Here is a 558,812-nt window from a genome sequence, read left to right as displayed (position 1 = left end):
TACAATTCAATAGAAATATATTTTCTTTTTTCTGTTGACAGTGTTACTTTTTTATCATCTTCTTTAAGATAAAATACTAAATTAAGAGCATGACTTCATGAGGCATTTAAGTAGATATAAACAATGCATCTCTAAAATCCAACTTTTTGTTTCTAAATTAAACAGTGTTACCTCTAGGAATAATTAAATGGGCTTATCTTCTTTCATTTGGTCACAGTATTCTGGCACAGAAATGACTAATCAGTGTTGCTGAATATTACATCAGAGCAAGTTCTGTAATCTGAGATCTAATGGGTGGAATGTAGTGTGACTTCATTGTACATACAATTTTCCTCTGCAGTGTAAATTTCGCTTTCAACAAAAGTGATTAGTGCATTTTATTTTGTGCATTTGCACTGACAGAAATATTAACCCTCTCAGTTTTGCTATAGCCTCTTTTCACACTTGCTATCCCATAAAACTGAGAACTTTCCAAATCCCCCTGCTCTGCTGAGGCTGTCCCCTTTATGGATGTAACCACCAGAAGAAGGTCTGGACAAGGCTAGAGGATCCCAGGCTTTTCTTTCCAATTGTTCATCAGCATCTTCTTCTTCACCTCACTGCCTTGATTCTAGCTGAAAACCCTTTGTTTTCCTACTAGCTACTTGTTCCCTGGGGAGCCACTGCCTCCTGCCTGATGCTCCACCATGGAGTAGCTTCAGAAGCCTCTTCATCTCCCACACCAGAAGCTGCTCAGCTACACCAAACATATGGGCTTTTGTTTTTCGCTCATGAAGACAGAAATGAGGGCCAGCACAAAGTTGTGCAGTCATAGAAACTGTATTGTGGCTCAGGAAACTGGCCAAATCTGCAACAGGCAGAATGAAAAATGGAAACCCTAATATAAGCTTTTCTTCCCCTAGAATACTGTGCCAATAGTAGTGCCACTGAACTGTAAGTTCTGGGCTATAATGTATATTTTTAGATAGAGTAGATGGGGCCTAAGTGGATGGACTCCTGGCTTCCATTACACACTCCCAATCCAGTCCTTCACTGTGGGTCATTTGCACTGACATTCTAAAAGTTTTAATGATGTACAAATTGCTTTTTAAGAATCCAGAAAGATGTAAAGAAATGAAAACAATTAAACGTCACATTTCTCTGCTCTCATTGCAATACAATTTGTCCAGCTCACAGGTGGGGGATAAAAATCTAAACAACCTTTTTTTGTGTTTTTCCAGGTACAATGGCATAATGAAGTTCAACACTATTTTCAAATTCTGTGCTGCCTCTTTATTCTGTAAATAAAATGGACGTACAGTGTAACAGCAAAATCTTTTGTATTATTTTGCCCCTTAAATTGACACACTTTCAGATCCAGCTTTATTATGAGATAATATCCACAGCTAATTTCAAATCCCTTAATGCCTATTTGAATATCAAAGCACACATTTTAAATCACTTGGAGCTCTGGAAGTTTCAGAATCCCTGCAGCGCTCTGTATCCACATGTATTTAGTCACATTGTTATTGGGAATTAGTTCTGTCTTCTCCTAATTAGAACTACATAGCGCTAGAAACCAGTCTGTCTTTCTGAATGGGAGAGCTGGAATGTTAACTTAGAACCTGATATGACAGGAAAAAAATAGCTTTCCAGACTGTCCATTGAAGTTTTGAGAGCTACAGCATCCTGTACCTGGGGGCATAAGTCAAATTCCACAGCACCCCAGTCCATCTCTTTCATTCGAGTACAATCTTAAATAAATCTAGCAAAGCAATTTTTTGAGAACAGAGGCTTTGAGCATGTATGTCGTCTTCTGGCATTCACTTTCAAACTTGGGTCCAGTTTCCTGAATTGATTTTTCTCCAGAAAAAAAAAAAAAAGAAAAAAGAAAGCACTTTAGGAAGATGTGCTATTGTCCATTATACCCCAACTAGTCATCATCACCCACTGAAGAGAAGGGAGGTCCATGTCCCTTACCTTCACCCATAAGAAGGTATTAATCTGCAGGTTTCTGCTTATTCTCTACATCGCTCTCAGCTCATGTATTTAGCAACGAGTCAACCTTTTAACAGAAGGGTCTGAGTGCAGCCTAAAACAACTTGAGTGTCTGGCCTCACACTTGAAGACCCAGGTACAACACCAGTGTCTCCTTGATATGGACAGAAATTTTTCCAAAAGCCTCTCAAGCTATTGGCTCTCGGTGCCTAGATCAGTTTTTCATCATACAGAAATATTTGCCTTACCATTATTAGTGACATTTATTCTGCAATGTCTCTCTGGAACTGGAAATGTCGCATAAAAATGTTGTTGCTGACAGCATTTATTTTCCTTTGTAACATTATAAAGTTCAGAGCAGGGCCACAAAGATGATCAGAGGGCTGGAGCATCTCTCCTATGAAGACAGGCTAAGAGAGCTGGGGTTGTTTGTTCTGGAGAAGATTCCAGGAAGACCTTAGAGCAGCCTTCCAGTACCTAGAGTGTCTACAAGAGAGCTGGAGAGGGACCTTTTACCCAGGCTTGTAGTGATAGGACAAGGGGGAATTGCTTCAAAGTGAAAGAGGGTAGGTTTAGATTGGGTATTAGGAAGAAATTCTTTACTGTAAGGGTGGTAAAGCACTGGAACAGGTTGCCCAGAGAAGCTGTGGATGCCACATCCCTGGAAGTGTTCACAGCCAGGTTGGATGGGGCTCTGAGCAACCTGGTCTAATGGAAGGTGTCCCTGTCCATGGCAGTGGGGTTGGAATGAGATGGTCTCTAAGGTCCCTTCCAGTCTAAACCATTCTATAATTCTATTCCAGGAGCTCCATTTCTGAAACCTTAAATAAGAACTTTAAAGGCTGAGATACAAGCTAATATGGCAGAAACAAATGATATAGGGACCATTTCAGTGTGCAAAGCAGAGGCTGAAGCACTGCTGAGTGTACAGCGTGGCCTGTTCCGCATCCTCAGCTTCTCATCTACAGTATTTTTCATTTAACACTTCATTTAGCCATTTGAAATGGATGCTGAAAACAAATAATTGCCCAGCTGACCTAAAAATCCTTCTATTAAAAATCTTTGCACTGTTTCACAGCAGCTGCTTTGAATCTCTTCCACACTTTGTCACTACTTGATCTCTGTGTAAACTGCACAAAGGTTTTATATGTGCTTGTAAATTTGACAGGCATATGTAACAGAAATTTATTCAGAATATGCAAATCAGTAGGGGAAAATATTCTCTCACTCTTTTTTTTTCCCCTGACAGTGGTGATGATTACTGCTGCTTTGCATAAATCACAGCAGAGCTGTGGGAGCTGGAGAGATACAAGATTCAAACTTCCTGTCTAAAGTAATTTGTCAAAAATTTTCCATGTGCTGATGTGCTTTCAAAGGAATTAAGATATTGTATCTCCTATCTTCCAGTTGTTTTATATTTTAAACATTAGTTTATTTAACTTTTACTTATAACCTGGGATTTTTCATCAGGTCTTATTTTCTTGTGTCAAAACTTTTCTATGTAGTACCTGTCATGTCTGTCTCAGCTGAACTATATTTTCTTACATGTTTTAAAGTGGATCCCTTTCTATTTGAAAGAACAGTTGTTTGTGTTGGGGTTTTTTACCCATATAATGAATTTTAAAGAAACAATTTCTCAATTTTTCCTCATAAAGAATTATTTCCTTACCATATTGAGAAAAAGGCAGGGAAACTGCAAATAAAAATTAAATTTATTCTAAATAAATAATCCTTTCTTCAAAGTCATCAAAGATCAGATGGGAAATCAAATCAAAGATCAGTCATCAAAGAATTTAATGGGAAATCTGAAAAAAACCCCATCTGCAATATAATGGTTTGCAAAAGGAAAAACTACTTTTCTCCATGCCTGTGGGTTCTGTTCTTGCAGCTACTGGCTTTTCTAAAGTATTAGGGAAACATGAACTGGAGAAACCCTGCTGGAGGCTCTTGTAGACAAGTAAATGTCAAGCATTGCAAGTAGGTTGAGACAAAAAATATTCTCCACATTTGAAAATATGAACCTTGAGAATGTGATTGACTTCCTGTTCTTTTCTGGTTTCCAAGGAAAACCTTCACCCAATGTTTGTGGCAAAACACTCCCATTTTTTGGGAATTTGGTACTGCTCCCTTTATAAACCTTTAGGAATCTGGGAAATTTTCCAAGTCTGTAACCACCACAGCTGCATGGTACCCATTGCATAAGAATCAGAAGATTTTGGTTCATCTTTCTTCTCTTTTATATAACTTTTGATCTTGTTATTCTGTGTTCTTCCACTCCTTTTTTCTCTTTTTCTTCTGTTTTCCAAGAATTCTTTGCTCTTCAAAGGATCTTGGTTGACTGTACAAAGCACCGATATCTAAGTTTTCTTTACACCACAGGGAATTACTATTTAAAACCATGCAACACCAGCAGAATTTCTAAATCTAGCTGTACTTCAATTGTGATTTATAGTCACACTTCTCTCCAATGAGTCTGCATTGTATACAGCAGTATAAGATCAGTCTTTTAAGCTACTCTGGTTAGCATGTCTAAAGCAAAATAAAAAAAATCATTATTAATTTTATTGGATTGCGTTTGCGCACTTGGAACAATTTTCAGTTGCCAAGAAAGTCATTACTGATCCTAAGCAGAAAAAAATCCCTCTAGGAAAATGATTAAGCAATTGAGTCTCTGTGTAAGTGACAGACTTCAGAAATTTGCTATATTTTCATAGACAGGATTACTGGTGACAGAGGACATATGTCCCATCATTTTATTGTCATTGCCCTATTTGCCATTATTTCTGTCCAAAAAGGAGATTTTTCCTAAGAAGGCAAACCTTGACATCTGGATGATCTCTGGACATTGCTCATGGAAGGGTTATTGCTACATCACTGCTAGATTGTCATGAAGGCTCACAGAGTAACAAACATTTGATTTGATCAAGAATATGATGTCCAGAAATATGGTTAAATCTTCAGATGCATGTCCAGATAAAGGATGTGCGCCTCAGAAGGAGGAAATAATCTTTCCAAAGGTTCTGAAAGAACTGCACATGAATCCATAGAAAATGAAGAGGTTTCAGAAGTTTAATGACCACCATGAAAGAATATGATCTTCTTCACACTGGACAATGGCAAGGGAAAGCCACTGATAACACTTGTCAACATGAGAGACAAGCAATCTGTGCTTGTCTTGTTCAACACTGAAAGCACTGAGGTGTACAGACATTGCAAACTGTGAAAACATGGAGCTGTTGCAAAACCAGGCATTTTAAAATTCGAATCTGTTCACTAAAATTGCTGAAGAACATTAATTTTCAGAGCACTGCATCTCTGAATCATGTGTATAACTAACAGATCATAGCTCAGTATTCTGAATGCAAGCTCAGACTAGCTAATCAACCACATGGTTATTTGCATAGATCAGTGAAAACTGCTGAAAGCAATATTGATATTCACAATCTCTAGCAAACATGGCAATGCTTTATTTGTTTTTAGCTTTTCTGTCTAAGTGTCAGATACAAGCATAATATTATTTCACTGAAAATAATTTTAAAGTAATGAACTGAAACCAGCTGTACAATTCACAAAGCTCTCTAGTTTCAAACCCTTCTTAGCACAAATTCTTAAAACAAGCTTGTGATGTTAAATTGATTTTGGAATTAAAATAATTTTACTTAGGAAAAGTGATTACCTGGGAAAGACACATCTTGAGAATCCCAAAATATTCCAAGGAAGAAAGACTAATTAGGGGATTACTATTCCAGATGTGGTACTCAGGGTGTTTGGGAACTGCACTCACTGGGTGAGCTGCACATACACTTAGTTAACAGATACCTTTTATTAATGGTGGACTTAATGGGAAACTAAAGGTTCATTCACCATTGTCCCAACTTGGGCAGGCACATGGAGGGCTGAAAAATCAGAATAGTCTCAAGGAATGGTCTGGCACTGGCACAAGCACCAGTTTGAGCACAGGAGGTGCTATACTCTCCCTTTTTTTCACTGTGATCCCTGGCTTTTCAGTCTGCCTGTGGAGGTGGAGCAACAAGGAGATGCAACATAAGAACCAAATACGTTCAAGTCTGACCAGAGAATATAGTTCTGGAAATGTGTTTCAGACTCCAGTCATCTAAGTCAAATTTCTGAACATTCAAATCGTGCTCCATAATTGCCTTTGTATTTTCTTTTGTAACTGGCTCTTATTTTCCCTGTAGCACAATCAATAGAGATCTGTTTCCAAAACACACTTGCAAACTATTTGATATTTTTGAGTCATGATCACTTTGCTGCTGCATCCCTATGCCTTACTCTGAAAATAGTTTCTCCCAGAGTTTGCTCAGTAGAGCAGGTACCACCCCTATGAAGTGCCAGTATTGACTTTGCTGGCCAAGGAAGATGTTCCAACCTAATTCTCTGCAATAACTGTAAAGCTGGGGCTCTCAAGCTCTGCCTGGGTTTCTTCTGCTTGCTTTGTAAAGGTTATACATGGGCAGCATGGCAGACATTTGAAACCTGCTTGGGATCTGGCATTAATAATTCCACACTTTTGTCACAGAATGTCTTTGGTTCTAGCGTCCTCAAATACAAATAATCCTGTGATTAACATTAGCTGCTCCAGTTCTAGAAGACACAGTGATACAGGCATCTTGGGTTTTATCTTTCCACAAGTCTCTGAATTGTTCCGAAAAATGTATTGTAAAAATCTTTGTCAACGTGTGCCCTTAGCTGATCTCACTGTTGCTGGTAGCAAGCTGACAGTGGAGCAGAAAATTCTCTTTTGCCCAGGTTTTTTCTGCTTCTGAGCTGCCTGCAGTCAGGGTTCCTCCGGCACCCATCCCTGTGTGTTAAACTGGGCTAGATGAGTTATTCAGAAAACTACACACAGAGGGCTGCACTCCTTATGGATAGGCACACAGAGTACATGATCCTAAAATTCCTGCTATCATTATGGCAACACAATCTCTTTATCACAAGAGGTGCTGCTCTGCATGGCCCATGACACTGCTAACCCCAATAGATTCCTAATCTTCACCAAGAGAAAAACAGTGCCAGGGAGTTGGCCTCTAGAATGATCATCTCTACAGGCACAACACTTTGGATTAATTGGAAACATTCCTATAGATAACAGCATAATCTTTGTAGGAATAATTAGAACAGTGATATGGACTCACAACACTCAGAGTTATTAGATAAAGTTAAAAGCATGTGGAGCCAGGAGTTCATGTGATTCACTGTCTTATAAAGCTGATACCAACCCAAGGACTAAATGTGCACAGCAGAAAATATGAGGCATACCTTTGTTTACTATTTACAGCCACATGCAAAACCAGAGGGGAAGCATTTTTCTACTAGGTGGGTCTTATTTTCTATGAAATGGTCCAAATTTGAGCCCATCTGATGTCCATTTATCACCTCCTGGCCATTCTTTGAAGTTTAGCTACATTTCTGCTGCAAAAAAAAAAGATTTATTTAAACATCACTTTTCCTCTGGCCAAAGCCCAAAGAAAATTAATGTTAGCTGTGTGGGAGAAATCAAATTGAATAGTTAAAGCATATTTTCACATTCTGTCATTTTATGAATTAAATTTTTAGGTTATATAGCTTGCAGAGGCTGAACCTCTTGAAAGCTCCAGATTCCAATGGGATTTTGTGAAAAATCTTTGTGATTTTCACACTGGAGAGAAATGGCAATATATTGGGACCAGAAACATATAATTCTCAAAGATTTTGCCACTATTTTATTGTACTTTTTTACATATGATGGAGAAACAATTTTAATCAAACCAGTCAGAGACACCTTGAAATTTTTAATAAGTGTATTTGTCATTACTTCTGCAAGTCTGCAAATGTCATTAAAATAAAATACACCATGGACTTTTTTTCAGCTGATACCTGATTTCTCTCAGTGTGTTTCTATAAAATAATGTTACCTTATTAAGTGTACCACAGCACTTTACATTTCCCATGAATGAAAAAGTCCTGTGTTCCAGGCTTTGGAGAGGAAGGCTGTGTTCTGCTCTGACATTCATGGTGGGCAGACAGATGAATTCTCAGCCAGTGGCTGGAAGCATGTGTGAGTACAATCCTGAAAAATGTATTACTGGTTTCCTGAAGAAGGGCTGATTTCCTGCTTACTCATCTGTAAATTCTTACTCTTTGGTTATAGTTCTCCAGAGGCAGTGTAAATAGAGGGAATCTGTCCCTTCCCTCTGCTAATGCCAGCAGGGACTCACGACCAAGTGCGGCTGCATAATGACTGCTAGAGGGTTAAAAACAGCTGCTGATCAGCTCCAGAAATTCCTGGTGGAGCAATTAGGGTTTTCTTTTGCTGCCGGGTTGCTAATGAAAAGAGGAAGAAGCCTAATTGCTGGAAAAGCTCAAGTGAGCAGTGTCTGGCCCCATTCATGGGCTTTCTGTCCTAAGGGTGCCCTTCTGGGGGGGTGCAGGAGCAGAGGGAAACCCAACCTGCAGCAGGGATGTCAGAGTCCCGTGTTTCTACAGCAGCTCCAGAGAAAGCAGGGAGGGCTGGGCAAGGAGGATCTGGTGGGAGGAGGGCTGGATAAGGACTTCAGAACTTCCATTTGGAAAAGTGGGAGCTTGTCCTTTTCCTTCCTTGAAATAGTTACAAGGGGAGGAAAAGGGAAAAAAGGAATTTATTACATCTGTCAGATACCCCAAGGAAGCTTTTCTGGGGTGCAGCCACCGGACAGCACAGTCTCTCAGCAGCTATTCTTCAGTATGAGACACAAGGAGCCTTATGTTTAAAATGGGAGTATCTAGAGGGACTGAAAACCAGTTTTTTTCAATTTCCCCTATCATTTGCAATCAGCTTCTGTTCACTATTGTCACAAAGCCGTGGGTAAGATTACAGTTTTGGGTGTAGCATTTGGAAAATGATTATGCTCTCCCTTATCCCCAGCTGGAGAAGTTGAGTCAAGTTACACATGTCATTTCACATTACTGTCAGGTTTCTGCTCTCAAGGCTGCTTTAATGCGTAAAATGGCCAGAGCCTTAATGCTTTTTTTTTTTTAAGTGAGATTTCATTTTAAAAAGCATGAAATCTCTCTCGCTAAACAAGGGTTTTTGAGATGTCTTCCCAGCTCATCAACAGAATAAAATCATATAGCCTTCCACAGCTGGCAAAAGGGAGTCAGTGGAGTACTGTGTGCAAACAGACCAATTAATGTTCAGATAATGGGAAAGACTTATAGCTAGGAAAAATTCCAAGTACTTGATTTTAAAAGTATTTATGCCTTTCATCGATTTTTTGCAGTCCTCATTACTTTTCCTTTGCTACACAAAGCAGCAAACATGTTCTAAACATTAACATCAAAATTAACATGTTCCAGTGGGGTCCAGGCATACTTGAACCAGGACGCATGGCTAGTGAAGGAAGGTGTACCCAGAGCTTTGTGAAGCTGAGTTTAATTTCCTGTGTTTCCTGTGTTAATTAATTCATTTTTCCATTGTAATTTGTTTGTTTTTTCACTGCCGTCCATGTGCTCATTTAATCAATTTTCACCAAAAAGAGTTCATAAACAATGAGTTCTCCACTGCCTTCCAGGTTTGAATGAAACTCACTCCAAGTATCTTTCTTTTCCCAGCTCTTGGCCTAGTCTAGAATATTTATTTTCATATACATTCCAAGCACTTGTATTTTTATTTAATTCACATTTATTCAAAATTTCCTTCTAAATTCAGTCCAGATCCAGAGGAAGATTTTCAAACCTCATTCAAGTAGTAGGTCAGCTCTGGCTCATCACACTCATACAGAATGTTTCTTTGCTACAAGCAAGGAGGTTCATTTTGTTATACAAATGGAAAACATATTTGCCATGGGGGTTGTTGATTACTATGATGCTGTATGTGTTATTGCATTTGTAACTGTGATTGCAACAGTGTAAAACAAAATGCTTTTCCTCCTAGGAAATAATAGGAAATAGTAGGAAAAATAATATTTGAGCTTTCCATAAAATGAACCAACCTGTACCAAAATCAGAGAGACTGCTCAGGGTTTCATCACATGTGAAACTGCAATGTCAGGTTTCAGAAAGTTTTAACAGCTATGATACACTCAGTTCACAGGAAAGCTTCAGAAGCAACCAGAGCTTGGGGACACTCCTGTTAAGTTTCCAGTGATTGGGAAAAAGCAATTAACAGCAGTGAAGCAGAGCAAAGAGGGGCAGCTATAACCAGGCAAGCGCTCACTTTGTAACAAGCAATTTCCCTTGACAGAGGCCGGCAGCTGCTTGCTACTGGCACTGCTCTATGGCCCACAGCACAGCAAAGACATGGACATGCTGGGACAGGTCCAGAGGTCCTCAAAAAATGACCTGAGTTCTGAAGCACCTCTGCTTTGAAGACAGGCTGAGACAATTGGAGCTGTTCAGCCTAGAGAAGAGAAGGCTCTGGGGACACCTTGTAGCAGCCTTCCACTTTCTAGAGAGGGAAGAGTTGGAGAGGAACTTTTTGCATGGGCATGTGGTGATAGGACAAGGGGGGATGGCTTCAAACTGGAAAAGGGCAGATTACAGGAAGATACTAAATGTTAAGAAGAAATTCTTTCCTGGGGAACAGGTTGCCCAGGGAACCTGTGGATGCCCCATCCCTGGGAGCATTCAAGGCCAGGCTGGACAGGGGTTTCAGCAGTCTGGTCTAGTAGGAGGTGTCCCTGCCCATGTCAGGAGGCTTGGAACTGAATGACTAGCTTCAAAGGTGCCTTCCAACCCAAATCATTCTAAAATTCAATAATTCTATTCTGTGCTTTGCAGAGCTCAGAAGTGCCGCAAGTGTCACCCCACAACCCGCGGCACTTGTCGGGTCTTTCCCCTTCCTTGCGCAGCCCACAGCAGGACTCAGCCCCACAGCGATTCGATGTCATTTCACAGCATCCTCCCTCTCCTGTCTGTGGCGGTAGCGGAGCTGGGCTGTGTCTTGGGTCCTACCCAAATGCGGAGCTCCCCTTGCTGGTGACAGCCGGTACGGGACCGGCTCCCGGCACTCTGCTCTTGCTCCCTGCTCCCTGCTCCCCGCTCCCGGCTCCGAGAGCTGTGCAGAGACACAAGCATGCACGGGTCAAGGTGGGAATCCGAAACTGAGGTGATTGAACCATCCTCAGCCTCTTCAGGAGCCGTCAGCAGGCGGCTGCCTGGCTCCGGTGTGGGTGCAAGTAACAGCACCTCTGGATTCTTTACAGGAACATCTTGACGCGTCAGTGAGGTACAGGGACAGATTCCCACCCTAGGAACGCCCTAAGAACGACACCGCCAGGGCCATGATGTAGCATCTGCTTTCCACAGGGTGGAATCAGCTGGAGTTGCACTGTTAAAGTAAACTCGTATTATTTACTGTAGGGTGGAAGTCGTGTGTTGCTTGCTGGAGCTGGTAACTAGTCAAAGCATATTCCTTCTTTCCTGACTCAGTAGTGATAATTCCCAGAATGTAACTGTAGTATGGCTTCTTTGGTTTATTTTATTTAACAGTCTGACTATCCTATTATTTACAAACCTCAATACCATAAAATAATATACTCCCCTGAGATTTGTTCCAAATGTATTAATTAGTTGTCATTGTTATTGGGATTATATTATTGTTGTTATCATTTGTCATTGTAATTATTTAACTACTTTGGTAACAATTTCATTGCAAGGAAAAACAAATAATTTGAAAAGCATTAGATGAATTGCTAAATTTGACTTATGCTTAGAGTAGGTAAATCATCTGTTTTGAGTATGAGGCTTTGCTTCTGTTTCTTCTAATGCCCTAGGTCCCACTAAGTTGTCTGGGGGTTTGTATGACACATGACCTTCATTAAAGTATGCAGCTCACTAAAGAATGCTTCTCCCAGTAAAATGCATCCTCACAGAGAAGACACACTGATGAAAACGCGTGATATCATGGCTCTTCCATATGGCCAGGAATTTGGTGGCTGCAGATTCTTCTTGGTAAATCAATGTAAATAACTTTAGGCTGCCACTGCCAGCCTGAATTACATTGTTACCATTTCCATGGAGGAAAATTGTATTCTACGTGTATGGGAAATAACAATCTACATGAAGAGTAAGGTATTGAGACTGAGAAGAAGCTCCCAAGCAACAAAACTGTATAGAACACAGCGCTGGAGAGCCTTGTAATTTCAGAGCATGAAAAGACGTGGAGGATGTAAAATGCAGAGATGCCAGAGATCAGGAGAGACCAGGAAGGCAGATCCTTCCCCAGACAAGCCACCACAGAGCCAGGCAGAATGCCTGCCAGGCAAGAGAGGAGCCTGGCTGTTCCATTAATACTGCATTTACAGCAGTGAGACCATCCACACATACAAAGGAGTCACCAACCCAGAAGGATTAGCCTAAATCTAGGTATAGTCAAGACTGCGTTTTAAAACAGCCTTGCAATATTTTTTTTTTTTTTAGGGACCTCTGGCCTCTGAGGAAGTAACAGGTAAGTAACTTTAAGGCAGATTCTAAAGTTACTTAGGTGTGCAAATATTGAAAGCTCATGGGAGTTTTGGAAGCGTGCAAACTTCCAAATCCCATTGAAAGTAGATTCCAAAACTACCTAACGTACTGACAACCCCTTACATTCCCAAACCTCATCTTTAGCATTTACGGCTGCCTAGCTCACTTGGGCTTCAGTTTCATCATATGTAAAGTGAACTCACAGCTACTTTTATAGTACTTTTATACTACTTTCATACTTTTAAAACTACTTTTATACAGTAGAAGAAAGTTTAATTAGAAAAATATTACAAATGAATCATGTATTTTTTTTCAACTGGTTATCTTTTTCTGGAAACTGGATTGCTCTTCATGAACCAATACTACTGCTGTATTTTTTAAACATGCCTGAAATCTACTTAGTCAGTTTATCCCTACTCCTCAAAATACAACTTATAAATCATACAGAAAAAAACTGTAAATCTATGATGATTTAGAGTGTAGGCCAAAGTCCTCTGTGGTTAGTCAATATATTAAGTATTAGTCATTATGTTAAATATTAAACCTGACAGCTGCTCATATCCAGGACTCTCCAGACACAGATTCCAGGTATGAACAATTATTATTCTGACAGGTCTTCCTACATATTCCTTACTGACACTACAGCCTTTGCCTGTTATTTCCATTATTTCAATTTTGGATAAGCTAAAGAATTATTTTAGTATACATCATAAAAATGAACACTGAGTATTGTATGAATTTTTGAAGGAAAACATTAGGAAATCATTGTCATTTTATTATTTATTTAATTGTTGGATAAAAATACCTTTAAGTAGAGAAATATTCTGATTTCTGCTCTTATCTAACTTGGCTAAATTACACATCAATTCTGACACTGACTCCAGCTGTGGAAGAACTGGACTCTAGAAACACAAGAAACAAAGATGGAAAAAAGTGATTCAGAGCATGCATGAGTTTTGCACATGGCATGAGGAATGACCCATTTCTGGATCACGAGAGGAAAGGCTATCTCAGCTTACATGTTGTCTCAGCTACTCTGCAACAGAAATTCATGTGCCTGGAGTCAGAAGCTGCCTGTTGTGACACAACAGGCTCATCCCAAGTGGGCAGCCTGCAGCATCCTGCCAGTGCCCAGGGAAAGGTGGGAGATGTGACAGCAACCACTGTAATTCCCTATAGGTAGAAAATACTGCTGGCAGTAGCAAGGACAGGGAAAACTGCAAGCGGCTTTTATTGACTTTGCAGATGCTGAGCAGAGATGCTCCCCCAAAGCTCTGCTCTCTGCCGTGGCCAGGGGAGCCCATGGGAGGCCACACCTCCTGGACACTCACTTAAGTTTATTTTCCTCAAAAAAGTCAGAAATATGGGTAATCTCTTTCACAAAGGATGTGACCTTAAATACAGTTGCAAACTGTAAAAATTAAGTGAGTAGAACTAGATGTAAAACTGTAAATTAGGCCACATAGGCAGTGTGTGTGTGTGTGTGTGTGTGTGTGTGTGTGTGTGTGTGTGTGTGTTAATGCTGTTTCTGTCTTTGAGCTGTGGTCACAAATTTTTGGTTGATGTTTCTGTTTGTCCCATATCCCTCTTCATCTCAGCTTAAATACTAAGAAAAGGTTCTTCCTTCAGAGGAAGGCTGGGCACTGATCAGGCTCCCCAGGGAAGTGGTCACAGCACCAAGCCGTACAGAGCTCAAGAAGTGTTTGGACAATCCTCTTGGGCACATGGTGTGACTCTTGGGCAGTCCTGTGAGGGCCAGGAGCTGGACTTTCGTGATCCCTGTAGGTCCCTTCGGGATATTGTGTGATTCTGTGAATCTTCCAGACACAGCAGCACCTGCTGAGCATGCAGGACAGTGCCATGGCACACCTTGGGCTGTTCAGAGCTACCAAGCTGAGCAAGAGACTGCAGCATCTCTTGTGACGACAGGCTGAGGGAGCTGGGCCTGTTCAGCCTACAGGTGACTGAGGGTGGACTTCATCAATGTCTGTAAGTATCTGAAGGGAAGGTGTCAGGAGGATGGAGCCAGGCTCTTCTCGCTGCTGCCAAGGAACATGACAAGATGTACAGCAAATTCCACCTGAACATGAAGAAGAATGTCTTCCCTGTGCAAGTGACCAAACACTGAACAGATTGCCCAGAGACGTTGTGGAGTCTCCCTCATGGGAAGCATTCAAGAACCGTCTGGATGCAATCCTGTGCTGTGTGCTTGAGCAGAGAGGTTGGAGCAGATGTCCCACGGTGCTCCCTTCCAACCTGACCCATCCTGTGGCTCTGTATTACCGGTTCCCGCCCCGCACCGCGCTGCCCCGTACAGATGGGAACGGGACTTGCTCCTCTGCCGGAACGCGGGGCTGGGCAGCGGCAGCCCGCACTGCACAGAGCCCCTCGGGAAGGCGGAGCGGGAGGCCGGGAGCGGCAGAGAGGGAGGCTGGGAACGGCACCTTGGCTGCACCGGAAAGCAGGACTGACGCCCAGTCTCCGGCTAGCCCCAACCGAGAGAGGGACGGGGCGGGGAAAGGGGAAAGGGGCGGGGCGAGCGGGAAGGCCCCGCCCCCAGCACGAACAGGAAACTCCCGCCGTTGCCTTATTAGGGCAGGCGCGCGACTCCCTCCGCCCCTCGCCCTTGGAATGTGGTGACCACACCGCGCTGCACCAACGCGTCGCCGGGGGAGGGGGGAGGATACGCGCGGGGCACAGGGGCTGAGCTCGGGGCTCTGACTTTCTTCTCCAAGGAAGGCGGAGACCCCAGGGAACGGACGCGAAACACTCGGGCCACCGCGGGTCCTCTCCCCGACACGCTTCGTGGCGCCTGGCCGCCGAAGCGACGAGCGAGGCCAGCACCTCCCCCTCGTGCGCGGATGGTCTCGCCCACAGCTTCCTTCCTGCCCGGCGGGGCGGTGGCCGCTCGACTCTCCGGAAGTGTCGCTCCAGCCGCTCCCCGCCCGGGCCCTTCTCCCGCCGCCAGGTGAGTCGGGGGGCTCCGCCCGCTGCCCGCGGGGTCTGGGGCCGGGGGGCGGTGGGGCGGCGCCGGGCCGGGGGTCGCTTGCGGAGCTGGGGTCGCTTGCGGCATCGCGCTCCCCAGCTGCAGCTCCCCTCGGCCTCGGCTCGGTGCTGCTGCTCCTGACGGGGATCCGCCCTGCGGGCTGGGGCTGGGGGAGACCCCGGCTCTGGGCCCCGCGACCCCGCCCTGCGAGCTTGACAGGGCGCGACGCGCGGGGACGAGCTCCTTGTGCATCATTTCAGGGAATTGGTGTTAAAAGATACTGTTCGTCTCCCTGTCGGGAGGGCTCGGCTGCCTCCCGGCCGCATCGAGCCGCTGCGGGTGTTTCCTCGGCTTTGTTAGAGCCCGGCAAGGGAAGGGAAGGGCAGGGCTGGGAGCTGCTGCGGTCGGAGGAAGGTGAGGTAGTGGCAGAGCTCCTGGCTCTGTCCCCTCCTGCACACGGTTTGGGGTAACCATGGCCGCCACAGAGGCACAGGGCACAGCGTGCAGTGCTTCCCCGGCTCTCAGAAACACAGAATGAATTAGGTGGAAAAGATGTCTGACATCATTGTGTTCAACCTGCGACCGACCACCTTGTGAACTGCACCATGGCACTGAGTGCCACGTCCGGTCTTCATTTAAACATCTCAGGGACGGTGACTCCACCACCTCCCTGGGCAGCCCATTCCAATGTCTAGTCACCCTTTCTGTGAGGAAATTTTTCCTAATGTCCAACCTAAACCTGGTGCAGTTCAAGACTGTCCTCTCATCCTGTCCCTTGTTTCCTGGGAGAAGAAGCTGATCCCCACCTGGCTACACCATCCTTTCAGGTGGTTTAGAGAGCAATAAGGTCACCACTGAGCTTCCTCTTCTCTTTTGCAGACAGCTGTGTTGACTCACTGGCGCTGGATTTTGAGGCAAGTGTGATTCCTGTACAAAGGTTTTGGGAGAATTACTAGTGAGGACTGTGTTAAGGTGGCTTTTAAGACTGGGTGGGACAGCATAGGGTTTGGTTTTTGCTCCTTTGCTTTTATAGTGTACTCTGCTCTTTATTGAGCCTTGACACAGATCTGCTGGAGAGCACCTTGCCCTTATCTCTTCCTGTTGCCACCCAGACTGTGATGGATGTGTGACTCTATGTGATGCTGTAATTGATTATGTGGACAGAACTTGGGATTTAGCTTTGAGGTTGACTTTTGAGTTTGATGTTCTGTCTTAGTTCATGTAGAAACTTTCTTGGCTATGTGTTGTGGGGTGGTTTATTTTTTTTAATTTTGAGTGATAGATATTGCAATTATTACAGTGTCCACAGTGTTGAAACATGAGAGTGTTTTCCAAAGCATAACTTTTGTTCACTGCCTTTGAACAGGTGTGCTTGCACCACTGTTAGTGGGCTGTAAATTTTCACAGCTTATTTCCTGGCTCAAAATTTTTAGTTGTTTGAGGTTATTTTCTCCAAGAGTTTATCACTTTCCCAGAGGAAGGCACCATAAGATAACTTTCTGTGCTTCTGTGGTTTGATATCCACTGTTGTTGCTTGACTGAGCAAATGGCAGTATAGGTAGCAGAAAGCAGCACAGTGCTGCTGCTATTATTTTTTTTTTTTTTAATATGTGCTAATCATCCTAAAGAAGGGTTACATTTTCAGGAGTGTCACAAGTAAGGTCTTGCATTTGAAGTTTCTTGGACAGCTTCCAAAACAAGGCCCAGACCATTCAGTGCAGCATAGTATTAAACAACAGGGACTAAAACTGCATGTCATGACTTGTGCTATCTAATGTAAAGTATTCCCACTTTTTATCTACTGAAATTCTATTTGCTGCCTATACTAACCCTATTTCAATTATAAAAGTGTTGCCTTAGGTGTGGGTCTTTTTGTTGGGTCTTGGCTGGCTGGTTTGGGGAGGGGGGTTGGTGCTAGGTTTTTTTTTTTTTTTCCTATTGGTGTGTTTGTTTAATGACCTGGTGAATTTATCAGGTTAAATTCTACTTTCTCTAAAATCACAGAGTATGGTGCTAGACTCTGGCTCATTACATCATCCACTGTTATACACAGAGATAACACAAAGTGTAAACACTTTTGGAACTTTTAAATTATAAATTGATCTCTCTGGCCAACTGGATTGATGACTTTGGTTTTCTGAACATGTACCAAAATGTACCACCCTTTGGCTAACAGAGGTTCCCGAGGCTGAGTGCAGTGTTTCTGGCATAGCTGCACCAAACCTGTGCTGAAAGGCACTGCAGTCCTGCGAGATCTAATGTTTCTCTGTAGCTAGATTGACAGCTCTTTTGGACTGCAGGAGTGCCCAAGCCTGGTTCAGAGAAACTCAGAAAACAGTAATGCAAGCATTGGCAATTTTTTCATCTTTCCTAGTAAAATACACTTTGATTTGTCAATCTTCTGAACAGAGTTTAAAAGAATGTGTTGGCAGTCTGCTTTTGACACCTCCTCTTGCTTAGGGCTGAGTTGTAGGTGAGGGAATTGCAGATAGTGGCTTGCTGGGAGCACTGCCTTTGCATCATGTGCAAAGTAAACTTTTTCATTTACTTTGAATGTGCCATATCCTGAAAACTGCATTATTCTAGAGAAGAGTTATTAAAAGATACTGTTCGGCTCTATTTTGAGTAGTGGAACTTTTAATCAATAGTTCAGAGTTAAACAGGAGCTTGCCTGAGGGTTTTTACAGAGGTAGGAAAACCACAGAAGTCATGCACAACCCTTGGCTGCAGCTTGAAAGCAAACTACCTTTGTTGTCAGCTGTCTACATAAGTATCTCGATGTCAAGAGTTCACGTTTATTTGTTGCAGTGTTGTGGAGCCCAGACATCTCGGGTAGCTCGTGGTTAGTGAGTGCAATGAAGAGAACGTCTGCGTTGTCGAGCAATGCGCGGTTGCATTTCTTGGGCTATTTTTAGTTCAGGACATAATAGTTTGTTTTGTACGTCAGAAGAACGTTGTAGATGTACGTAGGATTTAAAAGTGTGGAATTAGCAGGGGAAATCAGTAGCTGTCTTTGTGGACAGACTGAGAAGGACGTAACCATGGAATTTCCTTTTATGATGCAGATGCTTGGTACACCCTGTCAGGTATCTAATACAAAGCAAGGTAAAATGTCTTTCCTTTTAGTTAAAAACCAAAAAATAATTGCTTTTTGCTTCATATTGAGTTGATTATGTAAGGGAGTTACTTTAATTTTACTCCCTTTTATTTTAAGGGTGAATCCCAGTTAGTGACTTCAGTCTTACTTTTCAGGAGTCTAACAAAACATATTCTATCTTTGAGGAAGCTATCTGAGAAACAGAACTGTGCTATGACTCTGATTAGCGTTGCATTTATGACCAGATAATTTGTTCCTAAATTATAAAATTAATACTTAGTGTAAATTTCAGAATGTTGGTATTCTTGTGATTACAGGTAAAGCTTAAATTTGTCTTCTTTCAGAAGACACTTGCTACAGGTGCTTTCTGTAAAATTCAGAATCAAGGATGGAAGGAATCTGGTTTGCATAACACTTTGTTTGACCATAGGAAAGGTTTATAGCAGTATGGATTACACTTTAGTTTTAGCAATTGCAAGCAAGAGGTTATGAGGCTTGGAAACAACATTAGAAAGGGTCTAACTTCTGATCCAAAAGCAATATTGAGGGCCTTGTGTTTGCCTTTCAGTGAATGACTCAGCTTTTTGAGTTTGTACTGTCATACATTTAGTTGGAATACTACATGTATCTTCCCAGCTAAATAGATGCAGTTAATTTATAAGCCTCAGTTCTATGCTGAGTGTATTAATGTTGTAACATATAATTTACCATGTTTATTTCTTCATTTGATAGTTTCAAGGGAAACAATGACACTGGTACACTTGCAATATGTGGAAAAGTATAAAAATATATACATGTTTCTAAGGGTTGGTAGTTTAAAAGAAACAGTCTTCACATTTTTGTAGCTATTATGCTATTAATTCATTTCAAAACGAGTATGCTGGCATTTGTATGTGTTGTGTAATAGTTCCGCTGTGTAAGGGAATAGCAGTGTAGGACTTTTGAATCAAGTCGGTTCAAGAGTCAGTTCTCTCTCTCTCTCTCTCTCAATGGCAGCTACTCTAACAAAATAGTTTCAAGAGCTAGGATTTGATTTGAGTTTTTTTATGTAGCCTGCTATTGGCCTAAAGTACCAGTTCCTGAATCCTCAAAGGCATTATGCTTTAATAGCAAGTTAAGTCTGAATGAAAGAAAATGGAGCAGGAGATACTGAAATAAATGTGTACTTTGGGGTATATGCTGATAACACGACATTTGATGTCCCTTTATCCATCCTTCCCCCAAGGACTTGTAATATGATTTAATAAGGTTAAATCTTGGATATGTTTCTGTCTCCTTAGAACCAACAGCCACCATGTCGAGCAAAAGGGCAAAGACAAAGACCACCAAGAAGCGCCCTCAGCGCGCCACTTCCAATGTATTTGCGATGTTTGATCAGTCGCAGATCCAGGAATTCAAGGAGGCCTTCAACATGATCGACCAGAACAGGGATGGCTTCATTGACAAAGAGGACTTGCACGACATGCTCGCCTCCCTTGGTAATGTCCCTTTGCTGTTCATGCTTGCCAAGCATATCAGCACTATGAGAATCAAAGTACTGAGCTTGGGATATGGGAGGTGTCTGGGTTTGTATTAACACTGCTGACATTACTGTTTCAGTTTGGAAGCTAAGCAAAGCATGAATCCCTTATTTGTAGGAAAGAATCCAACGGATGAATACCTGGATGCCATGATGAATGAGGCTCCAGGCCCCATCAACTTCACGATGTTCCTCACAATGTTTGGTGAGAAGTTAAATGGCACTGACCCCGAGGATGTAATCAGGAATGCTTTTGCTTGCTTTGATGAAGAAGCAACAGGTATGTGGGTGAAACAACAGTGTACATGTATTACTTCTACTTACTTTTGTAACAATAAATATTTATGTTCATAGAAGCGGTGATTAATTTTTTAACTCTGAAAATTTGAATTTCTGCAGACTAAAAATCATGCCTGTATCCTTACCTGCTAAATTTACCTTTTCAATCTCTGTAAAAATTTCAAATTTCTGGCAGTTCAGTTCTGTTCTTCAAGACAGGAAAAATTATAAAATATGCTGATTGGGAACCAGGGTCTTAATTTATTCCTAACTTAAAATTCACCTTTGGGGCCACTTTTATAAGGAGAGTGATTGTTCTCAAAGCGGTTTTATTTTTATGAAGAACTTGTTTTATGTTAGCAACTTGTATCCACTTTCCCTCTGTTACGCTGCACTAAAAGGAGAAGAAAATGAATACAAGAAAATTCTTGTTTGACTCACAAGAGTGCTGATAGAAGCAATCACAAGTAACACAAGCCTGTTGTTTAATAAACAATGCCAAAAAATTACTCTTCGCAACCAGTCTGGTAAATCTGAGTTTTACCACTGATTTAAGATCAATTTGAAATGTTGTAAACTTTCCTGTGTTTCATGCACTTCTTGAATGTCAGCAGTCACATTCCATGACTATGATTTTCATTAGGAATGCTTAAGGCAAACCGATGCCCTTTGTGATTTTTAAAATACAAAGTTGTTAGAAGGTTCTTGGTATTACTGGGAGTGTAGCCCTGCTGTTGGGAAGGATGTCCAGTATGAATACTGACAAATTCTTACATTCTTTGGAACACCACAGGCAAATCATAAAATGGTCTAAGATGCCTGATTTGATTGAATCCTTGTAATTATTTGGTGGTTTTAGTAATAGGCTTTAATGGCCTTGTTTCCATTTGGCAGACAAAGATAGAAGGTACCTTTAATTGAGGGAAAGAACTAAAAGAAAGAAATTATCACCCATGCTTTAGCAGATAAATGTAAAAACTCCTCTTCTGTCCTCCTACACTGTGCTCCAGGGTTCATCCAAGAAGACTACCTGCGGGAGCTGCTGACCACAATGGGAGACAGGTTCACGGATGAGGAGGTGGATGAGCTGTACAGAGAGGCTCCCATCGACAAAAAGGGCAACTTCAACTACATCGAATTCACGCGCATCCTGAAACACGGAGCAAAAGACAAGGATGACTGAGCAAATCCCTGGATACCTGCAGATTGTCTCTACACTTATGTTTATTTTTAACAGTTTCTTCCTGATAGAACTTGTTGCATGCATTTAGCTCCAAAGCTTTTGTCTTTTTCAATATATTTATCTATGCCAGGCCATTTAGGCACATTTGCACCTGTAATCAGACTGGAAGCGGGGAAAATATTGTGAGGGAAATTCTGCAGGACAAACATTCCTTGGAGTTGATAGTCCAGGAAAATAATCTCAATGTTTCTGGTTTAGCTGGATTTTTACATTTTTGTAATAAATGCCATTTTGAAATAAAGATTGCTATATAGATAAAATACCTCAAAATCTTTTGTGAAGAATGACATTTCTATTATGCATTTACAAATGCAGGTGTGTTCATTGTATTTTTCTTGCAGTTGCAAGTCAAGCTAGAAAACTCATTTTCACAATGTTTTGTTCAGTGTCACAGGGCTCTGAAATGCTCCTAGCAGCATCTGCTGGCCTCTAAAAATGCAGCTGCAGAAGTCTTTCAGCTCAGGTTTTTGAAGTGGGATCTGACTACTGTGTAAGTAGTTAACCAAATAAATGGTTTGGGAAGATTGTTAAAATTGCCTCATGGCCAGCAGAGAACATCTGATTCTTAAGCAGATACCATGCCCAGTTTTTGCTTCCTTTTAATACTGATGGGTTTTCTAGCAGTACTTTCATGTCAAAGTGTGCATTCCTGTTTGCTGAGTCTTTATGCTGGCAGTAAGTGGGAATTAGGCATATTTTTTTCCTTTCTGCTGAAGGAAGCTTGTTGCCGGGGAATCTGTGCTGGCACCAATTAACAGCAATACATAGCCAGAAAACTTTGTATAAAGCTTTATTGTTCTACAGCTAATTCATTTGCCTGTGAGAATGTGAGCCAAGTAATTCTAAGAATTAACTTGGTAAAACCCTATAGGTGCTGAAGTAGCTCTCACTTTTTAAAATATCATACATATTCCTGAGTTGTATTGATAAGATGGCTTTTAACCAAGCACAGTCATTCAGAACTGGTTGTGCTGATGTTGTTGTCTCAAATACAAAGAAAAGAAGATTGCTCTTAGTTCTTGGTATGACCATGCTCTTCTGTGTGCCTCATTCTCTTGGCTACTGCAGATTAGAAAGCAGAAGGAAAATTTATTTTGCCTATGTATTTATCAATTAAAATAGTGACCTCTTACCCAGAAAGCATGCCCTCAGCTATATGACATGACTTAAGACCCCAAGGAATAGGAATTCAGCCCAAATGACTGTAAAGGCTCTGATACCTTATCCTGTAAAGTGGGTTTGTCTCATTTCATGTGCAGTAGCATGAAGGCTTGGTTAATCTTGCTTGTGTTCCCATATGGCAGATCTGGAGGATATTCTGGCTTTAGATTTGTAAATAACTTGACAAAGTATACTCAGTTGGCATACTTGGACTATTTTTTTATTTTTTATTCCAGGGTAGTTTTTTCAATTAAAATTGAGTTTTCAACCATTCTTTTCCCAGTTTTGTGTTTTATCTGTTAACAAACTTAGCTTCAGTTTGTCTCCTACCCACACTGTGTTCTACACCAGCTTGCCACAGCTGCTTTTTTTTATTTTTAAGTTTGGGTTTTAACTATCTTGGTGCTCTTTGGTAATGGCTGCTGAGGTATTTCTCCATGTGACACCTGCAAGGTTATAGGAAGTAGTTTACAAATATGCATGTAAGTTTTCACCAGCAGTGTCCATGTGATAAAGATGAGAGTGGAGATTTAAGGAAACCCTGTCTTGTTGAAATGTTGCTATGTAACATTAGGCTGGAGAACAAGTTATGCTGTCACTTCTTTAGACTGATCTTGTCACCTCTGTGCAATTCAATACTGTGTGCATACATGAAAGCAGCCTGCATGAAGGACAGATGTAAGACTATTGATTAGTTTTTCCCTTTGAATGTATAAATGGTGTAAGATTCAGAGATCAGTTTACTTCTGTTAGGAACACTGCATCCCAAAACCCTTTTCTTAATCCTGTTTTCTCTGTAAATGTTAGGTGCTGGTATGTTACACTGAGTAATTGGCAGGTGTGCCAGCAGGATTTTTCTTGCTGGAAGTAGTGATTTTAAAATCATAAATACAAGTTACATAGAAGAGAACCTGGTATCCTCCTTGAGAGGAAATTGTCCACTTCAAAAATATTCTGTACTGCTGCTGTCATTTTCTGGACAGCCAGCTGAAATGTGAGGTGTAGCTGTTTTGTTCCTTGTCCTTCTTGGATGCTCCCTCTGAGTAGAGGGTGAGATAAAACTGTACAGATGTAAAGATACCTACTCAGGAAGAGATATATTACTGAGAATATCCAAGGATGTTTGATTATAATGACAGCCTTCCAAGTTCCAGACTCCCTGGCTTGTTTAATCATAGGAGAGAAGTTAACCTGCAAGTGGGCACAAACCCCTTAACCACTGAGAGGCTACAAGGCCAACAGCCCCAGCCAGGAGACCATATAAGAGCATCAGATGCGTTTTGCAGCTAGGCAGGGAGGAATGTGACAGCTGAGGTTGCGTGCCGAGGGCTGTAGGGATGTGTCATCAATAATTCACTTCCAAAAATAAAAATAACTTTGGTCACTGAAACAGCTTAAAATTCTGATGACTTAGCCTTAGCATTTTGCAGCCAGAATCTCAGAACCTAATCTTTTCTCCCTTGGGATTCATGTATAACAGTCCCCAAGCTCCACACCGGATTAAGCTTATGATGAAAAACTATTTTTATAGGCTCATGCACACATTTAATAGTCTTATATCTACAGTGATCTATAATGCTCTGTGAAGCACTACTGAAAAGCAGTGATTTATTTCATGTGACCCACTTACCCTGTTCTAAGGCTATGAACACAGAGGTCAAAACAAAGCCAAAGAGCTATTGAGGCTGCACAAGAAATCTCCAACGAGGACTATGTTTGTGTCAAGTTCTGCCAGGAGATGTTTGTTTGTTGCTGTTTCTTCCCCACTCTGTTGCTGGAGATAAAGGTAACACACAACATTTGACATTTGTTTCTGCTCTTCATGCTGTATTTAAGCAAATAAACCCATCTTTATGGCACAGTGATTGGATGACTGAAGCATTTCACAGCATGAAGGCAGCTTGTTACACTAGCTCAGCAACTCAGGGATGTCACAGAGGTGGTGTCCCTACACTTTGGAGCAAGGATCCGTTTCACCACTGACCTAAGAACTATCTTTAGATGGCTTGTTTCTAGGATCACTGTCATATCTGGAGAAGTGAATGCAGCACAGCGAGCCCCATCCTGGCACAGGGCATCAGTAACAGCATGCCTTTGTGTCCTGACACCTGCATTTGATCCAAAAGCTGGAAAATATCTGAAATCTTCTCATCACATGTTTCTTGTGGCCTTTTCTTGTCCGGAGTGTTACTAACCTAATACTTCGGATGTTTGTGGGGAGTTTCAAGCAACAACAAATACCAAACGCATTCAGACAATGTAAATCCAAATAAGGGGTGAGTAACAAAGTGTAGTCAGGAACATTTTAGATACCAGCAGTTAATCCTCCATTGGTATCGCTTATGTACCCATGCTCCTATTTTGGCTTCTTACTTAATTTTTCAAACCCTACTGTCATTTTTAAATAACTTCCACCTTTGGAAAAATGATTTAGGATTACAGTAACTCAGAAACACTATTGCAGAAACTAGGAACAATACAGGGACAAAAAACCTCAGTAAATGCCTCTCAAAATGCAGCTTAAAATTATCATGAAATATTGAAAAATAATACTGAGGGGGGAAAAAAAGCCCCTTCACACAGCTCCATTTTTTTTTGTGCTCTGAGCAGAAACCACAAAAATTACTGTTTTCCCAAACTTTTGATATACTAGATAGAAAACTTACCATCTTAAAGGAAAAAAAAAGAAAAAAAGAAGAAAAGAAAAAAACAAAATAAAAAGAAAAGAGAAAAAGAAAAGAGAAAAAGAAAAGAAAAGAAAGAAAAAAAAAGAGAAAAGAGGAAAAGAACAAAGGAAAAAAGAGAAAAGAAGGTGGCAGCACATGGCTGCTTTTCCTACTTTTTTCTGCAGCCCATGGGTACAACACTACCAAGGAATGTTTTTATACCGAAAGTGTGATACTCCCTAGAGACCATACATAATAGGCCCTGCACCACAGGACATAAGGGCTCAGGCAGTTTGTATCAATGTAATAAATCAATGTAATAAGTATTTCCCAGTAGCATGCAATTAGCAGGAGAGCAGGAAATCAAACTGGCCTCCTGGAAAATCCCAACTGCTTCCTGCATGCAGAGTCCTCTGCCATGCAGCTGTGATTCAGTCCCTCAGTAAAGCAGCCTTGCACTTTGATAAAGCTTGAAAGTCAGCTACAAATACTCCAGGATTAGGCAGGTCGAGACTGACTTTAATATGGGTGCCTAAAGGAACAGATGGTGACAGTAGCAGTCATTTTAGTGTGTAAATTATTTTGTTTTGCAAGGTTTATTTAATCCTTAATCCTCACTTTGACTATATTAGGGTATCAGCAAGTACATCCTCACTAAATATTGAACTAGGCTTTGGTTTGTTTTTTAATTATGAATAGTCCTTGGGAGTTAAAAGACAGCATTTCACAATCATTTCCAGCCTCTGCCAAGCATATTCAAGTGAGTGGGTGTAAATTGAGGCATGCAAGTCCTGTCTTAGTATGTGCTAAAATAGAGCTGGCATCAGACATGAGTTATGTGAACCTTGACTTAGCCTTGTATCTAACAGACACTGGGGTTTTTCCCTTTTTTGAGTTCTTCCTTAATTGTGAGCTAACCATCTCTAATGCAAAATGCTTAATAGTGGCAACATATTCCCACCCCACAAGAAGTGTGTTGATTTTGAAATTGCTCCACCAGCCAACCAAACTTGCACAGGCATCAGCTGATAAGAAAGCTGATAACAGCTTACTTTCCATGTCAAACACCTGACTAAATATGCTGCTTCTTGTTTTCTGGGTATGTTTTAAAACACTATTTTAGACCTTCAGCCAAGCATTGAGCGCCTTTTATTTTCTTCCATATTTGTACATACACATTGTCAGATATAGACAAGCTCTAACACACAAGGAGAGAGCACATATGTACACCCTTAGGTTTAGCAGAATTAATTACATTTGTTTGCAAGACTGGAGGCCTTCAACTCTCTTTACTAAGAATACCTATTTTTGCGTTTTAGGTCTCCACTTTATGGAATCACAGTGTCTGGCAGTACTCCTGATTAAAGCTAGTGCAAAAAGAGCTGAAAACCCCACACAGACTTGGCTAGAATTGTTGCAACATACAATTGCAATTGTTGAAGCTAGGATAAAAGACAAGGGACGGACATACAGCAAAAGTGGCAGTACAGTGACTTTGATCATAGAGAACAGGAAACAAAAACCCAGCAGAAATCAACAGCCCAATAGTCAAAGATGTACTTTTCAACGTTTATTTGGATTTTTAAATTTGTGTTCTTTAGGTATAAAGGACTTTGGATCTGGGAATGCAAGGAGCACTGTGTCTGCTGAGTCAAGTTCCTCAATACTCTGTCAAACACATGTCAGTGCCCATTCATGCAGTGATTGAGATGCAGTTTTAAATAAATATATCCAGGTTTCTTTGACACGTGTTCAGAATCCCTTCTTTCACTCATGACTTCTCAAATGTTTTCCCTTTGCATCACAGTGCTGGAGTTATTCTTGGAGAAATTCCAGAAAACTCTGGGATACTCAGCATCTCAAAAAGAGTGACTGTCACTCTGACTGCTATAATGCTGCACTTGGTATAGCTTGACAGAGGCAACAGATGCCAGCTGGAATCAGGGATGAACCAAAATAATAGGTGAAATAACTGACAGACAAAATGCTTTTGTTAAATGATAGTTTAGACCTAGAACTTATACAGATATATGTAATTTTGACTTTGCCATCAAAACTTAATGTCTGTAATCAACATTTGCTACTTTTGTTGAACAGTGATAATATGCCCAGAAAAAAAGATCTCCGAACTGCAATACCTTCCACTCAACTTTCACACAATTTTAATTCTTAACTGGAAACCACACCATGTGCCTTTCCTTCTACTCTCACCCTTTTCTTTCTTATGCATATCCTCAGTCTTACTTCTGTGATGAGCAAGGGTATGGAATGGCTTCTGTGTAAGAAAAATTACCCAAGTGGGACTCTCTGCTATAGTTGATGGAACACAGAAGAGCTTTCTAGAAGCAAAGGTAACATGAAACAGGTGGACACACAATTCAGCCTTAGTATTTCTTCCAAAACAATGTCTAGAGCATAGAATAAACAGTGGAATAGGCATGTTCAAGATTAGTAAAATGCAGTTCTTCATGTAACAAATAGCAACCTTGCAAAGGGCTCCAAAAAGGAGCACCAGCAAAGGATATTGGGCATGCTAAATTTACATCAAGTCAAGGGTTACATATTAGGCAAGTTCAGGAAAGAAGCTCATTGTGGGTTACTAAACACCGTATCTGGCTCAGGCTAGCTTATCCCTCCATGAACTAAAAATAGTACATATTGGGAGAGCATTCTGGGAAGATATCATAGGCTACCCTGATTTTTATTCTTCCCTAAATACCTGCATATGGCTATTGCTGCTGCTCTCTCCTTAAGAACAGGCTAAAAGCACCCAGTATGCTCTCTCTCCTCTCATACTCTGGTGGTGCTCCAACCTAGAAACGGAAGAAGGAGCTGCTGGGCTTCCCCATTCCAGTCTCAAGATGTTTTTGCCAAGACTTTGCTCCCTGCCTTCCACATCCAAAATCCACATCTCTTTGCAGATGGGGAGCACTTGTCCAGGCAGACTTTTACAGTGAGACAGAATTTTTTCCAATCCCTGTAACATTAATTAGATTCACAAAGAAACATCATATGACACAGACTAATTCTGCTTCATGAACCAACCAAGTTAAGCACAAATATTTGCACTGTCATTGTAACCCAGCAGACATGGGGAAACAGAACCATACAATTGTTAAAGCTGGAAAATGCCTCTAAGATCATCAAGTTCTATTGTTAATGGAGAGAATTAAATGAAAGGAGGGGAAAGGTTTACTGTAAATTCCTTACTGCTGTAGTAGCCTTAAAACTTAAGTATGAAACAGATAATTTTGAAGGCTTTTTGGTAACTCAAAGAAAAGGAGCATTTCAAGTATATGAGTATTTTAGATGGAAAGGATAGGAACAATTTATACATTTTGCTTAAAAAGGTTTTTTCTTAAACAAGACTGACATAAATGAGAAAGAGGGAGTAATGAAGGAAAGAAGCAGAAAGAAGAAAAATTAAGGAGTGAAGAGCTCAGCATTTTTCTAAAAACAACTTTTCAGAAAGGATCATTTCTGTTCTATATGTTTGATGCACAGCCCTCAGGAAGCACCACACTCACAAAAAAAGTCCCTTAGCTTTTTTCCCTTTTCTTTTAAACATTTATGCCAATGAGTTAAAAATCCTCCGAATATTACAAAAGTCAAAACAAATTTTTTTTCCCTTTAAATTTCTTTACTGCTATGATGAATGCTGTAATCAAGTAAAACTGAACTATTTCTAAAAGCATTACTTAGATTTACACCACACAGAAAATGGTCTGCCTGTAGGAACTGTTTCTCATTCCACCATGAGGCAACAACTTGGAAACAAAAGCTTTAAGAGAGAGACACACACAGGCATGCAATTTTGTCATTAAGAACTGATCTCATACTGGAAAAGAAATATTAGTGTACCTATCCACACATCTTCAGAGGTTAAACACTTAGAACAACATACATGGTGACAGGTATCATGTAACACCCTTTTAATAGCATGAAAAACAATACAAGATAGAGTAGCATGTTTGCAGCAGTAGTCCAATTTAAAGTAGCTGATGAAAGAAGTTTAAATTAAGAGATCAGATAACTTTTCATAATTAAATTTCAACACACAATTCAGTTGTTCAACATTATCACTGAGTATTTTATTAACTCTCTTAATATCTTGATATTTCTACTGCTTTTCTGCCCACTCATACTTTGCATGTAATTATCTTGAAACTATGTGCCACGTCTAGTAAGCAAAGAATTCTTTTACCCAAAACTTTTTCCATTATTAGGCTTTCAATTCAGCAAAGTTTAATCTTAGTTTCTATTGCACTTTGAGGCAAATTTTAGAAGAGTGATATTGAAATTCACTGGGGAAGTACTATGAGCTAATTAGGCCAATTTCTTGGCCCTCATGAAATAACATCTGATTTGAGAGGAGAGCAGGGAAAGAAAGTTGGGCCTCTTGGCAATTAAAATTCTCCCTTCAAATGTGAGACTGCAAGTTCTAGATTACATATGAGATTACATGTTAATTTCAGTAGGTCCGGTGGCTAAACAACAGTTTTCTTGAAGTCCAAGCTATTTATGTGGGACTTCAACAAGCACCATGGGAATAAGCATTCCCTTCAGAAAATGTCAAAAAAGGACAAGTGGGCTAAACCCAAACTGCTTCTGAAGTCATTCCAGAGCCCACCGACCTACACTAAAAACAGGTTGTACCTCAATTTATTTGAGATCCTACACCAAATGACCAATGCAAAAACAAGTGTCATCCTTTTCCAAAAAGCAAATATATGCAAAAACAACACCTCCAAGCGGCCTTACGATCTGTGGCTGCGAGAGGCACTAAGCCTTGCTCCTGCGGGAACACTCACTGGGAATGAATGCACATCACTTAAGGTGCAGTCTGGAATTGTTCTGATCCCCCAAGGGAAACACAAGGCAGGCTGAAGGCAAGGCTAACACCTCACAGCTGTCAGTCCGGGCAGGATGTCCCCGCGGCATGAGGAGGAGGTCTAGTTCAGCTCCCCGCCGTGGCACCGCCATGCGAACCCGGGCACGCCGCGGGAGCCGGCAGCGCTGCAGGAGCACGGAACGGAGCTCCACCTTCAGCGTGAAGGGCTTCAAGCATACAAAAGAAGCAGCCCTCAGGAAGCTCTCGCTGCCCCGCAGCAGCCCTCCCGAGCTCCGTTTCCCAGGCTGTCTCCATCCCTCCTGCAGGCGGCGCCCGGCACCGAGCGCCGGCGGGACTTCCCCCGGGATGCGCCAACGCAGCCGAGCCGGGGGACGCCTGCAAGCGGCCGCGGGGCAGAGCCGGGCCAGCCGCCGCCCAGGGCAGCCAGAACGGGCTGCGATCCCTAAGGAAAACCCCTGGCTGCCGTCTCGCCGCCCTCCCACCGCCTCTCCCGGCGCCTGTCCCCACCCGCGGCGCGGCAGAGCGATGGTTTCTCCAGGAAGCGCTGGAGCATCCGCCGGTGCCGGTGCCGCTTCCTGCCTGCCTGCCTGCCGCCTCCGTGCTGTGCTGAGCTGTGCTGTGCTGTGCTGAGCCGGCTGCCCGCGGCACCGCTGGGTGAGGGTCCTGTGCACTGACACTGCAGTTAATGCACGGCTTGTAATAGTGAATCTGGTTTTGGTGTATGAGCCTGTCTTTAATTTATCCATATATTCTGCTTCTCTTTTCCCCTCTGTGAAAATACTAGGGAAATATGTTTTGATGACAGGAAATGAGTGCGTTAGAGGCGCACTTTGCCATTAAACCACAGTACCTTTCCCTTTTTAAAGTCATAACTCTGATCTTACTGCATTTTCTGTATTTCCTTCTCTCCCTAGCGTCCAAAAATCACCATGTCGAGCAAAAAGGCAAAGACAAAGACCACCAAGAAGCGCCCTCAGCGCGCCACTTCCAATGTATTTGCGATGTTTGATCAGTCGCAGATCCAGGAATTCAAGGAGGCCTTCAACATGATCGACCAGAACAGGGATGGCTTCATTGACAAAGAGGACTTGCACGACATGCTCGCCTCCCTTGGTAATGTCCCTTTGCTGTTCATGCTTGCCAAGCATATCAGTGCTATGAGAATCAAAGTACTGAGTTTGGGATATGGGAGGTGTCTGGGTTTGTATTAACACTACTGACATTCCTGTTTCAGTTTGGAAGCTAAGCAAAGCATGAATCCCTTATTTGTAGGAAAGAATCCAACGGATGAGTACCTGGATGCCATGATGAATGAGGCTCCAGGCCCCATCAACTTCACGATGTTCCTCACAATGTTTGGTGAGAAGTTAAATGGCACTGACCCCGAGGATGTAATCAGGAATGCTTTTGCTTGCTTTGATGAAGAAGCAACAGGTACGTGGGTGTAGCTCAGCTGCTTGGCAGGGGTATGGTTGGGTTATTATGTTGTTTATTTGGATTTTTTAGTAGTATGCTGATTTTTGCACCTTTATAAATTAAGTACGAGATGGTAATCCTAGATTGCATATTCTGCTAAATTACTGAGTGAGAATAAAACTTCCCTGGCTATTTTGTGTCAGTACTGAGGGCTAGTAGGACTGTTCTTCTGTGAGGCTTTGAAGAAGAGTGTTTTATCTGGGCAGTGTCTATGTTCCTCAAAGTGTAAAACAAGATGTATTTGCTCTAAGATAAGGAATTCAAATCAGTAATGTGTGATTTTCTATGGCCTTGAAAAGGTAATTGTAGGAAATCTGTCATACAACTGAGTTTTTTCCCTCTCCACAGTAGGTCCTAGATGCATCTGAATTCTTCAGATGTTTAATATTTCAAGACAGGCTATCCAGACTTCATGAACTCTTTCACACCTTCCTCTGGCTGAGTGTTCTTTATGGCTCTGAGGACAAATGTCGTGCCCTCACCTGCAGCTCAGTTTGTTTTCAGATTGCAGGAAGGGCTGCAGACTCAGTGGTCTAAAGATAAAAACTGGGTGCAGTCTGGAAGACAGAAATGACAAATTGGACTGACTTGCATAGCAACATGAAGGGAAGGAGTAAAACACAGAGCTCAGTTTTACTCTATCAGACTTCCAAGGCTTCACCTGTAATCTTGAGGTCAGAGTTTATGCTTTTATTTAGTTATTCACCTAGGCTAAGATTCCTGAGAAGTGTGTAGTAACTGGGGATGAATCCTTAGAGCAGTTCTGTGGAATTACAGAGTATCAGTGCTCTGATATGCTGTGAACTTGTCTCACCGTTGCGTGTTGAAATTATGTAGCCTCTGTACTAGAGATGACACTGCATCCATACCTTTCCTCGAAACTGTCCACCGCAATATTTTAATTTAACCAGTGGATATGCACTCTGAACCTTTCAAAGGATGTAATTCCGTTTCAACAGCTATTTTCAGTCTGTGTATTTTTAGCACCTTTTGCCTTTTCAAAGAGCATCCTCTTCCTGCTGAGGTGCAGGTAAACAGCTTTTCTGTTGGTACAGCCTTTTCAAATGTTAATCGACTTCCTCCCTCTCAAGGGAAATCTCTTTACCATCTCCTAGAGAAGGAAGTTTTGTTAGCAGGTTAATTATTTTCTCTCCACATGTAGTCTGACTCACTGTGCTACAGGGGTTTTTTGTGTGCACCAAAACAAGAGCCTGTGAATTACAATATAAAGAAAATTGTTGTGCTACCAGTTCTTTGGAACAGAAACCTTCTATGTCTATGTAAACAATAAGTTACTAGCTTGGGCACCCATATACTGATAAGATTGATTTAATTATCTTTCAACTCGGTGTGGTAGATGTTTTAGTCTACTCCTACAATGATTTTAGGGTAATAGTTCCACAGTCTGTTTTGTGTCTTATGCCATCCTCAAATTTTAACCGGGAAACGTGAGATAGTTACAGTGTTTTATTGAGTTTTGATTCATAATAGTCAAAATGAAGTCTTCAAATAGCGTGTGATGTATTTGTAGAACCCATGTTATGCTAATCCTTTATTAATTTTGTCCTATGATTTGTCTTCTGGTCAGTTTGTTCCTCTAAAAAATGTACAAGAGCACTTCCAGCCATATAAAATTATTTTCTTAAACTTTTCTTTTTTTTTATCCATTTCATGGTCTCCACATGTGTGTTTGTTTTGGGCCTGATATTCTGGCTCTGCATCAGTGTAGGTCTTTTGAAAGGGAGTAACACAAATTAGGTCCTATAGATGAGGATAACGGAGTTGTACTTGTTGGGTTTTACTTACATTTCCTATATTACCAACCAAGTTGGATATATTGCTTCACCATTACTATCATGTGTAGTACTATAGAATTGGTATAAAAGTTGGATCTGTCTGCATTTGGAGTATTTTTTATCTGCTCTTTGATCCTGCATTGTCATCTGCTTTGTGGTGCCTGCAACAGGCTGAATCTTAAGTTTTGCTTTATTTATTTGTTACTCCCCATCTACCCTGAAGCTGTGTGGGAGGGAGAGGTGCCCTGTTTGCTTTACAATTCGTTGCTGATAAAACTTGCAGTGTATTCCTAGTCTGGCAGCAATGTTTAAACACCTAGCTGTTCAGACAGGAGCAATTAAGGCCTTGAGGCTAAACTTGCAGCACCAAAGGCCTTGCATTCTTTGAATACTAATCCTTATGTCATCTCTCATCACTGCTTGGTCTCTGTCGGACGTAGAAATAGACTCAAATCTGTTTAGCTGCCTTTTTCCTCTTCTTTACACCCCTCTGCAAAGCGGGAACTCCAAGATTTGACCCGGTTAGAATGGGCCTGAATAACTGAACATTCTCCCTCTTTTTGAAGTAGAAGTTAGCTGCTAGGCTTTTTCTTTCGGAGTCAGTAGCCAAGGGCTGGTCTGTTCTGGGATATGATGCTGTTTTCATTAGCATATGTTGAAACACATTTTTTTTCCCTTCTCCCAGCATACACCACCCCCGTGCTAATTTGTCATGCTCATTGACTGCTTTTTGGTCCCCTGATTCCTTGTTTGGTTTTGTCTCTCTAACGAACTCTGTTTGCTTAAGTTATTCAACTCTCTTTCCAAAGCAGAACGTTTTTTTAATCACATTCTAATTGAATCTACAGCAGTTGATGTGGGAGTCTACATGTGATTTCCAGCTGTTCCACAGAGTTTACGTATCTTCTTTCTGGAACTTAATTCTACCTTGTTTGCTCTGTTATTGATATTTCTCCAACTAAAGTTCAATAACCAATTTCTTTCTCAAATGAAGCAGCTATTGTGCTGTTAAAGGCATGGCTGGTCATATTTCAGCATTTAGCAATTTCTGCATTCTACTGTCTACCATTTGTTATGCATGTTCCTTTTTTCATCTCTAATTTTTCCTGGAATTATTTGGCACCTGGTGGTTCTGCCTATCTTTTGAAATAGAATTAGCAGAAGATACCTAGAAACTGCTCTGTTTTATATCTTTGTTAACTTCCTCAAAAATCTTCTGCTTTTTTAGCATAAAATAAATAATACATCCTACTCTTTTTTCCCTGGGTTCTCCACCTTTACCTCTCCATAATAAACATTCTTCCTGTCTCCTGAGCTAACTTGCTCAGTCCTGTCTCAAAGTCTCTTCTGTTAAAAACTCTTTCCCTGGACACTTGCCAGGCGTTCACTGTATCCACATAAACTGCCTCCAGCAGCAGTGTTGTGTAGCACTGAAGAGCCAAAGTGGTTATTTAGTCCCCAGGGGAAACTAGTTTATAGAGGATGTGCAAATATATCTAATTAAGTCAAGAAAAATATAGTTCATTTAAGAGAACTGCTTGTATAATGAAGACTAGCAGTGACAGGAACTTGTTTTTCCACTTTGAGCCGTTGAAGACCAGTAGATGGAAATAAGTGTTATTATACCAAAGCAGGTCAGGCCCTGTCTTCAAAAATCGGTATGAAATGCATTAAACTTCCTTTCCCTTTGCACTCAAGGAATTTCTTTAGAATTCAGTTAAGGGAGTTTTTTGGGCTTTCTGTGCAAATGCAAATGTAATGTGTTACGTGCTGCACTGGTTAATTGCCTGTCTTTGGCACGTCTGAGCTGCTGCTTTTGGAGACCCAGCTAAGAGGCTCTGCCTCCCTTTTGTGTTCCTCTCTGCACTCTCGTTCCAGGGTTCATCCAAGAAGACTACCTGCGGGAGCTGCTGACCACAATGGGAGACAGGTTCACGGATGAGGAGGTGGATGAGCTGTACAGAGAGGCTCCCATCGACAAAAAGGGCAACTTCAACTACATCGAATTCACGCGCATCCTGAAACACGGAGCAAAAGACAAGGATGACTGAGCAAATCCCTGGATACCTGCAGATTGCGCCTTTTCTTTTCCTTTCCGTTTATTTTGTTTCTCAGGATCTGTTCTCTTCTTTTTTTCTTGTTGGGACCTTTTGCATACATTTTTAGCACTGCAGCTTTTTCCTCTCGGGATTCTAAGGCTGCTCAGGCACACCTGCACCTTTGTAGTAAGACTGGAAAGTGGCAGGGAGAGAGGACAGCTTACAGTGGTAGAGGCTGAGGGACAGAGATCAGGGAGTGAGAAGGCCCGGGTAAAAATCTCAGCGCTACTCATCCTAGCTACATTAATTTTACATTTTTAATGATAACTTTTAAAAAAAACCACTGTTCTACTAAGTACATCATTAAAATTTTCATGCTAGAAGTACAGTGTTTCTCTAATGATACCTGTAAATATTTTTGCAACTGTATGCAGTCGTCTTGTTACCTATTTTTGCCTTAAAAATGATGCATAAGTCACTTAAGCGTACTGATGTTTGTACTTTAGCAGCTGAGTATTTCACCTGCTACTGTGAGCATACACAATGAAGAAGAAATTCCCATCCTTCAAATTTCAGTGTATTGTAAATTAATCATATCTGTCCAAGACTTGCACATTAAACATTTTAAATCTTAAAGGTGTAGTTGAGCATGTATTTTATCACCTCAGTGCCTCCATTTCTCGACACTATATTAATACCACTTTTAAAAATCTTATAATGTAAATCCTATTGTTTTCTTTAAAACAAGGTATCATATATGGGTAGAGTTGCTTGAGTGATGCTTTTTACCAAATCTGTGGGGCTTCCATTATTGAGTTAATGACATTTCATTGCAGCCAGTTATTTCTTTCTTTTATCTATCTGTTTTTTTCAAAGCACAGTGAGAATGGGGCTGGATGAAGAAGGAAGGTGTGCTGTCTCTGTCCTTTCTGTTTTCTGTCTGAAAATGTTATTCTTGGTTTTTAAATGAAACAATATGCACTGTATTTTTAAGACCTCCTGCTGAGAGTGGTGCTTTGGATGTGTGAGGCTGAGGCATTCCTTTTTGTTCTATTTCTCAAAGCTGTATCCTCTTAAGATTTTGTGGTATGGAAGGCGTGGCAGATTTGGCAGATTTGCTACAATGTTCTGAAGCAATTTTGCCATAATCTGAATGCTTGTGGTCCTGTTGTTTTTTGGTTGGTTGTTTGGGGTTTGTTTGTTTGTTTGTTTGTTTTTGGGCTTTTTTGTTTGTTTGTTTGGGTTTTTTTGGTGGGTTTTTTTTGTCTCGAGAGAAAGAATGATCAGAGCTGCTTCTGACACTTCTAGGAATTACATTGTTGGTCCCTTCAGAATTTATGTTACAAAATTAAGAAAAGTCATTTGGCTGAAAGCATTTTGCTGTTTCTTGGTAGGCTGCACATAACGAACAGCACTTTTAAGAAATGTCACTAGAGGACAGTGATTAAAGCTCTGAAGCTCATGGTCTACCTCAGACCCAGTGAGCTTTGCCAAGGGGTGGGAGCTGTGGACACGCAGGGATGACCTGGTGCTGCTGACAGTGGGCCTGTACGAAGAAGTATTGAAGTATTTCAAAAAGTTTAGAGAAGGCAGAGGTCAAGAGCTCGAAGGAGAGCTTTGGTACACTATCAGTGACATTACTCCCAATTTGGATGCTTCTGAAGGAGGCGAAGTCCTCGGGCCAGCGGCTGGGGTCATCCCCGGAGCCGCCAGCAGGTGGCAGCACAGCTCCCGCCACGGGCGCAGCTGGGAAGGGCGAGCAGCTCCCAACCCCAATTGTTGCTTTTGGTGTGGGGTTTTGGTTGGTTTGTTTGTTGTTTTTTGGGGGGTTTGAGTCCCCAAGAGCTCGTTTCGTGCAGCGGACACGGGAAAATACACTTCGTTCCTGCAGAAGCCCTGCTCCTGCCACAGCAAAGATTAATAATGCTGGGATTTTTCACGTTGCAGCTCTTGGACACACTAAATTTTGGCCCTTTAATCAAATTCGTTCATTACAGAAAAGAGTAAAACGATGCCTCTGAAAGCCGTTGTTACAGGCCTACATGTACAAACACACATGTGGTGTATGTTTGGCAAAGGTTGGGTTTCAAAACACCTTCCTTGTAACTCAAACCAGAGACGCTGCTCCTGCATTTCACTTCTTAGTATCTCAGTGAGTGCTCTTCTTCTTTTTTAAGATTAGCTTCGAAAAAAACTACTCCAAACTCAAATGTGTGTGTTTGCATAACGTTGTTTACATATGAAAGTCTAAAACCTGTGATATAAACTAAACTGCTGAAGCTCAGAGCAAGGCAGCTGGTATTTACCTACAGCAATAAATGTCAATTGTTAAACCCCAGTGCTTGCTTATGGGCCAGGGCTGCGTTGCTGTATAGCAACACCTATATGCCATTTGGCCTTGTGGTGATGAATTGTTCACTAATACTATTGTTCTTAGCCTTGCCTTTGGCAGAATCTTGGTTTTACTCTCTTGAGTTTAATGGCATTTAATGTTCTCATGAAAACATGTCAGAGAGAATGATAAAAATGGATTTTTGGTGTGTAATTCAGATGCCTGGGATTTCAGTTGCAAAGAAATTTTAAACCCCTGCTCAGCTCTGATGCAGAGGGTGCCTTAAAGTCTGTGTGTGTCTGGAACCAGTAACACTGGTTTTATAGACTAATTGCAGTTCTTAGTCCTGGCAAAATCATTCTCAGTAAGAGCCACAGAATTTTCAAGTGTTCTCACTGAAGTGGGTCAGCAGAACATGAAGGCGTTTGTCGTGGGATGCCTTTCTCCTTTTATTTTTATTATTAATTCAGCTGTTTTGTAGCTAGGTCACTTGAGTGGAGGGCGGGAACAATGTGGCCTTGAATCCTCTCAGCTAGAAGAGAGAATTAAAAGTGGGTCTGCAACATTCAGGCTGAATGTTAAACCACTAAACAATTGAATAAGGGAGGGTGGAACCATCACAAGCAGCTGTGTTTCTTATTGTGCTTTCTTTTTTCCTTTTCTTTTTTTTTTTTCCTTTTGGCAAATGAAGGAGCTTAGGCAGTGATCCCAGGAGAAGGAATAAAAGAGATCCATTCTACCTTGAGAGGACTCTTTCCTGCTCTTCAAGGTGAAGTTCCCAAAAGCTATGACTCACAAGTGGGACTGGGATGCTTGTTTCCTGTGGTTGCAGAGGCAACAGAGCTGAACCCTAAATGAGTTTTAGCTTATAAACCGTTTCCTCTCCAGGACTGTTTGTGAGAAGTAGTGCCTTGCCAGGGAACTGTCTCACACATCCTGTATCTGGCTTAACACCCCCCCTCCCTCGACAAACTCCTGACAATGTAGGTAATAATTTGTGAAGGTTTCCACTGTCTTTACTCTGTTTGAACACCGTGCTTTGTGAGCTGCTGTGGCTCAGCACCTGATTATCCTTGAACAACTCAGCTCTCTCCGTACTGGGGCAGTGGATTTGTGAGGTGTGCTGTCCCTGCGTGTGAATTACTGCCCTAACTCTTGGAAGAAAGGGCACTGGTGGCTCCTTACTCCTCTTCAGTATTTCTTGTTGATGAGATTCAGCGGATCCTTACTCAATACCCTTGTTTTAATAGTTGCTAATTTTAGAGCCTATCTCCCCTGCCTGGGGAGAGAGCAGCATGTGTCAGTGTGCAGGCACGCCTCACTGTGGATACTGCCAATGGTGTCGAGCATTCTTCATTTCAATACCAAGCAGCCGGTATTCAATACAGCAACATCCAAATGTCAAATAGAACGGTGCTTGTTCTAAAAACCCCGAGGGTCTGAAGAGAATTCCTGTCACCGGGGTGGTGGTGTCTAAATCCTAAGCACTCGGTCTGACCTTTGTGGACGGTTTCCTAGCGGCAGGCAGGGCTCGTTCTGCTATTCAAATAACCCCAGCTAACTGCTGACTCATCTCTAGTTCCACTAGGCACATCCCAGTGCTTAAATATAAAAATTGTTTCAGTAGCACTCTTCAGCTGTGAAAGGCAAACCTAACCAGAGTTCCTATGTAATCATTGTGAGATCAGAAGTGTCATGTAAACTGTGTAATTAAAAACATAAAAAAGCGTTCACATGACTTTAATAGGGATGCATACCAGTCCCAGCAGGCTTCTTTTAGGGAGTAGGTAAGACTTGCAAATTAAAGATACTTGCAGCTGGAAACTTCCTTTACAAATAACTGCAGGTCACTGTGACATTGGAAATGGTTGTAAAAAGCTACAGTGAGACCACAATCATGGCACGCTGCCCCCTCCCACACACATGCACAAGATTTCCTGGGAAATTTGCTCAGCTCCATGCCCCACAACCCTAGCAAGCTTCAAAGCTACGGGGCTGGAATTAGTTAAAAGAAGAGTTGACAAGTTTCATGTTAGTAAGATAAGATTATGAACTTTGTGATTCATTTTTGGAAGAGAATTAAATGAAACAAAATTACTTGCAGTTAGTTCTTGCCTGTTTATTTCTTTCACTAAGTTAGGGGATAAGGTATTGTATATTTATTAGAACCTGAGATATATGTTGTGCAAAACACAAGTTATAACACTATTATTGCTGTCCTGTTAGCAAAGAGGGGAACTTGTTCATGCATCTAAATCCTCCCACCTTGCCTGCCCTTCTTATCTTCTAACTAAAAAAATAATAATAAAATGGTAGCAATACAATTTTTAATTGTCAGAAGACAGCATTTCTTTCAGACTTTGAATTTTTTGTAACCTAATTGAACATAATCTCATAACTTAACAATAACTAGTTTCTCTGCTGTAGAAAGTCTAGATATGCAAACCGTTGCTTTCGGTGGTTTTTAGCATATCCATCTATTCCATGGCCACTTTGCCCAGGTGAGGCACAGAACAGCAGCACCATTACAACTGTATTTGGGGGTGCTCTACCCCCATGCAGACCTAAGAGGAAGGAGGAGTCATCAAACTTGTACAAAATGATGAGTAAGGAATACACTGCAAAAACTCAGAACTCTGATTCATTTGCTGGAAGGTGACATGGGGCTGTCTGAACCCCAAAGAGGAGGATGAACTGTTGCCATGAAGTGCTAGTTACAACTGTGTGATAAGCAGAAAGCCTGCCTGATAACAGCTGCAGCTCAATTTGGAAGCAAGTTGCAATGTGGATGGGACAGCAATCAGAAGACAGTGATGAGACTTGTTGGAAATACTTGGTTTTAGTTTGTTATTGTTGCAAAGAATGCAGCCTGTTGCCTCTGAAATTTTCTGCCCCAACCTCTGGACACAGATTTTGGGTATCTGAGTAGCCATGAACTAATGAAGATTAAAATACCAGAAAAGATAGGGGCTGAGGCACCCAAGGATTTCCTGATGCAGCCGATCAGAGATATGATTCTCTAGTTGAGCTTCCAGTAGTCAGACTTCTCCAGAGACAGGACACCAATGCCCAGTCAACAATTTATGTAGCCCCATGCTTTGGCAGCTGACAGCAGCTTTTCCAGGGTTCTGTTCTCCATTTGATGTTTGACTCCTCCCCTCTCATCCGTTGTGCCGGCACTTAAATGCCTTCCACATGTCAGGGGCCTGCATCTACCCTTTCTTTACAAGCCTTACACATGCTGAAGGGTTAAGACCTTCAGGCAGGAAAGGCATTCCCTTCCCTACTTTGTATACCACACCTTGGGTCTCACTTTGAGATAAGAGTCAAAGCAGCTAATAAGTTGTAAGGCAGGCTTTGCAAATTTTGATGAGCAAAAATTCACCTCCAGGATTAAGGAGTATTTCAGTGTCAGCTTTTCAAATGCTGGCAAGTATCTAAATGGGATGGCAGTGCCTCAGACATTTCAGGGGTCAAAGTGCAGATCAGACTCTTGTGCACATCTCTGGATGCACAACACACGGCAGAACTGTCATCTGAGAGCAGTGGGTGAGTGGAGGAGACTTCTGGCTGATGCTCTTACTAGTGATGCCTGGAAGATCTCTATGCCAGGTTTTCAGGGCTGGTAATTATGCCTCTTCCACTCTTGATCTCAAGAATTGCTACGAAAGAGCAAGTATCAAACAAAAGGGTGCTGGCTGCTTATTTTCACTAAACTTTCCGAGCTCAAAGGATACTTTACACCTCTGTGATTGACTGGATTATTCCTACCTAGGACAGATTTTGTGCTCACCCACACCCTTTGCAGGAATGTTTTTGTTACCTACTGGTGGTTTGTAAAGTGGCTATAAAAGCAAGGAAAGCATTTGGGAGATGCTGTTACTATGAACAGGCTAGGGTGTGTTTATTTTAGTTATTTCTTCTCCTTCCAATCCCTCCATGCCTCCCTTAAGCCTATTAACAGACAGTGCTTCTACAGGCAAAGTGTACTTAATTCAGTGAGGCTCACCTAAAAAGGCCATTTCATCAGCATTATTCAAGTTTCCAATATTTATCTTTACATACCAATACGTATTTCTGGCTCATTTTTTGACTCTGCTGTTCTTAGCGTTGGGACATGGGGGAGGTGTTTTGGTTTTGTTTTTTTTTTAAGGTACAATCTGCTTGAATTTCAGCCTCTAATCACTATTACATTAATGCCTTGCCTATATAGTTTGCCCCATTTTATCTCTGTTTGCCCCATTTTATCTCTGTTGCAGTTGAAATTTTCATTTAATGAATTTCCTTGTATTTCTCTGCTATATGCTGCTGATGTCAGACACCTGTGACATCTGGGCATGTTCTTACATTGTCTACAAAAGTTCATTTTGAGCTTTTGTTCCCAAAAGCTATGGAAGAAATCACTGTATAAAATTTGTTTAGAACAGAAGTTGGTTGGGGGCAGGAGGTGAGAAGTTTTATCCCTGGAAATAAAAGCAATGTGGCATGAAGGTATTTGCAACATGGATTCCTTTTAATGAATCTTAGCCACTTAGTTGACTGAAGACATTAAAATGGTGTTTCCCTAAAGTAAGTAATTAACTTTCAACGCAGAAAATTTAATTGCCTAAGATTATTACACAGCTATCTGAACAATACTTCTAGTGTCTTGTTGCTTTTATTGCTTTTTTGCCCCTGGCATTTTGTGTGTAATCATCCAGACACCATGAGACATATTGATTAAATAATTTGGGGCAGTTTGCACAGTACAGTCTTGTTTCATATAGTCTTATGCAATATGTTATTACTCTAGCCAAGTACTAAGTAAGAGCAGAGTTAAGAGAGAAACTTTGGGCAATGCCAGTCTGTCCTGTCATCTATAGTCAGAAGTAGTTTGGACTCCTGAAATAAGCTACATCTTCGTTGTGAGAAAGACAGACAGACTCCTGAGTTTACTTTGGTAGATATTTTTATATTTCCTCTTAAGACACTGAAAAAAACTGTTTGAAGAGCAACTTCTGTGCCAATGCTCCCAGAGCTCTGGAGAGGTGAGCAGTTCTCTGTGTTTGTGCAGTGCCTGGCACAATGAGGATTGGAGTCTGAGTGGAAAAATTAAATGTCTTATGGCATTTCCACGATAAAAGTAATAAGCACTTTTTCAGTAGGTGTGACAAAAGCTATGTTTAAAGAGCTTCCACTGGGCTCCAATTCCACTGTTCCAATTCATTGGAACATCAGTTTCACCTCTGGCTTGGCTAGGCTGCTTTAGCAGCTTTCTGCTAGCAATGTTCTAGATAACAAGTGGCAACCAAAATATTTCAAGGCTGCCTTATCCTCTCTTATCCCACAGCCTAATGACAAAAGGAGACAATTGTACCTTGTTTGCTAACTACATGTTGTGCTTTAATCTTGCATTTTGCCTTATGTTGTCATCAAGCTGCTAATCATCATTCTGTGGCACTGTCTGCACAGCTCCTCCACGCAGCTCTGGGCTGCATTTCATGGGCACAGTATCACAAAAGAGCAAACACAAGCACTGGCACCTGTCGGTAGCTGTTGTTTAGAGGGAAGTTGTTCCTTTTGCCAGCCAGTGAAACATCAGAACTCCAGGCCACTAAATAAATGCTATTATACATATGGGCACCATATGGTCTGTGTGCTCTGACTGTAGCTGAGCCACAGCCCTCCAAGCAGTCAGGTGAGAGACATGGCTTCAGCCTCAGTAGCTGTCTGCTTTAGCAGCAGTGAGGCTTCCACACTGGTGGGCTGTGAAGAGAACACAGGAAAGCTTCTCATAAAGTACCATTTCCCTTGTAGAAATGCTGAAGTTTCTGCTGACTCTTCTGGGCGTGGGTGAATACATACCCTTCCAGGGTACAGCTTTGCACCCTGGGGTATCTGCAGCTCTGATGCCTCCTCAGAGAACTCATCTTGTATTCTGGTAACTGAAACTATGGCTTAAATCATCTCATCTCATCTATCTCATCTCATCATCTCATCTCATCTCATCTCATCTCATCTCATCTCATCTCATCATCTCATCTCACGCAGCTTTTATTACGCCTTGCAAAACAAGTCCACTCTGCACTGAAGTCTTGCTTTGGCACCATGCTTGAATGGACAGAATTGGCACATGTGCATAGCTGGAGGTGACTGGGTTAAATATGTCAGCAGGCTGAGCCCTTCCTTTGAGGGAAAGAGGAAATGAGATCTGAACCAATTCCTAGAGTAGCACAAATCAGTGAGCTACTAAGAGCCCTCAGAGAGGTTCTCAGAGAACCTCACACTTAGTCCGGGTAATTTGTAGCTGCAGGTGACTACAAGCATGAATCATGGAGGTGAAAGTAGTGCCCAAGCCTCAGCAAGGCTTGTTTTATGAGCCCAGGAACTCAGCCCAACTACTAGTCCACTATTTTATTTACCTTACAGCCAAGACACCCTCAGTCCCCACACCAACAGTTGGCAGAGTAAAGCATCCTGTTGCCGTTTGAAACTCTGGGACTGGGACAAGCTGTGTTGGCCAAACCCTAGCCTACATCCATACAAGTAAACCCAGTATGTGTGCAAGTTTGACTGGGAAATTTTGGCTCTGTGTCTGCAACTGACTTTTTAACAAGTGAAGATCTGTTTCCATCCCAAAGTGTTTGAAAAGTACTCCTGTTTTTGAGAACATGAGATAATTATAGTAACAGATGACTTCATCATCTACCAATAATATCTTGTAGGCATGGATACATAGGTTTTGCAAAGGAACTTAAAACTTTCAGGTTTCATAATGAACTTAGGCTTCAAACTCTTAAGAGAGTGAACGGTACTTTATCTGTCCTAACTGCTTACATGCCTGATTGTTTGGAGTGTTCTTTTAACTTTTTTTTCTAGAAGACTCAACACATATCTAATGTTCTAGGCTGAGCTGAACAGCTTGATTGTTATTTCCAAACTAAAGCTATGTTTGGGCTACAATGTCATGATGTCTTTGGTCCTAACTTGTGTCCTGCTCCTTGAGAGTCTGAGCCCAGCAATTTGCTGAATGTGTTTAGCAAGGGTGGACAGCATGGAGTTAAGCACAAGCTCAGTGGCATCTCACACAAAATCACAACTGATGAGATTCGTGCCTTTTGCATCTCAGCTCAGTATCTAGAAGTTGCATTTGGCAAGTTGAGACCTGACTGCAATTTCATTTTGAGCCTGAGAAGGCTCAAGGATCTTATAGCAGAAGCTCTTTTACAATGAGAGCTTTTTCTACTGCTCCTGTTGAAGCTGGCCTTTTAAAAGTGGGTTGAATTCATCTGAGAACAAGAAAAGAGAAAGAGACAGCATATGTGCCTGGCTCTGAAACTCAAAATTTTCTAGAGTACTTGGGCTCCTTCATTGAGGCTAGGAGACTGAATTGTTATGGGATAATGACTCAAAACATTCCTCCATTTACGGAGATGCCCAAGTGCTCTGTTGAAATGGAGGAGGTGAGCTTTTGGTGTGTAATGGCTAAACTCTGGTCTGATAAGACAGAGGGTGAATGATGGGCTATAAGTGAGATAGGAGACAGATGCTGTGGAGATGATGGTGACTCATGTCATGGGAAGTTGTCCTCCCTTGTACAAACCACTAGGTTGTAGGGGCTCCCCCTCCTCCCTCAGGGACATTCAGGTGTGGCCTGAGGGTGTTCATCTCCACTGATGGGCACCACGGGTGTGATGGTCAGCTGTGTTGTCTTAGAAGGTGTGAAGGACTCCCAGAGGGTCCCATGATCCACATTATGACATCATCCAGTGTGAAGCTCCCCTCCCTGCCCTGCCCTGGGGGAGGTACCTGGGCGTTCTCACCTGGATAGGAATACAAACCCAGTAGATCTTGTATCCTGCAGATTTCCGAGGCATTTCCCCCACCACCTGATGGATCCAGTCTGCAGCCATTACTTTGAGCAAGACTGTGCCCATCACTTCCATCAACAGATATTGAAATTGCAACAACCAAGTCTCCTTGCAAGGCCTATGGTGGTGAGCTCTTTCTACTTCTATCCTTTCCTTCTCTTTCTCATACATTTTCTTAAGTCATATTTTCACATTGTCGTGTCACTATAGATAATAACAACCAAAATGGTGACATACCCGTTTTCCCTTGCAACCCAATTGTTCTAAAATAAACCCTATGTATGTATATTTGCAAACACCAAATGACTCAATGTCATTTCACTCTAATCTCAAGGGATCTATTAACAAGAACCTGGGTTACCCATGCTTTCAGGGACAGGTCATAACAGAGGTCCAACTCTGATGTGCATTTTATTCAAGCAAAAAATTCCTCTTAAGATGCTAGGTCTGCCTTCTCTCCTGGGAAGTGCCCTTATTAAACTGTAAAGGCAGGGCACCAAATGGATTGAAAGCAGTCCTAAGGAGAAAGATCTGGAGGTGTTGGCTGACATGCACTTGCAGCCCAGAAAGCTCCATCAAAAGCCTCATGGCCATCAGGTTGAGGCAAGTGATTCTCTCCCTCTACTCTGCTCTTGTGTGATTCTACCTGGAGTGCTGCATCCAGCTCTGGGATCCTCATCACAGGAAAGATATGGACCTGTTGGAGGGGGTCCAGAGGAAGACCATGAAGATGATCAGAGGGCTGAAACACCTCCTGTAAGGACAGGCTGATAGAGCTGGTGTTGTTCAGCCTGGAGAAGAGAGGACTCTGAGGAGACCTTACAGCACCTTCCAGTACCCAAAGGGGGTCTGCCACAGAGCTGGACAGGGCCTTCTTACAAGGGCATGTAGTGACTGGACAAGGCAGAAGAGCTTGAAACTGAAGGGAGAGTAGGTTTAGATTAGATATTAGGTAGAAATTCTTTACTGTGAGGGTGGGGATACACTGGAACATGTTGCTCAGAGAAGGTCCATCCCTGAAAGTGTTCAGGTTGGATGAGGCTTTGAGCAATCTGGTCCAGTGAAAGGTGTCCTTGCCCGTGGCAGGGAGGTTGGAATTAGATGATCTTTAAGATTTCTTCCAACCTAGACCAGTCTATGATTTTATAACTAGGGAAGCAACTTTACATCAAAAATTCCCCCACTGGGGCAAGGTCAAAAGGCAAATCTGGACCTGCAATTCCTGGTAAAACTCCAGCAAAGTACAGCTCTTACACATTCTCTGCCTTGACCTGCTCCCTCTTCAAACAGTCTTTAAACATTCAACAGAAAGATGGCCAAAGTCCTATGGAGCAGGTAGAACCTTGGCCTATGACATGTGGAAAGGTGTGGATGAGCTCCTCAGACTCATAGAATGGTCTTCAGCGCCAAAGCACCTGAAGCAATGTTTTAATCCCAATTTAGAGGATTAGCATTTGTCAAGCCTAAATGACTATAAAAAACTGGGGAGAGGGGGTGGTACATAGGAGCATACCAAATCTGTGCTACATGTTGTCCCTGCTTCTGCTCAAGTTCCTTCCTGACCTCACCGTCACACACCATAATTAGCATTCTTTTAATCAGTCTTGCCTCTCTCAAGAGAGCTGTTATGCCACAGCCCAAGCATACCAACACACAGGATTCCATACCTTTAAGTAACGCAGCTTTTCCATGCATGGGTTTCCTGCCCTCAACTCCCTAGCCACAGTGTCTCTCTGGTACAGCACTAATTTGAGACAGGGACACTTTCAATACACTCCCATTGTATCAACTTACCATAAGAGAGAATGACAGGACAGTAGCCAAGCACTGCAGGGAAAAGGGTTTACAAGTGCCTGACTGAGTGAAGTCATGCATTCACCCTGTTCCATTTTTTCCAGATGTGGTGCTTAGGGTTTGTAGCATTGCAGTAGGCTATGTAGGTCCTCTGTCAATGTTTCTACAGTGTACTGTGGGAGAATTCATCTGTCCCACCCCAGATCCTGGCAGAAGTAACATGGGTATGGCAAGTCATGAAAGTGAATTGGCTCTGGCTACACATTTGTGGTTCCATTGGTGGCAAGGCATTGGTCCAATGGTTCACTCTCCAGTGTCTGCTATGCAAAAAGCCTGCTTGCCTGCAATTCTCCTTCTTTTAAATTGTCTGGAATCAGTACATTGAGCCTATTTTGCACTCCAGATAGATCCACCTTCAGCTGTCTTAACCAGGCAGCCCTTTGCATATGTGCTGCATGCCCATACATCCTGCTCTTAGCTTCGGTGCTATGCAAGTCAGCACATCCCCCCTCCCCTGGCACACTTCTGCACAAGTCTGCCTCTGCTCAGTTTGCTAAGCCAATTTCAGTGATGTCAGCCTGTGCCACACTCCACGTCTTTCTAGGCCTGGTTGCTATCTAAGTTCTGTGAAGCCACAGACCAGCACAAGACAATCTGTTCACAGAGACTGATCCAGTCCAATTAGCAGAATATACCCAGCCGAAAGTTTTTTTTGGTGCAAGCTGATATAGAATTGTTGGACTGTTAATGTTGGAAGAGACCTCGAAGATCCTCAAATCCAATTGCTAACCTGGCCACTGTCATATTTGAAAATAAACCATGTCCCCAAGTACCTCACTCACATGTTTTTTGAACACTTCCAAGGATGGTGATTCCACCACTTCCTTGGACAGCCTGTTCCAATGTCTGACTACCCTTTCACAGAAGAATTTTTTTGTAATATCCAATCTAAACCTCCCCTGGTGCAACATGAGGCTATGTCGTCTTGTCCTATGCTGTTACCTCAGAGAAAAGGCTGATCACCACCTGGCTACAACCTCCTTTCAGGTAGTTATAGAGAGCAATGAAGTCACCCCGATCCTCATTTTCACGATGGCAGAGGAAAAAGAATTAGGACCAAACATGACAGTTTGATACAACATTTCTGGGCTGCTATGGAAAAGAAGTTATGGTACTAAAGGGAATCACTATGGACTAACAGGAAAGATGTCTGCGTAAATAGTACATAAGCAGTAATCAGTACACAAGGCACTACCAAGTTTGAGAACACATAAAAAATACCAAAAGAAAGGAAAGCCTTAGTAATAGGTTATTAATTACCTACTGTGAAATATTAATAAAAGTTAAAATTAGTTTCAACTGTATTTGGTGAAAATCCTAGAAAGATGAAACAAAGGTGCTTTCATGATTTGCTAGCTGAAAAAGGAGCTTTTGAGATTCAACAGGAAGCAGTTGGACTGTCAACATGAAAGGAGCAATTGATCAGAGGAAAGTGCAGAGGGGTTCCCACTACAGAGAAAGCTCAGGAATTCTGTGCAATGGGCAATAATACTGATGATGGAGAGCCCAGACCAAATGTTATAGGGGGGGTTCTTAAGTGACAGGAAAGCATAAGGGTCCACTGGGATAAGTCAGAAGGAGGAAAAGTAGTAGTAGTAGTAGTAGTGGTAGAAGTTGGAGGGGAGGGGTTGAATGAAGGAGATAATTTAATACAATGATCAAAATTCTTTGCATGTGGCTCAGGGAAAAGGCCAAATGGGGAAGACGAGCTGAGTAGAGACACAAAAGTTACTGGTATTGGAAAGGGAGTTGGAATTAGTGTCTTCTGATAGCAATGAACGACAGAAATATGTGGGCTGCTGAGAGCAGCAGAGAGTAATGTGGCATTAGTATGTATGACAGATGAGGAAAGCTATTATCTTCATATTTACTACTTGGAGATAGAAAATTACTTTATGCTGTAATATTTTGAGGCTTGGAGAAAGTTTCTGGTCTTAAAAGGAGATACCAATAGGCCAAATGTAAGTGTTCATAATGGCTACAGAAGAAAGGTTAGCAAGGGACTGAGCAAGATGGTGAAATCTGGCTAAAATAGGAACAGTATGTTCAGACAGGCACTGGCTGGCCACTTTCGGAGTGTGAGACGATGGAAAAATGTACAGAACACAGGAACATCAGGTGGCTGAGCCCAAGAGTGGTTTTGGGAGACGAGCAAGAGAAAAATTCCCAGCAAGGGCAAGAGCAGAACTGACTGCATTGGAGTGTAATCAGATTGAGGCAAGAAGCCCCACAAAGGCAAATTCAGATTAAACAATTTCTGCTGATGTGCTTCATTTTAAAGTTTACTTAATATTTCATGTGGAAATCAGGAGTTTACATTTATTCCACCCCTCTGTGGTCACTTTTAACAATGTAACCCTGGAACTCTGACAGCCATTTTAAAGAAAAAATAGGAAACTTCCTGGAAACCAGAAGTTTTGCTATCCATACAACTGGCACAACCCATTCAGATGTGTTTACAGCTATCATGCACAAAAAAAAAAGTAACACCTTCAAGTTAAAATTTTATTGTCTTCTGTACCCTGCTGCTTTTTCTACCTAGAAAATAGGTGTAGAGATCAAGCCTCCTCTTTTCCCTCTAATGAGCACTGTCCTTGTGTGCTGCCCCCAGGACAGATGATGAAGGCTAGGAGAGCTAAAGGCAAAGGTGTATGGAGAAAGAGGGCGTTTTCAACTGAAAGGTGCCAGCAGATAAGAAAAGGAAGGGAGGAACAGCTCATGGAGCTCATAGTTTGGCAGAGCTGCACAGGGCACTGGTCCAGGGGAGGGACCAGGTAAGCACACATGGGCTGTAGCCAGAGCAGCTGTGTTGGGAACCAGCCACAAACTCTTGCAACTGGTGAGAGAAGGTGACAGACTCCTCTGGCAGGGATGGCACTGCCCTGTTTCTAATTTTTTCTCCCTTTGCCTCTTGAATTTTTTGAAGCAGTATGTCATCCTTACTCATGCCAGATTCATTCTCACCCTGGAAGTGACTCTACAGACTTCAGTTCAGACGTTAACTGCTTGGACATGAATGTGTCATACAGAGCACTGAAAGGTAAAATTGTGACCTAAAAGAGGTGGGATAAATATTTTGCACACCAAAGAGTTTCCTGTGTATGAATTTTATTGAGGAAAGCTCTGTGGCAACATCATGACACAACTAAGACCAGAGCTTTGGGTGTTGGTTAGCTCCGTGTTGTTATCCTGCTTGGGCTTTCAGAGGAAGAGAGACCAATACCAGCAGCAAGGTCCTATAGCAGCTATTCACAAAATACATAACCAAGTCCAGAAACAGTAGTTCTGAGGTGGGACCCAGATCTGGATCAGGAACTGCCTGTCGGCACCTATGCCCAGAGGACCCAGCACAGTGGGGCTTCAACAGAATTCCTCCTCCTTCCTTAATGGCTGAAAATATTGGACCTTATGGGCTCTGCTGGATCCCTGCTCCCTTCCACATTACAAATAAGAACAACAATCATCCTGGGAGAAAATTAGTTAGGTAGGCTGCTAACATTGCCCTTCAGAGAAGGGAAACAAGCTAAAAAGCCACATAGAAGCTGAAATTTAAACTGAGGAGTTTCTGGCTGGGTGCCTCTGGAGCTTGTATCACTCATTCTGATTAGAAAGAAAAACACTTAATATACATTGAAATATTTTTGACAAGAACAGGAAAAAAAATAGGCTATATGATGGATATGGTTTTAATTACACTTTGAAAGTTTGGCTAAGCAGAACAGTAGAAGCAAAATAGTTTGCTGTTTAGGCTATTCCCCCCACAAACTTAAAATAAGGCTTTTCTGCTTAGCCAAATATTAAGATGACATTTCACTACAAATTCAATCAACTCCCAAAGTTGCTCTCTCTTTACTAAGAAAACTTTCGACTTGCATATTAAAACAAAGATGGGTAAAAATAATCTTGGTCAGTCACTCATGGATTATCTCCTCTTGTTTATTCTGATGTTATCCCTGTCTCTTTTCCCTTCCTCATTACAACCATCACTTTAATGCAAGAGCTCTTTAATGGTGACTGATAAATGTGAAAAGAGAGAGAAAAGGTATTTTTCCAAGAAATTATTGCACTGCACTAGTGCTGCAGCAAGCACTCTGTGTTAGAATGTGTGCAGCGAAAGGCATATAGCTGAAATTATTTGCAGATATCCATTTTAAATTCCAGCTTCTCATACTTGAGAAGTTCCATTTGTAGTCTGAGTCCAAAGGAGAAATATTTGTCTTCCTTTTGTTTAAGAATTATTTCTGTCTCAGACTGGAAGTATTCTGTTGCTGTCAGTGTTTCTGCTGTTCTTTAATCTATGGATGTTGTGGATACCAGGCTGGACAGAACTGCAGAATACCATTTATTCTGGTGAAGATCTCTGAATTTTAGAAAAAGGACTGGCAAAACAGGGATCCAAATACTGGACCTGGACTGTTCCAATTTGGTCAGGATATGAGCAGTTTTCCCTTTTTATTTGCATACTCACCCTGGGGGTTGGGTTTCTTAGTCATTCTTTTATCCATGCCACATGAAAAACATGTTACTTACCAAATCACTCTGACTCACTAAGTCCCTTCATTTCAAGGCCTCATCTATTATACATCTGACCAATCTCACTGGAGTCCTATTTCATGGCATAGCTAAAAGCTCCTCTTTCATTATAAGTCATGAAAATGGCAACAATCCAGTTACATGATTTGGCAGACTGGATCTCCCGATAAAATTAACACAACCTTATAGCTATGAATATAGCTATGAATATTTGCAGCTCCAAAGCAATGTACAAATAATATACAAAGTAAATATTGATGTTGCTGGATGCATTGTGCAGCAAAGGCCAAGGTACTGACTACAGAATTTGCTTTCCCTTTCCACCTAGTTTAAGAATGTAGAGTATCAAGGCAATCTTAATGCATCCACTATTCCTGTGCAAAACTTCTTTAATATATTACAGCCATTCTACTAAACTGGCATTCTGAACCTAGGCAAACACTTCTACAATCTTTATTCAAAAGCTTTCCATCAAAATCCTGTTGGTGATGGGGAGATAATTATATTTTTAAGGAGATTAGTGTTCTTTAATAAATCCAAAGATTTTTTCACATAGAATTTGAAACAGCCCAATCAAATGTGATCCTCGGGAAGCACACTTGATTCAACAGGAATTTGTATTTTGTGAGTGCAGCTTTCATGGAATCATAGAACCATGGAATGATTTGGATGGATTGGGACCTTTGAAGGCAGACTCATAGAATTGTTAAGTTTGGAAAAGACCTTTAAGACCATCAACTCCAGCCATAAACTTAGCACCACCACAATGTTCACCATTAAACAATGTCCTCAGATACCATATCCACGCATTTTTGGAACACTTCAGGGATGGAGAGTCCACCACTTCCCTGGGCAGTCTGTTGCAATGCTTTAAAACCCTCTCCATGAAAACATGTTTCTGTAATATCTAATCTAAACCTCTCCAGGTCATCTAGTCCAACATCTCCCGTTGGCTATCTTCAACTTTCTGATCAGAGAAACCACTGTTCCCAGGATATCAGGACACACTAAATCAGAAGTCCTCTTCTGTGTGGAGCTTGAGCTCCCCTTTGGCATTACCTCATGATTCTGCTGGCAGAGCCCTCACATTGCCTAAGCCACCCTCCCTTCCACAGCCAGATGAGGTCCAGTGGCTACAAGCTTCACCTTGCACCCTGAAGGCTGCTGCCATGAATAGTAGAGAAGACCTGAGCACAGAGCAAGGAATTCAAGGGAACTGAGGTCTTGAATCTGTTGCAATTCCACGGGACTGGAGTCATCCCAGAGACTACTGATGAGGTTGCTGGTGGAGCTGGATGTGCTGGGAAAAGGGGACATCTCAAATGGGGTGCTGCTGAACTGGTTGCTTTGGCTGCGCCAGTAGAGCCTCCTACATCACCCCTGCATGCAAAGCATCCCACCAGGGAAAAGCAAAAGCTTTCACCCTCACCAGGCCAAACACTCAGTGTAGGTCTGGAGAGAAGAGCCATATGCCTATGAGACTTATGCCTACAGGGAGTCACCAGGCCCTGTTATCCTCTCTCCCCTCTGGCAAGTGAAGAAAAGTCTTTCTGCTGAGATGCCACTGTGCTTTGCCCTTCTCACAGAGGAGAAACCACTGACAAGAAACCACTGACAAGACCATGCTCCATCTTCTGTGGAGCAGATCCCAGTGTGCCCAGTGAAGGGGAAGCCCTGGCTAGATACATTTCTCCCAGACCCTCCTTCAGCCTGTGAGGTGTTCCCAGGAGGCTGTCCTAGCTCTCACTGAGCTACACACCTCTCCCCAGAGCAGAGCAGGGGGGAACACTGCTTGTAGGGTTTTGCCTTGAATGCAAAAGGTTTGCTGTTAGTTTGTGACAGTTTCAGCCCCTTTTCCCCAAACATCTTCCCGAGCAACATCCAACCTTCCTGCCAACCCTCAGAAAAGCTGTCCCTGGCCAGACGCAGTGATACTGAGACCCTCCCAAAGACTGTCCTAACTCTGCTCTGCTGTTGCCAAGACAAGGAGAAAACTCTCAAATTCAAATAATAAAATCAGGCCTAAACTTCAGCCATACTTATTTCAAAACATCTGTAGGAAAAAGACAAGTATAGAAAGTATGTAATATTTGTCATCAGAAACTGAAATAAGCACTGAAAAGAGAATTGTGGAAAAATACGTTGTACTTGCTATGGTTTAGGCCACATCCTGATTTCACATCCTGATTTAATTCAACCTGTCTGAAACAATGTCACTAAATCCACTTTGCATTTACCCCGAATAACTGAGCAAATGAACACCTGGAATAAAAGTGAACTAGATTTTAAATTAATAGTTAGGCTTAGTAGCACACCTGGAAGCATGTTGCTCATGTCGCCATTGCCTGCCAAGATTTGAATAAAGCAATTGCTTTACTGAGCTTCTGTCCATGCTGCAAAGCCTAAACATCTTCCTGACTTCCAGAGTCTAGGAAAAAATGCTCCTGAAAGCAAACCCCCTGAAGTGTTAAATCCTTCCTTTTGGAGAAGAAGGGGTATGGGGGTGTCCACCAAGCTTACTGTGATTATGTCTATAGTTGAAATGAACTCAGGCTTTTTTCTAGTGACACTTTCTAGATGCTTGCAAGAAGCATCTAGAAACAAGAATAAGTGTATCTTTCTTAGGAACAAGAACCTAAAAATCTACAAATAGTTATTATGATCTGTTTATTCCCTGAGAAACTGAGATACTTTCATGACTGCTTCAAGCTTCATTTCACTTTTTTTTTGGTTTGTTTTCATTCTAAAATAACAATACAGGGACATGTATAACTAAGCCATTCCTGTATTACTAACTCCAATTTAACATATAAACATGGAAGAAAAGACACAACATCAAGTGATACTGGATGACTAAGCACTACAGCTTTCTGCAAAATCTGCTTTCTAACATGTAAAAGCAAAAAAAAAAATCTGCTTTCTAATATTTCACCTACTGCATGTAGGTACACTCATGATTTGATGTCCTCAAACCTATCCTAGGATCACTCCATGGGTATACCACTGACTGAACCAAACTCCTGTAGTCCCAAAGCAGAAATCTTAAACCAGGCTCTTCCTCCAGCACATTCACCAGGATAACTGGACCCTGCAGGTCAGCTCTGAGCATCCCTAAGCTATTGTCCTAGGTTGCAATATAGATGTGGTTAAGTATTCTATTACCACCAGCTGTGGGCCGTTAGCTGCTATCACCTGCTAATGACCCACTCCGGATGACAGACAATGGGCCATCCGTTAGCTATTATCAGCTGCTAATGACCCACCCTGCATGACAGGCAATGGGCCATCAGGGACCCACCGTGTGACTCATGGACTTATCCCATTGTGAGATGCTCTGCCCAGGAGGGAGGAACCAGGTGTTCCCACCTGGATATAACCTGGCCTTGGAACTGCCTGAGCTAGCCCTGTCTACTGGGTCCCCAGAGGACCAGAGCTACCACTGGATCTTCAGCTGGAGACTGGACCTTCACAGGATCACTGCTTCAACTGGACTACTTCAGTTGGACTGCTACTACCACCCTAACAGGGTGTCAGGTTGTATCTGACTTTGTCAGTGCTTTTCCTTGTATTATTTCACTTATTTTTAATTTCAATCTTGACTTGTGATCTCCCACTGGTTTGTTTTCAAACCAACACAGCTATATACTGTGCTCACAAAAGCCAAATCAAAACCCTTTTTCCCTATATATTTAGCACTTAACTTCTCATACTAGCTTAGTGGTTAGGGTATTTACAGCTACCATGGAAGATCATGTTTCAGGCCCTTAAAATGGAATTTAACCCAGGGGTCTGTAACTTGCTGTAACACAGGCTGTTGGGTAAGTCTCTATTAAGTAAACTGTTTAAATAACTTTATATGGTTTTGTATAAATAACTACACAACCGTTAAAGCAAAGAAATGAACCACACTCAGTGACAATGTAGCTGAGTGAGAGAGGAAGTAATTTTCTCTCTCTGACTTGATAAATATTTAGTTACAAGAGACTGGAAGAGATATCTTACAGAGCATGCAGGAATCCAGTAACTGGAACATTCCCTTGGGATGCGTGTCACTTCATGACTAAGCAGCATATGCCTGTTCCTGCTAATGACTGGCATTACCTCTCAATGACTCCCAATTTAAAGATCACATCTTTTAAAAACGGAAAGAAGTTTTCACAGTGTGGTAGGGAAAGAACTCCAGAAGAGGATGATGACAGAGAGAAAAGGATTACAACCTTAAGTCTTATGCAGGGCTTGAACAGTCCTCATGACACTGGAACTCTCAGCTGTTCCTGTTCCCTCCTGATTGCACAGCCAGCTCAATATAGTGACTTGGAAAATCAGCAATCCTTCCAAAAGGTTTTTTTTAATTGCAGGGGCAAGACTAGATATCTACTCACTGGTACAGAGACTCAATAGAGAGACTCAATGGTCTGAACTGAAACTGAAAAAATGTAGTGACTGAGGACAAGGAACATGTTTCTTAACAGTCACTAAGACACACAAAAAACAGAATCCTTGACAAAGAGGTTGTGAAGGTGAAACCAATCAAAAATTATACTCCCTAGAATCATACAGTGTTTGAGTTTGAACAGAGGAAACTAGTAAAGATGGACTGAAAACCTTAAAGTTTCTAACAACCACCTTGATTTTTGTTTCCTTTCTCCTGCCATGTTGGAGATAAACTCCTGAAACAATTAATTCTTCCTCTGCAAAATATCAAAATCAATTTCATCCAAGCTTAGCTCTGCTAAATCATGTTTTTTTCTGTATGATCTCTAGGTCACAGATCAAGGAGAAAATGATGTGCTGCACTGAGGCATGTTTGACCCAGACCTCTGGATCACTGATCTTTATCGAATGACCTGTGGGTGAGACTTGATCACAAGGCATCCAAAATGGTACTAAGCACAATGTAAACAACTTTCTGTAAACAAACACATGCAGATACAAATAAACATGAGGGGTAGGGGGAATAGCAGCTGTCAGTTTAAAGGTATTTTTAATTTGGTTGTAAAGGACCAATCCATTCCAGCAACATTACACAAATCCTGGGTCCCACCAGGGTGAGATCTGACATGACTCAGCATTCCCTAGGCTGTTTCTGCCATGTGGGACAGCCAGGCAGGAGCTGGTGTACACACTGTTCAATTTCCCACTTGGCATGAATGAAGAAACAGGACGTAGAGTGCAAGCATATCATCGTGTGTATTCATTCCTTAAAGTAAATTCAACCCCAGCCTTCCTTGGACAGAGTCAGAGTTAGGGATTATGCCAGGGCTGACTGCCCAGTCAAACAAATGTCATTTACAAAGCTAGACTTTGCACTTCAGTAAATGCAGAGATGACCAGAACTAAAAACTCAGATCCCAAAATACTTTTAAAATTGCATAATCACTCTTTCTAATGGGATAACTAGAGCTAACAGAAACTTTCCTCATTTAATCCACTGTTTTGAAAATAAACAATACTAGCAGCAAAGAAGAAACATTACAGATCCAGCGTTTAATTCCTTCAGCAGGGCAGTTCCACCTCAGGATCCTGGCTGAATTATGACATTTACCAGGGCACTGCAGTAACATGGTATGTGGTTGCTTTTAGCTTATCGAAAGGAGACAGAATGATCTGACTTAAACCTTTTTCCTGGAGGCTCATGCTAACACATTTTACTTTACACTTCCTATAGCCCAGCAGCACATACACTTGTGGCAGTTACCACAACACAGTTGACACACAGGATCTCTCTGAGCAAAGAAATTCAAATGTGCTGCCTTTACCCAGATCTCTGAACTCCAGTCTCTTCACTTCTCAGAAAAGCTAATGTAATTATTTTCAATAAAAATATTCCTTTTTTATCCTCTCCTCCTACCTCTTTTTTTTTCCCCAAAATGATGAAATAAAAGGTCATGAAGGAAGAACTCATCTGTTGCAAATTGGTGCTTGATCATTATAGCCTTATCATAATGCTTTAGCACTGAGTTTATACGTCTGTGCCTGCGAAGGCATTCTGTTAATTATGGAAAAAGGGAGTGAATCTCAACAAACCTGAACTTTGGCAGCTGATTCACTATCTTAGCAGCAGATATTGAAAAGACTGCTTTATAATTTAGCTCCAGCCCTATCTCAGTACTATCACTGAGAACTGAAGCTACACTGAACAAAGGAAACTTCAACCAATGTCAAGGTCTTCTCACAAGCAAGAACCTAATTCTTCTGCCTCAAAGCATAACAATTTTAAGAAATAATTTCACTGATATGAAAGCTGACCTCATGGTAAAATACCATTGGATTGGGAACAGGTCCAATACATTTCTCAGAACTCATTACACAGGACACATATGTTGCCTCTTAGTAAGGTACTAAGCAAGAACACACAGTACCAAGAACATACAGTAGCTAAATATAGGCTCTGTAACGTCGACTTTTGGATTCAACTTCCCCATTAGCGTCTCCACCTTCCATTCTTGAAGGAGGATCATGACCTTTTCACAGTAACATGGCAAATGAGAACTCGTAATGAAGCACAGCATCACACTGTTCACATTCCACAAATGCAGAACTAGAAGTGCCCAAGAGTTGCTGGGGAAGACAACACGACCTTTGCTCTTCTGAAAATCAAGATTATTCTTGACAGTAAGAGCTGCAGAATCAAAGATTGCTACAACTCTTCAATAATATCTAAGGCTGAACCCCCAGACCTGGGATAACAGTCCTGCACTTCAAGGGTACAGTTCAGCATCTCTGAGATTGACCAAAAATTGTCCCACCATGGCTGTTCTCTAAGGTATCTACACATTTTTTCTGGGAAGACAGCAGCTCATAATTCAAAATTAATGTTCTAATACACACTCATTCTCAAGAAGAATGAGGATAGAAATTTGCCGAACAGATTATGATGTTGATGCAGAAAACAAAAACGGTTACAAAATATATAATTTTGTATCTATACCACTTTTTTTACCCCAGTGCATACCACCATATATAAAGACAGACATACTACAGAGATTAGACCCTCTGGGGGCAAAAAGGAAATTCTAGGACATAAGGTTACATCACTTGCAATCATGAGTGAAGAAGTGCTAATTAAGGAACTGTTCTCACCCAACAGGCAGCTTTCAAGGGTCCTGTTTTCATACCCATAAATCAGATTTTGTTAGAAAGCAAACTGACAGGTGACAGTTGCAACAAAATCCAACAAGAATTTTTTTTTTTCCCAAAATACATTCTTCCAAATTCTGTGCAAGGCCAGATGCAGGTCTCCTATTTTCCATTAAAACCAAATCATTCGGTACCTCTAATAATTTTGGTACAGAACATGAAGCGCTAAATTAAAGCTGAACAGAAATGTAAGCTTTCAGGATCTAAAGGACAAGCTGAGGTTATCACTTCAGATGATTTAAAATATGAATGTACAACTTGACCTGAACCAAACTTCAAAGTCATTGAAGGCCAAGGGAAGATAACGAGAAAAATAAAAAGGCTTCAGTAATTACTTAGCACTGATATTTTAATAGCAGAGAAACCATGTGTACTTAGCTCAGAAGAGGCCTCCATGCCTCTGATTAAATAACCTGAAACTTAAAAAATCCTCAACAATAAGCCCCAAAACTATGAAATATAATATTACTTTACACTCTGATTCATTCTTTTCATGTTACGTGATAAATAGCAGTAACAACTATGTTTCTTATAACACAGATATTCTTCAAATAAATACTAGCAAGAGGGAAATTGCAGCAAGGGAGGAAATTGTAAGAAGGGCAGAAAAGGGGGAAAAAGGAAAAATTATTTTTCCACCCTACCAATAACCTAAAGACTTACTGAGCTATATAAACACAGAGCGGGGAGGGGAAGAGAGGCAATTTCTTTTCTAAATCCATGAAATTCACCACAATTATCTGTATGGACTCACATCCATCTTGGCAGAATTTTACTACTTCAAAATAGCATAATATTTCCTCAAAGGAGAATTACCCAAGTTACTCATGAAAGACCAGAGAATTCTGAGGCCTCACAAGCCTATTATTCACAGTAACAGCTAGAAGAGCTTGGAAAATACAACTAAAGATTTAAGTAGCACATGGGAATCCTTGCCAAAACTCCCTTCTTAACAGTTTACTGCCTCCCACTCTTTTCTCCTGCTGCAATCTTTACATCTGTACTGGGTTTTCAGATGATCATTCCACAGATGATTAAAAATGACTTTGAGATTAAATACCACCAGCAGCATGATCAAAACATCTGATTTGATGGTTTTGGCCCAACAAAGGCTCTACCAGCAAGAGCTGCCCTAATCTCCTTACCTGGCTCAAGGGATTAGTTAATTAGTTAGCTAACAAATCTGTTGGTGGAATAGTAATGGCAAAGAACTATTTCAAACTGCTCATTAGAAGTGAGCTCATGATCTTGGGATGGTGGTGGCTGTAAGGTGGCATTACATCATTCCCTCTCGCTGTTGACATTGGGGCTTTGGGTACATATTAGGCAGACAGCACCTCCCTCACTAGAATTCAGATACGTAATTCATTACTAGTTCAGCTCCCCTGATATACCAATCACGGAAGCCACAGCTCAGTTAAAAATAAACTTTGGGGTTTTTTTTGTCTAGGGCATCCATATCTGACTCAGAGGAAGAGCAGGTAGCACAATCACCAAAAGAAGTTCAAGTCTTGTCTCTGCAGCAGGTTCTGCGTTCACTACCACTTGCAGAACCATTCCAGTAAACCATAACTCAGTCACACTAGAGCAGGTACACCAGCAGAGAAATCACTGACCCACAACTGACAACAGGCAGTGAACTCAGAGTCACATGCACACTCACATTATATGACCATCTAAACTAAACCCCCATGCTCATTTCCCAGAAGTAAAACCTGCACCCACAAACTCTCTGAGGCATCTAAATACATTTTGGCTTCTGATGCCAATTTTCTTGCTAGAGAACCTGCAAACCACACAGCCCAAAACCAGGGACTCCCGTCATTCCCTGCTCACCATCTCCTCCCTCTGTTTCTCAGAGGCCAGGCTGTGCTTTATAGTTTTTCAGCCTTTAACCCTCTCTAAGTCCCAAGTGTCAAGCACAGGTGTCACCATTAATCTGTGTCTATCCCATGAAGCACTTTCTTACATGACCCGACATAACAGCTTTTATGTTTGTAGGTAACACACTGGGCACCATTTCATTGCTACAGTCTGACTTCAGAGCTGCCTGGATGGCTGCCACCCTGCCAGACAGCAATACCAGGAATCATTCAACATATACAGCAGCTTCACATGAAGTCAAAGTATGCATACCAAAGCAGCACAAAGCAATTTGTGAGCTTGGTCATATTTGAGGCAATACGAATGGCATTGTGTTAACTGGAGAGAGCCTTTTCCCCAGTATTTGCCCAGCCTTAAGAGCCATTCTGGTTTTATGGATATGGAAATGCCACTGCTAATTCCCCTTGCAGAATCCTTCAGTATCAGATACAGAAGTCAAGTCCCTTGATTCTTAATCTCTGTGTTCTAATGACACCTATTCTTGTACTTTGGATTTATTTCAAGTGTTCTGTAAATTATTAAGTGCAAGTATTGCAATTTGACACTGCAAATACCAGACAACACCTAAAACCAGGTTAAAATCTCATGTCCGGAGACTGGTGGTTATGTTGCGTCTGCATGGCTGGATGTAATTTTTTTTCAAGATGTAACTGCTGTGATCACTGCTACCAAGAAAAAAACAGGATCATCAAATCTACAAGCTTTGATAACCATGAAAGAACAAGTTAGTAAATTGGGAATTCTGTACTCTCCTCTGAGCAAAGATGTGGAAATCATGATATCACTGAACTAAGTAAGGATAGCTAACAATAAACTTCTCATGTTTTTTAAAGCAACATGAGAAGCTGAACACCTATCCTTGCAAATATTCTCTCCTGTTAATTTTAAAATCCATCAAAATTATCTCCTTAGTACTCCAAAGAGAAGTGGGATTTTCTTCATGCCCAGTGCCAAAGCTAGAAGCAAAACCCAACACAGCCCTGGGAGCTCCTGATTTGCCAGAACCCCAGGTTCACTGATAATCTCTGACTTGGATATTACAGTTCATTTTAATGTTTCATAACCATATCCTCTTTGATCTGCAAAGTGATCTTCCATAGGCAGCTCTGTGCCTTGAGTTTATAGGAACAGCCACTGCTTCAACTAGTTTAAGAGAGAACTGATTTCCATTACTTATTCAAAACTAATAAATATGTTCAACAACATAGTTGAAGTTATTGTTATATTACCAGTAATTGAAATAAAAGCCTTGACATCAGATACCCATTCATTGTTTAAATTCCACTGGTGATCTACTGTAAAAAGAAGAGGAAGACAAATGAACTTCTCTCTTTTTTGTGCTGGACCCTAGAAACTGAACTCTAATTAGGGACAGACAAACCAAGCTATTGGTTTAGCATTTTTGCACAAAACTAACTTTGCCAAGACAAATATTTGTTTTGGTGTGGTGTATTTTTTTTTGTTGGTTGGTTGGTTTAGTCGTTTGATTGATTGTTTTCATAGAGAAATGAAGGAGACATCAGATTTGGTGTTACTAAGTCACCCATCATCTGTGCAATCATTGTAGTTATGCATGTGGATTTGTAACTGCAAGCATCCCTACTCTGGCTTTAAAAACAAAAATGATTCATCAAACATCATTTAAAAGGCCTAAATAGTTTCACAGGGAGTGAAATGTTCTTCATGTTTACCTGCAGCTTTGTGTCTCATGTTTTTATTACCCCGTTTCAACTAAGATACAAACTCTCACCACCTTTTATCTTGTGCTTAGGGCATTCAAAATTTCCCCTTTGATGGCTTGTCACTGAGAACATAACTGAACTCCTGTCACTGACTTTTCTTCTGTGGAGAGACTCTTTTGAATTCTGTAAAATTTATCTGGAACTGTCCTACAACTTCTAAAGTTACTGAGGAACCCAGGCAGACCAACAGACATGGGCAACACAATTGTGTAAACCACCTTTCCCTGGGAATCCTATCTAAAATTCCTCCCCTTGTTCTTGTCTAATGTTATGTCTGCAACATTTCAAGGTTCATTCAGTGCCAGTGGTTACCCTTTGCTGCCTGCTTCTTAGAGGAGATGTACTTGTTTGTTCCTAAGAGGAAACTCCATGCTAAAGCAGCACCTGGCAGCATCACCCCTGCCCTGATCCTCTGAAGATTTTGCCCTGTTTTCTAAAAAAATCTTAGGGGTACAACTTCCCTGAGACAGACCATGGAGATAGAACACTCTAAGCTTTTTGGTTTCATTTCAGTTCAACTTCCACGAAGCTCATGGCTGCTGCTGCTCTCTCAGCTCTGAACAAGAGCAGCACACTATATTAAAGAACACATGTCCAGCCAACATCTCTGACTGATCCCATCTGTAGGGGCAGGTTTACCTTATCCCTCCACCCCACTTTTGTTGAAATTCCCAAGTTCCAGTGCCATTAGATGCTGTTTCAAAACAGCATTAGGCATATTCAGGGCCCATCCCAGCAACAAAAAAAAAGTGCTGCTGTGATTTACAATGCATCAGGCAGCGACTCGTGTAACTGGCTCCCCTGAGAGCTCTTTTGAAGTGTGCATGAGTCAACAGACTGACAGCAAAGCACAATATGCCATCACCAGGCATTCACGGGCAGACTCACTGTTTCTTCTGCTGCACATCTCATTCTCCTGTCTCCAGTATATCTCTTTTATATCTCCCTCTGGCTCTGTCAAAGCAAGTTACACTTTATTAATTTGCTGGTCAGGTCCTTTCATATTGCAGAAAGTAGATTAATGAGAAGTGCAGCATCTTTGAATGCTAGCAGTACTATAAGTTATAGCACCTTGCCTTACAGAAGTCCATGGAAGTTTTTCCATAAATCTGAGTTAGGCCAAACTCTCACTTCAAAACCCCTAAGACCATCTAAACTGTGGGTTTAACTGTGGCTGCTTGAGTAATACTGAGTCCCCCATTTGTCCACAGTCCCAGGTGGTCTTGTGCTTATCATGCTTGCCTTGCTGCTGCCTTAAACTACTCCTGACACTGGACCACCAACAAATCTTATCTTGTACTGGATTTTACACTTTTGAAGGATAATGGACATTTCTGACAGGGATACTGTATTTCTGAAGCAGAAGTTAATAAATCATTTAGCCACTTTAAAGAAAGGTTATTGGTGAAAATAATAGCATGACTTTTTTAGCAGTTGTCATGTGTAACATGCTGGCATGTGGACATGAAAGTACAAAGTTGGTTTGAGAGTGAAAAGTAGTATGGCTATATTAGTGTGGTGTTTCATCAACACTAAGCCTTACATCTCGCTAGTTAGTGAAGCAGGAATGCCACAATGACAAGATCATACTGTTACCAGTGCTCAGAGTTAATTTAGCATGGCATGTGTCACTTGGACAGGACTTAAATTTTGGCCAGTCTACAGAGAACTTTTACAGAGGCTTATCATTTCCCAGCAGACATCGGCACAACAGGCACACCAGAGTGATCATTTCTGCTAGGCATTCCATTCATTAAGCCTTCCAAAAATAATACTATTGTTACCAAATTTGCAGAATAGTATCTTCCATCTGGACGTGCATTAGAATCATTATTAGCGTAGCAAGACAACAAGGAACATAAATAAAACACCTAACAGCATTGTGTGCATATTTACACATACACAGGTGTATGCAAACAATGTTTAATGTCCTCTGCTTTGTATTTTCTTCAGAGATTTACACCAACAGTGAAGCCTGGGAGAGGTTACTAGCTTGTGTGTATATATATTCAGAAGTGCATACATATTTGTTAGTTCAGGACATATCCATACATATAGAACAGAATATCAGTCTGAAGTGCTGTGTATATTAAAGCAGCAAAGAGTATTAGATAAATGTATTCCATGTTGTTATTCTTTTAGTTTGGTAGGATCAATGATCATATTTTCATACTAAGACTATATATAAATTAACAGTATTACCATGATGTAAAGCAAGAAAAAGTACAACACTGGAAGGAAGTTTTCAGCATAACAGCAGTTTTCTCTCAGTATATAATCTCTATAGCAGTGAATAAGCTTTAAACTTTTGCATTTAACAAAATACTAACAGAGTCATTTAACACTTATGCAGAATGCATAATAGCTGTTAGAGTTTTAATCTTTAATAAACATAAAGCTATTCCACTTCTAAACACCAGACCATTTGAGAAATCACATTTTGGCAAAAGACACTTACTACCATCAGATTAATTACCAAGCAATGTGTACTGTAATTTACATAATCCTTATCGCTGTCTCTCTCAAATATGTGGTTTGTGTTAAAGAATCAGATAAAAAACTTCAGCTTAAAACGGGGAAACTAAAAAAATTCTCTGCTCATGGCACAGGGCTCCTGTTACCCACATGACAGTCACACCCAGGTTGGCACTTCTGTATTTTAACACAGTTTAAGCACGTTATGACGACAATGACTAGGTAGGTATAGGTTAACAATTTGACAGTATACACCTATACAGTGCTTTGTGTCCACTATAGTTTGCTGTGATTTACGATTTATCTAGTCCTGGATTTATCTACATGATTTATCTAGTACTGGACCAGGCAGCAGGTTTTTTTCTAGTGAAATGAATGTGAACACACCCACTGCTTTCAGCCAACAAGTCAAAAATATGTAAGGGGTTTTTGAAACTTTAAACATTTTCGTTTCACATCTAAGGCTAAAAGGTTCTGTCTTCGAAGGGGAAGTTAGTCAGTCTTAAACTAGCATGATTTAAGAATACAAATGCTAACCAGAACCTGGCTACATGCAACTTTCCTAGATTTTGTGGCTGCAGGCACACTTGCAAGAGACTGAAACAGATGCCGCAGGTAAGACAATTAGCACCTTGCAAAGCTGCAAACAACAGAAAGACTGAAAGGCATTCGAACCTGCTGTGGCCTTTTGTTACGTTTTTCAGGATTAACCAGTTAATCAAACAGTTTCACACTTGAGGTTTATCTCTGAACAGCTCAAGTCAGGTAAGTCATAAGACTGTTAGCATTCAGGTGATTCAATTCCAGCGCCTCAGGAGGCAAATATCCCTACTTGGACTGATCACATTTTGTTACATTTCGTGAGGGGTACGGAGGTGGAGTAGGCGTAAGAGATTCTAATATTTGCTGGTAGTAGGATGGTAGCTCTTACTACACCTCTTAATTGCAGTGGAAGGAGGAAAACCATAGATTTTAGTGTTTTAACATACACAGAGAGCAAAAAGCTCCATGCGGACTCAAAACGTCAGCACCACTAAAAACCAGCATGTGTTCCCATTTCTCTCCACTGCCCAAACATCCTTCGACTTCAAACATTCAGCTTTGGGGTTTTAAAACCAAACACTGACAACTGACTTTTTCTCCCTAGTACAAAAAGTACTGAAAGAGCAGAAGCCCCCATCCAACTGACTTGATCCACTCAAAAAAAACAACAGAACCTTGATGAAATTTTGTTAGACTGTCTCTATCTCATTGTCCCCTAATAGTCACACTGGGATGGGCCACATGCAAGTTTAGCGATTTTCCTTGGTGCCCTAAATCATAACTGCAGGCAGGCAGGCAGGCAGTCCTAAATCATCACAACATGTATTTGCCTGAAGGAAACTAAGGCCTCGGGCTATGTCCAGGATTTTATAGAAAGGTAGCCAACACCCAGTATCTGTCACCTTAAAAACCTTACACAACTTCTTCGGCAGTGAAAGCTTAACTCCTGTCATTAGTCATCTAACACCCTTTTCACCCAACTGAAAAGATCAGCTCACTACCATCACTTGCAAGATAGATGCAGTAATCCCTAATTCTACAAATTTGCTCCTTTAGGCTGACCTCTCAAGTGGGCACTAAAACTTTTCAATGTACAGAAATGCTCAGTATATTATAACATTAACAGCTTGTTTGTATGTTCAGTTGAAGAAGCTGTCCCATAAGGCTGTAAATTTGACTGGTCACTCTGAATCTCTCAAGCACATCCATAATACTGCATGAATATTCTGTTCGCACTTAAAATCACAGAATGGTTTGGGTTGAAAGTGACCTCATATTTCACCTAGTTTCAACCCCCCTGCCAGGCACAGAAACACCTTTCCCTAAACCAGATTGCTCAACACCCCATTTAACCTGGCTTTGAACACTTCCATGGATGGGGCATCCACAGTTTCTCTGGGAAACCTGTTCCATGTCTCACCACAGGCATACTGAAGAACTACTTCCTAATATCGAATCTGCTCTTTTTTCAGGTGAAAGCCGTTCCTGCTTGTCCTATTACTACAACACCTTGTAAAAAGTCAGTCTCCAATTCTGTTGTAGGCCCTCTTTAGGTACTGGAAGGCTGCAATTAAGGTCTCCCTGGAGCCTTTTCTTCTCCATGCTGAACACTCCCAACTCTCTCAGCCTGTCCTCATAGGAGAGGTCCTCCCGTCCTCTTAACATCTTTGTGCTCTCCTCTGGACTTGCTCTAATAGGTCCATGTCTTTCTTGTGTTGAGCACCCCAGAGCTGGATTCAGTTCTCCAAGTGGGGATTTCACCAGAGCAGAATAGAGGGGCAGAATCACAGTGCTGGCCACACTTCTTTCAATGCAGCCCAGGATGTGTTAGGCCTTCTGGGCTTTGAGCACACATGGCCAGCTCATGTCCAGCTTTTCACCCACCAGCACCCCCAAGTCATTCTTGGCAGGGCTGCTCTCCATCTGTTCACCTTGCAGTCTGTGTTGATAGCTGGAGCTGTCCCAGCCCAGGTGCAGCACCTTGCAATTGGCCTTGCTGAGCCTCATGAGGTTCACCTGGGCCCACTCCATGAGCTTGTCCAGGTCCCTCTGGATGGCATCCCATCCCCTGGGTGTGTCACCCACACCACTCAGCTTGGTGTCATCTGTGAACTGGCCAAGGGTGCACTTGATCCCACTGTCCATGTCATTGATGAAAACACTGAATAGCACTGGTCCCAATATGGACCCTTGAGGAACAACACTTGTCACCCGTGTCCACTGGGACACTAAACCACTGACCACTAAAATATGTGATAAGTACAGATAGCTTAGACTAATGTCATCATTAATTTAAAATTTGTAACACTGAAGATTAATAAAACAATAACAGCAGTGAAAACAATCAAGTGGATGCAAAACCTATAGACATACAAATCAGACAACTTTGAAAGCAAAGCTCCCAGAATATATTCAGAGCAGGTACATCACAGACAGCAGTGAAAGCTTTTCTAAATTCAGTATACAGTGTTTAACAGTGCCCTGTCATAAAATCCTACTGTTTTTTAATTAGTCAGAATCCTTTTCAATCTTTGTTGAACATGAGGTTATATATCTGAACAGTTTTTTCTGTACTATTATGCCTCATAAATAACATCCACATTTATATTCTGCTAAGAAGGCATGGAAATTCTGCAGTCCCAGAAGGCACTATTATTTCCTACATAAACCTTTCACCCTGAATGACAGGAAATGGTGACAGCATGTCTTTAGCAAAAACTTTCTATTTCCCAAAGTATTAAGATGTGGTACCATTACTTCCTTAGTTCATAAGTATAACAAATACTCCAAGTTAGGTTTTTCTTTTAAACTAGTGATGTCATTTATTCTTCTACCAGGTAATATTTAATGTATATTTCATTCATTACCACTACATTTTTTTGTCCTTCTGGAAGTCAAATGTAACCTTGCCTTGTAAGGACAGAAATAACTTCAGAGATAATGTTCCTGAAATACAATTCTTAAAAAACAAAACAAACTTTAAGTGTAGACTCAACCATGCAAATATTTGGCTAGCCATAAAGTTATTTTCTTTCGAGTAGACTACACTAAACAGAATAAAAGTGCTCAGACACAGATATTATTCTTTTTAAAGAGTTATTTCATTCAAAATTAATATTCTACCCTCAAAAAAAATCAGCTAGCAATTGCAGATAACTCTTAGGCTTTATTTTTGCTGCTTTATACAGTGATTTTTGTACAGTTAGATATAGTTTGCTGACACAAATCCCTAAGTGGAGATGGTCCAAATAAATACTAGACTAAGTCAACTAAGCAAGGTCACTTTTGTTTTGGGTGTCTTGCAGTAAACCTCCTGTCTTGTCTTCAGTGTGCACTCACTACCACAGCGGTAAAAGCGTGGTAAGCATCCCACAATTGAAACAAAACAAAAAGTCTTAAACCCACATTTTTTTTGGTCAGCCATACCTGATTTACCTGCTTGACTTCTTACAGATAAGCAAAACCTGACTGCATAAATGGCATTCAGTTTCGAATTTCAGGAAAGAGGGATCTGTTTCCTTGCATGCCCCAAGTTCTTGAGCTAAGCTGAGACTGTCAACAATCATGCCATTTGTTATGCTGATCTTGTTATACTCACTTGTGTACTGCAAAAGAAAACAGAGCCAGCGCACCTCCTCTTAGATAAGAGGACAAAGCAGTTATGAGATGTGCCTGTGGTAGACAGAAATTATAATTTTTGTATCATTGAAAGGAATACATGAGGTCTGTTCCTGTACTTTTAAGTTAAAATCTGAAAGGGAAGACTGTAACTCCAAGTAAGATAAAACCTACAATTCCCTTTTTTTCAATCTTTAATTTTACACAGGGGTTTGTCTTTAAACTATGGAAACAAAACTGCATTTACATTAATGCAAGTTTCACAAACCACTCCCCAGAGAAAGCTACATAGATTTTAGTCTCAGAATGGAAGTGATTAAACCACTTATGAAGTTTCTGCACTGTCTTATAAGCATAACTAACATTACCGAATATACTTCAGTTGTCTCTACAGTAATAATATTATGCTATTTCCATATGCTTATACACTCAGGCACAGACATGGGAGAGGATCATGTGGAGATGAGGGAGCAAAGGGCTGGCACAGGGAATAGTCAAAGGAGGCCCCAGAGAAAGACAGGACTACAACCTGCCAGAGCAGCCATTACTCCTTTTTGCCAGTAAATGTCTGAAAAAACCTGGAGTGGCAAGCACAGACCACTCCAGAAGCTGATCCTCATCAGGAATCCTAAGTACTACCCCTTACCTTGAATCCATCCTTGAGTCCTTGCTGAGAATCAAAAGTTTGGAAGCACGATGCTGTGAGAGTCAGGAAACAGTATGATTCTATGTAAAGAATTCCTGAGGTTTTTGCTCTTGTTTGATCTTTGATAACCACAAGAATGAACACAAAAAACAAGTGAAAAGCATGTTCAGGTTGCAGTCTATTATGCAGAAGTTCTGAAATCTTAGAATTGTCTTCGTGACTTAGATTTACCCTTTCTGCCCTTGCACAAAGGTGGCAAAGTGAGCTCTAATTATGAGAGCACAGCTGGTTGACATAATTTATTCAGATTTCAAAAAGGTTTTTGATAGGGTTCCATGCAAGGAGCTACTGGAAATGCTAAAGTACTGCTAGGAAAAAAAAAGGCAAACAAGTGCTAGGGATGAACATCTGGTTGGAGTAAGTGAACTAAAAGTGTAAGATTAAATTCTATTTCTTTTTATTATGACAAAAGGTTGACAGAGGGGTACTTCTGCATCCTCTACTTAGTCCAATGTTATTTAATATAATAACTCTGAGCAGAGAAAGAGGGAGAAATAGGTAAAGGACAGTGATAGAGGATAGAGTCTGCAGAGATCAAAAATGTATTTGGGGAAAGGGAGATTTGTGAGTAAGTTCAGTGTGACTTCTGTTACATGAGTGAACAATGCAATGACAAAAGATTCAGCACTGATATGAATATGAAACCATGCAGAAGAGAAACTTCAAACAAGCTATATAACCTCCAAAGCTGGTAGAGCCCCATGCTCAGTATGTAGTAGCAGCCAAAGATAAAGCCTAACATGCTGGATTCCATACAAAAATAGGTCAGGGAGTAATAGCAAATACATATATATTCTAATCGGAGGTACAACCTTGTTTGAAATACAGCAAGCAGTATAAGTCACCTTTATTGAAAAACTGAACACTGGAGGATTAAATACACTTGGGAGAAAACCAAGGCAATAAGCAAGAGTTGGGAGTAATTCTCATAGGAAAAGAATGAGAAATTTTCTGTCAAAAGACAGTCATGCTGAAAGTATATAAAATAGTGAATGGTACCAAAACAGGAATTTTGTGGGGTTTATGTCTCAAAGCACAAGAGGGTATTAAGTGAAATATATAAGGAAAAAGTGAAAATAAATGCATTTTTATGTAATTTACAACTCAACATGCTACTCTGCCACTCAACTGTCATTACAGAGTTTTAATGCTATGAAAATATTGAACTTTTATACCAGTATAAAGACTATACAGCTAGGTCAGTAATAAAATCTGAAGTTCTATTAAACTACTCCTCCAGTGCTTGTATTGAACTACTAAATACTTGGAAGGGACATTTTTTGGATAATATTACCTCATACCTGCCTTCTGTAGCCTCTCCTTTTCCTCTGACACACTGAAACTAGTCAACATCATGGATTAGAAAAGGTAAAGAATAGCTGTGGCCTACAGTAGTGATTCCTGTTTTTCCATGCACAGATTTATTCACTGGAAGTTACCTGTTGCATTGCTTTACTCTTACTGCCATAGGCATGACCTGCTTAACTTTATGCTATTTAATTCTGTTCTGACTACAATTTAATAAACTTTATGACAAACATTTCCATGGCATCTGAGTGCCAATGGTTTTATTTTCTCAATAACCTCAGGGGTGTAAAGTGCTATCTAGTTTATAAATGGGAAACTGGAATAAAAAGACCCAGATAACAAACGTCCACAAGCCTGATTTGCCTAGGTCCTGATTTCCCTGAGCACTTCCTTTAATAGTTTCTATGCCCAAAACAGTGCCTTGGAGATTTCAGTAGTTAGGCAAACATAGTCCTAGCACCTCAGTAAAGCACTTGCGAAGTAAGAAACATACAGTGAGTTGTGCAAGGTATCACACGTGGCAATGTGACAGGGCAGAAACATATGCACATCACCACTGAAAACTGATAAACCTATGACACTGGGCAATCACAGAGTAACTAAAAATCTACCCCCTCCAGTTTAATTTCTCTCCCTTCTCAGAATCCAGTTGTACAAACACTTACGGCATGTCTGTGCAGATGGGTCCAGACAGAGCTGAACTTGCTCCGACTAAACCAAGCTGTTCCAACCTGTTGGCACAGATGTATCTTGATGCACGTGTTTACCACTACCTACGCAAGGAGCTGCACAAATGCCAAAGTTGCTCAGTGTGAAGCAGTTTGAACTGCTTGTGAGATACAATTAACAATGCTGATGCAGCTCCAGCAGATTAGGTAACTCTAAAAACACAGCCTCACACACACGCAGGGAAAATAAAAACTGCAGAAAGTTACATATTGCCTCCCATACTATCTACTTCTGCTTGCAAGCAGCAGCCAATACTAATACACGTGATTGTCTTAAAGGCCATCGGGTTATTTGTTGTAAAACTAAGTTGCTCTATTCATTAGATTTGAGCTCAGGCAAATTATCTGCCCTCCTTTTAGATACAGTTTTGTTTCAGGTGTGTTGAAGCTTTACTGGCAGAGAAAGTTGAAGGGGTTGTCTTCCCACTACTTTTTTGCAAACTTTAACCCCCTACCACCTGGAACGTGTACCAGGAGGCTTCAAGGAGTAAAGGCAGCCGAAATTTGTGGACAAACCTGAGGTACTGCCCCAGTCAACAACTGCAACGTGAACTCTACAAACACACTTCAGCCTTTCCCCGTGGTCCCAGCTATAGGTATATCCCTCCATACTGGCATCCACGGAGTAACTTGTTTCAAAACAATGCCTCTCCATGCATTTTATACAATGGGAGCAAGGAATGAACACGCATTGGTCCATTGCCTAGTCCTACTACCTAAAAAGCTGCCTCAAAAAGTCGAAATTGATATTTTCCTAGAAAGGCCGTTTTAAAGTTCTTAAAAAAAAAAAGAAAAAAAAAAGAAGTAACTTGAGCCCAGTGTGAAAATAAAACTTTATTTTTTCCCTCTTATAAAAATGACCTTGCCAAAGAAGAAGAAGAAAATCAAGAAAATCAAACAAACCTCTTAAAAAAAAAAAAAAAAAAAAAAAGGGAAAAGCTAGTTTCACAGACTCCACAGATTTGCCGGCGGTCCCAAGGGCAATGAGCAGGCATGAGGCGGCTCTGGCGGCACGGAGAAGGGGAAATCTCTTCGAATCCTTGACGTGTCTTTTGTTAACTTCCCATAATTGCCTTTTTGGCATGACCATTGCCCGGACGCTCAGAACAAGCAGCTCGAAGAGCCAGCCCTCACAGCTGGGAAGCAGGGCTTTTCCACAACAAAAACAAAACAGTAAAATCCAAAATAAAGCCATACGGCGGCGTGCGCGCACAACCCCCGCCCCTGAGCCACCAGTCCCTCGGGGGCACCGCTCGGGTGAAAACACCGACCCCGAGCGAGCCTCGTCCTGCCGGGCCGACACGGCGCGGGGCGGCAGCGCCGAGCTCCCGCACCCCCTGGACACAGCCGGGGGGACGCGGCGGGAAGGCGGCGGCAAGGGCGGGCGGAGGGCGCTCGGCCGGCGGGCAATGGTCCGGATCGCGCCGCCGCCGGCGGGACCTCGGACCGCGCCGCACATTCCCGCCTGGCGTGGCGCTGGCCCGCGGCACCGTCAGTCAGTCAGTTAGTAAGTCAGTGTGCCGTGCCCGGCCCGCCTCGCTGACCTACAGCCGGACACGCCGCCCAGCAGCCGCCAGCTCAAGGGTCACCCATCCCGGAGCGAGCCTCCGGCCCCGCAGAGCAGCCGACACTGAGTCCTTGTTAAGTGACGTGACTCACCAGCTGCCCTCCCCCCTCACACAGCCCCCGCTCGGCATAGAACAGCTGTTTTATCTTCTGCTGTAATTACGCCACATAAAAATAGTTACAAGGTACTTGGGGAAGGCTTGCTGTTAAAACGCTGTTGCTTCCCTAGTGCAGTGAATGCGGATTTGTGCCCGCGGATGCCCGCGCCGCCAGTGGGGGGGTAGGGTGGATTGGGAGGGAATGATCCCTGCTCTGCCGTAGGAATCCATTATTTTATCAGCCGTTTAAGGCGCCTGCCCGGCCGGGAACAGCTCCGCACGTGCCGGTGCGGGAGTGACACAAACACGCTCCCGTGGAATAAGCGCACGCCGCGCCCGCACGCCTGTTCCGCGGCAAGGCGGCTTCTTTTACTTTCCACGCCCGAAACCTTCGTCCGTGACACTTCAGACCGCGGCTGGGCATTCGGCACTTTTGATTTTTCTTTTATTTTTTTTTTTGCACCTGTTTTTGTCAGGGGGGCTGCGCGACCCGCCGCCAAGGCCGCCCGCACCCGGCGAGAGCTCCACGCCGCCACGCTCGCAGGGAAGCTGGAGCGAGCTGCTGGCGGGTCCCACGTTTCCCATCCCGGAGGAAAAGAAACTGTTGCTGCTGCAGAGCGTGCTCGCCCGAGAGGGATGAGTCAAGCTGTGAGACTTCTCTCTTACAGCTGCGATCATGTGCCGCAGCAAAACCTACGGGGCTGGGGCAGGGGGGGAGCCGAGGGGAAGAAAAACAACCTTTTACGAACTGATGTAAAAATAACCGCAGAAACGGGGCTCGCCTTCCCCGCGGGGGTGGGTGGGGGGTGTGTGTGGCCAGCGCCGGCCAGGCGGGGCTCCTTCAGCACCACTGGGCATGGGGGGGAGCAGCCCCCGCCGACCGGGCCGCTTGGCAGTCGGGAGGGGGGCGCCGGTCTTTGGAGGACTCCTTTCCTTCCCCTGCCGTACGTACTCTCCTTTCTTCTCCTCTATTCACGCGAAGGAGTGGGTGGCTCGTCCGGCAGCAACAGGAGGAGGCTAGTCAAGGGCAGCTGTCAAAATCTCCCCCCCACCCCCGCCTCTTCCTTCTCCTCCTTCCAGTTTAATGATCAAACGTCTGCCCTGGAAGAAAGGCGAGGGAGCGGGAGGCACGGAGAGCTCCCCCCGCCGCCGCTGCTGTTGTGTGTGCATGAGCGAGCGGGTACGGGCGGACACCCCCCCGTTCCGGCCGGTCCCTCCCCTCCCGGGCTGCTGGGGCTCTGTCAGACAGGAGGGGAGGGAGGAGAGAGGAGGAGAGGAGGAGGAGGAGGCAGCCGCCGCGAGTGCCAGTGCAGCGCACGGTTACTCTCCCGTACTCACTGCGGGGAGGTGGGGAAGGGCGGGCGCTGTGTACCTTTCTCTCCCGTGCCTTTCCTCACTTTAACAGGCCGGGGCAAATCGCCAGCAGGAGGGAACAAAGGGAAGGGGGGAGGGAAGCCCACCCCGGCCGCACCAGAAAGCCCCCAGGGAAGCAGAGCCCTGCGGCTCCCGCTGACAGCAGCGCGGCCGCGGATCGGGCGCCTTGCTCCACGGCGGTGTTTCTTCCTTCTTCATCGACCTTCTCCTCCTCCTCGCCGAGCTTAAAGGGGGAAAGCAGCGTCCGGCGAAGGGAGAGAAACTTGGGTCGGTGCGTGGGGTGTCCGGCGACCGGCTCGGTCCTCGCGATCAAGATGAAAAGTAAAAAAGGTAGTTGTAATGGGGTGCCGGGACAAAGCGGGGTGCCCCGCGCCCCTACCCGGGGTGGAAAGGGGAAGGGGGGGCTGTTGCTAAGCCAGCCGGAGTCCCTTTGCCTTCTCGGCCGTTTTCTCCCCCGTGGCCCCCCCAAACCCCCTGGCCTGTCTCCTGTGGAAGATTGCAGTAGATGCTCCGCTACCAGACAAAACATGCGGGGCTGTTGTTTGGAGGCGGCCGCCTCTCCGCGCCGCTGGCTCCCTGTCAAAAACATGTCCAGCCGCTCGCCTCGTGTCCTCCGCCAACTTTTGTTCTCGCCCCCTCCGCCGAGCCTCTTCCCCCTGCCCTCCCGTAAAACACTTTTCAACGCTTTTCCGCATCGGCCCCCACCGTCCCCCCGAGGCGGACGAGGGTGCGGGTCTTTTGACCAACTTGGGGCGAGGAAAACGGGGCCGTCCGGCAACTCTTTGTTCGCTGGGACGGCAGCGTGGGGCTGAGGCGTGGGGGGGGCATCGGCGGGAGGGCTTCAAACCCCTTCCACGCCCTCGACCGCCTTGTTTTGCTGAAAGTTGGAGCCTTTTCCATCCTTTTTATCCCTTAAAAGAGGGGGACGAAACAAAACGTACAAAAGTTTTGACGCAGGGTTCAAGGGAGGAAGACTTTTTCCCCCCCCGCCTTCATAAACGTAAGGCTGTTTAAGTTTTCTTTGTGTTCACTTCCAAACAGACAAACTTTACAGTTAGAGGATCGTTACTCATCGCGCTCGTGGTGCTTTAAGTGCCTTTAAATTAGTGCTTGGCCACAAAGACGCGGAACGTGCTTTCGGATCTAACGCTCCTGCGTTGGCTGCGAAGAAGTTCACAGCAAAGCAGTGTCTGTTCAGTTACGATTTGCCAGTCGGCGGTGTGGCTGAAGGGTGTTTTGCATTCAAAGACCATTAAATGCTCCGAAGTGGAGGGTTAGAGGGGAGCAGTGCGCATGTTCAGTACTCCAGAGTTGTGCTGTTTTCCCCCTACTATGCATTCCTGCGGCTCTGTAGTAAAGCAGCCTCTCTCATTGTTAATATCCTTGGAGCAATTAATGCATATGTAGTTCGTGAAATCATTGGGCTGCTTGCAGACATGCTGTGTACTAATATGGTTTGTAGCCCTCGTCAGAAGTTTTTTTTGGACATGCCACTCGGCTAAGAGGAGCGCACACAAAGGGAACTGAGCCACAAAGGCGAAGTTTAAAGAGCAGCCAGGGTGGTGTTGAGGAGTGCAGTGTCCCGCGGGAGCGCAGTGGGGCTTGATCACAGTCCAGCCGGAGCTGCGCGCCGAGCTCAGCCCCCTGTGCCCAGAGACAGCGCTGGTTTTTTAAATGTTTCAGGCGTCTTAGGTAGGTCGAGATTCTTCACCCTATTAGGAGCAGTTTGAGGTTTGTTCCCCCCGCCTTTTTTTTTTTTTAATTTTAATAGTTTCGCTGAATTAATTTAGCCCAGTTATTTTTAGGACATTCCTATGCTGCCTATTTGCACAGCAGTGGTGAGCTGGTTTCCTGTCTGCTGTTGCTTCCATTGTTCAGACTTCTCTCCCCGAGGGCAGCTGCTGGTTGGTGAAATACCAAACTCCCTGCACTTTCAACTGTTGTTCTTGCCACCCCCGAAATAAATGCATGTGGAAAACGCTGACGTAGTTTCTAGGTATGCATGTGTAGGGCTTTGTGTGTGAGAGAGTGTGTGTATGTGTGTAAGCTCTGCTTTGAGGATTGCAAATCCTGGGCTGAAACAATGGAAACAATGAAAGGTGACAGGCGGGAGGGAGAACTTTTGAGAGGGGCCATGGGCCTGGGGTTTGCCGTGGCACAAATTAAAAGATGAGGAGACAAAGACAGAAACTTTTAAAAAGATGTTAGGGCTAGGGTGCCTTTGTTTTAATAAAGGTTGGGCTTGTACTTATTTGTGACCTCCTGGCATTTGAAGCTCATTCAAGAAGTTTCAAAGAGTGACTTTGTTACAAATTTCTTGCTTGCACTCCCAGAAAAATCCTGTTTAGAGGGAAAAAAGTATAGTACAGCCAAGTCTAGTTGCTTTAGAAGTATAGAGTGCAAGCTGTAAAGTACAGAGGAAAACAAATAGCTGGTTCCTCAATTATGAAACTCATTCAGAGGAAAGAGTTGTTTTTTGGTTTTTGTTTTCTTTTTTAATGTGGAAATTCCCTTCTGTATCTCTGTAGTTCTTTGCTACTCATGAATAATTTTAATTAATTTTTGTTGTTGAGTTTTTAAATTTTTTTGTGTGTTGCTGCGTTTTTGTTGTTGGTTAGTTTTGTTGGTTTTTTTGTTTGTTTGTTCTTGTTTGGGGTTTTTTTTAGGGTTAGTAGACTGTGGATTTAAACCTCAGGACTCTTCTATGGATAGTTTCATTTACAAATAATAACGTGATAGCAATCACACGGAACCTACTTGGCTTGTTAATTAGCTGGTTTAGAACACAGTCTCGCAAAGGCACAGGCATGTGCTCAAGTTTATACATGTGAAGAATCTTACTGAACTTGGTTACAACAGGATCGGGGCCTTAGATGGGAACTGGTTCTGTTTATCAGTGCTCATAAAAAAATCTCACTTAAGAAATTCAGAGAACCCTAAGGGGTGGGAGGTTTTCTTTAAAGTGATTTTTGTCCATCCCCTCTCTGGAGGGCAGAGATTGTTCTTTGTGGTATACTTTGTCCTCTTTTGAATAATAATTGGCTTCTGCCACTTCCTCTGTGAAGCTCTTCCTCGACACAGTGGGATAGTTGTTTTTATTTTGTGCCCTTTTTTTCTGTCATAGCTTAAATTTTTCATTTGCTTAACTTCCATTTTATTTGTCTCAGCCTCTCTAAATACTTTGTCCTCCCCCTCAAAGTATTTCAGCATGCCTTTTTAAGTGGCAGTAGTTTGTTTTGAAATCAGCTTTAGTCATCACTGTACTTTTACTCAAGTTGTTTCAGGCTGTTAACTAACGGTTGGGTGTTGGGCCTAGACTCGACATCCTAGGTGTAATCTTCCCTGAGCTGATTATGGGAACACCTGTAAAGTCTTTGGGCTGTGATACAATGCAACAGTGCATTCAATCATGTATATGACTTCAGCTGGGAAGCCAGGAGGATAAAGTAATTTATAAAGAAAGGGTGCTGATCATGTAGTCCTTAGGTCATTAATAGCATGGACTACTCTTGTAAGTGGCGATGTGGAAGTGAAGGACTGGGATTTTGTGTTGTTTCTTAGACCTCTCTGCAAATGAACTGGGACTGCTTTAATTTTAGTCCTATAAAAGCAGGGTTTTTTTTTTTGTTTGAATTAAATGTATTTAGGAGGAGACATGAAATAGCCTGGCCCTAGCCTGCTTTTAATACAAAATAAATTAGTAGGTCAGCTGGGGCTACTCATCGTGTCCACAGGCCTTTATTCTGGGTGTAAATAACAGTAAGCCAATGGTCCAGTCGTGGAGTGTGGCCAGCAGCCTTTTCAGTTGGGCCCTGTTAAAACAGGAAACCAGCAGCGAATAGGCTGATTACTAGCAAGACGGAAAAACAAAGCTGGGTTGTAATCAGCAGGAATGCTTTAATGAAAACAGAGCCTTGACAGCAACAATGTGGCTCCTGCTCTAGTAAAAAATATCAGCTGGGGCAGTGCGAGATTTCTAGCCATGACTTCCTGTTGCTGCTAGCTCTGTACTGCGCCGGAGAGATCTGCCACGAGTTCAGAGGGCTGATCAGCTATTTAAATGAGCTCATTTAAATGAGCAGAAGTCGTACTACACTGGGTTTCCTGCTTAACCAAAACCTGCTTTGTGTCACTAACTTACTGTGTCAATTAATATGACACACTAAGCCAGCGGGTCAAAAGGCTGGCTCCGTTGGTGACTCATTTCTTGCTAGGTAGGTTACAGTTAGTCAGATGGCAACTTTTACTTTAGCAAAAGATCTTGTTTGAAAAGGGAGAAACGTTTTTATACTCCTGGCTTGCAGACAGTATCTCGACACTTTCTTTTTTTTCAGATGAAAAAGAAAGCAACAGTTTTTGGAGAGGTTTTGCTGTCAGTTTTCTGAAATGCAGAAAGGTGTCCATGGAGACTTTGTTGTGTGGTAGATCCTGGAAAGGTTACCCTAAACTGGGCGGTGTGTATCTGGAGTACTTTTTGTTATGCCATGTAAATACCACTTGCAAACCATTAGACATCTAACTTTCTCATAGGACTAGTTTCTCCTGCCCTCTTGCTTCCAGTCCTTGCTGTTTGCCTCTCCCTCTTTTCCAAGGTCTTGCCTTACTGCCCATTATATTTAAAAACAAACAAAAAGCCCAACCCAGTGGAGTGCTGCAACAGTTCTGGTTTCTGACAAACAAGAACAGTGCACTTCAAAACATTGTCTGAATAGCATGGGCTAGTTTTAGCTAGTTTTTAAATTAAATTTAAAAGGGCTGAACTGCTTTGCAGAGCTGTCCTGTTGTCTGTGCAGGATCTTTGTTCCCAGAAGTGTTCCTCATGGCTCCAGGAGCCCATGGTGCAAGGCATGTACTCAGGTCAAGTTGCAAGCGTGACAGCACTTTCCATGAAGCTATGACAAAGTGGTTTGCTGGGAATCATTTTAAAGCAAACTTTTGACATACTTTCTACATGAATTAAGAATCTGTTTACATAATTTGGAGTTTATCTTGTGTTGGTTATTTAAATATTGTCCTATTGTTCCTGTTCCATGACTGGATAATTTATGTAGCTAATCATCAGATGAAAAATTTGGTATGTCAGTTTGGTGTTTGTCGGTTACATAAATCAGTAATTGGGAGAATGAAAACAATACCAAGTAAGTTACTGAAGTAACTATGCCAGACAGACTGCAGATTGATCATCCTGTAGGGAATGCTTGCGTATCAAAACTGGACATTTCAAACTGGACAACTTAAATTAAATTTAGGGATGTTGGAGCTACTTATAAATAGGGGAAGGAAAGAATAATTTACCGTGTCAGCTTTGGCTGAAGTTTGAAAGTGTGAGGAAAGGTCCTTCTCTGTTTCTCTCCCCACCCTCCTGCCAAGTACTAAGGAAAGCTTTCACATGCATACCTTCTATCTTTCTTTGTGTGGTGGTGGGGGCTTTGGTGGCTGATTGGTTGGTTGGTTTTTTTAAAGGGCATTACTTCCTTCTGTGCCTTTACTTATGGATCTAACATAGCTTTATATAGTTTTATACTTTTACAGGTACATTTCTTGTATTTTAGGGCTTGCTTTGCTTCCTTAAATAAATTTTTAAATTATGGCTGGTTGCCCACATAAAATTTTACTTTTGACATTTAGTTGGCTTTTACTATTAAGGTTTTTAGTTTTGATGTTACGAATGAGCAAGTTTCTTCCTTTCCACCCCCTCACCCCCCCCTGCAATCTGAGTTCAAAAAAGAACTTAGAAAGATTAAGGGCATGATTTCCTTCTATAGTTTCTAAAACTGCTTCTGAAAGCCAATGTGAATTCACTTGAAATTAGTATTAATTTCTACTAGTTGAACATGGGTGCTATCTTATTTGGACTTGTATATAGTTCGTAAGATTATTAAAATTTCTGATGAGTTTAACCTGGTGAGTACTTAAAGCATGGTTTTCTTTGTGTTTTACAGAACTAGGGATTTGTGTGTCCTACCAAAGGAGTGGAATTGTGGCCTTCCTAACTATTGAATACTTACTTGTTTGTTTGATTTACATATCATAGCTTCATGTTACTAGTAGTGTGGTGTACATACATAAAGGGATAATTGGATTTTGAAATCTGTTCCTTCGTTTTTGTTGAAGGGAAAAGGTATGCAGTTAACTTGTAAATTTGGAGCCTTTATAGTAAGCATAGCGCAGAACATATGTTTCCACAGATAAAACCATGAGATGAAAACCACAAAGTTGAAAAAACAGGATAAAAACTGGTGCATTTAAATGATCATGATTCTTTGATATAGAATGCAATTAAATGAGAGTCCATTTCCTGATAAACTGGTGTACTCTAGGCACCTGATTCTTCCCTTTTTATGAACTTTTTTTTCCTTTATAAGTGAAAATCTTCTTAAGGGTGGGGAAAACCAGTTTTCCCCTTTCTTTTTTCCTTCTTCCATTCATTTTTCTTAATAGGTATAATTATTCATTTCAAAATCTACAACTTGTGCCTCCCAGGAGGGAAGAATCAGCATGTTGAGAAGTAATTAAATAACCTATTGCTTGAGTTAGGTGTTTTAAGTTCTTGCTTATTGACCTTTTGCACAGCCACTGGATAGTTATCCTTGAAAAAAGTGCTGGATGCATACCATAGCAAGCAAACTTGGACAATACTCTCATTAGATAGAAGCTATCTGATAACGTGCAGCAGATAAAAGGTTGCCAGGGGAACAAGAAAATGAGGATTTGCAGAGAAGAAGTCCTTTAGGAACGGATCATTGGTGCTACTTTTTGTTCAGCTGACAGAAAAGCTACAGCATGACAAGTTAACACTGCAGGAGGAATCTCTTGTACAGGAGGCTTTAACAGTGAAGACAGTTAATGTGATATGAAATGTCGGTGCCATGCAATGCTGAAGCTGAGTAGTTTACGGATTTAGGAGGCTGATTGTTCTTGTCTTACAATTGTAGGTGTAGTTGCAATATCAGGCAGTGAAACAGAGGATGATGACACTATGGATGTCCCACTGGATCTCTCCTCATCTGCTGGCTCAGGCAAACGGCGGAGACGTGGCAACCTGCCCAAGGAATCTGTGCAGATTCTTCGGGACTGGCTCTATGAGCACCGATACAATGCTTACCCTTCAGAGCAAGAAAAAGCGCTGTTATCCCGACAAACACACCTTTCCACACTACAGGTATTTAAAAAAGTAGTTCTCCCTTTGTAAGGAGCTGTTTTCTGTTTTAATTCCCCTGTGGTCTAGTCATGGATACAAATGTTTACACTGCGTGTGAGACTTCCCTTTTTATTGCTACTCTCCTGCTGATGGCACTCTTAAGGAGAGATAGAGATTGATTGTGTGTTAAGATGATCTTTGTTTATTGGGAGTAAAATTATTTTTCTGGGAGAATAGACAGTCATGAATTGGAGCATGCATGCTAATTTTTTGGGGACTCATGCCCCAAAAGACATAAAGTGTCTGTACAAGGTAATTTATGGTGAGACGAAGGTATTTATTTGTCAACAGAGGTTTTATGGTGATAGATGCACAGCTTAACATGTAACTCTTCACTTCTAAAACTGCATCTTGAGGCTCGTCCCTGTAGAACATGCACATATATAATTATGTGTATGATCACTGCCATTAAGATCAGTGGAACAACCTATACACAACAGAGCTACTCAAGGGTATTAGTACAGGTATGGTGAGGCTTTTCTGTCATTAGTTTGGATTCTCATCCTGGGATACTGCTGGCATCTGTGAGGTCCCTTGGATACATCATGTCCCTTGGATACATCATTCTCGTGATCATCTTTGGTGGAATAGCTTTTGGCCATTGCTGCTTCCCGTGTGGGAAGGTGGCTGCATGAGAACTTGGGGTAAAACAGGGTTTGGTTTAGGGAGCTGTTAAATAGAGAGCACTGCCATTGACTCCTGGGCTTTATTTTTCCATATTAATTCATTAATGCAAATTTCATAATTGGCTATAAAGTCAAATTTTCTTAATGCAACATCAAAAAGAAAAGTTCCTTTATGTAGTAAACAGAAAAAAGACGTTAAACTATAAACTATCCTGTATCTCCCAGGAAACTGGTTGATATTTAAACAAGGACAAGCTTAAATGAGGTAATTCATGTTATGTCTGTCGACACAGTCAGTTGAACAAGGAAAATCAGTAACTATTTGTGGGAGGAGTGGCTCTCTTCAGGGAGAAAAGGTTTTCCTGTTGTTAATTAACCTAAGCTAGGGAACAATAGCCAATAGGTTAATGTGTGTGCACAGAGTTAAAAGCTAAACCCCTCGTTTGGACTTCAGGTGTCCCAGGGCTTTCTGTAGCAGGATCAGGGAGTGGGTGCTGGAGCAGGGACAAGGGAAGGGCCTTTGCCAGGCGTGTCAGAACTTGTCAGTAGGTCTCTGTTTTGTTGTGCAGTGAAGGAAACTGCTCGGAGGGGCTCATTAATCTAACCATCCGCTCTAGTGGCACGTAGTTGGGAATGAATGAAGGTAGAAATTAAGATGTCATTATATTCCCAGGTCTGCAACTGGTTTATCAATGCACGCCGCAGGCTGTTACCTGACATGCTGAGGAAGGATGGCAAAGACCCAAATCAGTTCACTATCTCGCGGCGAGGGACCAAGCTTCCCGAGGGCAGCCTGGTGGAGTCTGCCATCAGCACAAAGAACTACATTCCCCTGCTGGAGGAGACTGCCTTCCTTCCCGCTGCCGCACCGCTCGCCAAGACTGTGTCCTCTTCCAAGCCGGCTTCCCCGGGATCGGTCCTGGCTCGGCCGTCGGTGATTTGCCACACGACTGTGACTGCATTGAAAGACGCCCCTTTCCACTTTTGCCAGCCAGCTGATGTAGGCCAGACCACGGACCTGCAGCAGCCCCCGGCCGGCGGCTTCACAGATAACCCCCTCTCCTGCCATGAGGACGCGTCTAAACTGGGACCTGGTGCAAACACACAGAGTGGGCTCTTTAACACTCCTCCTCCAACACCACCAGACATTAACCAGGATTTTAGTGGATTTCAGCTACTGGTGGATGTTGCACTCAAAAGGGCGGCTGAGATGGAGTTGCAGGCGAAACTTATGGCCTAAATCCCCTTCCTTCTCCTTCCCCGTTTTGTTTTGCCAGGCAGGGATCTAACAGCTGTGTGGTTATTTCCACCCACACAATTATCAAAAGACTTCACTGCATTATTATTATTTTTTTTTTATTAATCTTATTTGCACAAGGGGGATTGCTGAAATGAAGCTTCCTGTCACTGAGATGGTCTTCAGTGGAATACGGTCATTCCAAGAATTATAAACTTAAAGCTACTGTAGAAAGAAAGGATTGTGTGTTTTGTTGGGTTTTTTTTTAATGTTTTCTTTGTAGATTTTTCATAATGTGAGATGTTTCCCAAGATCATGTGATTTGTTTTTGTTTCTTTCAGACTGTGCAATATCTAGTAATGATATAGAGTCTTCTTATCATTCCCATGTGGAACGGAATATACCGACGTGCTGTCTAAATTTTCAATTTTTTTAACAATACAAACTTTGGATGATCATGCTTTTTTCCCATAATAAAGTATTTTCTTTAAAAGTAATGCATACAGAGTATTTTGTTGAATACAAGCTTTGCAGAAAACACAAATTACCCTTGAAATAAATGGAAGTGAGAAATATTTTTGAGTTCATACTGACTTTGTTTGGTTTAGAGAGCTATGCTAGCAGTTGTTGTTAACCAGATGTTTAAAAGAATGCTGAGAAGTGGGCCAGAAGTACCTGATTGTGTTCTGCTGTGTTGCAATTTTTTTAAGGGGCCAAGGGGAGATATGTAGGCAACTCTAAATTTCAGAGGGAAACCTTGGGCCCCTTTAAGAGTTCCAGCTTTTGGCTCCTCAAAATATTTTAGGGCTGGGAAATGTGATGGCCCATGGGGAAGATCTGAAGATAAAAGTAAGAGGCCAGAAGAAGGTCTGGGACAAGTGTTCTTTGCAGATCTCTGTGGTGCAGCTACTAGATGTGGCTGGTGACAAATTTTGATGGGGCTTCTACTCTTACTTGGACTAGTAGTGACAAGGATTTTACTCAGTAATTCTAGTAGACTGAAATAAAGTAGGCTGTATTGTGTTGAAATCTGAGTTCTGGGAGCCAGGTCTCTGTGAGATACTTAAACAGGTGGTTGGCTAAGATTTAGAAGAGATCCCTGTTATATTGGGGTGTATTTTTGCCAGCAGAATCTAAGTTACCTTTCAGAAAAGGACTTTGCTATCAAAATGACTTATTACTGAAAAATGTGAAGACTTGCAGCTCACATTTCAACTTACTTGAATGTCAGTCGCCCACCCTTATCCTTCCAACAACAGTGAAATAAGAGACCTCCAGGGTGAAAAATTGGTTCCGGCTAATCCTTAAAAACAAACCAGTTGTCTGTTTGGGAGGTTGGGGGAGGGCTTTGAGGAGCAGGAGAGTTGGTGAATTTAAGGATGTCATGAGTAGAAAGAAGACTGCAATATTCAGATTGCAATGTGTATGCATTGTTTTGCTGTGGCCTTTATCTTTTTCTAGTGTCAGAAGTACTCTCTTTGTTTTCTGGAGTACTCTTTGGAATTCTGCTGAACTTCTGCCTTTTTGAACCTTCATGTTTAAAATCAAAATGGCAAACAGTAAACACTGGCTTGCTTATGACTGCATCAGCTTTGGTAACACAGTCATCCTAATATACTGTATGAATACAGAATTATTTTAAAAAACCACGTTGGAAATAAAGCTGGAAAATAATTTTGAACATGGAGATGGCTGTACACTGTCTTCAAGGAATTGCAGATGAGTACAGAAGAGCCTTGTGTAGTGTCTCTCTGGACATACTGTACCTGATACTTCTGAGCTATTTTTCCTGGGATACCTCTGTATCTATTGTTTGGTTGGGTTTTTTAATGACTAATTGTAAAATGGATGTGTACATTTTTGTGACTGTGAGGTTCATGTTGAGGGTAAAGTTACTTAAGAGACATGTTTTTATGGAATAGGTGATTAATCTTAAGGGATGCTACACACCCAAAGTGGAGTGTCATCTTTGATAAAGGTTTGCAAGATGCTTTGTCCTCTCCTGTTCTTGTAGGAAGGAATTCTATTGCAACAGTCCTTGCACCCATGCTTCAAGGACTGATGAAAGAGGAACAGCCTCACAAATATGTTTGCATTGTTTGATTTAAATTGCTCGACATTTTCCTCTTTTGTTTCCTTTTTTTTTCAAAGCAGTTTGCTGGTGTGCTGTGGGGTAAAGAAAAAGTGGGGCACTCAGATCATTAAAGGGCATTTTCAGACATCTTTACTCTTCATTACTCTGCCCTTTAAAATAAAAAATGTCAGCAAGTTTAGAAAGAAAGAACTTTGCTGGTTGAGCTGACCAGTTCTGTAATTTCACTATAGCAGCTGCAGTACTGAAAATGAAAATAGAATGAGGAAGAAAGCTATTGCCATTCAGGTTAACAGTTTTCATTGAAAGTAAAAGCCTGTGGTCTCTCTGCTGTTTTCATTTACCATTGAGCCACACAAAGTGGCATTAGTGAAAATGACCACCAAAGTCCTGCTCGTGTGATGAGCACTGCATTTCCATTTTGCTGACTGACTTACCCTGGGAACTTCACTGGTGACCAATTTTGCTTGAGGCCAATTATATACTTCTTAAATTATTACTTGTGTTAAGGTTACACCTAGAAGAAGTTCGGCTGTACTCGTAAGTCAAATGCCTGTGGCTGAGTAGCACCTGAAACACCATGTAAAAGCTTTTCCCTACCCTGAGGTGTTATTTAACTTGGAGGAAGAAAATTACTCATATTGAGTACCCACTAAAATGTATCAAAAGGGAGTTTCTGCATTCCTGTAATCTAGCACTGATAGTTTTGGTGCAGGCTACTGAAGTTTACCTAAACCCATTCTTTCTGAGCATAAAGCTGAAATAACTTTAGATAAAGTTATCAAAGGTAGGTAGATGTAGGGCATTGGGTGGAGCTAGGATCCAGAACTGGAGTCCTAGAAGCAAAATAAAGGCTTCACGTGCTAGCCACGCATCCCTGGTAGAGCAAACAAAAAGTTTTATTTGTGAAACTTGTTTTGCCATGGGAAAAAAAAAAGATAAAGAAATGAGACAACATGGGTGGTTTTGCTGTTCTTGCAGCACTGATAAGCCTCATTGCAAAGCAGTTTTGTCAAAACCCAACCTCTGACTGAAAACACACACTTTGGCTACTCTGAAGCTGAAGGGAAGGCATTGCTGTGTGCTGTTGGAGACTGTGTGGCCAGCCAGGGCGTCAGCGAGCTAAGAGGTATGACAAATCCATGCCAGGGAAAACAGCTCACACGCAGACTTCGTCAACCTTGTTTTCATGGCTTTTGTGTCTTGTAAACAAGTTGTGGCAGCTGCATGTGATAAATCTCTGCGCAAAGCAAAAATAATTACAATAGGGAGGGAATCTTGAGCCTGGCGTCGCTGGCTGCGTGCATGGAGGGGGTGGTGTCTCGCTGCCTGTTGGTGGGGGGGCTTGTGGTATCCCACATGTCTCCCAGCTTGTGCCATGAGGTCAGCGTACATGGCTGTAAAACCGTTGGAGCTGCAACAGCTGGCTTCGTGCTGTGGGGGAGGGAATGGGGCAAGGAGAGCTGGAAGCTGGGCTAACTTGCACAGCTACACCCTCCCAGGCAATGCTGGCTCTGCTGCCATTGGGATCCTGCTGCCCAGGCAAATCGGGGGGCACGCAATAACTTCCCTGGAAAAGGGGTGGGAGGAGAAAGTGAGCAGAAACCAGGGAGAGAGTGTGTGTGTGGTGGAGAATAATCAGTTTTCCCCTTGGAGATGAGGTAAGGCTACAGTGGGAAGCCTATCCTGCAGAAGGTGCAGTGCAGCTGGGAGACCAGGTGCACCATGACCCTGTTTAGTGTCACTTATACACCTATGGTATTTAGGTCATTTGCAATTAACTATGTCCTGCTTGTCAAAGTCTGTTTTTATTTGCCATTTTTCCTGCAGCACTCATGCAGGTTTTTTTCTAACCCTTGGAGTACTTCATAGTTCTCTTTTAAACTCATTTAGTTTTTTGTTTTCTTTCTCTACTTGGCATCTTGCAATTGTCAACTTCCCTCCTGGCTTTTTCCCAGTAGGGACTACTGGCACAAATACAGCTCGTGTTCGCTTTTCAGGACATTACTTGTTTTAAGTCTCCTGTTCACCAACTGCCGGAGTTGTTACGTCTCTATCCTGTTTCGCTGGTTCAGCGAGCTCTTCTCCCATGAGTTCCAGCATTCAGACTGAAAGAGATTAGATTAGCCACTCACTCTAGCAAAATGTCACTTAAAGCTGTTGCTGTTCCAGACATGATAATTGTACCCATGTGTGCTGTAAGCAGTTCAGTTTCTATTCCAGTCCCTGTCACGACAGTGGTTGCCTGAAGTTTTGCACACACAGAAAATCACATAACCTGGTGCTAGCTGTGCTACAAAGCAAAAACTCAGGCTGCTTTCTCCATCTTCATTTTGCATGCACTCCTGCTAACAGCTCAAAGCCATTTTGCTCACCTTTCCCTTTGAAACTGGCTTTATTTGCCTTTAGACTCCTTTTTCTTTCTGAAGCTGAGGCGTCAGGTCTGAGACTACAACTGGCAGGAATCCCAAGTCTTGCTACACAGATTTGCAGAACAGGGTAGCTTCCACCAACAGGTCGACTTCACGGCTCTTTGTAGCCCTGCAGTGCTGTGTCGTTGTGCAACGTGAATCACAGCTCCTGCAGCTGATGCAACCGTGAATAAGTCGCATCTGCCTCCCAGCCAATCTGTATTCCACTGGATAGCAGGGTTTCTGCCAAATTCCATGTGTTCCTACTGACAAACAAGGTGTTGATCTTTCAGCTGCTTACACAATGTGTAATAAACCTGTAAAAATGCACAGAGGTAACTTTGCTTTGAATTGGTGACCTAAGTGGGAGGAGGAGGGGGGGGCACAGGTGGCAGATTGTGAGTTGAATGAGTGCAGCTGACAACCATCTAACCCTGTTTATTCTTGGACAGCTTCTCTGGGACCACAGACCAGGACTGTGGCTGATTTCTATAATTGCAGCCTAGGCTGTGCCTGCCCTGGGCACCGAGCCCTATCTTTAGGTGTGTAACAACATGACCCTCTCGGAGTGAAGAACCCTTGTCTGGGCACATATAAACTCTGCATGTGGCTTCTGTTATGAGCCTTTCATCACATCATTTAGCTGAAGAGGATTGACCTGACTATGGCAAGAGCAGGTCAGTCCCAGTGATGTGGGTTTTGTAGTAGATACATCTGTGTTTGCATGTCTTCTCTGAGTCTTTCCATCTCTGCAGTGTTGCCACACTGCTGGGGAAATAATGCCCTGGAGCTCCTCCATCAGTCACATTTCTCAAGTTGGCAGGACTCATGATCTTTTTGGGAATATTCATTTTTATATGTAATAGTACAGAAATAATTCCCAACCATGAGGTCTGTAGTTTTAGTAATACGGTATTCAATAAGTATATAGAGAATGTTTGATCCTGGCTTTAAAGTCCCTACAGCCTGATGGCTCTGTGGGAAATCATGTGTCACAGACTCCATACTTGCTTCTGCTTCCTCCCCAAAACCAAGCCAAGTTAGGGCCTGAGTGGCTTCCATTAGGTATAAACCATTTAGTTTACTTAAGTGATTTGTCCTATTTAGCTTCAGTATAAACCAAGTGTTCTTTCCTATCTCAGCTTTGCCTCTGGTGTTTTATCTCCTTTGCAGGAGCAAAATTGTTTTTTTCTTGATTGTCAAATAGATTTTAGTGCTTGGCTGGGGGCTTTCAGCCTTTAGAAGGTTCTCCTCTAGAAGCTGTTGATGGAGGAGACAGTCTTGATCATAATATACCATCAGCTTATAGATTTTATCAAGACACAATTTTGTGTGTGTGTGTGTGTGTATATATATACACTATATATATCCTAGTGAGGATACCATACATATGTTGGTCTTGGTATTGATATTAAAAAATAAACAAAATCACTTGACCGATGTGATGTCCTCCAGCTTGCTCTTATGAATTTGTATAACATGTCTTGGAAATTGTTCTGGGTAGCAGACACGTAAGTGATGGTAAGGATCACAACAGTTTTGTAATTTTCCTGAATAAGCATTCAGCTGTTTTGCCAGAGCCTGTAATTTCACTTCCTTTTCTAGCTTGCAATGTTCTGATTGCTTGACCTTGTGTCCAATGTCTTATTTTGTTTTCTTTTGTACTTCTAGTCTCATTCCTTGTTTGAACTCTCCCTCTATCATCTCCCTCCCTGTTTGACTTGAGAGTGCTTACACAATATCATGCATAGTCCATTTAACTACGTTAGAGATATTTTGACTAGTTTTATACTGTTTTGAAAGGCATCTGATCTCTGCTACTCCACTACACTAACCACAACAGCAAATCTTGCTCTGATGCAAACTGATCAACTTCTGTTCATGAGAGAAAACACATTTTCCCTCTGTAGATAGCTCAGCTTTTTTCTAACTTCTTCTTTCCATGTTGTGACAGGGGTAAGCCAAAGAGAGAAGCAATTAATAATAAAATCCATTGGGCATTTTCAAAAGTGGAGGGATTATTTCTAGTTTTGAGTCGGTGGCATTGCTGGTTTCAGTGTGCAGTCCTGGCTCTGCTGCCATGAACCTTCTCCTGTTGAGGTGTGAAGCAGACATTCCTCTGCCAACCTGAACTAAAAGGTTAGTTCAGGTTATCGTACTAAACGCTGCTTGGGCAGTTACTTCTATAGTTCATTCTTCATGTTAAATTCAGCTGGCTTGCGTTCAGCCAAGGTATTTCCAGTGATGTGCTGCCAACTTTTTCTAAAGCCTCCTGAAAAGTCTTTCTTCCTTAGCTGGTGATGCGTGGAAAAAAACCTCCTGTAAATAACTCCTTTTAGTGTATAGAATTGCATCTGCAAAGCACATACTGTCTGTTGTAAAGCTATCAGTCCCCCCACCTCCCTTCCTCTGCAAAACCTACCTTGACCCCTTCTACTGTGTCCATGACACCTGGGGCAGAGAGGAATGTCCCAATTACCCTCTGAAGGTGGGACATCCCCTACATCTCTTTGGACCCTGGGAGGAGGTGGTGGCAATGTGGACACATAGGTCTCCCCATGGCAGGTTGCACTCAGTCCTGCAACACCTTCCTCTTTCACCTGCACGCGATCATGGGGTGCTGGTGGTCTTGGGGAAGGCAGCATGTGAAGCCCAGCTGGGTATTGTGCCAACAGCCAGCACCACTCTCTGAACTTCCTCTGATGTGGCAGTGTGAGTGTAAATAAGCAGAAGGCATGGAAGGAGGTGTGGGGGGCTGCATCATTTTCTCTCATATTTACACTGATAAGCAACAGGTATTTCCGCTGTGAAAAATTTAATTTCCTTTCCTTTTGAAATGCAGTGATGCAGAAGCTCAAGTTTCCTTCTGTGGGGTCAGAAGAGCAAGGAGGGCTGCATGGACCAGCTGATTCCTGTGTTGGCCAGACTCTCCCCGTCTGGCAGAAGTGACTCATCGGTGGCATGACCCAGCCACTTCATGAGACTTGTTGAATTCAGGGGGAGTTGGACTTCAGATCCTCTACTTCCTTGAAGATTTGCCTTTAGTCCTTGCCTTACCCCAGCCCTCATCTGCATTTGCTACCCGACCAGGCCTGAAGTGGGCTGCCCCAGATGCTTTCCCGGTGCCGGTGGCTCCCTTGTTTTTTAATGTCTTGCTATTGCAGAGCTGAAGCTGCTGCCTCCACCTGGGGCTCATTACATGCCGCTTCCTCTCCAGCTGCCAGGGGCCTGGACAGAGAGCAGGGAAATTGCACGCAAGGCGCTTGTAAAACCCTCAGCCCTGCCTGCCACTGAAGGAAGAGCTGGCTGAGCCTCCCTCCCTTCAGGACGGGCTTCCTGCCCTAGGAAATCGCCTGCTGTAAGGCAGCCCAGGAGATGCACCTTGGGGATCTGAAACTGCGGCCAGTCAGCACTGGTTGGGTACACAATGAGAGCTATTGGTTTTCAGAAAACCCTAATAAAACCTTTTGATTATACATAAGAAAAAAAGTAAGTGATCCTGCCTGCTCCTCAGCTCTGTGGTTTGCCTAAACTTACTTCCCTGGGATATATTGGAGTTTGATCTTTGAGAAATGATATCTAAAAAGCCCACATGTAAAAACTGTTCCAGCGATAGGATCATAATCTGCCTTTGATCTTGTAAATTGTTGAACCACAACTCTATTCGTTGCCCAAGGACTGCAGGAAATGTACACAGGGTTATGCAAATTTCTAGGAGAGGGAATGTTTTGCAGGGAGGGGGGGGAAGATGGCTCTTGCCACAACTGTCAGTTTCTGGATCGCAGCTGAATAGTTTGGCAGTCCCCGCGCTCTCCTGTGTCACCCTGCTGCCAGTTCCCACGGCTCCTACCCCTCTCTGCTCACCGTCCAGTTGTGCAAGTCTGGAGCGGCGAGCTTTTTTCAGCTCTCCCCCTGTGTGTCCTGGTGGCATTTACAAGCAGAGTCTGCAAGCTTCCGTCCTTCGTCTGCATTTTTCTCCAAACCACCACTGTGAGTGCAGTGTTCATGTTTCGCCTCTAAATCCCCAAGACTTTTGCTGGCTGGGGATATTTTCGTGGGGGTGGGTCAGTCTGTTGGTAAGACACAAAGCAATTTCTTTGGGAACCTTGAGGGGAGCTAAGCCTGCACCAGAGTCCAACCAAGGCACAACAACAGCAACAACACAGCAGGGACACAGCCAGCAGATGGGGAGCTGTCAGGCAGGACTTTAATTTTGTGTAAAATGTGAATTTTCTTTTTTTCCCGACTTGCAAAAGAATGCTCAAACCCTTGTAAAGAGGCAGGTTGGGTGTAGTGTGGGAGTACATCTATCATCAATGCCACATTCAAAACAAGAGTGTTTGACATCCTAACCATGGCTCAGGGTAACGGATCCTGATAAAACATAAAAATAGAGGTCCTTTGATACTTTCTCTGTTCTTGCTTTTTGGGGTTTTTTTTGTTTTTTGTTTTTTTTTTTTTTGGTATGTAAGCTAAGTGACATGACACTGGACTTTGGTACTTCACCCAATTTAATTTGCATGTTGAAGAAAGATGTCAAAAGGGCAGGATGAGCCCACCACTGCCCAGGTGCCATGGCAGGGCTCCCCTGGTAGCCATGCCACAGTGCTGTGCTGTGCCAGGGAAGGCTGTGCTGCATTCAGAGCACAGCCCAGCCTCTTCCATAAGCTGGGTATGCCGCACAGGTACAGGGGCTGTGCACACCAGAATGTGGGGCAATGCTGCATCAGCTGGGCAGCAGTTTGTTTTGCTGTTTCTGTTTGGTTTTTTCACCTCGGTGATAATTCTTACCCAATGCGCGATCTCTGCTCTGTGTACTTTACTACTCCTTGTGATAATCAAAATCCGGCCCTGAACTTTTTCACTACAAAGGAAACAAGAACTTTGCCCCGTTGGCTGTTAACAGAGCATTCGGCGGTGCCGCAGCCTCTTCTCACGTGCAAAAACCCCCGAAGTCTCTGGAAATCAAGGTTATGCTGATGACAGAACGCTTATTGTTTTTTCACCAGTGTGGGTGGGGATCAGGTGCTTTGACACGACATGAGATTTCTGGTGTCAGACTCCTCTTAAAATAGGAGCAGGCACCCAACCGGTCGGTGGAAAAAACCCTTTAAACACCAGCGCCGCCAATAAGGTGCTGCGTACGGCTCAAAGTGCAGCCTGCGATGGGCTCGGAGCGCTAAAACATTAACCAGACCTTGGGCCACCGTGTGTAGTTGCCGCTCGGTGCCCTCAGCATCCCGGGAGCGGGAAATGAGGGCGGCACTGCTGTTATCCGTGTGGAGAAAGGGCGCAGGGTGTTTGCACAGTGCGGACGGAAGCGCTGGCGGCGGCCCGAGGCGTTGTGTGTGCGGCCGTGGGGCAGCAATAAAAAGGTATGAGCTTCCCCGTGTGGGGAACAGGGAGAGGCCGAGAGCTTCAATCTCAGCCTCTGGCTCTTGGTGGAGCGCTCTGATGAGCGCTGCGGTGGTGGTGGTGTGGGGCTGTCCTTCCATGACTGCTCTCTTGTTTGCAGGTATAACCTGCCCCAGGTGAAACCCCTGACTCTAAGCCACCCCCTGACCCCAAATGAGGTAAGGCTTGTGGGAAGAACAAATATCATTTATGAAGTTGCAGGCTGCAATAGCAGGGGAAAAGGAGAATGCTAGAGCTGCTGCTTCTGAGACCACACCTCAGATGGTTTGGAGCTGGGTGGTGCTTCGGTGGTGTTTTCTTTTTAACAGTGGTGAGGTGTCCTGGAGATCAGATGAGGAGATATGAGGAGCCAGAAGGCATTTCTGAGCATGCAAGTGTTGTAATCATATTACTGCTCCCTGAGCTCAGCTGACACAGGAGACAGGTAAACATCTCCCACTGCCCAGGTAGGTGTCAGTATGTAAATCTTCAGAACACCCTGAGGAATAACAATGCTTTTGTAACTTTGCCTTTGAACTCTGAAGGAGTTATGCTTGCATGATGGATGGCAGTGGCGCCCAGCCGTATTCTGAGGCATAGCACAGCTCCCAGCTCCCTTGCAGAGGTTTTATCCTCAGCTGGAGGAAGGGTACAACAAGCCGTGCGTCAGTGCTGACTCTTGCAGCTGTAGAAACTTGTCATTTCCTTTCTAAACACCAGCACCCTCAGCAAGTCACTTGGCCTTGGGCCAAAAGCCATTCCTACAGTGTCTTTTTGTGCTATGTACCTGTGTAATGTTAACTTACCTGATTCCTGATGCGGGTTTCTCCACAACCACTGCCACATATCTGAGTCTTGTCAGTGTGGTGGCTTTGGGAGCAGCTTCTTCCATTATTAAGTCTTAGAGTGAGTTTACGTGAGAGCATGTCCCTGTTCAGGGGAGCAAAGCGATGCTTTACCCTGCTTGTGCTGAATCATTGTTACCTGGCAAGGATTTGGAAACTGTGAGATCATATTTTATGGCAGAATATTTCAGCTGCAGAAAAGGTATTGGATTCTGGGTTTATAGCAAAAGACTAATTCTTGATCAGGATTTAGGTCTAGAACTTTGCCTTTACAGCTCTTTGTAAAGTAATTGCTCCAGTAGCAGTGGCAAAAGAAAGGACATGCTCATTTATGAGGCTTTAAATCAGACAAATCATTTCCAAAGACAAATAACAAAACCGTAGCAGAGAGCTCGGGCGCAGGGCTCCTTCTTGGATTGTAAACACTGCAAGACAGAAACCATCAATATTTACACAGTGTTCAGCCCAGCACAGTGCAGCTTCTCTGGTTGGACCTTTGGAGGCACTAATAGGAATATTAAATCATGCTGAATACCTTCTTGCAATATTTACAGTTTAGTGATAACCAAGTGTGTGTGTTGAATACTGTGGATTGTGACCAATGCAGCACCAGAACCAGAAAATCTGCCATGAGGCCAAACCTTGTGATATGACCCCTGGCTCTTCCCCCTCATTGTCACACGTTTTCTGAAGTGGTCAGGAGCACATTTCTGGTGCTCCCAATATCCACCAAAAGCAACTTAGAAGGAATGATGTGAGAGTAAGTGTGTTACTGCGTGAGTTGTCACCAGTTATTCCAAGGATTGTGGATTGAAAAGTCAGGGGGAAAAAAAAGCATTAGAAATACCACTGCTATGTTGCCCTCTGGGCTCGCAGAAATGTGACACAGAGAAGAATTAGCCTTTTGCGGTTTCATATTTCCCTGACCTTTTAAGAGAGGAAGAAAAACAGATCCAACTTTTGCTCCCAGTTACAATGCTGAAAGTCCAGAGCAAATGTAACTGGGTCCTGAGGTGTGAGAGAAGAGTTTCATGTTGTCTGTTGAAAAATCAGAGAGAGAGAGCTGAGGTGTAAGGACAATTTAACAAAAGCTGCGTGAGTTCAAAGAGAAACCTCCATCCCAGGTAAGTGCAATTATTGGTGTTTGAGTGTAATTTTGGTGTTTAAGGAGATCCACTCAACCTGCTCTGGTGGGATTTGAGTCTTGGCGTCAGTGTGAGGCAAAGCAGAAAACACGTGGCTCCTGGAGCACGATGCCCTCTTACCGTGTGAGTGAGGGATGTGCCACAGGGCAGAACTCCTGGACACCGGCACTGCAGCTGACAGACCCTGAGGCATGCGGCAGGGATGCTGTGACAGCACCTGCAATCACATCACTCGACACTTGGGAAAGCGTTGACCCATTAGCATTAAGCTCACACGTGCTACTCGACATGAAAACAGTTCCAGTTAAAAATTATTTCAGAATTGTTATTTTGGCTTATGCAACTGTTGACAAACAGAATCTGCTTGGATTACACTTAAATGCCAAACTCTGCATACTTCAACAGGTTTTCTTTGTCTTGGCTTGGTTTCCTGATTTCCCACTTTCCACTGCAGAACTTTTTATCTCAGGGAAAGAAAATACAGGAGGTGGGCTGCTTCCTACCTGAAATCCCGGCACTGCCTGGCAGAAGCTGATAGACATGAATCATCACAATGAATGCAGTACTGCACACAAGAAGCTTTTTTTACAAGCACAAGGTTGTTAAGCAAAGGATGAGAAACACGTGGAGTACACTGCAGTTTGCTAATGTATGGCTGGGTTCCCAGGTCCGTGTACATTCTTGCAGACAGGCTGCAGTTGTCATGATGCTATTGCCAGGAAAGATGTAAACAAAAGGAAACCTTTAGTCAGTTGAAGCACTAGGTTAGAATTACAAAAGAGTACTTCATGGAGTCTTTCAGATCAATACACACCATCTATTTGTCAAAGATGTTTTTTGTTATGTGTAGTCATACGGCCTCTTTGACGTAAGTCACCGGTTTTCACATTTTTTAATAACAGCAGTATTTACTACACGATGAATCAGGGCAGAAAGCAAGATCATAGGATCCTCTTGCAGAGTATCATGACTTAAAATTCATATGTTTTAGGCAAAGCTCTTCTGCATTCTCTTGAAGACTGACACATGGACATGTTTCTGTAGCAGTTGCTACAGGTTTGTCTTTATGTATGCCTCCACTAAATTTTATAGCTGGCAATTAGTCTGGGATGAAGTCTGGTTTCTCTCCCCACACTGCAAGTGCAATTGTGTAACTTCACTAAAATTCCAAGCCTGGTTCTTATGCTGGATTAAAACAGTAGATAGCAAGATGAAAAGAGAAGTCACCCACTCAAACTCGTCCACTATAACAGTTTACTTCATGGAAACAGCAGCCATCTGACCTGGATGACTTTTGGGTTGTTTAATCCACACCACATTCCCTTAGAGTTGCCATTGTTTCAATAGCAATGCCCTGCCCTGTGCAAGGCCTGCTGCTGCCCAGGGGCTTGTATCTCCCTGCCCTCAGCTGGGATCATGATACTGCCCTGGGGCTGATGCTGCCTCTGAGGTTTGCAAATACTACAGTGGAAATTGTGGAATTGTGGTCATGGTGGCACTGATGCACATATTTAAAAACTATTTGCTGAAATGTTGTTTCAAGGTGAGAAGGGATTTCCCCCTTCAGCTGCTCCTATAGGTGTGATTGTCCCACAACATAGCAAAATGCCATCTAGGTTTTAGTGCATCATCTGTAAGCTGTCTGACCCGTATGATTTTTCCCTCTTTTGTTGTCAATTATTGACTGGAGACATGAGGAATGACACATGCTTAAGTGCATCATTTATCTCAATTTCCTTCCCCTTAGGCCTAGCTTCGCCAAGATTTACCAGAACAGTCTACAAAATGATGAAGTTTTAGTATTTTTTTCTGGTGATAGGAGTATTCTTCTAAAGACTGACAAAAGGACTGGAGCACAGTGAGTTATTATTACAACAAAAACTTATTAAAAAAAAAAAGAAAAAGAACGTGCTGTAAGATAACAAATAATATATCTCAACTCATGGAATGCAGTAACTTCTCAGTGCTACAAAAAAAATTCAGGGATCACAATCCTGAACACACGTTCAGGATTCACAATCCTGAACACACGCTCACAAAGCAATTCCAGATTGAAATTGTGAGCACCCATAGTCAATACAACCGGAAAAAGTAAGACATAGTATTTTAAGGACGTGACTTTGATAATTTTCTAGTTTGAAGCCAAGGATAAGTGATAGGTTGGGCATTCCCACTGGGGGAATAGGCTAGTTACACTGGAACCGGTTACCCTTTGCTATTCGACATCTCAGCTCCCTAGTTACCACCTCCAAACTAAGGTGTTTGCCTCAGCATAGGGTTGTTTACACAGCGACTTATCTTACCTTGGTGAGACACTTTATGCCCATAAAACATCCATCACACTCTGTCCTACTGCTTTTTTTTTAACTCAAGGCAAGGCCAGTCCCTCTCCCAAACCTTTGACAGCTTTGAGATATGGCAGTGCTGCCGCTGGTGTAGCTCGGGGGCTGTACAGTAGTTGCCTTCTCCAGAGGCTCTGCAATGCCTCCGTATTTGCCCCTCTTTGAACAGAGGTGGCAAAATCCACAATTATTTCCATTCTGCTTGGTTGAAAATGAGGAAAAGCTTGGCACCCTGTCACAGAGATAGTTAAGTGAAGAGTCAATACGATGAAGGCCTCTGCACCAAGAGTAGCCTGTAATAGGTGGTGGCAATGTCCCAGCTCAGCTTGTTTTTTAATATAGCTCTTTTTTTTTTTCTTCTTTCGTGTGTGGTTTTTTTCCCTCTGGGTGGAGCAGAGCTGGGGAGGTGATGACTTACCTGCCACAGCTCAGTAGATCGCAATCTGGAACTGGCAGAGTGTTAACACAATGCCCCAGCAGAGCTTTTCTGTGTCTAATTTCAATGATTATGTTGTTACTGGATCAGTGAAGAGAACCATGAAAAACACAATTACCAGGAAGCCCTGTTCCTCTCCTCGCCCCTTTGTCTCACAGCGAATGGGGCATGTGACTCACGGAGCAATAGAGGACCTGCTGTAATCACACGCACTACCGAAAAGGGTGCTGTCCGCCGATGGGACCCAAGCGTGGGAAAGCCTGACTGCTGACTGCAAGGGCCAGTCACGTCATGTTTTGCAGCTGGCATCCAAATGCATCCTGATGAATCAAGTGAGAGCAGTTACCTTCTCCTGCCACAGCGGTGGCCAAGAAGCCGTGCAGAAGAGGGGCTGTAAAAACCTCCCTGCATGCAAAAGCCCAGTGAAGGGATGAAGTTGTGAATGAGCTTACTGGGACAGCACAGCAATGTTTTATAGGTCACTGGCATAGCATCAGACTAAAGGGAAAGGGTTTGAGCATGTTTGAACTGTGAGTGCTGGTCTCAGGTTTGCTCAGTGCAGGACCATGGCTAGTGGGGCGAACCCGACCCTGTTACGTGATGCACAGTGGGAAAAGAGAAATTCACTTGCTCTCTGCACTCCAAATCGTGTATAAACCCATGACCTCAACAACAAATACCAGTAGCAGCAGAGCAGCCAATATTTTTATCATTAATTGCTATCAAAAATGTCAGCTCAAAGTCATCAGATTTGATAAGCGAGCATGCTCCAAACTGACGGTTGAAGTGAATTATTTGCCTATTGCGTGATGCAAAAACAATGTCTTGCAAGAGAGAACAGACGTTGGCAAACAAACTGACAACAAGATATGCTTCTGGGGAAGGCTTCTGATTTGATCTGGAAGGAAACATAGAATATAAATAGGGATAAAGTTTACCTGCATGAAAGGCAGGGTTGAGCCATGGCTTGGACTTCATTACTCTGCTGGAGAACAGTGTAAAACATACCTGCTATTTTACTCTCTCTGAACTATTCTCATTACAAAAAGGTAGCAGACACCTCAGAAAGGTTTTTAAGTAATAAAGCATTTTCCCCCCCCCATCCCTGGTACATCCATTTATCAGCGACTAACGAGCAGATAAATTCCAGCACGTGAAGAAAAATCCCTTCATCTTGGTGCTAAGCAGAGTGTTCCCTGCCCATGGATCTGTAGTACAAATCTTTTTGGTGTTTCTGTGCTGAGGGTCTACTCACAGGCAGACAGTACATGGTGCAGCACTAGCACACTATTAATGTAACTACTAGGCACTACAAATTGAATCAGAACCTGTTTAAATACTGGTATAACCATGAACAGCATCATCCAGGACATGTTTGTGTGGGATTTGGTGACTGTCTTTATTTCACACAGTCGGAAAAACCCCATCTGGAAGCAGGATTCCAGTGAAGGGAAAGTTAGCTATGCCTGCTGGGGATCTCTTTTGCCCCCCCACCCCCAAAATTCAGACATCATGGGACATAAGCAGAAAATGAAAGGGAACCAGTGAGGGGAAAACCAAGCTGGCTGGGGTCTTCATGCCACTCCTTTTGAAGTCCCCAGCATAACTCTTGGCATCTTCAGTGGGGTTTGGCTGAGCTCCGTGCAGAAGTGCCTTTGAAGATTTTGTGAAGGCTCAAGGCCTTAATCAGGCAACTTTTATGCCTGTGAGCAACTCTGTGCAGATGAACACTTCCAGGGTGCTCAGCAGGATGCTTCGGATGAGACTTTGCAGGGCTGGTCTTAAGCAATGAGAGCTTAAGAGAAACATTCTGCTTGTCGTGCTTTTATCCTTGGCCACATAAAATGAAATGCCTTGGCAGTTCTGGAAGAATGAATTTGCATTGAAAACCCACAGCTCTTACAAGCAGTGCATTAATTATTTTATTAATTTGCTCTTTTTACATTATGGGAAACATTCATCTATTTACATTTTCCTGTCCACACACAAACCAGATAGATAATCCTATGGAAACCCAAATCGTTAAGCCATAAAAACACTCTCCTCTGTCTAAAGGCTTTCAAATTTGTGTCTTTTGTTTCAAATCAAAAACATTTTTAAAATCACATTTGGGAATGCAGGTAGGCCAGCGATTTACATTCTACTTAAAATATGCATTTGACCATTTTCCTTAAAAAGAAAAAAACCAACCAAAAAACCCCAATAAATTCACAAAGATACAGTTTAAATTAAAGTGATAGTGCACATCAAAGCATTAAGGGAACACCAATAAATAAACTGAAATATATTACAAATAAATTATTTCTATTTACCTTTTCAAATATTAAAAATCTTTAATCCATTTCTTCATCTTTCTTTACAAAAAGATTATGAGATTTTTATGGAAACATCTGCAAAAAATATAATAAATACCTCTTTTTTTTAACTTTTGAAGCAGGAGACAAAACCAACCTTTTCTAAAATTTCCCCCAAGGAAAAAAAAAGCAATAGTTTAGTCCCAAAGTGAAACAGAATATAGGTATTTTTAATATACACTGGGCAAGTTAGACTAAAACAAATAGTTATAAATTATACTAAAACAGATGATGGAGCAAATATACTAGCATTACTGTTGGTAAATGAGTCAAGTGGTTAACTAGTGGCATTCTAGGGGCAGAATTCTTTTATTTTATATTTTCTGTTATTGGCTGTATTTTTAATATTTTGCTAAAAAACTAGGCAAACATTGTAATAACCTCTCCAGTGCCAAATGAACTAACAAGCATTCAGCTAAGAATAAATTCATTTAAAATAGATACAAAAAATATTCTATGATATACAAATACAATAATTTGTAATGTACAAGACTAGATAGTCTTCACTTTTCTGCTTCTTTAGGGGGGAACTTGCTGGATATAAATTTCTGTAGCCACTTGTCAACCAAAATCTTAACTCATCTTTCATAAAACGTTCACAAAACTAAGTAAGTCTGCAACACAGTTGTGAATGTGGACTCTCACCTAGGTACTGCTTTGAATACTTCAGTACAAATGAGTTCCAAATAATTAATACTTCCTATGACTATAGATGCTCAAAAGTGGCAGTTGGCACTATTACATACTGCAAACACGGTGATGTTCTGTTGCTGCTAAAAGTTAAACGCAGTGTTTCAAAACTAGCAAATACACTGGTATTCAAACGCTTAGAGGGTCAAACCTTTTGAAGCTCCTGTAACACCAAGCACTCTAGAGTTGCACTGGATTTCTGATTACTCTAGTTAAAAGTCTTTTATATATTAAATTATTAGCCCTTATCTTGTAAACCACAGCAGTAAATATTTGTGCCCTGTTTATAAAGACATAGCTCAGATATCGATGGCTTTGAGAGGTAGCAAATTCTCTAGTGGTTTTAGTATGCTCTCATGAAAATACTTGGTGCCAGAACCTATTACCTCTCCTATTTTCTTGAATAAAATTAAATTAGCACCTGGCTATGATGTCATAGGAAAAGAAGCTGTCTGGCATGGTCTCGATGAATAGTTTTAGCAAGAGCTTAACTTTTCGATGACGGTTTTCAACGCTTTTTAAGTGCAAGCTGCAGAATTACGCCACGTGTGCAGTGGGATTTTTCACTGGTTGGACTGTCCATTCAGGCTGAGCAGCCACGGGCACAGCCAGCCAGCACTGGTGTGCGGCAAGGGCTGCCACCCGTGCCACTCCATGGTGGGGCTGTCCCTGTGCTCAGTGGGAGCAGAGAGCAGCCTGCCTTCCTCTCCCACGTACCCCTGCCCTGGCAGACGGGGTGAAGAGCACGTGGGGAGTCTGGAAAGCATCGCTGCAGGACTGCCCAGCGCTCCTCTGCCCACACCAGCCCTGTCACCCAAAGCAGCTCACGCTAACTCTGCCGGCAGCAGCACATGCCAGTTAGGCACGCGTGTGCGCACTCACACACGCTCACACGCACGCACACAACTCGCTTTCAGCAACATGCCTGACATAGCTTTCCTAATGTTGGCACAAGAGATTCCAGTAGCAGCGTGGTCGGCATCGCTCCTCATCAGAGGAGCTGGAGGACGAGCCCCTGCCCCAGCCAGAGGTGGCTGGAGGGGGCAGACTCACAGGAGCTGACCTCTCAGGCTCCTCTCCAGCCCTGTTATCTGCCATTTCCGCCCACTATTAATGAGCTACTTGGGATGCATATTTTTCGTGATTGCAAAACAATGGCAGAAGCCAGGGTAGGAAGGCTTGTCGTGAAAAATATTAAGTTCATATTGATCCCATAACTTGTGAAAAATAGTCTATTGATCTCGTTGAAGTGAGTACTTTATACTATTAAGAGGAGGCTGAATTAGAAATTTACTTCTAAATATGGATGATTTGGTGATAAGCAGTCTGAACTGTAGCATACAACCAGCTGTGGATAGAGCAAAGCAAGCCTGGCCTGGAAAAGCATCAGAGGCTCCATGTACTGTAATTCATCTACAGGTGTCCATGTGTGGCTGCGTGGACGTATGAGATTGGATGGTCCCACCGAGATTAAGACATCAACAAAACCAAGCTTTTTTTCTTTTTTTTCTTTTTTTTTTCTTAACCAATATAATCCATACAATACAATACAAGAGGAATTGACAATACAGTACAATTTTAAAAATTCTTAATACTTGGACAAGAAAATCCTTCTTTTATATTATCTCTTCAACTGTCATTGCTTCTTATCTCCTTCCCTTTTACTCTTTTATTGCCTTTCAAAATAGATTATTTCCCTGGAAGATCGAATTTACAATCTTCTGCTGATTGAAATGTTTAAGTAGTGATTGATGAAATAAAAATGAGGCAGTTTGTGCAGCTGTGAGTGTGCAGGTATCTTTCCACAGGATCTTTTATATCCCTCACCATCTCACCTGTGGGATATACTTCCACTTTTTCACCTGCCAGAGCTGTGGGGTTTTATTTTCTTCCCACCCTCCCTGCTCCCACCCCAGCTCCCTCCCCTTGTGTGACTCCTTAATTCAGGTGAAGATGTGATTCGGAGATTTAGAATAAAGTGCGCCATCTGCTTTAAAAAAAACAGTAATAAAAAGAAGGGAATCCGAGTCATAGCTCCTTTCATCTTTTGTGAGGAAGACGGCAGAGTCCGAAAGGATCACCCTGCATGACTGAAAATACCAAAGTCCCCTACAGTTTGATATTGCTGTACACTTGGTAACAGACTAGCTTTAGGTCAACTAAAGATCGTGAGTAGGTTAAATGGAGCATCTACTGTACAGGTGCGTGGGTGTGTGGAAGTCTGAGCGCTGCGTTTATTTGTTTCAAACAGAAAAGAAAAAAGGATCGTACTCGTTTACATGAGGCAAAGTGGCAGCATCAGTACATGTGACAAAGCATCGTGATGACATGGGCGAACCTTCAGAAAGCAAGGGTGATTAGAGGACATCTCTCGGAGGACCGACAACTACGCCATGGCAGTGGAGTTCACTGGGAGCATCGGGGCAGCTGCGTACAGAGAGAGGGGAGGGGGAGAAGAGGGGAGAGAGAGCGAGAGAGAGAGGAGGAGGTACAAATACTTCGTGGTGACCTTGAGCAGGAGCCTAGGGGGCAGATTATACATGAGGCTTGTCTTGCCAGAGAGAGTCCTCCCGGTTGGATCCCTTCATAGCCTGGTCTGGGCTTCGGGGATGTATATCTCAATGCTTTCGGCGCTCTCGGTAGCTGAGTTCTGGCGGACCGATGCAGCGCGCTTGGCAGCCATCAGCCGTTTCCGGGCCTCTTGACGCTGCGAGCTTTCCAGAGAGCGTTCTCGTATGAGTGGCACCTGACCTTTCGATGGCTTCTTTGGCACTGGAGGAGGGACCCTTCTCTCCTGATCAAAGCAGAAGGTTAATGGCATTATACAGCTTCTCAGGGAAAGGCGGGAAAAACTAGGATATGTCAGTAGTTAGAACACACATTTTACCTAAGGTTTGTTAGCTCTTATCTGCCTTTCTGTCTTCAGTCAACTGGCTTTGTGCTCAAGGGTTCATAAACATAGGGCAAGGGCAAAGGGGAGGGGAGGGCCGGCCGCCGTGCTACTTCTCCTCGGGGACGGTGCTGCCGGGGCTGAGGCCCCCAGTTACCTGCTTAGCCCCCCTGGCTACCTGCTTAGTGCCAGGGACTAGGAAAGAGACCGACCTCCCGCCACCGGTGCAGCCAGGAGGGAATGCTGCTCTCAGCAGAGGAACTCTGGAGAGCCCCAGCTCCTGGGCCACCCTCCTCTATCCGTGCATAGTGCTAGGTGCTCCTGCAACACGGAGGTGCTGTTGCTTTGGTGTTCCCAAATGCAGATGGGAACTAGCTGTCTGCAGCTGGTGCATCAGAATAAGTAGTTTTTTTAAAAAAACCCACAATTTATTTATGTATCTATTTTGTAGCAGTTTAGTGACTGCTCAAAAATCCCACACTTTGGGTCTTGCTGTGCAAACTCATACACTCTGGCCTCGTGCTAAATAGGCATGAAGCTACATTCAGCTAGAAATAGAAAATCTGGTCGGAAAAACTTAAAAACCATTAAGAGAACATGCATTAATTATCATGGTGGCAGCTAGCTCCAGATATGTGACGAACAAGGAGGACCTTTATGTATATCCTGGTGCATGTACACACACATACACAAAAAAAAAAGAAAAAAACCCAACAGAAAAAACCCCTCAGAGAGGGATCTCTCCCGCAAAAGAAAAGTGTATTCAGAACTGAATTTCAGGCGGCCACAAAGACTTTGTCAAGTTAATTAGATTGTCTTTTAAGTTACATCCCCTTCCAACTGTGAACACGGTCTCTGAGCGAAAGGATTTTATCACACTACAAAGGTCCCATTCTGCCCTTTCGTTTTCTCTCATGCTGCTCACAACAGCTTCCATGGCTCAAAATATAAAGGTGCTTAGTTACACTTATTCATACTTTGCTTTTTCTCTCCCTCCAAGGATTAATCTATGCTGCTTAAAAAGGGCCCAGTGGCAAAGGCCAAAGGCAAATATCAATTCCACAGAAAGTTTTTTCTTCCTTTTTTTTTTTTTTAAATCCTTTTTAAGAACGGAGATGATCTGTTTCATCTAAAATCATAGACAAATGCTGTTGAAGCAGGAACACAGTGTAATTCTTTAAAATCTTTACCTTCCTACTGTAGATCCCTTTCTTCAGCACTACTTAACTTCCTTTAAACCGTTATAGTCTTCTTTTTGTTGGAAACTCTTTGAAATGTTTTGCAGAAGCAAAGAAAAGGCACATTTTTTTTAAGGAAAGCTCTCATTTCTTACTGCTGCAATTGCAAACACTCAGCCTATCCACTTTACTGTAAAAGCTAATGAAAGACCATATACCAGCATTTCTGTGCATGCATGTTTGGCAGTTTTAACCTCCTTTTCTGATAGATACTGGAAAAAAAAAGAAGATAAGAAAATGACTTGCCTTCAGTACCTTGGACTAGGAAAACACATTCCCATTCATTCCCCTACAAAACACACTAGGTGTGCACAAATGATGTGAGCATGGCACTCCTAAGTCAGGAATGAGTATTTAGTCTTGATTGGAGGAGGAGGAATAGTGCTACCAGCACTGCCTGTACAAGATTCCTGCTGCAAGATTAATGGGGTTTGATATTATTATGGTTATTTGTCCAAAAGAAAACACCACTTTGGTCATCGGCAGCCAGCTGACCGTAAGTTGGGGTAGCCAGGACTCCTGTCTGAGCCACTGTACCTGCAAGTCATGCTCCCCCTCCTTCTGGTGACCCTACCTGTCAGCAGTACTCACTGCTATCAGACCAGTCACAGCGGAAATTCAGCCATCAAATTACATACCTATAGGAGCGTGACATTAGACTGTTGATTCCTTTAGGAATGGGTCTGTGTTCTAAGGATTTTCTGAAACATTTGTGTATTTTTGGCTCACCCAAGTGCTGTTTGTCTTGAGGTGGACAGTGAGCAGGAAAAAAAAAGGCGATGGTGCCAAATGAGAATGTAAAGTGAAATGTGGCTCACACTTGGAGATGTGGTAGTTTTTTATGGTGACAGAAGAAGACTACATTTACAAAAAAAAAAAAAGAAAAAAAAGAAGACTAAAGCTCCAGACGATTTTTATGCTACCTTGGGTAAGCAACATTACCAGCAAAGTGAATGTGTTTGTGAAATCACCCATTTAAAAAAAGCCCAAAATAAATAAAAAACAAACAAATGGACAAAAAAAATGTAATTCTTTCATGTAACATTTTGGAAGGCATATTTTTGATATTGCTGTTAGTAATCTGGCTACCAAAGTCAGCGATGGTTACAGTGCTTCCCTATTTTTTTCAGTAACACAACCTAGAACTCTTGCTGTATGCAATAATATGAACCGTAAATGTGATTTATTTAATTTTAAGAATCAATATATAAGGCAGTTCCTTCCAACGATTGATCTTCTAATATGATTAAATGTAAAGCTTAACAAAGTACCACATTCCCATTATCCGATTCACAAAGACAGATTTGGTTTAAAAATATGCCTGAAACATATTACAGATAATATCCCAGATGATTATTATGTAAACATTGTTATTACAATGAAATTAATTTGATATTAGCTTCATTTCACATTTTTAATGTCAACGCTGTAACACAGAGGCCTATTTAATCTGTCCAGTATTTGTGCAGGGTTTTAAATGAAGCATACAAAATCTACAGTGTTCTACCTTCTTGTCATGAGGATCCATCTGTTTCCAATTATTGGCCTTTAATTGATGAAGTTCATCAAATTTCATACTAATATTTTCTATGGACAACTGCAGCATATCCCAAAACCCTGCTAAATCCTGGGAGGTCGGCCGTGGATGTGCATTAGGATTCTGTGCAACAGAAGAAAAAAAACATGTTTGCTTTAGTACTTCTTAATGTAAAGCATTTGTGCAAATGGTTATGAATCTCGCTAGCAAAGCAGTTTGGGGACATCTGAGTGATGGGTAAGACCCAGGGAGAGGAGCAAAGCAAAGCATTACTTACTGGTGGGTTTTATTTCGAGGAGTCTGGCTCGGTGTTGAGCTGCTCTGCCCTGCAAACACCCACTCACCAGAGACAGAGGGAACCCTCCTCGGGCTAGGGGTAAAGGGCCCCTGTGGCAGGATCTACCTAGGGATGTTCCTGGGCACAACTGGAGGCAATCCTGTCTGCACTGAAATGAACTGCCAGCCTCATCTTCACTTTCAGGAGGAAGGATTCCCTACTGTGTTCACACTTGTAAAAAAGAGTGATACCTGTGCAAATGTACATTTCCTGCACGTGCAAATAGTGCTATACTGGTGTATGAACACTTTTCCCACATCCTGAGAATGTAAGGTTTACAAAAAGACACCATTTCAAGTAAAACTGTCTCTTATACACCTTGGGCCAATTACTTTTTTTTTCCCAGAAATAACCTGTGCAGGGTGAAAAGCTCAGAAGACAACATGCAGAAGCACAGTAAACCCATTTTTACAGGTAGATTTTTTGGAAGAATGAAACTGGGACACAGGTGTGGAGCACTGCTTTGTGTGTGCAGACTCATCAGCCCAAGAGCATTGTGAGCACATCTGGACAGTCAGCATCTGCAGCTCAGCATGGGCCAGAGGCTGGTGACCCAAGAAATCTTGTCCTTCCTTCTGTCCCTTCAGTGCACCCCAGCTCTGAACACTTTTTGCATGCAGTGGTTGTCAGCAAGGTTTCGTGGGTGCTGTGGCCTCATCAGACTACACTGATCTATTGTTATTCATCTTGTTTTTAATAAATAAATTACTAGTAGCACCTTGCATGATGTTTTACATGGCTCAAGTTTCATTTTGCCTTTAGTTTTCTTCCTCTTCAGAAGCAACAAACCCAAAAGAGTCAGTTGCTTGCCTTATAAAATTTCTATTTGTGCTTCTCGTAGCCTCACTGACAAAGGATTTTGATAGGATGATTATACCATCAAAGGTGCAATTATTGAAAACAATAAAGTACATATTTTTAGATTCATAAAGAGACCAGAGATTACACTTCAATTCCTAGTTTTTCAGTGCTTGACACTAGCAGGTTGTCCAGTTGTAGGCTATTATTTGCAAAGATGTGCAATCAGAATGCTTTTTCAATTTTTATAGTAAAAATTGGAAGCCTTATTCAGACAGAGCCAATTTCTGTTGCATTTGTCCACTGAGGCATATTTTAGTCTGAAGCACGTTTCCCAGGAACACAAGGAAAAGCCCAGCTCAGGGGATTTCTGGTCCACCCTCAAAGATCATAAGGTCTTTTACCTGTCCGTGTGCCCATGAACTCAAGGGTCCAGGGACAGACCCTTGCTCCTCTGAAGTCAGTAGCTGAGACTCAGCAATAGTTCACCTGAAGATTTTTGCCTTTATTATAAGGCTCTCAAGCTATTGTGAAACTCATGCTGACTCTGACAAGTTTGATTTACTCCCAAATTCATATAAAGGCCTTCACTGGAAAAACTGCCACGTTAGCCAGAAAATTAATTTATGTAGGATTATTCACAGGGTTAGTAAAAGGCACACAGTAGTATCTAGCAGAAAAATTACATACCAGGTTTTCTTCACAAAGTTCTCTGAACTGGTAAAATTTCTGGGCCATGAGAAGCTGGGCACTGCCCACTGCAGTTCGAATTTTCCCTAGAACTGGGAGAAAAAGAAGAGTAAGTCACAATGCTTTCTTTGCTGCAGGCAACTACAAGCCTATAAAAAGAGAGGAGAGAGCTGTGCAGCAGTCAGCTCTGACTTTCAAGAGCCATGTTATTTTTCAGTCACAGAAAGAGAAAACCTGATAAATCTAAGGTCAGATCTCCACTCGGCAAAAATATGTAAAAAGTTGCTGCATCACTCCAGTGAGACCAGTTGTAACCCGTTGCAATGACAGTGTAAATGTGGCTAATCAAAAGCTTTAGCAGGCTGTATAGAAAGCTCACTATGAATGTCACTGCTTGTATCACTGTGACCCAGGCTCGGGCTCTGAACATAAACCCAGCTCCCTGCACAAGGCCATGTGGCTCTCAAACCCTGTTTGTGTCTCCACCTCACTCAGCAGCTCAGGCCTTATTGTCAGGTGTAGCTGAGTGTTGCTCACTCAGAGCCCCAGGAAAGGGGATGATTGTTTTAGTGCACCCCAATGAATCTCATTTGGACCCTCTGAGTATTTTCAGTGAGCACAATCCAAGGCTGCTTCTGCCTTTGAATTCAAATGCCCAGGAGTACTTCAGGGAGCAATTGCACCCTGGCCTCTCCTCCTTGCTGGTGACTTGGAGGGAGGTGTCAGAGTCCTAGCCCAGCTCCTGGGCTGTCTGAGGATTCCTTTGTACAGACAGCTGGGTACTTACTGCCCCTTTGGACTGACTGAGTGCTGTGAAGAGCTGCAGTGAACCAGAAGACAGCCCATAGTAAATGCCTCTGAATAAAGCAGGAGCTCACACTGTTTTGGTTGCATTCAACCTCACTCAGACACTGGGATTTTACTGCTGCAAGGGGTAGTTAGGAGTACACTGCCCAAAACCGAGGCATAGACTGGTGCATTCAGGGACTCCCTGGGGCTTTGCTGAGTTCTGGTCCAGGGGAAGAGAGTGTGTGTACCTGTACATGTGTGTGTACATGTGTACCTCTGGGTGTGTGAAAAAAGAAGCAAGAATTCAGAAACACAGCAGAAAGACAGACATGGCCTCAGCTGGCAGTAGGACAGTGAATCCAGAAAACAGAGTGTGAATTTTGGGACTGCTAAGTGAAAGAATTGATGCAGTGAGCAAGAAAGCAGCTACTGATTTGTTTGAGACTTTCAATGCTCAGGAAAAAAAAACCCCAAAACTGTCTTTAAATAAACAGGTTGGCATCATGAATTTATCTGGCTCCTTCATTATTTTTCCCTTTTGGCTGAAGCAAATTATTATCCCCAATTCTCTGGTTAATGAGTGATTAAAAAATTAATTTAAATTAATTTTAAAAATTTTACCACTTCCTTAATGAAAAACATGAATGGCAGCCACTGTATCATGATTCTCACTATAATTTCTACTTAGAGATATTTGTCTTGTCCCAGCCCTCAAATAGACACAGCAACTTTTCTGTGACAAATTTATAGCCTTGATATATGAGACAGGTGAAGGAGCAACAGGAAAAACAAACAGATGAAGTGGCCTGCTCAAGGTGAGTGAATTGCTGGCAGAGCCTAGAAGAGATACCAGTCCTAAGCTTCCATCTTCTGCACCATCCCTTGGGCACAGTCACTTTTGGTATAAAAGCTAAGACAGCGTTAACAGAGCTCCCCTGGGAAAATGCTGCTAAGTATTTTGATTTACCACAATGAAAAATAAATAAATAAATAAATACATAAGTACATGCAACTTTGCTATAAACCCTTCCAACAAGATTTTTAGCATTTCATTGGTCCTGTGACTGGCTGCAGGGCTGGCTACCAGAATGCCAGCATGCAGTGCTTGGTAAGAGAAAGGCCCCTCCAAGGGATTGAGTAGTCACACGCTAAGCAGACTGGCACAAATACTCATGATAAACTGAAACTTGACACACAGGAATACAAAATCTGTGTTCTCCTCCTTTAAGGCACATGGCTTTTCCTCCAGCAGCCTTAAAGCTCGCTTCTTTAAGGCTGTTGAAGGAAAAGTGGGATGTGGAGTTCATTTATACTTCAGACATACAAAAGGGGGGAAAAAAGGGGGAGGGAGGAGAGTCTTTTCACATTTTTTCAGAACCTATAGGAGAGAGCTCTGTGAACACACACAGAGCCCAGACTTTCATTTTGTTCCCAGAACTCGGCTCAGCACTGCCAGGAAATAGCCATGAGCTGGAAGATTCACTAAGCAGAATATTTTCAGCATATTGCGCAGGGAGTTTTGCACACAACTCTCATTATTGTTAGCAAGGCTTGCGTGTCTAATTCTATGCGCACAGTGCTGAAAATGGACCCCTTGGTGTGTCTAGTCATTTATGCAACCCAATATGCAAACCACTCAACTGAAAGGACTTTTCAATAGTAGGAGGAGCTACTCCGAGAGCTTTCATGTGGTTCCCATTGTTATGAAAACTCTTCCCACTGAGTATATTTGGGAACAGCTGCCTCATCTGGAGCTCGGCCACTCTGACGCTTCCCAAGACTTGAGAAGGGGAGAAAAAACGGTCTCTTGACTTCTTGGGGGAAAAAAAAATTAAAAAAAAATGAGGTGGGCTTTTCCTGGAAACCTGCACCAAGTGAGTTGGAAATCACATTCCAAGCATGAAGCAATGTAAATACAACTTGTTGGTGATGGATGGGAATGTGCCCCTTTCTTTCGGGGAAGAAGAGCTTAATATTCAGAGATCTCAGCGGAGGGAAAAGGAAGTCCTTGTCCTTGGCTGCCTAGTGACTGGCTACTTGCCTAAAAACCATCATCCCAGCTGACTGCGGGATGCATGCTGATGCTGTTCTCTATTGTTGCCACTTCTGCTGTAGCTGCGGCTGTATCTAGTCAAGTGTCACTGATTCCTTGCCCCTCAAAAGCAAGGGGTCTGTTAATGTGCAACTCGTCAACAACCAACTCTGTCACGGAAGTTAGGGGGGGGGAAAAAAGACAAAAAACAAAGCATGCAAAAACCTGAAAGGAATGTCTCCAGAAGGCACAAAGCCTTATCAATAGCCTAAGTTTTGTTTCCAAACCCACGTTGCCTTTAGTGTTTCAAGATGGAGTGCTCATTTTGCTTAGTCAAAATCTCTGGTGCCAAACAGAAAGGCCAATGTGTTGTGAAAAACCAAAAATAAAAACAGACCAATAGACTTTCTCAGAAGAAAAGCCTGCAATGAAAAACCAAAAATAAAAACAGACCAATAGACTTTCTCAGAAGAAAAGCCTGCAATGTTTGAAGCCAAATTCTAAGAAAATTAATGGAATTCCAAAGGTAAGAGTCAAAACACACCAGAAAAGAATCAGAAATCTTTAACAGCAAGGAAGATGGGGTACAGGAGGAAGAACACATAAACTTTCAAATTGATGTGTTCAGCTAATAGCATACAAAGAAAACATATAAAACCAAGCAACAAAAAATCCCAACCCATCAAGATGCAATCATAATGGATTTAAACACCTATATAATGTTATTCATGTCTGCTTTCTGTTCCATACAGCGCTATACAGCACAGTCAGCACTGTTGGATCTGAATGCCTTCCAGTAATGCATTAAGCAACATTATTAACATCCATCATATGCTTTGCTGTCAACCCTTCCCCAGAGGGAGAAATGTGTGTACTGCAGTGTTTTGTTTTTATAGCTTGAATTTTCCCTTTTTTTTTCCTTCTTGCTTCAACCTCTCTTCCTTGTAGATCCAGTCCTGTCCTGTGACATTTTTTAAGAAATAGACAATTATGTCTACTGTGGAAGAACTGCTTCAGTATAGTTATTTTGATGGAATTCAGCTATTGTGCAATGTCTCCTCACTATTACTGTTCTTAACTAGGAGTCAGAGAATATTATTCAAGGGCAGACACATGACAGTGAATATCCCTGTGTCTCTAACCCCAACATGTTCTTCTTTTAAAACATTCTTAAAAATAGACTTGGACTATATGCTGTTCAAGCCATAAGTTCTTGCTTCTCTTGGTTCTCAGAATTGCATAGGACCTGTTTGGAAACTGTAGAGCTCTATGTATCTCCCCCCTCCATGTCTTCACAGGAAAAGAAATAGGAAAACAACAACAACAAAAACCTGTGAACACAAGCTAAAAAAATGGTGTTATTGTCATCTGCTCTAACTTGGAAGGTGACTGTGTGTATAACAAAGATAATGAAATATATGAAAATAATAACCCACCTAAAGTGATGTGAAAAGTAATCACATAGAAGCCAGGGGCCTTTTGAGAAGGGGCAGCTTTATTTGGCCTTAAAACCCCAATTGATGTATTTGCATTTCAACTTTGACAGGCCCCAGGGTCTAACAAGTGACAAAGGAGGCACTTTAGGACTGTGATTATCAAATACCCTTAATGTGAAAACACCTGGTTGATAGTCAGGGCCCAAGCTAGGGAACAGAATACCAGGGACTTGCTCACTGCCCCAGGAGCAAGTGGCAGGAACAATAGCTGAAATTACAGGGACACAGCCTGACATTTGCGTTGCAGATGTTGGCTGGGCACTATGCATATGAAGCAATCCTGCCACAGAGCTGTCACAATCCATTTCCAAGCCAGGATGGACCAGCATTTTAGCCTATTCATGTTGACAGAACTACATTTAAATAAAGCCAAGCATGACAAAAACCAGGAAATTCAAAGTTAAAGCTACTGCTCAGGTCTGAAGCTCAGCTATTAAGGAGAAAACAGCCAAATGGAACAAACTAGGGAAGGAGCAGTCCTTGCTTTGAGTCATATATACTTACAGGAGTGATCTCATTGAAATTAATAGGGCTGTCTGCATGAGCAAATGCTGTTCATTTGGATTAAAGCAGTTTCCATGTGTTCTCTGACATACTTGGCTTTTATAAGCACATTTAATGCTTTTTCCCCCCCTAACTAGATCATTTCCTTGCTTGTGGATTTCACTTTTTGCCTTGCTAGCCTATGGGCACTGGTAAGGCTTTCCTTGCTGGCTTTCCTTTGAGAAACCTTCGTGTATGGAGAAGTCCCTTCTGGGTAGAAAAAAAACCAGAACAAGAAAAGGATGAGTTTGGCATATGGCCAGAGGCACATAGCCAGGGGGATTCCAGCAGGACTTGGCCACATGTCAGGCTGGTGACCATCCCTCAGCAGGCTGCCCCAGCCCACTGCAGGACGAGGCTGTCTCACTCCTCGGAAAGGAAATCCTGGTCTCTCCAGGATTGCTTGGAGAAGCCCTACAGAAGAATGGCAAATGGTTTTCCTTGCGCGTGGCTGAGAGTGAACTCATAGGTCTCTTTTTATTTTGTCATGCACAACTATTACCAAAATATATACCTTTTCCCTAACTTTATTCTCTTGTGTCTAGCCTTTACTCTTTCCGTTTTCTTTTGAAACAATCAAAACAAACCAAAACAGCAGACAGTGTGTAAGCATTGCATAATTTGCCAGAACTGGATGAATTTGCAGAGGCTCTGGTCCTGAGCAGTGAGTTTCCTGCAGATTTGAGATCAACCTTTATTCACAGACTAGCCCAGAGGACTGTCATATAAACAAGAGAGTTACAATGACGTCTTGTCAGAGCCTTAGTTTTCTGTTTTAGTTTTTACTTGACTGGCCTGGCTTGTCTCGCCACTAAACCCACATTACACCTGACTTGTGGTGAATCAGGCCTGCTCTTTGCTTCCGATTGTTATCTTCACACCAAAGCCACAGCACAACCCCACGCGAAAGAGAAACTTCTGGAGGAGGGGCAGGGGGAGGCAAAATGAAGCCCTCTGGTTTTTCCAAGAAGGTCAATGCTCCATGAGAAATACAAACAGCAAAAAAACCTCCTCTAAAGACAGGTCGAGGCCATAGGAATATGTTCCTGTGCCCACCGCTGCTGGGAAAAAAAGTGGTCAGAACTGTGCAAGGAGTCAGGTCTGTTGCTGCTAATTTTGTGTGTAAATGGTGACAATAGAAACTCGAGCCAAAAGTCACCAACAACTGTGGTGAGGCTCTGACTATTTGAAATTTAGCAGAGGAGAGGTAGGAGGAGCAAGCAGATGGTTGAGGAGAAAACAAAAAAAAAGTCAACAGTTGATTTCACTTGAGGCCTGATCCAAAGCATCAATCAATTCTCACAAGGTGTTTAGCCTCAGATGTGTAACATCTTTTTTTTTTTTTTTTTTTTTAAGAGAGCCCTACAGTTTGTAGCCAACTTCCCTGTAGCTGCATAATACACTGATATCATATAAAGTATGTTAGATTAAAGTGTGAGTGGTGTTCATCTGCCTGTCACACATGCTGCAGCTTTATCAGAAAATGATTTCAGATAAAACCAGAATATACTATACAATAAATAATTCATGGCGGAAGGGAAGCCACATTTCTCTCTATATTGGCATTTCATCGTGCAGCCACTGAGCCACAGCTTGTTTTTATACAGAGCAGCAGACTCCATTTCCCAGCTAGAAACATTCAATCCCATCTGGTAGATTCATTCCCAGCTAGATAATACCCAACGTATCTATGTAACATACAAGCTACTGTCAAACAGCAGCGAGCCGTCTCCCCGAGACAGCTGTTCCGCACAAGGGCCGCATTGTCTGAAGGAAGCGCGGATCGTTTTACGTGGAGCGCCGGGGGGATGAGCCCTCTGTCAGCTGCCATGGCATCGAGAAAACCTCGCTCATCACACGTTCTCGTTATTTTGTTATCTGGCCAAACACATGCTGGGGATGTCAGGTTGAAAACAAAGGATGCATTCCCTGCTCTGGTTATATTTCATTAGGGAAAGCAAAGCAAACACACCTCTTCTCCTCCTTTCCTCCCTCTCTCTTTAAAGTTTATAGATGTATGAAAAAGACGATTTTTCAGGGCAGGGTTTGTAACAACCAGGCTTTTGTTTCTGGCACTGCTGAGCAGGCAGAGTGGCCCCAGCCATATGCTTTTCCTTGGCACCAGGTAGAGCAGGATGTGCTGAGCCGCAGTGGAAAGCCCTGTGCAGCCTCTGTGGGAGGCAACTGCCACGTGCCAGAGCAGCTGACAGCATCACACCAAAATAAGTACTGCAACAGTGGCTACAAAACCCAGGTGACCCTTTTCTTCCTGCCATTGCCAGTGATCACAAGAAATGGCGGGACACATGCCATGTGTGCTGTAAGGAGGCATTGGGAATAGCCAGCCTAACCACACCTTTATCTTCTCCATAAATGACTCCCCCCACCAATTGCTCATAGAGCCCTTTAAAACTGTCTTATATCAAAGACACCAAGACATTAAGAGAAAATTCTGTATTCATGCAGAAATATGCATGTTCTGCATCTATCCGCCTCGTAAAATTCACTTCATGTTCTTTTCCTCCTACTTTATTTGTGCACCAATTACCTTGGTACCTTTTTCCAGTATTATCAGTTCATAGAATAACAGAAGAGTTTGGGTGAGAGGGGACCTTTAAAAATCATCTAGTTTCAGCCCCACTGCCATGGACGAGGACATCTTCCACTAGACCAGGTTGCTAAAAGTTCCATCCAACATGGCCTTGAACCCTTCCAGGGATGGGGCATCCACAGCTTCCCTGGGCAAACTGTTCCAGTGCCTCACTACCCTCGTCAAAGAATATATTTTCCTTATGTCCAGTCTAAGTTATTATGACAAAGATAAAGCAGTTGGGTTTTGTGGCTTTGACATATAAAAATTGTGTGTTTCCTGTTTGTTATGTGTTCACACTTCTTTTTCAGACTAAAATCTCATCGTTCATGAGGTTTATTTCTTCATACTACAGAAACAATAGGAACCCTTTTATTCTGATACATGTTGAAAGAGATTTTTGAATGCATTGATGATGTGATTTAAAAATGAGGTTCAAAAATTCTAGAACTTGGATAATCTGGATCTGCTTTAAAGGTCAAACCTATATTTTTTCTTCAGAAGAAATTGTTAGCCTGTTATATAACATAAATTTTGTAGAAATATAAAACCTTGATATATCCAAAAATTCAAGTTATCTCATACTTGCCATTAAAAGTCAATTTCCAGTTGCTTACAATCGTGTCTAACTTTGTCTAGATCAAACTTTTTCATTCACTAGGTTGAATGGAAAGTTCCAGCAGAAACAGCTTATGCATTTCTAAAAATTTTTTCCAGTGTTAATTTCTTTCCTTTCATAAATCAAAACATTTACATTTCAAAAGAATTCAAACGACTCTCTTCTTAAGAGGAAGGTTAGAAAATTTTAAGAAGCAATTCTAGAGCTGAAGTATTAGTCCTTGTTTTGGTAAAAACTAATTTGGGCATTGGAAAAGTATTACTTGTATATCCAGGAAAACATGCTTAGGTGTGCCTATATTGTGAAAAAACTGAATTTTCTATATGCAGTAACTCCTTAGTGTTTCCCAGAAGTTCCCTTCTAAAATTTGAAACAGCCTCATTCACAAGGAGCATGCTTGTAAGCTCTCAGGTTTACCTCTGTCCAAAAGCTGAGAGCTAGCAATAGTCCTGCTCCTTGTAATAGAAGTAAATGGGAAAAACCCTTCAATTTTTACTGGGGAAAAGGTTCTGGACAGGGAAGCATATGTTCAGCCCTTCTGTCCTAATTAGAGTGAAAGAATAAGATGTGAACTACTCAACCATCGACCCTTCTGAGTAATGAAGGTTTATTAGAGAGTCCCATTATGTTACAGGTGGGCTAATATTGCTAACAGCAGTGAGAACTGAGATGTAGTTTGCATGTGTGTGGTTTTTTATCACACAATAGGAAGAGCTTGTTTTATTGGGATGATCAGAGACAAATAAGAACTGCAAGGGAGATGAAGAGAGGCAGGAGAGGGGAAGAGAGTGAGAAGACAACTTGGAAACATAACTGAAATCTCTTTCAGTAGGGAGAAACATCTAAATACTCTTGCGCCAATAACCATCTGAAAAGGCAACTGAAATATGCATTTAATTAAAAGGAACTGCAATCTGTTAAACTATATTCTAAGGTTATGAGAAGTGATTTCAAATGGAAGAGTTAAGAAAAATTAATACTACAAGATCCCTAACCACACTCTCCTAATTATCCGTTGAACTATGCAATCCCAAAAGCTAATACCACTGGAGTTTCAGAAGTGCCGAGCATTTGCATTCCCTGTCAGCTTTAATAAGGATTATTATATACATACATACAGTCCTTTTGAGAATCACGACCATAGCTTCATTAGCTAAGTAAGAAAGGGCACAATACAGAATTCACTGGAGTGAATTTGACCTATATTAAATACTTCTTTGCGGTTGCAATATTATTGTGTGTAGTTACTTACTGTCCTCAGGTAAGTTGTTTTCACGTTCTTCTCTCTCCATCTGTTGGCACCAACCCTCCATACGATCTCTCTCTGCCTGAAGTAGCTTCAGAAACCAGTGGCCATCTCGTGGGCACACTGACCTTTGAACAGCTTCCAGAGGATCTTCAGTAATAGAGTCAATCCACGGGTCAGGAGGAGGTAAAATTGACGGATCAAAATCTGTCTCAAAGTCATCATCCACTGCACATGCATGGTAATGGTTTCCTGACCCTTGTATGCTAACAGTAGAGGTGCTTGCATCTCGGGAAAACTGTCTTGATATTTGTCCAGAACATGTATTGTCCTCTTGAGGGTCGATTATTTCAAAGTTCTCATGGAAATCCAGGTCTGCTTGCACGGCTGTTGTTACACTATTAGATCGTGTAAACCTGCGAAAGCTTTGGGGAGCACAAACAGAAAATGTTTAGAAAGTTTTTTCTAGGTAACTTGGTATGGAAGGACTTACTAAGATTTTGCCACTCTTCCTAAGACTGGCAGTCACACCACTCAGTGCTACTATCAGGTGTTTTTTTTCTTGAAAAGATCAGCATAAACTTTTCTTCTCATTGCAAGCAAACAAACAAGCATCTCTCTTTTTCCATGCAAGCTCGCTGTTTATTGAGACAAGGAGCTTTAATTATTGTGTGGTTTAACAAAGCCCAAGGATTTTAGGGTACTGACTGATGAAAAGTTAAAGAGGCCCAATTTTCAGAAATGGTTTATCTTCCAATTTTTAAAACTCACATTCCTTTGAAGTTACACATCCCAACTCACAAACCACATTTAAAAATAATACATGTGAAACTCATAAGATAGTAATAGCAATGAGTCTACTACATACATAATATTATACATTCAATTTATATAAAAACAGTATTTTTAACTCAGATAAGTATTTTTATTGCTTCTTCATAATTACTCTTCAAAATTACATATCTGCCATCTCTCACAATTTTAGTACCCATTGCCAGTGTCCAGACATTTTGTTTTTCACATTCAACCTTCAGTTTCAACATGATCTTCTCTTTTTCACCAAAGCTAGCATTCTGCCTCTGTCTGTGTTACCCTCATAGTGATGGTTTCTATCCTGTAGGTAGCTTCCTTCCACGTTTCAGAGGTCCCCTATGTTGAAGCATCTGAGGGCTGTGAACAACCCTGAGGGTGAAGGCAAAAGCAGGGGAGAGAGGAGGTTTGGGTTGGGATAGGTTTTCTTTATGTAAACAGCACTTTAAATTCTGCAGTCCAAGGCATCTGAGGTGAAAAGGCTGACAGAGGAGGAGCACAGAGAAGTACAAGGAGTGAAAGACAACTAATGCTGTTGCAGGGGGTGGTAACGAGAGCCCATTTGATCAGCAGTAACTTGGGGAGGACATGAGTGGAAAACAAGAGAGGCAGACAGCTGTCTTGCCTCATGGTGAAGAAGAAGGTAGCACCATAAAGTAATTAACATAGATGTTTCTTAAATCAGTAATATTTAGGGCTCAGAATTAACATAGTTTTGAACCAAATGGGGACAGATTCCCATCTCCTCCTTTTACTAATCCAGGATGCCTGTGCACTCATATGGCTAGTAGCTAGTCTCCAATCTGTTCCCAATCTCACATCTACAGTTGAAACTAATGTTAGGACCCATTTCCCTGTGATATTTTGTCTGTTTTGCCCTTGCCAGTTCTGTTTTTAGTTTGAGCTCAAGCAGCAGTGAAAATGTTGAAGAGATGCTGGAACTGGATGCTGGGCAGCACTTCACTTCCTTTCATTTCTATTCCACCTTCCACTGAAGGGCAATAGCCAATTAGACAACTGACAGCAAAATTTCATCAAGTATGTTTAGTCTGCAGTTGGTGAGGGAGCAGATGGAAGGATGCTGAGGGAGAATTTAATGTCTTATATACCTGGTACATCCAGATAGCTCAGGAGGACTGCAGCAGATTACAAGGAGGACTGTAATAGGTACTGCTGATAGAGGAAATTAATGGCTGTTGATCTGGGGCTTTGAGAGGAGTAGAGCAAAGCAAAACAGGAGTTGAGAAAGGTCCTCAAATTAAAAAAAAAAACAAGCCAATTCCTTTGCAGAAGAAAGCTCAAATTAACCTCTTAGCCATACCAACCCCAGGAAAACTGTAATAATGGATTGTGTACATATTTTTTTAATAATCACAAGCATTTTAACATACTGTCTGCTGCTTGCAGTTCTTTTGAAACAGACATTGCTAAATGACATAAAAGTAAAGATTGTGCCACTGTAGTTGTGCATGATATGCACCAGCAAACTGAAAAATAAAGAGTGAGCAGAATTCTTCAGCTTGGTAGTATTTATCCTTTGGCAAGCAGAGGAAAGTATTTTTTTATGGACTGATACAGCAGAAAAAGTTAGAAAGGAGGGACAAGGATCACTAGGGAGGTGGAATCACTTCCACAGGAGAAAAGATTGAGAAAACAGATGGCCAAGGAGGACTGTGAGAGATTTAGAACTCCTGACTAGGTGATGTTTCACCATTTCTCACACTGCAGTAACTGCAGGAAGGAAAGTAGCCAGTTGCAAGGCTTGAAGGTCTAAAGCTCTACATCTAATGAAAGGAAGTACTTCTTCACATCTTCACACAATGTGTATTTAAACTGCCACAGAATCCTGGAAAAACCAAAAGTAAAAATAGGTTCAAAGAGAATCTGATCAAATTCACAGGAAGAACCATTACACAGATGTCATATCTGGCTTAGGAAGTCCCTGAACAACAGAATACTAAATTGGGAATGTCGAATGTCTACTGGGAGAAGTGGTGCTTAATGCACACCCTTTATACTTTACACACTCTCCCTTATACTTTTTCTAAGTACCTGCTACAGGCCCTTGGCAGAGAAAAGCTGTTATACTACTATTAGTGATTAGAAACACACTAGCATTAGGCTGACATTATAGTGAAAATCTATTGGTTCAATCCATGTTAATTTTTTTAGAAATTGCTTTAATTTGAGCACCAATCTGACAAATCCCTTATCTGCACTGAAGGGAACTCACACACACACACACACACACACACACACACACACGCACACGTGTGTGCCCACACAGGCACATGCTGACTGAAGATTCTTTTTAGTCATTTAATCAGGGTTCACTGAGAGTCAAGGCAATAGTACACAGTGTACTTTTCCACACCTTCCACAGCACTGGAGAGAAGAGCACATGCCTCAGTCCAGGCTTGCTCTTCTCTATGTCCCTTCCTCCATGTCACAGCTGCCTTTGGCTTTATTCAGTGCCCCAGACTCTGATAGTCTTCTGTTTCAGATGACCACTTGTATTTTCTGTTAACACCCTGGCTTTTCAAACACCAAAACCAAAATGTGAAAACGTGAGTCTAATTGACAGGAGGATGTATTGCTGGAGGCTCTACATTTCAAGTCTTTCAGGAGTGTACTCTTACTGGGTTCAACATGAGCTAGTACCACCAAAACCAGACTGCTCAACAAATGAAATAGAATGACCTACTTTTTTTGTCTTTGTTTAATCTATATAATAGCATGCTACAGGTTTGCTTGACAGTTTCTTGGCAGTGGATTATGTAACTTATCTGTCTTCAAAAGAAAAACAACTTGGCAATAGAATATAGCATCAGTTCAAAATTAAAAAAATACTTCCAAGGAAATGTACTTTGAATAAAATGCAAATGCAGGAAGGCACTTACTATCTGTCTGCCTCCAACTCATCTATATAAAATGTCTAATAGATGGTAATTTTAGTCTTTGACACAGCTTCCTCACTCACTTCCAGGATGTTTTACTCTTACAAAATACCATTTGTGTCCCACATGATCCTTTTTTGCTTTGCTTTCAGTTAACTCCACACTAGAGGAGAGCTGTTGAAGCTAATGCCAAAGTTTTCACTATTTCTACCATATAAAACATTCACAAATCTACCTAAAAAAAAAAAAAAAGGAAAAGTACAAAACAGAGGCTTGCTTCTGCTTTCAGGCTTGGCCCTTTTGTACTCAGTTGTGCCCTGCAGGCACAAGGTGTAATAATTACAGCTTCAGAGAGCTGCAGCAGATATCTGGCCTAAGGTGCAGAAAGCCATGAAACCTCAGAGTGGATAAACCAGTATGGAGAACAACAGAACGATGTGTTTTGAACAACAGCACGGTCACTTGTTAGCATTCAACTCTCAGCTTCTAAGTCTTCTTTGGCTTTCTTTTGCAAAACATGTTTACAATTCAACTTAGACTGCATATTTCATTCTTAAAAAAAAAAAAACCCAAACCTAAAACCCCAGAAAAGATCTAGATTTCAAGCCAGCTGATGCGTGGTCAATCTCACAGGTTAAACTCAGCCTTACTTTACCCACTGTCTGTCCTCCTTGGTGGCAGGCTTCTCTACTAAGGTTGCAGCTGCTGCCAGCAGAACAAAACAAGCTGCAGAAGGAGTTAGCAGATATGGTGCTGTGTTTTCTAATGTCAGGAACAATATTCCTGCTTCAACCCCATTCCTTACAGCAGGTCATCTTCATTCATCACACTGTTTTAAGATAGTTGGTTTATTTGGTTTGTTGTTTTAAACTCCTGGCCTTTGCATTGCAGAGCACAGGTGCTGGCTGGAGCACTTGGCCTCCCACCAGGGCTTGCTCTGGGGCAGGGAGGCTATTGCCAACCAGCAGCATGTGATCAGAAATTTATGGCAAATTCTGCCAAGGCCAGGCTTCCAGCAGCCCACCAGCTGGCTGGGAGCCACCAGGGCTGTGAGGATTTCCTCGGATCACAGGCAGCTCTGGCCAGGGAAAGAGATAAGCCATGTCAGAGCCATGCTTTGCCTTTTGTTGCCCACAGCAGCAGCTCCTCCCCCAAGCATGGATGGGGTGGGAGGAGGTGTGGGGGTGTGAGTCCCACCAAGGTGGGACAGGCCAGAGGAACTGGTCTGATGTGCAAGGGGACACTTAAAGGCCATCTAGTCCAACCTTCCTGCAATGAGCAGGAACATCTTCAACTAGATCAGGTTGCTCCAAGCCCTGTCCAGCCTGACCTTGAATGTTCCCATGGATGGGGCATCTATGACTTTCTGAATTCCTCATTGGAATGGCTTCCACCATAGACGACATAGATAGCCAGAAAATGCTGCTGCGAAAAGCCATGCAAGTAGCTCACAGAATCACAGAATATTCTGAGTTGGAAGGGACCCACAAGGATCATCAAGTCCAACTCTAAGCCCTGAATGGGACATTCCCTAAGAGTCACATCATGTGTGATGTGTTTCATCATCATGTGTTTCCTGCTTAGCTTACCCAAAATATGGACTTGAAAATCTTAAATGGTACAGGGTTGAGAAGTTTGAGTTAGACTGTAGGACTGTTGTATAGGGAAGACACTAAAACCTGAGTATTTTTTGTTGGACACTAAGTAACCAAACTCAAAAACCTACATGAAAAAACCAGAAAAAATATGGCTTTATATAGTAATAAAATCCAAAGATGTGCGGGTTTCTTTTTCCTGAAAGAGACAGCACAGGGTTTTTGTTTGTTTGGTTGTTTGCTTTATGTTACCCCATCATATTTTCAAATGATAGTGCTTTATACCACCTCAAGAGGTATGCTGTCTAAGACACACTTTTGTCTATCAAGATATGGGGGCACCTTCCTTGGTGCCACAGAAACCAGAGAAGATGGAGAAGGACCATCTGTCTCCTGTAGTCTCCCATGGCAGTGTTCTTACTCCAGAAACTACCATTGTTTCAGCATTCAAAAATGTGATGGTAAATCAAGCACAATTGTGGTGGCAAATCAGGTAAACTTACCAGATGATGGTATGTCTAGAGCAATGAGCAAGACAATTTTGGGGGTGAGAATGTAATAGGAGCAGATCTTGGGGCAGAAAAGATAAATTGCAGGAGTGACTAAAACTGATTACAGAGCTATGGGACTGAAAACCCCTTGTTCACAAAGAATGCATGCTAATTGTTCTGGCAGAATATATTACTTCTTTTTCTTTCTGCTTCAGTAGAACTGGTTGACTTCTAACAACTCAATTATCTTCTGTAAGTGAGGAGGGTGGTCCCTTGAGGTCAAGAAGAAGTTACAGGTAGAAAGAAAGAACAAACAGAAATGAGAAGAAATGGAAGTGCCCTGAGATTTCACAGATCAGTTTCATTAGGTATACATTTCGAAACTGCCCTGGAAGGAAAAGGAGAGGAACATTTTGGTTAGGGCTTTGTCAGCATCATGGGGAGGGTCAGGTGAGAGATAAAAGAGTAACAGCACTAAGATCATGTGGTTGGAAGAAATGCATATCAGTTTATCTCCAAGAGGGAGACTGGACAGAGGTACTCTATAAATGCTAGAAATCACAGAGCTGCAGGTAGGAAATGGATATGAAAAAGATTACTGAGAGCAGGCAGCATAAAGAACTGAGGATAAGATGAATAGCAGCAGTGTATCCAGCTGTAATGTGGTCAGGTAGCAGGAGGCACCTTTATCCTTTGAGCAGTACAAGAGGAGGAGGCAGACTGAGGCATTTGTCTTGGCAGAAAGCCCACATTACTGAAAGGCCAATGAAGGGTCTGAGGCAAGATGGAAGATTGAAGAGAGAGAGCTGTCCTCTGAAGATGCTCTGTTTTTGAATTACTTAGATCAAGAAATGGAGGCAAAATGTTTTGCTTACTTGGTCTAAGCACAGAAGCAGGAATATTTAAAAGGACATGAGGAGGTAAGACTTCCTAGTGTGAGAATGACAATTGTATGAGGTGAAGGAAAGAGGAAGGGAAGAGCAGGAAGCCAAGAAGAGGACTGAACGTTGTGGTAGGTTTTTGGTGCATTAGGCAAAGAGCTTTCTTGTTTTGTAACAGTGCACTTAATAGCTTAGACTGGCAAGGAAATGGATCAATTTACTGTATTTATCCTTTCTGCTGTGTCATTCTTCTCATATTTATTTAATATTTCTGAAGCCTGGAATATTTTAAAAAAACATTAATTTCTCAAAGATTCAGATAAAAAGGGTTTTTCTTAGGCTTTGCAGATGTTATGGTGCAGGAGCAGTGAAGAATGTACTGTATTTACAATTCTATTCCTGTAACAGATAATCAATACATTGTTCTCTGCTGTGTTAGGGAAAAAACCGGGTATGAGTGCCCAACTGTGATGATAAGCCCTTTGTGTCTTGAGTGCACTCATTTTCTAAGGATTAGGGGCTGTCCTTTATCAGCCAGTTCACTTCTGAAAGTCCATGATAGATTGCTGCTTGCCCGTCTTCTCCAAACAGCAGCAACCTCAACTTTATCAGCAAGGAAACCCCCAAACACAGCTGTCAGTAAGTAATGCAGAAATATTGCATTCTCAGGGCAGACTCTCACAGGCAAATCTTACCTTTTTCTCTGGAGCAATAAAAACTGCAGTAGAAAGAGGACTTTGGCAGTAAGGTATTTACAAACAGCCATTTTTTTCTTTCTTCGTGGGGAGGGGGAGGGTTGGGCTTTTGGGGTAGTTATTTCCTTTGTGCTCAGGCTGAAGTGAAGTAGTCCTATTCTAATGTGCTCATTTGTCTAGTGCTGGAAGAGCTGTGGGTAAATGGGGCTAAGGTCTAACATATAAAGAAATGTCTGCCAGCAAGAGATGTTTTAGCAGGTTAATGAGGAACTTGGTAACAGCCTAGCAGGGTCATTGCAAAATCACATTTCTTTTTGCTGAAATCACTTTACCCTTTTAAAACCACAAAAAATGCTCTGCTACATTGCAGGAAGATTTGGTTGAATTGGAAATGGTGTAGACAAAGTGTTATTTTGGAGTACTTTGAGCAAATGTAGGAAAAAACAGTGTGAAAATGGACATCTCCACTCTGTCCTGCAGTCAGCAGGCCAGAGAAGGGGAGAAGGCCTGAATTTTGTCAGCTCAGATTTGCTGCACCCAGGTTTTCTCTGGAGAGATTGCAAGCCTAACTCTTCCCTCACTGACAAGTCACATTGCACTGAGACTTCTACAACACAGCATGGTACTGAGAGTTATCAAGACAGTGGCTCCAGCATCCAAAAGTTAACTGTGCCCACGCGGCCTGAGAAAAGAGAACAAAGACTTGGGGGGACTCTTGGAGACACAGCAACATGTGTTTGGGAGTCCAGTTTTGGGAAGGAAATAAGATTTGCAGTTGTGGTCAAGCACTCAAAATCTTTACGTGTCTCCAAAGTGCTATGCACAGTTATGCTGCCCTGCAACGTAACTGCAAATTTGTCATCAGAAAGAAACATAACCCTTAAAGACATCTGTTTGAGTTTATTTTTTCTAATTTTTTCTTTTTTAATTTTTTCTTGGAGGATATTTGTTTACTAATTCAGGATATACTGCAGATTTTAGGGAGAACAGAGTTATACAGGCTTGTTTTGTAATCTCAACAATTTTTTGCAAGGGAGCAATTGTAATGCAGAGATGTCTGGGTGAGATACCTGAGTAAAAGCATTCAGTTTGGCTGTGCCAGTGCACTGCTACATGTGGCTGAAATTATTCTGCTGAAAAAACAAGGCAAACTTTTCCTCATCAGTTCTATGCTGCTGCAACCACCCCCCCCCCCCGCCGAAGATTAGTACTCCAGCTGCAAAACTATCCATTGTTTAGGAAGATTTTCTGGGAAAAAACAGATTATTAAAAGTATACTAGCCCTCAAAATATGTGGCACTTCTCTTCCAGTTTTCTCGCTGGTCCTGAAAAATTCTGTCTGAAAAATAAGAGCTACAACACTTATAAGACTCAGTTTTTCAGCTGGGTGATCTAACAGTTCATCCAGGAAGCAGGTTTATGTGGTCATGTGTGCAGGAACTAGGGCTCTTAAAAATTAGTTACAGCATAATTATTTACTTTAGGAAAACAGTATTAACTTTTACTCACCACTTCTCTTCCTCTACTTGAACTCCTATGGACTGGAACTTACTGGTTACTTTATTGTCACCTGGTATGGTTGATTCTTCAGCACCATCAACCTTAAAAAAACCAAATCACAGAAGGTAATTACAATATATTTTAGCAAAGATGTCACCCAGCTACTTGCAGTTTCTATGCACCTTTACTGTCTGCACACAGAGCTTGTACCATTACTAGTTCCTTCATCTAGTCAGATAGTTTGTCTGTGGTGTGCTCATTTCTGATGTTACTAGTGAACATTCGCTATTCTTGTTAATATATAAAGCATTTATGGTAAGACAATATTCAGCCTGCAACATGCAGATGGATTTATCCAGTATTTTATGGAGGCTGGATGCTCACATTTGTCAGAGTACATCTCTGGGCAGCTGTAACTCCAGGCATTGTGCTCCACTGTTTGTTTGATTTTACCTTCTGTCTGTACATGCATGCATATGTGAACTCATGTCAAAAATATGTGTTTATTTTGTTTAAATGTTAGTGCCTCGAATCAGAGCACTGCAGAGATAAGATTTAAAGAAAGCAGACGTGAGTCTTATCTGCATTTTCTTTAGTGCTTCACCATGTGAACAGGTGGTCCCCAGGAGCATGGGCAGGAACTTTATACCACATTGCCATCTCCATGAAGAGACTTGTATCAATGGTATAAAGTTAAAATTTAACCACAGATGTGTCTTTGAGCACAGTCACAATATTTTGGGTCCAATCAGTGTAGCTGTTAAATCCCAATGCTATGTATAACACAGATAGTCATACAAGAAAACATTTTCCAGCAGACAGAGTTTTGGGCCATAGCAGTGTTATGAAGTGACCTGTAGACTCTAACTGACCATGGATGTGCAAAATCTCCAGCTGGTGGCTGTTCCACCAGCAACTTCTTGTTGAGAGCCACGTGACCAGCATATGCAGGAAAAGTTCTCAATGAGGGACAGGAGTTACAGAAGCTGTTTTGTGAGGTGAGGTACTTCCCTGATACTGAGGTTCTGGGGAGATAAACACACCTTAAATCCCATAACTGACAGCATGAAGCAACCTTTTGATGGAACGGCTTTTCTTTGCTTAACTTTTCTTGTTTGCTCAGCAGATTTACAGCAAAGGCTTGTAGTGTCCTAAGAGTGACTGAGGGGTGTAGAGGACACACATGGACATTCATCAGAAGTGCACACTAGGTTTATTTGGCAGAGGAGAAAGCAAACCAAGAATAAACCTGTGGCTAATGCAGCTTGCCCTGTTCCACAGAGATGGGTCAAACTATGATTAAGGTATATACTTGGTCTTGGATCAGACTAGGCTCCCTTTACAGTCCAGTGGAGAGAGACTGACTCTATACTGCCAGTCAGAGGACTGACAGTGTACCTGCCTCCTCTAGGGCAGTTGTTTGTAGAAGTAATTTCTGGCATCAACAGCTGTCTTATGGTATTTCTACTCCCACACAACCCCTTCAGCCGTACCAGCATGAGTGCTTGTGCAACAATGCTGCAAAATGGATCAGACAGCAAACTAGTTAAGTAGTTTTCTTTTATCTGTGAAGCCTATCTGACTCTAAAAATCTTACTGATGTGCACAACTGTGAGGGTGGGAATCCTGTAAGGCTGTATCACTGCTGAAGGTTTCAATCCATGTCATCCCATCTTCAGGCATCTCCATTGGTTTGTAGACAAAACCCACCCTGGCAGACCCTCACGTACCATCCCCAGCTTTCATGATTATTTTGTGTGATTATATTTTCATCTGTAAACTTCAAAGTTTGAGACGGAGCTTGTCAAAGGCTTGAAGAGCATTTGGATTTCTATTTTCCTCAGATCTCAGGAAACTGAGGCCTTTATACCTTTCAAAAGCAGCATTTGTTACTTGCAACACTACCTTAAGAAGAGGCAGCAGGGAGATGGTCTCTCAAGAACTGTGATTCACATTACTGTTGTTCATTTTGGCTTCTGCAAACATGGAAATTATTTTCTTGTACCCATTATTTTGCAGGGTCTCTGTCTTCTGAGGAGTCTTGGTTTCTTTGATTGGTGCAATTAGGGATTACAATAATGAAATAGCACCTTAGGCTTGGCTACGAATGGGAGTAAGTAACAGAAGAGCTTTCCTCTATCCCTGTTCCACCTGGATCTTGCTCCTGTGTTTAACACTGAACATCAGCCTGTCTTTCAGAATATACCCAAAACAAACAGCTGTGAAGCCATAAAACTCTACAACAAAGGCACGGAACTGAACCCCCAGGCAATAATTACTATTGCCCTTCCAAAAAGAAGTGAGAGAAAAGTCACAGCTTCTCCAGCAGCTACCCCTGGGATGGCATACTTCAGCACTACACCTCTCCTCTATCTCATCAGGGTGATACAGAGATTTCATGGTAAATTGTTAGGCTTTACTAATCAGATAAGCTTGTCCAGGCACAAAGTGCTGTGCTTACAGCCACCTTCTGCAAGAAAAAAAATTGCATCTTCTTGTGAAGGCTGAGAAGCTGTGGATTGCTATTCTATTTGCTTGGGATTCATCTCCCATCAAAACCAGTGTTGATTTGCAGTTGAATTCAAGTACTCTGTTACAAAACTAATCCTGCAAGCAGATAGTTGGGAGTCCAATGCACATAATTTTTTTTTTTTTGGGGGGGTGGGTGGGTGGGAAAGATTAATTAAGAAAGTAGATTACATGGGTCTAGTTTATTTACTCTTGTCCTTTCTGTAAACAGGAATGAACTTTGGCAGCGTTAGTTTTCTTGTTTCATTCCACTAGAGGTAACAAAATGTGATTTTCTTTAACCAGGGCAAATCAGAAGGAACTTATCTTCTGCTCTTGAGGCTGAGATAGGAACAATGCTGCCTCATTCAAGTGGCTACCAGTCATTAAGAAATGCATGAATAAGCAGCAACAATTAATTCAGTGAGGCTGGATGAAAATATTTTTTTGGTGATAGTGTAATGTAAATCATTGTTTTACACATTCCCTTTCAATGATTTAATTCATGCCTTTCTATCCCCTGCTGTGTTATGATTCATAGATTAGTGCTCATGTGTGTAATTTAACAGAGCTGAATAACAAGCAGCACAGAGATTCAAACAAATCCTTGCATCTGATGTATTTATGATAAATTAGGAAAACATCATTAGTACCATGCAGAATGATTATGCAGATGCAAGTTTTTCATAGGTACCTGCCAAGACAAGAAGAAAAATACACAAAACATTGTATAATGAGCAGTAAAACAGATGTAGAAATCCAAAACAATGGCAGGCGTATAATCCATGTCATGTACTGTACCTGTATTCCAATAGATAAGCATCTGTTTTTCTTGAAGTGGTCCTTCTTCCTATCTTCTACTGCAACAGTGGCAATGGTTGTGGTGGTGGTGACAGTGGCAGTATTGTTCCCTACATGTTGGCTTGCAGGGCCGTGGATCTGTGCATTGGCAGCTTCAATAGCAGCTGTCAGTGCCTTCATACTGTCCAGGCTTTCTGTGGAGTTGCTAAGTCCAGACTGACTGATGATATCTCCCCTCTGCCCATGGCCATCCATGTATGCATCTTGGGCAGACTCCGTGCTGCTCTGGGCTGTGATGGAAATGAACGGTTTGGTGGTGGTTCTCGGCGGGACTGGAGGTGGTGTCTTCTTGTACGTGGTAATGCAGGATGACACTGGAAAAAACATAGGAGAGCTCTTGTTTTATTGAGGCTGCAGGGAAGATGGATGCAATTGTGATATCAAAGCATCAGTGAGCATGGACAGAGCAGAGGTGAGGAGGAGGAGGCTCTTTGCCTCTTTTAGCCAAAGAGCCCCCAAAAGCTTCAGTCTAAGTGCCATAGAAATACCTTGCTTGTCAGTGTCTTCTATTCCTCCTACGTGAGTGGCAGAATTGGCAGTAGGGCAAAAAGGGAGAGAAAGTATATATTTGCCAAGTTCCTCCTCAGTCTTTTTAGGATTGTTTTCCTCAGTGTATTTTCTACTGACTGCTCTAAGTCCCATGGGAACAAGTCCTTCCACCAAAACCTTTGTTCTGCTTATGGCTCCCAAGCAAGAGTCACAAGGATAATAAGTCTCCAACAACTTATCCTAGCTAAATTGTACTTCAAGCAGTTTTTGTACTTTTATTGAAATTGTTTTCTGTCTCTCTGCCCTGTCCTACTATATGCAGAATTTCAAACTGCATTTTTCTGAGGAAAGAGATATTCCCAAACCGTCTATCAAAGTTTGTTAACACCACCATGTTTGGACTTGCATATTTCTTTCTGTAAAATGTCTCACTTGTTGCACAGACTTCTCAAATACTTTGAAATGCTTTGAAAGCTGCTGAGGATATATTTAAAGTAACCTTTTGCCATGCTTAATTTCTCACTGTAAATATAACATCAATTCTGGAAAAAAAAATCACTTGGTTTCACACACAGGGATTTAGTGTAATGAAGTCAATGGCTAAAACCTGTCACTCAGTGGGAAAGTGTAAGTATAAACATTTGCAATAACAGAGACTTTAATAAAAGTTCATATTTTGAAGGTCACGCCCTCTTTGTAAGTGCTGCTATATGGAGTTAGAAGCTTAGCTTGAGTTTCCCAAGTTAAAACTATTGTTCTGTATACACAGAATTACATACAGAAAGCACTACATGGAGATAAAAACATCTTCCTTTAAGGGTTAGTTGGCAGCTCTGCATTACTGAAGTCCTGGAATGCTTTCAAGGGAGGAAAGAAAGTCCATTAAGAACAAAAAACAACCATGATACTCTCTATTTTTTAACAAAATAAATGCAGGCATGAACCTGTGCAAAGTTCAGACACAAACTTGTTAACATAAATTCTTATTAACAGTAATCATATGGCAAGAAATGATTCATCAGATCATTTTAATTGGCAGACGTCTATGCCACCCACATAAAAGGTAACTCAGCTACAGCTGTTCTGCTCTCTGTTTGCACTGTATCTGCATGTCGAGCCAGAAGCCATTATGGTATTAATTTGACTAGCTCACATCCATATGCCTCATATCTCCCCATAGCTGTAGGAATAGTTATGGTGTAAAAGGTGTTTCCAGGGCATGAAATCACAAGGGATTTTTTTAAAGGACTCTACTGTAAGTTTCTGATAACGTGTCTGAACCCATGTTAAACACGTTGAATGCTAATGGAAAAAAGTGTTTCAGGTAGTGAGGGTTTTGAAACTATGATTCACTTCTGAAGAATCAAACAGAAACCACGGCATCTCTGAGAGAAGAGATGGCTAAAAATGGACTTGTCAAATTTTAGCTCTGGGGGAGTGAATAGTTAATAGGGGTTAAAGGTGTTTTATAAAGTGCTCATGACAAGATCAATATCTGGAACCACCAGAAAGCATGACAGCCTTACAAAGGGGATTATGAATGTTGTGCTGTTCTTTATTTGTTTTGATGCTGTCAAAAAGCCTTTGTTGGGATTGCACATGCAGGTAAATCAGCTGCTGTTGTTGCAACACAAGCTTGTACTCCAGGACTCATGGAGAATTGTGGAGGTTGCTGCTTGGGTCAGGATACCCCAGAAACTCTCCAGGGGGTTCATGGTCTGGAGAACATTCTCTGAGTTGTGGAAATTCAAACTGAAATACAGCACAGAGGAATTCAAAGCACATATACAAGCAGATATCCAGGTAACGCTTTGGGAAGCTGGTGCCAAACTTGCCTCACAGAGGTTCGTGTGCAATGCTGCTTTGCAATTCAGCAAAGTATAAATTGCACCATTTAAAATATGCTAGGCAAGGTCACTAGGGAACTTCTGGGGACATGACAGCACCTTCAGTACATCCCAGCACGGCACATAAGTATAATTTTTCTTACATAGCAGAGAGGGAAATGATAATGAAACACACTTGAAAAGAGGTCTTGGGTAGGAGAGAGCAAAGAGCAAGCCTTAACAAGACGGGTCCCCACATCACTGGGCATCCCCCTCTAGAAAGAAACTCAATAGCAACTGTCTATTGACAGCTACCATGCTCTCTGGACACAGCAGTACAAATACAGAATTGCCTGATTAAGTTGTCTTTCATTCTGTCGGCAAATGTACTCAATGAGGAGTATAATCCACACTGCAATGAAAGATGTTTGCACTCAGCTAATTAAATCTGAAGTTATTCTTAAGAGCGGGAGAGAATTGACAAGTCATACGGTGAAATTGTAAAGAGAACTAGCAAAACGTTCTTTTAGCAAGTCAAAACAAATCCTCGGTTTCCTGGAGTCACGCAGCACATACTGTACAGCTCCGGAGAGGCAGAGTGTGCAAGTCATAAAAGAGCCCCAGGCACTTCATTACTGGAAATGATGTAAGCTCCTGCCGCTCCTCTGCAGAAACGACAACAAGGCAATGCCGGGGCTGTCGGAGGCAGCTGCTCTCAGTGCCGGAGCTGGCCGAGCCCTCCGAGCGAGCGGCCGAGGCGCAGCAATGAAAAGCCAGCGCGCAGTTCTCCGTGAGCTCTCAAGTACCTGGCAACTCGTGTCAGGGCAGCCTGAAGGATCTGCGGCTGCTCGAGTGGCCGCGGTGTTTTAAAAGCTAAGCTGCTTGAAAAACGAAACGAGTGCTCCCCAAGAAAACTGTCTGAACCCTGGCGGCTCTCCTTGTCCATCCAGGAGAGCCTGAGCGGTCAGTCTGTGCAGAGAGAGCACACAGAGCACATCCATGCCGCGTTTTGCCCCTGCGGGAAAGGAGGAAACTCATCTCTCCAGCTCTCCTGCCGCAGAGACAGAATGCCCGGCAGGAGGATTCGGAGGGGAAAGACTACAGGATCACAGGACACGTGAAAAATCTGGAGAAATCCTCACTTCACACACAGGGAAATTTCAAGGGGTTTTGCACATGAAAGCTAGTTTAATTCACACAAGGAAGTGAATTTAAAGGGCTGTATAAATTCCCTGATAAATATGTTCTTGGACGTAGATCAAGGAGTGGAGTTCTGTACGGAAACTGATCTGACTGGAGAGTCAAGTAGTCTCGTGAATCATTAAAATTGTTTAGATATGGAGTTAATCAGAAATATATTTCTCTGAATAGTAAAAGTGTATATGAACCCTCAGTTTGAAACAACACAGACTAGTTTCCAGAGTATTTTCCAGAGAGCACATGCTGCTGAAGCAGGTACACACATTCCTCTCCTAGGGCATATGCAAGGTTTAATCCAGAAACTAGTTAAGTCATGCACAAGAGTCCTCAGACAGCCAAAGTACTTTGAATCAGGCTCACTGTTTCCAGTGCATCAGCCCTCTAAGTTATGCTCTCCTTTTCCTTTTGATCTTTATCCTGTTTCTGTGGACTGCCTTCAGGTTACAGTTTAATCCCAAATACCTAGTGAAAAAATCACTTTCTCCAGATGAAAAAAAGAAAAAAATGCAAGCCACGGTGTTTGTCCTCCTAGCCAGTATTTCCAAACAACTAGCTCATGGGACAGGAATTTAGAACAGGGAGTGTCAACCACCCAGTTCAGAAGGAAGTCTAATGATAAAAAAAAAATAATCCCAGATTGCATAATAATAAAGGCTTGAATTTGAATGTTTCATTGTAAGAGTACTTCAGTTGTTTAAACATGCTCACTAGGGGAGATGAGCCCTGGGGAGCAAACATCAGCATGCAAACACAAATTTTTGACTGAGTGGATGGGTGCTCAGGAGAACCCCAAAGCAGATTAATATTTGTGAAGGGATCAAATTCACCCAGTACTTTGAACAGTGTAAATGATGAGACACATCAGCAACATCTTTCTAACTTGGCAGTCTCATATTAACTTGGTTAACAAGAATAAATGAAAGTGAAAATTTAAAATTAAGTTACATAATAGTGTATCTTCTGAGAAAAAGCATGAACTCCACAGTTTAAAAGGAGCAAAAAAGGACTCAACTTTCTCAGCAAATGAAAGATGTGGACCTGTTGGAGTGGGTCCAGAGGAGGGCCATGAAGGTGATCAGTTGGTTGAAGCACCTCTCCTGTGAAGACAGGCTCAGAGAGCTGGGGTTGTTCGGCCTGAAGAAGGCTCCAGGAAAGCCTCATTGTGGCCTTCTAGTATCTTAAGGGGCCTTATAAAAAGGAGGGAGAGGGGCTTTTTATACGGGCAGATAATGACAGGACCAGGGCAGTGGTTTTAAACTGAAAGAGGGCAGGGTTAAATTAGACGCTAAGAAGAAATTTATTCAAAGAGTGGTGAGGCACCGGAACAGGTTGCCCAGAGAACTTGTGGATGTGCCATCCCTGGAAGTGCTCAAGGCCAGGTTGGATGGGACCCTGAGTAACCTGGTCTAGTGGGTGGTATCCCTGCCCGTGGCAGGGGGTTTGGAATGAGATGATCTTTAAGAGATCGCTTTGAACCCAAACCATTGTATGATTCTGTGATTCTAACTTGTACACAACTAAGTATTAGGATAAAGAGCAGGAGTTCTTCCACCCTGCACAGATGGACCTCAGTCTTCTGATTTCCTGTCTGTTAAATGGGTGTGTTAACAGTGGTGCCCTTGCACCTCACACAGCTGCCACACAAAACACAGATACAGGCAGATCCCAGCAGACCTCAGCTTCAGTACTGCAGCCCCAGTTTAGAGGTGCAGTGCTTGATTTGGTGTGTAAGACTCAAACCATACACTTATTTCCTTATTTTGTTGAGATTTGGGGGGAATGCTTGAAAGCAGGGTTTCAGATCCTGTATTATTATTTTTACATGCAAAAAATTGGTGTGAAAACAGAGCATGAATGATCTTAATAAAAAACTAAGCAGATGGCTTCTGAGGTTGTAGAGATTTACTATTACAAAACTGAAGCAAAGATTTTTATAAGAAGTTTTAAACTGCCCAAGGGAATAATACCACAGTGAGTTATGGATGTCATTATCCCAAATGAGAACTACTGAAATCTAGATACCACACCATCAAGAATTCAGCCAAGGCCATGCTTTTTCCTGACCTCCCTCACCATCAAGCTGATACCTTATTCGACAAAAGCCTGAGCTTCACTGTCTTAGGAAACAGGCAAAACATATAACTAAAATCCAGCAGAAATTTATACAAAGTATTTAAACTATTTTTATGGCACACAGTAGCACCACAGATTTAATATCCCATGTTCTCACAGGCTTAAAGCCGTTGCTGGTGATCTTTTCATAAATCTGGACATTTTTGTGTGTAAGTAGGGTGCCTCCTGCTTCCCAGCTAGATACAGTGAAGGATCTCCTGAAGGTGAGACTAAATATGGCTCATCCTGCATCTCAAGTGAATTGAGTTGGAAAATCTGCATGTGCATACCCAGAGGATGACAGGTGAATATTTCTCCAGCAGATTTTTCTTCTCCTATTAATTTCTTTGCTGGAAGCTGCTGATGCCAGTCAGAAGCTTAATTGCTATCCCAGGGAAGCTGAATTATTGTGCAGAGAACAGGTGAGACAGCGAAAGGTGTCTGCTAAATGCAGTTTATCACTAGGATATTATCACAAATTATGGATGCACAGACAAAATCCAGGGCATGAAGGCTTCCTAGGAGACTCACTTTACTCCTTGTACTACACAGCCATTGCTGAACTTCTCTCTATATAAAAATGACAAGTACATTAATAGCACACAGCTTAAGCAAATCAGCTCTTGCAGCCTGAAAGTCAGGAGTCTAAAAGCAACTGAATCTCTGGAAAAAGGATTTCACATAAACTGAAAGTTATTACCCAGAGTGGATCACTGATGGCATATAATACTTAACTCCCAAAACTTGTGAACTTTACTGGTGTCAAGCAATTAGCACTTTGCTCTATCTGTATGCACACAGCTATCATATATAGCTGCTCAAACTGAAATTCTGTCAGGCTGAGAGAAGCCAGAAGAGAAACTGTTTTAGCCTTGCCCTTAAACTTTGGCTACCAACAAAGCATCTAGAAAAACACCACCAGGAACTGCAAGGATAAGGATGTGAGTCTGTTCAGGACAGATGCTCTCCTGTAGATTTGAAGATTCAAACTGCTTTACTAAAGTCTTGGTAGAAGGTCTCTCACATGGAATATCAACCTCTACATGCAATGAAACATGCTGAAGAAAAAAGGAAAAGAAAAAAAAGAAAAACAGAACAGCAGAATGGTCTTTTTTAGTTAGCATGTGAATTAATTACCATCTCTTTTCACTTGCACAACATTTTTTTCTGAGAAAATTGGGGAAACACTGCTTGATCTGTTGCTTAAACTATGTCTAGCAAGCCATTTAAATGCTTTCTGCACTTTACCAAAACTTTATTTCCCCCCATCTTGGAGCCATAATGGAAAACAAGAAACATTATAATTTTAGATAAAAATAGGATACTTAAAAGTATTTTATGTTTCAGAACTTATATGTCATAAAATCATCATGGTAAGAAATTAGTGTGCTTTCTGAATATCAATACTTTAATTTGGTAAAAGGCTTTTATGGAAAACAGAGGAAATCTTGTGAAATATGGTAGTTTATTCCACTTAGATCAAGAACGTGTAACAGTAAAGAAATGTAATAATATGTAGCTTAATGAAATCAGATTCTTTTCCCATACATTTTCCAGGAAGAAACTTCGCTGGCTCTTTGATATAACACTTTGTTATGTGTTACTGCAGCACTCTCAAATTCCAGAATTTGCATCTTTTCCCCTCTGGCAATAATGTTCATAAAACAAAATGGGCAATTTTTTTTTAATGTGGAGTTGTGCTAACCAAATACAGACGCATATATGTAAACAGCTCTTTAAGTCAAAACTCAGTGCAAGAACCAAAACCTGGATTTTCAGTAGCACACGGGGTTGGACTCTCTGCAAGTATCTAGCCATCATAGTTAGAAGGTGTATTTAAAAATTTTCAAATCTGAGCATGCTCTGAAAAATTCATCCCTTCTTTTTTTGCTTACTGAGGAATGGTTGAATGTAAAGACTTTGTCTACAAGTGCACATTTCCAGTTCCTGGTGCTTATTGTTTGAAAACCTGTCTCTTATTTACATTTCTAAATTGAATGTGGATTCTTGAAAACCTCACCCAAAGTGTGACTATACAACCTGATTTCCAGACTGTATCAGTAGTTCTTTCAACATGCCAGAAGTGAGTGTGCCACAGAGGAGCCCATACTTGCCACTGTGTTTGGGCATATCATATGTGCTATTTCTTGAAATTACCATGTAATATTTGTAACTACCAGTGCTGGACACATGAAAACACTCTTGTTTATACGCTCTCCCTTCAGGTGTAGCAGTGCATCATTTTAGGATGAGCTTGTCACAAATTTGATGGAGACATTGCAAGTTGAAATTGTATAGTTCTTGTCACAGGAGGTTGGACTAGAGAATAATTAGGATTCTCCCCTTCTGAATCCCTGAATCCCAGAAACCAGCCTGTGACCCTGGAGGAGACTTAAGCAAGCCAATTATCTCTGAGTAATCTGATCATGTAGCATTCAAGTTAGCTAGGTATTTATGTTGCATCACTCTTCTCAACTTCATGGCAAGGATTTTCTTTTAAGCTCTTCCCTGCAGCTAACTTTCAAAAGGCAACACTTGGCTGGGGTATTGACATTTCAAAGTGTGATTTCTGTATAAAAAAAGTCTGTAAAAGTTGTTCCATCTTCCTCAATGTGGAACCGTACTTTCTTTCTTTGGTGCTGATGTTAGCACCAAGAAAACAAGTTTCTACTGGTTTTTACTCCCAGTGGTTTTCTGAATACTTAATAAACTTAAGGTAGGGTAAGCAGAATTCTGTATTATTGCACACATTGGTATCAAGCTGGTCTCACAGAATTTGATTAGTGATGCATCTAAATTGGCTTAGAAATTAATTAGTTTAAATTGCTGCAAACGCACCCCTGATGTGGACACATGTAGAAGTGAATATAACTGTTAATGTCTTTTTTTAAAACTTAAATGGAAATGAAGGAAATAAGAATGATTCTTTGAAATAATTTATCGCAATTAATAAGAATGATTCTTTGAAATAATTAATTGCAATTTATTGCATCAGTTCAATGATTTTAAAGTGATTTCCTTTTATGCCATGGTGTGCAAACAAGCTGCACATTGTTATCAGTTACACCCATTTGAATGCAGAGAAAACTGTATAAGTATCATTTAACCCAGTGAGAGTTTGTGAAGTTTAATTTTCTGGGTCATAATCAGTTTTCAGGGTTGCTGTATTTGAGTTCATTTGTGCCTGCATGGTTTGCTTACTTTTTTATGGAATTTTTTTAAAGGTACACTAGACTAGAGAATACAATGACTGTCCATTGTTCTAATGTATTGTTATTAATGAACTTTTCGAAGCTGTCCCACAATGGGGAAGTTCTGCACTGTGGGACAGCTGACAGCTGTGTGTGTGTGTATATATATATACATACACTACAAATACACATAGGATGGTTATATTCCTCCAGTCATCATGGGACTGATATAAACAGCAAATACAGAAATGTAGGTACACCAGTTTTGCATGCTATTCAACCCTAAGGCTATTCAGAAGATTTTAAGCAATCAAGAAGGTCATTGCTCTGAACCAGGCTACTCAAATGCTTTTAATACAGCCTATATGCGACAGGATTTAGTATTTTTGGTACAGTAGCCACCTACTTTATTAATCAAACTACTTTATGATGCTGCTGAGTGTAGGCTGTGATTCCTCGCAGCAGAAAGCACTTTGCCATCAGATCCAGCAACCAACTCAAATCTCTCTGAACTCTTAAAAGAAAGTATATGCTTAAATTTTTTGCTTAGTACCTGGTGCCATCAAGGAGTTACTTCTTTGACATTGTCTCAAAAGTAAACCTTTGAGTTTTGAGAATCTTGTTTTATGCTACTTGATATATAAGATTGTATTAAATAGTTTGGCTAAGAGTTAAAAGTTATTCAAATGACAGTGATGATGAAGGGCTGCTGTATTTCAATCAGATAGATGTTAGGAAGAAACTGTACAAATGCCAAAGACAAGAAAATAAAAGCCAATATCAACTAAAAGAAGAATGTGATTGATAAAAAAGATAGGATTAGGTACTATGAAGGGCCATGAAGCACCACAAGAATTGATTTAAACCATTTTACTGTGAGTTTCAATATAGCACTATAGGGTCAAAAGACCTATGCAGGTATAACAGCACACTATGTTATTCTCACAGATAAATACTTATAAACATCACTGTAGAAAATCAGGTTTCAGGAAGAAAAGCATCACGTGCCTATTGAGCAAGAACATCTGTTCAGACAGGGAAGTACTGACTTGTTTTCAAGCAGCCAGTACTGCATTTTTCAGCACACTTATCACTTTTGGGGTGTTCCAATCCAAGCAGGAATGCTTAAAACAAGTGAATTATGCTTGTGTATTTCCTAAAAAATCCAAACCAAGACCAAAAGCAAGAGCTTCTCATAGCAGGAAGAAAGGAAGGAAGAAGGAAAATTACAGACTGAATCTGTGCTCCAGGCTGAAGAGTAACTTGTCACCTGAGAGACAGAATTATGCCCCAACTCAAAAATTCTGCCTCTGCTGATAAGGTTATCAGATGACTTGCAAAAAGTCACCTGTCAGGGCAGATCCTCTAGCACTGTGGGGGAAAAAGCCAATCCTGTCTCAAATGAGGAGGAAATGTAGACAGAGTGTTTACACAAGAAATTATACTTATCTTTGGCCTAATTTCAGGCAAAATAGCAAAACTGAAGCTTGAGGATGTTATCACTTTTTGTGAATTAACTTGAAAAAAATTGAATTGTTTGGTGAATACACACATGAAAAATGTTTGAAATACATATTTGGTGTTGAGAGGAATTAAAATCTACACTAAACCCTGATTTCTATCCCCTCATTTTACATTCAAATGAACAAGTTGCATCCTTGCTCAGTGATAAGTCTGAGGTCACCATGAGTGACCTCATCCTTTCAGCTCTTTGCTTGTTTTTATGACAAGAGTTCTATTTAATAATGCAACAAATCAGCTGAAAATACTGACTTGATGTGAAAAAATTCCTGAGGATCAGCCCAAGTGCCCTGAGCATAAAAATATTGACATCTCATTTACAGTCATTACAGTGAACAGATAAGAGCATTTCAATATATCTGAGCACAAAAATCACTTCTTGTTGGGAGTCCTGAACTAGCACCCAGAAGACATTTAGATAAAGAAATGTTGTAGCCCTGGTATGCACAAAAGAAGACTAACAAGTCTTATGTGACTTTTAAGCAAGGTTTAAATGAAAGACATTGTCATTTCTTTCCACATATTTCTCCATTTATTAAAGAAATGCCTGTAATACAGGGCTTTGAGGGAACTCAGATTCACAGTTTGTAGGAGATGTCAGACACAAACTCCCACATCTTCCTTGGAGATATTAAATGCATGTCTCATAATAGTGTAACAGCCTTTGCCCCCTATTTTTTGTGAATTTCTTTTTTATGAAAAAAATCAGTCTAGTAGAGGTGGAAAATTTGAAACTTGCCATCATGATCCTGAAACCCTGAATTTGTGCCATATCATTCCAGTGGCAAAAATCATGGGTTTATTCTACATAATTTGTATAAGGACAAAGAAGCATTGTCACAGTACAGAACCACGAGAATAAACTTTTTTTTCTCTAAACCACTAATTTTGTTTTCCACTTACAGTTTACTTTAGCAAGAGATTTTGGAATTAGTGCTCATCATTAGCATCTCCCTTTTTTTCTAATCCCAGGACAGCAAAATAATTTTAGCATTTCTCACATTTACTTAAATGAAAAAAAAAAAAAAGAATAACACATTTTGTAGTGACTTTGCTGAAAGATAAACCCAGACATTCTGGGCTGGCTAAGTTGAAGGTAGACTCAGGACACCTCTTTGAGACACAAGAAGAGAAAGCAAACATGCCCAAACAAATTTTGACACTTCAAATTATTTAGACCTTTTGAATCTTTAGACTACATAGGTGCTTTCTGAAGATCACAAGGCCAATAGGAAATCTTTGCAAAGACAGCAAGGTGAAACCTAAAAAATCCATGCAATTTCACATGCACATAGCTAATACTCCACATCTCTCAGTGCATGAAATGCAGGAAAGATCAAATTTGTAACCAAAGCTCCAATTTTTGACTTTTCTCCCTACAATTTCCTGCCCCACCCAGCCTGAAACTTCCTCTTTTTAGCCATCCCTCTAACAAGACCCCTTTATCACACCCCCAGTATTACCCCTATAGTTTTGGTGTTTATTTTGGATTGGAAATCCATTTCTGAGACTTTACTGGGTAAACCCAAATCTCTGACTGAAGATGCTACCACAGGCCTACAGGATGTGAAAGGAAGGGGAAGAAATCAAGTCTGGATCCTATTGTACAAATTGGTCAGTTTACAATAAATAAGTAAATAAATAAACGAACACACTAATACCAATAGCTGCAAATGTTGGTCAAAACCAAGGATGCTGCACAGAGCAACTTTCAGCCTGGTTCAACTCAGGCTGTTTCATTCATCTCTGTTTTGCCTGAAAACCTTTCTATGACCTCAATTTCTGTTTGCATGGATGTTTGAAGAATGTCTGTCTTAACACCAGCACCTTTATCTGCCTGGTTAACATGTGGTTATTCATTATTTGTTATTCTCATCAAATTACAGAGTCTGAGCAGCATCACTGTCAAATGCCAATCACTGAGCACAAAAAGCAAATAAATAAAATGGACAGATGATGAATAATCCACAGGCCAGGGTCTGCTTTTCCTAAATTGTCCGTTAACAAATGAAAAACAAATACATGTGTAATAGTGAGGACTGGGATAGAAATTTAAAATTCAAGATTAAAATCAGTTTCAGTGAGTAAATCTGTTAAAAAAATTTAGCCCTTGTTACTAAAAATTTGTATATAATTTACTTTTTATCACAGGAGATGTAAGAGGATACACAGAGTGTGCCTAGCTGTAGGTCACAGCAGCATCATCCACGGCTGCACTGCACCCAGCTGAGAGGATGGGTTGAGGCTAGTTGGATGCTTTCCAGAAGAGCAATTACTCTGGAGTAATTATGCATTTTGGAAGTGGTTTAAACTGAATCACTACACCCCCATTTTTTATTTGAGATTAAGAGTATCCAGATGAAGAGCTATTGTGGAATAACCACAGTACTTCTGGAGAATTTCCAGAGTTAGACTACTGCAGAGAAGTACAGAACATTGAGCCAGCAGTTTTCTCCCACAATCTGTGTTTTCTTCAGCATCTGTCAAAGGTCAGGCAGGTCTGACTCCCTTCAGCTTTTAAAGACTAAAAAGGGCAATATTCAAGATACTTTGGCTGAGTGACTTGGGTAAGAAAACAGCAACAAAGTGTGTGCATGAACTTGTTTCTATCTAAGATTTCTCAGGGCACAAACTCCCCTACCTGCTCAGTGATCAGAAAAAGCATGGACAAATACATTATACTAATTTCAAAGGCAGCTTATTAGACATACAATGCCATTCTTTTGTGCCTAAAACTGCTGTTTAATTCATGTACACCAGGACTAAAATATACTCAAAAAGTGATGAAGAACTTTCTTAGCAGTTTTCCTGAATTTGGTGCTTAGGACTGTGAGTGAGTCATATTTTTTTTGTTATCCCATTCAGTTGACTTTCCTATACATGTGTTGAATGTGCTATGTATTAACAGCCAAGTAGGCCACCACAGCAGTTTTCTTTGAGATTGGGAACCTGCTGATTTCACCTGTTTATCAAGAGAAAAATGTCATCTCAACAGGAAAAGATTGTTTCATATTTCTCCTCTCTATTTTCCTCTCCTGAGCAATTTTTTTAACCCCTTAGAGCCAAGTAAAAAAATCACTGGTCCAGGAATTTGTTTTTCCTTTTTCTATTTTCTAAATTTTTTTTCATAATTAAAAAAAATATAGAAACACTTTATATAAAAGCTAAAATGTAAAGTTGGAAAAGGATACCCTTAATGGTCTTTATATATGACTGTGTGAAATCACTTTGTGTCTATTTTTAATCACAAGTGGAATTGAGATTTTAAAAAGGCAAAATAATTATCTCTATTTATGAACAACCCTACAATGATAAAGGAAAAAGTGCTAAACCTTTCAAGACAGAAATAATTTCAAACCTTGCCATGTTTACACAACAGAATGGAAGTGATCTCTGTGGGGCACAGAATCATAGAATCATTAAGGCTGGAAAAGATCTCCAAGGTCATCAAGGTAAACCTTTAACTGCATACCACCCATTAAAACTATATCATGACGTATCATGTCTTGTTGTTTTTGAACACTTCCAGGGATGGTGACTCCACTGCCTCCCTAGGAAGCCCTTAGCATGTTAAGAGGCCTTCAAGATGGAAGACACTAGTTACTCTAATTTAGGTTAGCATTACAGCTGGTGCCCTAAGCTGCTCTGAAATGTTCCAGAGCCTTCTTTTCCTCATATCCACCCTTACAAGTTAAAAGTAAGACCTCCTAGATTATTGTATTAGCCTCACTAAGGAGAGTTGAGCACCCAATACGTTCCTCTCCCTTATAAATGATACATTGTCGAAAGAAAAATTTGGTTAGAAAGTCTATATTTCACATTCCTAAGACTCCTGTGTGCCACTTGAACAAGAACTGAGCTTCCCATGACCTTCCACAGCCTGCCATGTGTGAAATGCATCCTACGTGACAATTTTAACATCAGTTGCATCATTAACACATGTTCCTGACTACACAATGTTTTTTTGCACTTTGCCAGATGAGGCAGAGGCTAGATGAACTGTGCACATGCAGTTTTCTAATACAAACAATATGGCATTATTATTCTTGGAAACGCATTTGGAAAATCTTTCTCCACGTTGTACAACGCGCATCAGGGTGACAGGTGGGTGAGGCATCGCGTGTGGGGCAAGGAAGAGGAGCCCACAAGTACAATAAATACCTGTGTGCATGTACTTGCCTGAGCACATCAATACAGCCACCCAGGCGTACGCATACAGAGCTATGTTCATCTTCAACCCTGCTTTTGAGTTTTGCTTTTCTTCTCATCTTGCATGATGCAACAAATTTCAAGGCATACTCTCCTCCTGAGCTTGCTTTGTATCTTTGGGGTTTTTTTGCAGGATGGTCCTTTTGGGTAGCATTCTTAGCTTCCTCAGCATATGACACTGGGAGGGATTTGGTCTATCCACAGCTTTCACGTTAAGTCCCAAGGTATCTTGTAACACTGACTATGCAGACTTAAATCCCAACACTTAATGAAAACACATAGAACTTGCAGTAATAAAAGGGCTAAAACCTCAAAACTGAAATGCAATGGGAAGTGAGCAGAAGAGCTTCAAAGGCTTGGCCAGTGTCCTGGGCCTTTCCAGATGAGGATGAAGCTGCCCAGGTCATTCTTTCCTACAGGTAAACTAGGAAAACGCAACAGGTTAAGGAGGTCAGTGTCCCCAGCGTGAGCTGGCTTGGATCCAAATGCAACTTATTTCCCTGCCAATTCTTCACAGAACAGCATATGGAGATATACTCAGAGACAATTTCTTTCTTGAAACTCTTTCCTTCAGCTTTAAGGTAAGTGTACATGCATGTGCATCTATTTTTATAAAGGTGCTACTGGGACATGAAGGGAATTATAGTTAATAGCACCAGATGTCCTACAGCTTTTTGTCAAAGACAAAAACCCTGCAGCTCAGTTGCTCACTATGGGCTAAAAAAAAAAAAAATAAATTCTGCTTATGAGCAAAATAATGCACATTATTTCACTGCTCATTCTAACACCAGCCCTATAATTACTGGATTCTCAACTATTTTCCACATTTCCCTTGAGCTATGAATTACAAGTTTTCAGCATATTGGATACTAATACTGTGGCATGATTAGATTACCATTTCCACAGGTTGCCAAAGCAGAAGAATAGCTCATCTAAGTATGAATAGATTAATTTACTTGAAGAGAATTTTCTTTACCTTTCAGACTAATCATCTGTGTCTAACACAGGGTAAAAAGAACACAAATTAGTTTCAGGCTGCCTTCTCTTAGAAAATAAAATGACCTCTCTAGTTTTCATATCCCAATGTTTGAAGGCATGCAGATTTGGGGGTTTTTGTCTGACTGCTTGGAGGAAAGCTGTTTGCAGAATGCAGATACAGACCTGTTTTCTGTAGTACTTGGAATCCATTAGTCACTAAGGAGGATAGAGCCTAATGGAAGGTAGCCATTTTGTGTTCATTTTAGCGCACACAAAGGGAGTGTGGGAGGGGAGAAACACACAAATCCATGTAATTTTTGATGTGCTATTGAATAGAATATAAATATTTTATTAGTCAGTTATGGGTTAAAAAGGTATGTTGTACTGAGTAGCTATTCCCCTTTGGAATTCACGAAAACATAACAGCTTTGACTTTGAAACAAGGACCAACATTTGAGGCTATTTGTTATTTGTGGACTATTTGTTAAGTGAATGTTTGACTGTGTGTTCAGAAAAACTCAGATCACCAGTGTGTCAGTAACTCCTGTTCCAGTGCCACCAAGCAGCTGCAGCCCAGCCTAAGGGGCAGCACCTATCCCAGCTCCCTCACGCTGCCAGAACTGCAAGTGAAGCAGGCAGGTGAGTCCACTCTACTGTCCATGCAAATAAACAGGTTGTCGCTGTTGAGCAGCTAGCAGAGTAATGAATGCATCGGTTCTCAGTGGCAAGAAGGAATGACCTTTATTGTTTTGATTTCATCACATTTATAAAGTTCTCAAAAGTCACCCAGATTGGTCAGTCAGAAGCCTTCCCCCAGGCCTGATTGGCCAGGCCTGCACTGTCCAAGTTCTGGGACACTGTTCCAAAACATCCAAACTTTATCTTTATTTACAAAAACACAAGAAAACTTCCCATGGGAAAAACTGTGCTAGCCACAACAGGTAACAGATCACATACAACAGGCTTGTTTTTTGTGGAAGCTGACACACTGCACGTGGCAGCTTTGGTGGCTCACCAGCTCCACTTGCCCACTGTTGATGGGACCTTGGTTTTCCTAAAATGCATTCACGTCTTTGCCCTATGTGATGGCATAAAGCACGCAGACCCACATGTTGCTTTCTCAGCTGTTCACATCTTAAAAATGGTTTTTGATGAATGCAAAATGCCAGAGAAATCAGTGAAAAATCAAAGGTCCTTCCACCAGTGAGTAGCTTTTGTGGACCATCCCTTGTGTTTGCAAATGAAATTCCTGCCACACATTTGTGGCCTGCTTGTCACTCTTCTTGCCTGTGTTTTAACTCTCTGGTTTAGGATTTTATTATTTTAATATGGTCTCCAGACCATCTGCAAGCCACCATTGCCTTATGATATTTCTCTGCAGTGATTACATTAAAACCTTGTTAAAAAGGCAAATCTAAACAACTTTGGAGATGCTCAAGGAGAACCACAGATCTCTTCTTGACATGCATCATTATGTAGTTAAAGAACATTCCATGAAGCACGAGGATATTTATTATTCAACAGATTACACTCTGTTACAGATTAAGCTAGTCTGGAAAGAAAAGGACAGCATTATTTAATTAATGATGGTTTTCAAATTACATCCAGAGAGAGAATAGCTGCTTTTCAGTTTCTGTTAGCCCATATGTGGCCATGTGAACACTGCTCACAGAAATACTATTGCCTTCTCTCTTGCTCACACATAGACACACACATTGTTCTCCTGACTTAGTCCTGTCTGTTCCTGGACAGTTTTCTGTTCTAACAGGCATCTAGGCAAACAAAAGCATGCTTTCTGCAGGAAAAAGAAGCCCTTTACCTCAGGGTGTCCACATCTCTCTCTGTCTGTAGGACAAATGCTGTGTTTCTACTGTGGCCTCTTTCCTCTCTCTGCCCCTTCCCCAGCCTGGCCTCACATTGCAGCCTTGCAGATGCTCTTCCTGAGCCTGACTGCCATCCCAAAACAGGTGTGATTACAGCTGAGCTCCTCCTTTCCTGCAGATTCTCAGGACACCATATTTTTGCTCCCAAGTTCACTGCATTATTCTATCACCAGCCTCTTGTGCATGTGCTGTTTTGTTTTCTATAACAACACAGTAAATGTCACCCTCTTTGCCCAGAAGGCTAAAGTCCCCATCTCAGTGCCTACTGACTGCACAGAGTATGCATACAATGCCTGAAATTTTCCAACATGCAGTTTATGTCCTGTTGCAGTACTGTCTATCTGAAAATCCTCCTGTGTGCTGAACAGTTTCAATCTGGATAATTTCAGTTCCTTGCTGCAAAAGGAAATCTGAAACAAATACAAAGCACACTCACAATCCACTCAGCAAATAGATCCAGAAAACAAAAAGAGGAAAAATTGGGGGGCACCTGTACAAATGGCTATAAATACCTGGAAACCACAGGCACTCTCTCAAGTAAGTTATCCCACCCTCCTTACAGGAGCTATATTTGAAGGGGATGAACTACCCTTTGGCAATGTCTACCTCCCTCCCTTTACTGAACTGCAGGCCCAGATGACTAATTTTGGATGGCCAATTAGGCAAGAGGAATCCCAATGTTAAACTTCAGCATGTTGCTGCACAAAGTTGCCCCTGTTTGTATTTAGTCTTTTTCTCAATTTTTGTCAAACTCTGAGATGAAAATCTGGAGACAAAGAGACACTATTCTACCTGCACAGTTTATCTGTCTCAGATGTATTGCTTTTCTATACACAGAAGAGCTCCACTTTGGTGTTTGTGTAGTGCTGTGCAGTGGAAATCAGCAGTCTGTAGACAGCTCTTTATAAGATCAGGGGAACAAATGCTTGTTGCTTTTCTCTCTGATTTCCTCTGAGTTAACAAAAGATATTGACCTTCTGGGATCACTGTAGCACATTGTGAATTATGTATGAAATGCAATTTCCCTGTCTGCTGTGGACATGTTTGACTGTGCTATTTGCAGCACTCATCATCAGAGGGCTTGCAGTGTTCTCAGAGACGCAGCTAGGGCAACTGAACTCACCACAAATAAAATGTCAATTTTCAATTACAATAAAAATAATCTTCATTTCTTAAAATCCAAATTCTTAAAAGCAGCCAGCTTCTCATAACTCCTATACCACCTCCTAACATAGTTTAAAACCTTTTCGTGGAATCATGGAATTGTTAAGGTTAGGAAAGACCCCTGAGATCATCAATTCCAACCATTTACCCAGCACTGCCAAGTCTGTCACTAAACCGTATACCCAAATGCCACATCCACATGTCTTCTGAACACTTCCAGGGATGCTGATTCACCACTTCCTTGGGCAGCCTATTCCCAATGCCTGACTACCCTTTCAGTGGAGAAATTTTTCCTGTCTAATATAAACCTCTCCTGGCACAACTTGAGGCTGTTTCCTCTTGTCCTGCCCCTTATTACCTGGGAGATGAGTTTCATTATAACCTCCTTTCAAGCATTTGTAGACAGTGATAAGGTCTCCCCTGAGCCCCCTTTTCCCCAGCTAAGCAACCCCAGCTCCCTCAGCTGCTCCTCATAAGAGTTGTGCTCTAAAAATACATTTTATTCACCCAAGGTGAATAAAAAAATACGTTTTATTCACATGACCTTATAGTGGAGTGCAATGTTAAGTAAACAGAATCCCAAAGAGTAGAATAGAATAATTTTGGTTGGAAAGGTCCTACAACAATCATCTAGTTCAACTGTCTGGTCACTTCAGGACTGACCAGAAGTTTAAGCAAATTATTAAAGGCATTGTCCAGATGTCTCTTAAACAGTGACAGGGATGGGGCACCAACCACCTTCTTAGGATGCCTGGAAAAAAAACCAAAGGGAGATTCAAAAGCATGGGCAGATGACTCACTAGCAAGCCTAAAGTCTAGAAATCAGCAATGACTATAGCCTACCTATTCTTTTTTTGCTTCAGTAAAAATCTCCTTGATTACAACAAATGAGTGCTGTCAGATAGGAGGTCCCACCCAGAGAAAACCCAACTTTCAAGGGTAGTCTGGCCTGTGCTGGTTCCCTGGTCAGCATGTTTCTTGTGCTCTCCAATTTGATAATCAGATATTGTCTGGGAGGTTTAGGCATGTGGCTGTTCTCAGAGACTAAGGGAAATGAGAAAGAATCAGATGATTTCCCAGTGGGAACACATATTTTTAAAAAATCTAGTCAGAATATTTCTCCATAGTTGGGTTATTAAGAAGGTGGACCATCAGAACATTTTTACTGCATTAATAATTTCTCTTTCCTTTTGTTACATCCACTTTTAAAGTGTGTAATCAGTGTTCCCCCCCACCCTACTTTTATTATCATCCTAGAAAAAAGATGCCAGTGTAACAATGTAAAATAGATGGAACCACTTATTAAGGATATATAAAAGCTACAGAACAGGGCTGAATTACTAAAGCTATTGTGAAGAAATTTCAGCCAGGTGTTTTTTTTCTCTCCTCTCATGCAAACCTCGTTAACAACATACAGTGTGAACACCAGGAATGTAGGCATGATCCTAGATGTGTAATGGGGTAGGAGCCCAGCAGGAGTCCCTAGCAAAATGGGGACAGCATCCAGTCCCACTGCTGCTTTTCTGACACTGAAACTTTTTTGGAGGAGCCCAAACTACAGCCACCCTTGAGCTAGTGACCTAAGTAGAGGCAGAAAAGGTACACAAGCTACCTTTAACTGATGAGTGCATGAATGAATCAGATGAGTACTCAAGTACAGCAAGGAGATTTGCGTCAATAGTTCATTCTGCTGATGCAAGGGTTGTCCTGTAAATTGCACCCAAAAGCAAGCAGAGTTGGCTTGGAATGTTTACTTCTGAAAATGAATCATAAAATGGATTATTAAAATGCACCAAATCCTGAGTTCCTTGTGGGCACGTGCAATTTGTACTCGCGGAAACTGCAGGAGCCTTCTTTTTTCCTGCTCTCAAGTAATTAAGAGTGAAACTGTTCAGCAATTCGCATGCAATGAATTTGCTGTTCCCTCACTTACACTGCTATGTCCTGTTATACATTACACATCCAAGGATTACATATTTTATACACTTTTGATCTTGTGGTGGAAATAAATTTTACAAGCCAGCCAAACTTCTCTTAACCACGTATACATCTGCTGTCTCCCTGAAGTTTGCTGACAGTTAATTCCCTTCACATCTCCTGTAGCTGCGCAAGAGGTACTGTTCTCAGTGCCCTTGCAAGGTTACAGCCAGCTCCCACCCCACATGACTAAATCAAAGCATTCCAAAAAACCAATGGGACAGTCAAGTCTCTGGAATTTCAAAGCAAACATTTTCTGTATGTCTGGTGCTTCAACTCCTGCCAAGTCATTTCTCCTAGTAATCATGTGTTTTGTTTAGCACACCAACCCAGCTTCTGACTCCCTTTTCACTGACAGAGCAGAGGCTTTGATTCTGGCCTGACATACACCTTGATAAATCCATCGAGGTCAACAGAACTACACAGGTATAAATTGAAAAGAAATAGATCTAGATTTGTGACTGTGTACAAGTATATTGTGTAGTGAGAACACACCATGATTTTTCCAGTACATCCATAGCCAGTGACCAACCATGAGCAGGTGCTTTTGTGGGAATGGGGGGGTCACTGTGGCAGGACACCAGGCAGCTTGTGCTGCACAACACACTGGCATCCCTCTGAGGACCACTCAATGCTGCCCTGTACCTGTGGTGATCTGATATGGGACTGTGCCACACTGCAGGGCAGAGCTGCCAGCTTTGTGCCACTCCACAGACTTGAGGCCATGTGGCTGCCATCAAAAGGTCACATCTGATACTGCAAGGGTCAAACAAGCATGTCCAGACCCAAAACCAGGCTCCACTCACCATAAAACAAAAGGACAGGTCTCATTTCCCAGCTTAACTCCTACAAGAAAGAGCAGCTCTCTCTCTCACACACACATGCTGCTCTCCCTCACGCTCTTTCCCTTTTGTCTTTACTCATTCATGCCCCCTCTAAGGTTCTTTAAATGGCAATTGGATAATACCCCCAGCTCTGAGGGAACCCCTGGTCAGGGTGATCCCTGGAAATATCACTCCTACCTGATGAAATAGAGAGTAGCTAAATTGCCAAGGAGCTGACTAGAGGTATGGTTCCTTTTTTATAGCAGAATCTCCTTTTGCCAGCAACTATGTTTACGGACAATACACAATACGTATGCTTAACACAATACATATGCTTGCACACTTATGCTTCTGTATTTTATTTCCTGCCAGATAAGATGATGTATTTCTGAGTATCATGATCCCTCTCTGTGTCTCATTGGAACTTTGGACAATTAGCCTGTGTACTTGCTACCCTCGACCTCAGAGATCCCAAATGTGTAGGCACCATTTGAACTCATTTCCCCACAGATTTCATTTTTTTACTTTCTCTTCATGTACATGTGGCTCATATTCACATGTTCACATGTGAAGGCACAAAAGCCCTGTGCCTAACAACACACAGACAGCCCTGCAGTGAATGTAAAGAGAACTGCTGCGTTCTGCAAGGTTTCCAGTGTCCTCTCTCTGCCTTGAGCGATGTCCCACAATCTAATTTGCTTTAAAGAATAGCCCTCAAAATACTTTTCAGGAACTTGGTTAATCTGGTATTACTCATGCTTCTAATATTACAAGGAAGACCTTGAATGACATTTAGCTAACAGGCAGTGTGTAGTTATGGACATAATTATTTCTGAGGTAAAGACCTTGAGCTGAACGTGCATATGGTTTACATTTATTTTTTAAGAGAAGCCCCTAATGAAGCACATTCCCTATCCCACAAGGCATAATAGTCTGCAAAAATGGTGGAGATGAAGTCTTACCATTAATAATTAAGTTTTTGTTGCTACCACAGTGACGATCATTAGGCAATTACCTTTTGTCTTTGGAGCTATTTGTTCAGATAGGTTTGTAAATAGATCCCTGCTTTCATGAGTCTGATACATTAAAAATAAAAAAAGAAAAAGAGCAAGATACCTCCTGTTCCAGAAGATGCCAAGGACTTCTTCAAATGTAATGGGTTCTGCCCCAAGCACCATAGGCATTTTTTCGGCATTTTGTCTGCATTTTGTTCACAGTCTTCAATGTACTTATCAAAAAGCAGAAAGCAATATCCATTACTTTTACTACTTTCAAAATCAGTAAGAGAATTTCGGAGCTATAAACCCCGAATTGATGCAAGGCCACCACTTGTCAAATACTTGGAGCTACTGGGATCACTTCTGTGCTTAATGAGTTGCAGTTGGTGTGTCTTGTTCAGAGTTTATATCCTAACAACCACCTGCACAGCTCAGTGTTGTGACCTCATGCACAAGTGACCCAGACAGAGCAGACACAGCTCAGATACAGGTGTTTTTGGGATATTCTTCATATTGTCAACAAACAGGGAGCTATGGATGGACTTGGTGACTGCTGCTGGTCAGGTGTCCTCAAAAAAGGCAGCTGTTGACCTGCTGATGCTGCATCTTCCCTCAATGGAAACATCCCTAGAAAGCCTTGTTTCCCAGGATGCCAGGCAAGCCAGGGTTCACCAGCTTCCATGCAAATGCTTGGAGCACATACAGCACATACAGTTTAGACTCTGACCTTGTCTTAACACACTCCCTCCATATCCATACAAAAATCCAGCTATGAGAACTGGAAGTTTGAAGGTGTGCTGTTTGGTTTTTTTTGCCACAAATTTTCTGACATCAGTAACATGCCTGAGGTGCTGCTGCTTTTTGCTTTCTTTTTGCTTGCTCCTAAAACCACTTTTTTTTTTTTTGTGGAAAAGAAGAAAGAAGATGGTTTTATATTTTGGATCATAGGAGGCTGTTAGTATGTTAGTGAACTTTATTAAGAAGAAGCTTGGGCTAAAAGTGTTTGTAACCAGTAATGAACACAGTTATCTCTTTTAATATTCACAAAGCTTGGAAAAAGTTTTTTGGTATTTTTTGTTATGCAGCATCATTCTGTAACACCTCTTATGGAACTAGGTCAGATTTTTGCACTTGTTAACAACTCACTTCAAATGTATCTTAGCATATTCAGTTTTGATGGTTTGTGGCTGAGCAATTTTCATCACACCTGACCCTTACTGTTTATTTGTTAATGGAAACTTCTGAAAACCGCCTGCAGAAACAATCTGAGTATCTGAGAAATGAAAAGTTCTCTTTGAACTTCCCATGAAAAATACTTGCAAAGAGTGAAGGATTCTATTCAATGAGATTTTGTGTTATTTTTCAGACAAAAATTATATGGGGGAGTTGGGGTTACAAGTCCTATTGCCAGGTGAGAATTAAAAAAATGGAATGCTGTAGCACTTATTCCTAAACCAAACATTATACAAGCTGGAATTCAACAGCAAAGTTAAATATGAAATAAATCCAACAGGATTACAGAAGGGCACAGTAACCCTGTCCCTGCAGTGACCCATGTAATAGCTCTATGCTGGTGCTTGTGATGACATGTCAGCAATCCCACGTTAAATGTACTTTGAAGGCACATTAGCTTCTCCTCTTTGTGTGTCTGGAGGTTTCCTTCACTCCTTTATGAACACATTTCAGTGTCTTCTACCCTCTTCCCCTTACCCACGTTATCTGAGAACAGCATTACCTTGTTCTCTCCTGACCTTCCTCCTCAGCTGACTGCTGCAGTGAGGAAAGTATTTTGAGATACCAGCTCTTTTTTTTCCTCTTCTCTTTTAGCAGAAATTCCTTCACAGCAGCTTTTGCAGCCATGTTTCCTTTATTGCTGTCAAACAGCTAATACTGTCTTCCTGAGACACAGAGGGAGAAGAGACAGACACAGTCCTAGAGCAGGGATGGGTAAGGGCACAAGGAGCAGCTCTGAGTGCCAGGTAAATACTATCTGGGGTGAGGGGAATCTAATTTTCTTGGTGGATTGGGGGATGGATAGATGGGGGGAATTTTTAACATCATATTTGACGCTTATGAAATTACATGTTGCAGAGCATTTTATATAGGCCCATGTCACTTTATTTCAATTACCTCTTCCAGAAAATTAGTTGTAATATTCTAGGTTTGGGGGAGCTTAGAACACCATAGCTGCTCCACAGATGTTGTGGGTAGGCAGAGAGAGCCCATCTGAGAGAAAAACCCACAGGTTTCTTATTTTGAGTCCACAGTTATAACCTCCAGTTTGAAGGCTGGCTGACAATTTTTCCATGAGAAACATAGCAGATGAAGCCAGTTTTCCCATGGACTATTTCTTTCTCACTTCAGCCCCTCCTCTCTCCATAATCTCCACCTTCCCTATTGTTTCACCTCTTTTCAGTTTCTCCAGGTCCCTCACAGCCCATGTGAAACATGGCTAATTATATAATTAGGATGAAGGAGCTTCATTAAAATCCATCAGTTCATGCTATATTCAAATAAAAAAAAAGGTACATTTTTCTTGCATGTATAGCTACTTTCTCTGTGTATACACTTTTCATTTACACAAAACTTTTTCAACACCTTCTTTCGTTTTTCTTGCTGAAAATTAACACAAAGTTATTCCTTGTGCCTCTTATATTATTCCCTTTCACCATGTGCTAACATATATGATGAGAAAATGGCCATGGCCATGTAGAAAGCAATAATAGAAATTATCCATTATTTCTCATAGTCCCATTTGTAGTGCCAATCTTGACATTTTATTAGAAAGCTCTCAAAGCTCTGGTCCTTGAATTAAATTAATATTCCTGTAATAAATCAATTGCAGCTGATCTGTTTGAAACTCAAAATATAAGTAGAGAGAAATTCCTTTTTAACACCTCATTGTTGTTAGGTATGCATCATACTTCCAGATGTGGAGTTGATGCTGCATACAAACGACAGTGAATAGCTAAGGATATTTTAGACCAGGGAAACACTCATAACTGATGAACATAAGATAAAATGTATCCTTCCAGAAGTCATGTATGGTGATCCCAGGTTTTTTTGGAGCTTCTGAGTTGCAGGGAGAAATTCCTCCTTTTCTCCTTTTCTTTTTTCTTTCTGTTAATATTTTAAAACTTGAACCTTTCACACCATACCTCTGCTCTAAGCCAGTGAAGTCAACCAGAACAATTAAGGGGAAAAAAAAATAAAGCTTATATTCCATCTTACTAATTCAAAAGAGAAAAGATCTCACACTGTGGTACTACTTTGAATTTTGTATTGGGTGTCACAGAAACAAAACACATAACAGCAAGATTAAATGAGAAATGAACATCCTCATAGTCCTGAACAATTCACTAAATATTTCAGAAAAGGGAAGCTTTCAAACCCTCACACTATCAAGCAGGGGCCTGTACCACCCTGGTATTACAGAATCTGTTTTTTTAGGTCTGGAAAGCATAAAAACCAGCGTAATATTACTTTTGGGAGACTCTGCCTAGCATAGTTTGTGTGGGAGTTTTCTGAAAGTTTGCTCTGATAAATGATTTACCAGGACAGTAAAAAGACCAAGAAAGTGCTGAGCTGGCCTCTCAAGACAAATTACTTTCTTCACCCACTCTTTTAAAAACTTACTGTAATGATTATTTTCCAGAATTCTAAAAACTGTTGAAGTCCAGGGCCTATGACTATCTCCTGTCTCTCCTGCGACAAAGACACATAATGAACTGGATTCTGCCTGGTGCATCCACATGTTTACTCTGGGTATCCATTTGTTTTACTTATTACCTGAATATTCCTACACAGTCATTGGAGTTTTGATATTTTATAATGCTGCACGTTTTACTACTAAACAAAACACAAGAGAGTGTTTTGTGCTCCTTCTTTATATTTGTTTCATCAAAATAATTTGTTTCAGTCGTAGTAAAGACAAAACCAGGCTCACAGGGAGGGAAGAAGAGGCAAGCGGGAAGATGCCAATAAAGGCAGAGAAGACAGAAAATGGAGATAGAAAGAAAAGTCTGCACATACTCAAGGGGCTCCACTACTTTTCTGTGATACTAGTGCCTCACTGGACCCGTGAGCAGTTTTGCAATACACATAATAAAGAAACAGTGGTAGGAGACACACGGAGAAGAACAATTAAGGACAACAATGAGGAAAAAATTTACAGGAATAATTGTGCCTCATTAGAGATATGATAATAAGCAATGTTATGTATTTCTGGTGATAATGATCCTGCAGTTCACTGTCTCCACTTATTCCAATCCTTCCCCCCTCAATGCCACTGCTGTCTAATATGGCATATTTATGCCAAAGATGAGTTAGAAAATCAGATTCCATTATACCATCAGATATAATAAGCAAAGCTATGGAAAATAACCTGTTCTGCTTCTGCATATGTCATTTCCAATGGTTTCCACCACACACCCATAAACATTAAACACTTTACAAACATTACCATGTCTCATATTCTCCTGATTTTACTGAAGGAGAAACTGAGGCAAAGAAAAACTTGTCTACCAAGCAGCTGGGCTAGGCACTGGGCCAGCCTGCAGTCACATGCTTTAACTGTTTCTGATGCTTCTATATGGAATATTATTAATTGCAGGCAATTTGTAGTAGGCAAACCCAGGTGAAGGTGTTGTTAGCAGTGTGTGAACACAAGGAGAAAAGCTCCCCAGAGGAGCTCCCAAACACTCTAACCATTAGAAACTCACATTGGGAACAAAGATCTCCTAAAACATTGCTCCCATAGCAATCTTGATGACGGCAGATAATCAGTCAGCAAACCCAGGCTCGGGGACTGCTTACTGAGCAAGGAAAATCTCATATCCACAGTGTGGCTATGCCTACAGGCTGGAGTGCCTTGCAGTACTTACAAAAGCAACTACAAAAGTATTTTCAAGACCTTTAGCAGACCCTTGCAGGACAGCTTATCCACCTACCACTACTGGGCTGATCAGCTCACAAAATCGGGGAGGAGAAAAGGTGCGGGTGATGCAGACACTGCCAGCAGGGCACTCAAGGGTCAGGCTTTCATCCCCTATTTAGCAGTAATTTGGTACGTAAGGGCTGCATGAGCCTTTGAAGCTCAGTGCTGCTGATTTTAAAGCTCCCATCAACCAGCCCATGGTGTAACTGAAGCAGAAACAGCAGTGTAATAGCAGTCATGGTGTTTTTCTTGCAGAGTCTGCAGTTCTCTGACATGTCTGCTTGACTCTCCTTTCACGGCAGACAAACCTCCTGTCAGGAACAAGTTAACAGGGACAGAGGAGCAGCACTGACAAGCAACAGCTTTGGAGGAAGGCAGCCATGTAGTTAGAAAAAACCACCATGAAGAAGCCCACAAAAAGGCCACATTATTTATTTTTCTGGGAGGTGAGTGGGAAGAGTTTCAAAGCATGGCTGTTATGCTATTTTGGCACAAAAAGTACTTTTCCAAATTCAAATCTTCCATCAGGCTGGCTTGGAAAATGGCATGTGGTTTATAACCATGGCTTGTTCCTTTCAGCTTTGCCTCATCTTCCAGGTTAAAGTCGCAGCTGGGAGCATATCTGGGAGAAGGGAGGAGCATGTAAGAACCAGAGTATTCCCAGTGTGTTTCCACTGGCTGGCCCTGGGATCTGCAGGTAATAAACACAAGCATTTTCCATAAAAGGACCTTGCTTGGCAGGGTACCGAAGGAAAAAAAAAGGGACTATTGCTGAGGTGGGGAGCGAAAAGAAGTTATTTGCTGGCAGAGGAGAAAGGAACGAAGGATGCTGAAAGGGTACTGGGCAGCTGCTTTTCCGGCTGCTATGGGAGCCAAGGGAAGAGCCTTTGATCTGCTGAGCAGGCCTGGGCTTGCCGCCAGGACCTACATCCTTTCTCCAGCACTGACAGCAGGCTTCCTTGCTAGTTCCTCTCTGATTGCCGAGTCAAAAAACAAGTGACGTAACCCATACAGGGACCTCACTGAAACGTTTCTATTATCACCAGCTCTGCAGAAAACATATGCTACAGATGCCTCAATCTGAAATTATCTTCTTGTCCAAGGCAGAACAAAAAGTAGAAAAAATCCATGAGGTCCTCTGGATTACATCTTGCAAAGCCTCATTAAACCCTGTCTGGCATACTGGTGGATTAACCAATCCCATTGGTTCTACAGGGGAACTACTATGTCTGCATAGCACCTTGGCCAAGCCAGCCCTCCTCCAAATGTTTATGTGTATTACCTCTTGTGACTGGGAGATTTAAATAGGAATACAGATTCCAGACCTAATATAGCTTCCAGACCAATACCTCAAATAATGTCATCAAGATGGCACTTACTAAAGAATGAGCTGTTTCAGAATAATTGCCAACAATATTTAGTTTAGAATGATGTGAAGACCAGCCTGCTTGATTTGTGATGTTGCCCAAGAAAGGGGAACACGAAGGTAACTGTGCTCCTCAGCTCTCAGACCAAAACAACCAGAGTATCGAGAATTTTCTCCAGTACCAGCACATCTTTAGTCCCTGCTGGCACAACATGCTATTGCCATCACTAAGGGTAAATTCTGCTTGGACATGACCCAGGCTTACATCTTACCCCAGAACCAGCCAGAATTTGAAAGTCTCGTCACTTGAAGCACAGAAACATGCTATGTTCTATGAAGCAGAATTGCATGTTTTTGCATGACGTGACCAAAAATTCACTTTACCTTCTTTGCAGCACAACAGCTTTTGCACTGTTGTCTCCCCTTGCTTTTGCTGCTCACCATCACTACTGAGAGTACAACCTTGCAAGACACTGCAAGCACTGACTCAGGAGTTTGGATGGTACTGTGAAGTTAGTGCAACCAAGCACTTCTGTTGTCTCAATAATGCTTCTATCTTGCTATCAGGCACTTGCTGCTCTGTGTTATTGTTATTTGCATGGCCATGGCAGCTTCTCTCAGCCAAGGTCCCCTGCAAGATGAGGTCTCCCCTAAGCCTTCTTTTCTCAAGGCAGAACAAGTTCAGTTCTTTCCTCATATGGCAGACTTTCCAGTCCTTTGATCATCCTTGTTTCCCTTCTCTGGATGCTTTCCAGCCTGTTCAGATGTTTTAACTCCATGGAAGGTTCCAAGGGACAGTACCTCCCTCCCTTTCCCCCTGCCCCACCTATCCCTGAGCTTTGAGTGAGTTGGTTTGCACTTCTAAAGTCTAAAACCTTTGGTTCAGTACCAACCTTCAGCATGCCCAGCTGAATCCCAAACTCCACAATACTGTGATCACTACAGCCAAGGCTATCACTAACCAGGATATCTCAAAGCAGGTTTTCTCAGTTTGTGAGTCCAGCAGTGCCTCATTCCTGCTTGGCACATCTAACATTTGTATGAAGAAGTGGTCATCTTAGGCACTCCAGGACCTTGATGGATAACAGGTGAGCTGCTGTACTGTTCTTCCAACAAATGTCTGGACAGTTGAAGTCACCCATATGAACCAGATTCTGCTAACCTTTCAAAACCTGCTAAAGTGACCCAAATATGGCTTTGTTGATCTTATTGTCTTGGTTTGGAGGTCAGTAGAGGTTGCCTACTGAAAGATCCCCCTTGAAGATGACTTCTCTGATCTTAACCCAAAGGCATTCTGTAGGGCTTCCACAATTGCCATGGTTGACTTCAGAAGTTCCCTTCAACATAGAACAAGACTCCTCCAGTTTTGCCCTGCCTGACTTTTTGAAACAGCCTGTAGCCACCCATCCCAATCCTTCAGTCATGTGAGTTGTGCCACCATTTTTCAGTTATTCCTATGAATAACTCTGCTCTTGATGAAACCCCTAATCCCTGGTGCCACTTGGAGCACCAGGTTCAGTCTAAGATGCTGTCTACTGCTGTTCATGTGGAGAGAACCCACAAAGATTTTTGCTCTTTTTGCCTCCCAGCTGCTAAGTTTTACTGAACCTTTCAGACATTGAGAAGACTTTTTAAACAGAAACTTATTAATGACAGAATATCAGCCATGAGTTTTGAAATCACAGGCTAAATTTTGCCTTCTAGTGCACACAATCAACATTTATAGAGGTTTTTTTGAATCTACGTACCTGAAACCCATTTTTTCTTCACTTGTGAGTCCCAATTGTGTGCAATTATGTACTAGTCTGATGTGATATCCTTTTCAATTCCTTACTAGATTTTATTTTAATTTTTAGAATTTTTTATTTTGATTTATTTGATCATTGCTTCTTGAACCCACGGAGCAAAACCAAAACATCTAAATAGTTTTGCACATTTGATAAAAACAATGGATTTTCTTCCCTAGCCTTCTGCAATTCAGTTTCAGCATTTTTGGCACACTTATATCAAACCCATGCCTTAAAATAAAATGTGTGTCAAATAGAAAAGAACAACACCAATCTGGAAAGAAATTATGATATCCATCTTCCAACTGCACATGGCAAAAGTTGCAGTTTCCTAAAAAGGAGAATTTTGAAAAAGTAGTTGACAGTTTAATTTTTAAGAGAACTGAAGGATGAGATTTTCTGCTATGTTAATACTTGAAGCTTTACTTTTAATTTGTCATCAGCAATAAATACAGGAGTGCAGAGATGTCAGTAGCTGGGTTTACAGGGACTTAAAACATAACTAGAGATAATGCTTCAGTGCAACTGAAATACATCGCAGCAAAGTCCTCCTGACTCTCTGCCCAGAGCTGCACAGAGAGCTAAGCTGAACAAGTCAGCTGAAGGATTTGTTAGAATTATCACATGGCAAGACATTAAAAAGCAGCAATTTGGCCCAAAGAGGTGACACAAAAAAATCATTTTGTCAAGACAGATTTTGCCTGCCATTGGCTTTTTGAAGGTGAAGGCACATGATGACTTGTTTTTTTCTAATGGCTGGGAGGCAGGTGTCCATTGCCTCTAACAGCCCTTGTCACTCACCTGGTCAGCAAGAGCCATTTGGATCTTCCTCCTGGAATTCAGGGCCAAACAACCCAAATTTGAAGATCAGGAGGAAGATCTAATACCAGTAAACCTTCATCTGGTAGATCTTCTTTCTCTCCTTTTCCCATGCCTGTGACTCTGGCAAATGACTCATTCACTTAAAGGGCATCCCATACTTAGAGAGCTTTCTAAATTGGTACCATCCAGATCCTACTTAGCTAAGCAGGCTCCTGGGACATAGCCTGCTGGAAAACCAGCTCAGACTATATGCTTTTGCAATCTGGTGGTAATAAAAACCAGCAGTGTACCTCCTAGGCCTCTTCTTCAGCCTGTTGACAGTTCTATGTGTCTAGTATGTAACTGGCATCAGACAAAGGGAGGAAAGCCTATAGAGTCAGAAATAGAAAACACTCACTAAACCAGATGCATTGCAGCTATCATAGTTTCCACTTATTTTTGCACGTCTTTAATAACTGCCAATGTGAAATGGGACCAGCTGAGAGGCTGCAATATATAACAAATATGTTCATGTTTATATATGTTCCTAGTTTCCTTCCCCAAATGCACAAGTTTTTAAAGCCTCGTGTTCTGCAGCCTCACCCGAACATCTGCAATCATTTATGGACTAAAACAGTCTGCCATCTCAGCCTAGGTTTTTCAGCGCACACTACAACTGATGTCATTTTGGTATTTTGTATTTTCAAAAGAAACAAATATGTTTCCAGGCAAACCACATCACAGAACATGCCACGGTTATCAGTTCAAAGAGCCTCACTGGTTCAGCAGCTAGTACTGTGTTTCATCTAGTCTTCCTGAGGCCAGGCAGGGAAATGTTAGCCCAGGAATACACATCTGTGTGTATACAAACAGCTTCAGTCTCCAGTTGTTCTCTCCTCGACTGCCCCCTGAAATAATCCTCTGCAAAGCACAAGAGCTGTCAAGTACAGGCTTGGCCAAGGGTAGACTTTCATATGAATCATGCTACATTCTGGAGTGGGTGTGTTTTGTGTGTCATTTTAGGGGTGAAGGAAAACAGACTGATGGAAATGGAGATTGTTCCTGAACTGTGCCATCACATTATTATAAAGAGGTCCCTTAAACTTATATACAAAAGTGTGTTCTGCTTACATTTTGTCTTTTCTGTCGCCAACACCAGAACTAGGGTGAGAAATATACTCTCAAAGGAACCCAGGAAGTAAGACAGGATTCGGGATGGACCACTTAAACCTTTGCTTCTCCAGTTTAGCAAAAGAACCTAGACATAGTTGCAGTTCTCAAAGGACCCATCATGGATCCAGACTCCATTGAATGAAAGTGATAAGACTGGACATGGCAGAGGCAAAACAGAACTGCCTCTGGGGCTGCTCCTGACCAACCTGAGCATGGTTTGAGTTAGTAACATCATGCAAATCCTGGGCTGAGGCCTATGAAACTTTTCTGAAGTAAATTCAGCTGCATAAATGAAACTAAGTTGTCATAGTAAAGGGGATGAGTGGATGCTAACAGCTCAGCATCAGCAGGCATTGATGACTTTGATGACAGGCTAACAGTGATAAAGTTCCATCAGGTTCTGAAGGCATCCAGTAATCTTTCTAAAGAAATATCCTGTACTGATATTAGAGGAATAGACTGTTAGGGAAGTCAAAGGAGTGATGACTTTTAAAATATGTAAATAGGTTTGAATATAGCTGAGATAGGGAAAATACACTATAGCAAAAATGTATTTCAGACATTGTATTTCAGATGAGACAGAAGGGCTTCAGTTTCAGAAGAACACAGACATCAAATGAAGTGTCTTAATACCTTGATGTATCAACTTCAGATAGAAATGAAGAAAACATAAAAGATGGCTGTAAGAGTGACTCGGAGTTTTACCCTTGGAAATCAGTCCCTGTGTTGCCACTGGGACTACTCTCCAGTGCTTCTCTTCCCTGTTTGTGGTCTGACATATGGAGGCACACAATGATGTGACTAAAATAAATTTTATGATAGATTATATGCCCTCATGAAAGGGCTCGAAATGGTGGGTGTTCTTTAAAGTAGCCTTCAAAGGCACAAGTGTCTAAAAATGTGTTATTAAAGGAGAGCTATATGAGCTTTACAAGCCATATTTTACCAAGGGCAAGCCGATCTTTTTTTTCCCTTGTTCTTACCATTGAAGATTTCTCTTCACAGATCCAGATCCTGAAAGATCCTAGTGAGAAATGACTCTTCATGTTACAAATGCCTCCTCCGCTCTCCCTACAACCCGCCTGGCAGAGCTTTTTGAGCTTTAAGGCGACATCACAATGATTAGTTTTGAATGTAAGTCATCCTAGGCATTTCAGATTTTAACTGTAGTGCTCTTGGGTTTACACAAATATGACAACTCCAATGTTTGCAATGTTTGCACTCTGGATTTACGAAGTATTCACCATGGTTTTGTTTTGGGTGATGACAACATACTGCCTCAGGTCTATAAAACAGTTTGTTTTGGATATCTGTACTTAATTGAAGACAGTTGCTACAGCCACAAGCTCCTGTGCAGCTTCTCCCCATTGCCCAGCAAGCCAATGTTCTCCAGGTCAAACATCAGGCTTCATCATAAAAGCTACTACAGAAAAAATATTATTTCCCATCACACCAGTGCTACAATGGTGTTGCAGAAGAAACTCTTGGACTCCTCAGGAGCTGTGAGCAAGTCACACAGAAATGATGTGTTTAAAAGTCTGTAATGGAAATTCCCCCAGTGAATGGGCTGTTCACAAAGGATCACTTCAGCTCCTTTCAGAGCATGTATAAAGGACAAAGTCTGATGGCAGTTATCTTCAGTGGTAGCAGGTTTTTTCCCACCTTTCTATCTCTCTCTTTTTAAAATTTAATTAATTTATTTATTTTAAAAATTATATCCATATTCACAGCACAGGTCCAGAAAACAGCTGTATTAGCAGAGCTGGGGGGAGAAAGAAACTGGATCAGGAGCAGGGATACTGCATGACTATATCACTTCTGAAGACAGCATGTTATCACTACAGCCTAACTTTAGGTGTGCAGAGAGCCTCTGTCTTTCCACTATGAGACCAGACCAGGGAGTTTTCTTTTCCTAAGCTAAAGTTTGTTTTATAATAACTTCACTATCTCCATATTGTAGGAAGTATCAAATTGATACAGATTTATACAGATTTTTACCTTCAAAATGAGGAGCAATGTATTTCCTTGCAACCAAAGAATCATACCTGACTTCACAAAGATACTAATATTTAAACAGATTCTTAAAAACAAACCTACTTAAACATCTGGTCTGCATAGAGCTTTCTGTGAATTCCACCTATCTACATCATCAAACACCTAAAGACAGTTCTCATTCTCTACATTCAGATTGGTTGACTTGAGACAAGAGTGTGATTCCAGTTCTCTCAGGGTTCTTTTTTACCTTTTGGAAGAGAAAGATTTACTGCCTGGATAATTCATGTATGGTTCTGTTTTAATTAATCAACAATGAAACACCCACCTCTAATAACGCCCAGATCTTTTAAAAGATCTTGACAATGCAAGTCATCCACCCGGATGTATGAAGCGTCTTCTATGTTCGCCAGTGTAACAATGCCAAGATCCTCTTTTTGTGCTGGTGAACTCTGTAAAGCTGACACACCTAAGAAGAGAATAGGCTCATCTCCATTAGATCTTACACACCTGCAATAAAACTGTTAGGAAAAATAGTTTTGTTGAAGAATCGTTCACCTTGGCAGCATTATGAAAGCCACGGATATGCAATTTAACATTGGGCTCAGCTGGGATTTACTTTGATATGCATCAGTGAAAGGGTGATTTTTACAGAATACCCTTTTGAGAATAGAAAAGAACTTTGAAGTCTTCTGCTGAAAAGACAGATGAGCTGATCTTTGCTTCATATTCCACAGGTGACACTCAGTGTAATGGCTGTGGAAATTTAAGCGCCATTTGAATAACAGAAACTAAAAGCAGTCAGTGCAGAAGCATTAATTACATGCACAGAAAAAGCAGACAGTGACTCTCCACTTTAGTCCTTTGTCTTGGAAGTTCAGCAGTGAATTGGAGAAGCTTTCCACCTGCCCCAACATTGTGTGAAGTGGAATGCATTTGGGTCAGTTTGCTCACTGAAATGTTCATCTAAAAGATACTGGCAGAGATTCACCTTGGGGCTGACTGTGTGTTTTCTTTCAGTCAGTTACTGCAGATTGAGCAGTTGCAAGAGCCTCTACATGGAGAGCCCAGGGGATGCACTTTTCCTGGTCGTGGCCAGCTGAAACTTCATAGGCAGAAGGTGGCCACACTTTTAGCAGGCATAAAATGCGGGTATAGCTGCTGAAAGGGCAGCCTATTTCCAGTGAGTAGGTAACACACTCGCTTCTTTCCTATCCGTGTATCCAGATTTGCTTCCATGCAAGACTAGATGGGGGGGGGAGATGGTTGCAGCCTGGTAATTTTCCACATGCAGGACTCTGAGGAACCAGGGCTCTGAGGATACATGGACTTTACCAGTCAAGACACAGGCACTCTGACAGAGTATGGGCCTGTGTGGATGGACCAGGAGAAAAGACTCCTTTAATAAACAAGTGAAAAAGGTTACTTCTTATTGCCTGCTCACCTGGCTCTTGAAACAGAACTGCAAGCCTCTAGTGGTGTGAAGAGATGTAAAAAATTTACTGGAGGGTAGAGTGGGTAATATGCAGCAACTGCTTGGCACAAAGAAGCAGTACATTGGAGTCAGCACTGAAAATTGGTGAAGATCACAAAATCTTTCAAATATCATTAGAATTAATGGTTTCACCGTTTACATTTTGTAGAGTCATGTCACCCGAACTTTTTTCTTTGGCTAGAAACCTCACACTATTTTCAAACACTGTATCCTGAGGCACTTCTTTCTCCAGTAGAACAATAACTCCCTCTGGTGTTTGCCTGCTATTGTTACTGCCTCAGCCAGAGCCCTGGGAAACCCTGCCAGAGGAGGGAAAACCTCCCTGCAGATGATGTAGGAGCTATAATCCTTCTTCCCTTAACCGGTGGCATTTTACACTTTGGGCAGGAAGGCCACTGCCCCTCCGGGCCAGCCCAGGGGCGTTCAGGTCTGCAGGGAACATCACTGCACCAGGAAAAGTGGAATGCTGCTGCCGAGGGCTCATGCTGCCAAAGACTCATTCACATGCTCCCTGCATTTATTTAATTACATGAACAGTAGGCTTATTGCAATGTGTCTGGATGCTTTATTTGATGAATGCTGGAACTTACCAATCCAGTCCCGAGAGGGTTGGGATACACATAGGGATATGTCAAATGGCTGGATGATAGCTCAGTTAATGAATTGCTGTGCTCAGCGCTTGGGACAGACAATGTGGAACTGTCATTCAGCTGCAAACATAGTTACAGGAATGCTGTCACAGCTTTGAGTGACAAGTAAGTTAACTGACCTACAAGTAAGTTACAAGCTATGTCTGCAAGCCGAGGAAGCAAAATGAGATGCAAGGGAATTAAGCTCCTGCCCTTCGGGCTAGATAATATCTATTGCCATAATAATGCTGATTGTCAATTTTCTTAATCTAACATTTATGAGAGAATCTAAACTTTTAGTCTTAAATATGTATTGCACAATAATTTTTAAGCACACACTGAGTAATTTTTTTTTCAGATTTCAGCTGTAATCAGATGATGAAAACAAATCTCAAGACAAGATGAAAGACACTAAATGTTAGAGTTATGCATTTTGCCAAAGAGAAGAGGCTATTTTGATGGGCTGTTCAGTAGAAATTTCTTCCTGTGATCATTCAACTGGATGCTCACTCCAAACAGCCCAGAGGCTTTTTATATTTGACCTAAATGTCTGGATTTTTTCTTTTCTTCAGCATATCACAGAACAGAAATCTGTAAGCTGATTATTGTTGCTTAATTCACTTCTGAAAGCAAACATCTTTGCATATTTCAGACACTGCTATATGGAGCTGAAATCAGAAAAGCTAAAAGAGCTTGAAAGCTCAATCTAAATCCCAGCTGTCTGGCTCCCTGGCCAATGCCTTGTATTATATAAACTGTGTAACCATACTACACCTTTGATGTAAAACAACTCTCTTTTAATGTGCTGTAATCTCTTATTCCCTTTGTCTCTCAAATAATAATCCTCTTGCACATGGTAATCCTCAAAATCACATATGCTCTTTAAAGCTTTTCTTTTGGAAAGTATTTATATCCATTTTTCTGGGGACTGGCAACTAAATATTACAGAAAACCTGATTCTTCTGACTTTGACCAAGACAGTCTGAATATTTTGTATTCCACATTTACTGCTTGGCTGGAACTGGGTCAACAAAATGAGTAAACAGTTTCTAGTTGTCCAACAGAACCACAGTGTGCAGACTGTTTGTTTGGCCAAGGCAGAGGCACAAGATGTTGGGGAGAGTTAACAGGAAACAAGTAAAATGACATTTTTTATTTGGGTTATAAAACAGAAAATGAAGTTTAGCTGTCTAGAATGGTTTAAAAATGTGTTTTCCTGAACTGTTAAAACAAGCTAGCAAAAGAAAAATTCTTACCTCCTCAGCAGTAAAAATAAAGCCCCCTAGCATTAGCTCCTGGACACCTACAAACATGCTACTGGCTACTCAAAGTTTTGTTACTGTAAAGTTAAATATTTTTAGATATTGCCACCTTAAATCGGGGGTAGAGGTTGAGGCTAGTATTACTTAATCATATCATCCTGTTGATTTAAATGATCTAATCATGACAGAAGGTGATGACTACAATGGAAGTCTCATCAGGTCAGATGTAAAATCCTAAATGACATAAACTGCATTAATTGCAGGATATGATGAATATGAGCCTAAGAGCTCAAAAAGATAGATCTTCTTTTAAAAGATCTTACAAGACCTTTTTATTTGTTGGCAAATATGCACATTGCCATAAGGAATTTGTAGCAAGCTGGGAGGAGTGCTATGGCAAAGCTTCCAATGACACAACAGCACAACCTGCTGCTCAGACCACCTCACCTTGTCTGTCCAAGCCCAGCCAGTTTGCCTCACTTACTCCCTGAGGGACCAAACACAGAAATGTCTCCAGGTTTGCTTTTTACAGAGAGTAGGGTCTGCTGTTCTGTCAGCAGGACAAATTCTGGTTCTAATCCTGATGTCCAATGGTGTTCTACATTTTTGTCCTTGTTGGAAGGTGCTTCTCCCATCCTTGGGCATGGGAATTACCCATCAATAACCCCTCTGTGTTGATCTGTCCTACACAGACATGTCCCCCCTCTCCTGGGCCATCAGAGCAGGCACAGTGAGGGATCAGTCCTGGGCTCTGGGTCAGCTGCTGACTCACAGCAGCTGCCCCGGGGATGATGAATACATAGACCTAAACTGAACAGCACAGCTCTCTGGCGTCACGAGCCAGGGTTTCACTGTGCTTGTTATCTGATCTTGTCACTACAGGAGGCTTAAAGTTGCTCCTGAAGTTCTGTGAAACTCTCATTCTTGTACAAAATCAAATAATTTTGCACTTCCTTCACACAGATTATAACCTATACCCCGTGAGTCACAGACAAGAACACCAACTCCCCAGTTTTGAGAGTCTGAGCGAAGGGATCTTGATGATCTCTCAGTTTTAAGCAGCTTTAAACTTTCAATGTTTAGGGATGCCTCACAGATCTGCAGGTCCCTCTTTGCAGTGAACTGTGGTAGCACATGTGTGGTAGCTCAAAGAATGCCACCCAGGCTTAACAAGAACAATAAATAGTACCAGTAAACACTCCAAGCTGAAGTGGGCTGCATGAGGGAATCAGGCAGTACTATTTCTAAAAGAAAGGCAGGAAATTAGGCTCTCTTATGCCATTTCAAATGTTTACAGTAAATCAGCAAAATTAATGGTTGTAGCAGATAGAAACTCTGCTCTGACTGAGAAATTCACTGTACTCCAAGCAAACTAGCCAAATATTAATTTCCTTACAGCTGCTTTTGCCATTTATTTCCTTGATTTCCCAAAACTATGTCAGCTGAATTTTCTCATGAGTGCAAACATTTGTGTTGCAAAAATAAGAAACTCAAGGATTTAATGCGTTTTTAGGAAATAAAGTTAACTTATCAACTATAAGTGCTAATCTTCCCATCTCACATGAAATTCCAGAAACTTCAGATAGATACAAAACACTTAGATAACTTGACTCTGCACAAAGATTTAGATTCTAAACATTGTTGGCAAACACCTGTCCAAAGGAACTAGGTTTAATTTGGTGAGCAGAAGAAAAGTGAGGTATAACACCAAGGTTACAAGCAAGATCCCTAGGAAGAAGCTGAACAAAATTTTTCATGGAGATGTATCAATGCATATTAAAAAAGTAACCTCATCTCTTCCATTTCTTTTTCTAAGGAGGATTAAAAGTCCAGCTATCACAGGAAGCATCCTTGCTTTCTTTACTCCTCATCTAGGTGATGACAAGCAACTCTAGTCTGCCAAAGCCTATAATTAAGTAATCACTTTCCCAATTATTGTTAGAATTGTATTGATTAGACAAGCACAACTATGAAGTTTTGAAATATATGGCTTTGTTCAGTTTCTGAACATCTACAATCTGTGTGTTCACTCCTAAAACACTGCTTTAATGTTAACTGAAAGACAATTTATTGAGGTAATTACATATATTAAAACAATTTTAAAAAAGCTTAATTGAAATGAGGTTAAATGAACAGAAATTAAAATAGAAGCAAATTTAAAACTACAGAATGTATGCTATTACTATGAGAAGAAGAAAATTTTAGTATTGAGATGGGAAGCTTAATGTTATCAGCACTCACAGGATTAGAATCAGAAGATCTAGAGTAAAATTCAAGCTCCAATTCCCTTTCTATTTCACTTTTTTCGTCAGTGATACAGGGCTAATAATCCTTACTTTTCTCATCTGTGGATTGTTCCAAGGATGAAAAATACAATGTCAATGTTGAGTGCTATCATAATTAGTTTTAGAAGTGGGAAAGGAATAATGAAGATCTATCATAAAAGTAAAGAAATTGGGTATTTGAAGCCATAAATGCGCAACATTGAACATACCAGGAAATAGTAATAATCTTGTGAGGAAAAGAAATGAATCTTTTTTTCTTCAGTGGCAATAAAGCAAAATTTCAGAAATCACCATATGACTTTTTTTTCCCACATATTTCTGACTAAAGAGGTCCATTCTGAAAATGTTTATGGAGTAATTTTTGAAAGTTAATACTATTACAACTATCTTTTGATGCATGTATGGTAGAGTCTAAGACTTTCACTTTACAGAACAGTGGTTGTATAGACAAAGAACAGGAGTATGTGACTAGTAAAATTTTGTAGTTAAGTGAATTCTAAAACAGCTAGTGATAAATGAAAAAAGAAACTACAAAGTCTTTTTAATTATTTACCTGTATTTAAAAAATTAACCCTTCCCACCTGGAGAATTCATGGAGAACATAAATGGCATAATAATATAACTAACAACAGAAGAAGAAAAAAAAAGTCCTTAAAATATTAAAATTAATGTTAGCAGAAGTCATCAGTCAGAGTTTAAGATAACACATGACAAGCATAATTGTCTTATTATTTTTAGGCAAATGTTACAAGTTACAACAATTTATCTGTTGCTTATAAACTAGTTCAGCCATATTGCCCTAGAAAAGTGTATGTCTACGTATCAGGTAAAGGTCTGACTCTCTTTTTTGAATCACAGACATCATCTGTTTACCTCTTCTCTGCAGTGGATTTTTAGGCTTCACTCCACTGACAAATATGGGAGTGAAATGCTTTGGAAATTTTGTCCTTTTAACTCTTTTACTCCTAATCTCAGCAAAACTTCATGGCAGCGGGCATCAGCTTATCATTCAAAACAGTGTTACTCAGTGGCTTTTGGCAAGTTTCCTTTCAGAAGAGACAGTCAAAATTAATTCTACATTTACCTTTATAGCTGAAACAAATAAATTCCAACTCAATTAATGTTCTAGGTATTTCTAAATCAATGTGAAGGCGGAAACTCCCATGTGATTATGTGATTTTTGGTCTAATCTCATTTGTTCAAGTTGCAGAAACAGGCACTGATGTAGTTATTCTTTCAAAAAAAAAAACAAACCTCAAAGTCATCCTATATTTCATTGTAAAAAAAAAAAAAAAATTGGAAGCAGTTAAGTGAATCAGGAATACAGCATGGATAACCTGCAGCAAGGTGTATGAACCTTGCTATTTGCTATGGATGCATCAATGCTTTTTATGACCTCATGATCTATCTGCATATTAGCTAAAAAGAGGGTAAGACCAAACAGAGAGAATTTTAAAAGTGACTCTGAAATTATTAGATTTTCCATGCTGACATGCTTACCTGCATGGTGCCACACCTCTCTGTCCTGACTGATTAAAATGTGGAAGAATTTTGAAATGAACCAACAGGACATCAAAAGTAGAACACCATGATACCATAAGTGTGCTCATATACCAGCCAGGACTGCTGGTAGAAGACAGAAAGTGGCTTGGTGAGCACTTCCACCAGCTCACTCAGTACCCTTGGGTGGATCCATCCAGCCCCATGGACTTGAGTGTCTAGGTGGTGCAGCAAGTCACTGACCATTTCCACTTGAATTAGGGGGGCTTCACTCTGTTCCTAGTCCCTGTCTGCCAGCTCAGGGGGTGGAACAACTGAAGGAGGACAACTGATCTTACTGTTAAAGATTGAGACAAAGAAGGCAGTAAGTATCCTAGACTTTTCCTCATCCACAAAAATGTTTTCCTTTCCATTTCAAAGTAGTGCTAAAACCTTCAGTTAAGATATGCAGGTCTATCATTATGGCAAATCCCAAGCTTTTAACACCAAACACATGATTTATGTCGTCAGAACTGTCAAAACTCAACAACTTCAACAGATATTAAATATCTGCTGTGTTGTCAGCAACTGGGTTGGCTCCAGCAGGACCTGCAATAGGACTGAGCCTCTCTGTGAGGGTTCCAAGGCTCCCTTGTCTCCCTCTGCTCCCAGCAGTCCCTTCTGGGCTTTTCACCTTCTCTAAAACACCCTGGGAGAGCCTGAGCACAGGGCAAGCTTTCTTGATGATGGAGGGACAGTGAAGGGATTTAACAGGTGGCTGGTGGCTTGACTTTCTGTTTAATTGACCATCCTAATGCTGCTGAGATCAAATTATATTGTTTACAGTGTGTTATGAAACACTACTTTGGAGAGGCTATTTTTCATTATTACTGAAATCAAGTAACTGAATGCAAAGGGCAGCTGTGCGAGAAACGTATTTTGTAGCCAACACTGTACTGTATTACACTATACTATCAAAAGACACTCAGTGAATGTCAGGAGGTGTAAGTTTGCACTGGCTCAAGTCTTCTGAAGCAGCACCTTTCCCGAATGAAGATGTATTACAAGAAAAACAAAAAAAAAATTAGAATTTCAGTTTTCAAAGAATTTATTGTACAGTTGCTACTTGCTCAATTCTTTATGGCTCAGGTTTTGAAATCATAAAACCAAATATATATATATATATGTATATATATGTATAAGACTTATGAAAGCTTTTCATGCCAGAAATTGATAATTTCAACTCTGATACATCAGGCCCTTACAGGATTTGAAAGAAGCAGCTGCACAGAACAATTAGGCAGCTGGAGATCAACCTTCTGCAGCAATATCAAGCTCCAGTTTCTGAGCCTGCAGGGATATGCGATATCAGATTTTAAGTAGTGACGTCTTAACATGCAGAAGAGCTGTCACTGCTGTTTTCAGTTTCAAGAAGGAAATTATTTCTGGGGTAGAGCCAAATTTAAAGAGGAAGCATTTTGGGAGGGTATTAAGGCTAAAGCTGGAAGCTCTTTGAAATGAGAAACGTTTGAAACAGGAAAGTTTAAGCCTTTCTTTCAAACATTACATATCACTACTTCTACCTTTTCCAAAATACATTATTTTTAACCTTGCTTACAATGTGTTCTAGTGAATTTGTGTGCAATAAGACTTGCAACCCAAAGGAAAAATGGTAGCAGCTTATGGGATCAACTTAGTTCCAGTGTTTCTCTGGATTTAAAGTCTCTGCATTTAAAAAAAAAATCATAGCTTTTTTTATATTTCTGATTTTATTAAGATGATTGGTAAAATCTGTAGAACATTAAATATTGCACAGAGAGCATACAAAGGTGCTCTACATATACCAACACTGGATACTGGAAAAACTGGGGGACCTCTCTGAGAGCTAGTGAGGTACTACAGGATCCCCAACAGTACACAGCTGTATTTGCATCATCTGCCTATAAACAAACCCCATATGACAGTGGAAATGACTTAGAGTCTCATTATTAACACAAAGTGTTACAAAATCCAAACACTGGAGATCCCAGAGGAAACCACACGCAGAGAGGCAAAAACCACAATTTAAACTAAATTGAAGTTGGGGAGAAATCAGAGGACAGAAGATTAGTCATGAAGTCTATATTATATATTTTTCTGTATAATCAATATAGCCATCTATCTGCACATAATAGGTAAGTTTTCCTTGAGGATAATTTCAATAATTGCCCTGTACTCACATTGTAAAAATAAATTCACAGCCCTTATAAGGTGTAACATAGCCAAATTGGCTATTTGTTCACAAAATGGCTACTAATTCAGTAGAGTTTGGGTGTAGGAAGTGATCACCTCCTACGTGCAGAGGAAAGCTCCCTGTGACTTCAGTTCTACCTCAGCACTTAACCAACCAAAACTGCATCTCCAGCCAGAGACCTATGAAACAAGTTCAAAGCAGGCAGACATGTTCCTGTCCATGGCAGGGGGTTGGAACTAGCTGTTCTTTAAAGGTCCCTTCCAACCCAATCTGTGATTCTGGGTCTCTCTGACACCTGCAGGAAATTACTAGTTTAACACCACACAGGAGCTTTGTGTCAAATGCAGGGAAGAATCCAGCTCCCCAGGGCAGCTTTCGTCTGCCTTCCTGAGCAATTTTCACTCACAGCTTCATCAAAATGTTCTCCAGTCTTATTTATTTCTGTCCTGTCTTGTTGAGTCACTTTGAATTTCCTGTATTTTAAAAGCAACTACTTCAGGTTAAAGTATTGCAAAATTTATCTTTTCAAGTTTAAAAGTTCTTTTGGGTCTTTTTGGGAAACTCACTATAAGGAATAGGATGAACATGATCTACCTCAAATCACAACGGACTTGAGGTTCTCTCCCAGCTGGTCCCAGCTGAATCTCCCTGTGATCATGGTGGGCTCTCTTAGAGACCACAGTTTAACACTCTTCCTTCCTCTTGTGGCTTGCCACCTAAGTCTTCTTGCCTTGTCTGTCACTACCACTGTAATTTTCAGTCCTAGGCTTACAAGAGTGCCATTCTGTCTCCTCGTTCATCTCAGGATTCAATAAGCAGTTTATAGGTATCCTATGGGGTGACTACTTTGTCTTGCTGATATTTGCTCTTGCAGCTCCCCAAGAGTTTTTACTTAGGCAAACACCTGGCCCTGGAATTGAACATCTGTTTTCCAATTTTTTTTTTTTAATGAAGTACATCACCATGGTCTGGTGCTTGAGAGGTTTTTTCCCCCTCAGCTTGCAAGAAAGCTTTAGTTTTGGGAAGAAAAATATCTTGTTGAACATATTATGCATTATCTTTCTTTTTTAAAGATGACCATGAAAGACAGCAAGTGCTTACATCATCTTTACTAGTGCTCTTTACTAGGAAGCAATGCTTGCTACAAACAGGACTTTAAGGGAACCAGGGATCCATCCATTAAGTGAAGATCTCTGGAAGAAATCATTATCTGTTTGCTTTAAGGGATTCCCTTTGTTCCAATGTGACCATATACGCATAAGCAAAACTAGCTGTTCTCAGGCCTCGCAAAAGTGATCTTTCTCTGTGTGAATGTGAAAGGCCAGAGAGCTGCAGCCCTGCTTAGTAGGGCTTATTGCTGATGGTAATGAAGAACAATTGTGTCAGAGGAGGAAGCAGCCACATCTCATTTTCACCACTGGTCTGCTGGAAAGCTATGACCCACATTTGCAGTTACCTCCAAGAAAACTCTCATTTATCCATTTCCAGTTTGAGATGATCCTTTGCCAAAAACACAAACAGGTATCCTTCAGGGGAATGTGGATTCACACTGCAACTTTCTGCCTGGGACCAATTTGTGCACTAAATAAGGGGTGGAACTAATGCAAATTGTTGTTGCAGGGAATGTAAACAGGAAAATCCATTTAAAAATCTTTCAAGACTGAAAAAAGCTGACAAATTAAAATTTCACAAAACTGAGGCACAGCAACAGTTTTGAAGAAAATAAGCACTGTTAATAACATATTTGCAAACCTCTGCACTAGAACAGGCATAATGCAAGTAGAGCACCTGTTGAAGTATTTTAATAGCCTTCCAAATCAAAAATGTCATTTCACATTCCTTGTTTCCAGGATCAGATGTCAGCCTCCTTGGAAGCAGGATGTGTAGCAGATAACGTCCTCTGTTTCACTTTTAACAGTGCTGCCTCTTTGTGACTTTCCAAGCATTCCACTATTCCTGTTTTTCTAAATGATGTGAGAACGGTTTTCATTTTCACGAAAGAGGGGCATGATGGTGTCAAGGCAGTTGCACAATTTCCAGGAAAATGAAAGACAAAGGGCACCCTGGCGCAGTTCATGCTGAGCTGCAGTTCACACTCAGCTGAACTTCACTCCTTGGAACTGCCTGTCCTCAGCACTGTCTGCAGCTGTGAAATTCAGAGCTGTGCCTTGGCTGCTGCGAGCTACAGCATGGCATGGTCACACATGGCAGCCTGTCAGGCACTCAGGAGGTGGAGGAGCTAGCACTAAGCACACCTGCACGATTTTATTGTGGTTTCACAGATATCCTCAGCTGCTCAGCTTCAAAAGACATGAGATTAATGGGTTTACTTCTGATATACAAAGAGGATGATCTAGGATGTATTTATTTCAGAGCAAAATTCATTTTGGCTATGGAAACAGTTTTGCCTTCAGTGTGCAGTAAGAGTTTTTAACATTTCAGTTAGGGTACATTAAAAGAAAAAAGCTCATAACTTTTCAGATATCAGAACTAGACTTAATTCAAACTACTGCAGTTTTTATTGACCTAATTCTTATAAAGGGATTTGTATTTAGTTTAAACCTTGTTAACAGTTTTGTATCTTGTGCTGGAGCAGATCCTTATGGCCAATTCTGACCCATTAGTAAGAGGAGGGTTCCCTGAAAGCATCAAATGAGATAAATCAACACATGCAAATGTGTTTATTAAAAAACTCAACCCTGTGCCACACAATTCATTCATCTGAATGAACCACAGGCCTTACTTTTGCCATAAATGTTACATTTTTAAATCTGGAAGTTGAAAGAACAAAATATACTGTAACTGTACTGTGTTTGTAACAACTTGTTCAAGAAGAGATTTCTGTAAAAGAACTATCATGAAGTGGAGCTGAGCCAGCCAGATTACTAGCAAAGCTTCCTGCTGAATATGATTAGATAAAGGGAAAATGGAGACTGGAGAAAATTGATCCTCTCAGCAGAATTTGCCATAATTATATGCAGGATAAGGAATTAGTTATTATTCTGCTGCTAAATTCCTCAAGTGGCCAGAAGAAACATTCTTACATCATCTGCTTTTTCAATCTAGTCCATGTAAAACAAAGATCCTGTTAAGAAAAAAGGAGATGAGGCTGACCAAGTTCTATAAACCTGGTAATTTTTTCCCCTAAAGGTTAGATGGTGGAAAGGGGTATTGGGATTGTCTTCCTAGCACTTCTTCAATAGCCTGCTAACTTTTATTTAACATAAATTTTCATTTCAAGAAATAAAATCACTGAAGTTCACACAGCCATTCATCCCTGGCAGTGCAGAATAGCCTCACCTCAAATGCTGTTCTTGTAAGGCAACCTCTTTGCAATGGTTCATTGCCAGCCTGACCTGAACTCTGCCTCCTCATGTTGCTGTAATTCAAATTCTTGTGCTTTTAGTAACACAACAGGACTTCTCTGATTGCAGGTTTCTGTTTATGCAAGGAGAGCTTTCTCATTGCTGCCTAATGCAAGTGGAGAAGGTACTAATATGATGAAATAGTAATTCAGAAGACATACAGATGATTCATTAATGCAAACAGGGAATAGGGTTTGTAGCTTTACAAGAAGGGCTTTGGTGTTACTGAGGGCAGTGAAATAGCAACAATGAAATGGTGATAGTTTGGCACTGCTAGCCCATAGGCCAACGTCTGAGGTTGGTGGCAGAGGGACTGTGAGCCCAGCTGTACAAGAGGAATCCATCTCAGTGCTTCTCCTTTCCAAAAATCAGAAAGTTACATAACTATTCAAACTAGCAACGTGAAACAGAATCAGAGGAAAAGGAAGCAAAAGCTGTGAAAAGGGACAGCTAGTCTAAAAGATAATTATATACAGCTAAAAAGAACAAGGAAAAAAGTACTGGTATTGTATGCTTGCAGATTAACAATGATCTTTCTTTAAATGCAGTCTGTGCTAGTTATCCCCATTTCTCTCATTGCATGCAAACATGATGGTTTCATAGTTCATGACTGGATGGGTGACCTTAGCCCCTGTATTTCTACAAGCCACCCATATCCAGTCTGCAGAGATGGCCTCATTATAATTCTACTAATTAAAACACAAAAAGGAAAAAAAGTAAAAAGGAAATTCGATTTACTAGTAGGGATGCAGAAAAATCTCTCAAGTTTCCAGAGCTGAAACAATGTCATCTCCTCTTTACTTCCCGTGTGTAACCCAGTCCCTTTCTTGAGACAGGAATAACACTTGTCTTCTGGGGCTGCCCTGTTTGTCCAACAGCACATTGGACTGGGAATTCAGACTTCTTTGTGCTAACCAGAAGGGTGCAACTGAGAGAAACCAATAAATTAAAATATAGGCAAAATTTAGAGGAAATGACTGTTACAGCCATGGGTGATTAATATGCGTATGCACAGTGGGGAATGTTGCAGACCAGTAACATTTATGCAATAATGCTTTTAGGAGATATAAAATGTGGCTATATAAATGATGGGCATCTGGAATACTGTCTGAAGAGTCTGCAGTCTGACTTCTGGAAGTGTTGTTGGCTGACAAACTTTAAGATATCCACATTTTTCATAGGCAGCAAAAGATGAAAGATAAAAAATCTCTGGGATTAAAATACTTATGGACACATCATTAGTTTTCTCTGAAACAGTATTAAAGAATGGTTGGAGAGCCATAATCTGCAAAAATCAGAGTAAATGGTCTTGGAAAAGTGGTGACTGACATGAGTGTCATGAGGTCATCAGATACAGTTTACTAAACAGCAGTTTTTATTGAGGAAATGAGCTATGCCATTAGCTTCAGCCTGTCCCCAAACAAATCTTCATTAACTAACCACTTCTGTGAAGCATGGCAAACAGCTCCATCTTGATTATTGTGGGAAGCTGTCAGGGACTGCACCAGAGAAATCAGTGTAAATACAAGTCCAGGAGAAGACAGGCCAGTTGCCTTCAAATTCAGCAAATATTAAAATATTAATTCAATGGAGAGAAATAGGAAATCTGCAGTGAGAGTAAAGACGAATCAAAGTGTATGAAATAAAAAGCCTTTTATATAAACACATTTTAAGCAGCCAAACTGATAAGAATCAGCAAAACAGCTACAGTGGAAGTGGAAAGCTCACTGGCAGATGACTTGTGCATAAGCAGCACACAAGGCATTAGCAGGCCTTGCTCCATAAAATTATTTAATGACATTACCACTTTTGCAACGTGAACTTATTTTCACTTAATCTGATTTGAGAAATGCAACACTTTCCTATTTGATGAAAAGCCATGGTTTTGTAACTTACTGCAATTTTAAGAAGATGTACACTAATTTGGATTTTGCAAAATGTCTATAAACTGCCCCAGTAGAAATATACTCACTTGTTCCTGATACTTTGTCAAAAAGCAAACATGCACCGGTTTTATTTTAAAAGTGAAACATTTTTCACAGCAATATGAATGAGCTAGCTATTGCTGACAGCTTGAATTAATAATTTCCCTGGGCTTTTTTCTCTCTCTCCTGAGAAGCATTGTCATGCTTCAATAATAACAATAACAATAATAGACTTTTCAGGAGAATAAAATTAGATGTAAAAGATGATGCCAGATGATGCTGATGCAGCCAGTACACTTCAGTATCAGAAGCTGACAATGCCTCAGGCCCCAAATTAGTTAATGTCATATTGAAAGTGAGAAAAAGGAAGCCTAAACCAGGTGTATATGCCTAATCCTGCACCCATGATTAATGTCACATGTTCCCAATTACTACACTTATGTTGTTTGATAACCACACTGGGTTTTTTCTTTAAATTAGTGATGGCAATTGACAATTTCAATTATATAAGTCTTGGCTTGGGATAAAAAATACTTTGTTCCTTGTGCATCTGCATAGGAATTAGCCAGAATGCCACCCTAAAAGAGTCCCTGACTTTTTTCCATGCCTGCTGGAGAGGAGGTTGTCTGAAGATGGAGTAAGACATCCTCTCCACATCAGAAATAGCTGGCAAAGTTAGTTTTTTGCCAGTTCTTCAAAAGACATGCATGTACTAAATTGATGGTACAGCACTAATGTGCTGAGGAGGGGACAATAAATGGTCTGATTGCACATGATTGCAGTGCAAATAGAAACAACCTCCTTAATGGAGTCATGCTAGTTGGGCAATGGGTGGTAATTTTTTATCATTGTTTAGCACACATATTTGAAATATTGTGGCAGTGGTCAATTCTCAATGTGTTGTTATGGACAACAGGTGCAAGGCACCCCATATTCCTCCATGATCTTCTTCTGCTAAGCATGATCTCCTTGCTAATTTGGAGGAGGAAAGATACAGTTGCCCATTCAGTCTCTTCCATTTATGAATGTGACAGAAACAATCCTGACATTGGGTAAAAAAATCAGTTTTTATTGTGCTGCAAATTTGCCTGCTACTACATGATGGGGAAAGTGTAAATATTTACCTCGCTGACACTTCCAGGATCTCTTTTTTTTATCAGCAAAATGGAAGAAAAGCCCCACCATCTGAAAAGATTCCCTGGAAATTGTTCTGCAAGCCATGTCTGTATTATTCCCTAGAATCTGGTTGCCCAGTTTAAGATTTCAACAGCAAAAGAACCAGAAAGCTTACATTTGTATCTTCAAAAAAAACCAAAACATAAACTGGATTCCAACAGATTCATGCTCCTGCCTTAGACTCCTCTGGCTGTAAAGGTACTGGTAGTGAAATAGAGGAGCCAGATGCTTCTGTGACACCAGGCATAAGGAAATCATGAACTCATTCTACAATGCTGGCAGCTGAGGACACTCAGCACCTTACACAACTAGACCCTCAGTGAGGAAAGTTTGCAGGAAAACAAAGATTTGTCTCAGTTTTGTAACTTAACAGACTGCTCTGATCTGCAATACTGTACTTAAAATATTAAGAAATGTATCTGCGAAACAGATGGGTGAAAGCATTCCCCTTCATTTGATGAAATTCCAACAGTGCTGTTGTGGTCCCAAAAATTCCCACAGCTATTTAAGCTTTCTATCCAGTGCCTACTTATCTGTCATGTCCATTATGTTCCATTCACTAGGTTTGCCAGCCCTTTGAAAGCAATAAAGGGATTCTGGACACCATTAACTTGACGACCATCTCATATCCCTCTCTGTCTCCTGCCTGCAGGGAAGGAAACTGGAGTCCCATCACCACCAGAAACCATGTCCTAAAATAAGTGTCAAAAACTGGCCACACTGGGAGCTCAAACAACGTCAATAAAACATGCTAGACAGCACGCTATCTCCGCCTAGTCTACACACCAATTCATATGTGATGAAGGAACAAAGAGAAGACAAAGTGTTTTGGAAAAATTCAGGTTAAAAGCTCTATACATCTGTTTCTCACCATCAACTATTCACACAGGGAAAGGTGTTACTGATTCTACATAATGAATGATTTTTGAAATGCAGGCCACATTACTGTTTTATGAAACTCCTCTGGGCCTACTTTGCTATTCAAAATCCAGTTTTTTCCCTTGTCCTTCTCCTTTCCCTTTTGTCACTTCTTCTCACCTTTTCTAACTTAACCATCCAACTCTTTCCTTTCAATGAAATGTTGAATTAGAAGAAAAATATAGTGTTAAGAGTAAAAACTGCTTTAACTGCACTTATTTACAGATAGACATTTTCTCCAGTGATGCATGTCACGTGTAGGGTGGGCTATTGTATTCTATTAAATTAAAAAAAAGCCCACCTAAGTGTATTCAGGCTCAGTATCCCTTCACCCTATAGGTATTATTCAGCCATCCCACCCAAACTCACAGGACATAAGTCCAACCTTTGCACTCAGTGAGAGTCTTCTCAACTGAAGCAGCAGTAAGCACTCTCCTTAAGGGAGGTACACACTTATGTTCTCAGTAAGCACTGACAGAAGTAGGAAAAGGCTCTCAGGAACGCAGCACAGATTTGAACTCCAGAAAAGGGGATGACTGGCAATATAAATCAGATTATGGGAAGGAGTTCTTACTCATAATGCCAAGTGCAATCTGTGGCAGTACACGACACCAGAACAGATGTTGATGTGCTGCAGGCTGCAGAGTCTGTGCAGACAAGGAGTGCCTGTGTAAGCATTAACCCTGCAGGTAGCTGATGTGAGGTTAAACACAACTGCCTATTTATACAAAATGACGCTCTACACATCTGGGTGAACCTGATGCATCTTTTAGGCTGTGGGCACAGTCCTAGAGGAAGATTTAGGAAGATGGAATGTTGGTGTTGGTATTGGAAATCTTAACTGACAACCCCTTGTCCGTACTTATCTCCTTTTTTGTTTTCTGAAAAGAGAATGAGCATTTTGGTCTTAGCTGTGCATTAATCTAACTTCTAACGTGATCTAGCTTCCCCACAGCAACATCCCAAAGAGGGCCAGACAAGCTTCCTTGGAAGTATGTAACAAGACAGTAACTGACTTCACCTAGATCAGAGCATGCAGCCCTGCCAGCCTCACTACCAGAGCTTCCAACACAGATGCAATACTTCCCTTCACCCCTCCTTGGTCTCTCTGGAACCCTTCTTCTTTTGCTTTCCCCTTTTTAAATAAAAGAGGCAAATGGTAAAAGTGTTGCATGAGCCTTCAGGGAGCTGTGTGAGATAAGACAGGGTAAGGTCATGGCACCAGCTGACAACTCATTCTGTCACTTGGGCGCAAATTACCCTTCATGCAAAATGGAAAGCAGCAGATTTTTTCAGGACTTCCTGAGGCAGTCCTGAAATTGCCCCTGAGATTGGGGCTCATGGATGAGTTAAGTTTTATTCATAACTTGGTTATTTTGGTCTAGTGAGACCCTGATTTTTGCTGCCACAAATCTACATAGTTTTATTTGATTCTGTGTGAAATTCAGAAGAAAGTTAAAAGAAATTGAGAGAAAAAAATTCAAAAGAGAAATAGCCTGCCAGCATTTGTATTGGAATTCTATTGCAATATTCTGACTTCCATCTAAACCTTCCCAGAGGGATACAAATCTACATTTTACTTTAACTAAAGACAGAATTAATTTGAAAATTATTACAGGAAAGAGAATGGTTATCAAGACACCATCATCTTGACTGAGCAGACACAAAAAGTAGGCATCTTTCTCAACAGAACAGGCAAGAGATCTGTCACAATAGAGGGTTCTGTGATATTATTTATTGTTTTTTGGGTTTTTTCCCCTCCTCTGATAGCTTAGCTCAAATCCTTGATCAAAGCAACTAGGAATTGTTCTGCTCAGATGGCTTACTGCATTTTAAGTGGAATGCAATTTAGCACTCTCCCATCTGACCAAAGCTAAATTCAGTAAGGGAAAACAATTTCCAAAGACCAACACAACCATTTCCCCCTCGAGAGGCCAGACAAAGGTTGTGGCATTAGAACAGATTACCAACATCTGCCTACAGTGTGCTTTTGATAAAAGGAACTGTTAGACTCTGATGGCAGCTAGACTGTCCCTCTTTGCAAAATAGCATTCGATGTTTTCCAGATCCCAGTATTTGAGTTGCATTGTGCTTGTTATTGAGCACTCAAAGAAGCAGTGCAGCGAGACTGGTGTAACAGCAAGAAATAAAGAGAGTAAATCACATCTCTGTGTATACTTTAGAGGTTCTGCAATTTTTTTTAATGCTCGGGTTTTTTTGCTGCCACATTTCCTTTGGGTTTGTCTGTGACATTATTAAAGAAACAAAGCAGTGTTTGTTTCAAAAAGTGGTTAATAATATACGCACCCCATAGTCTACCATAACTTCAAAGAGCCAATTACTGTTAGACTGTTGCATAAACACATATTTAAGAAGCATGAAAATGTGCAATTATTTACAGGATTCAGTACCTAATACATCATATTTGAGCTCCAAAAGGGGAATTAATGACATGATGAAATATAATGGCTCCAAACAATATTCTGTACTACAGGAGGAGCCCTGCAGAGCTGTACTCATTAAACACACTTATTAAAAATTCTTACTATGTTTTTTGAAAATCAAAAATAACTCAGTTACTTTAAAAATCTCATCATCACCAAGTAGCTCATCTGTAATTTCTTGCAAAATCCTATGGCTCAAGAGAGCTTTGCAAGTATTATACCTGGGGAAAACCAAAATATTGAGGTTTGTCCTAAAGGAATGATGTGGAACTTAGTGCCAGTGAGTGGCAGCACATGGCTGGAGATTGGACAGTAGCACAAACTAAAAAGAAAAACCTGAGTTATTTTTACACACTGGATGTATTAATTAAGCATAGCCGCTTCACGAAAGAGGCCTAAGTCCTGCTTCCCAAAAGACAACTGTAGTTGAAAGCACATTAGTTTACTTTAGGAAAATGGCAGGAATTATTACTCAAAATGTGATCTCGTTATATAAATTGGGGCATGTCTTCAGCTACTGATACAGCTCATTTCTGTCATTGCCATCACAAAAACACTGCAATAGAAATAAGCTAGAGCAAAGAAAGATTCCGGTCTTTGTTGTATTTTTCCATAAAGTGAAAATTTAATTATTTGCTCTTGAGCTAAGGAATGATGTATCTCTAATTCTCAGAGTTGTTTTACAGCAAAGACCATTTCCTGAGAACAACATTTGGGGTAAAGGTTATACTGCCTTCTCACAATTTACAAATAGAAAAGTACTGTGGTTTTATAGTGTATCCTGCTGCGTATTCCACCCATTAGTTTGCAATTAGAACCTGGTGCTGCTATGGAAAACCTGCTTCCTTGTGATGTGATTCCAGGCATATTTCGAAGGAGACTGGTTCCTACCCCTGTGTTCAAGTCAGGTAACACTGTCCCCAAAAACGCAGATACACAAGGCTGCTGAGTCAGAGCCACTGAAATCATGTCAGCTTTGTCCTGCACCTGAGCTCACTCTTAGGACACCAGACCTGAACTAAACTTCTGCCCCTGTCTGAGACACACCTGCCAGCCAGCCCAAGCTGCTGGCAAAGGACAGACTTGCCTGGCAGTAGAGAGCAGGAGAAACAGTTTGCCATAATCCACTGTTTCTTGGATTGTGGCAAAATCACTGACATTTCACACTTTCTTATGGGCTTAGAAAAATGTTAATTCTCAGCTAATGAGACTTGAGGCATGCAGTGCTCAGTCAGCAGAACAACCTTCAAATTACTGTCTTGCTTGCAATGACTTCCTGGTACATTTTTTATGGCACATCAAATGTTATTTTTTCTCAGCTGGGTGCTGGACATTCAGGTGCTGTAATACACAGGCATGGCTGCAGGTTCCATCAGGGTACTTCCACAGGAATGTGCACACCAGCAGGAGTGGGGCACACAAGCATGGGATCCGGACTCTCTCCCTGCTTTAGCACACTGGGGGCTCTCCACGAAATTAGGGTCCTGAACATCCCTACAAAAATCTCCAGGTAGTGGTGCATTTGATAACACCTATATAGTCTGAAACTAAAGCAGAGCTCAAATCCAAACATGCTCTGTACAGCCTTAGGGAGAACTATATAAGTCTGAACACCTGAAATGATTATCATTTTTCGTGTGTGCAATGTAATCAAAAGAAATTAATTAATGGACAAATGAATTTAAGCACATTCTGTACAAATATATGCAAAGGGCTTCCATAAAATTTTTCATATCAGTAAAGAAATTAATGCAAGATTCACAAATACTGAAACATTACATTTTAAGCAACTAATCCCTACATCCTCCTTATTTGTGCTCCACTTGATAAGAAATGCTCTTAAAAATTCATTGCATAGACAATAGGGATTTCTGTAAAAGTTCTCCTTCTCCTTCTCCTCATTGTTTTTCTATTTCATTTGAGGCTGTCAGCTCACAGGTCTGATGGCCATCCTACTCCCAGCACCACAAAAGGCCTACAGTGTCTTACAGAGCAGCAGGCTGAGCAGCACTGTCCCGGGTTACAATGTGGGGTGTAACTGAACTATGTATTCTACCACCTTATACACCACCTTCTGATGAACTGTAAATGGTGGAGTAGTGTCTCTTTATCTTTACAAATGATAACTCCCTCCAGGGTAGCCCAACAGAGTTACACCTGCCCTTGAGGGGGCCATCTCTGCTAATGGGCCAAAACGGCTCAGAAGAATAACGAACAGCTCTAACTATCCAGGCCAGTCAGAACTCCCAAAAATATCCTATGACTCACAGGATTACATCACCCCATGGTGAAACTCCCCGCCCTGCAGGAGGTACCACCTGAACACCATCTCGAGGTTTGGGGACCTGGAACACAACCACCACCACTGCACATCCAGAGAAGGACCAGGCCTTTCCACAGGACTACCACTCTCGACAACACCACATCCATCGCTCCAACGGGACTGCAACCACTATTTAATCAGATTGCTACCACCACTCTGACCAACAGGGTGTAAGGCTGTGCTCTAACTTTGTTGGTTTAAACCAGTGATTCTGTACTATTGCCTTCATTGCAATTTTCCTATTAAATCATAATTCTGACTTGAAATCTCTTGCAAGGTATTTGTGTGGGGTTAATTTGCTGGTTTACATTCAAACAAGTACACTCCTGCTGCAGTGTACCCTTGCACCAAGGACTGCTGACTGCGTGCCAGGCTTTGCCAAAGCACGGCTGGAGATTTGAGGGAGGTGTAGTGCTTGTGAGACCACATCTCCAGCGTGTGGCCAGCATGCTGGCACTCCCCAGCATGAGAGACATAAGGACATTGACAGAGTTGGTGGGGCAGGAGTATGATGTAACCATTTTCAACCAAGTTCTTTGGGCTACTGCAGAAGTTAACCGAACAAGTGTTGTCAGAACAAAATAGAGTTGTTCTGTGTTTCTGGAAATGTTCACACAGTAAAACAGCATATTCCTTCAAGATATTTTAAGCTTACACTTCTGAATAATTAAGAGTTTTCTCACATTCTTACCTCATTATGAGCCTTAGCCCAAATGTTTAGAAGCATATTAAGGAAATAAAGAATGAGAATAGAAAGCAAAGATTTACTACCAAAGGGTAATACTGGTTTTTCATTTCCTATATTTGAAATGCATTTATAAGTTTGGAGACCACTGTTAACTCCTCCAAACAATGTTTTCAGAGGTGGGAAAAAATAATTAGGCTATGCCCCACAAACCAAAGTTCTTTTCTCACCCTTTCTCTTTAAGAAGAACTGAGCTTTCACTGTTTTAAGCTCAGCAAATCACCTTGAACTCTACCTGAAATTGCAAGGACTGAGCACTTTCCTGCTGTGCTGTAAGGGAAGGTGGACTTGTCATAAAGAAATCAAAATCATCAAGCTCCATGCACAATGCCACAGTTTGTCTCTCTCCAGATATGGACAGCATTTCAGATGGGACCAGTCAGTTTAAATTTAATATTCATAATCACAGAGTGAAAAGATGTAGAACCAGAGAGTATGACAAAAAATTGATGGAATGCACTCCATTGTCTGACCATTCAAATTGTGCACTGCCTGTAACTACCAAGTAGTCTCAAAGCACAGACCTGTAAAATATATATTCCAGTAACCCCTGTCTTTCAGGCCTCAAAGTTGCACATGTCTCCAGGACATACCACAAGGCAAAACAGATTTTATCAAACTTACTACAATTCTTGTTCTCAATTGGGATAAAACTACACTACCTGTAAACAGACCTGATGCAACCTATGCATTTCTATGTCTGGCTCTTTCTTATGGGTCACACTTCTTCTCAGACTGAAAGAACAAAATTGAAAGAGTAATGTCCATGAATGCATCACATCATGCTTTAAATCAGAAATGTCCCAGCAAGAGCTCTGTTCTGAGCTTCTCATTAAAAACCTTCACTGGCTTCATAAAAATGGTGGTTTTTTGGTGTGATGTGGAGCTTAACATTCATCAAGCTGACTACTGGCATAGATGAGATGAAACTTGGACTGAAATTGGAAACAGTGTTCTCCTACAAGATCAGCTCCTCATTAGTAAAGGAAAATATTTTTAAGTGTTGATTTAAGCAATATGATAGCAGATCCAAAGGCAGAACCCATTTCATGATTATTCAAACAAACAGAGGAAATGATCTGTTTAAAGATTGAACATCTGCATGAAGGCCTTAACTTAGTTATATTTCTTCTGTGGAAATATCTTAATTTTGGTGCAAATCCAGAAATCAACCTTAGCTTCAACTGGAAATCACATGTGAAATCCTAATTCCTTATTTCCTTTTGAACAGAGCAGTCTCTGAAAGGACAACTCTGAGGAGTCTAAAAGAGGTTGGACACATCTGGCATACACTCAATTACAGCTTCCTTATCCACAGGATTTGTTTTTATTTTGAATTCTCCCTTGCACAAGTCAATTTTTAGACTCATTTGCATTTTATATGCTTATTTATTTATTTATTTATTATTAATTGGCTAGGTAGTCCCTTAGAGATTTTCCACAAAATACCTGACTTGTCTTGATCAGATGTTCCAATGAATGGAAAGAAAACAGTTTGGTCAGCTGAAAAACTGTAATTAGCATATAATGTGTTAACTCTCTGGCCTTCTCTAACTTGCTGGCTACACAGCATGATTTCTTTGGTATTTTTATTTATTTTGCTTTTAGGCAGAAGTGTAATATTACTGGGAATCACCAGATGGCATTGCTGCAGATAACTGATATTTCTCTTTACCTAACTCTACGGAGGATAAGTACTGAATTGCAACCTAGTGCAGAGTTCTTCCCTGATGTTCCTACTTGAGGTCTGTTAGAGAGATGTAATTTTCAAATTAAACATATCCACACTCAATTATATATTTTATGCAAATGTGCTCATGCCTGAGCCCTCACAATGTCAAAAGGTTTGTTTGCAGCAAAGGATCATGCAAGGCTACAAAGGCAAGGTTTAGAAACACAGACACAATAACTGGGGGACAAAGATATTCTTTAGACTACTTTAACATTTCATTGTTTCTTAATTACTGCATTCTTCAAGCTCATTGAAATGATTTACAGCCTTAAAATTGTTAAAAGGCTACTTATTTAGTGACTGTATTTGTTGGCCGAAGAGCTTCAGCTACAACAGTTGCATCTGCAAATAACCTGGGATCGAATTATGTAATAACTCACAGCTCATTAAACTCCTCTGAAGAGATCAAATGACCTGGGTGTTAATTTTTAGTGCAGCCTATGGTGTATAACATATGTCAGCACTTCAGAGCTGCTCTACCTCCCAGCCTGCACAGCCCTGCTCCCAGGGATGGCCCCAGGCACGATGCAGCACGATGCCTCCATGAGTACCACTGATGCTGAGAGAGCAAATACAAGGGTGAATGGAGCTTTTCAGCTGCTTAGCTTTCAAGGCACAATGAAGCTGTGACGTATCACTTATTTATAACTCCTTATAAAGTGTCAAGATTGCATTTTCTCTTCCTCATTTCAAAATCCTTCATTTAAAAACAAGGATAAAGGGAGATTGCAGACAGGTGGGGTCTTGGGAGGAAAGGATTACAACTGGAAGATCTGGCAAGGAGGGAATAGTTTTTGCTCAAAGTGACCTTGTAGCTGGGAATGCTGAGAATGTCAGAGTGGGAAAACTCCACTTATTATGCCTAGTGTAGCTCATCTTCTGCCTGTTTTTAGAGGTAGAATTTCTATCACTCTCGCAGACATGCTTGAGCCTCCTGCTGGAAGAGAGAGATATCACAAATACACAGCCTTATGATGAACTGTGCATGTGTGAAGTCCTTTGATATCTCTGGGCAGGCTGTGGGTCCCCCCATCACTGTGCCATAGGATTAACTGAGCCTAAGGGAGCCTGTGCCTCTGTGTGACTCTTTTCATTAGGATGAGCTAACCTTAACAGAGCTCGTGTTCCAGTGTCTATCTGCCACCCAAGGTTGTTAGTGAGGTAATGAAATCAATCTACTTTTTGCATTCCAGCTGTGGTCTGATGGTTGCCCTCGTCACCTCTATGTGTCACACATGGGGATTGTATGATTCACACATGGGGATTGATCTTTCTCTCAGGCAACAAGCGACAGGAGGAGAAGACATAGTCTTAAGCTGTGCTAGGGAAGGTTTAGGTTGGATGTTAGGAGGAATTTCTTCACAGAAAGGGTGATTAGACTTTGGAATGGACTGCCTGGGGAGATGTTGGAGTCAGCATCCCTGGAGGTGTTTAAGGAAAGACTGGGATGTCACACTTAGTGCCATGGTCTAGTTGGCATGGTGATGTTCAGTCATAGATTGGACTCAATGATCTCAGAAGCCTTTTCCAACCTAACTGACTAGGTGATTCTGCAATAAAACATCAACACTGTCTTATGAACAAAGTTCTCACCTTCCAGATATATGCAGACTGGTGAGGTTAGGACTTGCCTCCACACTCACAGGGTAAGATTTCATCCCATTGGCAACATCAGGTTTGTGCCTAGACCCCTGCTTTTACACCTGCTTTTACACCTTTTACATCCAGATGCAGTCACCCCTCAGTGCTCCCACTGCACTGCTGAAGATAACACAGGCTGCTGAGGCCACCAGTGGGGCAGCCACCCTTAGCTGAGCTCTGTGCCATAGCGAGGGCACAAGCACCAGATTTGTAGTTAGATTGAGCACATCCTCAGGAGCTGAGCTAGAGGTGCAATTCCTGATTGCAGAGCTAAACCTCCAACACTATCTGGCAAAAGGAAATTAACACCTGAAGCTGCCACCATAGTAGCAAAGGCTAACAGGCAGAGGTAAGTGTGATTTTTGTCCATAGTTCTTGCTTTTACCCAGATGCCCTGGAAAGCTATGGATCATTGCTCTAGAGGAACAATTTTGAATCCAGTGTGCAGACAGCTCTCCTGTCTTTTCCACCATCATCAAGCTGGCATTTTCCTTTCAGCAATCAAAGACATTCTCAATATCAGTTTATGATCACAGCTTTGTGTATTAGTGGATTAAAGGCTACGTCCCTGAGGGATGATGAAAGGAATCTCTCTTGGTTGAGCAGGCAGAGATGCCTTTGGGGCAGGAGGACTGTTCTCTCATTTGGGGATGTTAAATCCATTTTTGGATCATAACTGCACCCATGTCTCCCACAAAAGTATTTGCAGCACCACCTCAACAGAGATAAACCTGAGATACTGTTCTCCTTTCTTCATGTCTGCCTAGTTGTTGTGCCATTTCCCATTTTATTGGAGCAGATATTAATAGAAACCATCAATGGTGCTTTTCATGTTTCTCTTCTGTGAGCTAGGCACAGGCAACAGCAAGGCAGTCAATATAGATGCTTTTGAACAGAACTAATTCAATTCTAATCCCCGTTAAACAGATAGTGGTATGTAAGTCAGGTAGTAAAAGAGACAAGTTGTCTGAAATGCTACCAGTGGAAGGGATGTGCCCTCGGGAGCCCAAGAATTAAAAAATGAAAAAGATAACTCAGTAAAATTCTCACAGCAGAAAATAGGTTCCTGCAGCAGTCTTTAAATGCTTCTATGTGCGTCCAAAGAGAGCACTGCAAATCATTCCTCTCTGCTTTTAACAGCCTGACTACACAAACAGTAACCTGAAACATACACACTGAAGTATGTTTTTCAATATCTCAGTTTTGTTCATATAATTTTTTATATAAAGCTAGCTACCCAAAGAAGAGACCAGGCCTCTGTTTGTGGTTGCGCTACAAAAATAGAACTAAAAACAAGGGATAGTTTACAGTACAGATTTTCCTCTTTCAGGTTTTCCAGTGTTTTTGGCTGGCACACTTCTTGGAGAGCCAAACTTCTCTATTTGTACATATCATCTCCAGACTCAGGCATCATTTTCCTAAGTGACAGGAACAACCTCTTACATACAGATAATGAAAAAAATAGTTATTCTCCTCTATATTAATGATCACAGTTATTTTTATAAAGGAAAAGTGTTAACAAAGCCATTCTCACAGAACAGAAAACACTCTTTGGGATCATCCCAGGCTGATCTAACAAAGATGAACGCACACTGAAAAATCCCTGAAAACTCCCATCCTTCAGCTTTTGCCTCAGAATGCATTTGACACAAACTAATATTGCACAATGAAGTAGCACACACCTTATGCAAATCCTGTCTTTGTGGTTTGGTGCAAACCCTGCGTGTACACGAGGGCTGTTTCTATAGCAGAAATGCTGTTATGTGAATATTATTTCTTTAGTGATTTAGAAGAGAACTGCTCTCAATCATTTGTTAAAAACGCTTTGATGTTTGTCATGTACTGCCAATATATTTCCAACAGTACTTAGACTTTCTATTTTTAGAAAAATCTTTAATTCAGCTGAACATTTCTGGTTAAAGGATTGAAAGTGTTCTTTGACAACATAGAACAGCTGACAAGCGGCTTTAGAAAAGACTGGAGTGAGAAATAAAGAACTTACAAGGAATAAACAACTGCACCTGTGAGAAAACACACAAAAGGACAAAAGTTTACAGAAAACAGGACTGAAATAATACAGCAAAAGAGATAATAGGTACAGTGAAACACATATAATAGTCAGTATTAGTCAAGAATATGATTAGTATATGAACAGTATATGAATAGCAAATGAAGCTGCTGTTAAACAGTGAAATGGATGCACAGAAGTCAAAAGAAAGAGGCTCTCATCCTGCCACAGGGAAGAGCACACATATGTAATGGCTTCTGCCTCTTGCTTTCCTGAATGAGAGAGGCAGATTTGGAATTTGGTTTTACTTAGTTTTTCTTCCTCTTAAGCACTATTTTGGTGACAAAATCTGAAATTCATCATGGTTATTTCCAAAAGAAAAGCAACCTCAAACATTAAAAGGAAGATCTGAAGTCTCATGTTTACACCGAAACCTCTCACTCTAGCAAGGCTTGAATAGTTAGAGCTGCAGAAAGAACATAACAATGAACATGCATGCTTTGACCTGCAGACTGCTTCTTCCCTTCTTCATTCTCACCTCTTAGATGGGGCCTAGAGAGCTGGAACAGTCTCTTCGAGCCAGTAAAAACCACATCCAGTAACTTAGAACATCACTTCAACTTTGTAGAAAACCTCAGCAGAGGGACACTGCTCTGCTGGTAGCAGCCAGCAGAGCTGCTAACCCAGAGCCTTCTTGTTCAGCCTTGCCAGATTGTGATTGCTCATTTGGGGAGAATAGCGAGAGGAGACATGACCTTGGACTTCCCTTCTGTGTGCTTTTAGCTCAGAATAAATTAGCTTGGACACAGAAGGAACCACAACTGCATCAGCCTTTGTCTGTGTGTGGTTTGAGGCTGATTAGTCTGTCCAGCTCCCTGGTGAATCACAGACTGTCCTACAGGCTTGGCAGAGAAAAGCTTGATCTGATGGAGTTGCACTCAGAAGTACCTTCCCTTTCTGCCCCCCTCGGGATTCCCCTCGTGTTACTCACCAGTACTGCTCTGGATGGTCCTCACCGTGGTGGTTGTACGCGGGGGAGATGAAGACCGCAGTGATATGCACTCATCATCCTGGGAGCAGCCCTTCTCAATGGCTCTGACATAGCTGTGGCTCCTCATGCGGAAGCATCCCGGCATAGGCAGATCCAGAGCTTCCACCGCCTGGGACTCGAGTTCACTGAACACCGACTCGCAGACGGATTCGAACTGACCGTTCACCTCCATCTCACTCACCTGCAGACAGACACCAGCCAGGGTCAGTGAATCCCACACAGGGACACTCCACAGCGACCAGCCAGAGTCAGTGAATCCCACACAGGGATACTCCACAGAGACCAGCCAGAGTCAGTGAATCCCACACAGGGACACTCCACAGAGACCAGCCAGGGTCAGTGAATCCCACACAGGGATACTCCACAGAGACCAGCCAGAGTCAGTGAATCCCACACAGGGATACTCCACAGAGACCAGCCAGGGTCAGTGAATCCCACACAGGGATACTCCACAGAGACCAGCCAGGGTCAGTGAATCCCACACAGGGATACTCCACACTGCCTGGTACAGACACTCTCAGGCTACAGTGGCACAATGGCCAACATCTGTTAGAAGATCCTTTTGCACACAGAGAAAGGTGAATGGCACATAAACGCATCCCATAGTAGAAAGCAACAATTGTGAGGGGAAAAGAACAATGTACAAAAAGGGGAGACAGAGGCGTTGGGCAGAGATTGAGCAGAGTCTGGGTTCTTGGCTCCTGCTGAAACTGGTGGGACGCCTGGAGCCCTCATAACAGTGTCTGTTTTATGTCACCCTAGGCCCACAGCAGAGGCTGAATGTTTGGTCATTGCGATCATTACACTGTAAAATAAAAATCACACTTTCACTGTGGGGTGAGGAAAAACCAAAAAGGTCAGCTTTACCCCAGTACATAATTGATGAAACCCACAGGCAATCACAATAATAAAAACAAAAGCCTGAGCGGCTAGGAAGCTGGAGGGTAACAGACAGTTGGGAAGGGGAAGTTGATAAGGGAACAAGCTTTGCTGCCGGGCAAAAGTGTCTGTATAATGATATCTCTGGCTGAGAGCAGATGCAAGGGAATCCTTAGACCCTTTGTGGAGCAGACACTAGGTGGTGACAAAGACTTGCACTCATGCTGGTTAAAGAACATTCAAAAACTTGCTGCAGGTCTTAAGGATCTGGAAACCATTTACCTTGGCTTAATTAGTAATGGATGCTCATGTTTCTAAACTGAGAATTGAGCCCTGAGCTTGGCATTAAAGCACAATAATTATCTCTGTAGGAAACTTGCAGATGGAAACCATCACTTGAGGATTTTGTTAGTTTTCAAGCATGTACAAGGCCAAGTTGGCAGGAGAAGACAAAACTATATTAGGGTGGTAGAAAAAAAAACCAAACATAAGAAATTCTCTCCCAGGATTAATGTTACCAAGAAAAATCTTTTACTGAGTCTTTGTACACATAATTGAAAAATCTCAAAGAGTAAAATGGATTTTTTTCAAAGGAAAACTATTAAAAAAAATCATGGAAGAGTAGTAGGTAGTACACCAGAAAGAACAATCTTTCTATGGTGGAGAATATCCAATCCTTGAGTAAATATCATTGAATTAATGAATTTTTAAAAGAAAAATCCAGCTTCTCCACCTTGGCAAATGAAAACCACTCCTTGGCTGACGGCTTTGTGTTTAGGTGTGCAGCTAAACAAGTAAGCTGACCTAATGTTCATGTCGCTGTCTCTGAGACCTGAATTTCTGTGCTGTTTTCTCCTAGATACATCCTGACCCTCCTTTTATAGAGCATCAGCCCACACCCTATGCAAAGTACCTCACTACAAAATACACAGATGAATACTCTGAAGTATCTAAATATAGTATACTGCAGAAATTAAAACTACAGCTCCATATTGAATGGCACATGTATTTGTTATGGCCACAGATGAAGTCCTGGAGTCACTGAAGTCCTGGGGTCACTGATGTCATGTGCTTTTTTTGACATTGCAATGACGTGAGATACCAGTCATAAGGGATCCGTATCTGGCACTACAGATCCTGCCAGCTGCACTTCTGGACTAGCGTAAGGAAGTTCTTTCATCCAAGTGATTTTTCCAAATGACCCACTTAAGCAAACAAGCCAAAACTCATACCAAGGAGCTAGGGGCTGTAGCAGATGAACTACTGGCCCTCTGCCCTGTGGTGTGCTGGCCCTTTTGCACTTCTTTCAGATCTGTTCCCTATTAATTCAACTGCGCAAACATGAATGCAAGGACAGGCTATTTTACAGCATTAAAACACATAAACAGAACCTGTCACAGTGGACTTAATTTTTCTTCTTGTTTAGAATGAGCATGAAGATCTCTTACAGGATTTCAGGGCAACAATACGCTTTTGCACTTAATACATACACTGCAATATTTGTACTATTTAGATGAAAAGTTCAGAGGTGCGCAAGGTTAAGAATGCATAAAATAACATAAAGAAACTAAAATTTCTAATAAAGTAATGGAATTGATATTATTAAGGATTTAGTTTTCCTTTAACATCTCACCCAGCATATGAACTTTTTTTTGAGGCATTCAAAAATTTTTGATTGGAAGTATTAAGCACATGATCCTTAAGAGAATTGTGTTTAGAGACAGTGTTGGTGAGCAGCACTTAAAGCAAAATCCAAGTTCTCCTATTGCAAACAGTGTTCAGCGTGACACCTGCTCTCCAGGCTGCCCCAGGCGCACCTCACCCACCTGGCTGATGGTGCTCATGGCTCTCATGTAGCTCTCGTTGCGGGAGCGGAACTTGGGGGATGTCAGCAGCCCTGCAGGGTCCAGGCTGTCCAGGCTCCTGTTGATGGAGACTTCGCTCACTGCCCTCAGGTAACTGTGGCTCCGGATCTGAAGCTTTGGCGAGTGTTCACTGGATATCCTGGGAGTTTCGGGTGGTGAAAAAAGAAAAGAGAAAGAAAAAAGATATTCCATCGAATCCAAACGTCCTTACTGGGAGTGAAAATAACCAGATGTTTTCAACTGGAACAGCAGGACTCAAACAAGTCACTGTATGACACAGTCCTTGTATATTTATAAAAGAAAGACAATGTCAGTACTTTTATTTGGATTACCCCACCCTTTTTTTTGGTGCAAGGAAGAGAGAAGGAAGGAAAGGATTTTCTTTTCATGCTTTTGTAGACCATGTCTAAGCATAATGGTAAAATCACTTTCCTTTTCTTTACTGACAGCAGAATGGAAAAATTTTACGCTTTTCTGACAATGGCAGCAACCAGCTACAGCAACCCCCCCACTATGTGGTACTGCTGAAGTGACAACACTGAAACGACTTCATGAGTTGATTTTAAAAGAGCAAGAGGAGCTGTTGAGATGAGTGCAGCAGAGAAAGCCCTGTGGTCTTACGGAGCTGAATGCAGCAACCACCAAAACCAGCTGTGGAGGTGCATAAAGAAAGAAGACCAGCTGGATGATCCTAAACTTATCAGCTGAACATCTACATCTCAAAATGCTGCTGGAGATGTGATTCTTACCTGTACTCATTTATATACTGTTTTTCATGGAACTTTCAAGGGTGTACAGGACAACAGGGCAGGCAGATCATACAAACCATGCAAAATGCACTCATAGGATGCCTTAATCTGGGAAATCATTCCAAGAGCATAGGACACCTGGTAAGGTTTGATATGCTTTAATTTTTATTTTAGATTTGACTTAAGTCACGAATTAACAAAATGTATGGGAAGTAGCTTTACACAATGATGTTGAATTAGAAGTTAAAAGCCACAGCTGTATTTCTGAAGTGATAGCTTTGCCCAGTTTTTCAATACAAGTGACTGGTGAGACATAAAAGTAATCAAAACCAAACAACACCCCCCCATTTCCCCAGTGCATTTGTACTTCGGCTGTATTCCTGCCACATGTGCTAGGAGTCAGCTAGAAACAATCCTCCACCTGTGAGATGTTTTATCCTCTGAATGTGCTGGCTAAGTGCTGTCTTCACAATCTGAGGCATCCTATAAAGATGGAAGTCGCAAAAAGTGATCCATGTCATGCCTTGTATGAAATACAACTCATTTGGGGGATAAGTCTTTTGAAAGAACTCATCCATGAATAAAGTATTAAAAGGGTGAGTCTTCAATATATTTTTGGTTTTTTAAAAAAAATTCTTCAAGTATCACAATACAAACAAATTAAAATATTAACTAAATTTTCTATTTTAAAATGTAAATGTCACACGGATGTTTACAGGTATATGAAAGAAAAATCCATAACCTAATTACAGACTTAATCTTTGTCTCCTGGTCTTTAGAAATACATGCACAGCTGACCTGAAAGAAGAGAATACACTTTATGTCTAATTCCTGAAGCATTTGCAGATATTTTGTATTCAAGTATCTAATGATGGTAATTAGTATCAGCAATTTCCCAGTGGCATGCACAATTCTGGTAATTGTCAACGCATTTTGGGAGGACAATTCCATTGTGTAATCACTCACCTAAGTAGTTCAGAAATTGGGTCTGTTTCTGAATGGTCCAATACTGTAATAAAATCTAGGCCATCCCTACAATACCCTATTCTCTGGCTGCTAATTACCTGCCTAATAAAAATAACTAAACTTATGCTAATTACTTGATACTCCTGTCACAAGATGAAAAGAAATCCTTTGCTTGCCACTTTCACTGTGCATACAGTGCAATACAGCAGCCATTTTCATGTTCTTTGACTCCTTACATCACTTGAGTCCACATGACAAAACCTGAAGATTTTTAGACATCAGAATAAGCTGTGTTCTAAAAAACTCAAAAAAAGGCAGAAAAAAATATGAAAAGACAACTGTTAGTAATGGTTACATTTGTTTACTGCATTTTGGTAACTAACACTAACCATGTAACTCTTAGAAAAAAATTTATTGTGTGTTATTGGATTAAAAAAAACAGAATGAATAATTCAACAAACATAATTTTTCAAAAGCATGTGAACTACTTCACCACACTGCAGATCTGCAAACTGATCAGCATCGCCTGAAATGCTTTTCCTAAATCGATTCAAAATGTATTTTATGATCCTGTTGTGAAGAGTTTGATGCCAATGTGACATGCAAAATTCAAATAAGCTTGATTAGCTGCCAGTTAGTCAAATACGTCACCTGGGGCTCGTCGCTGCCTACTGATTAGCTGAACTTGCAGGAAGACTGCAGCACATCACAAAATTCAAAGCACAGATATTGCCAGACAGAAAACTCCAAGTGCTGAGGCATGTGCCCTTTAAAGAGTTCCATCAATATAACAAGATGCAAGTTATCCTTAGCACAAAGATTTTGCTGTTGCAGCCAGAGTAAAGATCATGTAAGATGATGGAAGTGTCACATGGAAGTGTCATGGAAAGCCACCACAAAGAGTATAGAAATGAATTTTCTGTATGCATTAGTGTTGCATAGCATTTTCCCACCTCTGCTTGAAACAAAGGAATTCTTCATAAAAGTAAATGTTTCCCTTTTGTTTCAGATGTAGGTGGTCAGCACAGCTGCCTTTATTTTTGTTTATGTTCCTGACTATGCAACTGGTCAGTTTGACACAAATCTAGAACTGTATTTTACAGGTGGCTACTTATCTTAGTCTGTGCCCACCTCCCATCTCTTGTATAAACCAGAGGAGTTATTGGCTGCTGTTGAAGGAGGTGGCTCCTTGCTTACTGATTGCTATAATCTCTGTTTCACTGGATGCAATGGTGGGGAAAAAAAGGAAAAAAATAAAAGGATTTAAACACAGAGAAAGAAACACTGAAGGCTCGCATTTAAAATGATTACTGCTGCTTTTATAGCTGTGTAATAAATCGTCACTATGTTCTACAGTAAAGTTTAATGAACAGTTGAAATGCCACTGGAAATTCTGATAATATTCCACTTAGGAATAAATCTGACTATGTATGATGCACAGGATCTGAATGTATAATTAATTTTCTTGGAGTTACTATTACCAGTAACCTGTAAATGAAAATACCTTTTACTTCCTTGAGGATTCAAGTCCATCTCTTATTTATCCAGCAACACCTAAGCTTCCATTTGTGCCATCGTAATTTCCACAACCAAGTACAACATGCCAGGGACTGAGACTCTGGGACAGCTCTTTGGCCAATACAAAATGGTCTTTTGGCCCCACTTGCTGCATTGGATGTATTAATTGGCAGAAGAGGGATGTGAATTATTTAGGCTCTTAAACAAGCTCCTCTCAAACAAGCACAATCCATTGTTTGTGTGCTGCACTCACAAGTGGCAGGTCCTCAAACTGGCTGCACCACTCTTCTTCCCCACACTGCTGCTCTTTCCCCAGGCCTCACCCCAGAGGATGGGAGCACAGCCAGAACAGAACGCACAGACACCACACAAGGGTGGGAGGCAAAGCACTGCTGGATGTGCTTCCCAAAAACCTCAGCAAGAGGCACCAGGAGGAAATAAGGGCTCTGTGTTTCTGCTGCTCTGCTGATTGCCCTTGTGGGTTTGCCAAGGGAATTGACAAGAGAAGGAGCCAGCCCAGAGCTGGGGTGGGTGGAAATGGAGTCTGCTCCATTATCTGAGTCCCAGCAGGTAAATAAATACTCCCTTGGGTAGAGGAAGGCAAGTGCCTCTGATCCACACTGAGCCTCACAGAAGATCGGGGTATTCACAAATGAGGACAAAATGCTACAGAAATGCCATGAGAAGCTCTGAGAGGCAGGAGAATGTTCATTTAATCTGAAAACATATTTTAGTGGAGCATCTGATCCAGAAGATCATGTAGGTGTATAAAAGAAATTTTTGCACACTGCATTATGATTTCTGCTCTGTGCTTTTCAAACACACTGAGGACTATTCTGTTTTCATTCAAATAGAAAATTTGAAATATTTAAAACACACACATCTAATCACCCTACCACTGCTCCAACATGCATGTTAAAAAATACTTTAATCTCACTGTTACAGATGTCTTTGCATTTACACAATATTAACACAATTTACATTATTTAAATTAGATGAAAACACATTGTGATCCCTCATTTATTTGTTTATTTGCAGAGTAAGGTGCTGGCTGGTGTAGGCATTGGGGAGACTCAGTAGCTTTGCTCTGGAGGCTGCAGGGAAGCTAGAGAGGGACTCTTCATCAGGAATTGTAGTGAAAGGACAAGGAGTAAAAGCTACAAACTGAAAAAAGGAAAAAATAGTTTAGATATTAGGCAGAAATTCTTTACTGTGAGGGTAGTTAGACACTGGAACAGGTTGCCCAGGGAGGTTGTGGATGCTCCAACCCTAGCAGTGTTCAAAACCAGGTTAGATAAGGCCTTCAAAAACCTGGTCTAGAGGGAGCTGTCTCTGCCCATGGCTGTGGGAGAGGGGGTTAGACAATATTTAAAGTCTATTCCAACGCCTTAACATTCTATGATTTTATGATTCCATGATCAAATGGTTCAAAATTCAGTGTCAGCAATTAACAGTGAAAGAATTTTGGATATATTCCTGGAAGAGTTCCTATGCCTTGAAAATGTCTTTCAAATGGCAAAGAGAAGATAGAGAACAGGGATTTACAAGAGCAGGCAATTTTAGTTTCAAGTATTCCCTTTTAATTTAGGAATGCACAATGCAACTCATCATATATGTGCTCCCTATAAAAAGCACTTTCATTTGTTACATTTCATTTCTGAATGAAAAAAAGGAAGACCATGACTACCAATGGCTGCTTTTTTCCCTCTTTAGGCCTGACACAATATAAAAAAAGTAGTCCTAAGACTATATTGTCTTCGGCAAGTTCGGCAGTCAGAATCACAGCCCAAAGTGCAGTGTTGTGCCAGATGGGTACTGTGCTCTGCCAACAGAAAATGACAAAGCAGAGTAAAGTCAAAGTCCAAAAACATGTCCCGAATGCTTCTGTAAGCCAGCAGAGCAGTGTGCTAAAATTTGCCTTCAAACAAAAAGGAACCCAAAAACCTCAAAACCACCACTACTGTTAAGTACCCCAGCTCTCATTTCTGCAGCATACAATGGACAGCTTAGTTCCATGGGAATTAATTATCCTTGGCTGAATGTCCCACCTCTGGCATGGCTGGTGGGCACATCCATTTCTGAGCTTAATTTTATTTGCATTTTAATGTTGCTAGAAGGTAGAATAATCCAGTGCAGTCTAACTGAAGGCAAACACTGAAGGACAGCAGGGAGGAATATGGAGAGAACAATTTATTGATGTGCTTCTGTCTGATCCTGGCCATGACATGGGTCAACCAGGCTGGGGTAATTTGTCCATGTTGGCACCTATGTTCTGCTGCTTTTTGATGCAGTGAACACAGAGCTGGCACACCACTGTCGGAGACAAGGGCAGCACATAAACAACTTTCAGCATTTGCCCTCCCACCACCCCAGATTTTTCTGGGTTTGAAGATCTCCCTTCATGTTCTTGTTTATACACCAGTGAACCTTTGTATGGGGATTTCCTACCCCGAAGCTAAAAAAAAAATAAAAAAAAAAAAACCCCAACCCAATAAAACCTCTCTTTAAGTCCTAAGTCTGCTAAAGGGTCAAGTGTGAGAAAGAAAAATGTAAAACTTGGAGATATCCAGAAAAAGCTTATCTGCTGAAGAGCAATTCAATGTCATCAGCACAAAACCGGCATTTCTTCCTTTTGCTTCTACTACCAGACCACAAATTGTCTTAGCTGCATGGACCAACCAACACATACCACAAAACTGCATGGATATGCCAGTGACACAGAGTTTTTTCCCATGGTGAGAAGAGGCAGAAATTGCAGAATGGTGTATTTTTTTCTGTCTGATTTTTCAGATTCTCATATGGATACAGAAGAAAGCACTTAAAAAGGAAAAAAAACCCAATCCAAAAGTCCCCTCAATTTGGTGTCATGCATCTCTAACGTGTCTATCTCCAGCTGTTGTGCAGTTTTCGAGTGAGCACATGGTGTCCTGCCAGACAGCTCTTGTTTGTTTGATTGAGGGCAGCAGGAACTGGATTGATGTTTTTTTATGGTGGCAAATATTTCTAAAAAGCCCAGTTGCTTTTAAAACCCTCCATGTCTGACTACTGCCAGCTTCAGAATCAACCATGAGACAACTTAGTGAGTTTTTTTACAAACCTGCCTTCCTCTCAAAGGACAGAAGCTTTGGGTTGTTTTTTCTGATTTTCGGATTTGGAAGTATTAAGGTTGTATGAATTTGTCTCAAGAGCAATCTTTAGTTATTAAAATATTATCAAACAAAGATGACTACTGAATAAAAATTCACATATATATTAAAACAAATCTTTCATTTTCTCTCAAAGATCTTCTCAGGTTCTTTGTACAATCAAAAAAACCCCACAGGCTAATGTATTTAAGGAACATTTCCCTTGTCTTTGACATACTGTATTTTCTCCTTGCTTTCTAGACATGGTGAAAGAATAGAGCACAGCATGAAAATGGCACATATGCAATTGAGTTGGCAAGAAAAGCAGATGGAAGATGATGCAGACAGACATTATACAATTCTCCCTAATCAGAAACCTGGTCTACATGCTGTCTCTGATTGCCATGTGTGGGTGTGTGTGTGGGAATAGTTGTGAGCACTCTTCTTTTCCACCCTGGAGAGTGAAAAGAGATGCTGGAAGGTAGAAACAGTTCAACCCAGATGAACCAGCTCAACCCAGTGATGCCAGGGTAAGCTGCTTCTGTGTAAAACCACACATTTTCTGTTTACTCTAGAAGACAAATCCACCCTATCTTGTCACATGAAGCAGAATAAGATATTACATTGTCGAGAGCAGCCAGCCTGAGAAGAACAGTCCTCCTCTCCGAAGACCCTTTGGGCAAGGCTGTGGGCTTTAATGTCCCCCTACTGCCAATCTCACTGAGTACGTATTCAAAGAGTCTTTTGGAGGTCCTTGCTGGAGGCAAAGTTTTCTGAACCAACACCAAATGCATGACACGAGGCTCTTGGCTTTTCCAGCACAACTCTCTTTGCGGTTGGCACATTATAATGATGCCAGGGACCAGTGCTGCTTAGCACAGAGAAATATATTTACCCAAGCTGGAAAAGCTCTTGCCTTTTATCAGATATATGGGACTGATAATGTAGACTGCATGAGTGCCTGAGCTGGTCAGCCATGCCCACAGCCTTGCCTGGGGCCCTTTGGACCCTGCTGCGGTGAGAATGAATCCCTGGCTGCTTTCCTTATTAAAGCCCTCCACCACTGTTGTGATGAACAATTACTTTGCCAGCACAAAAGTCATACCCTCCTTCCTGCAGAAGCTACTCCTTCAGGTCTCCTCATCAAGGCCAAGCTCATCCACCTGATTCCACATCACTTTCCATTCTTGGTTACTTCAGTGCCACCTTTCCTCCTTACTAGAGAGACTCAAAAGTCATCTGCAGTCTGCTCAGATGAAATTCTTATTTTAGTAATTCAAGCATTCCCCCTTGTCCTATCACTACATGCCCTGGTAAAAAGTCCCTCTCCAGCTCTCTTGTACACTCCCTTTAGGTGCTGGAAGGCTGCTCTAAGATATTCCCTGTTGCAGTCCTTGTAAAATTGCAGTCTCCAGAAGCTCGGACCTCACAATTTACAGGTCTCCCCCATTCATACATTAAAAAGTTGATTAATTCTGCCAGAGGGAACACCAAAGAATTACAGCTCTCTGCCAAACCACAAGAGGAAAGCAGTTACTTTTCAGGAATATCACCTGGCTGTGTGCTGAGCTGGCAGCACAACGAGCTCTGCCTGCTTAGCACCACGATTTATGCAGGAGCTCTGGCTTGCTCCTGGGAGTGGGAAGAGAGAGCTCCAGCTCACTAAAAGGCATATTCAGGGCAGACTTCCCGTAACTGAAAGGCTCTCCCATGCTACTCCAAGTTACAATATTGGGCAGTATTTACCTACAAATAATGTTTTCTAGGTAAATACTAAGAAAGCACTTGCTCCAGTGAATGTCACTGCAGTATTTATTTAAAGAGCAATTTTTTTTTTCCGAAAACTTGCAGTGCATTTTGAGCTTTCAGAGTCTTCAACTCCACAGGCCCTCCTGGACTTGAAACCAGGCGATGATCACCCACACACTGCATGGCCATGTGCCTGCAGGCCTGTCACGTATCTGCTTTTGAGTCACCTCCTTCAGAACAACACTGCCAACCATCCAGATTAGATCTGCATAAGCAGCTCCCAGTGAGATTAGGAAAATATCTTGGTTTTGCAAGTCAACAACATTACTCCAAAACCTTCACATACATAAAGAGCCACCTGCATTTTCCAAAAAAATGCATTTTACATATGCAGCAATTTTTCACTTCCTATTCAGTATTCAGCCATTTGAAAACTTTTGGTTACCTACTAAAGGGAAAAACAAAAAGCAAAAGCAGCATATTCAACACCATCTGTACAGATGTGCAACACAAGCCAAACTACTGAAGAAACTGAAAAGCAAGCACATTTTAAAGCAATGAGAAGGGCAGGCTAGTAACTCTGCCAGGGAGAAGATAAAAATCCCAAATCCAACTAAGCTAAGGGGCTGAGATCACCTTCTTACTTCTCAGAGTAACAGCCCTATGTCCAAATGAAAATTTGAGGCAGCAAGATTCAACACAAGGCAAAGCATGCAACCTAACAAATGCTGTGAGCATCTCACTCGTTGTGGGCACACATTATCTCTTGGTAACACTTGCAAACTGTTGACCTGGAGTGTAATATGTGCTGGTGGTGACCATGGATTTTCTCTCCTCTCCTCTCCTCTCTTGATGGGGTCATTTTGAGAGATCATGGATGCCCTCTTACTAAGTGGAGATTTTAGCATCCTCTATTTTTGCTGGCTTGTGTTTGAAGAACACCAAGCAATTTAAAATGCCTGAAGAGAAGCCTGCCTTTTCTTCTTTTATAAGCAAGTACTTCTCACTCACTACATTTTGTTTCTCTGCAGACGCCTGGAAGATGGTGGCTTGAAATAGGATCCAGCTATTCCTGAGGCACAGGGGCTGGGGGTGGGGGTGTGATAACACAGAAGAATGAGCTCCTGGATAACTCCACAGCCATTTTCTCTAGGTGTGTCTGGATAAGTACAGCTTGGAGCTCAGATATGACTTGCAGCTGTCTCTTCCTGATAAAAAAAGGAAAGATTTTTGGGGAAACTGACTAAGATAAAACCCTGCAATTTCTCCTGTCATACCAAAGGAGCTGAAAATAGTAACTTTTATTCTATGTTTTTATTTAAAGTAATGTCTGGATTGCAAGTAATATAAAAAAAATAATGGTGTGCAGTAGGGTTTCTGGCAAATTCTTTACTGATAATCTGGGCAGCAGTCTGCTGCTCTGGGGGATTTTCCCTTTGCCCACTAATCTTGCAAAACAAAAGTGATACCCCAGGAGCAGGGAGAATTTCTTTCCATGTAACTTTACCAGAGCTATTCCTCAGAGAAAAAGGAGCAGCTACCACTTTCCCTTCAGATGCTTTTACATTAAAAGAAATTCCTCAGAACAACCCCAGCTAATTCCATGCCCCCAGTTATCCATATAAATTTTAATATTATCTCTTTCCATTACAAAGTCTTTCCAGTCTTGTTCTGCAATAATTACACAAGGATCTGTTCGTTGTACTGAGATACAATGCGAGGTGATAACCTGTTCTTTCAGATATATGTTTAGTGGTCTGGGCAAGCTGAGCTGTCAATGCTCTTACAAACAGGGTCAAAGCACTAAATATGTCAAGGTGGATGTCTGCAGTCTATTAACACTAGGAAAATCTTCTGATAAATAGAAGTTTGTTGAAAATATGTGAAATTATGGTTAACACACATTTTCAGGGTTTTTTTTTTTTTCCTCATAAAAAAGCCCCAACATATGCTTTCTGTGTTACAGGCTGTTGTTGGGCCAAACTTGCACAGAATAAATCCTGATAAAGTAGAACTAATTTTATTTTTGAGTATGAGAGAAACAAAGAAATAAATGTCTTAAGAAATCTGCATTATAATGCAAAAATCCTGCTTGGGACTGAAAGGGATCATTTTTCTGTAATTCTTCAAAATATGTATTTTTTAATCCCATGAACCAGAAATACCCTGAAACATTTATTTGGGTCTGTTAGTAAAGGAATGGATAACCAGCTGCTGTGTTATTCATCACAGTGTCAGTGTCAAGTACAATAATCCAGAAGGAGGCAAGGAGAATGTAAAAAATACTTCAAAAGAGTGGATGCCCTTCAGGGTTGAGGAATTTCAAAAGGGTTGTGAAGCTCATTTTAAGGGAAGAAAGCCTTAACTCCTGAGAAATTCAGGTGCTTTCTTGACCTGTAACAGTAGGCATTTTTATGAACTTCCAAATATTTGTTTGAATTTAATTTCCCTACTTGGAATTAAAATATATGGTTTACTGAACTGGTACACTGCTCTTTTCCAATGAAACAATAAAGAAAAAGAAGACTAAAAAGGCATGAATGTCTGTGTTTGCATTGAAGGGGATAAAGCTAGCTCCTTACAGATAACTGATTGATAGTGTGCTTTCTATCCCATATAAATGACAAAACAATGGAACACTTGGTGAATGAGTTCAGAAAATGACCCCTCTCCTTTTCAGAACATAAGGCTACATTGTGAAGCTGAAGATGGCCTTTGGTCCTGCTCAGATGAAAACACTTGGATATCTATGCTTTTGATAAAAACACCATAATGGAGGAAAAAAACCCAACAAAAAACAACCCCAAAAAAAACCCCTCTGCATTTTCTAGATAAATAGCTTCTACTGACATTTAAAACTACAGGCAATGGACTGTGGTTCATGGGTTCAGATTTCAGTGTTGACTGAAATTTGCTGTGTGACCTGGAGGAGAAGTCATATAAACTCTCAGTCTCAGCAAACAGGTGTGTTAATACTTCCCTAGAGCACCTCTGTGGCTGTAGGTGGCTTTGTGATGCTGAACTGAAGTCAGCAAACATAACTGACCTTCTTTGATGGAAATGAATTGCAGCACCATATTTTTCGCGTGTTACTGGAGGCTAAGGTAACAGAACAACTGAAACAGTAAACTTCAGCCCCAGAGACTGGTATTGTATATAAAGCAGAACACCTGGTTAATCAAGAGTAAAGAATATTTGGAGTGATGGTCAAAAGGTACTTTAGAAGAAGTATAGTTTCTGATTAAAATCATTATTCACTACAGATCGTGATTGGTATGGATATGATATCATCTCAAGTCAATAGTTTTGCTGAGGTAAGACAGAACTGCTTGAGAAGATGTCCAGCCTAATAAAACTTCAGTAACCTATTGAAAAGTTTAATGCCCAAAATGTCAATTTTAAGTAAATTGTAATGGAACCCATGTTACTTTCTAAAGCCTCACAGCTCTCATGAGGAGGGCCATAATTTTGCCCTGAACGTACATAATTTAACTGTGTTATATGAGTATGTACCCTCTTCCTCAGATGACCTCTTAAATGGGTGTTGTACACACAGCAGGCATTTTTACTACTTGGTCACCTTGATTATGAAAACAACAGCATTATGATAACATATCAATCCATTTCTTCTTGTCAGGATCATCGGGGCAGAGACCTGTGAAATGATGTTTGAACATCAGTATGTCTTTTTGTGCAGGTGGTAAGCCACCTTTGAAGGTCTGCTCAGTGTGCTGGGACTTTGACTTCTCTTTTGATGTGCCAGCTAAGGGCCAGTTTGTCAATCCATTGAAGTCTGTCCCTCCAAATAAGTATATGTGGGGGTTGAAGATAAGCAAAATTAGGTCAAGCATTTAAAGTCTGCAACAGCTTTACGTTTTCTGGAACTATCCAGGAAGGGATGGGTCTGTTCTCAATGACATGAACACACCTGAGCTGCCTGCTGTTGTATGGGAATGCACTGATATATCCAAGGAGATGGAAGAAGCACCAGTCCCCTGCTCACTGTCTAAACACAGTGCTGCACCATGACTAGACAAGCTAAGCTGCTTCAAATTCATCACATTTTCAATTTACTATACATCAGAGATCAGCTGTGATAAATTACCATGTTGGACCACAGAAATGCAACAGAACTGGGTTGACCTTCTTTACCTGACTGCTACTGGGAATCATATAATATAATATACAGAAGGGACTGAAAAAGTTTGAGAATGTTATACTGGTGACCTTGAAAAACTGAAAGTCTGGTCACATAACACAGTCATGGATGTGTACACAGAGGCCCCATGGATTACCAAGCAGGAAAGGCACTGGAAGATGCTAGCCTGAGGAAAAGTAAGGTCACAGTAGATGTACTAAGGGAATAATTCCTCATGATGTTAATAAAGAGCTTCAGTTATTGTCACTGGAGCCAGCCAGCCACTAGAGGGAGGAATGATCTAGTTCTGCCAATGACAACTATTTATTGTGCTTCCACAATTCATTGTGTTTTTATTAAAGCTCATCTCATGGGGCTTGCAAAACCTTTCCAGTTAAAGGAAGAAAATCTGCAGCTTTCACAACTGATGAAGAAAGCACGCAAACACAAAGTTCAAGGGCTCAAGAAACAGAAAGCATATAAAAAAGAGAATCTGCATGTCTCCTTAGAATATATTCTGATTTTTATAGCCCAGATGAATTGTGGACCTGATTTTCAATTAATTAGGATTCATAGGGCAATTTACTTTCATAGCACTCAGCATATCATTACAAAAATTGTAGGATTGAAAGCTTTTTTATGTGCCTTTTGTGATTCAAAGTATTTTTCTTGGTGACTAGAAAGGGCAGGTCAGTACTGGGGTTGAAAAAGGTATTTTCCTTTTGTACAGAAACCAGCAACTTGCTAAAAATGTAACTTGCATATTCTTTAGGAATACAGCTATTTGAAAGTAGAAACCAAAGAAAAGCCCAACACAATAACACACTCTCAGTGGCTGCATTACTAATCTTGCGCCTTTCATTCCAGATTACTATGCTAAACATCCATTTATAGCAGGAAGGAAGCAATTTGGATTTGTGAAGCAGGGTTTTGTGTGTAGAGCTATTCACTATTCACTGATAAGAAGATATTCAGTAACAGGAAAATGCTAAGTAAAATTAAAAAGTTGTTTCTATCTGAAGAAAAGCAAGTAGATAATGTGATAGGTAATTGCTCGTTGTTTAGCAGGTCATATCTTAGAGTTTTGCTAAAGGTCTGTCAATAGAAAAGTAATTTTTTCCTCAACTTAGACAAATTCTGTGAAGTTGGCAAGCCCAGTTCTGCCTTTCCAAACAAGAAAAAGCCAAGCTTAAATTCAGAAGAAAAAGCTTTTCATAAAAAGACTGCAGAAAGCTCACGGATAATCTTGTTTTGATTGCATTAAGAGTTTGGGATGTAAGTAAAAAATGGCTCCTCCACTAGCCCTTGTGGGTTTTACTGTGCCTGGCTGTTAGTTGGCAATTAGGCTACCATCAGCATAGAACCATTGCTGCTGCTGTCTACCCTCTCCAAAGAAGAGAAATCAGGAGACAATATGTCAGAGACAAATCTTTCCCACAGCCTTCCAAATGGCTTTTCATCAGAAAATTCACAGGTTTTCCAGGAATAGTCACACACAGAGCATACAGTGGGAACCCCCTCCACTCAACCAGACTGTGATTTTCAGTGTGTGGTGTGCTTGCTTCTCTGTGCAGCACACACCATGGCAGCTCAGGCTCTGAAAAGTACTAAAATATCTTTTCCTAGCTCTAAAGGCCTTCCCTATGGGGAAAAGAATTAAAAAAGGCATTTTAAGATTCCCTTCTGCTGTGGTGTGAAGAGTAACAAATACAAAGAAAATTTATAGAGAAGCGAGTGGGAAGCTGTGCGTTAGCGTACGTGGGCAGGTCGTGGAGGGAAGAGGAGAAGTACGACTAGCTGAAGGGCAGCATGCCCCCCGTGAGAGTATCTGAGCCACCTCTAGGACATATGTTAGCAGTGGGTGTGGGCTGCATGGTGGTAAGAGATGGGAGGTCTGTCAAGTTATGAAAAGATGGAACCTATGAATTTCAATAGACACAGTGAAATGCAACGTGAGTTGGTGTTACTTCTAAGAGCAGCTTGCTCCCCTTTGGGCTTTCACATGGCACAGGGAGAGCAAAGATGTGCAGCAGGTGGAAGGAGAGATGGGAAGAACAGCTGAGGAGGAACTACAAGAACAGACCCTTTTATCCCTGGCTGGGGTCTTGCCAGCCTCTGCAGTTCTTTCTCTGGCAGGGAAGCATGCGAATGATTTAAGTTCTTCTCTCCATGCTGTGCCTCACTGCTCACACAGTATGGTGGGGCTCTTCCCAGGCATCTCAGAGAGCACAGGGAAATGCTGCTGCAAGCCGCTCTTCGGGAGCACAAAACAGGAGCCAAGAGCAAGGGGACAATGACTAACACTGAGTGTGTCACCATCTCCGCAGCCTCTTCAGACGGCTCTGTAATTGCTACTCTAATTGTAACGAATCAGTCCTTGTGACCACCCGAGGTGCAGGAGCTGAGTGTCGTTATCCCTGTTTGCCCAGAGCTGGAGGCACACGGATCGCCGTGGCTGGAAAGGGGCCAGGCAGGGAACAGCAGCAGTGGGATGTCCTTGGCCCCTGCTCCCGAGGCCACAGCCTCCTGCCATGGAGGCACAGAACACTGCTGTGGGGGTCACACTCTGTCACCACTCTGCTCCCCACTGGCAGAGGAAGGGGCACGACACCTTAGAGCTTTGCAATTTCAGCCCTTCACTTTAATTGCTCAACCGATCCGCCCCTTCTCTATGGGAACAATCCAAGCCAGGCTCTTGTTCCAGGTGCACCCCTCAGGCCCCTTTTCAACCTGCAGCAAAATCATACCTTGGAGTGCTCCTGAACTATAATTAACCTTAGTGTATCATTTTTATGGAAGAGAAAGCTGTTAAATTTGTCTGAATTCAAAAGGACTTGGACGAAGAGTGGCAAGATAATGTTTTTTTAACAAGCAGCTTGATTAATTCATGGCAGAAGTTATCATCCCATTGTGTTGGGTAGGAGGCTGACATTTAAAACCTCATATCTACTTTGTCCAGGGGAGAAAAAAACCTCAAAAGCTCAGATTTTAAATGCTACACTTGAGACTTGTAAACAACCCACTGCAGAATCCAGCACTGAGGACACAGATCCCAATTGCATAATATTCCCAAGGACTATCAGAGAAACAGCCAACAACCATTTTTATGTGTCTTATTCCAATTAAGTCTCATGCCTTAGGGAAAAAAACCCCAATGTTGATTTCATGAATGGTGCATAGCTCCCCATGGTGCATGATGCCATCCCAGTGCATATCTCAGGCCTGTATTGGGGCAGTGGATAGCCCAGGGAGAAGGGCAAGGGATTTACATTCATCTCAGACCTAGCCTGGATCACATCTAGCCTTCCCATACTGGCTGGCTTCAGTGCTGCAGATAACAGAGACTCTCAGAGTGTAACTGTGAAATATAGGGTAGCACAATAGAAATGGTAAGATTCAACTCAAAGGAAAACTTTTACCTCTGTTTGGCTATTAAATAAGACTAATTTTACTTTTCATCTCTAGAAACATAAATATTCTGAGAAGGGTTTAGATTTTTGAAAAATATCAATAACTGAAAATGTTGTAAAAGAGGCTTGCAAATAAACCTCAAGAAAATCTAAAATCAGAGTTCTAAGTTTTATTTTACATGTCAATTTTATTTCACCCTCTTCTTTAAAAATAAAGAACATTCCTCTATGTATTTTTTACTATTCTCTATTTTGTACCTCGTTTAAGGGACTTACATGAAATAAAATACTTAATCTGGGAACATGTACAAAAGAAGAAAGCTCTCTACAACATCAGCATCAAACAGCAGCCCTGTTTTTAAAGAGACAGCTATTCAGGTGATTCATTGTTTGTATGAACTTCAAATGGATTATTTTATTATTCTTTGGGCTGTTGCCCTTAAGGGAACTAGTTACATTAAATAACAAACTACCATTATATGGATGTACTGATTCCGAGAACAGGGGAGAGAAATATAGTCATAACAGGCAATTTCAATAGAAAATGAGGGCTTGCCAATCTTCTGCCAGAGGCAAAGCACTCAGACGGATACTGCAGTCCTCACAGAGATATAATGAATCTGATTAACTTCCCTGGAGAAAGAACAATTAGAGCTGATGGGATAAAGCCTCCTTGGTGCTCACGTGTGTTTGCACAGGGATCAGTGTGCAAGGACCATCTGACCACTGGCCAGTGACAAGGCCACCTCAGCTGCAGGGCTGTGGCCGTGAGCCACTGCAGCAGCTTCTGGAGAAATGGAGCAGGGAGCAAACCCAGTTGCTGAGGAAATCACTCCAAAGATAGCTTGAAGCGTGACTGAGTGCAGTTAGCTACCCACCACGTGTATGGTGGCAGCAATGGAGCGCCAAAACGAAGGAAGGCAGAGCCGTTTTCAACACAAGCTGCACGCCTCCCCGCTGAGAAGGGATGCAAAGAGAAGGATCCAAGAATGCCAAAAACAGACCAGCTCTAGTCGGGACAAGAAATTGTGGGATGATGGAACTGTGAACGACTCATAATAATGATGACATTAACAGCACTAATTAAAAAAAATTAATAATTGGATGACCTCTGATGAAATGCTAGCAGGAGGATGTGTAAGGATCTGGGCTATAATAAATGAAAGCAGAAGAGGCTGCTTCACACTGATTATTTTCAAAGTGTGAAATTCATTATGAAAGGAAATAAAATAAGCAGTGGGGAGGTGGAAATATAGAAATAGTTGATAAGATATTTGTTCACTCTGTGAAGGTAGAGTGACTGTATTTGTGTTCTTCATACAAGTCTTGTCTCTTTTAATGGAGAAAGGATGCTCAGCTAAGTACTGAGGTTTATAAGAATATTAAGGAATCACTTATTAAAAAAAAAAGAGAAAAGGGACAACAGAAACAGTCACATAGTGTTGACATTCATTCCAGCCACTGTCAGTCTAACATCTTATTTATGAATAAGACATCATCCACTCCCTCTCAATTCAAACTCGTTAATCACAGGTAAACAACAATTAATTTGTGCTCCAATTCAAATGATATTTTTGTAGGGGGCAGGGAAGAGGTGTGGGGGGAGGAAGTAATAGACAGAGAGTTACCACTCTGCCAGAAATTACATCCTACCCAACAGCAAATAGCTGAACAACTGCAGTGGAACAGCCTGACTCACCAGCATTTCAAACAAGTCTGAGCAACATAGCTCTGCCAAAGCCCTGTTGTCTCACAGCTCTTACAGCCACGTGGCTGACATGAGTCCAACAGATCCTGCACAAGGCTGAAATCTTTGGCTAGAGTTTTAGATTGGACTTCATTGACATGTCAGTGCCAGAGTTTCTGAGATTTCTAATGTTCTTGATTGCAACTTCACAAGGATGGCTTAATGACATGCTGGTTACATCTCTCTAGAATAGGGAAGAAAAGACCTTTTCAAAGTAGAAATTGTCTTTCCTTAAAATTCCATCCTTTATAAATATAAATTATATCCCTTCTACAAATATAACTATTATGTGATGAAGCTACAACTCAATTGATGTCATTGACAGCATTTCACCCAGAGTGTTTCTAAGTTTTCTGCATTATGTATTTGTCCTTATTTTTGAGGTTTATGCAAAGTTCAGAACCAAATTATTTCTTTAAATGCCATGAAAGCAAAGTAGCAGTTTTAAGTTTTGTAGAACAAAGAGAAAAAGTAATAAATGAAATAAGAACCTTATATTATTTGCCATTATAGTACATATTCCAATTTTTGTTATGCAGGCAGTACTAAATACTGGTAATTGTGAGAGAGTTTTAGTAAATGTCTACATCGTAACTATTTTTGTGTGATAAAGTAATAAATAATAACCAGGAACATTTTTAGGACTAACCCAAGGCAGACTACCTCCCAAAAGGGGTTTCTCAAGATTTCCTTTCAAGCACAGAGTTATGAAGGCTTAGCATAGACATACAGTTGCAACATAGCAACATAGCAACATAGAATTTCTGTAGCAATTGTCATTTATAAAACAGGAAAGATTTATATACTAGCCCTGAAATCTCCTGAGATTGCCTTCAGCATGATACATCACTGTCACAGTGCAGAGCTGCACAGACACAGCTCACGCATGTCTGCCAGCCCAACATCACTTGAAGAAAGAGAAGGATTTGGGTGCTGTGGACATGGCTGCTGGCATTTGGGGATGACAAAACCAGTTAGTGCTTTCTGCAGTCACTGGGCTTGCTGGAGGCAAAGCTGCTGGGCAGCTGGGGTGCAGGCTGGCTGGGTAGCACAGCCCTTCTGGAGGGGAGTGGGAAGTTGCTGTGTAGCTAAGCTGCAGATGCAACCACAAGAACTCACAAAATCTCTCACAAGAACTCAGTAGCTGCTGCAAAGGTGCTTTCAACGACTTATTTTCACACCAGCAAATGAAACAGTGATTCTATGATGGTTCTTTCCTTGTGGTATACAATGGGTAAGAAAGCAGGCACAATGTAAAAAAGCTTTTAAGGATTTTCCCTCATTTCTTCACGCCTGGAAAGGTTTATAACTTCATTATGAGGAAGGGAGATTTTAAAAAGTCAAGTCTCTTCAGATGAACATTCATTCACATGTCAGGGAGCAGAGAGGTATTTGATAGTGCACCTACTTCAGGGGCCATACACTTTTATTGCTGCCCCATACTCCCAATATTCACCCTGCACCCAAGCCAGCAGAGAATAACTAAATTAAGCTGAAAGTTGCTCTCTTAGCAGTAATACAATCACAAGGAAATAGAAGAAACAAATGACTGGGTATCAACATGACTTAGTAATAGTAATAGTATCTTTCATTTGTAAGGGCAGAACAAGTCTTCATTTTAATCTCTCTTTCTCTCACCCTGATATGATGCAAATTAATTGAAGATCCCCAAAGCATGTCAGCAGAAACACTATCTTGTACTTTCACATTAAGAAGCAATATATACTATTTTAACTTTTTCCATTTCACAGTGGGCTCCACCATTTCACAGTGAAAAAAAGACTGCACTTCTAGCTGACCAGAATAGCAAATGAATATGAATAATAAGCTTAATTATTGTTGCCTGTTTTCTTGTCTTTTTCTGTAGAACATTAAGGACTCCAGACTGAATTTTTGCAAACACACATCTCTTTTTATGCCTGTGAATTTTCTGCATGGCAGATTCAATACATCAGCTGAGCTCCCCTTAGCAAACTAAACCAGATAGTACGAGATCACATACCAAGGGTCAAGCATGGTATGGCTGGCAGCAGTGGGAACATGATTTCAAAACGCTAGCAATGAAATAACATTTAAAGAACATGAAAGAATTGTGCAGCACTGCTGTGAGTGGGATGTCTATATTTACTGTTCAACAGCAGGCCTTCAGGAATAATTTGGTCCTGATGAGACTTTCATTTTTGTATTTAAAAAATAAGTTAAGAAAAGGAAGTAAGAACAGTGATAGTGGGTATATTTAATAGCCTGAGAAAGACAGACAGAGAATCAAAAAAGATAGGTCTGGAGGGGTCTTCAAGAGGTCATTTTGTCCCTCCTTCCACCCTAAAGCAGGATTAGCAATACCTAAATTTGTCCTGACAGACATTTTTTACCCTTTTCTTGAAAATGTCCAGTGAAGTGATTTCTTTTGGCAATTCACTCCCACGCTTAACTATCATTACTGCTAATAAAATTTTCATAATGTGTATCTTGTGTATGCCTATGCAGTCTTAGGCAGTATTTTTTTTCCCTGTCTCCATTGGACATTAATAACTCCCTTTCTGAGGCAGTATTTTAAGTATATGTGCAGAAGTAGGGCTAAAAATAAAGACCAGTTTTGCACGCAAACACCCATGTTGGCTCTGTAAAGACTATACACTGAAAAGAGATGGCTGAAAAACACTCTAGTTCAGTAATTATAATTGTGTTTCTTAACACAAGCCTTAGAAGTGCCAATTTGAAACATACAGGGATAGGCTTTGCTTTTTAAAAGAGACTACAGGGTTGCCTTGCATTCATCAACATCATTGGCTGTAAAATGCATAAAAGTTTCTAGGATTTAATTGAGAGAAGCTAGGAGGTTGGAAGTCCTAACTTTCATGTGTAGCTATGTTCCATATAAAGCTAAACCTTGTGTAAAAGTGAGCCAGGTGACTAGATGCAGGACAAGGATTTTCATTTCTGCAAACAAGACAACCACCTAAATGAGGTTGCTGCTTCTCTTTTGCAGATTACTGACTTCCAAAATTTTTCTATAGTGCAAAAAAATAACATTTTGACTAGAAAAGTTATAGGCTTTTTCTTTTTTTTTTTTTGCCAATGTTTATGCCTGGAGAAGAAAAGGCTCTGGGGTGACGTTATTGCAGCCTTTCAGTACCTAAAGAGGGCCTACAAGAGAGTTGGAGAGGGATTTTTTACTAGAGTATGTAGTCATAGGATAAGGGGGAATGGCTTCAAACTGAAAACCAGCAAGTTTAGATTAGATATTAGGAAGAAATTCTTAACTGTGCCTATGGTGAGACATGGGAAGAAGCTGCCCAGAGAAGCTGTGGATGCCACATTTCTGGAAGTGTTTAAGGCCAGGTGTGACAGAGCTTTGAACAACCTGTCCTAGTGAAAGATGTCCCTGCTCATGGTGGGTGTTGGAGCTGGATGATCTTGAAGTCTTGTCTAACCCAAACCATTCTATAATTCTCTGGATATTCTTATGTAAGTTTATTGTAACAGTATGATTGCCTCAGATTTCAGTCAGTAAAGGTAAAAGTACAAGTGAGACAACAACAAAAGGATATGTCACAGATTGCAACAAAATTTTCACTTATCATAGAGAAACAAGAAATAATATTTATACAAATGTGGTAATACTAATGTAACAGAGCATATGCAGCTAGGTGTGAACTAACAGGAAGTTTTACAATGGGATAAGCAATGACTACTACCAATGAGACTGTAATATCTAGGGAATCTCAATTTTATTGCAAGATAAACTGGTGGGGATCATCACAGAAGTGGAGAGGAGGAGTGTTCATCCTACCCATGTCCTGTGCAGTAAAATGTGGGGATGTCCTGTCTCCACAGATGATTGTGGGTTCATTTCTGTGCTGTAAAGACATCCATATATCTGTGTATGGGGGACACAAAACCCAGAAGGGAAGCTGCCATGGGGCACAAGCTTTCTCTCATGCTTCTAAGTGAGAGACTAAGCCTTAACTGACTGAACGTGGTTTATGAATCCATCACTAGCAACTGTTTATTAAAACCTCCAAGCTCTAAGTTCCTTCAGTAAATCAATATCCTCTCCTCCTTAAATATCATATACAGAAAACAGATGTCAGCTGCCATAAGGAAACCGATGGCTCCAGAAGAATGCCCTCCTACTACCTCAAAATAAAAATATTTTTCATTGTCTTGCCTTTCAAATTTTTTCTGACTTATAAATTATTCACTGAACTTAATCATACCTGACACACATGCGTGAAAAGTGAGAAATATGTCCAACTGCTTCTCCCTAGTTTCAGAGAGAAGAGAGAATGGATTGCAATTTTATGAATAAAAAGTTAAATAATATATAAGTCATCAGTGACTTTGAGCTGAGAAAGTTACTACCTAGGCCAATAATAGCTCCAGAATAATATTCCTTAGGCTGCTTGTCCAAAGCTCATGGAGATGTTTCTGTCTCTTTAATGCAAAATTAAAAATAACTCCCTCTTCAAGAAAACAAACAAAACACACCTCAAGGAAAATGGAAACAATTCCTTTGCTATCTACAGGTTTGATAAGAATGAAAGAGACTGCAACATGAAACAATTACACCAACTGTACTGAAAACATACTGTAAAACACTAGTAAAAGATTAATCAGATTTACTCTTTTTGTACTAATTAACAAAGTCATTGTTCCCTAATTGGAAGTCACTCAGCAAGAAAGAAAATTAACAAGCTTCCCTGCATGTGTCTAAAAATATTAACCATAATGAAAATGTGGTATTGCACCACCTCTCCCTTTCCCCTGTCTGTGATCTAGGTCAGATCATCTTAGCAGAATGAGGACAACACCTCAATTAAAAAAAAAAAAAAAAAAAAAGAAAAGAAAAAAGAAGTGTGCTTTTGTTTATATGACACCTTTTTTTTTTTTTCCCTGGATATTTTGGAGTATATTATAGTAATACAGAACCACCTCAAAGTAAATAGGTGCTCATTTCCAAGGTTGGGATGGTTTTCCTGCCTGAGGATTTATGATGCCCTGTATGGTGAAGTGTAGTGTAAGGACATCAGCAACAGTTTGCTCAAATGACAGAACAGCCCAGGCACTGTTTCAGGCTAAAATTATCCATACAACCCTTATCATGTCCCTCAGCACAGACACTTCCCAAGGATCACTTTTACAAGGACCAGGGGATTTCCTATCTTGAAATAAATATATCTTATACCAAGTAACAATGGAGTGGTTTGATTTTCTTTCCAAGTCATCGTAGCAGAGTTGGAGCTGCAATTCTGTCAAGGTTTTGTTAGTAATATAGGTTGACTCCACCTTGGTGGTTTGTCATCCAGGAACTGACTTGACCAATTCTCAGTGAGGTGATGTAAAAGATTGAGCTCAGGATGTAGAAATCAGATCTACCTCTTTATTCTTGCTTTTGTCACTGCTACTAAGCTTGCTAACAGATTCTACCACTTAATTGAACTGACCATTTATTGTGATTTGGTTTTCAAATTACTTTTATCTCCAGATTCCCATAAGCATAAAGTAGAAAGTACACTATTTATATTAAGTCATAAAAATATAAGAATGTGTGTAAACAAATAACATGCACCTATTTTACTATTTTTGGAATGTCTCTGATAAACTTTTAAGTTAGGAATTGTTTGATTTATTCTAAGTATCACTCATCTGTGTAGTAAATCATAGGAATAGATGCAGTTATAATTGAAGTTTTATAGAAAAATTCTTTACCATGGGATAAAAAGGAGAAAAGTCTAATGCAATATGCTCACATACTGTCTTCATCATCAGTGGTGAAACTTGGTGTGCATTAAAAAGTGGTTTTGGTGTTTATAATTGGTTTCTCCTAATCACAGCTGACTGGAAAAACATCACATGCTAGTAAAATAGCTTGAAAAATAAAGATTTACTAAGATATAACCCCCCCATTTCTGTTCTTCCTTCTATCCTTCTAACATCAATTCTGCAAATGTATATACAAAGTATCAAGATCACTGAAATTTTCAATCCACTACTGATCACAGAGTACAACTTGTCTTAGAAAAAAGTTTATATGATGAAATATGAGTTCAAAATAAAAGTTCTGCAACTGTATATAACCTAAAATCCATGTCCAATAATAAATTACCATTACATTCTGTAATATGTTACCAAACCCCCCTCCAAACAAACAAAGAAACAAACAAAAAACCCAAATAAAGGATTCAGGTGGCTGAAGTCACCACAATAGTAGCAATAATGAGTTAAGAAGCATAATCTGAATCTGTATTTTAAGCAGTGAATGTGCCTGCAGCGGAGAGAAGGAAAGGATGAAAATTAAGTAGAAATACCGGTGACAGGATCCACCTCTGAGACCTCTTGTCCTCAAAAGAGTTTTCTGGTCCCTTCCATATTCCTTATCTTTTTAGGCTGGGAAAATGCTGCCATCATGTCATTCCTTGTGCTGACCCACCAGCTACTTTGCCCATAGCCCTTCAAAAGAACAAAAGGGATGGCTGCAGATCATTATTTGCCCTATCCAGCCACAGACCTTCATAAAGTTTGTTGGAACTTCACATGTTTCAGATTTCAGTCTCTCTAGCAAACTTGGTTATAGCTGGGCAACAGATTTAAAAGTTACTTGGACCTGGAGGTGACAGGTTGGCATGTGGACAGCAATGTAATTGCATGCTTTCTTTCCCAGTGAAAAGCATGCTAAACATAAACAAGGTACATATAGATAGTGAAGGATTATGTCCTGAAGGAATCAAGCTCAGCTGTCAGTTTTCTGTCACCTGCACCTTCTTTAGAAGTTTGCTAACCAGTTCACTTTCAATCTGCTTACAAGTGAAAGATAAATTTTTGCCACTTTTCAGCAATGGGCAAGAAAATACCACTTTTTCTTTTCAAGCGGAATCAGTTTATCTAGACTGTGAAAGCTTAAACACCAAGAGCATACTGCCAGCAAAGACAGAGAAAAAAATCTGCTTACTTCCTGATAGGATAATGAGAATGCAGCAGCGGAGGTGTGTATTTCAAAATCACAGCAAGCTGTGCTTTATCCAGAATGGTACCACAGCATTTGACACATGTGCTGTAACCACATGGAAACCATGGCAATGGAGGAAAATTGTAGGAGGGAGATTGTACGGTATAGCAAGGAAAAAATCCTCGGCAAAACCAGGAAAATAAATTTGTATTATGTAAAGGAGATATGACACAGTTGTGCTGCTCAAAGGTTATTCCTTATATAAAAAGAAACATTGTTAATAATGAAAATCCTTTCCTAGAAGAGTAGGCGCATGAGCAGTGGTAGGTAGGTAGGTGGGAGGAACAGTGTGGGTTGTGAGACCAATATTAGACTTAAAGGAGTCAGAGAGGAAAAGTCCCAAAAGATGAAAAATCCCTTCAAAAACAACAGTGAAAGCAAAAGGGAGCATGTTTTTAAGTTGTTTGCTCTGCCAGAGATGAAAGTGCAGCCAACTAGAGACTGCATACAGCAAACTGAGAAAGGGAGTAGCAGAAAGAAGTACATCAGGAAGATTCCTGACAATTACTGCTGTAGAAACACCACTTTCACAGCATGCTTTGTTCTTCAGGGACAGAAAAAACCCGTAATTAAAGGAGTGAAATACCACTCAGCTTTAGGGTGTTAATAATATCCTGTGAGGTCAACTAGAAGATCCACCAGTGACAGTAAAAGGCTGCCTGCTGCCTAGATCAGCCTTTGGCTCATTTCCACAAAGCTCTTATTCAGGTGCAAATTGAACCCAAGGAAATAACTTGTTATCACACATCACACAATTGCTTGATGACCTATATTCAGTGAGTTAGGGGTCCTAGTTTAGTCTCTGTCCAACACACCTGCAAAACTCTATCACAACTCTCCGAATAATCAGGGTAGCTATGTGATGAAAAAGTAATGTCATGGTGAAGGTCAAGTCACGCTATTAAGAAAGTATGAAGAAGTCTGCAAATAAAGACTTAACAACAGAAGAGTTCAATTCCCAGAGCAAACGCTCAGCTGTTTCTCATAAAACCCCCAGAAATTATCATGTTCAGCAGAAAGGAATGAAAGCACTGCATAATTATGTATTATACAAGCTGTCTCTGAAAGTGAAGGGTTTCCCAGGAAGAGATATTTTGTTAAAATATCAGCACAGATTAACTGAAATAATTCTATTTCATCCCAGTTTATGCTGAAAAGTCATTAAAAGAAAAAGAAAAGTTATTTCATGCTTTCTCCTCTTTTTGTTTTATTACCATTTTCCCTTCCTTCTTCTACCCTGTGATTTACATCCTACTTCTGTGCAGCTCCTAAACTTATGTGAATTTTACAGAGTGCAACTTAAAATTAGGCACATTCCTAAAAGCCTTCCCAAAAAGGAAGGGATTAAAAAACATGTGAAATTAAGTATCTGTACAAGCACTTTGCTGCATTACAGTGGCTTGGAAGCTAAAAGCTTCTGCTTCCTGGAGCCTCTGATCTCTAACATCCTCTGCATGTGAACAGTAACATGCACGACTTTTGATTTTTAATAAACCTATATCCTTTTGCAAATCTTGTATCTACAGAGAACAGAAATGACCAAGAGCAAATACACTCATTGTGATGCATTGTACTTCACAAATGCTATGAAACTCTGGAAAACATGTTTCTAAAATCTCAAAAAGAATAAGCCCCATGCCTGACAGTGTGTCCATGCATAAAGCAAGGCTGTATGGAGTTTGTGGTGGTAAACAACATTCGTGTTCACCTTGCAGAGGTTGCAGTAACTGATCTCAGAGGAGGAGTTTAGGCTCAGGAAAGGATGTGGTAAAGTCTTCTGGATGATGAAAGGAATCACTGGATCCCTTGAGCAAAGGCCAGCTAGATTATGAAAATCCCTGCAGAAAATGAGATTGCTTTCTCCTTTGGACACTAATGGAAAGACAGAGAAGAAGTAATCCCTGGCTTCCCTTGAGACAAAGTCAGGCATGCTGCTATGGGGAGCTGCAGTAATCTTGGTTTTTTCTGCTGGTCTATTCATCACTGATGTCAAGAGCATGACATTCTTAACAAGGATCAAACGCTTTTCTCTAAAATCTGTTTCTCAGATAAGGTCTCTGGGAAAAAATAGGGTAGAGTAGGACAAGGAAGAAGAAATTAATGAGGGAAATGCAGAAGGAGTCTTTTGTCATTGATCATGGATACTTAGAAAAGATAGAGGTCTTTATAATTTTTTTTTCTCCTCATTTTAAAACAACAGTTTTAGGCAAGTTATACTAAAATTGGTTTAATTTTGGTCCAGTGGACTATAGTAATTCACTATTATAGCTAAGAATTTTGCAAAAGACAGACAGAAACAACTCTTGATTTAAAATTCACACTATTTTTCTTTATGGATATAATTTATTTACTTGCTTTAAGGGACCTCTCCCTTTTTGAATAAATTAAAATGAAACACTAATACAAAATTTGTGTAATTTGTGTAATTTGCCTGAGAATTTGGGTAGCTTTTCTAAAAAGCCCAAATAAAGGAAAAATAGAGAGTGACATTTAAAAAATGACAAACTCATGATTCTTTTTGACTAAAGCTTTCATAAACAATTAAAAAAAAATCAATTTCTGGTTCTCTGCAAAATACAGTGCAATTCTGAGAGGAAACCATGGTTTTGTCTACTTTCAGACAGTCTTTGTTCTTTTTAATTAAATGTCAGATGCTCTCTGGAGTTGTAAAGATGAGCTTATGGCTAATTTCCCATGTTAAATATATATAAATGCACAGTTATGCAAAGCTGTTTCAGGCGAAAGCTATAATTTAGCAAAGCATTTAAACAGCAGACCTACTGTACATACCTGGATGCTCACTTAACACTAACAGGTTAAAATACTTTGCAAATTCAAAGTGCAGGTGCCTTTTCAGAACAACATTGAAACACATTCCCATATTTAGTCTTGTTCAGAAAAAGACCCATGCAAAAATAAGCATGCCTGAACACTCTTGTCCAAATGCCTTCCTTAATTGGTAGCTAGAAGTAAAGAGGAGAAACAAATAGGAGTAGCAAATGTATGTCTTAATGGAGAGCTCTGTGGGATGTATTAGACCATGGACTCACTTGAGGGTGGTGAGCTCTGTGAGGGATGGCTGGGTGGCCTTGAGATAACTCTCTCTCCGTGCAGCAATCTTTGGAGATGGCTTCGGACTGGTGTCTGAGTCTCCACTGTCATCATCCCCCATGGCTTTGATGTAACTGCCGCTGCGCATCCGCCGGCAGGGGATCTCGTCATCTTTTCCCCGTGGAGTGTAGCCAGTCCATTCATCTTGAGGGACCTGAAGTGATAAACACAATTCTCTTATTAGTGCACTGTTCCCTGATGTTACTGGCAAGCCACAGCAGAGCTATAACAAAGATTCTGATGCCCAATGGCTCATTCCCTATCCCAATTTATATGGGTTGCTGTTGCATGGAGGCAACTTCTCACCCTGCATAGTCACAAGCAACTCTGGAGTTCTTTGGTGCTCTCCATTACTTATCTGGGAAGTTTCTAGCAAACATGCTGACATAGAAGCCTTGGTTAGGTTTAATACTGGGCTGGATATATTGGGCTTTTTTACAGCTATTTTCATTCAGAGCATTTATAAACCAGATCAGGGTATTTTTATGTCATCTCAACATATTGAACATCTTTGGGGAGGCACAAAAGCTGAAATATGAATCCCTATATGACAACCTTTACTGATATAGAGTACATAGGAACACTTACTAGGAGGATTTTGGCCCAAGATACATTTCAAACTAGTGGAGCTATGTACTAATCATCACAAAAGTAGGTTTGCAAGTGTGAATTTTTACTACTATTGCTTCTACAGCTCAATTGGTGCAACTGCACACTCACAGCCTGCAGTGATCCTCCTTTTGAATTCTGTTAGTCTGAGTGTCTGAATCATACAACCCTTATTCCCTTCCTCTTTTTCTTCTTAATAATATGCATTATTTCACTTGATCTGAAGTTGGTGCTGTCCCTTTTTTGTACTGGAAATCTGGAATGCTGGGAAAGTGCATTCATGAGATTTTGAGACATAGCAAAGGATAGTCCAAGAGCAGAGGGCTCTTGCCCACCCATCATCTCCCTTCCTCTGCTCCTGGGGCTTCTGACCATGTAAACCAACATCCTTCTCCTTTCTGTAACTGGAGAGACAACATGCAGGGTCTTTGAAGCTATTTCGCAGAAACACCATTTTTATCTAAAGGTGAAGCTGCAAAAGGGGTTTTTATTTAAACACATTTTGTCTTTGACTTAAATACAAGTAGTTGTACATTTTTAGTTTGCTGCTTCTCTGATTCAGTTCTGAGTGAATCAACTCTATAAACCAGCCATAGCTATAACGATCAGAAAACCTTACAAACCACATTAAATAAGGAGGCATGAATGTGTTACTAAGTCTGTCTTGCAACTTACAAATACTCTCACCTACCAGAATAATATTTTCTATGGGAAGTTTGTTCTTCATCAACATTTACCTTCTCCTGAGGATCTTGTGAATCTGTTGCTTCCCAGATTTTAGCCAGAGCATATACATGCCAGTTTGTTTAGACAACAAAAACCGAAACACTGGAATGTTTGCTAACAGCTTAGCTGTTGATTCCCGCTACAAACATAAATCTAAGAGGCTGTAAGGCCTTTCAGATGTTACTGTTAATATAAACAATTTTTATGGCCTTTTTATGGACTTTAATCAATCTATACTGCTATAAACTGCAACCCAAAACCCACTGCGCTATACAAAGGAACAAAGATGTAATGGTCCTAAGTCCTTATAATCTTATTTCTAATTATAATTAATAATTATATTAATTTTATTAAACTATTCACAATCTGTGTCTGCTTTTTTTCCTGATGATTTCAAAACCCGAGACCCTGCCACCCTTCATTCATTGACTTTTCTTTTCCTGCTTCTGACATAATGATTTAGGGCCTTCATTAAACTGCCAGGCTCAAACAGTCCTTTTTCTTGTGTTCTGTTCTCCCCATTATCTCTTGGTCAAATCCAGCCTTGAAACTCACTTGGAACTTCAGTATTTTCCTCAAAGGACTGAAGATTTAATCCTGAAAATCTACTCTAGTTTTCACCTTTATCAATATTTCCTCTCAGTCTTTCTTGTCAGGCCTTGGTAATTCTCAATTGCTCCATGTTTTATTTAACTGATTCATTCGTTGTGCCTTTTTAAAGTAAATTTCCATGTTGTCTTTAAATATGCTTTAGTTAATGGCTCAACAATTCTTATCTTCCAGCAGCATGCCAAGTTTTTTGTTGTGTTTTTTTTTGAGGTTTGTTGTTGTTTTTGTTTGTTTGTTTGCTTTTAAATATAAGAATCAAAGTTCCTTAAGGCAGGAGTATAGTTCTATGTCCAGTTTTCTTATTGAATGAGGACATGAAGAATTATGCATCTATAGGATGTTACTGAATAAATACTCCTAAAAATGCTTGAAATATTTTTCTAGGAAAGGGTAAAGCTTTAATTAAGACTAAGAGTATTAAGACCTAACAGAACCTACTGGAGGAACAAGATTGAATGAACAGCTCTAATATTTTTCCACATTAAAAAAAAAAAAAAGTAATGTTTCCATCCTGTCACATCTAAGTTTATGCCTAGACACCAGATCTGGAAAGCTGATGCTTTCAAATGAAGGTAACACTTGGTAGCAGTTTTGAATTTTGATATAGAAGAGTACAGAGCATTTTACATTCCTCCCTTAGCCACTTATGACAGACAGGATAACATTTTTTTCAGATCTTATTCTGGCTTTAGTTCTAGGCCTAGAACATCATCAAACAGTGACTATACAATCTATATTCATACCCCCACTCACATATATTTTGGAACCTCTAGCTTCTGCTTGTCACTGTAAACCCTTGACTTTCCAAATCACTCATACAAAAAAGAATTTAAGACACGTTTAGTCAAATCAAGCTCTACAGACACTTTGATGACATGCTCAGACTTCAGTCAGAAGTTTAAAACCTGTAATGGTGTATTTCCAATCAGTTTTTAGGCAGCTATTAGATATCGAACTCAGAGTATGTAGGGAATCTATGAATTCTCACAGGACATGAACTTTGATCTGTTTAATATTTTATTCATTATGCTTTAATTTAAGATCTTTGTTTTTTATCATTAAGATAAATTAGTGAATTAATCTTTAATGCACTAAAAAAGTGTTTTAGTATATTGCTAAGGTTGGTGTCTCTAACAGAGAAAAAGTCAGGGGAGATAAAGTTACAGTGTTCATACAGCACCCATAATTCAGGGAAGCTGAACACTTGTAGTTTTATCAAATATTAGATATACTTTTAAATTTAATGCTGTAGTTTATAGGTGCAATACAAGTTAGGAGATATAGTTACTGTGGAAACCCTCACTTTGGAATGATTAAGTTCTGTTATCAATAACCCCACATATAAATACAGGACCATTTACACCAAAGCTTCTCAAAATTATTTAGATATGATAGGCCAGGGTTTGAATGCTGGTTGCGATGGATTTACCACAAAACTTTCTATTTACACACCATGATGATGTTTGAATGCATTGCTCTAGTCCCTCGATTTGTATGATGTGATTGGAAGTTTCCAGTTTGAGCTTTGCTCATATCAGTGAAGTGAGTAATCGCTGAAAAACAACTGCTACCTTTTTAGTAGCTTTTGCACTTTAAAAAAAACCAAACCACTAGTTGCAGAGAAAGAAAACTGAGTTGTTCACATAGAGACCAGGGCAAAGCAGTCTCTGTGAGTGCCACAAACCCACTGGCTGGTTTGGGTAGTGGAAATCACTTGCATGTGCAAAACCAAAGGAAATAATACAAAAGTGACCCAACTTCCAGTTCCATATTATGGGTTAACCCTGTGTGCACCAAAGAGAAAAAGGATGGTTGTGGTTAAAAAGTCATCTAGATTTAGAGAATAGCCTAAAATACTAACCCAGATATGCTTCTAATTTCACTGAACACATTGAGGAAGTCAGAGTGTTTGTACAAACTATCTTACCTGCCTAGACAAAGTTTCAATACAGAACATAATGGATATTTGATTAAAAAGCTATTTTAGTTAAACAGTTTGACCATGGGGCTTTTTGCAGGTATTTAAGTCTGCCTTGCTTTTTTTTAAAATTTTGTTTTTACTCTTTTTTTTGTTTATTTTTTTACAGTAACATTTCAGTATATAAGTGGTTTTGTAGACAAAAATTTGGGTCCAGCTCTCCTTTATCTTATTCCTCTTTATATCATAGTCACAAGAGAAAGAAACCCTGACTTCAGAATTTGGTGTAGGAGAAAAGTGTAAGACATCATGTAATGATAAAGAACATTTGCAGGGTAAAGGAACACTTTAGAAGTTTTGAGTTGGCTATGAACAATTGTAATACTTTCCATGGAAAGATCTCTCTCTGTGTATTACTCGAGTAGGACAAAAGAAACCCTTAAAGTTCAGCATTTTCTTTCATTTCAGGCAGATAAAATAATGTCAACATTTTAATACTGCTATGCCTATAGCCAAATACCTCAAGCAATACCTACTAAAAGAAGTGGCCTGATTTTCAGAGTGCTTTTTTGGTGCCCAAAAGTATTGGCTGTAACAGACATGGCTGTAACATCTCATGCAGACAGTGTAGTTTACTGCTGCAATAAAGTGTTTTGTATAATAAGAAAAAAGTAAAACATAAAGCCCTCTCCAAAACACAAACTGCAAAAATAAAACCTACCAAATTATTCCATACATTCTGTTTCTACACATATGGTACTACACATCCTGTAGTGTGATTTCTTCTGTTGATCTGGAAAAATTGCTGGGAGAAGTATCTGTGTGAGCCTCCACGTCTCTTTTTTTTTTCAGTCAGGAGGTCTGCACAAATTTTCTCACAGGCTCTTACTTTGTTTGAATGGCCAATATTATGCCTTGCAAGGTCACAGACTACACTGCACACAACAGCAAATGCATGGTATCTGCTGCCTGAGAGGATTAATGGGATTAAGATTGACATACTTGAGATAAACTGTTTCATGCTTTTAAGAAAATCATATTATCCAATTACCTTGGAAATACCATTTTTCCAGTATCAGAATATCAAGAAGGAACATCACTTGCATGATTGTTTTCGCTCTTATGAAAAAAGGGGAAGAGCTAAACTCAGATCTAACATCATTGTTTTTATTAAAATAGAACTATTATTATTCACACTATTGAAGTAATAATGATCCTGGAAACATTTCATTCTCTAAATGATCTTTCAGCTCATGCACAAATCTTTACAAGCCTAAAAATCAAGAGTGTACTTCACTCATACAAAAAGCATGGTGATACAGAACACTATTATTACTCGAATAGACAGAAAATATTCAGCAAAGGCCTCTGAGACATGCAGCTTACTGGAACTTAAAACTTCAGCAAGTCCCTGGAAATAAATTGGTACATGCATGAACACTAAGTTTGACAACAGTTTCTTTCTCTTGATTAAATGGCTGATATAACATTCTTTTGTAAACAGAGCAGCCTATAAAAATGAAGAACTGCTACTAGCCAACATCTTACCTGGATTCAGCATCATTTAGTGTATAGATTACCTGTCTCAATCTTTAACTAAATTTATGTTGCTCTGCAAGTGTTCACACTTTGTCATTAGCCAAGTTGTATTGACTTGTCATTTCCTTTAAGGCATTTTTTGATATAAAGGAACTGGATTTTTTTAATACATAGTCTAGGTCCCCAAATAAAGAAACTAAACAAACAGGTAAACTGGCCCCACAGTTTTCAAACATTCACTTTAAATCTCACATGTATCAGTACGTAAAATAAGCCCAGACTGCAATGACAAAGGTAAAGAAAACATTTTTTGTCAATTTCTCAACAAATTAGAAAATCTACTTTCCTTCTTTTTTTCTCTTTTTTCCCCCCCTCAAATAGTTATTAACTTACCTTGCTGGATGAAATAGCAAACAGACTGTCTCTATAGAAAATTAAGTTCATTGTTGATCTCTAGTTTGCTTTGGTTTATTGCAGCTGAAATCATTAAAGCTTCTCTCTGTGCTTTGCCAAAGCAATGTGGATGACTACAGAAGTAAACAAAAGGACTGGAAGGAGTGGCTAACTATCTCTCACAGCAGTAGACTTGTAACTTTAGCTTTCTATTAGTATGCAAATACTTAATGAAATGGAATCACACAACTGAAAAACAATGCCTAGTGACTGCTCAGTGCAGATTTTTCAAGCCCATGCAATTTGGTCTTAGCCATTGTTATGTCTCTTCTGCATGCTCTAAAGGAAGTTTCAATTGCCATCTTCTACTTACTGAGCCTATTCCCAGCCCTCATGAGTATTGAGTTAATTAGACCAATAAGGATGAGTAGCATTTCTTCCTATCAATGTGTTAAGAATCACTGAAGTATGCAAAAAAAGAGCAAGCCTTAGAAAGCAAAAAGAAAAATACATGTTTAATAAGCCTCAAGTGTTTTCAAAAAGGCAGATAGGAGGGTTGCCTTTATTTAGGACAAGCTTAGTACGCTCAGTATCTGCAGCAATATTTGCTTTAGCTTGTACTGTTTGAGCAATTTTGTTCTATAAATTAATCTAATTTAGCTGACTTATCTCCATACTTTTTTACAAGAGGGGAATCAACACCCAGAACAGAGACCTGTCCAAGATGGAGCATTACTTCCTCTATCCTGTGCCCAGCCCTTGCACCAAACCTGAACACACAGGGTGAAGAACTGCAATCTTTCTTCACAAAACAGTAGTTTGGAAAGTCTTCTAAATCAGTATGAATCTTCACAGAGTCAGCCAACAGACAAAATTCTTCAAGCACCACTTCACTTTACAATGTTCATTCACCAAAAGGTGTCTTGACCACTGGTTTGTCCATCTGATTCACATTCCATTTTATGAAGAAGAATGTGCATCTTCTAAATGAAACTGCCATGTCTTGATTCCAGATAAATTTTCTCCTCCTGCTTTATTTGTAAAAATCCAACCAACCATGAAGAGGGGCATGCTGATACAATGATCCCAGCCACTGCCTTGAAAGTATGCCACCCTTAAACACATTCTGCAGAAAGGAAGCCAAACAGCAACCACCACATCCATTAGCTGAGGTAAACATAACTGAAGGTCATAGAGCAGGGCTCTGGGCCAGGATCTCAGACTAGAACTGCTTCAGTGATACTCATGGATGATATTCTCCAGTGGCAGAGGGCAGACATTCATTCTCATCTTTCACAGTACCCTTGAAGCATTCAATGCCATTGGTTATAATGACATATGGTTTCTTGCCCAAATAAGGATGACAGGATGACTACTAACATGAATACCAATCCTTGAAAGGACACTTTCAATGCCTAGCAATAGAGAAATGCCCTTTCATTTCTTCTTTATATCTTCTTTTGTGGTGAGTCACTTCAACACCTGCATACAGTGACTGGTTGGCATCCAAAGCAATAGTGTTAGATGAGATGCCATTTTACCTTTCTTTCACTACACACAGGCACAAGCCCACTATCAAGCAGACAGCAGGAAACTGGCTAGTGGGTGGAGAACATGAAGCTGAATCTGCATCCTTGGAAGAAAACAGATGTGGTGGGGAGAGCATTTTGAGAAGCAGCCCTTCTGCTGTTTCTTTTGGCTGACTGTAACTCTGTAATCTCTGGTGCTTTGCTAATGTTGTGCTCTCACAGGCAGCAGCTCTAAGTGATGCCCTTAAGCTGCCATCTCCTGCTGGCTGTTGGCTTCTGTCCCATTTTAGTGGCCAGTGGAGAGACTTCACAGATGCTTTCACAATGCTTTCTTTTGGATTACAGCAATGCTGTACACCTGTTAAAGAAGCTTTCATTTGGCTGTAAGGAAATTTTCCTAGTTTCAGAACATCCAAGTGTGTCTTCTCAGTGAATGCAAATGGTCACCTGTGTTCTCCAGTAGTGTCCCATAGGATAATCTTGACTTATCTGCTGGAAACTGAATTGCTACAGACCAGGAAACCTCAAAGGTTTCCTAACAAACTGGTTAGCAGGCTGGGGTTATGTCAATAAAGCAAAATTAGACACAAACTTATTTGTATAAAAGACTTCTGGACACAATTCAGAGACTGTCTTTGGAAGCCCTAGCCCATCAGAACTGTCACAATGCCTTATCCAACTGCATGGCACATTGCTCAGTCTTTGGTGAGAGAAATACAAATCTATCAGAAGCCCAAAGAAGACAGTTCATCGTACAGTTTCAGGGTAAGAGGATGAAAGGACAAACAATATACAACAGATTGATGTTCTTATTGCTTAATTCACTAGTGACAGAAGCTCACCTGCGCAAGAAGCACAGCACAAGAACATTTGTAAGGCAGAACAGAAACTGTGGCCAGATAACCTAGCTCAAACCACTTTTCTGGCACTATAGTATTTCCTCACTCAAGATACGTACTAAAAATTCCATTCTTGAAACAAACACAAAACCCCAACCCAGTAACTGGATGAAGGGAAATACTCCCCATTACTTTGCACCGACTAAGGAAAATGTATCACGACTCAGTGTTTTCTTCCCCACCTACATTGCGTGTTTCCACAATTAAAGGTAAGGTTTCAAACTCAGATGCAGATTGAAATGATCTTTGCTGGTCTTGTCTTGAAGACTTTTTGTTTTACTGTTTTTTTTTTTTTTGGTTTTTTTTTTCCTCCACAGTGAAATCACTGAAAAAAGACTAGAACACTCTGAACACTTAAGTCTACAGAAAGAAGTCCGATCCAGGACTGAAACAAATCTTATCCATGAAGGAACTGAAATAGATACCAAATTCCAGCTGTTATGTGCAGCCATAATTTTAATAAGCATATCTAACATAACAGTATATGTAATGTAGTGTCAGCCAAGTATGTTGCTAAATCCTATAAACAGTATGTCAGCAACAGGTTCCAGCTGCCAGAACTGCGTTCCTTGATGGATGCACTATTAGAATGTAGGGATGGCTAACAGAATGTACTGACAGTAATTCAAGTTAATCTGGAAAAAATAAGGTCAGTGCCAGTATATTCAACACTTAGAAGTTACAGGATGACAATAAAACTAAAGGACAGAAAATTAAGGAACATGAGCAGATAAATTGCAGCTGACATTGCTGTAGAACAGCTCTCTTTCTACTTAGGGGGCTCCCATTTCTCAAGACACCAAAGGTCAGCACAGGTTTCAATTAAGCAAATAAGAACGCACCACTTGTTAAGGTGAGATGAATGGAAAGATCATTATCACCAACACAGCTGACAATTTTGGGGATTTTTTGTTTGTTTTTTTAATCTAGCTTAAATGACTGCAAAGATGAGGAAGGTAAGTGTATTGAAATATTCTCCTACATATTTGTCTCAGTATAGCAATCACATCTTGGGTGGGTTTGCAGGTAGGCTAAATAACCGAGATGCTGATTTAATGGAATTATCTGTCAGCAATATGCATTTTGTAAATAAGTTGTTTTGTGCTTTATTTTGATTTTCCACAAAGTCCCTAGCTTTAGTCATTATTCATATTACCCATCTCACAACTTTAAAACCAAAATAAATTAGTTTTCTGAGAATACTTTTTTCAGTATTAATATTCCTAGATACTAGTTCATTTTAAAATTCTAGGACACTCCAGAATTTCCAATTGTTTTCATGATTATTGCATTACCTGGAAGTTGACCTTGAATACATTAAAATATTTGACAGTTTATTTCATGTTGTCCAAATTGTTTCACTAGGTTTAATAAGAATTATCTTTCACATTGGCTCAGTAAAAATCTTGAAGCTTATAGGTGATATACTGTGTAGTTCTGACTGCAAAGTTGAAAGAGAAATAACATGTGCTTCATTAATTTTCCATTTATAATGGAATATGAGGAAAAAAAAGGCAAGTCACCAGACACATGGAAATTGAAGATCTATAGTAATTGATGTCAATACAACTTTCATATATATATAAACAAGCATATATTGGAAGATTAATTTGAAAATGGCAGTTGCATCTGAAATGCAAACATCATAAATGAGGAAAACATAAACTGAAAATGCAGATAAACTTGCATAGATAAACCCAGTCTAACAGCTCTAACATAAATTTCTGTGTCATAATATAAGGATAAAGACTTTGTACTATAACATACTATGTTAACAAATCACATTACACTTACTGGTCCTTATTAGCACCCTGACCCTAAGGTTGTTTTGGTCACCCATGGGCACAGGAAACAGAAAGAGGCTGGCTGAGACTGGGATTGAGAAGTATTTCCTAAGAAACTGCCTTGTCCTGAGACTGGACAACAACTCATTTAAACGCTGAGTTTCTTAGCACTACACATTGTAAAACAATGCACATTACAGTCAACCTTCACACAGGAAACTCAGTGCAGTACTAACCTAAACCCATCATCACTGGAAAATTCTTTTTAGACCCAGAAACTTGGTTTATATTATTTTATAGGATTTCTCACAGTATCCCACCAAAGGACAAGCAAAGCAAATGTGGAACTTGAATGACTGCCCTGTTGCCCCCACCTTCTGCATTTCAGTTTTCAGAAGTAAAATTTCCATCGTTAGCCTCAAGTGTCTGTCATAACTGAGTCTCATCAGTTGCAATGAAAACTTATGAATGACCCACATAAGAACAAAAGAAAATTTATACGAGAAACGTCATGCTTTGTATTTTTCTCAATCTCTTAACAAATGGACCAAAGACAACAGGAATAGTAATTACAGGGAATATTAAATGGCAAAACTATAATCAGAAGAAACTCTGCAGTGTATTTGATACATTATTAGCTCCAAAAAGCATGTATTTGTAGAAAACAAGAGTTGCAAAAACATCTTCCCGTGTATTTAGAGACTATTGTTGGCAGAAAAGTGCTGCTGCTTACATTTTGCTTTGATAGTTTTGTTTAATTTCAATTTTTTCCAGAGGAGAAGCTACCAGACAAGTAGAGGCTGTCCGCTGCTTTATAAATTTTTTCTTTCAAGGGAGGGAAACCATTTTGAAGAAACATTTTGATAAAACACGAAAGTTCCTTCTCACCTTCCTTCACTGTAATCCAACTGTAAAGCTGGATCAAATAGTAGAACTTTCCTGAAGTAAAATCAGCTCAAAAAAAGGACCTTATCTTTCTACTGTCCAGCTGCTCACTCTTGAAAGGAGAAATAGTAGATAAAAATTCAATTTCATTCCCAAAATGCAGGTAAAGAGGAAAAGATTTGGTTGACAGTCTTTAGACTATTCTAGGATAGTATCTTTTTCTGAAGATGCAGTGTTGACCCAAGCCTCCCCTACACCTCCAAGGTCAGACACTGTCTCAGCACCAGGGCTGCAAGTGGAGCTTGATGGGGTAAAGAAGGACAGTGCAGTGCAGGAAGACTGCACTTGATCCAAATTACAAATTATGAGAAATAAGCCCATCTGTAATATGAACTGCTGCCAACTGCTTCCACAGAACAGTTAAGTGGAAAATATCACAGTAAGTGAAATAATTGTTATTTCTATGTCTTTACACTGAGAATTCATGCAGATACTTTTGTGATAAAAGCCCTTACAAACAAATGTGAAGTCAATGTCACGTGTGATCTCTGATATACACAGATCAATCAGGATAAAGAAAATTATCCTGAATACTCTGTGTTGAAAAAATGTCACTCCTTCATTGAATTCAGATACTGTCACAAGAAGAGGTTACATGAACAAGTAGCTGCTCTTTGAACGATCAGAGTTTATGTCCTGAGAGTTTACGTCCTGGACCATACACAACAATTTAAATAACAAGCAAGTTGATAAAAGCACCTATTTAACATTTAGTGAGTTAAAGAAAGCAACAAAGAGGCATCATAACAATGTAATTAAATTATCAGAGTTGTCCAGTGTTGTCATGAATTTGCAGGTTTCATCTCATTTTGTGCCTTTCCAATTGTTCTAACACAGGACACTAGCCTTTTGGTACAATAATGAGAAGGGCACCTGGAAAATAACAGATACACAGAGTAACTCTTCAACCCACTAAAAGGGTAGAACTCTGCTGCTGTTAATATATATTTATATTGCAGGACAGACAAAAGGCCTCAGTTACCTTCTGTGCCCCATTGTGGTGGGCATTGTGGAAACACAAAAGGGAACAAAGTCCAAGCCCTAAAGGGCTTGTAGTTTAAAAAAGATAAGTGATAGAGTGAAGAGAAAAGCAATGGGATGCATTCAAAACAGACTGACTTTTCTAATACCTATATGCATTTGTCATCCTTTCAAGCTGCCAAGAGAGAAGAATAATCCTGACCTGCTTCCTCAAATCTACTGTACTCTGTTTGAATATTACTTCCAATGTTAACTGATGCCTGGTTAAGATTTTCCTTCTTAAAAAAAACAGTTTTAAACCAAGTATATTTCCCTTGATTTTCCAATGGCATGCAATTAGAAAAATGAAACAAAATTAAATGAAAACAGAAATAAAACTACCAGTGAGGGTGGGAAACACAGTCAGAATTTAGTTATTCTAAGTGAGAATTTAGTTATTCTTGCCCTTGACAATTGTTGGACATATTTTCATACAGACACAGATAATGTCCTCTAATTCCACTTCAGGAGTCTATTCCTGTCAGTTAAACATTATCTAAAGGTCCCTATGGAGGTGTTCATTTAAAGCTGATGCTGGCACAGTTTTTCACTCTTTTCTAGCCATCTGGTCACATACTGAATTGTCAGCTATTTTATCTAAACCCAAGAGAAGTCTGAAGGAGTAAACAAAAATATCAACAAAAGAAATCTCAGGGCTCAAAGTAACCACAACAATCAAGCCTGAAGTTATGATTTCTTCTCACTCACAAAATTCACACAAAAGAGACAATTAAAAAAAAACCCCACAAAACCTCAAAAGGTTGCAACCTGAGGCTATTTTGAAACCCCTCTCCCTCCCCAGCCCATATTCAGAGCTGTAAACACACTGAACATTTGTATTGCCCCCTTTTCCCCCACCCCATTCTTCTAACAATTAATAGAAAATATACAGATCCATTCCTTTACATTTAAGACTTAGAATCCCAGAGGCTGGCATTCAAAATTATTTTACATGACACTCCATAAAACCTTTTAATCTCAATTTTTAAATGCGGATGCTTCAGTCCTACGCTTTCTCTGCATACTGGCTTAAACAACAGAACGTGGAAGCTGACAGTCTCATTAAAGCACCCATATGAGAGAACTTGCTACAGTTCTATACAAATAGACAAGAGTCCCACTATATTAAAATGAAACCGAATCATCTTAGCAAACCTCTTTTTTCCTCATGGTCTTCTCTCTTCTCTGTGCAACGTTGTTCCATCTTACACACACACTCAGATGTGCCATAAGTGCTCTGTTTAAAGTGCATAAAAGCTATCCACAGCTCTTCTAAGAATGAAACAGTTTTAATATTTTCTGATCCATGTTCCTGCCACAAACATTCACCGGCAGTATGATAGCTCCAAGAGGAGACATCTGATTCTTGACATTTAAAGATACAATACTGGTGAAAAATAGTGACGCTGTATTAACTGCAAACAGCTTGTGAGGGAGTAGGTGATGTACTCCTAAAATGTATAATCAGAACAAGCAATAATTTCAACCTTTTGAATTTTTATTTTTGACTCAGAGCCATGAAAAAGAGGAATAGCCCGATAAACAAATCTGGACACGTTACAATAACTGTTTTAAGAGAATTTATATTCTATGGCAAAAAGAAAAGTAGGTTGTTACCCTGCTGGAGAAAGTATTAAGGTACCCCCAAGTTTCTCAAAAGGGTCTCAAAAGCTTTCATAAAAAATGAGCAGTAAATGAAAGCAAAATTGAAATTACAGAAATCAAAGAATTTGTATCCTGGTAACATTCAGTTAATTGACATTGTAATGCTAAATGAAAGCACTTCAACATCAAATTCCCTATACCCCTACTGTGACAGCCTTATAAATTCAAAAAGTACACAGAAAGGTCTTATTTTTCCCACATGAAAAAACAATAATCCTGTTCTAACATGAACTGTTTCTTTGAAATACTGAATTCTGGACCCAAAAGAAAGAAAAAAAAAAAGAGCTGATATATTTTTAATTTTAGCAGCAGCACCCTTGTTTGGTGATCAGTGACCTCTGGAGAAAGTTGAGACATCAGAGCAAACCTCCATCCCCCACAAACACCTGAGACAAGGCAGAGCACAGTTAACAGCAATCAGCTCTCCACACTGTACCTGGAGGTACTGACATGACCGTTCCTGCTGACACGTCTCTGCCTTCACCACTGTCTGGTCCATGTTAACTGATGCTTTCTGGTAAACTTCACGGGCTCTGCTCACGGTTAAGGTAGAGGACCAAGAGCTTTTCTTCATTAACTGGGAGTCCAAATTCACAGGCAGGTTTGCACAGGTAGAGCATTTGACATCATTATTGCTTCTGGAGGACTTCACAGTATGTTCACTAATAGTGTTATAGGCTTCCATAAAGTACTGGGAAGAAGAGCGATCAGGGCATCTTCCCATGGTCATGACCCCACTGGGACCATGATAAATGCAAACATCATTGTCCAAGTTGTCATCTGAACTCCACCATCCTGATGCATTGGATCTGGGCTTACCTTCTGACCGCCTTTCTTTACTCTTGCTGCGCTTCCCATACCTCATCGTCTGTGACTCCTCTGGGCTTGCCTTCCCCCCATTCACACTCCCCTTGGATGGTCCCTCCAGCGAATGGGACTTGGTGAAGAGCTTTTGGACAGAATGAACCAGATGCCGGATCCTGCCCGGGCTGTCGCTGCGGTGCTCCATGGCAGTTCTCTTGTACTGCAGGGTGTGATAGCCATCCCTATTCAGAGGCAGCTGCCGCTCAAACTGGTCCAAAAGGTTGGCAGGAATGCGGTTGGTCTTGTTGGCAGTTCCGTGGGGAACCAGAGCACACTCGTCCTTGAGTTCGTGGTGGGAGCTGTAATGCCTCCGGGGAAACGTGCTGCTGGCAATCTGATCGTTGTAGGGCACCATGCACTCGGCCTGAAAAGAGTTCCTTTGAGTGTAGTAAGGGTGGTCTGCGGGGTGGGGATCCACCGGGTTTAACAAATATGGCTTCCTGTCCTGGTGGTGTGGCAGACTGTCACATGCAGGGTCACAGGCAACCCCGTGGTGGTGACTACGGCTGCCAGATAATCCCTTCATCGCTGATGGAAAACGAGTCCCAAAGTCATCTAATACGTATGGCTGTGCGACAGGCAGATCTCAGAGAAAGGCCTAAAAGAATGAAATACAACAGAAGCCATAAGATATTTGACCTGACAGAATAAACAGCATGTGCACATTCTTTGTTTCTTATTGTAAAAATAATTGGAATAAACATTCTCAGACTCTTTTTATCATTTGATCTTTGTCACATCCAACATGGTGATAGGGATACCTAAATAGTACACAAGAAAAATTATCTTGTTCCATTAGCTGCAAAACAGATGCAAGAAAATTTTTCCATTATGAAAAGCAAGGTAAGTATTGCTACCTCTACTCTAAAACATCAGTCCTGAGAACATTCATGGACATGGGCATCCCAGGATTCTTTAACTGCTCATCTCCATGTTTTCAAGGCCAAATGGATGCATTTAAAAACATCTTTTCTTTAATGGAGCACTTTCTGGGCTTCTTTGGGTAAAAACTAATGGAAAACTTTTCTCTAACTTCAGTGAATATTTTTACTCAATCGCCATGTTGTGTGCCTAGACTGCAAACATCTCAAGACCACAACAAAACATTTTTTACCTAAGTTCTTTTCAAATTAAGAATAAAATAACAATGAATTACACTAACTGTCAAAATGAAGCCAAACCAACTATTTAACAACCTGTATAACTGTGGGGTTTGTATTTACTACTTGCTGGCTCCTACTCACTAAAAAAAAATATCATTCTGCTAATACATGGCTTGATTTATTTCTCAGTAATTTTTCAGTGTGCTAAGCAGTATTAAAATATCCCTGCATACTCCTACCATTAAAGGAACTAGGATAGCCAAAACTTGCACGCGACAATAACAGCGTAACACTTAATTCTTGATTGCAGTTATTCGTCCCTGAAGTGACTCACAGTACGGTAGAATATGGATTACAACAACTTGAAAATGGAAATCTTCATCTCAAGTGATATAATAACCACTCTGTTTGAGGCCACATGCCCTCATTTCAGCCCTCAACTCTAGAAAAAGCCTGGATGCAACCTATGAGCTACTAATGTGTAAATTATAGGGTTTCAGGTGTGGCAAAGCAGTTTCAGGGTGCTGTCTCAGCAGCTGAAGGGCAGAGGACTCCATAGAGGATGCTTTCTTATACTGCACTGAAATGGCAGCCACTCAGCTGCTTTATTCCATCCTGGCACAACTAATTACATAATACTTTTGGAAATGTAGATCTTGAGAGCTTTCTTGGAGTAAGGATAAACATGCATAGCAAACAGGTTTCCACTATGCTCCTCCAGTGTTCTCTCAGCTAAAGTTCATGTCTTAACAGGTTGTAGGCATTGTACCTACTGGCAAATTGGTAACAATGAAGTTTTCTGAAATAGCATTAAGTTAATGTCAGTTTGGAAAAGGATGTTCTGCATTTAATCAGAACTTATTTTATATTTTCTTCTGAATCTGCAGTGAGCCAAAGAGTTTTTTTTCATTATGCTTCAAAGCTAATCTGGATGTCTTGCACTTTATTCCCCCTCACTGGATCCCTGCAATGCAGAAAATATTCCTTCTCAGGAGACCTTGAATTCCAAAAAAAAGAGTTTTCAAAATACCACAAAAGGCTCTTGAGGTATACCAAATGGATTAAGCTGACTTACTTACCTAAAGAGGAGAATGGCTAAAGGCACCTTTAAAAGCATGAAAGTAATATATTCAGAGAGCTGGACTTGTCAATTATACTGTAGTGACAATCCTTAGCACTTCTAAAGAGAATTTTACATCCCTACCAACTGTTTTAAAAATATGATCTACTAGCCTGTGTAATCAAGAAACATCCAGAGGGATGTAGTAGTAGATTAATTACTTAGGTAATTGAAAATGTGACTTGAACAAAGATACCCCATCAAGAAAAATACTTCTAAAGGATATAAATACCAAATTAAAAATAATCCTATCTTTGGTATCTATGAATATGTTTCACACATCCAGGCTTATGAAAACAAAATTTCAGCCAGTTAATTTTTACTTAAATCCATTTGAAATCATGCAACACTCCTTAGGATGATTGATAAATTCTCTTAAGGCTAAAAATAGACTAGTGTGCTATATAAGATAAAAAAAAAATTAAACCTTGCCTCAAAGATAGGAGAAAGATATGAAAAAGTACAATTAACTGGGACATGCCCTAAAACAGTGATTTATTTTCATTTTTTCCCTATTTGAATGGCCATGAAATTTTCATACACTGTGGAAAAAAAGAATATATGTAGGCAAAGAACCAAAAGGACCAATAACTTACAGCCTAGCAAAGTCATGACAGGCACAGGGGATGTCATGGAATTATTAAGAAAATGTAGCCTTAATACACTGATACAAAAAAATGGCTAAGATCAGGAAACACTTGGTCTGATTTATAGACTGGGGCAGAATACTGTGGAAAACCTTGAAACTGAGGATGAGCTTAAAAGATGTATGGTTTGACCGATGAGAACAGCCATGTTACCAGCCGTGTTTTGGATGGTCTGGCAACATGGATGCTAAGGAGGATGTGCAAGAAGTGGTAAAAAGTGAAAAAGCTTATGAAAAGTGACATTTGTCTGCATAGAGAGAGAGCGACAGGCTTTCAAAAAAAAAATGTGGAGGAAGATTGGCTAAGCACTGCTATATGAGCTTGGATGGCAAGTAGGATGGAAATGTTTAGGGGGAAAAAATACATATATTTCTACACCTATTTTGAGTCTGAGCTGTCAATGGATCTTCTATGGGGAAATACTGGAAAAAAAAGCAGAAGACAGATAGGATGATCTGCCCAAAAGGGATCAGATGAACAGATAGAGAGAAAAGAGAGAAAATATGCTTGTGAAAGCAAAAGATCACAGGATTATGAAAAATCAGATTTAAAAGAGGAGGGAAAAAATAAAAGAAACGAACAAAGAAACAAAGACCAGAGAGTGGTAGAAAAATCAAGCTAAAACTGAAAGGCAGAAACTAACCTGTTTAACAAAAAGGAGTGGTGGTAATTTATTCTCCAGTCTTAGACTGCTGGATGCATTAAGAAAGTTGTTTTTTTAAAATTTATTTTTATTTTTACCTGAACTGAATCACTCCTGCCACAATATCACAAGTGCAATGAATTAGGAAAAAAAACACCAATCATGTACCATAATGAACCTTCCAGGAAGAAAAGAATGTGCTGAATACTGAAGAAAGGAGTTGCTTTTCTTAAATATTTAGTGGACAATTCTTCTGCACAAAATTGCCCCAAACAGAAAGCCTAAATCATTCTCACACCTCAATCCTGTTTTAATATGTTAATGTATGTCTAGAAGAAGTCCTATCCTACAGTCTCCAATTTTATCAGTATTTCTAAAAGAATATGTATAATTTTCTAGATTTTAATTGTGTTGGCTGAACTTATACATCAATGTTTAGTGCAATTAACAGCTGGAGGCAGGGCTATCTGATCACGTCATGAGCAGTTGAGAGAAAGTAAATTAAGGCTTTTATTGTATTGGTATTTTTTGCCAAAATAAGGATATTTAATTAGCCATGAAGTAGGGCAAAACAATTGATGAAGACTCTTAAATAAACAGTGCAAATAGCAATTCTATAGAGAACAGACCAAAACTACTTGATGGCATAGGAATAAATGAAATGTGTAAATAGATACAACATTGTAAGGCTGAAGAATGCTTACTACTTTCAACATTCATATTACATTTGCTTTTGTTTTCTTGAGGATGCCCTGGGTAAGAAGGAAACAAATATATTCATCCTTGTCCCTAATGTGGTGTCCCTAATGCATAACAATTTCCTGGAATAACCTAGTGGCTAGAAACATGCCTATTTAAATCTTATGTAATTAAAATAAATGCAGAATAACAAAACCTGAATGCAGAAATCACCTTCTCTTGTACAAATTTCATTTAACTATATTGTCTACTCATGTGTTCAAACTTAACTCATAAACCACATATTTGAGAAATGTATTTTTTCCCTTAGATATATGTACAACCTTCTGTCTTATAAAAATTTACTGATATGCCACAGAGCCGCTCCAGCTTTATCCAACAAGACTGAAGAATCCACACTATGCTGGAACAGAGGAAAGACTCCTCTTCTTGAGCAGCAGCTCTCCCTGTCTCCCTGTGCCCCTGGCAGGGAGGAGGTGGAGCTGAGGAAGGAGGGAGGGATGGGAGGATGGTGTTCTACTTCCCTTTATCCTGTTCTGATTTTGACTGTTAATAAATTCTGTTTTGACTGTTACCCATGATGGCAATTGATTTGTGATCTCTCCTTGTCCTTTTCTCCACTCATGAGCCGTTTTTCTCTGCCCAGTCCAGTTATGGAAGGGAGTGATAGAATGACTTTGGTGGTCACCTGGCACCCTGCCAGGGTCAGCACACCACAGGCTGATGGACCTGCAGCTCCCTGGGTCCTTCTGCTTGCCCTTTTTGAAGGCTGGGGTGACATTTGCTTTCTTCCAGTCCTCAGGTACCTTTCCTGACTGCCATGACCTTTCTAAAGTGATTGAGAGTGGTCTAACAATGATGTCCACTAGTTCCCTCAACACTCATGGCTGAATCCCATAAGGGCCCATGGACTTCTGGATGTCAAGTTTGACTCCACAGTCTCTAAGCCAATCCTGATCAACCAAGGGGAAGTCTTATTTTCTCCAACAGAGTTAGTTACCAACAGAGACAACCTAATTAAGCATCATCACAGCACCTTGGGTCTAATATCCTTGTCTGTTCAGAAAACAAGGAGTGAGAGATGTTGACTTTTTTATTGTTTGGTTAATATGGTTCTTCTAAGATACCATTCAGTGAGTTAAAAGACACTTCTGAATCTTCAGGTGTCTGCCAGGTCCAGAAATCAAAGTGCTGGGACAGAGGTGAAGGGCAATGCAAACACATAATGTGTTTACATGTGTGTACAGCTCTGAGTAAGGAAGGCACTTAATCACATGCACAAATTGAACCACACCAGATTGTTACTTACACCTCAGATTGCAGCAGCCCTTTCAAAGAAATGCTGAGCTACTGTTTGAAGTGAGAGAATATAAATGATGCTTTTTAGCAGTACTGTTTATAGTTGTGCTCTCATTTTGTGTTCTGTGGTAAACAAAGATAGGTTCTAATTTCCATACTGAACTCCAAGGATTCTCAGAATTTGATTATTTTTTAATCCCAAACTATGGAGTGTTCTCAGTGAAATTCCTTTCCCCAGTTGTCAAACTTTTACAAACAAGTGGAAAACATGATCATGCTGAGAATCAAACTTCCACATGTTCCTCAAGAAGGACATTGCTTTATCTCAAAGGTCTTGATATTTTGCAGACATTTTGTGTGGCCTTTTTGTCACATTACACCACATTAATGAAAATCTAGACATCAATAAAAGGATACATACTCTAAAATGCCTCTATCCACATATTTTATTAAAGGTGTTCAGAAGAAAATGAAGTCTCAAATTATCTTCCTAATACATTTTGGCATGCAATATGAATGATTCAGTGCCTTGGGTAAAACTCTCAAGAGAACATCTAATTTTTGCTTCCATGTCAGAAATCACACCAGGCAAGTGATATTTACAATAGAATTTAATCTTGAACGGTGGACAGGGAGTCATAAAAAGAAACGTTTTGGCCAGTCATCTCATTCCAAGTTCATGGGCAGATCAATTAGTGGCAGTAACTGGGGGAAAAAAACCCAGTAATTAAGCTTTACCTGATTTGTAAGGAGGCCTTTGTGAATGGTATGCGTACAGAAGAAAACAATGAGAGAGTCATCCCACCAATGGCGTAGTAAAAATTGGTGGGGTTTCCTTCTGTCTGCATCCAACAATCATTAGTTTGCATATATTTGTGGTGATACCTTCACATTTACATTTGACAGCTCTTTCCATGTATGTGCTTTTGGTGTGCAACTGTGGTGGTCACCAGGACAGTATGTGCCTGAAAGTTTTGGGGTTTGCTTTCCTTTCCTCATCTCTGTGGCTAAAAGGAAGTTGATTCGCCACTAGGAGTGTCACGAAATCTGTAGTCACTAAAGTAACCTAACACATAATTAATCTCTGAGTCATATCTAAATACATTACAAAGTCTGCAAGAATTCTAGCAGTAATATGTCAGCAAAATTTTGACACAGAGACACTGATTTTTTTAATCTTTTTAGGACTGTGACTGGCAATACGCTGGATTGCATGCAAAGATCTTGGCTCTACAAAAAGAAATACTAAACTGTGATTGTCTGCTCTTCCACTCTCCTGATTTGCGCACAAATTAACAGTCAACTTTTAAAAAATTCTGATCTGCTTCAGTGAGTAATAATATACAGTGCAATTAGACTGCTCATTACTTTCCTGTGGTGTAGGACAGAGTCTGACTCGACAAGGTACAGCATATCAGCTGGAGAGCCTGTTTTGAATTCAGAACTGCCAATAGACATTTTCCTCTCCCAGAAAGAAAACAAACAGGATATTACATCTGTATAATGTGCAAGTAAAGTAATACATTAAATGGAATCATTTAATAAATGTCATATAGGTAGTGTTGAAGCATATACCTCATATCCAAATTTAGATGTTGCATTTTAACCTTCTCAGTCTGTAGGATGAAGAACTTTATGACCTTAATATTTTTTTTAAGCAGAACTTGCAATGAATTTCCAGAATGCTTTGTCTGGGGGAATAGCAAAAGGGGGAACAGCAAAAGGGAATGAAAAGTAATATACACCAAAATTGAGAATGAGGCTACAATGTGCCTACCTAAGTTGCCCTCTTTTAGGTACCCTAAAGGGTACTCTTAGATTGCACCTAAGTTTGCAACTCTAGAGATATTTTACTTGCTTTCTTCACATCAAATTTCTTAAAATTAAAGGATTACAGCTACTACTTTCCATCAATTGCAGATAATCAATATGATATAGGTGTCTTATACTATCTCAGAATAACAAAAGGAAGAAAGTATAAGGGACAGATCAAACATTCCTACAGCACTGGCATCTGATAAAAATAGAAAGGCTATCACAGTGGCATAAAACATAGACCATCAAATGACTAATACACATATGAGAGATTTGAGGTATGTATCTAGATTCCTGCAAGGCAGTCAGTTATGAATGTCAAAGGTTTGTTTTTCTAGTAGGAATGAGGTGATCAGCAGATGAAACCTATGCTCAATGTGTACTTTTCCTGTCAAAGGCAAATAAATCCATGATCTTCAATGTGGTCACATAGTGAAAATGGACATTCTTGTACTAAAAGAAGCAGTTGACCCTCATTGCAAGGACACCAGTGTGACTAAGACAAGGACCCACTACAGCAACTTGTGACTGACAGGGATATAACAGAAGCTGCTAATCAGACCTTGCACCAATATTCCACAAACCCCATCTGCATGGGTCATTAACTCATTTTCTACCAGTTTTTTAGGTGTTTTGCAATTCTGCAGCATGGCAGTGTGACAGGTACCACAGTTAAATTATTGCCCGAGCTACAAGTTTTCATGTTCTCTAGAGCTTTTCTACACATATATTGAAAGAACAATATTCACTGCAAAGTCAGAGAACTGGCATTAGTTCTACACACTACAGCCCACTCAAGACACCTGAGAATCTATACTTTGATTTCTATGATGGCAGAGACAGTGTGATTGTGTGATTTTGCTGGTCTTGACCATCAAATTGCATGATTCAAATTGTCTCTAAGCTTTTTATTCTTTACTATTTAGAAATCAAGTGAAATATTATGTTAAATATTCCTTGCTCCATGAAAAATCACTCAATTTAATGAAACATAGTTTTACAAGACTCTGTCTACAGCTTCAGCCTTACAAACCTTGACCTCATTTAGCAGAAATAGGAGATGATTTCTTTGAAAAAATATTCTTCCAAGCACACTATGATATTTTAAGTCCAACCAAAAGTGGATGCTACAAAAACAGACAAGCACCAGAATCTGTATGCTTGCAGATGGTCTCCCATCTTGGCTTTCAATTGGTAGCTCTATTTGAATGGTGCCTTCCCCTGAACATCTGTTGTCAGCCCAGAACCTAATGAAAAAGTGTCTTAGTGGAGAAACTCCATGAAAATGCTACAGAAGCTCTGTGAAGACCAAGGGTAAGAGTCGTGAAAACATTACTTTTAACAGTATGACAATAAAGGCCATATAAATCATCACACTAGCCCCACCGCTTAGCCCCACTAGCACACCAGAAAGAACCTGCAAAGCCTCAGTGAAACTGTTCCACATCATAACTATGAGTAAGAACTTCCTGGAAAACTCACTTAGTCATTTTGGTATTATGGAGCTTTGACTGTATCAACAAATGCCACCACTATGATCACCCTGCTTGGTCATGGATATGTTCCAGGTTCTGTGTATCCAAGCCAGGTTTCCCCAGTGAGGCAGCAGGAAAAGAGGAGAGGCAAACAGTGCCAAGAACGTTCTGCTCATATGCAAGACCAGCGAACTCCTACATGGGAGAAAACTGACTCTTGGGAGAAACAGGAAAAAGCCCTCTTTGAAGGTATGAGATAAAAGAGTTCAACCAGCAAGGCAGAAGACTCATTGGGCTGATAGACAGTCATGCTTAGATCAAAACTCAATCTGTCTCATTTCAACCTGCTCCTCTCAGCTCAATCTAAAAGTAAAAACCAACAATTTGAGCTCAATTTGGCACTGAATATGAAATATCTGATCAAAAGGCAGAGAGTAACAGGATTATTTATTCCCTAAAACATGGTTGTAACACTAAGCTTCATGAATTTAAGGTTTAAAAAAACCCACAGACAATTGAAAACTGAACCAAATCCTCATATATGCTGTGGTATATAAATACAGTAAAATAACTTTAACCACCTTGTCTTTGATGGCTACAGTAACTGATCAGTATTTGTTGTTACACAATAGATGAAATGGAAATAATTTCTAGTTTTATTTCTGTGAAATAGAGTTAGATTTGGCAGAAATCTTAAGATACTTTCTCAAATCAACTTGTCTCATTTGACCTCTACTGGCATAAAAAAATAATAAGTAACATAAAAATCTTCTATTCAGAGGAAAACATTGACTACAAATATTTTCTCATGCGACTTTAAAGAAGTTGAAATAGCAGCCATTTTTAAAGAGGACTATTTTTTATAGAATTCCATGAAATGTTTTTGAGCTCTGAAAAGCTGGGAAATAAATCTTAATTTATGAAGAATGTCTGAAAATAAATGACTGGTACTTTCAAAAAGCTACTTATAAAGTATGTCGTAGAATAAAATGTGACAGCAAAAGGAAGAGAAAGTATGTGGGCAAAGTGTTTTTCCTCAGGCACAGCACAACATAGTGGCTGCATCCCCTGGGACACAATTCTGCCCTTGAACAGAGGATGGAACTTCTCAACTTCTGCTTTGAGCCTTCATTCGATTCTACCTATACCACTGAACTGCCAGCCACATTTTAGCTATTAATTTACAATAGCAATACTTAAAAAGTTTTACAAAAACCCCATAACAGTAACTTTCATTTTTATACATGATTCTGATTGTTAACATAAAAAAGTAAAAAGAGTAAAAGAGTATCTCAGATTTTTCTGCTATTGTTTATGCACATGGAATTTGTTTCTACTGCACCCATGCTTCTTTTTTTTTTAATGGATTTTCTAATAAATAGAACCAATGGTCTGCACATACCTAGAAACAAGCAGATTTAAAGACTAAAGAGTACTTTTGAGAAGTTTATCTTGAACTTCGTTTCTTTATGTTGAGGTATGCATACAAATGGTACATGATAAGAATTTGATTGTAGGAAATATGTTTATCCAATAAAGAATTGGAAGAGGATTCTATTAATATAAAGTTGAAATAAAACCAAGACTTAATTACTGCATATAAACTAATGAACCCCTGCATTTGCTACTGTAGAGCTACAATTTATTGCTGACATAGGCTAAAAACTATTCAGAGAAATATTTTCTAAACAGTGAACATGGTTTAAACATTTCAGAAAAAGCTTTCAGAATAGCTTTTAAATCAGGAAGAGGCAAAATAACTCAAAAACTTATTTGATGAAATTAAATTAGAAATTATTAATACTTATTATGAATAATAATAAATAATCTGTCTGATGTTAGATGGCCAAAAAGGAAAAATTAACATGCTTACAGCTTGAATTACACAGGTCAGCTTTACAATGCCACAGAATTTAACTGTGACTTCTTGACTTCCACAGTTTGTGATGGATCTTTTATCAGTTTGATGAGGCCACACAGGATTCACTTGGAGGCTTTGACACTGTGAGGAATATGGTGGTGGTACCCTTGCTCTAGGTGCCACCTAAAATGCTTGTGCATGTACTTCACACTCAAGGTTGTAAGAAACTCAGATTTGAAGATAATTTCTCTTCTCTGTGTGCACTCTGTGCAGAAGCTCATCACCAATCACTGTACTGAGATACTCAAAGTGGTAAATAAACATCTTACTGCTGAAGGATGCGTAACTTGATCAGCACATTAGGCATTTATATACTGCATGTTTCACTCTTGGGCACTCACAGGGAATACCAAAGCATCAGACTCTCTTATTTTATACCAGCCTTGTCTGAACTTCACACATTGCTGACATGAAACAATAATAAAGAATTGAATTAAAACTTTTCTTTGTGTAAAGAGAGTGAAGAAGTCAAAATCAAGGAAAATATAGTCAAGAATATTTTCATTTCACTTGAAATTTGCTGTATTAAGGAGCACTCATCAATACAGAAAAATTGAAGTGAGGGAGCAAGTGGAAGAGAAAGCACTAAATGAAAAGAAGGAAGAGGAAGTATGAGCTTAATTCCCTTTTTTTGCATGTCACTATTTCCAGCAATGACCCAATTGATATAACTGCACAGATCTCAATGGAATTGCTCCTGAGTGAGACCAACATGAATATTTTGAAAGCGAACAGAATGAACTTAATTTCCGCTTTTAATATTTGATGGTTTAAAGTAATAGTAAAATGTAATATGCAAGTGTGCAATAAATATGCAAGTATTAAATGCAAGTGTGCAATAAATATTTCCATAGCATTGAAAATACTTCAGAAAAATGATTCTTTAAAAGAGTACCACCATAAGTAGACTACTATATATATCAAACTGGTGATGTATGCAAAATGTCTTGTTAATTCCCTGCTGCTTACTCCTCCCAATTTAATCTAATTTCATTTCAAGGTGAAGGGTAAGTGGTTTCATACCATCTACTTAGTGTACTAAAAAGACATACTCCCTTAAACCTGAATAAAAAGTACACAGCCTTTTCACTTTATTATATCTTAGCTATTCAACTGAAATCTCATCTTTCCTGTCAAAACTTAGTTCATCATATGTTAAATGTCAGCATTATTGTGTAAGTCCAGGAAGAGCCACAGTGGGCTATGCTGTTTGTCCTCATACATAATATGAGTACTATAAAAACCATCCATAACTGCTACTGTAGAGCTGTAATTTATTGCTAATATAAAGTACATCTTGTGGAAAGATAGCAAGTCTGATTTTAAAGCTATGAAGTAATAGAATCTGCCTCATTTCCAAGAAAATTGTTCTGGTAATTGGCCACTGATACATAGCTGCAGCTAAATGTGTCCAGTATCCACTTCCAGCTAATAGCTCTGGAGATTTTTCAGTAAATCTTTTCAGAAGTCTTTAGCAAGAGCCACATTCCCTCCTGCTGCTGTGAGACAAAACTATTTAATGCCCTTATTAATATGTCTTAAACTAAAATGATTGTGTTTCTCAGTCACATCTGAAGGTAGATTTCCTGGCCTTTAGTAACTCCAGAAGCTTCCTTCCATCCAGACTTTGGCTATTTTATACATTTATTAACAGATAGAGTTCTTATCAGGTATACAATGAAGTTTTTAGGCTGTGTCAGTAACTACAGATTTGCTCTTGCGAATTCCTCAGTCTACAAAGAATTTAACTGAAAATGTCCAATAAATATCTCATAGCAGGGCTTGAGTCTTTCCTTGCTTTACCCCACATAGATCCTAGTTTGGACTGCAAACACAATACAGCATATCATACAAGATACTTATTGACAGCTGTCTGCTGTTCATATAACAGATTTTTCATTTGTTTGTTTAAGACTTGGAGTGTTAACAAAAACCAACAATTTTCATGTTCCTGAATTCCTGCTCACAAAGGCAGATTCACAATATACCAGTAATTACATAAAAGCATTTCTCTTGATACTAGTCACGTTAACCTGTGTTTTCACTAATGTAAGTCAGAATCATGCCCAATGTTCAAGTAAAGAATTTTTTCTTTCATATTTTCAGCTACTACTTTTTAGCAATGTTAAATCTGTACTGCAGAAACAAAATGACACTAGCCCCATAAAACAGGCGCTGATCTAAAATTTCATACCTACCCTCTCTCTTTGGAAGTTCACAGTAAAGCCAGACCTGGTGATGGTTATCTACTCTGACAGCCAGGCTGACCCCTGCTGAAACAGCAATGCATGTGAGCACTGGCAAAGAAACAGGACACATCACTTAAGAAAACTGAACTACTGCAACTGTATTATATAGTGTACTTTCAGAGTGTACATTCTAAGGTATTGTATAGAAGATCCAAAGAAGGAATATTGTTAGATAACATGGAGGGTTGCTCTCAGAATTGTATGATTTCTGTAGTACTACTTTTCAGCTTCCGGTTTCAGTAATATCCATTTTGAAACTATTTGAGCATGAATCTTATTTAAAAATAAAATATTTTAGCTTCTTTTAAAAAGCTTCTTTTAGCTTGCAGATGACAGACGCTTAAAGGATATCAGTAAACTAATTGCATTCTTTTTCTGCCAATGATAATATTTATGCATTGATATCCTGAAACTATTTAAAGGACTAGTAGCCAATGAGTATTTAGGGTAGAGTTTGGTTCTGCTTGAGGCTATAAAATCCCTCAGTATTATCTGAATTACTTAAGGTAAAACAGTAGCAGAACAGAAGCCAGTGATGACACCACCTGTGTTGTGGTGGGCAGAATCCAGGGATCTTCAACACTGCACATTCACAGAGAGTTCAGCCATTTGCATTTTGAATTCCTTTGCTTCCATCCTAGAATGCCTGTATGGAGTAAGCTGTGCTTCAGCAATATCGGGATATATATTTCTTTTATCTTCTCTCTTCCTTACATTTTATTTCAGGTTTAAGAAGAAATTTGGTTAAGATGGGAGGAGATGAAGGCCCTTAATTTTATTTCACTATTTTTCCTAAAAATGTTTTGTAGGACAGTGTGAAACAGAAGACAGAACAAAACCTATATATTCCACAAACTCACTGAAATCACACCAAATAAGAACACACATTTAGATCCAACAAACACGCTTAATCTTTACATGAGTGACTGTAGTGGGTTGACCCTGGCTGGATGCCTGACACCCACGAAAGCCTCTCTAACACTCCCCTCTGCAACTGGATCGGGGGGAGAAAATAGAATGAAGGGTTCATGAGTTAGGGACTGGGAGAGATCACTTATCAAATACTCTCATGGGCAAAACAGATTCAAATTGGGGATAATAACTGAATTTATGACAGCAAAATCAGAGCAGGAAAATTAGAAGTAAAATAAGACCTTCACAACACCTTTCCCCCATCCTCTCTGCTTCCCAGCTCTACCTCCTCCCTCAGTGGTGCACCGAGACAGGGAATGGGTGTTATGGTCAGTTCATCACACGTTGTTCCTGATGCTGTTTAGGGAGATGAGTCCTTCCCCTGCTTGTGTGTAGAATCCCTCCCACAGGAGACAGTTCCCCATGAACTTCTCCAACATGAGCCCATCCCATGGGAAGCAGTTCTTCACAAACTGCTGCCACATGGGTCACTCTTCCACAGGGTGCAGTTCTGCCGTTCCTCAGGCACAGACTGTTCCAGTGTGGGTACTGGGTCACAAATCCTGCCAAGAAACGTGCTTTAGCATGAGCTCCTCTCTCCATAGCTCTGCAGGCCCCTGCCAGGACTGCTCCAGCATGGGCCTCCCATGAGTTTAGAGCTTCCTCTCAGGCATCCACCTGCTCTGGTGTGAGTCTCCTTCACAGGCTGCAAGTGGATTTCAGCATCCCTGTGGACCTCCATGGCTTGCAGGGGCACAGCTGCTTCACCATGGTCTGCATCATGGTCTGCAGGGGAATCTCTGCTCCAGCTCTTCCTTCCCCCTCCTTCCCCCTCCTTCTCCCTCCTTCTCCCTCCTTCTCCCTCCTTCCTCCTCCTTCTCCACTGATTTTGGTGTCTGCAAAGTTGTTCCTCTCACATATTCTCACCCTGATCTTCTCTAGCTGCAATCACATCCATGCAACAATTTCTTTTTCTTCTTCTTAAATATGTTATCACAGAGGTGTTGCCACCATTTCTGATTGGCCCAGCCTTGGCCAGCAGCACATCCATCTTTGGAACTGCCAGGCATTGGCTCTGCTGCACATGGAGGAAGCTTCTGGCAGCTTCTCACAGAAGCCACCTGTGTAGCCCTCCTGCTACCAAAATCTGGCCATGCAAACCCAACACATTCCACCCCTCACCTCTGCAAATCATATATTTAAGAATTATCACTAAAATCCACATTCATCACACAACCTGCACTTGCATCAACAAAACCAGCCAAAATAAATAAAACAAAATTACCCCCACAAAAACCAAAATAACATCCTCACAATACAGAAAAAAATTGGACAATTTGCACAAAATTCACTCCTTTTCCCTTCACCACAATTACGACAAAAATTGCCCATGATCAATCCACTCTTTGACATTGTTCAGTACTATTTTTGCCCATTACTTCTCCCAATTACTATCTTTATCTCATATTTTGGCACCAACAACACTGTAGTGGCTTGACTCTGGCTGGATGCCACACACCCACCAAAGCCTCTCTATTACTCCCCTTTGCAGCTGGACCGGGGAGAGAAAATGTAACGGTATTATCAACACATTTCTAGGCACCAGTGCAAAGCAAAGCACTGCGAGGGCTGCTTTGGGAAAATGAACTTCATTTCAGCCAGACCCAATACAGTGAATCTGTCAAAATTTAAAAAAGGGATGATCCTACTATTTTAATTTTTTTTCATTATTAGGATAAGTACTTTACTGACGATAAAGCTATGTTTAAAAGAGCCTTGCATACTTTAAAAAAGTAATTCCTCTCTTTTCCTAAATGCAAAGAGACTTGCAGGTCAAGTGCATACGTAGAGAAAGTTCAGAATAAAACTCTGGAAGCAGCATGTGCTTCCAGAGGTCTGTGATCTCTTCTACCTTAAGTTAATAGAAAAAGACCTGCCAGGCCTGCTAAGTCTGTTAACATTGCTTTAGTTCCATAAGACCTTGATTTAAAAGGAAGTTTTTATGGTTTTTATAGAGCAGTTAAGAGTATGAGCTCAGACAGTTACAGTGCATCTTTGAAGTCTACAGAAGAGTTGGTATAGAGCAACAGTAATGATCTGTTAAGCATTATTTGCCAGGTTTCCTCAGTAATAAGGTTTATAAAATTCCCCATCTGTGCACTCATGTCCATTCTTCCACCCACTGCCCTACCCCCTGCCCTGCCTCCCTCCTTCAAATTTAAACTGGCAGGGGTTGAAATACAAGATTTATACGACCCCTGGAAGTTTTGGAAAGAGAGGCAAATTTCACCTACTTCCTGACAGTGGGAAAAAACATATAAGAAGCTGAATCTTCTTTAGAAATGAAGGAACATTATTTTCAGACCTTTTCTGGCTCCAGTGGCCACAGAGTACCACTGGTACCATGGACACAATTCAGAGACAGGACCTTGTCAGGATGCAGTGTTGGAAATGGTGGCATCTGAAGATAAGGAGTAAATGCAAAAGACACAGAGGGCGTCATGCATCCTCCAAGCTCTTCTTTTTCTTTCAGTATCAACTGACCTCCCAGGTATGCTGCTTGGGAACCTGGGAAGCCACAGAGCTCAATGGATTGATCCTGTCTCAGGTTTCTTGCAATCAGCCCTCAAGGTCTGCCTGATGAGGAACTGCTGTCAGGCTCAGATGTGGACATCTAATTTGTCTTCTGTGGTCCTGCAGTTTGAATCCTCTGAGCTGACTGAGCACCTCCTATTGTACTACTCACTCTTCCAGCAGACCTGGAAAACTTCCTCCATGTGCTCAGGTTGATTTCACCTCTGGTAATTCTCACCTTACTGGGAAGCCTGAAAAAGAACATTTTTTCCCCTTTAGTTTTGGAGTGTGTGTGGTTATTTGGACTGTATATGCAGCTATATTTTCTGCCATTTTCTCATGGAATTTTGAACTCAAATCTGATTGAGGCAACCATAGTAGCTGTAGAAATGATTACATTCTTACAGCTCTCATAAAAAAATAGGAACTCACACCAGGGGTGAACATCCATAAGTTCAATTCTCATAACTTTTTATTCCTATGTCTGATTACTGCAGTTGAAGGAAACAGCCTGTCTGCTGTTGCCAGAAAAAGGATATGGGAAAAGACTGAAGATCCATATGGAGTACCAAAACCATGAGTCAATTAACTATTCAAACAGTTGTCATACACAAAGCTATAAAAAGTCACATTTCCCAGTCAAGCCATCCAAAGTGACCTTGACAGGCTTGAGATGTGGGTCCATGTGGACCTAATGAAGTTCAACGAGGCTCAGTGCCAGATCCTGCACATATATCAGGGCATTTCCAAGAACAAATAGAGGCTGGGTGAAGAATTGATTGTGAGCAGCCCTGAAGAGAACTTGGAAGTGTTGGTTGATGAGAAGCTCAACATGACTCAGCAATGTGCATTTGCAGACCAGGAGGCCAACTCACATCCTGGGCTGCATTGAAAGCAATGTGGGCAGCAGGGTGAGGGAGATGATTCTCCCCCTCTGCTCTGCTCTGGTGAGACCCCACATGGAGTGCTGCAGCCAGCTCTGGGGATGCTAACATAAGAAGGACATGGAGCTGTTGGAGTGAGGCCAAAGGAGGGCAACATAGATGGTCAGAGGGCTGAAACACCTCTCTATGGAGACATGCTGAGAGTTGGGGTTGTTCAGCTTGCAGAAGACTCATAGTATCTAAAATAGGCTTACTAGGAAGCTGAAGGGTGACTTTTTACAAAGGCATGGAGTGATAGAAAAAGGGTGAAAATTCAAAGAGGGTAGGTTTAGATTAGATATTAGGAAGACATTCTTTACTGTGAGGCTGGGGAAGCACTGGAACAGGTTATCCAGAGAAGTTGTGGATGCCTCATCCCTGGAGGTGTTTGAGGCCAGGCTGGATGGAGCTCTGAGCAACCTGGTCTAGTGGAAGGTGTCCCTGACTGTGGCAGAGGGTTGGAGCTAAAGGATTTTTAAGATCTCTCTCAACTGAAACCATTCTATGATTCTATGAATTAGTACAAATGTAAAAAGTATTATATATAACTTCATTAATGTTCTTGGGTTTTTTTTTAATAGACAAAAGCTCAAGAAACTAGAATGTGTTGTAGTAGGAAGTTTTTTTCTACAGAATTCCACAGTAAAGCTTTTTTAATGGATTTTCTAAATCCAAAACCATACTAATAAAAACACTTCTATTAACATTCCTATTAATCTTCTACTAAAAAAGTGTATTATTATAGCAAGTCTGGGCATCCCACAGTCATGCAAAAAATCTTTATACTTTCAATTCCGGTTCACCTCTATTCTTATAAGTAGCTAAACCAATCTCTGACATCTGGAAAAGCAAGCTGTCAAAATTTATCCGTTCTTATTTAACACATTCTAAACCTTATCTGAAGGTTGTAATATTGTCTTTTTCTGCTCAAACTGGAGTGATTCTGCTCTGGGTGATGCCTGTGTTCCTCAGAACAACCCTTGACCTCCTCCTGGAAGTTATGACAACTGGAAGTGTCATAACTCCTGGAAATTATGACATCCTCTTCTCAAAGTGACAGCTTTGCTGTAGCATCCTGCTCTGGTTAGTTTGGTGGGGTTGTACTCACTCTTAACAGGCAAATTGTGGAAATCTTAGACAAGATAGTCACAGGCTTCTGCCTACTCCTTCTCACATGGCAAATAAAGCTGTTGTTACCAGACTTTGTGGTTGCCACTCTCCCACAGCCTGAAGTCCCCAGCAATTGTTCATGTTGTTTTTCCTCAGCATTAGTTGTGATTAGAAAAGAGGTTGAGAGCAAGACTGCAAAGACAGAAGTTTTCTTTAAAGTGCACTGAATAACAAAGTTACGTTTATTTTCCTAAGCTGGCAATTTTCATGCCATTGGTCATCAATAGTACAGCTAAAAGCAAGATGTCATGAATGAAATTTATGTGGAATACAATCACTCTGCAGGATTTTTCAGCAATGAACTTAACATAAGGCTCCTGTTTCAAATCTCTTCTAATGACCAACTAGATGCCCTTTGTGAAGCTAGAATAATTGGCAAATGGTTTTCAATCTGTCAGTAACTGGATATTTTTTGTTGAACAACTAATGATAGGACTTCTTTTCAAGCTGGTTACATTCCTAAATGAACTCTATAGGCAGTATTTTTTCCCCCCTTTTTTAATGACACAAGGGATATTATTCTTCCCTTTGCTTCTAAGGATAACATCAGCACACAGATAATTTTCTCTGGCTTTAAGATGATTTGCACTCAGAAGCACACTCTCAAGGACACATAAGTAGCACCATGTTTATAAAGAGTAATGTTCTGGTTGAAAGCGAAGATGTAACCAAGTATGATAAGGAACAAGAAGAGGAGTGAGAGGAATATGAAATGTTCCATGGCTAACAGAGTTTGGCTGCTTTAGAGACAAAGAAGGCAATCACAAGCAAAGAAGCTGGCTGCTGGTATTAAACTACTGGCCGAGAAAACCTTTCCTGGTTCGTTTCAGCTTGTGGTACATATTTCCTAACTTCTTGGACTTCAGGGTCTGTAATGCCATTCTCCTTGAAGCATGAAGAAACAGAATGTACACAGCTTCCCAGAACATCATATGATACTGAAGAGAAGAAGCGAAACAGGAATGCCTCAGTGACGCCCACAGGAACAGTCACCATTGCCAAATTGTCAGCATGCCTCTGCAATGCCAGACCACAGCGAGCATATGGATAGTTTAGGCTTCCTGCCATTAGACTGGATTAGTGAAGCACATGGTTCATGCATATCTAGTCTAGCTGTGTGTCAGTGGAAAAAAAATTTCCACTACACATGGCCTACCAGACCTAAGTAACAAGGGCTAGCTGGTTCTCGGGCAACTTCCATGGAAAAAGCCTGCTGCGTTCATCAGGTTCTGTGGTACCTCCCTGGAGAAACCCTGCATGTGATCTGCGATTACACCCCTGAGCCCATGAACTGAGGTGTGAAACAAGAATACCCTTCCCTTCTGTCGAGCAAACATGACTGACAGCTCTGCAAAATCCCTCCAGCAGATGACACTACCAGGGATTTTCATTCTGTTACAACTCACGCAGGCTGCACGGCAGTGATTTGTGCAAAGCCTGCTCTCCACAGCTTCTCCAGGCAAGAAAGCTCTAGTGAAAGACATGCCCAGTGAAAGATACCCCCAGAACCTCCAGTGAAAAAATGTTCAGTATTATTTGAAAGAGAAAACTTCAAGTCTGGTGGAACTGGATATTTCAAATTTTGTTTTCTTTAGAAAAACATTAAACCCAAGCGACAAAAAATCCACTGTGTGAATAACACAGTGAATTACCAAACTTCGGTCTCTAGAAGAAGATTTTGGTACAGTTGGCAGGGCTGTCATCTCTGCTCCAAAATGACCAAGTAATTTACTACAATTTCATGTATTTTCCTTATGTAAGATTATTCCATCAAAAATTTAGTGTTGAAATTTGCAGTACACGGACAAAATAAAGAAAATCAGAATATACTACACTGTATTGGAGTTGACTGAGTAGCTAACTTTCATCAGTCCTGAATGAGCTAAAAATATGGTTATATAAAATATTCTTCCTTTTGAAGCAGACAGGATTATTTATATCCCTGTTCATAACTCATATTACAAATCTGAGATCTAGGAAGGTTCCAACTAATATGCTACAGAGATAACATAATATACCTGTACATTTGTTTCACTTCAGACAAGAAGCAAAATATAAAATTTCACAACAGTTAAATAGCAAGTTAAATACTAGTTAATGTATACATTTATAATTCTGCAGACACACACGGTTAATTATACTAATTTGCATAATCCTATGCAAATTCATCTATTTGCAAATAAAAAATTATAATACTAAATATTTGTGAAATAGAGGACAAAACATTCATGCCAAACACACAGTTGAATTCAGTGCTTAAAGCATCTTTTGCATGTTTGCCTTCCATTTTTTGGCCTATTAATTGAATTTTCTTTTGTACTGGCAGCATACAGGAATGATTTGATCAAGAACTCTTTAAATATTAAAAATGAGCAAGAGCAGCCTCAGAGGAAGGAATCTTTTTGGTTGTAATGTAAATGCAAACACATGCAATGTTTATTTCTGGCATAATACCATTGTGGCCTCTCTTATAGGCCAAAACCATTATTACCCAACATAGTATAATTAGATGTCTTTTCAATTAATACAGAGAAATTTCTTTTTAAAGCTAGTTAATCTTCATGTCAGGTATTAACATATATTTTTCTTAGTACTTGAATATATTGTAAAACTGAAAATAAACATTACCTATGTAACATTTCAGTAAAAGAGTATTTCTAATTATCTCCCTTATAAACTCTCAGGCCAGAGTTAAAAAAAGAAACTACATATAACTATGTAGGCTTGCTCTTCAGTGAAAAAATGCCATGTACAGCATCTTGCAAAACTGATCACATTCTTCGCTAAAATTATCATTCAGTGCTGACAACTACTAGTAATTTTATATAATAAAACCTATTCCAAGTAAAATATCTTTAAAATATACTCTGGAAACTTTCTCTTTTTTATCTACAAATAAGAAAACACACATTTGTGATTGAATATATCAATTATAGGAATCTAACAGTTCTGGCAATCATTCACATCCCTCTTGTTTGTTCCTACACATAAAACTTAGTCACTGCTCGCACAAGGAAATATTGGAATGAGGATCACTCCAGATTGGGTGCACAAAAATAGGTATGTTTAAATAGGTCATAGCAAGATGCTGTTGGTAGAGACTTAGTAACCACTTCTATAAACTCTGACTTTGTACATACATATTTTCCTAACAGCTCTTTGCAATGCTGGGCATTTTGTTCTCAAGCATAGTTTTATCATTTATAACAAAGGTACTTCCCTGCAGCTCTACTGCTGAAACCAGATCGTGGAATGAAATTAATTATACTGCCAGCTTTTTAATGGTTCATTTACACTAATCTTTCGATGTGCTGGATGAAGTTGTAAGCCTATAAAATAACATGTCATCAATGCCACTGTGAATTTCATGAGGGTTTAAGGTGTTATGACCATGCATGACAAATTTCAAGACACTGGAAGAATTACGGATACTGCAATTTCTAAAAACTACAAAAGTCATACAACGGGTTGGGTTGGAATGGGTCTTAAAAATCATCTTGTTCTAACCCCCCAGACAGGCATTTAACTTATTAACAATTATTAATCTAAGAATGTACACATATACTGTATTCACATGAGGTAGAGATAATTGTGGTTTATGCATTACATTATTTTGAAAAAATCTGCTTGCCATATTCATGACAATGCAAACACATTCACAAGTGTTCTTACTCACCTTCTTCATAAATATTAATTTACCCAACTGATGTGTTTTTTCTATGCATTAGATAATCCTTCAGACAATTTTGCATTCTGAAATAGAAATAGTCTTTTTCCACTAGACAGTAGTCAGTGATTAGAATAAAGGTAAAACTTGAAACTTCAATCAAGACCACCATGATCTAGGCATTAAAAAAATGAAACGAAACATGAGCTCAGCATTCTCTTACTGCTATTAATTACTTAATAAAGTATGTTTTTCTATGTTTATGGAAGATTTTCTTTGTTAAGGACTAATTGCTCAACTAACTTCTGTCCTGATTCCAAAATTATCAATAGAATACCAGATCCCTTCACTGGCTTAACAGATATCAAAGGGACTCCTAGGTGTTGACAAGATAGGACACAGAATCCCAAAAATGGGATTCACGGTTTCTTACACACTGTTCATTGCACTCTGTGCTGCCCATCTGCTCTCCTCTTAACCTTGACATGGCAACTTTCAAACAGCAGAGGTGCAATGCAATCATAAGGAAATCCATACGCCTCCTGGGAAGCAAATTGTGACACAAGGGGAACATCCCCATTAGCAGGAGGCTAATAAGAATTGGCAGCTTTTGGAAGGCTGCTTTAAAATTCCCATTCCTTGCACTGCAAGGAAGAAAATCCCACTTCTTAGAAGTTATATATTGTTGGATTATTGCTACTTGTGCAGTGAAATGTACCATTGCCTGTAATCTACTATTGTGTTTCAACAGTTGGGATGTGGAATATGAATGAATCTGCAATATTATAACTCAGAAGTAAAAAAAGAAGGAAAAAAAAGAAATGTTTTCTGTATTTTACCACTTCCAGAGGCTACATTAAAGGTGGTTTTGGGAAGAAATTAATTGAAAAAATTCTTTGTGTAAAAGAAAAACAAAAAAGCACATCCTTCTTATCAAGTGAGACAACAAAATAGTTTTACTGTAGTACATTTATATCACTGAAATATTCGTATCAAGGTTATGAGATTAGGCTAAAAATAAATCTATTCATCATATTCTAATGCTGTAGAAGACTATGTTGGCATGTAAATTACTGCAACACCCACAATGACTTGCGTTTTCACCCTACAGAAGAAATGCCAGACTTCCATAAGCATATTTATAGTGCCAAAAACTGGGCTGGTGTTTTGTAAGAGGAAAAAAAAGATATCTTGATATGTTATCAGCTGCAACTGAGGAATAAATGGAAAGGAAGGAGAAGTGAACTGTGACAGATGATAACAGCAGGTTGCTGAATTTTTAAGTTACTTGCAGACTTCTTGTAGGAAGGGGTCACAGCAATGTGCTCTCAGCTGTGCCACATTTCCACAGTGACATTCATGAAGCACTCCTGTTGAACTTAAGGGAATTAGACATGGGCACAACTTGCCCTGGATTTCACACAGCTCAAGAACTTGGAAATAGTGGCAAGAATGCAGTATGAACTATAGCTGACTTCATTACGTTTGCCTTCATGTCAAAACAGGTGGTACTACAGGTCTGTGCATCACAGTGCTATGTTTTATACATGAGACTAGTAGCACCACTTACTATGGACTGCCAAATACTTTATAAACCTTCCTTACAACCTTAACACACCTCTGTGCATATGGGCTGACATTTTCTGTGATTAGGAGTTTTCCTTTGAAATATTCTTAAAAAATTCAAACAAAATAATCCCACTATAAACAAAACTGGCGAAAATATTTTGCTTTGCTTTTTAGATAAGAAAAAAAAGTGGCCTTAACTTCAGTCCTTCAGTCTCAACTCTTCTACTTGTCCCCACTTGCTCAGGGGGAAGGGGAATGGGGACTGTGGTCAGTTTGTATTGGTTTTCTCTGCCTGTTCACACTCTTCCCCTGCTTCCACTGTGGATCCTTCCCACAGGCTGCAGTTGTACAAGAACTGCTCCGACTGTTTGCATTCCATACGGTAGAATACTTCAGGTACAGACTACTCCAGGAAATACCCTCCTGCAAGGGCTTCTCTCCATGGGCTGCAGGGGAATCTCTGCCCCGGTGCCTGGAGCACCTCCTGCCCGTCCTTCCTTGCCTACATTGGTGTCTGCAGGGCTGCTTCTCTCACATTTTTCTCAGTTGTTACTATCAAAATGCTAGCTTAATTTTTGGGAGAAATAGGAACAGAAGGTAAATGGTGCTTACATTTGATCTTCACTTAGTCAATATGATCACAGCAGTGGTGTACTCAAGATATGTTTCTAGAGGACAATACAGTCCATTCTCTCAATCACTGATAGAAAGCCCACAAGCAAGATCTGGCCCTGGCTTCTCTCTAGTTTTTTCTCTCTTTATGCAGTTCATTAATTTAATCCTACAGGTTTCCCAGAACACATGAATATCCAGATACTCCCATATTTACCATTTTTTGAGAAATAAGGACTAAATGAAATAATTAGGCAAAGTCCTGCTGTGACACCACCTAATAAATTTTCCATGCTGTATATTGAGAACCTCCCCTCCCCCATTTTATCAGGGTCTAACACATCAACATTTGCAGCCAGGTTCTCTGATCCATTGTGCAGATTCAACTGAGCTCAAATTTAGTTGTACTGGCAACTGTACCTGAACTGTGGAGTAATTCAGGCTACGCTGGAAGAACTTTATTGTATCCCACCTTTGTAATGCCCCCTGAAATTATCTCATAGCAGAAGGATTTCAGTCTGCCCCTCCCCTTCTTTGCAGTAGGATCATGTATTTTGAACAAAGGCACTGATAGCTGCCTGTCCTCTAATCCAGCAAAGACTCTGTCCTGTGACCAGAAGGGTTGCACAGTGCTCTCTTCCTTCACTGGTGTACCTAGAGAGATTGTAAAGCTGATCAATGCACTAAAGAGGGAATTGAACTCCCACTGCAATTGTTCTGTTTTTAATTCCAGCTTGTTTCTCAGCATTTCCCACGTAATAACACCCCATGCTCTGTTACAAATGTCGTTGTTCTCATTTCTTAGCCACTCCACTGAGATGCTGAGTTGAGAGATTGTTCTAATTACTAGCAGTGAAAATGTCCAAGAGGACTTGGATATAGGCAATACATTTACACATTTATTTATTTTGGTTCATTCTAACAATGCTCAGGTGCTCTAAGATCTGACTTTTTGCCTATGTTTAATTGACAGATTTTTCTTTCTTTTGTTAATAGTAACAAAACCAATATAAGCATGAATACTTACAGAGTGCAGATTTTTAGAATGCAAGTACATGGGAATGTGCATTGAGTGTTTTATTTAGTGTTTGAGGGACAGAAGCACCTGCAACCTCACCTTATTTTTACCTAAATGCATGAAAGATATCATGTCTAAGAACTTGGCCCAAGCTTTCTTTCCTTTTTTTCTTTAAAAGCCAAATGAAACACTTGACAATAATTCATCTCAGTGGTTGCTCTTGGTGTTCTCACCATTTCATATAAGGGAGCAGGCTGTAATGGGCTGTAAAATTTTCTTTGAGGAGGCATGGTAATGGATATATTTATTATAATTATACTTCTGGATTTGATGACTTCTAATCTGGCCAGGCACTGATAGTGCTAAATGCATTATAGTGGTAGTCTTGGCATGGAGTGGGGAGGAAAGAAGTGAAAATTAGAGAAGTATCAAAAGCTAAGCAATGACATTACAACAGACTAATCTCCCTCCTTTTACAGGAGTTAGAAATACCATTTCTGTTTCTTGTTTCCTAATGTGTAGCACTCTACACAGCCCCACATAGAGCTGTATTCCCCACAACTGAATGAGCTTTTATCTTAAATTCAGACCTAATACTAATGGTCATAAAAAGCCAATGTGAACTTGCAGAGAAACTCAAGAACAGGCACAGAACCTGAAAATCATTTAATTCACCCCTCCCCTGGCCCAGATTTACTAGATTTTTATGCCCTTTTATATCCTTTATTTTGTTGCTAAAACACTTCTCCAAGGCTACCAATGGGCAGTGTTTCTTTTTTGCATGATTTCCAAGTTAATTCTTTGTTCCCAAAAAGTAAAACCATTATTTCTTTCCTCTGGGGGAAAGAAAAAAATCACAATATGAGGGGTGAGATGATAGGGATAATTAGACTAAATCGTGGCATACACCACAATGGGAAAAATATCTTTTTTGTAGACCACCTGTCTACTTATTTTTGTAGCCTGAATGATGTTTTGTTTTGTTCAGGGAAACAAATTCACTTAATAAAATCCAAAACACAGATGGCAGCTGCTAGGAAAAACCCATACAAGATTTTGTTGCAAAGGGGATAGAAGTGATCTGAGCTCTGAATGGAAGAATGAAAAATTTTGTCTCTGCCTCTCAACGGTACTATTTTCCAAGAGCTCTCTCTCATGCAGTCTGGTATTTAGTCAGAGAAGAAATTCAATCCAGAATGTTAGAAATAAGGTTATCTTTCATGTCACTCTAAGCTATTTCTTATGTATTTCTTTTCATGCATCTTCACTATTTTATTGAAAAGTATTTGAAAAATAATGCTTGACTCTACGTAGTAATTGTTCAGGTTAGTTTAAAATGGATCAGGAGAAAATTCTTAGATCTCTATTTCTCTCACAGATTCAAATGCATGTTTCAATGCAAAATTACCTAACAGTTCAAAGAAAGATACTGTTTTTTTTTCTTAGACAATAATGTCCTTTATTAGGACTAAGCCTGTATCTCAGATTAAATTCACAGATTCACATCTACATCAAATGTTGATATCCTGTTTGGCTGAAAACATACCATGAGCTATCTACAAATAGTAAGAGCAAGAGTTACTCAGAGAATTACCAATAAAATAGGATTTTACATATTCAAAGTCTCTCCTTGCAAAGTCCACAGAGGCAGAAAAACAGACTTGTTATTAATTCAGTCTGGTATTGCCTGGAAGTTTAGGAAGACAGGGGCTTGACTGAGGACATTTCTAGATGGCAGGTCAGAAACACCAAACATCTCAGGATGATTTCAATCCAGTCTAAATCCTTCAAACATGTTTATCTAAATATGCAGCTTAACTGGGGGGGACTGTGAAAAGCCAACGAATTTTATGGTGTAGATATGAAAGTAATCTTCTCCTAAAGAGGGTTATATTTCAAGGAATAAAAGCTTAAGTCATGTTAGGAGCCTACTTGATAATTTTGCCTTAGAAAGGGAACCTCTTCTGTGGGAATCTCATCTGTCCTTAGTGAGGAGGGCAGATTTTGTTCCCCCGGAAAACAGAACCCCATCCAGAGGGAGCAAACAGCATAAAGACTTAGTGCAGACATCTGGTATCACACAGAGAAGTTCTCCAGTAATAGAACAACAGTAAAACAGTCTCTGAATAGATTCACTTTTTTGGAGCCAGTCTTTGGAGAAGAGCAGTGTCTGCCAGTTGGATTCTGGTTGAGCATCAGAAAGGGCAGTGCCAATACAGATTATGAAAGTTGTTGGTCTGTAAGATCCGGTTGATCCACACAGAATCAGCTGATTAACACAGGACTGTATCATCATAGAATTCAGTTGATTATCATAGAATCATAGAATGGTTTGGGTTAGAAGAGACTGTAAAGATAATTTGAAACCTCTGCTATGTGCAGGGACACCTTCCATTAGACCAGGCTGCTCAAAGCCCCATCCAACATGGTCTTGGAAATTAGAAAATTATCTATTTGTTGGCCTATTACATATGTAAGTTAAAAAAAAAAAAATTAAAAATCTTCTTAAAAGATCTTTCCTAGGAAAATTTCCACAGAGCTTCTTACCAAATTAGCAAAATGAAAATACCATACAAATTGCAGATATGCTAAGTTCTTAGTTAACTTGTTCTGAGGCAATTTGCAATCATTATTCTAAAGGCTGGTAACAACAATAAAACATCACTCGGAATTGGAAATAAAAGGTGGAAACCGCACAGGGAACATGATGGAATCTTGCCACTGAAATCATACAAATCAACATAATTTTTGTCACGACACAGGATAACTGGATTGTAAGCCACTGTTTAACAGGAGTAAATCAGTGTGGTTAATAAGCAACTTTTAATTTAAAATAAATGGACATGCATCATACAAAGCTCAATCCTCATCTGATTGAAAGCTTTTACTACGTTGGCAGCAGATCCACTGTGGAAACATGAGTGTAGCCTCAGGGAGTACAGGCTTGCCAGATACCATTGCCAATGTATGCTCTGATCAGATCTATTACATGCATTGAGGGCCTCACCAGTTTGTTCTGAGAGAAGGAACTCTGGTTCTAGAAGTTAGTAATTCATTGGGATAACTTACCTGTAAGGAATTTCTAGTAGACACATGACAAAATGCATTTTGTCTTACTTTCATAAATGTCGAACCTCAACAAATCAAACCCAAATTTTGAAAGTAGCCTCCAAAGAAACCTAGATGAAAGCTCAGCAAGGTATTAAATGATGAATTTATACCTCCTTCAAAATCATTTACTGAAAATCAGGAGTGGACTTGGACCAGTTACTTGAGCTGTGAGTTTTTGTTATAGTTAGGAAACCATTAATTTCAAAGCTTCTTTTGAAGAATTCATTTACAACTTCTAGAGCATGTGAAGTGCCAGTGTCTACAACATCTGCATTAATATTAGGTACTTTAAATCTCTGATCCAATCAAAGAATGGAGTTAAAAGTAACTTCCCTGTTTGAAGCAATTTCTCCATAATATATCCTGTAAAAAATCCTTTTGAGCTGCTACATTCCCTTATGACTAAGTCTACTAAACCAGGAATGGCAGGTGGTATGGTAATGCCAGACCTCCTGCTGTCTTACATGCAAAGACCCACAGGTCCAGTTCTCTCCAGCTTCAGGGTTCTGAAGTTACATCTTTCCTTCCTGCTAGCACTCCAAATATTGAAGAAAATCTGCACACACAACTGCCACCATTAGCAGCATCTGTGTCAGAAAATATTACTTCCTTCGAGGTAATAGCAGCAGGTATCCTTTGTGTTTGACAACATCTTCACTGAGAGATTTTTATTGCTGAGCATCTCTGATACCACAGCATGCTGGTCCCTTGTGTTGTACTTAATTTGTTGTCTTGGCAAACAAAAATACAATGCATTTGACTGGGCAAAGCCTGAGGTCTGCAGTCGAAAGAATGACTGATTTAATTTACTGTAGGTCTTTAAGAAGCAGACTGCTTGTGCTTCAAACAAAGTAATGTAATGGGCTGAATGCCATTTCATAGAAGGAAAGTTCAGGCAGAAAGGCATTGCACAGAAAAAAACCTTGGTTTGACATTATATTGTGCTTTAACAATTGATCCATTTTCCAATGAATCCACTCAAGTCTGCCACAAAGACATTTCTAGTTTTAATATTTTCTTAGCATGGTTGTTAATTAAGGCATCAATAAAAGAAATAGAGGCATTCCAGACAGATGATTTAACTGCTTAAACTTATTGTAATTTGACTGTTTTAAAAAGAAAATTGTAACACTAGACTCCTAAAGCAAAGGAAGCGCAATCCTCAAAATACCAAGGGAGAAAAATTACTGTCATAATACTTTTATGAAGAGTCTTTAAGGGAGTTTTAAGGTAATAAACCCCTAGAATTGAATCATCTTCAGAATTTTCTTACTAGACTGACAATTTTTACTGACAAAGATTATTCATGAGCCTATCACCTCTGCCAAAGAACTGCAATGTAACACAGTATTGACAGAACTCTATATAGGGATATATACTCTCCCTTTTTATAAACGTATGTGTGTCTTCATGTACACACTTGTGTATGTGGAGTGTCTCCAACATGATGCCTCATGCACAAGTTGTTATGGGCAAGCAGGTAAGAAATGAACGGAAAAGATCACAAGATGGATGGAAAACCAGCTGACCTGCTTGACTCAAAGGGTGGTGAGCAAGGGCTTGAAGTTCAAATGTCAGCTGGTTATCACTGGATGGTTTGTCAGGGTGGACACTGTGTCCAACACTACTCAGCATCTTAGGAATGATCCGGGTGACGAGTGACTGCACCATCACCAAGTTTGTGAGTGGTATCGAAATGGAAGGAGGTCAGCCAGAAAGAAGATCCACCACACAAACACATCAACAGTCAGGCAGATGGGGATAAGAAGATTTGTACGAGGTTTAACAAAGACAAATGTGAACTCCTGCATCCAGAGTAACTCACACAGCAGTGTGGGCTGGGGTCCAGCTATGTGCTGAACAGCTCTGTGCAAAAAGCCCTGCAGGTCCTGTTGTACATGGACTTCTTTACATTCAAACTGAACATGAACCTGCAGGCAAATGTGTCCTATGTTGCATCAACAGGCGTACAGACATCAGATGGAGGGATGTGGGATGTCCTATCTGCCTTGCACTTGCTAGGTCAAAGCTGAAACACTGTTCATCCTGGTCTGCTGTACCAAATCCTGGTCTCTAGAGTTCATGAGTAGCATGGAGTATTTGAGAGAATTTAGTGGAGAGTCACCAAGATGATCAGAGGGCTGGGGAAGTTGACATAGGAAGAAAGGTTGCTGGAATTGGCTGTGTTCAGCCTAGAGAAGAGAAGGCTCAGGGGGATATAATCATAGTCTTGCAATATCTAAGAGGAAATATAGAGCAGACTGAGTCACTTTCTTCCCAAGGATGCCCAGTAATAAGAGGTGAAGAGCTTCACAAATGGTGCAGATGCTTCAGTGTAAATTCCATAAGAAAAAACAAAGAAAACAAGTAAACAGTGGAACAGGCTGCCCAGAGAAGTGGTGGAAACTCCTTCACTGGGAACATTCAAGACAGCTTGACAGGTCTTTGGGTAGCCTAACCCAAGCCTTGCTCTGGGCATAACCCTGCAGGTTGAACCAGATGATCTTCAGAGGTTCCTTCTAACCTTGGCCATTCTGTGATTCTGTGAATGAATGAATGAATCAATAGAGTGTTACAAGGATTTCAAATGCACAGTAATGATAGATTTTTCACTCTGTATGAAAAATTGAATTTATTCATGAGCAACCAGGCCATGTCTGAAATATGCTATATATTCCAAACAAGTGTAGACAAAGCCTCTAAATAAAATCTGAAATGCACAAGTTTGGTGTTGTATTTACTACGAAAGGGGGAGAACTTTGAAATGTTAATGGCATTTTCTAGCTGTAAAAAATCTTTACTGGGCTATTCCTCTATGCACATTTGTAGGCTCTGTATCTTGCTGTAAACATTATACTGGAGGATTGAGACAGAGAGAGAAGTAGGAATACATAATTTACAAAACAATCTAAACCCATCATAATCTAAACCAATATCTCAGGTATTTCCATGCAGTAACCAAATGCTTCTGAGACTGTATTTATCAACCTTATAGTAACAAAGAAGACTGATTAACTACAAGATATTGTCCATCGGAATGAGACTGATTATTGAACATTTTGGATCTTGAGTTCTAGCAAATACAGGGTGCAAAATCAAGCAAAGTCAGGTCTCCAGGCATTGAAACTATGAGACATTTTCTACCTGACCATGCTCAGAATCTTGAAAATGTGTAAATAGCTGGAGTAAAGTTGCAGCACTGGGCTACACTTTAATTTCTTTGCACATTGTTGCAATAGATATAATGTATTTTATGAAGGATAGGCCTTTCACTTGAGTAATGTAGCGTCATGAGTCAAGCTATCTGAGGTACTCAGCACTTCAGTTTGTCCTTTTCCAAAATTGTTTTTTCCCACCAGACCTGAAAATGCATTGCTTCAGCCATTGCCTACATTTTTTTCTGGTGGCCAGCCACACCTCCTTTCTGCCTGGGTAGCATAAGAAGTCCCTGCCTTATCATATCAGTGGTTTACTAATCTAGTTTATCCTCACAGGATCAACACCTGCTAACAGATTGAAGCGATAAATGCAATTCTGCCACACTGTTACAGATAGACTACAGCATTACTCTTTGTTTTCAATATTTAATGACACATGAGAAAGAAGGAATTCCTTATGTCTCATATCACAAGAATGCACACTCATTTTCCCACAACTACAGGGAAGGAAGCAGGTAATTTCATCTAACCCCAAAAAGGATTTGCATGTGTACTTTCCTAAAATACTGCACAGAGGCTTTTCTTATGCAAAACAAAATGAAAATCAAGCTCTACAAATAAGTCAGTGCAAATACATAAATTTAACTTGGAAAGGTTTTAATGAAGTTTTATGTTCCATAAAACTTACTCTCCTGCTGAAATAGTGCTGGCTGCTTCATATTAGAAAGAAACATGTAAAGAGGCTGCTTGAAGCTACAGATAAATAATAGATGATGCTCTTCCCAATGGAAAACCAGTAAGTGCTGTAGAAGTACAGCAAATGAAGAAAATCTGTGCTAAGAAGTTGCATGGGGCTAGGATTTCACATGAAAGGAAAGTGTTATTGTGTTTGAATTTGTAAATGATCACTACATTTCTGGGTCAGTGTCCATTCCTGAGTTAGAATAACTTTTGATATGTTTTAATGTGTTATTCACTCTACTTCAAAGAGAATACAGGAAAATGAAAGTGAACTTTCAATGAAAAAAAGAACACAAACTTATCCCTTTCTCTAGTGTTACATTAAGCAAATATTCCTGCACATTTGAAGTTGTAAAAGACATGGTGACTAGTGACTTACTTTCCACTACAGGGGAAAACATTTTATTTCCTGGTTAATTTTTAAATAAAGTCAGAAACGCAATCCTGCATTCCTGAGACCAGGTAAAGATTTCCTTTCCAAGCATGAGAGAAAGGAATCTCTATTGTATTCAGCCAAACTATAAAAGATGCACTGAAACGTATGGATTTAATGAATAAGAGTAATTAAATATGTCTTTGCATTCAAGAGTGAAAAGCTAAGAAACTCAGTCATTAGTCAAGCAAGCAATGACAAATAATGGATTCTAGTTACTTAGCACCTCCTGGAGTATAAGCCAGAAAATTGCTTTGGTTTCATCGTAGCACTGTTGTGAGAAGGTCAAGTCAGCAACTTGCTAAAAAAACCTTGTAAGTGGAAGGGGAACATTTTGTGAGAAATTCTCCTCTCTCACAGCAAAGGAGGTCTCTCTGAGAACAGCTCTTTTCCAGCTTCTCTGAGAGCAGCTCTTTTCCAACTCCTCTTTAGACAATTCCCAAAGAAGCAGTCTGCTGTCTGCATGCACAAGCTGTATCTATCTCACAGCCATTGAGAAGCTTTCTATGAGAATTTGTCCTATAAAATTAGATTTGAGACATATGTAAGGGAGACTTAGGAGAGTACAAACAGTGTCTATCTCTCTCTTTCTCTCCCTCCCCCATATGCTCCATGAGGATGTATGTGCACAAGAAAACAACAGGAATAAGCAGTAATGTCTTGAGCCTTATTCTATGCATTTACAAACCCTGTTCCTATTTTTATCACACAGCCTTTGTTGTCTTTACCAGAAGGTAGATAATTTGGTGTATTTGAATAGGCTTAACAGTTCAAGCATGTCAGTCCACCTGCACTGTTGTCACAATAAACTACAGGCACAATTCTCCATGAAGCAACACCATTCTGTGTTGCTTCATGAATCTGTGCAGCCCAACATAACAATTTAACTGCTGACAGTCCTCACCTGGGCTGGTATTTTTGTTCTTAGCATATGCATACTCCTGTCACTTTTAGCAGTTAATTATGATACTCTTCAGGGACTATTTTGGAATCTAGCAGTATAAAGATAACTGTCAAACCTAATCAAACCTAAACTGTATTTCCAACTATAAAGAGAATTCTTTCATTGTAATCACTACAAAAAAATTGGGACACAAACCCCAGACCCTGTATTCTCCCTTCTCAACAAATACCCCAGCTCATCCAACATATTGCATCTTTCTGGCTCCGTTCCTCAAAATTTGCATTCTTGATTGCACAGTGATGCTGTGAGCTCAGCAGAGGAAAGGGGAAGTGCTGGGCAGTTGGGGTACTCAGCACAGACAGTGGTTCTGAGCAAAGTCCAACATCCAGGTCTCATATCCCCTCGGTGAATACTCTGATAAGGCAGGAGGCAAAAACTTGTATCATCACTCAAAACATTGTTATTATTTTCTTATATAAGCATGTATTTTATTTTTTAGATTAGCCCACCATATTCCAAGTAGGCTCTTAGTCCACCTAACAAATCAGGACCATCAGGAGATGCTTAGTTTGTGGATCCCACTGTTGGTCCAGCCAAGACACTGATGGTGTAAAAACACATGGGAACACAGGTTTGGATATGTGAAATATTTTGTGGGGGAAACTTTGACACCTGTGGTGCAGCATTTTACTGCTCGAGTGTGTTCTTGTTTCCCAGACATTGGACTGCATTTGCTTCAGTTGCATTTTAAGTACACAAGGGCCATATTGCATCTCATGTTTTCTCTAGAATTATTCTTACAACACAAGATGAAATCACCTTGAGTGTCTGTTCTTCCCATTAACAGCATATAATGGGTTATAGAATACCAAGAAAATGTCATATCATGAAACAAGTACTGAAATTTATGGACATTACTAATTTTCATCTCTGTACCATAGCAGTTGTTACATGATAACTTTGTATCTCACTTTCATCTCACTTTAAGTGAGCTCTAGATATTTGCTCCTGTTTTCACATGCACCTGAGTGCATGCATTATTGGAAACAGGTAACATTAATCCAGTATACGAATTTATCAAAAACTGGAAAAAATTGTACGTTTATGTATTGAAATATATTCATTTAAAGACAAAGTTTCCAGCAGTTCAGGTCCCATATCCACGTTTTCATTATGTAATTAGCAATAAATATGCAGATAAAAGTCATAGTACACAGGAAACACATAAACCATAGATTTTATGCATGCTATTTTACATTAGGTTCCTACACTATTAATTCTACTAAACTGCAAATAATATCTTGTGCCTGAATACTGAACTAAGAAATGCAAACATATTACTAAGAAATTAGTCTCTTCCCCCACCCTGCTGCAACAATTTCCATGGCAGCATCAAATTACTAACAGTTTCTAATAAAGCCAAACTTTTTAGGGAAAAAGTACCTTGGCTAATCCCTCAAATAAATTCATGCTGATATACTGCTGCAACAGGACTCTGCGTTATAAAAACTGTTCCTAACAAACTACGACAACTTCCTATAATCACTGAAGAATTAAATTATAATTAAATCTCTGTGCAAGAGAATCAGAGAGATTTTAAAGTGTAAGCAAGAAAATAATTGGAGTTGGAAAGATAAGAAATTGCTATTTCAGTGTGAAATTCCTGCTTTGCCTTTCAGTGTTCTTGCTACCTGTTCAGTGTTCCGTGGCACTTGAAAAACTATAGGTTGCCAAACTGCCTACTCAGAGACCAGATTATGTTGTCCACTAAATTGACAAAAAGTGTAATTGTAACGTTCAGATGGTGTGGAGTTTGTGGTGTTTTTTTTCAGAATTTAGGTTTTAATTTCTTCTAAAGGCTGATCTAACTCTCACCCTTATACTGCTAGGATTTACTTGGAATAGCAAGGTTTTTTTATGTGGAAAAATGCACAGGACAGGGAGAACAGACCTTTGAAGTACAAGAGAAACCACACCAAAATACTGTAATGCCAGAAGGTTTGGTATGCATGCACCTCCTGGGCCAGGTAAGTTACTGTTTCTGTGTATTTCAATGCTGAAATAGTTTATGCAGAGGGAAATTTTGCTGTCGATTTCTAGTTTCCTATTGGATGTTAAAGTGCCTGAATCTTTTTAAATTAGAAAGACAACTGACCAATCCATTTGCTTGAAAAGAAATGGCAAATAATTATATATTTACTGTGCAGAGCATACAGTTGGTACCTTTTGCTCAATGCTCACAGGTGAATAAGTCCACAAATGAGCTTTCATTGTACTCTAAATATATATAAAAGAAAATACTGTAATCTGTTAAGGATTAGAATTTAAGGCACTAGTATAATGAAGAACCTTTAACCACATTGTTTTTGTCACAGTGATGTGAAGAATGACTTAAGAGCTTGGGTCTCCACTGAGACTGCCTGCTGCCGGTGGGATGAGCCTTGAGCAAACAGCTCCAAACTGAGCTGCTTCACTATTTCAATTAAAAACATAATTGTAAAAGTGGCCTGATTCACTCTGCTTCTTTTGCAATCTCAGCAAGGCCACCTAATCACTGTACAGATTTCTCTACTACTTCCTCTCTTGTTCCTACTACAGATTTGCTCAAGGGAAGACTCTTGTTTTCAAATGATGAATATTAAAGTTTTGGAAGAAAGGGGTTTTTTGCTTGAATGTGGAATAAAATACACCCAAGGGAAAAATCATTGCATGGCTGGTATGAACCCTCATTATTCCTCTGTATTGCTACTTTCTGCAATTATTCATTTTCCTCTTCAAGATGTGCAGTTTTGATAAGAAGGGTGAAAAATACTTAGGGAGAAGCATCCTGAGAAGTCAGTCACTGTTATGAACCCAACAGATGTTAGTTTTCTGTGCTCCCTGAGGCTAAGGAATTACTTATTTATAGAATATATAACTTAAATTGACAAATATCTTATACTGAGCCTTTGAAAAACCCCACATCCTATTTTACCTTTGTATCTACTAAGAAAAGGGCAAACCTGCTTATTTTGAAATCTAGGTGGAAATTTCATTAACTTTTCATTTGAAACTAGCTTTTCCTGATGGTGTACAGAAACAAAATTTGACCTTTTGGTCAGCTTCATGTAAGGCGGAGGAGCTGCCAGCTCAACCAGTCATCATAACAGGAGAAATGTATGGCTTGGATCTGCAAGGTTTTGCTGATGTAACTCAAGTTGTCCTTGAAAACCCACCAGAAAACCCATTCTACTCTTTTGTCTCTTTAAGTCAAAAGATATTGTGCTGTCAACTTCAATGAGTCCAGACACTCTATCAAGTATTTAGTGTGATAATATATTTCATTATTAAAATGGGCTTTAAAAAACTTCTGTGTGGAGTTGGAAAGACACATCATTAATGCTTACAATATTCAAAACACCTTAAGGAATAACAAAATAACACTGCATTGATTCCAAAAGCGCAATTTTCTTTCCTGTCTTGGCAGAAGAGATTTCATAAATAATTTAAGCAAAAATATGTGCATGAAGATAAACATTTCATAATCTAAATTCATATTTCTTTGCATAACAAGTGACCACTTAGAAAAATACCACATATGAATCTGAGTGATGCTTTTGAAATTGTCACTGTGTTGGAAAAAAAATGTATCCTTTACATGTTTGCAATTTTTGTTAAGGATTTGGGAAAAGCCAAAATTCTTGGGCTAAAATATCCAGTCTCTCTCTGCTTTGTAAGTGAGAGATTTTTATCAAAGATGCATTTTATTTGGGAACAATCTATTTTCTCCCTTGGCATGAATGTCAGAGCATATAATCTAGAATTTTGTGGAAAGCCAAAATGTGAAATAAAGTCTAGTTGTTTTCCTCAAGATGGGGGGGTTGATTGGCCTCACACATTTAGAAACATCGTAACATTATATTTCAGAAGAGAATGACAACTTTTGTTCCCCCAAATTGTTTTTCAGGACAGACACAGGGAATAAAGTTAAAGCCCTTTTCAATATCAGGCTGTGCCCAGCCTGTTATGAATAGAAAAATTGGATGTCAGTGCTCTTCCTATGCTTCTGTACAAAGTACAGGTTATCTATGAATGACTGGAGACTGGATCTCATTACACTCTTGTAATACTTCCATCGGTATCCTGGGCCATGAACTTCATAGATATATGTACTTACAAGCTAGTTTTACATCCAGCTATAGCTTGAAACTACATATTTACCCTGTGTGACCTACTTGGTAGATACATGCACAAACATAAGGCTCAATAACAGTAATACTAACTTAAAAATGGTTATGTATTAACTTTCAAAGAGAAAGATGAGCTGACAGGAAAGAATGAGAAATATTAAAAAAATCACAAAAAATAAAAGACATAAACTTGTAAAATCATATTTCTTGGCTTTCTTCTCTGTTTTTAAACACAGTAATAGATAACAATTCTAAATCTAGGTATCTGCTATTTGAGCAAGACAAAAAAAAATCCATTGGAAGAATTTAGGAGGGCAAAATATGCTCACACAATCTGAATTTTCCAGGTCACAAGAGCTATTATTAATACTCTTTCAAAATTCTGTAAGATCACAGAATAATAGAATCACAGAATGGTTTAGTTCAGAAGGAACTTTGAAAATTCATCTAGACCCAACCCCCCTGCCATGGACAGGGACATCTTCCACTAGACAAGGTTGTCCAAAGCCCCATCTAACCTGCCCTTGAACACTTCCAGGTTGGATGAGGCATCCACACCTTTTCAGGGCAACCTGTTCCAGTGCCTCACCACCTTCACTGTGAAAAATATCTTCCTTATGCCAAATCTAATTTAGCCTTTTTCAGTTTGAAACCATTTCCCCTTGTCCTGCCACTAAAGGCAGGTTTAAAGTGATTAGACTGTGCTTGACTAGGATTTGCAGTCAACCTGCTCTTTAGAGTATGGGGAGTCACCTTGCAGGACCTCTTAAACTCTGCTTGCATTATGGATTCATACAAATTGTGTTTCGCTCCAGTTGTGAAAGCTGAATTTTATCCTCAGTAGCACTTGGGCTATTTCTAGTGTTCACTCCTATGGGAGTTCTGCCTAAAAAGAAATTTCTGCTACTTTCACACAGAAAAAAAACCCCAAAACTTTTTCCTAAATGGAAAACAGAAATGCTCAGGTAATACTAATGTTACTGTGGAAAACCCAAAGATGTTAAAATAGATTTGCAGCCACCATGCTCTAGATCACTCAGCATCCCAGCTATATGCAAAGCTGACATTCTTCCTTTGGAAATAAGTCCTAACTTTTCTGACATATATTAAATGTTGACATATGGTGACAAAAGTATTGCCAGCAAGAGCAGTAGCTGAATAATTCAATAACGGAGTCATGGCCAAAGAAGCTGGAAGAAGTAATATTTAAAGTAGACATTAAGGATGTGTTCTTGGAGTTTTTCCTACAGTGATGTCACCTGACACTATGCTACTTGCTGTCTGCCAGCATGAATAAAAATAAACAGGGTACACTACTACATTTATTTCAGTGATAAATAAGGTTACTTTGCTGATTTCTTAAGTGAGTTTGTGACTTCATCTAATACTTCTGGTGAGACTGATTGGGCAAAATACCTCCCAGAGGTAACGGTTGCTAATTTGACAACATTAAATTTCGGATGGAGGACACAATTTTTGATTGTTAGCTTGTCTATTAATTCAGATTATCTGAGAAAAATGTGGGGTAATTTGAATGTATGCAGTACATATGTCTAGCATTTCACAAATGATCAGTACAGTGATAAAACTAAAAACTAAGACCAAAGTTAAAATGAAAAATGATAGTTGAACAAGTACACCAATTGTTTTCCTATGGATTTCTAAATTCTCAAGAAATCAAGGGTTCCCTACATGATATGTGGAGTTAGATGTGTCAAGTTAATTTGTAAGTTTGTTCTAACTATTCACTATATAAAAAAATAATATTTATGACAACATATCTGTTTTGAAAAGCCTGGCTTAAAAACCATTGAAATCAGCAATAAGTTTCCTGACTTATTTTGAAATGTGTTGCATTAGCTGCTTGAACATTCCACTGACAGAGGCTAAAAGATGGCATTTCAAAATTCGGGAAGAAAATCACCAACAGGCTCATTTGTCCCAAAAGCAAACTTGAATGGGATTTGTTCTCATCTCTGTCAGTCAATACGCTACACAAGAATAAAGTAATTTTATGTGCTATACAAGCAGATACTGCTTAAGAAGGTGCAAAAGCAATGTGTTTTGTTACGCATCCATGGGACCTGGTACCTTCAGAAATCCCTCCAACTATTGCCAAAAGGACAAAAGGCTCACTTATATATGTGTGTGTATGTATATATATATATACACACACATTGTACATACAGAAAACATCCTAATCAAGCAGGTGTTACCCGTGTAGGCTCACTGTCAGTATGTGATAGATATATAAAAACTAATCTCCCGAATGTGAAAGACAAACCTGGGAATGACATTTATTTCTGATGAAGGTACAGGGACTAGTGCAGCTCTTGACTTCTCTGCTCTGCCTTGGAATGAAGCTTTCAAAGGACAATTGTAATGAGGTACTTACCTTGAACTGAAAAAAAATGGGGTTTAGTTTTTTTTTCCTAAGGGAGTTGAATTTCTAAAATAGAGACTTAGCAGATATAACAACTTTGAGGGTCTCATCTTAAGCCTACAGCTATAGATTTCAAATTATTAAAACAGATTGCAGTCACAAAATCCTGAAGATCTTGAATTCCCAATAAAAACAACCTTATGGTAGCATGATATCCTCAATGCATTGATTTTTTGTTATTAGAATTAACTGGCAGTTCAGCCACCTAAAGAAACTCCTTCCTGCACACAGTCTTTGCATGACACACAAATACTTCCACATCAGTTTGCACACCCTCCCACATAAAGTATATTTTTCTTTTTGCAAAGCAGTCCTAGTAATAATTTAACATAACATACATTTACAACATATGACAAACACAAAATCCAAGTGCAGCTATGTCCTTAAGTCCCTGTTCAGCTGAAATACTAGTGACTAGCCTATCAGGCTAGCCTTTCAGGGTGACAGATCCTGGCCCAGTGTGAATCCAACCTATTCAGCAGAAAGGTTATCAATTAATTTCTCATGCTTACCAAACCCTGGGTTCAAAACTCTTTTAGTCCTCACTGTCCACTGTGTGCTCTTGAGCAAGAAGGAATTACTTACTTCATCAGGTCTAGCGGCTGTTGAAACAATTCTCCTCTACAGTCCTGTATGCATGACTGGGAGAGATATTGCCTACCACTGACAGCCTGAAAAATAATTCATTTTCTGAGGCAGACGCTTCAGTTACTCTACATGTACCAAGGGAAGAAAAAGATGAATTACTTAAAAATAGATAAAATTAAGATTTATTTGGAAAGGGATTACAAAACTGTGGCTATTTTAAAAGGAGAAAAATAGGTTTATTCATAGAACCATAGAACCATTTGGGCTGAAAAAGACATGCAAAGGCACACAATGACCACCTACAGAGAACTTACATGCTTTTCCTATTGCAAATGTAAAGAAGGATGGTATGGAAAACGATGGGAACCAATTTTCCATTTGAAGAACATGGAACAGCGTCAAAGAGATAAAAATAACTCACACACCATTTGGACTAGAGGGACGAGACACGTGTATCCCTGCACCACTTTAACAACTCCCCAAAAATATGTTTATGGAGACTTACCAAATAAAGCTATCAATCATGTACTTAGGCTAAAGTAAATCATGCAGTTTTGCTGGAACTTTGGGCAATAGCTTGAAATTCTGTTAAATCATTTATTCCCTAGAATTACTTTGTAGGTCCACCAGGGAAAAGCAAATGAAACTCTTCTTATCATGCATTTCCCTCAGTTTTTCCAAGTAGACAGTAAGAGGCAATATTGCCATTTGTCCTAAAGCTTTCCTTGGGGGAAGATTTCCTTGGGGAAGAGCCATTTTAGGCTGTGGCAGAGGTACTGAAAAGAATCATGGAATAGCAGCCTCAGCCCCACTGGTATCTGGCAATTCAGAAGTTTCTCTGCAGTGTTTAGCTGGTGGCTCTCCAGAGCCTTTCTCAGCCAAGTGGAACTGCACCTGCTCTCCATTTCAAATAACCACAAGAACAAAGCCTCCCTGTTGCCAAACTCTTAAACCTGTGTTTTTGTCTCTAGCTCAGTGTAACACCAAATGGTCTATGTAACAGGAGCAATTCCTGATGGTAATTAGTTCTGTTCAAGCTGGTTTCTGGAAAGTTCTCTTTTCCTATGAGAAATCCTGCCACCCATGAGCAGTAACTCGAAATGTCTCTCCACAGACTGCCTTGAGGTGTTACAGCTCTGCCTCTCAGCAGCCACCTCACTATTTCGAAGTGGCCTGGTCCAGATTGAATGCACATGTTTTGAGAAAGACTTTCAATTCATTATATTGGCAATCAGGGCCAAGGATATCTGTGAACTGAAATAACACCCTGTGGTTTGTGTATTGTTAATCCTTTATTACTTTGGATGGCAGATCCATAAAAGTGGTTGTCTTCTGCCTGTCTTATACAAGCAATGGTGTAGTTAGTAAACCTAGTGTTTCCTAAATCGCTGCTCAAGTGATTAATATTTAATTAATCTTAGCCTATAAATAAATAAACAAATCCCTCAGTGTCATTGCACTTAGAATAGCTACTGGTCTAATCTAATGGTGAAAGACTGCTTTTTGAAAGCAAGGATATTATGCTTAATCTGACAGGGAAGCACTCAGTTGTCACTGTACTGCTTCTCAGTTAATCAACTTCATTGGAAATTGGTAAATTCATGGAATATTTCTAAAAAGAGTGAGAATTATGAAAGTGTAGATTTAAAAACAGATTTAGTATTCAGCTTTTCTTTAGTTTTTTATAAGCAATACTGAAGCCTGAGAAATATGTGAGCAAGCTCGTAGGCTTCTCAAATGGCCTTGGTATATTCAGTCTGGAGATGGTCCCCTTTTTACCTTGGATCCTCTTCAGGTTTTAGGTGCTATTTATTTACCTCAGACAATATTCCAGTTCTGAACACCAGGACTCTCTTCTTCATCTCATTCTCATCATCTCTATATGCATAAAACTTCATAGTTGATGCACTTATTGAGTAGATGACATAATTTTGTCTCTTCAGTACATGAACAATTTAATTCTCATTATTTTTTCCCCTTCCAACTTACTGTATTTGCAGTTTTCTACTCTTGCATGTCATGTTTTGCACATGATCTACTTGAATTCAAATCCACTTTGACAAATGGCAGTGTTTTATTTCAAAGGACTTGTGAGCTTAAATTCACCATCTCAAATGTACCTTATATGTTACCCAGGAGTTTTTATTTTTCTTGGATAAGCAGTAATATGTTTTTACTAAAAAAATGCAGCAACGAAGTGTGCTGCAGAGCTGATCTTTATATGTGCCACAAAAAGAGAAATACCAGGTTAATTTTTCTTTTTTATACATCCTTTTTTTTTTGGTGTTAAACAAACTCATATCTTGATTTGCTTACTAATGGAGCAACAGGTGTCAACAGCTGAAAGTGCACTCCTTCCCAAGTTCAATCTAGTTTCATTAATAATGCAAGTTTATCAGAGGAACCTGTTCCTAAGTACTCTACCTGCTTCCAGTTCACTGAATGCATGCCTGGACTGCATAAAGACAGTAAATTTCAAATAAGATGCAAAAGATATTGCTTTCTTTCTGGAAGTCATAGAGTTTATCCCTCTAACAAAGAGGTGAACACATAAGCTTTACCAGAAATTGTTAAGCAAAGATTATATCTTTGTGTTACTATGGAGCTGTGGCATTTCATATTAAATCTTAGAGATTTAATGTTTTTCTGTTAAAAAATAAGGAAGTGAAGTCAGAAGAAATAACTGGTGAATCACAGAATCAGAGAATCATTAAAGTTGAAAAAGACATCCAAGATCATTGAATCCGACCTTTGACCAAACACCACCATGGCAACTAAGCCCCAGCACAAAGTGCCAAACACATTTTTTTCTTGAACATCTCTGTGGAGGGTGACTACACCACCTCCCTGGGCAGCCTGTTCCACTGCCTAACCAGCCTTTCAGTTAAGAAATTCTTCCTGATGCCCAAGCTGAACCTCCCTTTGTGCCACTTGAAATTATGTTCTCTAATCCTGTCAATGGTTGCCTGGGAGAAAAGGTTGATTCCCACCTGGCTACAACTCCTCTCAGGAAGTTGTAGAGAGCTTCCACTTCTCCAGGCTAAACAGCCTCAGCTCCCACTCTGCCCCAAGCCTGTAATGCTGCATGGGGTTGTTGTGGTCCATGAGTAGACTTAGCACTTGGCCTTACTGAATCTCACACAACTGTCCTTGGCCCATCTATCCAGCCTGTCCAGATCCTTATGTAGATCCTTCCGGCCCCTCAGCAGATTGACACTCCCACCCAACTTAGTGTTCACAAATTTACTGAGGGTGTACTCAATTCTCTAATCCAGATCATCAGTGGAAGTGGAGATATTAGACATGACTGGCCCCAGTATTGAGCCCTGGGGAACACCACCAGTGACTGGATGACAGCTGGATGTTGTAACTCCATTCACCACCACTCTCTGGGCCCAACCATCCAGGTGGTTTTTAACCCAGTGAAGAGTGCACCTGTCCAAGCTTCTCCAGCACTATGCCATGGGAGACAGTGTTCAAGGTTTTGCTGATGTCCAGGATAGTGTACATGCACACTAGAGCCTTTCCCTTATAAACTAGTTGGGTCATAACAGGAGAGCAGGTTGGCCAAGAGGGACCTGCCTTTCCTAAGCCCCTGATGACTGGGATTGATCCTCTGGTTGTCTCGTACGTTCTGCATGATGGCACTCAAGGTGATCTGTTCCATAAGCTGCTCTGGCACCAAGGTCAGGCTGACAGGCCTGTAGTTCCCTGAGTCCTCCTTCAAACCCTTCTTCTGGGTGGATGTCACATTGGCCAGCCTCTGGTTGTTGGGGACCTCCCCGTTAACCAGAACTGATGATAAAAGAGGGAAGGCTCCTCCACCAGCTCTCTCAGGGCCATAAGGTGGAATTCAACATCAAGAATTTGCTGTTACTCCTGTTACAGACTGTTCACTACTACAACAACACCGAGGGACTGAGTCACAACCTTTACAACATTAATTAAAAGAAAAATAATATAGTCATCACAAGCTATTAAATAGTCATCTAATGGGTATATATAGAGAGGTTTATATGACCATGTATTACCACTGCACTGTGGAGGTGCTCTGTTATTTACACTACAGTGCCAGTACTATCATGAACCTTTTCTATCCTCCATTTAAATCCATACTGCCTGGATACATTTTTCATACAAAGTTTGAATACTCTCATTCTGGACAGTAGTGTAGATGAGCCACCCATCAGATAATTCTGCTGTCTCCTAAGGATAACTCACTTAACCATATTTCTAATAAAATTTATTTAGCATTTTTCAGTTCAACTGTTGCCTCATTTGTGACAATCTTACAAGTCAAATAACATTCAGAGAAAGCCATTACGTACTACACAAGTTCAATCTTGCATTTTACAAGAGGTTTCTATGGTGTTAAAGTGATAGTTTTTATTATCTTTTGACGCTGTTGAAATCTTGCTCTATATAGAACACATTTTTTAATTTCAAATATATCATAGAATAACCTGTAAAGACTCACTTAGGGAATTGTCCCAATGCTGTTGAGAGATGAAAAGTGAAATCTTAAAATACTCTCAAGCTGTGGAGGTCATTCTGCATTTGAAGGCTGGTAGTTTAGCTCAAGGGTTTATCTTGATAATAACACGTGCTTCTCCACTCTTTTGCTGTCTTTTTCTTTTTTATTTAGAAAATTAGGACAGCAATTTCATATGCCAAGGTAATTAAATGCAACTGTGAACTATGATGGTGAATTTATAAAATAGGTAATAAATCAGGTGATAGAAAAGTAACACACCTCCAATTCTGTTGCTGAAATCTAGGCTCTAAGTGCTTTTTCATTCCATTTTGGCACACCTTGTTTCCAAACTGAACTGAAAGATATTTTTCCAAGCTAAACACAGAGAATACAGTGGAAAGTCATGGTGAATCAGTTCCAATTTACAGCTGGAAAATCTGGTTACAATTCCTTGATGCTTGTTATTGAGTATCAGCAGCAAGTCAAGCCTAAAATAATTTTAGTTGAACAAAATAAACTATAGATGAATCCTGCTGAGTCCATTAATCCATAGTCACAAAACACTGGTGCACCTCAGGTTCCTCTTTAAAGATGTAATAATTATTTAATAGGTGTATATCCTTCAATGATTTTATTCTCCCAAAAATATTTTTTAAATTTTAAACTGCATGCCAGTTACATAAAGGAAGTGTCCTTTCTCTTTATCCTAATGAAAACAAGCAAAAAACCCCAACCCTAAACCAGATTTTATCATAGAAGGTACATATGCCCTTTTTAAAGTTTCCTCTCTTTTATACAAGAAAGATCAAGCCCTTCAAAAATAATTAAAACCTGTGTATTTTAACCAGCAGCTTTTATAAGACAGTCTCAGAAGAATCTGAAAACAGAGTGCAGGAGTATAAGAAAGGAAGAGAGAAAAAAGCTATCCACCTGCTTAATCCACCCAGCAACAACACAGAACTTCATACTCAGAACTTGGTACAGTCTCAGAAATTTTAAATTAGCAGCTGGCACTATCCAGTTTTAAAAGAGGAAAAAAAAATGGGCGAGAACACAGAAAGTTTTCTCTTTCATGTTTTTTTCCTTTGCTCAGAACAGATTTTGTACTGTACCTGAACTACAGTTGAGTGACCTGAGCACCCAGAAGAGCATGGATTAAAGCAGGCAGAGGGGAGATGAGAGGAGCTGTGGAAGAGCACTCAACAGCAGGAGAGGCACTCTGGACAGAAGCCAGGTAAATTACAGCAGGGGAAAGAGCAGAGAAACCCCCAACCCATGCCCAAAACACCAAGATGACATCTTTGATTCTCAGAAAACCATCTCATGTGAAGAAGCATGGGCACAAGGTATTCTTAATGGGGAATGTCAGAATGTCCTAATTCCAAGTGCTAAAGTCTGTAACATCATAAACTTCCAAAGCAGACCAAAGAGAACACAATTGGAATTTTGCTGGAGTAATGCTGTTTTAAAATGGAATCTGTATAATGTTTATGGGGATTGATATTTTTCAATTTGTAGTTGAACTACATTATACGTAGTTGTTTTGGAAAGCAAAAAAGGCTGTAGTCAAATTGCAAGTTCCTGTAATCTAAATGTTAATTGAGCCTATACATATCATAACCTTTGAAGCCTCTTCATGTGATGTCTGATAATTCATTTTACATATTTAGCTCAAATTCATTATACATATTTAGCTCACATGAGTACTGGAAATTAAGTATTTTGAATTTTTTCTTTACAGAGCTATCTCATTAATTTTGAACGACATTAGTTAAAAGCTGGGGTTGCCAGTTTATCACTAAGTTTTGAGAAAAATACCATTAAAGAAAGCAGCAGTTATTTTTCACTGCATTTTTCATGGATGTAGAAGCATAAACATCTGCTTTTGTGTCTTTTTTTCCCCAAGTTTCTCCAGGCTTGAAAAATAGTTATGCACCATAAATATCACTCTATGAGTCATTTACTTAAGTGAACAGCTGCCTGCTAATTAGCCAAATGCTCTCCATTTTAGATCATACAGTTAAATGAACACACTGCAACAGGCATAAGAATGAAGTGCAGGAACTTTACTAAAATGATGAAATGGCAGAAATTTGTTATTTCCGTATCAGCAAACAGAGGTCATTTCCTCATTCTGTATCCGTGGACTGAGACACGTAATGATCATTTGCAGTAGATTGTGGGTCTGAATATAGAAAACCAGGCAAACAATTACAGAGCCTTGGTTAAATATAAGAAATGATATAGCTCTTAAACTACCACTGTTTTCTGCCAATTTAATAATGCTAGCTTTGCTTTTTGTCATGGAACTGCTGAACAGTGCTAACATCTCAGGAGCCAGGTTGATACGCGTTAGTAAGGATGGCTGTTCATGTCTGTGGAAAACTCTTCTGTTCTACAGTGATATAGAAAGATAATCAAATCTAGACAAAAGATGCCATCCTGGAAGAAGCTAAATCAAACCAAACCACCTTTTTGTCTTGACCATTCTCATGCATGGTCAAATCTTAATTTTTTTTTCTTTTAGCATAATTGTTGGCAATTGAAAATAACCATATGAGCCAGGACTTCCCTTTGAGCCTCATATCCTGCCTTCTTAAACAGAAATTCTTTTAATCTTAAATACTATAAAACCCCAGCACAAATCCACAGTTCTTAAATTAAACTCAAGTGGCTGAAACAACCCCACGTGCATATTGAGACCAAAGCATCTGATCCATCTGACCACAACCAATTGTGACCACAACACCGGTCCACCTTTGAAGGCCACTAAGCTCTGGCCATGCTTTTACGAAATGACATTGGGACAGCATATACAGAGCTTTTCATCATCTGTTTGAATCTTTCAGCAATCAAGAAAAGTCAGTTGACAGAGGATCTAAGCAAGTCAAAGCCATAGCATCCAAGTAACCAATATTTGAAATCCTTACTGAAGTTTTAAATTAAATTCTCAATTCAGGTTAAAGCTGATGCAAAAAACCAAAAAAAACCAAATTCCAACAACAACAAAAAAAAACAAACCAAACAAACAAACAAATCAACCAAGGAAATGTACTCAGGTTTCTTCCTGAGAAACTCTGTTTTTCACAAAAACTGACATACCTTAGAGAGAGGGCTACTGTGTTGTATTACACATTCTGACCTGATTTTCACTAGGAAGAGCAATGCACACATTCCCTCTCGTTCTATGTTCATTAAAACTGAGAGGAACGCTTAAATAATTAGCCAGGTCTGCAATATCATTACAACAGTGACCTCCAGTGAAAGATAACCATAAAAGGAATCGCTCACTGACAGGATAGCCACTGTGAGGGGCTTTAAAAATTAAATTGCATTGCAATATTTGCCATATTTCGAATTTATTTCAGAAATATTCAATAAAGATAGACGTTATGACTACTTAATGAACAGTTTCAGAAGTCTAGTATTCTACTACTGTGTTTAATATATCAGAATAATAATTCTACTGTGTTTAATATATCAAAATAAGTTCTGAAATGGTGTGCATTTAAAATAGAAGTGTGTGAGGTATGATTATTTGCAGTAGAAAAAGAATTCACTCAATAACCCTCCAAATCCCTTAAAATCCTACATTCATAATGATAATGAAGAAAGCCCCAGGAGCTAGAGATACTCTGTTTATCCGAACCTGACCTCTCATTCTAAATGACCTTATGTTATAATATTTTTTCATTTTCTCATCAGTGCATCACAGTTGGAGGCCTAAAGTGACAAACAATTAAGTATACCTAACTTCCTGATGTTTTACCAGTTCTACAGTGATCCATCCATTCCTGCAGTCCCACAATCCTGTGAAATCTGTCCAGTAAACCTGGCAAATCTAAAATTAAAAATCCACTCCCCACACACAGAGGCTAGAAAACCATGTCCACAGATCCTTCTGATTTCTATTTCAAATGTAGTCTATGACCTTTTTAATTTTAGGTTCACAGTTGTTATTCTGTACTTTTGTAAAATGTAAATGACTTCTCGAGGCTTGAAGCCTGTGAAAAGGAATGACAAGTGGACAAACAACTTCTGCTGTAATCTATGCTGCTGCTTTAAGGAAGGTGCTTTGCAGCATGGTCCTTTCATTCTGCTTTCCTTTGTATTTGCAAAAGAGCGAATATATCTCAGTAGCTAAAAAGATTTTATCTCAAAACAATGAATAGTCAGAAATTAAAAAGCTTTGCATGAAACATCAACTGTTTTACAAAGAAGGCAGAGGGCAAAATTTGTTATTAAAAGATGCAGATGCCATCTGTTCATTGGGAAAATAAAATGCATCATTCACCTAGTATGTCCCTCATTCTTGCCAATACTCATGATTCAAACAGAAGTCACAGATTTTTGCAAAAATTATTCACATTGCACATGGAGAATGAACACTTACTTTTTAAGCACAGGCATTGCCTCTTCTTACTCACAGCCCTCAAGAAGGCCCTCTGCAACAAAAAGTGATCTAATTCTCATAAACCATATCTTTGTGAATCAAGCTTTCACCTGACCAGCAATCCCCTTCTTGCTCTACTGACATCACTACCTGCCAAATAGGCAAATTCTTTCAGGGATGTAACAGCTGCAGGTTACAGCTGGGGCAGGATTTGAGTACATAAAGATTAACTATTTGAGGTTTGTCTTCTTGTGATGGGGTTAGACCCAACTGTGAAGAGAACAGTAACAGAAAACAACTTAAGGAAACAAGAAAATATTCAGGAAAGGGAAAAGGACCATACATTTTGGATATTTGCAGATGGGATAATAAATGTTCATGTTTATAAAACCCATCTCAACTATGAGTCAGGAGTCTGGGTACAACCAAATGCATTTTTAGCTTAAAGTCTGTTGTCTGTGCACAGAAGGAACATATCAATATCCAAAGAGACATGCTAAAGCCAAAACACTGCAGGACTTTTAAAAAAAGAATGCAAGCATCCAAAACTGCAGCAGTAACAACAGAAAACTGCAAACTGTAATCAAAAGTTCTCAGCATACACAATTAATTTAAATCAACTCTTTCTTTTACAGAATCAACTCTTTCTTTTACAGAAGAATAAGTAACAAGACAAGAAGTAGAAAATTGACTTTAGATGGATAGCTTCATTATTTCTACAACGTAATAGTATGACTCTTTCACCTTAAATATCCTAAAAATGCAGAACTTGGTCTGAAATGCTTCTCTCTGCAGGGTTTAGGGACAGTTAGGTTTTCCCTCCTTGTTTAGAACACTCAAACTGCCTCAAAGTCACTTTGAACTTCTCTCAAATTATATTTGTATTAGGAAGACATACAGCCTGAAGCAATGGAAAATCAGTGAAGATGTTTGAAAACACAGGTTGTGCAGCAGTGAAATGAAATTAATTTGTATTCCCAGATTAGGGGGCAGCAAAATCAAGCATAACTTCCCTTTCTCATTCTCTCCTTTTCTCACTCTCCAACATTAAACTTACTATGTTTCTTGTCTGGAATAAGACAGCCGTGCACTTTGCTGACAGCCAAACTGAAATTAAAAATCTGTGAGAGGATTAAAGTGTTTGTAGCAGGACCAGCACATGCACTGTGTTTAGAGACAGATCAGTGCCAAAGATTTTCCATCTGCCTGTACAAAACCAAAAGCAAAGTTCACAAAATCACCTCAGTTTTCAGCTTTGTGTCTCTTCAACGTGGCTGTTTTACTGTGCTAGATGTTGGAAAAGGATGTAATTAATTTAAAAGCCTCTATGTATTGCCTCACCAATGCAGGTGAATTAAACTCAGATGGCAGAGAACACTTCCCATCCTCAGCTGTTTTCTCTACTTCTCTTCAACGAGTTGCCATTAACGCTGCATGGATGGGCAAACCACATATGAAGCATATCCTGAAACCATCACAGTTAACAGCCTCAGGCTGCTTTCAGGGAAACAAAAATTGATTCTGGGCTGTAAAACAAGCAGCAGGAGATGCTTAACAAAAAGCTTAGTAGTTTATACAGTGTGAGTAGGGCAGACTGCTCAGGAGAGTTGCTTAATCAAACATCTCAAAACACTGTCCCAGCCCAACCACAAAATGGATCTAAGAAGCTGACACTGTGAAATCATGTGAGTGCTAACCAAACTTTTCTCAGCAGTGTTGTTGCATATTTGCTTTTGCAGGTAATGCAGGAATTTCTGTAATTTTATGTTTTGCAAAATGCAGGAAAAAAAGAAATCACAGGTCTGTAAGAGCCTACTGAGAGGGTGCAGCTCCTCCAGGGAGTGTTTATTCCTTTCTAAGACAGCTGAGACATGGAATTGCTTTCCAAACTATGACCATTCCTTGATCACAAAGCAAGACTGGGTGATATTCTCAGAGAACACACCACATTTTTTAAACATTCAGTTGCCTGTGTCCTACACTGAGTACTTCTGTTCTGATTCAGGTTTCTCCTTACCATGTAGCTAATATTTTCTCAGTCAGAAAAAAAAAAAGAAAGAAAAGGATAAAGGCATTCCAGCCTCTTTATACTAGATTGCTACCTGTCTACTGAATATGACATTAGAAAGATTTTCCCAATGCTCAGCCAAGATTTTTCCTCCTTTATTGCTATCATATACTCTTAATTGCACTCCCACTTTCTTCTGTGCTAAATAGATCCACTGATGCTATTTATGGAGCTTAGAAGAGATATTTCCAAGTCTATGAACAGCAAAAAGAGCTTGGTCTTGCATTTGAAAAATGTGTAGATACCATACCAGAACAAAAGGAAATAACATGCTTCTGAAGACATACTTGGCTTTGCCTGTAGATCAACCACATGATGCATTTAAATCTCAAGTACTCTCTATAGGATTGGCAGGATACCATAAACAACTGAGGCCAAGGTAAAACTAAAATTTCACAGATAGTCTATTCTGCCAGGGAGTTCTTACTGCTGTGCATGAGTTACTTATTTCCTATGGAAATTCACATTTATGGATTGTAATTAGTAACAGCAAAAAATGTGAGCTGAAAATGACAAAATGCGTTTTCTCAGGAAAATTTGTACTCAAATTCTAGCTTTAGTATTTTCAAAAATCACTAGCAAAATAACTATCTCTAAACTAAAATATTGATCTCATAAGATGATTTATGTTTGGTGAGGATCCTCACACTTTGGATAAATACTTTGTTAAAATTAGATTTCTTACCACATAACCTTTTTTTTTGAAGAGAGGAATGCGTGGAAGCTGCCATTCAACCCAAATTTGATAATTTTTAAATTCTAGGCAGACAAGGTTATTTACTTCCCACCTCCAAATATTCCACCAGGTACCACTATCCTAAGGTCATACAACATCTGAGAAACTAACAGTCCTAAGAAACTTCAGTTAGGAATAAATTTCCAAAAGAGAAAGAACTTTTTTTGCTGCTTCTCTTCCATAATGTTTTTTTTATTTTTTTAAAACACTAAAATTCCATGGAGTCATTACCATTTTGCAAAGATATGAAGCAAAGTTTATCCATCAGAGAGTCAAAAAACAATTTTCTCATGAACTTTACTCTGGTGAGTAATATAAATTAGAACTAAAGGTCAATGAGGAAGACCAAGTAACATTTGATTTTTTAATGAAAAAAACACCAAAGTCTCAGAGTGGTTTGTGGAAATGACAGATGAATAAAGAAAAACCACATGAAGTCTCTGGAAGAAAAATTATACTGATTTCTAAAGGAAAAAGAAAACTTTATCAAGTAAACTAATGATAGGAGCAAGTAATGCTCATACATTTCCTATTACCACTAGGTTTTGAATTAAGCACGCTTAATTTATGCAAAATCCTGTAATGTTTTATCATGTAAAGATATTGCCTCTAGGCTGATTAATACTCTGATATTCTAAATTGTATGGTCTATGCAACAGAGCCATTTGTAGTCTTGATATTTTTACAGTAGCTTGCACAATAGAGGCCTGATTAAGGCATCTGGGTATTTTAAAAAAGCTGATAAATAGTTATCAATACAGAGTTGAGATGTTTTAAAAAACACACACTGGTTTTCCTTTCTTCTTCTTTTTTTTTTTTTCAGATAGTGCATCTGACTTTTTTTTGTGAAGGAGAGAAAAACCCAAAAAATGCTTTCAGACACATAACATCATATTTTGCAATATTAACTCAAATGTCACCTCAGACATTCAAAATATTGGCAGCTATTGCATTAAAATTCATGAGAGTTCTTTAAAGTTGCATGGATTTTTTTATGCATTTTGAGAAATGAAAGTGAAAAATCCATACTAAGTATGCAGAAATACATCATATGATTAAATCTGGAAAACAAGGAGGAAAATAAGATGCAGGTTAAAAAATTAAATGAGACAGAGATTTAATTTCACTATAAATGTACATTATTATTGTACTCTGCCCTAAAATAAGGAAGAGAACATTCCACCAGAAAACACGGCATATACTGTAAAAAATTAGGTTTTAGGTTACATGAGGGGGGGAAAAAAAAGCCTCAAACATGCGTCATTTGTAAGGGTTTCTTCTCCCTTAACTACAGATATTTGATGTGACAGTAAATGATTAAGAGGACCAGACTGTCAGTTTTCATTAGCAGACACTTAAACAAGATGACAACAAGTAGCTTTGAAGAAATTGTTAGAAGAAGGGGCATCTTTATAAGAATTCCCTTGCTATTGCAACATGGAGATTCTCTGAATTCCTCTCTAGGTCAGTGCTGAAGATTGACACTTCAGTGAAACAAGGGAAATACCAGGAAAAGGGTAAAGGGGAACAAACGAGCCCAAAGCAGGTACTGACTGCCAATCCCCAATGACCTGAGAGGCAAACCCATGGATCCACATTTCTTATGTATCTTCTCTTCAGGGAATGCAGGTGACCAGGTATTTCCAGAAGTACCTATTTTCATGATTTTGATACTTTATCTGTGACAGAACTTGGTATCTAAGGAAACTGGAGATGGATATTATGAAGAACTAGGATCTAAATATTTTCCTCTATTTCAGCGTTCTGTATCCATGAGACACTAACAGCCAAGAGAATCAAAGAGTCAAGAACTAGTGAAACACCTCAAAAATGTGAAATGCAATTTAAAGGCTGAAACACTGGCTGGGCTGGGTCCACACAGCCTCAGTGAAGTGGCTTTACAACACAGGCTGACACTGGTTTTGCAGCACCTGTGTTCAGACATGGCTTTCTGAGATGGAAAACAACGTCACTATGTCATTCCTCCTTCCACTGAATCATGAAGTCTGCACACTGCTGCTGGACACTGCATTTCTTGGTCTTATAATTTGTTCTGGGAGTGTGTCAATGACAGGTTCTTTGGTGTTCCTCTGATTCACCTACTGAAGCAGAACAACCCACCCCCAAAATATAATCAAACATATTATTTTGTGTTAAGACATTGTAACTATGTGTCAATCCTACAATCTCCTGTGTAATAACTCCTATGGATTTTGCTCCATAGTAGTGATGTCCTCAAAGTAATGATTCAAGAAAAGCTTTTGCCTTAAATGTCTTTTTATCTTACTAATTAATACCCCCAAAGGTAGTCTTAAACTTCATCTTTCTCAACTGAGGTGTTACACAAAGAAAAGTATTCTACTTCCTGCATTAAATGGCATACCAAACAATTGCTCTAGTTAAAACTTAACATTTTTTGAAGAAGCTGCAGCATTTTTGTTCACCTGCAGTGCTTGCTGCTCTGGCTGCCTCAGTTTTCAGAATTAAAATTATCATGCTGTCAGCTTTGATCACTGCGGATGTTTTTCAGGTTTTGCTCTTCCCTGGAATACAAACTTTAAAGTTAACTTAGATGAATTGCATTTAGTCATAATAATGCTTCGGCAATTTCTCTACCAGTCGAAATAGACAATTTAGGCAGCATGTAATATTTAAATCCTTTATGCTCCCTTCACTTTTCCCAAAGGATGTCTAAAGCCTCTCCCTTGAATATTAGAGCAATCATTTCAAACAGTGTTTCCTAATGAGAAGGCTCTATGGCAGCAATCTCTTTATGATGGAGAGATGCAACTTTAAGTAAAAATAAAAGGAATTATTTGCTGTAAGCTTTTGTCTGAGAGACTAGGATGTTTAGACATTCAAGAGAAAAGAAAACAGCACAGTCCTAGCATTGTTACCCAAATAGCCTAGATTTATTTCCTTAAAATTAATGAGCTACATTTTACAGTTATGTAACATGAATTACATGTTTCAGACTCCCCCAGTCTTCAAAACAAGAGGTAAAAAGGCAAAAAAAAAACCCAAAACCCTCAAACCCCAAACCAGGAGCCATTCCTTGATATTCATCTTGCAGTTTCTTAGTTATCCCCTTCACAGTCCAAGCAATGCATCTTACCACTTGCTCTTTACCTCATTTAAGTTCTGCAATACATTATTGCTGATGCTGATACTTCCATGCACAGCATCACAATACATCTCACCAATACAAATGAGATTAACTTTGAAACAGCAATGCCTCAACAGAAACTGTTATGGATTGGGAGATTTGTATACCAGGATTTTTTAATCAGGAAATCTCTTGAAGAGCAAGGAAAAAACCTCATCTAACGTTTTGATGTTTGATGTCATTTTGACAATAAAGTGCCCAAAACTCAACACAAGGAATACTGGTTTCTTTATTGCCACAACTGGAAGAGCCCATGCCCTGACAGAGCTTTGTGGAGTATGGATTCTGCACACCTTGTGCTCCTTTTGGCTCTGGCTGGGGTGCATTTGTAATGTGTGTAAGTAGGACCAAGCACAGACTATCAGAGCAGGCAGGAAGAGTGGCAGGAGAAAGCTGAGAAACAGCACAGCTTCTAATTTGTGTAGTAGCTCCATCCACCCAAGTGGAGTTTCCCTGTAAAGACCCCCTGCTCAGAAAATGTTCTGCAGTTTTGGAAAACAATACTCGGTGCCTGTGATGAATACTTGTAAACCAGGAACTTGTCAGGTTCTATGGAAAGAGCTACTGCAGCTTAATGTTATTGTGCACATCGTTATCACCCACGCAAACCTTTTGATGGATGGATGAATAATTCCCATGTGTGGGAAAGTAACACCAAGTGATGGATTTCACCAGCATAAATATCACAAGTAATTACTTGAAACTGGTAAGGGAAGGAAAAAAAAAAGGAAAGAAAAGAAAAAGTAAAAAGAAAAAAAAGACAGTGGAGTGAACACTTTGATTTGGAAATACATTAATTTTTAGGTAAGTGGTTCTAATTGAGAGTTTTATATATCATGACATAAGAGAGCCTTCAGAATGGGATGAAGTTGGTTTTACCTTACTATGAGAGCAAAAGGGATGCATAAATGATGAAACAACTTTCTAGAAGAACAGTGAAAGATATTTTCAGTATAGTTATCCATCTGTTTTGCTAATACAGATTATAAATACTCTTGTGTAATGTGATCTTCATATAGACAGTCCCTCACAAATGATACAATGATACAATTAAGTTCTTCATACTCAGTATTTGGCTGGTGAACATTTAACATTATTATGGATAAAATCAGTTTTTCTCACAACAAATACAGTAAATGACAGCTATAATACAGGACAGCCCAATACCTGACAACCACATGCAAAAAGCACAGAGAGCTCTCATTACAGAAGAACCACCACTGATATTCCTGCTAAGCAACCAAATTATGCCTATTTTTCTTTAAAAATAGGGTATTTTCAGGAGGACTAAGACATACAGTGCTGCTCTTCTACACTAAGTCAAGTCATTCAAAATCTTCTTGGTATGTAGCACACTTTGTAAGAAGTATCAAATTAACTTATTCTGTGTTTCTTAAGTTTTGCCAATATGTTCCAGGTTTCTCTGCATCCTGTAGTACAAAATATGCCTGTAAATAGCTTATTTTTCTACCAAGAATTGCTCTAGTTGCAGATACCAGAAAATGACAAAATGACCTAACGGAAAATGGAAACAAAAACTTGAAATTGCTAATAGAGCATCTCTGTGTCACTGAAGCAGAAATGTGATTTGCAAAGACAGAAAGAGTTGGTCAATTTTGAACAATACTGGGGGAAGCCTCCTACAGTGGATATCAAGCAGGCTACTCATAGAGGGGCTAAATGATAAAACCATCACAGCAGACCAAATTGGCTTGAGGAAGACTTTAAAAGCCTTTATTTGAAAGATGGAATGGCCTCTAGAGACATGAAATTCTGTATCAGAATATACATATACAAGTGATAGAAAAAAGGAAACAAAACCATTTTTAGCTACTTGATGTAAAATTAAAGGAACAGATGTGCCTGAAATTCAGCAGCTTCATGTTTTTTAAAAGTCTTATTTTGGTATGAAATCAGAGTATTGGACCAACAAATCAAGTTTTAGGAATTTCATGGATCTTAACTCATAGATGCTACATGGTACATAGACTTAAATAATTGTTAGAAGTTCATGAATAAATAAATATGAGCACCATGTCACTGCTTAGGTTGTACAAGTATTCTATTCTATTCTATTCTATTCTATTCTATTCTATTCTATTCTATTCAAGATTAAACATTCCCCATTGACTTCATGTTCCCTCCCATGCAATCTATGTAGCACCTGTGTCCTTTTTGAAAAAAACCCAAAACAATGAAACACAAGAACATTTCTGGGACAGTGCCAAGGCTATTTTCAAGTCAGCTATGATGCATATGGAAGACAGTACATAACTATACATGATTCCTTGGCCTTACACTGCATACACATATTAGCCAAAAGATTAAATTACATTAGATATTAAATTATCTTATGAGTCTTGGCAATCCTTTAAGATATGCATTGAAGGGTATGAACTCCCTTTAGCAAAGCATAGGGCCACATAGGACAGTCTGTACATGCAGCTCCTCATTGTAGAGGTGGCTGCTAGACCCTGTCTTCTGGGAGAAGGTGTTTGAAGGTACCTTTTCCACAGGCATTAGGAACTGAATTTATCTGTTTTTTTAGCTGAAGGCTGGTTTTTTTTTTGTTCCCTCAGTTTACGTGACACTTCCAAATAATTAGCTGCAATTTTGTGAATACCAAAACTCCAACCCTGCTTTGCTTCTTTTTCCATAGACACATCTCTTGCATTTATTTGCTGTCCTTAAAACTGTGAAGGCCCTTGAGCTCAAGACAGATGGAAAGGCCTATTTAGTTACCAAATGTTCTTCTGAGAAGACAAATTCAGTTAGTGAAGGGGGATTACATATGGCTAGACTTAGACTGTAACAGGTTACTAACTCCATTGAAAACATTATTTCAAATCATACCATATGGATGCTCATATTTTCAAAACAAATCCATTATTTGTATCTTTGAGGGAGAGAGAAAGCAAACTTTAATTATATTATATATTACAATTATTACAGCTTGAATAATCTGAAGCAGATATATTCAAGAATGAGAAATCAAAGTCTCAGTTTTCCATTTTGGATTAGAAGAACTGTGTTTTCTGCTATAATAGTGTTTTTTGAGACTTCATTTATAATACAAAATGCAGTCACGGACAGAAAATATTTATTAACACACACACATGCTCTGTCTTTTTATTATACACTTACACAGTATGTGGCAGTAGAAGCAATACATACAGAATGTGGCAAACAACAAAACATGGCTTAAGATTCTGATAGCAAATAGTCCTGTCATTTGTTTTGAGATTTGTATTCTGATGATTGCTGTATTCTGTTAATTTCCTTTTTGACCATCAGATGTCTGCCTTTCCTTCTTATTAAAGGTTCACTGCATTTGTATTCTCTCCTTTCACTCTTAGGTGCAGAAAGAAGCATTTTGTTTCCACTTACCTCTCTGTTTTTAGTCAGTTCCCCAAAGACATATACATTACTTATGCATTTTTAATAATCTTATCCCCACTGCTCCAGAATAAAACATATATGTGCAATATCTCATAGATAAGAGATTCTTTCTTGTGTGGATTTAGTTTAAAACTAAAAGCCAGGTGTTGGGCAAAGCTAATCTTTCTCTTCTCCCAGTGGATCTGGTCATAGAAGCTGAAAAAAAGCTACCTCTACAAAACACTTCCACAGTACAGTTTCAATTGTTATTTGTTGACACCTGAGATTTCCTGTGTCATTCCTCAGACCCAGCTCCACAGTATTTCAAATGTCAGGCCCTGTCCTGCCTAGTTTGAAAAGTTTTATTATTTTAACTCTGATTGAGCTGATGGAATTGCAATCACTGTCTGCATTAGCTGACTCTTAGCCCTGCTAAAGACAAAGTTACCTTTGTGTCATTAGAAAGAAAATGTGCTAGTGCTAAACTAAAAAGAAGATTTTTTGCAGAGCAAAGATCTGTATACAGGTTCCTCATTAAGGTAATTAAATTGGCTTAAAACCAACGCAAGTTAGGGCAAAAATCTTTCCTTTGGAGGCAAGATCTAAATCGGGTTCAGCATTGCAGTATATAACAAAGATAGAAACATCAAACTAGCAGGCTACCACAGATGGTTTCACCTTCATTTTCCACATTCTGCTCCCAAGCAAAGAGTTACAGGAAAAATATGAAGCAAAATATAAGATTATGCATAGTTTTGATAGCAGTGCAGGATTGAAATCTCTGTACCCCTACTGACCTTCCTGGAATGGAAGTACCCTAAAGGACAGAGAGGAAGATATTCTGGAATTATCTGCTAGTCCATTCCAGAGGAAACAGACTGACTGCCTTTCACCCTGGGCTGAGGTGCCAGGCTCCTACATGACCCTTCCTATATTCCTACATTTATCCTCTGCAAATCTTGTCTCTCAATTTATCAACCTTTTACAAATGGAATAATGACACTTACGCATCCATTTAAGGGTCTCTAAAGAAAATCAGTTACTGCGTTTATTATTCTACAATGTTGTTGAAATTTCTGATTTCCTTTCAGGCTTTTTTTTTTTTCCTTAGGTTTTAAAAAGCAAATCTGACAGTTAAATTTTATATCATGTATTGATTGAATTGGAAAAGTGTTAAAAATTAATGAAGAGAATGGAATATTACTTCCAGAAGCAGGAAAATTAGAAAAGCAGGCTAAAGAAACAATTTAAGTTGTGACTCCAATGGGGTCGTTAATGATTCAAATTAGCTTGGCAAAGGAACTTGAGACAGACAATCAATGCTTTGATGTTTTTTAATCACAGTAAACAGTATTTGTATCTCAAGCTGTACAGTTGAAAGAAAGCTTGAAGAAATTAGACCACTGGGCCCATCAAAAGCCCTGGGCAGAAGATAATTTTAAAATCACTTTTAAAGTATAACTTAAACTACATTAATGGATAGAAGTAATTTATGCTCTGTACTTTTCAAATGGAAAAGCTACACTGGCCTAAGTTGCTGATGCTATCTCATTGAAAATGACAATATATTCGGCTTTAATACTCTTTTCCCTTGCTTCAGAGGTTGACAGGCTGATAAGTTGAGTGTCATTGGCAATTCAGCACAAGAAAATTTCTCTGCAAACAAGTCAAAATTAGTTTCCTTATCTCTTCACTCCTGAATAGAGATTTACAACATTTGGGTGGCCTTCCAATACATTTCAGTGCTTTTAATAATGAAGTGCTCAGAACAAACTATCGTAGATTTCAAAAAATACTTCAATAAAAGTACTTCAGGGAGCTAATCTACATACACTCTCATTCTTTCAGAGGTTAGGGGTTTTTTTTAAGTAATTTGAGCCTCAGCATAGTCTCTCTTGCTCCTTCACCCCACCAAAAATCCAATTCCTCTGACTTCAGTGACACTCTCACCTCAGGTTCTCTTGAGCTTCTAGCTGAAAGCCAGATGAAATTTTCCCAGTCAGAGTGTAAAATAAGCCACTGGGCATAATGGCTTTCCAGTGCCCTTCTCTTGTTTATTACTCTGCAGCCAGAGAGACAATCAAGTTCCAGTTTCCACTACAAAGAAAAAAAATACTCAGCTGCTCAGCTTAACTAAGAACCAAGATCCACCTGTACCATGCAGTGCTCCACACCCTTGGCACATTCAGCAGCTCAGGTAGGGCTTTTCCAATGCTGCCAATATTCTTAAGTCAGTTAACTCAGTGGCTCACACCCAAATACAGGTCTTCCAAGCCCACATTCAGTGAACACATGCAGCAGACACAATGTTTAAGTTGCTGCTAATTTGATGTGAAAGAGGACAAAAACTGTAGATCTGTCTGTGATCTCCAGTGAGAGTGAGAGCTCTTCAGAGGGAAAAAAGATAAACCATGGCTTCGTTCCAGAATACATTCTTTCTTTGTGTCTCCTATAACAGGATCAATATATATAATCTTATACTTTACTTAATACTTTATTCTAAGAAAAATTATTAATAGAAGATAGTTCATGAATTAAGCACAACCTTTGGAGACGGCAAGTGTTTAAGTGGGAATTCTGTATAATGGTACATGACAGGAAAATTAAAATAAGTAGGGTGGAGTTACTCCACTAAAGTTTTTCTTTCCATTTTGGGGAAGAAATGTGACTTCATGGTAAGGAGTGAAGCATCATACTCTTTTGATCTCTCTATTCCATTTCCCAATGCATAGGAAAGAAGAAGATGGAGTAATGCAGACAAAGGAAATACAAAGACCAGAGAGAAAACATAAAGTTCAGAAAATGGATGGCAGGTAAAGAGATGCAAATGAATGGCATGCTAGGAAAATAAATGGACTATTGAAAGAACTTTACAGTAATACACAAATTGAAAGAAAGCTCCTATATTCTGTATTTTGACTCTTTTTGTTGCATGCATATATTTCTTGGCGATGGCACCATCCCTGGATGCTCTTAACATTGTAAGTCCATATTTATATGAGGGGGTCTTTTTTGCTGAATTCACATACTAAGGATTGCTCAGTGATTATTTGATGGCTGTTGCTTTTAATGTGTCTTATGCACTGTACAATGATCTTAGGATTTACACCATATCTAATTAATTAATTTCAGTGTCATAAAAGCATGGCAGAAATTATCTGATAAAAGTATTATTTTACCCTTTTCATCTACAGGCTATTTATAGGTATATTAAGAAGCATTACTATTTTGATATATTAGTAAGTTTATTATCATCAGATGCCAAACTCCCAACTAAATCTGAAAGGCATTTTAGTTATCACTGAAAAGAGAAGGAAAAATTGCTGTAGGTTTTAATTAAAGGATGCACTTGTATGTATTTAGCTGCACAATACTTACAAGCACCATTAGCAACATATTAAAAATTCCCATATTATTAACATTTCATCTCCTTTTACTGACAAAAATGGGCAGTGACGTGACTTCTATTCAGAAACTGAAAAAGACAACATAGAGGCAATTTAGGGTTTATCAAAAGTAACTTGTAGGTGTAAAACTGGAATAGTGATTTGTAAATACAGACTGTATGTTAGCAATATGACTATTCTTAGTGAATAAACAATAGCAGTGCTTTCAAAGTTCCCTTCCTTGTTTGAAAGTCTTGTTTATTGGCTAATCATCAGTTTTGATGATTTAGGGATAGAATTTACTGAAAGGTGTTTCAATCTGCTTGATCCTTATCTAAAGTCTGTTGAAATGAAGATGAATCCTTTCAGTAACTCCCAATCATGTGGAAGTCTGCAAATGCTCAATGACTGATTATTTCTTTATTCATAATTTAAACTGAACATAAATACCAAGATATCAAATGATCCTATCATGCATTGTTTTGATGGAGGCTTTTGAACATTGACTTTATCAACAGCTGCCTAGCCTGAAGTTGCTGAGGGTCAGACAAAAAAGGTCTAAACATGTTTTCACTGGAGGCATTTAAGAAAAGAAATGCTAGCACTCTGTTCAGGGATCTGACATACAAGACCAAGTTTTACTGAACTTTTTTTCCTGACAAACTGTGCAGCAAGTTATGAATGCATCTCATGTCCTCAAATGCAACTCTCATGGCACAAAACTGCTTTTCCAAGTGTTCTGAGCTCCCTAAGGGTGCATATTTTTGACTGCCTTTCTTCAAGTTTTCAGTTTTTCTAGCTGAACATCTGATATTTTATCTAGACTGAGAAATGCACTTAGGTCTGTTTGTTTCTCCTCGAAGTGATTTCTAATATTTCTGTTTAATAAAATTTACATACACTTTATTTTTCTTCCTCAGCATTCACTTAGCTGTCAATGAAATTGAATCTAACCCTATATCTAGGTTTTAAGAGATCTCTTATGTATTGATTGTTGCAACTTATTGGTTTGGTTTCAGTTTCAGGACAGAGAAGTATTTTATTACATATACTGTAGGCAGTAACAGTAGATAAAATATGTCTTATTCTAAGCAGGAATATTGCTCCATTTAGGTTCACTCCTCTTCTCTACCAGCCTCTATGAGTTACTGGAAGTGCAGATCACAGTTGAGTCTGTCTTGGCTATTTGTATTTAAACCAGGGCATTTCCTATCACTGAAAATTCATCCCAAATGTGGGTGTGCTGTCAGCTCTGAACATAATTTGGCATATCCATATCTTAGTATGGAATATCCCTAGGGATTCACTTCTACTACTTTATACACTGGAGCTGTAATTACATCCTGCTAGTGTCACAGCATACAATCCCTCCAAGCAAGAGCCTGTAATTGCAGTGTTGTGCAACTTCTGCTGCTCAGCAGCACAAACTACTACTGAAGAGTCTGCTGCATGTCAACAGACAAAATCATTGGTATAGCCAAGTAAGGAGAAACAAAGGTGTGCTTACATCACCTTTACACTTTACCCTCTGTGTTGCAGGCATCCACTTACCCTACAGTATTACATGATGATGGCTGAAATAAGCCCATGCAGAGATGGTGAGCTAGAGTTACTATGAGGAAGCAATTACAGCAATTAATTTTGTGAAAAATGTATGTCACACACAGTTTCTCAATGTTAAGCTTCCTTTGCTCAAGGTCTTCAAAACAGTTTGAAGTACTCCCTACCCTCGCAACAACAAGACAGTGCTTCATTGTAGCAATATCACTTTGTCAGCTGAGAATGTACTAAGGAAGTTCCTATCAATAGAAAAATACTCAGCGAAGGCACAACACAAAAAGGTAAAAAAAAAATTACCAGTGAAAAACAGAGTAGCTTTGGGTGGACAACACAAAAAACCAAAACAAAACCATGCTGCTTCAGCCAAGCTGAGTCTTGCTTGAGCTCTAGACAACTGCTTCAGGATAGGGATACAGACCAGGCATTATATCAAAAGTTGTCTGCAGCTGACCTGAGCTTCATTTAAAGAATATTCCAGCTGGAAAAGAAACTGGCTCTATACAGGAGACTTTCATGGCGGTCAAGGCCCTGCCTCCTAACCAAATTCACCATTTGTATCTTTCAGTCTTGAAGGGCTTACAAGTGGCAAGTTGAGATTTAAAAGGGTATTACATTCAGATACTTTAATAACATGCTAGTGAATGTTTTAATCAAAAGTGGCAGTATGTTTAGAACTGTCTTCTTAATGTTCCTAATCAGAGAACATGAAAAATTCAATGAAATTTCAGGAAAGTCAGAAAAGGCAACATAGGACTAATTTTAGATGGGTGACAGTGTTTTTTATCCCTGTGCAAACATCTTAAGAATCTTTCACAGTGTGCTTTTTTTCTTGTGAGTCATACACATAATTTTAATGGCTTGAAGTCATATACAAATGTCCTAATTTTAATACAATCTCCATTCTGCTCTGTTAGGCAGTGCATATTTTCAGCTAGAGGGACACAGTCCAAAATTTTGCAGAAGAATTAAGAATCTGTGGTGGGTCTGACTCTGGCTGACTCAAGCATCCACCCAACCATTCTCTCTCTCTCCTCCCCTCAACACAAAAAGGGAAGAAAATAACATGAAAAACCTTGAGGTAAAGGCAAGGAGATCACTCACTAATTACCACCACAGGCAAAAACTATTGGGAAATAATTTTAAGTTATAGCCAGTTACAAAAAGATTAGGATGGTAAGCAACAAAGACAAAAATACAAATACTTCTCCCCTACTCTTCTTGTCAGGATCAACTTATTAATTCCTGATGCTTCTGCCTGCCTGCCAGCGGCACAGGGGAATGGAGAATGGGGTTTGTGGTTAGATAATAATGCTCCATCTCTGCTGCTCCTTTCTTCCCACACTGTTCCCCTGTTCCAGAGTATAGTCCCTCCACTAAGGTACAATCCTTCATGAACTGCTCCTAGTGGGTCCTTTCCCCAGGCTGCAATTCTACAACAACAGCTCCAACATAGATTTTTTCCATGGTGTAGACTCCTTCAGGAGCAGAGTGCTACAGCAGTGTTTCCCATGGGCTGCAGCTCCTGTGAGACAGCCTGCTCCTGTGAGACAGCCTGCTCCTGTGAGACAACCTGTTCCTGTGTGGGCTCCCCTCCATGGGCTACAGTTCCTGCTAGGAGCCTGATCCAGCATGGGTTTTCCATGGAATGCAGCTTCCCTCCTTCTACTTCAGCGTGGGGGCCTCCTCAGGCTGCAGGTAGGAAAACTGCTCCAGTGTGGTCCCTCGTGGGCTGCAGGAGCACAGCCGCTTCACCATGGTCTTCATCATGGGCTGCAGGGGAATGTCTGCTCTGGTGCCTGAAGCACCTCCTCTCCCTCCTTCTTCACTGACCCTGGTGTCTCTTTCACATTTTTCTCACTCCTCTGTCACTTCTGCTCTGCAGCATTTTTTGGTTTTTCTTGAACATGTTATTGTAGAGGTGGAATCAATATCCCTGAGGGGCTCAGCCATGCCCTGTGATGGGTTGGCTGGAGACAGCTGGAACCATCTGTGTCCACACCAGGGCAGCTCCAGTGTCACCTCACAGAGGCAGCCCCAGCATCACCCCTGGGCAGTGTCTGGGCATGGACATGTGGACACCCAATACAGAAACAAAAAGAGTATCTTTTCTCATGTTAAAACAACAGTTTGAGAGTTCAGCTCAAGAACATTCATGATGACTCAACTGGCTGCTTTGGTTACCTCATCAAAAAAGTAATTTCACTTGGACAGAAACAAATTGATATAGTCAATAAGTAATTCAGAAAAATGCTATAAAATAAATAAATTGAGGGAAACCAGACAGCCTGAAGGTGCACAGTTCATGATATCTGTGTACACCACTCAATGATAAATGGTGTGACAAACAGTTATGATGTCATCCCATTACATGGTACCATAGGCCCAGAGTTTCACTTGAATGTCAGAGAAAAAAATGGATCAAGAATTAGGACATTTAGGTAGACAGCATCAAAAAGTATTATAAAACCTCTTCATCATACACCTGAGTATGAAATCCACTTCATTACACCTTGACTTTCAAAGCAAGTTAAAAGCTGCAGCTAATACAGTTCTTTCTATCAAAAGGTCATTTCATTTATTCTCTCTACTGAGGTCTGTGCCGAATGACTAAAATCAACAGGTATTCAAATATCTGGAAGAGATAGAATATTAAACCAGTGAATTGGCTGCTAGCAGAAGCTATTCATAGTGTAACTGGAACATAATCACAGAAAGTAAAATTAATTTCTAGTAAGAATACAAAAATTTGGAGAAAGACTGGTGTGTCAGGCTAGAGAGGCTGTAAGGTCCTAATGTCAGATATCTTCCATCAGCTATTGTTTTCACAACGTGGGACTCAGTTTTGTTTTTCTATTCTTTCTTAAACTACAATGAAAGTAACACCCATCTGTCACATTCTGAAGAGCAGGTTTACGTTTGTTTATTTTGCTTATGTGCTACTAAAATATTAATTCTTCCTTGATTTCTTGCACATCAAAGGCTGTGGTACCCATGATTAGCCTAGTCAGACTATGGATTATATTTCTACTGAATGAAAAATGAATACAGAGGCAAACACCAGCTTTCAGGGAATAGTCTGACTTCCTTCTCAGTCTCTTCTAGCTTGGCTCTTAACTGAAACCCCAGTTTCTAATGCATGAAATTTGTAATAACTCTCTATGTTCTGTCTATGCTGAGCATTACCTTAATCATAGAACCAAAGCATGGTTTAGTTTCAGAGATCATATAGTCCAACCCTCACCCTGCCATGGGCAGGGGAACCTTCTATGTCCAACCAGGCCTTGAATGCTTCCAGGAATGGGGCACCCACAACTTCTCCAGGCAAACTGTTCCACTCCCTCACCACCCTCACAGTGAAGAATTTGTTGCTAATGTCTAATCTAAACCTGCTCTCTTTCAGTTTGAAGCCCCTATAACTTGTCCTATTGCTACATGCATGTAAAAAGTCCCTCTCCAGCTCTCTTGCAGGCCTTTGGGTACTGAAAAGCTCCTGTAAGGTCTTCCCGGAGCCTCCTCTTTTCCAGGTTGAACAACCCCAACTCTCTCAGTCTCTTCTCATAGCAGAGGTGCTCCAGCCCTCTGATCATCTTTGTGGCCCTTCTCTGGAGTCACTCCAACAGGTCCATGTCCTTCCTGTGCTGGGGCCTCAGAGACATAACTTGGATCTAATTTGGAAAAAAAAGAAGCGCAAAACCACCCCAACCAAAAACTCTTTGAGAGAAACAAAAAATAGTCATGGTAGAATTTAAAAGTACATTTTTATAAGACCAGCTGACAGAGTGGAAGGAAATCAGGGAAGCCCTCTCGTGCACAGAAAGTATTGTTCAGCCCTAAATTGTCAAATGCCTTTGATCACCACCCAAGTCAAAACACACTTTCACTTTTCTCAAAAGAAAAAAAATAAGCAAACACCCCAAATTACTCTTGAATAGTACAACTACAAAAGTGCATGTGGTCACTAGAAGGACCAAAATGTCTAAATATGTGAGGTCCAATTAGTTATGATTTCTAACTGTGCAGTTTTCAAAGACCTTCATCAATACTGATTTATATAAATATGATAATCACTTCAGCAGCTCCAAAGAAACAAACAATGCTCAAAAAATACTCATCATATTTGTATTTAAATGGATCTGGGCTCTACAAAATCTGATTTAGTGTGGGATGGATGCAGAAGTCCGCACAGCTAATTCTGGCTGCACTGGATTAGCACTCCACAGACTATTTGTCACTAATGGTAACAATGAAAATAATATATAGCAGGACTCTGGCCTCAGCCAATATCTACAAAGGTTGAAAAAGAAAACTCACTTAAAGCCATTTGTGTGGATTTTGGCCTAAATATAATTTAGGAGAGAATGAATGGAAGGTCTAAAAAAGTTAATTTGTTCACATATCACTTACAATACAATTTAAAGAAAATACTGAACAGTAAGAAGGCAATAGTCCAGCTGCAATTTTAAATACCTATTAGAGCTGGCAGGCCTGGAATCTGAAATGCATTCATTTATGAAAAAGATGAAGGACAGAGAGAAACATGAATGGTAAAATGCTTACATGAGTTTCTTTGGAGAAGCATTTTCTTCAGAACAGAATAACATTGCACACTATTTTACATTCCTGAAACACTATATTTGAAAAAGCCAATAAGCCATTTCCAAATTTTATTTTGTGAATACAGGATGCAAAAATTAAGAATGACACACTGTAATTTCTAAACTATTGTACAATTGCGCACAATGTTATATTTTTGATTTTATTTTAATAATATTCTCTTTGGTATAATAAGAATGTGGAATCCCATTGTGTATCTCAGAATGAGAGAAAAAAGAAAGACCAATAGCCACTATAAAAAGCCCACATAATCTTTTTCCATAGTCAGTGACTATCAGAAGTAATAACTTTACGAAATCCCTAAGAAGTTCTGTGCAGGCAAGTTATTCCCCACTTTAAAAATGGAAGAACAATCCTTGAAAAGCCACAACATTCATCAGGGTACATGAAGAAAAGCCCTTAGTCTAGTGGCAAGGCCTAGGTCATTAATCCCTATGGATAATGGCATCTGAAGGGTGAATGTTTCTACAAATGAACAGATCTCCAACATCTTCACTGTCATTGGTATGTGACTCACATGTTTGCAGCTCCCTGCACAGCCGCACTTCTATACGAAATATCCCACCTTTCCTAGCCCCACTCATGATGCCAAGAACAATATCAATATCCCGTTCATTCACTACTGCCAAGCTTGTCTCCTTCTGCCAAACGATGTTTTATCTCATTTCATTTGCAACTTTCCAATGCGCCGTTCTTGTCTAGGAAGATAGAGAAGGCTGCAGATATTTAATCTGAAAAAGCTACTGTCATAACAAAATTATTCTTTTGACAAGCTTTAGCTGAAAAAAAAAAAAATCAAATGTAGGATCACCCTACTTGCTTTCAGTTGCTTAGCTGGGTCCTGGAATTAAATTTCCTCCATTCAGTTAAATCCATTTTGAAATGTAAAAGTAATATTTACTGCAAAAGGGCTGGAGGCTTTCCTTGTTTATCTTGTTTTAGCATTTCTCACTCTTTGGGATAAGAGTAATGAGATTCCCCTGAATTAAAAATGCAAATTTGGCTGCCCCAGAAAGTTGAAAACTGTATCTGTGTTCGTTGTATTAGGGGGATATTGATAGTTTATGGTAATCTGGACAGCTCAGGAAACACTTCTCATCCAAGCATGCTTACCCCATGCCTCCTAGGTTGAAATACCATTGTGAAGCACTACCTTGCACTACCATGCATTAACCCCCATTCCAGCACACCCACGTACCATCCCACTGCACTGTGGACCAAAGACATTTCCACAGCTTGTCAGATTGCCGTCACACCACTGACTTACTTGACACTATAAAAGATACTAATGGCTATGTCTAAGGAGTTGATGTTTTCACCCCCTAATTATCAAAGGACTAGTTAAGTTTGTCTGTCAGCTCTGTGGAAAGCTGGGGGAGGCAAAACACTTTTCTCTCGGTCATAGGGTGGCAGCCACAGTGACAGTGTTCAGATCGCAGACTGGCCTGAGAGATGCTGCAGCAGCTAAAATGTCTGCATCCACACCTTCCTCTACACATCTCAAGCCATGTGCAGCCCCAAGCCTTGCACTGAGCTGAGTCACAAAGCACAAGGCTCCGTGTCCTCAATCCTTTCATTTCTAATGCAGAGACCACAGTGACCATTAAAAACAAAGCAGCTGGATTTGTCTCTTTAATGATGCAACTAGGAAGCCTAATCTGTTGAAGGATCTATTTTTTAAGGACGAAGTCTACCAGAAAGAAAGTGCTCAGAAAGATTTGCTTGCACAAACAGGCCTACTTCAGCTAAAGCTGGCTGCTCATTGATTCCTGGACACAGTGGGAAGGACTAACCAAATTATGTGCCCAACTGCTGGAAATTGAATGGAAAGGCTTTCTTCTCCCAGCCCCTGTGAGAAGAAAGCCCCAGACTGAAAACCTCCAGGAATTTCAAATTAATATGACGGTCTTCTGTGGCAGGGAAAGGTACAACTTACATATTTCTGAATATAATTTATTTAGTAAATTATACCCTTACTAGCAAAGGGACTACAATTAGGTATTTTTCATTTTTAAGGTAATTCTTTTCCACCGCTCTCCTGTTGCCCCTTGCTCTGCTCCGCCCTGCCCCATTAAGAATGGGGTAAAGGCAAGTAATTTCTATAACTAAACTGTTAAGTTGCCATGGTAGTTGAAAAAAAACCCCAGAGATTCTCTCCCACCAGGTCTGTGAGCTGTTGGTACAGGAGGCAGGCCAGGCATGCTGGAAGTGCAGCTCCTTACAGAGAAGAGAGGATCAAATCCAAGGCGGATGCAAACCAAGCACTCTGCTCCTGTACCAGAAACCTGGCAGGAACACAGGCTCCTTCAGGGAGCCATAACACACTATTATTGCTAAGGACTGACACTCGCAGCAGTTTCTGCCTCCTGTTCTGTACACTGAGAGCAATAAGAGGGTTCTGTACTGCCCCATTATGTAGTACATGAATGGACTGTGCACTCCCTTTAGAGATGGGAATTAGATTGGTATTAATCCATCTTTCTGTGGGCTAAATTACGGTTGGGATCAGTCCCTGTTTAATGGCCTTTATACTCTGTGGAGAACATATCTGATCTGCAGTGTCTCTAGGCTGTCTCATACCACATGGTCTCCTAAGGATGCTCTCATCTGGCAGCAGATCTCTTCCCTTTTGCCCAAATAATGCCCCAGACATTCCCAACAGCAGATCTCACAAAGAATTCTACAGAGGACAACACTGTAGCTGTCTTTCTTACCACAGGGAGAAGCACCACCACCAATTAACTACTTGGTCAGTCAGTTCTGGACAGGAATCCAACACTGATCTCTATTCAGTAAACTAGCAAACACTAATTTGAAAATAAGAAGTTGAAATGAAAGAAATTCCTAAGTATTCTGCTGAATTTGGATTTTAGTAAAACATCTTACATAAAAAATATTTTTCAAGGCATGTGAGAATGTCTGCATTAGTGAGAAAAAAGCTTTTAAAATCTGAAACATTATTTAGGAGTAAAGCTAATTTAAATGACATTTCACACACTAACAAAGTCTGAGTTTATATTTAATATTAATGAAATACTATCAAATGAAATCTAAACAATTTAATGGTTGACTGGGTTAATTAGCGTTTTTCAAAGACTGATAATTAATATTTTTTAACCTCATGGTCATAGCTAAAAGCCAAGCTCTTACTAATTAAAGCAATGATGGTAATTAGGAGGACAAGTATAGCATTTTCATTTGAAGATCTTAATGTTTTACTTCAGCATGCATTTCCTCAAAACAGCTACAGGTTAAGTGACAACTTTTAAGACTTGTATTACAAAGAAGTAGCCTGAGAAACTGACAGAAAACAACATTCTCTTCAATCATCATAGTAGAATGCAGGGAAAAGATTTTACACACAGGCTGGTGTGTGTCAACTGCTTTGACAACTTTGCAAGGCTGATAAAAATCTATGCTCCTTTTCATCCTCTTCCAAAATGGAAGTATTAATGCTGAGCTTGACACAAACAGTGTCATACAAATACCTGAAAGTGCTTTCAGTGGAGCTAGTAATGGTCAATATAATCAGAATCACTAAGACCACTGAAAAGTTCATTTATTTAACTAAAACTTCCTCTTACCAGAAATTAATGTATTAAGTACAAAATTGCTCCTATAGTACTCAAGAACATAAACTTACTTTTCATACAAAAGCAATTGAATTACTGTTCCTAACACCATTAATAATAATTTCCATACAAAACTCCTACATAGGGTGTATTGACATTTACAGTTTAGGGCAGTTTAAGTCCCAAGAGCTTCTTCTACAAATATCAGAACAAAGAGCTCCTTGTTCAAATGGTTTATTGTCTTTTCACTCATTTACTACTATTTGTACTACTTAAGCACAAGAGACATCTACAGCTAAGATCATGCACCCAAGATCCCAAGATCTTTCCACAGGATCCTTCCAGTTGATCTAATCAAGACAAATGAATAGCAGGAAGAAGAAAATATTAGGACCTATCATGGAATTGGAGTAAAAAAATCAATATATGGGAAGAAATTTGCTGGTGATTAAGCATGAAATCTGCAGTGAAAATTCAATTTGGTACCTTAGTAGTCCTCCAAGTGGTACAGTAAGAGGCAGGGTTCAGGTACCTAAACAGAAGCAGCCTGTGCCAGTTTGGATATTCTAAGCATTGTCAATGTCTCAGACATTTTTGTTGGGCTCAGGAGCTCACAAGGAGTGAAATCTGAGCTTTTTGTGCCCTTTTGGAGCACCAGCTTCAAGCCAGGCAGGATAACTTACAGCATTTCAAATAGTAGCAGATGCTCAGTTCCCTAAACTTGAGTTCAACTTCTGATTCACGCCCACAAGAAAACAGTCTCCAGTATTTAAAACAGGAAAATTTAAGTAATCTGTACATTTTGGTTTTGTTTGATTTTGAGTTCCACTTGCAAAAAGTGGTGGAAAACTGATATGCTGCCAGAATCAGGTCATCATTAGAAAATTCTCCTTTCATACACAAAGCTGTAAACATAAGGCAACATTAATGATTCAATTTCATCTTTCCTAAATTGCTTCTACAGACTGGTGACCTGTACAATCACCATCTCCACTCCTTATTAGTATACAAAAAAATGCAATTAATAATGTAAAATATGGAAAAATTATACAAAAAAGCAAACTCTTTGTAATTACATGCTTTCAGAGAAAAGATGATGCACTGTATCACATATGTTCCTTTCAAGTTTACCTCTTTTCTGTGAAACCAATTTAAAAAAAAGTACGAAAGGAAAAGCACCAAGTAAATGAGGCATAAGCTTACAATATCCTTTATTACTTCTGCACATGCACCTCTTCTAAAGTCCCTTAAACATATTGTACTTTATACCACATGGGACATATAATTCTTACACTAATTTTCTTCAGTTTCTTCAGTACTTTTCAGGGCATCTATAAAAGTTTGTTTTCTGCTATGAAGTTTAGGAGGCTCCTTTATTCTCTGACCATAAGGAATCTACCTAAACACAACAGCAAAAATAATATTGTTGGTTAAAATTATAGGACTGAAAAGAAGAAAATTCCATCTTGTTGTGCTTACAAAACACTATAAAATGCAGCCTGTGCAATTCTGCATGGAAGTATATCTGTCCCTGTCAGATTCAGCACTTTGGATCAGACAAAATATTTGCAATGGAGCTCAAATCCAAATCTGTCTGTTTGACATGGCAAGATATTTGGAGTGGAAATCAAAGACTGCACTGTTTTAGAAAGCAGAGGCTCCCTGTGATGTGTCAAGCACACAGACCCAGCTTCTCTGGGCAAAGGCCTTAAATCATTGTTCTGCTGACAGGTGTGCTCAGGGAGAAAGAAGAGTTGTTTATCTTCATGTCTTTATATATTTTCTACAGCCTATTCACATTAAATGCAACAAAGCATCTTGGAAAACATGCTACTGACGTAATTCTGTGCTGTGGCTGAATAACATTAAACAACATTTATCTAGCCTTTGAAGTGCAGCCTTTTTATTCTCTGTTCTAAATACTAAAATAAGTAAAAATTGAGGCTTTCATGTTAGCTGTCCCATCCTTATCTCTCTTTTCTCCAGCAAACACAAAGGAAGCACAATGAAAGCTGGACTAGCAAGTGGACAGTAATGTCTCATAGAGAATTATGCATCTGTTGGAAAATTTGGTGGCATAATAGAAAGAGAACATAGAATGTTCTTGACACAGATGTTTATATCAGAAGTTTTACTTACATTTGCATTTTGTTTTTTTCTCAAGTCTATGGGCCAAATTCTGTAGCTTTTTATGCTCAGCCTATGGGAGCCCAGAACATAGAGTCCTGCTTCTCAATGCAATTAATTGTTTGAATTGTGTGGCCATGCCTGAATATTGAAAGTAAATTCACTTCTACCCATTTTTTTAAGCCCTTATCTGTATTGATGTAAGTATGTTGCCATGTCATATTTGAACACAGTGAAGCATTCCTCATAAAGATGTTGAATGTTCCTGGTTAATATCTCTTTAATGCAGTACAAAACAGATCTGTAACAGCCTAACACAGATTAACACAAATGACTCATTTTTTATTAATATATGCAATAAGAAATGTGCCTAAACACCTGCTGGCTTCCAGACTGAGCTATTTTTGTCAGATGTTTTAAAAGAAACTGTCAAAGTGCTTTCAAACAGAAAGATCAAAGTTCCTATGATGAATTCAAAGGCATTAACTCTCCACATTCAGTTCTCTGGTGCACAGAGAGCCAAATAACAATGGCTGCACCACAGAGCTGATCATATCCCAGGAGTGGCAGAAGGGTGCCATGGCCCAGCTGACATCTGCTCTTCCCATCCACACTTAGCAAGAAAAACATGAGAGCCCAGCACGGGGCAATGGTCCAGGGTAGGCAAGGCAGGGACGTGCTGTACAGGAGCAGCTCCTGTTTGGCTGCAGCACAGCTATGCTCTGCCAAGTCAGGCAGCTTCAGGGGACAGAGTCATAAAATAATCTAGGCTGGCAGGGACCTCTGAAAGTCATCTGGTGCAACCCTTTGGTCAGACCAAGGGCAGCTTCAAAGTTAAAGCTAACTTTAAAGTAAGATGAGGTTGCTCAGGGCCATGTCCAGTCAAGTTCTGAGTATCTCCAAGGATGGAGATGCCACAGCCTCTCTTAGTGATCTGCTCCAGTGTTTGATCACCACCTCACCTGTAACTTGTCTTCCCTAATATCAAAATTGAATTCCCTTGTCAACTGATAAAGTTGAAAATAGCCATATGTACGTACTCCTTTCTGAGCAGTACTCAGCAAATCCAGCTCTCAGCCTCCCCACCTTGCAAGCCCTAATCATCCTGATGACCCTGCTCACTGCATGGTGCCAATTTCCCTCCTCTCTTGTTTTGCAGCTTCCTATCTGCAGTGGTGAAGGGCTCTTGTGAAAGGGAAGAATTATTTTGTAATGCGTAATGGCCTCAGAGTATTTGATTTCTACCTTTCTTGTATTTTTCTTGTCTGAGTATGCAGAATTCCACTCCTTGGGTTTGGCTCTAGAAGGGACTGCTGAACTGTGTGACTTGAATTTAAATGTACCTAATTCTAGTTATTTAATAGGCAAAAATAATACTTGTTTATATTGATTACATGAGAACAGAGTGTGGTTGAGCCCTTTAAACAGCCACTTCAGTTAATAGCCAAAGGTAATGTGAAAAATGGACAAGGACATAATTTAATACAGAAAAGAGATGATAAGAGATTGAGCTAAATGTGTCCAATGATGGTTTAACAAATGCCTGTGTTATCAACAGCATAATCTTTGAACTCCATTCCTTTCTGTGTGCACTTTTTTAAAAAGAGAATGTCCAAGGCAGAGTTATTTAAGCACAAGTCAGACCGACCCAAAAATCAAGAGCTGGGACAAAAAAAAAAAAAAAAAAAAGCTGTAAAGAAGGTCAAGCCAGAATTCTTTTTTCTATCTTCTAATTCTCCACCTCACTTCCTATATAGGTATAGTAATAATCACTTTTCCACTCCCTGCAAATAGGCACTCAGTTTAATATATCTCCAGAGGCAGGAGCTCTTAGCAGGGAATCAAGATTCCATTGGGCTGGGCCATGAACCCAGCAAACACTAAGGGGTGCTTCTGCACTGAAGGACTAACAAAGCCCCTTGGACAGTGAACTGGAAATTCACAAAGTCACCAAAACTGCACCTCACAGAGATGCCAAGTATCTCTTAGATGGCAATGGCACTTAAAACACTGAGCTGTGCAGGATTCAAACTGGACCTGTAAGGGAGTAGCTTTATGCATGACTAGAAATAGCTTGAGACATCTCATGTCCTTAAAGAACTTCAGCTACATCTTTCAAAATGAGATGAAAGACAAGCTTATTAACTCAAATGTTAACATTTTTAGTAGCTTGCATCAGCAGATGTCCTGCTTATAAGAAATGGGCAAGAGATCCCATAACAGGCTCTGAATATACACATTCAAATGAATAAAAAAAACTGTTTTCAGAAAAATAGGTTTTCTTAGCTGAAAACATAAAAATGAACATTATAACACCATCCAAATGCACTTCTTAGTGCAAATGTTTTGCAGTATAAAAATCCTTTTCCATAATCCTGTTGAAGGGTTGGCAAAGCAAATGAGTCTTAATGCCAGTGCAATAGAAATCTGAAGTCTGTTCCCAGCTCTGCTTAAAGTGACCTTGAAGAAGCTGTCCAATATTTTGTGAAAATGAACCACTGAAAGATGCTGTCAAAGTTAGAAATATGAACCATGTGTAATATGAAGGAAATAGAAATATTAACAGCAATTAGGAGGAGAGCTGGAACTGAAATTTATGGTTTCTGGGCTTCCTATCAAATGTATCTTTGTACATAATAACAGGGATAATAACAAGGACTGTCTGTGTCTCTTCCGCAGTTCTGGTTCAGATAAAATCACATGCTCTGGCTGTGGTGTTTATCTTAATGCTGTATATGAAATAAATGGGAGCAACCGAGAATATTAAATGATAGAAATTGGAAGGTCCAAACCAGAACCAGTGGCACATTACTTCTTACACAGATTACTTCTTCTCCTGAAAGCCATGTCCTTTGATTTTTCCCTTTTGCAACTATGAAATAATTTTAAGGGAGACTCAAAAAAAAATTCTTCAATTTAAAAGCACCTCAGATTATAATTTCACTGAAGATATCTTTCTAATCTTTTTAAAGAATCAAGAACACTTCAGGAAAAGTATATAACCTTTTCCACTCTGATACAAGCTTCTCCCTTCTCCTAGAAGTGATCCCACCAGAAAAAGGATAAATAGCAGTGTTGCACTGCCTAAAAGATCCATTATTTTTGTTCCAAATCTCAACTATTAATAATAATAGTTGCAAATTAAATAACTTGACTCTCAGGAAATGTTCAACATTCACAACATCCAATTTGTTTTTCACTTGCAAAATGAACCTGAGACACTGTGACATGAGCCACTACAAAGCTACTTTTACTGCTATCTTGAAAGTAAACCTGAAAATACTGGTTTAGACTTGTCATAGTCCTAGAATAATGACAAATAAAAAAGTGTTTAGACTTTTAGTTTAGACTGTTTCCAGTGAAATGTGGAAACAGGACAGTTGTCAACTCATCTGCAGTCCCTTCAGACATCAAAACTATATACTTAATAAGAGCATAATACCATGTTACATGTTGTGACTTGAAGTCTTATGACACTGAAGGGGTTTAAGAATTTTTATATGGAACTAAATTTATTAATAGTGAATTCTATGTCAGTATCATGCTGATTCTCTAATCAGAAAAAAAAAGAGTTTAAGAGCATGTCCTACAAGACTTAACAGGGATATTTAGTTAAAAGGAACCACAAGCACTGAGAGTATTAAATTGGACTTTGCGTTGTCATTTTCTGAGGGTAGTTTAAAGAGACCTAATACACATCAAAGTGATCAATCATGTCAGCTCTGGATTGGAATTCTCCTTGCCTCCTTGTTCTGTCATCTTTGTGTGTATTAAGAGTATCATCAGACAAGACGGCCTATTCTCTCACTTGCAGGCAGGTAAGCCAGAAGCAGCTTGAGGGACTGACAGGAGCAACTTTGATATGAAGTAAACAGAAGAAGAAAACAGGATCCAGTGTTTAGATAATCCCCCAAGAGTGCAATTATTAGTTTGCTTATCCTGGCAGAGAAGTAGAGAGATCGTAACACCAGTCAAAGGTCTTCAAAGAGACTGGGGAAATGGCAAAAAATGAGCTACTCTTTGTAATTGTAAGAGACAGCAGCTTTCTTTTTCAGACCCTGCTTCTGATATCAAGTCAGGAGCCCAATTTTTTCAATTTTTGTTTTCATCAATAACTATTTTCATCCTGTAATATAAAAGGTTTCATGCTGTTGTTTAATGACATATCAAGTCCCCCGTTTCTGCCTGAAGAAATGTACTATATATGCACCTCCCTATCTATAAAAATATTGCATCTGCTGTCTACATAGATATGGCCTGGAGTGAAGAAAGTTCTCCATAAGCAATTTCTAAACTTCAAGCTTTCTTCTTCCTTTTCAGTAGTGAATTACTTCCCTGTCCATGCCCCAGTATCACATTTTCACTGTTTTCCGCTGGACATGTGTGGGATATATTGCTTTGTCTGGATTTCTGCTATGAACTGTTTTTTAATTAGAGAAGGTGGACTTGTAAAAATTCTGAAAGTGAATTTATTTAGAATTTTAATTTATACATGAAATATATGTAGTCTATCAATTTTAGAAAGACTTTTTCCTGAAGAGTTTTACAAAAAGGTCTCTATAAAAGGAAAGTAATTAATGTACCTTTTTAAGAGAAACATCATCCTACATTTGATGCTATTGCATTTGTCATCCCCTTTCATGAATCAAGCTGTTATATCCAAGACATCTTTGGATGAACTATAAGTTAACTGTTCTACAGAACCACATTTCTTTAGTAGACATACAGAGCTTCTCCAAGGAGTGCCATCTCAGCACACTTAGAAAAAAACTTCAGTTTGGTTTAACAGCACAGTTATATTTTCTAGTATGTGACAAAGAATGCAAGAAACTCACTCTGCATTAAAAGTAAAGTAAGCTTCTAATAATCAGTTGTGTGAAAACAAGGTCTGAGGGAGTCCCAAAAACTTAGGTACCAGCAGCTGAATAAAAAGAAACATAAGTTAAGAATTTCTGGAGCCTAATGGGTGTTTTCAAACATCTGGAGTTGGCATTGCTCTCTTTATTCTGCATTTAAATTATGATAGGCCCACTGTGACTATCATGTGTTGTATCTAAAGCTTACTTGGCTGCATGGAAAAACCTTGTGTTATGCCTAGGAGTTATCAGTTATAACACACATTTCTACTTTGAGTGGGCAAAACTGATTTGGAAGATGCAATTTACTTCCTGATGTTTTTTTGGTAGTAAAAGGACTGATTTTATTTCCTACGCAAATACACTGAAAAGACCTCTACCTTTACTTTTATTTTTTAATAGATCTACTTTGCTGCATTATACATTCAAAATTATCATGACGCAACAGAAATTAAGGAGCAAATCTAGCAGGTGATTTAAGAGGTTTGGAGACTTTTTACTAACACCATAACTGGATACCACTCTGTGACTTGCTTTCAAGCATTCCATGGAGGCTTGAAATGAATCTATAGAATTCAAAATTGTGCAGGGGAAATACCTTTGCACTTGTCCTTGGACCCTATGGTCTTCTGAGGGGGCACAGGATTATGCAAACACCTGTCATTGCCCTTTTTGCTTTAAGGGAGATCCAGAATGACACCTACCACAAAACAGTAATGCAGCATTCAAATTCACTGGAGGAAGCTATATGAGGACTCTTAGGGAGTGTTACTTGGTCCCCCAAAAGGATGGACAAAACATCAAATTTTTTGGTCTTCAGTAAAATCAGCACATACTCCCCATCCCCAACCATAGCATCAGGGTAACATCTAGAAGGACTGATAAGATTGAAAGTTAACCATTTTTACAGCTAGGAGTGAGATATTTTCGTATCGGTAAAGACGTGCTTTTTAATATTTCAAGTTCAGATAAAAGTTTCCATAGAATCATATGGATGCTGAAATCAAGTTAGACTAAATGCTACAGTTTTTTAACACATGGTGTTTAGAGACGCTTAGAACACATAGTTCTACTGCTTTAAATACACACAGACAATAAAACGGAAATATTTCAAGTATGTGCTGAAATTTTATCTAAATTGGAACATAATTACTGTCACTGAAGAAGTCTCATTACTGTTAGCTCTCAGTAGGTCTCGCCTCTTTCTCCCTGGGGAGAAAACCAGTGGCTGGAGAGTGCTGTAAGTAGTGTGGCATCCTCCTACAATTACTGTGGAGTTTTCTAATATTAGATGCATTTTTTCCTAACTTTGTGGGAAGAAATTCAACACAAGTCTCTTTTTGAAAACCCTGCTGTGCCAGCATTATTTGTGTTCTAATATTTTCTAACAGCATTTTGCAGGTATAAATAGGATGTCAAATCTAAATTAACACTGGAAACATGACCTGCCCTGCTCTTTTGCTGCAAACTGACAGCTCTGCTGCATATGTCAAATGTGAACCACCCTCCCAGCTAACTAGAGGCTCAGGATTGGCATATTGCTGAGCTGCAAAACTTACTAACAAAACAACACTGTAAAGAACAAGGAATCCCAAACAATTCTATGAACTCTATTTTTTCACTTCTTAATTAATTTAAAAAAAACATTTTTATAGTATTAATTCTTAAAAATTAGATTTCCAGGGCCTCCCAAAGTCTTCCTGCGTAGCAAAAACACAGCTTTCAAATAGCCCTCCTTCATCAGAGAACTAACTGCTCCCACACCTACTTCTTTCACACTGTCATTTGGAGTCTGCTTTGCCCCTTTGTTCCTCATGATCATAGAAAAGCCACAAAAAAAACTGGGATAAACTTCAGATGATTATTTTATCAATCACCCTACCAAAACTTAATATCTGAATAGCAATCCTGCTAGTTTTTAATATACCCTCTATAGAAAGGAAAAGTAAGTTCCCTTCCTCCTAACCTCCTGGTTAAATAAAGGTTATTGTATCTCCTCTTAATTTTCTCTTTTTACTAAGCAATTATTGTTAATGAAGCCTTTCCTCTCAGTAATTTCTCCTGAACTTTATCCTTCAGGTCCTAATCTTCCCCAAAGCACAGCAACTAGAAGCAGAAGCACTACTTCAGCTGATATCCTCCAGTGCCATCTCTTCTCTTAAAAATTCTATTAAAAATCCTTCCGAAACAGCAAATAAATCAAAACAACTAGTACGAAAATAGATAATACAAGCAGAGGAAAGATGTTGTTAAACCTACATGTCTTCATTTACCAAACTTTACTTATCTTTAGATCACCAAAAAAGAGGTTTCTAGTTCAAATGGAATAAAAAAGATCTGAGAAACTTGAAGACTTGTAGTTTAACGCTTCATGTCAGATAAAAGTAAAGATGAAAACCTTCTACTCCTTTTTATGCAAATGATAAAACCGTATTCTCAATGGACACCAAGATGAACAGGAAGAAGGAAAGCATTTTGGAAAATCATGCTATCAAATCAATCGAAAAATAGAGGATGATCAAAAACATTAAAGACTGGCAAGAAAATAAGATGAACTCTTTTTTCATGTTGATTTTCATTACCACATCTTGCATATCAACTCATCAGTCATGGCTAAACATAGTTTATGCAATTGAACTGAAATACCTTTCAGCTCTTAAAAATGAGAGACTCATCCATGGTCCTTTTCATTTGACAAGTGAATACTTGATCAGCACCTTATGTTTCAGTATATTTCCAGCCCAGTGGCCAGGCTCTAATTTCCTCTGCCATTTTACCTTATCTCTCTGCTTTTCAAAATAAGATTTCTGCCTGTATATTCCACTGCAATTCTTTGCTGATCTGCTTTTTCAACAGCATTCTTATTTCACACAGGCAAGTTAACACCATTACTGATTCTCATCCAGAAAGGATCTATTTTTCTATAGAACTTGGAGGACATTGGTGTTGGTTCCTGAACTAAAGTTGAACACAAGTTACAGGAGTAGAAAGAGAAGATGGAAACATTCCTAATTCACAGAATGGGGCAATTTTGGTCTGCCCTGTCTTCCACAGCACTTTTAAGATTGCTCCAGGAGTTGACAGAGCCTGGTGGCAGTAGGAGTAGCAGTGCATCAGCATATGGTTACAGAACAGGTATGTATAGGAGTCAACACTGTTTCAAGGTGAAGTGAAGGGTACAGTATTAAATCAAATATGTCTTACCTCAGGAATTAATATAGATGGCAGCTATGTATAGGAAGTAGCCATTTACTGAGCAGCTAATTAGAATACTCCTCAAAATAAACAAGAATAACAAGTAGTCATTAGTGTAATTATTCATTTCTGTGCCAGTCACTTTGCCTTCTCAGAGTACATTAATGTACTTTAGAGATGGCAAGCACAGCTGAACAAACATTATTTTGCACCTGAAATTACTGAAGCACAAAAAATGAACGCAGTATGTATATTAATGGCTCTGGAATAGCAATATGAAGTCATTACTGAAAGTCAACAAACTAGATGCTATCATATGTCAAAGTCTAAGTCATCCTTTGGAAAGATATGCATAATATATATACCAACTACCGTTATATGTCTAGATAATAAATGTATTGGCCATATAGGTTCAAACATCTGGTCCATGTACAAAACATGAATGTCCAAAAACTGAGTATATCTAAATTCTGTCCAGAACAGAGGTGTATATGTATGTTTGAAGTGTTTAAAGGATTGACAGTTGTACTACTTCATTTACATTCCATAATTCTTATATGTGGATGGCTTATTAACAGAAATGGAAGTTATCACCTTGTGTATGGTTCTAGAATCCAGCAACCCAGTGGTGTGGAAAAACCCAATCTTTGCACTACATGGTCATTGTACTATTCCAGGAGCACCTTTTGAGTAAAGGAGGGACCAGGTACCTTTACCACAGCCCTCTATTGCTCTATGGAAGGCTGATCTTACTTTAACTCCCTACAGCCAAATACCATTCATGAAGAGAATTCCATCCTTAAGATTACTGTCACAAGTTTTTGGGTTTTGTGTACGGAAGGTCGATATCACAAAATGAACATTTTTTGCCATTGCAATATTAAGGATTTTGCAGCCACTCCCATTACAAGTGTAAGCATATACTTCACTACCTGTAAAGACTGGCTATTGATAAATGTTAACTTCAAACCTCAATTACTCTGGCATTTAAACAGAGTGATATAGGCAAAAATGTACCTGAATTCTACGATGCAAAATGTGATGATTCTGCAGAATCATTACAGTATAGTGAAAAAAAAAAAACCAGAAACATTTTTTATGATAATGAAAAGGTCATAATAAATATTTTTCACAGGTCTTTCATCACTTCTCTTTTGACAATGTAACTGCCTAAATGAAGTTGCATAACATCAGCAGACCCATATAAAACAAACATGTCATGTCAACAAATGACAGCCACCCACTAGCAAACACTGTGATAGATCAGAAATAATACAAGAGTAGGATGAATCCCTATGGCATTTCCAAATAAAACCCAAAAAATATTGACTGGGAGCAATTTGGAACAACCACCTGGTCTCAGTATATTAAGATTTTAAAATCTGATCATAACTGAGCTGAATAAGTGCAACATATGTTTTGCAGGTGTAGCCATATCCCAGAAATACATTTGAAAAGAGAGACAGTAATTCTTAATTGAAGGCTTTGTGGCATTGGGAAAAATGGCAGGAAAACTGTAGACACATTTGAAATCACCCTTCACCTTTCTCTTCTGATAAGATTTTTAATATATTCTCTTTTTCATGTAAGAGGACAGTTCAGTGCCTAGTATATCAAGATAGATTACACATTTTAATATCAGACAAAAAGATGTATGAATTCAATGTGACTTCAGTTTCTAAAATGTCTTACACTCATCTGGAAATGTCTCCTGTAACTTAATTAACTGAAACTGTTAAACATACTTGTACTGAAACCAGTACATGGGATTTGATCCAAATAATAATGAAGAGGAAGGGAGAAGGAAGAAAATGTTTTCCACTTAAAACTGTTAGACACTATTTGTTTATCCTTAATCACACCACCAAAAAAAAGAAAAAAAGGACTGTCCTTTACACCAAGAACTGAAGTCCTGATTTGGCCTGTGTTAAAAGCCTTGTTACTCTCTTAGGTCCCAAAGGAGAGATGGACCCACTCTCTCTTTACCTCCACAATATGCTGGCTGAAATGTGTGACAACATCTGACAATGTTACCTCCTCCTGGAACAAGGTGTGCATTTGCCTTTACCCATACCAAGCCCCTGTGGGCAGTCCTGGGAGAATGTGGCAGGAAAAGTGCTCTGGGCATCTTTCCACTCTCAAACAGAGAGAAAAGCTATTCCGTTCAGCCCTGTACAGACCATGAAGCACAATTTTAACAAACATGACAGGCATGAGGAGGCAGCCCCCATCAGTAATAATGACTACCTCTCCCAAGGTGTTTAGGGCATGAGGGAGCAAATTTCTGACCTGAGGAAATCAGGAGGACAAAACAGCATTCAGCCTCACCCCCACACAACACTTTTGTAATCTGGGAGGAGAAGAACCACAGAATGGGTCAGGTTGGAAGGGGCTACAGTGGGGCATCTGTTCCAACCTCTCTGCTCAAGCAGGACTATTCCTGAGTGCATCACACAGAACTGTGTCCAGACCGTTCTTGAATATCTTCAGTGAGGGAGACTGCACAAGCTCTCAGGACACCCTGTTTCAGTGTGTGGTTACCCACACAGTAAAGAAGCTCTTCCTCAGTTCAAGAGGAGCTTCCTGTGCGTCATTTTCTGCTGGTTGCTTTGTCCTATTTCTTGGTACCATCCAGAAGGGCCTGGCTCCATTCTCTTGGCACTCCCTCTTCAGATACTTGAATACATTAAAGAGGTATCCCTCAGTCTTCTCAAGAGTAAAAAGAGTAAAATGTCTCAGGTTTTTCTCATAAGAAAGAAAGTAGGAGAGCCCAGCAAGAGGCTCACTGGCCTGGCCAAATCAGGTGACTGTCAGCAATGCCATATCACAAAAGCACTGTGCCATATCATTTCACTTCACAGAGATAAGCTGCGTTTAAACTGGAAGTACATGCAAGTATTCTCAAGAAGGAAGCAGCTGGTTAAGCTGTTGGTTAATATTTGTAATTTTTCTGAATCTTTTATTTAGTTACTTAAAATAAACTCCTACGCATATCCTGCCCAAGCTGCTCTATCAGTGAGGAGCGAGTGTTCCATCAGGTTTTCTCTGCCAGTCATGAAATTGCTCTATTAAATCCTCATGCTGGTGTTGGAAGAAGAATCTGCTCCCAAGCCTCTGAGACTCTCAGAGAGTCTCTCTCTGCTCTCTCCTCGTCATCACAACCCTGGTTTTCCCTTTGGAGGTGAAAGCATTCCTGCACCATGTGACAGGCTACTAAGCTTGCCTAGGGTGCTGCGAGGAGCTGACAGAAGAGCCAGGCTTATCAACCCGTTATGTTTCCTCTTTCCTACTAAATTTTCACATGTCAAACTCAGGCTGAAAAGCAGGGAACGTGCAAATCTGCAAAACTTCACGGGAAAGAGATACAAACCCTATAGATTAATGTACAGACAGCCACAAAATGCATTTTTAACTGTAAATCTACTTACAACCCTATGTCAAGTTCTCCCATTAGCGATCCAGTGAACAGTTATTATAGCAGTTTCACTTAACCAAAATTATGTAATTCCATAAATTCGCAGTTTAGACATTTTAAGTGCAGAAGCTGGAGACATTTTATACGTGGGTGTGCCATTTGACACTGATGCTTCTGCTTCATTTCTGCAAAATAGCATCCTGCAGCCTGTACTATTTTTCATCCATTTCTATCTCCCAATGACTGTTTTTAGCCCATCAACCATATTTCAAGATGACCCATTGCATCCTCTTCTTGGATCAGCACCAATTTATGTCTCTTCTTTCTTCTTTTGTTAGGCACTACCCACTGTAAAATGGAGAATTTAGAAGCATCTTTTATGCATTTAGCTATTTATGTTGATTGCAACATGGCCGATCCATCTAACAAGAACTGTATTTATCACTGCACATTGCTAAACTAATAGAATTTAATTGTTTTGGACTAAATTTTATGTTAAATGCTGTTTGTCCAGATATATGCCATGAATGTACATCTACAAAGCATTAGAATTATTTTTAGAGTTTTGTAACAAAATAACAGAAATTCTGAAAATGTTTCATTATGCCATTTTTATGGAAATGTTCTCATTATGCTGTTTTTATGCTTTCATTTTCATTTCTGGTGAGTGATGGAGTATATCTATGTCTTTTGTTTGGTCATCAAATATTTGCTGGCAAAGAAACAGCGTAGCACTTCTCAAGTATGTTAGCACTGTATCATAAAATTAAGATGCAATAACCTGTGCGAAAAACTAGTTGCTTATTTTTTCTCATAAATATATTCTTATATAAAGAAGTGATTGCAAGAAGAAACTAAGCTACCACTTGCTGGAAGATCTGTGAACAACGTCTTGAATGAAGAATCTTGAAAAACAGGATTTGTGCAGCCTTTAATTCCAAAAAGGATTCATTTCTGAGGAAAAACTGTAGCTCAGAATACAAGGGAATCAGAGGCTTATGGTCTCCAAGCTAGATGTATCTTGTAATCCAAATTGGATGACTGATGCTGATCTCCCCACTGCCACCCTCCCTGGTTTGGTGTATATATACACAAGAAGGTTTTTTAATCCCCTTCTATAACACCTTTTATCCTGTTCTCCATTCTGTCACACCATGCCACAACATTCTCAGTGACCTTTTGTTTAAAACTACTCCTTTCAATATCTATGCTGTCTGGATTGTCCACCTCAAAAAGCATCTTGGAAACATCAGGTTCTTTTCTTTGCTCAGTGAAACAAATGAACAGTAATCTCTCAATAGCTCATGCCTGATATGCAGCAGAATTACTGCCTTTTTGGCAGAACTTCCTGCAGTGGGAAGAGCCAGCACAGGCCATTTCAGTATTTGTAAAGCCCTACTCTAATTAATTTCTTCTAGGCAGAGTTATGGTTGCAGGTACTGTAAACACAAAATGAAAGGTAAAGTGAAAGCTGCTTCTAGGCTGACATCTCTAACCAGGACATTTAAAACACAATGGAACAGAGTGAAAATCAATCAACCTTAAAAGTGGAAAAGTTTATTTGAGATGACAAATGTGAAAAGACTGCTGCAGAAAATTAAGCTAGTAACTCACAAAAACATGAAAAGGGTATAGCTGGAAAAGCAGACAAGGAAACCTTTTTACAGGGGATCATAGTGTGTTCTAAAGCATGTAGTTACACCAGGTACAAAGAAACCTGCAGTGCTACAATAGTGCTGAGAGCTGCAAAAATGGCTTAGGAATACTTCTAATTGAAGAACATGTTCATCAGATGTCTCCCCCAGCAGAAGTAACTAGAGGCAAGCTTCTAGGCACCAAGATCATAAAACCTTGACTGTACAATAAGCAAATTTCAGTTTGCTTGAATTGTATTTGCTCTCAATATTTACATAAAGGTTTGGAATATATATAGCTAATATAATGAAATTTGGCCATAACAATGCCATTTTATTTTTTAAACAGTAGATCATCTTAAAAAGCTAGTAGTCCAGAATTCAAACAATAGAAACTAAATTTGTTTCTAAATTGTAATACTGCTCTAGTTCTTCACAGTAAGCCAAAACTAAGGTTAAATCAACTCACCCTAAATGTTAACAGCTGCCAAAATGGCATCTCCAGAATTTATTTTGCTCACTTTCTAACTCTGCCTAAGTACAGTAATTATTTAGAAGGATAAACTCAGTATAATGGCTAAGAGTTAAAAAACCCCAAAGTACTATTTCTCTTCTGATTTCAAATTTAGATGTATAGAACATAGCAGAGATCCATTTTGTTCATCAGAATATAACATTGGATCAATAAATGGTTGTCTTTTGTTTAAACCATGAAAAGACAATGTGGCACTACTTAATAGGGACTATGCATTCTAAATGATACTAGACTTTCTCAGAAAACCTGTTTATATCTTTTGTGTAGTAAGATATATATATAATTTCTACTTTTCAATTATTGTAATTTCCTACTCTTAAATATATATTTATATATTTCACTTTCCATTTTAGTATTACCAGTGGTTATGCCAGTTCAATAAAAACCTCCATAATTTTGGTATCACAGATCTCCCAGGAATTAGCTTGGATGTCATGGCATTCTGTTATTTCCTTGAAAATGTTTTGTAGCTCCTAGTCAAAATGCATAGCATTTTGCTTATCAGAAACATCACATTGGTTAATACGGCTTATTCAGCTCAGATTCAGAGCTCTGGTTTAATCCTCTAAAATAACCAAGATACTGTTTTTTTTAATTGAGTTAAATTTAAAACCACTGAGTAAGAAGAGTGAATTACAAGATATCTTTTTGATATTCTGTATCATTATCCTGGGCAGCACAAGGCTCTAAAACAACTGACTACTGATACTATTATCTAAAATCCTATATTATAAAAGTGAAATGGAAGATTGTTTTTATTTGCTATGACGTTAATTCATAGCATCCAGATATTTATGAAACCACTGTCTGTAATTTGATGAAAAAACTGTGTATTCTGAGAACACATTTTGACCTACGATTTATATCAACTGCTATTGTAGACACGTTTATAAATTTCAGGGCAGAAGTCTACTTACCAGCTTACAATCAAGAAAATCTCTATTAAAAATGTATGGCAAGAAAAGGAAACATAGCTTCCTGCATGAAATCTACTTTGGCTTCAGTCACTTGATATTTGTTTGTTCTCTGTGTGCAGTACAAAATTACTGAAGCACACAGAAATGACACTTTGCCCTTGGGTGCAATGGAATGACAGATTAAATGAGTAAATGGAGGACTCGGAGCTTCCTCCAAAGGGAAAAAAATAAACTACTTAATACTTTCAAAGCTTTTTCAAGTATCAGCTTTTTCTGCAAATCAAGGGAGTAATTATTTGTGAACCAACTTGAATTTCTTAAAAATGCAGGGAGCATGAGGGAAAAGAGTGGGACGTGGAAATTGTTTAGTTCTCCCACAGCTCTGGCCACCTCCATAAACACCTGATTTTAACCTAAGGCTACACAAGTCATTTGTTTGTGTAAGGAAACACAAGTTGCATCATCACCTAATGCACCAGAATGCTTCTTTCTGTTGCCTCACAGATGGAACCAGTAGCTGTGCTTCACCTCCAACCATTAAATACATAATATATTTTGACCCTTCACCATAAGTTTAGGGACTCTTATAAAGTACAGTAGAAGTAGAGTAAAATTTCATTTAAATCAGACTGCCAGCTCATACCAATTTACAATTTCTGTAGGAATTAAACACAAATTGCCATAGCTCAATACTTACAGGGTTTTGCTGCAGTCAAATGTCTACCTTACTAGAAACAGCACAGAGCAGAGACTCACACCCTTATCCCTGAATTAAAGAACCTTCTTTGAGCCATTTTAGAATTTCACACGGGATACTTTAAAACATTTGAGTGTTTCTGAGTTCCAATTTGTTTTTTGTTCTTGTTTTCTCTTAGGTTACATTTTATAGATATTTGTGACTGATAATTTTGTTCTCTTTTCAATTTATAAATTACATGCACTTCATAAAAACAAGTAACAAATTGAAACCCTTATCTCTGAGTATAAAGTGAAGGATATGAACCTAGGATGAATCAGAAATATTAATTTATTTAGCTTATTGATCAACTGAGCAAATTAAAGACATAGCTAAGCACAACTTGGATTGTTATGACATTTTAAGCAGCTATTTTGAATGGGAAGAAGATGATAATGTCAACAAGACTCATGCAAGAAATCATTTTTCTTCTGAAAGAAAATATACTTATATCTTTTGTATAGCACAAGAAAATTCAGATATGGTCATATTTTAATTGACAGAAAATTTGCAGGGAATAGAAAGCACAGGTCTTGTAGTGCTGTGAACCTAATATGGAAACAGCAAAAGCTGAAAACAGAGGAGAATAGCAGAAAGAAATCCTGAAGCAGTTTTCACACAACTGAAGGTCCCACACTTAAAAGAAAACCGCACCTTCAGTAGAAATATCAACATGAAACAACATTTCTTCCCATACAAAAGCAATAAGGAACTGTGAAGATATCTGAGAGCTAAAGCACAGACTCTCCTGAAACAGACAGTTTTGACCTCCTCTGTGAAGAATTGCTGAGAGTATTGCAGTTGTTCAGTAATGCCTGTAGTGACAGGACAAAGGGCAACAGTTTTAAACTGAAAGATGGTAGATTTAAATTGGACACGAGGAGAACATTTTTTATGATGACAGTGGTGAGACTGTGAAACAGGTTGCACATGGAAGTTGTGGATGTCCTGTTGTAGATGTGTCATGATTTGTGGATGTCCCATGATTTTGGAGCAATACCTCTCATTGCATGCTTTGCCCTAATCCTGTATTTTTGCCATGGTAGCTGCTATTATTCATGACTGAAGACAGGATATGGCATAGGCAGATAAATGGACTTTTAACCTGATAAGATGCCACTGTCATTATATTTTTAGTAATATAATGTTCTATCAGGCTGTTAATGTTCTATCCATTCAGTGTCAATAAAGACAGCAATACACACCCTATTCCTTTCAGATTGCCACAGTGCAGTCAACTTTCTGTTGCAATAAAACAATTCAATCTGCATGATGAAAGGGACAGAAATTCCTTTAACTACTCTATTACAGAACACCTCATACCATGAAACCATACCTTCATAATTCACCAGCAATCAAAAGCCAAAGGTCAGAAAGCAGAAAACTGGGGGAGAAGTGTGACTGCAAAAGTGTCCTCATACAGAGGTTAAAAAAATAAACCCATGGTACACAGGCTGAAAAGGCAACAATGGCATTTCAGGCAAGGAAATTGCCTGCTGCCTGTTCTTTCTGCATTCAGAAGAATATGCTTTCTGCATCCTCTTTGCTAATAAACAGAAGGTCATTAGAGTGATAGTTCACTCTCATAATCCATTTCACCTCCAAGCAGAAGAAGCTTGGCAAGGGTCCAAGTACTTCCCTGAGTAATTTTGCCATCAGGCAGCAGAACTTTCCAGAACACGAAGTATGATTCAGATAGTGTTCCATTAGAAGGAAGGCATAAAAAATAAAAAGTAAACAATCACACAGCAAAATAAATGAATAAAAACAAATAAATAATCAGCATCTTTTTCATTTTCTGGTTTTCCTTCTCAATGTAGACTTGAGGTTTTCAATGGTGCTTCGTGCTTCAAATCTTTACCAGGAGTGTACAGTCCTTCCTATAGTAGTCTACTGACAAGAAGCTATTTTTTCTTAGTGTTATTTCCTAGATCTCCTTGGAGTTGTCTATGCAGTGAGCATCCAAGTATCTTATGTTTAAAAAGCCTTGGAAACCAGAAAACTGGTTGATTGACTTCCATCAGGCAGCAGATTAGCAGGGGCTGAAACCCAGCTAAGACTACACAATTCATCTCAATTTATTTTGCTAAGATTTAATTCTGTCACTTTTCAGATTTGCTGTTCAAGTGCTGATAGAGAAGCCCACAGGCAAAGCAGCATACACAATTCTGCCAGTTTTGTTCCATCACAATTATCTAATCAAATCTTTGTTCACTCATTCATCAATATTTTGCATCTTTTAATGAAGACATTGCTAAAGTAGTACACCCAGAAGCTTCCTCATCCTACCTCCTATTAAAAAAAAAAAAACAACAACCAACCAAGATTATTGGTTGGAACTCTGGGTGTGTCATACAAAAAACTGCAGTACAGTGAAGACAAGATCAAATTGCTTGTTCTTTATGTAAGATTGATTAAGTAGCCTATAAAATGCTTATTTTTAGAAAAGAATTCCTAGCAAAGATGTCAAACATTAAAATATGGATGTTTTTTGTCTGATATGCAAAACATATCCTGCATATAAATACTACTCAGGCACATTAGAATACCCTTAGAAACAATAAAGTCATGCACTACCATCCATAACAGAAGTATACAACACTCATGAGAATATATACTCTTATAAGCTTTCTGGAAGGGACTTGCAGATTCAGAACACTTAAACAGGTGAAAAATTATGAATGTTTCTCACCTCCAAGCACCTGACCCTAACTGGGATACTAAACTTTGTATTTCAAAATGATAAAAAATAAACACTCTGGGAGGATTATGATGCATTACTTGAAGAGAATAAAAACTATATCAGCTACTGCAGAACAAAAAATGAATTGTAAGGCAATGGTTTGTCCTTGACAAACCTTGCACTGTGTTCTGCTATGAGGTTGCTACAAATGCATAACTGCATAGATACATCAGTTCAGCATGAAAATGGCACCAACACAGGTAATGCAAAATTTGCTCCCATTCACGTCAACAGCAACTTTGGGAATAAGGTGCAATTCACCAGAGCTACAGGATCAATCTGACTCTTTAAAAAAAACCTATTTTATCTATAAGAACAAAAGCATTTTACTGTGATGTGCCCGTAGGTCAGAATTTGTAACATAGACATTAACATGTGCATTGTTATAGCTTTCAATACAAACCATCGTCTTAAAGAAGCTTAAACATATCAACATAAAGTGTTTTTTTATCTCTTTCTTAGCTGTGGTAACATAGAGATAAAAAGGGAAAATAATAGTCCTAACATAAAAAGAAAAGAAATGAAAGATATGTATCAAAGTGATGATAAGGGGCATAAGTTCAAGGAACAGTGACTGAAAAATCTAGGCTGATCCATCCAAAACTGATAACATAAATATCATAACAGAGGACAAGAAGATAAGAAGGAGTTTAAGAATAGGGGAGGGATGAATTTCCAGACATCATCAGATCTTGCTCTTATGCTAGTATTTTTCCAAACTAAACAAAATTTGACTACAGCTTCATGTTTACAGGTCTTGATGGTAAGAAATTCAGTTCATTTTCATAATGAGAACCAGAGGAAATGAAGAGATGAGTTCTTTATTAAAATTTACAGATACAGACAGGACCTCTGTCACACCACCTGCACTGCTGATTAGATGGAATGCTCCCCGGCCCAAAGGAAAAAATGCCTCAAGAAATGTTTATACACATGTGACAGAAAAATCTTGCAAAGATCCTTCACAGGAAAAATGCTGCCACTAACTTGGCAGCAGCTTTGAGCAGCCTGGTCCAGCAGAAGATGTCTCTGCCTGTGGCAGGCAGGCTGGCACTAGGTGATCTTCAACCCAAAATATTCTATGATTCTAACCCAAAAATTCTATGGTTCTATGGTTCTGATTTAAGAACAGTCAACTTTTATACACTTTGAGGACAAGTGACAGTGCTGTGTCATTAGACACAAGCAGCTACTTTTAATGCCAGGAGAGCATACATGCTTTCCAGAAAGCTTTGGGTCTGAGGAGGACTTCTCTTTGCCATGTGCACTCCTTGTTGCACGTGGGGGAGCACAATACTCATTTTCATCAGGACATGGCTCTTCTGGGGCATTTCCTTCAGTCACATCTCACTCCAAGTGTTTCCCTTTGATGTCACTTGCTGAGCAAAGGCAAGATGACTTTCCCAGAGCTCATTCAGACCAGCGAGAGCAAAGCAGAAAACTGGAAACTCTAAAGTGCTCCTACTCCAAAAAGCTGAGCTTCAGCCCCATGCAATACTAATTTTCATCTGGGTTGGATATACCAGGACAAAAGACAACACCATAGGTGTGGATGGAGGCAGGCAGACATCAGCCCCCTCAAACAAGGGCTGTGTAGATCTGCTAACAGAGTACTGATTTTCAGACAGGAAGGCTGATGGGGAGGTAGGATGTATCTCCTGAGCCCCAGGAGAACTTCTCATACTGTAGCATATGGGTTCCAAATGTGAGGCTCCATTCACTTAATATTCAGTCCTATTTCTTTTACCACACAGGGACTTTTTTTTTGTTATTTAGGAGTAGAGAAGAAACATGCATATAAAAGGCAGAGGCAGTAACAGTAAATAAAGAGACATCAGAATATTTTTAAATTCTCACAGAATTTGCAAGTTATATAAATATTTTTTGTCTTTAATTCCAAAACAAAAGGAAATGAAATCAAAATGGTTTTAAGTTATGCATTTTGAAACCAGAATACTTAAAACTTAGAAAAATTAAGGGAGTAAAAAAAATTACTCCCTTAATTTTTCTTTTTCTCTTCCATTTCTGACACTTGTATTGGTTAAGCATCTCAAAAGCAAACACAAAACCACTCATAGTATTTAAAAGGTTTCCATAAGTATTTTTAGAAGTGTTTGTTGTTGCAGTTCAAATTTATGTCATTAGTGCCAGCTCAACAGTACAACTGCATGGAAAAGGAGAGCAGTGGTTACTGTATTGTCTGATGGCCATACCTTTTTCCTTGCTACAATGCAACATTTACATTCTGATTATATTAGAGCAAAGGCAGTGTGAAGAGAGATAAGATTGAACCTGTAAAGACCAGATGGCCTTTTCATAAATTATAAGATCACAAGGAACATCTAACTCAGGCTGTAGTGGATAGAACAGCTTTCACTGCTCTTCTCTAAGCCAGCCAGCCTTACAAAAAACAGGCTGTGATTAAGGGATTTGGCCAAAAGGTTTCCTCCTAAATTTGCAGACTTCAGCCTTAATCTACAACAACTAAAATTGTCTCATAAAATCTTTATATAAATGAGCATGACAACTGAATTGACTCTCTCTGGTGCTTTTCCAAAATTTTGCATACAAAGCCATGCACCAGAAGAGAGGAGTCAGTGACTGCTTGCATGTAGGAGTTTTTTTCCCACATTTGTAGCACCACCTGCCTACAGAAGAGTTCAGGGGAACTAAACTGATCTGACTCCCTGCCTTTCCACATCTTCACTGGACTTGCACTTCCTCAACTCCCTACTCAAAGCCCCACTCCTGAAACTTCAATGAGTAGTCAAAGGATTGCTGCTATTTGAACAAGGGTGAGAGTGCACCTGAAATTGGTGAATGTTTAAACAGCAGGAAATGGTGACAGTGTAACAGCACTGAAAGGGACAGAAAGTGAAGAAATTACTTTGAAAAGCTATTCAATATGAAGTATGTAGGATTCTTAGAGCACCACTCCAGTCCTTCCCCATACTGTCAAAGCTCTTAGCTGGCAGCAACTGAACAAGATGCTCCAGGAAAGACAAAACACAACCTGGAAAAATATTGGCATTATTAACAAGTGAATTCAGTCGCTTCTGGACCCAAGAGTGATAACACACAGAAGAAAAGAGTTTATGAATGCCCTTAAAAACTACAGATTTAAGAGCAACCTAGAAACCATTCAAGTTTTATGTGATAGAAGTTATACATGAATTTTATGATAGAGGTAAATTCTGAGGAGGAATGCAAAGACAAGTAAGATTCACAAATTAAATATAACACTCCAAACATTATACAGATACATCATCTAGAAGCAACTCCTCGTGCAAACTGCAGTAGAAAACCTAGTGTAAGATAATACAAGAAAACCTTTAAATCAGTAAAAAATTAACATTGATTATATTGAAACATGCATAAAAGGCAGAGAAAAGTTAAGTCATGCTTGACTTCAGCTATGGCAGCAGCAAATAAGATGACCAGCAAAAACTTAAAGAGTCAGAATGAGAAATGAGACAGAATTGCCATGCACTGAAGGAAGCAAATGACCTTGACAGATGAAAAAACAGAGAGTTGTTGCCTTTTAAAAATACTGTATTAGTAACTGATGCATTTTGGTCCCATATTGTTTAGAAGGATTTGAAATATGTTACATCTCTTTGCATTATATAGTTAAAGAAGTGTTTATGTTAATAAAGATAGAAGAAGGGTTCTGCCCTGAGACATTGCTCCCACTACACTGTTAGTGTGGATTCTCACTTCCACATGGGAGAAGTTACTTCTTGGAACACAGTTTCCAAAATTGTAGAATCTTAGAATCATTCAGGTTGGAAGAGACTGTCAAGTCTAGCGATTAACCTAGGACTGCATAGTCCACCATTAACCATGTCCCCAAGTGCCATATTTACACATCTTTTAAATACTTCCAGGGATGCAGACTCAACCATTCCCTAAGGAGCCTGTTGCAGCTCATGACAATGCTTCTGGTGAAGAATTTTTTCCTAAAATATAATCTAAACCTTCCCATTGCACAGCTTGAGGCCATTTCCTCTTCTCCTATCCCTTGTTACCTTGAAGAAGAGACCAACCTCCAGCTTGCTATAGCCTCTTTCAGGTGGTTGTAGAGAGAAATAAGGTCTGCCCTGAGCCTCCCTTTCCCCAGGTTAAACAACCCCAGTTCCCACAGTCACTCCTCATAAGACTTGTCTCCATACCCTTCACAGCTTTGCTGTTCTTTAGACACACTCCAGCCCCTCAAAGTTTTTCTTATGTAGGATGCAAAACTTCCCAATAGCTGGGCAACCAGATGAAAATTCTCAATGCTCAAATTTAAGGTCTTGGGTAAAAATATAATTACTTAAAAAAAAAATAAAAAAAATCTATGAAATCATAATGCTGTTGTTGTGCCACTGTTCTTTAGAAAGAAAATGTGCCCGTATCCCATTTTGAGTTAGGTTTCAATCATTTTACTGATCATTTGATATTTAAACCCAAGTTATTTTTATGTATTGTAGTGAACATCTTTCTTTTTTTTGGGGGCAGACTGCTTGAAATTCATAGATTTCCAGATCAAACCTGGAAGTTAATGGAAATGACATCTACAAGTACACCAATTTTATGTGACTCTCACATGAGAAAAATGTGTGCAATTACAGTAAATTCTAAAAATTATTTCTTCCATTTTCACCCTTACCCTTCTAGTTCTGTCAGAAAAAACCTTAATATTTGCATTGTGGGATTAATGTAGTCTACTGTCACAAGGGTCCTTTTTAAGAGACAATGTGAAAATGTTAAGATTACTAAGATACACATAATTCTTACATGTTTAGAGACACTTTTCCTTCTTTCTGACACAAACATTTTCATTCCAAGAAATATCAAGTACACACTAAATTAATCATGGCCTTCACTTACTCTTTGATTTGAAACCATCCAAGTGTAGAAAAAAAAAATGTACTGACATGGAAAGACATCCATGCCTTAGCAGAATGTCAGCTCAGGGCTTTTACAAGGCCTAAGAAAGAGATTGCTCTGTAACAACAAATTTTCTTCTTTCAGTGACAATAAAAGCACTAAACCTTGGAGACTGACTATTTATTTTAATAAACTTTCCTGACAAGGGCTTATGTCAATCAATGTTCAGACCACATTACATTAGCTGTGATCTTGCTATTCTCATTTTACATGAGGATCTGGGCTTGTTTTCTCATTTTTTCCAGATCCTAGGATCTCTGATTTTCTTTAGGAAATGGGTTATCCTGATCTGTTTTCAGTTTGCAAAGATAAGTCTCCAAGTTTCCAAGCACTACTAACTGCCACCTAAATTGTATTAATGTATTTAAAATAACCTTACTTATTTCATCCTTATACACTTATTGACTCCAAACAATTTGCTCTGTCCACATGTTCTTAGAGGACAGGAGATCTCCATCCCGATGGGTAAGAATTCAAGCAAGGCAGGCTGAGCAAGGATTTGATCCTCACACTGAGGAGTAAGAAGGAAATGCACAGCCAGAGAAAGCAGGGGGATGTGACCCCAGAAGAGCACAGGGATATGGTTCAAAAGTGTAGGCATGGGATCAGGAAAGCTTAGGCACAGATGGAACAGGACTTGGCAAAGGATGTGAAGAATAACAAGAAGGGAATCTATAAATATAGGTCAAAAAAGAAAAGCCAAGGAGAGCGTGTCTCCTGATAACTGAGCAGGGAGAACTGGTGACAATGGTTATGGAGAAGTCGAAGGACGCTACCTTATTCTTCACTGCATCCGGTTTCCCATGTTTCTTAAGTCCCTGAACCTCTAGGTAGGGCTTGGGGGAGCAAAGTCCTTCCCACTGAATGTGAAGAGAGGATTTGGGAGTACTTGATGAAACTATCTACAAGCCTATGGGGCCTGATGAGATGCATGCCAGGGTCCTGAAGGAACCGGCTGATGCTGTCGCCAAACCACTCTCCATCGTGTTTGAAAAGTCATGGCAGTTAGGTCAAGTCCCCAGTCACTTGAAAAAGGAAAACATTCCTCCTGTTTTTAAAAAGGGGAGAAAAGGAGACACAGGGAAATACAGGCCAGTGAACCTCAACTCTATGCATGGGAAGATAATGGAACAGATCCTCATGGAAGTAATGGTAAGGCACATGTAAGACAAGGAGGTAATTCAAGACAGCCAACATGGCTTCACCAAGGGCAAATTGTGCTTGACCAGCCTGGTGGCCTTCTATGATGGAGTGACTGCAATAGATGACAAGGGAAGACTGATTGATGCCATTTACCTAACCTTCCGTTAGGCCTTTCACACAGTGCCATATGTCATCCTTATTTCCAAATTGGAGGGTCATGTGGGTAGACTATTCACTGGATAGGGAATTGGTTGGATGGACACAGCCAGGGAGTTGTGGTCAATGGCTCTGTGTCCAGATGGAGTCTGGTGATGTGTTGTGTCCCTCAGGGACTGATGCTCTTCAATCTTCATCAGTGACACAGACAGTGGCATCAAGTGCACCACCCGCCAGTTTGCAGATGGCACTAAGCTGAGTGGTGTGGTTGTCACAACGGAAGGATGGGATGCCATCCAGGGACACTTCGAGAAGCTTGAAAAGTGGGCCCACAAGAACCTCAGGAAGTTCAAATAGTCCAAGAGAAAGGTCCTGCACATGGGTCAGGGCAATCCCAGACATGGGTACAGACTGGGAGAAGATCTCATGGAGAGCAGCCCTACAGAAAAGGGCTTGGGAGTTCTTGTGGATGAAAAGCTGGACAGGGGCCAGCAGTGTGCACTCACAGCCCAGAAAGCCAGCTGCATCCTGGGCTGCTTCCAAAGCAGTGAGGCCAGCAGTGGAGGGAGGTGGTTCTGCATGGCTGGCACAGGTCTTTCCCATGAGAATTTTTCTCCTGTGTTTTATAAACAAAGATAAAATTTGGATGTTATTAAAAACAGTGTCTCGAGATTTGGACAGTTCAGGCCTGGCCAATCAGGCCCAGGGGGAGGTTTCTGACTGACCAATCTGGGTGACCTCTGAAAAGTCTATATAAGTTGGAAGCAAAACAATAAAGCTCTTTTTTCTATGCCAAGCTGAGAATGTGGGTTTTCTTCTCTGCTAGTGGCTCAACGGCGACAGTTCTGTCCCCCTACTCCAATCTTGTGAGACCCCAGCTAAAGTGCTGCATCCAGCCCTGGGGTCCTGAGCACAAGAAAGACGTGTAATTGTTGTAATGGGTCTAGAGAAGTCACAAAGATGATCAGAGGGCTCTAGTGCCTCTCCTATGAAGACAGGCTGAGAGAGCTGGGGCTGTTCAGGCTGAAGAAGTGAAAGCTTCATGGACACACTATTGTGACATTGTGACTTAAAGGAGGCGTAAAAAAGGCGAAAATGGTGATAAAACAAGGGGTATGGTTTTAAACTAAAAGAAAGGAGATCTATATTAGATGTTAGGAAGAAGTTCTTGTGAGTGTAATGAGGTGCTAGAAAAGGTTGCCCAAAGTTATGAGCACCTCATCCCTGTAAGTGTTCAAGGTCAGGTTGGATGGACCCCTGAGCAGCCTGATCGAGCAGGCGACATCCTGCCAATGGCAAGGTGGGAGTTGGAACTAGATGATCTTCAGGGTCACTTCCAACCCAAGTCATTTTTTGATTCTCTGGTTCTACAATTCTAGTGAGAGGTGTCTCTGCCCATGGCAAGGGGGGATTTTGGGACTAGATGATCTTTAAAATCCCTTCCAACCCTTAACATTCTATGATTTTACGTTAGTATAATCCACCTATCAAACATGATAAACAATCCACTTCTCAAAAGAATGATAGTCGAGTACCTACTGAAGACAAAAAGTTATAAAACAACATGTAAATAAGGCAAGAAGTTTTCTTCTTTTTTTAGCTTTCCTACCTCTCCAGAGCTTTCCTAGTTCTCAGTCTATGGCAGCATGGTACTGCTCTCCCAGGTCTATTTTCACTGTGTATTCCAGGTTATATTTTCCTATGCATAGCAATTTGAAGTTGCAGAACAATGTTATTAATTAACAATTACTCTTTTTAGAAGTTTTTATCTAATACTTTCATGATTGATTAATCATAACATAGATTCTACTGTGAAGTGGAAACAAAGGAGAAGTGTTTATAAAAAGCTTTCTAATCCATATAAAACAAGACAGTCTTTGCTTGTACAAACTTTCTTGCTTATTAACTTGCACAGCACATGCATAAACATTCTTGCTCTGCATGATTCAATGACTCTGAATTTTAATAGTCCCTTTAGGTAGAACCACTGTAGAGAAAATTATTTAAGAAGCAAAATAAAAGTCAGTGAACAGTGATAGAACTTGAGGAATTACAGCTGATATTTCAAATGTAAGATTTTTTTCAGAAACATGCAATGTATCAAGAGTGTCTGCACTCAATCAAGAATGTATTCTTGATCCAAAGTCTACAAAACGTCTACCCAAAATTAAAACAGTACTTTTAAGAATTTGTGACTTTCCAAAAACACTGACAAAACAATAGCAATTTACTTAAAATTTATATTTAATGTTGCTAGAAGGCTTTACTCTGCAAGCAAATATTATCAAACTATCAAATTAATTCCTTAAAGACCATCAAAGACTGCATGAAAGAGTTCAAAGCAGATCCTTATCTTCTGTAGAAATGGAGCAGCCAAACAATCAAGGTCATACATTTAATCCCTAACATGACAGAACGTTGATATGAAAAGGCCCTGTGTGACTTTTACTCCTCACTCAATATATTCCCTGTTGTTACACAGTAATTATTTTCACTTCTTTTTTTTTTTCAGACACATTCTCTAAGCATGCATTTAACTTGGGACTTGTGAAATGGCTAAATATAGTTGCAGGCATGTTGCCTGGTTGCATGTTGCAGAAGTGTGACATTTGGTATCCAAACTGTGATAATATGGAAAATAGAAGAGAAAGATTAGAAAAGATTAGGCACTGCAACATAAATAGGACGCTACACATAACACACCTTTATAAATTACAGGTATACATTAGATATAGTATTCAGGTATAGATTAGATTAGATAGTATGTATAAATCCTTTTTCCTTGCCTTTCTGCCAGTTAGGAGGTTACAAAACAATCTGTGCTTGAGTTGTTCCGAAATACACACAAACAAAACAAATACCAAGTTAAAAATTGAGAAGTAGGATGCCTTTACTTATGTACAAATGGATTTTTTTTGATTGTTGGTCAAATATTATAATAGCTATTAATTTTGCACAGACTGCAGAGGTGGCCTAGTTTCTAGGCCCAAATTATAAGTTGTTTGATATTGATTAACAATACACAACAGCTTTAGTATGTTTTCACACAGGTTCTACTCTATAATGGAAAGAGAAAAAGCGCCATAAGAAAAATCCCAGTATAAAACATTAATAATGTAATCTAGCTATACAGAATATATTTTCCAAGATAGAGGTATGACATATTCACATGCCTTGGTTTTTCTAGTATGAAAGTCCAGGAAAGGGAAGGAATATGCTAAATGAAAACAGAGTGAACTTCACACCCCAGCACAGCCTCCTGCCCAGCACCTTCCAGATCCATTCCAAGGCCTATGAAGCACTTCGACCCCACTACAGCAAAAGTTTGAATAATATATTCTGTCAAGTTATACAATTCACAGAGCAAATAATACATCATATATTTGGTCTCATTATTTCTTACTGCATGTTAAGGTATGTCTGCAAACACAAAATTGTATGTCTGCAAACACAAATATTAAGAAAAATGCATATAAGAGTTTTTCAGTCCGAGATTACATAGCAGTAATGTAAAAGGTGAAACTGTGAATTATTTCATTTTAATAATTAAAAAATAGATGATTACAGACTACCGGGAGAGTGTACTCTGCATTGCAGGTTCTTAGGACTTTTAATACCATGGGTTAAGAAATAGTTCATTGCACTTCAGAAAACTGCCAGACTTGCACTTCTGTAGAGTAAATTGCCTTTTATGGAGACGGATATTTAAAGAATGATCTGGTAGTCTTTTCACCCTGCTGAAGTCCAGCTATTCCTGTATTATAACTAAATTTTCTCTTGCTGAACAGGAAATATAGGTTTCCCCTTAAAATCTGTTTTCTGACATAAAAAGGCAACCTTGAATTCTGTTATGTAACAGGCTGAAGCAATGGCAAATGCTCTGGTTTTCTGCAAACCCATCTCTCCTGTCCCTATAATCCAGGACAGGCAATTCTCTTGCTGTTAGGTCTGGCTACAGGATAATTTTCACAAGCTAGATAATCCTTTCCTAAGGAAAGATTCATCCTTACTGGAATGAAGTGAAAAGAGAATAGAAAAAAGTATTTGCTGGCGCACACAAGCAGTTCAAGGAGGCTCTCCTGAGACCGACAGCACTTAGTCCATATTCCTCAGCTCCTGAAAATGAAGGAGGATGGAAAGGAGAAGCATAATAGGTCAATGGGGTCTTTCAGGCCAAGGGGAAAAAACATAAGTCAAATGCCTACCAAACATGTCCCCCTTCTCAAAAGCAGAAAACCACTTAGTGGGGAGGTACCTCAATGAAGAAAAATTCCTTGTTTAAACCACAGGGAGGAGACAGAAGACATTCGAAGAATACTTTCTAGATGTTGTCATTTAATGTCACAAACCAGGGTTTGCAAATGTGCACCAGATATTACAGAACAAGTCTTCTAGTACATTGCATGGACTAAAAACGGTTTTGAGAAATATGCCTGACTGCAAAAAAAATTGAATATTCTTAATATTTCTATTTTAAAGAACATGCACAGTGTAAAGCATAGATACTGCAGATCTGATTGGCTTTTTAAACTTGTATTTTGAGAACAACCAAAGGGAATGAAAGACAAATTTCTACTACTAAGACAAACTGCTTTCAGGTGGTTTCTTGTTCTGTTGTATTTCTTTATTCATTCAAGAACTCGTGGATGAAAATATTACATATTGTAACTGAGATTGGAAAGCCACACACAACCAAAAATAAGTTCTGGGTTTAACCAAATGTTCTTCTTTCAGCTACTCTGCAAAAAAGCAGCCTACTATTGAATAACAGTAATTTAAAAGACTCCCATTCATTTAAAAAAAAGAGAAAAAATAATTAAAAAATAAATCAATCACCTGATCTCAGCCCTTTGCCAGTGATTCCTCTCGTGTTGGAGAGAGGTGGGAGCAGGGTAATCTGTCCTCATCATTTAGGGATTTGGTCAAAACCATTTTTTTTGCTGCTATTTCCACAGCCTGAGACAGACCCCAGACAACTATCTTAGACTAAACCACTAATTTTGGATAGATTACCTTGGGTGAGATATACTCATCCTTAGCACCCTGACTAATGCCACTTGTGGAAAGGATTTGAGAATGAGAATTGAGAAGGAAAAGTCAATAATGAAACTTATTAAAGAGCATCTATCAGGAAGCAAAAAACCCCTGTGATTTATATTGAATCCTCATTTCAGAATTGGTGCAATAAGTATTGCCATCACATTTTAACAAAAAAAGTAACTAATTTACGTAAAAAGATAACATTATATGCATTGAGGAAAAATATTTATAGGTGTGGTTATTATATTCCCATCACTTCAATCTCTCAGTAGCATATAATTTAAATTGTGACAATGTAACAATATGCTATAGTAAGCAATAACATTTATCAAATATTTTGCCTATTTTTCTAGCCCAATTTAATACTCATTCATGCTTAGAAAAATAGATGATCCTTGGCTACCCAAAGAAGAATAATTTCTGAGCTAACACCCTTTCAAGTGAGTACACATATCTACCAGCATTTACATTATCCCCCAAGCAGAAGGTCAGCTATCACACCTGAAAACAAAAATTGCAACATTAGCGTTGACACAATCTATTTGAGGGCTAAGTGATGATGGCAGGTGAGAATTAATGGTGCTTAGTGATAGATTTCCCAGAGAATCCCACTCCCTGTAGAGGAAGCTTTCTTTGGTTTTATCAAATAAATTACTTCTTCTACCATGAGCCCACAGTGCAGCATGAGAGACAAGCATTCCAATGGAAATCAGCAATAGCAGAGACACAGCATTAACTGAGTGCTGTCAAACATCTGGATTTAATGGCATTGGTGGAAGCAGTTAAAGGCTTTTAGTAGTCCATAGGTTTTCCCATTTCCCAGAGGTGTTTCAAACACTGCAGACTCCAGTTTAATCTGATAACAGAGACACTGATCACTCAAGCTTTGTCACCTGCAACAAAACTGCCTGAGACACCTACTGTCCTCCTAAAATTGACATGAACTGTACACATCCTTTGGAGATCTGTCCACTTGCAGGACCCTCATTATCAGTCCTTACACTCAAAAGTGTAACTACTTTGTATAATTACTTACCAATGAGTTGGAAGACATTAGTAATGTGCCTTGGTCAGACTTTCACTATTCTGTAAGGGTAAATTTATCTTTTTATTTTACACAGTGCAGGTTTCATCCCCCCAACACTGAACTAAAAAGTTTATCTGAATCAGATTTTTTATTCTTTTTTTAATTCATTTTGCTGAATTTTTATAATTAACCAATTAAACAGCTTCTGCACCAAAATAATACCTAACTTTCCTATCTATAATAAGATTCTTTTTATAATTAAGAAAGAAATATATATCAGTGTAGTGACAGAGATTAAGAAAGAAATATATATCAATGCAGCCACAGATATTTAGGGATCTAAATAACATTTATTCAGTCCTATATGTGGAAGTCCCATCTTTTATAGATTTTGGGGGTGTCAGAAGGATTACTAAAAGCTGCAGGACAAACTGTTGAAGAGATTAAGAGAATTCATCTAAATTTAATCAGGATTTGCCAGAATAATATTCAATATATAAATAATTTAAGTTTGAAAAATATGCCAGAAATTTGCACTCTGTTTCCCTGTAAGAAGACAACACATAATTCATGCCTCATATATCTTCCCTTGTTTTAGTACTGCTATAGCTATGAATAAAACCACAAGATAATATTATGCATTTTTAAGGATAACCAACACTAGCAATATTTCAAAGTCAGAAATTTTTCCTCCTTCTGCACAGAGGTCCAGGTGCTCAAGCAGAAGGCATTTTGTAAAGTTAAAAAGAATACCTTATCATATCTTGGTAAAAAGCAAAGCTTTAAATTTATTCGAGATTTTCTCACAGAAAATAAATAGGTTTTTATTTCTCAAACATGTATGAAATGAACAGTCTGATAGACTGTGTAGCAATACAAATTATCAGTAACTGTAATGATATGAATTACTCCACCAATCCATTTCAGTCATTCTAACCAAGAAGGATCTCTGCTGAAATACCAAAATTGTTATGAAGAACCACAACATAATGATAGTTTGCATATAATTAGTAAATCAAATGGAACTGCATTGGAGACAGAACAGGAAAGCAGTTGTCTACTGATTCAATAAACTGCATTTGTCATTCTCAATTTGTTTTACCATTTGGATTTTAATTACAAATCAAGTACTTAATCTAAGCTGAAACAAGATAATTCAATTTATGCCAGGTATGTGTTTCCAGAAAGTAATCAGTCTGGAAGGGCACACAGGAAGGGCTAATGCAGCTGCCCAGATGGAGCTCTGGTGAGACCAGGCTGCCATCCTGGTGCCAGTTGCAGGGCTATGCTCTGCTCTCAGCACCCCTGTGAGAGGTGCACCCAGTGGAGGAACTCCTGCCCACAGTGGCAGAGCTTTGGAAAGAAGAGGATAGGTTGTTCCCCAGGGCTCTGTGTTGGATCCAGTCCTGTTTAATATCTTTATTAATGATCTGAACAAGGCAATCGAGTGCACCCTCAGTCAATTTGGAAGTGGCATGAAGTTAGGTGAGAGTGATGATCTGCTGGAGGGCAGGAAGGCTCTCCAGAGGGATTTGGACTGACTGGATTGATGGACTGAGGTCAGTTGGATGAGGTTCAACAAGGCCAAGTGCTGGATCCTGCACCTGGGTCACAACAACCCCAGGCAGTACTACAGGCTTGGGGCAGGGCAGCTGGAATGTTGCTAGGCAAAAAAGGAGACCTGGGGGTGCTGGTCAACAGCAGCTGAACATGAGTCAGCTGTGCCCAGGTGGCCAAGAATCCTGACCTGTATCAGAAATAGTGTGGCGAGCAGGACTAGGGAAGGGATCATCCCCCTGTACTTGCACTGGTGAGGTTGCATCTCAAATCCTGTGTTCACTTCTGGGCCCCTCACTACAAGAAAGGCATTGAGGTGCTGGAGTGAGTCCAGAGAAGGGCAATGAAGCTGGTGAAGGGTCTGGAGCTCAAGGCTTATGAGGAAGAGCTGAGGGAGCTGAAGGTGTTTAGCCTGGAGAAACGTAGGCTGAGAGCAGACCTTATTGCTCTTTATTAGTACCTGAAAGGAAGTTGTAATGAGGTGAGAGTCAATCTCTTCTCCTAAGTCACAAGCAACATGACCAGAGAAAATGGCCTGAAATTGTGCCAGGGGAAGTTTAGACTGGATAATCCTTTCATGGAAAGGATTGTCAAGCATTGGTACAGACTCTCAGGGAAGTGGTTGAGTCCCCAGTCCTGGAGATTTTTAAAGGATGTGTGGATGTGGCACTCAGGGACAGGGTTTAGCAGTGGACTTGGCAGTGCTGGGTTAATAGTTGGACTCAATGATCTTTTGAAACCTAAACAATGCTATAGTCCTGTGATCAATTCCTTTAAATATAGGGAAACCACTGAGAAAATAAATGCAATCAAAACAAAATAGCCATCTTTTATGTGCATAGGCACATTTTGAGCTGTATACATAATGACACATGCTTAATATAAGAAACATTTAGTTCAGAATTTAAGAGCTAAAAATTATTGGTATTATCGATTTTTTTTCTTGTTCACTGACAACTAATCAATTACTCAGAGAAGACACACTACACACACACAGTCTTACAAAGTATCATGTGCAGTAAAGATTAGTAATTGAAAATAAAAAACTCACCATGTTGTTGAACGCTACAATGGTCAGGCAGCTCAGAATAAATAAATTCTTGTAATAGAAGAATATTGGGATGCAGCAATTATTTTCTGTTTTCTCAGATGCTCAGGCTATAGGCATCTCAACAAGAGGTCAATTCACTATCCTAACAGTCTCAAGGTATTAATTTTTATAACCTAAACCAGATGATCTCTCAAATAAGGTAAGTCCTGAAACTATGTTTGCCTTGTTATATCTGGTTCATCATGCTTTCCCCACAGCACAGACTTCTTTACTTATTGCTGCTCTAAGACACTAATTCTCGTCATGATACTGACAGAAATCTGACTGGTGTCAGCAAATATCAAACAGTCAAAGCCAGATCAGAAATCTTGCTGCAGGACAAAGTTCATGCTTGTTAGAAAGTTCCACTAAGAATGATCCCACATCGGTGCCATGGCATCTGCACGGAGGTGCTGGGTTTAGTATCACAGCTCTCTTATTTTCTGTGAATTAAAATAGCTGCATCCCCTACAAAGTTGCTTAGATATATGCCTCTTATATGGGATTGCTTCTGATCTTACATCTAGGAAGCTCTGTAGTTCAAGTCTCATTTTGACCCAGTGAATATACATCTTCCTTGATGTCATACTGACTGCCTTCAGTCCTAGCATTATTTTGCTTTTGGACAGATTCCACATTGTATATTAAAGAAAATATGTTTTGACCTAACCAGTCTATTTTGTACCTCCTGGAACAGCTATGTTGCCTCATCTCCTTGAACACACTTTCTGAGTTACATTTTCAAATTGGATAGATAGAAAGAAAAATTACATTTTCTTGTTATTTTTACAAAATGCTTGGGCAAACTAGTTATACATGTATGCATAAACATGCATATGTAATGCAATGTAAAGAAATGGGATATAACAATTACATTCTCTTCAAGAATTTTCCAAACTCATTTGGCCAAATCAAGAAGTTAACTTAGTTTATCATAAAGCAGCGTAACTAAATTTTTACTGTGTTAAAAACTTAATTTTAACAAGGTCTACCCATCAGAAAGCACCCTCCAGCCCAGAGGGCATTTTCATGCAGTGCTCTGAAGCTAAAATCATAACAGTCTTACAGGAAAGCATGACACTTCTCTGAGGCACATGAACAAATTAGAATATATCATTTGAATAGCTGCATTATGAAGCTATTGATGTTAACAAAGGACATATATTACTTTTTGGATCACTTACATTACATTATTGCTTGCTCACTTACAGAAACCAAAAATCCCAATCTGCTAACACTGCACTTTCATTTTCTTACTCACTGACATAGAAGAATACAATTTTTGGACACTGGGAATTTTCACCTCAAGCACCTGGCCAGAATCTTGATCTTCAAAAATGTAATATATTTTAAAATTGGCTTAATCTTAATGCTTCTTCCCTCATTGGATATCAAAATAGATGTTTTTTATTTTGAACTTTGATAAACTGTGCAAAGAGGACACACAGCAGTTGCCATCAGTAATTTGTCTAAAGTACATACTGCTTGTGCCCATGTTGGACTTGATAAATCACACAGAAGATCTACCTGATAAGGATGAGAAATGCAGCAATCTCACCAGTTTAATTTGTATTCTGGTAATAATATGTATTTTGCAAAGATGACAAATAGGTTTTATATACTGATATAGCCTGAGCAACCCAGTATTATAACCCTGTTGTCATACTGATGTGCTGGATAAACAGATTTCCAAAATATCTATGAATATCAACCACTACATAAACATTTATCTTTGTATTTTATATTCAACTCAATTCACTTTCATACAAATTATAACCATTTATATCCTGAGTTTGTAACACTGAGCTGAAATTTGCCATATTATTTTCTTATACAAAAAAAGTAAGTTAAAAAAACTGTTAAGAAGGACACAGAAGTTTAAATTTCATTAAGTGTTAATAAGCATAAGCAGATGACTTATTTTTCTCCATTAATTGTTTCCGTGTTGTTAAAATAAAAAAAAAAAGTAAAGAAAAAGTCCCAAACCCTCAATATTCTAGGTTATTACTCCATACTTAGATAATGTTTATCAGATGGAATTTGGATTTCTGGCATCTCATAAAACTCAACTTTGTGAGTAAACAAAACTCAGGATAGAATTCGGCTCTGATTCAAGGAATACAGTGATCTTCCTCACTCATGGGAGAGCTTTACTTTGCTCTCCACGACCATCCTATTTCAGATAATATATTTTAAAAGTAATACTAGAAAATTGGCTCGCAAGTAATACTTGTACTGACAACAGATCGAGTTTATAGGACAGATGTATTCTAGCCATGCAGACCCTGAGCAGTGAAGTGTAAAAAAGAAAGAAAATAGATCATTTCTACAGTCAGGAGTGCAGTGTCCAGTGACAGCAAAATTACTGCTTGTACTGGTGCGTGACTGGATGCTTAAAAGGTTGATATAGCCTCTAATTGAATGTAACTCTCACAAACGTAAAATTGAGCCAGCCAGACACATTCATCTAAAATCCAAGTTTTCCTGGTGAGAGACAAAGGTCTCAAGTGAATTCTTTATATAGGCAATATATAGGCAATTTATATAGTCAATACTACAGAAAACCAAGAAAAGCTCAGCTAATATATCTACCTAGCTGTATTTCAGGTCCTCCTCTGGTCAACACACTCAGATGACAGAGCAGGTCCTGACACGACTGACCATTTCTGCTTTGGCAATCAAATCAGTTGCTGAAAGCCCAACAGACCCAGAGCTGTTTCTGAGGTGCCATGTCCATGCCATCTCTGCACACAGGCCTGGTATTTCAATCTTTTCCCTACTAGCAGCAGAATGGAGGTGAAATAACATTCTACTGCAACACGAGTGAATCACAGACATCTTGTTAAACAGGGTGTAAGTACTTCAGCAGCAATCTCAAGTAGCTCTTATTAGATCAGAACACTCTTTAGCTATTCTCACATACAAATAAACAAACACACTGACTGTGAATAAAAGAGGCCACTGGGACAGTGCAGTCTAACCTACTGTGTGACATTACAGAACTGTCTGATGCTACTTCACAGTGCCTTCCATCAAGTCCCACTTGCGAATCAGATGCAGCACACTGCTTTTAGCTCTGCTGCATTTCTAGAGGAGCCCAAGAGATACTGGAAAATTTAATGAGTACATTTCAAGGATGTTTGAGCATCTAATTCCCTAAATTCCTTCAGCAATCATAGACTTAATTCCAAATGAAATCTTTTAAGTTACAAGAATCCACAACAGTGCTTGGTAGATTGTTCCAATGTGTATTTACTCCTGTTTAAAAACATGTACTTTGCTTCCATTTTTAGTTTTAACTTCCTCATACTGGATCTTTTTGGTCATACTTGTGAGTCTCAGAAGCTCAATATTTTGTTGCCTTCCACAGAGAGAAAAGTTTTCCAACTCCACCCTCCCCCCCAATAGTGAATCAACCAGACATAATTTTTAGTCTCATTTGAACCAATCTTGTGGTTTCTCCAAAAGCCTCCCTAATTTTCAACAACTTCTTCAAGCATGAGTTCCTTAACCAAGTATATCCTGGAGTGCCCATGTTTGGAACAAAAAGGTGACCTTCATTAATAAGCCTGGGTAGTGCCTTACCCTGCCACCTGCAGAATCCTATTACAACTGGTAAAATACCATGCCCTCAAACACTTTTTCAGAGTTTTGATTTATGGGATCATGTCCCCATTACACGCTCTTTTATTCTTGTACTACCTAATTTTTAATCAAAGCATTTTTTAATCTTTATATTAACACAGGACATAAAGAATGATACTTTACATACAAATTCACCCAAAACATTTAAGCAATTTATCCTCCTCAGTATTTATCATTCCACCAATTTCTCAACTATTTCCAGACTTTATATGACTTTATATGACTTTGATGACTTTATATTTTTTTTCACTCCCTGAAATTGTCCTGATTTCCAGGATTTGCAAGATCTAAATTTTAGTTGTTGAAATAACTTCATAGGCAGCTTATAGAAATGAGGTGCAAATTACTTCAATGTACTGATTTTGTAACACTGAAATATTTCTCCTCATTTCTAAAATAACAACAGAACAATGAAGTTATAGCCTTCTTTAACTTCATTGATGTGCTCAGATAAATTCATGCTTTAAGAGCAAAGGCGATTCAGAAAGCTTATGCATACTTACACATTTTGTTCTTGAGGAATTATACTTTGTTAAACCATTTCCCTCGGGTTTTTTACCTTTGGTCTTGGGAACATAATCAGTACACCCAAACATGACTCTGGTCTCTCTCAAGCATACAAGACCAGAACACTAGAATTCTTTGCCATGGCCCAACTGTGACCACTACCATACTGTCCCTTTCCCAAATCATTAGACAGCTTTTTTAAACTGTGTCTGTAGCACTCAGACTGTAGCTAAAAGAGCTGGCAGGAAAAGGCTAGAAAACAAAAGGTAGGTAGAAATTGTACAATAGAAATAAAACAGATTGTAGCAACAGTTAAAAATAATAGCCATATGGCAGAGTGTCATATAAAATAAAGCTTTCAGAAGACCATAATTTTGTATTACCCAATGAGTTGGAAGAGGCTACTAACGTATCCTGGCCACACTTTCACCATCCGGTAAGGACAAATTTATTTTTTTTATTTTGCCCAGTGCCAGTTCCATCCCTGCAACACTGAACTAAGAGGATTATCTGGATCATATTTTTTTATTATGTTTTTGCTGTAGCTGTTATAATCATATAAAAATACAAAGAAAGACCATATAAAGACAGATGTGCTTCCTATGCCCTTTCCAGGGTGAGGATAAATGTGCAGTCACTGATTCCATGAAGCCATCAGGAGATGGTGAGATATTTATCATTGTGTCTACTTATGATGTGCAATGCAAACCAAAGAAAGGCATCTCTCCCTGCATCAGCAGCCTAAAACCAGTGCCAGTTCTACACATCAGTTTGCTGCTAACAGGTGAATTATTTCATGGGAGAAAATTAGGTTTCTTACTATGCTCATCTTGATTTTTTTTTCATTGGAAGAGAATGATGGCAACACAAGAAATATTTCTCAGGGTTAATGGTGTCATTACTTTTTGTCCCACCATAAAAGCTTCTTACAGGCATCTACTTGCAGTAGGGTGCACTTCCAAAAGGAGCCATTCTGAGTAAATACAAAGGCTCATTGAGCCACTGGCATGAACCACAGTAGCAGGAATTGCCTAAAGAAAAGTATAGAAAAGCAGAGGGAGGTAGAAGAATTCTGGTATTTCCTGAGCTAGGGATGACATCTCCTGAGAATGTCTTACAAGAATGTCACCTATCTCTAGCACTGTGTCCCTTGCCTCAGGTATGTCACACAACAGTCATGCTCTCACATGCAGGTCTATTTTGGCTGTGACTTTCACGCTAGGGAAAAAAAGTCACAAGGACAAGTATATTGAAAATGAAAGGATCATTTAGCATTCTATCAGATAAATTAGAAGGGGTGGAATAATTTAAAAAGACCCAGATACTTCAGATTTTAGCCTCACTTCTTCACCTATCTTCTACAATGTCATATTATCAAGGCAACAGGACCTGGGCTGGTAATCAGGCAATGATGTCTTGAAGTTGCTTTATCTCCCTTTTACTGAGACTGTTCATCTGATTTTATCAACCTGTTTACATTGTTATTTAAATACTATGAAATAGATTAAAATTTTAAATAAACAATATTTATTTTAAAAGAAATAAAATATTTTGTTTAGTACATTGACATTATTTATATTGAACCATAAATAAGGACATTTTTTATGACTCTGAATCCTGCAGGTGTAATGTAGTCATGCACTGAAGACTGTAAAAAAGCAACTGATCTGAAGATTACAAAATTTCTGTATTTTACAGAAGTTAAAGCCAACTGTAGGAAAGAGAGTCTTCTGGCAAGCTAGGTCAACTTCCTCCACCAATAGCCTATCTTCCACCAAAAAGAAAAACGGTAAATCTAGATGTCATAGGAAGAAGGACCACACCTTTGTCTAGAATTCGGTCAATAAATATCTAGATGACACCAACTATAAAAAGCAGGTCAAGGATCCATTTCTGATATAAACTTTGATACAAAATTGATTGTAGCTGTGAGGACTTTTCTATTTCTGCTAGCTGTGATGAAGTGACATTTGTTTCAGACTGACACAGAAAAAAATGTCTGTGGTCCTACCTATATCAAATATCACCCTTTCTCTTTATTTTTTCTTTTTTCCTCCCACTTACATATTTAACTCATGTAGGCAACATCATGACAATTTTTTATTTTTCAAAGATAAGCCTGCATAGCTTTTAGCTGTTAATGATTGTTTTCCTTACTTATAGCTGTAACAAAATTTTTGATTCCGTATCACATCATCTCTCTATCTGCAGGTTTTGATCTTTTCTTCCCACTTATAATAGATTTTGGAACTTAATGATCTTTAAGGTTCTTTCCAACCCAAGCCATTCTGCAATTCTGTGATTCTGTAACTTCCTTTTCTCTTATGCCTACACATATGATTTGTCAAAGTTATGAAATTATTGTTGTCACTAAGGTGTGCAAAGCTTATAAGTGTCCAGGAGATTTCAGTATCCAGCTCATCCCAAAACATTATGGATATTCCCTGGACTTCCAACTTGCTCTGAATGCAAAAATGCTTAAAGAGTTGTCCCTATCTTTAATTTTAATATTTGGTTTTCCAATAAGTAGGGAAAGAAATAGGAATATATAAAAATTGAACTTTGATTTGAAATGTCTTGTTTTACCTAACAGACAGACAAATCACTTGTCTGTCCCACAGTCAGTTTAGTTTCTTTTCTCTGATTCACAGGCTTTCTATAACATCTCAGGGAATTGCTATTCAAACTGTAATAAGAAGTCTTGCCTAAATTTTTCTTTAAAATACCCCGAGCAAGTCATAATCAATTTTTTCAATTTGAACTTGAAATCTGGTCTTTTTCTTCATATTTGATTGCAGTACCTTTGCTTCATCCAAGCTTTTCTGCCTTCTCAGTGTACTTTACCTGAGGCAATTTTCTAATTTTTCTCTTTACAGCTGTTACCTTCACACCGGGATTATTAGTAAAATACCTTATGCTTCCCCTTGAACTGCATCAAAGATTGTCATATCTTTTAACTGGTAATTTGTTCTCTATGTCTTGTGTCCTTTTCCCCTAAGGAATAATATTTTGAAGAGCCTGAGACTGCCGCATAATTAGATCATACAAAACATCCTCTATCCTGTCTCCCAATAAGACAAGAGGACCTTAAGGTTTAAATTACTTCCATACATTCTCACTGCGGAAGATCAATTATATTCCTTTTTTTTGGTCTCATTAAAGTTCATTTTCTTTCACATCCCCAACACATTTCATATAGATTCTCTTTATCTGACTTTTTCAAAACCTAGTCATCTTCTCCCTGATGATAAACATATCTTGATTTAATTGCATCTTGAAGTTCTTTCTGCTTTTCCCTCGAACAAAATTCACAACAAAAGAGTAACATAATATTCGCAGAATCACAGAATATTCTGAGTTGGAAGGTACCAAAAAAGGCCATCCAGTCCAACTCTCAAGTCATATTGTCAGTATATTCCTTATGAAAATAAGGGGACCACATCCTGTTTTTTCTAATAAATGCATCACTAATCAAAATACCTTCTTCAATGGCATCATGCTTTCTTTCATTTTCCTTTGTTAAGAGGTTTCTTCTGCCTCTACCTTGCATCCTTTTGCCATATGCAAAAAGTTCCCTTTATAGAATGCCAATAAACTGCTAGGAAGCTTCACAGGAGGATCTATATCTTCATGGGAGTAATTAGTTTCTGTAATTTTGTACATTCAAGTTTTTAAAAAATGAAGGTTGCAAGGGGTTGTGTGTGTAGTTCTAACAGTGTATTTGCAATCAAAATATCACTTCCTTCTACATTCTCCAAAAAATCCCAATACACCTCTTCTCCCAACACTCAGTGAAAAAAAATCTCTATTCCAAGTAGTGATGCCTTTGCTTGTGAGTATGCAGAGGGTTTATATATCAGGAGTGTGTATGTGTCTGTATAGACCTAAAATATTAAATAACCTATCCAAAATATTAAATACCTCTCCAAAACTGGATGGATCCATTGAATAGGTGGACTCCATAAAACACCATAAGAAGAATCAAATTTAATCATATAACTAAATCACAAGTTTGCTTCTTAAGCATTAAAAACCACCTATATGCAGGTGAACTCCAAGTTAAAAATATAGGGGGAAAAAATGGTATATGGCATTGCTGGAAAGCATCTGTCATGATGCATCTCAATTGATGACATATTTTGGCATTTCCTAATTTTTGCAGAGGTGACTGCACAGCTGTAATAATGTTCTTACTGCACCATTCTTAATTTCCTTAACCCTTGAAAAAGACACATGCCCAAATCCAGGTGCATGGAGGTGCAGAGGTACAGAAGCCAAAGCTAAGAAGAGCTGTAAGGAGCTGAACACTGGGAATGCTGGAGATAACCATTTTACCCAAGCACTGGGAACTCAGGGGATAGGGTGGGGGTTTTTGTGCCTATGAAAATGCATATAAATATATGTAAGTAATAAGGAAATCTATTAATGTGAAAAATTAATTCCCGAGTTAAAAATACAACTTTTGCTTGGGAAAAATCACACCACTGCAAACCTTATGTCACCTTTTCAATACAGTTTCAGAATTCTAGAGAAGGCCAGACTGAGGCAAAGTTAGCTGAAGTGATCTAATTTTTTCACACTGTCAGAAGATACACACTAGTTCCAAGTCCTATTCTGCAAAGAAAATGTACCACTTTTTGTAGAGTGCATGTACCTTAGAAATACTTGTATAAATACATATATGTATACTACATATGTAACATGCAGAATCATGTATAATAAATCATCATGAATACAGTCTTATAGCTATGGAAATGTTTCATCACTCTGCTATTTTCTCCTCTGAAAGTAAATTTACCAAAATACAAAGAAATTTTTACTGCTGGATAATTAGATAACATTCTCATTGTAAGAAATTATATTTTTAAAGTGAGGTATCCATTGAAATTTTTGTACAAATGGATAACAATGAAAAAAGGTCACTCTGGAGTGATGCAGAGTACCCCTGAGATGTAAAATATTTCATTCAGTATCTTAAATTCATGCTCCACTCAGGGAAATTTACAAATTGAAGTACATTATCATACCTAACTAACCTAAAATACCCATAACCAATTATATGATTAACATATTAATTTACCTTTACAATTAAATTGCTTGAAACTGAACTGCAATGAGTCAAATATATCATATTTCTAAGTGCTACTTTAAAAATCATATCAAATTATAAGCAGAATGACCACCATTTAAAAAAGACATAAAAACTCTCCCTATTTCTAGTGCATGTCTGTTTAAGTCTGCCATGTGGTAATAAAGAAACAGGATATGGAACTGATTCTGTCTCAGTATGATTAGCTTTGGGAAATACCAACAGTTCACTATATGTAGACATTTCACTATTATTCCATTTGTGTTCAAAAGGCTAGAGGTTAGTTTATCTTCAGTATGTCCTATCAGGTCAGCTCTTAGTATGAAAAAAACCCCAAAACTCACAGAAAAAAAGCAAGTAAAAATATGTTTGGAAACTGTGGAAAAGGAAGTTCTTTCCCTACCAGAGCTTCTCCAGGCCATCTCAATGCTGCTTCCAAGATGCCGCAACCACTCCCTGTGCTTGTCTTCTGTACTAATTTTTCCCTCTGATCTCTCTCTTTTGTTATATTTCTCTAGGCCAAATCAATAATTTTCTTACATTCCCTACACTGTCTCCACATCTCTGGTATATCTAGCTCTCGGGGGCTCTATTCAATAAGTTTATATGCTACATCTTTTTGTTCATGTCAGACTTGTGAAAATCGTTCACCGCAACATTCAAAGACACCCAATATTAACAGAGCCCTCAGCCAGTGTAACTAGGTAAGTACAAAAATGGTTTATCATATGTATAATTTTCTAGGCTACCTTCATTTTCATTAAAGCAGTTGAGAGTTTGCAATCATTTGGCTCCCTACCTTTGCAGGAGGCAAACCTGGAGAAAAAAATGAATAAAAGCAATGCAGAGAAATCAAGGAGAGAAGGATCAGAGAATAAGACAAAAAGACTCACCTCCTTTAGTCAGTTTTCCATTTTAGTTTTTTCAATAGTTAAAGAGGGAAGAGATTTTTTGCACAGTCTTTAATTCAGATGTCAGTTCCAATACTTGATCCTTGACTGTTCTGAAACACAATCAAAGTGTAGGAGTTAAAACTGCTAGCCTGAAACAAGATAAAACTATTAACATGGCAGGGATCTATGTATTCTTTAAAAATCACAGCAATGTTGAGATGTTTTATAACAATGTTCCACGGCAAGATTTTCACATGGTTCCACACTCTCCTTCTTGCAACAAAAAAAGAATGTTTTGATTGTATAATGCAGCATTTGTGGTGCCATCTGAGACTTTCTACTCTCCCTGCACACTGCATGAAGAGTTTGTTGGTTCTTCTACCAAGAGATACAAAGACTAATTACATGCGATCGCCTCAGTAAATCTCTGCAAGCTCACCTTTCCCCCACTCTTCCCTTTCCTCAACCTTTTCTCACTCTGCATAAACACCATGTAATCCTGCTGCCTGTGTCTGGAAAAGCAGAGGAGGATGGTGAGAAAACCTGAACCAGCCAGCTGTATACATGGTGGTCCCCCCGCCAGCATTCGGTGGGTAGTGGACGAAATTCCAATGGCAAGTCACTGCACATTAAAATACATGATTTAAAAAAAAACTATATAAACTGAAAATATTTACTTATAAGCCATTTTCTCTGTCTTGTAAGGAAAATGATATACATGTTTTTCTCCCTTATTTCTCCAGTACTACTTACTGAGGCTAACAGAAAGAAATAGCTTTCCTCTGTGTTCTATATTTGTTTCGTATGAGTCATCTCACTATTTCAAGTTTTGTTTCTCATCACCTAAAGGTCTAGCCTATTTTATTCTGTCTTTTTTTATGTGAACAATTTGAAAGTACAAGCCAGAATAAGCGTGAATATTTTGTCTTGTAAATGCAGTTAACATCTCAAATCAAACTTTTACTGTAAAGCATAAAAGAAAAAAATTTACAGCTAAATGTGCTTTGATACTAGCCTTGGACTATACTGAAGATTTATCACTACAATAACCTGTTTGATGTGTTCTTAAGTTATTTTAATCTCTTGATGCTCATCCAAAGAAATACCTTTACACCACAGTTAGCTATTGGGGGTTAGCTGTCAGAAGAAACAAGTAAAATTTTTCCGAGGAAAAACAACCTGAAAATATTACAAACTCATGCTTACAAAACTAGAAGAGACCAACCCAATCAGAGTCTGATGTCACACTTCCCATAGGCTAAAAAACTTCCATAAATTAATTCCTTTGAAAGTGGGATGTACATCTGAGTAAAACATCAATCTTTGGATTGAAATTCTTCCAAGCAACCACTAAGAGAACAGGAACAACGTCAATACAGAAGAGATGATTACTTCTGGGAATTCCTTGATCTCTAAAATAGATGATGGCTGCAGCCTTCTCTTTTTTACTGTCTTTATATTTACTATAAGTCCCGTTTCCAAGATAAACCAAATTCTGACATTGCTTCAGTGTCTCTGAAATTAATCTCAGGATAGAAACAGATTCCACTAGTATGCCAATGATGTCACTTTGTGTAGAGCTGGCTTTGAGGGTCTGCCTCTGTCCTGAGGTATATAATTATATTTAGAGCATTTCATCTTAATTCTAAAACTAAATTTCCAGTTCATTCTGTACAGTTGATCTTTCTTGGTTGGTTGTGCAGTTTTGGCTTTTTTTTATTGCCAGGAGTGGGAGGAAAAAAGAATGCTCAAAGTAGGAAAATGAGATGATAAAACTATCGACTGGCAGTGGGATCAAGAGAGAGGCACAGGACCAGAAAATGCTTTAAAATAATTTCAGAAATCCACAGATTTCCTGTTGAAAGGATCTCTTTTGAGGAAGGCTTTAATTTGCCTACAGTATTGACTACACTATAAGCATTTCAGATTTTCCATGAGAGTATAAAACTGACAGAGTATATTTAATTGTAACAAGTAAATTGGATTGATTTTTTCTTATAACATCTCCTCAGGGAGCTTACAAACATAAATCTCTAAAGGAACAAATCCTCCAGGTCTTTAGGAGGAGCCTTGAGTTTTAAGGACTTTTCTGAACCCATTGTAACTCCCATGTTTGAAGATTTGCTTGAGAACCTTGCTGAAGCTTACCTTGGATAAGAGAAATTTTAACTTGTCACATGTATTTAGTGATGACAGAGACACTGAAGGCAGGCAATGTAAAGGTATCACCTGCATCACACAAATGTTAAGCACACTGTAAGACACTGTCTAAAGTGTAAAAAAGATAAAATTTGAGAGGAACTTTCTGCAAACATCTAAGTATATATATGATAGAGTTTCAGAGATGGCCATGGATTAGTGTGCTTCAGGTTCTGTACAAACACATGGTACTATCCATATCAACAGCCCAAACTAAGTCAACATTTGTTTAATAGTTTTAAAATTTCTTTCATTCTTCATCCATTTTGCTTTTGCTCTTTCTTTTTTGTGCATGTCTGTGCATTCTAGCCTTCTTTGACCACTTTCCCTATTTTTTAATTTAATCAGAGAGGTATAACCAGAAAAGGTTCACAAAAAAGCAAGATGAAGATGGAACGTATAGGATGACTTCTGCATAGGCTATAAAAAAAAAAAGAAGATTGAATCATGGAAGATTATGAAAACAATGACTGGTATGGAGAGGGTTAATGAAGTTATTTATTTCAATTTTTTTCCTCATTCTGTCCAATGCAAGAACCATAGGACATGAAATCAAGCTGGTTAAGAGTCACCATAAAAAAGAAGAAAGCTGAACAAATAAACAAAGAGGGGTGGCGCTTTCTGCAATGGCAGTTGTGCTGTGGAACTCCTGCCACAGGTGGTCATGGACATCAAATCATGCCTTCAAGATATGTCTAGAAAAGTGTGGGAAAATTAAATCCCCTCAATTTAGGTAACTACAAATGTTACTAGTAGAAACATCCAGCTCAGACAGACCCAAAGTTCAAGACATCTGGAGGCTAAGACAATATGTTTGCCATGCTCTTATATTCTTTCTTTTGATCTCTGATGCATGAAAGAAGGCATAGGACAAAAATACTTTTGATCTTGATGTTGCAGGCACTTTTATAATTTTTTGTGTGGTTTTAGCTAGATTTGGTCAAAAAGAAACATGGGAAAAAATGTGGCAAAGAACAGGAGCAAAGAATAATAATACAGTTGAACAAGACACTCAGTAACTTGATAACTACCTATAATTCCTTACTACTAAATTATTCTGTGAATCTGAAGTCTGAGAAATAGACTCTAATCACATCTGTACCATTCCTGTGCAGAACACCAATTCATAGGGTAACCATTATCATTAAAATAAATTTCAGTGCAGAAATGAAGGGCAGGTCTTCAAGTGTTTTATTATAGACTAAACAATTTGATTTCTCTACTACATGATGTGTCTTTACACTCCTGGGGTTCTGCTGGTATGCATAATTTTTAATTCACAAGTATATACTGTAAAGGAAATGAAGTTTTTACCTGATTTTTTTTCACTTCTTTTTTTCACCACTTATATTTTTATTAAGTAATTCATAGGGAAATTGCATAAGTATCCATTTTTCTGTACACAATGTTAAGATACTGACCTACATTAACAACCAAATTCTGTTCCATTACAAATGTGTAATTAGAGGGCCCTTATATGGACTGCACCCTTTCAATGAGCGTGTGCACCTAGGGTGACAAATAGCAGATAACCTCTCATGTTCAGACGAGGCCTCTTTCAGATCATGATTTAGTGCATATAAAGCCATTGCCATCAACAATTTTTTACTTTTTAAGGACTGGGCAGGAACCTCATATATTTACTACGCAAACGATAGCAAAATAGTAATAATTACAGAAATTAGGACTGCCTAGTAACTACAGGCAAATGAACTTCTAAAAATTTAATTACAACCACACTAGTGTAGTAGTAATGGGAATACCATAAAGCTTAGCAAAATTCAGTCTTCTTCCTATAAAGCCAAGATGGCAATATCACACACATTTATTGAACCTCATTTGTAAAATTAAGAGTCTCCCTCAGACAATTAAAAATCATGCTGAGTACTCAGCCCCAGTAAATTACAAAATAATTAAGTAAATAATAAGAAAGCCCAAGTTCCTACTTAAATACACTGCCAATTCAGCTAATCCAAGCACAGCAAATATTAATGCAATACTTCAATGTCTACAGCTCAGCTCCTGATCTACAGTAATAATAACACATTAAGATTTTGTTCATACTCAGAGCAAACCACTTATTTTCCCCAAGACAACTGAAGCACCAGGTTGCCAATAATAAGCTGCTCATATCTTCCATCATCCTGCTGGGGAAGGCAGGCTGAGAAGATGAGCTCTTCTAGCCTGATTGTATTTGCCACCAATTATAGAGACGCAGTCTTTGGACTGTACTTTACTCTAACCTGAAAAGAAGCTAACCTGAAGGATTAAAATCAATGCAAATTAAATGGCTCTGCAAAGTGTGATTTTTAATTACGCTGCTTTAGGAAGTCACTAGAAAATCACTATTGGCATTCCATTGTTTCTTCATGCAAAGCACAAAAAAATTATATCTTGGAAAAACCTGATTTTAGCAGCTGGCACACCAGTGAGAAAAAATTTAAGTTCTGGATTAGCAATAAGTACTAGAAAATGCAAGAAATGAAATGTGTCTAAAATTATGCTGACAGCACACGTCAGTTGCCAACAATGTACACCAGCATTGATAGGAGCTGCTGTTTACAAGCCCACAGAGAAAGGATTAAATACAACTTAATTAATTCAAACTTAAATATGTATTTATACCACCATACAGCAGTGTGTGAATGGCAGACATTTCACTGTCTCACCACAGTTGTATTATTCTCAGCCCAACCTCATAAATATTAATTGCTTTTGAAACTGAGTTATAAGGCTGCACATGAGATAAAGGAAAAATCCCAAGCATAGGCTTTCCCTCAACATCAATCCACAGGAGGAATAAAATATTCTCTATGAAATGTTCCTGCATCAGCACCAGTGGGGAAGTTCTGCAGTCTATTCTAGTTGGAGGTAAATGGTTTTAATTTGCTCTTCATTGTAACTGAAAGAATCAGTTATATAAAGCCTTCATATTTCCAAACCTGTTCCTTAATAAGAAGAAGCCTCCACAGCTCCTCACCCAAGACTGCCCCACTGTGATTTTTTATGCTCTGTGCATGAAAAATTTTGCTGTAAAGCAGGCAGAAAACTACAAACAGAGGCAAATTAAAAAAAAAAAAAAACATTAACCTGTAAGTCCACAATTTTCTGTATACACCATCCTAAGAATACATTTTAAACAGAAATATTAAAAAGAAAACCTCTAAAAAAACCAGGTGTGCTAGAGGGATGAGAGAAAGCGAAAAATCAGATTGCAACAAGTGAGGGAGCAAGGAAAGGAAGCCACAGGCAACACCTACAGCCATGCTCACTCTTTACAGCTGCTGCATTACTCTTGTGGATAATCCCTCAGCCTGCACTGCTTCCACCTGGCTGACACAAGTACTTCCAGTGAGCTGAAACTCTTGCCTCACACTAAGTGTGGAGGAAGAGCCATGAAAATGACCCTAAACAGCACTGCAGCTGCTGGGCAAAGAGGGACACAAAGAACAAGAGGTGTCCAGACCTTGCAACTGGGCATGGCATGCATGCACTATCAGCCCAGTTTCAACGGCGTCAACGGCATGAGCAGTGGAGCGAAACATGTAAAACAGTTTTAATAATTTTTTAGCACATTAACAGCTCAGTGAGGTGATAGGAAGGAAAGGGAAGGGAGGAAGGGAGGAAGGGAGGAAGGGAGGAAGGGAGGAAGGGAGGAAGGGAGGAAGGGAGGAAGGGAGGAAGGAAGGAAGGAAGGAAGGAAGGAAGGAAGGAAGGAAGGAAGGAAGGAAGGAAGGAAGGAAGGAAGGAAGGAAGGAAGGAAGGAAGGAAGGAAGGAAGGAAGGAAGGAAGGAAGGAAGGAAGGAAGGAAGGATGGATGACAGAAAAATTTAGCCCATGATTATTATATGTAAAATAATTTCAGTGTTAAGCACAGTATAGAGACCTGCCAATCCAATTCCTCTCACCATTTGATACCCATGAGAGAAATATTTATTCATACCACATATATGATGGAAGTCTCTGCATTGCACCTGCATGGTCAAGTGAAATATTACAAACAAATCAACTACAATCTTTTTCTTTCACATACTCTTATACATCCTATGAAATTTATGACTAAAGTACATGCACGTCATAGAAGTGGTTGTAACAAAACATAGGTTTAAAAACCCGTGTACCTCAAGCAACATTTCCAGAAATGTATAATAGTCCTTCCCAAATTACTGTGGTCTCCATACTTCTCACACAGCCTTTACATTGCATCAATTCACCCTCACTTTTGGGAACACATATAGCAGCAAATATGTCAGTAGCACTTCAAGAATTAATGTACTTTTAAACCACTCTAAGTTTTCATCTCTCTCTTCCTCAAATTAGCATGACAGGCAGTAGAAGACAGAAAACAAATGACAAGACTTATTGTTTTTCCTGGTACACAGTGAAAAGTAGACAATTTCAGAGTATATCCTCCAGAACCTGAATGTGAATCTTAAACATGTCCAGCTCATGATTTTATTGCATGAAATACTTACTACTCCTGCAATCATCAAAATTCCCTTTGCTTTGAAATGCTGAAAAATCTTTTCCAGCCTGAATAGCAATCATGAGGCATTTGAGCAGTTTTTGATACTGAACATGTTAAAAAATGGCATCCAGCTTTTGCAGGAAGAAACTCTCAATTACACGGTTGGAATGCTCTGTGTAGTAAAGAACTCTACTTGTGCAGCACTATTAGGAATCTGCAAACAGGGGGATACTTTGATAATCTAATAATAATTTTTCATAAAGGTTACATTTCTGATAACAGAAATCAATCTGTGTAACAGACCATCTGTCAAAATATTTAAGAGGACATTTATTTCTCTATATTATTTCCTTGGTGGAAAAATGTTTCTCTCTGTCATTTCCTTCATGTGGTCCATGTCCTTCCACACCTGCATTGGAGCCAAAACTAAACATCACTGTGTATATACAACAGAGGCTCTCCCTGCAAGTTTTCATTATTAAAACACCTGGCTAGGTAAATGTTTTCACCTACAGTGCACAATTTTTTATGTTCAGTCATCATCCATTCACTGTACTTAAGCTTGAACCTTCAAACTTCCTGAACAAGGCTCTGGATATTACACTTGAGGTGGAAAAAAAAAGCTGTCAACAGAAAATTCATTAGCTTTCCATCATGCTATTCTGGGTGGAAAATGAGGAAAGTTTACTCATGCATGAATTCCCTCCAAACTGAAATGCCTTTGTTAGTCGTGGCACAGTAGGGATTATGTCCTGTGCAGATAAGCATTCCTTTTTTTGGTAGAGAATGCCTTCTTTTTTTTTTTTTTTTTAAATCAGTGTAAACCATGCATTTTTCTATCTTGTCAAGAAGAGAACAAAAGACCTAAGCAAGTTCAAACTACCTTGTCAACAGAGCTGACTCAGAAGTATACAAAATAACCTTACATCTCCCAGGCTTACATTATGGCAAGTATATGTTCCTGCACACCTAAGCAAATGAAGCATTACATTGTACAAAGTTTATTATCTATGAATAATTTATTATTTTTTCTTGAAAAAAACCAAAACAAACCAGACAATACCACCAAGGTGACCCTCCATATATTTTTCTCTTTATTTTGTGCTAATAAGAAGGGCATATAAAGACAATTTTATGGCATCATGAATGCAGTACATTAGCCTCCGGAGTTTGGTGCTGGCCTATTGTTGCTCACACTGGCTGCCAATATTGTTGTTGATTTGAATAGGACCATAGGTTGAAGTAAAGAGCTTTCTAAAAAAACCCACACAATGTAATCAGGTTTATTACATCCAACTACACAAACACTGGTTTTCAATTGTATTTTACTGTGACAAAATTGAAAAAAAATTGCCTAAGCAAGAGAATTTTATACGTAGTTTATTTTGATTATAGACTTCAGAGCATACCAGTATGCAAGAGAATGTCAAAGAGAGAACACAGCTCCTGTGACTGTGTGCTGTTTTTTGCTTAATTCATTTATTGACTCCTTGATTAGTTAGTTTGTGCAGTACTTAGGAAATGTAAAGCAGTAATAAGTGCTAATTAATCATTTATATAGCATTCAACTACAGCTGTAAATTGTACAAATATAACAAAAAATATGAGCTGCATTATGGTGAAGCCTACATTGCTGGCGAACTTCCTTAATTAGGGAAAACAAAAAGGGAAAGCAGTCCTAGGCAGCAATCAGGGGGCTGTAGCTGCAGAAAGCCTGCTCCACAGTGAGCGACAGAAGCGAGATGAGGTGAATGAGGGATACTAAAAGCGCTGCCCAACTGCTTGTATTAAGGAGAACATATGGCAAAAAGAGGCAGAACTGCAAGGAAAAAAATGACAGTTTCATTGAATTGCAAATGAGAGGTAATAATTTCAACATTCACTGTGACAGAAGACTTCTATGTGGTATTACGAGCTCTGGTGGATGCTGCCTTAGACCAATTAATGAATGGAATCATTTGATGCAACAGCATTTAATGCAGTAAAGCTGGCAGTGAAAAGGTGCTCCTGATAAGGCTTTCTGATGACCTAATGAACCTTCTCTAACTGGAACAGCAGTTTCTGCTGTCAGAACAACTTAAGAGCTGAGTGATAAAGAGTAGACAGCATTTATCACTTCTTCCCAGCCCCAAATCATGCATAAATGGATGAAGCAAATGGAACAGAGTACCTAGTGATGGCAAAATAGCAGGAGAAAGCATCTAGTGGTATGAAACATGCAGAAAGGACAGAGAGATCTGCTGCTCTAAGAGTAAAGCTACTTTGAGTTCTATGAAAACACCCGCAACAGATGAGTAGAAAAAGAACCTGCACATCATTTATGCCAAAAGTTAAACATTCGATATTTAGCAACAAAGAAAGAAAGTTATAGTATTCTGTAGGTAAACGCAATCCTTCCAAAATTCTTCTGCCATGACTTTCAAATTTATACAATGAGTAATAATGGTAGTTTAAATGTACAACCAGATATTAAAAGATAAAACTAACTAATGAGACAAAAGATGAAAAATGAAGCTAACATTCATCATCATAAGAATATTAATGCTCTTAGATGCTGTTTTTTCTATGATATCAAAAGTTTTCCATATGAGAAAAAAAGAAGTTTTAATGCAACTTTATGAAGAGATGCATTTCCATTTCTTATTTTTTGATGGATTTATTTTCTTCAGCCTTCCAGTATATGCAAAACAGTCTGCAGAGATGATTTATCAGCACAACATATAAGGGTTTTGTCACATTTTTTACATACAGAGAATACTGAAAAATCTGACTGATGAGTATATTAAGAGATAAAGAAGCCAAGACCATCTTGCAATACTATTGTTAAATTAATCTAAAAATGCCAAAAAAGTCCTTCAGAGTTAATCCTCAATCTTCAGTTAATTTGCTCTGGCACATTATTAACCCTTTTTCTGAGTATTTTTTTTTTGAGTCTTCCTTTTATTAGTTTCAAGAAGTAGCTTTGTTTTAATTATTTATTATTTATGAAATTCTTTTTAAGGTCCTGTTCTAAGGCAATCAATGGTAAACCTTTTTAGGTATTCTGCATTTTATACTGTTTACCATAATTAGGGCCAAATATCCAGGAATCAGATATTTTTGTATATATATATATAATATATATATATTCTGGAAGGCATGAAGAGCACTATCTTTCAATGGAGAATCTTAAAATCAGATATAAATCATAGTTCCAACTTAATGGTCATGGAATGTAGGAAAGATTAGTTAATAAGTTTTCACAAGAATAGATGATTTTTAGTGTCTCTGGGCTAGTCAATCTCATAAAAGTCCCTCAGAATTCAGAAAATACACTCAGCAGATGAATCTTCATGATGCGCTACAAAACCTTTTATTGTTTAAGCTTAAAACGACATGCTGGGTGCTACATGGTGCATGACTCACATTCCTAATGAAGATTTTGGAAAAAAACTGGCAGTAACCTAAGTATATCCATAGCATTTTTGGCAGAGCACTTGGTAAGTTTTGCATAATGGCAAATAACCTCAGGATGGAAAACTATCCTTAAAACATCATCAGGTTGTTTCTTCAGGTGGCCCTTTCCTTTTTCCATTTTTTAGTTAACTAACTACTGTGACAGAGAAATGAATTCTTGATACAAGAAAATTCCTTTCAACATATTCTCTGAACAAGTACAGAGTATTTTCTGTCTTAATTTTCCCAACACGTACACACATACTTCCTAAACCTCTAGAAAAAATCTTCTCCTATTTGGAACTTTGTTGCTATTGACTTTTCAAGTTCTCTTTCTGTTAACTCTGTGTCTCTAAATTCCTTCTATTTAAAATGCAGTACTATTTATAAAATAACATACTCAGCGATGGATAATTCAGAGGTGTTTTTTAACATAAGCTCTTGAGGAAGTGATTAATAAATGCACTGGGAAAATAAGCAATTAATGTCTTTGGCACTGTCTCTGTACAATGTTGGCTGAATGTCTGAATGGGTTCACTTCGTTCCATTGCGGTCCGAACTGTTGGTTGGTAATATTGGCTTCTGTCTGCTACATTATGGAAGACATCAGTTCAGGGATACTTTTATTGTAGTTTACTGAACTCAAAATACCAGAACAATACAGTATCTAAGTTCTCCAGCACGTGGATTACTCTCTGTTGTAGCAGCCACTTGTAATACAAATATCAAATCTGTAGATCTGCATGCTTTTGGTAAATACATTTTGTATTCCAGACTTTCTTGACAAACCATGTCTGTCTAGGTGTTTATCATCTGGTTGTTGTACAGAATCCATCACTAAATGGTAGCTTTCAGTTAAACATGCTGGCACTCAAAAATTCTCATTATGGTGCATTATAGGCATGGCTTGAGTGGTCAGACTGTCCTTCCATAAATCCTAGCCTGTGATTTGCAAAGAAATCTTCACATGGGAGGAACCTTCCTTTAAACTGACATGGACTTCTCCACTGAAGCTCCTCTTATCAAAAAGTTAAAAACAAAGTGATGAGTCAAGTGTAAAGACCTGAAGAAACAAAAGCTTGTCATGAAAATTCAAATCACTACACTGAATGCTGGATTAATTTTATTAGTCATTTTTCAATTAGACTTCTGGCCTCAAGCAATTGAACCACTTCTGGTTGGTACTTAAAAATGTGTCAGCACTAAAAATGGGTAAGTTTTCCTAAGAAGTAGACACAATAGATGTTATTTTAAAATAATTTTATGAGGAAAAAAAAAACCTTTAAGAAAAAAAGCCAATTATTACTGGATTTCTGTCCAAGAATCAAGTATGACTTGGGTTTTCAAATAGCTTCCTAACATTTTTTTCTGAGTAGCCTGAAGAAATAAAATTGTGAGCCTGATTTTGCATTTGCAACCAAAATGAGTCAAAGATAAAGATTTTAAATGCACTCTTTGTACAAAACATCACATCATAACATCACTGCACACAATTCGTATTCATTGCAAATTGCTTTTATAAAGAAATTTCTATTACAGTTGCATACAACTTGGTAAAAATAGAGTTTCACCAAATACTGTCACCATGATTTTCTTTCATCTGATTTTGTTTTCATCACTAGGCTGGTAAAAATTACCCCTGTTGGCTGAACATTCTGTGGCTTTCTGTAAAAGCAGATTTTCAATTGAAGTTCTGGAATACCAGATGATGCAATCCAGTCAAACCTCTAAACAAGGCCTGACTGTAACATGTATCTACTGCTCCGCTGATACAACCTCTGCCAAAACTTTCAAACCAACCACATCAGGACAAGAAACATAGATACCAATATCCTGCTTATTGCACTCAAGTAAGAGTCTTCCTACACATTGCTCAGAATTACTATTGTGCAGCACCTGCATCAAGTCCCAGAATCAATAAGCATGGTGTTGGCCAAGCCAACAAAAAATTGTATGGTAACCTATGTGATTTACCAGAGCAGATTGCAACAATAGTTTCCTTACATTCCCACTATCCTCAGCTGTGCTCCAGTAATGCAATTTTCATCTGGGAAGATTTTTTTTCCTCAAGAATAATTATCAGAAAGTATGTTCTGCAGCAATTTCCAATGTATCCTAGTATTGCATTGCATCAAACATCAAAATCAGAAAGGTCAAAGAAGATCCAAGTCACAGAACTGCTGCCATGGTAGGAGGGCTGATCTTCTACTTCAGCTCCCAAGGGTCCACCTAAGGTAACGTGTGAGGTTGAATTACTGACCTACAGCCAATCTACCTCATCCATGCAAGTAGTTATCTTTCCTACCTCTTATTTCCTCACTATCAGAATTAATATCTCTTTTTCTGTAGTTACATTTCCCCCCAATACTTCCATTTTGAAGGCAAAAAACCATGCAGTTGACAAGTTTCAACTTGTGATGGGCAGGAAACTATTGAAAGCCACACAGTATCTTGAGATCCTAAACATTAGAATACGGAAATCCTGGTGAATAAAGGATTTTTATATGTAAAACATTGAACTGGTATATCTCTTTTGAAACCACTTCACTGATGTGGCATTTCATACAGGGAGATGAACTGAAGTGCTGTAATTGACAATTTCACTGGCAAGACGGAAGTGGAAGCTATTAGGACTGTAATCAAAAGCCGAGGGATTGAGATACAGCAACAAGGACGATGGTGTTTGCAAGGCTGTTCCTAATGTCATACATAAGTTGTTCAGCAGCATGACAAGCAAGTGTAGCCTCTTTGCAACTTTCTAGACAGAGATGTCCTATGCATCTCTGGGTTGTGTTTCTCTTTGATGTAAAAAAAATGTAGCAGAAGAATCTGTGTTGTGCACTTGTCCACCCATGTCTTGGAATTCTGCTACATTTAATTACTGCATACAAGCATATTGAGAAAGTTAAAACAGTTGTCAAAGTAATCATAAGATTTGAAAGAAATTATAAATATCCCAATTAAAATATCAATATACTTTTTTTTTTTGGTTTTTAATTCCTGAAGAACCAAAAAATTAGCAGCTTGTCTTTTTTCAACCACCCAGTTTAAAACTGTATCTCCAAAATTTGATTTCATATGCAGGGCCCCCATGGCCTTTATATTCTACAGAGCACCTATGTAACCTGTACTTCTCCAAATCCCAGCTATTTGAATCCTATAAAGGAGTTCTTGCCACTCCATTTTAACTGTTCATTTAGTATGTTAAGTTAGTTGCATGCACATACATGATGCCCAATGCCTCTATATATGAAATCTGGGTATAGCTACATTGCAATTTTGCCTGTACAAAGCTGCGCTGATATTGGTAGTGATGTGGCAGTCCACTGCCATAGGACAGTCCTGTTCTTTTCAGTGTTAGACTCAGCTTAGCAAGTTCTTTAAATGCAAGAGGAATTTGCATTCCATCACCAGTAGAGGGTTCTGCAGTGACGGACGAATAATAATTCTCCTATTTTTTCCTTTCTCAAATCGCTTGTGCTTTCATAATCTGCAAATAAACTTCACAGTTTAGTTTGCCAGTGACTCACTTTCTATGAGTATCAGACATGCAAAAGGGAGGTCAGAAATCCTAATTGTGCTGATTACAATGCAATTACTGATTCATTTCACCTTCCTTTAACTATCCAGAAGTCTGTACAGAACCAGCTGGTGGGTCTATGTGTTCATAAGATACACATTTTGTTTTTTTCATGTATATGAGGGAGATATGTGCTGGGTTTGGTGGTGAGGGACTAGATCACAGTTTTTTGAGGATTCGTTTAATGGCAGCATTTCTTTTAACAATTCTCCATAGTGGGAATGGCTTGCTGTTGTGGGTTTTTTTTGGTTTTGTTTTTTTTTTTTTGTTATTTGTTTTTTTGTGGTTTTGGGTTTTTTGCCTTTTTTTGTTTGCTTGTTTGGTTGGGGGTTTTTTTGGTTTTTTTTGTTTTTTCTTTTTTTAAAATACATGTATGTATAATGTCCAGAACAGTAAATCTTAGATTATTGGCTGAACTTCCCACATACTGCAGTGACCTCTGCATTAAACAGCAGCACCATAATAGTCTTAGGAGTCTTTTTTGATGGCAATGCATTAATGGAACAAAGCCCTGATTCACAGTATAAGTGCCTGAGAAAAAAAAGCCAGCTAAAGCAGGGGGAATGCTACTGAAGCAGGAAATGCTTTAATACCAGATGCAGCTGAGCTCCTTCAACAGAGCTCACTTTGACTGCAAGATGAAGGGATGGATAAGAAATGTAATTCAGTCAGGACTGAATCAGATTGGTAGGAATATTTGTCAGATATTTTGATTTAATTTTATTTTGCTCAACCAAGGGATTGTCCTTGGTGAGTTGGGTTTTCACACAGATAGTGGTATAATGGTGCATTTCTGATTAAAATAAATTTCACCCAAAAAAGGTCAAGAAAAATTGTGTCATTACAACAAATTGATACTTCAGAGTCTATTTTGCAGGATATTTTTTCAGTATACACAGAACAATACTTGGGCAGTTTTGAGAAAGAGTATCCCCCTTTGACTTTTAAAGCTCCATGTATTATAATAAACAGCCAGCCTGAACAGAGCATGGACTCTTTGTCAGAGAGAAGACGGTATGGAACTTCACAATGTTAACTTGTAGAATAGATCATGGTTTTCAGGATGGAAGTAAAAACAATTTACCAACTCTTAGTCACCTTGACACAAAGCCTAGATCCCAAACTTTCAAAAATCTGAAAAGGCACATGCAAGAATAGAAGGATAAGGTGTTCAGAGGTACCAAAATGTGATTAAATGTTTATGTTCTACTGGATTTCAACTGAACTGACTGTTAGAAAGATGCTCTATTTGAATGTCTGAAAAATGGGGTATTTTACAACCCTCCTCCCCAGTTTTTTAGTAGCTTAAAAAAATTAACCAGATGATATGGCTCATTATAGGTTTCCTCTCTGGGAACACATTCAAGTTCTTATTCTCTTATTAGTAAAAGAGATGGAATCTTTCTTAACCTTACTATTGTTACAGTACCCTGATGGTCTGCACAGGTTTACAAAAATGTCTTTCAGGTGACCTAAACTGAACCAACATTGACACCTATCTACCAGCTTATTCCCTGCAGTTCTTATTCTGTGAGAAAAGGGAAACATTGCCAGGGAAAAATCAGGAAAGCTGTTTTAGTCTGTCCTAGTCTATGGTGCAATATCAGATATTTTAAGTGCTTCATGCTGACTACCTCTCACATTGAGGAATACTACAATCAATAGTTCAAATGCCAGATTCCCAAGTTCTATCTCACTCACTCTATCTTTCCAATTGAAAAGTAACTCTGTTTTGCCTTTTCAAAACACTTATTGACAGAGCAACTCTCTCAAATTGTTATCCAACAGAGGCTGGATCAAAAGGTTTTACAATTTCTAGAAGCACATTTAGCCAGAAAGAGCCATGAAGTGCATACATATGTGGAACAGTATTGCCCAAAGCAAGGTTGTTTTGAGTTCTGCAACTGCCCATGCATGACATTTGCTCTCATGTAAGAGTATTTCCTTGTCAAACACACAAAACCACTCCAATCTGAATCCATTTCATAGAATATTCTCCCCCATTGTTTATTTCACCAGTTTATACACAGTCCAATATGTCTATATTGGTGCAGAGAATGATGTATAATGTGCCTGAGACAGAAAGCTTTTGTGCTGTTATTGCCTCTCTTTAGAGACTGCAAGAGTAGCAATAAAGGGGGATGAACTGGCTATAGGATGATTACTATCTTAAAAATAGTCCCTGAAGAAAAGGGCTTTGGGAGAGAGGGTGGGAAAAAAAGAAGTATGGAACATTATAGAGGAATTCAATCAAGCAATCAAAGAAAACAAAAGCTCAGGAGGTAAGAGCCTTGCTTATACTATCTTTTATCAATGGAAAATAACCTCAGTTTAGGGTAAGATAATGTTTCCAGAACTGCTTAAGTGCAAAACTTCTAAAACTTGGGAGAAACTTGCTACTATTTTTGTCTAGATTGCTCCAGACTGCAGCACTACGTAGGGATTTTTGAGCTAGTTTAAAGTGGTTTGTGATGTTATCACAAGGTGCAGCAAGAGGATCTCAGCTCTGAGGTCCATGTTGATAAAATTTATTTATGCTAGTGCTTGAACAGGTAACCAAAAGATTGCAGTTGGAGAAATTATTATATCGATGTTGGACCAGTTGAATAAGTTGTAGTGGAAAATGCTAAGTCCTTAAAAATTCCCATTGATAAGTGGCAATACCTGCTTAGAAAAAACCATCATGATAATAGAAAATGTTTTGTTTTAGCTCATGGACAAAAAAAAAAAATTAAGAGATTCAGATGTGAGCAGCAGCAGAAAGAATGAGAGAAACTTTTCCCAAGTTGTGCATTTTTTGGTAAGTACAACATATGTCTCAGATACTCCAGCAAAAATCCTTCCCTGCATACCTATATGCTCTACTCATCAAGAACAGAGGAAGATGACCAAATCTTAATTTCCTCAGAAACCAAACCACTGACCCATATGCTCTGGGGAAGGAAGAAAAGATCCTAAGTACGGTTCATGTGCCAAAACCTGTATTTCCAAGAAGGCCTTGCAGAGTAGGGAGCTGACTGGGCAGGAACTTCTTGCTCAGTTGTACACATCTCTGGTCCTTACTTTCAATCTCTGACCAATGACAAGCAGACCTCTCTCCCTTTTCCCCTCCTTCTCCAGCAAAGAAATGCATTAGAGGAATGTTAAGACAAAGCTTACGTTGAAGTCTTTCCATCCTCGCTGTTTTTAACAGGTGACTCAAACATGCTGTTCCAGCAGCAGCAATGTAGCAATGAGCCTTTCCACCTGCAGCTTCCCCTCAGCTGCTCACAAGCTCCTTCCCCTTAGACTTGACAACTCAACTGCACCTGTAGCCACGCCCCAGTCCTACTCCACCAAATGCAGTTTAGCTTGAACTGTTTTATTATTAGTTATATTTTAACTTTATTATTGTTCCTTTAATTTTAAAGATGGCCTTTTTTGGGAGAACAAGACTGGGGAGGAGCCAAGCTTCATACCTGGTATTTGATTTGATTTTACTAAGCATCATCTGAATTATGCACTCCTCTGAATGACAAAGAAAAACTGCTATATCAGAAAAAGGATTAGACACTTGCAAAATAAACCAAGAAGCAATTACAGATAACATGATCTCTCATCTAAAGTCTTCTTTTAGACACAGAATCTCTGAAATAAAAATAGCTGAATTCACTGTCTCTTACAGTCATTTTAAAAGCTCTTTTGAAATACCACACTCTTTTTTTTTCTTTGTATTGAATAGGTGTAACATTTGATAAAGGCTGAACAAGCTTACAGTCTACCAAAATAAAAATGAGCAATTTATCATTTATGAAGGGAATAATTCACAGTCTCTTAACCATTTTTAACAACATTTTTTGATTCTCTTACCCTTTGGATTGACACCACTGTGCTTAATTCCATTCAAATTATCATTCCATGACAAAGTAAATAAAAGCTCTTTCATGCAAACTGTTAAAGAAAATGACACATATATCATTGTTCCAAAAGTTATTTTAAATATAATTATATTAAAGATGTAATTATGAACCTTAACATTTCAAATTCATATTTGCATAAACTGCTTATGTTGAAATAATATATCTGAAAAAAAAGTATGAAAGAGTAAAGATAAAAATATATAATGATTTCAAAATAGAGCTTCTGGACATATTTCATGATAATCATATTCCCTGCACATTATACAATCAGTAAAGTTGTTTTTTTCTGACTATATTGAGATGTTTCTTTCCTCCTGAATTTTATCTCCAGTCAGGAGATGGATGCTAATTTCTCGTAAATTGTCCTCTAGATAAACACACTTGGTTTAACATCCTATAAAAAGTACTATTGTTTTTGCAGCTTGTGGTCCACATCTGGAGGAGTATGAAAAGCAAAGGAATTTCATAAGAATCCCCCCAAAAGCTGTCATAAATTCAGCTTTTTCTATATAAGAGTTGAATAAAATAAAAAGCAACCACACAACCACCAGTGAAAATGCAGCTGTTCTTTAATTCCTTTTTAAACAAACCAATGAAACTGGATGCTTATTCACACTTGGCAACTTCAATATTTCAGGAAAATATTAATAATTTCCTGAAATGTGCTTGGAAGGTGGTCTTACCTTGACATCATCTGAGTTTGAAGTTACAAGAATTCTGACAAGACTGCAACTTGCTTAGCCTGAGAAAGAAAGCCAAGTTTCCCACATCTCAACATAGATGCTGAGAATACAGGGCTAGAAAGACCTCTGCAATAGATTATCACATCTGACGCATTTAATCAGTTTTGACACATGGCCTCCTCCTTTTGCCAGTTTTAAAAAGATTGTCCTTGAAGAGGCAAACAAACTCTGGACTTCTGGAGGAACAAAAATTACTGTAAATCCAGGTGAGGGAGCATATCTTCCCACAGGCTATCTTTTTCTTTTTTTCTTTTCTTTTTTTTTTTTTTGGTGCAGAAAACAGAGAAGAATTGCCTGTCACAAAGACTGTGTGCTCTGATCTGTCCTATTTTAAAGCTTTATAAATACAGCAATTCAAAGGACTGTTGCTTATAGCAACAAATATAAGATAGTACAGATGGAGAGGGGAAAAAACATTACTGCAAACCAATCGTGCTCAGCGAATTTACACCTCTGAGAGTATGGTGGGGTTTGATAAAGGAAGAAAATGGCAAACATTAATGCTGCAGTAATGAGGGGTATGCTTGTCAGTGTTCACATACCCTAAGTCACTCTTAGGAGGCTTCCTATAATTTAAACATAGCACTTATCTCTCAAAAGTATGTCTCAAGCCTATTGACTGATAAGGTATAATTTTTTAAATGGACTGCAAATAAATCCACCATCAGCTAATTACCTCACTATATTTCCTTTCCTTAGAGATAAATATTTCCAGGCATTAGGCAGTAAATATTTCAGACTAAAATAAAAAAGTTCCCACTAAAGATCAGCACTTCAGTAAAACCACTGAACAACCGAACAACTATGCTCATCAAGCTGAACAACTATGATTCTGCCAGCATATGTTTGGCTGACAGTAATAGGATCTACAATGATGTATAATCATTACCTAAGAAATATAAATTTTTGGTAATGGCGCAAACATGTTTCCCTTTGATCTACTGTAGTAGATAAGATTTTATTAACTACAAAAATTACCTGACCAAAGTGTACTCATAATTTGTTTGACATCAACAGAAACATCAAAGGATCACAGTGGCCCAATTCTCCACCTAATTGGCATCTTAAAAATGTCACCAGTGATCTGTTGGTCCATCTTTTCTCTACGAAGTAATGCAGGCACAGCAGTCCTCAATGTTTATTCTCCTGCAGCAAAGTCCAATATAGATATTTGCTATTGACTCCCTCTCCCATCAAAACCATTGGTTTTGCAAACTGGGTGCCCACTTTAATGAGCTGTTACACTGCTTCTGTCTTGCCTGTCCCCATCTGCCTTGCATGTGCCAGACAACCACATGACAACTGAGTTTGCTTAAACACGATCCCTAAAAGCTCAGTCAACACAGGAGGTGGAGCAGACAAAAGGATATAATGTAATCCCCTCTCTCCTAGCAGCACTGGCTTGGGAACACCAGTGAAAATAATTTTTGCACACAAACCCATGTAGATACAAGCCTATTTTGTAACTTGCTTAATTATTTTCATATAGATAATTACAGTAGAAGCCATTTGTTGACATGTTTTAACAGTGAAATGTGTGTGATGTGTCATACTGGAAAGCTGGTGACAACACATAGCTTGTGAAGGGGCATTGACTATTATGCTAAAGTTTGTGAAATGCAAATTTTTGAACATTTTCAGGAAGGCAGATGACTCCTCTGGAAGCATTTCAAAATGAAAAATGAGTGCTTTCACTTGGAAATACTCTGAGACATGCAGGAAGTACAAGGGGCATGGTGTTGGTGCTGTGCCTGGTATTTCGTGCATGTACACCAACTTTTGTAGGTTCCATGAGAATATTACAGGCCTGTAAGAACAGAAGTGTTGGATGTAAAGATAAAATACAAAGCTTTGGGAAACAGCCAAGAGAGAGTTTGGAAAAAGGAGTCATGCATCATTATGCAGCATATGTTCTTAGAAGGGGTTTATGATCATGTGGATAAAAATGATCCACTCATCTACTCTGCTGAATTTCTACTTGGATTTCCAAAATTACTATGAAAACATTCCTCACAGAATAAAAACAGGGCCACTGGATTTTGGTGCATAAGTTAGGAAGTTGGTCTTCACAAGCTCTTTTTGAGTCAGTCCACAGAGAAAGGCAGGCATGTGGTTCAGGTCAAGAGCACAACCTTGGTATCAGCCAAGCCCTTCAGTATCCAGGCTCTGAAATGCAGGATGGTTTGAAGAAGTTCCTCTTTCCAATTTAAGGCATCCCCTCACCTTCAGTGCTACTGTTTTGAATGACTGATAGGAATGCTTTTCAGTAACACCTTCACAGCACATGAACAGGTCACCACAACCATCAGATTTGTAAGGAACTCGCCATGGTACTGTGGCTGAGTCCTGCTTTCCAAGCTGGACTGGGGAAACCTACTACATACTGGCGCATGTGTGTCTTTTCCTCATAGTTTTTACTTGGCACAGACCTCTCAAAGAAGAAATTAAATAAAAAAACTCCAATACTTCCATTTGGAATAGTGACATGCTTTCTGAAGGAAGGAGAAACAGAGGTTCAATCTGATTATTCTAATTCCTTTTCACTGCTGTATAAAACAGCATTTTGTTGACTGTTTGAATTTGTGACTGAACAAGAGAATTCAATGTGAATTTTCTGTAGAGAATCTTCACCATTTGTTCGCCTCAGCAGGATTCTATCTTATTGTGCAGCTCAGCAACTTCAAAATAATTGTTTTCTATCCATTCATTTGAAATTTTGGATGGCGGTCTTATTATCCAAATCATTATTATGACAGGATGCGGATTTTTCAGTATGAATAGAGTATTTTGCTAATGTTCATATCCAACAATTCAGGAACCAGCTGCTCCATAAATAATATGAAATCATGTTCACCATTTGAAAGACCAAGTAATCTAATATTAATTTTGTGGCTTCATCTCAGAGAATTTTATTCACCTATGAATATGGTGAATGGTTACTACCAGTCTGAGATAAAAAATGTATTTTCTAATCATTCTCTTCTTACAGTGTTTCCAGCTTTAAAGGTTTTGGTGTACTCCACATCTGTCCATGTTCCTACATTTGATAAATGTAGTTTTGAAAAAATCCATTTACCATCCAAAGCTGTTACAGTACACATACATTAAAATGTTCTGTTAAACTATTTAATCAATAAATTACTGAAACTGCTCTTTTTAGGCACGAATCACAGGTGAAATGGCTAAATGACCACAGAAAATATATTGGTTTATTTTATTTTACCCTCTCTATGTAAGATGATGTCATTCAGTATACTCAGGACAGAGTTTGTTTCTCTTATTAACCTCCAGTCTATTACAGGCTAGAACCTAGATAAAACATCTGAATAAATGACTAAAAATTCCCTTAATTCTCAAAAGTGACAAATATTACAGTGAAGTCACATCATAAGAGAGGCTCAAGAAGAGCACTGCACTTGCTGTGAGATAAAATTTGCCTGTCCAGGAAGACAAAAGAATATTAATAATTTTTGCTCTGTGCTTAATGAAACACTTCCCAGACTACTTGCAAGCTCCTTTATTAGGAAAAATGACCTTTTTTCCTGAGATCAATGACACAGTTTTTAATATAGAAGACCTTATCAAGGGAAGGTTGTTCTATTTTTGTTGCTCTAGACAATAAAACCTACAACAGTAGTGATTCAAATATAAGCAATTTCCAGACATAAAATATGACTCCAACGATCATTCAAACAAATTGCCTTCAAATGTGCCAAGAATCATAAGAATCGTTCTTAGCTTGAAGAACATGACACTAGAAATTCATGGTGATGCAGTTAGATTTTAAACACAAAATACTTAAGAAGTGAGAGAAAGGATATCAACAACAATAAGGTCACAAAGGTTCCTCAGAGAACCTTAGGTCAGTATTGATGTTATTTTTGCTTACCTAGCTTTTTTTTTTTACTTCTTGCAGTCAGAAAATGAGGGACTATTTATTATGAACATTTTATAAAATTTTTGGGAGTGATCATAGGGAAGAATCTACAGACTCTTGTGACTAAGGTTCAGCTATCAGCATAGGAAAAAAGATATGTAAAGGACAAAACACTCCACATTAAACACGGGACTGAAACTGGAAATAAGAGTAGAAAAGGCAAAAATGTTGCTAAGGACAAAAAGCACTAAACACAGCACTGAGACTGGAAATAAGAGTGTAAAAGAAGGAAGATGCAAAGACTTGCTGAAGATGTATAAAGGACTTACATCAACATTTTCACTTTTAGAATAGCTCTGTTTTCTGCTGGGCTTTTTAGTGGGTCTTGAAATATTTATGAACACATTTGCACAGAGTCCCACTCCATCCTCAGTTAAGGAGCACTGAGTATCACAGTAGCGACACACTGGTGCCCAGCAAAGGAGCTCACCTGATCTGTCACCACAAAACCTGCCCTAGATCTCTCTGCAAGATTGCTGTCTACAATACTTCAGTTGCAGAACAGACATTTCCAACAGGTCTAGAGAATTTACAGAAGTGTGAGAAAGTAATACAAGAGTATTTTTCCTCCTGTACTATTAATAGTAGTAACATGAGACTGTTTAATAAAGTCATTTGGTAGCTGTTCCACCACACTGAAACCTGTAATATTAGGTACTTTATATTTAATTGCTTGCTTTTACCTGGCTTCCTTCTTAATTTCTCCTCCTAACCAAATTCATCTTTAAAACTGAGTGACTCAGCTGCTACACTGAAAAGAATTGCATCCCTGCAGTACATCTTGTCCTGTAAAAATAAACTATGATGATAAGTGTTTCTATTTAATACAAAGCTTCTTGAAACAGGAGGTTTGTATTGGACTATCTTCCTCTCATTTAACAAGAAGCAATATTTCTTATGATCTCCCGTCTTTCCATCCCTGAAATTCCTGACTTTCAGATTACATTGAGAATTTCTCTGTGGTTGCTAACAAGGTTGATTACACGCCACGACCTCATTCTCTGCATGCAGAAATACAGATTAGTTCAGTCTGACTATGAAGGCAAGCACTGGTCAAGACTTTCACTTAATCTCCTGTGACGTGAATAAAGAAACACACTAAATTAGCTGTGTGGAATGATTGAATCACTACAGTTGAATGATCAAATGCTAGCACAGAGCTGCCATAGAAGCTCAGGCCAGTAATGGAACTTTTCTGCTTTACTGAATCAGTTTGGGCTTCAGGTCCTTCTTTTTAGCACTGTTCAGAAGCAGGAACTGAGCCCACCTGGAGAAAGAAAAAGAGGAACTACTTCTGTTTGCTACCTTTAAAATCAAATTAAATGCTTTTACAACAGGTACTAAGAGTTCACTTCTTCAACATGACCCAAACTCCATCAGAAAATGAGATCATTTGCCTTTAATCTACTGGGATAGCTGCTTGCAAAGCCACTTTTTAATTTCACGTTGCCACAGAACAAACAGAGCAAGCTGCTGCCGAATGTTAGCACAGAGTGTAAGTACTTGAAAGTGCTTCTAGAGAATGAAATTAGGAAGCTAAAATAAGTACCATTTAATTCCAAATGCTAAAGTTTTGCATCCGGATGTCATACTGTAGAAATGAACAACCAAAATTTCCAAAGTAAAGAAAACATGCCTGCTAAAATGTTGATAATCTTGCCTTGAATCTCTTCATAAAGCCTTTGCAAGTGAAGCAACCCACAAGTTTCATTTCTTTCTAAAATCATGACCAACTTTGTATTTACAATCACCATGGAGATGTAGCCTAAAGGATCTAATTCCATTTCACTTAGCAGTATCTGGGAGACAAATTGCCTATTTTGCCTTCTCCAAATTATCATAAATGTATTCGCAAGTTCTTCAATGCATTATTTCAAGTTGATATGCTCGCTCAGTAAATACATTTCTCACTTATGGAATTTTTTTCTGAACATTAAGTAAGTAAAAGAAAGCTTTTCTCATTTAGGAACATCAGCTATCAGGACAAATTATGATGAGCTAAATGCTCATGATGTGGAAAGAGGATTTGAATGCCACCCTTACAGATATATCTGTGACTTTTTACAGATGATGCAGTAACTGGGAAAACTGCAGGCTTTACCATATCAGAATTTTAAATGATTCAGTGAACTTCCTTCGCCATTAGAAAGACTAGAATTGTAGCAACACTGAGCTAAACCTTAAATATGTAATGAAATTCAGTTCAATTTGAAGCATAGAAGACAATATTATATACTGAAATGTGGAAGCCTGAGCAGAACCCTGGAAGTCTTTAAATGCAACTGTGTTATTATCCGTGCAATGACACATGAATCTGACCAGGACTAGACTGGTTCAAGGAGAGCAGGCTGAAAGCAAATTTGTATCATCAAATTGCAGCCTCTGTTGCAAATGGGGATGACAGTTCCTATCTACTTTACTACAGATTGAGAGCTCCTTAGTGTAGCAATACTCATGAACTCTGCTAAATTTAATTTCTATTTCCATTTGACATCAGGCAGGAAAGCACCCTGTCAGTCAGCTTTTAATAGCCATTACTTTTCACATTGCAAAAAGCCATTCCAGATTTTAATTTCTTTTCCAAGGCTTTTTCAGGAAACTCTTGAGATGGCATAACAAGCAGAATAAACAGCCCTGAATTGCATATGAAGGTTTAGTATGGTAACAAAAGGGAATTGGTGCCAACCAAGGCATCAGACTTAGCCACATGTTTTTTGGGGAGTGACTTAGAGGGGAAGTTAAGAAGCAAAGTTCTAGCATGACCAAACCCAAAATATGCCTGTTGCTACCTCCTTAGACCTGCTGGTGACGTTTCTGATGCAGCCCAGGACACAACTGACTTTCTGGGCTCCAAGTGCTCATTGCTGGCTCATGTCCATTACAGTCCCCAGCGCCCCCAAGCCCTTAGCAGGGCTGCTCTCAATCTCATGCCCCAGCCTGTACTGAAACTGGGGATTGCACTGATCCAGGTGCAGCACTTTGCACTTGGCCTGCCTGAACCTCTTGGGGTTCACCTGGGCCCCTTTCTCTAGCCTGTCCAGGTCTCTCTGGATGGCATACCATCCATTGGGTGTGTCAACCACACCACGCAGCTTGGTGTCATCTGACACAGTAATGTCTGTACAAATACAAGTAATTAGAAATTATATATGCCAGCAACACAGCAGTTTTCCAATAATTTTGCAGCACACTTATGTCATCACATAAGCTAGGTCTCGAAACTGTCTTTGCTGAAAAGTACATTTAATTAGGGTTACCTGCAGAACTTTATTTCTGCCTTATCCTCCACACTGTCAAGTTTCATGTACTTGAACAAAAATGCCACCTAATTCCATTCTTATACCTACTTTTTATTCCGTAATAGTGTCCACAGCTCTGGGCTGCAGACTGAGGTGCCAATACTCCTGTGGTAGCTGCTGAAAGAAAGTCTTGGTTTCAGTGTCTGAGGGTCAACACCTACTCTTGAACCCTCACAGATATATGAACTATCCTGTTTCACAAATAAGAAGAAAAGAAAAATGACTTAACTGTGAATCCTATCAGATATTGGAAGAAGGGAATTCATGGCTCAGCCTGTCAAGCAGACTGCCTAATAACTTTTTTTTTTCCTGAAATTCAATATTCTTTTCCTCACTTCTCTCCCATATTAACATCTGGAGTAAACTTCCATGAACTTCCACACTGGTCATACCACAGGTTCACACAGCTCACTTAGACTCCTCCTCATTAGTGACTAGGAATAGATTCTATTTGATACAACTCACTTTTGTGTTGCGTCACTGCAATCATGTATTTTAGTTTCACTTTTAGAAAGGATTTTTAAACCACTTAAATAGATAATTGCAGTTGTCTGTCTTCCTCGCCTTCTCTCTTCTTGAGACTATACAGCTAAATTTACCTAGTGTTTCTGCTGAAAGAGCCTAAGCTCAGGACTTGATGCGGCAATCTTTCAAGTGAGAGATACATTAAAAGATTCATCTGAACTCCTAAAAACTGTGGCAGAATTACTGAAATCCTCTAATGGAATGTGACAGTGGTAATTTCTGTTATTACCAATTTTTGCAAGTATATTTAGAGATTATGTTCAAATAACAGCATTTTCACATGCTTTTATGCATCATATTCAGAGGAGTCTTGCGTTAGCATAAACCTATGCCCTAAGCTGACCTCATTCTTCCTGGAAATACATGTTCTGCTTGGTTACACAGTGTGGAAAGCAGGGAAAGTGCCATTTCACATGTGGCCATGGAAATGGGTGGAATTCTGTAGAGAAAAAAAAATGAAAATAAATATTGTGATAACACTACAGGGCATCTCAATGCCTGAGAAACATTTCATTCACTTCAGCAATCCTTTTGATCTATTCCATCTAAAACATACATAAATCTACTATAAATCCGTATATATCTATTCTATGTATGACTTGAAAGAATAAATCCCATTCCTCTGACAAAGCCCCGTGCATCTCATTGAGAACAAAGAATCAAGAGCTGGAGAACTGGTATGCAATTTCATGCAAAATATGGTAAAATCCAATCTCTGCAGTTTTTCTCATTCTCCATTTCACATAGTGCAACTACCACCAAGAGCAGTCAATGGAAGCCTTTATGTTAAAGAAATATGTAGTTGGATGCCAAATAGAGCTTTGAAAGACTTTGTTTTTCGAATCTTTGACATATCTTTTACTCCTTGACAATATCTAACATCACCATTGTATGTGAAACATTTACATACAATGCTGAATTTTCTTCACTTGATATGGAGAAGAGTGTAGGAAGACAGTAGGGAGGGGAATACAAACACAGGCAGAGAGGAAGTAAGATGGAGAACAGGAGCATGAAAAAAGCCAAGAATGGAAGCCAGGGTGGGCTCAAAGGTTTGGAGAAGAATAAGGATCAAAGAGAAAGTAGGAGCAAGTAATAAAGATATCGAACAGGAGCGAGATACGAAAATTTGCTTACTGGGCTATTGGAACAAGTGTAGCCTGTGGGCTCAGAAAAATGGTTCTTCCTTTCTATCTGGCACTTTTACAACCCCTCTGTGAGAACTAAGTGTGGTTCCAGGCTTCCCAGAAAGACACTGATATACTGAGTCAAGTCCAGCAGAGAGCTACCACAATGACTAGGGGTTTGGAGATGACACACCAGGATGCTCTGAAGGAACTGTTTTCCTCAGTATCTGGAAGAGAAGGCAATGGGTGGATGGATATTAAAATAATATTCAACTAAGAAGGGGAAAGGCATAGAGGAGACAGACACAGCACCTCCTCAGCAGTTCTCAATGTAACATTGCAAGGCAATAGATACAAGTTGTGACAGAGGATTTTCCAATTAAATTTCAGGAAAAAATGTTAACCATGGACACTGGTAGCCAAAGTCTGGATTGGGTTTGCCCAGAAAGACTGTAGAATATCCATTCTTGGAGAAGCCCTAAAACCTGCCAGTACAAAGGCCTGACCAGCCTGCTAAAGACTGGAAATAGCTCTGTCTTTGACGTTGGCCAAAGGTCCTTTCCTACCCAGCTTGTTCTGTGATTCTGTGAATCTGAAATGAGGATTACAACCTGAGGACACAACGTGACATTTCAGATGACTGGCCATAAGACCATACTCTACAGAGGATAAAAATTAAGAAGATGTTGTAGAATCTCAAGACTTCTGCAATCAACTGCCTGCAAAGATTCATGACAAAAGATGTGTCTCATCCCCCCTCTAGTGGCTAGTACACATAGGACCAGTCACTGCTAAAACTACTTTGTAAACTAGTGACAAGTAGTTGAGGAGTGAAAGATATTTTTCACATATCTGATTATCAAGACACTCTGACATCATGGAATTTGTGGTGTTTGTGTCCCATTTTTTTTATGTCAGCAAAAGACATATCACATATATATTCCTAGCATTTAAGATCCCTCTTTGTTCCTAAAGCAATCTTAAATGTGCTTTTTTCTGATTTTGAAAATTTTTTTTTCTTCTATTTTCAAACAATTTTTGCAAGTTCTGTATTTATGCATATATGTAAACATGTTGCTATAGAGGATTATGTCTCTGTAAATGTGCATGATTTTTGTGGTCATATATATTTATGTACCTATTTCCTTGGTGGATTAAGTTGATAAAGTATTTCCAAGATCCATTTATTCAGAAAGTCAATTGGTATTTGTGCATTAGCAGTTATGTCAAAGAAGTCCATCTATTCAGATCAAGGAAAAATCCATGATGCCTCCATGCCTAAGCATCAAAAGAGAGATGTACATTAAGTACTAAAAGAAAAATAGGTTTAAATGTTTAGGTCAAGAATTTTAAGAAATGTGGTACTATCTACTGCATCTTAAAGAAAATAATAAAATTGACATTAAACTTAGCATTTAAGTGGGCATTCTATAAAAATGTTTATTTACAGAGCTGCTGTTGATTGGTAATATTAGATGTATGTCAAATATTGAGGGAATATAAAAACATAATTGAAGAAAATTGTTCAAATATGATTCTTATAGCAAATACAAGTAAAGAAGTCAAAATCAGATGATTAAAATTTTCTTTGCAAAAAAAATATGTTTAGCTACTGCACAAAAGGATTTCCACAGACAGGAGTAAGCCAGAGAATGTACTCGAAATATTTTGATAATAGCAAATGAAACTAAATCATTCAAGCTCACAGAAAACTCAATTACTGAAGAAAACATGCAAGAAATGATAATTTTTATTATAGTTCCAGCTACGGTAAAAGACAGTGAACATTCTCAGACTGCTTAGCCTCCAGTGCATCTGACTAGCAACAAACAGCAGCTTCCTTATAACACAATAAATATCAATTCCTTGCTCATGAATCTAGGTGTGCCTTTATGCAGCTCTTTTGGACAGGCAAGTGATAAGGGTTTTCTAAACACAGCCTTGAATATTCACAACTGGGAAGTTTAAATTTATGTATCGGTCTCTCAAGTGGTTCTACATGCAATATTAGTTTTACTCATCCCTGACAATTTCAACAGGGCAAAGCACCTGCATGAAGTGAACATGTGCCAACCACGTGCGAGTGGGGCCATGAACATTGCATTTGGTAGCAGAGAGAGACAACCCTGCTGCATCCAAGGGGACAGAAATCACTTGTTTCCACAGCAGGGAATGAAAAAGCATCTTTGACCACCTGCCAGTGCTGATATCCCTACTCTCCTACCTCCAACTGCTGCTATTAATAGTTCACAGTACTAAAAAAAATGTACTGGGCTTTCAGAAACAACAGTAAAAACTGCAGCCAATGTTACAACTCTCACTACAGAGAATGGCATTTAACAAAAGGGTGGAAAAAGGCTCCAGGTGGATACAATTTACAAGAGTAGACTTACGGGGCAATGTCATTATCAAGCTGCTTTTGAAACTGCATCTGTTAATCAATTGTTTTATATGTATCTGGGTTATTTCCTCTCCAGAAGCAGCAGCATATGCCACTCTTGGTCAGGCAGTGTACATATATTACAACCGAGTCTTGCACACCTGAAAGAAATGTGGAAATACAGCTTGTATTGGTATCACAAACCTTGGAGGCTGCCATTCAGTCTCAGCTTCACTTAGTAGAAAATGGAGAGAAACAGCAATCTCTGTATCCTCTAAATTGTGACAGCATCTTAAATGGGAAGAAACATACTCTGTCATTGTCCTTTTCTCACCAATGCCAATGGAGACACCTTAAGCAACTAGCTTTGACTAAATTCTTAGCTCTTAGCTCAAGTTAAAATAAAATACTCGATTTTATTTTCATTTTTCAGATTTAGATACAACTGTAGTTTTAATCAAGGTATAACTAGTTTAGCATCAGCTATAAAAAGGACAAATAAAAGGCTATGCTAGGAGGTAAGCCTGTTCACAAGCATTTGAAAATGAAAAGCATATTAATCAATCCTACTTTTACAGCCACAGAAGCATGCCAGAATTCCAGTTACAAAAACTGACAGAAATTTAATAATGCCAGTGCAATGCTGGTGATTGCCAAGGAAAGGGACACCTTTTTCATGCTTCGACAGGCTCCAGAAAAAGAGCTGGAATGGACAAAGACATGAACAAAAGAATCTGCCAAATAATTACTAATTTGACCAGAATAAAAACATGTTCAGTAAACAATATGGTATCCTGAATATTGGCAAGCACCTCTGAAGATGTAACACATGAAAGTAATTTTTCAGGTCTGCTGTAAAAAAGAAACAGGGCATCCTCAAAGCAAAAACTTTCCTTCTTTAAAAAAAAACGTTTATGTAACAGGGCACAAAGTGTACATTCTACAGAGAAGTTCTTCCTCTAAGACTTTTTCTTGCACTTTTCTTCTAAAATTGTACCATTTTCCTTAAGTTTTACAGTTCGAGGATACAAAATGAAACAAAATGATTCAGATAGCAATTGACTGAGTTACACACTCTTACGTATTTGAGGATATGAAATGGTTCTTTTCCATAAAGTATGATAATTAATTAAAATGCCACAATTTTAAGTGCAAAATTACTGTTCCATTATCAATCACATATTGAAAAACAACAACTTCTACTATTCCATGAACTGATCTTGGTCATTTGTATTACACAGTGCAGAATCTGCTTGGATATACTTGGGGTAATATATTTGTTATACCAATCCTTTGCAGATGGAACTTCACCAGCTTTCAGCAATTCGACTAATTAGTGCACTGGATAGTATTTATTAAGCCTTTCAGCAAAATGAGCTTGCCTGATAAAATGATACAAAATTGCCTGTATAGCAAGTCACTACACTATTCTACAAAGTACTGGTTTAGGAAAAACATGTGCAAAAGCAAATATACCTGTGAATTCATTTCATCAGTTTAGAAGGTTACAAGTAACATGCCTTCCAAGATTACTTTCTATAGAGCTTTGTCATTTTACTGACCCACTGAGGGATTTAAAAAAATTCTATGTAACTCTCAGCATAATAATATCCCATAAATATGTTGAATTAAAATATGACATTATTTGCAGTAAAAATACCTGAAAGGAAAAAGCAAAGGGCACAAAATGGAAAGGATAAGTTTCTTTCAAGCATAATTTTAAGAACAGAAATACTGAAAAATATATTTTTGAACAGTGAAATTTAAGATAATGATAAGAAAAACAAAGGGACTGGATTTAATTTCATGCTATTTAATATCAATAATTCTCTGAATTTCCCTTGTATAAAAATGATGCAGCTCTAATAAAATGATTCATAGGTCGAAATCATTTTCCTCAGCAAACACAGTGTACATTAGCAGGACTTCTAGAAGAGAATGTTTCTTTTGAAGATTTATTATTGTGAGATTATGGTAAAATGACCTGGATGGCTCAGTGTATGAAATCTTGTCATCCTGGCAGAAGTACTTTGCTCATCCAAAAGGCAGGCACACACTTGGAAGCAGGCAATAGAGCTCAGATTCTGAAGCTACAGGGACTGGACAGAGTCTGAACAAGCTCATATTAACTTGGCAATAGGCAGCACAGTAGCAGCAAGTGTGAACTATTAACCCCACACCAAGCAATATATGTTGGCATGAGCAGTGGAAGAGGTGTACTTCTCTGCATAATTGAAGGAGGCACTGCAACAGCAACAGCAAGGAAAATGATATGAGTAGGGAGGTAAAGGAAGGAAGAAAATAACACACTCTGACATTTTTAGTGTTGTGTTAGATGTTTGCTTACAGAAAGAAAAAACCGTTTTCCTATGACCATACCAGTATACCAGAAAATAACTAAAGTAAAGCAAACTTTCTAAGCAAATTTCACATGTGGTATTAAGCACATGAACTCCAAAATAAGGTTTCTGCAGATTAGATTTTCAAACCCCTCCGTGAAAATACTTTCTAAGTCCTGAAACAGATGGATTAAAAAATAACAATATAAACTATAGCTTAAATAGTATCAGTCAAAATTGCAAAGGTAGTGTAATTGTCTGTATGAGGAATTACATACACTGGTTCAGTTTAGGTTTCATTATTGTAAAAAAAAATAATAAATCAGAAAACATAGTGGGTGACAAATGTTTTGACATTACCCAGATGGCCTAATGACTTCAGTAGTCAGTCCACCTTCAAAGCACTGGGTGACACTGAAAGGAAGTCCAACCACCAGCTCAATTTCGACTAGCTAATGCAGTTCAGACACCAGCTCCTACTCTCGCCAGCTTCTCTCTGCCTCACTTTTTTCCCCCAGAGACTCCATATACAAAGCAGAATTCTCATCGCAGACTACCACTTGACTGTAGGGACATTGGGTAGCATGAGAAAGCACTGAGTAACACAGTGTGGAGCTCAGCCTGCCCAGAGGGCCTTTCTACCAGAGTGCCTTTCTACCAGAGCTCTTCTTGCAGCAGGGTCACAGCACAGCAGCACAGCTCCCCTCCATCCTCACAGCCTGCATAGCAGAGCATGGACCACTCTGAGCACCTTGAGCTAGCACACATGAGATCAGAGACAGAGACTAGCTATGACTGCAGAGAAGCTAAATATATTTGAAGCACAGCTCCAGCTGCAGCCCTGAGTTCATCTTCCAAGCTTCCAAGATCTTTCAGATAAGGGATGCTGAGGTGAAGGAGTGTGCAAGGACTTGTACAGGTTGTAAGGGAAGTGCTTAGAGGCAGAGGCAGTTCTGGAGCATTTGCAACCTGGTATGAGTACAGATTGTACATTAGGGATGAGAAGCAGGGCAAGCAATACAGTTAGAGCAGCCGGAAGGTGGGAGGACATGAATTTAGTTGAAGAAGCAGAAATATGGAATGAGGGAGTGGGGACTTACCACAGGAATAGCGGAAGATCCTATTTTGGATAGCTATAGGGAATCCATCAGGAAGTTGTGGCTCTTGAACATGTTGCAGCATGGCTTCAAGACCCAGAAAGTTTAGCAACTCTTACTCTGTACTTTCTACTATAAAATCACTGTTTTTCACTTGCTCGTTCATTAAACTCTTTTTCCCCTGCCCCACCCTGCTTTGCATCCCACACCTCCTCCCAACCTCACTTAGAATAACTTTTCTATACAATCTAGGGAATACACTCCCCAGGCACTTATGTACCGTATCTTTCTGTAATACCAAAAAAAAGGCAAAATGAAGCACACAAATTCAAACTGTGAAAATGAGCTGGTGAAGGAATTGGGCTCCATGGGTGTTCCCAGGACCCCATGTGCTCATCAGTATCCTAGCAGGTGGCAGGGGAGCACCACGCTGAAGCAGAATCATAAACTTGTCTGACTTCACTCTGTGCCATGCACGTGCATCACACAGACACCAAATCTACAGTCCTATCATACAGCTTAATTAATTTCAATGGGATTTAAGTGAATTTTGTTCAATAGTCTGTCATCTGTGCTTAAGGAATTGCCCAGGTATGCCATGTGGTAGCAAGAGTCCCAAGTGCCAATATGTTTAAAAGACTGGTGCTATCTTAATTATTGCTGTTAAAGTGAGTGAAACATCTCAGTGGTAGCCATCCAGTACAGTTAAGAGAAACACAGGCTAAACCCCCAGTGCTCAGACTTACTTTCTACATGTGAGGGAGCTAATGATTAAAACCCTTTTGAAGATCACCATCAAAGCCTACTTTGCTATTGATTTATACTGAATGTTAATAATTAAACAGCTGACATATTTCTCAGCTTCCTCTCATTGAGACCCTGTAAAAGGTAATCTATTTATATTCCACTCAACATCTCTAGTGGTTTTTTACTACCTCAGTATCCAGTAAGTACTCACTAAGCTTATTATGGAGCAGGACTAATATTTCACTTGAATTGGTAGGAAAATGGGTTCTTTAGCTCCCAACAAAGCTGTTGCTGAATCTGCGAAGTGGGAAGAATCTGCGTAACATGCAAAGACGCTACCCAATCCCTTCAACAGCTTCTTTAAAAAGGGATTGGACCCAATTCATGAAAAAAATGTGTATGTTCAGTGGGTGGTAACTTTGATGCAGCTCTTTTATGTATATAAGGGTTAGCCAGAGTGTCTGAATAAAAAAAGGAAGCCAATCTGCTTTTATTCAGGCATATCACCATGTGGGCTGAATGTGAAAAATAGAAATGGTGTATTAAATGCAATTCTGAGAAGACACTCATTTTCTGGTTAGTACAAATTATGGGAAGTGGGGTCCTGCTGAAATGTGTAACACAGTGATATGTATCAGTGATGGCTGTAAATGTGGGTCTCAGAACAAAAGTTGGTTTTCCCATAGCAAAGGATTATGGTGATATTCTTGTTTATGCCATCCTCATGGAAGAGCTCTAAACACCTGTGAGAAAAATGACTGATTCCCAGTGATGTTCCAGTCCTTCTCACACTCCCTGCTCACAGTGTCCCAATGTGTGTAAGACTGCCATTACACGAGCCTGCAATAATTGTGACATTAAAACCAAACCATCTTAGATATCAAAGGTACATTTCTCCTCCAGCCTGTATGTCCGTGTTTATCTCCATTCTGGGGCAGAATGCCAGGGGACCAATTGCAGTAGAAAATTCTTGTACTTTTCCTAGATCAAATTTACATTTGTAACTCATTACACATCTCATAAAAAGAACAGCTTTTAAAACATTGAAAAATCAAACCATCAGTTTCTGCCAGATTAAAAGTAAATTTAAAAAATTGCAACAATTTAAGCCAGACTTAAAGTTCACAGAGGTTACTGCCTTTTATTAAAACAGGTCCAATATGAAGCAGCTCTGTCATTAAACCCATTGCTGCAAAGCAAAGAGTCCTTTTACAGGGACAAGATTTTAGAAGAACTTCCTGATAATTTTGTAACTGGATTTCTAGAAAAAAAGTGAAAAGTATCCAAAAAGCTTCTGATTTCTGTACAAGTTATTTTTGTCTGTTTCCATAGAGAAGTGGAAATGAAAACTACCATGGAAAAGTGGTCTTCATAAACTGATCAACACAGTATCAAGTAGGAGACAACTCTCTCACAGAGTTTCCATCTTGCAAACCTCTTCAAAAAGTCTTTGCCTCTATCATTTTTAACAAAGCTTGTGTGACACAAGCATTTGTAAAAAACCTAGGCAGTAAATAATTTTAGTCTAAGTCAGAAAGGGCAAACTATCTGCAGGAAGCAGATCAATAATTTATGGCTCTACAAGTAGACTGCCAGTATCGCAAGCATGATTTAGACTGCCTGTTACATAAATGACTGATGGATTTGGGTATAAAGATCCAATTTGTGGTCTGTCCTGAACACAGAATTGCAATCCAAGTATACTATTTTCTTTCAAAAAAGTGATCTTTTGATCATCTCCATTGAAGCAAGAATGCAATACATGAAGGTGCATGCCACTTGTGGGGGGCCTGTGATGGACTGAAGTACATAAAATCATACTCAGTTTAACAGCAATCTAAGTGGGATATTCAACACATATAATTTCATCTAGCCACATTAAGACAAGATGTATCATCACTTTTGCATTGGCAGGAAAAGGCACCCAGACATAGCCCAGACTAGATGCACAGTTTTCAGACAGCTTAAAATGTCCAAATCAAATGGGGAAATTAATCTTGCTTGCAATTACTGAGAGCACTGCACTCATCTGTAGCCAAACACACTCTGTCACAGGCTTTTCAAGACCAGTCACTCTTCTTCAAGCATTTACTTGGGGTCTCCAGCCTGCACTGAAACTCATGATATTCAAAGCTGTCACATCACCTAACTAGATCAATGCCATCCTGTGCCTACCTACATAGACAGCCACCTCATGCTTGACAGAAGCGCAGCCGTGTCTTTCAGCAGAGTTGATGGATAGGCAAAACAGTGAAATTATTTTACTGACCCTTCGGTAAAGCTTCATTTCCAAAGGAATCTGAAGTTGTTAGCCTTGGCTTTATTCCTCCTGTGTCTCCATCAAAATATTTAGGATATTTCAGCACTCTAAACTAGTCAGTGATCCAAGATTAGTCTGCATACTTCTTACATAGCTACAGTGTAAGTGCAGTAAACTAAGTTAAAGCCCAACTACTACTGTGTTAAAGAGTGTCCTTACTGGCTTGAATGCATTTCAGTGTATACATACTGTCTTCTTGGGTTTATTACTTTATTTTAATTTTGCCTAAGGCTATTGAGCACACTTTCTGGCCCATAACAGACTGATTTATTATGTCACACAGGGATCTTTATGGTATTAATGACTCTACTCTCAATAGCTTGCATTGTGCTAAAGCAGAAGTATAGGGTGCTAAACAACAGCTGTAACATGAAATTTGAGACCTATAAAGCAATACTCAGAATTACACTGCCATATCAAATTTCTCCATTACATTCTGACAGGCTGAAAACTATACTGGTGAAAGCTTTTCTCCAAATCAACTGACATGGGTTATACTACAAAAAACCCACAGGATGCTCTGTTTCATTAATATTCTTAACAGCTCCCTTAAAAGAATCCTGTTGACATATGGTATTTTTGGGAAATAGGGTCATGGGGGAGGGAACTTCTCCTCTCCTAAGCCCCATAAATCTCTCTCTCTCCCAAGATTTAGGCAGGCCAAAGGCACTTATGGCTATTTACATAGAAAGCCAAAGCTTACGTATAGTCTCTCAGTTTCTATGGCAGCACAGCTCCTATAAAAACACAGCTTAAAACCACAGCTCTCCAAGCTCACTGGCATTCCCGTGTACCCGCAGACATTCCCTGAGCAGTGAGTTTCTCCCCAGAGCATGCCAGACTGTGTAAATTAGCGCTGACCCCACCACTGACGGAGCAAGCAGTGTGGTGTCGGGGAACACTCTGGGTGCGAATGGCCAGCGGTCACTGCCTCTGCCTCCTGCCCTCCCTCCTGCCCCTCGCAGGCATCCTCACTGGGGTCGCCGAGGGCTTGCCAGGTGAGCAGTGGGAAGGGAAAACCACACCAAAAAGCACACTTTCCTTTTATGTCCTGCCGCCGTCTCCTCTCCCTCCGAGCGAACTGAAAAATCCATCACCCAGAAAATTAAGATGGAAAAGCCTAAAATCACTGCTGCCTTCACCGTTGCTAAGATTATGCAATGGAAAAACCTCCCAGATAATGGGATTTGTCAGCATCAGCTGAAAAAAAATGCCTACTGTGTGATAATATTAAGAAACCAACTATCCCTACAAACAGGAAGTGGCTGATGTAATTTTTCAGTCAATTCAATGCCTGAAGCAAAGCCATATATTACTGGTAACTAAATAGATAACTGCAGCTCTTTTATAGAGTTTACTTAAATTTTACATTGCAATTAAAGTGTCTGCTTTACACAGACACCCGCTTAGTCTTCTTACTACTACCTTTTGCCATTCCTAGGAAGAATTATAAGATTTGCATTTTACTACTACCTAATTGCAGCCAATAAAAGAGAATATATTCTTTAGGGTATCAGAAAGTATCCTGTATGCTGATTAAAAATTAAATGTTTTAATGTATAAAAATACGTTATTTCAATTGAAACTCCAAAGGGAAGGATATTCTTGCAAGGTGAGAAAAGAAAAAAAATCTGCTTAGGACAAGAATATTTCTCACAAAAAAAAGAAAAGAAAAAAAAGAAAAATTCTTTATGTAAGTTAAGTATCACATCATTATGTGACAGCTTTCCCTTCTGATGCTAAGGGAGCCTTGGATTGGCAGGAGATTTGGAAGTTTTGATTAACAACCTACTGGAGCTCTTGGCAATATGCCTGGGTGTTTCAGATTACTGCTGCTATAGAAACTCCCCTGGGTGGCTGTGCTGCTTTTCTTTTTCTCACATTTCTAAAATGTTGGTCTTAATTTTTTTTTTTTGTCCTTTTGCAGTTTGTTCCACTTAGTAGCAATTGCTGCACTACTGTTCTACTCTCACTCAGTGAATAGCACAGCTACACAAACAGCTATCATTACAGATAACAGGCATCATAAAAGAGTTTGCCATATGCCTTGTCAGCTGGCCAAACTGATGACACTATTCTTTTAGAGAAGTCTGGGTAGTTCACAGGAGGTATACGCATTTCAGGAAGCTGGCAATTCATTGCATTTCTCTGAGTATAGTACTAGTTAACAGACTTTAAGGGCTGATTATATATGAGTTTAATATTAGCCTAAATTGCTATGCAAAATTTGTAATTCTAATGTGTCCAAGGGAGAATGGGGTAATGACTACAAAATCAAACAATTTTTTTTTTTTCCATTCCTCCATTCAGTTCACTTTTTTAGTTCTCTTTCTTTCTTCTCTGGATAATCCAAATTGTTGTAACATGGTGTGAATATGCTGTGTCTTTCTCCAGAACCATTAGGGGTAAGCAGACTTTAGGGGGAGCAGGAGCAGGACCACAAGCACTTTCAATTTCTACTTAATAGAAAAGAGAACTAAACAGTGAAGTGACACAGAGTGTAGTGTCTGACTGCTGCCCTGAGCACCTGACCAGGCTGCATCACAAAGTTATATCAGCTACACCAAAAACCTCCCAGGCCATCCTCAGTGAAGTGACTGTGCCTTCTGTGCACACCAGCCCACCCATGCACACAGCTGCAATCACGGTCTCGAGATGCTCCATTTTTAGCACGGGCATACATGGACACAGACACTGTGCTGAGTCCAGTCCATGGGCCCTGCACATGCACTTGGGTTCCCCTCCTTGTCCCCTGGAGAGGAGGCCAGCCACTGCTAGGCTAATCTGTGCCATTTGTTCCTGGTGCCCTGCCTGCCAGAGATGCTCTCCATGGGAACGGGGTGCAAGTGGGATAAGCTGGTTCAGCAGTGACAGCATATTTCTTGGCATCTTATCTGTGCACATGCAAACAGTCTGATCTGGTGGGGCACAGCAGGGCCATGCAGCTCCTGCATCAATGGAGCAGTGTATGAGCTGCTCCTACCAGGGCACCTCACACAGCTCACACCATGCTCCAACAGCTCCTGGGAACAGAGGGGTACTGTGAGACTTCTACAGGAGGAATGAACAGTCATCAGCAGAGCTCAGGAGAGATGGAAAGTGACCTTCCTGAAAGGGGAGGCCCAAACACAGTGCACAACCCAGATATGCAGATGACTGACATGTGACGATAAAGAAACCACCTGAGTAAAGTAAGTCACATTGGTACATGGAAATCCTTGCTTGGGAGATTTTCTTGTGAGCTGGATGGCTGCCCATCTAGGTGGGTTTAAAGCATGTGAACTGCTGAGTAACTTCAGCTCTCAAGAAGGTCCATGAAAGCAGCCTCCAGAGAGTAAATACGGTCTAGCAAATGGGTTTAAAGCTAGTAAGTAATTTAAAGTAAAGCTACACAAAATGTACTTTTTGCATTCTTCTTTCAAAGTAATGCCATCAAAGACTGGATTGCACTAGGTCTCACCTGTACGGAGGACTGCTAGCTTTTTATCTTGTCCTCCAGAACTTAAAATTACTACATGTGAAACAAGTTGCTAGAACTACAGTTCTGAAAAGAGCCTTCTAAACATTGCTAGAGCCCATAATATTAATTTCATATCTGCTGGAGCTTGTTGAGAGCCTGAAGCAGAAACTGAGAGAAAGATTAAGTGTAAATAATCTCTACTATTTACAGACAGTATCCAGGCAAAATCCAAACCAGAATAATTCAGAAATTGATTTTTTTATCTACTTCACTGATCAAAGCTTACAAAGAAATGGGACATTGGATCACCAAGGCCCTTATCAGTTTCTAGAGCTATTATGAGAAAGAGCATAAATTGCTATGATTGCAAATCTGACAAACATACAAACAGTCAAAACATCTTAAAATGAGAAATTATAGAAACGTTCTCAAGTAAGTTAAGGTGAAAGCAATGGACAGAAAGGTTTTAGCAAAAAGCCCCAACAAATTCCATGCCACAAACATGCACACAATTCTAACTAATGCCTCTTATGCCGCAAAATGTCTTTGGAAACCTCATTGCACAAAACCACTGAAGTTGGCAGCAATCTCTAGAGGTCATCTGGTCCAAGTACCCATCTCAAAGCCAGTCCAGCCAAGTTCTGCACACCTGCAAGGATGGAGATCCCTCAGCCTCACAGTACATTTGCTCTCATGACTTTACCCTGGTCATTTCCCCAAGTGCCTACTCTTTTGTCACAATATCCTGTGTTCCCTTTAGTCTGTGGCTTCTGGTCCTTTTACTGCACACCTCTGAGGAGGGTCTGGCCCTGTGTCCTCTGTATGTCTCAGGCAAGTGAAGCGGTAAGACCTCCCATCAGTCATCTCTTTGTAATGCTGAACAAACCCAGCTCTCTCAGCCTCACCCTGCACAGCCCCAGATGTACTCCATCCCTGTGACCACTTTTGGAGCTCTCTGGACTCAATCCAGCATGTCAGTGAATTTCTTTTAGTGGGGAACTCCAAACTGGTTGAGGTTCTCCTGATGTGGCCTGACAGGTATCAAACAGAGTGGAAGGAAGGACTTGCTGGTTATGATTGATAACATTTCCTGGGACATGACTGCCTGTGTGCTGCAAGGACACACTGCACAGATTCATCCACAACTCATCATCCACAAATACCTCCAGAAGCGACCAAACTGCTTTCTAGCCAGCTGGCCTGCCGGTCTCTGCTGTTGTGCAGGGTTATCCCAGCCCAAACACAGGACATCTCATTTTCTTCTGCTATGAAACATTTGCAATCTTTCAGTGCAGTCTGGGTTATTTCAGCCTTCTCCAGACCACTTAGCTTTGAAGGAATATAATTATGTGTTGCAATCTATTCTTTTACAGCATAGGTGAGAAAAATGACCAGAGAAAACTAGTAACTTTTCCTGTAATTACTAATGCAAAATTTAGAAGAAAGGCTTCAAGTCCAAACATGTAATAAAAAAGAAAGCTATAAAATAAAAACAATCAGGCAATATAAAGAAATTATATTAATTACTAGCAAAATATGCCTCTGTGTTGCATTTATGGTTCAAACCTTAAAAATGGCAGCCTATGTAATATCTAGCAGCAGTAATTTCCAGGAAGAATACATTGCACTTTTAAAATGTTCAAGAATAAAACATTTAAATTTATTTTCATGAGAAAAAAAAATCAATAGACATTGTGACTGGATTGAGAGCACTTTTAGAGTCACATGTTCTACTTTCCTCTCTTCATATTTCCAGTATACAAATAATATCATGCCACAACTCACTTCTGAATCAGAAAAAAACAGAGAATCCATCTCAGAACTCATAACTTTCCTTCCATTTTGGCTGAGGTTTTTAATTTGCACAAATACAAAGATGCAAAATATTGGCATCTCACAGCCTAAACATGCCACAATCCCACCACAACCACAACACACATTAATCTGGTGATCAAGGAAAGAAGAATCACAAATAAGAATCTGCTTCTGCACACTTTCATTGCAAAGAATCAGACTTTCCCAATGCTTGAACCACTCAGACTAAAACTATTTATGTGAGACCAGGAGTTACCATAGAAATGGGGAGAAAAAACATTATAGTGCATTACTAGCAACAGTAATAGTCCAACATCCAGGAGGTATTTCAGGAACTTTATGAAACACCTGAACACAAGGCACTTACATCTCCAGAAGAGAACTGGAGGTGCTCCCATTTCCCCCCCACATCTCATTAATTATTTCAAGTGATGTGGTGTAGCACTGGTGTCTCTGTTCCTCCTTTGCAGAGTCACCCTACACCACTACATTTCCACATATTCCTGATAAAATGCTGCCTCCCTGCTCCTCCTTGAAAGGGAATTGGGGCTACAGAATAACAATTTACCTCTCCATTTTAGTCTTCCCTTTTCCTTCTTTTTCCTTCCACCCTCCAATCTGGTTATTTTTGGACTGCCAGTTGGGATTATTGCTTTTTCCCTGCTAAAATAAAAACAAACAACGGTTATACTTCAGTTTCTGGGCTTAAGCATGAGATCTGTCTCAAACATTAAACAGTCACATTTTCTTGCCTGAGGTGCAATGCTATCTCCTATGACACTGACTAAAGCAAGCCTTGCAACTAAAGGCAGATTCTGTTTCTGGGTTTGCATGCACATTTTTCCAAATTCTCCAGTAACTACCAATCTGCAATCCTGAGCAAGATTGCATCCTGAGAATTCAGCACTGGCTGACATTTGCGTAGAGACAGAAAAATGAGTCTTTCTGAGCTGAACCACAATCATAATTTAAAATACACACAGCTAAATTAGAATATTTATAACCTAAAACACCTTTTCTCTTTGACACATTATTTTAATTTCAGACCACATTTTGGTATAGTCTGCTTTTTTCCAAGCACCTTGAGGCTTACTACTTAAAGATGGTCTATTTGGAAGGAATTTAGCATCTACAAAATAATAGACAAAGTGGTAGCATCAATTTCCCACCTCTAAGTGAAGGTCTGAATTAGAGACAAGGTGATGCTTTTCTGGGAAGCAAAAACAAAGATTCCCCACATCCCAATCTTATGTCACAATGTCACAATGAAGTCCCAGGTAAAATCAGTCTTAAGTTGTGCAGTAGCAAACATACCCCAAATTAAATAAATATACTACTAAGTGTTATTCAAATGCTCATTCCACCCCCCCCATTTTTTTTTTCTCTTCTGCATTCAAATACTTTCAAGTATTAGAAGAGTTTTCCAGTACGTGGAAAAAAATAATTATATTGTGTAAAATTCAGTGTGGCAAACAGCTGACAAGAATTGAATGATAAGACTTAGCATATAAGTGAAAATCATTGCCTTCCCACTCTAGACAAGAGACCAATGTGTATATATATCTCCATTTTCCTGATTTTCCATATACTGGGTATAGAAGGTTAAATTCAGTGGAGTTCTGAGTTGTCCAAAATGCAAATCAGGTGTGCTGGCTTCCCTTCTGCAAGGAAGAGTCACTCTGTCCTTCAAGAAGTGTTAGGGGCTACCTGAGAAAAATATTTTTTTTGTTTTCAGGATAGTAGGCAAAATGAAGCCAAAATAAAGTAGATTTTCAACAAGGTGAGGCTCAAGAGAATCACAGGAATGAGAACTGCTTAAGAAGAAGGTGGAAAAGAGTGCTGACAGCACACTGGGAGAGGATGAGAAAATCTGACAAACTTCATGAAGCACAGCAACAATACCTCAACTTTATGAAAACAATTCTGCTAATAATGCACATGATAGCAACTTGGAAAAGACACCTCTTCCAAGAATGAGGAGTTGTAAAATTATGCACAGAAATTATATAGTCACAGTAGGGTGTCTTCACAGGCCAGACATGAGAACTTTCAGATAGAACACAATAACAAAGTGAGCAGCTCAATACAGAGAAGCTCTAAACTGCCAGCTGTTAACCTGAACAATACCTACAGTGTAACTGGAAATACTTTTAAAACTAGCATTAATATCTAATGTGAATGAAGAACTAGATGTGACTCATACTGTTGGGCTGAGATCTCCTGGAAAACTGTATGTACAGAGCTGTTAGGAAGCATTCAGTAAACATATTGATTAGAAAGAAATTTCCACTCTTTTAATGACTTTAAGCACTGGATTTAGTGCAAACCCCCTCAGGAATACACATAATTCCTTTTCACAGATGTTTTGCAGGCCCTGCCAGGCACTATCATATCCCCTTAGAAATAATACCACCTTTGTCAACGCACATAAATAAGTGTTTGCAGCTTTTGACATGCTCAATTTATTCATGCAAGTACTGACCGCTTCCCTAATCACACTTCTTCTTCTTCTCCCTCCATGGTAGCTATTTTACAGTGGAGTTTCCCAGTCATATTGCACTGAAGAATTTATCCCTATAATCTATGCAAGTACCTGGCATAGTATTCCAGATTGTTGTAAATGTCAAGTTTCTGTTCTCCAGCTGTGTTTTCAAAGAGTTATTTAAATTAAAAGTCACAGAGCCTTTATAATATTTAAAGTTTATGAAAAATTTGTATTTTCTTTTGTACTCTGTCCAGGACAGGGTTAATTTTTGCAGCAGGAAGGAAACATGGCCAGAATTTGAAGGTTATTCTGCAATGCCTCCCGTTATTTTCCAGGGACAGGGGAAGGGATGGCATGGCATCACAGAGAGAGTGACCAGGTATTTTTGGGGGTTTCCATGGAGAGGTGTGAGCAATCACATATGAATTGTTTGTCTTTTTTCTTATACTAATACTGTCATTAGTATTGTTGCTATTACTGTTTTCTGTCTTGCCACTCTTTCCACTAAATTGTTCTCATCTCAACCCATGGCCTTTATCTTTTGTATCTCCAATTCTCCTCTCCAACCTGCCACAGAGGGAGGTGGCAGGGAGGAGAGGGAGGGATTTATAAGCATGTGGTTTGGAGGGTTTCAGTGGGAACACTAAATTGGGGAATGCCATTCCTAAATAATTTAGGGGGAACACTAAATCCGGGACTACGGTCCCTAAACCAGGACATACTAACACAAGTACTTTCATTCCTAGGTTTACGAGACCAGTAGGCATTCCCTTTAAACTTAACTACTGTTATCAGAAAATTAAGCTGATATTTATGGCTAGAAGTGAAGGTGTCTCTATCAGACAAAGGGGCAGTTAATTCAGCTACAAACCCACACAGCCCAGCAGGATATATGCAGTGGTTGCAGTCTCTAGAAGCAGCATGGTTGTCTTGATTGGACTTCCTAGCTCAGGCACCAAATTGCACAGAGAAGTCAAATCTCATCAGTTCTCTTTCCAGTCATGACAGTGTATGCATCTGCTCAGCCAGAGTTTGTAGCTCTGCTCCAGAAAGTTTCATCAGTAAGTCTCTCCTTTTCCTCTTTCTTCCTTAATCAAAAGAGAGAATTCATCTATCTTCAGATACTAAGATATTTTTTTGGATAGAGAATAGCAAGGTTTCTGAATCTTTGCCAACTAGTTCCTCAAGCAGACACCTGTAACTTGTAAATGAACTGTCATGAACTAAAAAAGTAATGCATATATCCGCCACTGCTACACTGCAATAAGGTGCCCAAATTTAGGAATCAGAAATAAATCAAAAGCAAGAATGAAGGTTACCCAGACTTATAAATTATTTGAACTCCTCAAAATAACTTCAGAGAGGTTAGAAAAACAAGGTCTGAAAAGGTATGAGAAACCATACTCTTGCTTCTGTAAGCTTACTGTGCCCTCTGTTGATCATTATAATACTCCTTACAGCTACATGACAACACATTTTCCCAATGATCCAGTCTTGTTCAGGACACTCTGGGGCTGCCTAGTCAATGAAATATAACTGCACAGATAAAGAGCAGGAAATAGTACTCTTTATTTTATGATGAGCTTGGGAAAATGCAGAATGAACAGGGAAAACCAAAGGGCTGTTTAATGGTGAAAACTGCCCAATGCTCCCCCAAAAATCCTACATTCTTTCTAATTTCATAATTCCTATGTGATAACAAATTTAAGCAAACAGAATTGTTCAAAGTTTTTATAGGTAGTCAATAGCCTGAAGAAGACTTTTGATTTGACAAAATGCTCAGAATAGAGTATACCAGGGAACCAGTGGCAGCATTGTTTTCACTGTGCAATGCTGAACAATTTGGAATATAAAGGAATTAAGAATAATTTACACACACACACTCCACTATTGTTACAGACATACAAATACAACTGGAATACAATTCCTATGCCTCAGATCCATGGTTTAATTATCATGTTCACTTATGCCCATTGAAATGGCCACTCATGATGCTACATGCTTGGTTCATTTTTCTTTTATCTAAAAGTACTTTGGAAGAGAAAGAGGGATCTTAACATCTTTCCAGTGTATTCCCACATCTATTGGGTTTTCTTGAGGAAGTAAAGAGAGTGAGAATTTTACTTCCTCTTACTCCACCATCAGGCACACAATTTTCTCCTGGGCATGCTATAAAATAATTAAAATTGAAGCTCATCACTTTCTAAAAGTATTTACAGAATTTTCATTGTTAGCTAACAACTTCTGCCAGTTTTTCAAACAGCTCAAAGTCTCAACATCAACCCCTGCTAGAGTTTCTTCAATGCTCGGTTAGAGTGGCCCTCTGTGTTCATGCTGAACAACGACTACAAATGCAAGAGCTCCTATTCACCTCCCTGTCGCTGTTAAGCAGCTAGCAGAGTAATGAAAGCACCAGGTCTCAGTGGCAAGAAGGAATGACCTTTATTGTTTTGATTTCATCACATATATAGAGTTCTCAAAAGTCACCCAGATTGGTCGGTCAGAAGCCTTCCCCCAGGCCTGATTAGCCAGGCCTGCACCGTCCAAGTTCTGGGACACTGTTCCAATAACATCCAAACTTTATCTTTATTTATAAAACACAAAAAGAGTTCTCGTGGGAAAAAGCCTGTGCTAGCCACACCTCCCCACCAGAAATTCTGCTGGTTGTAGTCCACACACAAACCATGGTGGTTGGTATGCTGTAGAAAACTCCATTAATGTTTTAAAAAAAGCTGCCTGAAAATCTCCATTCCTCTTCTGAAACATCTCTGTTATGGAAGGGTAGATCAGACAACTATCATTAATATGCTGACATTCAAAGTTCTGTGAAAATGTTTCAGAAATTAGCTGCATATAAAGACTTTCTGTATGCTGTTGAAGATGTATTCCTTTGCTGTCATCCAGTGCTAACATTTCCTTTTGGATCTGTCTGTCTTAAAAAACTTCTTTCCACTGTTGTCTTACATACATATCTTATCTCTTGCTGGAAGTTTTTGCTTTTTGTGGGTTGATGCTTTGCATTATTTTCCACAGTTCTCTGTTGTGAACATTATATTTACCCCATAGGCTGCATTTCCTCTAACTGTTTGGTTTGGGGTTTTTAAAAAACATGTCTCTGAGACTGTCTTCTGCCTTATGCTATCATCTTGCAGATATTTATTTGCAATTACATGGATCTTCAACTTTGGTACGGAATCTGCTGAGTCTAAATTGCTGTGTGCTGATGATAAAAAAATACTTCTTTTTCCAACATCTGTTCCTGTGTCCTATTAGTTTTTATCAGTCTTATGTCAATTCATATCCTTTCACAATATCTGTAACACATAAAGCAAAATCTTCCTTTTTCCACAAAATTCTGTCCCTTTCAGAGATACTGTTTTTTTTTCCCTACGAGCATGTATTAAAGTGTTTTCCTCCCTTTGCTGACCAGACATTTTTCATATTGTAGTAAGGAAGTTCATTTCTCTTGAGATTTTCATTTCACCTTTCTCATGACTGCAAAACCAGAAACCCTATCATCACTCCAAAGCAAGAAGATTAAACATGATGAAAACACTTCCACCATCCCAAAAGCCCTGTACACTGCTACTGTGCATGTAAGGATAAAAAAGTTTGTTGATGCACTTTCAATTTTGGAAAAGACTTACTGTTTCTCAAAACGGTCCCTGAAACAACAGTTTATTGATCTAGGCCTCCCAAAAGGCTGAAGTGACAATAATATATGCATCAATTACATTTGCAGAGTACAATAACTGTCAATGTATTCAAAAGGATGTTGAAATGAGGGAGCAACATAAAATTTATCATCTGATATATTATCTAATAAAAAGCAGACAACTAAAATACCCGTTTTTGGAATTAAGTATTTTAAATCAAAAGTTGTATAGGGATTGGAATTTATGCCATACTATTATGGAGGCCAAACCACAGTTTTTTGTTCTCCATCTGACTACCAGCTCAATAAAATGTTATTATCAAGAAAAATTCAGATTAAATATATTTAGTTTAACCATGTACTTCTGAGAACTAATAGTTAACCTCTAATCTTTAAAGGTGCCTGTTTATATTTTATGTTTAAATAGGAATTTGTACACACACAATGATATTACCAGTTCTGCCTGTGGCTACAGGCAGATTCCAAAAGATCAGAAGCATTTGCACAATATCCTCCTAGAACCAAGAGGTAAGAGGACAAACTGACCCTAATCCATCTGAATAATGCTAAGTACATATTAAAAAAAAAAAAATCTTAATTTGGAAACCTGAAGAGAATACAAAATCTGAGCTACAGCCCTCAAAGCGAAAATCACTGCATTGTTCCCCAGCTTGCAGTCAATACCTTTGTTTTAAAAAGTGTATCTTCTGTATAAAACCATTTCTGCATTGAGTAGGCAGCTTGAACAATATGTATTCCAAACTACATTATGTCATTTTGACCTAGAGAGAAATACCAGTGCTTTGGACACAGAAATCAAGCACACTGCTGTCCTAATACTGTGATTAATGCTGTGAGCTACACCCTGCCTAGCCTTCCTAATCTCTGGGCTTTCTAATTTATAGCAGAGATGGATAGGCTATCAGTGGGGAATTATGAGGATTACTAGCTGTTTATCTCTCATTTGCAGAGACACTTTGCTGCTTATAGAATTACCATAAACCCTCCAGCTACAGTGCCACTTCTATACTTATCCAGAAGTCAAGATACCTATTGGGCACAAAATGTTTTGGTAGTCAATATATTAGAAAATGTTGGAGTTGATGGATGTATTTTTTTTTTTGTAAATGATTTGAACATACTGTCAAGACCTGTCATGTTACTTCAATGGTAATTTGTCTGCAGGTTATCTTGCATTCCCTTGAAACCCAATGCTGTGATCTTGTCTACACTAATTAGAGTTCAGCATTAATGCTTGGAGGTTGCCCTCAAGCATCACCACAGGTGAAACCATTAAACATGTATGCCAAGCCATCTCTGCACTTGCAGCAAGTTATGTAACCCATTTCAAAAGATTTCATCTTTATGGTCACCAGGAATGTTACTGACTTATCTATTTATCTGAAACTTAAGGGCTTTCTGAATGCTACTACAGAAAGTTCTTGTGATATGGAGCACAAGTTTCCTTCTGGGGTGAAACTAATCAAAGAGTGTGAGGGGAAGTAGTCATGCTGTTTGTTTTAGTTTCCTGAAGAAGGAAAAAGGAAAGGGACTCTATAACATTTATTTTCCATTAACTTAAAAATGAGAAAAATTTTCACATTTAGAAAGAAATTTGTGAATGAAAACCATCAGGAGGATAAATGTTAGCCCTTGTACAGCACATTTTTAATTACAAATGTCCTCCAACAATCCCTTTTAAATAGGGACTGCATTTATAGATAGGATATTTACAGCCAGGATATCTCTGTAACCACACAATAATTAAGTGACCATCTGAGCACTTAAGTTCAGCTAAATCGCGCAATTTTCATGCTGCTTAGATTTAAATTTTAGCCTATACATAGCTTTATATAACCATATTCTTATGAAACTCCTCATAATTTCCCATTGTTCCTAAACTTTTTGTACTTCTTTAGCAGCCTACTAAACAAGAGACATTAAGAACACCTAATTTAAAAGTTCTGAGGCTCTAATTCTATGCATGCATATTTATAAACATAACAAAAAGATGTAAAACAAAAAGATGTACAACAAAAAGATGTTTCTTTGTTTCAAGTCACAACATATCATCTTTGTCATTCTACAGTCATTTTTATTTGTGTATGCTTTATATTCAAAGACTGTAACAAAAAAAAGTTAAAACATCATTTTTGGTTAAAATAAGAACTCTTTTATTCTCTACATTATCTTCATTCACTTGTTTCTTATACCTACATGCATTTTTTAAAATACATGATTTTTTAAGACTTAAAAAACCCCTAAAACCAACCAAAAGCAAACCACTTCATGCCTGAATTCCTTTCAGAACATTATAAAATGTCTCAGCACATAAAACACATAGGTGTAGTTATCCTGGCCTTCCTTCAAGGTATCATGAAATGAAAATACAGTTACCAAGGGAGAGGATCATTCTTTCTAGGAACCAGGCAATCTGACAGCCCAGAGTCTCAGCCCACATTTGTGCAACTGTGTAATGCAAACTTTTAAGGTTTTATGTTTTAGTCTCTTGTCAGTGCTTCAGTATGTATAAACCAGCCAAGATTCATTTCTACTTTCCTGTTTTTTAAAGTACTTCCTCTCATCTTCTGCAGCACAGGACCTCAATTGCCTGCTAGGACCATCCAAGCTTATCTTACCGAGTTAATTCATTTCCATCACAGTGGCTTTGCACACTGAAGATACTTGGATTGTTCCTCATCTCTGAACTCCAAGTATAGTCTCCAAGGGAAAGAAATCATTTTGTGTGAATAAAGTAATTTAGCTGAAGAGAAGGGTATCTACATGGAATTTAATAACAAACAGAGACAGGCAATCATACTAACTACCCAGTCCAGTCTCTCACCCTATGAAAGCCTGCTAATAAAGCAGAACCATGAGTGAGTCTATCCTCTGTCTCAAGCTCAGTGAATGTTAAGTCTGTGCCTCGCTGTGCTGTCATATCCCATCAGCTGGATGAAATCACCTTACTTTCTTCTGTCCTGAGTTTGTTTGCTTTTCTGGCAGGGCATGCTAAAAACATACCACATTGTTTGGATTTGTCAAGGCTTTGGCAATCCAGATAGAGAAGGGGACAATTTGGAACCTTTCCAACAGGTTCTTGAAATCTAATAGCACATTTACATAACATGTGAGACTCTCGCTTTAAAAATGGGCCATCTAAATAAGTGTGTGTTAATGGATGAAACATGGGTAAGTCATTTGATTAATACAAATCACACATTTCTCAAGTGACCATCATCCTGGTCCCACTAGAAATGTTCTTGTCGGTTCTGACGTACATATGCCAAATCTTATTCCTCCTATTTCCCAGTTGACTGCTCCACACCAGACTGTAATCCAGGGACACAGCCTGTATTACCCAGAGACAACAGCATTGCTTCACCTCTCAGAAAACAAGCCACAATTCCTTTGTGCCCCAGAAATTTGCTGCTGACAGCTGCAGCAGAACAGTCTCCAGCCTCGCTAGCTCTGCTGCACTGGTGAGTACACGGGCAAGCGTGAAGCCATGCACATCCCTTCCACATCACCTCTCTGCTGTGGATGAATACTTGTATTCAAGGACTTAATGTCTGGATAGAGAGGAGACAGGTGTACAGCTGGCTATTGGGAGTTTTGATGTCCACATGACTTGTTTGGTTTTGCTTTCATTAGCTTTGCTGTACATATTGCTTCAATTAATTGTGGGGGCTTGTCTCTACTTAAATGACAACATATATTAAATTACAAAAATATTTTAGAAATATGTATTCTAAAACCAAAATATGGACACTGAATCATATTTCAATGAAACACCTTATGGACTGTATTTCATTTCAGAGGGAATATTACATATGGTTAACATCATTACACTAGGAAAAAAGGTAAATTTTATCCCAGTATTATTCACCTACTGTATTCACATGTGGAACGTTGACACAGATAGAGTACTGCATTTGGGGGTGTTGGTATTCGTTGCATTTTATGTAGCTTCCTTTTTACCTGTGAAAACTTAGAAGTGTAAACTTTTTCTAGGGCATGTCTGTAAGGAGTAAATTCTAGTTACAGACAAACAAATGATCAGGAGGAGGCCTTTGAACTACCTAATTCCCTTCTTCACATCATTCTACATTTAGGACATAAGTGTTACGCTCTACTGATGGACAGTCCATCTACCAACCTGTGTATCAGTCAACAGGGTTTCCTTGGTTTGGTGTTGTTTTGCAGTATTCTTCAAAGAAAAAAACACTGAAGAGAGATTAATTCACTTGCACTCCCCACCTGGCAGAACAATACCTGCTTGCATGTACAACACAAATACACAGACTCTGACAGTGTCAAGGAAACTTGTGCAGTTTAATGGCATGCAGGACAATGCTAATCTACAGCAGTGGCACTACATCAAAAGACTTTAAAACCAACCGCAAATAAGAAGATAGCTTGTGACTTTTTTAACATGGTAAATTATTTCCCTTAAGAAAGTGTTGAAAATTACTTATTTTGCTATCTTAGAGAATGAAAGATTATTCAAGTAGATTATTCTAAGTTCATGCTCTTCATTCAAACTGAATATTTTGTTTAGCAACTAAGAGCCACTATGCTGTCTTCATTGTAACCAACTTGTCATTGCAAAGAAATTCCATGTGTTTACAAAGACCCATAAAAATAAAATAGGTGCCTTCGAAAAAGAAAAATTAACAGCAGGATGTGACTGGGTAACAAAGTAGGGACCTTGTCATGGCAGGAATACAAGTGCCTGTGGTTCTCTAATACATTTACAAGCTCCTTTCCATTATGAAAAATGTCTGCCTTTACTAATTTTTTCCCATTATTTGCACAATATTGGAAATGAGACACTGTCAATATGAAAGGAATTCACAGAGACACCTTCCTATAATCCTGCTAGCCTATATCACAACACTGTCCATGTTATTTATTACTTTGCTGAGCTGGTCTTTCCAAAACAAGCCAGCTGATAGAATTACCCCCAAGCAGTTGCCAAAATGATGATAAATATTATTACAAACTAGTGCTTCTCATAAAACAGAGACATAAAACAGATTTCCTTTGACATGAACTGCAAAAATCCTGCCTTGGCTCAGATGCTAGGCACTGCTCGAAGAATATCACCTAGCTCTGAAGATAAAGTTCATGCACTGATCCTTCCCAGCTGAGGCTACCATGTAGATATTCTTACCTTCAGATTACCAACAAATGCTGGCAGGGATAATGTCTTTCTAGAAATACCTGCACACTGTTAAAACACACTTAGCACAAATTATTCATGACTTCCTTCAAATCTTTTTCCTTCCTTCCCCCAACACCCACAGTGACGCCTCCTCCCCATGCCTCCTCTCCTTACTCCTCTAGTTAAAAATTTGTAGACAGAAATCAGGCAAAGTAAAGTTTCATACTTAAAATGAAAGAGCCACAACTGTACTGGTATAGAGTATCACAGATTTATGAGAGGAAGGAGTTACATTTCCTCCTTAAAGGTTTTCAGACCTTAAAGATATAAGTCAAAGACTGAATGTAAAGAGACAATTTTATCTTGCAAAGAGCGACACAGCCATCAAGGAAGAAAATATCCTAAAAAAATAAGCCATTGCTTACTGGATGGTATTCAGGACAGTTGGGTTAAATGAAGCATAAACTGTAATCAAAATCGCAACTACCAAGCTGGAAAGACTGGCAAAGAAAATGAAGAAGGGAGTGCTCTTCTGCGGTGAGAATAATGCACACTGAATACAGCAGCAGTGAGGAGACTAAACCCTATCTACTGCAGATTATATAATGCTGCATAGTCAATCATAAAAGAAGGCTTTCTTGAAGTTGGAAGCATTAGTGTTTAGAGGCACACTCAGCTGAAGCAGAAGAGTGTGCCCTTCGAATTTACAGGAGCTGCTCTGTGGAACCTGCAGTGTTACCAGCTCCTGGTGGCATTTTGAAAGGAAGATGAGTGCTGTGGTTTCACCCTGGCTGACAACTAAGTACCACAAAGCCACTTGCTCACTCCCCTACAACACACCCCCAGGTGGGAGGGAGAATTGGAAAGAAAATATAAATCTCAGGAGTTAGATTAGAACAATTTAATAAATTAAACAAAATATAATGTTAATAATAATGACAGTAAAAGGAATAATAATTTACTAACAATGATACCATTATACTAAGATGCTATTATACTAATACCAATAACAACAACAATGACAATTGTAATGATAAGAAGAGGGAGAGAGAATAACTGAACCCAAGAGAAATATGTGATGCACAATACAATTGCTCACCACCTGCTGACTAAAGTTAATCACACCCCTGAACCACAACGAATGGCTACTGGCCAACTCCCCCAGTTTATATACCAGGCATGACATTCTATGGCACGGAATACCCCTTTGGCAGTTTGGGACAGCTGTCCTGGATGTGCTCTCTCCCAGGTTATTGCACAACTCTTCACTAGCAGAGCAGGAGATACTGAAAAGTCCTTGACTTGTTGTAAGCACTACTTAAAAACAACCAACAATCAGTGTGTTATTAACATTATTCTCAAACTAAATCCAAAACCCACAGCACTGTACCAGCTACAAAGAACAAAATGAACTGTGTTGCACCAAACCCAGGACATCAAAGTAACACACTGGCAGGAAATGGAAAAGGCACCTGCAGGAATAAGTATAGATGGCTTTTATTATATTTGAGGTCTCAGCTATGCTTGGTATCACTCACCAAGGTATTAAATGTAGAAAAGGTAAACAAATATATCCTCCTGAGCTGCTGTGCAGTTTTATCATCATGTTAAATGAAAACTTATGTGCAAAAATAAAGTTGATAGCTTTATAGTAGAATTTTGTTTCAGGATTATGTTTATCAATGAAAAAAATAATCAATGTATTAGACTCGGAATGATAAAATATCAGAATTATGTGATACTTGAAATCAAGCATGAAGCCCATGTTAGTGTCACACTCAGAACTCAGAAAATATCCACCATGTAGTCAGCTTTCTTTTACTAGGGCCAGAGAATTCAGGAGTGGAATATCAAGTTATTTCATTTTCTTTTGTGAAAACCTGCTCAAATTTGATTATTTTATATATGTAAATTAGGCTAACAAAAGGCACCCTGTATTTTTATTTCCTGTTCCCATAAGACCTGGTTAAAAGCAATGGGATGAAGTATGCAAATGACACATTGCAAAAGAAGATGCCAGTACCACAGGGTTCTGTGGGATTCTGTGATAGTCATGTTCCTGCACAACTTGATTTATCCATTAGCAGATAAATAGGAACTGTTAATACTCAGGAGATGTTTGGTCAGGAAGTTAGAGTGGCCTAGGTTGTTCTGGTCCATTAATGGAGAAAGCATTGTTCAATTCCTTCTCTTACACAACAGTCAGCGTCTCCTGGGGACCACTGAGGCCACTCTGTGATGCTCTAGCAGTAAAACTGCCTTGAATTAAATTATCCAGCAATTAGGAATTACTCTGGCCAGGGAAAAAAATCAGTAGAAAGCAAGGGCAATGGAGTAGCCCCTGTTCTCCTCCCTCCTGTGCTCAAAAGTGGATGGAGAATCACTTTTGGGAACTTGTATATAGTGCCAAAAGATAATGTACCCACAGGCAGAGTGCAGAGCAGACCTCGTGCTCCTCTAAGGTGTCGCATGGGATTTGGCTGACTTTTGGTAAATCACTCACAGAGTGACTAAACTGGCTCATATATGTTATCGTGCTGTCCATGCAAGTCTTTAATGGTTAAAGAAAGGCTTATCTGGGAGATTCTAATCTCCATAGAGCCTCACATTCTCTTCCTGTCAGAAAAATGTCCATGAATCAGCATGAAGGTTTCAATAGCAGAGAAGGATACAGTTTTGCATAAACATTAAGGCAAGTGTTGTGCACCTGTGATAAACATAAATATCTGCTGAGAAAGAAAGATGGGAAGTTTTGGTCCTAAATACTTTCTATTTCTCCAAATTTCCCTATAGTCGACATGGGAAAAGTTTAAAAGTTTAAAGTGTTAAATTGAGACAAAACTTATTTAGAAACTGTCAGCTTTACAGGAAGTTTGGCAGGACTGTGTAACTCAAAAAACACATATGATTTGGGGCTTTAAACTGCTCGTTGACAGACCCAGTTATACAAGAAATATGAAACTATTTCTGGCTAATGCAGACAATTAGTTCAACAGAGCAGTTTTATTCTCTTTAATGATATATTGCCCAAATTTCCCATTTCCCATGGCTATTTCTGTTGTTCTATTCCTGTTGTTCCTGAAAGTACAAAAGAAAAACAGTTGTCACTCAAGCCTTTCACTTTTTACTCTAAAGAACAGCCTGAGTGTATGATATGAATCTACAGAAGATCAGAAAAAGATCTGTTTTAGACATGATAAACAAGGACTTCCCATAATAATTTAGTAGGATTGATTTGTGCTGTCATGATCAATCTGGGCATTTTATACTTTCTCTTTCTTAGGGTTCTTTTTCTTCTGTGAGATTAACTGTTTAGCATTTCTAATTTCTAATGAATATCACATTAAAATATGCTGAAACCTAAGAAAATGTGTAGAAATAATCTGAGATTGACCACAACAGATGCTCAAATGCAATTCTGTTTTCTAGAACTGTGCAGTTTGACAGAACAGCAATGTAGCACTCTAATGTATTGAGGAGGAGTTACCAGTATGCACATTATCAAGAAAGATGACAAGCGCCCCAGTAAATCAGTATTAATTCCAAAATTCAGCTTCAGACTCTTGAGATGGAATTCTGGTGGCATTGCAAGAATAAATCCAAAGATGACTCCCAGAAATACAGAGGTAGTTCAGGCAGTCTAGACCCTAATTTTACATATGTTCTCTGTACCATGTTATTTATGCTTAGTGCTTTTCTAGTGCATTACTTGCTCAAAAATAAGCTACAGGTAGTGAAGGCGGCCACAGTAGAAACACTCATTACACAGTCCCTACTTTCTAGGGGCTGCCAGGTTGCTTCTGAAACAATCAGCACTGACTGGGTGAGACCACTGAAATGGTCAAATGGGAGTCAATGTCAAAACAAATCTGCAAATTTTGGTACACACAATAAAGAGGCTTCACTTGTTGCTAATTCAGATATGACCTAAGATGCACAACAGTCAAAAATAGTTTAAAAGGTTTGGTCCTATAGGAATATGCAATAGGTATCAGATGATGTTGTGTTAAAATACACAACAAAGCTAACAAAGATAACAGAAAAAAAAAATCCATCTTCTTTCAGCAGAATACAGAAAACAATAGAAGATTTAAAGGTAACAGTTGTGGCTAGCACAGTTTTTCCCATGGAAAGTTTTCTTGTGTTTTTGTAAATAAAGATAAAGTTTGGATGTTTTGGAACAGTGTCCCAGAACTTGGACAGTGCAGGCCTGGCCAATCAGGCCTGGGGGAAGGCTTCTGACTGACCAATCTGGGTGACTTTTGAGAACTCTATAAATGTGATGAAATCAAAACAATAAAGGTCATTCCTTCTTGCCACTGAGAACCGATGCATTCATTACTCTGCTAGCTGCTCAACAGCGACAAACAGTAGATGCTTACTATACAAATAATTTCACAGATTAAACAAACTTCTCACTGGCTACCAGCAAAATCATATTGCAAATACTTAATAAAACTACATTTCTTTCCTTTATTTGCTTCTTTTCATATCCACATCAGCTGCCAAGCAGGCAAGTGTGATGTGATCAGATAGAACTTAAGCTCAGTTTTATCAGCCAATAGCAATGAAAAGAAACATATTTCATGTCCACATTTCAATGCACAAGTTCAGATTTTCATCATCCTCACCTGTTCAAACCAATACTGCCTCTCTTGTTTAATTACCTCTATCCACACTTGGAATTGCACAGCTACAACTAAGACTATAAAAATTTCTGGTATAAATCATCACATCACAAATTACATATTTGGATAATAAGATGCAAGTTTCAGTAGAAAAGAAAATGGTTGTTTCTGACATTTGTCCTTTGAACATAGAGGTGGCTGAAGAAAAGTCAATCTATAATTAAAGAATTTCTGAAATTATAGATTATTTTAGTCCAGTTAAGACTTTTTTCCTTTTCCACGTTGTCAATATTACAAAAGATTCAAATACGTCCTGAGTAATGAAAAGAACCACATTTGTTTAAGTATTATTTTTATGGGTTAACCACAGCTAATCAAAGTATTTTACAGAGTATACATTTAACACATTACACTTAAAATTTTACACATTTACACTTTAAAATTTATTTAAGCATGTGCTAGTAAGTAAGTAAAAGCACTTTTGTCGTAATCAGATAATAAGCAACACCACTGCAAAATCGAGTAGAAAATAGTTTAAATTAAGAATTTTATATGTCACATAATAATTCTTTGGAAATTGTACATGTGTACTGTACATGTATTTAACTAATGTTTTCCTGAGTTACCCACAAATGTCATTCATAACATACAATTTGCAGCTCCCTCAAACACACCAATAAGGCAAACTGTGCTTTGCGTAGTCCAAGGCATCCACAATAAATTAGTTTGCAGCCAAAATACTGCTGCTGATGTGAAAAGAGAGTAAGAGCCACTTTTGCTGTTCATATTTCTTCTGGAGAGTAAAATATCAAGCCATCAGAAAAAAAAAGAAAAATTATTTTCTGTCATGCTTTACAGAGAGGATGAAATTATTTATTAGGATTATAATTCATATTCTTCTATATTAAGAACACCTTTATTTCCTCATGTGATTCTCTTAATTCTGTTGTGCTCTCAGCAACTGTTATCTTTCCTCCCCCAAACTCCCTTCCCACCTTACTGCTCAAGGCTACAGTGAGATGCTGAGAACCAGGAGAAGCAAAGTTCCAAAGAGTCACCAAATGGTAATGGTTACCAAATGGTAATTACCAAATGGTAATGACTGTGTTTGGTACTAAATGCTCACTCAGGATAAAAGTTAATGAGAAACTGGCCACAGTTCATGGTGCCACCGAATAGTAGAAATTTAGTCATTAGCAGCCAAGATCAGACTAATTCAGCCTTCACATAAAAGGCCTGTTTTTAACAGCAGGGACAAATTACAATATCCATAGTTTCTCTGTTCATAATTATGTTAAAAATTCAGGACACAAAATTTTAAAGATGGTGTTCTCATTTAAACTCAAGGGTTCAGCTATTTGTTACATATATAGGTCAATCCTCCATTATTAATTAGGTTTTTAATTGTAAACTGTTCGAATACTTTTTAAACTTATTTCAAATTTTAACTTTTTTTTTTTAGGTTATATTAAGGTATCAGAATATTTAATAATACACCACAACTCTAAGTGGACTGGGAATTTGTCATAGCTCTGAGTCATTTTCTTTTCTGAAATAGATGTAGTGTCTCATAAAACACATAAAAATACTGCATCTAATTAAGTAAATACTAGAGATAGACCTAAAGTCGAAACAAAGGTTTATCAACAAAATTTAGGTGCTTATGGAACCAAGAATAAAACTGCTTGGACTTTTAATGACTTGGCCTTATCAAAAGGTCTTTATTTCAAAAATAATTATTCTTTGAGAGACACATATTGGATGGAAGTGTGAGTCTCAGTGTATTTCAAAGAACAGAGGCAGCCATCCACAAGAGCTCCTGTGTGATTAGTGGAAATGAAACTACCAAATTCCAGTTTGCCTTCCAGCCTTCAAGTTTTTTGTACCCCAATGTTTTAGTATGGTTAGGAACACCTTTCTTCAAGAAACCTTCAGTGCTTTTCATGAGTTTGAGCTTTACTCTCAAACTACAGTCAAGGTTCAAACTAATGTTGCTGCCTGAGAAGACAGTTTATACAATTAAAGCAGCTCTGATGACACATTTGTTAAAAAGATAAAGCTTCCAGCAGGGGTCAGTCTCAGAAGAGAGGTTGTTGGGAATAAATGAATAAAAAGGGAGAAAAACTCTACTTAAGTATTACTGAACATAATACAGACCTGTTAATCTCCTTTCAATTACTATTAGCTCATTATATTCGCTTCAGTTTCAGTACTGAAACATATAGATATATTATGTTTCATTAATATAGGTGACTAAGGCAGCTGGGGTCACTTCATTTAAAAACTGAAAAAATGGTACTGAATGCAAGAACAGTTATTGTGTAAAATAAACCTAGAATATTTATGAAGTTTTATTTATTTATTTATGAAGTATTATTTAACAGAGCAAATACCATAGCAACACTAGATTTTTATTATTTTAACTTATTAACTGTATGTTATGTATGCACTGTCTAATTTTGCCTTATATACAACCTAACACTTTTTCCTGTGATGTTAGTAACTGTAAAAGTTCATCTTAACTTTATTGTTATTATTTCATAAAAATTAATTCATATTTGAAACACAGAGCCAGCAGTCTATGCAGCTATAAAAATGGAAGTTCCACACAGTGATTTATGTCTGCCTATTAGATGCAAATGCTAAAATAAGTTCTAAGGTCCAGCAACACAGCGCTCCTGCAATTGCAAACTGCTTCTCTAGAAGAACCACCCAAATAAGCTGACGCTGTAGAATGGAAAACTCAATCAGACCTAAATTCCAACAGTTTTTATTCTGAGGTGCCTTAGAGAAGTCAATTCTAGAGCATATTTGCCCTGTAATGAAACAAGTAATAGAAAAGAAGGGAGTAAAGCACTGTCTGTTGACCGTTGCTGTGTTTAACAGGACACACACTGCAGTCCTTTGGACTGAAGTTCTCTAAGCTCAAAAAACCCACATTATTGGAAAAACATCTCTATAAATTCCTACTCATGTACTGCAAAGTCATGTACTATCAACCCCCTTACTTTAGGACATATGGCTGGATCAGTTTCTTTGACTTTTTAGTGGTTAACCATTGCATTAAAGCTGCCTAGAAAAGAGATATCCCATTTGCAATGGATATAGTTAACGAAACAGATAATATTCCATCATCATGGTAAAATCACTAAATAATTTAACTCAAGCTTCCTAAAGACCATTAGCATATTATAACTTTCAACTATACCAAAGTTATTGGATATCAACCTATTTATTGTGTAATGCCCTGAAATCCCTTGTACATCTCACTCACACACTGCCATGTACATTCTATGCTTTCTTCTTTTAGTGGTGTAGTTTAAATGTTACTTAAGGATTAAAACTGTAAGTTACTATAATTTTAACATTCTAACACTTAAATTACTTTTTGCAATTTCATTTTTTTATGCACTGATGGCCAATTCAAATAAAGATTTAATTCCAGAGGTGATCTCTCATGTTGCAAATGCAATTTTTTCACAAGCAGTGAGAATAAATCTCATCACTTTACTATCTTTCAAGGCATCACCCCTCCTAATGACAAATGATTTACCAACTTGGCTGACCTATTTTTCTTCTAAAAATTTATAACCATCAGAAATATTTAATGACTTGATTTAAAGTGCTGAAATAGAAGCACACTGAAAGAATATTAAAATGCTGGTATTCCCCAAGCATTAACACCTGCCAAATCAATAGGTTTTGAAATGAAAGACATCATGCCCATTTCAATTGCAAATTTGCAAGTAAACACTGTAAAAGGAACGTGTCTTATTTCTGAAGAGGAATGAAAGCACCATGTTCCTTTCTGACTGCAAGGTTTGCCAAGGCTTCACTATGGAACCTCCATGTTCTTTTTACTTCAAAAGCTAATCATGTATGAGAGGTAACCCTTCTCCTTTAGAAACTACTGGCCGTAACTTAGAGAGATACAAAAGATAATTCTGATACTGATTTAATTATTACACCACTAAAATAAAGCTTATAAGCTTTGCCATATCATTTCTAATGGCAAAATGTTACACTTTCCCAGATATGTCATACATAAAAAGGTAAGTAACACACCTTTAGTCTCAACATTATGGAGCAAATCATATTCTAGATTGCATCTAAGATTCTTTGCCTGATAAAATTTGATCCAACTACTAATAAAACTATCATTTATTCACAGGCATCTACATTTTAAAATAGGAATTCAAAATACACACTTATAATACCGCTCTTGTTAGGATGCTACCTTTTCTAGGCAGCATAGCTGCAGCTGACAAGTGTTAGCCTACAGCTGAAAGAAAAAACACACAAAAGATAAATCCTAGAAAAGTACTACCCATTTCTGTTTAAACACACCAATTTCTACTTTAGGTTGTTTTCTGTGAAGATGGGCCATATAGGATTAAAAAGTAATGTGTTTGCAAATATCTGAGAAATGTAGCAGTGTTTCTATTACACAACATTTGAGGCAAATATCAAAATGCATTAGAGGGAAAAAAAATCAAAGCGCAGGTGAAAGAAGCAGTAGAGGAACAAATCAGACAAATCAAGCTTTTTTTCTATATGTTGATGTGTATGTTCATATAAACAAAAGTTCCAGCTAGACATAATGATTGTGCATAACTAAACAGCTCAAAAACTTAGAAATAGTTAAATGGATCATCCCTTTTCACTAGCCAAGATGAAAATATCAACAAAGAATTCAGTTTTTTATTAAACTATTTATAAATGTATGCATGCATTCTCCAGTTCTAATATAATGATGTGTATATCTATGTGACTTTATGCTACTGACAACATATTTGATCAGCTCAAGGATCAAGCAGAACACAGTTCACAGCTGGTAGTTTGAAAATAATGGAACAGATAGAAAAGAAAATCATGCTTGAGGCCATGGGAATTGGATATTAAACCAGTGAGATAAAATACATCTTCTCGTAAAGTTTTGGGGATCGCCAATTTTACACAACATCCTTTACCTTCTACAACAGGGAAAAATCCTGAAGCATTAAATAATGACAATACTGTAATCAACTGCTTATGAACTTCAGTGGTACACTTTCCAGAACCTAGCATAAAACAGTGTTAGAACAGTTACGAGACTGTTGACAGTGTGAAAAAGTTTGAAAAGAATTTTGGGACATGGCCAATGACTCTAAAAAACTCATTCTGACATTAGCTGATCTATATTTTCCTGGTCATATCACAAGTTAGGTTCTTGCAGGTGCCCTTTAACATTTTAATGCAACCAAGTTCCTTTAGTAGCTATCTAATGCCTGTCTTGGTTACACTCCACTAGAATTTTGCTTTTTCTCAGTTGTAGGAAAAGAACTGTGGCATTATGAGCACACTAAGTATTTTCTGTGGCTACTGAAGCTGTTGAGGCAACATGAGTTCCAGCACCCTATCAAATCTTGTGGCACATGTCAGGCTTTTTTAGGAAGGAGGTCACCGGCTCAGCGGTACATGAGCTTTGGTTATAGATAGGAGTGACCAAAATTCAAACACTCAGAGCTACCTTTCTACTCAAGGATGCAACTGGCTTACACTAAATAACAAAGATCACTGTTCCTGCATTCCAGAGCCTGCTGAAATACTGCTCTTCAAATTAATACAAAATACATCAAATCTACTATTGATTTTATTACTGTTCTTTGATAAATATACTTTGCTACTGTATTTATTTTCAAAATATTTTTAATTTGAACTCACAATTTTTATACAAAACATTACCATAATACTGGTTCTCTATTGATGTATCATTTTGCATACTTCTGCAATATCCTTTATTTTTGCTCACTAGTCAAGGAATTGAGATTTCCTACATTCCTTTTCACTTTTACCAGCTTATAATAAAGCTACCAATATGTCCCAGGTTTTCTGCAATATGTATCTTGTGATTAAAGAAATACAGTATGGCTTTACTTAGGGAGTTGATAAAGCATATTTAAATGTTTGCTTAAATATATAGGGAAGCTTTTGCTTCACTGAGATGAGGTAAGAAGAGAAAAAATTGCTCTAGACTGACTTGAAATCTCTTTTTCCTGTTTTTCCTCATTTTTTGAAAATGCTAGATTTTTAGTTGCAAGTGAAACTGTGACCTTCCCTTTTTCCTTTCTGTGTGTTTCCCATGTTTCACTTACAAGGAGGTAGGATTTAATTTTTACAAAAATATTCTCACCTTTTCACAGCAAAAAAGGCATAATATTAAAATCCAAAACCAATAAACAAAAAACCCCCACAAATCACCCTAAGTCCTTCTGCAAGTTTGTTTTTTTTTTTTTAAATATATCTATTTCTCCGCCTACACAATTTTTAATGCTGGTTGCAACAAAAAAATTTCACAAACCATTTTAATTCTCACCCCTTTGTTGTACCATTACAAGTCAACTAACTCTGGGGCCACTTGTTCACACTTGTTCCTCCTTCTATCCATTCTCAACCTCTTGTTTCAACTCACAACCATTAACCTGAGGTCCTGCCTCTGCATCTCAGTTGGCCAGCAGGTTTGCACTGGCAGAGGTCTCAAGCCAGATTTTCGTAGGGCCCCTCTTGAAAAGTTCCTTTGATTCAGCATAGTAATGTCAGATTCCTATAAATGACCACAGCAAACAAGACAAAACCTGGATGACTTTCCTCAATCTTATTACTTCTCTGCATGATTCCCATGTCAGGGAGGCTGTTTGCACAAAATCCAATAAAGACACAGTTACATATGGTGGAGTTCAGTTTCAGATTAACACACCCAGCATCTGTTGTCTACTTCCAAGAAAGATATTTAAGTTTGCTGTTACCTAGACAGCCAAGGCCCAATTCAGCTGGCCTCAGAGAAACCTTGGAACATTCCTTCCTGGCTCCAGCAAGCCCATCAGGAGACTGCAGGTCTCCTACAAGTCCTGTGGCATATTTATCAATTTCACATGGATGTCTCAAATACACCACCACGTTACAAATAGTCCTAGTGGCGTGCAAAGGTGTCAGTCATTTGAACCTGTAGGAAATGGATATTTGAATCATTCTTTTGGCCTGACTACCATGAAACCATATAGTTCATTGATTATATGAGAATCTAGACACCTAGCAAGCATTTAGACACCAACATACACTGGCACTAAAGTGCCTCATTGCAAACTAAAACCTAGCCACAGCCTCAGTTCATGACAGATGACAGCAGACAATTACAGCTCATTAAACGAAATCTCAGTGATATGTGGTATGGGTGAGGACCATGAAATGGTATCACTGTATATTGGGAAGCAGCTTCTTCACATTCTGTCTCAGGCCTTTAATCATATACATGTTTATCATAAAAGTTCCACATGAGAGAGTAACAGTAGTCTTACTCCTTTCTCATTCCTGACCACTTCCTCTGAGGAAAACTACTCAAAATACGACAACAAATGAAGGCCAAACATGGTCTGTGAGGTAGAAGAGATGAGAGATAGAAGTCAAATCCTACATAATCTCTAATTCCTTCTTTCTGTGAATCTAATACTGCTATGTTGTTCAGTAAAATGTAAAAAATAACGTACAGAACTACCTGTACCTTTTGAGAAACAGAAAATAAACTGAGTTCTCAAATATTCAGGATTTCCATACCTTATGGAAAACTAAAAGGATCTTCTAGAATTCTTTCTCTTAGCTTGAGAGTAGCAGAGATTTTCATCTGTTGTAGTTTTGAATTATAGTGGCAGCCCTTGACCTTAAAAAAGCTCCAGCTAAATCAAATAACTTCTATTAATGCCCCTTTTCTTTTTTCCAGTAAAATTTCCATGTGGGTTGGAAAAGTACACTAATAATACTGAAATCTACCCTACAGATGTGGAAGAAGTACAAACAAGGCATGAACATTCTACGATTTTAAGTAAATATGATCACATATTCACAAACAGACAATATTCCTGAGACACAGGCAGTTCTTTCTGCTGGTTCCTTTTTGTTATTGTGTTTTTTATTTTCTGGGGTTTGTTTTTAGTTTTCTAGCTTTTGATTTGTACTTCTCTTCATATTTTTCTCAGCTTAGTCTGTTTTTCTCAGCAGGATAAATTTTATATTCCAGACAGGTGCCAAATTCTGTGCTGCACTGTCAACCTTATTTTTCCTGGCTTCTTTTTTGAGATCAAATGATGCAAAATCCAAACACCTGAACTACACAGAGGTGCAAGCTGAGGTTGAAGGATTGCTTTGATACTGCTATAGGTACAACATTGTGAAAATATTCACATGATGCTTTGATTAAATTCCTTTAAATGAATGTTCATGAATTATTCACTTGATTAAAAGTGCAATTATTTATTTGAACAATATTGCAAAATGTTTTGAATAAACTTCTTTGAGAGAATCCGAACTACCTTTGGCTATATGTATTCTGAAGCCATCTGAACCAATTCCTAGATTATCCTAAATATTTCTCTGTGAAAAATGTTGTGTTCATTTGTCCTATATCTAGGCAACTACAGTTACTGAAAGGTAATACTCCATTGTCTTTCTGATAATTGTGGGGTTTTATAAATCTAAAATCAGTTAGCTTTTGCTGGCAAGCAAACCCATCATCTTCCTGTGAAAAACACAGTTTTTCCTGAAGTAGCTTTCTACCTAAATCATAAACTAATACTAATTGTATAGTGAACGCCATGAGCAAAAGTGTGGGATCCCTTTATTTGAGGAAGTCTTCATTTCATAAATGAATAAAGCCAATTTTCTTTTTGATATTTTGCAAAATACTTGTTTATGGCAAACTGTCACTTGTATTCAGATTTAAAATGTAGAAACTACAGTGATGGTTCCTTGGAAATGCTTAAAATAGGTAAGATGGATTGACTGATTGCATATTCCTTTGAATTATTGTGAAAGTACCAGATCTATCTAAATCATGCCATGAAAAAAAAGTGGAGTTAGAAGTTATGTAACTTCAAGTTGCTATAAATTCCTTCTTGTTGAAAGCTATATAAAACATTTTCAAATCTGTCATGTTCCACCTCTTCTGCTTAAAAAAATAAATCCAAGTGAAAATGTCCAAGGAAAGTATGAATCAGGCTTATGTTGTTAAGTTGGAGCAAAAGCTATGCAGCCATCAAGACTGGATACTCTTTAGCAATTAAATCTGAGAACCTGGTCCATTTTTATGTCCAGAATGTATTTTTTACAGTAAGACACTGCATTTTATTTGGTTAGCTAAACCAGTGTAGCTAAATCAGCAACAAAACCAGCTGAGATACACTCCTCACAGACACACTACTGTAATTTTTCGTTTAATCCAAGTTTGATTCTTGAATACAGATTTTATCTACCTTCTTTTTGCTGCTGACATTCCCACATGCCCTCAGAACAAGCTATCTGACAAAGCATCCAGGAAAATGCATTTTCTACTTCTCCTCCCACAGCAGCGTGCAAGATGATTGCGCAGCAACAGCACCCCAGAGAACATGCTCTACAGAGTCTGATCTGACCTCCAGACTTTGCCAGAATACCATCTCACATCTTGGACCAACCTGGCCTACCACAAAGCAGGAGGAACAGAGCATAAAGAGGGCATGGAGGTGCCAGAAGTGGCTTTATTTGTAGCACTGAACTGAAGAAATTAGCACAGCAGACGGCAGAAGGTAATACAGAGCTTCAAGCTGTGGGGCAGCAACCAGAAGCTGCTTTTGCCAGTCCTGAGAGTAACCACCATAGCCAGTAGGAATTACAAAACCATTGACAGTGAGATGAGTGTCAAGCCCTGCTTTTCTAGCTTAAAATATGTATTGAAATTTAGAAAGGAACCGCTTTTCTCTCGTTTGTCTATTCTATATACATATATACCTATATACATCATATATACATACATACATACATACATACATACATACATATATATATGGGTTTTTAACTGGCAGTGAAACTAAATCTTTCCACAGTTTCACTGGGACCAGAGACTGAAGCTACTTCCAGTGGGGCTTTGAAACAGAGCAGCCAGAAAAGGCACTCATCATTTTCAAGACAGAATACCCCTCTGAACATCAAAACTTGCTTACTAGCAGAGCTGCCTTCCTCAATTAAGCACAGTGTCTGGCAAAACAAAATAACAAGGGTCATGGCAGAATTGCAGTTGATGTGTTGAAAGTGTGTATCACTCAGCACTGAGTACCACTCCATGATTATATGCAATTTTGTACTCTGAAAAACAACAGCCTCCTACAGCAACAAACACAATTATAAGACAGATACCATTTATCCCAGGAAAACTCTCAGCTACTTAAAAAAATACTAGAAAGTAAAAACAACCCCTTGTGATGAAATTAGCTGAAATTAGCTCTGATAGTGATCTGTTCTTTACCTTGGGAAAGACAAAAAAGCTTTTTTTTTTTTCAGCATGATTTATTTTTAGGCTGGTAAAGACACAATGGTAAACAGAACTGAAGCTCTGTGGGCACCTTCTGAGGTTAAATTACCTTTCATGCCATTTGCACAGAAGAATGTTCTCAAGCAGCTTGAGCAGATGGTCGAGACACCATTGTCCGTTTACTTGTATCCACAAAGATAAACGATTGCTCTTTGAAATCCTGAACAATATGGCCCTTGTGATGCTTCAGGCTGCCAAGGGGAAAAAAAACAAAAATAAGCAACCAAATAAATATAAATTTAGCTGAGGAGAACAAAAGAGTTTTGATTGATGAAATTTCGTTTTTAACAAGTATATATGCAATAATACAATTTTTTAAAGTTATAAAAGATGTCTAAAGTCATCAAGTCCAAATGTCACCATAACATTGCGGAGTCTACCACTCAACCATGTCCCCAAGTGCCACATGTCTTTAAAATACTTCCAGGGATATCCCTGCACAGCCTGTTCCAATATTTGACAGCCCTTTCCGTGAAGCCACTGGCTTTCCTTAAAGCCAATCTAAGCCTTCCCTTGCACTGCTTGAGGCCATTTTCTCTTGTCCCATTGCCTGTGACACAGGAGAAGAGACTGAATCCGTGTAACAAGCAATGGGTGGAAGAAACCTGACAAGAGGTTTCTACAACCTCTTGTCAGGTGCTTGCAGAGAGAGAGAAGGTCTTCTCTGAGCCGCCCTTTCTCCAGGCTAAACACTTCTAGATCCCTCAGCTGCCTCTCCTAGGACTTGTGCTTCAGACCATTCACCAGCTCTGCTGCCCTTCTCTGGACACACTCCAGTTCCTCAATGTCCTTCTTGTAGTGAAGGACCCAAGCCTGAGCACAGGATTTCAGGAATGGCCTCACCAGTGCTGAATACAGGGGGAAAATCACTGCCCTAGTCCTGCTGGCCACACTATTTCTGATCTAAGCCAGGATGCCATTGGCTTTTTGGCCACCTGGGCACATGCTGGCTCATGTTCAGCTGCTGTCATCCAACACTCCCAGGTCCTTTTTCACCAAGCAGCTTTCCAACCACTCTTCCCAAGGCTGTAGCACAGCATGGGTTTGTATGACCCAAGTGCAGGACCCAGCCCTTTGCCTTGTTGAACCTCATGCCGTTGGCTTTAGCCCAAATGAACACTATTTGTTCCCTAATACTTAGCAAAGTAGGAGATGCAGGTAAAAACAAATCATACACTGTAAACTCTAACTGAAATAAGAATCTACCATCTCTGCAGAACTGCTTCTACCACATATAACATTTGCTGAAGCACACTGCCAAATAACAAGCCCTTCTGCCTGCTGGGCCAGTGAGATGACCAGAGATATCCAGAATCAAGCCAGAGCAGTCAGCCGCCAGGGCACAGTAATCCACCCAGGTTTTGATAGAGAAGGTAATTTCAGTTTTTTAAGAACTTTCCAAACTTCTTTGAGAGAAGCCCTGGTTAAACATACCCAATGTAAGCATTTTTCCAACAAGCAATTTGGTAAAAAGGCACTTTCATTAATAGAATAATTTAGTAGTAAGAGAGATTAATTTAAAGGATTCGAGACAATATGTACAACAGTCTTTGGAATTTAGTAGTGAAGGGCGCAGGTATTATTCTTTGGGCTTGCAACTAATAATTGCATAACCTGTCAATCTGAAAAGGTCCCTAAAAGAAAAGGAAAAGCAAGGTTACTGAATATGGAAATAATCACGTGGAACCAGCAAAGGGGCCTAGACATGGAGTTCAATACACACAGCAAAATAAGACAGAATTGGGTTTAGAAAATAACAGTGAAATTAGATAACTATGACTTCACCAGTCACCCAACATCCTGAAGACAGCAGGTATTGCAAAGCATTTAATTAACTAAAGTTTCATATAAAGATGAATAGTTGTTTCTGAAATTATTGCTTATTTAAATAATGACACAACAAATAAAATTCATATCCTCTATCTAATACCACACACTCCACAGTAACAGCAAGTAAACAGTGGATATATTTCTCCCTTTGTCATTTCAGTCATCAAATGACTTGTTTGAATCTCTTTTTGCTGTGATACTGGCATATTCAGCATGCCTTATAATAAATGTACCATTTAGACATTTAAGATTCCTGTCAGATTTTTAGATATTGTTAACACTCATTGGAATAATGAAAGAAGGGAAAAGACAGGTTGAGATAAATGTCAAATAGTGCCATCCACCAACACAAAGTGATATGTTCTGATAATGAGGACTAATTATAGCTCAAAGAAGAAGAAATAATTGGGAAATAATTTAATCATGAACAGGAACTTAATCAAAAATAGGTTAAAAAGTTAGGAAAACAGAAAATTTTGGGTTTTTATGGGAATACAAAAGAAAGTACAAATGGGAAGAATTTTCTTCTCTGCCTTAGAAAAGGAAGGAAACCCAAAAGTGTGTTTGTTCTAAATATCAGTGTCTTATGCTAATGTAATTTCCATTAAAAAATTTTAAAAAAAGTCAAGGCCTTTCTTACCCCAAGGGAGCACTCTCTCTGCTTTCCTTCCACCCTTTTTATCACAAAGTTAAAGGGAAGGTCACTGTCCCTCAGCTGTTGCCTCCCCTTAACATCCCCAGACATATTTGTCTATTTGCAAATAAAGTATAATGAAAGTAATGACTACATTCATGAACGTATAATTAATTATAGGATCACTTAGGTTGGAAAAGAGCTATAAGATCCTTGAGTCCAACCATAAATCTAGCACCATCCACCACTAAGCCACGTCCCCAAGTGTCACGTCCATTTAATGCGAACTCCATGTCAGAGAGAATAAGCTGGAAATACAACCACCCATATCCCAGTAAATCAACAGAGTATTTTCCAATATCAGAGGACTTCACTGAGAAGTATCTCCATAATTACAAACTGAACACTATTTTCTCCTCATAAAATAACTGATAAGTTGTAAAAAGAGTACAATATCTTCATATGAAAAGAACATATGAGGTAGCCTAGTAGGAACGTGATAAAGCTATCCCTAACCTCAAAAATAACACATTTTCACTGAAAAAAACCACAAAAGTATATTTTTTTTCTGTCCTGTAAAAATAAAAAAAGACCATTGAATAATACAAAGGCATCTGCACTGTGATCAGATATGCTGTTTGAATGATATCAGTTAAAAACAACCTGACATTTTATAGGAAATATGGCAAACCAACATTGCTTACAAATGTGCTATTTGAAATGCATTTTACATAACTTCTCTACTGACTGAACTGAGGCATCCGTAAATGTTTTAGCTTTCTCTTTAACTCTCTCCAGACATGAAATTTCCCAAAAACATATTAACAAACTGAATTTGAAACTGCAGTGAATAAGAATTCAGCAAAACAAATGAAATTTCACTTTCTTTTGTTGCCCTTTCCATGTGCTAAGAAGTGCCATGAAGGGTAGACTGGTAAAAGCAATACACTCAGAGAAGAGCAAGTGCACACATGTATAGATGGATTTTCAAGAAAGCCAGGATGTAAACCCAGGTGGAAAGGTTGGTAGTTAAGACAACTGTTTTTTTTTTTCTTTTTCCATTAAAGCAGTAGCAATTTCCTCCACATAAATTACCTCCTAGGTCCTCCTGTAAGCTAGGCCATAATTAATGTACAAGTTTTCAGCTGCTGAAAAAACTGAGACACAGATTTAGGCTGTCTTTCCCTTTATACAATTGGGCAAATACATCTTCTGATTACCAAAGATATTTTCTGTAGGTTTAGAAATGCAAGAGGCCCCAGTGGGAAAGTCAGGAAGGTGCTCCCATCTCTCCATTATGCAGTAAGTTAAACTGATCATTATTTATGGAGAGGGAATATGCTGCATACACTCAGAAATAAGACTCAATAAAAACACAGAGATTAAAAACAACTTTAGTATTAACAGCTGTACAGCAGCTGATTCCAGTAGGAATTTCTCAGTAGTTAACTCCTTTCATACTGCATCTCATTTGTGGGTCAATAAAAATGTAGCAGAAGAATTCAGTGAGACTGCTGAAATCTCATGTATCTTTCAAGGAGCTGAGGATACAGCACATATTGTTCCATAATCACAGAAGGACGATAACACAAAATGGAAAATCTGTGTTTAGTCTCAGTACTATAAGTGACCAGCCCAAAACACATTCCTAACAGACAGCTAGTCTAAATAAGGTGTGTTAGAGATAAAAGGGTTTAGGAGAAAACCGCCAATCAGAGAAGCAGGTAAATGACAATTTGTTGCTGAAATTCATACAACTTGCTCTTTAAATCTTTCAGAAAATGGTTTATGAAGTTTTCAGCTAAGATATACACATAGATTCAACATCAGTTTAACAAACACATGCACTGAGAAGTAAAGGCTATTTGAAACTGCATTATTACAGAACTGTAGTTAATTCTTATTTCCTCACTCTTTCTTTCATTAAATGTAGTGCTACAAGATGTCAATCTCCACTATAACATCAGAGAAAGAATAGATATCCATATTAGTGGGAGACAGAATGAGCTCCATGATAACATGAACCAATCACAGAACATTCCTTGACGACCAAATAAAAACCTCTTCCTGAGTAACCAATGCCATGGTTGTTAATGACATACTGGCTTCTGACTTGCTGAGACTAGTAGACCAAGAATTTAGACTGTTTGACACAGGACTTTATAGTGGTAAATGAAATGGAAGCTTTCAAGTATAATATATATTACTAAGGATAGAAATATTCCTGACTTTAAATAAAAATTAATACCATGACATACTTGGAGCAATTTTTCACTTTAACTTGCATGTCTTTTAGACTTGGCAGGAATCATGCCCGTTTATGCAGGGTTAGAATTTCATTACCCAAGTTCCATCACCTAAGGAAGCAGAAAGAGGAAACTAATATAATATCCAAGCCCAAACAAATCCTAGTCAAGTATAAAGACTCTAAAGTGAATTAAATTTTGTGATATTGTCTAAGAAAATATAAAATGCTCGATTACCTACTATTTCCTACATTTCAGGCACATCTACTTGGTGAAAATTGGGTGCTAAAAGAGCTACCAAATCAAAATGACTATGCTTCACAACACATTTTACAGGTATAGAGAAATAAAGTAAAAAGAAATTTCTAACATATTAATACATGGTGAAACCACACACCTTTCAAGAGCTATCAGAAATGCAGGTCAGTGTAACCTGCAATTTTATAAACTGAGATTAATAGTAATGAGTTTCAGAATGCTTTTTTCTAAATGTGCGCCTCTGAAAGCTTTAATTGCAATGTCAAGACTTCTAGGCTTCCACGAATTCATTTCAGAATTTCTGTAATTTCTGCTTGCCCTGATTCTGTTGTAACTTTCATCAGAATAAAGATCTGTTTTCAGTACACCCACCACCCTTCCATTCTGGGAAGCAAAGTCTTCATTAAACTTACAGACCCACTGATGACGGGCTCCACTGAGCACAGGCCTGACTGACTCAGTTAATATTCTGGACATCTGAAAATCTTCACAGAGATAAACCAGACTACCTGTACCCCAAACAGCTTCAGTGTTAACCTGGAGGTCCCTAAAGCCTAAGCAGTTACACTTCATCTGCAGGCAGAAGGCAGTATGAAAACATGATTTATTGGCGAAAAGGCAAAGCAACTTTCTTTTACTTGGAGCATTTACAGACCAAGTGATAGTACACACCTCTTTCACCATCAAAGGGACCAAACCCTGAAGTGAGATACTCTGAGAGACCTTGAAACCTGCACCTTTGGAGATATTCAAAACTAAATGGGACAAGGCCTTCAGTTACCTGATCCAACTTTTAAGTTGTCCTTGACGTCCTGAAGTCCTGTTAAAACTAAACAATAATTTTGATCTATGAAAAGCTACTTCTTCCTCAGCTGTACTATAGCAAAATCCAGATGACAATGTAGGAATTTGACTTGCTCTACTTCAGGCACTTTCCAAAAAGAAGTGAAGCTGAACTAGGGTGTTTCAAATTATCTGAATTGTTTTGCAATGGCCATAGGAGAATAGTACCTCAGCTTTATGACTCATAAAGACAATAGGTGCCCCGGCACTATGAAATTCTTAACTCCTAGCTCATGCTTCTGTTTTGCATGAAGTCCTAGCAGCAGGCAAAAAATCACCAGTATAGTTACCTGCCAAATCTGTTTTCCTTTGAGGTCTCCCATCTCACTAATGATGAGGCTGACTTGGCTTTGCCTACGAGATATAGCAAAGAAACAGCCTGAGGTGACACTGAAGTGGAAAACAGAGCAAATTAAACTAGTTGTCTTCCTGTTTTACAACCAACTGCAATTACCACACTGGGTAGTTGCCATCCAAAGAAAACTGTGAACCACATGAACAGGAATAATTTCATTGGCATGCACAGAGTGAACCTTTCCCCAGGTGTAATTTAAGGAGTCCTTAAAATATGCAATTCTATCCACTACTTTGAACCCTCAATCACTTCCTACTGTAGTTCTGGTTTTCCCCTACATGAAATCCTGCAGTTAAATCTACTTTCAGGATGACTGCCCTGATTAATAACTCTATAATGTCTGTACTCTCTGCGGGATAAGGCATTTCTTTGTTCAAAAGTGATCCTTTTCCTCTGAACGCTGGCAATTTTAGTGCCGAGGGAATGAATCACCACTGCTTGGTGCTGCCATTCCCACTGCTGGGAAATGTGGTCATGTGAAGCCATTCTGAGACATAATTTCTTACCCTCCTCAGGCAGCTGGGCTTTAGGAATATGGAAGGATTATATGGATGCAAGCAACCCACAGGTCATCCAAAGTGTCCGTCAAAAAGACCTGAGCAACTTCATAGGTACTGGATAAATGCTGAATACTTCAGTTTGAAAAATTTTGAATGCTAACCCAAAAAGATTGTTTGCTGAAATGAACCAAGGCAACCAAAAACGCAGAGCACAGTAATAGAGGATGGAGTTCCCAAGAAGAAATAGAAGGGAAAGCACACTTTGTCATATGTTAAGTTCCACTACAGTTTGCTGAAAAATGAATCTACTTGGCCAAATTGGTCAGTATTTTGATTTCCAGACCATATACTGGAATTAAAAAGCAAAGATCTCTTGAGTTTTCACACATCAGTGACAGAGGTACACTTTCCAGTGGAAAGCAAATATTCAGTGGCCTGACTTGTGCGTCACAAATGATCATTTAGTTCACTGCAGAAATCTGAGAACAAGACAGTATCTCCATGTGGCAACCCTACTGATGGGCAATTATGGGTGTCACTGCATTTTGAAAGGTCATTTTGTCTGGATGTGGAAGAGGATAATTTTAGAAAACATATCTCTACAGAACAGGCTAACATTTACCTGCCTGCTTCTATCAGGGAAAAAAGGCACCTTTCAATAAAGTATTTAAGTGTAAATAAACACATTTATTAAACATATATTACAAGGATCCTAAGGAACAAAACATTATTAAATTTGATGACAGATGGGCAAAACTGTACAGAAAAACCCACCGAGGAAGAAAGGCTGAAACATGCATTATCTTATCAGCTCAGCGGGGCCTATTTCACCTGAATTTAAATTACTTGAGTAAGATTATGTAGTGAGTCAGCTTAGAGCCCAGAATAGAACCAAGAATTGTGGCTCATTATCTCTGTCTTTAACCATTAATTTGCACTTCCACACTGAGAAAAATGGATGTTACTATTTTATTAAGTCCCCCTATATATTTATATCATAACAATACACTGAACAGTATCAGAGGAAAAACATAGACTGAGATATAAGCCTGACATCCAGTCTGAACTGTAGATTGCTATGAATATGGGTAGAAAGGTAGAAATACTTGTGTAAAACTGATGGACCTGCAATCTCTACCATTGAATCCTCTTGCTTTGATTGTGTTGGGTTTTGTTCCAACTAAAATATGTAAATCTCACTTTCACAACAAAACAAAAAAATTGCAGAGGTCTCCAAACACACACAAAAACGCTCTTTAGATAATGTAAAATATGTATTTGTTACTGTAAATGTTCATTCCATCATTCTGCAATGTACATTTTAAACTTTCTGGTTTGATCTTTAAAATCTCGTGAGTGCATACTACTGCTTAGGATACAGCACTGGTAACTGTCTCCCAACACCAAATGAGTCACTTTGGTCTAGGGAGAGTAGTAAATGGATGCCCCAAAAAGCTCTGTTTATATGGCGCTTTACAGTACAATTTAATGCAACTTTCCAATACTTCAATAAAGAATGAGTGTTCTGATAATATGTAGCTAAAGTTAGCATCCAGCAAGGAAGTAGATTATGTCTTTATTGCTAACAGAACTTTCTCATTTGATTAAATACAAATTTTTAAATGAAATATGCATTCTGGTGAGCATTCTCTTTTTTCCTTCTTTCTTTCACACATTGTCTTTTTCTTTCACTTATTCTGAGATTTTACACCTTTTTCATCCTCCAAATGTGAAGGATCTATTTTGGAGTCTGTCAGGATAGTAACAAGTTTGCAAATGCTGCAAAACCAACTTCGTATGGACTGCATGTGCTCTGTTCTAAAACCAGTATTGACTGATTTCACTCCTCTTCTGGTGCTGCATATTCCCAAACTTATTTTTCACATCTCAAATTCAAAGGCATATTTGAATGCGTTTTAAACTATCAGTAGTCACTAAGAACAGACAATCCACTGGAAAAGCCAGTATAAGCAAGTACTTTACAACCTGTTTCAGGTAAGAAGAAACCTTAGAAAGCTTGTCTCAGAGAGGCACAGATCAAGCATTTTGTTACTTCTGCATCAGTTTTCCCCCACCTGCGCTGTGAGGCAAACTGGGATGAGCTGGTTGCATTTCCCTTTTGACAGGGTTCATCCTGTGCTCTCAGTCACTCCTCCTTCCAACAGACAGCGGGGTGCAGCCAAAATGCTTTCACTCCCACTCTCTCCAGTTGCTCATAGCAGATAATAGCAGGTAAATAGTCATCGTTCTCTTCCCCACAGCAAGAGTCAGGGGCTGATCACTGCTGAGTTAAGGAAGAGGAATGACTCTCCCCAGGCAGCCAAGAGGTAGGTGAGATGCTCTTCTACAGTGAGTTTTACAACCTGAACATGTTGTTATCAACAGCTTCTCACTGGGCAGACTTCTCCAAAAATTTTAAATAATGTCTAATTATCTTTTAACATGTAACATACATACAGACAGAGCTATATAAATATATTATTCTGTGTTTCCTCGTCACCTTCAAAAGCTCCTCAGTAGGCACACCTCTGAGGCCTGTGGACCACAGGACTGAAAAATGATCAATTAAAGCTGTTTCAACACCTGAAATAAGGAAGAAAACAGAAGAGGGAGCTGAGAAGCCAACAGGAAACTGTGATTATACAGAACATGCAGGGTTTGCATACTGTCAACTTGCAAGCTCAAGGTGAAATTTTACTGAAAGATGTAGCTAGACAAGAATTACAAGTGTTATCAGCAAATTATGGCCATCTGATAGAATTCTAAGATTTCTAAGCTACAGATCTCTTTCTTGATGGCAAGAGAAGGGGATCACATGTGGTGTCATATGACCTTGCAGAAAAGTTCTAACAACTTTGCTTGTTAGGAAGAGTGGTTTAATCCCTTCATGTATTTTCTTGGAAATCATCTTTATTGCTGTGTCTGCAGACACCTTGGAGTGAGCTGAAAGATTATTTTGATATGAAATATTGAAAGATATTTTGAAAGTTGATAAAAGCAAGGCAGGCAATGAAGGCAAGGCAGTCAAGAACCTCTGGCACAGAAAAACAAATTAGCTTGCCTAAGGTAAAATATCGACTCACCAGTAAAGTTGGGAGTACATTTGAGATTCTAAGAATCTTCTTTGGAATGATCTTCTGGAATATAATTTTTTTTTAATTTTTTCTTTGTTTATTGGTTTGGGTTTTTGTTGGGATATAAAGTACTAGGCTATACAGATATATACAAAGATAAGGCTATTTGTAAAACTGTATTCTTCAGAAGACAGTGAACTATTTTTGTATACTGCTTGAAGACATACATGCCACTGGGAATTCATAAAAGATGGCCAGACTCATTATTCCCTTCTATAACTCAAAAATTTGGTGCTGTCTTGTGACCAACCAGAAGGTTTAAAATTAACTAAAGGAACAAAATTTGCAGAGATTGTGCATGTCAATCAAGGAACTCATAAGATATTAAAGAAGTCAAGACTATAAAAAATTAAAAATGAGATGGCAAAATTAATGGACAGTAAACAATCTACCAGAGGCTGTGGACAAAGCCATCTGAAAGGTATCATCAGCCAGAAACCAATCTGAAATGCAGTGTAATTATCACTAACTGTGATATATCACTAACAGTATACCACAAGCTAACAGTGATACCCCTCTACAAAAGCCAGAACTACTTGGCTTTGGTTCCCCTCAGCATTTCTTAGAGCATTTGTTTCCTTGGTGGGAAGAGCTGAGGGTGTTGAAACAGAAGCTTAAAATGGGACACAAATTTTGAATTTCAAAATGTTGTTAAATGGGTTGTTTGGGTCTAGCTAAAATCTCATGAATCTTGTGGGAGAGCAGGGGACTACTGGAAAACGTCCCACAGTCTGAGGCAATGGAGATTGCTGTCTTTCTGGGAAACATAAATAAAACCTGGCAAACTGTTACTTCACAGCAGCACAATTGCAGAAAGAAGCATTAGTTGCCTTTGACATTTACTGGTATATCCCTTGCTACTTACTGAGCCTGAATTTCTAAGCCATTTCTTTGTCCTCTAACAGTTATCAGAAAGCAGATAGGTAAAGACATTGTGTGGCCCTAAAGAAGCTGTACAACCTGCACAAGAAAGCAGAATAAAATTTCCACATCCCAGAGAAAAATAAGGTAGAAATATATTTTAATGATAAGAATATGTTTATTATTTATTAATTTAATAGCTTACGAGGTTTGACATGAAGAAATGTTCTAATTATGGCAGATTTTGATGTATGTTACACATAAATGCCTCCTCTACACAGCTCTCTGTTTTCCTGTGTACTTCTACATTCTTCTAAATATGATTTTGATAATGCAATCAGCTGCTTGAATAAACATAACCTAATTGAAGAAGTATTCCAAAGAGCATTATTTCTATTATTATGACTTCCCTTGTGCACAGATGTAAACAGACAGCTGACTGATAGCAAATGACCTAGATAAATCTGTCTCGATAGCTGTCACTCCTTAGTCTTGACCTTCTGACACTGTTCCAGCTGTGCAATAGCTTGTCCTAGCATTAGGGGGAGAGACAATCTCAGGCTCATTCTATTCTGGGAAAACTACTAGTATTTCTCTACAAAGACACACAGTCCCATAAAATTAGTGGACTAAGTATTTCTAATATAAAAGCAAAAGAAACACTGAATCTTTCTAGAACTTCTCATTTTGCACCATAAGAATAAGTAATAAGCAAACAGTTAAGGTACTAAATTAAATGTTATTCATATTTTACTGATAGCTCGATGACATTGCATTTATTTCATAGAATGACAGAATGGTTGGGTTGGCAGGGGCCTTAAAGACCAGAGAATCGCAGAATGAGTCAGGTTGAAAGGGACCATAGTGGGTCATCTGTTCCATTCTCCCTGCTACATTGCACAGGATTGTGTCCAGACAACTCTCAAATATCTCCAGTGAGGAAGACTTTACAACCTCTCCAGGAAATCTGTTCCAGAGGTCCTCTAGTTCCAAGCTCCCTGCTATGGTCAGGGACATCTTCCACTAGACCAGGTTGCTCAAAGCTCCATCCAACCTAACCTTGAACACTCACAGGGATGGGGCATCCACAGCTTCTCCAGGCAACCTGTTCCAGTGCCTCACCACCCTCACAGAAAGTAATTTCTTACTAATATCTAATCTAAAATCTGCCCTCTTTCAATTTAGAGCCATTCCCCCTTGTCCTGTCACTGCATGGCAACAGCTTTGTAGCTCAGAAACTACAGCCCTAACCAAACCTCATTCCTGATCCTATTTTCAGTGCCTTTTGGTAAACAAAAGAAAGGAAGGTAAATGATAGAAAGTAGTTCTGACAATATAGTCAGAGTTGTAATCTATATTCCATGTGACTCAAGGCATAATGGCAATTCACCAAAATTATGCTCAGCTACAAAAGAAATCCCAAAGTAATCAGAGAATATGTAAGATAGGATGAGAAACTATGACCACTGCAGAATCCCAGTATAACTAATAATCCATAGAGAAATGTGTATGTTATAAAACCTATGCTATCTTATACACAAGAATAACCACATTTTTTACCAAAAAAATTAGTCTTAGAATGCCAGGTGATGCCTGCATCCAGGCATCATCTTGCAAACACAGTCAAGCAGTTTAAGACAAAACCAGAAAGCCATTATTGTACATAACTGGAGACTAAATTTAGGTGTTATGTCACTGCAAATATTTCTAGATTTTAAAGTAAAACAAAACCCCATTTTCAAGTGGCATAAAATTTTACCAAAAGTTTAAAAAGCAAATAAACCAGATGTGCTGAAGCAACATCATCAGCAAAATGTAGCCAAGCCTCTGCCGTTTTTCCACATTCTGCTTGCATTATCTGGTGAGAGTGAATAATATATTGTGATGAAGAAGAGAAACTGGGAAACTTTTCATCAATCTTATTAATCATCACAAGAAAAAGGCAGAAATAAGGCTTTCTACTTAGAGCACCACATTTTAAAATTCTGCTAGAAGAAAGTTCTCCAAAGAAGAAGTCCACTATTTTGTCCTTCCATCCTCACCTACTACTTTACATCATGTTAGGAAATCACTTCTTGAGAAGTGTGTTGTGTGACACACAAGGCCCACAAGACAGGGGGGGCATATTTTCCTGAAATCTCCAGCTACTGTAAAACAAATTAAATGCAGCTTAACTAAAAAATTCACTATAAAAATTTTAAAAATACCTAAAATACTACTATATAATTGAATTTAGATTAAACAAAACCCAGAGAATTTTCTTGAAGTATTGTGTATACACGACTGTGAAATGTTCAAAAATCTTCTTTTAGACTTTAAACATACTTAAATGATTATGAGCAATTGGTGTTTCTGAAGGACTACAGGGAGGGAAGTCCTTATTCTGTAAAATATTTTTTTACAGATTAAATAATAATATAATAGATTATATTTTAATATATTATATGATATTTTACTATATTATATTTAATACTGTCTATCAGATAATATCCTTCATGTGAAGAGACACATCCTGGCTAAAGAGTCTGAGTAAAAGGTGAAGCAGCTTATATAATGACCATATTATTTTAAAAATGCACTATATTAAACTATTTCTGTATCCACTGATATTTGATGTCCTTCTACAAAAAAGAACTAGAATTTAAGGCTGATTTTGAAACCTAAATTCCAGTGTTAACTTTTTTCTGACACTTTTGACTTGAAAAGAGAAAACAGAGGAACTATTTTTAGCTAGGTTTTTAGCTATTGTATTAAACTCTCCAACAGAGTAATTTTGAAGCTAAGATACCTCAGTTTTGAATTTTAATGTAGTAAAGTGGCACCTTCCCTGTGCGGAACACCTGGGCCCATACTAGATAAGAGTGCTCTACCTGCTGCTCCAAACTGAAGAAAGCCAAAAACCTATGAGAGTTATAGGAAGGAAGAAAATAATTATTTGATACCTGCCAAATTTATTTCCCCGTGAAAAACTGTTGGAATCTCAGATTATCTGAACTGTCTCTAAAAAACCAAGATGCAGAAAGAAATGAAATAAAACTAAACCCAAGTCCCAGTGAACCTATGCCTGGATAAATGGTAACTACCCACTCAGAGTCCTCTTAATCCTCTTCCCACTCCAGCTGCATTGGACAATATCATGTGGCCCACAAAAAAACCCAAACAAACCAATTTGGCCTCATTTTGTTTCATTATAATTCAGAACTGTGAAAGATGTGCAACTGTGAGATCGAATTCTAGACTGAAGAACACAGATAATGAAGAGTTAATAAACTATTATGTTTGGTTTCAAAACATGCCTAAGCTACTCAGGAACTCTTGCACTAAAAGGCCTCTATCCATGTGGTTGGCACTTTTCTCTCACGAGCAGCCTGATCATATAGACATTTAACAAAGTCAGTAAATACAGTATCATGTTTTATTCCGTGAGTTTTTTTCTCTGAATAATTAGTTTCTCCTTTGAAAAAGTGACCTGTATATGTAACTGGGTGATTAAAATGTCCACTTTGGAAAACCAGAGAGCAAACCAGAGGGAGAGAAAAAGGTTGAATTTCATCTCTAAAAATTTGCTATCGATTGTCTGCATATAGAATTTCACAAAGCTATGTTTGAGCTGATACTTTTTTAAAAAACACAAAATAAGTATAAGCAGTAAGATCTTTCCGTTCTCATGCATTCCCATTTTACTGGAAATTAGTGGTAATAGAGCCTTTTGAGGCTATCGCCTATCATTCTGTGGGAAAATTCCTTAAGTCCACATATTTGCTGACTGCTTTGCTAACAGTGATTTTACTTCCTCACCAAGACAAAGCAAAAACCAATCTAATCCACTCTTCTGCCAGTACTGAATTGATCCTTATTGTACTTATACCCTACCTAGGTTTATGTGACCAAACATCAATGTTTCAGGTCTGTCTTTCAAAGCCACTCATCAAGAATGCTTCTTCCTAAGAGTGTTCACTGTTAAGTAATGCACTTCTCATGGCAACTTTCCACAGAGTGTCTTGCCCTTGTGCTTTACTTTTACCTCTGCAAAAATCTCTTGGCTTACAGAAGCTATCAAAGGCAGCATCATATAAGAGTGTCTGTATCTTTTTCACAGTGAAGGCAAACATAGCTAATTTCACATTAAAGGGACTTACAGACATGTCCTTCAAGTTCACAGAGAAAAGGATCTAAAAGCTGTCACAAGGAAAACAAAGTAAATCAAACAGTAGAATGAAAGACAGGGAAAAAGCTAATTTCTTTCCTGCATAGACTTATATCACTCCAACAACACATTTTTGTCTGTGGCTTTATGAAACAGCCTTGATCGTAAGACATCCTAATATTTACATGTTTAATAAATACCTGTTGGAACAAAAACAACATGTGCTTGAAAGCTGACCTAAATGAATGCTCAATTGAGTCTGAATAAAATGTTGTGACATTTATTATTTTAAGCCCTTGATATCACTGGTAAATCCTACTAAAATGAGGTAGTTCAGGCTCCTCAGAAACACAGGGGTTTTTTTAATTAGGGACACACAGACCTGCTGTAGCTCCTCTCATTTCTGTATGGAGTGTTATAGTAACAGATAATGTACTGAGGAATGAAGGACTTCTCCCACAAGGAGCATAAAACTGAACAAGCAAAGCACGTCCAATGCAGAACAATGCAGTTCAAACTGTGACATTTTCTTCTCCACAAAACAAAGATAAAATGATCATTTGAAAAAAGGGAGCCAAGTCAATATCTGCAAAATGCATCATCAACTTTTAAACAGACAACTTCTTGCCATTGTGCTAACAGTTTGCAACAGAGGTCACTAAGTGACTCCTATAATGAATAAAATAAGCTACAGATGAGTAAGGTTGGAATGTCTCCTTGCCAAGGCAACTTGGGAATTCATATAATTGGAAATGCACACCCAGGACATTGTTTCAGAACCTAGACAAATAGTCACTTTCTTAGCTTGTGGCTATAAAAACACATTGAGACACAGAATTTGGTAGCATTTCTAGAGGTCTGTGTTTGAAAAGACCATAACAGGTATTACTTATGCATTGCAAATTCAAACTTTCATTTGCCTAAATACTCCAGATAAGATGGAGAACAACTGAACTATGGACTGCACAAAAGTGAGTCTTAGGTGTTAAGATTATACATTCTCAGTGAACAAGAGAGTGTTGAAGACTCTGGCTCTCCTGTTAGAGAAGCAGACTTCAGTCACAGAAATGTTAACTCACCTGCCCAACACCACACAGAAACTCTAGGACAGAATGTAGCCTTTGTTTGAAAGGTTGCTTCCTGACCATGGCAGCATTTGGTAAATCACAACTCTTTTTCAGTGCATTCATCAAAGAGACAACAGTGGACAAATCTGACTGTGCACTGGCTCTTTTAATCAAAATACCTGAAATGTACCAAAACCATAAGATTCTGAATTTGATGTGAGTTCAGAGCAAATATAAACATACTGCCTTGTGACTACAAAGAGGAATACACCAGACCTCAGATTTGAAAAACATATTGGCAGATACAGAAACTTAAAGTGAAGATTCTGACAGAATAGGAATAAGTTAACTTTTAGCCTATAGACATACAATCAACATAAGTTATGAGTATGTTAACTCTTGTTAATTAAAGAATAGATGGGAGAGCAAAATACTGTGTAACATATTCCAGCAACATATCCCAGCTGAATATACCTAAGGACAATAAACTTCCTTTTCTAAAGGTAAACCACAAAAGCACGACTTCCAGTGCTGTGATGGAAAGAAAGGAGTCTCTGCTTCCTCCCCAGAGGCTCTTGATAGAAGATTTTGTAGAAGAAAAAGATGAGACCACATTCCAAAACAACAGGGTCCAAAGCCTTGCAAATAAGACTCGCAGTTGATCATCTTGGTGAGAACAAGGGAGGATTGGAAAAAAAGCTGTACTTTAATTTCTACATGAGACTTTTAAGAAGGAGAACAAAAAACTTGCTCCAATTAAGAAAATATCAACGCCTCAAGCTACCGTATCTTTGATCTTATTCTTTGCCAGAAAAAAGAAATTTCTTCTCTTCAAAGCTTCAACCAAGTAGAACCAAGTTATTAAGGAGCAAGAAAACTTAAGTAAGAGCCCTTTAGAGAGACCAAGGACAAACTGACAGGTATAATATTTTAATTGATTCCCTACATCAGAGGAATTAAAATAATAATATTTCTCTGTTGGTACAACAGTAGTCATAGATATTCACCTGAGAATTGGGAGGCATAAAAATATGCAAAATTTTTAGTAGCTTCATTCTTCTCATTTCTAATTTACCTTTTAGATTTGAAGAGACTATTTTTTTCTTAACAATATAATTTACCACCACTTAACACACTATTAAAAAAGTATTATAAAAAGTATTTTATTAAATTATATCATTGACTTTTGAGAGAACACTGACTATCAGTTTATAGCATTAGACTGACAGCCACAGAATCTGAGGCTGTAGAGATCCTCAAAACAAATTACTTCCCAGCTAGATGCAGTTTTTTTCAAACCAGCTGTGAAACACATCTCATCCCTTACCCAGCAGCAACCTTTCCGCTAGAGCCATACCACTTGGTATGATGTCCCCTAAAATGTTGGCAGTGAGTGGCACAGGCACCTCCTGGAAGTGTTGGAGCAGGTGTCACCTCAAGCCAGCTGCAGTTGTCCCCAACCAAGTCACAAGGAAGCCTTCCCAAGAGCAGCTAAGTGACAATAATTTTCAGCCACTGCTGGTGACTGAGCACCTGAGCACTGTGCAGTGGTACTCAGAAGCCCTGAACAACTGCAAACTGATTTTCAATCTCCCAAAAGAGCAGAAAACCTCTAAATAAAAAAAGAGGAAGGGAAAAAACCAAACAAACCCCCAGAGGAAAACAAGAGCTGGCTATTGCAAGCATGATGAAAAAGTAACAGGATGTTTTAACCTGTTTAAGGTACATATAAGTAGCCAATCCATGTGATAAGCTTGCTTTTGCCATCTGCCTATCAAGCTAAAGTCAGGAAACCAGTAGCAGTTTTGAGGCTTCAGTTGTCTGCTGCCTCCTCCAAGCTTTTCAAACAGCAAGGGCTGTAGCAAAGGCTAGCAGAATGAAAGACGAATTTGGTTAAAAAAATTATCTAAGGATAGTGTATTTTAAACTATTAAACTTAAGGTGGGGAGTTTCCCTAACATATGCTCTTGTGTGAGCCACCACAGCCATATTTTGGTAGTCACACTTGGGTTCCTGCTGCCTCAACTGTGCCATATTTCCATGAAACTCCTTTAGTGTGGTACAACCCTGAGTCAATGTAAAGTTAACAATGTCATAATAATGTAATACAAAGTTAATAATGTAAATACAAGGCAATCTCCATGGTAAGCAAGTTCAGAGACAGATTTTGAAGTCTTTATATGACAGTTTTTTGCCTCAAAGTGGGGTAGCACATTGTCCCCATTTGGCTCTTCAGATGCCTCTGTCCTCTCTGCTGCTCCTAAGGATTTGTAGTACTTTTATTTCCTGTTTGGAATTCTGGTATCTTAAGGACATGAATAACTGGTGACTTGGATTGCTGTTAGATTTACAACATTATTATGCATATCAGACAATAGTAAGGTCTTTATTTTGCCTTTTTAAATGCTAGTTTACAATTTGTTTGAAAAAAAAATCTCAGTAAAGCAATGGGCTAAGTCAAAGAGGAAGACATCAATCATTTGAGGGGGGCAGGGTCAGATTATTGAAAACATTGGCCACAGACAGCTCAAGCAAAAAAAAAAAGCATGATTTCTTGCATTGTGAAATCATCAGTTTTGACTTTCACATTATTAAATCCTTCTTGTAGACAAACTAACACTTATGGACTTAGTCATTCCATAAGCTAATCAGCACCTAATATCTTTTTTATCTGACTTTGAATGATACCTTAACAACTTAATACCAGCTCGTACTGAATGCCTGATTAGCAGAGACAGGTGACAATAATAATGATTTCTAGTGTGTGTGGGACCATTACTATGCTGTTAAAATATAAAAGGAAAATATTACCTCCTACAATTCTTGCTTTTGAATTTGAGGAAAAGCCCATGCCAAGATGTTTTACATGGAATCCAGTTTCATCTCCCTTCCCTCATCTGCAGTCTGCACCTGGATCAAATGAATGAAATATTTTTTCACTTCCCCAGCACATGGCCTAAATCAGCATTCCATTACCATCACAAATTAATATATTCTGAACCTTAAATATACACAAAAAGTACTTTTCCAATCAGGAAGATGCAAAGCACAGTAGTTCATACAACCTCAAACCTAACAAAGGAAAGGCTTGGTATAGCTACATAATGTAAAACATAAATTTTGCCTCTAAAGGGGCCTCAATTTAACTGTTAATTTTAAACTTGTCTTATCAGTTTTGAGGAAATAATGCATGTATTGCAGGATATTATTCTGCATTTTGAAGAAGGTCTCAAGGTATACTGAAGAAAATTGTTGTGGAATTTACACTGATACTGTTTTTCTCACCATAAAGTCCCGCTGTCCTTTCCTCAGATGTGGGTGACAAATGGGTCTTGATGATCCTGGTACTAACAAAACTCAGTGAAGGAGACCACTTTGGCTTCTACTTTTAGTACTTTACATCATGCTGCCATAATGAAGGGAAAAATAGCACCAAGATGTTTAGATGTAAGTCTTAAATTTGCTTACTTTGCAGAAGTAAATAAGAATGGCTATTCCCTGTTTTATAGCTGGTGAAAACAATGCATAGAGCCATTGTGTGACATATCCAGGAACACAACATATGACTTACTCATGATGCAAAGTCAAGATTCTTTACATTTTGAAGCTATCTATGTTTGCTAGATTGGTGCCTATATGCTTTATAGTACACAGATATTGTCGACTAAAGTATATTTATATTTTTCATCTCTATTTCCTCTATGTGTATGCTGTGTGTCAAGTCATTATCAGACTCATTAAAACACAGCAATTCTGTATCCCATGTCAGCACTTAAATGAAGTATAAGGATATATAACAATACAGTTAACACAAGTATTCCCAATGAAGGAAGCCTTGAAAAACAAAGCCTTGATGGGAATGATTCTGCATTTGAAGCCTACACAACAATCTCTAGGGCTTTTCATCATGTTTTTTTAAAGAGAACTGACAAGACTGATAGAAGGAGAAAAAGAGAGAAACTACAGTTTTGAAGATTCATTTTTATTCAAGATGTTGCAGCACAAGGACATCCAGAAGAGCCTAGGAAACACAAGTTACAGTCAAAAAAGAAGCCTGGTTTAGTAGCTGAATCCATGTATTCTTTCCAAGGTTCTGCATAGCACCTGGCATGAGGGCCTTTCTCCTGACTCATGTCTTTCAGACCTTTAGTGATAAAAATAGCAAGTCTCTCTGAACAAAGGAGAGCCCCAAAAGACAAAGCAAACTTAATGTTTGCATCTTATATGAAAACTTGCATACTTTCTACTCATGCAGCTAATACCTCTGCATATTTATTTACCTTGGACAAGATGAAAGGTCACTCATTATGTGCATAATAAGCTAATCTCAATTGTAATTACACTGCAGAAAAAAACCCCACTTTCATTTGAAGGTTAACTAGATTCAAAACAACCCAGTTCTCATCAGGGTGCTGCATTTATTTTAATTAAGTCAATCAACTTAACAAGGATTTAATTAAAAACAAGTTAGCAAGTCAGAAGTAGTATATGAAATATAATTAATAAATATTTTAAATAAGAAATACATAGTTAAATCAAATATATTATTTTAAGTGTACTAGACTATTACTTCTTTGCTGACGCCTGCTACTGGTCAACAACAAAAAGCATCCCACCCTGGGAATCCTGGCATCAGCTCATCCTTGTAAAAGGCACATCAACTCAGCACCCAGAAGGTGTAATATTGAACTTTCAAAGAATTAGGTAGAGAGATGAGTACATGTTTCTCATAGAAGGGAAAACCCAAGGTTTGCCCACACTTTCTTTGCTTTATTTCAACTGTTACTGTTGGCACAAAATAGCTCTTCAAGACAGTTAAACAAAACATAAAGTTTATTTGCATTGAACCTTCATGTAGGTAGGTTTCACTGAACCTTTCTGTGTAGTTTATTTACTCTGTGAGCACTCTGCAAGCTGGCGGAGAGGGGAGCAAAGAACCAACAAGCAAAACCAGAAAACAATCAACATGAAGAGGTTAGTGCTCATGACACCCACACGATCTCCCAAAAAGCATCAGTAATTTACATCAGACATGTTTCCATTCTGTGGCTTTCCATTGTCTTTTGGACAGTTTGCATCTCATCCTTGGCTTTGCAGTCTGAGAACAACAGTGTTTTGGCCTCTGCTGCCCCCAGCATCCTGAATTAGTCTTTCCCAAGGATCTCTATCCTATGCAATTCTATTATATTCTTCCCTCCATGACTGACATTCCTGTGGAAGAAGAGGAAAAGAAGAAAGCAGCACTCCTTGCCCTGTATTCCTCAACAACACACAAGCAAGACACCTGCTCTCCTTAAGCCATCCTTAAAAATTCTTTATTCTGTTGTCACCAGCAAAGACCAATATGATATAATACAGCAGATATTACCATACTTCAAAAATATATACATGGAAATTAAGGATATATATATACCCAAAAGAAAATTTTTGTCTAATTCATTGTTTACAACTGACTGAGCACTATTCTTTCATGTCCCTGACACATTGAGAACAGAAGCACAAAGATTAAGACAAGAATGATCAAAAATGTCAGCTCCATTTGGGCAGCCAAATTTGAGAAGCCTATGCCTGATCTTTCAGATTACTTCATGTTTTATTGCACTTTTCACCTTCAGACCACAGTTCCTATTAAACTGGCCCCAGCTACGGATAGAAGTGTTCCCAATTTAAATTAATCAAGCTGCAGTTATTGATTACAAAGTCCTCAGAAAATAAGCAACACAGAGTGAGGGGTGATGCTTGAGAATCTTCATGTCTACATAATTTTTCCAGCACCATAGGGGAATTCTGGGCCACAGGCAAGCAGAAACCCAATTACCCATGTTACAAACACAGTCCTCTTGGAGTCCTCTACTTTACTGTGATTTGCCACCTCTGTATACAGTCCTAAAGTAAATCCAGCTCTGAGCCAACAAGGGTTCCATGGAAAGTAGGGAGGAGAGCCTCTCTTAAGCATATAATTAACCAGATGCATCATAATGTGTATGCACAAAGGTCCTAAATTAATCCCATATGATTCAAGTATATGCCCAGCATTCCTAATTTGCAAGTGCTTGACTTAATGGGTTTCACAACTACTTGTCAGAAAGGAAGGGTTATTGACTTGAATAATGAGTCCAAGTCTAGAGAAGGACATTGAACAGGCCATCTTCAGTCCTGTTCTTACCAGCGTTCAGTTTTATAGGGTTTTTTCCGACACTCTATTGCCTCCCCACCTTATGCACCCAAGCCCCTAACTCCGATCTGATCAGTTCCATCCATTTTTCCCCAATATCTCACAAGGTTTAGTAAAACAACTTAATCCATTTCCTTAGAAAAAGGGGAATTCTTCAAGAGCTCTAAAATGTACAGATAACTTGCTTCAAGAAAGTCATCTGAAGCAGAGCAAGAGAGAAAGAAGAGGATTCTTCACTGTTACTTATACCATGCAGGTGGTGACAATCTGCAAGGCAGCAAGACATCTCTACAATATCTCTATAATATCACCAAACTGTTTCTTATCCCTTTTTATCCAGATTACTTTGCAACCAAGGTGTTGTAAACTGGCAACTACAATTTACACTTTGAACCTTCTTATTTCAACTTTATTGAGGGTACTCCGTTGGAAGTATTTTGACGACGACTATGCTGATATGCAAGAAATGACATGTAACTAAAAAAACCCAAGTTATATTTAAGGAAGCTCTAGAATGAAAAACAGAAAAAAAAATTGTGACTCTTGACTTCAGTTTGCACTCAAACCATTATAACTCTGCAGTGAATTTTTCAAGGACTTAAGGAGCATGCTCCCAAAAAAGTGCACATTAATGTCAATTGCCTCATGATAGTGGTGGTTGCTGGAAGAAAACATATTTCTGTTTTGTCAGCTGGATATATTTGGTCTACCTCTAATTACACATGCCCAGGAAACTCGGGAGTTTAACAGACTCAAGGAGGAAAACAACTGAACATGCTCCTGGTCAAAAGTACTAGCAAATAAAGTACTAATGTCTCCCTGTCCACCTGGCTACTTTGGCTCCTCTATTCCCCCTCCAGCCCCATCCCAGAGCAAAACAAAACTATTGTGCTTTACAGAGTGAATTCTGCTATTCCTGAGAAGAAAAGCAGAACACTGAATGCCTTCTGTTCCCTCCCTAAACTTAATCATCTGGATAGAGCTGGTATTTCTGTTTGATTTCTTCCATGCCTTGTAGCAGAAGGGAACGTATTGCCCTGAATAAGAGAGACACTAAGCAATCAAAGATGTTTGGATGCAGTATGGAATGTGATTATTTTCCTTTTTACCTCTTTGGCTCAATTTATTGCTGCCCACTCTATTTGGCTTTATGAAGCAGTACTGGAGAAAAAACCAGCCTCATTCTTTAGCTGAGATAGTATGTGCTGCTTTGTGAGCCAGTTTCCTTCGTAGCTCACATAATGCTCAAAACCACAGTGCAATACAGAACAGTTCAATAAAATCATTTGCATAGTGAAATATGCAGATTGTTTGAGTTATTTATGAGAGGCACCAGATTTCTGCAGGAATACAATCTGAGATTAAAGTTGGCTGGTTTTGTGTCTTCCTTCAGACTCCATGCAAGTCTCATTCCTTCTCCTATTTTGAAACAACCAGAAAAAGAAATGGTGAACAATGAGTGGCAGGAAGGTAAATTGAATCAATTTCAGCTTAGTTGCCATTACTCCCAAGTGTCATACATATTTAGAAGAGATAATATAAAACAAAGCTTTGTCTCTCATTCAGTGGTAGTTAAAGATAACCCTAGTGCCATGTTATTGAAAGTCCTCAGTATCCACATTCCCAATGTCCATGGAAGCTCTCTGAAGTGCAACATTATTAGCAGACCTAATATTTTGCTCATTCTGCTGAAAAAAAAAAAAGTGGAATTTGTTTTAAGGACATTCTCATGGCTTTCCCCTAAACCTGCAGCTCACTGGTCTGGTACAAAAAGGCACAAATACCAGGTAAAACTCTTTCAGTAGATGTTGTAAAGTAATAAGGAGACTTTCAGCACAGGTTGAAAATATTTTCTTCTTAGGAAACCCTTAAAAATAGAGAGTCCCAGCAAAAGTAAAAATGGGGAATTTTTCTGCAAACAGATGACAAACAAACTCATAGAAGGCGTATTAAAACCTCTGACTATTTTGCTCTCGTGAAGGATACAAATATAGGACATCTCTGAAAATGTTTTTTCTAATCCGATATTTAAATATTTCAGTGAGGAAGATTGCAAACATAGCCTGTTCTCTTTTTGGCAATACCTTATACAATAACAGATGTTGACTGCACTTACCAATTAACTTATTTTAAAATTTAAATTTAAAATAAAACATTTCCCCATTGACATAATTCTATATCTCTAAAAAAATGTTCCTGCCATCCAAAATACATTCTTCAACCACTGCTGTAAACTGCAGTGTCCACAGTTGACACAACAGTACACCTGAGACCCAAGTGACATTTATTTAGTTGTATAGACCAATTACCTCCTCACATTTCACACAAGAATAACACTTGCCTCTTTTGCAACTGCATCACATTGCCAGATTTCCATTCATCCTGAGGTCCAAACAAATAGACACTCCTATTCCAGCTGCATAACTAGTAATTACCCATAATTCATTTGTAAATCTCATGTTTCCTGAGAGGAGCTTTTCATGCTTGCATTGAATTTGGATCAAATTTAATCTTGTCACCATCACAACAGAGATATCAACTCCTGACCAAGAACCATGCTGTATCTCCCACTGCTGCACCTGGGAAAGGGGTTTCCTTCCTTGTTTTCCACAGATGGCCATGGAACACGGAACTCTCTGTGCCTGGTGGAGTGAAGAAAAATTCCCCTTAAACTACTATGTCAAATAAACCACCCTAACTGAGCAAGAGCAGTACCAGTCCCATATCTATATTTAGCAATTGAAGCTGACTAAATGTGAAGGAAAACACCACAGCACTTCAAGGGAGATAGTAAGAGCTGCACATTGACTGAGAGTACTAAGTGCTCTAAGAAAAATTTCTTTCTAGTGTTTCACAGTAGCAAGAATACTTAAAAAGGGCTCTATAGGCACTGCGTGTTAGGACACTAAGTATCACCAGGCTAGCAGAAAAATTTACAAATACTTTCAGCTTCAGGTGAAAATGTGAATAAAAAAAATCAGCTAAGTAATTTTAAATAAAACTGCTACTCAACAGGAAGGAAAAATTGATTCATCAATCACTTGTTCATGACTTCTCATTTTCACTTAGACTCAAAATGAGAAGGATGCCACAGACAAGTACACCATACCCACCTATTATATGTGACACTGACATCATTTAGTGTGTATTAAAAATTCTTCTGGCACTTGCATACAATAACATCAGCTTTAATTGCTAAGATGCACTGAACAGCTCTTCTAAACATAGCACCGATTTACATTTTAAAAGCAAATCAAAGACACAAACAGGTGGAAGCACTCCATTGTGCCATCTGAGACCCTTGTTCCTACAGCTGCAAACCAGCATGAGTGCACATCCACTAAAATATCAGCTCTGGAGAAAAAGGAAAGAAGTATAGTGCTAAATACTAGAGTTCAAAAAAACCCCAAAGCCAAGAGGGCAAGTTTTATTCCAAAATTCTGAAACAACATGCATAAAAATGAAAGGATCTTACAGGTTAAAAAATGGTGCGCACAAATAAGGCAGTTATTAAATTATATCCTCACAGGCAAAAAAAGGAGATATAGTCTAAGGCAAACAACACTAAAACTGGCTTACAGCTATTGATAACAACATCTAATCACTGACAAATACAAGGATTACTTGGGTGAAGTTCACAAGAGACAATGTTCAGTATAGTATTATTTAATATTTTTATCAGCGAGTTAGATGATGGAATAAGGAATATGTTTTATTAAATTCAGAGATCACACTAAGCTGGGAGGGATTACAAGCATTTTGGAGGCTATGAACATAATTCAAAAGGCACTCAAGTAAACAGAGAAATTGTCTGAAAGCTGCAGCTCTCTTACAAATGCATGTAATACACTGCAGTAATACAGGAATGCTAATTTGCACAAGTACAGAAATTAAGCAAAGGTTTGATTGTTGGAGATTCCACAAAACAGGACTTAATGGCTACAATTTATCACAAAATGAATGTACATGTGGTCCTACTCCTAAACAACAAAAATCAGTCATCCCACTGGGATGTATGATCAGCCTTCTGCATAGGAGACATGAAGTAAATTTCTATTCTCCTCCAGAAATCTTCAGACATGCTAGCAGTCTCTCCCTGAAAACTTCAGTGGGGAGTTCAGTGGGGCTGTGCTGACCTTGGTCAGACAGTAAAGGAAGCTGCCTGTAATCGATCAAAAGCTTCAGCTGATCAAACTTGATTCACACATAGATTGGGTAATTCTTGCAACTCTTGGCAAGATTCCTGTTAAACATACCTAAATAGTAAAATTGGGGAAAATGTATCTAGAAAGCATAAAGAGCTAACCTGTCTGCTCTTAGTTTGGATAAGTTACCCTAAAAGAATGCTGCAGTTTACACCATTGCTAGAAAAACAACTAAATTATTTTATACTAAAAGAATAATGAGAAGGAGTTGAGCCTTTCTTCTTAAAAAAAAAAAAAAAAAAAAAAAAAAAGAAAAAAGGCTCCAGGTGGATTGATCAATATAAGTGTATCCTTTCTAAAAGAACTGAAACCCTATAGGGATTGCAGAGAAACGTGGCTGAGGAGGAGAGAACAGTAAGAGTGGAAATGAACAGATGGGGAGATAACGGCAGACTGGCTGATGGAGCAAAGCAGCAGACAGGGAGAAAGAACAACTGGCAGGGAAGGCAGCTAGTAGGAGCAGTAGGCAATGGTCCCGACTGGCAGGGAATGGCTGGAGGTGAGTGCTGTGAACATCAAGGTCAAAAGCATTGCTCCAGTGAGGTGTATCAATGCAGCCAACAAATGGCAATCCCTGGTTCCAGACAAAAGAGCCTCAATACCTGTTCCAGCAGCAAGATAAAACCTGCCCCAAAATGGGCTCTTATTGAGGTTTCTTCAAATTCATTTATCCCCCAGACTTTGGTGGCTGTCATTCAGCATCAGGAAAAACAGCTATCATACCTCCTAGGTCATGCTGCACTGCAGTCAAGCCTTTGATGCCCGTGGTACACATGGTAGGGCTGGTTTGTGCACAAGTGTTGCACCTCAGATGTCCAGAATGATTAATCTGGGAAGGCAGCAACCATGCAGAGCAAAAACAGGTGGTCTCTCTCATGCTGGGCATGTGCAATGGAGAGGAAGTTTACAGGTGTGCTAGGATTAATCAGATACAGTTTGGAAGGGGATCTTGATAAACAGTTTGAAAAACTGGGAGATTTCTCTCTCCTATGAGAAAGGAACACTTAGCAATCTTCTCCACAGCCCTCACAAACAAGAGCATCACTGATATATGATGTAATTCAAATGTGATTCAATGCATGGAAGTTTGTGGTGTTCTGGTGCAGACTCAGACTAGAACCCATTTGAGAAGGTTTGTCTTTCAGAGTTTTGCCATGCTGTCCTATTCCCCATTAGCTGAATAAGGGGATGTTTAGGCTGGATATCAGGAAAAGGTTTTTCACCCAGAGGGTGGTTAGGCATTGGATCAAGCTCCCCAGGGAAGTGGTCACAGCACCAAGTGTGACAGATGTCAAGAAGCATTTGGACAACACTCAGCACATGGTGTGACTCTTGGGGTGTCCTGTGCAGGGCCAGGAGCTGGACTCGATGATCCTGATGGGTCTCTTCCAACTCAGGATATTCTATGATTCTATAACATATTAATGTCTTTGTGAATGACCAGATTCATCTCACAGAAACTGACTTTAACTATGCAGCTTGAACGGACACTTTCGTACTACCACCACATCACACTTTATTAGTACTTCCTACTGGCTTGCCAAGAGTCAGGACTAATATCTGCCTCAAAGTATTTGGTTTCTCTGATTCTTCTCCAAAGAGAGACTTCTGCATTAAGGGTATCATTTGATTTAGCAAGTAATGGTATTGGGAATTGCTGTTATTATTTTAAGGAGCAAACAAAGTAAATAGGTTCTTATTGTTCTTTTGAAGGCATATCCTCCTTCTGCTTGGAAACAAATGTGGTGAGGCTTGCATTTCTCACTTGAAACATAAAGTAAGACTTTATAAAAAAGAAAAACAGGTTCTGCAAAAGTTTTGGTTTTTCTTCCTGCATGGCTGAGGCTTTGTTTGTTTGTTTGGAGGGGAACAAGGACAAAAGAAGAGGAAATAAGGCAGCAGGGGTTTACTCTGTAGAAAAAAAACCCCCACAATTTACAAAGAGGTTCAGAAGCACTTGATTAGCAGAGAGTAAAATTAAAGAAGCTATACTTCCAGCTGTCACAGCTAAAACCACCTGGCTGGCAGCTCTAAATCTTCTAATTATTATCCAGAAAAATGGGGTTGAGAAAGTTGCTTTTTCTTGTTTTCATAAAGGCTTAGAAGTAATTGTCCTTGAAGGATTCTTGAAAGCTGTTAACAGTTTTTGATGCCATCTGCACATCAATAGCAGGTTGTTTGTTTTTGTTGTTGTTGTTGTTTTAAGATAATGAAACAGCTTTGGATTGTCCAGGACATTATTTTTATGGGACCAAGAAAAAATGGGGTCGTGAGAGCAAGGCCCTTAAAATAAAGACTTTGTTTTTAAATATAAAAATATAATTTACATTAAATTTGGATCCGCAAGGAGAAACTTAAATTGTATTATGGGTTAGATATCACACAGGAGGAAGGAGAAAGTTCTGCCATCCATTTTCCCACCCAAAACATTCTAATGGATTATGTGCATATTTTAGCTGATGATCCCTCTTGTAACACCCAGTTCTGATTATTATTTTTACTTACAATGACATCTACTTTATACAGCCTGTTTGAATAACTTCAGATTAACAATGGAGGTGATGTACATGATCCATATAACTGAAATAAAAAATATAGCCCAGGATAAAAGTACCCATAGAATCACAAATAAAGACAAAAATGACTTTTTGGTATTTTTATAAGGATATCTGCATACCTTTTTAATTTTTTTAAACTAAATGTAAAATTTTTGATGAATAGTGTCTAAATACATGGTAAAGCTAGTCCTGAAAAAATCCCAGTGGTTTTCACTGAGAAAAAAGCCTCCAAACCCAAACCTCCCAACCTTCTATTTCTTTCAAAACAGTGCATTATTCAGGTTTGCTTTTTATAGGTTGGGGTTTGTAACTTGCCCACAGGGGGAAAAAAAATCTTTAAAACCCCAATGTCTTTCCTTCCACAAACTGAGTTTACATGTATGAGTGGGCAGCTCTCACCACTAGTGCCAGCAGATTTCTCAGAACAGAACCTGCAGAAATTTCTTTAAATAAGAGAAGGAGAGAATCATATAATTGTTAGCTCCAAGGATACTTGAGGCAAAAGGAGGCCTAGGCTTCTGTTTCTGTAGCTATGTGCAGATCCCGCCTCTGACTTAAGGATAGAAATTAACCCCATCTCCAAGTGTATATACGGCCTGTAAATACATTATAAATTATTATAATTTTTATAAATATTTTATATGTATTTATAAAACACGTTTATAAATAAAAACAGCACTTTTCCTTACAAAGTACAATGGGAAACATTGCTAGAATCTTTCTAATTTTTTCTAAAGTGTCAGGCCTACCTAAACATGTGCTCAGGAATTAGTATCCAGAGGAGTCGGAAAGAGACAAAAGCCTTTTGAAATGAGATGAAGTGCAAAATTCATAAATAGAATCACTTTCTGAAGTCAACAATAGGTTGACTAATGGGTTTTCTCAGTAAAACAGGCTTGCATATTTGAGTGTGCATGCTTGAATATTATTACTATTTACATTTCCCCTTACTTCTTGTTTTCTTAATATTCTTGTCACTGTGCAACTACAGAAGCACATCATCATTAAAGAGAAATGTAATGAAACCAGCTTTTCTAGAAGTTTGCTAACTACATGAAAACTACACAATATTGTCTGAAATTTTACCAAGTCCTTTTTTTTCTTTAAGAAGAAAGTATGGATTTAATGGACTTTGAATGTTCTATGGCAACTAATGGATTTTGTGTAGATGCAAAATGAAGTATTTCTAAGTAAGGTCAAAGCATTGCTTTTCAAAAGCATCAAAGCAAACATCAAAGACTTTGCTGTTTTGACTTAGTATTACTGCAATGTTGAATCAAGAACATTTGAGCTAAATGCCACCTCTTTATCCAGCTTCACTGGGGATACCAATAACCAGAATCATTAATGCCAGAGCAACAGAAAAGTAGAGAAGATCTAATTTCCGCTAATCCTCAAAACCAAAATATGTATCAGCAATTTATTAATTGTGACTCCTATGATAAACAAAGGGCAGAGATTAGCAAATTTGTCTCAGTTTTACAAGCATTTTGTTCATTAAGATGGAGTAGGGTAGCCTTCACCAAAAATCTACACTCGGTAAGGCTCCAGGGTGACAAAAAAAGGAGCCAGCAACTGAACCAATGCAATCTTGTCTTTTTCTTCCATGATGATATGCTCAGGTTGAAGTGGTATTAAAACCACCAAACTTTATAGAGCATTTAATTTTTCTGGTGTCAGGAACAACAGAAAATGTTATCCTAAGTTCAGACAATGTCACAGCAAGCTTATTTTTGATTGCCGACTACTATCTATAGCAAGTAAGTTTTAAAAGATAATTTTTAAGTGAATGCACTCCCACTGAAAGAAATAGGGTGGAAAAGAAGGAGGGAAGAGAATATGTGGGTGATTGTCCTATGCTGGAGACTGGTTACTGAACACTCATGAAAATACATGAACAGTTCACTATAAATTCTTTTTCCACTGCTGGTCATAACACTAATTTGCAGGAGTAATCTCAGATACTTAGGCTTTAGAACTGAACTCTAACAAAGAAGTGAATTGATAAAATATGTTTCACATTTGAGGGTTTTAATTACAAGAACTTGTTCAGTCTTTCAAATTATATTCTACCCTCTCTCTCAAAAGGCAGGAAATGAGAAAAAAGGAAAACAAAAAAGGCAGCAGGGACTAAAAGCATAAGCAGAGACACAGTATTTCAAATTCTTAAGCTGACACATTTTTTCACAACTCCTTTTTAATCAATACAATCTACACATTCTTTCTGAGCTTCCAGCCATATGTAGAGAAAAAACCTACTGTGGTCAGCAAAAAACCCCCCTAGAATATAGTTTTTCAAATCCACCATAGAGTTGTATGTTTAGCAGTATGTGTTAACAGCCAGACAGATGATAAAATCTATTTTGCAATTAAACTTTCTAGATAATGCCAACTACACTTATTTTAAACTATTTTGCTGCTCCCTGCTGATTCTACCTGCCAGAGTACAGAGGAATATATGGACTTCAAGGTTTGATGCTTCTTCAAATTAGCCTCCTTCTCCAAGCCTCTGAAAACAGCTATAAAGAAGCTGCAGAAGTATTGAAGTCGATGCTGCAATAGAAAGTTGTCCCTCAAAACTTTCCCCCCACACACAGAAAGAACAAACTGTCAACCCATTACTGCTCACTTCCTACAAGAGCAGAGTTAAAATGTGGGAGCATTCCAGTCATTGTCCTCAGAGGACTATATTCAATTACATATTTATCATCATCTCACAGCCACCAGTTCACAAGAAGAAAACCTCAGTTAAGAACGCATGAATAATAAAACAAGAACTAAATCTGCGGCAGCTGTGACAGTTAGAACTTCACTCAGAATGAAGCAGGTGCCAGCAAAAAGGTACTGCTCAAAGTCTAGGCAAATCAAATGTCATCATCTTATTCACAGAAATTCTTAGTGACAATTCAGCTGCAATCATCATACCAAAGTGAACCCACCTATAAAAAAAACCCAGTTTGATCATTTTAAACTTACTCTTAATGAGTAACTCACAAATTCTGTATTTATAGCAATAGATTGAAAAATATCTGTCAAGTTTTCTAATGTGATTGTACTATTCATGCTCTTAATGAGCATAAGTGTTCCAATTACAATTATATTTCAGCTATGTATTTTTTCTAGGTAATAATAGGTAGGTAATAAATGCAGAATTTATCCATGTAATTGTAGAAGGACAATGATGTCCAAATTAATCGAACCATAGAATGATTTGGGTTGGAAAGGACCTTTAAAGTTACTCATCTGGTTACAACCCTCCTACCATAGGTACCTTACATGAAACCAGGTTGCTTGAAGCCCCACTCATCCTGGCCTTGAACACTTCCAGGGATGAGGCATTCCTGGGTTTTCTTGGCAAACTGTTTCAGTATCTCATCATTCTCACAGTAAAGAATTTCTTCCTGATATCTAAATCTACCCACTTTCAATTTGAACTCATTCCCCCTTGTCCTATCACTACATGCCCCTGCAAAAAGTCCCTCTTCAGCTTTCTTGTAGGTCCCCTTTAGGTACTGGAAGGTGCTGTAAAGTCTCCCCAGATTCATCTCTCCCAATGGATGAGTTTGTGGCTGACTTGCCATGGGCTGTGGCTCCACAGCAGATTGCATATGGAACCAGTTACCTAACTCCTCCTCGGCCTCCCAGATGTTATGCAGCCTTCTCATCCCCTCCCGTAGCTCAACCACCTGCTGCAGGAGGTCCCCAACCTGAGCATGCCTTTTGCAGGGAGCTCTGCCACCTATCCCTGCCCCAGGAGAAATGTCTATGCACATTCTGCAGTCTGAGCCTCTCCCCCAGTAACTCCATCTGGGTGGAGGTGTCAGCCACCGCCGGGATAGATGGTGCAGACCCCCCAGCTGGAGCTGCAGCTTTTGCTCCCAGACAAGCACCCTCTGTTCTGCCTTCAGGGACAGGTAGCATGAGTGCCCTTGGCCTGTGCAGATGGCCAGAACCAGGTTTCTGGGTTATGTGCACTACGAGTCTCTTCGCTCAGCCTTGGAACAACATATTTCCTGCAGCATCTGGACATCATCGTTAAACACACACAGGTGATTAAGATGTTTTAAGCACTGAATTACAGAAACAGTAAATGAAGTTAGATTAACAAATTGCTAAAAAGGCTCTTATTCTGACACATCTCTGACATAGCAGTTACAAAATGGGGAAAGAGAGAAAATTACATTGCTCTTTAATGACATTTTAGGACAATCTAATATGATATGGCTTTGGCTGAGGTTTCATTGATGCTGATAATATCACCACTACAGACTTTGGATATGCTATTCACAACTTGCCCATTACCATTTGCATGGACATAAACACTCAGTTTGGAAATCATTGCTTTTCATTAAAATGAGGTTAGTATCATTTTACTTAGAGACATCAAACTTAGTAGTATTTCAGATAACTCTCCTTCATAGCTCACATTTGATTCAAAGCATAATATGGGGGGGTTTTGGCAAGGGACAGAGACATTTTATAAATAAGGAAAGCTATGTGGAGGCACGTAAAAAAAAAAAAAAAAACAAAAAAATCACATACAAAATGAAAATAGGTCACAGAGCTGAATGCCAGGAAAAAAGAAAGTACCTTCATAGTACTATGACAATGTGGATATTCAGTTCAACTTTGCCACTGAGCATCTATTGAACCAAAGAACATCAAGCTCATGTTATTCACCTTAAAGGAGGCATAGATTATACCTGATCTACAAACATTTCACCATATCAAACCTATAGGACTCTGTTTGCTTTACACAGGGCTTTCCTCACACGTGTTTAGGGTCAGCACACCTGTATACTGATTTTTTTTTACTGCCAGGCAGAAATGTGATTTTATATTAATGCAAATTAGCCCCCTTGAAAAACCCTGACTGCTTTAGTGTTAGGTCTACTGTGAATAAATTAGAGATAGTAACAAATAAGCATGTAATAATAAGCATAAGCAAATAATTCTCTTATAAAATCATTTACTGTGGGGGAGTGGGAGTGTGTGTGTTATATTTTGCTTTTAATAGTGCTTGAGGGAAAGCCTGAGGTATTTAATATCTTCTTTGCCTCAGTCTTTAATTATAAGGCCTTTTGTCTGGGTACCCAACCTCCTGAACTGTAAGACAGAGATGTAGATCAGAATGAAGGCCCCAAATTCCAAGGGAATTTGTCCGACGCCACTTACACACAAGTCCAGGGGGCTGGATAGGAACCACCTAAGAGTACTGAGGGAGCTGGTGGAAGTGCTCATCAAGCCACATTCCATCATTTACCAGCAGTCCTGGCTGACTGGGGAGGTCCCAGTTGACTGAAGGGTGGCCAGTGTGACACCCATGGACAAGAAAGGTCAGAAGGAGGACCCAGGGTACTACAGGCCTGTCAGTCTGACCTCTATACCAGAGAAGGTCATGGAGCAGATCATCCTGAGTGCCATCCCACAGCATGTGCAGGACAGCCAGGGAATAAGGTCCTGCCATCATGGGTTTGTGAAAGGTGGGTCCTGCTCGGCCAACCTGATCTCCTTCCTTTATAGGGTGACCTGACTGATGTGTGAAGGAAATGCTGTAGATGTTGTCTACCTGGATTTTAAGAACATCTTTGCCACTGTCTCTCTCTCACAGCATTCTCCTGGAGAACCTGGCTGCTCATGAATTGGATGGGTGCACTATTTACTGGGTAAAAAAACTGCTGATGGCTGGGCCCAGATAGTGGTGATGAACAGAGTTACATCCAGCTGGCATCCAGTCACAAGTTGTGTTCCCCAAAGCTCCATACCAGGGCCAGTCCTGGAAAGTTTAATACCTTTACTGATGATCTGGACAAGGGGATTCAGTGGACCCTCAGTCAGTTCACAGACACCACCAGGCTGGTCAGGAGTGTCGATCTGAGGGAGGGTAGAAAGGCTCTACAGAGGGATCTGGACTGCCTGGATCGATGGGCTGAGGTCAGTCGGATGAGGTTCAACTTGGCCAAATGCCAGTTCCTGAGCTTTGGTCACAGCAACCCCATGCAGTGCTCCAGCCTTGGGGCAGAGTGGCTGGAAAGCTGCCTGGTGGAAAAGTACCTGGGTGTGCTGGTCAACAGCCATCAGAACACGACCCAGCTGTGCCCAGGTGGCCAACAAGGCCAGTGGCATCCTGGCTTGGATCAGGAATAGTGGGGCCAGTGGGACTAGGGCAGGGATCATCTCTCTGTACTTGGCACTGATGAGGTTGCACCTCAAAAACTGTGTTCAGTTTTGGGTGCCTCACTACAACAAAGACATTAAGGCATTGGAGAGTGTCCAGAAAAGGGCAATGGAGCTGGTGAAGGGTCTGAAGTACTAGTCCTATGAGGAGCAGTTGAGGGAACTCAGGTTGCTTAGCTTGGAGAAGAGTAGGCTCAGAGGAGACCATATTGCTCTCTAAAACTACCTGAAAGGAGGGTGTAGCCAGGTGAAGGTCATTATATTCTCTCAAGCAGCAATTGATAGGACAAGAGGAAATAGCCCCAAGTTGCACCATGGGAGCTTTAGATTGGACATCAGGAAAAGTTTAAGGGTGGCCAGGCACAGGAACAGGCTGTCCAGGGCAGTAGAGGAGTCACCATTCCTGTAGACATGTAGATGTGCTACTTGGGGACATGGGTGAGTGGTGGAATTGGTAGTGCTGGGTTAGTGGTTGGATTTAATGACCTTAGAGGTCTTTTCCAACCTCAAGCACTCTATGATTCTATCCTGAGAACAATGGATAATTACTTTTTTCCTCTGACTCATGGAGTTATAGCAGCACAATGACCCGTTGTGCACTTTCCCACCCTGGCATTTGAAAAGGGAAGACATGCTGCATAACATATTGCTTTGACTAAACTAGGTTGTAGATCTCCATCAGAATATTTCCCATCTCTTATGCCAAAACCCTAACTACCCAACTGTGGCAATGGATCCAGAGAGTAATTTAAAAAGTAGAAGTAACATAAAAGACTGAAATAAATGATCTGTAAGGAAACAATATGTACACACATGTATATATAATGTGTATATATAAATATACAGTATATATATAAATTTACATGGGTACATATTTAATTTTGGAAAACATCAATAGCAATAGGAAAGAAACTCATGGATTATCTTGGGTTGATAGTATGAAGGGTCAAATCCCATTTGAATGGATGCTATGTTCAATTTAGTCCAGTTTCTAGCACCTTGTAAAATAATCTCTTCACAATCACCAAGCGAAATTACTCCTGGAAAAATGTACTATCTACCCCTTGAAGCACCTAAGCCAGAGGAGTACTGCTCTGCATTATATTACATGCTGATCTGTCCTACACTACAATCTACAATTTAGGCAAAGGCACACAAATGAAAAATGAAAGCACAGAGAAATCACGCAACAAGTCCAAAGCTACACAGCAGAGACCGGGGCATAATTAAAATGAGATTACAAGATCTGAACTCCTGCATATACTATATTAAGTTTCCTTTCAAACCACACTGAGAAAGCTCACCTCCACCCACTCCTCAAGATATCAAAAAAAAATATATCTGCTCAACAAATTTGTGGAATAAGTCTTTTCACTCCAGGCAGCTAAAGAATCCACTGTACTCAAAAGAAGAACTCACAGATAAATGGTTGCATATTTTCTTTTTTTGTTGTTACGTTTTTAAAGAAATAGGATTTTTCTCAAAGCATAATCCAAAATTTTGGTCTTGGAGAGGTAAACAGAGCTTAAAAATACAATGGAAAACACAGTCTTTTTGTTAAATTTCAGCTTTCAAAAAAGACTTTAAAAGCTTATTTTTATACAGTTTAACAGTGGAAACCCCTCTACATGATACAAAGTTATCTTTGATGCTACTGCATTTATGATAATGATTTATTCATGTATTTCTTTTGTAGCTCTGTCACTAAGAATTGAATCAGCTACATACAACTTAATTCTTCCCCTGTTAGTTGTGTGATGAGAAAGATGATATTGCTTTCTGATTGCAGTAAAACAAAATGAAATACTTTACCTGTCAGTTCTACTCTGAGTAGCAAATGCAGTGAGTATGAGAAATGACATGCATGGCTACTTTTCAACAGAGCTGTCACACATATGGAGTAATTTTTTTTTTGTTATGCCAAAGATTTCTGTATTTTCCAAAACTGCATCTGCAGCTGTGGATCCAAATCCCTGAAGTACTCTGCCCTATTATCTTTTATACTTGATTACAACAGATATTTCGTGATCACTGTAGTTAAAGGAAAAGAGCATATTATGCACCTAAATATTTCCATTCCTAAACAGTGAGGGACTTAAATTGCTTTTGATAATAATAAAAACATCATAAACAAGCCACACTTATGTCCACTACTACTTTCAGATTTCATCTGAAATTTATTAGTATGACATATGAGGAAAACTTTTTTAAATCTATGGAAATTAAAAATCAAATGTTAATCTTCTCCTTAAAGATTAAATGAAGATGGTAGTTGAAAACTTTGTTAGCAAAGCAGATTGGCAGTGGCTGTGGATGGTGACAATCCAGTGTTACATTACAAAGTAAAGAATGGTATTGAATACTTCACTATAGTGTTTGCAAGGTACTAAAGTACCTTCAGAAAAACCCTTCAAGTTTCCTTTGCTCTGGGAAAAAAGGAATTCAAATGACCAACTAGGAAAATGTTGTTTTGATTAGGAGACACACTCCCAGGCTTCATATCCTGCAACCCCAGATAAGCCATTAGAAGACTCATTACACAGCCCAGCTCCCACCTACAGCCCCTGCATAGAAACGGCATATCCCTTACATTAATACTCAAAGCCTAAAAGAAAAGTCATAGAATGTACAAATTACAGATTCCCAAGGACAGAGCGTCTTCAGTATCATATTTAAATGGAAAGTTGTGGAGAGGAAAGAAACCCCAAACATTGGAAAATAATTAGGAATTATCCTGGACACAAGAGTTTGGTGTTTAATCTGACATCATCAATGTCTTTGGCATTTTTTTCCTGAATTTCAAAGCAACCTGCCATACACTAAAAGAAAATAGCAAGAGTAGATCGATATCAAAGGTATTGAGTACAAAATCTGTGCCTTTGGAGGCATAGTGAGAACCCCCTGTAAATGTAACATGAAGTTAAGATCCCACAGAAACAGAAGAAATTACCATTCTAATTCATGAAAATGTTGCTCTGGTGCTGTTGTGTAATGCAACAAGATGGATTCTCCTGGTGGCTAAAAGCAATTTTGAAGTTGTTGGTACTACGTGTGCAAAAAAACCCCAAAAAACAAAAAAAAAAGCCCAACAAAACCTAAAGACAAAGGCAGCACAGATGTGGCCAGAAAAGGCAATGGGAAACAAAAAGGTATCAGAGGAACACTTGCAATACAAGCATAGCAGAAAGCTCAGAGAGTGCTTTTCAAGCATATTCTTGGCACTAAGGGGAATTTTTAGAATAAAGAGACTCCCTTTATTATTCCTACTCTTCTTTTATTTAGGAAGATATAATTTTATGAAGATTTGTTCTGCAAACAAATGAAGATGCACTGACTATTATAAGCAATTCTCTCATCACTTTTTCTTCCCAATAGAATAATAAGCTATGAGAAGCTGAATACCGACTACTTATCTTAAAAGATAATATGCTATATATTTTCTTTTGGATACAGCTGGACTAAAGTCAAATATCACACTCATCCTAATTATGATTCTGACGTTACAGAGGTCCAAAGAAAGTATGACGCTTAAACCACTTAGCAACATCCACAAATATTTGAAATAGCTGGGTACAGCTCTGCCAAGCTGCTCATCAAGAATGCCATTGCTTTGCCATTGTAGGCACTGCAAAATGATGCCTGAAGTTCCCTTGCAAGCACTGCCAAGAGAGAATTATGCATCGCATCTTCTTCACTAGTTGTCCATGGGTTTACTGTAGATTCAGCTAATGCTGTAGGCTTTTGGCAGCTGGCATTATTCACAGTGTAAAACGTCATTCAGCTTCACTGTCTCAATCACTGTGCTCCACAGAGCAGAAAATTAAGTTTGACAGATTTAAAGGAGGTTCTTGTCATTTACTGTAATTCATATAAATCATTATACATATGGCTTTAAAATCTCATCTGTAACTTCCAAAGAATGATGACTGAGTCAGTGAGATTATTTTATACCATTACAGAAAAAAACCCAAACCCAAATTATGAGTTCAGATCTAATGCTCATTTTCATTCCCATGCAGAGAAGCATTGCCATCATCTCTATCTCTAAATATTCAGTCTTTCCTTTTCAGAGGAGCTTAATTTCTGTATCATCTAACCTTAACTAACATGAGCAGTAGTATTTTCTTTCATATTGTAACTGGATACGAATTTTCTGCTGGAACTACCTTTTTAATGGAAAGAGAGGATTTATAGGTGACTTTTTAGTATAAAATGTGTCAGGTTTCATGAACTTTCTGTAAAATTTAAGCAGCACTCTTCTGTATTATGCCTTGTACATGCTGCTTTTAGGGTGCCACATTCACTCCACTGGGGACAGGTAACTCAAAAGCCAAGCCTCTTCAACACCTCCAGAATCAAAAATGTCCTAAATCTGAAGAATCCATGACTTTATGTCGTGGAAAGGACTGTTCTTTCGGTGCTCCCAGGCATGCTGTGGAGAACCCTACCTAGGAAAGCCTTTTTTAAGTTTGTGGCCCCAAAACATGTGACAATCCCTATCTATGTAGCCAAATTATTTACCTTTCTGTTTCACTACACAGTCCTTGGCATCTCAGTGTCCACAGTGCATACATACAAGTTTGCACACAGACTCTTGCTTAGAGCAACCCAAGTAGTTCCCTTAGCAAGAGAATCTGATCACAGAAGATAATATGTTCCAAGATCTGTGCAGTGCACAGGCCAGTTCACAGCACCCACCACAAGTTGCTCCTTGGCTCCCCACCAAGAGCCTCCCAAAGAACAGTGCTTCTCAGTCTCCAGCTAAACTTCTTTTGCAACTCCAAAATTTTCTACCAACTCTACACCACAATTCATTTGCGAAAAGAAGTCAGGACTGGATTCAGGGCCTGTAATAATGCCCTTAAATATGATACTGAAAGTGTCACTGAGAAATTACCTTCCTTTCAGCCCCTCTTTGTATTTCTACTGTTGTGGCCATCAATCTAAGAGCTACGAGAGGTTTTGACAGAGTGTGCTACAGTCTTCTTGAAGCCTTTAATGTTTGCACCAATGGGGTGTTAGTTCTTTTTGTATCATCCACCTGACATATTTTTATCCCAATGATGGGGAAATGAAGAGATAAAATGCTAATTAAATAATTTCCCTCACAAGATAAACCGCTTCATTCAAATGTCAATATTTGCATATTACTGGGGGAACTTCTTTGGATTCTCTACACCTATCTTGAGTTAGTATCTTCTGAAACTGAAAGCTTACTTAATGCCTACTGTTGTTTTATCTTTGTTCATTCTAGTGAGTCCCCAGGGCACACTGGACCCACATCGTAGGGGAAGTCTGGTGCCTCCACGGGGGGCTAGTTTTCAGGTGTGTGGAGAAAGCTTTCCTACCCTGATATAGCTCTCAGATTACTGTGCACTACTAACTCTTCAGGTAGGCAGCAATGAAAAGAGGCATGCAACACCAATGACCTACAAGGATGCTGTGAGTTTACACAGGAAGAAAATTAGAAGTGCCAAAACCCAACTAGAATATCATTTGACTACTGCTGTAAAAGACAATAAAAATGTTCCTATAAATACATTAGAAAAAGGACTGAGAAAATCTCCATCCTTTATGTGATTTGGGGACTAAAACACTGATAAAAGATGAGGGAAAGGGTGACATACTTAATGCCTTCTTTGCCTCAGTCTTCAATAGTAAGACCAGTTCTCTGGGTACCCCATTCCCTGAGAAGGAAGACAGGAACAGGGATCAGAATGAAGACCCCACAGTCCATACCCCAAGGGAAAATGGCCAGGGACCTTCTACACCACCAGGAGAAACCTTATTGCTCTCTACAACTTCCAGAAAGGAGGTTGGAGCCGGGTGGGGGTCTGTCTCTTCTCCCAAGGAACAAGTGATAGGACAAGAGGAAATGGCCTCAAGTTGCACCAGAGCAGGTTTAGACTGGATTTAGGAAAAGTTTATTCACCACTATGGGGTCTGGCATTTGAACATGCTGCCCCGGGAGGCACCACTCCTGAATGTATTTAAAAGTTGGGTGGATGTGGTGCTTAAGGCCATGGTTAATGAATGGATGTGGCAGTATTAGGCTAATAGCTGGACTTGATGATCTTAAATGTCTTTTCCAATCTAAATGATTCTATGGTCCTGTAAACTGATCAATGTCTGTTTATCAACCCAAAGAAGTTACAATATGAAACAGAATTTCACACTGGCAACCATAGTAGGATTCCATAAAGAAGCCAAAAATATGAACTAAATACAGACTTAAATTATTATTTCAAGTATGAGCTACTAATTACAGTTCAACAGGTACTTCGTTTCCCAAGGAAATTTTCTGGCATGCAAACAGCAGATGGCAGAAATTGCAATTACTGAGCTATGAGTTGCAGGCTACTACTACTGACAGCTAGCTTCTGTTATTCTGTAAGAATCTTCATGGAGAATGGGAGAAGGCATACTCGAAAGGTATTAGTGAGAATTTTCTTTTCCCAGTGGAAATTTACTTCAGAAAGAATGTGAATATCCTTCCTCACTTGTGAAATTTCAGTCTCAACCATGAGTGTTGACTTCAGTCTCAGTCTTGAGTGCTGACAGCTTCAGGCATCCAGTTTTGCCGATGTACTCCTGATGCCCCATGGTGTATTCTGCTTCCTCAATAAAACTGAAATATATGGGACACAGTCATGTCCCACTCAGTTCCCACCAATGGGCTGACTAATTTTGAACATAGTATATAAAAATCATAAGAAATTTGCAAGAATGATTTACTGACATAGCTACCTCATCTTCAATTTCTCATTTGTTTTTGTACACCTGAATGCAATCTGTACACACAGTATGATTAGTCCTGCTGTATACTTCTCAGGACACTGTAATTGGTTCAAAAGCAAATCAGAGAGCTGCTCCTGAGGTGCATCTAAACTCAGAAACTATGTCCTTAGACATTTTTATTGGAAAAAAAAAACCAACCAAAAATCAAAACCAAAACCAGCCCTGCAGCATCACCCAGTGCTTTAAGACTCTATAGCAGTTTTCTCACAATAGAAGATAAAACTCAAAAGCTGCTGATCTAGTGGTCAACCCAAATGAAGTCAAATGAGAGCAAACAAGCAGCTTCCCTTTCCTTGCTCCTCCAAGCAAGATCATTTCAGAGGAGCATAATAAGAAATCTCACACAGTGATGGAGATAGTGTGAAGGACTGCTATTTCCATTATAATGTTCACGTTTCTTTAAACACTGGTCTTTAAAATCTCATATTTCAAAAAAGGAAAAAAGTCTCATGCCTGCATAGAAAGACAAGCAAAGGAAGACATTTACTCTTCTTCAGAAACAAAAGACAGAAGTGTCCCCTGCAATAGCTATTTAAATGTCTTCATTTGAGTAGAACCTGACACATCATTTTTAGCTGCTTAAGATGGTTGTCAGATTCCCCCTTCCACAGCAAACCATATTAAAAATCCTAACAACCCAGAGCTGCCTGGGGTTTTGGGTTGTGATGGTAGGACTATGCAACAAAGGAGAAAAGCAAAAGCAGACCATGTTTTACCCACATGAATTCCCTGCTCCACACACATAGCTCAGACACCACCACGTGTTCCACAGCATGTTTTAGCACACAGTGCAGAGTGTGTGGTTTGCTCAGAACAGCAGACACACGATCAAAGCACCTGAAGTCTCTGCAAATCCACCTTCCCAATCACCATGTAGGGAAGCAGATAAGCACATTGTTAATCTCAGCAACTGCTTCATGCAGTTAAGACACCCATTTACAATTTGGCTCTGAATCTGTTTTCACTCTCCCTTACTAAGTTCAGAAGTTAGTTTTTTTCTTCCTCTTTTTAGAAGGGACAAGATAAAGGTTACATTTGTATATAAAATATGAACACTTAGTATTTATGTTTAAAGCTACTTATGTACCTTAGACAAAGTCAAATTTCTTGGTCCACATAAGTTAATGCTTGGACTAAAATAGAGGAAGAAGTGGGTCTCTGCTGAGCTAGCAAAGAACCACACATACTGCCAGGTTCATGATCATCAATGCAGTACATATTTTTTCATCATAATTTTTCTTATCTGCCTATTACATTTACTCACATCACATTCAGGAGCATTTCAGGAGTCAAGACTTTATTCTCCCATTCTCAAGTGTGCCTGAGTTGATATAAGTCTTCACATCCTTTTTTTAAAAAAAAATCTGCTTTTAGTTGAAAACATACCATATAAGACAAATGAGAAAAAGCTATAGAAGAGAATGAGAATACTACAAAATGCAAATATATCATATAATATTATGCAAAAGAGTTGTTGGGGTTAATAAAATGTAAGATGAGTGTAGCATTACAACTACTAACAACTAAATATAAAACCTAGCTAAATAAATTTACCTGTGGACAGCCATGGCCTAGAAACATTAACTTATTTATTTTATATTATTACCATCTTTTATTGTCACTTCCACTATTCCTACACAAAAAGAAAATATAAATCAGAAAACATCCACAGCCCCTTGTTGAGGAGTTTCTGTCTGGAATCATTAGCCAGGTTTGTTCTTCCTGAGGCAGAGGCAGTCTGTACTTCCTTGACTTTTTATCAGTCAGCTTGCTCCTTCTGTTCGTTATTAACTGAGAAATACCTCCCCCAAAAATACATGTCCCTGGTTTTGGGATGCAAAATTTTTCATATCTAAGACTGCAAAAGTAATCCAAACATCTTTTCTCAGTCCTGCAACAGCAAGTTTTACCTATTTCAGCCAGAATGATGTGTGTCCATTTGTCTAACTTACAGGTCCAAAAATTTTCTTTGTGGGTTGGTATTTATTGCCTTGAAGTCTTTTATACACAGTAGGTCTAAAAAGATTTTTTTAATCAGTACAATATCTCAATCTGGGATCCTATAATCATGCTGGGCCTCATCTGCTTTGCATCACTTGGCAATTTAGGTTGTGCAAGCTATATTAAGTGCTCACAGATTTTCATACGAATGGCATGTACAAGATGTTCCAGCTTACTCACACTGAATCCACCAACTGCAGTAGACTGTTACAGTATTTTAAAATTTTTTTTAATAGGTGTTATACTCACAAATATCCTTTTGTTAAAATGTGAAGATGTTTGGAAATGCCAAAATGAGTTACTGCTCTGTGCACCCTTATGTTCCAAGGCCGTTAAGAGCTCTTAGTGCCTCTATAAAATTCATGTTCTTAAGTCTAATGACGAACTACATAAAAGTTCACTTAACTGTTATGACACACCAACACCTTGTCAGACTCAGATAATATACAGCTCTGAAAATCCATTCATCAACCCCAGTCGTGCATTCATCCTTCTATTTCCTCAAGTTTCTTCCTTATTCAGTTCAGTGTGTGTTTCCCTGAGCAGGCAGCATCTACAGGTCAGAGCTTCCCTGCTAGAAGCCCTGACTTGGGTACCACTGGTCCTGTCCATCGGTGTCTCAGCCACTTCTATCTTCTTTTCACCCCAAACTCCTCACAGCAGTCTCTACTGCTTCAGCCCAAAAGTCCTAGTGCCCTGCTGGGCTTTGTCCGAGACTTTACTGTGTTCTTTTAATGTCACAGAACTGGGTAATCTGTGCAATAATGGAAGAAAATAAAAAACAAGCTGTCAGTCAAACAGAAAACAAAAGATATTAATCATTTGGTATTATAACCACACAGCACGTGTGTGCATATGACTAAGACATGAGGGAGGAGAGCCATATGTACCAAACTATTTGCAATGTAGACCTGAAGAGGTTTTCCAAATTAGGTCACAGATGACAAGAGAATCAATATAACACACATAGACCCAGATGCAGTATTTTCACATTCCTCTTTTTAACGGAGATGAGGTGATATGAGGACTTCTTGGGTACAATTTATGCAATATGGGCTTTCATAAGACTGAGGTAACACTGACAACATGGTGAAGGAAAGAAAAAAAAAAAAGATTTTGTGGAGTTTATTTCAGTTTAGTTCAGGAACTGGAGCTGCTCAATTGCCTTACTGACCAGGTGTCAGTAAAGAATCACTGAAATCTATTTCCATCTATGTACGGCTGACGTGTTGCCAGTTTTTTCTAGAAATAGACATTACTGAGGCTAGCTCTCTCTCTTCTTACCTTCCACTTGGATCACTGCAATCTGCTCTGAAGTTAGAAAATATTTGAAAAATTCAGCTAGCATAGAAGTAGGCAATATTTTAGAGGCAAACCATTTGGAAACAGCCATCTGTGCTTTATAATGGTTGGAAAATTTAGAAAAAATGCTACTTTTCTCCTTTTTTTTAATCAAAAAATTATCTAAGTTTTTTCACTAGTTCCACTCTATTTTACCCTTTCTGCAGTGGACTTTTCAGTACTAGTTGTGAAAAAAGACAGAGCTTTACAGCCAAATTTTGTATGATAGCCTACACAATACCAATTCATTTGTGTTAACCAGAGACTGTGCTACTTCACGCCCCATTTTTATCAGCTGCCTCATCTCTTCTAATCCCTCCACTCTAGTAGCTCCTTTCTACTTATTTTTCACTCTTTGCTTCCACCACCAAAACCACACAAACAGTGCAGAAGTCAAAATATTTGTTTAGGTGGGATGCAAGTGCCAGCAAGGGTACCATCACCAAAAATCAGCTTCAATAAAATAATTTATTCTTTCCTTATTCTGATAGAGCTTGGATTTTCTGACTGTTGGACAAAGCACAATCCTTCTTGCAGGTTTCTGAAGGAGACAACGTTTAGCATTAGTTGGTTGCTACTAATTTTAAATACAGTCAGGTATGGTGATAGCAATGATCTCTTTATTAAGCAGCAGACCAGTTCTTTTCCTCACACATGTACCACATGCCTTCCCATATTTTCTTTAAGCTAAGACATTTCTATGGAGTAGATCACTGATTTCAGTTAAAAACAACTGAGAACTCATCATTTGTAATATACTTAAATATTCAGCAGGTCAACAGACCATATGTGGTTACAAATATATCTGACCAGTAAAAAAGGTGTTTACTTTTCCAGTACCTTCGTGTAAGTTTCTTGCCAGCATCCATTATCTCCATAAGCACTTCTTTCCATTACACAGAAAAAATGGAGAAGTTCCTTGCATTTACAATTAAAGAAATTAAACTGTTTCTTAAGATATATGCTTGATTCACAAAAGTAAACAAGAATTTGAGGACTAAAACCACATACATTTTTCATGGTAACTTCATGTTTCTGGAAGCTTTTCTTTTCCTACTCCTATTAGAAGCTTCCTAGTAGAGATGATTTAAGTAGTAAATGTCTCATAATGTTCAAATAGTAAATATCCATTTTGTTCCAAAAGATGATAAAACTACTCAAATTATGCCATTTATATGGTTTCTTCCATTCCCTTCCTCCGAGATATTTAAACAAACATTAGAAAATCCTATTTGTAGTATCAACTGAAGCTCAGAAAGCTGTTAGGTCAATGTATATACACTCTGTTCACTGACCTAAATTATAAGAGACTAACTTCAAAACCACTGACTGAAAACTAATCTTAAACACTGAGCAAGTGTAACAGATCCTGTAACTATACCTCTAGAAGAAATGTATTAGAGATGCACAAGAAAAAAAGGTCACAAAAAAAACCAAACCCAGAACCATTAGGTGTCACATTAACTCAGATATGAGTTCCATTTTTGCAGGCCAGCAGCCCACGGCGGCTCCTGCCCAATTCCCTGTGTTACTGAAGCACAAAACCAGTAACCTCAGAGTTCTCTGGCACACAGCAACACCACAGTGGGTCTGCTCTCTCACAGAAATGGGTGCTGTGGCTCAGCTTCCAGCCTGGAACCAAACAAATTGCTTCTGCTCTTTACCTGACATAGATGTGCTCTGGCAAATAAAGAGAAAAAAGACCTGGCCCATTTGAATCCAGGGGTCCTTCTCCAAATGCTCAGTTCCCAGCTGCATCCCACTACTTTGTGATGTCAAAAAGAAGTCTGTTGACCACAGGACACCCCACTCTTTCCAGACACAGATACAGATACAGAGTGCCTCAGCCACATATTCAAGTCTCAAGACAGTACAAAAATAAACATTTATGCTTCCTATTCCCAGGTACTGATGGAAAAGCTGTTATTCACGTGCTGAGTCTGGCCTTTTTCAGAAAAATTCCCTCTCGGCCATCGACTCAGATAATCCATTAGCATGTACAACTATAAGACCTTTGGGCTCCCCAAGAGCAGGATTGTAGAAGCAGGTGCAATCTGTTTCTGAACGTGAACAAAATCAGCGAAGTCCAGGTGCCTCCAGGTAGTCACCTTTGCTAGCTAAAGAAATCTATCATTTGCTACATTTAAGCTCCTTCAAACCATTTCTTTGATATGGTCATTTGCTCTACAGCTTGTTAAGTCCTTTATCCTGCTAGTTGCCATTCATCTCCTGGATTTTAAATGGCTTCCACACCTGAGCAAAAACTTGTATTTAGTCTACATTGAGCATTTCCAGTGCACTTCAAGTATGCATAATATGGCAGGCCTGGATCTTCAGATAAAAATTAGCTAGTCATCCTGCCTTTAGCTTTGACTAGAGTCCTTGCTTTAAGCCAAACTGAGGATGGCAACCACTATGCACAGCTAATGCCTTTGGCAAGATCCTGCATGAAATCAGCATGACCTTGGGAGGTTCAGTGAAGAAGGAGGAAGGCAGGGTATTTTTCTCACAGCATGGCCATATATACATAGATATCATGTACTCATCCTGCCCTGCTGCTGCAAATCAATGTAGTACCCATTTCCTCACATTCCATTGCAGAGAAATCTGGTTACCTCCCTTGATTTTATTTGCAGTATTATAAACATCTCAAAAATAATTATAGTTTAAATACACACATTTTGCACTAGTTCTGTTACTTTTCAGTTGTATCACGTATTCCTTCATTATATCAACACTGTTAAAAAAAAAAATAAAAGCTTTCCTAAAATGATTTGTAGTTCAGCTCTCAGATAGACACGCATGAAACTAGATGATATCTGTGACACGGATCAGGAGTGACAGAGTGTCTATTTCTAACTTGTTTTTAAAGAATTCCACCTCTTCTAGAGAGCTGTCCTCTTCCCTTTTGAGCATGGTTCTATTTGTTCCTCCCCTACAGAACAGAGTGCTTCAAAGAAAAATAATAATGTATTTTGGCAGCTACAGCTAACAAAGAAAGCATCTACTTTAAGACTTGAAGACAGCAAACTAAGGTTAAGTTCATCATGTCCTAGCCAAGAAAACCTGCGGAGAGGCATTCTTACAGTGAAAGCAAAGCTGGAAGCTTAGTCCACAAACTTCAGTTACCAAAAGTGTCAGGATGGGAAAAGGGAGTTCCAAAGAGGTTGCAGAATTGAAAGCGATTAGCCTTCAGTGACTTTTTTTAGTTTGAAAGCCCTCACAAAAAAATTATAAAAATAAAGTATTTTCCCCCTCATGTCTTAGTTATCTGTAAATAAAACATAACAAGAGAGGGGATTATCTCAAATTGCAAGGAAGTCTCTGCTTTGAGTGACACTGTGGCTCAGGAATCATTTCAGATACAGCAACTCAGGCTGCTTCTAAGAACTTGCAAGTGACCTCCCTAGGAGCAAAACTGAAGTCAGTGGGATGATCCACGTGGTCTGGTTTCCATCTGGACTACAATATATTTTAGCATTTAAATTGAGTCTTTCTACGGTGTTGATGCAGAAGGTACAGACCTGGGTCTGAAGCTCTTCAAAGCTCCACTCTCTACAGCCACATGCCTTACTGCTTTATATTTCAAGAACTAATGACAACATGCACACAATTAAGCTGTCAGAAACATCCCCAGCAGCTCAGAGGCAATCTCAGCATAGAGGATTTTGCTCTCTATGGACTGTCCTTTGCACCTTTCAAACAAGTACCCAAAATCCTCGTGCCTACTTTACAGTCAGAACTGATTTACTTCACTTCTCCATTTTTTTGCTGCTATTTTTATACCTGCACCTTCCTCTCAAAAAAAAAAAAAATCAAATTAAGTAAATTCCTGTAAAAGGTGAGTGACATTTTAAACTGCATGAGTGCATTTAGACAGATAAATTGAGTGTCCACTGCCTAAAGAAGCAGAAAAATATTTAGCTTCAACAGCTATCTTAAATACGATTCAAAAGTGAATATGTCTATTAAAATTATTATTCTCAGCAATAACCTTTTAGAGCAACTGAAGCAAGAATTATCTGAAGTCAGCAATATTTTTCCATGTATGAGCCCAGAGAATTTCTTAAAATGCTGAGCATTCTTCCTAGTTCTGAAATCGACATGAGTTCTACCTGAACTTAAATACATGATTTGCCTATAATCACAAGAAAGAAAAAAAAAATCTATTGTCAAGTAAAACTGTAAAAGTAGTTACATCTATTATGCTGTTGCTAAACAATAAATAGCAGAAAATATTTTAGAATAGTTTAAAATGTGTCTTTAGCACCATAAGTGGACTGTATTTGATTTTTACCTGAAAATTCATGCAATCCTATTTTACAAAGCTGTACACACAATGAATAAGACCTGCACAGTCTGGTTTAAACCGCAAACAGCCAAATTGAATCACTCTCCTGACCAGCCTAATGTGTACAAAACTTCAGAGCACAAACTGCAGTTATTTTAAACGCTGCATGTGGGCACAAGCAATAACCACCTGTTAAAGTACTGATGCTCCTACACTACATTTCAAAATACATTTTCTCCAGTACTGCCAGCAGTTATTTTTGGCACACACTCTTATTTTGTAAACCCTTTCTCCTCTACTACCTCCACTATTATCTTGACCGAGCATTTTCCTTCTGCTCTGAAGCTGCACTTCAAACACAAAACCAAAATCTAGGGTCTTTCTGAGAATCAAAGAGGTATTCTGTGACTGTAGCTACAGCCATGCAAATCCAGGGTGTGGAGCTCCTATGGATTTGCCCTACATGGGAGGCAAGAAATTGCTTAACTCTGAACCAAAGGGACTATAGTGGTGGTAAGAACAATTAAGGAAGAGTCTAAATAAAATAAGAGACAACCATCAATTTGCATTTAAAAGAATAGTAATTTGCATTTAAAAGAACAATGCTCAACATTTGGTAAACATCTTTTTGCAATGTAATTATGATCAATTTAATTCAGGGGAAAAAAGCCCCTTGAAACTATTTTCTTTACTAACAAGATTCTTAGGAAGAAAAATAATCAATTTTGTAAAATGTACTTAGCAAGATTTAAATAGGAAAAAAGATCAGGCCATTTGCCTTCATGTACAATTTGATCAGATAGCATGTAATAGAGGTGACAAAGCCCTTTGAATTTTCCTCCACGACTTGAATTTCAGCTAATTTTCTTATGCAAATAAGGGCTAACTAGTTACTTTTAAAATTCCTTCTCTTTTGCCTACAAAAACTCTAAATAGATTATTCGTAGCTCTCGAGTTTAAGTAGTTTTGAGTGTATTCTCATCTCAGTGCACAGACAGCTATGCATAAGCCTCTCATTAAGGATAAACCGCCTCTCATTGAAATGAGAATATTTCTAACCCTAAGGGTTTCTGAATTAAATTCACGTTCTGTTATTCATCCAAATTATTTTACATTTTCATAGCACATTAACATAGCCTCTGTAACTTCATGATAAAGGCAGATATACTTCTCATAATCTGCACTAGACTATGAAAAAATACAAGTCTGTGCAGTCTTAGCACACCTGTTAAAAGGTGATGGGTTGGAAGATGCATTCTGCAAGAATGCAAGAATTTTGCTACGTGTCAAAACTTCTGTCAGTGCTCAAGGATTGTTTCCTATATGTCAGGACTCTTCTGTTATTTTTTCAATACAGCTTAAAGTCCATTTTTGCCAGACAGAAGATGGGCAAGAAGTTCTGTTTGACAGAATAAATGCAATATCTGATAAAAACCCAGGCTAAAGGGAGACAAAAGCTCAGTTCAGCTCTCATTAATCCACAGCTTGACTGTGCTTTGCTGCAGGGTCCAGCATATATCTAGAAATATATATGATCCAGATCATGACCTTCACATCGATTTTTTTTTGAAGTATCCATGTAACCAATTTGTCAGTTTGTGTCACATTGCCCCTTTACATCTATCCACACAAGGAGGATACTTGTCTATCAGCCTTCAGCTATGAACTCTAAACTTTTCAGTTTGAAGTTATTCTCAGCTTTTCCTTTGATCACTCTCATCTCAATTAGAAACCAGTAACTTGACCAGCAAATCAAAACATGCTTGAAATCAAGACCTCACATACTTTTTTGTCTTTAAACCTTAATAACGGGAAAATAAAAATTACATACATAACAATGACATGCAGGAGACATGAAAAAGAGCAAACTTTTTTTTTGTTTTGTTTTGTTAACCCATGTGCTTCTGAGGCTACTAAAAAGAGTGAAAAGTAAAAATTTTAATGTTTGGCTTGGTGCTTATTTATTTTCCTTTCCCCATAGTTCTATGATTCATGTTATTGCTATCGTACCCCTTAGGGAGAAATTTGCTGAACAACCTTTTCAGATGTGACTGAGCAATTTATTTCTTTAAAACTTCCTCAGAATAACAAAAGAATTTTAAAACAAAGCACCTTGAAAGTTTTTTACTGTATATTTATTATTTTCTGGTTTGAACAACAAAAAAAGTCTATAAAGCAGTAGCCAGAATTTGACCTTTAATTCAAAACAAATGTGAAAAGAATTGATTTGACCCCATCTGTAGGTTATCATACACTCTGGTTTGGTTATGAAGGTCTTGGATCTATGGGTTGAACAGGTCCATGCTCACTTGGGATGTGACTCTGTGCTAAGCATCTCATGTAAGGTTCCAAAATTTCTCAGTTCTCACAAACATCAGTAGGAAGTAAAATCTCTCAATCCACAGGAAAGAATGGTACTTTAGACAGCTGACAGAACAGTCTCTTTCCAAAGATGATCTAAACCAGTATTTATCACATATCATGTATTTTGGTTTGGAAAACCTACATAACTAACACAACTGTGCAATTTCACAAAGGAAATTAAATCCTTCAGCTACATTGCTTCTCACTTGAAATGCTAGATGCTCCAGGATTTACTGAGATATCTTTCATATAGCCAAGCCCCTAGCTACGTGGGAGAAAATGTCACTTAGAGGATAATCAGTTACCAATGTGGTTTAGAAGTCATTATCTTCTGTAAGATTAACATTTATTTAAAACTCTGAAAATATTCATAAAGCAAGAAAACAGAATTTATAGTATACCGAAACAAACTTTATGCCTTAAATTGTAGTAATTTGGACATTTCAAATTTAATCAAAATGATCAAACAAAAGGTCTATGGTAACATTCACTGCTCTGCAACTGCCTCTTAAAAGTTTCACGCAAATTTTAACAAAATACCAAACGTACAAAAATAAAGCTCTACATGCCAGCAACTCTTTATTGCTCATATTAGCTTACATTTCACACTCATTAAAAAATAGAAATACCAAAGTAATATTGAACCTAGTGGCTTTCCTTGGAAACTAACTTTATTTTTTCTAGGAGACAGTGAAGAGTTTTCAAAGTCATACAAGGGATCTGGTTATCTACCTTCTGTTAATTTTAAAAGCTAAACCAGAAAAAATTCAGTGTTGGTATTTAACGTCTAAGATAAAAATGATTGAATTTATCAGGCCACACTCTCTTACCATTGATTTCAACATACTTTGAATACAGAATGATTGCAGCCCTTGTAGAGTTTCAGTAAGCATTGAAGCACATTTTTTCAGGAGGTGCAGAGAATGTTATTTATCAACGTGCACACTCATACAGGAATTTGGTTCTGGAACACAATGAGTCAAAAGTCCTTAGTCTCCAGAAACAGTGAGCAGGCAGGACAAGGAGATGAGAAACACTTGTGCATCACGTCAGCAGTAACAGTGGGCACTAGACTAACATGACTCAGAAGGATGCATCACACACCAAAACCTTTCAGAGTTCACATTCTGTCAGGACAGTTATTCTGCTGCACTGGCTCACAGTTGCAAAGCAGCAGAAAAATGTTCCTTTCCAACAGAAAATCTTCTGCCTTTGGTCTCAGCTCAGAGACTCCCCCCTGCTTCTTTTCTAATCTGATTCCCTCCAGACACTTTTAAGCAGAAAACTATTTTAGGCAGAAAAATTAAAATGCACAATACAAAATATTCCCCAAATTCAAATGAGCTGGCTTCTAATATCGGATGTTATCCAAAAGGGCTTTTTCTGATTGACTTCTGCTGTTCACCAAGGTGTGAAAAATGAGGAAATAAGAGCATTAAGGCAGCAAGGGAGCTCACAGCCACTAAAGGCAGCAGCACTATCAGTGTCAGTGTCTTTGCTTCATCAATGGGAGGCTCTTAAAATGGAAGGCTACAGTAGTGACTACTGCATTTACAGGTTATTATAAGAAAGTCAAGCAAATCTGTGCCTCAGTGGCAGTGCCAAAAATTAGAGAGGCAACTAAAAAAGATGTGCAAATGAGATGAGAAAAGACAGGCACTACTTTAACCACACAATAAGTCTACTTTGAAATCTCTAGGGGTCGGAGAAATGTTCAGTAGGGCATGAAAACCTTAAGCAAAAGTGGGTCTCCAAAATACTTTTTATGCTCAAATTTAACTGAGATCTGTAGCTTTGCTGCCTGTGGATCAAGGAAAGTATCTATAAATCACACTTCAAGCTTGCTGAGCATATGCTGTGCAGGCCAGATTCTGCTGGAACAAACAGACATTAAAATATAAACTCCTGAATGATACTCTGAAGTAAGAAAGTTAAGAACTTGGATCATCAAGACAAATTGACAATATTATGACTCCACAGCAAGATTAATGAAGTCGTATAGTCTGACATAATTCCCATCTTCAGGATTGCTTTAAAAAACCCTAGCACTATTGTTAAGTTAGATCTGTCTAACCTCTAAACTTTACAGCACAGAAGCTATTGAAGCTTTATATCCTATGTTAAAAGGACACTTGCACACTTTATATGTTGACATACAACTAATATCCATGTAAGAATACATTAAATCTCTGTAAGAATACATGCAAATCAAAGGAACTTTGGATATGAGATTCATTTCAGAGACTGTTTATATCTGTCATTACTGCCAAGTTGTCCAAACCCTGTGCAATCAAATGTGTTAGAATGAGTTCTCCAAGGAAAGAAACTATGTTGGTATAGCTTGGAAAGAATATCTAAACATATGTGAAGACAGTGAATGTTTCAGGCCCTTGGAAACTCTTAACATTTATCAAAACATCCTTCATGTTTAACAGCACTCCCAGGGTCAGCCCAACATACAACATGGGACACACCTCTCCCCACTATAGCCAGACTTGGAGCTGCTCTATACCAGATGGATATGACTAGAGATTTCTTACAGTTCTTTGATGCTAAAAAATTCAATTATTAAGTTATGAGTGCGAGCACGACAGCATAAATAACAGTAATGCATGTATAAGATATGAATTAGAAATACTGCTGCCCCCGAAATCATATACTTCTTTGGAATATGTTCTGAATCTCAAAAGCATGTATGTTTAGTTTGATGCATTTCATGTACCAGCTTTCACAGCATGTTCTTGTTTCCACTGCATCAAGAATTTGCTCGAGGCTAACGGCTCCCAAGGGAACTGACATTTTATTTGTATTTTTCAGCAAGTTACTGAAAATGATATTGTCGTAAAGGAATTACATAGTTTATGCTCTAAATGCTTGGAAAAAGAAATAGAAGTAAAATAGGATTGCATCTTGCATATTTATTTCTTTGTTTGTTTCATTGCATTCAATTATCTACTTCTCTTTTAGAAGCTTCCTTCAGTTAGTGGACTGGACAACACTCCATAGAGAAGCAGATTACATCCCACACAACTGAGCCATGCACATCTATTCATCATGGATTGCAAGTGACAAGTGCAATGACCAGGGATTTGAAGGACAGCAAAGCAATTTTTCCCATCAGGGTCAATGTAATAGAGGCAAGACGTGTGCAGGCTTTAAGCAAAACACACAGTTTAAATGCATAGAGAAACATATGAGACACAGAGGATGGAAAGAGAAAACACATTGGGATTGTCAAATGAAGGAAATGCTAGTTTTTCAGAACAGATCTCCAGGCTGAAAGATCTCAGCTTCTTCTTCTAGAAGACTGACTTTTCCATTCTTTACCCTTGGGGTGGCAAGCAGCATCTTGGTTCAAGTAAGGCAAGCAGTGATGATGGGAATGATAAAAATGAAACTGTTCAGAAGTAAGGAGCAAGAAAGCTCATGGTAACAGATTTACATCAGGGGTTTAGTTTCACAGCAGCAGCAACTGAGATTTTCAGGCGACTGATCTTATCTGAAAAGATAGTTACCAAAATGCCAGCAATCTTAAACTTGAGTCCTTCTTAAGCTGCAGCACACAACACTCTTCTTATTAAGAGGAGTGAAAATTGCTTCTTAGCAAAAAAAAAAAAAAACAAGTCAGCAATGCATTTCTGAGATAACCTGCCTCTGGATTACTCCCTCGGAGGAGTATGGTCAGCTGTAAATGCATGACTGAATTCAGGTATACTCTTACTGTATCTCCCCAAGAAGAAAAGCATTGCTTTTCAAGGGGCATCTCTCTGCATGGCTCAGAAAGTCTATCTGTAAGTAGAGGTGCAATGATACAATGCCACACTGCAGCTCCCAAGCGAGAGAGATTCCATAAAGGGGGAATACAACCTGGAGAGGTTTTAAGCTCTTCATTTTAAAGTAATCTCTTTTGGTTATATTTTCATAGAGAAAAACTGTTTTCCTTTGGCATCTGGAAAACTGTCACAGAGATTAGAATGGGCTACAGAACATATAAATGAGTTATTCTAATATGATACAACTGTTCAAAAGCTCATAGGTAGGGATCAACTCTTGTTTCTGTGTATTTTTAGCATCCTGGACATCAACAAATCTGAGAAAATCTTAAAGAACAAATCACAGCAGAAAATCTTCTGTCAAGCAAATCTTCAGATCTCATGGTGCCTTTCTCCCAGATATTTTCCTGAGTCGAGAAACTTAGAGGTACATCACAGAAAACATCACTATAAACTTCACCTGTTCGTATATGCTAGCATGGCCAAGTCTAAGAGCCAAAATACTGGGACCAAGTGAAACGTGTTCCTATGTTGCACTCCAATGTTAAATTAAAACTGAATTACACTAAAGCAAATGAAGCATAGCAAAGAATGTTAATAATGGAAAAATATTTTGATAGACGAGCACTTTAGATTGCAAAGGGAATACACTCAGGGTGTAGAGAGGCAGCTCATTAATGCAACAGAGAAATATTTGTTAAAGCTTGGTGCAGGTATAGATTTAATGGCTTTTAGGGGCAAATCTCATGGCATTCATCCAAGCAAAACTCTAAATGAAGTGAATTAGTGTTTTCCCTAAAGACTGCAACATTTGGCCCCTAGAAATAGAAAACAATCAACAATAAGCAGTTTGGATTAAGTGAATCCAATAGTAAATTAATTTACACAAACACCAAAGAGAAAAATACCCTTTTGTTAGCTAATTAAAGCTAACAAAACTCACTCCTAAAATTCTATGCTATTTCTACATTTACTTATAAATTATACATTTAATGTACGAATATCATAGTTTAGTTACTTAGAAACCCAGACCAAGCCTATAATAATAGCTACTGGCACAACCTAGCTAAATTGTTGGTATTTCACTGCAGATCCTGCAGTTCACAATCTGTAATCAGGGAAAAATGTTGCATAAAACATTTCAGACTGTGAGTTTAGAAAGATAATAGAATTCAGGCTTTAAAAAGAGATGTTACAGAGACAAACCTTTCTCAGGGATTTGAAACATCATACCTATGGACACCAGACTAAATTGGCTTAAATTGATCTCCTGAGTATGCTTTAAAATGAGATGGTTTCTTGCATCACAGTCCTGAAAACAGATTCCACTGAAGAAGGAAGACTCCCACTGAGATCAAAGGAGACAAAAATTTAGCACATGTTTAATCCTAAGATTGAGGGTAGAATATATATGAAGCCTGTGTACTTTTATCACTGAACTATGGTACCTACAGATAACTCCTAATGTTCAGAAACTTGGTTCACATAAACAGAGATTTCTCTCTCACACTGATCTTTCTGTTGTTCTTCCCTCCCGCAGTCCATTCTGCCTCCTCTGAAGCACTACCTTCCTTCATTTCTGCCCATTACAGCAATTCAAACATGGAAATCTTTCATAAAATATTTCATCACAGGCAGCTAGAAGATCAATTTGCTTGTGTTAAACAATGATACGTGAGTGTATTCTCAAAAACCACAAAACGGTAATTCAGAAAGTACAGAAAAACCTAGGAAACCACATGACATTTTAGAAAAAGTTCTGTTATACAAAAAAGGACATAAATTTCACTCTTAAGGAAGCTCTTGAGATTGAAAACTAACTCTGCAAAATCATTAATGTCTACTGTATTATAAGAAGTCTTCCTCAATTAGATTGGAAGAGGCCTCTAGGTTCACAAATATTTCTCCCTTGTTATCACACATAGCCACATCATATAAACTCTTAGATAAACTTAGCAAATTTAATCTTAAAATCAATCTTGGACTGTTGCTCTAAAACCTCCTTTAATTGGAAGTAATAATTTTTTTTCTGTTTTCCATCCCATAACTATCCATATGTGGGTCATCTCATGTATATACCACCACTATCCTTTGACTCAAATAGTTGTTCCCTCCCTGGTGTTCAGTTCAGTTCCTTGCACACATATAGAAGCCATTTTGTCACCTTCCAGGCTTAAGAACATCTTGACCTTTTCATCCCTACTATGTATTTTCTTCCTTTTATGAGTCCTTTCGTGAAATGTGAACCTTCTTTTGCCAGAGTGATCTGTGTGATCAGATTCACACAGTTATTCAGATAAAATTTAACTGCTATGATTTTGCAATAAAGTGTATTCTTTTGCCCCTTCCATGTCAAACAAAGCATTCCCACTATGTAAGTAAAACTCTGCTTCACAACCCTGAGGAAGTGGCAGGGGTCGTGGAAATTTCATCAGCACAAATGGAGAGGGTTGGAAGGGATCGTAGGTCTTCTGTGCAGTGAAGATCACAGAATCATAGAATGGCTCGGGTTAGAAGCAACCTTCAAGGTGATTATCCTGTTCCAACCCTCCTGCTATGGACAGGCACACCTTCCACTTGACCATGGTGCTCAAAGCCCCATCCAATCTGACCTTGAACACTTACAGGGATAGGGTATCCACAACTTTTCTGGGGAACCTGTCCCAGTGCCTTGCCATTCTCATGGGAAAGAATTTCTTCCTAACATCTAATTTAAACTCACCTCCTCTCAGTCTGAAGCCTGTCCCTTGTCCTGCAGTACATGCCCTTGTAAAAAGTCCCTTTCCAACTTTTTTTAGGCCCCCAGTGCTTCAAGTACCGGAACACTGCTCTGAGGCATCACCAGAGCATTCTGTTCTCCAGGCTGAACCACCCCAGCTGTCTCAGCCTGTCCTCCTCCAGCCCTCTGGTCATCTTCAGTGACAATGACAACCAAGACTAGAAGAAAGCTGCAGGGTCTGGTGATCTCTTCGAGAAGGACACCTAGTAGGAATGCAGAGATTTCCATGGCAAGAAGGAAGAACCAAGAACACAAAGTAAAGCCTTGGGGTCAGGCAAGAGGTAGCAGGAGATTTCTGTTTACAGATGACACTGAAGCCTTCATATCTCCCTCATCCCTGTCCACTCAGGCATAAGCCCTACCTTCCTCCTAAAACATCTCCCTCCCTTCAGCAGCAGCTATTTGTCAGTCTGACTCATACCAGCCTCAAACCCCTGTGCCATCTGGGCTGCTGATCTAGGCAGCTCTAGAAAAGGTGACTTGGACACACACAGGACACAGAGCCATGGCACTGGCCAGCCTTCAGTGCAGGCAGAGCAGCACATTCACCTCTGCCAGCAGGCTGGCTTCCCAGGCACACACCATGCTTGGTCTGCATCTAAGGAAATCTCTGTCCTTGCATATTTTGGCTTACAACTGGCCTTCACCTACATTCAAACCATTTTTATGAGCCTTCATTGTCATTTTGTACCAAACTAGTTACCCTGATTTGTCTCCCAAACAATGAATTCTCAAATAAACAGAAACAATCTGAATAAGCCGTCAAGCACTAACACACTTGAACACTGATCTCTTGCACATTGTAAAGCTAAACTTCTTTCCATTTCTGCAAATCTAGTCCTCCTCTGAACTCTAGATATCTCCAAAACATTGACTCATTCCTTAGCATACTCCTACACTTTATGCCAGAGTTGACAATGAAGTACTGAACCACAACAAATCTAAAGACTTAACTTTGATGAATGCTAATTCCCCCTGTCCAGTGCTGCTCCTTTCACCACAGTGGTATCTCCCTTGACCAATACCTTGTCTATCTCAGCTCTTTGCTGTTCATGTTTCCTAAGTTCTCAGGTGGCACCGTGCTTTATTTAAACCCACGTTGATATCTGCCACATTTTCTTGCATTAAACACTCTTTACTGATTATTTTTTAAAGGTAGAGCTTGTTTAACAACATCTGTTTCTGCCAAGTCCCTATAAAACGTCATGCAACTTTTTACTGACCTCCACATTTCCAATTTTTCTTTCCAGCAATTTTTTTGAAGTATTTACCGATGGTAAGTCAAAGTAAAGGTCTTGTAGCTGCACATAATATTTAAGTGAAGGGGGAAATTATCAGCAACTATTCCATACCTCCCATATCACTCCAACTAATAGACGTTGACATACATCCTGCGGTCACTAAGTACAGGTTATGCCTCACCTTTGCTCTCACAGTCAGCTATATCACCCTCACCGACAGAAGAAACAATGTTAATGCACCTCTCAGTCTACACCTAGATGCCCATAAAGAAATTGGTATTTAATCTTCCCTTGGCATACCTCATTCCTTGGTTTTTTTCTGTTCCTTTGGCTGAAAAACTCTTTGTTAAAACATTTCCTATTATATGTGACTAAGCCCTGCCTTTAGAAGTTTCCATTCAATCTTTTAATGGATTTCTTTTTTGATTAGCCTGGAAGGAATGGAGCAGATAGACTCCCTAATTCTAAAAAAATTCTGGAGAATGACCATTTCTTTCAGCTAAATGAGGAAACATCTCTTATTGGGTTTTTCTTGGGCCACTAGTTTCAGATAGCTTCTTCCACTATAAAGGTAATGGTGTTCCCCTCCCTCTCAAAAAATCCTGAGTTTCTCTGTTTAGGAACTCCCTGAAGTGCTTTTCCCAGTTCTTCTAAATTTCCTATTTTGAAACTGAAGACCTGAAGCACAAAGCTAATACATTTCCACTTATGTTTCTATTTACATCAAAATTAATAAGCTTGTGAATACCCAATTCAAGGGGTTATTACAACTTTATTTTAAAATAAAATTAATTTTTCTAGTAATGACAACTTGCTAACTATAGAGCAAAGCATTTAAGGCTGTCACACTGATAACAGTATATGCTCCCCATTCTCCACCTCTGAATTTCTGTGAGCAAGTTTTATCTTTCCTCATAACACTGTAGGGATCTCTAGCCTCACTGAATTCTGCCTCTGGAGTTTCCAGGTAGTTCTGCCTTCACAATCAACACAGTTTCTTTTATTGCTCCTCCTCAAAGGATTTTGAACAGCTTCTTTTACTTATGCTACTCTGTCTTCCAAGTCCATAGCATGACTAATTAATTATTTTAAGAGCTGCCAGTATGTTTAATGAAGATACTGCATATTATTTCCATAGGCAAAAAGAAAATCCAGACATGAAAAAGACTATCGATGTAATATCTAGCAGAATTTGTTTTATAGTTCTGGTGATTAAAAGTAGTTGTTGACATGAACTCTAATAATAAAAGGAAATTAGAAGTCCACTCCAGCATCCTATAAGATGTTTTTCCATGTTAAATAAGGAGGGCACACTTGACCTCCCAATGTCATTTATCCAAGTTAAATTGTTTCTCAAAATCTCTTTGGTACCTTTAAACTAAACACCCATCTAAGACCTTGAAGAGGATTTATGTAGTGCAGCAGTGCATAACTGATGAATAATTTTAAGAGCACCATAATGAAATGTTAATTATTATTATTAGGATACATGTAAAAAGGGTATATGGAAACTGGATGTAAATACATCTCTTATTTAGAATTAGCCATAGGGAAAAAGTGGAGTCCGCACACCTTATAAATTGTCATATCACTCCTGCTCCCCTACAAAAGAAATTATTGCTAAAGCAACACAGCTTTAATGCCAATAATTTATCTTTTGCGACTTGTCAAAGAACCTTCTATGAAAATATTCACAAAATATAGGGAATATCATATTACAGATCTGTATAACAAGAAAATGAAAGGAAAAAAAGCCCTAACATAAAAGTTGCATCTTCCTTCTCAAAGAGGGCCACTAACTTAAAACATAAACACTAGCATTTTTAATATTCTGAAGTTATTAAAAAAGAAAAAATAAATAGAAGATGGTGAGCAAGAAACATAAGCAGAAAAAAGGATCAGGAAACAAAATAGGACATTCTGTTACAGTAGATTATGCTTTAGACATACTTCCTTTCAATTTTTTTCTTTTAAGATACACTTGTAGGTAGAGATCTCACAACAAAGATGTCACAGGGGTAAGGAAAACTGCACTCTTGCTTTACTTCCCTTAGCTCACCTATGCATTCAATAAACTAGTCACTTATTTCTCAAAAAAAAACCTTGTAGATCTGCTTGATTAAGTCTTTCAGTGAAGTTATTGTGGCCTGTCACAAACTACTCAATATACCCAGAGTATAAAACATGGTATGAAATATCACACTTTACTGGAATACTGTTCTAGCTATTTTCCTCTTCAAAACAAATATTTTCTGTCATAAAACCAAAACAAAACAAGTCCTATTACACTGCTGCAAAGTACCTCTCTCTACAACTGTACCCACCAGGTATTGAGGTTACAAATTGTTAAACCATTTCCTCTGTATTAATAGACACAATTTTCCATTTATAACAATAACTAAGAATATTACCAGGAAAGTAAATAGTTAGTGTAAGCATGACTTGTGAAATGACATGACAATTCACTTTTATTTCTTTACGCCTCCTCAGAGGTCAACAACATTGAGATCAGGAACAATGTTAACTAATGAGATCAGACCTGCACATGACTTCATCTTGTTTAGCTTCTCAGAGGACAATAATAGGTTTCCCTGAGCCCATGCTATATCCAGTCTGATCACATATACACATTTAAGTCCAAGTTCCTGGGTGATTCACTAAGATTTCAGGACTTTGTCAACAAATTTCAAGGAAAATTTAGCAGCTGCTCATACAAGTCCTTCCAATAGCTCTGACATGGCAGTAACAGATCAAAAGAGCTGTCCACAAATTCAAATCTACCCATGAGAAATTCAGAGAACCCCAGGAGTTTGATCTGCAATATAGTTTATGAAAATTTTTGTTTGCAATACCCATTCAGAATCAGACTTGAAAAAAATTAAACTTTTGGCACAAGTGGTGATGGTGGGGGGGACTTTCACTGTCTCCCCTCTCTGTTTCACTGATCAACAGGGTTTATTTTTGCTTTAAGTAAATATTGAAGAGGATTGTTCTTCAGACAACACAAGCTTCTCAGGTCAATACATTTTGATGCACATGTCCCTTAATACACAAAGTAGTAAGTAGTTATTACCCAAAAGGGAGGGGAGATTTCTGGTGCAGTAGCTTATAAAAACCTTTGGGGAGTAGTTTATGCAGCATAAACCCATATTGAGCCAAATTCTGCTACAAGAGGAAGGAAGCCAAACTTTGCCAACCTTCTAACAGTCTTTACAAGAGTACTGTAGGCTATTGCTTTATGGTGAACATATAAAAAAAATGTGTTTTTGAAGGAGACATCTTGTAGTATTCATCAAGCAACACAACTGTAATAGCGTGAAGCAAAGGAGAACCTTAGGGGAACTTGGTTAATTTTTGGGAAGCCTAATCAGACAGAAATTCTGTGGGGTTTTACGTAATAGGAGATTGATTGGCTTTTACTGAAGTGATATGGGGAAATAAATTTGTTTTTACACCTCAAAGTCCTAGTATTCAAAGACATCACTGATGACCTAGTTTTATACTTAAAGACTTGTATCTCTTACTTGTAGGACACCTGAGAAAAGAAAATATTAATCAGATGATTGTCTTGCTGGCCTCCATGGAGACACCATGACCACTCTGAAAACTGCCATTTAAATATGTGAAAAACATCTGTACAATGTATTTTTTTGTGGTCAGCAAGATTTTTAGGAAGATAAAATATATTCTAAATATTAGCCTAAATAATCCAAGAAGGTAAGGTTCGGGGAGTACAGTCTGACCCTAAAAAATATTAATCACAAATATTGATTATTAAATAGATTTCTAAGTTAAAAAAAAAATTGGTCTTTTGTCTGACTATATAAATGCATGCCTCTAACCTAATTTGTTGGATTTGGGGATTTTTACTCACTTATAATTTCACAGGGTAGGATAATAAATGGCAAATGGAATAGTGGTTTTCTACTAGAAGGCACCAATATCAATCGGTCTTTGGAGGTGGCACTGCAACAACATGAACATTAGTTAAAAATAGAGAAAATTTACAGAAAAATCTGTAAATTATCAAAGAAAGCAGAATTTGGCCTCCATTCTTGCCCCCTCTCATATATAGAACGGAGATGAAAATCTTAACTAAGTTAGCTCTGAGCACCAGAACAAAAACATATGGAGTTGCATGAAAATTCAATTTAGTTTTATGATCCAAGATAATCTCAAAATATCCAAACACAGGTCTGCAGAAATTGAGACAGCAGTTGTCTATCTGTGTGCGGGTTTTGTAACTTTTATTTATATACACATATGCAAATACGCAACACAAACAGAAGTTATGAAATTTGCATACTTCACTTTGTTCGTGACAAAATTTCAGGTCAAACAATAATGAGTGAATTTAGAGGGTCACTAAAATCAGATAAAAGGCATGGAGTTACCTCTCACATTTGCATTATGAGTGGCATACTATTGTCCTTGTTTAAGATCATTACTAATTTGTATATCTGTATGTAGTCTGAGCCCAGGTCTCCCTTCCCAAGTGAGCAGTGTATCTGAGACTAGCTCCCATCCTGACATTTCATCTACTAATTCACAAGATAAACTGAACTTCTCTTGCAAGCTCCGAGGAGAAGACTGAGCTGGAGTCTAAGAGACCTTTCAGGAGTCTAAGAGACCTAAATCTTCATGCTCAGAGTGAGAGAAAGGAGAGAACTAATGAGCTTCTGGCTACCAAATGCAATGGTCCCAATGCAGCGCCCTCTGGCCATAGTGGCCCACAACAAAAGAGATGTTGTTCTGCTGGGCTATAACCCAGGTCACAGCTTACAACACAACTCCATGTTACTAAGTCTAAAAAGCCATCAGATACAAACCACATCAACAACACAAAAATTATTTCCAACAATCAAATGTTTTATATAAGAACAGTACAATCACATGTTTGATAATATATATTTGTAGGAAAAAACCCACTTTTTTCTTGGTGTGATTCTGCATGCAGTAGACATAAACCCCAAGTCATCATCTTTCTTGAAACATTCCTGTAAGAAGGTCTACAGGAACAAATGTGAGACATGAGCACTTCAAATGGAAGACAAGCTGGAATCCACTGAATTTCAACAAATCTCTGAAGTTTCCATATATATCAGTTTTTCCTCAAGTCTTGTTATTACACAGTTACTGCAATAAACCATTTTCGTACACTAGTTCCAATGCATTTTTTCCATCTTATCATTTGCCTAAAAAGGATCTGAAAATAGGTCATAATTTCCATGCAGTTGTTTAACATGCAGGAATTTTCACCCAATATTCTTTCAAAAGTCTTTTGTAACTATATGAAAGACACAAGAGTATTAAATATTCAAAGTTTATTTTGATATAAAATGAGCAGAGTTAACTTATTTATGGTCCTTAACAAGATGTGATTATAAAAGAACAATAGTTTCAATGCCACAAAGGAACCACCAAAATGATCACAAATATGTTTGATTTAGGCCTGTTTGAAACCCATGTTAGGATCTGTCAAATTATATTAAATTTATATTAATTGCTGAAGCTTAAAATCCATTTATTCACAGCAAGAGCAGTTTAATCCCCTATAAAATCAGTTGATAACCAAATAATACTCTTAAAATATGAGACTATTAATGTAGCATTTTTATCATCAAGGAAAACAAGCAATGCTGATTTCCCTCTGTTGCAATGTGCCACACCCACAGCTAATAAAAGCAGACAGCCTCTGAGCTCTGTAGGAAACAAGATGCAGTGGTAAGACACTCAAATAAATGACACATCAAAAAACTGTAATTAACTGGACAAGAACTGGTTCTTCTTTGGAACAGTTATTTCAATTGTATTAGGTACTTTTAATGGGTTATCTGCCACAGGAGAAAAGCACCCATATCCTCTCCTGCACCGCAGAACACACAAATCCAAGTAAAGCCTAGAGAAAAAGACATAATTTAATCTTTTATCTGAGGGACAGAAACACCTCCTGAATTGTCAGCTGAGCAGGAATATTCTTCCTGAAGCTATTGCTTCTGCGATGCAGTACTAATGCAGAATAAAGGGATAAGCATTAAAAATATCCATGAGCACAGTTTCCCACACACCACATACAAGCTTCCAGAGCTTTTCAACTGAGAACATGGGAAATATTATCTTGCAGACAGCACTAGTATTATCTCAAGACACTGAAATACACAGAGTGTTTGGTGTCACCATTAAGACAGTATTTTAGTTGTGAATATGATTCAAGAAACACGGTGATACTGAAGATGAATAACATTTTTATGGTGCAGATGGGAAAGAAAAGTGGGTTTAATATTAGCAACAGAATAAACTGTACTCTCTACCAAGAGGCCTCCAAAACGTGAGCAACATACATAATTTCTGTGCAAAGAATTCCAATGGAAAATAAATACTAAAATAATAATAATAAAAAAATTACATTCTGTTTGGGTGAAAACAATCTCATTACTGACCCTATATAAAGAAGCTGATGTTACATTACGTTTTATTTCATTGCACTAAGGAGCATAGATCTGATCAAATCAAGCTAATGAATGTTTCTGTTCAACTGCTAACAATGAAAGGAGAACTTCAAATTCTTTAAAACCATTTCAAGTAGATTGCAAGTACATATTTATTAAAACAAAAGCACAGAAAATTAAGTAAATATTTTAAAAGACATTTTAAACTGGAAAAATGAGGAAATATATGAGGACATGAAGCTATCACCACTACCTTAAGACAACACTGGTTTAAGAACATTAGAGTTTTGGCAGTAATTAAAACAAAAATAAGATTATTTGGCATCAGAAAACCAAAAACTGGAGGCATTAGTATGTACTGATGATGAATGTATTCACCATATTCAAGTCCAGCATATGTCACATCAAACAGCAAGCAGTATAGTTGTTTCCTTACCCTTTTAGGCACTACTGCAGTTTCTCCAACACAGTTCCACAAAGAAACGGCAGTATTTAGTAACATTTATCCTCTCTCTTTTAAAGAGGGAATCCATTCATTGAACATTCTCTTGAATTACAAATGCTTCCTGTCACAAGGCCAGTTTACTCTTAATAATGTGGAAATACCCTGTGCAGTTTTCTGCTGTTGTATCATGGAGTGTATATTGTATATATCTAAAGCAAAGTCTCCTCTGTTGTTGGGAAAACTTAATGGGATATAACACTGAGCACATCAGTTTGTTTCTAAGGTGACCTTCACCCTCCTCTGAGTGCTTTTCCAAACAGCTATGTCATCTTTTCCCCAAACAATCCTAATTAACTGCTTTTGTGTTTGGATCTCAATTTCTTGGCTCACTGCCATAAGAAGTTTTTGTATGAAAAGTTCTGGTAATTCCTGTTAACAGCAATTTAAAATTGCCCTCCCTGGCCAAGTTTCTCCTGCTGCCATGTCTATCAAAGCACTTTTCATCTCTACCTCTGGATTCAAGTTACCTGTGAGTAGTTAGCACCATCCACTGCTAAATTATGGACTCTGTAGAGTGTCCTTGAAAGCAGCTACACATGAGTGGCAGAGAGACTCTGCACATTCCTGAGTTATCCATTATATCCTACCAACCAGTTCCTGGTAAAACAATATCTGTTCCTATGAACAGGAAATCCACCTTAAATGGCAATTGGCTGCATCTCTTCAGTCCCAGCTACTGCCACAGGCAGGCTGATCTTAGTTCTGATTCAATCATTTAACTAATTTTGTTCAAATAAACATGAAATAATCTGAGTTATAAATGAAATGAAAATGCCTGACTTGTTCAGAGTTCTCAAACTTTTTAAGAAGGGCAGCTAAAATACAACTGAGAATATGAATTAAAAAAAAAAGTTTTGTTCAAGTTAAATTCTTAAAAATATCTCACTGAAAACCTACCGCTCCCATTTTTAAAAAGAGGGCAACAGGGTTCTGGCTTGAATGCAATAAAACTCACAAAAAGGTGGCCTTAGAAATCTGCTGTTTCATCTCACCCAACAAGAGTACATTAGAAGCTGAAATAAAGCTCCTCTTTATATCCCAGTACCCCAGAACATGCTCTGCCTACACCAGTCACCAAACATACCTGAATCTGCAGGTGAACAAGAGACTTTGTCACTGCTTATTGCTGTTCAATGGGGCACTACTGCATGAATGCTAAAAATGAGATTAAAATGTACTGTTTCTAGTGCTTTCTGTCCTCCATCCACACTTTACAGAAATCATGACAGAGGTCGCCTGCACCACCATGCAGAAAAAGGGCAGTAAGAAGCATGGTGCACACAGAACGAACATGAGTCAAGATGAGGAGACAAAGTAGTCAGGCTAGGGGAGACAGATGAGACAGGGGCAGGGAGATATGCAGTCACTGAAGTGTATTTCATTCCAGAACTTGGAGTGGAGCCCAGGAAACCAAAGTCTCAAACCCTCCTCTGCTGTCAGCTAGTATTTACAAAAGCTAATTGCAAAGCTCTTCTCACAGATTTGCAGCTGGACACAGAAAGGGCAACAGTCCTCTACAGTAATTCATTCCTTCACTATTCCAAGAGTCAGACTACATTGCACTACAGTTCTTAGCTTCTTGGGATCTCTACATGATACCATTAAAAAGAAAAGTAATTCTGCTTAGTTTAAAAACCACATTATTTAATAACATAAAAATGTTCCAAGATTAAAAGTGCTGGAAAAAATTAATTCAGTGAAGAATGAATTAAATATTCAAATACTGTAATTTTTCTTACTACAGCATGCACACACACAACTGAGTACATCTCTGTTCATTTGTAACTCTGGGTAATTAACACATGGCCCATATAAACATGTATGCCAGCATCAATTAGGTTTCCTTTCTTCAACTGTGAAAGCAAGCTTCATTCTTGCTCTGTGACACATGCTTTCAGCCAAATGTAAAGGTTGCAATACAAAGAAAATGGTCTTCTGATCCAGCTTAAAAGGAGAAAAAAAAGGAGAGTTTGGTCCAATGTGCTCCAGCATTCTGCTATGCAGCTTGTAGCATCTCATCTAATCCTTTTTCTCCCATTCCCTCTTAACAAGCCTCACATACCAGGATGCCCACAGTTAGAAATGAGCTCCAGAACTGCTTCAGAAGGTGAAGATTATGAGGTTCACCAGAAAGCATCATAAGCTCTCATCCCTCAGAGCTATGTTGAATGCCACGGTCACCCTCAGGGAGATACATGACATTAACTCAGGGATTCTGAGAATTAATTGCATGCATCTCTACGACACCTATTACTGTAGGGAAATGTTTTTAACCTCTAGAAGTCAAAAGATGTACATTTACCACCATAGCTCTATGAAGCTGCTGTTATTTCCTGATTTGGATTTATTCTCGGTTATAAATCAGCATTGTCCTCACGCATTACATTTCCTGAATAGTAAAGTTTCTCTCTGCAAGCTCAATCCAGTGAATGTCAAAGCGTAGAACCCTGATGAAATGTTAAACAAAGCAAGAGATAGGCATTGACCCACAAAGCAGACGTGTAGCATCATTTAACAGGCTTACGGACAAAATGTATTTCTGAAATATTTCAGCGAGCATCTGCATAAAGCTGACTGTTGACGGGAACTAAAGCTGACAAAGGCATAACAACATAAAAATGCATCTGTGATCTTATTCTGTACATACTGAAAGTGACAGCCCGTCAGGGTATAATTATCATATATTACCAATGGAATATTAATCAAACATTCATTACTCTAATTAGAAAAACTTGTCTTGAAAAGCAGCCTGACTTTTCACCTTTGGAACTGTAACTGACACAGAAATGTATTTGACAGTCTTGATGACTATGAATCCTTGGTGGGAGAAATAATGTCTTTATCTTCCAACATTTAGCTTAACTGCCAGTTTCCCTCCTCTGTATGTAAAATTCAAGTCAGCTTAGATGATCTCATGCACTACTTCAACCTCTGTTAAGTACTACACATATATCTAACGTGAGGTAGAGATAAAACCTAGGCTATGTGCAGGTTTACTGAGTGGGGATTAAGTTTTTCTTTGAAAGAAACCTAGAATATCTGTCTACAATGCAAAAAGTCACACCTGAGCTGGGATTTCAGTTATCCATGCACATTCACACTTTTGAGCCTGTATAGCCTTTTTTGTCCCTTCAGAAGTGTCATTTTTTTGCACATACAATGTCTGAAACCCCACAAATATTAACCACATACAAAGGAGACCAAGTAGCAGTATAAAGTCTGCCTTTCAAATGATTCATGTGGAAAAGCAAAGCATTTAAAAGATAACATTCTGAAGTGCCAATATCCCTGCAGGTCTCAAAGTCAAAAAAAGAGAGATGTGAATTTTGTGGTCATGCATTGACACCATCCAATGCCTGCTTAAGGAAATGACAGACATTACATTCACAGTGTGAGCCACAGATTTCACTGAGTAGCAGATCAGGCTCCTACGGATTATTCTAGCTATGCCCAATCATGAGACACTTTTAACAATAAAAATTATATGTGTATACATTAGAGGCTTCATCAGGCCATGCTGGATTATAGATAACCTTCTTTTTATACACCTTGCTGAAGATGTTGAAATCTGGAACCATTGAAATCTGCTTTTTATTTCAAAGGATGTTTTGATTTTGTCCATCAAAGGTCATAGAATATCCCAAGCTGGAAGGGACTGACAAGACCAACTCCCTGCAGGACTACTTAAAACTATATACCATATGACTATGAGCTTTGTCCAGAAGCTCCTTGAACTCTGACAGGAACAAAAGATACCACTTTACTAGTAAAAAACTTATCATAATCTTTTACCTCACAGGATAGTTGTAAAGGTTAATATAAATTGAAATTCAGACTGTTGACAAAATACAGTGGAGAATTAATTATAATTTAGAACTACAAGCATGTTTTAGTCTGTCTTAACTTCATCTACTAGGTAATTATTTAGGGAATATGCAGCATGTTACCATTTGTTTAGGACTGTAATTTTTTTTCAATGTTACTATTTCAAATTACTGTGCTATTTTCACTTGTATTACCAGACATGGTCTGAAAAGAAGAAAAGTCTATTTACCATATCTGAAACCAGAAATGCATTTGGAACTGATGCTATAAATAAAAGTGCAAATATTTGCAAATCTAAAAGCAAAACTTTAAATTGTTTAATCTTTGTCCTTGGTTATACATCTTCATTATGTTATCAAATTAATTCAAATTGTGTGCTCACTTCCAACTAAGCTGGCAAGGAAAACTCTGAAATTATCCGTACGACTTCAGTTGGGTGTGATTTTCTATTATTTAAAATGATTTTCCTATGAACTCATTCCTTCTTGCTAAACGCAGACTCATTACTGCCAAATAAATAATGACAATGTTGTTACTGCAACAGGGATGGCAATATTGTATTGGACACTGGGGAGAAGACAGTGAACACATCACATGTATTAGTGTCCTGAGCTCCACAAATGATTTGCCAGGTGTGATATGCATTAAGACATTTCTTACACACATTCTGCTCTCGCTTTACCCATGGACTATTCTGAGGCTTCATGTCCTATGTGCTAAACCTTAAGGTCCTAAAATTCAAATTCATTCTTTAATTGGCTATTTTAAGTGATGACCTTGAGGTTTTTTGTTGGTATGTTTGGGGTTTTTTTGTCTTTTCTTCCCTCCAGTTGCCATATGCTCCACTATCCAGATGATTAAATTCTACCCTTGTCTTCCTAAAAAAATAACCCCAAAACCCAAACAGTCCAGGGCGAGGCAATATTTAAAAATCACCAAACACTAGATGCCGCAAAAAAGAAATTATATAACAAAACCAGGTTTTCATTTGGCTTTATGTTACTCACATTGCCACCTACTTGAACCTAGCATTAAGTCAAATCCACTCCTGCTTTCATCCCACTTACCTCCCTGTAAACACACCAGCCACAAAACCTAGTTTTCTGTACTTTGCAGCAACTGAGATAAACTCTGCTGCAAATATATTTCTGCTTCCTGCTAATGCTATCCAGTTGGTGCATAAAGAGGAACAAGATCTGGCCTATTTAGATAAAATATACTGTTTTGAGGGGTTTTTTTCCCCCTTTTTTCCCAGTATATCTTTTATTTAATTTTGCCTTTATTTATTAGGCACAAGCAGAATTAGTTAAAAGTAGTTGTTAGACAAAGCATGACTACTTTCATCCTACTTTCAAAAAGTATTTGGCCTAGCAATAAATACAAAAAAATTAATCCTACTTCTTAAAATATGTCCATACAAACTCTAAGAAAATGCTTAACAAAATAACCATTAATACTACATTTACCACACTTATTTTTCCAGCACACACACAAACTTAGCTCTAGAGAGACTCCACTGAATTAATTTACTTACTTTAGGTGGTATATTGTAATGATAATAATGGAATCTATTAAAAAAAGACTACATGATTAAGCACCATAAAATTGTGGGCAACAATCCATGACTAATCTGCAAATTCAAAGGGGGAAGGAAAATTGAATTTTTTTCATTATTTATCTATTTTAAACAGATGAGATGTGCAGCACACATACGGATCAATGTATTTAAACATTTTCTTTCTAATACTGTGGCTTAACTTTTTCCAACACAAAACACATAGCAGGCAGCTTAGCTTAATAAAAATCATACTACAAATGAACAAACTGGAAAGTGACCGAGTATTTGGGTTACACAAAGGTTTAGTATCAGATGTTGGAAGGACCCAGTTTGGCTCCAGAATGATTTGTCATTGAAATTCAATTGGATCAAGAACTGTTTTTCTCCTCTTGATTGCTGAATTTAACATTTTCTGATGATTGTTTAAATAGTATGTGCTGAAAAATTTAGTTTTTTCCCCTCCCAAAATACATGCAAGTAAAAGAAATATAAATTTTTCAAGAATCTCAGTATCACACAAAGCATGCATTCAGCTTTGAGTAATATATTACTACATGAATGTAAACCAATTTGTTTGCATGCACTAAAATAGAATGAATCATATCCATGACACCAAATTGTAGTAATAAATTACTGAGCTCTGCTAGTGGTGTGAAAAGCATTATCATATTAGATTTTGCAATTCAGATCTATTATAGGCATCTTGTATTTATTTATTCAGCCATTCAACATGGTATACTAAAAAACATATTGGCTACATACACTCTGTAGAAGGCACATGCCTGCCTGTATCAATACTATTTCCTTTACCCAGAGTAAGGTGTGTCTTTACCATTCTCAAAAATATGAGTGTAATGTAACTGTGCCACTGGTGCCCCCAAAATTCTGGCCAGTCACTGTGACTGTGCAGAAAAACTGTCTAATAATACACCCAGACTGAGTATTCTTGAGAAGTAGATTTGTGACAGTTGGTTCTGCCCTGTGTGCAGTTCAGTAAGCACACACCCGACCTAGGCTTTGTGCTGCTGACTTAAGAAAACAGCTCTATAAATTTTTCTTCTCCTGGCCATCTGATGACAATAGCTAAAGTGGCCTCTTCAGCCCTGAGATGTGAGTGAGGAGTGCACTTACTGCCTTCAACACCTTCCAGAAAGGAATTCACCTTTCCTCCTTGAAGCTCTCATTGCTTCCACCAGAAAGGCAAGAAAAACTCTTTAAAGCATCCCATGTGCCTGAACAGCTAATATGGGCTTCTCTTCAGCCCTCTCTACAAAACCAAAGAGCAGGGAGAGACCAACATCAAGAATAAGGGAGTTTAAAGGGAACTCACTCACTTTTGCTCTCCCTGAAGTTGAGAAAAAAAAATCCCCATCAAAAGATCAACCCTGACTTAAACCTAAATTCAAAGCATATGTGAGCCTGAAGAGGTCCTCCGCATTTATTAATAATATTGCTAACATGGGCAGTAGCTGCTATGAGCTGGATATGGAAGGAAAGATGACTTCAGAGTAGTTTATGGTTAGACTAAATGTTAAGGCAAAATCATCAGATAAAACCAAAATAATTTATGTGCTACAATAACACAAAGCTCTCATGAGCACACAATACCTGAGTCAACACCATGTTCATATTTTAATACAAAGCAGTAAAAACCAAAACCAAACTAAACCCAAATGCCCAAAACCAGGGCACAGCATCACTCAGCAACTGTTCAAACCAATGTATAAATCAGCTGCAAGGACTCTGTATGCTAATGAAGCCAGAAAAACTAAACTAGATCTGTCAGACTCATCAATTAATTAATTAATTATACCACAAATAATTAATGACTCCAGTTCTGTATAAAAACAAACAAACAAACAAGAATCATAGTTGAACCAAGAAAAAAAAATCCACATCCAATTTATTTATCAGTATCTCTTAACTTCCAGTAAAATGAAACACTGGAGTTTTCTGTAGTAGCCTCAGGTTCAAGCATTTTTCCTTTCATCAGGGACATATTGCAGAGAGATCACTGAGAGCTGTGCACAGACCACTGGTAGCATTGGTTCTGAATTATGTACCATTTTAAACATGAAAATAAACTTCAGCATGTCACCATTACGGAATAATATTGATGCTTTTAAACAAATAAAATTTACATTTATAGGCTTTTCTATATATTAGTTTCTCTGTTCTTAAACTATAAGTCCTTGGGAAAATAGACCAGTTATTTTTGGTCCTACAGCAGCTCAAAGCAAACTACAGATAATGTTGAATAGCAAAATGCAAGTTAGAGTTTCTACAAATGTACAAAGTCTGCTAGAAAAAAATGATAATTGGAATATTTTCTTCTCATTGTATCCAAAATTTCTTTTTAGTTCCAAAAGAAATTGAACTAGGCACTGAGATGAACATTCACCTTTCTGTCACCATACTTTATTGTGACTTGTCATACAGGGACCAGAAATTTAGAATAAAGAAACACAATGTAATTAATATCTCCTAGGTCCTATAGAAATGCTGTGATCCTTGAGCAATCTTTTAGCAAATATTTCTGTCTTCAGAAGGGCTCTACAAGTGTAACACACACAGGTGTTGCTACTGCATTTCAGCATTTCTTCACATTAAAAAAAGCCCCTCTAATATGGACCTGACCAACCGGTGCTCAGCATTTAATATTTTATACAGGGCAGGCAGCCTCCTCCTGCAGTTCATGTTCAAAATGCCAGTCAGCATAAAGAGCAAGGGATCAGGTCAAGAACTTTAGTATACTCTCATTTTGCCTTGATTCTGTCAAAAACATTCTCTGGAAAGTAATCTAAAATAACATATTAATTTTTTTGCAGCATGCTGCACTGATTTTACAAGTACCTCACATACTATGTGCTTTGTAAATGACCAAAGTACTTGCATACTGCAGAACGTCCTTGTATTCTGCTGGTGTTCATATATAGTTCTACTGTACAACTCTCCCTGCGAAACACAGTATGAAGATTGCCAGTAGGGACATTTATATCGTGCTATAGAGATGTAGAACACCAAACAAGTAATTCTGGAAGTCAGCCTACACACCACCACAGTATGATAAACACCACACAGGTTTGCAAGTTACAGTCCAAAAAATTCTAACATTCCTATCCAAGGTGAAGTGGATGCTCGTCAAATACCATGCCGCTGCAATTTTGTAAAGGACATTGCATAGATATTGAAACAGCTCTACAAAGAATGTCATATTTGAAGTAGTTGTCATGGACCAAAAACCCCCCCAAAAGACAAAAACAAAACAAAGAGGAAGATGCAACCATAATTTTTATATGAATAAGTTCCTAATATTTGAGGAATTAAAAACTTTTTTTTATCTTAGCTAACAGGAGAGCCAGCTGGTTTGAATACCATTCAGCAATCTCTCCTGAGTGCAATATCAATAGCTTCTTTTGTTTATTTCTTGTTGTTGCTAAGAAAAAAGACCTGCATTTTTTTTCCCCAGGAAGAGTGAGATCCAAATGTGTGAGAAAATGTCTTCATCTCCAGTTTATAATTCCACTTGAGTTTATTTTATCATGTAGATATCCATATCACAGTTTATAAGAAATATATATTTTTCACTAAAAGTTACAGTGCTTCCTAAACAGACATTGCATCTCTTCTAGAGTATTTAATTTCATACAATGATATACATACAGTACTTTTCAAAGTACTACTAATCTCAAAATCATTAGTCTTATTTTACTGCTGTTATTAAAGGACAGATGCCATCCAGATATTTGGGATATTTTCCTCAGAAAATAATTTTAATCATCTTCTCAAATATAACATTTTATGGTTTTACAGTTCTTCCATGAATGGAATTACCAAACTACCATTCCTTTTTTAAATCTAAATTGTTTTGAAATGGTGATGTTTGCAATACTTAATTTATACAAAATAACTTCTCCTAATCCAACCTCTTTTATTCCTTCCTGTGGTGATTTTTCCCCCTTTTAATTCTACTTTGCCATCCCATTGCCACTAAAAAGCTCCACTGGGATATTCATCAATATTATTTACAAAACCGTATATAAATTTGGCTAAAAGCACTTCTCTGCCAAGATCTGTTAGAAGGAACAGTTAGGTGAATCATAGAACTATGGAATAGTTTGGGTTGGAAGGGACCTTAAAGACCATGAATTCCAAACCCCATCTTGAGAATGGACACCTTCCCACTAGATAAAGGTGGATCAGATCCTGTTCTATGGTATGTTCTTAGAAAATAGGATTTGATGATGGAATTTGGTGATGTTCTAAAACACAGTCACACACACTTAGAAAAAAGAAAAAAAAAAGAAGCAAAACCCTACAACATTATGGAAGTAAACCAGATGCAACAACAGCTGACACCTTTAAAGGACCAAACCACGCCCTGAGCAATACGCCAAATGAACAGAAAGCCAGAAGACACAGACTTAAGAGAACAAGGAATCTCTGAAGTCCTTGTGAAACATTTGCTCCAACGCAGTTCCAGTGCCACAAAACCAGAAGCTGCATTCCTCTATGAACCACGAAATGAAGGTTGCCCTATGTGAATGGCACGCTGCAAGGACTCTGAAATTCTTTCAGCTGAAGGATGGAAAGAAGATAGAGATTGTCGCATATTTTGGACATCTGTGAGACACCTTACATCCACTGAGCACACTGACTCTCAAGACTTCTGGCTGGACAAAAGCAACAGCACACTGCCTGTTGAACAGCTCTAAATGAAAAGATACTTTTGCAACCACAACGCAGACACCTGGATTTCATCTCCACTCCTCTTCAATTTTTTTCTTCCTTTCTATTTTTTTGCCCTGATGACAAGACTAAAGAAACACACGGGGAAGTAGTGAGGAATTCTCAGTGCTGACTTTCAATTCTGGATGCATACAGCTAAAACAAGTAACCACAACACAGGTAGGTGAGACTGCTAATCATTTTCTCTTATTGTTATTGACCTCCAGTCAGATACATCGTCCTGTTCCATCTGCAAAACTAAACAGACACATGGGAAGAAAGTGTTTACAAGCACAGAATTAGCAACAGAAGTCACACTTGGGAAGCTGGCTGGAAATGCCACTCCCTTCATTTGAAAAAGTAGCTCAGCTACCATCCTATCATCACATGCCTTGAAATAACATCAGAGAGGATGCACATCCAGAACAATGAATAGGCTTTCAAGCAAAATTCTTGAACAAAACTTTTGGGGATCTTCACCTCCTTATCTCCCTTTTCCACAACAAAAAAAAAAGCCTCAAGAAATCCTTGACTGCATCCAGCAGAGTCACCACATCAGGATATTAAGATGCTGAAACATGTAGGATGTTGCAAGTCAATTCAAGCTACTTCAACCCACATTCAAAATTAACCCACAAAGCTTAAAAAAGCACCTTCTATGTATAAGACATGATCCATAACTACTGAGATCTTTGGTTATGAGATGATGCCACACACTTTTGTCACCTGAACCATGGCAATTGAGGTTCAAGATCTGGATCTAGGCATCTGGAAGTGTACATTTCCTTTACACAGACAGAAGTACATTTCTCAAATCCCTAGTTTCCTGACCATGAGAAATCAGAAGATGAAGGTTAGTTAAAGGTGATGCTAAATTTTTAAAAAGAGGGAAACAACTGGAACGAGTGCTATTCATTGAAATGCCACCAACACAGGGCATCAGGCAGCAAGAGATCAGAAGTTTCTCATACATAAAGGCTAAAGGAAAAGCTTCATAGGCAACTATTTAAAAATGGCTCTCATCTAGCCAGAAGACACTGGAGAGATGCATAAAGTCAAGATTACTTGGACAGCCAGATTATGAATGTACTAGCTGCAATCATTATGTTTTCTTGAGCAGATTTTCAAATGGCACAGGCAATTCTTTAAGAAACACAGAGATATAGAAAAGTAGAAATACACTGTGTGATTTCAAAGCAGTGCAGAGTGTTTCTACAGACAATCTGCCAACTAGACAAGTTAAGAAGGCCAAAGTCAGCATCAGCATCTGTCTTCCAATTAGAGAGCCACAAATGACATATTGCTCAGTGACAAATGATGACTGCTGTCTTATATTAAGATGGTTGCTTTAGCAGATGTTTTCAAATTATCCCAAGACATGTCACAAGGAAAGGCAAAAGAGCTGGAAATATGCCCAGAGAGACCTGGTGCACCAGCAGCCTAAGGGAGCCATTTAAAATCCCATTTGGTATCCTCTCATGAGATCACAGCTAAAAAAAAACTGAGTAGAGAAAGGAAAATGGAAGTAGAAAATATGTTATATTCCTTGGTGAAAGTTTTAAGTATCTGACTACAGGATCATCTACAATAAAATGTGTTCACTTCATCTCAGCTTTGACAGAGACAAAGTCTAGGTAGACAGTTCTTCAAACAAGAGAAAGGAAAAAAAAACCAAACCCAATGATACCCCAGAAAGAGTTGTTCCATATTGCTGCTCTGTGATGACAGAGTTAGTGCAAAAGAAACTCTTTTTATGCTGAACATCTCCAAAGAGTAACCCTAGTATCACATCTCACATGCTGACTCAAAAAAATGAAATTCAGCCCTGCTCCCAGGTGAGAAGGTGAAGACTGTTTTTACTGCTATGAAACATCTGAAACTCCAAAAATAGTGCAGACAAATAACAGAGAAAAAGGAAGATGAACACACTTTCATCTGAAGAGGACTAACAAGTAAGATTCTGTCAGCTATTACACACAGTTAGAGACAGGACAGGTCTTCAAATCAAATATCTGATGGGGAAAACAAGCTATTTCCCAAAATCCCACAGTAAAATCATATAGGTATAGAAACACTTTAATATAATGCAAGCAGAAGGGAGGATTAGAGCAGGGAGAAGCACAGAGGCGGTGCTCATCCAGCGTAGCATTGTTCTCACTCTGGAAGCATAAGGCAACAGTAAAAGCACACCCCAGGAGACAAAATAACCACTAGGAGGAAGGTGCCAATGAATGCTGCTACAAGTTAAGGAATGGGTAGGCGTCTAGTCTTGACCTATGGTGACGGAGAAAATCCTCTCCCTCTCTCAATCTCTCTCGCGTTACCATGGAGATCCACTTTTCAGGTTCCTTTGGATGAGCTTTGTGCACAAGTGCAAAATTTGGCATAAGAGGAGAACAAGTATTAATTACATGCCCCTGACAAAAATAGCTTTCTTAAATCTTGAGAGCTAATACAACAGAGGCAGTAAAAATTAAGTTTGGTTACAGAGATTAAAGGCTGAATAAACTATCTCATTTTAAAGTGCCTTGAACTCTCTTCTACTTAAAAAGGCAATGCCAGTCTCAGCGTATTGCATCTGTCTATTACAATTTGAGTGAAAATTTTAGTTATTTTATGGTATGAAATCAGGGTAAAAATTACAAAGAAAAAATTCCATGGACCCTACTTACTACTCTTCCTTGGTACGGGATTACCTTCATTTATTACACTACCTTATGAATTATTTATGCAGTTCTTTTCGTATTTCCAGGTTGCTACATCACTACCCAGAGCTGCACAAAGATGCACCACCTTTACATTAAGAAAAACATTACAAAGCCTAACACAAACAGATTACATTGATATGCCTCCAAGTATTAATCCCACTAGAGACAGACTAGAATGAGCCTTGAATTAAACTGTGTAGAGGGGTCTGGGGAAGTAAAAGAAAACTTCAAATGAGAAGGATATACATATATATATATATCTATATACATATACACACATATATATACATACATATATACATATGTATATATAAAATAAAACACTACTGCACCCTTTAGAGTACTTGATAAACTCTCTAACAAACAGTGTATTTTGCTCCCATATGTTTTAATTATTTCATACTAATTTAAAGTTACCTAATTCAAATACAAAATTTAGTTACCTAATTTATATAGTTATCTGAAATACACAGCATTAGACAGACAAGCTGTAACAGAAGAAAATAAGGAACTGTGTTGTCGCCATTAACTATTCCTATTTTTCATGCAATCATTATCAGCAGCAGCAATTTGATCTTCAAATATTTATCCTATTTAGCTTTGAATATGCACGCTTTAGACTTTTGGATCTCTTGCATCAGTGAACAATGACCAAACTCTCAATGCCTTTTAATGTGGAGGGGAAATACTTTAAGCATCTACACTGGACCCACACAGGAGTAGAAATTAGCGTTGCCTTTTTAAAGGTGCATTAACATTGAAATACAATCCAATACAACCAACTGAGCATACACCATGCCTGTAAGCACACCTACCTTTCACTTGTAAGTAGGCTACAAGTTAAACAACAACTTGCTTTTTTTTTTTAATAACCAACTTCCTACTCTGTCCACTACATTTCTCACAAGTTTGCTTCTCTTACTATTCCTTTTTTTTTTTTTTTTTTGCCTTCTGTCCTTAACAGCACATTTAGGTACTTCTGACAGGTGTAGAAAACAACATGAATGAGACAGGATTATCCAAAACTCAATCACGTGTGAAACCGAAGCGCTTAAATGTTATTACATTTTTTTTCCTGCAAGATCAAATGAAACTATCATCCTCCTTCAGAAACAGGCACAGTGTAGCCGTTTCCTTGAGCCGGGTTTAGTAACAGCAACAAGAAGGGGTAAAAAAAAAGCCGTAATTACATAACGGACCTCGCTAAATGCCTCGCTTCCCGGCGGAGGAGGAACGGGGGACGGCGGCAGCCCGGGCAGCTCCGCTCCGGGACCCGCAGGGTGTGGAGCGGCGGTGGCGGTGCTGGTGCCGCTGCCCAGCAAGCGATGGGCACCGGCACGGGGGAGGGAGGCCTGCCTTTCCCGGGGGGCTCTTTAACCTCCGCCCCGGGGGCTGCCAGGCGATCACCAGAGCTCTAAACGCCCACACCTGAGCCGCGCCGTGCCCTGGCCCTGCCCGCGGAGGGGGTGCGGCTGCCCGGGGCGCGCTGCCCTGCTCGACCGCCCCTCTCCCCGCGGCGAGAGAGCTCCGCTTCACCAGCGGCCGGGAGGGCAGGCTCCTCAGCACCGCCTCCCTCCTGTCCCCTGCCGGCTTGAAGCGCTTTCCCAGGCACCCGCGCCTGGGGATGGAAGTCTGGATCGGGGTCCGTGCGAGCCCCGCTGGACGCTGTCCCTTCGGCAGGACCTCTCGGTTCCACGGGATCCCCGCACTACACGGGCTTCGCCGAGGGGAAAGCAAACATCCACCCTGCTGTCCTTGTCCTGCCGGGGAGGCACGCGGGACAAACTCGGGCCGAACAACTGCCGACAACTATTTACGGAGCCCGTGCGGGGCTGCGGGGGACGGCGGGGCAGGAGCTGGCACGGCCGATGCCCCCGCATTGCACGCCCGCAGGTTCCCCGGAGAAGGGAGCGCTTCCCCGGGTAAAGGAGGATGGCACTCCACGGCGGCTGGCAGAGCCCCCACGGATGGGGGGATAGAGCCCCGCAACGCAAGGCCAGCTAGGAATTACTCATTTGAATGATGCAGCAAACGGGGAGCGGGGACACGACGCGGGGAGGACGACTAGTCTTCCCGTTGCCACTCTTCAGCCCCGATGAATAAATAATGCTCAGGTTCCCTGCCAGAGGAAGCGCTCTCCTCTTCCGCGCAGACAGCAATTAATAGCCAGCCTCCTCCCGCGAAACCCCGGCTAAGCTCTCCCGCACGCTCGCACCCGCGCTGCCAAGTGCGAGCAGCACAATAGCGGGGAACCTCTCTATCTCGGGGAGAGCAGGGGGGGTCCTAGGGAAGCCAAACCTCTCGCGGCAAAACCCGATCCCCCGAGCCGCGGAGCGTCGGGGAGCGGTGGCCGCGGCAGCCGCCGGCGCGGCGGGAGGGCAGGCGAGCCAGGCAGGCTGCCCGGCGAGCCGAGGGCGTACCGCGCAGCACGCCGCTAACACCATCACCCCTCGGTATCGTCAGCAAACAGCACGCCCGCAATTACCTTTTCCTGCCCGCCGTCCGTCAGTCAGGCGTTTGAGGAAGAGAAGGAGAAAGGGAAGGAAGGGAGAAGAAAGAGACAGGGAAATACAGACAGCTAGAGGCGGCTGCTAATCCCCCTGTAGAAAGACTTCCAGCAGCAGCAGCAGCAGAAGCAGCAGCAGCAGCATGCGTGTGTGCGTGCCCGGAGTGAAGCACAGCCCTCCTGGCGATGCACCGGCGCTGGCACCCAAGTGCTGTCATGTGCGTGTCTCGGTGTGTGTACCCATGGCAAAAAAAAAAAAAAGGAAAAAAAGGAAAAGAAAAGAGAAAGATAGACGGGGGGAGACTCGTCAGTCACACGCCCGGCTGTGCACTGCTGGGGGGGACGAGGAGGAGGAGCCCAGCGCTCCCCAGCCCAACCACCGGAGGAGCAGCTCTCTTACTACGGCGGCGGCCGGGCTGGCCCTCCGCGGCAGCCCCGCATGCCCAGCCGCCCTTCCCGCCCGCTCCCAAGGACATGCCTTCGGGAAAGACCCTCAGGGCCTCCCTCCCCGGGGATTCCGTTGCACCCCGGGCTATCCGAGCCCGGCGGAAGCAGCTGGAAAAAAACCTAGCCCCACGTTTCTTCCCCAGAAATGTCTCCCGGAGAGCGCCCCTGGGCAGCGGGGATGCCCCGCGTGGGACGGAGATGCGGCGCAGCTCCAGGGGTCCCAGCCGCGCCGGGGAGCGCAGGGAAGTGGGAGCGGGGGCCGCGGCGTTCCCCCGGGGTGCTGCTGTAGGCGGAGGTGGGGGCACGGCTGGAGGACACCCCAAAACACGGGGGTCACCCCCTGTCCTTGCGCTGGGTGGCATCGCTGCGGGTCGGGGGGCGCGGGGGCTGCAGGTGCGGAGTGAGAGCTGCAGGTGTGACTGTCAGTGTTCGTGCCAGCGAGGATGGGAAGGGAGAGCCCGTGAAAGGCTGTGCTCGTCCAGGCCACGGTGAGGGCATCCTGGCACTCGAGTGTCCAGTGAGGTACACTCAAATTTCAGCCACCGTCTATGCCATACTAAAAGGTGTTTGAACATTTTAAAATCCCTTATTTGCTAAATAGTAAATACTATATCCATCTTTTGGCTGTAATGCAGCATATATGCGTATCAATGAGATTTTGACTTAGAAGTCACAAAAGAGCTAGAGCAGAATGCTCACATATTTTTCTTTTTGTCCTAAATTTACTAGTGAGTTGTACCAGCAAGTTTCAAGATGTGGTTTCTTTAAGCCTCAAACCAGGAAAAGTTTGTGAGAAATGTACTTGATATTTTATTCTTTGTACCAAAAAGGTGAGATGTATGGACTGAAATTAGTCCATATATTAGCCATAGAGAAAGGTTATTATAAGACAAACATGAAAAAGAAATTGGTGGGTTATACTGTTTATGCTATTTTTATTTGTTTGTAATGGACAAGGTAGACCCAATGTCTCAGGAGTAAAAAAAGAAGGAAAGGAAAAAGGGTTATTGACATTTTTAATTACAACTGTTAGTCGTATCTACAGGCTACAAAAGATAGGACAGCCTGATGTGTTGATAATACTGTTAATTAGGAAGCAATCAATCAGTTGAGTGGGGAAAAAATTGGTCAATCTATTAAAAAATAATTGTTGGAGGGTATTTTTAGTTGTAGGTGTGATAGGTGGTGTAGAGGGGAAATCGCTGAAATACTGTTCATCTTGTTAAGATTTAGCTGCTGACAATAAAACATTTTGAGACTTCCTAGAAGTCCTGCAATAAAATGAAAAAGACTAAATTTGTTGTTACTAAATCATACAGATCAAGTCAGCATGACATCGTTAAAAAACCAAATTGCACCCTAAAGCCATATAATTTGTTTGTTTATAGAAAATAAAGGTACACATACTCTCTTAGTTCTTAAACACAGATGTGGAATCTGAGCTAACTCAGGTAAATAAGCTAGAGAATAGAAAGTTCATTGTTTTATTTCACTTTTTGTACACACAGCACTATCCTATGCAGTATTTTAGTTTATCTCATGAGAAGAATTTTTTGACTTGTCATCATGAACTGTCTTTTCAAGTGAGTTTCAAATCTGACATAATGTGTTATTTAAAATATGATGGTGTGTGAGGACCTAACAGTAGAGTTTATGTAATATTTCCTATGTAATTATGTGAATATTTAGCCCGCTTTTGATAGGCCTGTGAAGTTAAAAAGCAGAGCTAGTCGCGTTACATGTGATGGTTTATGAAAATATTTATACAAAACAAGTTGATTACATTAGTTAGTAGAACTAGGTACTCATGAAAACAGATAACACATTTTCAGCCTTCATCCAAACTTCCTGAAAATTAAGTAGACCAAATTTCCTTTGAAGACTGAAGAGTAAGAAGGAAAGAGGAGATATTTGTGCATAAAATTATCTGATCTCAAAGTAAATGCCAGCATGAAGATTTTTGTTCCTTTTTTTACTTGCACTCCCTAATGTGAATGTAAACCATTCCATGAATTTTCTGGATCCTGCTTGTTTGCCTGACTTCAATCTAGCTGGGCCAAGAAAGTAGGGGAGGGAAGTCTTGTTATAAATTCTCTCCTGATAGTTCTAGAGGAGTCTGCATCCTGGAGAAGTAAGAAGTTCAAGGTGTTTTGCACAATGATGTAGATGGTATTTGTGAGCCACTAATTATTTTGATTTTAGGCATAACACTTGTCTGTACTGGTGGTCCCAATACTCCTGGGTGTCTCAGAAGATGTGCAGTTTGGAGGGGAGATTTCCAAGACAGGAGCAAAGATTCCTCTTCTGGCTCTGTGAGATATGGCATTCAGGAGCAACACTGAGAAGAGGCTGTGAAGCAGAAGGTTTCAGGAAAGACAGTAAATGAATATAAGTGAACAAGAAACAAATGAAGAAAGCAGTGCCTGGAAAAAAAATGTTCCAAAGTAGTTTTTAGATCAGAAAAGTAGGAATCAGAAAGGAAACATTTTAGATGGCTGGGGAAGTTAGATAGTCCACTACAAATATCTTCAGCCATCCGCAGCTTATCAAATGACCCCAACGCAAAAGTCCTTATTATTATACAATAGTCACACTTTGATCTCTTTCTTCTTTGGAGGAAGTTCTCTTTACTTTGACTGATGATGAAAGAAGTCATTATGATTGTCATTACTCCAAAATTAAACTGCCTGCCTGCTTAAATGAACTCCTTCCATGAGCTGATATTTACCACGGTACAAATTTTTCAGTTTGAAAATGCAGTGAGTTTTTGTGTATCGCTGCCCTCTACTGGAGAGAAGGTCAGAACCGCTCCATCAAGTCTCAGTACGAAGCCTTAGAGCCACAGCAGCTGCTGGTGGTCCTCGTTTCTTGGTGAGTCACCTTTTTATGTCCGAGGCGTAAAGGTGTGAAGATCTGGGTGGCATCCATAATTTCCATCCAAATGATTTCCTTTTCCACGTGAGTTCAAAGAATTGACCGTGCTGTTTATGTCTGCAGTTTGTTGACAAATACAACATGATGACTAAGCAATGGTTGAGATTTTAAGATATGTAGCATCCATTAACTTCTGTGAAAGGTATCTAAATTCACCACAAGATGCTGAAAACTTTGAGCAGTGTTGCTTTGATAAATATTTGCCTATAGCTTTGTAGATAACCACATCATTTTTTATATCTAAATAGTTTCATTCACGTTTCATCGCATTACAATATTATTGCCCTCCATCCCTTTTCTGGTCTGACTAACCATGCCTCTATGCTTGCCTTTTGCTGTCTATATCAATACTGGCAGAGTACCACGTTTTTATTATATTTTATTTTCCTTTTCTTCCCAGACTGGGCCTTAGCAGAACAAGTGAAACATGAAGAGTACAGCTGTGATATTCTCTCAGTTCCTCAGTATTTCCTCCATCTACTCTCACAACAACCCATACACATCCAGAGCAGTTTCTGTTGGAATGCACTGAGTTTTCCAGCTGTCTGGGCACATGCATCACCAAGGCACTCTGAGAACTGTGCAGGGTGAGGCCTGGTCAGAGCATACAGGAAAAAAGTCTCCCTATCCAACTCAAAGTATTTCTTCTGTGCAGTAGATGCTACCCATTTCTGTGTTTGTTTTTAACTTTGCCACATCTGGATCACATGTATGAAGATGAAAATCAGATGTATGCTCTTCTCATTCCCTTTTGGCATCAGTTATTGCTTCAAGGCAAGAAGGAATTCCAACCGTGGCTGTGAAGGTAGAATTGGAGTAATTTATATTGTAAAAAACCTCTGCGATCATTGAGTTCAGCCTTTGACTGATCACCACCTTGTCAATTAGACCATGACATTAGGTGCCATGTCCAATTTCGTCTTGAGCACCTCCAGGGATGGTGACTCCCTGAGCAGTCTATTCCAATGTTGAACAACCCTTTCCATGAAGAAATTCCTCCTGATGTTGAACCTGAATCTCCACAGCATGAGGCTGAGTCTTCTCATCCTGTCACTGGTTGCCTGGGAGAAAAGGCTGACCCCCACCTGGTTACAGCCTCCTTTCAGGCAGTTGTAAAGACAATAAGGTCTCCAGAGAGCCTCCTCCAGGTTAAACACCCCCAGCTCCCTCAGCTGCTTCTTATAGGACTTGTGCTCCAGACCCTTCACCAGCTTCATTGCCCTTCTCTGAACTCTCTCCAGCACCTCAATGTTTTTAAATTTTGTACAATATGGGCAAAATAAGTTTTGGTGCCTTCTACACCTAACCTGATTAATGGCAGAGCCTTTCAGCCTAAAAATCTGCTTTCTGTTCCTTCTTTGAGCACCCTGAATCAGACATCTGCCTAGAAAATTTAATTTTAAATATATTTACTTTCCTAATGTTTTAAATGTCTTTTGCTGAAAAGGTCTAGTATCCACTGCTCTAGATACCATCCAGCCATTATAGGTCTGTTTGTCATATTTTACTGGGCAGCACTGAAGTTAAAATTGCACTGGTTAGATGAATTTTGTGGGTTGCCTCATTTCATGTTACTTAATTACTTGCTATAAAAACCTCTGCAGTAAATTCCATCCCCTATCCTAATGGCTAACATGAAGAAATTAATAGGGCATGGAGTAGAGTGGTTGTTCCCAAAGAGTGACTCCTAAATGGCAGGTGTCCTCCAAGGGAAAGGTAATCAGGCATCAGCTCACCTTATGCATCCACACTGACTATTAACTGGTCAGTTAAAGATGGATGACAAGGCAATTATTATTTTATGATAAGATACATATTATTTTATGATTTAGAAGTAAAACAAGTACTTTGTGGAAGGTACTACTCTTGTGAGCTTTAGGCTATCAAACACACAGTTCCACAAAACCTGTGACTTTCAACCTCTGTCAGGAAATAAGTTGTCTTGATAGGCTTCTCAGCAGGGTCTCTCTTTTGAAAGATGTAAGATAGAAAATTTGAGTATGTCATCTTTGCTCCACCCAAAACAATCTTTGCTTGGTATTAGAAACAAGCAAACTGCTGTGACTTTCAGATACCAGAATGCATTTCAGGGATACCAACAGCAGGGTTAAAAATAAGCATAAAAAGAGAGGAGGGAAAATTAGTTCAACCAATAAACCCATTAAATGCCCTCACTAGAAAGAAAATACTTTTCCAGATATTGAAAGCCCTGGGAGAATGTCAAAGTGCAAATTAGTTTCTGAACCTCTGCAGCAAGGACCTACATTCAATTTCTTAACTAAGGAGGGTTATAATAACTTATGGTATAACATTTTTTAATTATGGGTACATGATTGTAAAGTGAAGTGCAATACAATAGGTAATACTGCTCCTTTGAGAGAAAAGTGGAGAAACAGAGAAAGCTTTGTAAAAACTTTCTGTGAATGAGAAGACAAGTAATCATGTAGAAAGTAGTCTCAAATGTAAGAATTTGAATGAGATCTTTTTAGATAAAAATATTTTATATCTGCATTAATTTCAGGCCGCATAAATAGCACAAAGCAATCAGAGCTATCTGAATACTGAAAACTGACTAGTTTTTAGGAAGCCATCATTCTGTGCTGTGTGAGATGGGATTACTCCTTTTTTACAAGAAGTAGTAGTGGAAGATACTTCTTTTCTACTCAGACCAACTGCACATCAAAGAGCTCACAACAGTCAACTAAGAGCCAAATTGATTCCATTACTTAATTTTCCTAGTGATGCTATCAATTCAAATGTTGTTGAAGACAAAAAAACTGTTGTAAGCAATGTTTTTCATAAATAAAAAATATTTAATCACATAGAGCATGAAGCATGATGGGAAAAAGAAAATTACTTCTGTTTTGCAGGTAGAGAATTGACTATCAATACAAGCAGAAACAAGACCTGGACTCCTATATTCTGGGTTTAGATTTTAACAGTAGGGTTAACTTTTGCATCTACCTTGGTCTGTTTCAGCCACTAAAAGATTTTTAAAACTAAGACCTTCGCACAAAACAGTGTCCTGGAGAGAAATCTTAAAAGCATTCAGCAGGGATTTCTGATGTGACAACTCAACTCCCTCCCTCTTCTCAAATAGCTAGATGTAAAAGAGTGATAGCTAGATTTGTCCAGATTTAATGTTGTGCAATAATCCTGTCATTTGTAGAGAAAAGGGAGTGAGGAGATAGCAGTTGTCTGCCTTCTTATTAAGCCTATTCCAGGATGAGAGAAATTGAGCATAAAGTGTGCAATAAAGCAGATGGAAAGACATTGAAAGCTTTTGAGATGGAATTGTTCATTCTTTTCTGCAGTTTGTTCTTGGTTTTTTATTTATTTTATATTATGGGAAAAGGAGTCAACAATCTGGTTTTTTTAACCATTTTTCATGATCCTTTCATGTGAATCCCAGTAAATCAAGTAGTAAGCACTGCACAGTTGTCAAAAGGTCCCAATATTGAAGATTAAATCCACATTTTTCACAACATGCTCAATTATTTTCCACTTTGTGTCTGGAAGATACTCTGGTATTTCACAGGTAGGGTGTTTTTGAGGAGAGCTTTTAACAGGAACTTCTAACAGATTTGAATTCCAGAAAGACCGATAATTAAGACTTACATCGATAAAGTTGTCAGTCAAGTATGGGAGAGGAACTATTTTAAGGCACAGTAAAGATCTAAAAATGTCAACGAAGGTAGCATACAGAGATATTTCAGGCTTGTTTTACCTCCCATGGAAGTCAACAGAAGCAGGTAAAGGTAGCAGCAGAGTAAGATAATGTCTCATCAGAATATGGGAAATATTATTTCTATTTTCCATCTGTGATCAGTAAAGTACCTAAAACTGGGATGCCTATAACAGTTGAGTGTAATTATAATTAAACATAATCTTTCATGGAAGGTCTGGTGGTAAAGACAAATGAAAGACCACACAAGAATAAGCTAATTAATGATACTTTTTAAAATGTATGAGAACATATCCCAACATATTTTAGTCTCAAGTAGAACAAAGTTTTCAGGAATTATTACAGATCTACAGTTGTTGACAAGACAGAGTCCTTGTATGGAAGGCCATGCTAAAAGATTTGACGCAATTTAAGAATAGAGGTCCTCTCACATCTCTTGAAATCCCCAAATGTTTGTATGTTATAAACTGAATTCTACTATTCCAGAGAAGTCCTTTCTTGTATATATATATATATATATATATATATATATATGTATATATATATATACACACACACATATTTATATTTGTACACATAAACATATTTCCCGTGTATACAGCAGTTATGGAAAATCATGCACACTGCTTTCAAATGCTCACTATTGATGGGTATGCAAAAAAGTGTGTATTGGAAACCAGTGAATCTATTCTGCATTCACTGTGGCAGTTTCTGACAGGTATTTGGGATAGAGGTGTTTATTCCCTAAAAACCAAGGAGGACAGTTTATTCAATGTGATTGAATGAACTCTCCTCAGAGAGTTTTCTCCTCATGAGAAAGCCATTGAACAGCACTGCCCTATTCCCCGTAAATTGTACTCTGACAATAGCCTTTCCCATTCCCAGCAGCCATCCAACATCAGTTTATTCAGTGTACTCCTGCTATTGCTTACATCCAAACAGCTGAAGCACAAAAACCTCAGACACATATGTGCAGGAAGAGGCAAGTTTTATAATTCCTGTGAGAAGAAATCTTCCTGTGAGAGGAAATGCACTTCTTCCATTCCAGTGTTCTAGCTACCAGCTATTCAGAAATTTTTGTTTTCTAATAATCAGCAAACTAATCTGTCTTCAGCTGAGCTAGCAATGCCTTGGAAATCTGCAAGTGCCTGTAAAGTGCTGTGTAGCTCAGCATATTTTATAAAGTTGTTCAGAGGCCACAATAAAGTAAATCTGACAGCATCCTTGTATAAATCATTCCCGCACAACAGAACTCCAACACAAAAAGCTTTGATCTGACCTGGTAACATTTCATTCCTAGAAGCTTATAAATAAAAGTAAAAGGCCCAATTCACTCCTTTTTTTTAGTACTCATTAAATTTTAGTTTAACATCAAAATGGCATTCAGTAGATAGAGGACAGCAAGTTACCTTGAATAAATCACCATGCATACACAATGCAGCATCTCTGAATGCAGGAACTCCTGGGAAAAGCTAAAGTAGCAAATTGCACAGTGTCCAGCACTATGGTGTGGGGGAAGAGAGTTTGGCCAATCACAAGCAGATTCCTTGACTTATAAAAAGTGCCACAGCACAGCTTGGTCAGCACTTTGGTGATGAGTTTCAGCTGGGGGAAAACCCTCGGCAATAGAGCTTCTCTGTGTTGCTTCAGTGACACACAGAGCCCATGAAGATCTTATGAAGGTATAACTGACTATTGCAGAGGGAAGCTGAAGGCAAGAAAGTGTGCCATTTTTAATTTGATCATAAAGGAATCACATTATGTAACATCTAACAATAATTAAATGTGTTGCTGTGATCAAGAGGATGCAAAAGCCAGCAGGATGAAGAGAGATCAACAAAGGGAATAGAATATTTTAAGCACAAGTACCAAAGGACATTACTACCAGTAGCATTACAGGGTACTGTGTTGATTTCTTCTCAATGCTGCCTCCATTTATTTATTGAAAGAGGCTTATTTAAACTGCCATACTTGAAAACTGAAAGTGGGGTTGAAACCCAGGTGTGGTTCTTTCTGCATCACTGAAGGGAAGAAAGTGTCAGGATTATGCTATTGATGTAGTACTTAATAGTACTGCTCTTTAAGGCACTTATAAACTATTTCTGTCTGTCACCAATACACTGTTTCTGCATGGTTAACAAGAATAAAAAGTGGTAATATGTGCTTTTGTCTTTCAAACGAATAATAGCCATATTTTTCAAGAAGGAATTCTTATGTGAAAAATGCCATTGCCTTAATTTCATTGTATTTCATTTACTACCATAAATGCAATGGAAAACAGGCCTGGGAAAGAAAGGAAAGAAATAAAAACGAGATAAATCCACTCTGACCTGTTATTTCATCTATACTGGGTTTCTGTTAGTCTCTGGAGCAGATTCTTTAGGGAGAGTCCTATTCCTTCAGTTTTAAATACTCTTTCGAAGGAAGCACTTGAGATTACACTCTTGTTCTCCCAAAGTAGCTAAACAGACCTATACAAACATAAAGATTTCTTTTGTATTGACTTTCATGTATATTTAAGTTGTTAGATTTGCAGCCCTAAAATAGAGTAAATTCTAGAGGTTGCAAAATAATATTATAAATACCTCTGTGACAGATGAGCATAGTGCTACTCTGTCCTGATGATTTAATAACTTGTTTTCTCCTTGCAGTCTCTTTATCATCCAGTATTCTTTAATGGAAAGTAGCAGACTATAGGAGAAAAGAACTGGCCATCTCTAAAATGTTCATGAGCTGTTCTAAATCTCCTGCCTGACTTTGAACCCAAGACTACTAACCATATTTTCACTTGCTCTGGCAGGGGGAAGCTATGTCTATTTGAAGTAGACAGAGTATCATTCAGGGAAGAAATTAATACAGTTTAAGGTCAAAGAGCTCGTAATGTGGCCTCCTATATACGTCACCATTTTTTAATTTCCTGTATAATGTCTGATAATTCTATTTACTTTTTAAAAATATCAACCTGGCCTGAAATATGCTCAGAAAAAAAAGACAAGTCTTCTCCTTTTCCATGAAAACAAACTCATCTAACCAGCATCAAATAAACCAGCTTTGAATAGTTACATCCCAGTATCAGACTGGGCTCATAGAGGAGTTAGCCAAAGGCCAATTACAAGCTGATCTAGCTAAAGCCAGTGTATTCTGGACCTAGGACAATCTGGATTTAGGCCAAGAACTAGGATGGAAAGAGCTTTACTGGATGATGAATTATCTCCTGCTGTCAGCAGACAGTAGAAAGACATACATTCTCCTCCTCCTGGAATTACGTGCCATAAGATAAGATAATGAGTGCCACTTAAAGGTAGCATGAATCCTGAGAAATACATTCTCAATCGCTTGTGATGCTGTTCCTGCTTATTTTTTAGTATTTCTGTGATCATAATATGGACTATATATTGAAAATTTCATCCATTTGCATCCCATGTAATCAAAACAACTCTCTGCACATAAAGGGTGTGCCCCAATTTAGTAGTTGGCTTTAAAGAAAAGAGATTGTTTAATATTCATCTTGTCTGAATACCTAACAACTATGCTCAGGATGATCAGTTCTCCAGTGCCAAGTGCTTTGTGAATCCAGAACAAAGTAGTGTCCTTCAGAGAGCTAATAAAGTGACAGCAAGACTGTGGATGGAAGATAAGGAAAACAGGAGAGCAAGTGGTGACAACCAGCATGGCTTCACTAAGGGCAATATGTGCCCTACAAATTTAGTGAACATTTGTGATGGGGTTACAGACTTGGCTAAGTGAAGAGCAACAGATTTCATCTGCCTGGACTTCTGCAGAGCATTTGAAAGTGTCACACAAGACAATTTTGTCTCTAAACTGGACAGTTGTGTATTTGACAGATGGACCTTTCACTGGATACGGAACTGGCTAGATGGTTGCACTAAAAGGGTTGTGGTCAAGATCTCCCCATGTCCAAGGGGAGATCAGTGACAGTTTACATTCCTCAAGGGTCAGTACTGGGACCAGCACTGTTAAACATATTTGTCAATGGTTCTATGATTCTAGAAGAATCCCACAGAAAAGTTGGGAATGCAAGGGAAGAATGTGTTTGAAGCTAGCCAGGGTAACAAAAGCCTAGCTCTGCAACTAGCTGTGTACCAAAGAGGGAGGACTGCAGGCTTAAGGCCAACTTATTCATTCAGCTAATAGAACACTGTTTTCATTTTGGATATATTATCATTGAGAATTTGTTAACTGGTTTCAGGGCATTCATTCCAGCTTCTAAATATAGGGGAAAACATCCAGAAATCACTTACAAAATGCATTTACAAAATGAATTTTGTGGAAAGGTATCAAAAACTTTTGCGTCTCAGAATTTTCTCTATGTTGAAAAAGTGTTTGGTCTGGGTAAGGGATTGGGTGAAAGTTCAGCCAGATGATCACTCTGAAAATTTTGCATAAGCCATGTGTCTTAAAAGGTTGCAGCAAGAGTCACACACAGGTCTGCTTTATAAAACATCTAAACTCAAGAGCAAGGCCAATTAGTTTTAGAAGTTAATGACATGCTAACAGTGCAATAAACATTAATCAGAATTAATGCTTGCATATGTTCTTACAGCCATGGCATTAATCAAGTGTAAAGAGAACAGAAAGTGGTATATATGGCCAAATTTATGCTTCTCTAGAAAGGTTTTCCCGCAGGGGCTCGCATACACTGGGAGGGAGTTTTACATCCTCAGATGTTTCAGTTATATACAATAAGTGCGATTTGAAGGTAAAAGCTGTACACAGTGGTCCATCCAAGAGCAGGACTGTTAGGCAGAAGGCCGTAGGACAGGCAGAAAAGCTGTGTAGGGTTTGAAAAGTACCCTTATTGTCCTAAGCTGAGGAGCTTTCCGCACACCCTCTGTAAAATGGGTATCACACTTTTTTCTGTGTGATAAAGGAATGTTTTCTTCATACACTGAAGCACATGCAAAGTCTCACTCCTGGTTGATACAAGTAGAATACCACCCGTAAAGTCTCATTATTTGTCTGAGAGTTGGAAGTTGTGAGTGCCTAGTGCTCAGCACATTCCAGAATTAGGTTCTCAGTGCAGTGGCAGCTAGCAAGGCTACTTGTAAGGGTGAGGTGGAACATGCACATAAACATCCACAGAATTGGGGTTTTGGCCTCTGTCCTGGAGCATACATACTCAATTCAGTGCCTGCAGTTCTAAGCATTGCCCTCTGAGAAGCTCTTTGTACCACTGTTCGAAATGCAGTTCATCAACTTGCCATTCCCTTGCTGGCTTCACTGGTGCTTTGTTAGCTCTATTTTCTCTTAGACAAGACTACATATCCCTGCATCCAAAGGCAGTGTCAGAGGACAGGAATTAATGTCTTTTTAAGTGCTAAACCTTAAACTTTTATCAGTATTATACCAATTTCTGCAGATGTTATTAACTCTAAAGTGGTGAAAAAATAGGTGAAATAAAGTGAAAGTAAAATGTTAATAAATATTTTTTAACTCGTTTTGGACACATACATACTTTATAAAATAAAAAGACAGTCTCCACTGCTTATTTAGCCAATGGCTAATCATCAGGCTCCTAGCTCCTAAGTGGAGTTTCTTAGTGCTTAGCTAACTTGACAGTAATTTCTCTCCCCACCTATGCAACTTATCGGAAAAGCTTAATATGTACTTTTGAGCCTCCACAAACTCATGCCTGTGTCTAGGGCTGCAGTACAGAACATCTCACTCCAGAGTCACTCAGCTAGTGACTGGAGCTGCCACCTCTGTGGAGGCAAGGTGCCAATTTGACCCGACATGAGTGAGCTGTCAGAAGGTGCTGAGTTGGCCAGAGAGGAAGAATTGCTGTTCTGTTTACTGGCAACAATTGATCCACTGCCATGTCAGGACTGCAAGGTTTGTTCTTCCGTACCCATGTGAACAACAGGGTCAAGAAAAGCCTTAATCTGGTCTTCCCAGGACCAGAAAGAGGAGAAAATTAGTTTCAGCTTTGAAATATTGTGAAATATCTGAATTCCCTTAGACTATAATGGTTTTCTAAAGCCTCAGTGTTAAAATACTAAATTCTACAGCACCAAAGCGATATAAAGCTCTAAAGTGTATATAGGCACATGAAGTCCTTCACCAAAGCTCATACCTTCCTCTGAATAAGAGAGCTTTGATGTCAAATTCAAAACTCCTGACCTATTTAGCTATTTTATAAGGAATTTGTGTCCTCAGAAAAGGTAAAACTATAACTCATACCAGTTCTTCCAGTGGCCTTCAACTTCAAGCTCTGTTCTATTATTTTTAATTTTTATTTCATGCAGCTAGTTCTCACCCCAATCTCATTCTCAGTCAAACCCTGGGTCATTTATTCCACTGCTTGTTCTGGAGCAACAGAGACAGAAAATAATTATACGTGATTGAGATGCAGATTATAATGCTTGAATTTGTGTCTGTCAAAGCTATTATAATAAAAAAAAAGGGTTGCAATTGAAATTAGGAAAGGGTGATACAGAAAGAAAGAGAAACAATTTAATGACGATGGTTCTCCACAGATTTATTTTTTCACTGCCATGAAGGACGTTATTCCTGACACCAGTGAACTTGCAAAAAATTTTTTTTCTAAAACTACCAGGGGCATGGAAAACAAAAGTGTGTCTGATTATAAAATTATCTAACAAATCATCCTGTGTGATATTTCTGCAACTCCTTGTTCTACTCAACAAAGCATGCTAAATCATTCTAATAGTCTTTACAATGTGTGAAAATAAACAGGCAAGAGTTATTGAATAATTCATTTAAATGATATTTGATAAACACAGAGGAAGAGCTTATGTTAAAAATGTCTTTGTGTTTATGTAGCAAAGATGTAACCTTACGCCTGGCTTGTATTTTGAAACATTCACATTGCTAATGTCAAAGTGTTTTCCTTGCAACAGAGTTTTGCCATTCAGTTGGTAGCACATACCCTAGCACACTGTGTTGGAAAGCAAAGGTAGTAGATCCATGCAAATAGAAGCAAGGACAAACAGGGATAATTTAGAAGAGTCATTAGAGATCATTTATGTTAATTATTTAAAATAAGTGGGTGATAGATATTCACCTGGTACCGAAAACTGGAATATTAAAACCAACACTTTGAGTCATTCAGAGGCTAATAATGCTCTCTGATTCTGTAAATAGCCACAAAAAGGCAGTCCATTTCCTTTGTTTGGTTGGGGGTTTTTGTGTTCTTTAGGGTTTTGTTAGTTAGGGTTAGGGTTTTTCTTGGTTGGTTGTGTTTTTTGGTTTGTTTTTTTTTTTTTGGTTGGTTGATTTGGTTTTTTTTTTAAATCAAGCAGAGGAAGTATATTTTATGGCTTGGCAGAAATATTTCAGCTAATTCTATTGCATAGAGAAGATTCTTCTAACTTTATCATTTAAATACAAAGATACCACTGTAAAGTATCATTAGCATCCTTGATAAACTTAAAAAAGAAACCAAACCAGCAACTCATAACCAGACAGCAGAGTAAATTAGAACCCTGCTGCTCTGCAGGGGAAAACTGAAATGTCCCTTGTGCACTGCATTTCCACTACAATCAAATGCACAGTTACCATTCTCAGTTTTACTGTTACAATATTCAGCAGTGACTAGATGGGAAAAATGAACTCTGCAATGAAAGAAAATGAAACTTTAACTGCACGCTATTTACTAAAAACATATAGAAAAGAGAAATAAAGATAGCTGGCAATGAGAGAGCATGGGAAACCTGCAGAATGGATCCTTGGTAATATAACTGTCCAGTACACCTCAGTTTTTCCTGTTACTGCATCTACAGTTGCACACATTTTAGAAGTTATTAGAGATCATGTGAGGATATCTTCAAAAGTGTTCATTTCCCATGAGGGTTGCTAATAGTTAATAATAAAAAAAATTAAAAATTTTAAATGGTTATAAAAACAAAACTGGAAAATAAATATGCAGTAAATGAGAACTATTGTACTGCACATTTATTAGCTTGTATGCATTCTAAATCAGAATTTCTTTATTAATGTAGCTCAAGCTGGCAGCAGAACATATTTGAATTTATGTTTAGCTTTACAGAGAGTTTTTGGGAGTTTGAACAATAGGAGTAGTTTTGAAGGAATCTAAGTGAAAGAGAAATTGTTATCTAATAAATATGGGGATAGTGTAAGACCTGCTTAGAAAAAATGTCTAATGTAAAAGGAGTGCAATCATGCCATAGTATATGGGCAGAAAAAAGGCTCCTGGCTCTAAAAAAAAAATGTTTATTGGTTATTCAGATGTTTAACTTGCTGTAAACATTTTCTACCAACTCCTGAAGTGGCATCAGCATTTGGAAAGTGACCTGAGCTGACTCACTTTATGGCAAGAAATTGAGAGATGGAATTTCCTACACACTGAAGTTATTTAAATGCCAACATACATGCATATTCACTCACTTTGCCTGGCCATAATTAAGAATGTTATCTCCACCCATTATGGAAAAAAAAAAAAAAACAGAAGCAAGATTGACCTCTTTTCATGCTCTTCTTGATTTCCAGGATGTATAGTTCCTTCACCTGACTTCTCTTTACATACACAACTTTATGGTATTCTGTGTAGAGCCTTTCTGCCTATAGAGGAGTTGAACTAATGGTGGCTATTTCACCACCAGAAGATATTTTGTAAGTGCAGATTTCCCCTGTGTACTATGAACTTATGGAGTTTCAACATGTATAGTATTAACCATACCATAAAATATGAGATCATTTAGAATGTAAATTAGGGACAAAAAGATGTTCAGGGTAAAGTATTTTGAGAATAAATCAGTTTTTAAACATCATCTGACTGTGAGTACAATGAATCCATCAACCGATCTTAGGCCTGGCTGGCTTGCTTAGTCATTAAAAATGAGTTTTTCAGGTGGTCTTTACATAGTTACAGAACAATGAAGAACTCTAATCTGAAAAAATGAGAGTAGACACACTTCATGGCAAGGAATAAAAAATTGGCATTTCCTGGCACACTGTACTTATACATTTTGACTCAGTGTTAACATTTGAAATAGCTGTACATTTATAGAAATGTTTAATATCCAACTACAGATAATTCCTTGAAACACCCTTCCTACTCCTATAGTATCACCTGTATCTCCTCTGGGTTGAAAATTCCTGAATTTTTATTCTTTACTTCTTCCAAGTGGTAAGAAAGTTTGAAGGAGACAACTTTCACCATCTACTGATTTCAATATACATTAACACCCAAAGCTCTGTAATGAGTAAAAAAATCAGTTAGGAGTCTTTGCAATAATAATAACAACAACAGCAACAATTACAACAATGATAATAATAATTTGGCCAAATTTTAATCAGAATCCTGATAAGTTATCATTTCGTTATGTAAATGTAACAGGGGTGGTTCCACACTGACCTAGCCTTACCCCTGAAGTGGTGTCTCCCCTGTGTTCTGAGAGACACCACAGACAGAGAGAGCTTTGAAGAAAATTATTCTCCCCAAATAAAGAAATGCTCTGACCTCTTCTGCATCCATGGAGAAGAAGATATTGCAGGCATAAAAATGAGGGCATTTATGGAAGAGAAAACATGCCAGTAAGCTCATAGGTGGGATAGCTGTGATATGTGAGCTTTAAAGTCCTTCAGTGGTGGTGGTAAAAGGAATTGCTTTCACCTTCTGGTGTGAACATTTGTGTGCTAAGTCTGCTTTCTAGGTCTTCTTATAAGAGTTAAGTGAATCAAAATACTTGGGGCAAATCCAAGTATAAACACTTAAGTGCTGTGCAAGCTTTAGAGATAACCTTACTCTGGTTAAGTTACTAATGAATATAGAGCTTTCTACTGAGTTTCTACACCTGATTCTCAGACATGGGATTAAAGCTGCCTCTGACTAGAAACTGTGAAAGTAATGGGAGAATGATATGTTGGATACTATCCTGTATAATATTTCTTTTCCTATTTCATTTGTTTTTCTCAGCAATAATGCATTTCTTTATTGATGTTATCCAAACTACTTCATATGGAAACTGTTAGGGGTGACTTAGCCTTTAATGCTCTCACACAAGTTCAGGTTGCCAGTTTCCTTTTGCTTCAGTAGAAGCAAAAAATACATAATTTTTGCCTGATTTGAACTTTTTTTTTGCCCAGCTTATAGGTATGAACAGATTTTTAAATTATATTATTTATTCATAAGTATTAACTCATAAACATTATTTGAAATTCTTCAGTAGGCTTACATATATTAGAACAGTAATATTAATTGTACTTCAGTTCCATGGGATTTTTCAGGAGCTGACCTTTGCAATATGAGCCAATTAGGCCAGTTAGAGTGTTCCTCTGCTCTTCTGAGAGAGGTAAAATTAGAAAATATCTTGTTATAACTTAATGGAAAAGGTGGGAAGCAGAAGAATTTGTATTTGAAGTCTTCCCAGTTAATCTCTATGGACAAGATATTCCCACACTATTAAGTTACACATGCAGTTTTAAAAATCCAATCTCAGTTCCTCTCTGAAAATTTTTGTATTCAGTTTTTTTGTTTCCAGTTTTTTTGTCAGTTCTTTGCTAGGAAGAAGCCCATCACAAACGTTGAGGATGAAGCCCCAGGATGTTTCTGAGCTCAATAAAATCTACTGCAATTTTTAGGTGTCGAGTCATTTTAAATGGAACCTCTTCTGTGGGCACTTCTCTCATTTACCACAGAGAAAAATCCTAGATTCTAAATCTTCTTCCTGTACAACTACATGATCAACTTTTAGGAGTTTCTGTAGAGATAATTTTGAGTATACGGACACAGAACTGATGTGTTAGCTGTTACTTCCCGGAATTACTCAGAAGAGAAAACTGCTTGACTTATGACTTTTTATAATAATACACATAAAAGGGTTTTTTTAACAAGTATTTTTAATTGTTTGCAGCTAGCTGAAACAAAATCAAACAAAACAGTGACACACACCAGCTAGAAACTAATCACTATAGAATTTCCATTTTAAAGGTCAACTAATTTGCTTTACTTCACTTACCATTTTATAAAATGAGAAGAAATTTAATAAATTAAGAAAGAATAATGGAATTAGAATAGAAGAAATCAAGACTTAAAGTCTGTATGTCTAAAAAAGTTTTTGGCTCATTGTTTATATTTATGGAAAGAATAGTTCTATTATAAAATTCACTAGTTTAATTTAATCTAAACCAAACAGTTATTCAAAAAACAAGAGTAAAAGATAGTCTAACTGGGCCCCCCTCTTTTATCCTCTATATCCTAAGGCAGAGAAATTTTATTTCAAACATACAGACTTATTTGGTAATTTCATTTAACTTTTAGTAACCAGTTTTCTTTGGAACCAAGAAGAATTTCTATCCAAAAGTTATGTCTAGTTTTCTATCTAAATAGACAGACATGAAACACTTCTCGGTAAAATTTTTATCAAAACGCCCCACAGAAGTTGAAAAACACTGATGAATCATTCCTCTTAAGAATCAGAATTCAACTAGTGTGCTATATTTATCAGAAAGGAAACTGAATTTTCTTTTTAGAGAGCATTTTTCAATTCACATTTCACCATTTTTTTTCTAGCACTCGCTCTACTTTATTATTTTGGTTGGGTGATTCAAGTCTTTAGCAATGAAGATGACAGCTCTCAATGTTTCTTAAAGCCAGCTCAGAGAATGTAGGTAAGCTTTGCTAAATTTCTGAATCACAGAAGTTCCACTGTTTGTGTTCATTAACTAATGTTCAGAGCTGAAGTTAAGCACACCTTCCAGAAAAGCTCCTCATGTTGATTTTTGAACTACTTTTTTTACAGAGTTCATCACAGGCCTTGGTTACAGATGCCAGTAAATAACACCAAACCTCTTCAAACTGGCACATTAATTTGAACTCAGTGTAATGGCAAAAAAATCAGTATCATTATATTTAAGTATACTTCCAGATATTTGATATTATTACTTTTTTGTTTTCTAGACAGAATTATCTTTTATCTGATTTGAAATGCTTCAAGATTGATAAAAGTACTTCTTAATCCTCTGTTTGATAAACTAAATTGATTGAGATCCTTAAATCTCTACGTGTAAGGTATAGTTTCCATCTTTTTAATGGTGCCTGGGCTCTTCTCCAAACCTGGGTTAGTCTCTCAAGATCCTTCTTGAAATATGGACACCTAAACTGCAAAACGTGTTTCAGTAATTTTCACATCAGTAACGTAATAGTTGCATCCTGAAGGACAATTACATCAAGTTTCTTATTGGAATTACACTTAGCTATCACCATGATCATAATACCTTATTCAGAGTCATTGCTCCCTGGGGTGGAGTCTCCTGTCGTAGATGATTGTCTGCATCTCTGCTTCAGATGTAAAAACCATCTGTCCCCTATTGATGCACCTGGTGGTTTACTCTACCTATGAAACAAGTTACCCATACTGCTTTGTATCAGAGATTTGTCTTTGTCATGATTTACCCCTCCTTCACTAATGACTTTTTGTGTTTACTTTCATGTCATTGACACACACATTAAATGGCATAGCTCAAGTTAATTTAGAGAGGTAATGTTGCACGTTCAGAAAGTTCATTTTTTTCAACTTGTTTTTGAATTGCTAGTTGCTAGCAAACTGCCTGTTGAGAAATACAAACCCTCCTTACCCTTTCTAGTTTCACAGTTCCCCAGTTTGACTGTGAACTGGTAAAATTAGACTTAAATTGAATCAATGTGTATTGTGTATTCACCCTTTGGCTTAAAGTTTCTTCTCCTACCTGATGGTACTGTTCCATACATTACTGTAAGTCCTATTATGCATTTAACTATTAACACCTGCTAAATGATAGACTTCCTATTTTAAAAGCCATTTATAAATACCATGCCAGAAGTAGCAGCAATATACAATCTCTATTTTAAAACATCATATTATTGCAAACACATGTGATTAGATTACTCACCTAAAAACAATCAAAGCTATTTGTGTATTTAAAACTAAGCATGTACCTAATTACTCACCAGTTGCCTTTTTAAAATATTGCATTGTTCTGATTCTTTCTGCTTCTCTAAAGATACCATAGAAACCTTATTCACACAGAGCTCTGGCCACCAGCGTGAGATATGCCCAGGTTAGAGAGCCCCTGCAGAAATAGTCACATATTCTTTGAATACTCTTTTCTCAAACTGCAGATCCTCTTTTGCTAGCTCCTGCTGCCTCAGATGCCAGTTGGTGCTGCTGGCTCTGGTGAAGGCAGCAGCAGGAGCAGCTGCAGCAACAGGGGCAAGGCTGCCTGTATGTTTGAAATCTGTACTTTGACTTAATTTTTCTCATTACTGTGAGGTAGACACACATTCGTCTTGTATACCTGAATTGTTAGTATGTGTCTTTCCATAAAGAACTGTTTCTGAATTTTGAAATAGAAAAAATAGTGAAAAGTGGAGGGAACTGTTTTAAAATGGTTTAATGAGTATGTCTTCTAGATAAAAATTTGAGATGTTTTCTGATGAGAATCCACATAAATGGGGCTAAAAACCATGTTTCATCAAGCATCTACCTTCTGTGGAAAGTCTGCTGCCCAGTCCATTTCTTAAACTGGTTTAACAAAATTGGCACCTGATTCAACTCAGTATTACCTCTGGAATGAGGCAGGTGAGTTCTAGTGATGAACAATAGTTTCCACAGGAAAGTTCTTTGGGGCCTGCAGTTCTTTGGGAACTGCAGATAATCCCACTGCCAGTGGTCCTTCAAACAAAGTGAAGTTGCCCTTGCTGTTTTCAGTTTTTTATATAATCAATCTCCACATACTTTGGATCCCTAATATTTAAGGTTAGGAATTTTTCTGCCAGGAGTTTGGTTCTGGTAATTACAATTTTAATCTAGATTCTGAAAACACTGTACGTCTTACAATGTCAGACATTTTTGTCCATTCCTGTCAGAACAATTTACATGATCTAAGTATCATTCCAAAGGATTTCTCCAAAACATTTCCACTGTTTTTCAAAAGGAACCTGAAATCCAGGATCCCATTTGGGATTTTTTCTGTGGGGAAAAAACCTTGGGACATCAGTACTGGTAATCTCTGGGAAGTGGATAGGAACTGCACAGGTTCTCCAACTGCTATTGGGTTTTAAGTTTTTTATACCTGACCAGAGATAATTACAAATTCATTTAGATTACATGGGTAGAGATAGCATTTTCTTCTCTTTAGTATGTCAATACTGTCAGGTATTACTGAAATATTAAATCCTGCAGCTGACTCAAATTCCACACAAACACCTTATCCAAATTGCTATGGCTGTTATCTTAAAGTGCATTGTCTGAACACTCTAAATGGCAAACTTTATTTATTGGGCAATAATTCCTTTTCTGGCTTGAACACTTTTTAAATGGAAAAATTTGCTATAATAGGAGCTTTCACTCAAGAGTGAAATTTAAGACATTATTGAATTTTCTGTAGCAAAATATCTACCGAAGAGCTGAGTGTTATCTTTTTGTTAGATATGAAACATGTACCTAGCACTGTGCATCCTTTCTATTTTCCAGCAAAGGAAATGTGCTTAAATTCATCTGCAATTTTCTTTGTATTATCCTAGACACTTCTGATAAATGTTAGGGTCAGGAAAAGAATTAGAGTTCACATGTAGAATAGCTTTGAAGCTTGGAATGGCCATCCCTTAATCTCTGCAGTGATCCATTCCTGTCCATATTCCTAGCAATATTTGTCGTTTACAAGCCACAACATTCCTTCTTCTTCTTAAATGTGTTATTGCAGAGTTCTGGCTAAGATTAGCTGTTCTGAATGACAAAACAAAGTAGTGGAGACTCTCGCTGTATAAAGTTGTCATGCTGCATTTGTTTAGGAAACTAATCTTAGTACCAGTACCTGTGAATTGAAAACCCTTGAGTTACAGGTACTTTCAGAGTAAAGTGGTGCTTTAATTCTTAAGAAACATAGGCAAAGAAAATATGGAAAATGGAAACCTGTGAACACATTTATCTTGGTAGGTATATTTTAGAAAGGTTAGAGTGATATATTAAAAATTCACAGTACTAAGATTAATCAGATAATTTAAGAAAGAAATAATTTTGTTGGATTTCAAATTATTGATATAATACAGACATTAAAAATAATTAGACATGTCAAATATGCAGTACTTTGGCCAGCTTTGTAATACCTTTTTTAATACATTTGGGGGTTGGAGCTAGATGATATTTAAGGCTTCTTTCAAGCCAAATTATTCTATGATTCCATGTTTGGATTTTGTGGGGTTTTTTTGTGTTGGTTGGTATTTTTTATATTTAATACAACAAAAATGTCCTCTCTGCATAATCCAAGTCACAGTATTATAAAAGGGAAAGACTATCCTCCCAGTACAGTAAATCCTGCAGTCATTAACATTTCTGGTGACTCATGCAGTGTGTTTTTTAAACAGAAAAAGAGCTGGGAAGCAAGGGCAGAGGCAGAGAGGTTACCACTTAAAGCTCCATTGCTTCCATTAATTTTCATGCAGAATTTTTGTTGTACACTGCACCTCAGGCAAAATACTTCCCCAAAAAAATCCAACACCCTTTGTCTTTCATTTCAGTTTAGGAGAGCCCTGGCTAAGTAGTGGTAAATATTTGTAAATTTTTGGAAGCTATGTAAGAAATCATGGTGGAAACCATGATGGAAACCCATCAAATGCCAAAATCCTCGAGCCATGTGGTTCACCTAAATAAGAGCAGCTTGTGACAAAGTTTTGTGGAAAGATGACAATACACAACTTTTCTGTCACTTTATTCCAAGGACTTCAGAAGCAAATCCCTAGTTAGTGGATGTTGAAAAGCCCAGAAAAGAATAGACAATGCTCGCTTAAATGAGCAACAAATAAGAGACAATCATGACAGAATAGTGATTTGTGCATTCATTTATGTAGAATGAAAGAAATTCAAGTCATGTCAAAGAAAAGTGCAAAAGCTAAGGACATCCAAATGAGTTTAAAGGTATTTGAACAACTGCCAGTGATCTCTTGGAATTTAGGGTCTTGTGTCAATAGGTGGAAATAGTAGTTTTAGAAAAGGATACATAGATTAAATTATGCAGTCTAGGTTGATGCAAAGAGTGCAGGAGGCAACAAGAGAAGAAGCAGAGGTAGAAGTGAAGAAGGTTCATAACCAAGAGGAGATTGTGCTAAAAGCATTAACAAATAAATTAAAGGCACAGAAATAAGTATTTTCTCAGTATTACCTTTTCTAACTAAGCTTTGCAATAGTCAGTGAAGCCCTCAGGGCAAACACTTCCGTTATGAAAGTGTTCTACACTTTGACCCAATGTACTACGTCACCCATGTTCTTTACATGCCTTTTCTTTAAAGCTGGTCCAGCCCAACTGGATCAAGTAAAGATGGGGTTTGGTGGCATTTAGCTGCATACAAGGAGTAGGTGCAGATTGACAGGTTAGAAATACAAGCCCATCAAGCCTCTCTTGTATCCTTGAAAGCCTAAAAACTAAACAACAGGTGAGTGGGGAGGTCAGAAGAGAAGTAGTGGTCTTGATCATATAAAATATTGACCTGCTGATTAACAATAAAGCTAACTTTAGTTAAAAAAGATTAAAAATCAATTTATATTTTATTAAATACATGTGGATAACTGACAATAGCATCTATGAAGTGCAGAAGAAACTGAAATCTAAAAATAACATTTCATAAAGAACCTCCTGATTAGTAAAGGCAAGGACAGGAAGACCTTCAATTTAACATATGGAAAGAAAGGTGTTAAAATGCTTAATTAGTTAATTTCAGCAGATTTCATTCTGAGTCATTCTAATTAGCATGGTGAAAGATGAGTTTTTTTTGAAAAAACTGAATTGCTACTGAGTCACGGGAGGTTTAGGTTGGATATCAGGAAATAGTTTTTCACCCAGAGGGTGGTTGGGCACTGGAACAGGTTCCCCAGGGAAGTGGTCACAGCACTAAGCTTTACAGAGTTCAAGAAGCCTTTGGACAATGCTCTCAGGCATTGTCCAAAATGCCTTCCAATACGCTTCCAATTCAGCGTATTCTATGATTCTATAATTCTGTGATTCTACTTGACAAAAAGAAAATTTTAAGACTATGCATAAGGAAATAATTTGATATCAGTTCACCATGAATGATCACAGTAGAATGACTGTGCTCAACAATGTTAAGAAGTCACATTCCAAAGTAAAGGCTCAAAGAATTCTCTAATTTTATGGTGCAAACCTGCACTAAAAAATATTAGAGAACTACAGTATGAAAAATTCCTATATTTGCCAAATCAAAAAAGCTTGATTGACTCAATAAAGCTAATGTGCAACATGAAGAATTAGAAAATTTCTAATATTAGATTTTGATTAAAGAATTACTGCAATATGTCACAAAACCTAGACAAGGGTACAAAATATAATTTTGTAGTTTGCCAGACATAAAAGTACTTTCACTTAGGCTCACGTTTATTTTGAGGCATATTTAAGCAGCAATTATTTTAGAAAAAGTTATTACAAATACCTTATTTCTGGACATGAAGAAATACTACTCAACAGAGAGTTACTGTTTCTCTGTTTTGGCTAAAGATTGTAGTTGGCTTTTCCCCTATGCTTTTCTTCTAAATTAGCTTTGTTTCAGCATTCTTGCCATCTTACTGAGCTTAAATATTCTGCAGACTAACCTCACGGTTATCATACTTAGTTTGTGAGCAAGAGTAATTTAATTTTAGTTCCAGGTGTCTCTAGTACTGCTTTTGTGTGTGTCTGTGTGTGTATGTGTGGTTACTTTAGTCTTAGACAGTGAAATAATGTATTTGATCTTAGGAAGAAGTCAGCCCTGTGACATATCTTACCTCTGTGTTGCATGACCCAAATCCTTCATGATACTCTTTTCATCAGGGTGTGTTAAACTTTCTATTAAAAGAAACTCGGGTCTTCAACATACCCGATCATGTTAATGTGAGAAACTGAAACAGATGGAAAAAAAGTTTAATGCACATGAAATATAGTTCAATCATCTTTGTTAGGAATTATGGATTAAATATGTCAAATTTATTCAACTCCTGTAGATAAGGACAAACACAATTCTTTGTTGCCTTCTGTATCTTGAGAGGCTCTTCTGCTAAAGACTACATATATTTGTGTGAGCTATTAAATGGCAGAGAAACACTTCATATTCAGCTAAGCTTTTTCTAGAGATGGCAGCTTTGTATTGCCACCCAATAAATTTCACACTTTGCTATTCCCTGCTTCTACTCTTTAACAGGAATTCTAAAGACGAATGCAAAATGAGTTGAAAGTGAATTGGGGTATGCTAATAGCTCATAACTATTTTTCACTAAAGAGAAGCTTTCTTCCAGAAATCCTTAGGAGTAAAATAGATCCCTAAAAGAATCATCGTCAGAAAAGACTCTCTTTGCCCTTTTGCTTGGAGGGAATGATGTATGGAAAAGGGATATTGAACAATAAGTCTTTTCAGAAGTCTGTTAAAGCCACCAAAGATTGTTGAAGCTTTATCAGTACTTCAGAAATATAATTTCTTATTTTAAAAATTAAATAAAAACAAATCAGTGACTGGGTGATGGTGTAGCTTTATCATATATGAATGATGATATACAAGTGATAGCTCTTCCCTTTCAAACAAGATGTGACAGTTGTTAAAAACACTCTTTGGTGATATTCATCATGGAGGAAATTTTCTTGTGTTTAAAACTTTAAAATCAAATTCTCAAAGGTATGAGGGAAGGTTGTCCTACCTAAACTGTGATCTTGACTCATCACGTATGGCAGAAATAAGTGTAATGAAAGCAATTTAGGTGTCTGCTAAGGTGTTAGACTATAAATTTAATTATGATAGGTGCTAATCCACAGGGATAACAAAGGCATCTATTTTATTGATTTTTCTTTCAAGTAGCAGGTCGTCAGCTGGTGATCACTGTGGAAACTTTGCAGGGTATTAATCACAAATAAGCTGCTAGTTCAGCTCTTAGACTGCTACAAGTTTTCTGCACTATCTCTCCTTAAATGTATGGGTGGATAGACCCACATTCTCTTCCAACCATTAAATCTCATCATTCCTCAAAGTAGTCAAGGATCCAGAAGAATGAAGAATGCCCTGGGAGGGCTCTTTGCGCAGGTAGGAAATCTTCAAACATGGCAGGCAGTTGTGAGCTACTCAGTATGGTGTGGAACTGCAGCCTGAAGTAGGAATACTGCTTTGCTTCGCTCCACAGCTCCAAAGTACCCAGTACTCTATTTACAGAAAAAATATAGAGAAATATTTCTTTACAGAGAAATTAATTTGGGTCTATAATTACTTGTATTGTTTTCACGAAATGATAGCTGCTCTTGCAACAGTCCAAATACTTCATGTTCAATGGCTGTATAATGTTTTTGGCTTTGATTTTCTAAGAAATATTTTTCTTAGTATACAAATTGTGAAAAAAACAGATGAAATTCATGACTACAGAGTATTTGTGTGACTTTTAAAACTCACTTTGAAGCAAATAATTAAACCCAACATTTCAAGTTTTATATTTGGGAGCTTAAATTTTCAGTTTTGAGTACCTGAATGGGGCCAGCACACATCACAGCACTGGGCTTCTGGAAGGGCACAGTGCAAACGCTTTTGGTCAGCTGGGTTTCTTGGCATAGGAATGTTAATGGATTTACTCTGGTTCACAGGAAGCCAGAAAAGAAGGCTCCAGTCATCCTTGGCTGGAACAACATTCTGTTTTATCCTGGTGGATGATATTTCAGCCTTAATTATCTTTGCCACTGCTGGGGGAGGGGAAAAAGGTCATCAATGCTTAGGAAAATATCCGCACCAATTCATCACTGTACGTGACTGTTCCCACCTTCATCTCAAATGAAAGCTCTTTCTGCCAAGATTTCTCAAACATTATAATATAGATAGTAAATGGAAAAAAAGAAATAATCCCCTACTAAAACAAAAACATCCTCTTGTCCACACAGGTTCTTCTTTTCCTGGGAAAGCGGATGAAAGAGACCATGAGACACATGTGACATCTTACAGTGTAACTTAATGCGCTACTGGCAGCCACTCGGATGCTGTGGTGATAAGGGTGGCAAAAGAGCCTATATAGAAGAGATTAGCCAGGGATTTGGGAGAAAGGAAGCCAAGTGGCAATCAAACTGGCTGAAGAAAATAGAGGTAGCACAGAGAGGATTGTACAAGAAGCACCTGCCTGCTCTGAGTATATATTTATCTCTCTTTAACTATCTTCCGTGAGTCAGACAGCACCGGTAGCTGCAAATTCAAGCACCATCAGAAACCTTGGATATGAGCTTGGCCTGGTGGTCCAATAGCAGTAGTTATCTGTGATTGTTCAAGAGCACCTGAAACTAAACCTGTATCACCAAAACACTTTATGCTATAATAGAAAAGCAAAATTTTATCTACTACTTGAAATTGCTGGGTGAGCTTTTTTATGACCACGTCTGAGATACAATAGTTCTTTCCCCCTCTCCTACCACTTTCTTACTTCCTTTTCTTTTTTATTTTTTCCTTTTCTGTTTTTTTGACCCCAAAAAGATTAGGAATCTTGATTGAACTCTGTAGGACATTTTCTTCAATGATACATAAACCCTAAAAAAGAAAAAAAGGAGATTTGTTACCAGCTGACTGTGCAAAACTTTATTTTAATATTATAAAGCCAAATAATCACCCATTGGCTTCTACTAAATGCTGCACCTTAAGAACATTTAATTAGGATTTTCCTGTTTATAGCCTGAAAATATTCTCTGAGTATTGTCTGTTAGATTAAATTTAAAAAATTATGACAAAAATAAATGAATGAAAAGCAAGATTTTGTTTTTTAAAAGGGAAGGCTAATTTGTAATACAACAATATATGAACAGATGAAACTTGGTCTAAAATCTGATTTGTTTTGCGTTGGCTTTTAAGCAATGGTTTGTTCATATTTTTCTACAATTTTTCTTCTTGTGATCTTTATTTGATTTATAGGAGACTAGTTTTAATCCAGCTACAAATGCACCCCATTGTCTTTCAAATGTCCTTTTTACCTTCTGATGTTGCAGGCTGCAACATGGGACTGCTTTTGCCAAATGCATTCAGAGAACCAAGGCATTCTATGTCTACTGTACCTTTAATTTCAAGTAAGTATCTAGATATACATAAAATTTTATGCAAGACAAACATTTTTGATTAATAATTTAGCACAGAAGCCTATTCAATCAAAAGATTAAAAATATAAATAATTGAAATATTCCATGGAGATAAGATACTGTTCATAGATTTCTAATGAAACTTAGGAATCTAAGTCAGTAGAGAATTTCAACCTCTCACTTGTCATTGAATGTGCCATAATGAGCACTGCAACATCTCTACCCTCTAGAGCTGACATGAGAGGAAGAGATGTCAGAACATAATAAACTTCTATAACTGCATATACAAGACTGGCAAAATCTCAGTTAACAACTCCCTCCCTAAAAAAAAATCCATAAACTGAAAATGTGGATGCCCACAGGTCAGGTTGGATGGGATTCTGAACAAACTGTTGTAGTGGAAGTTGTCCCTGTCCATGGCAGAGGGGGTTGGCTCAAGATGACCTTCCAACACAACCCATTCTATGATTCTATGAATTGGTAACTTAGATGAGTTAGCATTAACTAACTCATTTGACTCACTTAAGTGCTCCTTGCCTTAGAAAAAAAAAAAAAAAAGAAAAATACTCAAAGTCTGATTTTAAAACATAAAAAGAAATATAGAGTCTTCATAAAGATGGAAGGGCCTTGGAGAGGTTATTTATTTCATTCTCAGTCCCTGAGAAAATATTAGCCACCTCCAATTCCCTCATTAACTTCACTCACAAACATGCTGTGATGAGACTCTGCAGGCTTACTGCACAGTCTCTTTCACTGCTTCACTTAGCATGTGAAAGGTTTTCCTCACATTTACCACAGATCTTTCTTGCTGCAGCTTAAAACCATTACATCTGGTCTCTCCCTGTTTTGGACATGAATAATAGATTATCCCCTTTTCTTTGCAACAGCTTTTTCATGTTGAAAGCCTGTTGTTACATTCCCCTCAGATTTTTCTTCTGTTTACTAAAACAGCTAAAAAAACCAAACCAGCTTTTCTCATAAATAAAGACGTCTACATCTCTAGTCAAAGGATTTTTGTTTTTCTTAGTGCAGTTTAATTGGTCTACATCTTCCTGAGGTGGTTCTTGAAACATCAAATGAGGTTTGGTCTCAGCAGTGAGAAATATTCTAAAGAATTTTTCCACCAGTCTGGCTAACATATTTGAGTACAATGATCTTCTGTATATCTGCATGTCATTAAAGGGTTCATTTGGCTTGTGATCCACAGCAATTCACAGAGATTTTGCTCAGAGCAACTACCTACCCAGTTGTTTCACCCCTGTTCTTGTGAACCTCCGTGCTTCTACCTCTTTCACTGAGCTTCTGTTTCAATGTCAAAGGTTTCTGTTCAAAAAATATATCCTTATATGTATAATATATATAACCACATATATATGTATATACACAAAATCAAATATCATTATGATTTACAAAAATTTTCAAATTTAAGTTGTTGGTAAATGTAATTATTTTCATTTCTTTCCCTACATCAATAGCAAAATCATGAATATAAAAGACAGAGCCTGTGAAATATATCTGCTGAATTTGACTAGATGCTTCCTTCCAGTTTGACAGGGAACCCACTGGTACTGTTATCCAATCCGTCCTTCACAGTAAATCATATTTCTTCACCTTCATAGGATCTTCACCTTCATAGACTCCTAGAATGGTTTTGTTGTGTCTTAAAGATCATTCAGTTCCAACCCGCCTGCCATGGACAGGAACACCTTCCACTAGACCAGGTTGCTCAGTGCTCCATCCATCCAGGCCTAGAAAACTTCCAGGTTCTCTGTGCAACCTGTTCCTGTGTGTCATCACCCTCACAGTAAAGAATTTCTTCCTAATATCTAATCTAATCCTACCGTCTTTCAATTTGAAGCCATTTCTCCTTGTCCTATCACTACAAGTCCTGGCAAGAAGTCCCTCTCCAGCGCTCTTGCAGGCTTTCTTTAGGTATTGGAAGGCTGCTCTAAGGTCATCCTGAAGTCTTCTCTCCAGGCTGAACAACCCCACTCTCTCTGCCTGTCCTCACAGGAGAGGCGCTCCAGCCCTTTGATCATCTTTGTGGCTTCCTCTGGACTTAAATATGTCCTTCTTATGCTGGTGGCCCCAAATCTGGATGCAGCACTCCTGGTGGGGTCTCACAAGAGTGAATTAGAGGGGGAGAATCACCTCTTTTGACCTGCTGGTTACACTGCTTTTGAGAATATCATAGGAGACATTTTTAAGAGCCTTACTAGAGATAAGATATGGAACAACATAGAGGGTCAGAAAGAAAAGAAAGAATTCAGTTTGTTTTGATCTGACTAGCTAATGCGAACCTAGTTGGCTGCTATATATATTTTTCTTATCTTGTAGATGCTTACAAATATTTGATACCACTATTCAAGTTGTTTTTGCATTGGTTTGAAATTTAGGTGTCTGACCTAAAATTCAATAGATTCTCTACTAAAACCAAAATTAATTAAAATAAAATAATATAATAGCAAAGTTTCTTCAGTATATATGCATGTAGTTAATAATGTATATCATGCCTGTTTTATACCTTAAGAGTTCTGAAAGTGCTCTGGGGTCTTCTAGGATAAAGTTCATCAGGCCCTACTCATTTGAAAATACCTATCTTCTCATATTAACCTATAAACCATACTTTTTGGTGCTCTAATCTGAGTTCTTCCCACCATGTTTCTGTGATAGTCATAGCTTCAAAATGGTTCTTGTCAACAGTACACTGTTTTAAAATCTGGCATAGCACCTTTATGGAACACATTTGTAAGATAAAGCATCTATTTTTAAGTGGGTTTGTAGCTGCAAGATTTACCTTCAAAATGTGCAATACAGTCACAGCACAGGCACACAGACCCTCACACCTATTTTGTGCCTGATGTAGCTAGTGAGAGTGAGCACAGGTCAGTCAGGCTGTTGTGCAAGTAAATCAAGCCTGCCAGAAACCCGAGGTACCTGCTCTGACTACTAATTAGGTTAATAAGGCTCTGCTGCTACATTTTCTCTGTTAATTATTATGCTTTTAGCAAAACTAAACTTACATTACGTATGTATGCCAATGCTACAGTAACTTGGCTATATATATGTATATATATTTATATATCTATATATATCTCCTCAGTCATGTGTCCCTTAATAAAATACCAGCAGCAACGAGGGAAGAATCAATAGAGTTAAGCTTCTTTCTCTTTATGGTATTTTGTTGGCAACAGATAGTTATTTCCTGTAATTCCTTGTTTATGCATTACTATGTGATAAATTACTTTGTGGCAGTGTTTTATTCCTTAATCAAAAAGACTGAATTCAAGTTGTCTCTTACGTTAATTATCTATCAGACATGTTGTGTAGCTCAGTTTAGTTATTTAGTTACCATATTTAATTTACTGATTGTATAAAAATGTAAATGCTTAGGACATAAATTTTATCTGCTTTAGTAGATATGTAGACCAGCAGGTTGTATAATCATATGTGTACCAATGTATATATTATCATTTTAATATATAATACAAATTCATAAAAACAACACACATGAAAACAAGAAAATTAAATCTGGTATTATATGTAAATGACTATAACCCCTCACCAAAAATTAATTAAATAAGAAATTAAGTATTCAAGACATTAGTACCATTTACTATTTTCCTTTATTTTCCTCTAAAAGTTCATTTAGTGATGGACATTTTATTTATTAAAACTATAAAAAAAATTTGCTTGGAAGCCAGGTGATAAAGCTTTCAGCATAAAAACATTTTGGAAGACCTTTGTAGTTCACTTGCTAAATCTCAGGCACAGCCCAATATACAGAAGGAACATAAAATGCAGTGAAATGCTGAAGCCAAGGAGAAGGTGGGTGGGGCAGGAATGACAGAATTTGAAACATATTACAGGTTCAATTTAACATCATTTAAAATTAGTGCTGGAGCATTCAACTAGAAAAAAGTTTTCAGAAGCCATTCGTGTACCCCAGCAACAGATCGAGGTCACCGTGAGAAGCCATAGGAAGCAAAACCTTCCCTATTTTTGCTTCAGTATTTGGTGTGACCTGGACCTTCACAGGAAGGCCAGGAAAAGGAAAGGAAAAGGAGTTATTTCAAGAAGTATTAGCGTTCCATTAAACTCTCCATGAAGGTAGTTTAAAGCTGGAACAAAATACTTTTTTTCTCCAGTCGTACGCCCTCCAAATCATTAATTTCCGCCATGAAGAGAACTCAGAATTGAGTGAACTTGGAAAATACTCATGGAGTTATTCATCGGATTACTTCATTTTGTATCCATGGCAAAGCAATCTGTCTGATTGCCAAGAGACCTTTTTTGTTCAGTTGAATTGGGAGAGGGGTCAGAGAATAGAAGAAAAAGACATTTCAGGAAAAATGAAAACCATGCAAGGAAGAGATAATAATGCAGGTCAAGTTAAAGTTTAGAGTTTGTTGGAAGATGAATATTTGGTTTTGTCTCAAGGTTACTTAACCTTTTTTCTTAACTCCCACTCTTTATCACTTAGTTATTTTGAAAAGTAAAGGGCATTTTGACTTGAGAAGATGAACTATTTCTTTTAAAAAATGTCAAAAGTATTTTGAGTGTTCAGCTATTAGAACATTTTAACATTTTTGAATATTCTTTCACTTTTTTTGGCAGAAAGTATTTGCCCACACAATCTCTTTAGAACTGCATGTAATTGTGAATTTACTATTTTCTAAGGGGAAAAAAAAAGCAACAGCCAAAGCTATCTGCTATTGAAAAGCGCAAGATTGCCTGGGTAATAATTATTTGTTGCATTTGTGTGGCTTTAGGCTTTACATCTAGAGATTACCGGGGAACTTCCATATTTAAACAAAATTCCTTGATATGTGTAGAAATCTCTGTAGATCTTGAAGATTTAAACTGTTCACATTGTTCTCTCTCTTCAGGAAAAAAAACCCAAAAACCACAAACCACCAAGTTTTTGTTCCTGATAAACAATAAACAATGCAAGAAAATACAGTATATTTAAGTTAGAGAAATCTTCCAGAAATTTTCAAAGATTTTTTTTTAATCCCTTTCTTATTGGGACACCATCAAAACTCTTCAGGGGTATTTTTTTTTTTAACTTTAAAAACAGGCACAGAAAACACTACATTTTAGGATAGTTCAGAGGACAGGTTACACATGTGGGAGACAGTCCTGTCTTTTCTCAGTATCCTCTGCTATTAAACCTTGTAAAAGCCATCAACACTCATGTCTGCCCCTGGATTCTCACACATCCCAAGGTGAGCACTCACATTAGTAGACTAAAGCAAAGAATTTTGGGTGATGCACAGGATCTGTGGGGTCTGAATTATAGATTATGTTGCAGAATCATAGAACCATAAAATGGTTTGGTTTGGAAGGCACATCAAAGATCATCTAGATCTAGCTCTCCCTCCATGGATAGGGATGGCATCCACTAGATCAGGTTGCTCATGGCTCTATCCAACCTGGCCATGAACACTTATTAGTGGTACTGAGGTGAAGGAAAACTACACATTTAGGGTGTGAAGTAACCCAGTCTGCTAAAACATGTATTCACTACAAGCCTGGGGGAAGACTCCCACTTGCTTCAATCTGAAGCCTCTTTGTCTCAAGTGAGTGTGCAATGTAGCTATGCCAAAATTAAGCTGAATCACAGTTTGCGGTAATTTTCTCAGTAGGTTTTAAAGCAGATTAATTTTTAATTAAGCCTTAAATTAATTACTTATCTTTTTAAATTAATTAGTTCTCACTCCATGTTCTTTTATCCTTATATGCAAAAGCTGTACTTGCATACACTATTTGCTGTAGTGTCAGGCTGTTTGGGGCTATCCCAACATGAAATTCCACATCTGGTCATAGCACAATGTGTAAACCCTGTCAGATGGAGGAGTATTTATTACCTTACCTGTGTAAAGAAAAGTTAGTCTGCCAGCTTTCCAGTGAGATGGGAAATTTATGAGAGTAGAAAAACTGTTCCACCAGAAAGAGTTTTTTCCCAAAGAAGTTCAGTTTGCCTCTTTGCTTACTGTATCCTTTGGAGTTCTTACTGCTCTTTTAATAAGGATATCAACTTCTTTGCCTGCCATGTCTGGAGATACCTGCTGAGAAGTCTTGGTTTACTTTTTAATCCTCTTTGTCAATGCTTCACTAAGATCAAATGTTTGTACAAACAACTCTTCATTGCGCTAATGAGGGACAGGGTTTTGTTGGAGCTGATTTTACCTTTAAACTCTTAGAAAGTTGTACAAAGGCTTTTGTTACAAACCAAATCCTCAGGAACAAAAGCCTGTACCTGTTGCTGTAGTCCTGGGGATTGTAACATTTCTGTAAAAAGTGCTCCCTCCCTGTCCTAAGGGTCCATTGCTGATGATCTGACCTGGGTGAAAAGAATGACCTCGGTGAGAGCCAAAACCCTGGGTTACACTGAAACTAAACATTCACTTTTGCCAGGGCAGGCAGCAGCAAAACACAGCATATACAGTTAAGATATCCTCACCTCACCTCCCTCAAATGCATCCATTCCTGCAGAGGCAAAGCAGCGATAATCAGTGCTCAAAGCATTGAAGAATAATGATTAGAAATAGGACAGGCCGCAGCAGGGGAAAATTTTTTGATTTCACTGCATTCCCATCACAGCTTTTTAAAGGCATCCAAACAATAATGCATCAGCTTTTTCAGTCAGGTTTAATTTTATCCTCTAGCTTTTCCAGCTAGCAGAGGGGAAAAGTTGTTGCTGTGGGATAGTTCAGTTAAAAGACATGCACCCAGGATAAAACTGCTCTGAAAATTAAATAACTCAGGACCCTAATGAAGTAACTACAAGTTTAAATACAAACATGAAGATTATGACAAACATAAAAGACATTATTTAGGAATAATTTTAGTTTAAGGTCTGCCACATGTGCCTTGGAAAGACTGAGTGAATACCAGACCACCAAGTATTGTTCATAGATGCCAGCTAAGAGAAAGAAGGAAAATGGTCTGGTAATGCAATGACTGGTTCCCAGGATACTGCTTTTGGCACTAATATTCCCCATTCCTGAAGGATGTGAAGCAGCAGAAAGTGGTCTAGCAGCTGGGAGCATCTAAAATGGGTCATCCCTAGGCTGGAAACAGACCTTCATATACAAGGCTTAAAGAGATCTTAAGACACTTGGGCATGTTCATCTCATTCAGCACATTTCTCTGAAACCTTTTCTTTTCTCTGAAACCTTAGCTTTCAGGTACACAAAGTGGTGAGCTGAGTGGATCTTTGGTTTGATTCACTGCTGTAATTCCAGCATTCAGGTTGCATCCATATGGGAGGCACAAAGAGCTTAAAGAAAGATAAACTCACAGCTTCCTAGGTTTATAAACTGCCTGAAATTCAACAGATCCCCTCACCACTGCAGCAGTAACTATTTCCCTCAGCTCCTAATTGGTCTGATTACACCTGCATGAACCCTTCCTCAGTTCTGGGATCAGAATTTTTTCCCCTGCCCAGGCTGCTAGTCTGCAATCACTACCACAAATAAGGTAAAATACACAAGCATGGGCAAACAAGTAGATAGTAAGATACAAGGTTTTATTAGGTTAAACGCTTACCATGGGATTCTACGTAAGTAATTATCCTGAATAAAAATGTGATCACTTAGTTCAGGTATACAGGCAGATGGGGAATCCTGCTCTGAGGTCAGACAAACAAGGAAAATATGTGAGAGTCTGCTGGACACTGTAAAAAATCAAAGGTAAGTAGTTGGCAAAACCCAAAGTGGTCTAAAACAATTAATAGTGAATAGTGGGATAAAATACCTAAGTGAAAGCAAGCATGAGAAACTCCCTTTGGGTGAATAGCATTTAAGTACAGTAATGGGAGTCCTGGCTTAGCAGGGGTTCACACCAGGCCAGAATTAACAAATAGGGCATAAAATCAGCAAACCCAGGGCTGGTGGGGGAAAGAGTAAAATTAGCTTGGGCTGATTATGCGTGAGAAGGGAAAAAAGAAATATTGGGCAAAATACGCGATCAGGGCTGTTTTAGGTCCCTCTGAGCAGCTCTGCAGGAGATCAGCTCGGCTCAGGATGGTGTGGGTCAGGGAACCTCCCATTCTGGCTGCACCCCCTGTCTGACTGGCTTCTGTAGCCCAGGGGACTGTGGTGCTCTCCTTCCTGTGAGTGCAGGGACACTGTGAAAGGGAGAGTGGAGACACTGGACCTGCCCTAGCCCAGACGCAGCTTAATACTGGTGCAACAGGCTTGGCTTCCTCTCCGCTGAGCGAAATCAGCAGATTATTTGCAGTTCGATTGAGAGCACTTGCCCATCAGTCTGATTAATTTTTCAATTAACTCTCACCACAGACTCCTAACAGTACTCAGAGGGCAGTGATTTAATCCTTGCTGATCGGAACTGCAAAATGAAGAAATCACACAGATGCAAAATCTTGGAATGACAGGAGCAGGACGAGTCAGAGGGTCAAACAGAATATGGCACCTCTGCAGTTAGGACATTGCATTCTCACTTCACTGGTGCTGTATTTTATGACGATAGGCTAGGCACCTTTGCAAACTTCCTAGACTCTTGTGAGATTTTCCAGGAATTTGTTCAGAAGTTTAATGATGCTATCTTGGCAGAGCAGACCTCTATGCAGTATATGGTGATTCTAGTAGTAAATTATTCTTTATAGTGAGAGCAGTATAATTTTACATCCTGAGTTTAACACAGCAAGTCTGGTTATTACAGTAAACCCCCCAAATATTCTCATTGATAAAGATTACTATATACTGCATGATATTCAATCTCCAGAAAAATATAGACTTGTAAAAAAAAACCAGAACTATTTTAATGATCAAACCTAATTTACTTTCACCATTTTTACCTAGTATTTCTCTGAATCAAAATAAGGAATACTTCTTACAGGATTATATCAAAAATTAATATAGCATATGTCTGATTTAATAATTCACAACTGCTTAACTATTAACATCTAGTGACCTTTATTTGAATTATTTAACTTGAAACAGAGTGGTTATTGCCAGAGTGCAAACTTGTAAATTGAATCACTCTAAATTAAAAAAAAAAAATCTGTATACATTTTTGTAGGCAAAATTTACCACTTTCTTACAGAGTCAGTTCCACTTAAGATGGAGGGCAGTAGAATTCATCTACAAGCAATCTTTTGGAACAACTACACAGGGAATACAGAATGCTCTTTATGAGAAATGTCAAGACCTAGTATTTTCTAAGCCCATGCTATTACAGTACCTCTATCAAACCCTTGAAGAAAAGTTAAAAAAAAAAAAAAAAGAAAAAAGAAAGAAAAAACAAGAGAGAAAAATCACACTACCTTTCAAAGCAGGAGATAGTATTAGCTGAATAAACAACAATTACACAAATGCAATAAAATTGGATTTAAAGAGTTCACTTTTAGGGTTTAATTCTTGTATGACACTTTTTTCCATAAGCAATAATTGTATTGCTTATACAGAGGAAATGTTCTGACTCCAACATAATATATGCTTCTTTTGGCTAATAATCCTTAGAGACTGATCCATGCACAGTCCCTTTCACGCTGTAATGAAGTATGGCAAAAGAACAAAAGTATTTTTTCAGCATTTATATAGGTAAGTATGATTAGCCACATAGGAGAGGAGGAGAAATTAATTCCTGAAAAATATTATTGGAGACAAGGAGTGTTTGGTGGAAGTAACACCTGTAACATCAGTTTTACTCTGATTCCTGGATGTTTACTGCTAGAGGGAAAATCTTCTTCATGATCTAGAAGGATCATTGTCTTCATTTGGGTAATGAGTAAGATTTGATTTCTTTTGCATTTTTATTTTGACTTAATTTGGAGTTTTTATCACCATTTCAGATGCAGATGTTTGAGAATAAATGTTGATATTTCATTAACTACCTTGAAGTTGTAGATTTACAAATGTAATATATATCATTTGAAGATTGGTACCAATTTACCTGCTCTGTACCATAACCCAAACTGATGAACATGGATGGTGTTTCCCATATATAAAAGGTGATTTGGACACAATTATATGCTCCCTTGGGATGCTTCAGTGTGGGGAAAATGAGAGAAACAAAATGCCACCATATTTTCTTACTGGAAGTTTTTTTCCCATTCATTCTAGTAGGGAAACAGAATTTGAGACCAAGTTTCTATGTTTGTACCTCACTGGGTTCCTGTTCTCGAGGAGAGGAGAGAAGAAGAGAGGAGAGGAATTGGAGAAGAAGTTTCTCCTCTTAAAGGGCTTGCTGAGGTGGACAGTTTAAGACTAAATGTTTCAGCTAAAACCACAAGTGTTCTGAGAAAACTTAAAGCATCTGGGAGGAAAGTGTAGCACTGAAAATTTGGCCAAACACTTAGAACAACAGGAAGATAGTCCTCTCTACTCACCATGTTCCCAAAATTACAAATGAAATATGTCTGTCTCCCTATCTTCTTTATTTTGGGGAAAAAAACCCCAGTGACAGCAATGAGTAAATGAAACACTGCGCCCAGACACAATTCCTTTAAAATCATACTGGTCTGATGCAACCTTAAAATCAAGGTGCAAGAAGGTGATTGCTGTCCCAGAAATAATGTCAGAGTAATGGTACATGTAACCACCAGCACAGGACTAGGAGAAAATACTGTAGATCTAGGCAATTTTTCTCTCTCTCTCTTTTTTTTTTTCTCATTATTGGGAAAGGACAATTCCACTCTATGACATATTTTTCTCTGCTTGAAAATTCCTGCAATGTCAATCAATGGGTACATTCATGTGCAAGGAGTTTAGCTGAATTCCTTAACTCATTCAATGGAAAATAATTAAAACCAACTTTTTTAGTTTAGTAGCAGGCTAGCACATATCTTTCAGACATGTACATGTCTCTTGCAGGTACAAGACAGAGGGTATAGAGACCTATGATATCTAAAGCTCATATTATTGACACACAGTATTCCACAGAACTGAACTGGAAGACATCTTTTTCTAAATTTGCAGAGATTAATTTCCATCTTGGATTTTGGGGTTTTTTATGCTACCCAATCAGCATACTAACTGATTTCACTCGTTTTTATAAATAGCATTTATCTTCCTATTGCCATTCAAATATAATTTACTCCAGGCAGAGAGATTACAGACCTTGATTTTATCTGAAACATCTTTGAGTCATAGTGAGTAAAATGACTCACTTCCATCACCACTGTTCAGTAAAATGATTCTGGGATATCAAAATTATCTGTTCTGTCTAGTCCTCCCTGTTCTATTTATTTTCCTTAAGCTTGCCTTCTGATGAGCAATGATTTAAGGCAACATTTCCAGTTTTCCCTCATTGTTTTTTAGACCAATATTTCACTGTTACATCTTCCAACATGCAGACCAGAAGACCTACCATTTTTGCAGCCACTGTCAAAGGCACTATTTTGCTTCACATATCCTTGCATTCTGATTCAGAATCCAGTCAGCAATATCAGTATGAGACATGATTGGTCCTCAGAAAATCTCACTCTGACAGACAAGGAGAAACATGTCTGGTTGACTTTAAGGAATACAAGATGCAAAATGCAAGAAGTTAACTGTGGTGCACGTGACAGAATCAAATTTAGGCTTAGTTCTGGATTTTGCAGTAGGACAAAGACATGAACATGTTGGAGTGAAGCAAAGGCCTATGAAGGTGAGTAAGAGATGGAAGTATCTGACATAAGAGGAGAGACTGAGAGAGATAAGTCTGTTCAGCCTGGAGCAGAGAATTCTAGGGACATTCTTATCAATGTGAATCAATGCCAGAGTGGGGGGCTATGGAAGATAGATTCAGACTCTTAGTGAGGCCCACTGATAGGACAAGAGCCAACAGGCACAAACTGAAATACAAGAAGTTTTGTTTAAAGATAAGAAATAATAAAATCACTATTTTAAGGCTTGTTGAACACAAGAATATCTAGGCAGGCTGTGGAGTTTCTCTCTCAGGAGATATTAAAAAAAGTGGACATGGCCCTGAGCATTCTGCTTTAGAAAACCTTGCTTTGAGCAGGGAGGTTGGACTGGGTGGCCTTTAGAGGTACCCTTCAGGCTCAACTCTTGTGTGATTCTGGCAGGAGTTAACATTACTTGTACCTGAAAAAATGTCCCTAGGATGTATTCTGTATGGCTTGCCAGGGAAATACTAAATAGATCTCTGTTCCCTGAGTCAACATTGCTTTTGCTTTAATGACAAAACAGAGTTATATTTGACATGCTTCCTATTTCCTTTTTTGGCAACCATGTTTATACTAAAATGTCTTCATGGCTAAATATCCGAGATATGGGTCTTTACTCCTCTGCCTGCAAAAGGAGGAAACATTTGTTTCTTTCTCTATAATACTAGCAAGAAAATAAAAGCAAAGAAAATAGAAGAGCTCAGGTAATTGAGTACCTGAGTGTGCAGCCTTCAACTCTGATATAAATAAAGCTTATTAGCACTAAAACACATGATGGAATTTTGTATGAAGCAGACCAGTTTAGTTTCAACAAAACCAGTAATTAATCTTCCAGATGAAAGAAAAGGAGATTGTGCAGATTTCTCATGCCTCATGCTACAGATAATGTTTTCTCTTTTAGGAAGAAGAATAATGGAAGAGTTATCACATGTATAGGAAGAACAGAAGAAACTTCTCATGCAAGCATGCAGACACTATGCTGAAAACTAACTGAAAAGTAGTCTTTCTTCAACCTCTATAATTTTACTATTTTTTCCTCATCCCACCCCAAAAATATCACTGACTCCAAGTCTTGCCTTTTAGTAACAATGGCAGAAGGAAAAAAAAAGTTGCAGTTTACTAAAGTTCTGTCTTCCCCTGCAAGGGGGCTGACATTACCTTCTTTGAAACTGTGATCAGCAGAACAGCGCCCAGCTGGGCAGAAACTGGGGCAACAGCAGAGGTTTGCATAGCTTAAAAACTGTACCACTAGGCCAGGTCTTGGACAGCAGCTCCATTTTCTCTCATGAGGTTTTAGACTTAGAATTGATAGAGTAGAACAACCTCCTTTACCCCTTCCTCACCCAAAAGCAGAGGCTCAAAAATGTCAGATGAACATTCTCCAAGCTAGATAACAGTGTTGCTGTGGAAAAGGAGCCCTGGAGAAGTAGAAGGAGTTCATTTTCATTTCCACAAATTGCTTTCACTATAATTAAGATAAAGCCACCCTCTGTCCCATTTCCTAGAGATGGAGAAAAGAAAAAGCTGACCATGCAGAGGAAAAAGATAATACAGAAACGTTGAGCAAGGGATCTGCGTTTCAAAGTTAACATCCTGGCTAGCCCCAAAGAAACTATGCCTTCTTATTTCTTCAAATTGTTCATTGTGTTTCTGTACCTGGTATCCTCAAAGCAGCTGTTTTCCTTCCAAATAAGAAGCAATTAATCGATAAACAGTATTTCTTTTGCTTTCCTCAAATCTATCCTAAAATTACTTCCAATATCCATGCTATTAGTCTATGATAAATGTAAATTTATGTGTGAGTCCTCCCTTCATAATGAATAAGTTGCATTACATATAGGAGGCAGAACATGGCTAAATAGTAATCCTAGAACATCTGATTTATTACAAATTCATACCCTTCATTGACATAGAATATTTTTTACCCACAGTCTTTTCCTAGGCAACCTACCTGTTTTTCTGATGAAGAAGGTGGGAGAATAGTGTCCCTGTCTCGTGTTGAAATCCATTGTCTTATTTTCCTGCTGTGGCATGGATGTGGCACATAAAGAATGATCCAGCTTGTCAAAGTGCAGCTGGGGCAGCATATACTACTTGCATTTTACCACAAAATATCCAAAGAAGTCGTAATGATGATGCAGAGAATGTGGAGTTTGGTTTACATCAAAGGAATTCATGAAAGTTAATGCATATCAAAAATAAAAAGGCATCTGAGTCACTGCATAAAAGCTATTTTTGAACTTATATAATCAAATATACTTACGTATGATATAGAGAGACTGTGCCAGCTATGGCATGCATATCCCTCTACTGTAATTAATCTTTGCAAGCACTTTCAGTCATTTTAGATCTACATTTACTTCTGCCTCACACAGTTGTGGCGTTATCTCAGTTTTTACCATCTGTCACAGACATCAGAAAAAAAATTACTGAACCCAAAGATCATAAAAACAATTTTTAAAGCATTCTGGTTTTCATACTTTACAGTTTCTGTAGGCCTGCACATATAATTAATACAAAAAGCACCATGTTACTGAATGAGAAAGGAATAGAATCAGCAAAGAAGCTCCAGTTTTCACAAGGCCTTTGCTTAATGTACTTACGTAGGTCTAGCATCTTTCTCATCATGGTTCACGTCTTACATTTCAAGTTCCTCTCTGTTTTTAAATAAAAGATCCAATGGAAATAGCAGGGGAGGAAGAAACCTTTTGGCAGATCAGCAGTTGCCAGGGTGTCTTTTCATGCTTCGGCAGTCGTTAGGACTCTTACCCAAGAGCTAGGCCATTAATGAGAAGTCTAATGACTTCCATTCCTTTTCTTAAAGCATTCAGCATGTCACCAGTATTTATGAGGAAGCCTGCTGTAGCTACAGGGACATTATGTACTTCACTGTATTTCAAGCTGAGAGATGTTGAAAATGGAACATTAGTTTATCTATTTTGGGGGTTTTTTTGGTTTTATTTTTTAAAGTCTCCCTTTCCTTCTGTCCCTTGTAAATAAATGTGCCACATTCCTCACAGCCTGAAGCTAAAGAAATATCTTCAGGCTTGTTGCCAGATCTATTTTCCTCCAAATATCTACCAAATCACCAGAAGCTCTTATTAACTGAGTGAACTGAACCTTCAGACAACAACTGTTCCAGTCCCTCCTGGGGATTTTCTATCTGCATATAGTAAATAATTCAAAGTTTGAAGTTCTGTACACTTATTTATTTAGTTTGCTTTATTTTTTCAAAGCTATCAATGGACTTACCAAACAAAATGGTGGTTTCTAATACTGAACAATTCTACCAATTAAGGTAAAAAATCCACCTAGGTGGATCAGTTTTCAGTTTTCTTCTCACAACATACTTTCTTTTCAAAATTCAGAAAGGCAAATTTGTTTTCCTTACTTTCCTGAGACCATGGAAACTTGTTAAGACCCCAGTTTTGCAAACAAATGCTGCATTTCTGAAAATCTCAGAATCACAGAATGGCTCATGTTGGAAGGGACTGCAGTGGGTCATCTGGTCCAACCTCTCTGCTCAAGCAGGATCATGGCACAGGACTGTGTCCAGACAGTTCTTGAATATCTCCAGTAAGGGAGACTCCACAGCCTCTCTGGGCAATCTGTTCCAGTGCATGGTCACCTGCACAGTAAAGATGTTCTTTCTCATCTCCAGGTGGAACTTCCTGTGCATGTTTCTTCCCCTTGCCTCTTGTCCTATTGCTTGGCACTACCAAGAGGAGTCTGGCTCCATGCATGCAAGCATAACCTTCCATATTTGTAAGACTTTTACCCTGATTCTTTAGTATCTGTTTATCCTCTGGCATCTATGTTATCTACCAGGTATTTTATTTAATACAAGTGAACCTCTCAGGATACTAATTTAAACCCTCTTTTGTTATTTGCCAAGTTACCCATCTAAATAAAGGATTATATATATGAAAAAGAGAATCCTGGAAGTACAGTGACAATCAATAAGATCAAAACTCTTTGAAGTGTAGGAATACCACTGGAATAATAATTCAGCTCTTAAAAAGCTTAAATTGTTCCCCTGACACTTTTATTTTGCTATCATTTCTCATGGACACAGAAAGGAGATTCCCTCTTCTCCAACCTTCCAAATAGCCTTGAATGCAGTATTGATACCCTTGTTCTCCAATCCATCAGCAGTTGCATTAAAGACTAAATAAGTTATGCTTCTCAGCAAGTTCCATGATCACTTGTAGTGGTTATGCAAGCAGGATAAATACACAAATTCTATTCCCACTTTTGAAATAGTAGAAACTTTTTGCCTTGTGTGCAGACAAAGCTCCTTTAAAATCAGATTTCTTTTTTTTTCCCTCCAAGGGATGAAAAAACTGTTCTTCTCCTCTTTCATGCCGCCTCCAGTTCATTGGTGTTTTCCTCCTTTGTTTTGGCCTCACAGTCTAAGGGAATTTTACGTTCAGAGACAGGTTTCCAACTTTATAAGTAGTTTTGACTATGTTATAACTGATTATTACAAAGAGATTAAACATGCACATCACTTACTCTCACCCTTCTTGCCACTGTAGACTCCCATTCAGATGATCTTGTGTGAGCACACAGTGGCATTTTTAGAAGGAATCAAGAAAAAAAGGCAGAATTTGTACTGGACACTCTAGAATTTTACTGGGTGTGCAAAAGTATTTCAAAACAGAAGTTTTGCTTCGAGTAACAGCTACCTGAAAAACTACTGAAAGCCGGTTATCATCTCACTTTTTTCAGTGTATCTTTGTGGCATTTCATTGTGATTAAGTATCACGGGGTGGTAAATGAGTCATAGAACAGAACAGAATGATGTTTTAACATCCTCAGGTCTGCCTTTTTTCTCTTGCTGTGACTGGAATTGTCCTGCTATTCTGTGTTCGCTGCTACATTTGTGACATATACTTTCAGTTATAATGCAGCTATGTGTTCTTTGGATGATAACAAAAAATTGAGTTTTATTTTATATCTTTATTACGTCAATGATCTCCAACTTCTGCAAGCAGTTTTAAAACTATCTTTTCTTAAATGACTCATAAAATTCCCCATGCAATGTGTACTCCACGTAACCAGGCTAACAAGACTTAACTACTGCTCAGGAGTCTTCTAGAGCAATATTTGTCATAGCTCCTGCTTGGTGTGCTCAGGCAGTAATAGCACACAAAAGCAGATTGTATCATTAATCTCAGATTTGATAGAAATAACACAAGGTTAGAAGAACCGATTAAAATAAAAAGAAATATTATCACAGCCAAAGATAAGTGTTGACCTAAACTTTTCTGAAAGCTAATGCACTAGCAGCAATAATTCAACCCACTAATGTCCACTGGCTGAACATGCTATCATCAATCAGGAAACTCTCCCAGGACTTCAGGATAAAACCAAATGGAAGGAGTTTTTGTGTGGAGCTGTTGTGCTAAGTGAGGAACAATCTCAAATGCCTGTGAGGCCAGGAGTGATACATAACAAATAGAGGCAGATTTATAAAGGATTTAGGACTAATCTCTGCTGGACTATGCCCCCTGAGACATTACATCTTGGGGAAATAATGGATGCCATTAAAAATGGCTATTTATTTCATTGCGCTATTTTTGACTCACAGGACTTGCAGTATTCCCTTGAGAAATCTCTTAAATACCATGGAAAATACATCAGCAGTCAATGGGAATTATAATGCTTAATGTGGGAGGTGTATCGTAAAGTTCAATTTAAAGCACAGGTTAGAGAAGTCAGACAAGAAAAAACCATAATTGTATACTGTCAATGAATCTTAATGACACTCTAATTATGATGCAAATGATTATGAATCCATGTCTTACAGCATGAAAGAGACTTATTACTCACAAAAAGCTTTTTAATTCCCCATGTCCCAAGGAAGGGACATTGCAATGCAAAAGACTATTTTTCTAGTCAAAAGTGCTGTGAATCTGTATCTTGTAGCTGGAAGCTGTGAAAAATTACAGTAGTCAGAAAAAACCCAACAACCTTCATTATAGCTAATATTTCATTTTAAGCCATGTGGGCCATAAAGCAGAATTTTTCTCTAGTGTGGGGTTTTTTTTATTTTTTGGTCACAGGAACCTCATAGGTTTTATATGATTATTTTTAATGCTTAACCTTAAGGAATGTCTGGTTGTCATCAATATGGATGTTTATATATTTACACAACTCTAACCAGTAGATCAGAAAGTGGTTTTCCCAAACTAGCAAAATGAGGCCCATAGGGAAAGCCCAATGGAGTGAGCAGAGAGCAGGTGAGGGGAACAGGATGCCTTGTCACACTCTGACCTCCAAAGCTTTCCAGATATTTTAACAATTACATGTACTCACCAAATAGTACAAATTCAAATAAGAACTTGAATAGAGGCATTCATGAAAATAAACAGCAGTCATATCAATTGCCCATAGGTGTGTCCCCAAAAATCAAGCTCACTAGGAAAAAACAGTCAAAAGCTCCACTAAGTTTTCCATTAGCAAACAGACACTCAGTTCCCTTATAAGGATTTTTTTTTAACTTGTATAAAGGCAGCAAGTGAGGAGAAATGTCCTGCCTCAGAGCTAGTTCATCAGTAAGCAGCAAATGTGTTGGAAAGCCATTCCTGTTCATTGGTAGGCAGCAAATGTTTTTAAAAGCCACTGCTGGCCAAAATGAACTTTTAGCAGACAGAGCCGTCAAGAACCCCACTGTATTAGAGAAAAGCAGTGGAAAGGCATTAGAGATGAAATTACATTTCTGCAGGAGCTGAGAAGTAGGTGAGTGAGCAAAGTGGTCCAGGCGACAGTTTGCCACCTTTTCATAACGTCTACACTTGCTATGTGTGAGATCACCACAGCACAAGACTCAGGCACATTTCCCATTTCCCAGTGGCCAACCTCAGCATTTTCCACATTCATCTGTCTTACCCTTGGGCTTCATGGTGAAATACTGCAGATATTTTGATACATGTTGAATTGTATTTGAATGTGTTGATATGTGTTGATATGTATTTGAATCCTCACAGGTGGCTAAAATCCTTCTATAGTTCCTAAGTAATCTCCTTGTAACAAACATTGTCCCTAACAGGCTATTTTCTCCTGTGGTTGTGCCAAACCAACAGTCTTTTGTATAGCCTTTGTATTTGAGAAAACATTTGTAGAGTACATCCAGCTGGTCAATTCCTGTACAAGAGCTGTCTTTGGCACTGTGACAGTCATAAAATTACTGACAAATTTAAACCACTTTTTGCACCAAACAGAATAGGGACCCATGGGAGAAGTATCTGCATCTTAGAATGTGAGTAGTATCTCATTTAATTTACTGAAACAATAATTTAAAAGAAAAAATATTACACTGAATAATATATTTCTATTCTGAGCCTGTAGAAAGCATTTAGAAAGGACTTCTTATAACATGCTTAGTACATTTTCTTCAATCTGAGAGTATGATCATTACAGTGATTTAGAGAAATTAAGCAAAGATTAATCTTTGCATAATTAAATTAATCAGGGCAAGTTTCACTGGGAGAGAAGATTGTTGATGAAGTATTTTACCTGGTTTGTGAGAAAAGGATATTCTTAATATTCCCCTCACCCCCTCTTCTTCAATATTCTTTCCTCTAATTTGATTTCACAGTATTTACATAACAGATGTAATGGGATTTTTTCCTAACTATCCTATAAAAGTGCTTTCCATCCTCTCCCACCACAAAAAATGCTTTTCAGTTGCTTAAAGAGATTTAAACAATTATCAAGTAATGTAAAAATGAACATTCCTAAAGTTACTTGCAGAACTACACATACAGCTATAGCTACTGTGCTCATAACTCCTCAATTTTCCCAGTGCCCCTTGGATAGAAGCTCACTGCTTGCAAAAAAAAATCTTAGTGGTCACAAACCCTGACATATTACACATGTTCTGAGATATATGTAAAATCTTATATCACCTTCTGTTTCCTTTGATGTATAATGTTGAAGCTAAAGTCACCAGGTTGTTCTCTCATTTTCTGTGATGAAGGGCAACGACATTAAAGTGTCTCAAAGGAAAGAACATGAGGGTAATAAACTCCACCTCCAGTACAAGTTAAACCTTGGCTTGTGTTGAGGATGACTGGCAGGTTCAGGGCTCTGCAGCCCTGGGCAGCACTGGTCTCCCACAGCAGGGCTTGGCATTGCTCTCCTCTGATCTGGAACACTGGCTTACAGTCTGTGTGCAGTGTTTGAAGGGCAGCACATAGGAAAAAGCCACAAATCACCCATCCTGTCAGCTGTTTGGGGTCTTTTACAAGAAAATAAAGTAATAAAGTGCATTTCGTTCTTGGCTTCAGCTTGGCTGTGCTGTCCCCCAACCCTGGCTGGAAGTGGAGCACAGGCTCCCAGTGCATAAATGCCTCTCTGATTGCCATGGTCAGGATTACCATCCACTCACAGCTTCTTCCTACAGAGAACAACACAAAGATATCAGATGGAGAGAAATACCTTTAGTGGTAAAAGGAAAAACAAAAGGAATGCTAATTTTTCATTAAAACTAGCAAGTTCAAACTGAGCAGACCCAGAAAATCTATATCCACAGAAGCTCCCCCTTGTGATTAAATTCTAGCAGGGATCACTTCTCATAAGAAGTTACAAATAATGACAAAAGTTATCTTTAAAAGAGAAAATGTCAACTCACAGGCCATAACACAGGTTCATGTGTTATTGAATCAGGCAATTATTTCACCAGAAATCCAGAACACCCTGCTCCTCTGTCAGTGTCTCATAGTAATTACTCCTTCTGATAATTGTTCCTTACAGATTCATCCAAGGTAACTTATTATCACTGATGTCATCCTTTCCATTATTTTATAACTTCTAGAATTTTTTTTATCTAAAGAATAAATCAGTAAGTGTTGAAAAATGTTTGTATAAATATAGGTGATTATAATGCAGCAAATCACTGGTTTTACCATGCTACCTGCTCATTAAGAAAATTGAGTATAATATGAACTAATATGTATATCCTTTTGTAACAGCATGGAGAGAAATTAAATAAATTAAAATTATTAGCTCCTTTCTATTAGAGCTTTTTCATATTGATGATACTTTAGACTTCTGATGTCATAAGCCTTCCAAAACTCGAAAGACTTGTTTAATGTATACTAACATTTAATGTTAGTTATTATTGATTTAAATTAACATTTATTGACTTATTTTCTTAAGCTTCAGGGTATCCTCACTCTAAAGAGATCCTCTGAGTATAATAATATTCTCCTTTTGAAAAGGAAGATTCTTTTATAATAATTGACCTATTTGGTTTGAAATTTGAAGAAAATACAACAGTATTGAGAATTTTAAGGATGTATTCATGACAGTTAACACTAGGACATAATGTATTTATATGGCTTAACACTAAAGACTGGAGAGCTGTCCACTTAATGATGCAAATACTCTTAAAGAGAAGATCAATATCAAACCCAAGGTGCTACTGAAATTACATTCTTATTTTCCTCTTACAGTTTTGCATTTTGCTCTATGAATTTAAGACAGTATATATATTCATTGTTCAGTATATATGCATTGCTGAACATTTACAGAAAACAAAATTGTCAGATGTTTCCAGCATTATGGAACTTTCTATCCTACAGGTTCCATCCAGCTGTGTTTTCTCTTGTACTAGTCATGACAATAAAGATCACAGGGGAAAAAAAGGAGCACCATTATACCTTGCAGATACTGATTTTTTTTGAGAACTTGTACTTTTTGATAGTAATTCAGTGACTTGATAGTAGCCATTATTATGTGTATTTTTATGCAGCATTAATGTCTGCAGCTACAACCTGAACACCTCAACCAATTCCTGATTAACTTCAGATACACAGATGAGTAGAAAATCTCTTATAAACATATTTAATGCATTGAAACATAAAACTATTTCAGTAATAACCTTTTGAATACTTAGTGCACAGAGAAGAACTAAAAGTATAGCGTGAGAGAAAATTTCAAGGTAACTGAACCCAAAGGTTTGACAGTGCTCTTTGCGTCTTTGACAAGGCTCAGAACAGCAGAACACACGGGTAGTGCTGGAAGCTCACATTTTTCCCCCCTTGCCCTTTTATCTTTTCAAAATTGTTCATGTCTGTAATGCAGTAAAAGGAAAAGGAAAAAAAAGGCAACCTTTTTCTTTTTGTAAGACACAGGTTGATTGCTGTCTCTTTTTGAGAAGTAGTATTTGCAGAAATGAGGTCACTGTCTGAAATCACTCCCCCATCTGCTCTGTTTAGCCTGTGAGTCATATGGAGTAAGAAAAAAGATTATCTGAGCCAGAGTTAACGTGGAACTGAAAACAATAGAATAGCACAGCAACAAAAGAAATTACTACCCCACAGTTTGCGCTGCTCCTCTCTATTTGCTTACTGGCTTGGATGCATTAATTAAGAAAATCAACTGAAAACAAGGCAGTGAGAAAAAAGAGTTTCAAATTGTGATTAAAGAAAGCAAAGAAGTGATCACAGGAGAACCATGGCATTCATGATGTATTTTCAACAAGAGATGCTATGAATTTCATCAAGGATGAGATAATGACATTATGTCCTGTAAGTACAACAGCCTACTGTGCCTTCTGGTCCCTAGAAATAAATCCCAAGGAAGTCACAAACTCTATGTACATAGTGAGTGGGGGCACAGACACAAAATCAAAACAGTAACATAACAGGTCAGAGAAGGTATCACCATGCTAGTGACACCTTGCACTCAAATCTTTTTCTGCAAAGTTTGAGAAAAAGGAAGTTTATTTCTGCACTTTTCTCCCTTATTAATATTCTATACAGGTTTGACAAAGTTTTTAGATAAAGAGAAAGGATGTCTTCCAAAATAGATAGTAATAAGATTCACTGAAGTCAACATTTATTTTCCTTTCAAATTTCTGGGTTCATCTGCAGAAGTAGGTCAAAATATTCCACAACTATTTCATGACCTAAAAATGCCACTTCAGATGTTTGGAAACTATCTGCAAAATTGGGTTTTGAAAATACATAATAATGTATGAATGAAATGAAAACTGAATAATAAAGCTGAAGTAGATCAAGGCATCTTTTGACCAAAGAGCTACAGATTTTGTTTCTTTTCTTGAAAAATGAAGTATTTAATGTTGCACATTTGTTGTACGACATAGACAGAGTTAACAAGAGCAAAGCCCAGCCTGAGATGTGCCTTTCTGCACGATTCTGTGGGTGGCTTGCAGAGTGTTTGCGTCTGTCTCAGGGAAGAGAGGAGAAACAGCTGCTCACACACGTTCTGCAGTGAAGAACTGGGAGCTGGCATCACCTTCACATCCACCCAAGCAGGTCCACCTGCTCCCCTGGGGCTGAAAGTCAGGCCAGGCTCAGCACAAGAGCTCTTCCACGAGTGGAAGCTGCTGCCCTGCTGCTGCTGCTAGCTGTGCTCAGAGCCCCAGCCCAAACCCCAGCCTCTGGTCTGACACCCAAATCTCACTTCAGAAGGGATGGGTCAAAATCTGTCACTTCCCCATTTGCAGGAGTGCCTCAGTGCTGACCCACTGCTTCCATAAAACTAAAGTTGCGGTGTGTGTTTTTCTGCCCAAACATGCAATATTTTCATCTTGGCAACTGAATCCAAAGACAAATGTTTGCATAGGCTTAATCAACTGCCTTTGGCTTTTAGTCTTAAACTTATTGAAACATTTCTTTGCTGCACTTTTTCAGGGATGCTACTAAAAGCAGGGAAGCCTTTAATGGCATAGAAGCAGATATTGCCATAAGCACCACAAAATTTCAGAGTTCATCAAGGAGCAGCTTAAGCAGGATTGTTTATTCAGTTCTTTGAAAGGGAAAGAGAGGGAGAAACTAATGCAATAATTAAACAGGATAAGATATGCAACATTCACAAAAAATTTAAAAAAATTATTAAAAATATAATTAATTTTAATTGTAAACTGTTTAATATACTGAAAATAACAAATGTGGAGTTTTGTAACCTGGTTGATATCTTGTAGGAAGGACAGAGAATTAATATTTTCATACATTTAACAAATTATTACTTATTAAAGCATTTACTAAATGTTTAAAAAACAGTTGACAATCCCATTATTGGGAAACAAACCTATAAGGTCCCTACAAGTAAAATAAGAGTCAAAATCAAGTCCTTATTGCTGCTCAAAAACATAAAAATAAAAATGCCAATTCAGATAATTTTCTGACATTTGTTGTTTGGGGTTTTTTTAATTCAAACAAGTATTTCAAAACCAGCTCTCATGTAGGGCTGCATACTTCAGTCCCTTGCTCTTCTGACAAGAAATGGAGCATGCAACAACCAATATGTAAACTAATAGCTGAACTCATGGATTCTAAGTCATAATGAAGCAAATTCAGCTTATATTTCTAGCATCTGAGTTTGCATTTTGAGCCAGTATGAATCTTGTTCTTATCTAAATAAAAATTTCTCCCGAGTACTAAAAAGCAGTAAAAAGGATTTTTATTACTCCCTTAAAACCTAAAACAGCAAATTCTTCTCTTTTTGCTCAAATTTGCTAGCTGGCTGTATTTCATTATTAGCAGTTGAATAGCTAAAATACAGACAATTTGTAAGCAGAAGGAGCCAATGCATTTGCAGTAAAATTCATTCAGTGACTACATTGATCTGCTAAATATTAAAATCTGCAAAATCTTTCACTTTGCCTTAACTGCAATGATAATGCCCCTGAAGGTAAAACGAGGTCAGTTCACTTTGTTCTTTCTCTCTTCACCCCAGGCCTGTTCTCATAAGGGATCTCAAAACACCCTAAACTAATAAGGCTAGTTGAACAGCCACATTCTCATAACACTGCAAAAGCAGAACAATAACCGCTGATGCAGCCAGCTGGAGTGTCAGCCCTGAAGGATTTACACCTGTGGTTACAAAATGCTGGAGAAAATGGAACTAGAAACTTCTCCCAGCCAAGACAGTCTTTTATATGTTTCTGATTAAGGCCCTGTAGCTCTGTTTGCAATCCCAAATGCTACTAACAC

General features: G+C 39.1%; 4 protein-coding genes and 1 long non-coding RNA gene across 21 annotated transcripts; 4 read left to right on the top strand and 1 right to left on the bottom strand.

Annotated features, from left to right (window-relative positions):
- The first annotated feature begins 15,133 nt into the window (after positions 1–15,133).
- LOC146441875 (myosin regulatory light chain 2, smooth muscle minor isoform) lies at positions 15,134–22,976 on the top strand. Of its 3 annotated transcripts, XM_085052631.1 has the most exons (5): positions 15,139–15,388; positions 16,286–16,320; positions 19,784–19,981; positions 20,141–20,302; positions 21,312–22,976. In XM_085052631.1, the coding sequence occupies exons 3-5, from the start codon at positions 19,798–19,800 to the stop codon at positions 21,482–21,484; spliced, it is 519 nt and encodes a 172-aa protein (XP_084908757.1). In that variant the 5' UTR covers positions 15,139–15,388; positions 16,286–16,320; positions 19,784–19,797; the 3' UTR covers positions 21,485–22,976. The 3 variants fall into 3 exon arrangements, with proteins under 3 accessions (XP_084908758.1, XP_084908757.1, XP_084908756.1); XM_085052632.1 differs by lacking the exon at positions 16,286–16,320 and having other exon boundaries at positions 15,134–15,388; XM_085052630.1 differs by lacking the exons at positions 15,139–15,388; positions 16,286–16,320 and adding an exon at positions 18,352–18,511.
- A 7,826-nt stretch (positions 22,977–30,802) lies between these two features.
- Positions 30,803–36,170, top strand: LOC146441874 (myosin regulatory light chain 2, smooth muscle minor isoform-like). Its single transcript, XM_085052629.1, has 4 exons — positions 30,803–30,877; positions 31,138–31,336; positions 31,496–31,657; positions 35,374–36,170. Exons 2-4 carry the CDS (start codon positions 31,153–31,155, stop codon positions 35,544–35,546), a joined length of 519 nt encoding a protein of 172 aa, XP_084908755.1. The 5' UTR covers positions 30,803–30,877; positions 31,138–31,152; the 3' UTR covers positions 35,547–36,170.
- A 39,103-nt stretch (positions 36,171–75,273) lies between these two features.
- Positions 75,274–84,846, top strand: TGIF1 (TGFB induced factor homeobox 1). 4 transcript variants are annotated; one of them, XM_085052628.1, is made up of 5 exons: positions 77,050–77,437; positions 78,507–78,511; positions 81,021–81,031; positions 82,221–82,447; positions 83,786–84,846. In XM_085052628.1, the coding sequence occupies exons 1-5, from the start codon at positions 77,288–77,290 to the stop codon at positions 84,350–84,352; spliced, it is 960 nt and encodes a 319-aa protein (XP_084908754.1). In that variant the 5' UTR covers positions 77,050–77,287; the 3' UTR covers positions 84,353–84,846. The 4 variants fall into 4 exon arrangements, with proteins under 4 accessions (XP_084908751.1, XP_084908752.1, XP_084908753.1 ...); XM_085052625.1 differs by lacking the exons at positions 77,050–77,437; positions 78,507–78,511; positions 81,021–81,031 and adding an exon at positions 75,274–75,615; XM_085052626.1 differs by lacking the exons at positions 77,050–77,437; positions 78,507–78,511; positions 81,021–81,031 and adding an exon at positions 75,893–76,285.
- Positions 84,847–87,368: 2,522 nt separating this feature from the next.
- LOC146441872 (uncharacterized) lies at positions 87,369–98,140 on the top strand. The gene is made up of 4 exons (XR_014850063.1): positions 87,369–87,570; positions 89,305–89,529; positions 91,695–94,227; positions 94,368–98,140. It is a non-coding gene; the product is annotated as an uncharacterized LOC146441872 (long non-coding RNA).
- Positions 98,141–100,913: 2,773 nt separating this feature from the next.
- On the bottom strand, positions 100,914–506,479 carry DLGAP1 (DLG associated protein 1). Of its 12 annotated transcripts, XM_085052618.1 has the most exons (16): positions 506,069–506,479; positions 424,282–424,423; positions 398,491–398,585; positions 356,553–356,662; positions 255,635–255,713; positions 238,578–239,603; positions 224,445–224,659; positions 196,945–197,122; positions 194,180–194,420; positions 165,857–165,997; positions 131,042–131,415; positions 127,742–127,833; positions 118,870–119,288; positions 109,549–109,640; positions 107,694–107,846; positions 100,914–104,852 (listed from the first exon to the last, which is right to left on the bottom strand). In XM_085052618.1, exons 6-16 carry the CDS (start codon positions 239,529–239,531, stop codon positions 104,643–104,645), a joined length of 3,069 nt encoding a protein of 1,022 aa, XP_084908744.1. In that variant the 5' UTR covers positions 239,532–239,603; positions 255,635–255,713; positions 356,553–356,662; positions 398,491–398,585; positions 424,282–424,423; positions 506,069–506,479; the 3' UTR covers positions 100,914–104,642. The 12 variants fall into 12 exon arrangements, with proteins under 12 accessions (XP_084908744.1, XP_084908737.1, XP_084908743.1 ...); XM_085052611.1 differs by lacking the exon at positions 255,635–255,713; XM_085052617.1 differs by lacking the exon at positions 255,635–255,713 and having other exon boundaries at positions 356,553–356,657.
- Positions 506,480–558,812: the final 52,333 nt, after the last annotated feature.

Source organism: Lichenostomus cassidix, chromosome 2 (assembly GCF_008360975.1).
Source record: "Lichenostomus cassidix isolate B80296 chromosome 2, HeHo_3.0, whole genome shotgun sequence".
Classification (NCBI taxonomy): domain Eukaryota; kingdom Metazoa; phylum Chordata; class Aves; order Passeriformes; family Meliphagidae; genus Lichenostomus; species Lichenostomus cassidix.
The sequence above is the reverse complement of the archived record's forward strand: the minus strand, read 5'-3'. Positions and strand labels throughout refer to the sequence as shown.

Bases quoted from the DNA above. Each gene is read 5' to 3' on its own strand.
- LOC146441875 (XM_085052630.1), top strand. From the start codon at position 18,367: ATGTACGTAGGATTTAAAAGTGTGGAATTAGCAGGGGAAATCAGTAGC. The intron at 18,512-19,783 runs GTAAAATGTCTT...CTGTCTCCTTAG, and splicing joins GGTATCTAATACAAAGCAAG to AACCAACAGCCACCATGTCG. The intron at 20,303-21,311 runs GTATGTGGGTGA...ACTGTGCTCCAG, and splicing joins CTTTGATGAAGAAGCAACAG to GGTTCATCCAAGAAGACTAC.
- LOC146441874 (XM_085052629.1), top strand. From the start codon at position 31,153: ATGTCGAGCAAAAAGGCAAAGACAAAGACCACCAAGAAGCGCCCTCAG. The intron at 31,337-31,495 runs GTAATGTCCCTT...CCTTATTTGTAG, and splicing joins CGACATGCTCGCCTCCCTTG to GAAAGAATCCAACGGATGAG. The intron at 31,658-35,373 runs GTACGTGGGTGT...CTCTCGTTCCAG, and splicing joins CTTTGATGAAGAAGCAACAG to GGTTCATCCAAGAAGACTAC.
- TGIF1 (XM_085052628.1), top strand. From the start codon at position 77,288: ATGTGTAGGGCTTTGTGTGTGAGAGAGTGTGTGTATGTGTGTAAGCTC. The intron at 82,448-83,785 runs GTATTTAAAAAA...TTATATTCCCAG, and splicing joins CACACCTTTCCACACTACAG to GTCTGCAACTGGTTTATCAA.
- DLGAP1 (XM_085052618.1), bottom strand. From the start codon at position 239,531: ATGAAGGGATTATCTGGCAGCCGTAGTCACCACCACGGGGTTGCCTGT. The intron at 197,123-224,444 runs GTGAGTCCATGG...CGAAACTCCCAG, and splicing joins ACAGAGCTCACCACCCTCAA to GATATCCAGTGAACACTCGC. The intron at 194,421-196,944 runs GTGGGTGAGGTG...GTCTGTCTGCAG, and splicing joins CCATGAGCACCATCAGCCAG to GTGAGTGAGATGGAGGTGAA.